The sequence below is a fragment of the Parasteatoda tepidariorum genome, chromosome 3 (assembly GCF_982258835.1).
Source record: "Parasteatoda tepidariorum strain Cologne lab strain chromosome 3, Ptep-v5.0, whole genome shotgun sequence".
NCBI lineage: Eukaryota > Metazoa > Arthropoda > Arachnida > Araneae > Theridiidae > Parasteatoda > Parasteatoda tepidariorum.
Genome location: NC_141757.1, coordinates 64,806,422 through 65,383,137, shown reverse-complemented (window position 1 = coordinate 65,383,137; position 576,716 = coordinate 64,806,422). Strand labels below are relative to the sequence as shown.

The 576,716-nt window shown below is 28.8% G+C and overlaps 8 protein-coding genes and 2 non-coding genes across 18 annotated transcripts in view; 3 read left to right on the top strand and 7 right to left on the bottom strand.

Moving 5' to 3' along the window:
* Positions 1–8,748, bottom strand: part of LOC107442005 (ADP-ribosylhydrolase ARH3) — a 17,961-nt gene extending 9,213 nt beyond the window's left edge. The window contains exons 1-3 of the mRNA XM_016055438.4: positions 8,470–8,748; positions 6,958–7,063; positions 2,663–2,882 (exon numbers count right to left, since the gene is read on the bottom strand). Of these exons, the coding sequence (XP_015910924.3) occupies positions 2,663–2,882; positions 6,958–7,063; positions 8,470–8,611 (468 nt within the window). The 5' untranslated portion in view covers positions 8,612–8,748. The remainder of the gene's footprint in view (positions 1–2,662; positions 2,883–6,957; positions 7,064–8,469) is intronic.
* Positions 8,749–19,426: 10,678 nt separating this feature from the next.
* LOC107441962 (ADP-ribosylhydrolase ARH3) lies at positions 19,427–38,433 on the bottom strand. 3 transcript variants are annotated; one of them, XR_006225826.3, is made up of 8 exons: positions 38,083–38,421; positions 35,386–35,491; positions 32,348–32,558; positions 30,837–31,010; positions 29,187–29,283; positions 26,550–26,632; positions 23,416–23,647; positions 19,427–19,598 (listed from the first exon to the last, which is right to left on the bottom strand). XR_006225826.3 is itself a non-coding variant. In XM_043048009.3 (7 exons), the coding sequence occupies exons 1-6, from the start codon at positions 38,240–38,242 to the stop codon at positions 26,577–26,579; spliced, it is 804 nt and encodes a 267-aa protein (XP_042903943.2). In that variant the 5' UTR covers positions 38,243–38,433; the 3' UTR covers positions 23,332–23,647; positions 26,550–26,576. The 3 variants fall into 3 exon arrangements, 1 of the variants encoding a protein (XP_042903943.2); XR_006225827.3 differs by lacking the exon at positions 19,427–19,598 and having other exon boundaries at positions 23,332–23,647; positions 30,826–31,010; XM_043048009.3 differs by lacking the exon at positions 19,427–19,598 and having other exon boundaries at positions 23,332–23,647; positions 38,083–38,433.
* Positions 38,434–39,975: 1,542 nt separating this feature from the next.
* Positions 39,976–76,108, bottom strand: LOC107442006 (ADP-ribosylhydrolase ARH3). Of its 4 annotated transcripts, none has more exons than XM_071180563.2 (7): positions 75,932–76,108; positions 54,554–54,659; positions 51,313–51,523; positions 49,050–49,325; positions 46,019–46,115; positions 42,960–43,042; positions 39,976–40,540 (listed from the first exon to the last, which is right to left on the bottom strand). In XM_071180563.2, exons 1-7 carry the CDS (start codon positions 76,050–76,052, stop codon positions 40,340–40,342), a joined length of 1,095 nt encoding a protein of 364 aa, XP_071036664.2. In that variant the 5' UTR covers positions 76,053–76,108; the 3' UTR covers positions 39,976–40,339. The 4 variants fall into 4 exon arrangements, with proteins under 4 accessions (XP_071036664.2, XP_015910926.2, XP_071036668.2 ...); XM_016055440.3 differs by lacking the exon at positions 75,932–76,108 and adding an exon at positions 57,165–57,568; XM_071180568.2 differs by lacking the exons at positions 42,960–43,042; positions 75,932–76,108 and adding an exon at positions 57,165–57,568 and having other exon boundaries at positions 40,357–40,540.
* Positions 76,109–88,029: 11,921 nt separating this feature from the next.
* On the top strand, positions 88,030–88,111 carry TRNAS-CGA (transfer RNA serine (anticodon CGA)). The gene has a single exon. It is a non-coding gene; the product is annotated as a tRNA-Ser (tRNA).
* A 53,003-nt stretch (positions 88,112–141,114) lies between these two features.
* Positions 141,115–157,606, top strand: LOC107441972 (uncharacterized). 2 transcript variants are annotated; one of them, XM_071180555.2, is made up of 6 exons: positions 141,115–141,134; positions 145,957–146,015; positions 152,320–152,421; positions 154,461–154,493; positions 156,006–156,044; positions 157,293–157,606. In XM_071180555.2, the coding sequence occupies exons 2-6, from the start codon at positions 146,001–146,003 to the stop codon at positions 157,335–157,337; spliced, it is 234 nt and encodes a 77-aa protein (XP_071036656.1). In that variant the 5' UTR covers positions 141,115–141,134; positions 145,957–146,000; the 3' UTR covers positions 157,338–157,606. The 2 variants fall into 2 exon arrangements, with proteins under 2 accessions (XP_071036656.1, XP_071036653.1); XM_071180552.2 differs by lacking the exon at positions 141,115–141,134 and adding an exon at positions 143,931–144,166.
* A 40,321-nt stretch (positions 157,607–197,927) lies between these two features.
* Positions 197,928–431,609, bottom strand: LOC107442001 (tyrosine-protein kinase transmembrane receptor ROR2). Its single transcript, XM_087159469.1, has 11 exons — positions 430,336–431,609; positions 333,065–333,149; positions 306,519–306,601; positions 299,635–299,934; positions 281,816–281,888; positions 223,112–223,277; positions 220,380–220,701; positions 206,035–206,253; positions 204,080–204,380; positions 201,724–202,067; positions 197,928–200,752 (listed from the first exon to the last, which is right to left on the bottom strand). The coding sequence occupies exons 1-11, from the start codon at positions 430,454–430,456 to the stop codon at positions 200,001–200,003; spliced, it is 2,766 nt and encodes a 921-aa protein (XP_087015595.1). The 5' UTR covers positions 430,457–431,609; the 3' UTR covers positions 197,928–200,000.
* Positions 431,610–498,973: 67,364 nt separating this feature from the next.
* On the bottom strand, positions 498,974–499,055 carry TRNAS-CGA (transfer RNA serine (anticodon CGA)). The gene has a single exon. It is a non-coding gene; the product is annotated as a tRNA-Ser (tRNA).
* An 11,205-nt stretch (positions 499,056–510,260) lies between these two features.
* On the bottom strand, positions 510,261–524,176 carry LOC107442003 (PP2C-like domain-containing protein CG9801). Its single transcript, XM_016055436.5, has 6 exons — positions 523,902–524,176; positions 520,511–520,782; positions 517,007–517,171; positions 515,912–516,093; positions 512,728–512,929; positions 510,261–511,685 (listed from the first exon to the last, which is right to left on the bottom strand). Exons 1-6 carry the CDS (start codon positions 524,036–524,038, stop codon positions 510,997–510,999), a joined length of 1,647 nt encoding a protein of 548 aa, XP_015910922.1. The 5' UTR covers positions 524,039–524,176; the 3' UTR covers positions 510,261–510,996.
* On the top strand, positions 524,169–529,911 carry LOC107442004 (uncharacterized). Of its 2 annotated transcripts, none has more exons than XM_043048073.2 (2): positions 524,169–524,457; positions 528,543–529,911. In XM_043048073.2, exons 1-2 carry the CDS (start codon positions 524,338–524,340, stop codon positions 529,542–529,544), a joined length of 1,122 nt encoding a protein of 373 aa, XP_042904007.1. In that variant the 5' UTR covers positions 524,169–524,337; the 3' UTR covers positions 529,545–529,911. The 2 variants fall into 2 exon arrangements, with proteins under 2 accessions (XP_042904007.1, XP_015910923.1); XM_016055437.4 differs by having other exon boundaries at positions 524,170–524,648.
* Positions 529,912–530,621: 710 nt separating this feature from the next.
* LOC107442007 (FGGY carbohydrate kinase domain-containing protein) lies at positions 530,622–556,719 on the bottom strand. Of its 2 annotated transcripts, XM_021144367.4 has the most exons (15): positions 556,529–556,719; positions 556,183–556,367; positions 555,520–555,631; positions 547,482–547,633; positions 546,743–546,828; positions 545,535–545,662; positions 542,393–542,521; positions 541,886–541,974; positions 541,693–541,800; positions 539,714–539,787; positions 537,645–537,795; positions 535,434–535,508; positions 533,334–533,454; positions 532,188–532,344; positions 530,622–530,913 (listed from the first exon to the last, which is right to left on the bottom strand). In XM_021144367.4, exons 2-15 carry the CDS (start codon positions 556,363–556,365, stop codon positions 530,835–530,837), a joined length of 1,644 nt encoding a protein of 547 aa, XP_021000026.3. In that variant the 5' UTR covers positions 556,366–556,367; positions 556,529–556,719; the 3' UTR covers positions 530,622–530,834. The 2 variants fall into 2 exon arrangements, 1 of the variants encoding a protein (XP_021000026.3); XR_015432587.1 differs by lacking the exon at positions 533,334–533,454.
* Positions 556,720–576,716: the final 19,997 nt, after the last annotated feature.

Genomic DNA, 576,716 nt, shown 5'->3' with positions numbered 1-576,716 from the left:
CCTTTAAAAACCCAGTGAGAATTTTAAAAACAATGTTCGTTGAATTTTGAGAGTAGCATTGTATCCATGTTTCATCGACTATCTATATTTGTGCAAAAACTCATCAAGATAGTGCTGAAAAAGCATTCGAATCAATCACATCATAGTATTTATTCTCCACAGAGAGTAAATACAGCAGTCATTTTGAAAGAATTTTTACTTAATTTTTCAAGCAAAATTGAAAGTACTTTACATTTTGTGACTGACTACTTGGCACACTTAATTCATAAATCCCTCAAAAGCAATGATGCGAAGTAGCGCACTACAAGTGTATTTGTAGTGTGGTACTTTATCAAAAAAGTAGTAGAGTGAGTAGTATGATACAAAAAGCAGTAGTTTATAGCGATTTCTGGCAAATATTTTTAACGTTAATTTAACGTAACAAGAAAAAAAAAAAAACGAGGTTCTGAAGCAACTAATTTTCGAATATGATGGGTACACATCTTTTCTAGTCAGTCAATGGAGCACAAAAAAAAAATGTCTCTGTGGCTATGGCTGAGTGTTAACAAGAATTCGTATTTAGGATCGCATTTAACTAATATTTGAATTAGCTATTACTAATATTTAACTAATATTTGAATTAGTAAATACAGCAGTCATTTTGAAGGAATTTTTACTGAATTTTTCAAGCAAAATTGAAAGTACTTTACATTTTGATATGCCTGTGTGACTGACTACTTGGCACACTTAATTCATAAATCCCTCAAAAGCAATGATGCGAAGTAGCGCACTAGAAGTGTAGTTTGTAGTGTAGTGTGGTACTTTATCAAAAAAGTAGTAGAGTGAGTAGTATGATACAAAAACAGTAGTTTATAGCGATTTCTGGCAAGTACTTTTAACGTAACGAAAAAAAAGGAAAAAAAACGAGGTTCTGAAGCAATTAATTTTCGAATTTGATGGGTACACATCTTCGCTGGTCAGTCAATGGAGCACAAAAAAAAAATGCCTCTGTGGCTATGGCTGAGTGTTAAGAAGAATTACGTATTTAGGATCGCATTTAACTAATATTTGAATCAGCTATTACGAATAATAAATTTGAAATGAACGAATTAGAAAAAAATGTTTTAGAATAACAAACTGGCTCATGAAAATATGATTAAATATCTCTTAATAAGTGCTAATGTTTAATATAGGCCAATTTTTTTTTATTCAAAACAATATTTTGAACATTGCAAATTAAGTTCTCCAGTAGAATTCCTCTCCTTTAAAGAGTAATGTAGTTACTACATTTCAAAAGTATAGTTTGTAGTCACTATATTAAAAAAAAAGTAGTTGTAGTTAACTTCATTTATAACAAAGTAGTTGTAGCAAACTACAAGAATTACGCAGTTTTTCCAGCCACTGCTCAAAAGCATATCTTAGATTTAGGTCATAAATTATGGAAAAATTCATTTCTATAAATGTTTATCATTTAAAGATGTAATGCCATGTTTACATTCTCTAATCAAATTTTAATTATTTGAAAACACAGGTACAGATGTATCATAAACTTTATCAAACTCGGCTTTTATATGTTTCGGTGTCAAACCTTTTAAATGGAAAGATTCAGTAACCATTTAAAATTAATTTCTTTCAATTTCATTAATAAGCAAAACTTTTTATTTTCTTCTATAAATTATGAAAATAAAACCATACGATAAATTAAGTTGGAATTACAACAACAATCTAATAAATAATAACGTTTTCTAAAAACAAACTTTTTTCAACATAGTGTCAGCTTCTGGATTTTCTAAGAATTTTTTAAATAACATTTGTAACCTTAGTTTTGATCATTTAAAGTTTTCTCTTACTATAAACAGTTTCACACATAATTTAAATTTCATAAAATGTAAATATTTTCCTTTGAGAAAAGAACTTGCATTTGCCCATTATCAGAGGTTTAGTTAAAAAAATAAATGTAACATTAAAAGTGAAGAGCAGACTAGACATATTTGTAAACATTTAGTCACGAAAATACAAGCTGGCACATAAACAGAAAAAAAACCCATCGATTTAATGATTTATATGAGACAATATTTTCTGTAATTCATAGCATGAGCCACTCACAATTTTTTATTCATCTGTTTATCTATAGCTTCATAATTCATGACAGTTGAAGGGGCTTCTATTTTAGCTCTCCAACCATAGCTATAATTTCTTTATTCTTATCTATATATAATTTTTAAATAATACGACAAAAAGAAAACATTTATAAATAGTCAGATATTTTTTTTTCTTCAACAAATTCAATAAAGTAATGTCCAAGAAGTAACAAAAATATTAGATAAATAAGAGATAAGTTAGTAACTGAGTTTTATATAGATTAAATAAACCATTTACTAAAAATTTAATCAATAAATTCAGCCTTTCAATAAATTAAATTCTGTAATTATCAAAATAGTAACAAATAATGTTAATAAATAATAGTATATTTTTAAAATTTGTATTAGTTAGAAAAAGCCTTGTTAAAACACTTCCAGAATACAGTTTTATTCTTAAAATGCTTTAATCAAGGAAAGAGAATCAAAATTTAATTAATATTTTAAGTTAAAATAATTTACTTTAAAAATATACTGCAAGGACAAAGAAAATGTAGAAATTTATCCTATAATAAAAAATTACTTTTGAAAAGAAAATATAATACTTTTATAGAATCTTCATCTTTATCATGAACAAATAAGGCAACAGGTGCAATTCTCATAGCAGCTCCATTACCATAAGATCCGTCTCCATTGAACTGCCTTGCAGCAGGAAGAAAGACATCTTCGAAGTTTGTCTCCTTCAAAACCATAAACACTCGTTGAACATGTGCACCATATGATCGTGAAGGTGTTAGAGGGTCAGTAAAATACTCATTTACAAATCTAGAAGATTAAAGAAGGAGAAATAATTCATATATAAAAAGATGTAATCCAAAACGATTATGATTTAGTTAACATATCATAAATTGATAATAAATAATGCTTTACCTGGCAATAAATTTTAAAATGTTTAAGCGTGAGAGTAAAAAAAAAGAAAGAAAGAAAACAAGTCATAATTGAACAAAACAGAATAAGTCTATCTGTAAAAGCTAAAGCTATAGATCAAAACCTATAGACATCAAAATTCATCTAAAATAAAAAATTATTAAGAAGATATTTTAAATATATACTCTATAATTGTTAAAATTTTACCATTAAGTCTTAAAAACATGTAAGTAAGAGGTTGGTTGTTGTTGTTGTTCATTTACGTTGCACTAGAGCTGCACAATGGGGTATTGGCGACGGTCTGGGAAACATCCCTGAGGATGATCCGAAGACATGCCATCAAAATTTTTATCCCCCACTTCGGTAACCCAACGACCTGCACGCGAAGTTGAGCACTTTACAATAGACCAATACCGCACACCCTCGGTCCCTACGCAGGCTGATTCAAGTGGTCACCCACCCACACACTGACCGCAGCCAGTGATGCTTGACTTCGGTGATCTGTTGGGTCTTAACGATCAGTCCACTGCGGGACAGTAAGAGGTTGAAGACACAAGTGTTGTAAAAAAAAAAATAGGGAATACCTTTGAAGAACCTTTTTCAAAAGGAAAAGGAAGAGCTTAGGCTAGTTCATACACAAAATCTGTGGCAGGACAGCCCAGGTTTTGTCATTTGCACAATAGTGAATGAGTACAAGTGTATGCTGGCAACCACAATAATACTTTTCCACCCAGGTCACGACTAGTTCTGATCTTGGGCAACATGACTTTTCAACGCTCATAAAAAGAATGTTTAGTTTCAGTAAGTCTTTTGTGTGTTGGCAGCTTTTCCAAAACCATTTCTCCCAGGATAATTAAGAAATTTCACAGAAAGTTCGGGAATTGCTTGGTGCAAGTCCCACAGTTCTCCAGCATTTTCCTAAATGATAACCCGTGGTCCATGAATAGATAGCCGGTCGATTTTAAAGGAAATGACTGAGAATTCACAGTACCGGAATTGGCAGTCCAAGACATAGCTGTCCCCAGTCAAACACCCATAAACGTACTCACAAATGAATGTGTGTGTAAAAAAAAAGTCATGTGTTAAAAATCTAGTAAATTACAACAAAATTAAGTTACATTCACAGTCACATTCAATTCAATGTTATTCATCTTTCAGGAGTCTGTCCAGACATTTTGTAAAAGGTCCGTTTTTGCAAAATTGTGAAAAAATTACTCGTAATTTGTGAATATAAAATAAACATTAAGTCACATTCTTTCAACAAGAGTCCACTTTTGAGAATTTGTGCAAATAGGGTCCGTTATGGCAAAAAAACTTTTTCAAGGAGTTTTAAATTGTAAAGACATACAAGATTATGCTCAACACTGTAAAATTATAATTTAAAAAATTCAATTTTAAAAAATAAACAGCAATTGCAGCTACTAAATTAGCGATGCAACATATAAATATTTGGTATTTAGCCTATACTGCTGAAAGCAGAATATTCAATTCGAACGAATAGAGGAAGAAGCGTCTGCCGAAGACAAAATTTAGTTCGTTTTCATCTGTTTTTCTCCCCCCCCCCTTCCTGGGAAGGGTCTATTCGATAAACAAAACAATAATGAAGATAAACAAATTTGTGAAGGGTCCGATTAAAAGATAAATTATTTTGTGAAGGGTCCATTTTTAAGTTCAACCAAGTTAAGAGATTGTACTAAGATGGATTTCATTGCAGATAAATTAAGGGTAAATAAAAATTAAACCCTGATGTATATAAATATAATATACCGTCATTTAGAATTTTTTGTAATTTTAAATATCGTATGTTTAACAGAATCTAAACTTATAAATGCTATAAAAAATTTAATTAATTATAAAGTCCACAGTTAGCAGATGTCTCCACTTCATAGCAAAGTTTTATGTTCCACATCTTAGTTTCATTCTACATCTGAACAGTCAACCCAAATTTCATCTAGAAACTTCTCTTAAAAGTTGTTTTAACAAAAACATATGTTACAGATTTTAATAAAAACACATGATTTTATTTACACAGATTCGCAATAAGTATTATTTGCTTGAATTGCATATTTGTAATACCTGACTGGGTTATTAATCCAAATTTTCTAGGGTACCTAGAACCAGCCAGGTACAAAAAAAATTTTTATCGGGTACCAGCTGAGTAAAAGATTCAATGTTCACCAGTTACTCGAACCCAGCAAAATTTTAGGATTCCGTACATCACTGGAAAAAAGTTTTTTAACTGGGCAAATATTCAGCACAATTTTGTAAAACCAATGTTAATTTAATGCTTACACAAAATTATAGCATTATAAGCTGAGTCAAATTAATTGACTTCTACAAATCTACATGGTATTGCTGTATGTTTGCATAAGCATATCTTTGATACAACACATTGTTTCAATAGCTACTAAAATACAAATGGGAGATTCTTCAAAGACCAAACAATATCATATCCAAATAAAATTTCACAAGATTTACTTAAGATAAAAGTAGTTATTTTTTATACTTTTAAGGCGTAATTTTCCCCATGCATATACAAGGATATTCATTTGCAATTTCCTAAAAATGTTTTAAAACAACTTAAAAGTCATTCTTCTGCCCTGTTCAGACCTTTTTCTTAAACTTATTTTATGTATTAATTTTCACAGCAACATTTCAATAATTAAAGTAGTATCAGTAAACTATACATACTTGAAGGTGTAAAATAATATTTTTTGAATCTGTTTAACAATTTAACTCACCAAGGTGTATCAGTTGAAAGTTTCTCCTAAGGTTTTCATGTCACAGGGAGTTATGTTATTATTTCAGGAAAAATTAGAGAATTTTCAGCCGTCCACCTGCAACACTGTCTATTCCTCATCCTTCTGTTGGATTGATTGAAAACTTTGAAGATCAAATTATTCACTTGATGTTCTCATATAAGGTTTGAAGCGTATAACAGTTTCTACTATTTCTATACATGAAAGCATTTATTTATAAATATATACATACATCATATATTTATTAAGCATTTCATATTATAACATTATGATTCTGTGGGGGGAGGAGTTATCGATCCTGTCAACGTTTATCTATCGAAAGGTACCTCTTGATTGAATCAAGTTAGCATGTCTTATATACCAGTAAATTGATGTTTAATTTTCGTAGTGGTAGTTACGATACAATACTCCCCCACCAGAATTTTATCAGGGATAGAATTCGATGAATGGATACCACTAGTTGCTGTACTTGTGAAAGACCGGGAGAGCTGGTTTTAAGGTCACCGGGTTTTTGAGTGCTGAATGTGAGAGGTGCATTAACTTCACAGTTGTAGTCACTCCTGTGTTGCCATTAGCAGTCGAGTGTATGCAGGCAGACAGTGTGTTTAATTGAGACGAGACTGAGTAGCAACAGCGTGAGGAGGTGGATAATGTCACAGTCACAAGTCAACTGTTCAATGTGGATCATCCAACGAAGTAGGCGTTACCAGATCGAAGTAGGCATTACTGTCAAGATTTGCATGTTCCAATCACGTTCGCAAGTCACCAATGTGGGGGGCGAGGAGTAACTGACTATGTCAACCGCCATCTATGAAAAGGTACCCCTCCATAGAATCGAGTTAACATGTCTTATATACTAGTGAATTGTAGTTGTAATTTTGTAGTGGTAGATACCCTACAATTCTAATCGAAGCCTAAATCCGCCTCTAGAACTTATTAGCAGGGTTAATATATGAAAAAGAAAGTCACTGTCCTAGCATTTTCTAAACCAGTAGATTGAACTTGCTTTTTTAGATTTTTTAAAGCACTTTTAGTTTTTAAGATATTGTGTATAGCAATTTAACTATTTTCTTCCTAACTTTTATTTATTATTTTTTTAAAATTATGCTTTGTTGATACCTGGTGAATAATATTTTTCTACTTTTTTGCTACACAATACATAGTCAAGTATTTGCTTATGAGTTTCATAATAAATTTCAGGTTATGAATGATACCTTTTAGCCAAGTCAGTAGGGCAGACTCTCTTATTTTCAATTATTGACTTAGTAACTGATAATGCCATTGCTGTATCATCAGTATATGGATAAATTCGATCTGTTTCTGTAAAAGAAAACGAAATAAACATAATTAAAAATTATATAAAAATGGTTAGTCTAAACATGTAGCTTAGTTTCAAATGTATTGGAGCAACAATGTTTGAATGCTATGTTTTTTTATTTCAACTTAAAAACTAGCATGCGATTTTTTATAAAACATCCACTGTAGAAATGCGACTTTGTTAAATGTTTATTGTACAAGACAGATCAACAGAAATAAATAAATATGCTTGAAACTAATATCTAACAACAACAAATATTTAATAAAAACAATAAAATTTAACTTATAAAAATAGGAGTAATAAAGCGATTTAAATTCACTTTTCACATTATTCTGCATTAGGAAAATAAAAGTCTTTTTCAGACAACAGCATCATCAACCTTGTCTTTTATGATGACAATTTTTAAATTTCTCTCCTTCTTATTCATCATAAATAATAGCATTCAAAACATCAAAAGTTTGAGTACAACTTAAATAACTATTTCAAAAACATAATTGAAAATATTAATACAAAATAAAGCTATTATACTAAAAAATAAAAATGTGCACAAAATAGCTTTTTAGTTGGTACCTACACATTTTAGTGTTAAATTTTGATCAGACAAGCTGCATTGTCAGACAACCAGTTTATCTTAAGGTATCATAGGGATTGAATGCCCGTAATTTAATTTTTCTTATGCTAAATAATTGTTACTAAAAAAGATCATGCATAAAACTAATATTAATAACACAAATAAAAGGGTAGAAAATATCAATAGTTAAATAGCTTAATGAATTCTCTCAGCAAGTAACAATAATAATTAAAATCAACTGATCAGTGGTCAGATTTTTTAAGGAATAATTTCAAATTGCTAGCCCCTTCAAAAATAGTAGGAGATATTTCCGTATCATGATCTGTTGCACCAACTCAAATCGCCAAGGTGCCAAATAGATTTTAATCTTGCAAGTTTTTTTTTAAAAAAAAAAAAAAAAAAAGCATGTATAATTACCTGGGGATGGCTACAAATTATACCTTTTGAGTCGATCCCTTTCTGTGATGTTTTTAGTTTCTCGTGAGCCATTGCCCGGAAGTTGCCAAGTATTGGCGATTATTCTTCCACAGATCATAATACGGAAATCTCCCCAAATAGTATTTGGATCTTTTGCGAAATTTTGAAAAGATTTTTCAATGAAACTTAAAATTGTTCAATGCTCTCAAATAAGCAGCAAAATTTCAAGCGTCATTCCAGACTGTATTAAAAAGCATAAGTTTTTTACACAATATTCTAAGTATATGACCAATTTTGGAAGAAAAATTCGTGTGTGAAAAATTTGTTTGTGCTCCAAATTAAAATATTATTTTATAATTGAAAAATTTTATTTCAACTTTATAAACAACAAATATGCAAATGTTATGGGCAAACGTTTACCTCCATTAAAAATATCAGTAAAAAATTTTGTCAGCTTTTTTTCTGAAACGGGATCAATAAATTCAAATGGAGCACCAAGACAATCACCGATCAAAGAACCAACCAAGCATCCTCTGAATCTTGCAGCAAGAGAAATCGCCATTTAAGTATTTAAAAATAACACAATGTGTATGAGAATTCAAAGTCATGGGAGTGAACTCTATAAGAGACTGATAATAGATATAAATCTTATTCTCTCAATTTCAATGGATTGCATCATAACAGATTGAATTGATTATAAAATCGGTTAGTGGTATTTGCTTGGAATATTATTTTCGCTTGATCCTAACTTTGATATATAACTCTGTAACATAGATGGCAGTACTAACATGTTCGATTAAGAGCAGCAGTTCTTTTTTATGCACCAGAGTTGCACGATAGGCTATTGACGATGGTATGGGAAACATTTTGGATGATCCGAAGACATGCCATCATAATTTTCATCCTACATGCCATCATAATTTTCGTCAACATGCCATCATAATTTTCATGATGGTGAGGGTGTGGTGCGCAAGAGCAATAACATAACAAGCATTTATATTTAGTTTTATGAAAAATAAAAAACAACGTTGCTAAGACAACTCAATAATAATAATTACTATATTGACGTTCCAGACATTGGGATGTAATAGTATTAATGGATTTATATATTTTATATTAACTTGTAAATAACTGTGTATATTAAATGTTGTGATGTCTCCAATTTACTTCGTTTTTATTTATTCAAAATCGCACATAGTAGGAAGATAGAAAACTTTCCCTTACAACTGGTGACCTCAGGACGTGATTAGTTTAACAGTGCGAAGATTTTATTTGGATAAAGGAAAGGTTTGTGCATTACCATTATTTTATAATTATCTTTATATTAAACATGGAGGAAAGCACAAACGATAATTTAAATTCATCAACTCAAGATAATGTGAATTTAGAAGTAAACAAAGTGGCAGTTAAACCACCAATTTTTTGGCGACATAAACCTAAGTTATGGTTCTTACAACTTGAAGCACAGTTTGCTAACGGCAATATTACTCGTGATTTAACTAAGTATAACATTGTCGTTGCCTCATTAGTCGAAAATGTCTTAGATTTCGTAGAGGATATTTTGTTAAACCCGCCAATGAATGGAAAATACGACGCGTTAAAAAATGCATTGTTAAGTAGATTGACAGATTCTGAAGAAGCCAGGTTAAAAAAGGTGTTGACTACACTTAATCTTGGCGATAAGCGTCCATCTGACTTGTTGCGACAAATGAAAGGTTTGGCTGAAAGTTCCATTTCTGAGGAATTGTTAAAATCACTTTGGCTACAGAGGTTACCACAACAGATTCAAGCTATATTATCTATTAGCTCTGATTCTTTGGATAAAATGGCAGAGATGGCAGACAAAATTATTGGTATATTTAGCTCAACAGAGTTATGTACAGTTGATAAAGTATCCAGTAAAACTTTTGAGCATAATAACATTAGTAACGAAAAATTTAATTCATTGGAGATTAGTATTGCAGAATTAACTAAGAAATTTGATACATTCATTACAAGGAGTAGACCTCAAAATAAATCTGTAACAGCTCGAGACCGTAGTCGTTCGAGATACCAATCTTCTCGTTATAAGTTATGTTGGTACCATTTTAAATTTGGAAACAAGGCACATCGCTGTGTTAAACCTTGCCAATTCCAAAAACCAACAAATACTTCGGAAAACTAACGGGCCAGTCGATTGAAGAGGCCAACGACTACGGCCATCCAAATTGCCGCCTCTTTCTTTTTGACAAGTCAAGCAAAAGGCACTATCTTATTGACACTGGGGCTGACGTGTCTGTAATTCCACCGCCAAAACCCAATAAACTGTTCCCATCTGATTTTAAACTTTATGCTGCAAATTCAAGTTCAATCAAAACTTACGGCAAGCAACTTATCAGTTTAGATTTAGGCTTGAGAAGACGTTTCAAATGGAATTTCATCATAGCAGACGTCTCAAAGCCAATAATTGGCGCAGATTTTCTTAAGGCACATGGACTTTTGGTAGACATTAAACAAAAACGTTTGCTTGATCCTTTAACATCATTGACAGTCTCAACTAAAATAATCAAAGGACCATCTTCATTTTTAACACCCCTCGATAGTAATAATCTAGATCCAGATATTCATTCTCTACTGCAAGAATTCAAAAACTTATCTTCAGAAAAAATAGAACTGAATAAAGTTAACTTCAACCATAATGTCAGTCATGCTATTGTTACAAAAGGCCCACCCATAAAATCTAGAGTGCGTAGATTGGCTCCAGAGAAACTAAAAATCGCCAAAGCAGAATTTGACTACATGCTTGAGCGTGGCATATGCCGACCATCAAGCAGCCCTTGGTCTAGTCCATTACATCTGGTCAAGAAAAAAAAATGGCGAATGGAGACCGTGCGGAGACTATCGTGCTTTAAATGCAGCCACATTACCGGATAGATATCCTATACCACATCTGCATGATTTTACACACCAATTAGAAGGTTGCACTGTATATTCCACATTAGATCTTCATCGAGCTTATCATCAAATTCCCATGGAACCAGCAGATATAGAAAAAACAGCTATTAGTACTCCATTCGGACTGTTCGAATTTCCTTTGATGACTTTCGGACTTCGTAACGCAGCGCAGACATTCCAGAGATTTATGCACGCCGTTCTACGTGGTCTAGAATTCTGTTTCGTCTATCTGGATGACATATTAATTGCATCGCGCTCTAAAGAGGAACATCTACAACATCTCAGAATAGTTTTTGAGAGATTGCAACAATTTGGATTAACATTGAATCTCAGTAAATGCAACTTCGCTAAGCCTGATGTGAACTTTGTTGGCCACAATGTTTCTCTAAAAGGAATTCGTCCGACAGAAGAAAAAGTCAAAGTCATTGAAGATTTCAATAAACCCAAAACAGTCAAACAACTTAGAAGATTTTTGGGAATTATAAATTTCTACAGAAGATTTATTCCTCAAGCGGCTCAACACCAAGCATGCTTATATGATTATTTAAAAAACAGCAAAAAGAATGATAATCGAACTATCGAATGGTCAGATGAAGCTTCAAATGCTTTTACAAAATCCAAAGAATTGTTAAAATCTGCAGTAAATTTGTCTCATCCAGTGCCATCTGCTAAACTTGCCCTTATGGTAGACGCTTCCAATATAGCGATAGGTGGAGTGGTGCAACAGCTCGTCAATAATGATTGGCAACCGCTAGGTTTCTTTTCTGTTCGACTAACACCTACACAAAAGAATTATAGCACCTATGATCGTGAACTGCTAGCTGCATATTCGTCTATTAAGCATTTCCGATATTTGTTGGAGGGTCGAGAATTTACGTTATTCACTGATCACAAGCCGCTGGTATACGCTTTCCGACAAAACTTGGAGAAAGCATCACCCCGACAACAAAGACATTTGGAGTACATTAGCCAATTCACATTAGAAATTCAACACATTTCTGGAAAAGATAACATGGTTGCTGACGCTCTTTCAAGATTGGAAGAAATAAGAATTACTTCCGAAATTGACTTTGAATCCCTAGCCAAAGCTCAAGAAATCGACGATGAGTTAAAAGATTTAATGACGTCTCAAAACTCTTCTTTGAAATTTGAGCTAGTTCCTATGTTTGGCTCTAATCATTCATTATATTGCGATACAACCACAAAAATTAAAAGACCATTCATTCCAATTAACTTTAGAAGACAAGTATTCAAAAGTGTTCACAATCTCTCACATCCTGGAATTAAAGCGACTGTTCGATTAGTAACATCAAAATTTATTTGGCCATCAATAAACAAAGACATTCGTGATTGGACCAAGAGTTGTTTGAAATGCCAGAAATCCAAAATTTCTAAACATAATCATTCTCCATTACAAGAATATCCTATAGTTGGTCAACGATTTCAAGACATTAATCTAGACCTGATTGGACCTTTGCCATCATCAGAAGGATTCCGTTATTGCCTTACGATAATTGATCGCTACACGCGATGGGCAGAAGCCATTCCTTTACCTGATATTCGAGCAGAGACAGTTTCTGATGCTTTATTGAAAAATTGGATCGCTCGCTACGGTATTCCAAGCGTAATTACAACTGATCAGGGTGCGCAATTTGAGTCTCAATTGTTCCAAGAACTTTCGAAATTACTTGGTTTTAAAAGAAATAGAACTACTGCATATCACCCACAAGCTAATGGCTGTGTAGAACGTTGGCATCGTACTTTGAAAGCAAGCATAATCTGCCATGAAAATCCAAGCTGGACAAAGTCACTTCCGATTATTCTACTTGGTTTACGCACAACCTTGCGAGATGACTGTCAAGCCACCCCAGCAGAACTCTTGTATGGTGAAAATATAAAACTACCATATGACTTTTTTGAAGATTCAAACATTGAAGCGCAATCAGAATTCATTCAGAATTTAAAAAGCACCATGGAAAAATTAAAACCCGTCCCATTTCGTCATCACTCGAAGCAGAAACCATTTATATTCAAAGATTTAAAAACTTGCTCACACGTGTTTGTCCGTACTGACAGTGTTCGTCATAGTTTGCAACAACCATATCATGGACCATATAAAGTTTTAAAGAGAACCGATAAAATTTTCACAGTTAAAATGAAGCAAAAAGAAGTTAATGTATCTATAGATAGAACAAAGCCCTGTTTTTCGGACATTTCTACAGAATCTGAAAAGACTTCAGAAACACCTTTACTGGTTGAAAAGAATTGTGGACCTATTTCATCGTCTACAATTTCTAAAGCTGCTACAAAGCAAGGCAATGGAAACAAAAGAGTGAAGCTTGTTATTCCACCCCAAGTGACTAGATCTGGACGTACAGTGCGCATTCCAGCACGTTACACATGAGGTTCTTCATCGTTCGTGTAACTCACTAGGGGGGGAGTGCTGTGGTGCGCAAGAGCAATAACATAACAAGCATTTATATTTAGTTTTATGAAAAATAAAAAACAACGTTGCTAAGACAACTCAATAATAATAATTACTATATTGACGTTCCAGACATTGGGATGTAATAGTATTAATGGATTTATATATTTTATATTAACTTGTAAATAACTGTGTATATTAAATGTTGTGATGTCTCCAATTTACTTCGTTTTTATTTATTCAAAATCGCACATAGTAGGAAGATAGAAAACTTTCCCTTACAAGGGAAAGGGAATGGCTCCTCAGCTTTTGTATCCTTACGACCTGCGCGAAAAGTCGAGCACTTTACAGGAGATTAGTTTAATGAGGACTGAGACCGCACACTCTTGGTCACTTCGTAGCCTGATCAAAGTGGGCACCCACCCGCTCGCACAATGAACGCAGCAGTGATGTTTAATTTCGGTGATTTACTGAGAGCCGTGTCTTACGATCACTGTGGGACGATTGAAAGTATCTTAAGGTCTGGTTTCTTAGGACAAACGCCTTATCTGAGCGCCAGCGGGACGTCAACGTCCCGCTGACGCCAACAAAATACTGGTTTGTTAGCTCAAAGCCTGGTTTCTTAGAACTAGTGCCTTATCTGGGCGTCAGCGGAAAGTTGACGTAGAGCTGACGCCAAAAAAATACTTTTTTGTTAGCTCAGCGTGAGCAGTCGGTCCAACGCAGACATTATCTCTCATTGCGCATGCGTTAATAACGTAAACAAATATTTATTTTGAATTTGTATTGATTTTGTTTTTGTCGACCAGTGTTTTAGAGAACAAATAATGACTTTGTTCAAGAAAAAACACATTATAGCTGAGCTAAATGAAGAGTGCTATGTTTAATGAAGAAGCTATGTTTAATGTCAAAATCAAAATCTTGGCTGATTTCAATGTGCTGTTGGATGTTGTCCGCCATTGCTTCTGTGGTTAACGTCACGTTGTAATCCAACTGCAGTTGAGTTGGACGGTAATTGTAGTTCAAGATGAGCGTTCGATGACGTATACTATCAAACTCACAAATGGACCAATCAGAGGTTAGCGCTGATTTCCAGCTGACGGCGTCCTGTCCTAAGAAACCAGGCCTTTAGATGTAAGAATAGAATTTAGAAAAATAGATTTTTTTTAAAAAATCTACATATTTTAGTAATGTTTGTTTATTATGGTATAGTTTTCTTGTAAGTATGTATTGCTTTTGTATTTCTTTAAAAAATAATTCTACTAGTGATTTAGAATATGTTGTGACGTCATTGAACACATTGTATGTGCGAATCGAGGTTTGCAAAATTTTTTAAGTAGTTGGAAAAATCAAAGAATCGAAGTCTAATTCCGGTTTCGTCGGTTCGTTTAATGTTCGATAACTGATATTTATTTTTCTATTCATAGAGGCCCAGCGGTATCGGCTGCCAACGTTATGCGTAGCCTAGAGGTAGCGGGCTTGAACCCAGCTTTACCCTGGATTAGAGTGTATCTATCGCGCTGTCCTTCTCAGTATTGTGCAATCTGTCCTTCTACTTGACAAATGTTTATAAACCTTAATTGAGCACACAAGCGTGCAAATGTATGTTGCACTAATAAATAAATAAATTATAATCATATAAATTCACGAGTATTTGCTTTCCACACAGTTTAGTTCATTCTTTAATTTATAAATATGGAATTTCAATTCTAAGATGTTTTAGTGAAATGCTCGTGACATTTTAAAAAAAGATATTAAAAAATTTGCTATATACTATTTAAATCAACCTTAACTTATATATTTGATATTATTATTAAGATAATGGGTGACTCATATTGAAAATCTAATATTGTCAGTGAAAAACATTTAATAGTGTAAAAAATCTGCCAAAGGCTCCTTGTTTTGCGAAATAAATAAATAATAATAATGCAATTATTTTACAATTTAAATTGAGGGAGATAGCTCACAACATATCATTTGTCCAATGGGTAGGTATTTGCTTATATAAATATATATCATCAAATCATGCTTTATATTAGTCACCCAAGTAACACCTAATATTAGATAACATCAGAAAATTGGCAAAATCTAATGTTATCTTGCACAACTTCTAATATCAGAAAGATACAAGAGGTCGCTGTTTGCTCAGCATTAGATTCTATACAAACTAATATTATCTAGTGTTCGCAATAATATTATTCTGCATTAGTTTTGATGCTATATAATATTAGATATATGCATAATAAAGAAATAATATGTATTTTTAGCATTTCTATATAGTTTAATAATACTATTATTTCAATATTATCATTATAACCAGTTCTAAATAATAAACCACTACCGGCTAATAAATATGTATGGTTTAATAATATTTGTTAGGCTTTTACCACTTCCCCCATAGCTTTTTCTGGTAAAAAACCAGTTTTTATCATTTCTGGTTAATATTCGTGTTTTAATGAAATGTTTCTATTCTCTTGATTCCTCTTCTCAGTCTTCTAAATTTGTTGGTTGAATTTTGAAATACTTCATATACATAATTTTTATTCTTTTTTTAATTGAGATGCTTGTTTTAGACTAAACTTAGGTTTCGTATGATAAATTTTTTGCACATATTTGTTTTATTTTTACAGTTTACAATCGGATATGTGATTCTTCCGCTTCGAGTTTCGGATTCGAAAAATTCCTCGAATCCTAATATTGTTGATTCGCGGACTTCTGCGAATTAATGATTACAAATTCGACAAAATTTTCTTGGAGTTCCGCTAATCTAAAATTCAAATAATTGCGTAATTTACGTAAAATTTCATTAACGCGACATTTATTCACGCGTGATAACAACTTTTTTAGGAGATTTGTAAGAGAAAAACGCGATTTCGGATTAACTTCAAGAACAAGAGACTGAAAAAAATCCCCTGATAACTACAGCTGGAATTACGGAACTACTGAGACAAACTCAGAAGCATGAAATTTATAATCTCAAAAGTAATTCCAAAATAGCAAATACTTAAGGGGGTTCGGTACCTCCTATGTTGACAATGTTAAAATGGCATATTTCGATGTACCTTTTTAAAAAATGTATCGTAGTTAGAGCTTTGAAATTTTTTTTGTGTATGTAATAGATATTCTAGATTATACTGAAGTCAACTTTTTTTAATTTAGTGAATTAAAAGAAATTTAAAAAAAATAAATTACACAGCATGTCAGAAAATTTTAAAAGCTTCACATTTTCATCCGAAAATTTTGAATTAAAAAAAAATATTAAGTTTCTCTTAAAAAACTGCTCACTTCAGCACAAACTACAGTACTAAAGGAACTTTTTAAATCAAATATCAAAGTGTTGTGATCAATAGTTTTCAAGAAAAGGTACATCGAAGTAAAAAAAACATAGTTTTGAGTTATTTGCATTTAAAGCGTAAATATTAGACTACCAACAATATTTAAAATTTAAATTCAAAAATCAAATTGTTTCTAAGTTATAAATCTCGTACTGCTTACATTTCAAACAAATTACTCTTAAATGTTTCTTTTATTTGATTGAAAAATAGGTTTTTTTACTATACTCTCCGCACTTTTCGAGCGAATAAAAAGCCCTTAAAATGATCAAACTGAATGCGATAATTATAAAATTGTATAATTCATAAATCACCCATAAATTTTATTCGTGAAAATTGAATATTCAAGTCTTTACCAAGATGTTTTGTTTAAATTTAAATGAGTTAAAAGCATTTTTGTTAAAAAAAATAACTATATTACAAAAAAAATCTAAGAAAATGCATATTTCAAGATAAACATTCTAAACACAGAAATAATTAACAAGGAACTGTAAATAAGAATTTACTTCAAAATTAGAAATATTATGTAAAGAACATTTAAACAAAAAATCAAAATGATGTAACTAGAAATTAGGGAGAGAAAAAAATCCGGTCCAAGGTAAATTCGAATAATGTAAGCGAAATTCCTAATCTATGCCGGTAATGACAGCTTCAAAACAATCCTGGTCCATAAGCAATGTTTTTTTTTTTTTTTTTTGCATTTCAATACTTTATTTTCTTCTCTTTTACGTAAGTAAACAAAAACGTAATGAAGAATAAAAAAAACGTAAAAATAATGACCTAATAACAGTATAATAAAAGAACAAAACAAAAATAGACTTAACAAATCAAACTAATGTAAATCTCAGTTTTATATTCAAAATTCTCGAAAATCGCATGGAAATAAAGAACAAATAAATAATCCAGTTAAAGTTACAATCAACTAAAGATATTGTAAAGTTGAAATGATAAAATTTTTTTTAATGACTTGGTAATAGCACATGCAAAAAATAATGGACATTATAATGTTTACGAAATCGTCTGTCAAAAGTGGGCGTGGCATGGGTGTTTTCGGTCGGTTTACATTTTTTAATTTAAGTTTAAGTGCACTTCTACGTGGATTTCAAACAAAAGCAATATATCGTTAGAAAGCTAATAGTTTCTAGTTTAATTATTGATCAAAATCTCAAATTCAATTTTTTGAAGGTTTTTAGGTACTGAACCCCCTTAAACGATCATTCGCTAGAAAAAAATCGTGTTTTTCTCATTTTTTCTTCTTGTTGTTGTTTCTAATGCCCCTTAGCTATTATACTAGCTAGCCTGCTGATATAATATATAAATTAAGGATGGTATAATTTAAGGCAGGAGGGTGCGTTTTCTGTTTTTCAGTGGCGATATCTATGGCCAAGAATACGACTTCAGAAAAACACGTACGTCACAGCCCGATATCTTCAGATCGTAATTTTGACCTGAACCAGAGAACGATCACTCTTCAATTCTGTACCCTCAGAGGTATTGATATGTTATGGGAACTTGTGACCCGACAAATTTAACTTGCACCAGTCAGTATTTACTACACGGATAGACGTCGGCCGGCGGGGATTGACTTCTTGGGCTTGGGCCCAACGCCCTACCAACCTATCCCGGCTGATTTTTTCTTTTCAAACTGATAGTTTAAAGAGTAGCAAGTTCGTTGTAAATTCCATTCTGAAACAGAAGGACTGTTTAATCAATGATATATGAGATATTTGAGACTGTGAATTCAATGAAATGATATATTTGTCCCCTTTTTTAATTGGCAATAATTAAATTGAGTTAATTTTTAATATATAACATGAATATAATATTTTATTTTAATATATAACATTTTTAATATATATTACGACATGCAAAACTTGAATCGCGCATTTGAAACTATTTTTTGAAGAGCTCGATACCATCGTAAGTCCATGCGGTGTTTCAATCGTTTTGAATTTTCTCTTTTTCAAATTTTCTATACATTTACTACGACACACAAATGTCAACTCTTACATTTATTACACTTTTTGACACGACGATACCACTGTTTTTTTCGCAATTATTGCTACCGATATCCGCGTGATATTTTTAAATACTGATATTTTCAAACGATATTACTCAGAAATGAGAAATTTCAATCTCTCATACGAGAAAATAGTTTTTGACACGATGGATTTGTGTTAAATCCATGCAGCGTTTCAATCATTTTATGTTTTTTTCTGGCAGTTCTGGCAATATCCCGAAATTATCATGATACGAGAAATTTATTATTTGACGCGATAATTCTATCGCTTTTCAACAATTAAATATTTTTTTAGCGACTACACGATTCTGATCCTTTTTACCTAGAAATCTATCTAACTCAGATTCTGACTCCACAGTCCTGTGCATTTCAGGTTCAATAGCATTTCGTAAAATTTTTTTTTTTTTTTTTTCCCAGCTCCAGATTTTTTATAAAAAAATGAGGGGGACAGTAATTACAATCAATTAAGTCAAACACAGATTTTTTTAGTCACCTAAAACAGACTGCATCATTAAGTCCTTATAATAATAAAGTGATAATTCAAAATTATTAAAAAATTTTGGGAAATATAAAAAAAAATATATATATCCCACTTAAACTTTTAAATTCTCTCTTTGACTTTTCTACCATCGAAAATAAAAAATCTGCAAGTAATCAACAGCTGTGTAAAATCAATAAATACACTTTTATTGCTCTTGTGTATTTATATACAGTTTATTTTAAAAATATATTTATACAAAAAATATGTATGGGAAAAGTCATCAAAATATATTCAATGCTTCGTACAAGGGCGCCGGCGGCGGGGTGCACTTGCACCCCCTGGCTTTTTTTTAAACAACTAAAGAGATACAAAAAAACAATTTTGTTATAAAAAATTTTTATTAAAAATATTTTAATTCAAAAACAAATAATTAAGTAATTATTGATACATAATAATTAAAAAATTGTTTAATCAAACATGAATTGTAATCGTTTTGTTTGCTGTCCAAACCTGTTTATAACTTTGTCAATGAATTCTGAGTCATCGTTGATTCTTTTCTTATGCACACCGAGCATGCACAAACTTGGCAGATATCTAAGCTATATTTTTAAATTTCATTGAATAAAATATAAATAATATTATACTTTCTATTCGTTATTTAGTTTTATGTTTGTAGTTATTTGTGTCACAAAGTCAGTAGCTATGCCAGCGCCATCTATACAGTTTCTCGTGGCAAAATTTGCAAGTATAAGAAATTCGTACTTTTTTTTATAAATATCTTGTTAACAATGAAGAAATGCATCTTGAAAAAAAATTAACAGATGAAAGTATATGTAATGACAAAACAAAACGTAATAACAGAATATTGTAAATTTTTTTTTGGGGGGGGGGGGGAGGGGGTAGTTTGTTTGAGGGTTGCACCCCCTTTTATATTATTCCGCCGGCGCCCTTGGCTTCATACCTCCCAAATTTCTTAATACAGCACTGCTCACATACCTATAACTTCTATGTTTTTTAATTAATAAAGATTTTGACATTATTTTGTAATTTTAAGATAGGCAATATTCTAATTAGTAAAGCATTTTTGATTAAATCTCTTTCTTTATTTTTATCATGGATTTTCACAAAACAGGATAACATGAATTTATTTCTGACATAAAAAAGAAGTTAGTGAACAATGTTGAGTAAAAGTATTTCACAAATTTTTTTTATAAGCAAGACTCCTGTTAAAAGAGAAACACCATATTCAAGTGATATATGTAAAAAAAAAAAAAGCAGCTAAAAGTGATATATGTAAAAAAAGCAGTTAAAACCTATAGACATTAAGTAGGTACCATTTTATTAGTTGAGCAAGGACAGGCTTTGATAATTACCTTACACATTTTTTTTAAAAAATTTAAAGGATATGTTAAATTTAGGAGTTTAAACTTGTTTTTTTTCTTCTTCTTTTTTTTTCACTCAGGGTTTTAAAATGCACATAGCTTTAGGATATATATATATTAGCTAGTTTTGTTACTGTCTGTGATATATTGTTTGTAATTTGTCAATTTTCTATTGTTGCTGGCAACTAACAGAAAATTGAGAGAGGGTGCGAAAGTTGGTAACATCCATTTACTGAAATTATTATGGTTTAGTTTGCCACTGTTGGCAATAGCACTGTAGAGCATTCATTAATTGCTTTCAACTGCTGGATTGTAACTTGACTGAATTATTCGAAGCCTTAAAATATGGATTTGATTAAAAGATGGAATTCCTCATTCTACAATCATGAACTTTCATTTAATCAGAAGTAAATCCTTCATTTATCTTAAAAGTTTACAAAAACTAATGTTATCTTTTTCAGACATTAATGTAGTTTGTTTCTGTAAGTTAAAAATATTTAGTTATAGAATTTCCGCTTTCTTTCATTTGCATCTTTACTTTTTTTTCCGTTGGTTTCCTCAGCAGGCAATAAGAAAATTCTGTAAGTAATACCAGGAAACTTTATTTTGTGATATAAAAATATAATTATTTATATTTTGTCCTTCTTATATGCTTGCAGTTTCCAAATAAATTAAGTTAAAAAAACATAGGTATTTAAAATTGTTAAGCATGTTTAATATAATTCTATGAATAAAAATTATGTTTATTAAAAAGGATACATATGTATGCAAGTGTTGCAGTTATATGTAGTAAGATTTGCCAAAAGCAACAAAATTTTCAAATAGAATTTTGTTCAATTCTTATCATATAATTGTTTTTAAAAGAATGTGTGTTAATTTTTTTTCCTCAAATTGATCAAAAAAAGTATGTTACTTTATCCAAAAAATTTTCTACACTTCAGTCTACATATCTATATACTATCATATCTATATACTATCAATTAAGAAATGTATTAAAATAGATTTGTCAAAATACTTTAAAGCACTTTAATTTACAGTAGTTTTTCACAAAACCATATTACAAACTAAAGTCATTAAGCTTTCTATATTCAACTCTATTAGAAATGAAGTTACATTTAAAAAAAAAATTTAAAATTTGATTTGAATATATTTTTCAAGTTTCTTTATTGATGCCTTTTCAACAAAATGAAATTGGGAAATGAGAATAATCTAGAATAAACATGATATTTATTGTTTTACAGTCATAAATAATAATAGAAATTTTACTGATGAAAACTAAAACTTCTAATTATTATATAACCTAGTCTTTTTAAAAATGAATAGTTGTTATTGTTCAAAAACTTAGTTAAAACACTTAATAATCCTATAGGATTGTAGCTATTGATAAGATTACTTTTCAATTCCTTTTAAACTGACAAGAAGGTACTATTTTGTGCCATTATAATAAGAGCCGTAAAAAATTTCAGGTAATTTCTTTAAAAAATTAGAAAAATTCGAATAAAAGCATTAATAATTTAAAACACGTTTATGTATTTAACTATATAAAATTTATTAAAAGCCTATTTTTTAATTATTACCAGATCTGTTACATAATCTGCAATAGTGAAGAAGTGTGATTTATTTTCAGATGTATAAGTTTTATTTAAAATTGGAAGTTTATCGTAATCTAGAATAATGAATAATTGCTCAAAATTGGTAAAACTAGAATAATAAAAAAAAAATTAATATCTTATATTTAGGAAGATAGACATAACATTGCGTAAGGCTAGTATAGCAAACAGACCTGAGTTGCAGATGCTATCATGCTAGATGTTGTAATCAAAAGGTTAATGATATTGAATTAATAAAGTTTTAATCATAACTTCAAATGAATTCAATAGAAATAGCAAGGTTCAAACAGGCTCAGGGTTGCCACAGAAAAAAATGAACAAAATAGTTGCTTTTAGTAGCCTAAATAAGAACAAAAATTCCTCAAAAATATGACTAAAATTTTGTTAATGACAGACTTGTCATATACCATGATCCATTCAATCAAGTTGGTGGAAATATGATAATTTTTATATAAACGTAAATATTTATATATATGAAAAGTGATTACTTAAATTCGAAATTCATGCATCGTAATATTGTATAAATTTTTTTTATTTTTAAAATCATGTGGAATTTTGTAGCAATAATCATTGAAAAGGGAATCGAGAAATAAAATAAGACTTAAAATGAAGTCTGTGCAGATTGAACGAATTAAAAAAAGAAGACTCAAATTTACAATTCAAAATTTTTAAGGAAAAAAAAAGCTCAGTCTGTTCAGAAACTATCTTGTGGGGTGCAGATTTTCCAACTTATTTATGCCTTAAAAAAAAAAAAAAAACGCTAGGAGTTTAGAAAAGTCTCCCAATAGTCTCCTTTTCCTGAAAATAGTTGCTTTTTTAGCCTTTTCAGGCAAAAAAAGTTGCCATAGACGCCTCATGCCAAAAATAGTTGCATTTTAGTTGCCTGTGGCAACCCTGCAGGCTAAATATGCTTTTTCTTTGATAAAACTTAAAGCTAGATTTTGAGACTATTAAATTTGAATTAAAAGTTTACAATAGAATACAAATCCCATTTCCTTGGTATAAATTAAAAAAAAAAAAAAAATCAAACAAAAAGCAGTTTCATACTTTAACTTCCATATTTTCTACATTAGAGTTTCTAAATAACAATATACACTCTTAAGTAGTTTTTTTTATTTCAAAACAAAAATTATACAGGAAATAAATGTATAAAAATCTTAATAATTTTTGCACTATGCATACCTAGTCTTTCAGTATGAAAGAAAAAGCAAATTTAAATTTGACAGGCTTTTAGTAGGTCATCAGCTAATTTTTCAACTTCATCTATTTTCTCACATCTAATTTTAACATTATTAGGAATTATGTCTTCACCAAGATAAGCACCAGCAATGCCACCAGCCATTGTAGCAATGGTATCAGTATCATAACCAACCGATATTGCAAAGTAGATTGCACGAACAAATGGATTTGAATTCTAGAAATAAAATTATGCATTAGATTGAAAATTGGTTTGATGGTAGCTCTAGAGATCATTCGATATTTTTTTTTACTTTAAAATTATTGAAAAGTGTATATATATATATATATATATATATATATATATATATATATATATATATATATATATGTAATACAAAAATTAAATACTTTTGTATAAATAAAAGCATTAAAACTTCATTCGTTTTCATAAAATATCTTTGGTAAAGGATAAGGGTAGAAATTCTATTTTGGGACTTCAAGGCTAAAAACATGCCAATGAATAATAATTAGATTTATATTTCAAAAGAGAAGTTATTTTAAGATCTTTCACTTCCATATAAGGAAAGATTAAACGATTTGCTATGAGTAATAAATAATTTTGATGAGGCGTAAGAATACAGAAAAAGCAATAATGACTGGCCTCTTCACAACTTTTAATCATCCTATAAAATGCAGGAGCAATGTTTTTGCGTGGCTTTTTGGTATTTCATGCTTACAAATTAAACACCGTCAGATCTGACTGAAAATCTGTTTCTCCCTCTCCGTCTGGAGAGGGGTGAAACTGCTATTTCACCATCGTTTAGTAAAATAAAAGATTATGCCAAAACTGGACTCCTTAATCATGCTGTTTTGACTTCTAACTAACTAAAAAATATCGGTGTGGATACACCATTATTTCAAGCCGCTCAGGATATTGTTGGCTTGTGGAGGAAACTAGCTTAAAAGAGCCTGGCTGCAACGTAGAAATTTTCCTTATCAACAAACAACACCGGAAAAAAAGTTAACGGTAAGCAGATTCGAAAAACTCATTCATTCACCCACCCGGGAGAAAAATTGCTTCATCGGTGACCAAAAAATATCGCCATTATGGAAAGACAGTGTGACGGAAGGAAGGACAATTTTCCACCTGTACTATACCAGTTAGCGTCAGCAGTATAGCGGTACCAGTTCCGGTACATTCCCGGCTACTAGAATGCTATTATTGATTAAGTTTTTTGTGTCACAGCCATAAAAACGTTTGTGTCTAAGATCAGTGCATTAAGTGGGAATAAACATTCCATTATAGTGAGTCGGCACCGAGTGATAAAGAAAGTGTTATTGTGAAAACAATTATGTGCGCGATTTATAGTAGAGGAGCTTTTTGTTCCTTTATGGAAAATTCCTCTATAGGAAAGTTTCAGTCAGATCTGACTGAAACTCTCCCTCTCCGGCTGGAGAGGGATGAAACTGCTATTTCACCATCGTTTAGTAAAATAAAAGATTATGCCGAAACTGGACTCCTTAATCATGCTGTTTTGACTTCTAATTAACTAAAAAATATCGGTGTGGATACACCGTTATTTCATATATATATATATATATATATAAATCTTCACTGATTTAAAAAAAAATATTTTAATTTATCTTTTTATGTGCTACACAAAACAATTAAAATTGTTAAAATTTATTTCATTAAATAATATACGGAAAAGGAGGTAGAAGACAAGGACAATAGTTCCAGGGCCTCAGACAATTAAGGACCAGGTTGAAGCTTCTAGCAAAAAAGGTAGTGTTTTGATTTAAAAAAAAATTGTAAACAATTCTATTATTAATTGTTAATTAATTCAAAAAATTAATAAGCATACATTTAGTTTTCAGTTGAAATAAGCACTAATAAAAACAAGGAGAAATTAATATTTTAGTATGTTTATGAAGTAAGATGTTTCAAAAATCAAAGAGTAAACAACAATATTGAAAAATGTTTTTTTCTTTTGCTTTTTAATTTTTAATATCTAACAGAATATAAAAATTAAGACTTTTTGTGTTTAATACAGTTACAGTAATGTTGCAAGTTAACTTTTACAACATGGTTAGGAATAAAATTAGGCTAAAATGTTTTCCAATAATGTATAGTTTTCATAAGGTGATTTTTATAATTTATGCATCAACTTTTGTCATATGTATAACTATTTTCAAGTTTTATAGATTTTAAATTGTAGTTTTAAAAAAGAAAGTTTTTTTTTAAAAAAAAAAAGCAAAGTTGCCTTGCAGAGTAATTTAAACTATTTTTACTCAAATATAGCCTTTCCCCCCTTTACGTTTACAAGAGAAAATGATTCAATAAAATATTTGTATTTTTAAACAATTAATTAAATCTCTTATGATAAGTCATAATTCCTTTTCACCCTTATTTTTGCAGAAATATTTTTTTTAGATTGTGTAGTATTTTTAAAATGTTTTTTATTTCTATCCAGAAAGTTTAATTGAGAATTACTTTTGTTAAAGCCAACACGGCTGTTACCATGTTGTGTAAGTGACAATACATTAGTTAAACTATTTTTCTTAATTAAATAATAATTACCTAATTGAAATGGATGGATAGAATTATTCAATACTTTTGATAGAGAAAAAATGATAACTATTTTTTTAACTCTAATTTCATTTCTGTGGCTAACTTCTAAAACACTTCTTAAAGAAAAAAAATGTGGAATTTTTATCAAATTTTGCGGGTATTTTAATAATTTATTGAAAAAAAAAAAAAAAAACTGATGTCACAACTTTAAATACAGATTTACTTGGGGGTTCTAAAGCCGTGTGTCATAAAAGGATACTACACACTAAAACACATTCTTCAAAAGTATTGATTTCAGAATTTGTGAAGAAAACATCATGGATTTGTACCTGATTATTAAAAATAAACAAATAAAATTGCTTTAAAAAATAATACTTTCAATTGTAGCATTGGCTCTGTGTGCAAAATCGTAAACAGTTATTGTTGAAACAATTTTTTTACAAAACATTTCAGACATATTTTTTGCATATATTTAATTAAAAATTATGAGATAAACTCTAAAACTGTGAAGTTACCCATTATATAATATTAATTTATGATAAATTTTAAAATCAGCTTAGCTCACCTCAAAATTTGGAAGTGGTTTCAGAGATCAGAGAAATGAATAAATTGCAGTTGGAACAGATTTCAAGGCTGAAACATCATTACCTGTTTAGAAAAAAAAAGTATTATTATCAATAAGTTTATTACTGAATTTTCATTTATAAATTTTGTTTACAACTCTTATACATTTCTGTTTTTTTTCTTATTTATTTAAAAGTTATCAAATTTCGATTTGAAGGAAACCTAATTTTAAACTCTCAAATTACATCAATTCAATTTACTGGTGAAATAATATGTCACTTAAAAAATAAAATATAATAACCAAATTAAAAAAAAAAAGTATAAAAAATTACTAATGATAACAGAAGATAATGTGACTATTTTTTTAAACATATTTATTTAATGAAAAATTTAAAACAAAAGTTTAACAATTGATCATTAAAACTTCATGACTTCAGTAATTTAAGTGGATTGATTTATATATGATGAAAACATCATATGTTAAAATGCATTATCATAAGATATACAATGAATTCTAATTAATTCAAAATGATGGATTGTTTCAACCTCAGTTCCACCATAATTGCATATAATCATCATAGTAAACCAGAGAAAAATTCAGGACATCTTTTGCAACAGTATACAGACTACATACTCTTAAAAAAGGCAAACAACTAATTAAAAAAAGTTATAGTTTTCTCTACTTAAAGGCAGAATTTAATATAGAGTAATAATAAATTACTTTTTTAATTTCAGAATTTCTTTGTTATATTTTGCAATATAACTTTATTATTGGAGCACGGAACAACTCATAATAGTTAGAGATCAATGTATAGAAAATCTTTACAGTACTGTTGCATTAAAAAAACAACAAAAAAACCCAGTATGAATTAGTTTATTTCCTCATACTAATATTTAATTAAAATTTGTAATTGAGTTATAGTACAAAAAATGTATACAAAATGTATACAAAAAATGTTTGTTATATACTTCCTTAATTTAATAATTATAAAGCTTGGGTTTCAATAATCTTGACACGAAAATACAACAAACATGCTGCATAACATTTTTATTTTTACAAAAGTACATTAGTGAATGATCCCACAATTTATCATTTAAAAATTCTATGATATAATCTTTTTTGAAATAAGAAAGAGAAGAGCAAATCAATGATTAGGGTAGCTACTAAACTCCATCCTACAATATATGTTATTGCATTTGCCTATAACAATAAATAATCATATGACCACTGAATTAATTCATTACCATAAAAATGTGACTATATAAAATTATTATTTGAATTTTTTTTAAAACCACTGAATTTCCAAAAAGTTAGAAACAATGAATCCTGTGTTTAAGGCTATATGATAGTACCATGTATATAATTATCAAACAGTCCCTAAATCTGAATTATTGGATTTTGTGATTTTTAAGCATCGTTAATTAAGATTAAAAGTTGCTGGATTGAAAATAAACTTCGATATCGATATTTCGAATATATTATTTAAAAATCTCTATTTTTATAAATACAAAATGAGTTGTTCTGAACATACACAATGTTAGAACAAAAAGTTAAAACTCAAGACGATTAGGAACAAAATATTTTTATCAGGAAAATCTGGAATAACAGGACAATTTTGAATCCCATGCTTGTGATTTGAATGCTGAAATTTACTTCTTAGTTTGAATTTTTCTGTGTGAATTTATTATTACTGCAGAAAACATTAGAAAAGTCTCTTTTTTAAGTACCCATGGAGAGCGAGCCAAATTTATAAAATAGGTAGGTAACATAAGAGCAAAAAAACTTTAATTATTTAATGGCTCTTCTACTTCTTTGGTTAAGGAGTATGATTGGTATTCATTCTCAATAAAGATAGAATGCGTTTCCTTTATTTTATCTCATTTATTTATTTTTTGCAGAGGCAATATTTTAGCGTCCACTAAAAGACCTCAATACCAGTGGGTCATTTCAAAGCATTTGGAATGTTTTTTGACCCATTTAACTTTTGTTCTAAGCCTTTTTCCAATTAATTATGCATATAAGTTCAGAAGAACCATACTTATACTCTATACACAATTAATTTATAAGAAGAATTTCGATTTTTGAAGAGAAAGCGGAAAGAAAATAGCAGTTCACGTCTTTTCTTTTTTTAAATAGTATATTTAAAGAATATGAGATGTTTCTTCAACCTATGCAAAAATCAAAGTAAAAATCACAGCAAGTTTGTTAACTGATATGCTTGTTTATGTTTGTTAACTGCTTGTTGAAACATCAAAAAAGATAATCTGAAAGCATATGTGACTTGGATGTATTTTTAAACGGCATCACGAAATGGTATCTACCTTTAAAGTTAAACATATTTAATTTTTGTACTAGAGTAATTCAAAATACTGTAAAATTCAATTATTTTTATATTCACTTTTTAGTAAAAATAAAGACTCAAAATAATAAGTAGAGACTCAAAATAATAAGTTTAGTAAAGACTCAAAATAATCAATTGTAAATACATTTTGGTATAAACTTGGTCACCTTGTAGTCTTTGATATTTTTTTTAATTTTAAGTATCAGAATTCTTATCAAATCAAATGCTTACTTAAATTAAACATTTAAAATATGATGTAGCAGAGTTGCAACTAAGTTAAGAAAATAGTAACAAACCTAAATACTTAGCAACTTCTTCAGATGACATATCTTCTTGCTTTTTAAGATAAATTTCTCTTATTTTCTTCAAACTATCACAGTAAGGAGTTTTGCTCTAATTAAAAAATTAATCTTTAATTTAGATAAATACACAAGATAGATAAATAGACAAGTCAAATAATTAATAATTCAAAATGTTATTTATGTCACTTTTGCAATAAAATTTATATAGCAAATAACCACATTTTCTATTTTATTCCATTAGTTGTTTATGTCTGGCTTAATAAAAAAAAAACATGACAAACACTTAATTTACTGATTTTTTTTTCAAGTAAAAAATTCAAGTTTGCTGATAACTATGATACATAATATAGGGTATGTCCAGGATAGAGGACAAACCTCACATCAAAATAAAAGTACTAAGAATAAAGACTCAAAAAATGTTTATGCATATTTTAAACTATGCACTCAATCCATTTTGACCAAAAAATAATGAAATATTGAAAGCAAAATATGAAAATTTTTTAGATTTCGGTAAGATGTAAGATTCTTTTGAGGAGGTAAAAAGGATAACATGTTGGTCTGTAGAATCGGAATGAAATATGTAGGTTTTGTAGGATCCTTAAAAAATTAAAAAAAGTGGTTTCAATATTGTAATAAAAAAAGTAATGATTTCTTTTTATTAGCTTTCATCTTAAAATTACAAAATGAAAATTATTACCAAAACCAAAAATTTTGTAACTAGCTCTTTATTATTATTTGGAAATATTAAGCATAGGGGGTGAATACGAATTAAGATACATCTTGCTTTCTCACTTTTTTTAACCACCTTTTAAACTTTTTAAGGACCTGGCAATCTCTGTGGTGTTTATATGCTTTAATAAAGAGTGGTCCTAAGTCCTAAAATTAAAGATGAGATGGTCATTGAATTTATAGCCCCACTACATTATATTCCTTTGCTTTTTGCTCTCAAGTAATTTGACAGACAACTATTCTCTATCTGAATAAAGATATTTTCTTTATTAATTCAGATTCAACACCTTAAAAATCAAGAGAGTAACTAAAATTCGGAATACATAGTATTTACTAATTTCGTTGGGGGAAAGAATAAAAGTTAAATTAGCTTTGAAATTTTTAACTATCAATAACACTTTAATTATTTGAGTGAAATTACAACTTTGCACACACAAGTAAAAACCTTAACCAAATATAATTTTACTCAAAAACATAATTTGAAATCATTAAAATATTAATTAATTTTTGTTATTCAATCAAAATCACAATTTCTTGTTCGTTGTTAAAATGTATAATGTATGTTATTAGAAGGCAGTTTTTAATAAAAAATTTATTAAAATAAAATAAAAATAAAATGTTAAAATAAAATGTTAAAATAACATAACTTTATTAAAATAAAATTTTAAAATAACATAATTAAAAAAGTGTCAAGTAAAAACTTTATAAACTAATAATCTCATATTGTTAAGAATAAAAAATTTTGCTTTTTTATTTTGTTAATAAAATGTATGCTAATTTTATTAATGCAACTTTGAGAAAAATTAAGATCTTCACGATTTACTATGTACATAGAAAGTCAATTGAACTTTAATCTTTAACTATTCACACCTACAATAAATCTTTGCATCTAGTCCCATCGTACCTAATATTCACCTGTGTTTCTATTTTTTTCATCTTTTCTTCAAGTTCAGAAATGAATTTAATAGGATCTAGTTCCTTAGAAGAATCCAATTTTAGAGCTGAGTGTACTGCTAAGCACTGTAATATTGCTCCATTATAACCATTAGGATGAGTGTGAGTTACAGAGGAGCACTGTTCCACTGCATTCTAACAAGGAAAAAAAAAAGACACTTTTTAATTTTGAACAAAGTCAAAGATAACATCTGGAATAAGAATATAAAAGCTTTACTTAGAAATAAAAAATCATTTTCAGAAATAATAAAAAATAGATAATTGATACATTAAAATAAATAATTATTTATTTTTTAAAAATTAGCAAGAAAACTGTGTTACAAAGATTTGAGACAAACAATTTCATACAGAAAATGCTTCAGTAAATTAAATATAATTAAAAGTATATCATTGCACATAACTATTCAAATATTACTAGGATCTGCTTCAAATACTCAAAAAAAAATCTGCTAGAGGGATAAACAGGGTGTCCAAGGATTATTGGGACAAACTTTTGAGGATATCACAAATATTCAGATTTACATAGCCATCCATGGTCAGAAAGGTCTTCGTTCATCACTAGATGTTGTTGTTAACAAGATCATTCTATAACTGTAGTTGAACAGCCAACCCAATTTTATGGGTTTGCGACTACCACCATTCAACTCTGTAGCCTTGTAATTTTGAACCCAATCCAGAAGATAAAGGAACTCCTGGATCGAGTATTGGTCGAAACTTGTCTTTGTGCAGGACTTTTTGATGGAGCTAACCCGCATTTGCGTTACATGGAGAGAAAGACCACGTGAACCTCCCACGGTTAGTCTGACGGCAAGGGGACTCTAACCCACGATCTGTCTACCACTGAGGATATTTCACGTCAGCACTGTGGTCGATGCAAGTTGGATGCAGAATTCGTATCGACTGGGATTCGAACCCGGTTCGCCTCATTGAAGGGTGAAGGCTCTATCCCCTGAGCCATAACAAGATCATTGGAGGAAACAGACCTGCATTGCAGAAGTTATTTGAGTAGTCATCTCCAAAGGAGGAGTATGTAACGTTTCACAAACACTGAGTTGACAGATATGCACGAATTGATAGAGGAAAAGGCACAAGCAGCAGAATGATATCACGTACCCAGAGAGCTGTACTGGACCACTAGATGTTTATTAATTTTTATTGGTTGACAACAGTGTAACGCATGCATCGCAAGCAATGGTTAAAACTTTTAACATCTTTTGTGACATTTTCACACATCATCTACCACAGCACATGTAATATCTTTGACCAATGAATATTTTAGATGATCTCAGTCATGTGTCTCTTTGTTTCTTGTATCTGTCATACTACTTTCCCAAGACGTTGCCGACTATTGGTTGCTATGCAATTCTGAATCCATGTGAAGTCTCTTACTTCCCTTAAAGTTTTCCCCTATAGTCCTGGGACACCTTGTATAATAAAAATCATCATATAATTAAATTAAAAAAAACCATCACTTTTATGAAGTCGTCCTCTTTATCATGAGCAAATAAGGCAACAGGTGCAATTCTCATAGCAGCTCCATTACCATAAGATCCAGATCCATTGAACTGCATTTTAGCAGGAAGAAACACGTCTTGAAATTCAGTCTCCTTCAGAGTTTCAAAGACTTGCAAAACATTCATACCATATCCTCGTGTTGGTTGATCAAAATATACATTGACAAATCTGTATTATTGAAAGAAAGTATAAGTTTAAAAGCTTTGTCACAAATTTTAAAATTAATTTATATAACTAATTAATTGCAAAAGTCAAAGGAAGAGAATACAAGAAACAATTTTGAAATAATAACAAGCAATATAATTGTAAACAATTCACTATTGTATAAAATCTATTATAACTGAGACTAATAGCGAAAACTTACAAAGTTATTTTTTGCATCCAGAAATAAGTTGATAGATTACAGACAATAAGAAAATATTCTAGTAAACAAAATAGTCATTCATAAAGTATTTATAATATCAATTCTACAATAAATAGGAAATTATTTTTTAAGGAAAACAAATGCATAAAACGTTTTGGAATATATGGGAAAATTTCAAAGTGATTTATTTAGATTGATCATCAACTTACTATTGTTTGAAGATTAGAAACGCATTGGTAAAATAGAGATTATTTTTTACCATCAGTGGAATACACAATCCAGTTGTTAATTTTTATTGCACTAATATAAATAAGCTATTTTATGGTTCATGCTTCTCACTTAGCTTACTAGATCGAGATAAGAAAGCAATGACGAGAATAATTTTTGTGTCACAGCAAAAATGATGGAACATGATTTCATTATAGTACATTTTATATGGTTTTAATGATAGGTATGCCCCAGCACTTGATGTTTCTTAGCCGTAATATTTAATTCTTAATTATTGTTGTGAGATATAAAGATTTGCTTCTCTTTAAATTTCTACCAACCTAATAAAAATGGCTTCTAAAATGTACAAAGACAAGAAACAATAAATTAAATCATCTACTGTAAAGTAAAATATTTTTCCAATTGTCACTCGCAGTTTGAGTACTTTTAATGTGCAGTATAATATAGTAAACAGAGAGAGTGGTAATTTATTTTTATTTTGTACAGGAGTAAAAATATCTGATTTACTTTGGAAAAGTGGTTTTAATGTTTTAAAAGAGAGGGATAGTTATAATCATTCTAAATTATAAAACAAATTAACAGTTGATCATCGAAAGTAGTGTATTTAATGTAATATATTATTTAGGGTAAAATTGTCTAAAAATTAAATACCGTAAACCGGGGCGAGTCTACCCATCCAGGGGCGAGTCTACCCATTTTAGTTTTATTTAATTTTCCCTATTTTAAATTGCAAATAAAAAATTTTTTACTGACGGAGGACTTAGTTCAGACTCTAAGGAAGATGGCGCTGTAGTAGTTTGATCCGTTTTTATTTATTTGGTGTCTTTTTAACCGACCTGTTCAAACGTCTTTTGAGAGATTTGTATTGAAAATCAGCAAACTTTTAGTTGGTGCTCCGTAAGTATATTATTATTATTACTATTTTCACTTTGGTTAAGTGATAAACTTATCTAAGACTAAGATTACATTAATTTTATATGAAAAAAAACCCAAAAGAATGTAAGTTTTGCTGTTGTAAACAAAAATCCAGAATTCGCGGGAGGAGTCTACCCATTCATATTTAGTTTTAATAAAGCATAATAATATAATTTAGAACTTTGTTTATATTAAAATTAAGTCATTTTAAATGAATTTGAGTATATTATTTTAATTCTGCATTGATAAATTTATCATTAATAAGAAAATTTATAGGTTAAATATAAATGTAAATATAAAATATGTTTATTTTACCTATTTTTTCAATTTTTATATTGCAAAATTAATTTTTTTTATTTAATGCAAGTTAAATAAATTATTATTTATAAATTATTATTACCTCCCAAAAGAATGGGAAAAGGATTTTTCATGATTCCCAACGTTTGAATTTCGATTTTGTTAATAATCTTTAATTATTATTATTTATTAATGATTTAATTGTAAATTTATATTAATTTTAATTTATTTTTATCAACAATAATCAGAAAAATTTTTTATTTTATAATGTTAATGATTATAAAAACAAAACTGTGATCAAAATGTGATAATCGATCAAATACTCAATTTGTGTTATTTTATGAATAAAAAAATGGAATATATAATAAAGTTATGAATTTTACTTCATAAATATCCTATATAGTAACTAAAATAACAATTTAATAGTAAAATTTGATTATTTACAATGTTAACATTCATTTTAGTAGAATGGGTAGACTCGCCCCATACGAGAGATTTGTCAGCAGTTCTATAAAAATATACAGTAACAGCGTAACTGTATATACTATTCTCTAAAATCGATTTCACAGCTTTAAAGAGGGATAAATAGCGATTCTGAAACACCTATTAAAAGCCTTTTTTCTTTAATATTTACAAAAGTTTGACCACTTGAAAGTTTACAAACTGAAAAAATGGGTAGACTCGCCCCGGTTTACGGTAATTAATAACTTGATTTAAAAAAATGTTTTTATTTTATTTACAAAAGTTTGGCATATTTTACAAGTATATAATTCTTATTACTTTATAATGCAATTATTTTTAAATTTCTAATGTTAATCAGATTATTTTTGTTAACATATATTAAATTATTTTTTAATTATACGTTTCAAAAAGAAGTATTAAACCAATTACAGAGGAGTTGTAATAGATATATTTATATGACTTAATCTTTAAATAAAATAAAGTCATGGCTTAATTTTTTTTATTTAAAACAGACTGATTTTTTTTAAAAGCAACAACCTTGTTAATTTGTTGTGGAATAAGCTTTTCTATATTTATATTCAAATTAAATTCATCGTTTTGAATTCTAGTCTTTGTTTAAAGTGAAAACCTTCTTAGAAAACTAATTTTGACCACATCAAAAACTCAATTATGAGCTTCATTTTAAGTTTCAGACCCAAAACGATTTTTTACGAATAAAAAAGAGTTTACCTTTTCGCTAAGTCAATAGGACAGATTTTTTTATTTTCTATCAGGGATTTGGCAACTGATAGCGTCATTGCTGTATCATCTGTATAGGGTAACATTTGCTTTGTTTCTAGAAACATAAAAAGTGAGAGAAAAACAATTAGCAATAAAAATAGAAGTAAAATACAAAATAAAGCTACATGGAAAAGTTCTAAGCCAAAATGAATCTCGTATTTCAGTACTATCATAATAAACCATTAATGGTAAATTTTTGATTCATGTAAGTTTTCGATTAAGTTTAGATAGTTTTAATCATGGATAAAACTGTTACTACTTCAAAAATCCTGTCCAAAACTTAAAAAATCAGACTTGTGTTTAGAAATAAATATTTTTATTCATACCTTAAATAACATATTCTAAGCAATATTTAAGGTTTAATATTAAAAAGCTATTTTCTATGCAAAAGTTTAAAAGAAAATACAAATTTTTTTTATAATTATCCTCAAAATGCACTCCTACATGTTGCCAAAAGACTCAATGGAAACTCTTAGTTATGAAGTTGCTTTGAAAAAAAAATTTTTAACAACAAAAAGTTCTCAAAACACTCAAATAATTATTTATACCCTCATTTTATATGTTAAAAGAAGTCAATGTAAAATTTTATTTTAAAAGCTAAATTATTGGTGGTGCAAATTTCTCTTATTCCTTCGTTACTTTATTATAGTAAAATTATACTCTTATAAACTATTTTTTTCTCTTGTTTGCAAATAAAAAAAAAATTATAATTTGAATTTATATGTTAAAACTTAAAAAAAAAAAAAAAAAAAACCTGCAATTTGTAGCAATAAAATAAAATATTTTCATTTCAATAGTTTGAAAGCTAAAATAACAATATTAAAAATAAAAATTTAAAATAGTTACAATAATAAAAAAATATTTTAACAAATCTATTTCAAAATTCTTTGAGAAGATAAAAACTATCAAATAAAAAAAGAACAATAAAAGAAAAAGTGAAATTTTTGTTCTGTTTTCTTAAATATAGTTTCTAATTTAATACATCATATACTAATAATTATTCAGCATGGATATATAAATTTATATTTTAAATATACTATTAAAACTTCATAGCATTATGATATTGCTGCTATTCCTAGATTTCCAACATATTTTGGCAGCCTAAGAATTTATGTACTTTCTAAAGCTGTGTGAAAAGCAAATTGTTTAAATGAAATGAAAGAAAATTGTAGACATCAGATATTTTTGTAGTCTAAATAACGGAATATCTTTCCTACTCTCTTTTTACCCAAGACTCAAATAATCTCACGCAAATCAAGATAAAGGTGGTCTTAATATCAAATTCCTTGTTATTATTATTAAATTAAAAACAGAGAATTTGTATTTTCTTCAAAAAAATATCACTTGTTTCTTGTTATAACTGTTGTAATATAGTATACACTATTTCCATATTTATTTTCGAAGTATTTTTAATAATCAATATAAATTTATAATATTTATTTAAATTTTTTTAGTACAAAGAAAAAAAAAAAATTCTAAAATATAAGTTAACCTCTAATTAGCTTCAAAATTGTAGACTTTGGAAGTATTTGAGAATTAGTTAACTTATTTCCCTTTTGCTTCAAAACAAATTCTTAAATAACTTAATGGTGATGAAGATGCAAACAAATTTACACTGCTTGCTTCAGATACTTAAACATCTGATGAGACATTTTAGATTTCTCACAGTTTAGATTTCTCACAGTAAACTAAAAAGATGTATGATAAAGAGCTTTATTATTTTGTTACATAAAACTTGTTAATGTTATAATTTCATTACTTTTTTCTGTAAGTATTTATCTTACAGATTTGATTGGAAGATTCGATTATTGGTACCTGTACTAAAAAAAAAAAAAAAAAAAATTAAATCTTGACGACAACCAGGCAGTAACACAAGATGAATGAAATGAAGCATCACAGAATTTGACCTATTTGAAGTGCATAACTTGTAGTTACCCCCAAGCAAACCACAACATAGTTTTTCTTGCAAGTGCATAAAACCTTTTTGCGCCTTGGCAATCAAAATCGGTATAAACAGGTACCAATAAGGAAATATCCCTGACTAGATACATAATTTTTTTAAGTCACACATAACTAAATTAGCGTTACTTAAATTAACAGATTACTAAACATAATTTAAATGCATCATTGTAAAGGATGACCTCTAACTTCATAGCACTTTAAAGGGCTTAAAAAGTCAACTACTTGAAAATATGGCAGTAAAAATACATTAAACAACATCTTTTTCAACACTAGGGCTATGTCATTAGTGCCTACAGAACTAAATATATACTTGTATAAGACACGAACAGGTAAAAAAAAAAAAGAAGATATTATTTGTTTACACCAAAGAAGTTTATTTAAAATCAAATCTTTTTGAAAAGGTTAGTAGAAATTACTTAGCAATAAGCAAAATAGGAGTTTTTGATAAAAAATGTAATATGTACTTATGTAATTCTAGGGTTTTAATGTTTATCTTAAATCAATTTATTGTATGGAAGCAAAGCCCAATTATTTACTGAGTATTATAAAATTTAATTATGAATATATTTTGATAATAATGATTATCTTAGATGATAAAAATTTTAAATATTGAGTGGTAGTATTATATTTAACTCTGAAAAAGTCTTATTAAGAACTATAGAGTATCTTACAAAAAATATTTACCTCCATTTAAAATATTAGTGAAGAAATTTCCTAGCACGCTCTTTGAAATAGGAAAATCACCTTCAAAAGGAGCACCCAGACAATCTCCAATCAAGGAACCAATCAAACATCCTCTAAATTTAGCAACAAGACCAGCACTTGCTAACACGGCAGTCGCCATTTCACTTATGTAATTAATTAAAATAATCTAAAAAATTAACAATTAAAATATAGGAGATAACTTTATGAATGTTCACTAGCGGAAAAGTGGGATGTAAAGAAAATACAATAAATTGGTTGATTGATTAATTGAATTGATGATAAAATGCTTACAAACTTCATGAATATTTCTGAGGAAAATAAATTTCGCTTAAACATTACTTTCTCTGATACGTTCAAATAAAAACAATTTACAGATGGCGCTTTACAACTCGTGATAGCAACATTTGAATACGTCTTCTGGGGAGAACATCCGCTCCATGTTTAGAATCTTCCTGTTTCCTTCTTTTTCGATTAGCCGTATGTGGATGAGTTAAGACGTTTTCCTTTTCTATAACACTTTTTAATTTCAGGTTGTTAAAAATATATTTAAGTACATGTAAATGTTTTTGCAATGCTTACTTTTAATATTAAATGTAATGTAGCTCAGAGTTCCATATTCGCGAACGCAACGACCTATAATGGGCGTTGTTATTTTTGACTAATAACAGTAGCACTGCAGATTTCTTCAGTGTAGACAGAGGGGGGGGGAGATGCAAGATATAAATTTTAACATTCATGGATCGTGTAAAGCTAAGCGCAGGTAATGCTGGGAGTCAAAATTTGCAGTAAGGGGGATTGTCGACTTCCGGGTTACTACTTCCGACTGATTTTTATGTCTAAGCTTGAATAAAGGTGCCATCAAATATTATTAGACTAGTAGTGTTTTCAATATAACTCGTTCTTTCAATTTAACTTTCAACAAAACAAACAACAAATGAATTCGGAAGACTCCATAAGCTTGCTATGATGCTACCCAAAATACAACAAATAGCGCTATTTTACACGAATGAAGACAAATTAGTGATACATAACACTGAAATCATTGCAAACCTTACAGTTTATTTATGCGGTGATATTAATTTTGTTTTAGGCTCACCACCTGTTCGAATTTATAAATTACGTAAAATTCTTATAAATGGTAAAATTACACGTTAATTTAAACACAACTCACAATAATTAAACTTCCTTGAACAGTAAGCTTGTTTACATATCGCCTCGTAAGCACAACATAAGCTGAGGGATACACCGTAAATTTTCCAAATTTCTTCCAATCTTAGGAAACTTGTTATTGTTTACATTCAGTTAATCATCCATATCAATATTTTTAAAAATATATAAGTTTTAAGAGAGATAAAAACCGTTTCCAATTTGAAGTGCTATGCGATATAAGATTGTCGTATTATATCATTAACGAGTAAATTGAAACGAGTAAAACATGCAATCTGTATTTTTATGTTTTAAATAATTTTTAAGTTTTAATAATCAAGGTAATTGTTTATTTCATTACGATAAAAATATTAACAGAATGTTTTTTAGATAAAATTATGATAACATATTTTATTAACATAATTAACGTAATTTTTTGAGAAATATCGGCTTTTAATAAATAGAAAAGATTATGATGAGGAGCTATTCGGGAGTTGATGAGTGGGATATAATAGTTAGATAAAATTTCACTTGATTTTGTTTACTATTTCTTGAGTTCTTCGTTAAAATATGTTGCTCCATGGTTTTGAACGTGAGTGTATTTTGTCCATTTTAAATAAAGAACAGTTCATATTTTCCGTTTAAAGAAGAAAAACTATAGTATTTAATGTATATATCTTAAAATAGATATTTTATATTGAAATTTCAGTTAAATAATGAGCATGGTAAACTAAAAATTCTGATTTATTTAAAAACAAAGTGACAGAACAGCAAATAAATATACTACATCATTAAAAAGTATTGGAGTGTGGTAAAATTCAGTTTGAGTTAAACAAACTGCAGAAACTTCAATAAGGTGTTAAGTTAAACTCAACTACGGAGTTATTTAAACATTTTTCAACTTGATAAAACTTTGCTATGGTTCAAGTTGAAGTTGCTAAAAGTTGCAATAATTTTGTACAATAGACTAGTTGAACAGTTGAACTGGCATATATGTAGTTCAATGTATAACCAGTTTTTTTTAAGCTATGTGTTACCAATTTAAAACATGGGTCTTTTCTCTTTCATTACAAAATTCAACAAATAATATTCAGGCTTGAGATACTCTTAGTAGGTCATCAGCTAATTTCACCACTTCATCTATTTTCTCACACCTGCGCTGGAGATTATGGGGAATTTCGCCTATACCATAATAGGCGCCAGCTATGCTTCCCGTCATCGAAGCAATCGTATCAGTATCACCGCCAACTGATATTGCAAAGTACATTGCCCGAACAAACGGATTTGTGCTCTAAAAAGAATTGTAACTATTATTATTAAAATTCAAACATATTATATTAAAATACAAACATTTCATATATACACCTATCTATTGATAGGTGTCTAACTTAAGGGTGAAAATTAAATTTCATACAACAATACTTTTCAACAAAATAGACAGATAAAATATATAGAAGTTAAATACAGTATATTACAACATTATCACCTGACTTTGCACATGTTCAGAAAGAGAGTTTATCTATAGATGGTCATGGCTTTAAAAAAATTAAATTAGGGAGGCTGTATTGAAATGTTCATTAAGCTTCACAAATTGAGTTTGAACAGCAAGCATGGTTTTCTTCACTACGTCAAATTGCCTGTCACTGTTACATTCATTTACTAAATAATTAATCAAGACCTGCTTTTCAAACTAAACGGAAAAGCCTGGTATACTGTAGCGTACTAGAGTGTTTTTATAGACAGAGTCCGTTTATACATTTTGGATGCTCAAATCAACAAACAAGTCGTTTTTTCCACAGTCAAATATCTTCTAGTCCCGCAGTGGACTGGTCGTTAAGACACGGTTCCCAGCAGATCACCGAAGTCAAGCATCACTGGCTGCAGTCAGTGTGCGAGTGGGTGACCACTTGGATCAGTCTGCGTAGGGGCCCAGGGTGTGCGGTATTGGTCCTCGTTAAACTGTGCTACCGTAAAGTGCTCGACTTCACTCGCAGGTCGTCGGGCTACCGAAGCGGGGGTGCCATCCCCTCCGCAGAGGATCAAAATTGTGATGGCATGTCTTCGGATCATCCTCCGGGATGTTTCCCAAACCGTCGCCAATAGCCCATTGCGCAGCTCTAGTGCGACGTAAATTAACAACAACAACATCTTCTAATCAAAGCTTTCAGTGACGTCATGAGAAAAGGATCTACTTTTTTTTTTATCTTAAAATTATGATTTACTAGTGAGTGCCGCTCCCTGTTTCTTTCTGACGCTCGCTAATCTCTAAAGATTGTCCTGCGTATTATATGGTTTATTTTACGAACCAAGCTAGCTTTGTTAGTCAGATTACCAACAGAAAATAAATATTTTATTCTATATAGCACTAAAATTGAATGCTACCAAAAGAAGAAAATAATAATTTTAGCAAATCTTCCTTACAAAATCCATATTGCTTGTATGCCACAGAAATAATTATAGATGCTAAGCAACAGGGATCGTTACTGAACAGAATCATTTGTAAAAATAATTGTGAAATTAAAAATATCCTTAAACAAGAAGTATCACTAAACATTAAAAATTTTCTTTGAAAACATAATTCTGTATTCCGGAGCTATCACTATAAGGATGTCAAATGACCTAACTCATGACAATAGTCCTTTTTTAGAGTTGCGTCTTTCATATTTCTCCTCAATGCTTTATTCTGCTCTTTCAGGGCACTTATCTATTATATTAAATAGGGTAGTAGCACGACTACTTTCCATTTTTATTTGTAATTTAATGTTCATTTTTTTTGTTGCAATTGTCTATTAAAAAAAAGCGTCTTATATTAGTGAATTTTTGAAAATCCACATGGAAACATAATTCCACAAAACATGTTTTGGATATATTCTATGGCACCATGCTGCAGCAATCGTCAATCATGTTGAAATCAAGATGACGAATGTTAATCATAACCTAAAATATCTATTTAAAATCAGGAGGGTGAAACAACAACGAACTCCATTAACTCAATTCGGAATAATTTATTATTTCCTTAATTTAGTCAAAAAAAAAAAAAAAAAAGGCAGGTACAGAAATAGTCCTGTCAACTATTTTTAAATCTAGAAATCGTTTTTCGCTTTAGAATTAGGTGTTGATAATCAATCAACATATAACATCTTTAAATTTTATTAACTATATTTGAAGACAGGGACAAAAATGCATTGAAATATAAAAAATGAAATCTGCATTATGCCTATTAAAACACAGTGTTATATATATATATATATATATATATATATATATATATATATATATATATATATATATATATATATAATAAATAAATAAATACAAGAAAACACTAAGAAAGTTAAGAAAAACAATAAGTAACATTTATTGCGCTTAAGCTGCAAGTAAACAGCACTCATTAGATAAGTTCAAAATGAAGAATAAAACAAAGAAAAATTATAGACATATGAAAAATTATAGACATATTTCCCACCCCTTTTTTTCATATGTCTATAATTTTTCTTTGTTTTATTCTTCATTTTGAACTTATATATATATATATATATATATATTAAGGATTTAAAAAATATACAAAATATAATATATATAAAGGATTTTAAAAGTACGCAAAATTGATCATGCACTTAAAAATTGTCAGTTGACGGTAACAAAACGATGGCAGGGTCTGTTATTTCTCTGTAAAAGATAAAAAAAATTTTTCTGAAAAATGTGCTCACCTCAAAATTGCGAAGTGGTTTCAAAGATTTGAGAAATGAATAAATTGCAACTGGAACAGATCTCAATGCCAAGACATTATTACCTATTTAAAAACATTAATAACATAAATGTAGAATCAATATAACATAAGTAAAACCGAATTTATGTTTTTGTTATTCATACGAAAATTAATGTTCTACTGTTTCTTTTTTGTTACTTTCATACGAGATTTACGAAATATTAACATTATATTAACAGCACTATAATATATAACACTTACTCAATTATGCAGTTAAAATGACCCACAGTGAAATAAATTCTATTTTGCATGAGTAAATGTAACTTTTCTAATATTTATTAATAACTTTTGTAGTTTAGGGAAAATTCTTATTGTACTGATTCCCTTTTTCATAAAAAAAAACTTTTTGCTTTCTCATTTGACAAATTTATTAATATCATAAATATTTTAAAAACATTCATGTTTGTCATAGATGTGCGAAAATGACTATTTAATATCATTATGCTCTGTTTCACAAAAATTATTTTGTGATGTTTCTTTACACATTCAGTGTTAATATGGCTGCTGCTGCTTTTGTAAATGTCATTAAAATAAAGTGCGTTTATGGTTTTAAGAAATGTATTAGAATCGATTCATGCAATGATACAGTCGAAAGGGTATTAATTAAGCAAAACACACATTTTAGAAAAAGGCAGTTTATTGTGAAAAAGGAATCTATTGATTTAGTTCATAATTAATCTTTCATATATATATGAAATATTAATATATATATATATATTAATATATATAGATTAATATATATATATTAATATAATAGAGTATATATACTCCCATCGATTTTAGATTTGGTTACACTCGTTTTTGCACTCTATCTGGTTTTTCTAATTTCTCCATTCTTTTACTTTAATCAATGTATAAATAAAGATAACTTTAATTTTGCAATCTATTTTCTTGCACATAGATTCTGAATGAGATTAAAATCTGGAGAGTTTCCTGGCCATTCTAAGACAGCTACTTTGTTTTTGTCTTTTTTCGGAATTATGGCAAGGAACCAAATTTTGCTGAATAATTTTCTCCTGTTTAACTTAAGTCTCATTCTTTCTGTCATTATTTTATTGTATAGAATACTGTTCATCGTTCCCTCAACAGGAACGAGTGATCCATCCTCGTCTTATTAAAAGCACCTCTAAGACATAATCTTTCTCTAAATTTGGAAAATCCAAAAATTTATGCTTGATTCAATTAATAAACTTACTACTATCTAACATAAGGTATTAGTTTAGACTTTATTAACGTTGTTCTGTTTTCTATTATGTTAGTCAATAATAGAATTCTTATTCAACCAAATAATCAATTGTTTACTACTGATCTAGATTTTTAATTTGAGGTGGTATTGAAAATTTGTTTCGTTTATGGTACGAGATTGAAGAGGGTTGTTTGTTTGTCTCGTTTTAGTTTTACCACAATTGGCTTTTAAGCGCGCATTCTTTTCTCACAAAAAATTTTATTAACTAGACGATTTGAGAAAAATAACTAATTCAATAAATCGGTTTATTTTATTAAACAAAAATCCGGATTTATTTGATTACTATTATTTACTGACGGTAATTATTATAATAATACCCGATTAGGGTACATAGGAAAAACGCCAGGGTTGGGAATATACCAATTAATGGCATTTAATCTTAAAAAGAATATCAATGTAGGCAGTGGTTGAAAGTAAAGCGCTACAAGCAGCGAAATTACTGTAGTAGCTACTTTTTCGTAGTTTGAATTGTAGTGTGCTATTTTAAAAAAAATTGTGTAGTGAGTAGGGCGATATGAATAAACTGTAGTTAGTAGCGATTCCTGGCAATTACATTTTTAATGATAGTTAATTGAAGAAATAAGATTAAAACACAACTAAGTTTCGAATCTGATTGATAATCTGATTGATAAAAATCTTCGCGGTTACGTCAACGAACGCAATAAGAATGTTCCTGTGTGGCTAAGCGTTAATAAAACTTGTATTCTATTATTTAAACTAGCCATTACGAATACTAGCCAATTTATCATTTTAACCACACCTTCAAAAGCAAAATGTAATTCAAAGGAATTCCTTGTTGTTATTTTAATGGAAAGAAAAAATTTTTCTTCATAATTTTCATAATTTTTATTTCTTAAAGCAAATAAAAGAGCATTAAACACTTATTAAAATTGCATATATTCAGAGCAAGAATTTTTTAAATTAAACATCGTTTTTGTGAAAAGTATATAAAGTTGAAGATTAAAAGAGAAAATTCCTAATAACAAAATGGCTCATGAAAACATGAATCCATATTTCCTAATAATTTCTCTTGTTTAAATAAGACAATTTTTTTAATATTCAGAACGGTTTTGAATATGGGTGTGAATTAAATTCTTCTGCAAAGTTTGTCCTCTAAAAGTGCCGACCGGCCTGTGTAGGGGTTAGGGAACTGTCCTTGCATCAGAAAGGTTCTGGGTTCGAATCCCGGGTAAGGCACGGATGTTCCTTCCTTCTCTGCACTATCTGTCCTTGCTGTGGGAGCAACGTTGGCCCACCTAATATGGTGCCCCTGAAAGAGTGGCCAACAAATATGCCCTTCAGGTGCCTGTATGACATAGGCCATTATCCAGGTGGGCATTGGAAAAAAAAATCTCCTAAAAGTAGTCAAGTAGTAATTACATTTCAGAAATAGTTTGTAGTCACTACACTGAAAAAAAGTAGTCGTAGTTGACTAAAAAACGTGACTTGAACGTTGACTAAAAAGCGTGACGTTGTAGTTGACTTGATTGCTTTGCACTAAAGTAGTTCTAGTTAACTACAAAAATAATGTAGTTTTTCTGACCACTGAATGTAGTGAATACCGGGCACTGGCTTTTAATCTTAAAGGAATGCTAAGGGATTCTTCCCTCTCCTCAACATTTAGAATGGAACAGCTTTCGTCTACCGCCTCAACTGGTAAGGTACTAATCTGAAGATCGTCATTCTATTAAAAGTGTACAACATTACAAACAATAAAAGTAATAATCAATTGTTGAAAAGTTAAAAGTTCAAACCTAATTGTTCAGCAACTTCTTCATTTGAAATATTGTCTTGCTTTTGAAGAAATATATTTTTTATTTTCTTCAAGCTACTACAGTAAGGAGTTTCTTCCTAATTAAAAGAATAATAATCTTCAGCTTAATTTAATGAACAATTTAAGTAATTTAATGCAAAACGTTGAGAACTTTTCCCTATTAATGATAAAAACACTCGTGAAATAAAATAAAAAATAACTAAAACTAAATTTTGCATGAAAATTGTATGTTTTTTTTTTAAATAGGTGGAAATTCTGCAAAAATTTGATACGTTATGTTAAAACGTGATTGAAATTTAAGTTTATGCAAGATTCGGAGAGTAAGATTACGCAGTTTAAAGAATGGCATACAATTGTATTTATTAAAATATTTGCTGAATACAAATAAATTTATTAATAAGAAAACTAATAACGTAACATTTTTCCTATGAACATTAAAAGAAAAAATATTTAAAAGTAGTTTTTATCAAATCGATAACGCAAACTCGTCATCTATTTCGCAAAAGAGATCATGAGTGCTAATGAGTCAAAGTTAGCAGGCAATTTTAAAGGGATGTTCTAAAAGAACCCTTGTCTTAAATAATTCTTTTTAGAGAATAATATGTGAATTTTATAGTTGTCGTGATCCTGTTACAGTGATTCCTTATAGTTAGATTAAGTTTTAGCTGTTTTTAGTCAGTGTATTCAATTATAATTATTGACAAGGTGCGTAGTGTCACTATGAAAATTTTTTACAAAATTCTCAAATCAAAATCTTTCAGTTTTGTAAAAAGAAGCGTTAGTGATTTAATTTCTTAATACTTGAAAAGTTTCTCTCACGCGCATCGTTTGGGTTCATAAATTGAGAACTATTAATTGAATTCAATGATTTCCATCTATCTGGAAGAATCTCGCAAAGCTGGCGATATGTGGAAGATATTTTTTGAATATCAGCATGGGTATTCGCAAAGGAAAATAAAAAAGCCGCAGTATAAGTTCTTTACACATGAAACAAAGTTGTGGTTTTAAACTTTATGTGCCATCATGCCGTGAAGAATTATATGGGCTTTAGAACGGGAAAATGACTATTTTAAAAATTATTAAAGATTTTAAAAATTGGCAAAATTTCTCCACCTGGAAGTAAAATAATTAAAATTAATGTCTTACACATTTTTGCAAATTTTCATTAGCTCAGTTAATGCAACATTGAATAATTTTTTAAATATACACAGTCCAGTCACATTAATGTGACCACCACCTACTTTCGACGTCAACGTGAAATAATCAATCACAGAGTGCATGTGGCAGCACATTACAGTGTAGTGTATATATTGGATGTCCTAGGGCATCGAAAAGCATTTCAGTCGTTGGCGCAATGCAGAAACGTAGCAATTTATCCGACGTCCAAAAGGGCATGATTATTGGCTTTCGGACCAAGGGTGGAAGCATTTCGGAAACGAGTGATTTGGTGAACTGTTCGCGTACCGCCGTTGTAAAAGTATACCGTGCATGGCAAAATGGCACTATACAAAACAAGCGGCGTGGCACATGTGGTGCACCACGGGCCAAAGATGGCAGAGGCGAACGAAGGCTACGGAGATGCGTTCAGACGAGTAGACGTGCAACTGTTGAGCAACTGACCGCCCAAATAAACCAAGGGGCTACCAAGAGTGTATCCTCAACAACTGTTCAGCAAACGTTGCTGCGCATGGGCACCGCAACAGACGCCTGGTTAATGCACCCATGCTGACTGCTGTTCATCGGTGACGAAGGCTGGAATTTGCACGCCAGTACCGCAACTGGACGTCCACAGAGTGATAACAGGTGGCTTTTTCCGATTAATCACATTTTAGCTCCATGGGACAGATGGACGTTGGCGTATACGGCGTGAAACGTCTGAAAGCAAACACCCTGCAACAATTGCCGGAAGGCTGCAGGCTGGAAGAGGGAGCGTTATGGTTTGGGGAATGTTTTCCTGGCAGTCATTGGGTGCACTCATCATTGTGGAAGGCACTATGGATCAGTACAAGTACGTATCTGTCCTTGCGGACCACGTCCACCCCTACATGCAAATGATTTTTCCTCAAACTGATGGCATCTATCACCAGGACAATGCGAGGTGTCATACAGCTCGCAGTGCATGTGCGTGGTTCGAAGAACACCAGGATGAATTTACCGTACTCCCCTGGCCAGCAAATTCACCGGATTTAAACCCAATCGAGAATCTGTGGAACCACCTCGATCGGGTTGTTCGCGCCATGGATCCTCAACCGCGTAATCTAGCGCAGCTGGCCACGGCACTGGAGTCGGCATGGCTCAACATCCCAGTGAACACCTTCAGAAACCTAATTGACTCTCTTCCTGTGCGTCTCGTAGCGGTTTGCTCTGCCAAAGGTGGTTATTCTGGATTTTGACAGGTGGTCACATTAATGTGACTGGACTGTGTAGAATCAGTAAAATAAAGCACAAATGCTTGTCATTTTCACCAAACTGTGGCTTTTCCCCATACGTTGAGGTTCTTCTTTTTCAGAATGAACATTGAAGGTGTTGTCTAAAGGTAGGTTAAACGTTATCTAACAATAATCAATGGTCATGAGTAACTGCGGTTTTGAAAATAGTAGCATATTATTTGCAAAAATGCGTTGTTTAATCAGACAACAGAATCTTCGAAAAACAGTATTAAAACTATTTACCCGATTAAAGTCCATACAATTCTCTTGAACCATAAGATAATTTAAAATTAAAACTTTGTTCCAAGTGTAAAGTACTCAAATTAGAGCTTCATCACTTTCCTTGCCTAAAATATTTCAAAGAACACCCTTAAAGCAAATGAAAACAATTACACGAAAATATATTAATAAATTTACTAATAAAATCCGAGCGAGAATAATTAATAATGCTCACCATAATACTTGGTGACATAATGTAATATCATAATGCTAGAAAGTAAAATAGATTTACACATGCGTGTCATACATTTATGACAATTCACAGTACTCTATCGTAGACACTAACATAAAGCTGAAACTCACTTCTTGCTGTGCTGTCCATCGACTAGTAAATAAATCTATTACTTTCCGGAAACCTGTAGAATCCTTCCTTTTGGGACCAGTCTCAGCATCATTGGCATCCACCTTCGTTTCGATCTTTTTCATTTTATCTTCAAGATCGGAAATAAACTGTATAGGATCAAGTTCTACAGAAGAATCTAATTTTAGAGCTGAATGTACAGCTAAGCACATCAATATTGCTCCATTATAGCCATCTGGATGAGTGTGTGTTATAAAAGAGCACTGTTCCACCGCACCCTGATACGAAAGAAAAGAACATTCTAGATGCAAACAAAGGATATTAAAAAGGACAGAAGATTAATTATTTCTTATTCCCCCCTCTATTTATAGTTTTGCGTCATTCCGCTTCACTATTCTTTAAATGCTGATTTAAAACGACGTTTGAATATTCGAAGTTGCTGCTTGCCTATCTACCCTCTTCGAGCCAAACTGCCACATAAGGTCAGATCTTTTTCTTCAAATACTTCTTTCTTAGGCTAGGCCAGGGATGGCGAACCAATGGCACGCGACACAATATTTTGGGCACTCCAGCGATCACAATTGTTGTTACATTATGAATTGTTATTACACAAATGTTATTACGCTATGAAGCATATGTAACAATTAAATTAAAATTCACAAAAAACAAACAAAAGAATAAACAATTATTAATAAAAAAATTAATACTAAAAAACAATTAATAACCGTAAAAAACAAGCTAACAATAAATACCTAGCAAAAAAATCAACAGTCCTGCTTAAACTAACATCTTTCAACCTAATATAACTTATTGGTCATTTAATCTGCACCAACAGAAGTCATACTGATGTTACTTTAAGTTGAATTGCGTGTATAACTGAGACATTGCAAAATGTATATTATTTTCAATGTACATAAAGAGTTTTGAGTTGATAGTATTTAGTATTATTATTTTCCCAATAATCACGAAGTTAAAATTATTTGACGGCACGTCTATGACCTCATTAAGCAATTTTTTAGAGAAAATGGCACGTTGGTGCATAAAGGTTCGCCACCCCTGGGCTAGGCAATGTGTTTCTTCGACAGGGATTGCCTGATTGGCAGGGCGCTGGACTCACGTTTGCGAGAACGGTAGTTCGAATCCAGCCGGCCAAAGACTCAGTAGTAAATGGGGACTGGTACACGTTAAATCTGTCAGGTCACAAAGTCCTATGTATTCCCTGTGTGTGGGTCCGCCCTATAAATGAGTGCGACAGAAGTCGGCCATAGATGAGGTCACTGGAAAACAAAAACAATCACACCCCCTCTACTTTTATGGGCGACGACGACAACAACAACAATGTGTTTCCTCCCATCTTTACAATCCTGATTTGCCAAGGTATTCATATGCACTGTTGTCATGTTATTTTTGGCCTCTCGCCCCCCCGCCGTCAGATGACTATGTGTCTTATAAAGACACAAGAGGCTACTTTATATAAATGACAGGAACAACTCGAATGTCTTCCTATTCAATTTTGTCGAAAGAAATCTCAGAAACATACGGAAAAGTAATTACTTCAATAAAATAATATTTAAAAACTTCAATACTTTTAAAAGTAATATTTTAATTTATGTGCCTCTTCTCTACAAAATAAATAAATAAATAATAAGTAAATGTGTAGTTGCCATATACTGACCAAGAGTTAAATAAACACGCGTTTATGAACTTATTAAAATTTTTCGTTCTTCCCATTTTTAGATTTACTATGCATTGCAATGTAAATTTTTTAAGTTTTGAGAATTTTTTTGCATATGTTTTCGATTGTTGTATGTTTTAAATTGCAAATTTTTAGAAAGTTTAAATTTTTAGTGTTTGACACGAAATTTCTGCAATTTCACAAAACAATCAGGCTTTTTTTCACATATTATTTGAATGTGACTGCAATGTGTAGTGTTACGAACAATCCTAACAAATATAATTTTTAGGGGTGCATTTAGTGAAAGGTTACCAAAACTTAGCACAAAAAGGACATACTTTCCGTATTAAATTATGTTAAATAAATAAATAATTAATGATATTAAAGAAAATAAATAATATTTAATGTTCCTTAATAAGACTTTATTTTTAACAAGATGTTACATCTCTTCCATAATACATTCTTATAAATAAAATGCTTTAAATGATAATAGAACCAAAATTAAATAATTTTATACATTAAATAGTTTAAATAATGCAAATAACAGGAAAAAAGTTACACTTTTAAAAAAAGTATAGAAAAAGAATTACTCTTATAAACTCCTCTTCTTTATCATGAGCAAATAAAGCAATGGGAGCAACTCTCATAGCAGCACCATTACCAGCAGAACCTGTTCCACTAAACGATGTTTTAGCAGGAAGAAAGACGTCTTCAAATTCTGATTCTTGCAAATTTTTAAATATTCTGGCAGCGTTCATGCCATATCTTCGGCTCGGATTTTCAAAAAACTCATTCACAAATCTAGATAATAAGGAGGAAAATATATTTATTTTCTTTGCAGAGAAAGTATTTGTCAAATTCAAATTATCTTTCTATATTTTGAAAAAAAACAAATCATAAGCGCCACCGCTACTGTTTTAGTTGTTCAACTTAATATTACATTTTGTTTTCATGCATAAAATAAAATTTAAGACTTACAAATTTAAAATTACGAAGCTGTTTAAAAAGATTTACAGGTTGTACGATGGCAAAAAAATATTTAACATTCGAAAGTTAGTTCGAGAACTATTAACTGTTACACTTCCAAGAAAAAAATTCTATGTTTGCCGATCTACTGCCCACTGAAATTCAACTTTTATCGTGCTGAAAATTCCATTTTCAACTATCAACTATAAGCGATTTTTTTTTAGTGTTCTTGTTTTAAATAATGCTTATCTATCCATTGTTGCGGAAGAATTTATTTATCTTGAAAGTTTCATTTTATAAGCTCGAGCCTTCGATATATATATATATATATATATATATATATATATATATATATATATATATATATATATATATATATATATATATATATATATATATATATATATATATATATATATATATATATATATATATATATATATATATATATATATATATATATATATATATATATATATATATATATATATATATATATATATATATATATATATATATATATATATATATATATATATATATATATATATATATATATATATATATATATATATATATATATATATATATATATATATATATATATATATATATATATATATATATATATATATATATATATATATATATATATATATATATATATAATAAATAAATAAATACAAGAAAACACGAAGTAAACTCATTAGATAAGTTCAAAATATAGAATAAAACAAAGAAAAATTATAGACATATGAAAAAAGGGGGGGGAACATAATAAGTAAAAAAAAAAAAACAAACAACAGTTGCAAAGAAAAAAAAAAGAAATTTTATTTAAAAAACCGGAAAAAAAAGATATAATCTTTTCATCAGCCCACACGATTATATCCGCAAAACAGAGTGACTCTGTTTGAATCACTCTGACAATCACTCTGTTTGAATCACACCGCAAAACAGAGTGTATCACTCTGTTTTGCGGATATAATCGTGTGGGCTGATGAAAAGATTATATCTTTTTTTCTTCCGGTTTTTTAAATAAAATTTCATCCTTTCTTTTTTTTTTGAAATTGTTGTTTGTAATTTTTTTTACTTATTATTCCCCCCCCCCTTTTTTTTTTTCTTCATATGTCTATAATTTTTCTTTGTTTTATTCTACATTTTGAACTTATATATATATATTTATATATAAAAGATAATTAATGAATAAATTACAAGAATAAATAAAGTAAAAAAATAAGAGGAAGTGATTGGAATCTGCCAGAGATAAAGATATGAATCCTAACGTTTATATCGAAATATATGAAAAATATAAAGGTCTAAACCGTTTCCAATTTGAACTTTGATACAATATAAAATTATTGTTAGAATGTTAACAAGTATTATTACTTATCATTTATAACGTCTTATTGTGTCATATTTCCTGCATTTCAAAATTTAAATATTTTTTTTCCAAGTACAATTTAATTTTCGAATCTAAGTATTCGTTCATTTCCTCACGCTTAACATATTAACAAAATCTTCCTACATAAAAGTATAATAATTATATTTTTGTGAACAAAATAATCTTTTCTTTTTTAAGATAAAAAAGAATGAAAAATGAAAGGCAATCACGGGGATTAGTGATCGGAGCGTGGAGGGGATAGATCCTCAGATTAATTTAAATTATTGAAATAAGTTCGTGTAAAAAGTTTAAAGCTGAAGATCAAAATCTTAACACCAATGGGAAATACACATCTGAATTAATTTTAAACACTTCGTAGCCTAGTAAGCAACCATGCAGGTTTAAAAAAGTTATTTTTGTGTTATTAAGTGGTAAAAGCATTTAAAACACTGTAAACTGTCGTCTCTAACAAGATAGGCTGAATCAGCAAATGCATTAAAAAAGTACTTTATCATTAAGTAGGATCATTATCATCATTATTAAGGATTTTCATGTTGCTGATTATAAAATATCGTAATATCAGTGAAACAAAAATAGATATATTAGAAAGGTATAAGTACGTATTATCATCAGAGATGATGGTGTTTTTTATAATATTGAAACTACTGCCTTATTTGAAGAACAACGAAAAAATAGATTTTGTTCATTTTTCTCAAAAATGGCGATTGAATCGCCATTTTAGGCATCTCGAGCATTACCAAGTTCTGACAAATCAGTAACATGTAAAATGACCTTGTACGAGAGTTATTACACAGTGAAGATGGCCATGTTAGGAGGAAAAACAGTTTATGTCCACGCTCAGATAAAAATAAAAATGAAAAGTACAGTGAAGTAGATGAGGAGAATAGTAGTGAGGAAATACAGATAATGGAGGAATTTTACGAAAATAAAGGTTCTTGTCTCCCTCCCCCCGATTTTCAAATGTTTTTTTCAATTCTATAATTGTAAATTTTGTTTTGAAATTTTTAGGGAATGTAAATAAATGCTTGTGAAATATATATATGTGTACGTATATCTTTCTATTTTAACGATTTCCATAGAATTCTTGCTCCTAAAAATTCTCAAAAGCAAAAAAAAATATTTTTCCCCATGACATTTTACATCCGCTTAATGCTAATTTGAATTCCTATGTGGAAAAAATTCTTCTTAATATCTTGTTTTATAGAACTTTTGCTAAAACAAAATGAATTCCTTCGGAAAAATGCAATGCAAATTTAATGTAAAACGATTCTTTTCTATTTAATGCATAATTATTTACCTCTTACTTTTAAAAATAAAATTAAAATTGTTTTATTTAGACTTTTAGTCAACTATCAATACAAACGTATTTATTCTCACGTATTATGACTCTATTTTTTAGAGTAATATTTTAGAATATATTTTTTATGTTATTTTCAAAAAGCGATAAATAAAAGAAATCATACTTTTCAGCCAAATCTGCAGGACAGATTTCTTTATTTTCAATAAGCGATTGGGCAACTGATATTGTCATTGCAGTGTCATCTGTATACGGAAGAATTGGTTCTGATTCTGTAAATTACAAAGAAAAACAATTTTCAAAACTTTTAAAATGAAATTCGTATGAAAAATAATATGTTTAGTGCTTAAAATATATAAATAAATAAACGGGCCTGCGTGAATAACTTTTGATCGAAATCTAATGAATAATGATCTAATAATCTTAACTTTCTAGGATTCATTCTTAATTATTGAAGGGGGTAAACTCAAATATGGTAATTAATTAGTGCTACCGATATTTTATGTCACTGAATCAGACCCCAAAACGTATTTTTTTAAATAAACATTCTTTTTTTTATGATGAATTCGGATTTCTGACCTCCAAATTATAAGGGGTAGCCGCAATCGGAAAAATTTTGTTACCAAATTTTGGTTAGGATAGGGATTTAAAGTATTGACCCCCTAATGTAAATTCTACTTTTGCGTATTTCGCCATGTCTCGAGAACTTATTAAGCGAACTTAAGATTTTTTACATACGATTATAAAATTCAAAGATAATTTTATGCAAAAAAACTATTTTAGTAATGAAATTTTAAAAATACATTTTTTAAAAATTTCGATTTCTCATTAATTAATCGACCAATTTTGTACTTTACCGATCGTTAATATCTTTTAAAATACTGTATATTTCACAATCCAAGCATTCTTCTATTGTTATAAAATAAAATAATAAATATTTATTAAAAGTCATATTTTTCACGAAATTATCTTTGTATAAGTGAATTTTATAATTTTGAGTAAAATTTTTTCCATTCGTTTAAAAAGTTCCCGAGATATGGCTAAATACGCAGAAAATAAAGTTAACATTAAGGGGTTAAAACTTTGGGGTAGTGATACTGATAAGATAACTAATCTCACGCACCGGCGGTAAATAAACACAAAAAATACATTAAATATGGAGTACATATTGAGTTGAACTTTTTTATTTTGAATGTTAATAATTGGAAACTTATTAGAAATATAAATTCAAAATTAGTCCCTTTTTAAAATTTAGTTTTCATCTAAGCATTCGCCACCTCGCAAATGCGATAAAATCGTAAATTTGGTGAATAAAATTGTGTTTTAGCGAAAATTTTTACCACTAGATAGAAATATAAATATTTAACTCGATTCTCAAAATTATGTCAAAATAAAGTTTTCTAAACAAATCAGTATTTTTTTACTAGAGTACAGTAATTTTCGGTATATACAGCCTGATAAGCAATTAGAATTGGGTCCAAATAATATAAGCCTAAAACAAACTACTGTGAAATAGTTTTCTATGGGAAAAAATTAATCGTAAAAAAACTGTTAAGATTTGCATTTGGCGAAGATTTGCATTGCGTTCTCGAAAATTGGAGAATACTTTTGATATTTGGCTAATTTACTAGCTAAGAATTTGAAATCCTTAGAGCGAGGGCCATGCATCTAGATCAGGGGTTTCCAACTGGCGGCTCGCATCCGGCCCTCGAAGCCTTTTTTTGTGGCCGCGAACTAAAATATCTTAGTTTTCATTTTTTTGCGGACAATTTTCGTAAAAAATCTTTAAGGGTTTTAAATACTTTTCTCGTTAAAATAAAAAAAAAAAAACTATTTTTTTTGTTTCTTTGAAATTTACCATACCAACAGTGCAAAAAAATTTATTTCTCAGGTTTTGCATCCAAGAAAATATTTATTCAAATACAAAAATAATCGTATATGTTGCTCTTTTTCATTTTTTTTTGTATTTAGTGAATATAATTTAGCATGTGCGAATCAGAAATTTTCTCGAAGAAATTCTCCGATTTAACTTTTGGAAACCACTCATTTTGGACGAAATTATTTACATTTGTAAATTTTAAAGCCCATAAAAGAGGGAATGAATATCATGTTTTATCTAAATTCCTTGAATTGAATATCGCATGAGCGGAAAAGAAAAAAAATTAATTTCAGATGCTCGAGAATTTCTTTGTTGTAGCTATAATTCCTAATAAGTCGAAAAAAAATGTTAATTTATCACAGAATTAAATTTAAAAAAAAAATCTTGTCATTAAGTTTCTGATTAAGAGAAGATTCAAAATGATACGTAACAAGCATTATTTGTAACGCTTTTTATTTTGTTTTTTTAATATTAAAATACTTTGATAAAAATCTGACAGCAATATTTAATATTCCTTCAAACATAAAACAGTCCTATATAAAATTTTGATAAAATTGTGGCCCGCCATTTGACTGGTGTTTTCAATTGCGGCCCCGGCCTCATGTAAGTTGGAAACCCCTGATCTAGATTTACCAAAATAAAAATAAGGATACGATGTAGTCTACAAATAAATAATGTTTTTTTTTTATATTAATACATTACACAGTTGAAAAACTTTTTTCATTGAGTTTAAAAATTTAATTACCATCTGAGGTGCAATAAGGTCACATTTCTCACGATATATACACATAAAAAATTATGCAATTTTATTACATTTCGCATGTCCTGTCTATTAAGTAGAATAACAAGGATAGATATTGCATGGTTTATTGAGCGGTATATTAAGATAAACGCCTACCTTCTAGAATATCAAAGAAAAATCCTTCTAGCATGCTCTGAGGAATGTTGTGATGACCTTCAAAATAACCACCAAGGCAATCCCCAGCTAAGGCGCCGACCAAGCAGCCTTTAAATTTAGCACCAAGATCTGTAGTTGCTGACATTAAAGCCATTTTTTTTCTAATTATGATCAAACATGAACAACTTTTGTATAAAGAGTTTGATGCTTGTAAATTTTGAAACCGGATATTGTGTGAGGATATTGAAACAGGATATCTCATAGAAAAGTGAGTTTTTCTGCTTTCACCGGAAGGTTTATACTATTCAAAATTTCGCTTGAACATGATAAAGGATATCCAAATGGAAGATAAAGCAAGAAAAAATTAAATGACGAGTAAAAAAAAAAACTTAACTCTAAGTGAAACTGAAAATCATTTGTTCTTTTATTTCAGCTGCAAAGTTCTTATCGTACTAGATAAGGTGAAACGATCTAATCAACAAATAAAATCATGATATTCACCCAATTACTGTCATTATTTCCTTATCATTGCGTGCATTTGCATAAGAAATTATTAATCTTTTTAGACTTCTGTGATATGTATGTATTTATTTTTTAAAAACAGAGTCACGAAAAAGTTTGTTATTTCAATATTTTTGGTATTTTAAATAAGGAAGCTACGCCTCTCATGCCCGCTATCGCTTGCTTTTGGGATTTAAAAGCTCGAATGCGAGATCGTTCTGTACAGTTCGCTATATCAGACCTGCGAATCGGAATACCGAACCTGCGACCTCTCATCCTGATATTCTTTCTGCTGTCAGAAATTAACTGCAACTGACTGCAGGATACTGATGTCGTAATTATTCATCGCACATTTTCTCCAGTATATATATGCATCTGTGAAACCACAAAACTACTACTACTCTGTTATACTCTATTTTGAATTTTAATTTATTTTTAAGTTAGTCACGCAGCTTTTGTGACTCTATCATTTTCCCGGAAAATAAAAGTGTTTATTTTTATCTTCTGATTGTTTTAATGTTGTCTTTGGTTCCGTAAAAATGTAGGAACGCTATTCCTCGTTCCCACAGTTCTCTCTGCTTTCGAAAAAATGTCGAAATTTTTTCTTTGGAATTTTATGACTGCAAAACGAAAGAGAAATTCGAAGTAAAAGCGAAAGAATTCGAAGTTCTTTTATCTTCATTAATGTTGGTGACTACCAAAATGGTAATTTTATTGCTATTAGCTTTTTCTTTATGTCGAAAAATTTGAAGAAACGTAACGGAAGAAAAAGAAAGTTTTTAGTTATTCTACGAGTAATTCAAAATTTAAATTAAGTGCAATTAGACAGGCTCCCGTTATGATTTCATCCCGTTATGATTCAGAACCACTCCCGTTATGATTTCATCATAGTCCTATAGTCCTGAAAGTTTCACACTGCAAGATGTTTTTTTTTCAAGTAAAGGAATAAATGAAAGTGTACAAGGTTCGGGCTGTATGGCAGATGATCTAAACTTTTCTGCTTGAAACTTTTGAGTAGTGCTTTGGTTTGAAGCACACAGCGCTTCATATACGTCATGTAGTACCACGCACCTCCCAAAAGCAGAAAGTGCCTAAAACTGTGACGTACGTCGCAGAACAAACGAAGTCCTGCAGAACAATTTGTATCGTGAATAAGTGACAGCGTTTTCCTGCGAACCCTCGATCACCTGCCTCCGGTAGTCTTGCAGAACAATCCCCAACCCTAATCTCATACATTCTTCTGTAGATCATAATGACCTGAAGGTTCAAAAGCTTCCCCTCATAATCTTAGAACATTTCCTCCCACCTCATTCTTCACCCCTACCTTTTTAGATAAATTTTCTTATGTTTCAAATTTTTGACTTAAAAATCTTTGATAAACCACTTTACTCGTTTTGTTTGCTTGTTAAATTCAGAGATTTTCAATTTCATAAAGTTTATGACTTTTATATTTTCCATTCCCATTTCAAAAGCAATTTGTGAATCGTGGGGACCCACGATTAACAGAATTGTTTCTAAAAGACTAAATGCTTTCGATGGAGATGAAGAGGTTGTTGGAACAACAGAACAGCGAATGTTTGTATTTGCAAATGGTGCACCATTTGGGCACTTGTCCCTTCGAAAGATTTTTAAGGCAGCCCTTATTTTAATGTTCGGACCTTCATATCATAGGCATTTAATTAATAATTCATCATCATTAACAAAATTTTGTTCTTCAAAAGTGATTGAAAAAGTAACAAATCAAGAATGTTTGCCTTGGTTTAAAAAAGAATGTAGTGTATCTGTGTATGAATATTGTATTTTAATAAATGAAAATATATTATTTTAACATAAAGTTGACTTTTTTTCGCTGTGAAATGCTTGCAGAACATTTGTAAAAATTAATAAGTCCTGTTGCAGAACATTTGAAAATATTCTGCTTATGAGCCAAAGATATAGAACTCCTTCCCCAGATATAGAACTTAGCTGTGTGTTGTTAGAACTACTCCAGTTATGATTTCATCATAGTCCTGAAAGTTTTACCCTGCAAGATGTTTCTTTTTCAGATAAAGGAATAAGTGAAAGTGTACAAGGTTCGGGCTGTATGGCGGATGGTCTAAACTTTTCTACTTAAAACCTTTGAGTAGTGCTTTGGTTTAAAGCGCTGTGTGAAAACGAGCGTTGTCGTACAACAAGCAAACTTCGCCCGTCAGCAAGCTCCTACGTTTGTTTTGAATTGTATGCATTTTGTATACTTTTTTCATAACCTTTTGCTAACGTAACCTTTTTTCACGAAGAAAAAGTACTACGAAACGTATTATTTTACATTTAGCGGGATTCTGAATTGAAGCAGAGATTTCAAAGATTTGCTACTCTAACAAGACTTACCCTAAAAATGACGAATAAACTCAAAGAAAAAGTGAAACGTCTAAAGTTACGGTCAGTGTTGCCAATGGTCTCACAGAATCTTTTCTTTTGCTGCTATCGTTGAGATAGCTTTACTTTCCAAAAACACCTCTTATTACAAAATCCCTTCGTTATTTCACGTATTCGTTAAAATACTAAATTATAGCATAATAATAACAAAAGGAATAAGTTAAGACTAATATGATCAGTTTATATACTTTAATTCATTATTTATTTATTTAGTGTTTCACTTACCGATGTTTTATTTGTTATGGCTTCATAAATGAATTTAGAAATATATTTGACACATTATCTTTAAGAATGATTTATAATGATTGTTTTACTCATTCTATATTATAACTGATAAACATTACTTTCTAATGAAACCATTTGGTTATTGAAAATTTTATTATCACGTTAAAATTTAGATGATAATCAACAGATTCAATATTTGTTGAAGGTAAACTGATTAATAAATTAATTTTAATCATATGGAGGCCGCTTTAAATATTGATTTAGCAGTCGTTGAAGTAATTAGCACGGATCGTTGCTTTTACTAGTTATTTTAGATCTTTATCATGTGAATGAATTTCGGGCATAAGAAACTTTTGATTTTTCCCGTATTTTTAGTGGTTAATTTTCGTTTTACTTTTAATTATAGAAATTATTTTAAGATATTAAAGTTAAGATTTTAAGATACTGTTAAAGTTTTTCATATTAAAAAAATTTACAGATTAATTATATTAAATGCGTCATGAAATATTAACATTTTTAAAGGAATTTTAATAAATGTGTTCTGTTATGTATTGTCTGCCCTATTTCATGTGCTTGTTTAGTTTATAAGACACACACATGCTTTAAAATGTCGTTTTTTCAAAATAATTGTTTTTTGAACATATAATTTAAGAAAGTAAAATTGTATGATTCAATTGTTTTATTAGATGATACAATAGACACAGATACAAATAGTTTTTCTTAGATTTTAAATATATTTATAATCTAAAAAACCCCTAAAGTTAAAAATTATTAATTATTGTTATTAATGGGGTGTATATATATATATATATATATATATATATATATATATATATATATATATATATATATATATATATATATATATATATATATATATATATATATATATATATATATATATATATATAATATATATATATATATATATATATATATATATATATATATATATATATATATATATATATATATATATATATATATATATATATATATATATATATATAAACACAAATTAATATTAAAAACATGAATAAAAAACTAAATTGAAGAGAAACAAGAATGGGATAAGCAATAGTCGTTATCAAGACACATCTATTGCTACATGAGATATTTCTGAATAAAGAACAATTATCCTAAGATAAAAATTATTCTTTATATGTGTCGATATTGCAAAAAAAAAAAAATTATTGTTGGAAAAAATTATAAAATAAAAGAAAAATGTAAAAAGAAATCAAACTTACCGGCGTGAATCAAAATGCGGCTTAGATTCAAAAGTATAATAATAAAACAGTTAACAAAACTCGCTAAGATGTAAAATATTTGAAGTTGTGCTTAAAGCTTGAATCGAATAAAATAAAATTAAAAAATATCTATTTGATCGAAGAAGAAGAAAAAAATTTTTTAAAGTAAAATATTAGTGCTGCCATCTATGAGAAAAATTTGTAAAAATGCAATAAAAATTGAAATTATAAAAATAAAAATGCGTAACGGATTGATTAAATTAGCAGACTAAAAAGAAAATGAAAAAAAAATCATTCATTTTCATTTCATCATACATAGGGTAACTAATTTAAAAGTCAGTCTGTACAATTGGATAGAAAGCCGTTTATAGACTTCATCCTTCATTCATACATCCTTACATAATTTTACAGAATACACAGTTCCATTTTTCATAGGGTGACTTATTTAAAAATCAGAGCCTGCACATAGGAATAGAAAACCATTTATAGGTTTTGTCCTTCATTCATACAACCTTCCATGATTTTAAAGTATACACGTATCACCTGCATTCATTTGGGGTGGTTCTTTATGAACCAGAGCCCACCACTTATACAAAAAAAAAGGAATAATAATAAAAAATAAATAAATTAATTAATTAAATGGATAAATAAACTGTTTATTATACTGGACAATTAAAAAAATAAATTTTAAGAGGCTACAAAAATTAAAAAGTAACTAAAAAATATTTAACTAATCCAGTATAAAAGGTCATACATCCAAACTATTCCGTCCAGTGGCTTTAGGAACAGCTTATCATAGTTAGTTCCTACCTTGAAAAAATCAGAGCTCATTCTAAAAGCAGAAAAATTAAATAAAAATTAAAAATTAATGTACCAAGTTTTTTAAGATACTTTTAAAATAGAATTTATGAAGTGAACTAGGAAAATGGCTATTAATTAAATCTTTTTTATATTTATCAGTATCTACTAGTTACTATATATATATATATATAGTAATTACAATTTTATTTTAAATTTTATTTTAAATTTTACAATTTTATTTTAAATTTTACTCCATCAATGACTTGAAAAGTACAGAATTGGCATATATGACATTGAAGTCAACGTTATCGTTATTGATGTTTATTAAGCGCAATATTTCATTCGGAAGCTTAGCTTTTTTTATGAAAAGGAATTTTATTTTATAGATAGTAAAAACTTCAAAGTTTTTTCTAACAGTTTCAAGCTAATTTTTTTGAATTTTATACTTCTTAAGTAAAAAGTTATTTATTTCGATTGATTTTGGTTTTTATCGCAATTTTTAGCTGTTCCCTGTATTTCAACCCTCGGCGACGGAGATGGTTGTTGTTAAATATTTAATTAATGCATAATAGCCGTTAAGGGTGATGCAGTTTGATTGATTAATCACCAGGCAGCGGAAGAGAAGGGATCGAGGTTAGTTTAACATCTCGAAATTCAATGCTAACATTTCCACTATTGCATAAAATATACCTTGTTGGCTGAATGCTAAGAGGATAAAACCAAACAACGAAATTAATAGAATTTTCATGCCTGAAATATTAATTTCAAAAGTAATATAAGCGTTCGAAAAGATTTAAAAAAAAAACACATTAAAATTCGAAGCTGATTGGATACTTTGAGAAAGCTGTTTTGGATAGTGTTTTTAAATGAATTGTGTTCAATACAATGTTTATTTATGTTTATTACAATGTATACTTTGTCTATCTCCGACATTGAACAGCTGATCCAATTTTGAGTTTACGACTACCAATGGTCAACTTCGTGGACTTGCAATTTTAAAATCCAATGTAGAAGACCAGGATACATGATTGAGAGAAATTTTCCATTTATGAAGGACTTTTTGATGAAACAAATTCTCATTTTTGTTACATGGAAAGGAAAACCGCGAAACGGCAAGGTGACTCTAGCCCATGATCCGTCTACCACTGAGGATATTTTACGTCAGTATTGTGGTCGGTGCGACAGTGGACGTCAGCCCGGTTGTCGGTTGTGATGTGTGAAGCGTTCGCCCTTCATTGAAAGGCGAGCTCTCTACCCCCTGATCCACCACAGCTCTAAATACAATGTTTATAATGTTCCTTGTACTGCCTTAATGTAAGAAAAAAATGTTCTACAACTGATCGTGAATTTCTTAGAGGATGTAAATAGTAAACTAGCGAAGTTAAATATAAATGTCTAGTACCAAAAATTCTCGAATTTGGCTATTTTTTTATATGTTACAAGGGAAATACACGTCTGTAAAGTTCCTATTGAAACGAAACCAAGCCTAAATTCACGAGCATGGTTGAAATCATAGGAAATTTGCCGCCATTGTGTTAAGATGAGTTTTTTCAAAGTTTTAGCTGTTTTTAGAATTGAGATTAAAAAAAATGAGAAACCGGAAAATTATAGGTGATTGAAACGTTAAGCATCAATTTCTAGTTCTAAGAAGAATAAGGCAACTTGTACACTTCTAAACCATTCCGTTTTTCTTTAATTGATCTTTCGAATCACTATCATTAAATTTTGGGCCTCCTGGTTAGTCTTATTAGATTGGCTAATATTTTGAAATAGTTAAACTATCTTTATTTTATCTATAAATTCAATTTTTTTAAAAAATAGCTTTAAAATTAATTTTATGGTTGTTACAAAAAGAAAAATTATGCTGAGATTAATAATATGATTACTATAAAAATAATAATACTAAGAAAAACTTATACCATTCCTTCCACAAAAGTAATTTTCTGTTACCAAATAACAAAGGATCAAAATAAATAGAAAGTAATTTTAAACAATATTTCTATTTTTAAATCAAAACAAATATAATTTATAAATCCAGAAACAATCTTTTCCGTCGACTGGGCAAACAATAATTGAGACGCATCCCGTTTATAACAGTTGTTTTCTTTGAACATTTGATTGCTGACCTTTTTCGGTGTTCAAATCTCTTGGGACAACAATATTTATGTCGATTGTTTCCTTTTTCTCTTTTAATCGCTCTTTTGGGTTATCTGAGCCCTTGGTAATTTCATTATTGCCTCAGATCACACCACCATTTTTTTCATGGCGGATGAAACTGTCCTATATTAATCACACCGTCTCAGCAATTTGAAGAAATCGCACCCTATTTATAACTATACGTCAGTTTGTAACACCCTTTTGGTATTAGGAAAGCAATTCAACTGATTTTTTTCTTTCAATACTAGGATTAGAAAAGTACAAAATCTAATGTTTTGAGCTAAGAATTAAATATTTTTCAGTAGTACGTTGTTATGTTATTGTTTTAATTCTAAAAGGTTGCTTTTAGACCTAATGAGTTTATTAATTATAATTAAAAAAACGTTCAAACAATAATCGTCATATGAAATTTAGTTATTTTTTTTAATGGAATATAAGTTAATGTTTCAATTTATACACCAAAAATATAGTATCTTATGTAGCACTAATCCTTCCAAATAAGTTAATGACTTTTAAACTGACAAAATACTTAAAAAAGAGTGAAACACAAAATACTGAGCAAGTACTGAAATTTTCCCAATCTAAGGAGTTAGAAAACAACAATTTGGTTTATGTATTCATTTTAGTATTAAAACTGACTATTTCTAGACAAACTAATATGCTTACTTTTCTAACAGGATAAGTATAAGAAGAGACGAGCATTTTTTCATGTTTAGAAATTAAACGCACTTTCTTAAGATTTTTAAATTTAAACGTACGTTTTTTTTCCAAAAATAAACAGAAAATTGAGAAAAAAAAGTCATTACAACAAACATTACAAGAGAAGGCTTGTCTTTATTTGGTTTTACTTAAGAAACTATACAGTTTTATTCTCAAACAGTTTCACAATAAGTTACACAATAAGTTTCGTATCATCCAATAAGTTTCAAACAGTAAAATACAAACAGTTTCACAATAAGTTTCTTATCATTTATTAATTTAAAAAAAAAACTCCTGTTTAGCTAACAATTAGAAAATATTGCCATTTAAAATTAATAATAAAAGTTGTCAAGTTAAATGAGTAATTTTTTTTCAAATATCTATGCTTTAAATAAAACTTATAACACATTTTTCAGCACAGAGAAATGAAAATTTAAAATTAACATCAGCTGGGATGAGAATTTGTCGTTCTCTCCACTCTGAGTGGGATGCCTTAACAGACTTTAAAATTAGCTACAATTCTCATCAACAGATGATGCTGATGATCGAAGTTATAAACAATGTTTTCCTATACCTGTCATTCCACTTTAACTGAAATATTTGTAACAGCGTGTGCTATTTTCGACTTAAAACGCTGTTGTTACAAATGTTGGTAACCTTTTGTAGTTCTCCTCAGTTATTAGCGGTAAATAAATGTTGTTTTATTTAAAAAAACATTTAAAAAAAAATTTAACAATTTTTTTTAGCGAATCAAAAGATCAAATCTCTCAATTAACAAATTATATGAGATGCATGTCTTATGAATATACTAAACAAAATAATTCTATAATTTTTCACATTTCTTAAAATTTGAAAAAAAGATTATCTAGATTACGTAATTTAAACGTTTGTTCACTATTACGAAACATCATTTTTAAAAAAAGACAGGCCATTTCTAAATAGATTAAAATTGGTGACTCAGTTATTTTAGTGTAAATTATCTTTTAAATTGTATCAATCTTTGTACCCGAGTTATATAAAAAAAATGGGTAGGAAATCATCTCAATGCTGATATTTCGATTCAATGTGATAGCTAAGATAAGAAAATTTTTATTTAATATCAAAGCAAATATGACGCCACTTTTTCATTGCTTCAAATTATTAAAACAAATTATATTTAAATACGCAATTGAAAAAAATGTATAAAAATAAGGGAAATGGATGAATGAATCTTGGAACCTTAGTTCGTAAATATTTAATAGAGTTCTTATGTTTTCTATCTTATTGAAAGCAATCCTCATAAAGAAGCATTCCTAAAGGAAAACACACAAATGAAACTGACACAAAACAGGTCACTCCAGCTTGAAAATAAGGTATATACGATCTGAAGATGCTTTGTGTTCTACGCTTAGCCAATAAGCGTTGAAGTTTATTGTCAGGAAATAACCACATCGATATTGAAGAAACAGACGACCAAAGCTCGTTGAATTGTTCAATTGAAAAGGTGAATACCAACGATTTGAAAGTTCCCCATTAAAGTGGGCCGTCTTTGTGATAGGTTTCGAATATATAGACGCGGCGACAGAAGAGATTGCCGCCGAAGCGGATGCATAATTGAAATGCTAAATAGAAGCTAATGGAAGATCATGAATTTCCCCTTTAAACAATGTGGACGAATGGGGAACGGGGAATCGCTCAGGGAGTAGCAACTAACTGCTTCAGAATTCAGTAACCTATTTGTCTTCTTCATTGTTGATCATGGTACGGATAATTTGTAAAGTTTGTAAGACTTCTCAAGAATTTAGAATTTAAAGAGGAAAGTTTGTGTTTAAAACGGAAGCAGAAGATTTTCCGTGGAAGGATTTTTGTCGAATGATAGAAAAATTGTGAAGAATAATTTAAATAATTCTACAAAATAAATTAAACCGAGATTTAACACATGATTAAATACCTTCGCTTTTCATTTTGTTGTCATTTTTAAATGCTGTTTGTGCAAATCTTAACTACAGTAGCGAACGTATTTGTTTAATCACACATACATTTTGGAACACTAACGTTTATTGGGGGCAATATTTATACATTTGCTTCTTAATTAATTAGCTCTCCAATTTCATTAGCTTTTAATCAGGATTTCATAGTTTTCGACAGTATCTTCATTTCTATACAATAGGTACTTTAATCAATGAACAGATAAGGCTTTTTTTTCGTACTTTAATCCATTTTACTGAGTCTTTGATCATAGGCATATTTTTTTTGTTGGGATAAAGATCCAGAAAGCTTCCGGGTCACTCTAAAAAAGCCCCTTAGTTTTTAGCAAAATATTACCTCATTTGCTTAAAAATTTTTTGATTTAAAAATAATGCAATAGTAATTTTTTTATTGAATTTTAAGACATCAGATTAACTTAAATTAAAAAATTTCTGTAGAAAAAACAGTCGGCGTTGTGATCATAATGCGATTCGGATTATTCGCAAGTTTATGTGTAAGAAAATGGCAATTTGTTGCAGAAATATTTCATAAAGATGTAGGTAAATGATTTAAAAAAATTGAAAAATTATTTTAAGTATGGCAAATAAGTCTAAAGATCTTCCTTAATTTTTTTCCCGTTAAAATAATAGCATGGTTTCAATTATAACATATGGACATTTATTAAAATAAATAACTTTTTCTAAAAATCTTTATCTAGTAATTAGTTAATCATTTTCTAGATCTGTCATTTGTTAATGATATTATCAAGTAATCATCTGGCTGAAACTTTATATTTTATTTGTAAGCATTTAGATTTTTTTCCCTAGTATAACTTTGGTTTAGTTAACAGCATGAATGTCCAAATTTGGCCCTTTTGAAATTTTTCATGGCAGTATTTGAACTTATTGCTGTGTGCATTAAATTTAATCTTACTTGTGTGCAGAGTTTAAAGTTTAGATCTATGGTTTGCTCTCACCTCTTGAGAAACTGCCCTCTCCTAAAGTTGAAAAATCCAAAGATTTACCCTTGATTTAATCAATACTCTCACTACTGTATATTTTAGATTAAGTTTTTTTTAAAAAATAGCTCTACCTTTTTTTTTCTTCAAAAAGTAGCTTTAAAAAGCGTTTTTTTAAGTAAACATATATATTGTAAAATATAGATAACATATTAGATAATTGTACAACAATTGTAATAATTGAATAAAAATTTATTTAATGCATATAAGAATGATTTTTCAATGAAAAATTTGTTTTTATACAATTTTCATTTTAGATAAGCTTTCAAAAAGGCCAAAAATCAAGAATCAAAACAAAAATAAATAAAGGTGGTTTTTTTTTGTAATTTTGATTCTTCTAAGTTTTGAATTAGTCTAATAATTGAGGACCCCAGATACGTTATCTACAATTTGTTATCTATTTCCCAGAAAATAAACGTGAAAAAAAAATTTGTCGAACAGAAAACTGTAAAAATAGATTTTTTTTTTATCGAATTATAGTATGAAAATTCGCTAATGAAAATTTAAGAAAGTATGCTCATATTAAATCTGTTTAAATACGTAATACACTGATGTATCTTACTCAAATAAAAAAATAAAAATAAAAAAAACAAGAAATGTTTTTTGCAGTGGATTAATAAGTTAGAAGTATGCCATTTTGAGTTTCTCTTTTGAAAAAATGAATAAAGATCGTTTGCTCAAAGACAATATTATTACTTAAGATAATACATAAAAACAAATTCCTCGTAATTTTACTATTTTTAGATTTTTCTGTTTTGAGATATTCTTGGAGATCGATTAGAATCTGTATAATTAATTTACTAGATACTAATTTCATTTTTGCTCGAAAAACTGTATTAATTGAATACTGTTGAATTATTTCAAGGCACACGGTATTTTAGACAGTAGATATTTTAGTTATGGAACAATTTGTTTATTGCTTTAATTCTGAATGTTTGTTGAAAGTTTAGCCATATCGTGATTTCCACATACGAAGCGAAAAAGGACTAAAATAAATAATTTAAAAGCATAGTAAAATGCTAAATTTAATATTTAGAAATTTTAAATTTAATTTTAATGAATTAAGCATTTGATTTTAGTCGAAATACATTTAATGTCTGACCCTTCAAAATTATGCTATACTATAAAAAATAATCCCAAAACGTTTCTGAATATATATGAGGCAGCTACGGTGAGTATGATTTTCAAAATCGCTTCTGAATATTTTGAAAACCTTTAAAACTGAATTGGCGCCAATGCAATTCCATTTCCTACTTTTGAAAATAAAAGAAATGTTTTTCAATTGATCGGAAACATGCTATTAAATGAAGTTTTCTCAGATTTTCGGAGACATTTTTATAGAGTCAAAATCAATTTCTGAAACTTTTTACAGTGTGGGAGTTTAAAAAAATTAATAAGCAGGGGAATGCAGAAGGGAATCACAATTCTGTTATGAATCTTCAACACATTTAATTTTATCACTTTATAATTGAAACGCTATAACGCTAACATGAACTAGATTCTAAATCCAGTTACTAAGTCATATTTAAATTAAAGCAAAAACATCTAAGAAGTAATATTTTAACCTAAAGGTTTAAATGCGAATTTTTTTTATTGTTTGTTTTATGACCGTGATACTCATGTATTTTACTTTCAAAATGAAGCTACGACGCTCTAAGCTTGTTTGTTTTTTAATTAAATGGTTTTTGGATATTAAATTGCAGACTGCAGCAATATTATCTTTAATTTAAAACTCAAATGGTTCATTGATAAGTGTAATTAAATACAATCGAAATAAAAAGCATACATGAGCTTGCATTAAAAGCTGATAATAATGAGAGCTGTTGTTCTTAGAATAATAAAGAAGTTAATTTTAAAATTAATATTTTTTTATAAAGAATATTTGTGACTGTATTGCCGTAGTTTAAAAATTGAAAAATATATATTATTGAAAGAAATATTTGTCACGACAATAAAAGCTGCTGGAGAAATTGATTTTTATACAAAGTTGAACTATAAAGTAATTTATTTACTTTAAACTAAAAAGATTTGAGGCAAAAAAAAACTCATTTGCTTCAAAGAAAATGCTTTTAAAAATAATGAAAAATTGATTACGCAACTTAAAGATATCATTATTGTTTTTCATTGTCCTTTTACTATCAACAAGAATGAAATATAAAACAAAATTCTTAGTTATTTTATTGGTTTCAATGAGCCTCTTAAGAAAGTTTTACAGAGTCAATTAAAACTTTCTATTTCCCACTTAGTTAAAATTTCACAGATTTGAAATTTTGAGGGATATGGTTTTGATTTGAAAAGTTTTTTTCATTAAAATCAGAGATGGAAAGTTTTTTCCGCAATAAAAAATAATTGCAGAAAAACTATAGAGGAAGCAAATATGTTTAACCAAGAAAAAGAAATTATCAAATAAAATATTAAACAATTTTTTTAAGTAGTTTATAATTGTAAACTAGTGTAAATATCAGTATTACTTTCCAAGCAATCATTTTATGATAATTAAAAATAACAGTTAAGAAGAAAAATAAATCTTATGAATTTTTTAAGAAATTAAAATATTTGTAGTTCTTTAATATTTTATGTAAACGAGTATAGTGAAACCTTATTTTATAATATTTATAATAATAATTATTTATAATAATAATTATTTACGATAATAATTATTTATAATAATAATTATTTATAATAATAATTATTCATAATAATAATTATTTATAATAATTATTTTTTATAATAATAATTATTTATAATAATCATTTGTAATAATAATTATTTATAATATTAATTATCATAATAATATTATTATATAAATTATTAGAATAATTAATTATAATATAATAATTATTTTATAATATAAATCACAGTTAAAATATCAAAATTAAATTTTATTAATACTACGAAATGACAAATTACAATCCAAACATATACACTATTACAAATACCATATTAAATTCACAATTACAAATAGCATTTTAATTTTTATAATCAAATGCTATTAAGTATGAATACTGTTAAGTACGAATGAGGAGTCAAACTGACTCTTAAATAATATGGTATATGGACTTTAAAATTCTGTATAAAACTTAAATATTATGAGAGCAGTTATTTCTCAAAAGAGTTGATGTAAAATACATTTTGGTACTATAAAGCTCAATTTGTTTAAATTTATGCTGTTCTTATATTTATTGCTACATTATTGTAACGGTTACTTTTAGTTTCTTCCATTCCGTTCAGTTTTTTTCCATTTTATCTAATTTCTTCCATTATCCCGGAAGAAATAAATTTCCTGACAAAATGTCAATACCAATTAAAATAAATGAATAGATAGAGGCATTGATAAATTTGGTAAATTTTTTGAATATATTTGTGAAAACTACCTTATGATAAAAATTAAAAAAAAAAAAAAAAAAAAAAAAAAAAGAAAACCCTAATAAAACTTCCAAAATTAGATTTTATAGCAAACCAATTTGCATTGCACTCATTAAATCTTGAGTTAAGAAACAAAAAATAGTATTTACGGAAACAGTTATTAAATATGCATTACTAAATCATTACATTTTTAAAAATTAATATTGCTTAATTTGAAAAAGATGGAAAAAACTAACTTTTTTAATAGGCTAAGATTGGATCTATGCTAGCACTCTTAACAGCATAAAATAAAACAAAAGACAAAGTCTGATAATAACAATTTTTTTTAATTCAAAATGATTGCATAAAACTAACGAAATATATACCGAAACAGCAGAATTTCGGAGATAGTCAAGCATTAAAATGCAGTCAAAGCGACGCCATTCTTGCATTCTTACTTTTAAATGCGGAATCTTTCGCTCGTTGTATTCTCTGTAGAAACATTCACCGAAGATTATCCAGATTTTCCTAGTCCAGGAAAAGTGAGTTTATATTCCTCTCGAGCAGATTGGGATCGGGAGAGGTGAAAATGCAATCTACTTAGCGTTAATTACGGCCATATTTCGCGGTGTGTGGATTAAATTTCTGTCGTATATTGGTGAGGGGAATCCGTAATTTACGGTGTAAAAGGATACTATCTTGAGGTTTCGGTTATCGAGTTATTTACATAAATTAGATTTCAGCAGTACTTGAGCTTTTATGACGCGAAGACTTGTAACACTCCTGGTTTTCTTAAGATTAGATGGTTCAAGATTTGTCAGATCGAAATAGAAAGGGCGCAAGTGTTTAAAAAAAGTAATTGGTTTTGTTCTCCTATTTTTGATAAACAAAGCAAAATTACATAAAGGTTTTAAAGCATTGTATTCCTTAAAGTTTATTTTATACATTTTGAGAGAAAATTTTAATTTTATTAAATTGCAGGATTGCAAGTTTTGATGTTTTCCTTAATTATGTTTAAAAGAGATGTGGAAATTTCTTTATGAAATTTTCCAGTTGGTTTATAAGTTAATGAAATACCAGAAGATCATAGCATTTCTTTTTTCATCAGACAGCAGTTCCATAGCAAGAACTAATAGTATTTAGCAAATAATTGACTGATAATTTGTGGATAAAATTCTGTATTAACTTATTTAATGCAAAAGCAGGACTCTAAAAAAATGGTTAATGAATGAATTTGTTTAGAGTAACTTTTGTAATCAGAAAGAAGTATTAAATTGAACGACGTTTTCGTTCAAGTTGAATAGTGCCATATAATTAAGCGTAGGATGAATCGACTAGTACGGTATTTTAATTCGGCCCTTTAGTTAACTCAGACATTTGGCCAACCCATTGAAGAGTATCTGTAATTAATGGTGCAAGATGATATTATTTCAAGGTAAACGGGCTACAAGGCACACCAAAAAGATTTTTTTTAAATTTTAACAACATCGTTAAATTTCCAAACCAATTTTGTGTTTACGACTATCAAACTTCAACTCCGTAGCCTTGTAATTTTGAATTCAATCCAGAAGACAAGGGAACTCCTAGATCAAGTATAGGGTGTAATTCGCCTTCGTGGAGGGCTTTTGGATAGATTTTACCTACATTTGCGTTACACAGATAGGAAAATCACGAAACCTCCCATGGTTAGCACGACGTCAAGGGGACTCTAGCCCACGTTTCGTCTACCACTGAGGATATTTTAAGTCATCACTGTGGTTGGTGCGAGCCGGGTGAGGAATTCGTATGGACCAGCCATCGCTGGGATTTGAACCCGGTTTACCTCATTGGAAGGTGAATGCTCTATCCCCTAAGCCACCACGGCTCCACCATAAGGATTGAGAATTGCATATCTAGCCACAACCGGTACAGAACTGAATAAAACTACTGCGCATCTCTAGGTTCAACACATTGAGCCTTGGTTTCTATTAGTGGAGGAGTATCTCACAACTGTCGTATATTACGAGACTGTGGTGTCTGCAATGACTATGCTGGTATGTGCTACTATTACAATCAGCAACTCCAAAACGGGTGCTACCGTTTCTGGTAACACCCGTGTCCATCGGTGCATGCATAGTGTCTGAAGATTCAAACTAACTTTATGATACTTTTTTCAGGTGGGAGTTACTATGTAATTATCAAACCTTCCGTAAAAGAATTGAGGAATTATCTTGAACCACAGTACCGTGTAATTACGAATAACATAAAGTAATATGGTTGAATTTATCATTTAAATTAATGCATCTGTTTTGACAATTATTATGACATCAATGAATAAAATAGTTAATAAAAAAACTTAGGTTTGCTTCTTACGCTAAAGTTTAAAGAAACAGAAAATTCGAGTAAAATATTGCTACGTTTAAAAAAAAAGAAATGGAATGAATGGCAAGAGTGATTATTTTAATTTGAATTAAATAAAATTTAAGGTTGTTCTTGTTGTTAATGGAAATGATTCCAAAAACCAGTATTTTACGATTGCATAAGAAATTATAAATTTCGCGACGTTCCACCGACAATTGTGTTACGATTTTTATGCGAAACTATGTGTTGTTTTATTGTTTTTGTGTTTTGCATTATTTTTTAGCAAGGCAGTTGAGTAATTATCCTCTGCAGTTCCTGCAGTTTGGAATTTCAGCTATTGCTGTAAAACCATTTTTGCAGCAGAAAAAGTGTTGATAAATAGAAAACTTTTTTTGTTGTTCTTTAAATATTATAATTTATAAAAATTAAATTGCATAATTTACAAAATATTATAATTTACTAAAGTGGAAAAATAATTGTTGATTAATATTGTAATAATTGAAAAATTTGAAAGTAACTTTTTCAGATTCCGGGTTTTGCAAAATAACACTGACACATTATCCTAAATTCGAGTTGTGTCCAAATTAAATATCAAAGAAGGGCTTGTGAACTTTGAATACGCATGAACAGTTTATCATAAGTCGAATTGAATATTGATATGACTGTTAGTCGTGTCATGACATAGATCTAGTGATATTATATTTTGCAGATTATGAAAGTTGAGAAGTGTTATTTTAGAGCTTTTATAGAGAAGTTTATTTTTTTATTTTATTATTTTTTTAAAAATTTGTCAGTGTTGTTTCATGAGTGTATTTTTTTTAAAACTGAAAATATGAAAGATTTTAAAAATATTTACTCCTTAAAATATTCAAAAGGTAGAGAGTGTCAAAATCACTAATAAAAATATTAATTTAAAGTGAAAGACGTCGCTCATTTTTAAAATTCATTGGGATTTAGCTCGTTCTCATTAGAAGCAAAAAAATAGCTTTTTCGGTTTTGTTTGTGTCAAAAATAATAGGAATTTTTGAAAATTGAACTTAAATTTCCTTGTTTTTTTCATTCTATTATTTACGATTTCATTACTTCTTCAATTTTTATCTCCTCCGTTTTTTTTCGATGATAAACAAATTCTATTTCCTATTGCAGTGTTTCCCAAACTTATGACTTTTGCGTACCCTTTCTAAATTTTTCGTAATGCTGCGTACCACTAATAAAAAAAAATGAATATATTTTTTACTTTGTTTTTAAATATAAAATTTTGAAATTTTCGTTTGTTGCAAGATATTTCGCATAAAAACGCGTACGCGTACCACTATTTAGGAAGCACTGTCCTATTGGAACAATGTTTACATTTATTCTTAAAAAAAATGACTCAATTGAGAAAAACAACTCCACTGTTATGTTACCTCTAATTCGTAACTTTTCAATAAATGTTTGTTTATTTATTAACCATTGAGCATGCACAATTTTTAAAAAGAGAAAGGTAGTTAATAAAATTTTAGCGTTGCCTTGTCAGTTAAAAAAAAACCCTCCCAAACCAAACGTGAAATATCTGAGAATTCGTCAAATTTGTGCATAATTTGGCAAAATAGTTTAAAAAGTTGCTCTTTGTCAGAATTCATTTCATACTTGAAGTACAATTCGTAAAATGTTTATGAAAAAAAAATTTTGGTCAATTTTATTGATCTACTTGTATTACATAAATCCTAGAACTTATCGTAATTTTGAAAATATACCTTTGACTCTAATCCATGGGATCTACCAGGTATCATTTGAAGGGAAGAAAGATAAAAACAAAAGTAACGAAAACGAGCGACCCTTTCGAACTAAGACTTCGAAATCACCGTCTCTTTTCCTTTGATAGTTTTAGTTGTAGTTTTTGTTACAGTTTCTCGAACTTCAGAAAAAAAGGGGGGATAGCACGTTTCTTGAAAGCAGCAGCACCAACAGAACGGAAATGGCCTAATTGTACTCCCCCAAAACGTGCTTTCCCCAGTACACATTCTCAAGAATGAAAAGTACGACATAGGAAAACAAAAAAAAAAAAAGAAAAGAAAAAGAAATGTTCTTACTCGTTTGGAATAACAAACGTTTCTCCAGGACATGATAGCGACACTTCCCTCTTACGACAGGACCTCCCAGCTGTCGCGACATCTCGTTGACCGAAGAGTCAAACAATGATACGACATCCATTTTTGTTCACGTTGTTGGAGAGATGTCGAAAGGTGAGTAACAAATCGGCTCAAATCGACTATTTTAGTGCACGGTGTTCCATAATCTCCACCCTTCATGCATATTTTATGAATATCTGTCAAAAAAGATGTAAAAAAGTATGAGCATCATGGATCGTAAATAAATATTTATAGGAGAGAAAGAACAAGATCATTACTGAAAACTGTCGAATTGCTAGTGAGGACGGCGCAAGGAAAAATGTCACAACCAGTTTGATTGCCTAATGAAACTTAGAGGTGTTTCTACTAATTACCTTTCAACTCTCCTCTGTTTTTTTTCCAGCAATCAAAGAGGTTTCGATGTTTTCCGTCCCGTTTTTCTTAAGTCTGATTTATTAGATTTATAAAGCGTCTTTGCCCTTTCCTTGCTTAATTACTGATTTGGAAACCCAATGAATAAAAAATTCGGATTTTTATTACTTTTTTTCTCTCCAAACATCTAGAATATCTTCTTAATGACTTCTTATTTGTTTTGAGATACAAAAATAAATGTATGCTTTGCGTTTTACTATATTTCTTTATAAATTTTCGTTACTTGTACACACTTTACAAAATGCAAATTTATATAGTTTTATTAGAATATTTAACAACACGTATGGGTACACAATGTGTACACAGACGAGACACTGTATCTACGGATGAGATGACAATACAAATAACTGAAATAACCTAAGTGGATAATATTTAAGTAGAGTAACCGCAATTGAATAAAAAAAACTTCTTTGCAGAAAAATGTCAAAAAAATGCTTAAAAGAATACATGAAGCGACAGAAGAGCATATCTGTTATGTAGTGTATTATGACTTAAATCCTTTTTACTAAAAGACTAAAATTTAAAGCAGTGATGTTTTTATTAAACTTTTAGAAATAAGTACAGATTTTTTTTTTATCCGTCTTGGGATAGAATAGAATACATAAACATTCATTATATTTTTATGGATCAATAGATTTTGGGGATTTTATTCTGTTTACAGTTGATGACGAAGCATTAAATGTCGCTTATAAAGGTTATAAAACATTCTCTAGGGGTTGTAAATGCCTTATAAATTGTAGTATTTTGCGTATATTGTCACTAGTCAGCGTTTTTCAATTGTTTTCTTCGTTGAATATTTTAAAATTTCAACAATAACGTTTTGTTTTAATTCTAAACTTTTGAATAATTATATATATCTCTTATAATATTTATGTTTTCTATTATTTGTACAATAAGTAATTTTTTCATTCAATAATAAAATCGTGCGCGTCATGTCTGTGCACTGGAAAAAAAGGTTTTCCTAATAGTGAACAAAAATTTGTCAAAATAGCTCCGAAATAAATAATAAGCTACTATGAAAACCCCATGTATTTAAAACTAAAATAGCATATACTCATTTTTGAGCAAAATGCATAGTTCCAAAAATGTTATGGAGGGTGAAAAGTGTGAGAAAGTAATTCAAAGGCTGCCGAAGGGATTCGAATCAAGTAAGATGCTCTAACCACCATATTTCTACTCACAAGTTCAGGGTGAATTAGGAAGTTTTATATAGTGACCACTGCAATATCACCTCATTATATACTGATTTACAATTTCAGTGGTACAAAGGGTTGTAATTTGCAAAATATGGTCCCCATAGATTATTTAGGAAATCAGTAATTTCAGTTTCACTTTTTGCTTATTTTACTATATCTTAAAATCTTTACAGTGTTGGAATGTTTGGAAAAGAATCTAAGAAATACATATGTTGAAGTGAAAGCAGAGCAATCCCTCAACAGCCAGTAGTTGGTCATGAGAGTCATGGAGGTTAAGGCTTAACAATACCGAGACAAACGACATAACGGTGGAAATGAGGTCAGCATTGCAAACCAGCCGCCTCTACTTCCCAAACAAGCTGGTACAGATCGATCTGAGATTGGAGAGGCTTCAAGGACAAAGCCACTGACCTAATGTCTCAATCCCTTAACAACTGCACCACCACGGGTCAAATGCAGCAGACATATAGGGTATGACGATTCGGTATGATGAGGTGGGACCTGAATCGTCAAGACTCGAGAGGTGAGTAACGCGAGGACTCAGTTTAACGTTAAGACTCTCTATTTCTTCGTAGCATCGTGAGACTATAATGGTTTTTTGCCTCCTGTATTGCAAATGCAGTATAATCATGAATAAAATCCATCAAAAAGTCCTACACGAAGGCTAGTTTATCTCAATGCTTGATCTAGAAATTACCTTGTCTTCTGGATTGAATTCAAAATTAAAAGGCTGTGGAGTTGAACAATGATGTTCGCAAACACAAAAATAGAACTGTCCATTCCATGTTATAAAATAAAACAAAATGCTCCGACTGGAATAACAATGAAGCAAAAGACAAAGCCTGGAAATGCGATTTTTGTACATAAACTTTATAACTTATGGTTTTTCTTAATTTTTGTATCCTTATTATCTTATTCTTTAGTTTCTGTTTCACAGTCCATCATGACACTATCTACGCTTGTTTAATTAAGTATGTAAGTAAAAGGGTTTCTCTGCATTTTTCGAAACAAACTATTACTTTTATCGGGATTTTCGTTGTTATCTTTTCATGATCTTACCCACAATCTTTATTCATCTTATCCTACCTAATTGAATAAGATAACTTTTTTTATTGCAAGGCTGTTATATTTTGCCATCTTCCAAGAAATAAAATCGTTTCAATTTTTTTTAATAAAACATAGTTATTGCTTGCATAGGTATTGAAAGAAGTTTTTCTGTATATTTCAGGTTTTTTAAATTACTTATTAAATTCAGGAAAAATATTTGAAGCTTATAAGTTCATCCTCTGACATCTTGCCTTTTATTTCCTATATATTATAAGACCCATTATGTTGTTATCGGTATGCAAGTTAACTATAGCTCCCTTAGCTTGACTGTAATAATCTTGAAATGTGTTGCTTTCTGTACTCGAACTTGAGATTCTCAGATCATAATGCACGAAAAAAAATCCCTGGTCATATTATTTTTATTAATGCCACTTTGTGCTTCTGGAAACATTCCTTTTGTTGAGGTAATTTTTTGCAGTAAGAAAAACTGCGGAAATGGAGAAACACAGAAAAACAGAAGGGAAAAAAAATTAATAACAAAAATAAAATTGTTAAGATATTTTTCTTTTACTTTACTCATAAAATTTTATAGAGATTTCCCAATTAAAAATATGGAATAATATACTTGAATTAAAATAAAATTGAACTGCGTCATTTCTTTAATGTTGATAGAGTAGATAATTTTTATTTATTAAAAGATTTTGTTTTAGATTTCTTTTTAACATATATTTTTCAGCTGTGTCACTCTTGTGATACAGCGAAAGTGATGCAGTTATAGAACTCATTAGTGTTTAACAAACATACACAACACAAATACATAAAAGGAAGAAAAAATTAAACATAATAAAACGCAAAAAGTATATCACAAGGCCAATGCATTTCAAACAGACTCGCCACTGTTAGAAATAAAACTGTCACTTTTGACAGCTTTATTTCTGACTGTCAGCAATCCTTCGAGAATCATTTTGTCTCAAAATGTGATTTGCGGCGAAGCGTGAACTCTCAAATATATGACGAAAATGTTTCCTCAACTCAAAACCTCCTCGTAGTACATTGTGGGAAATTGTTAACTAGAATGACAAAACTAGAGTGAAGACTAGACAATAAAGCGACAAATTAGGCCGACCGGACATATGGTGGTTAAGGAGTTGACCTCCTACCTGGAAAGTCCGGGGTTCGAATTTCGTTTTAGGCATGCAATTCATATCTCTGTCATTGTTGTGTTGGGCTACCTAAGTGAAAATAGAATGACAAAATTAGCTTCCTCGGAGAAGTGGCGATAATTAATTTAGTCACCTTTTTTCACAATTTCTTTTCCAAATTTTTTCTCGGAGCATATACTAGGAAACGATTTTGTCAGAAACGAAGAAAGTTTCGTGATACTTGGCTATCTATTTTTTACAGTGTAGATCTACTTGATCTAGAAGTTTCTATCTATTCTGTAGATATCCATCAATTAAATTTCTCATCCTCGTAATATATTCTTAACGATGATAGTGTTTCACCCAAATAACACACACTTAACGGACAGAAGGATATTAAATCGATACAAATTTTAACATGTTATTACATATTTAACACATTTAAGCAAAAATTATAGCCTGTTTCTACGTTTATTAATAACTTAGGAATATTAATATTGATTTTAAACTCATTGTTTTCTCCGGCAGTCAAACAGATTTGGATGATTCTAATTCCGTTTTCCTCGGAAGTGATTAGTTAGATTTCGATAGCACTCTTGTTTTTCCTCACTTAAATATTAATTGACGACTTCTAAAGTAGATACTTTTTTGATTTGTTTTTTTAACAAAAATCTAAAAGCATTTATCAAGGGAATTATAGTGAATTATTCTGGGCCCATGTCCAAGAGTTCGTGGGTTCGATCTTCGCCGGCCGAAGACTTCCCGAGCAGTAAAAGGGTGACTGATGCACGCTAAATCTGTCGAGTCGCGAAGTCTTCCATGTTCCCATAACAAATCAATACCTCTGGATGTACTGATCCAGAAGTTTCCTTGTCTTCTGGATTGGTTCAAAATTACAAGGCTATGGAGTTGAACATTAGTAGTCGTAAATCCATAATTGGATAGGTTGTTCAAAGACGATTTTAAAAATATAATTTTTTTTTTTTTAAATTTAGCAGTGGTGACTCAGGGTATAGAGCGCTTTTCTCCAAATGAGGTGAGCCGGGTTCGAATCCCAGCGATGGCTAGAATTTGAATTCCTCACTGACCACAGTGCTAACGGAAATATATCCTCAGTGGTAGACGACGGAGTACGGGTTAGAGCTATTTTTTTTAGTTAAATTAATAATTATCAAAAAAGTTTAGTTACATAAAATGAATATTACAAATCAACTTTATTTATTACTTTTAAAAGCTATGAAACACCTATATTTTAAGCAATATTTTAGTTCTCAATATTCTAAACAAGCATGAATTGGAAAGCAATTAAACTTGTTTAGCAACATTAGTATACATCAAAAAAGGTTAAAAAATAAGTCAAATTTTCATCCAAATTTTCATCCTAAAAAAAAGGATATACATATTTTACTTTTTTCAAACAAATAGCAATTTCTTAGCTAAAAATGGCAAAATCTGTATGCCTTAATAAATTTTAAAGGTCTACTGTAAAAATTGTAAAAAAAACTGTAATTGACAGGTCTACTGTAAAAATGATTTAAAAAAACTTTACTACAATAAAATTAATTTTTAAAAATAAGTTGAACTTTTCTTTAAAAAAATATTTTTATTACTTTCTTAAAAAAAAAAAAGAGAAAGATTTGCACATTTTATTTTACTCCAAACAATGAGTGCCTTGGTTCAAAATGGCGAAGTAGGAGGATTTGTTAGCCTTTCTCATTGAATAGGTATTATAGAAAGAAAAATGTTTGGCTATTCCAGTGCATTTTCCCTTCTTTGTAGTTTCTTGAGTCAGTTGTTTCGATAAGAAACTGTGTTGCTTTGCTTGGAGGTGTGCCTTACTACCTTATTTATTTCTCTCTTTTAAACTAGACGCAATTTTCGAACAATGAACGGCAATTCGAAAGCACATGACAATGTGTATTTTCTCTCCCTTTTTTCCAATGCTGCTCAGATATTTCGAAAATAAAATAGAATCAGAGTACAATATTTTATTTCTTTCGAAACATAAATAAAAGGATTGAAAATAGATGCTTGTAATACAAAGTGAATACTAGATTTCGAGTTTCAAATTTAGTATAGATTTTCTTTAAATTTTTTTTTTTTAACTCTGCTTTTTTTGTTCTTTTAGAGTTTATATTTGAGTTCATTGATAATGGATTTTATTTTAAAAGGATAAGGATACATAATAAGTGCAATTTTTTAAAATAAAAAAAAAAGTTGAAAAAATATTGTTTGGTTTACCTTTAATTTGACATGGTTTTTAAAAATGTTGCTATAATGGATTTTATTGATAATGTGATTTGGTGGTTATGAATTTTTTATTGATAACGGCTTTTATTTTGAAATTATTTTGAAATTTTATGTCATCTTAATAATCTTATAAACATTAGTGTGTCTTTTTTATGAAAAAAAATATAATTGATATATATTGTCCAGTATTTGAATTTATATTTACTTCAAATTATTTCTAAAAATAGAACACAGAACCAAAAATTGCAAATCTGAATCTGGGAATTTTTATACTTACAGATTGCGATTATATTAAGCAATTCTGAATAAAAAAACGTTTTTAAGTTAATACATTTCTGCCATTCTCAAAGAATTTGTTTGATTTTATCTTATTCCTTTAAAGATTTTTTTTAATGTTCAATAATCAATAGCCCTTTAAACGGATTTCAAATGAAAGTACATTTTAATGGTACACACCTAATAAAAAAATTTTAAAAGCAGAATTTTTTTTCTCTGTAAGACTTTAAAAAAACTTATTGTCCTTATATATCGTTTAATCATTATAAAAATTCTTAGCATATTGAGAAATAATAAAAATAGTGTTTTGTATGGAAAATATGTGTGGAACTTGCTGGACGACAATAAGAAACAGACCATAGTAATGAAATTGTAAAACAAAACGTAATGACGAAATAAAAAAATCAGACCGTAATGAAGAAATGAAAAAACAGATCGTAATGACGAAATTTAAAAAAAAACAGACAGCAATGAAGAAGCTAAAAACAGACCACCAAGACGAAATTAAAAAAGCAGACCGCAATGACTAAATTAAGAAACAGACTTAAATGATAAAATTTAGAAAAAAACCGTAATGACAAAAGTAAAAAGTACACAGTAATAGCAAAATAAATATAAAAACAACAGACTGTAATTGCGAAATTAGAGAAACAAAACAAATACATAAGTATCCCCAGAAACAAAACCCGAAATCGCAATTCCTGATAATAAAAATGGCCATTTTTTCCTCTGTAGCATTGTCTTCATTTCTAGGTAATTCAATTCCTTTATGGATATGATTTTAGAATCAAATAGCCACGTGACTTGTAAAAGAACTAATGAATGGATGTAATGAAAAGTATCAAGTGCTCTCTTTAGACTCCGAGGAGCAAATTCACTAATTACGGCGTTAATGAAGTGAAAAGGAAAATTGCTTTCTTTTGTCCTCAGAGTCCATTCATTGATTTCGGTTTCTGGGACACAGAGATTCAGTCAAGACAGCTGAAGTCAAATATTTAGAGGAAGTCACTAAGTACCTTAATTAATGACTCAGTTGTCAGATGCTCGCTCCTCTGGAATGAGCTATTTTGTTCAAGAAGTAGATGGAAAATGGCGGATAATTTGTCTCACTGCCGTGTGGTGATGTTATGGCACTTGATTATATTCCCAGAGAGGGAATAATGGAGCTTAAAGACGCGTATTCAAATTGCGAATTAAGTTCAAAGTTTTTGGGTCATTTCCCTAAATGCTCCCAGATTGGTTGGGGGGAAAAAGAATTTGCCGATTTCTTGAAGGATTATTTTCTAATGAAGGAAATAAATGATCTGAAAATAAATAATAATAATAGCAATACCGATTGAGCAAAGTAAATATAATAACGGACAAGATATTAATGATATAAAGTAAAATAATTAGGAACTAAGGATTAAATTGAAGGTAATTATGCGCAAAAAAGTAAAACTAAAAGTTAGAATTTCAGATGGCACTTTAACGTGGTTTTTAAATTTAGAAACTCAAAAGAGATTCGTTTTTCTTTTTTTTTTTTAACATCCGAGTACCAGACGGTTGCTTCTAATTTGTTTGAAATGATATTTAATTGATTTTTTGGCAGACATACAAAAACAAAAAAATGCTGTTGTTCTTTCAAATCCATATTTGTATATCTAAATCTTTTAAGAGCTGGGAATTTGCGCAAAATGTATTATTTGTTCTCAATATTTATTGTTACATTTTCATTAAAATGCATATAACTCGGTATAAGCTGTTGTATAATATTGAAAAGTTGGTTGTAGAAATCGGATTAAAGATGAAAATTTTTTATTGTTCATAATTTCGTTTTAAAGACGTCGAGGCAGTCGTAAGCGTTTCAAAAAAAGAAAAAAAAATGAAAAAAAGATATAAAGAAAATCGCGATTTTTCCCTTAGTACTACAGGAAGGTTTTGCAGTTAAATGCCAGATTGTGTTGATTTGGATAAGAATAACTGATTTTATTTTTTATTTTATAATCGTCGTTGAACAGCCGACCCAATTTTTTGGGGTTCACGACTACTATCCTTGTAATTTTGAAATGTTCAACCGTCCTAGCAATATTCAACTCCGTACCCTTGTGATATTGAAGCCAATCCAGAAGACAAGGAAACTCCTGGCTCAAGTAGTGGGAGAAATGTGTCTTCGTGCAGGACTTTTTTTCTGATAGAACTAACCCGCATTTGTGTTAAATGGAGAGGAAGACCACGAGAAACTCTCACGGTTAGCCTGACGGCAAGGGGACTCTAACCCATGATCCGTCTACCACTGAGGATATTTCACACCAGCACTGTGGTCGGTGCAAGACGTATGACTTCGTATCGACTGGGATTCGAACCCGGTTCGCCTGATTTGAAGGCGAACTCTCTATCCCAAGAGCCATCGCGGTTCGTAACGCCTGATTGTAGGTTAAATGAGCTAACCAGGTAGAGTATTATATAAGCTATTATATAGGGGAGTGGAAATAGGATAACAAGTTTTATAAACACACCAAAAAATAGCGACACAATAGGATTGAAGTAACATATCGCCATCAAAGTGATGACCGCAAGCAAGGCACAGTAAAAGACAGCTATATCCACAATAGCAGATGGGGTTGTCATTATAAACTAATACACACATTTTATCTTAAAACAGCTAATAAAAAGGCTAAAAGATGAAATGAGCACATTTACATCTGTTTCTTTAATGTTGAAAAACTATTTTGATTTAAAATAGTTGTATAGAGTAGGCTGCTCCTAGGAGTTTTTGTAAAATTTAAGGAAAAAATGAACGAAGTGCTATAGCTTTTGATGTCATCGAAAGCACTGAATATTGGTTTTATAAGCTGGCAAGAAGATAAATAAAGTGGCATTACAGATAAGTAGTCAACAACGATAGAACGATTTAGTAATAAGTTTAGTAAGACTGACGCCACATGCCTAAAACTTGAACGAATTAATTAGCTTCTCACACTAGTCTAACATAACTTATCTTCGGAATTATTTATTTATTCTTATTTTTGCCTGATCAAAGAATAGTTTGTAACGTTTATTTTATTTTGCATGATGGTCTGTTTATTTCATCAAAATTATTTTTTTTTTCAAAATGTTTAAATTTTTTTTACTTGTTTTCTTAATGTTTGAGTTGCTAGCAAAGTTTGAAATTCGGCACTCTAAGGAATACCTAGACATTTCATTCAAGGTTGCGAAATGAACGGCAAGGCATAAAATTATAAAATTATGATATATTTCACACATCGTTAAAACATTCTATAGAATTCAAAATGAAATTTATCAGTCCTTCTATAAAATATCTAGGTATTCTATAGAATGTTGACTTTTTTACATTGGCAGTAATAGAGACCTCCTTAACAGTGATTTGCAGTTAACGGTGCTGTTTTTTTAAAAATTTGTTGTAAATATTATTTTTTCAAATTAACAATAAAGCAAAATTCAATAGTATTTTCAGAAATGAACAACTAATAAACTCATGACCTTTTTCCATTCTTTACCATTTCTCATTCTGCAGAATGTCTAGCTATTTCAGACAATGACTATTTAAAGGATATAATAATTTTCTTATTTCGTCCTTATCCTAAAAACGTTAGGTACTCTACAGAATTCCCAGATATTCTATAGAATGCCGGTGCTTCATACATTAAGGGTAAACTATCGATCAAACAAGGAAGATCATAAGTTTTCCTGTATCTACTTATCGCACTTAAGAAAATTAAACCACTTTATAATATTAGAACCGCTTAAAACTTGAAGATATTCTCTTGAAAAGAAAATCAGTATGAATATTCATAATCACACACATATTTAGATTCACTCTCAATTGTTCTTTTAGACAATGAAGATTATATCAGTTCTGAAATGAAGCACCCGAGACATCTTGCTTCATAAAATCTCTAGAAATATTTAGAACGTGCCTGGATTTACTTTCCCTGTGAGGGTAGATTAGAAAACTCTTAAGATTCGGGTAATTCTAACTTAGATGTTGCTTTGTCTTAATCTCTGCGTAAGTTGTCGTTAATCCTTTCAATTAAGGAAACTTTGTATGGAAGATTCTTTTAATTAATTAGAAAACTGCCACAGTTAAAGAAGAATTATTTGCCAAGGGTAAAGTAACTTGTATTCTGTATATATTCTGCGAAAATCGAGAGTTTTTACTTGCAAATGTTATAGTTCATTGAGACTGCTATGCTTAAATAAAATTTATCAAAGTAAATGATTGCAGGCTAATTTGCTATTTTTTTACGTAAAATTGTGTTTTATCCGAAAAAAAAAAACGTCGCCCAAATTCGCCTAATTTCACCAAAAGTAGACAGTTTTGTATTATATCGACTTAATTTGCTTCAGTTATCAATTATTGTAGAGATTAAAAGTGATTTATTTTGCATTTGCTTATTCAAATTAGTTTTAAAAGTTGATTTAGATTTCTTAAATGATTTGACTTGGTTTCTTTTTAGTATTAAGATTTGTTCAAGTAAGGGTAATTTCAGCTTAGCCAAAATCAAAAGTCTATCTCACGGTAAGTGTTTCTATTGCAAAGGAATATTAAGATTTCTCTTGATGAAACATTTGCCATTAGTGCCAACTAATATACTCGTAAGTTTTGCTATCGACAACCAAGATTGTCTTGTAGTAACTTCCATGCGCAAAACGCACGTTGACGTACGCATGTTCTAAGCAGCTATAGTTCTTACAGAGTAATCTGGTTTCTTTGCATATCTTAATTGCGCGCTTTAACGTAAGTATGTTCAGCGCAGCACAATTAACGATCTTAATTCAACTGAACTTGCTTAGCAATGTACATGAACATGTGAAGTGCTTCTGTAAAGTTTTAAATATCTCCATTCTACATATTAAAATATTAAAAAATAATGGAAAAAATATAAAAAAAAAAAAATTAAAATAAAAAAAAAAAACAAAAACAAAAAAAAAAAACTGCAACACTTATAATTTTAGATATTTTCTTCAAAATAATACTATTTTTTAAAGATGATTCTTACTTCACAGAACATAGATAACATTCGCTAAGAGTGAAATGATTTTTTTTATTAAAAAAGAAAAATCAAAATAATGTCAAAATAGAAATGTAACAAGATAAATCAAACTAATATCAAAAACTAGGAGATAATTTTTATATCACAACCTGCTTTAAATTAAATTATTAAGTTTAAAAGTTGAATGAACCCACAAAGATTACCATACAAGTGCTTTAGATTTGTTTGAGCAAACAGAATATTTAAATTACATATAATTTATGTAAGTTATTTTCATACGCCATTATTAACATATTTGTTTAATTGCAGATCAAAGTAATCAGACTATGTAAGGAGATGTTTACATAAGATAATATTTATGCTAATATTTATGCGCGACTACATAAATAGTATGCATTGGTGTAAAAAATAAAATGTTGCTAGTTTTTGAATGTTGTAAAAACACATGTTTTTAGCAGAACAAAGTTAATTTCTATAATTCGTATTTACATTAAAAGAAACAACAATAAAAAGAACAAGTTTAAAAGTGAAACATTAACAACAACATGAAACGTTTTGATGTGTTCTATACAAGGTCGAAAGAAATGAGATTTGTTAAACAGATGCTCATGTAAGTACTAGAAAAGATTTTTTTCCGGGTCGTTCTATCATCACCTGTCACTGTTTAAGCAAAACATTATTGTTGAATTCATTTAATTAGGAGAAAAGGTTGCTTACGGGCAGTCGTGGCCGAGTGGTTAAGGCGATGGACTCGAAATCCATTGGGATTTTCCCGCGCAGGTTCGAATCCTGCCGGCTGCGAGTTTTTTTTATTACTGCATAAAATAATACTAACTAATTTATCTCAATGCAATGAAAATAAGAGACAATTCGTGTAAGTAATCTATTTATGATTTTATGACACATTTTGAATTCTTTGCTAAAATGATATTCTTTCAAAGATTTTTAAATAATGACGGTGGTTTCATAAGTTAACGTATTGCGGCGGTTGTCACTGGAATGAGGAATAAAATAATATTACTGAAGTATTAGAACAACTAGTAAGCACCAACGAAGAAGTTTGAATTACTATGCAATTGCGATTTAGCTTAATTAAATAATCAAATTAAAACATATTATAACTAATGTAGAAAAATTGCTTCATTAATAACTCATCAAAAATCAAAAGTAAAATGTATTAAAATGTTAAAATGATTTATACATATTTTATATATTCATATTTTATAATAGTACTTTTTAAGAAACTTAATGTTATAGTTATCTTTAACGTTGCGAGTGGATTAAGTTTGTGCAAGCAATTTTTAAAGTTTCATAAACTGTCTTAGAAAATATTTATTCTCAAAAAAAATATTTTTAGCTATAAAGTCAAATCTTTCTTTTAACATAACTTAAAACATTTATCCATTTTCATCGTTTTGGAAACAAACGTTCTTTTGTTCTATATCTTACCCTTCTCATCACTTTCTTAACAACTTTTGCCGCAAGCATAACTCAAAACGAGAGAAAACTTTTCCCTTTTATACGTCAAAACTTCTAAAATTCAGTTCGATTTACGCACATTTGCTCCAGTGGTCTTCCACAATCTGAGAACATTCTTTGGACTCAGCGGGAACATAACATAAACGTAGTCGTTGCAATAACAAGAAGCGGAAGCCAAATCTAGAACGGCTTCCTGCATCGAAGAACATTGTCGAAGAATAACGGGGGTAATCCGAAAGCAATGTTCTTCTGCTTCTCACGTTACAAGAAGTAGCGGCCATAAGCTGAAACCATCTTAGAGGAGGACTCGATCAAATTTTGGAACAAAACAGCCTCCATCTCCAAGCAGGTGATCATCTCATTTTGATCGTTTGCTCTCATGTTACACAGGACGCAAGGGAAATGAAAAAAACAGTACCCCTACTTCGTCAAAGGATAGTATCTAAGGAAGCCTTATCTTCTTTAACAACCACTTTTCTAGCAGACGATTTTCGTTATTTTTTTTCAAAAAAAAGTGTTTAAGCAACGTTTCAGGATCTCATGTTGCATTGTGGAAGTCACATGACACATTAATGGCTTGGAAAAATGATTCTGGAAACTAATTTTGATATAATTTTATTAATTATTAAACGTATTCTCGATATACGTAGAAACATAAGCATTTTAATTAAATATTAATATATTCAGAATTTTTGTGTAAGAATGTCATTGTCTTGCTTTAAATTTTTATTTTTGAAGTAGTTAGGATTGTAATTGTTTCGAATACTTTGTACAATAAAGTAATTGTAGAATCAGTTCTAAATATTTTGCGTCATATTTTATACTTTGTTTATGTATTTGTATTTCGTATATGTTTTTTTGCATTTACATTATGTTATTGGACGAGTTCCGCGACTCGGGGCCGATGGAGGACACTTCAAATTCTTTCAATTTTTGAATTGCAAATAAATATTCGACTGGCAACTTTTCGGACAATTCAGCTCATAGCACCTAGGTGATGTCATAACTCTTTACTGAATAATAACTCTTTTGCCAATAATTTGAAAATTTTTGACGGAACAAAAAACAAACTACATCAAAAGATATTAAAATCTAAAAGAATAATATCATTCAATTTATGATTTCTTACTGTATCTTGTTTGAGGGTTCTTCCTAAAATGCACACATCTCCAATTCTCAATTTTCAAATGCCTATTTAATATGAATTTTCATAAAACCGATTGAACCTTTTAATGATTTTTGAACGGCAGCGGTCGGAAGCAGTTTTAATGCTCCAAGTCAGGAAAATCGTCATTTCATTGGTACGTGATCATAAGCTCAGCTGGTATTTCAATAGGAGTAATTAATTAAATTTTATATAAAAATTGGTAATTTGTTGTTGAATTTATATATTTTTTACATTTGAATTTAAGTGATTTTATATTTCACTCATTCTAAACTTTATTAAAAACTAAAACACGTGTTTTAAAAACTCGAAAAAGCTTAAAATATTTCACTTTTATAAAAGAACAATAAAAAATATCAAGAAATTTCCTTTCATTTGAAAGTGAGCTTAATTTTCTCAATAATTATTAATTTATATTTTGTGTTGTTGTTGTGATAAAGTAAATCCTAAACAAGAAATCTTTATTGAGTATTTTGAAATTCAGTTAAATATAATATTGAGTTTGATATAACTTAAGTAAGTCTCAAACAGCTATTTTAAGTGATTTTAAATAACTTGTCTACGAGTGATTTAAAACATTTCATGCATTCTTATTTCTAATTTATGAATATAAAATTTTTTACAATTTATAAAAAAATTCGAAAGTTTTTGTGGGACTCTTTTATTTAGAAATATCAAATGGAACACAATTCAAAAGATCGTAACATTTGAAACTTGAGCTTTCTCACAATGTGTTTATTTCTAAGGCCCACACGAGAAAAGTTACTGGAAATATACCCACAACTAACTCCTCTTTCCATTTATCTTCCTTTATAGTGAACTTTAAGTAACTTTCGTTCGCCAAGGTTTAAACCTCCTTCGTAATTAAAATCAAGCGTTTTAATAATTCGTAACATTCTTCCCGTTCCTCACAATACACAGAAGTCAGCATAAAACAGAAGCTCAGCAAGTTACGCTTACAAGCTGCTTAAGACCTTTCTGCAACGTAAATTGATTGCCTTCCTTACTGCAGGCCGCCTCAATTACTTAAAGTTGGTCGGAGGTAGGTTGTCACCTGAAAACTGGGAAGGTTCTTACAACTTGTCAGCAGCAAGCTAATGACCTTTACAAGGAGATTACACACCTCCGGAAAAGAGTGTTTCTCCCGGATTCCAACAATTTCTAAAACTTTTAATTAAGAATTTTTCGGCTGTATTGTTGGCGGAGAAATATTCTGCTTTCAAAAAAGTTGGCTTCGTGTGAATATTCTGCATCTGATGGTTTTGGTGGGGGGAAATTTATTCGGATGGGAAAATTGTTTTGAACTAATTTTAGTTGGCTCTAAATGAATAATTAAACTACCCATTAATTTTATGCTGATTGAAAATAGATTTCCTGAGTTTATATTGATGCTTAGTAAAAGTGATTTACTTTGCATTTGTTTATTCGATTTTGTTTTAAGGGTTGATTTATATTTTTTGAATTCTTTTTCCCCTGATAGTAGAAAGACGTTCAGTTTTGGAATTTTTTTAAAAAAATGTTACGTAAAATTGTGTTTTATCAGAAAAAAACGTCGCCCAAATTCGCCAAATGTCGCCAAAAGTAGATAGTTTTGTATTGTATCGACTTATTTTGCTTCAGTTATTAAATGTTGTAGAGATTAAAAGTGATTTATTTTGCATTTGCTTATTCAAATAAGTTTTAAAGGTTGATTTAGATTTCTTGAACTTTTTTTCACTGACGGAAGGAAGAGGAAGTTTCTCATAAATAAAAAACTTCATGTTTTCAAAAATCGTATCAGAATCAGTTGCAGAAACAATATGCTTCCTGATGAGTGTTTTAAAAATCCTGACATCATTCTTTCGCAATCAATCTCAAATAAAGATGTTCAAATTATTCCTATAACGTCTTAATCTTTATGAAAATTATATTGAGAAATCAACGCGCATGTGTTAATTTTAAAAGTGAAGCGTATTGAACTATTTAATTGTATTTAGTTTAATTGTTAGTGTAATTTTGGTTTTCACATTAATCTAATATTGATTATATCTCATGTCATTAGCCTAAAAATATTTTCTATTCTTTAACGATGAATTACTATACATAGAAAACATTCTAGAAAATTACAGCCCTGTAGGATAATGACATTTTTTATGAAAACAAAAACCATATTTCTGGTAATAAAAACCAAAATATACGGTAGTTAAGTTATTTATTTGGTAATTTTTCCGTTCATATAGTAACGATTTACGAGAAAATTATATTTTTATATCACACATTTAGTAAAAAATACAAAACTGAATAATAAATGTTATCAAATAAATGGTTTTTATTCCATGCTCAAAGGTATCCCGATAAAATTACCACATTTTACCTAATTTACAAAATTTTTTGAATATTAAGAAATTATATTTTATTGTTAATTTTACCAAAATCATTACCAAAGCTCTTCTATAAAAATTAACGAGCTTTTTGATGTTTTCACAGAGCCAGAAGCACGATAAATCTAACCATACTCTAATAGTTTTGATTGTATTTTTTTTCTCAGTATTGACATCAAAGCAGAAAAAAATATTTAAACTTAAAATTTGTAAAATAGTTGTAGTTTTGTTAAAATCTATTAGCTTCAAAAGAATTTACTTAATAAATTTAAGATTAATATGATAGTGATATGTAGAGTACAAGGATATATACACTGAAGAGCCAAAAAAACTGGTATACCTGCCTAATATCGTGTAGGGCACCCGCGAGTACGCAGAAGCACCGCAACATGACGTGGCATGGATTCGATCAATGTGTGAAGTAGTGCTGGAGATAATTGACACCATGAATCCTGCAGGGCTGTCCGTAAGTGGGAGTAAGAGGGGGTGGGGATATCTTCTGAACATCACGTTGGAAGGCATCCCAAGTATATTCAATAATGTTCATGTCTGGGGATTTTTAAGGCCAGCGGCACTCTTCTGAATTTAGACACTTCCGCTGGCCACCAAAATCCCCAGACATGAACTTTATTGAACATATTTGGGATGCCTTCCAACGTGATGTTCAGAAGATATCCCCACCCCCTCTTACTCCCACTGGTTTATGGACAGCCCTGCAGGATTCATGGTGTCAATTATCTCCAGCACTACTTCACACATTGATCGAATCCATGCCACGTCGTGTTGCGGCGCTTCTGCGTACTCGCGGGTACCCTACACGATATTAGGCAGGTATACCAGTTTTTTTGGCTTTTCAGTGTATATAGGGGAGTGTCGGGTACCCCCGCCCAATGTTAATTTCATATGTATAGAATATTTTTTTGTCAATGGGCCATCGAATATTAATTGTTATATTAAAAAAAGATTATTTTCATAGTTGCAAGTATTTATGCAGCTGGTAACATGGTAAACAATAGTTTTGAAAATATGTTGAATACAGTAGTCATGAAATTAAGAAAAATTGGTTGAATGTTTCGATTAAATTTCATTTTAATACTAAAAAAAATAATTTTTTCTATACATAGAGCATTAAAGTTTGTTGTCTTAAGTTTAATTTGCACAAAGAAAGAAGTTTATATGTGAAAAATTGTTCGAGTAATTACAAATTTACAAAAAAAAAAAAGGTTTTCGGGTAGCCCCGCTCACATGAATGTCGGGTATCACAGCCCAATTTTATTTTGTCGATTACTGTTGCAAAGATTATTATTTTATTGCTTCAAATTTGAATGTTATATGCATTTTTAACAACAAATATTGTTGTTATTAAATGATAGAATTCCCTAAAAGTATATAAATATGTAATAAATGAAATAATTTTGTGATAAAAATGATAAATGAGGTTTATCTATTGTCAATACATTGGTCATTTTTATTTACATCTGAAAAAACAGTCAAAAAACATAATTTTTGTAACTGAGCGGGCCTACCCGGCACATTTTGAAAAGAGCTGAAAAACATGTTTTTTTAAATTTCTATTTTTTTAAGTTAAACTATTATTTTTTTGGTTTATTCTTTTCGCATTATTTAATTAGAGGATAAAACAATAGAAACATACAAAAATATTGATTATTACTCAATATTATACAGAAATATACTGCTTAAGTGGGCGGGGCAACCTGACTCTCCCGTATATATATATTTATAATTTGTAAGTATTTTATATACGAAATAAAAATTTTTGAACTTTATATTCTAATATGATCAATCTTTGATCGTTTTCAAAACTTGTCGAAATAAACTAGCATTTGTGAGTAAATATTAACTTGCTGTACACAGCTTATCACACCTTGAAGGGTTTGATAAGCAGACACATAATTTTTAATATTTTAATAAGCAAATAAGCTGTCGAAATAATAAACTTATCAATATTAATATTGCTGTCAAATATAATTCCCAAAATCTAAGTTAAAAATGGAAGAAAAAGGCTAAATTTTGTAAACCTTCATATTACTAAACTGAAATATATAATAATATCTACATATAATGAAAGATATTACATGCTCCTTTAAAAAGAAACTTAAAAATTGTAAAGGTAAAGTGAGGCAAGTGTATTTTATAAACAACTCCAACATGCCATTTTAGAATATTTTATTACTTGAAGAAAGATAAAATTTTCCATAATGAGTTGCACAGTTTTTTTTTCTTCTAAGAAATATATATCTTACTTATTCTTTTAGGAAGAAAAACAGTAAATTTAAACTGGTGATTTGAAATTCCTAATTAATTTTTTCTGCCTAGGCGTGGAAGGAGAAGAATGAAATCTAATCTACATGCTAATCTGGAATTGTGCTCTTCTCAGACAAGCACACACAAATTTTTTTTCTAAGCCTTTTGTCTCAACTTTCATATTCTTAACTTCATCACACAAGGAATGAAATAAAAGAAGGAGAGTAAATAATTTCAGTTCTTTTTTAAGAAAGAAGTTAGAGTAAGTTTTGCTTTGTTTATTTTTAATATTAGAAATAAAATAATTTAGGGAAACATTAAAAAAAAATAACTGACAGAGTGGTATATTTTTCAATAGCTTTCCAGGGATTTATTTGTTTAACTTAATTTTTTTAAACTCTGTTTAATTTACCTTAAATTACTGTGAGAAATACAATAATTTAGAGAAACATAAAGTATAATGACATTCTTTTCAATTTTTTATGTCGATTTTCAATATTTAGGGTGGTTAAATATGTTTCCTAAATTGATTCATATTTTCTTAAAATTTGCTTTAAGAAATTTAGTATTACATGTCTCAGTTATTATTTTTAACCACTGAATTATAAATATTCATCCATCAGCGAGAGAGTATTTTTGGCCTTTTCATACTATGGTTGATATAACCTTATCAATAATAAATTTTAGGAGTTTAGAACAGTTTCTAAATATGACTAATGTATAGTCTGTAGTAATGTATTAGAGATTGATTGTTTTAATAACATTGTACGACAAGAAAATTGTTTCTTAGATTAAATTTTGTTCTTCTTCTAGTTCGTTTGCTGAAAATAACGAAACTGTAATTATTTTTTGTTTACCACAAACTATTTCCTCCAAAATGAGCATTTTACTTGGCTACTTTACCTATTTCTACAGCACCCGTTATTAACTTACTTGAAGCTGAAAAGGGCTATGATTGACAGTAGAGCCATTGATAATTTGTCGAAATTTGCGGCTTTTTCAATATTTTTGCGGTAAAAGCCTTGTATACTTTCCTGAAGTTCCGAGGCTCTAGATGCATTAAGGAGCGAGATACTCAAGAATTCATTGGAAGCTTTGTGACACTTTTCTTAAAAAAGTGATGTGTGATTAAAATGTGAATCGCTGATTCAAATAGTGATGCCTAAGTAGCGTTTGAACCTGTTGGTCTGGTTACAATGAACCAAGGAGCAATTAGGTGCAAATTTAATTATAGTTTTAATATTAGGTGTGTTTTCTTTCCTTAATTATTTTTATTTCACTGGAATCAGTTATTACGATTTGAGTATACTTTTCTTGATATTCGGATATTGCATTTATATTTTTTTGGTTATCTCTCTATGCATTGGTCTTTCTAACTCATTTAACAGTGGGTAAAATTTCTCACTTTCTGATCATATTTTTTCTGCAAAGGTTTTTTAATTAAGCTCACTCCATGAATCATTTTTAAGATAAGTGTATCCTAAAAAATTTTGTTCCAATTTCGTGATTAAATGTGTAAAGGCATATTGTACATTTCAAAACAAAAAGTGATAAGTATTGAGTCAGGATATTCTTGTAATAAAGGAAAGACATTCCCCGTGTCTACTAGAAGAGAAAAAATTTTACAATCACTAGGTTCATATTATTAAGGTTTGGAATTTTGTTAGACTTAAACTAGGATGATCATTAAATTATGTAAATAAATCTTTCAAGTGAACATGTACAAACAAGATAATGTCTTGATAAAAAAGTATCTCATTTTGGTGAATCATTAAATGCTATTTGTTAGGCAATGGTGGTACTCAAAATTAGCTTAAGTTTTTTGGCTATAGTAACCAATACATAAGTATAAAAAACTACAATATGTCCCATACATAGGAAATCTTTTTAAGGTAAAAAGAGATTCCTGGTTTATTACAATTTTATGAGAAGTAAAAGACACTGCGATTTGTGGCAGAGTGGCGCTCATAAAAAGTCTATCTGACTGAGATCTTTCTGCCACCAGCGTGGAACGTTTCGAAAAACTACCAAAAAATCAGACATCTATCTCCATTAGGCCATCTTTCTTGACTGCTCTCCACCCATTTAATCTCGTCCCCATTTTTGGCAGTGAGTACAGATGCAGAGATTCTTCTGATGGTCCTTAAAAGCAAGTGCTAGAGGGTGGGAGTTTGGGAGCAAGCGTAAGGAGTATTTTATGAAGAAGTACTTTGGGGACATGAGACTATCTTTGCAATAAACAGCTTTGTTCGTGTGTATCCGTATAGGCACGATAACATGTTAGACACAAGATTGAGGATTGGTGCGGAAAAAATAACTTGTTCCTAAAGAGGTACAGTGGGAATTGTAGAGGAGTATCCCGTTACCATGGAAACGCTGGTTTTCCATCTTCATTATCTTGTGTGACGAAAGATTGACCATTTCCAGACAAAGGGAAACGGGTAAATGTAACGAGTGAGGGGCAATTTCTAAGACTGTTACTAGAAAATTAATTGTTTTCGACATCAGGAGGGTAGTTTGTGGGGAAAGTATTAAAAGAGCCATCAAAGTGGACTCTTTTTAAAAATTAAATAAGGCTCCTAATAGCCCAACGTCAAAACGTGTAGTGAAGTTTGAGCTTGTTAAGTGGGTTATTAGCATTTCCTTCTAATTAATTTGATAAAAGCTTTTAAATGTTTCTCAATTAAAGGGAAAGCGTCAGATAAAGAAAGCAATTTCAGGAAGAGTTTGCAGAAGTGTACAAACTTTAAGGAGCTTTGTTATCTGATATTAAATTGGGCTAATTTTTCTTTATGATATACGTTATTAAATTGTAATTTAGTAAAGCCATAATTTTGTTTTTAGACTTTTTTCTTACTTGAAACTCTGTTTACTGTAAAAAAGCATTAATTCGTGTAGCAATTAATATTTTAACAAATGCATTTTAAGTGCTTATTAATTTAGTTGGATAATTTTAATAAAGAGAATAATTTCAGGAACAGTTTGCAAAAAGTGTTGTAAATTTATATGAACTTTTTTTTATTCTGTTTTAGCCTTTATTGGATAGGATGTTATTAAAATAATATATATGCAAAAAAAATTAAGAAAAGTTAATACAAAAACTATTTTCTTAAAAAAAGGATTATTATTTAACTATTAATTTAAATTCAGTACGAAGCAAAACCTAGTTACTTTTTCACACAATAAGTTGGTTTCGTTCTGTTTAAATAGGGAAACAAATCTCGCAAAAGTAATTTTTAAAAAAAAATAAATAAATTTATTACCATTTTCCAGAGCTTTCCAAAGAATAAACTTACCCTTAATAATAGTGCTGGTAAGCTTGTTTATGAAAAATAAGATTTACAAAATATATCTGAAAAATGGAAAAACTTGATAAAAATTTGTTATGCTTTATATTACTAAACAAATTATTTTGTCCTCTATACATTTTATAAAAATATAACTGCTGTCTAACTGTTTTGTGCATTTTGAGTTTTGCTAGTTTTTTAAAATAAAGGTTTTGTGCCCTAATGAGTTCCTGAATTATAAAACAATTATCTTCTAGTAAAAGAAAGTTGCCATAATAGCTGTAAAAATCATCTTTTATGAAAAGGACTAAGTTGTCTGGAGTGTCAAAGTTTCTAGAATTTGAGCTGGTTACCATTTTTCAGTACTTTGAAACAGAGCTTTATTTACTTTAAAGTAAAATATTTGGTGTGCTGATAAGTTCCTAAATGAAACGACAAAAAAAGCCATAATCTTTTTTTATAGAAGAGAATTATCAGAACTATGATAAAATCATGTTTTATGTAATGGGCAAAGTTGCCTAAGGTGATAAAGTTAGATAAGTGATCAAGTTAGAACTAGAACTTGGTTGCTATTACCCAGTACTAAGGCATCTTTACAACAGAGAGCAGCTTTATTTGTTTTTTTAATGTGAAATATTTGATGCCCTAATAAGTTCCTAAATGAAACAAAAAAAAATAATTATCTTTTTTACTGTCAGAACTATGAGAAAATCATGTTTTATGTAATGGACAAAGTGCCAAAAGTGATAAAGTTAGATAGGTGATAAAGTTAGAATTAGAACTTGGTTACCATTACCCAGTACTTAGGCAACTTTACAACAGAGAACAGCTTTGTTTGTTTTTTAAAATAAAATATTTGGGTCTCTGACAAGTTTCTGAATGAAACAAAAAAAGCAAATATCTTTTAATAGAAGAGAACTGTAAGACGATAAACGAATCATTGTCATTTCTAATCAATTTATAAAGCGGGTAAAAGTTCGTGGGATGAAACAAAGTTGCTCCTGTTTATGGCACTTTTAATTTGATGCAATCGAATTGCAAAAACGGCGGGATTAAGTTTTTAGGGAATAACTAATTAAGAGATATGAATGAAAAAAACTAACTCATAATCCGATAAAATTTTTACATTTATTCAAAGTAACTAGATACATTTAGTAATGTTTAATGGTAAATGAAAGTGAGTGAAACGTTGAAAAGGTTGGAAAAAAATTCAAATATGAACATAAGGATGTTTACGAGGATGCCATTTTAAATTTACTGTATCCAATCGCAAGCCATAAATATGTGCTCACTTTAAAGTTATCTTCGAATAAAATATAGTACCTTGAAAGTATCTGAGGTAAAAGTTTGAATCATAAACTTTTGGTTCCGGCATCGTAACTCATAACTTATTGTCGAAATCTTAAACTATTGGTAGCTCCTCTGGTTACAAAGTAGGGGGATCGACAACAAATTTTTAGATTAAATAATAGATCAAAAACAGTTCTGTATTTATTTTAACCATATTTTATAAAGCATATAAGAGAGCAACAAACTTAAATTAAAATTCCATCAAGTTGAATTTTATGAATTCAGACTGTTTTAAGCATTGCATGTTGTTTTACACCCCTTTCTTTAATTCTAAATAAAATGACCTCAATTGTTCCTAAAAATATGACTTTTAATTTAAAATCATTATTATTATACTTATTTTTTACATAGACTCGAACTTGAAAGATATTTTTCTTTAATGTTACATGAATATTTGTAAGGTTAAAAAGCCCATTAGAAAATTAATAGTCTTAAATGTAGCGTATTTTTTTTAATTCTAAATTTAAACCAGTCAAATTATTTGAAAAAAGATGATTGGAAATTTCAATTTCCAATTTCTTGTAATCGAAATTTTGGATCATCTCTCTAATTCATGTATGCGTATTAGAAACAAAACTATTAATCTGTGCTTTATACTAGTTGTCAATGTAAAATTTCCATACTTTAGTACTGTTCAGATGATTGGGAATTTTATATAAGTAGGGGAGAGTGGGGCCAATTGTAACATTTTTACTTAACTATTTTTAACTAACAAAAAATCCAATATATTTTTAGTATTAATTGACAGACGAGTAAAGTAATCCTCTACTAGAAAAAAAAACAAATACCTTATTTTAAATGTTATTATATTAGTTATTAACAATTTTTGACAGTCGCGCACTTGTTACAATTGTCCCCACTTACGGGGTCAATTGTAACAGTTCATAAATTCAACTAAAATATAGTTAATTATACATATTATCATAGTTGTGATATATTTTTTTATTGATCAAAATAGTAGTGATATTTTTGGAGTAAAAATAATAATGAGCAGAGACCTAAAGGGTTAAACTTTTAACTTTAAGGGGTTAAAAATTTTAATTTATGCTGTGAAAGGTGACAAATAAAATAATGCACATGCAACATAATATAAATGATATAGGAAACTATTGGTGGTTCTTAAAGAGTTAAGCAATGGTTTGTAAACATAAGAAATGGGACCTAAGGGTTAAACAATTGCTACATAAGAAATTAAATAGGGATTTTTATTTTTAAATTAGTCACGTGTGAGAGATTGAGCAAATGAAAATATAAGAGGTTTAATTGTTAGTTTTTAGTTTCAAACAAATGAGGCTTAAGGGGTTAAAAGTGTGATGCATGAGGAGTAAAATATTGATGTTTTTAGTTAGAACAATGATTTTAGGCTGTTACAATAGTCCCTTTACTTATTGTTGCAATCGTCCCCAAGACGCCATTTCAGCTTCATTTGTTAAAAACAATGCTAGTGAATTAACGAAACTAATTTTTTTTTTGAAATGTTAATTAAGGTGTCCACTTACATATTCGGTTAATAATTTCCATTTGTTTAAACAAAATTACTTTGTTACAATATAATATTCTAATACCAAAAAAAGTACTTACGTAGCGTGAAAATATCTTTTGTGATGTAACTCTTTCAAAAGTACATAAAAATGGTTGCCAGCAGGGGTGTATATGTAGATTTATTAAATACACCTTGTGCGCCACCTAGGAACCAAATCTAGAACCCGACACTCGAAATTTTTGCTCTGTTACAATCGTACCCTGCTACAATTGACCCCACTCTCCCCTACTGTTCAGATGATTGGGAAAATAAAAACTATTATATTTATTCTTCAGTTATATACTATAATTATTTCTGCACTGCGAAAAGGGGCCCAATCTACCAGACTAAACCAAAATATACGATGTTTTCTGTCTCTGTTGGAACTATAAAATGTACGGTAATATTTACTGTAGCTCTTTCGTAATGACACTCTGATAAAATTACCATCAAAATATTGTTTTATTATCATGCTGTTTGAACTAGATTGTATAATTTTTATTGCTAAGTTTACCTAAAGTCATAACTTTGGTAAAAATTACCATGCTTTTTAATGTCCATATGAAACCTGAAATACGGTAAATTTTACCATAATCTAGCTCCATGCTTTTTTTGCAGTGTTCAAATTGAAACTATTCAAAAGTATTAAATACCATCATTCGCCAAATAAAATTAAGGCCACCGGAGTCAACTATATTTAACACACTTCAGCTAAAAATTTGGAAACATGCCCTTTTGTTATAATTGGGAAATATAGAAAAAAAAATAATTAACCACCTATTAGCATACTGCTGCCATTTTTCAGAAAGCACGGTGAACATTTTATAAGTCTATAAAAATTCTATTTGATATAAGCCATCATTGTCATCAAAGTCCTAACATTTTTTAATAAATCATATAATAAATTATATTCTGAAGATTAATCTGGTAATTGTATTTTAATTCTTCAAAGTATAGATTAAAAACCATTTTTTTAGTTAAATTTACTTTCTAGTGCTGTATTGTATTTTCATATATGGTGCTAAGAATATGGTACACAATAGTTTTGGAAACCAGAATTTCCGATAAACCGTTACCATAACAGACAGAAAAACTATTAAATAATTGACTCAAATACTATAAATGCAAGTTTTAATTTTAAAAGTGTTCGTTTTATTTCATTCCTTTTTTTATGAGAAATATCTTTTCGATGCAAATATAATTTTAATCCAAGAATTTTTTTCTCTGTGTTATCAACTTTTAAATTAAAGCTATTAAAAAAACAAATAGTACAAATGGAACACTTATAAATTATTATAAAACAGATAAATATAGGTATCAAGTACCAAATATTTGAAAAAGGAATGAGTTAAAACTGGAAAGTTAAGAGATTTTTTTTGTTTGTAGTATAACTCATATTAGAGAGTTGATAGAGAGGCAATTGTCTCATAATTTGATATTTACACTACTAATTTAAGCAAACATTTACTTAATTAAAGCTAATTAAAACTGCTGTTCGACTGTTTTCTTGAATTTTCAAAAAAATAATTTACATTACTTTATATTGTAAATAAGTTTTAACTTCTTTTTCAAATTTTAACCGATGTCTAAAACTTTATACAGTAAAATACCGCTTGTACGTCTTTCAGGGAACCGATGTAAATTTACGTATAATAGGAAAGACACATACTGAAAATTAAAAAAAATAATAAATATTAATCATAAAAATAGTTTTGATCATGTAATAAACTTGTTAATTATTGAAAATTGTAATTATATTAATTCAGAAAACAATTTTGGTGCATAGTTGCCACCAGGTTTTGGTGTTGAGGTAAACTATTAAATCTAAAAAACGATCGATAACTAATAATTTATGTTTTTCCGTTCGTATAAATGAACTATTTTAACATTGCATAGATTAATAATGAACTGGAACTGCGATGGAACGTCGTATAAATTAAAAAGATGTATAAATAGGAAATGAAAAAACTGTTCTTTATTGTACTCTTAATAAGCTTTCCTTTCTTTTGCATATGAAATTTTTCCATTAGCAAGCATTTTTTTAAAAGCTTATTTTCAAATGAAATAAATAAGACTGATAATAAAGTCATATCTTTTGCATCTTGAGCTAATACATGAAAATTCTTTTCTTCTATGATAGGAAGAGTCAAAGTTGGGTTATTATACCTAATTTCTCAGAGCAAGAAGAACAAAAAATGCCTTCATAAAAATATTTCAAAGAAGTTTCTTTTATATTCCACTTTATTCTTAAACAATGGACATTTGATTTTCGATCTGGATTACTTAAAAAGAAAACCCCTTTTTGTTTGACATCAGAAACTATTGTCGTTTTCTTTCGAGAACAGTAAAAAATTTGGAATATTGCAAGTCGTGAATCTTTATGATGCATCCAGTCTTAACAACGCCAAACTCTAGTGACGTCATGAGGTATGTCGTAAAAACCACCCTGCTCTTTCACATGAATCAAATGAACGAGAGGAGCCATATTTGTCCACCAAAAGTTTTCCCAGTATCATATAAAGGGGGAATTTCGTTTTAAGAGCATAATATGTTCTTAAAAGGAATTATATCGATTGAAGAATTTCATTTTTTCTTAAAACTCTTCAAATAAACAATTCAAATTTAATTAAATTTGAAAATTTACTGCACATTAAATAAAATTAAAATAACCTACAAAAGCACAAATAATAGTAGACAAACTTAAGCTACTTGTTTCAAGAGAATTTTTTTGTGCTTTCTACGATGTTTTGATTTTATTGCATTAAATATTGTATTTATAAAGTCAAATTTTAAAACAAGACAAAGCTAACAAATTATGAAGAAACTGAGCAGGCGGCTTCTTAAATTCAGGACCGTTTTTCTGCCTAAAACCGAGCCTGGTTTTGTTCAAATTCTGAGTGGATCCTTTAACTTAAAACTACTTTATCCATCTTCATTTTAAGTCGGTATAGACATAATCGAAAACGTAAAGACAGTTACTGAAGACATTTACGTACAAGATTTGACTAGTAGCTTCCATTTAAAAACATACATTGGATGTATTTGAAGTTTTCAGATCATTGAGACAATAAGTGGCATGCATTTCTGTTTTTTTTAAATTTGTGCCACATTTGGTACTTTCACAAAATGCATTATTTTCTGTTAAATTGATAGACAAGGTCAGACAGGAATAAGAATTATTCCAGGATTTTTTTTGAACTGGAATATTTACATTGCATTGTTCGTATTGTCTGATTCGATTCCACCGTCTGTCTGAAAATGACAGTTCTTCTGTTTCTCTAACGAACCTCAGACAAAAAGAAGTCCATGTTAATCTCATAGAAATTACATTTTGGAGCAATTCTCTAAAAATTTAATAATGTATAATGCATGGCAACCTCATCAAATTTCTCAACATTCAAACTGTCTAGAGATCATTGTTACGATCTGAAATTTAAGTCTTCTCGTTGTGGATGTTGCCAACACTTATTTTTTTCTAGGATTTGAACAAGAATATTAAATTTTAGCGATTGAAAGCCAAATAATAACGTCGGTATCTGTGTTATATCTGTGGCAATAAAAAATCCAAAGTCAGTTTTATTAAGAGAAACTTCATGAGAATTGTCTAAGTCACTCTGCTATTAAATATTGAACATCTTACTTTTAATAATCTTAATCTTTTTAAAAATTGGTGTATTTCTAAAAGTATTAAATTTTGAAAATTCTGCCTCTTCATAACTTTGATCAGAATGGCACCGCACTATATTTTAAGTCGATTCCATTAAATTTGAATTATATCGAGAATTTAACCGTCTTGCCATTTTCATACTTTAAAAAAAATTGATAGTGACAAAAAAGTGATTTTTGTTTTATTTAAAGCTTATGTGTGAAGTTATGATATAATTATGAGTTAAAAATATTCAGTAGTGTTCGAGTTGATCAAATTTTACAATCAAAGTGACATAAAGCTACTTTTTACCTCCGAAACATAGAATTTATTTAATAAACCAGATTTGAGAATGGTTAACTTTACTGGGTGTTACATAATCATCACCCTTAATATACAAATGCTTAGAGTCCTTGTTAAAAATGCAGTAAAACAGTATGCATATTAGGATCAAAATGTAATATTTAAACGAGAAAAATAACAAAAATTCAATTGAAATCTAAAGAATTACACTGAAGAGAAGTGATTGTTGAACATCCGCTATATTATTATTATTAAAATTAATAATTTTTGTCAGTTTTTCATGTATATTTATATTGCTGTCGTGTTAACAATTTGGTGACCCACAATGGCGAACACGATCTTTGAACTTACTATCAGCTCTCTTCACTGCTAAAGTAAACGAAAAATAAAATTACTGAAAAATCTTTGTTTGGAGGTTTGAAAACTTATTACTTTTTCTACTCACGAAGTTACTTCAGCGGAATAAAAATTCGAACCGAGTAATTTGCATACAGAAGAGGCTGGGATAACCATCTCAGTCGGACAAATGCTGGTTGTGCGGCAAACTTTAAACGGAAATTTTGTGTCCTGATTTTATACTTTTCCTGTTTGGCAACAACTTTTGTTCTCTCGTTCCCCAAATCTAACGAGTTAAGAGGAAACGTCTTCACTCGTGAAAGTTAAGGCTTTCACCAGATGCTTATAAGTAGTTCTTTCTAGTGTCATTATAAATTCAAAATTCCAAAAACGTCAAGGAATGGGGCATAAATTGGAGCAGCTTTCGTGTCAGGTTAAAAGGAAGAGATTCGTAAAGCTAAATTTATTAAACTGGCAGCCACCATAATACGAATTGATTCTTAACATGGATGCTTTTGGCTCTTTTTTTCTAACCTTGTTTTTACAGAAGCGAGGAATTTTACGTGTAAAGACTTTTTAGTCAAATGAACTTTTTTATGGTAGTTTTAAGGATCGCAGTCAGAAATCTCTCATACTGCAAGTGTTACCAAAGGAAAGTTTTAAACCATTTATGTCCAAAGTTTTAAACCATTTAAGACCAACCATTATGTGTTCTTCTTTTTAATCTGTCCTTTAGTACGAAATGTATTTTTAAAAATATTTGAATTACCGAATTTTAAAAAGAGAATAGGAATGCGTAGCTGACGAATGATGTTATAAAGTGTACTGGTAATTTGACATTATAAAATTCTTCGCCAAGAATGAGATTTCAATCCATGGTCTGGTTTGTATTAATTATTTATAATTGCCAAAAACATAATTTCATTTACAGAAATCAGGATTCTGTTTAGAAGAAATTTGGGTCCGCAAACGGACCCTTCACAAAATATCTTCTCATAAAAACGGACCCTTCACAAAATATTTTAACTTAAAAACGGACCCTTCACAAAATAATTTATCTTTTGATCGGACTCTTCAAAAAATTGTTTATCGTCCTTATTGTTTTGTTAATCGAATAAACCCTTCCCAGGAAGGGAGGGGGGAAAGAAAGACAGATGCAAACGAACTAAATTTTGTCTTCGGCAGACGCTACTTCCTTTATTTGTCCGAAATAAATATTCTGCGTTCAGCAGTATAGGCGTTCAGCATCACTAATTTAGTAGCTGCAATTGCTGCTTATTTTTAAAAATCTAATTTTTTTAATTATATATTTACAGTGTTGAGCATACTCTTGTATGTCTTTACAATTTAAAAACTCCTTGAAAAAGTTTTTTTGCAATAACGGACCCTATTTGCACAAATTCTCAAAAGTGGACCCTTGTTGAAAGTAATGTTTATTTTATATTCACAAATTACGAGTAATTTTTTCACAATTTTACAAAAACGGACCTTTCTCAAAATGTCTGGACGGACCCCTGGAAATTAAAAGTGCGTTAGTAAGTAGAAGTTATAGATGTGTTAGTAGGGAGAAGTTAAAAAGGACTATTTTATTAAAACAAAGATATTGCAGTTACCAATCTTGGTTCTCAAACTTTACACAGTGAAACCACCAGGAAGGACCACCTCTATTTACGACCACTTTTGGGAAGCACGGAATTGTTTCCGTAGACTTGGTATTGAAGAAACAGGTTTAGCAGAGACCATTAAAAACTCTCCTAGTGACAGGGGAAACATCTGCACCAAATGCGGAAAAGGTCAAATAATGAAACACGAAAAAATATCGAAGCATTTAACAAAACAAATAAGTAGATTAAAATATATTCTAAATATTAGTGCGAGACTCTTATTTTGCGAGTTCCTTTAGACCAGGGGTTTCCAACTTACATGAGGCCGGGGGTCGCAATTAAAAACACCAGTCAAATGGCGGACCGCAACTTTATCAAAATTTTATATAGAATTCTTTTATGCTTGAAGAAACATTAAATGCTACTGTCAGATTTTTACCAAGTTGTACAAAACAAAAGTATTATTTTGTAACACGATTATTTTTGTATTTGAATAAATATTTTCTTGGATGCAAAACCTGAGAAATAAATTTTTTGCACCGTTGGTATGTTAAATTTCACAGAAACGGAGAAATTAGGTTTTTTCTTAACGAAAGAAAAGTATTTTAGACACATATAGATTTCTTACGAAAATTGTCCGCAAAAAATGACGACTTATATATTTTAGCTCGCTGGCCACAAAAAAGGCTTAGCGGCCCAGATGTGGCCCGCGAGCCGCCAGTTGGTAACCACTGTTTTCGACGATACAACCTCATGTTGCAGTCAGAGTGCACTAAAGACGATGCTATCATCATTTACTTTTAGAGCTTACTACTTCTAGAGCTGAAAGTTAAATTAGAAATAAAAGCTATTTTAGCAAAAACATGAATCTCCAACAAACCTCTTCTCATCTTTTAAAGCTAACTAAATTTTATGATATAAAATAAAAAATAAACTAAACGAAAAACATAATTGTTCATTAATTTAAAATAGCTTTATCATTCATGAACGTTAAATTTGTTTTTGCACATAAGTATAGAAGTGGGGATCACTTTTATAAACGCTAAATTTAATTCATAGATCTGTCATAGAGCTGTGATCTGCCGAGAGGTTTCTCTGTATTAATGTTGTAGGCAGCTGAATAAAGATTATTTATAGAAATTGGTTTCTCCGTATTAATGTTGAAGGCAGTTGTATAAAGATTATTTATAGAAATTAGTTTCTCTGTATTAATGTTGAAGGCAGCTGTATAAAGATTATTTATAGAAATTGGTTTCTCTGTATTAATGTTGAAAGCAATTTCTATAAAGATTATTTATAGAAATTGGTTTCTCTGTATTAATGTTGAAGGCAGCTGTATAAAGATTATTTATAGAAATTGGTTTCTCTGTATTAATGTTGAAGGCAGCTGTATAAAGATTATTTATAGAAATTGGTTTCTCTGTATTAATGTTGAAGGCAGCTGTATAAAGATTATTTATAGAAATTGGTTTCTCTGTATTAATGTTGTAGACAGCTGTATAAAGATTATTTACAGAAATTGACTTTATTCAAAAATGCCAAGACAGAGAAAAAGACATTAATTCCTTTATTATTGAGAAGTGAGTTAAAGTTTTATTATTTAGATATAAGTGTGTAATATTCATTTAATATTTAAATTATAAAAAAAGTGTTATGTATGGCTAAGTATCTCAATAATGTTCTTTAGTAACTTACTATTTTATTTAAATTCTCCAAAACTATTATGATGAAGATGAAAAACGATGATCTTTTTGAAATATTTTACGAATTAAAAAAAAATCAATTTATAAAAACATTTTCAAATCTCGGCAAATTATCCGTTTGGCGCTTTAAATCTAAATATTTGTCTAAGGTTTCAATAAATGTTTAAAAGGTTTGAAAACATTTTTTTATGTATATCATTAAATTCAATATCTAGAGATTTTAAAACGATGATAGAACTAAAAGAAATAGAAATATAGGCAGCAAAAGTTTTAAAAGCCTCTCGAATTGAATAATATATTTTACAAGAAGCAATTTATTTTCAATAACTATATATATTTTTTAAATGTTTGCAAGCCTTAATTCCTTTTTCCTTCCAATTCGTGTGCTTTTGAACACTAATCATTGAAAAGAAAATACGAATTTCCACTTCGTGAAATAAATCATTTTATATTAAACCCTTAAAGTTGGCGAAATTCCAGAAAACCCGATTAAGAATTCAGCAGCTATCATTCCATTTATAGTTTATTTCTGTGAGATTTCTAGCTCTTTGGACTAACACACAGAAAGCGCGGAGAGAGGACATAGAAACTTTTCAATAGCTAAAGGAAGTGTTTACCGATAATACACACAGAACTGAAGCGAAAAGGGTCCTTCTGAAAAGGGAAAGAAATATTCTCTCTCCTGGGCTGAAAAGAAATAGAAGCTTTTTAGAAGAAACTAGGGCTCGGCCAGATTGGATTTTAGCCCCGTGTGATTTCAGCAGGGGTAGAGACTTTGGCGAGAGCAGCGATTGACAGAAATTCTGAATGACGTTTTGTGTAAATCCTGGAAAAACTTTTCTGACCGGATTGGGGGCCTTAAACTAAATTCAATTTGGGCTTGGGACTCTTTTTTTTTTTGGAACTATTTACTGACAGAATAATATTAGAGAATGTCACATACATGAAAATTCTACAGCCATCGAATGTTACATCCATGGCATCATCTACATATATGTTTCGATAGTTTTAAAATAGTTATGCTTTTGAAGCGAATTGAAATTTAAGCATTAAGTAAATTTTTTAAGAAACGACGCAATGAAAAATTTCGGTACCAAACATGCATTTTCGATAATTTTTTTGTAGCTAAAACGTAAAATTAGATGAATAATTACAAATGCAATGAAAAAAACCTTTTCCTTTTCTGAGTTAACATAATTGTTGGAGAAATTTTGCAATTTTCTGTCTAAAAGGTGCAAAATCTGTGTCTACAAGTAATTTATGGTGAAATTTTTTATCAAAATAAAAAGCTTTTTTTTATTACTGTACCAGCTGAATATCCGTTCTTTATACGGGCTGAAAAATAAATTAAATAATTAATAAACCAGTACTGTAGAGCACTAGGAAATCATTTATGAAACTTAAGAACACATACCGACACAATTAATGAAGCTAAAATAAATCTTTTTATTTATTATTATTATTTATTATTATTATTTATATATTATTATTTATTTATTATCATTTATTATTATTATTATTTATTATTTTTATTATTATTTATCCATTATTATTATTATTATTATTCATCTATTATTTATTATTATTATTTATTATTATTATTTATATATTATTATTTATTTATTATCATTTATTATTATTATTATTTATCTACTATTATTATTTACTTATTATTATTATTATTTATTTAATATTATTATTTTATTAAATTATGGAATCATCTATAGCTTAATTTAAAACGATGGCTAGTTCAAAGCTAATAAGAAAATTTTATTTTTCGAACGTTCCTTCTGAACGAACTAACGGAAATTTTGGGATTGGTAGCTAAAACTGCCTTTTTCACCACTGTCCAATTTTTAGAACGCAAGCACAAACGGTTCTGGAGAGAGACACAAAAAGAAAAATCTTCATTTTATTATTATAAGATAAATTTTACGTTTTGTGTCAGGTAAAGGGTGTCTTCCTTAGTACGATGTTTGAAGTTTATTTTATTAGTATTTCTTTTATACACTACCGCGCATTAGTTTCACTACTCCTTAGTTATTTCTTCAGTTTTGTCACAAAATGCACTTAAAAACAAATTTTACATGAAAAGGGCGAAGTAATCCAAAATAATTTATGCTTGATGCAGAAATGAATGGAATCAGCCTTCTAAACAGATTATACTTATACTTGTGTCAATTTAAACTACTTGATGTCACAAAATTGGCTGAGGACTTGAAAAATCAACTAGTGAAAAATGGTCCGAAAGAGGAATGTTCGTTTGCTGATTCTGATTAGGAAGCAAAATAATTTATTCTATCTTTATAGAAGACAAAAAAAAAATTGTTGCAAAGATCGTTATATAACTACAGTGGGTTATCATAAATTAAGAAAAAATTACAAAAACGACCATAACTCAAAAAGTTACGCATAGAATTGAATGATACTGGCACATATTATAGCTCACTTAATAAAATAACTTAAAAATTATTAACAAGATCATGGATTTAAAGAAATTAGCGTGTGCTTTAAATATATATATTATACATGTTAGTTGGAATAAAAAAAGTATTTTCAGTATGGAGTATGATCACTCCTAATACAGCAATATCTCGAATACAGTGATGTGTGATGCTTTCAATTATGTGGTCTACCAGTTTCGTTGGAAGTGCGAGCTATTGTTCTTGCAAAACAGTTGCAAGCGTGGCAAAGGTCTAAGGTAGAGGAATGAGAACAGCTTTACGTCTTCCTAAAGCATCCCAAACATTCCCGATTTACGTCCGGTGATCAAGCTACCCATGCGCTGAATTGTTTTCTGCTGAAGATAATCATTCACGATGCGAGATCTGTGAGGCGCTGCGTTATGTTCCTGCAGCAAGAAATCATGGCTATTTACACCAGCATGAGGGTACGCATAAACATCAAGGATACAATCTCTATTCACGTCAGCATTCACGGTTCTACGTGTAAAGACATCCAGGTCTGTGCGTCCACCCAAAGAGATACCACCTCACACACAGACGTTGCTTTTTTGGTATGTATTTCTTTCTCTGATGTTTGATGGATGATATTGGGTTCCAGGTTATCTACTAATCAAATAACGCCTACAACGCTTTGGATGCTACAGCTGGACTCATCTGTAGAGAGAACTACATTTCATTGGTCAGCCGCCCAGTGGATATGCTCCTGCTCCCTCCTCAAACTTTCCCTTCCACGGCTTGACGAGAGTAACGCGCAAATGGCTGGTCACCAAGCAAACAAAACACATTCTTCTACGTATAGTACACTTTTGCGTCAATATTTCGGTGGCTGCACTAAGAGAGGAACCTGATCTGGATCTGCTGTTCTATTCCTTTGTGCACATGACGATAAATATCAGTCACGACGCTCGATTTAGAATTTGGCTGTCCTTGGTTGAACCTTCTAGATGTCGAACCTGTGAGAAATTATTGCTAAAGTCTATTAACCACAGAAGGACTCACATTTAGATATCCGGCTACTTCCATCTGACACTTTGCCCTGTCACTACTCTTCCAATAGATCTTCATTACAGTTCGTCGTTCAAATGATGCCTGGATGTCATTGTTATGAATTTGCTACCTCAAATTTCCATTCTCATAAACACAGGGAAACTCACAAGCGTGAGTTCAGCCATGCAATTTTATGCTCATTGCATATGACGTCATTCCATTATAGTGTCACTAATTTACGTATCGAAGTTTTACTTAGTAACTCTTATTTAGCAACACATTCAAATTTGATTGGCTTATTTTTGTAAGAGTTATTGCTATTTTTGTAATCTTCCTTAATATATGATAACATATACGAGGCGTGTTTATTTAAGAAAGGACCGTTTTGCTGAGTTCTCTAACAGGTGGCGCGAGCGTTGCAATAAGTGCTTGGGTTATACCCCAGAATTCCTTGGGAACAATTGTGTATAGTTGCAGCTGTGTAGGTAACCTGCACTGTTAGTTCTGCGTCTTTAAAATGTTTAAGATTATTGAATCACCCGCCCCTTATAAAGGTACAGTCAGTGATGTGTTCTATTTTTTTCGGAAAAAAAACTGTCTGCTGCAAACTTCGGCAGATTTGTGATATTTATGGAGCTACTGCCATGCTGACAGGGAATTTTGCAACTCTTTGACAATCTTAGAAGCTCCAGCAGCTCAGATCAGAGCTTTATTGGGCTCTTTTGGGCTTTTTTATTAGGGAAGTTTTGGACCCTCCCCCCTGCAGCCCAGATCTTGAGGCCGAGCGATTTTCATCTTCTCCGATATTTCAAATATCATTTCAGTGGCAACGCCTACAACGATAACGAAGACGCTAAAACTGTCGTTACCTCTTGGTAATCAGAGCAGACGGCAAGTTCCTATGAAGACGGTATTCTTGATCTAATTGTAAATCATTGTAAGTGTTCGAAAATTCAATTATGTGTGATCAAATCAGTGTTTCTTAATTTCGTGACACATAGAAAAACGCATGTAGAATCTGAAAATACATTTGTTTCTTGAAAATTGTCTTTCGTTTGGTTTTTATTTCCAAGCGGCTCTTTCTTAAGATACATGCTTTGTGTATATATATATATATATATATATATATATATATATATATATATATATATATATAACAAAATAAATAAATACAAAAAAACACGAAGAAAATTAAGAAAAACAATAAGAAAACAAAACTCCTCTAGTTAGGCTCACTTTGCGCTTTTGTTTTCACATTTTGCAGTCTGGCAATCTTGTTACGAAAATATTGTTTTTAAATCCTTGAAAAATTTCCCGTTCATGTAAGTATATTTGAATTCGCTACTCGCTTTGTAGTTTTTGTTTTATTCTGTTTTTTCTTATTAGTTTATTTTATTTTCTGTTTTTACGTGTTATTTTTACTTATTGTGTTTTATTTATTTGTTGTAATTTTTGTAAAAAATTTTTTTGAGTGCTCCTCACACTATTGTATTAATATATTTTGCTTTGGCTATATGGATACAATATCAGAATGCACTCTTTTTTGCGGATATAACCGTGTGAGCTGATAAAAAGATTATATCTTTTATTTTCCTGATTCTTAAAAACATTTTATCCTTTTTTTCTTTCCTTCCCCGTTGTTTGTTATTTTTTTTCTTTTTCTTTCCTCCCCCCGTTTTTTGTCTGTAATTTTCCTTACTCTTATCTTCATTTGAAGTTTTTGTATCATTTGCTTTAGAACATATTTAAATGTTGTTACTTCGATGCTGAGTATTGGCTTTAAGGAAAACAGCTAGCAATTATATTTTTATTATTAATTTAAATCGTATTGTGCGAGCGTTTGATATCTTAAAAGAGTCAATGTTTTTAATTTTCGTAAAAGTTCAGTTTCTCTCACGCATGCTTCGGAAAAGTTTAATATATTGTTATTACCTTTAAAGTTTTTAAGACTCTTTGGGATTTGATAATTATAATGATTTGAAGTTATATAGAATCCAGAAGAGTTTAACTTGAAGATTCTATTTTTTATCAATTACTGAAATGTCATATTTCTAAATTATTAGAACCATGAAAAGAGCTGCAAAGCAACCAATTCGTGCGGGCAAACAAAGCTGTAGCTAAAGGTGGCTGGTGTAGGGCTTTACAAAAGTTAAGGCATTCTTAGAATTAGTCTATAAATTTTAAAATAGTACAGATTTTTCCTCGATTATTTTATTGTAAGTTTAATTAACAGTATAAAGATTATTTGAAGTAAAAGAAATCAATAACTGAAAAGTTAAAACAGAAAAAACTGATATTAGGATTTCATTGGCCCCCAAAGGATTAGTCACAAACGTAGTACATAATTTAAATTTAAAAAAACAAAACAAAACAATTAATGTTAAGTTAGAATATTGTTGCGTGTTGCGTTTTCAGTTGTCATTATGAATCCTTGGGGTTATTTTTCTTAATTTCATTCACAATGTTAATATGAAAACAGTTCATAGATGAAATACTTTACGGAATTTAGAAGTTAAAATTTGAAAGTAAATCTATTTCGTTCAACGAATGACATCAAAAATTAAATGAGCCATATTGTTTTAAAAACCTTATTTGTAGATTAACTTTTGGAAGAGGATATACAGATGATAGGGCAAGATGGTCCAAATTTCTTATTTTCATGGATTAATGTGCTGCTCGATAATAATAAAAACAGTGTAATTTAGGTGTTCTAGATGACATTGTTAATATTGGCATAATATTGGCCGATGCGATGCATCTAGTAGACAACAAGGTGGAGATTCGATTATAGTACAGGGTTCCTTTAGAATCATTAGTCAAACGAGCTTAATATTTTTTGGGGGTCATAAAAATTTGGTTGACAATCCAAACACATTAGGGAGCCATTCAGAGATATTTTAGGTAAGCTGAAGTAGGTTTCCATAGAAGTAATCGCATCACACATAAATCCACGTCTATAAAATATTGGCCTAGAGCTGGAACTAAAAAAGTTTGAAACTACCACTCCCTTAATCCTAACCTATTACAATGGAAAATGATTGAAGTATCGTATTACTAGCCTTTATGAAAACGGAAAGCAGTACACACAGTACAGAGGCCAAAAGAAACCATTAAAACAGCACGGTTGAATATCGATCTAGAAAATAATCGAAGTCTTGTATTTTTGGAGAAAAACTGTGTTTTTCAGTTGATTAAAAAGAGGATTACAAATTTAATTATTAAGATTTTGTATTTTATTTTCACTGAGTGAATATAGTCATTTGTGCCTAAACTTTTGTCACAATTCAAATTAGAAAATTTTTCATATTTTATCTCTTGTGATTAAATTTAAATATTGTTTTCGTTTTTTGTGCTATCTCTTACTATCAGTTCAAAAATTAGCAAAATTATTGGAAAAAATATGTATTATTTTAGAATTTATAGAAGAATTTTATATGGGCCAACAATTTTGTAGTACATTTTGTCAATTTATTTCCTAATGTACTTAGACTTTTAAGACAAGTTTTATTCAGCACTTTCAAAATTTTAAAATCAAAAACTCTCATATCATTGTGTCATATGTGCGTATGAAAGGTTGAGTAAGTTTATATTTACATCAAATATTTTATTTTCATGTTCAGCTGTACTAAACACGCTGGAATAAAAAAGCTACCGGAACACTTTTCATGCAACATTCCGAATAAAAAAAAACAAATTGTTATAATTTAAAAAATAAAGCAATTAAATCAAAATGTATTTTTACCTCGTCCCTCAGAGTTTCGAAGGAATGAATAAAAAGTAAAACAGTTCGCTTTTGTTGATCGAGCGTTTGAAAGGTAAAATCTTTCTCACTAACTGGAGAAAAGTTCCTAAAAAGGGAGAGTGAGAGAGAGAGAGCGTTTCCACATATAGAGTGAGTGGATGAAAGGAGTTTTTTCGACTTTTCTGAAGGATTTCGTTAAAACTCTTTGTAATTCAAAAGGTTCAATATATAACGGAAAGTATTCATGAAGAGAGGATAACTTCAGATTTCTGCCTTTTAGTCCAGATAATAAATTGAATTCGGAATGAAATGAGAATGGAAAGAATCTGGAAATACTATTCTGATATAGGGTTCTAATTCTCAAGTTAGGGTGAATGAAGAAAAATATGAGATTTTTTTATGTTTATATACATTTAGTTATGGTACTTAAGTAATTACTTTAGAAATATTTGATCAAAGAATGATCAACCCCAATAGAATAAGCATTTGATTAATCAAACAAACAAATTCTTCTAAAAACACGTGAGTAACCAACTATTTATAGTCATTACATGTGAAGAGTCAACTAATTTACATCGCGGAATAACTGCAATGTAAATTAGACTTATTCTAGGGCAATTGTTGATATTCATAACAAAACTTCATACGATTTTATTGCAGCAATAACGAAGAATTTTAGCATAGAGAAATTCAGTTTTGAGCATAATGATGGACGACTGAGTGAACCTTTAACGTCTACCTAGGCAGAAAATCCTTGAGGAGATAAGTACATTAGACTTATCCTATTACAAATTGCAGAACAAAGATTTATATGCTTTTATTGCTGCCATAAAGAGGGATCTTAGAATGGAGAATGCTGTTTTGAGCATGATGATGGACGACTGAGTGAACCTTTAACGTCTACCTAGGCAGAAAATCCTTGAGAAGATAAGTAAATTAGACTTATCCTATTCCAAATTGTAGAACAAAGATTTATATGTTTTTATTGCTATTATAAGGAGGGATCTTAGAATGGAGAATGCTGTTTTGATCATAATGGTGGACGATTGAGTAAACCTTAAACGTCTAGCTAGGCAGAAAATGCTTGAGAAGATAAGTAAAATAGACTTATCCTATTACAAATTGCAGAACAAAGATTTATATGCCTTTATTGCTACCATAAAGAGGGATCTTAGAATGGAGAATGCTGTTTTGAGCATAATGATGGACGACTGAGTGAATCTTTAACGTCTACCTAGGCAGAAAATCCTTGAGGAGATAAGTAAATTAGACTTATCCTATTCCAAATTGCAGAACAAAGATTTATATGTTTTTATTGCTATTATAAGGAGGGATCTTAGAATGGAGAATGCTGTTTTGATCATAATGGTGGACGATTGAGTAAACCTTAAACGTCTAGCTAGGCAGAAAATGCTTGAGAAGATAAGTAAATTAGACTTATCCTATTCCAAATTGCAGAACAAAGATTTATATGTTTTTATTGCTATTATAAGGAGGGATCTTAGAATGGAGAATGCTGTTTTGATCATAATGGTGGATGATTGAGTAAACCTTAAACGTCTAGCTAGGCAGAAAATGCTTGAGAAGATAAGTAAATTAGACTTATCCTATTACAAATTGCAGAACAAAGATTTATATGCCTTTATTGCTACCATAAAGAGGGATCTTAGAATGGAGAATGCTGTTTTGAGCATAATGATGGACGATTGAGTGAACCTTAAGCGATTACCTAGGCAGAAAAGTTTTGAGCAGCGGAGTGAATTAGAATTGCAAACTGCTCTTGCAAACCCCTTGCAAACTGCTGATGCTCACAACTTCACGCGATTTTATTGCTACCATAAGTAGGGATTTTAGAATAGCGAATGCAGCTCAGAATATTATAATGAATGAATGAATGAACCTAAGCAAAAAAGTTAGGTTGTCATAAAGAATATAATAGATAAATAATTGAGTTGAGCTAGAACAACAATCTGAGCAGAAACTATTAGAGGGAAGTAGTAGTAGAGAGTATAGGAGTGAGTGAAAAATTTGATCTTAAATAGCTACCAAGATAGGGGTTATTATACCTGAGATATTAGTAGATAGTTTAAGCTATGAATGAATGTCTGGGCTCTAACCAGCTACCAAGTGACAGTAGCATTAAGATCATATCACAGTTAAAGAAATGAAGAACATGTGTGACAAATATCATGAGAGTTATCCTAACTCGTCATTCGATATCACCACGCTATATACTTTTAAGGTTGATAAAACTGTTGATTGAAAATTAATGATTTAATCACTGTTGGCTTTTTTTACATGAATTTGCTTTACGAGCAACTCAATAAAAATATAAAATAACGGTCTAAACAAGATAAGAGGTAATAATAGGTAATTGCTAATAAAATAAATTAAACGAAAGAAAGGGATTCAATATGCTCTGTGGTTATTCTAAGAAGTAACCATGATCATTTCATGAAGATTATTTCATTGCAAATGAAATTAATATCGTATCAAACAATCTTAATCGAGAAAACGAGAAATATGCTTTGTTCATTATCATGTTACACGCAATAGAATATTCTTGTCAACAATTGAATCAGCGTTTTCGACACTTGGTTTGTCTGCAAAGGTTGCTATACTCACTTTAACCACATACCTTCTTTTAGCAGGGTTTTGAACTAAAACGGCAGTTCGTAGTGAAAATGAGACTACTGTCTAAATGCCTTATACTATAAAATTTTTTGAGTAAGAATACTACATTGAATTGAGAATTCAGAGAATGATGTATTAAGGAAGTGACAGCCGTTATTTCGAGATACAAGAAGAACGTTCCTGTTTTTTTCAAAGTAAAAATAAGAATTTCGTCTTCTTATATTTTGGATTTCAATTTTACAAAAACATAATCCATTTTATTTTATCCTCTGATTTCGAATTATTTTTGCTCAGAAACTTTCCAAATCGCAAATCCTTAACAGTCGCAGATAAATTATCGCTAATTTCTTCCAGTTAAACAAATATTGATAAATTAGAGATTTATCAAAATGTTGAAATATTTAAGGAAAACCGTAGTGGCCGAGAGGATAGAGCACTCGCCATCCAATGATGTGACCCGGATTCGAATCGCTGGTCGATTCCACACACTAATTCCGCACCTGTCTCTCACTGAATACAGTGCTGATGTAAAAATATCCTTAGTTGTAAACTGATTATGGGTTAAAGTGCCCTTGCTGTTAGGCTAACCATGAGAGGTTTTGTGGTTTTCCTCTACATGTAACGCCAATGCGGATTAGTTCCATAAAAAAGATCATCACAAAGGCAAATTTCTCCCAATACTTGATCCAAGAGTTGGATTCTCTTGGATTAGGTTCAGAATTACGAAGCCATGGAGTTGAACAATGATAGTCGTAAACTCAGAATTGAATCGGCTGTTCGAAGATGGTAATAAAATAAAATCTCTAATGAGACAAGTTGAAGAACTTTTAAAACTTAACGTAATTACATTATTCTTACATTAGCCTAATGTTAAGTTACAAATTTATAAACTCTTAGATAAGTACTGAAAAAAAATATTTATATCTATAAGCTGATAATAAACAAGAGCCAAAATCAAAACCTCATAGCGAATTATTGATCCTCATAACTGGAAAGGCTTATCCCGAACAACAAGCGCGAGGTCACAAAAGCAATAAATATCTTGAGAAATGATTTCCAAAGAAGAGCTGCCTATTACTGAACTTCGCTTGGCTCGTTAAGGCAGCAAACAAAAACATAAAAACAGAATAAGTGCCCCAGCAATTGAACATCAGCTGCGATCCACGATCCTTTGATTGAGAAGATTCCGTGACAAGATGAGGTCAGCCATGGATTGCTAGCTGATTATTTCTACATTTCTTACGCCAACTTTATCGTTGCCGTAGAGGGATGTATAAAAGTTCCATCGCCACTGGCGATTTCTTTTATTTTTCAATAACAAATACGTACTTATTGCGGATTTATATGTCTTGAAATATCTCCGGCTATTTTCGCCAATAATAAAACATTATCTACATAATAGAGATGTGATAAGTAAATAATTTCAAGTAAAAATGCTTTTAAAATTCATTATTTGAATAAAGGTTAGTGTTATTATTTTGACAAGCAATATTGTTACTGAGTTCAAAAGTGATTTAAATGGAATTATTTAGACGAAAAAACTACTTTTATTAATCTATAGATTGTTAGACGTTTCATTTTATTCATTAAACTCATTTTGTAATAAAATATTAAATAATATATTTTACACATTTTATTATGCTCTTTCGTAACAAAAATTCTATTACGCCATGGCGAAAATAACATTACAATTAAACAATATACTAACTTGAATTTAAATCTGTTATAAGTTGGTTTATCTAGGTTTTTAACGTGTATCAAATAAGTAACCTAAAATCTTACTAATAAATGTGTACACAGTGATGAATAAACAATTCAATTAGAATAATTTCAACAAGAAGAATAACAACACAGCTAAAAAATATTTGCACAAACTTGAGTTTAAATTGTCTTATAGGTTGAGTTTTTAATGTGTTTAAAGCTAATAAAATAAGTCAACAACTCAACTCCTAATTAATAAATATTTTTATTTCACAATATATGTTGACTCTTAAGTTTTGCTTTATTGAAAAACAAGTTCTTGTTTGAGGATTTATTCTCGCCATAAATTACTACTTCATAACTTTTTCAAGGAATTATTACACAAGAAAAGCATGAAGATTTTACAACGTGATAGAACATTGTTTAAATTTTTCAAAATGGGCAAACTTAACACATGACATAATTAAAATAATTAATTTAGTGTTTAAATATTGTATAAAAATAATGTTATAGAATATTTTTACCCTGTGTTTGTAAATAATTGAAAAAAAAACAGTAAAGTATAATATTGCTTGTATTTTCCTATTCATGTATTGTTTTCTGTTTGTAGATAATAAAAAAGTAAGTCATAAGCTTCAAATAATAAGGAAAAGCGCATGAATACAAATCTATATCGTTACCTGGTAACAAAAAGCTCAGTTTTATAATACAGAAGCATACTTTAATCAAGTTTGCGATCAATTGTATATCTTATCGATTGAAACGCTATTGAAGGTTTTGTTCGTATAAAAGTGTTCAACAGGAGATGGTTTTCCAATAACATTAGCTACGGTGCTAAAATCATATTTTTTTTTTGGTGATTTTCTTTTACGTACGAGAAAATTATAGTCACGCAATACATTTCGAATAAGTGTGAATTTCAATAACATATTGGAAGATTTTAAAAAGGGCTTTTAGAGAACTTAAAACGCAAAGTTGCATAAGTTTTATTTTATTTTTATATTTTTATTCAGAAAAATGTAAAAATTCATGAAAAGGAACTTTAAATCAATAATAAACTAGAACTATGATAATAGGATTTTTCCCTTTGTGTGATAATTATAAGATTAAAGATTTAAGGTAAAAGATTTTGATTGGTCAGAACATAACTTATTTTTTTAAAATGCATTTCAGATTGTTAAAACAACGTGCTTGAACCTAAAATTAAAAAAAGAAAAGAAAACCTACCAATAAAGTAAAATTGCTGTAAAATATTTTGTTAGAATGAAACTTATTAAAAAATTTACTCATATAATAATCCTAATTTTATTGAAGTCAATGTTATTAAAGTTAATGTTATTGTTACGACTTTTATATAATGACTATGTAATATTCAGAAAAAAAGAATTACAGAAGTCGTATAAGAACACAAAAGATAAGAGTAGCTTTACTGAGAAAAAAGTACAGTCAAAACTACCAGAATATGTAAAATTTGTCACGTTTTTTCTATATGGGGACACAAAAATTTCGGGAATTTTTACCGATATATCAGTAATAGTATTTAATCTACCTTACATAGTTCATCATACAAATATTATAAGAAAATTAATTTATTAAAATATTTAGTAAAAGAAACCTTTACATGTTTAATGTAGAAAATTCCGTATCAAATTGTGCTAAAAAGTACCGGTACTTAGGGAGGTGGTGCTATTTACCGTAAAATCTATTTTTACAGGAACATGTTACGGAACAAAAAAAATGATATACCGTGAATTTTACAGTAATATTTACAGTAAAAACACTGAATCACTCTAATCAAATAAATACTACTGTAAAATTTACTGTATAATATTTTACTGCAAGTCGACCGGTCTGTGTAGGGGTCAGGGAACTGGGTTCGAATCATGGGCAGGGCATAGATGTTCTTTCTTTCTCTGTACTATCTGTTCTTACTGTGGGAGCAACGTTGGCCCACCTAATATGGTGCCCTTGAAAGAGTGTCCAATAAATCTGCCCTTTGGATGGTATGATAAAAGGTCATTCTCCAGGTGGGCATTGCAAAAGCGAATTTTACAGTACGGATGATACACCCAAAGTGCCGGTACTTTATACTGTAATCTGATCTGAAAATTTTTACAGTGTACTATACAGTACAATAAACTTATTAGAATTTTTTTCCATGTTGTAAGATTGCAATTGAAAAATTCATTGAATACAAAAATTTGAATGAGACGAGGCAATAAAAAAAAAAAGAAAACGTTTCTAAAGATAAGATGGTTCGTGGGATAAAATGCTCTGTTTTTGCACTTGCGACCTAAGTTTAAATCATAGTCTGAGCTTCTTATTTCATATACTATTTCAGACTCGCACCGACTACAATGCTGTCTATTTATAGTATTTTTGGTTTCATATGGATCAAACTTTCTCAAACATTAATTTAATATTTGGTGACTATCGTCAGTTTTCTCTTTTTGTTACAAAAATGCGAGTTCATTTCATAGAAAAAGTTTTCTGAATGTTTTTAGAATTAGGATAGTTTTTTCCCAGTTTTTTAAGAATTAAATTGATCCTGACTAAGTTGCTATTGACTATCACTTCAATATGCTGTTAATCTATGGTGATAAAAATCGTTATAAAATTAAAACACACTTACATTTTTACGAAACAAATTATGAGTAATGAAATGCTAACTTTCTAATAAATTTTAGGACTGATAGAATTATATTAAAGTAATCATTATCATGATATTTTGAGGAATAAAAATTTATTTTAACATTGTTATGTAATAATTGATAGAGCATACTTTTTATTTACAGTAAGTTTTTCGTTTTAATTTTAGAAAAAAAATCAAATTTTTTGAAAGCATTTTCTTAAAGTGTACCTTATTACAATCAAGTACTTATTACAAATATAAATTATTTATACAAGTTATTTGAGCAACTAAATACTAACTTCCTCATTAATTTAATTTAACATCAGATTATATTTAATATCAGGCTCATATTATGAATAATTATCATCACATTTAGAGGAATAAAAAATTGAGTATAAACTTTAACAAAACGCGAAAAGCACACTAAGGACAATAAAACCCGCAATAACTTTTGATCTAATGATCGAATTTCACTTATTAATATTCAATCTTAATGGTTCAAGGGCCTCACATTAAATATGCTGAGTAATTAGTGAAGACGAATTTTAAGGTAATGTAAGTTACGACGCATAGATACGAGCCACATAAAGGTGCTTAACTTATAAAAATTTAGTATTTCCCATCTCTTACTATAGGGGAAATAAACAGAGATACCAATTAAACCACATTTCATAGTTCATTTACTAAAAAACAACTCAACCATAACTTAACTCCAACGGCCTTTACCTAACAAAAAGTCTTATTCCAATGTTCAGTTAAATTTCTTTTTTGAAAAAACCCTGCTAGTTGTAAACGGCAAAAAGATCCGGATAGTTTTATGTTCGTGTTTTTTAACCATACAAGCTGTAAACGGTTTTAAAACTGTAAAGGTAAAAAATGTTCTTTACTGTAAACTTTACGATTAATTGGATGGGCAGAAAACTGTCGTTCATTTTACCGTAATTTTGGAAATAAAACTTTAACAATACATTTCTGGAAATGTGTTATTTTTAATCTCACAATTTTTTTTAAATTACTAACTTTCCAACCATGACTAATTTATGCATATAAAATTATCAATCTTACATTTTAATGTTTTATTTCCTGAAAATTATTTATTAATCCAAATAATTTGAAAAAAATAAATTAGGCATACATAAAAGTTCTATAACATTTCATTTCTTGTAAATAATAAATAAAAAAAGAGACAACAGTTTTCATAAATCTTTTTTTTTATTATTAAAGAATACCGTACTTTTAAGCAATTTTTTAGAGTAACTAAACACTCATCGGTAGATTGCATGAGCGTTAACATTTTGGGAAATGCGTATTTATTGATCTCACTAAATCGTTTGGCAGATTTAGATCATTAGAATGAATTGCGTGCTGTTCAGAACTGAATCAAACATTTCCGGAATAGTCAGTTCGTGCTGCATTTCTCCAACAGTCGAACTAAATGGGCCATGATTGCTAAGATCTCTACATTTTGTGGAGGAGTATTACAACAAGGATTCACTAATAACTGCCCTTCAAATTGATGTGAAGCGTTGTGGGACATAAATTGTGATTCGGCAGAAATAAAGCTTGAATTATGTTACAAGTTGCATTGCACCAGCTTACCTATATGAATTATCTTAAAATAATAGCATTATCTTGAATAAATATTAAAATAAATTCACAAGTCTCTTTTACTGAAATCTAAAAATCATTTTATTTGCAATTCATTGCCTATATGAATTATCTTAAAGTAATAGCATTATCTAGAATATTTAAAATAAATTCATAAGTCTTTCTTAACGAAGTCCAAAAAGTATTTTATTTGCAATTTATAAATACGCTAACATAGAAAAATTTAAATTACAGAACGTATGTAAAACTATATTGAGAAAAAGCATAGTCAAAACTACCAGAATATGTTAAAATGTACTATGGTTCTGACTCTGTGAGGACACCAAAAAGCTCAGTAATTCCTGCCGTGGCATTGATTCCACAAGGTGCTGATAGGTAGTCTGAGGTATCTGGTACCAAGCGCTCACCAACTGGTCCCGCAATTCCCTCACATTGTCAGGAGGTAGCGTGGCAGCACGAATTTGGTTTTCCAAGTAGGATCACAAATGCTCTATTGGATTAAGATCAGGTGAATTTGGAGGGCCAAGACATGACTAGAAAGTCACCGGAATGTTCCTCGAACCAATCCATGACGATTCGACCCTTATGACATGGTGCATTATCCTGTTGGTAAACACCATCCCCCACAAGAAAAACTGTTGCCATGAATGGGTGAACCTGGTCTGCAACTATATTCAAGTAGCTTACAGACTTCAGGGATTGTTCTATGAGGATTATGGATCCTAATGTGCCAATGTGCCCCATGAAAACATTGTTCCTGGGCGAGGCCATTGTTATAGATGGAGGGTGGTCATAATGTAATGGCTCTTCGGTGTATATGTGTATATATATATATATATATATATATATATATATATATATATATATATATATATATATATATATATATATATATATATATATATATATATATATATATATATATATATATAATAAGAGATAGGGATAGTAAAAAACACTGTAAGAATAAAGTTATTTATTATCTAAAATTAATGGTTAAAATGATGATTTTTTTCGACTGAATTGCTGACTTAAAGTTATGATCCTCATAATATGGGGGTTGTCGCAAATAGTATAGTCTGATCCCAATAGTTTAGTTGAAAGACAGGTCCATACTTTGATATTCTTGATGCACCGAGCAAAAAAATATGCTCAAAACTCTCTGAATGTAGTATAGTGCACCGGGCTTCTGGCTCTTTGAGAACACCGAAAAGCTCGGCAATTTTACCACTTTAGTAATGATTTTGGTGAAATTGATAATAAAATCAATAACTAAATAGTTTTTTACAATATTTTATAAAATTTAGTAAATGTAGTAAAATTTGTAATTTTATCATAATACCTTGAAGCATGGGTCGCCAAACTTTTTTCATCATCGACCCCTATATAATTTTTCGAAATCTCCATGGACCCCCATAAAAGTAATTTTCCGTTAATTAAGATAAAACTCTATTAGATACTGTGTTTGTACATTTATTTCATGATTTAAACATTTATTAAAGTAATAGTACATTGTGTAACAATAGTTTTATGAAAAATATATTAATGTTGAAATTTAAATACCTTAATATTTATTAAATAATAAGTAATTATAAATAAGTAGAAATAATAAATAAAGTAACTACAGATTTATTGCTTCTTAACCAATGAAATGAGAGTGCCTGGTGTTTTTTGCAAGGTTCGCTATATTGTTTTCAAAATTGGTCAATTTAATTTTAAATCACCTCGTAACTCCACATTTAATTTATTTCTGTACTTAGTTAAGATTGAATTTACGTGACTGAAACCGGCTTCAACCATATAGGAACTTGGAAAAGGTAGCATAAAAAGGCTGAGCTATTTCATAAAGTTCTACATATTTTTGCATTATATTTATATATTTTCAAAATTTATTTATTATTAAATTTATAAAAAGAGTCTTTGCTTCAAGATCCAATAATAATTCAGCAAACTCATCTTGCAGGTTGATGTCCACGTTTTTGATGATGCGTTTATTAATTTATGTTCTATAAAGAAACTGATATTAAGTCAATTATAAAAAAAAATCACAAATTTTACATACTCAATTAGATATTTGGGATTTACGTATTAAGAACTGTTTTTTCTTCGACCCTTCTGATTCGGATCGACCCCCTGGCTCAGATCAACCCCCAATTTCGTTGAACAGACCCCTGGGGGCATATATAGACCACTTTGGCGACCTCTGCCTTAAAGCATTCGTAAAAACCATTTGTTAGGTTATATTTGCATTTTAGTTTGTTTTTTATTAAAGGTGAGATAATAGGAACTATAATTTCGAAAACCAAATTTTCTGGATAACCGGTTACAATATGAACGGAAAAATTACCAAATGTTAAATACCGTTAATTTTCGTTTCATTCATCAATTTCATTAATCAAGTTTAGATTATTTATTATTGTAGAAAGATTATAATTTCTTTTTTAAAAAGAAATTTCAATTATATTTAAGACAAAATAAATAAAATTGTTGAGGAATTAGTTATTCAGTCATTATCTGTATTGGTTATGAATATTTCATTTTGAGTATAAGGATTTTTCTAATTCATATGAAATTTGAATTATTTAAGAGATTTAAAAAGATTTTTCAAATTCGCCTTTCAAGATTTAAAACTTTGCCAAAAACGCATAAAATTAAAATACATTCCAAACATTTCTTTATCTGCATAAGTATCAATTGTCTAACATTAATAAAAAAATTAACTCACATTTATTAAAACATTACAGATATTTACTAAAGGTAATAAGTAGAGATTATAAATACATATTGAATAAATTTCGAATTATAAATGCAAATACACAAATTATTCTTTCTTTGAATTTAATTTATTTACTAAATGTGCGCAATAAACCATTAATATGTGAATTTAACGAGAGAAAGTCATTAAAGAAAGTACATTTGCATCTCGTCTAATTTTTTTTTATATCAGGAATATCAATGATGTTTTGAGTTTTTTGATGCAATGAGATCTAAATAAAATTTCTGTGAAAATATTCTATTTATTTAAAAATTTAATTAAAAAACTTTTTATTTTCTAAATATAAAGTGAAATGAAGTATGAATAAATGAAATATGAGTAAAAATATGAATAAACGAATTATTAGTAAATGAAACATGAATAATGGACAAATGAATTAATGAATCAAAACATTTGCACAATAGGAAAAAAAACTAAGCTAATTATTTTTCTTTATTTAGTAAGATCTGTCTATTAACTCCATCACTAACAATAATTTTATTTTTATCCAAATTAAAACCATTGATTTTCATGAAATGCAACAACTTTTATTAAACTGATTAACGGCAATATCTAAATCTTTATTAATTATCTAAAAAAATTTATTTACCATATATTTTGAAATGAAATAATGTGGTTCATTCTCACAGAAAAACATAGAGCAGTAATTGTATACTCAGCAGTATTTTTATTCTCGAAAAATGTGGAAAATATAAGAAAAGTGCGTAAACTAATATATTTTACCTCGGATTATTTTTTGTCAAATACTTTAAAGAAAAAAATAATTAACTTGAGAGAGTGAAAAGTAGTTAATTGAAACTTAGTCAATGCGAAAAACATCTTTTTCTTTAAAATTTAACAAAAAACTTTAAATTTACTGGAATCTTTTGAACTTCTATATATACTGGATCCATAAAATGACTTACAAGATAGCAGCTGGATAGGGCAAGGACATTTTAGGAGGTGAAAATTTCCTTTGAAATAACAGAAAAAAGGAGTCCAAAACAATGATTAATATATTTATGCAATAAAGAATAATGTAATTTTGCTACTATGCTTAACGCGTCAATTCAGAAGAAAGAATCATAATTTTGAACGCTACAAACTTTATATTTATTTATTTAGTGTTAATCCTATATATGAGAGCTTATTACAAAGTACGGTTTAAAATTCTTGTCAAGTTGAAGAACACACAGCACAAGTTAAAATTGAATGTAGGGTATTTGTAGTTGGCGGTATTAGCAGTTGGCGGTTCTAGGAAAAAAAGGTACCGGAAAAAAAGGTACGGAAAAAAGGTCCCGGAAAAAAAGGTACCTGGAAAAAAAGGTCCCGGAAAAAAAGGTACGGAAAAAAAGGTCCCCGGAAAAAAAGGTCCCTGTAAAAAAGGTACCTGTGTAGGGAAAATTCTGTAGGGGAAAATATTTGAAATGAGAAGATTAGATTGAAGCGCATTTCGCTGTTTTGTGCATGTTTTTTTTTTTTTTTTTCGTGTCGCGCGTTTTTAACTAATTAAAAAGGACCAATACTTTCACCTCCAATCACGAATAAACATCCAACACATAAATTCTCCAAACTTCCCCGATTGGCTACTTTAAGCCTCACATTAGCAACATCTTCACAAAATATAATTTAAAATAGAAAATAACACATTTTTCACTTAAAAAAATTAACAAAAAAAAAGTAAAACATTATTGAAAAATTTAAATAGTATCTTCCCGCTTTAAAAAATAATCAAAGAAGAATAAATAAATGAAATAAAATTTAAAAAAAAAAGCGTAATACAACCAGCCCATAAGTCCCCCCCCCCTTACCCTTCTCCTTACCTCAATGATCTAATCTGAATTATTACAGATAAAAAGAATATTCATTGAAACAGCGAGAAGCATTCATGCTGCCCAGAAAGCGAGAGGGGAAATATCCCTACAGATTTTCCCTATGAAGGTACCTATTTTACCGGGACCTTTTTTTCCGGGACCTTTTTTTCCAGGGACCCTTTTTTCCGTACCTTTTTTTTCCAGGGACCTTTTTTATCGGGACCTTTTTTTCCGTACCTTTTTTTCCGGGACCTTTTTTTCCGTCTACCGCAGTTGGCGGCTTAATCATTGGATTTGTAGGAGATGGTTGTGATTCATTAAACCTTTTTGAATAAAGAGGTTTAATGAATTAACTTACAAACAAATTAAATTAACTTACAAACAAATTTTATTTTTACACATAAGTGGAATGGGATAAAAATGAAATTTAATTTAGGTAAATTAAAGCAAAATCACCTTTTAAATATAATACTGTTGTTATATATACAGTCGGACCGCGATTTAACGAATTCATCGGGACCGGAAATTTTATTCGTTAAATCGGGATCATTCGTAAAATCGGGGGTCAAAAAAAATTGTTTTTTGTACATATGTATTATTGAAAATTACTAGTTTTAAACGACCATCTAAGATAAGAAAGGAATTTCCTGTTTGACTCATAGTCCACGTGACAAACCCCCGGAAAATGACCTTGACTTATTGACTCTGCTCACCTATCCACGACGAATTTTGTTTTTCCCTGTGGCGGGCTTTTCATTCGTTTGAGACGAATATGCACTTTTTCTATTTTATTCCTCCCAGGAAAGATTTTTTTCCCTTTGGAATCTGCCAATTACAAAAAAATGTAATATTTTTCTGATCAAAATTAACGAAAAAGATTTTTTCCGGATGCTGAAATAATTCGTTAATTAGGGGTTTTTGACTCTGTTTTTGCTGGGGTTGAAAAAAAAATTCATTAAATCGCGAAATTCGTTAAATAGGAGTTCGTTAAATCGGGGTTCGACTGTTTATATATATATATATATATATATATATATATATATATATATATATATATATATATATATATATATATATATATATATATATATATATATATATATATATATATATATATATATATATATATATATATATATATATATATATGGGTCATTCTCATTTTTCAGTTCATAAAATCCCAAAAAAGTAAAGTGAATAAAAAGCTCTGAAACTTTTTATATTAATAGAAATATGTAATGGCATTATAAAGAAAGTATATATCCTATAAATTATACTTAATATTTAAATAAATCAATTAATTTCACTGTTTAAAAAGTGAGGGAATGACGCTAATAGTGAGGGAATGATATTTTATTTTAATACATGTTTTTCTCTAAGTTACAGCTACTTCAAGTTTGAAAATGATAACATACTAAGTATATCTAACATTCATTTTATTTAGTTTTATATACTTAATAGTTTTTAAAGGTTTAGGAAATAAAATTGGCTGGCACGATTGAACAAACTTTTTTTTATAATATACTCATCTTGAATCATTCCCTCACTTCAGCATCATTCCCTCACTTTATACACTAGTGAGGGAAAGACAAATTTAATAAAATTTAAAAATAACAGTTAGGCCTAATTAATTTCTGAAATCAATCACATACAGTTATATTCATACAAGAAAGCAACATATAATTATCCACTTTCTCGATGAAGTTGTATTTTATTTTACTCTAAAAAACGACATGAGGGAATGACAAATGTAAAAAATTTTACCTGGTCTGATTCACTCAAATTTATTCCACAGCAAAGCTTCTTTAAGTTGAAGATGGAAACATACTACAATTTTGTTCTATGATGCCAGTTGTTAACTGCTAAAGTTTTTATTAAAATATTTTTATTCTAAGAAGATTGTAGGTGATAAGAACATTGTTATGAGGGAGTGACGCGAAACACTAGGGACAAAGAGTTTAAAATAGTGCTGCGTTAATATTTTTATCAGAAATTAAATTTAAAATTGATTTTCTGAATTCTATATTTCAATAGTCTGAAAGAAAAAACACGAATTTGTAAATTTTTTTATTTTTATTTCAGAAACATTTTTTTTTTTTAAATCAACAGTGGGGACAAGTGAGGGAATGACATATTGGTATATTTTAATTACCTAAAATAAATAAAAAATAAAAATTCATAATTTTATTTTTATTCTTTCGTTAGCCAGCATTCTGAAGGACACTTTCCCTGAATTTTTTTTTTTCGTAGGTTGTAAAACAAACATAAAATATACTGGGGACATGAAAATGACTGTTTTTGTGAGAATGACCCATATATATATATATATATATATATATATATATATATATATATATATATATATATATATATATATATATATATATATATATATATATATATATATATATATATATATATATATATATATATATATATATATATATTACACACATATATAATATACTTTGATTATTTATTTACTTAATCTGAAATATTTATTTACACATTTCTAGGAAATACATTAATATGTTTTTTCGAAATTTTTTAAAATCTTATAATTTATTATTGTATGCTAGTTAAAAAATGTATTGCTCCATATTATAGACAAAATATATGTCTTCCAATATATATTTTCTACTAACTATTATTTGATAGAAAATGCAATATATTTCAAATCTTCATCAAATTCATGTCATATAAAATATTCATGTCGTTTTTACAATCTTTCGATCTAAGATTTTTATAGTGTGTGTAAGGTTTTCTTCTGAAAAATGGATTTAAGTAATAGTTATTTATTCTAGAAAAAACCATATTATAGAAATATTTCATTTAATAAGCATTATTATATTTTTGTAAAACTTTGGCTATAATAAATGTAGAATGAATGATATAGCGAAATTCTAATGAGATCATTTTTATGTTAAAAAAGAATATTCAGTTTCCTTATATAGTTTTAGTGCAGCAAGAGTATTATTATTCTTAAATTATGTTCAAGTTGATCTTGTTAACTATAAGATCTAAGATCAAATATTTTTGCAAATAACTCGAAATTAATAATGTAAAAGTTTTTTGGTTGTTAAATAAGAGATGCATTACAGAATAAATTTTTACTCTTCCAATTTTTTTCATGAACCTTAACACAAAGAATTTGCGCTTCAGGTAAGGAGGCAATGATTTTTCATGATAAATTTTGATTTAATAATTTTATATAGGGTAAACTAACCAGTAAAGGAACATTTAAGCTTCGCTTGCCTTTTAAAAAATCATATTAGTTTCAAAATTCATAATTTTAGTTAAGTGACAGTGTCAACATATTTGTTACTAAATGCAAATTATATAATTTTTTTTTAAAGAACTTACATAATATTGCTTTAAAGTTTTGGAGGTTCTAATAACAAGTTGTAAGAAGACCAAGTTGAGGAACAGCTCTTACCAGTGAATGAACATCCAGTAAAGGAACACTAAATTTGGGCTATTTTTTAATGCTCTTTACGAATTTATAAGCCATACAAATATTTAAAAACAAGCCTATTCTTGAAATTATAACACATAAATACTTGGAAAATGTTAACTGTTGTGTGTAATCATGAATTGAAAATTAAAGTGTCAACATATTAACACATACTGTTCATTCACTGGGAAATCTATGCCCAGTAAAGGAACATGCCTGTTCCCTCACTGATTAGAAATTGTTTTTCGTATTTTTAACATACTTTTGATGCGGAACATCACTAAAGGTACAAGAAAATTAAATTTTATCTTTTATTTTCATTAACTTAGAAAAAAAACCAGTAAAGGAACAATTTTTTCTTCACTGGATTTTCATCGTTTGGTGATCCAGTGAATAAACACCCTCTTATCTCAGTACTTTATTATGCTATGATGCTTAAAAAAAATCGTAACTTCAATAACTATATTTTGAATTCTCTTTTTCACAGTGAGAAAAATAAAACTATTGCATGCAATTAATTCCACTTCAAACATATAAATACAAACACTCACCTTATAATTTTTTCAAAGAAATAGGGTGTTGCAGAGATAATAACAAATTCAAAATTTTTTCCAGAGAAGTCTATTTGACCAGCTAATCCAAAACATCGCTAGATGATTTCCTATTGTTTGGCAGTAAGCTACTGTTACCAATCAATCTAAAGAAAAACTTTCAAATTCTTATTTTTAATCAATATATATGAAATGTTCCTTCACTGGGTAGTGTTCCTTCACTGGTTGGTTTACCCTACATGTAGCTTGCATTAAAATAAAAAAAAATATTTTGTGGGAGGGGGGAAAATGAAGGAAAGAATATTTCTTTATTAAATTAACAAAGTTACAATACTGATTGATATTTAAAAAGTTTGATTTTAAAATGTTTAATGAAGATAAACTAAATATGTAAATGATAATAAAAAGCGCTGATATTTATTTAAATATTGCATTATGAAAGTTCTGTTGGTTATTTGGATTAAAAATTTAACCAGTTCAAAATCAAGTTTTACATTTAAAGGAATAGTTCTTATTCTTTGAAAATACTTTACATAATTAGTACTCATTTAAATTTAAACTTAGTTAAAATTCAAAAAAGATTCTTAAAACAAGATAAATTTATTCAAAAGAAAGAACTTATCTAGTTCTAAGCAAGAGTGTTTAAAACTAGATAACAAAACGGCCGTGCTGCTATATGTAATATCTACACTGAGAAAAAAAGCATGGTCAAAATTACCTGAATATGGTAGAATTTTCCGTGTTTCTGGCTCTTTGGAAACACCAAAAAGCTCGGTAATTTTTACTGAAGTCTTTTGGCAATGATTTTGGTAAAATTAACAATAGTAGTACTTTATAACGAGTGATAAAGTTTGGTAAATGTGGTAAAATTTGGGAAATTTTATCTCGATACCTTAGAGCATGGCATTAAGAAAATTTATTTGGCTAAATTTACTTTCCAGTTTTATATTTTTTATTAAATATGTGATAATAAGGACTATATTTTTGAAAGCCAGAACTTCCTATCGACCGTTGCCATATCAACGGAAAAATTCTAAATAAAATGGTTTAAGTTTGTATATTTCGTTTTTTTTTTTTTTTTACCAGAAGTATGTTTTTTTCCTTCTACCAGAAATGTAATTAAATTACAGTACGGAAATTTTATAGATTATTTTTATTCGTACACTTTAGCATCCAAATAAGAGTCTCGGTGCTGCTATCTAGTGTGGCGGAAGCTAGGCGTCCAAATTAACATGGCCAACGGTATCTCACCCATTGTGGTGGTCCTGAAAGAGTGGATACTACTTCTGGAGAACGCACTGGATCTGCTCATGTGTGCGCACTTCTGCAGCTCATTGGAAATTTTAAAAAATTTTTTTTATTCGTGTCATAATCGAAGTATGCAATTTTGGGACGTTTATGCTACAAATGAATGTTATTGGGCTTAATGATAAGCAATAGTTTCTTTTCAAATGATTAACGAGAATAATTTTTAGATGCAGTTAGTGAAAACATCACAATTTCTATGCAGTCAATAAAATTTCTCTGTGTATGGTGATAATATCGTGTGAAAATTCCGAAGTTTAATGTAAAAACACTAGTTTTGAAAAAGTATGGTCTATTAATGTGTTGCTCGTTCATTCTCGCATTTCTAAAAGTGAATATTTTTATAGGATAAGATTAACTCCATATATGGAATGCTATTAATACAATGAATTCTAAAAGCAATTTGAGCTGAAAGGGAAAGGTAGAAAAGAATCTGAATCATCCAAAGTTCGAACTAAAAAAAACACGCATTTATGAAAACATAAAATTAAATACCAAGTCACCGAATTGTCTTTAAGATATTTTTAATAATGATATACAAGTTGGATAACATCTTTATAAATTAAAAATTCAAAAACTTATTGAAAAGAAGTCCTTTTTGAGAAAAAGTGATAAAAGAATGTTAGGCCACACGTCTCTACACCTAAATCTTTTCTTATTCAGTCGACTTGCAAAATAAAGTATTTTTTAGATTTCTCTTCTGTTTAACGTGATTTCAAGTCTTGGTAAAATAGTGTCCTCATGTCCTCCTAAAATATGAAATACAGGCGAGAAAATTTCTCTACTAATCCAGCATTAGAACATAGATAATATTTGTAATGCGTTTTTGGAAAGAATGATTGTGTATATCAGTTTTAAAGAAGTTTTATTTTGTGAAACAAAAAGGTATTTTATGTAAAGTGAAATGGATTTTGGTAATGATTTTTACCATATTTTATTGTTAAGATGCCTGATTGAACTTTCAGAAGTATCAATAGGATATGTGTGCTTATATATTTCTTAAAAAAATTTTTTGTTATTTTTTTACGAGTTTTCATACAGAAAACTTGATGATAGCGATCACAGAGACTTCTGAAGAAACAATTTTGTTAATGCATTAGACGGGATTACTTTTCTTTGATTTCGTTTGTTGTACTGAAATTTTTTAATTTTTTTTTCTAATGCTATTTGCAAGATTTATGCCCGAAGTTTGAATTACTAAAAACATATTCAGAGTGCATTTTTTATCTATTGGAAAAATTTTTTTGAACGTAAGTACGATTAAAAGACGTACAGTACATGAGCGAAAAGCTTTGCTTCGCTAACAAACTAAAACTTCGGACTAGGAATTTTTTAATTAAAAACTAGCGACAAAAGTGTAAGATCTTTTTTTTTAATTTTAAGAATCATTGGCACTCTAATTAATTTATAAAGATTTTATACCTGTTCATTATATGTCAATATTTTTTGCAGAAAAAAATGTGACAAAAATACAAATTCTCGAAGTAGTAAATTTATTAGTGATGCCAAAAAAATCACATTTTTCAAGAGATTTCGATCAGTTATTGATTAATTTAAAATACTTGAAACTAATAGTTACATTTATTTTGACTGAAAAGTATTTTACAGATTTTAACACTTTCATACATTACAAAGCAATATTCAAAAAAATTCTATAGTATATAGTGATAATGACTGAAATGATGTCTTTTTTGGAATAGCCTATACAGGAAATGATTGCGGATATATAATAATTAGCCACATTTTAAAAATGTTTAGGAGAGTGCTTTTAGTGCGTTCTTGATTAAGAACTCCCTCGATTTTCATGTATATAATTAGTTTTTTCCAATAAGATGAATGACCAAATTAGTTTTAAACTGTAGTAGAATGTAATTAGTTTTTTCCAATAAGATAATTGCGTAGGATTATCTTGTGGAAAGTCTGGCAACTTGTATAGTGTCTATTTGGAAACAATAATAATAATTAGCTTGGTACTAAAATTTCACTCAGGGAAAAAGTGTGACTTATTTATTGTTCCAAACATCTATACACTTTAATGGCACACACGCTATTTGGTGCTTTTAGAATAAATTCTGTGCTAACTGTTCGCTTGAATTGGTTTAATTTAGCATTATTTATAAATTCATCAATCGTAGAACTAATTAATTGGGAGAAAAAATATTATAATAACATTAGAAAGCAGTAACATTCGCTAACTTCCTCCGAATTAAAATGCTCTTAAGAACCAATTATAGCAGACTCTAAAAAGTAACTCAAAAAATGAAAGAAATTGTAAAGTAACGATAAAAATTTTATTATTGTTATAAAGGAGAAATTCCAGGAGAATTATCCAATCTCTAATAAAAGATAATCAATTGAACATTTTAACCATAATATAGTTATAAAACAAACAGAAGTTTAATTATGTAATTAAATATTAATTAATGATTTTGTAGAAAAAGTTATTATATTAATCTCTCGTAGAGATCACAGAGCGTCTAAGGTTTACATTAAACACTTGCTAATACTTCGTTGACTGCGGCAAGCACGAACTACCTCTTTCGAAAAGATTTGATTCAAAGCTGAATATCACGCAACTTGGGTTTGTTATCTAGATCTATCAAATGATAAAGTGGTCTACAAATATTAGTTAATAAAGAGATTCCATTACAGTGCCATAAGCGATTACAAGGCAAACAGAGAGTCTTTATTCGAGTACTATACTTCTTCAATTCGATATATTTGTCTTACAATTTACAGTTTATTCCATGTAATGTATTGAATTCGAAATTGCTTTTTAGTTTGTGTTTCCATAAAAAAATATAGTAATTTTAAACGACAAACTTTAAATAGAGGGAAATAGTTTTAGGAATTTACGATGAATTTTGGAAGGATGAATTGTATAATCCATCATATTCGAAAATTCGTCAAATATCTAACCGTTATCCTTAGGATTCAAACATGCGTTACCTCATGGGAAGTGAGTGTTTTGTGTGATGGATTTTATTTTATAATTGGTATCAAATAGTTGACTAAGTTAGGTAGTTGATTAGCCTTATAATTTTGAATCCAACCCACATAGAAGCATTATCCAGATGGTAAGTCAGAAGGCATTTTGGATCAAGCATTGGATAAATTACAGTTCACTTAGCACTTTTTTGATCGAATCAATCCGCATTTATATTACATATAGAATAAAATCGCGAAAAACCCCTAGGGTTAGCCTGATAACAAAGAAATTCTAATCTATGATTCCGTCTACCACTGGGGATATTTTGCATCAGTACTGCGGTCGTTGCGAGTGAGTAGCAGAATTCCGATAGACCAGTCATCACTGGAGTTCAAAACTGGGTTGCGTCATTAGGGGTAGCATTGTTCTATCCTATGGGCCATTGCAGCTGTATGTCTAGCTTGATATCTATAGTTGGCTCTATGTTTAGGATTATCAATATTTACTTTTAAGCCTTACATGCATTACCATCTAAAAATACCAATAAATGCAATTTTAAACAAATTTGTTAAAAGATGCACACACAACATCTTTATTTATGTTAATTTAACTATACGCTGATAGTAGATTAAATTTTAGTTTAGATGCTTGACGCAACGTCTGTAGAAAAATAGATACTGTGGCTTACAATGTGAAACGTACACTGAAAAATGTAAAATTTACCATGACAATGCTTTACACCAAAATGTTAGTTTATTTTTACCGCAACGTTTTGGTGACGATTTTGGTAAAATTAACAATAAAATATTTTTTATAATATGTGATACGGTGGCAAATGCAGTAAAATTTGGTAATATTATCATTTTAGCTTAAAGCATGGCACACGGAGAAAATAATTATGGTAAAATTACAGTACTGTATGGTGGTAACATTTCTGGTAAAAAACAACAACAACATAATTCTGTTTAATAAAGCCAAAATACACTGTGTTTAAACCATTCATTTCCGTTAATATAATAATGGTTTAACTGAAATTCTGGTTTTCAAAATTATAGTTCTTATTACCAAGCATTTCAAATAAATATAAAACTGAATCGAATAAACGGTTTTTATGCCATAGTCAAAGATATTATGAAAAATTAAAAATTTTACCACATATATCAACATTTATCATAAAACAATATTTTACCACTAATTTTACCAAAATCCTTACCGAAGCAAAATTTTTACCGAAGCACTTCGGTAAAAATTACCGAGCTTTATGGTGTTTCCACTGAATTAGAAATACTAAATTTCCATTGAGCCAAAACTAGATAAATTGTACCATATTCAGGTAGTTTTAACCATACTTTCTTTTTCTCGGAGCATAAAAAACGTTTATTCTGCTAAATTTGCTTTTCAGTTTTGTATTTTAACTAAATGTGTGGTAATAAAAACTAAAATTATGAAAACCAGAATTTCCGGTAAGCTGTTATCATATGAGGGAAAAATTACGAAATGAAAGAGTCAAATGTTGTATATTTTGGTCTTATTCACACCGAAATTAATTTTGTTTAACCAAATGTTATTTTTTCATTGTTATTTTGCTAATTAATTAAAAATTTAGAGCAAAAAATAATTTGATGTTCATAATAATAAAGTTTCCTTGTGCTTTTACAATGTTTGTTTTCTTCTAATTCAGTACTTTATTATTATTTTTAAAGGGTAAACCAAAACTTATTTGTGGAATTTGATTTTGTGACAGAAGCGAAAGAAGAATCTCAATAATGAAAAATATCTCAGCTAATGACTTAAAGAAATAAGTTTGTGTGAGAGAGGGGGACGTTATATAATTGAACTAAGATTGAGAAAATGTCCATTAAATGACGAAAAATGAAAAAAAAAATTTATACACTTTACTTAAATTCTGAAAAGAATACTTAAAAAATTCAGCTACTAACAAAACATTTTATGGAAAACTTTCCTAAGCCAGTGATATAGAAATAAACAACTAATTTAAATGTGTTTGATATTCGAATACTGTGCTTAAATTAACAGATACGAAGATAATTATTTTTTCAAAGCAAGTATTTTTATTCGAATACTGACGAAATAAATGGGAATAATCAACGGAATAGGATTTAAAAAAGTTTGTAGATGCAATGATGAGAAAATTTTTTTTTTGAAAATATACTTCATGACTGAAATTGAATTCCATTTTTTGTATAATTTCAATTACATTCTTTCTTTTCGAGATAATAAGATAATTAGATTTCATGTTCAAATAATTGATAATAACACATTGTTACTGTCCCCATAAATAAGAAATTTGGGATAACAAGCTTGTTAGCATGATGAGAATAAACAAAATGTTTCTCGTGAGCAGTTATTTTTGTTATATGTGAGACATTGAGTGAGATTCTGAAAAACAAGTTATCAACGTTATATTAGTTCATTAAAACAAAAACTTTACTGAAGTTGTATTTAAATTTCGCTATTATTTTTAAGTAATAAAAAGAATATAATTACTTTTTTCTTTTTAATTAACCTGTTTTATATTTTTTAAAGCAAGCACTGCAAAAACTGGATATTGGGAAAACTGCAAAAACTTTTCGTTTTTGATGAAAATGTTATTTGGGAAATTCTCTGAATGAACATTTCGTCTAAATGAAATCCATGAACACAATTGATTAGGGAATACAACAAAATTAAAAAAGTCGATGAGTGAATGAGTTTGAGTTTTCAGTGAGAACCAGGATTTAAGCTTGGAACCGGCAAACCTCATATACAATAGAACTCACTAACCCCTGTATCATCCCGTCAAAATGCAAATTGATAATATCAGATAAAAAAAGTTGGATACCTACCAGAATTCATTGAAAGGAAGCTGTACCATGAAATAGATGAGGTTTGAGTACAATAAAAAAAATCATGCGATTTTGCGACGAAGTGATTGTAAAAAAGAGCACAAAAATGTGCGAATCATCCAAAAATGAGAGTTTTTTTTCTGAGAGTGTTATGATTCTTGAAGATATTTATATGTTAGTGTCAAAGTATGATTCATAATAAAAGAAAAGTTAGCTGTTGTGAAAAAAAATACATAAAATGAGAAAGACTGCCTTATATAATAATAATCACAATATCATAAATAGATATGAATACAAAATAAGTATTCATATCCATTAAGAAAAAACTAATATTTCTGGTTCAAAGGTCTTTGCAAGAAGACTTAGAGGAAAAAAAATATTAATCTGAAAAATAAAAACTCTTAAAATTCTTTTTCAAATATGATTAAAACATATTTTTTTAAACCATATTTCTTAATTTTTAATTAAAATATTATTAAGAACTAATAATTTTTTCTGTGATTAGTCTTTTTAATCTGAGGAGAAAAGACAAAAGAAAATGTTTTGAATTGTTTTAAAAATTTTAAGTAGATTTTAAAACTTATTTTAAAATTTTCTTCTTCATAATTTCTTTTATTTATATGAAAAAATTTGCTTATTTTGTGGAACTACTGCTACTAAATTTTATGAAATTCAGCCTAGTTATGAAGAAAAGAAATAACATTGGGTGATAGTTTTATATAGTTTTAAAAGTTTTTAAGTTATAAGTTTAGAGGCATAGTTTTTTAAGAAACAACCTAAGGCAAAAATCACTTTTAATTGGATACCTGAAAGCGACGCGTCAAACGTGATTGGCTCCTGAATCGACAAATTCTACGATTTACCTACTATTATATCACTGAAAGTATTCAATTTCAGAGCTTGTTTAGATTTTCAGGCATGCTTTTTTTCAACAGACGATTTTTTCGAGTTAAAAATGTTGTATAGAACTCTTTGTATATTTATCAATGTAAAAAGGTTTTAAATAATTATCTTATATCAAAATGTGGCAAAAATTGCACATGGTCCATTTTGAAAATATGTTTCTATTAATATGTGTTTATAGAAATAATGTGTTTTGTATGTACTGATCGATTATTAAGTTGTTAAATGGTCTAGACAAATGTTTAAATATCTACGATTTATGATTACTACTAGTGAGCTGTAAACAGACATCGTAATACGAGTAAACTGATTTTAATGTACCTACGAAGCTTTGAATTTATTATGTTCTGATTTTAATGTGTGATAAATAAAGTTATTAATATTATTTCCTCCTCTATCCATATACAATCTTTCAATTTATTTTTCCGGTAAGATTGTTTCTTCCATTGATTACTTTGAGACCTTACAGTGGTCACAGGTACGTTTACAGTCACATTTTTGAAACGTTTTAAAAAGCATGTGTTGTTTTAAGCTCTGTGGTATAAAAAAATCCCACAAAACTTTTTTGAATAATTTTCAAGTATTGAAGTTTTTAAAGTATTTATGCTTTTAGTTTTTGATCTTCTCGAAAATACTATATTCAAGGTTCAATATTTCTATTTATTTTGAACAAAAATGCCGTGCCTTTTATTTCTTATCAGCTTCTATTTAATATTAGGATTACAAAAAATAATTAATAATTTCTGAAATGAAAATTCATATTTTTCTTTTCCTCGTAATTTTTTGCATAAGATTATAAGAGAATGTAAAAAAATTGAAGATGAAATAATTATAAGAAATCTGATATTCGCAAGTAAAATGAAATATTTCCTAGATAATGTCCCGGAAATGCTTTATATGATTAAGTCTATGTAATTTTTATATTAACGAGTTAGTATCGATAAAATATGAAGAGAGAATTATTGGCTTAAAGAAAATAAGACGAATTTATGTTTCAAGGGAAATTTGATAGTTTTGAAAATTAGTTACTTGAACACAATTTTTTAAAATTATAAGCATTTCATCGTGTTAAATATTTTTTTAAAAGTGTCATATTTTCAATATTTGCATTACGAGGACATTTAAGAAAAACAATAAAAATTGTGCTTTGTTTTTGAGAAAGGAAATATTTTTTAAGCACAAGTACACTATTCCATGCAGAAGCGGTACCTCATATAGGGTTAACTATTCGAAGTTTCCCCCCTTTTTTTCAATATGACTTTACGGAAATATTCTCGTAATCATTTAGAAATACGTATTTTTAAGACATTGAAATTGTTTTTTAATTACTTATTGGATATATTGTTTCCTGCTACGCTTTTCTTTGAAAACTATATTGTTCATTCTCAAAAAGTTCTAAAATTAGTTAAAAAGATAGTTAGTAGATGTCACTAATAACTTAGAGCAGCTAAATGCAGTTAAATTAAAAATCAGTCGTTAAAAAATTTAGTTGACAAGGCTCCATATTGTTTATAGAGTAAGTAACGCCGTATTTTGACGATCTTTGTAACTAATTTTGAAATAAAGCGGAAACAAATGATCACGTTTCCTAAAAAAAATGTAGCTAATTGTGAATTTTTTTGTTTTTGTAAAATTGATTTCTGAAACATTGGCCATTTTCGGAATTTTTCCTCGGTACTCTTTTAAACTTTAACACAGTTGATTAAAAGCCCACAAAAGCGTTTTTTAAAAATGATTCATTTTACCTTTTTTTAAAAATTCAATTTAGTGGCAACTATTATTGCAACTATTATTATTTATATTTTACATGTATTTTAAAGCGTCATAATTTGTTTCGAAGCAGCGTCAAAATGCTTTATTCACCACCGTAATATCACGTTTCTAAGATTTAAGTACAAAAACATTTCTGAAAGGGGACATTTTATTTTGTGGTTTTCCGCAAAGGTGATTAAATCAAGATTCAGTAAAAATTGTTTAAAAATAATTCTAAAACGTGGTTTAAGAAAATATATTTTCATTTTTTAAATTTTTTCTGTCAGAAATTATCTAATTGAATGCAAACAAACTAAACGTAAATGTGATAAATATAAACCTTTAATTATCATTTACGGTGATTGTTTAGATTTAAAATAAAATGGCATTCAGAAAATAAAATAGTTGGAAACTCAATTCTATAGACCAGTGGTTTCCAAATGGTGTTCTGCGGAATCTTGCGGTTCCCTGAAAAAGTAAAAGGGGTACCAGAGAGTTAAGACTTTTTTGTACCTCACAGTGATAATTTTTGAAACATTATTTACATTTAGATATAATTAATAACCTTCTATTTATTTAATATTTTGGTTGTCTTAAGGAAATTAAAGAAACTTTAAATAAAAAAGAAATAGTAAAATGTTTTTTAATAAAATAGTAATTTTCAAATAACAATATCTTGAATATATTTTGAAAGGAACCTGTATTTATGAGAAATTCTACAAAATTTCTGCAAATCAAAACAATATAACTAAATTCGTTAAAGAAATGTGCGTCCCTGGTAACCATTTCAATGTTTATAACTGTTATTTCAGCTTTCATTTCAACAAAAAACAAAACGGGATTTATGTTTTCATTTTCGCTTATGTATACACCCCTAAACAAATTTTAAACTAAATTAGTTAAAGTTTCAGGACTGTTAATTCTTATTAAATATAACCTAATAATATATGTAAAACCTAATATAAGATTTTAAATTAAAAAACGACAAAAAAGAAATACCATTTCTCTTTATAAATATTTTCAAATTAAAGTAGTCTTTTATTCATTAAAACGTTCATAATTGCTTATATATGCTTTATTTTATATCGTTTTGATATACTTTATTATTTATTAAGTCGGGGTACCGCTGAAAAAAAGTCCAATTATTTAGGGTTCCACAGTAGAGAAAAAATGGGAACCACTGCTATAGACAGGCCAAAATATTTATTAGTTAGATTCCAGACGTAAATAGGGAGATAAGATCTTATAGAAACAGGTTCATGCCTTTCGAGATTAAAATGTGAACCTGTGAAAATATTACGAAATTCGTTTTTGAGACATAAGAAGAAATTTATTGCTTTCATGTATTATTTATTTGTTTAGATAAGTAAGAAATGAGTTAAAAGATATGTATGATAAGTAATAGTTAGTTTTATAGAATATTGTCATAGCTTATAAAAAACCCATTAAATGTATCATAAAGTATAGAAAAAAAATCGAAATATACGCATGTAATGCAGGAAAAATTTGTGAAGTATATAAAGATCGTCTTGAAATTATTTAATACAATTTGCTTCAATTGGATAAAGAGTTTAGTTTGAATGAAATCTTAACCATTTTTTGGATATTTATTTCGCTGTTAGTTATTTTAATTTTTAACCATGAAGTACTTATTAGGAATATTTTTTATAATTTTTACTGCTGAAAGCATTCATCTTGGAAGAACCCTTATGCCTACAACAACTTTAAAAGAAGCTTTAAAAATAATCAAGTGTGTTAGTGAGTATTTTTGTATCATATCATATCATATCATATTATACAGAACACAACTATCTTGCAACGAAATATTTCCCAACAATGTCGGTTAATCTAGCGTCTACTATAATAAAATTTTTAAAATATTCCATAATGAACAAGAAAATATCATTCTTATGTTCTTGAATCTAGAACATAAGAATGATATTTTCTTGTTCATTATGGATAATTTTAAAAATGTTACTATAGTAGACTCTAGATTAACCAACATTGTTGGGAAATATTTCGTTGCAGTCCAGTGAATATTCCTATTGATCGAAATTACGCAAATTTTGTTGAACAATTTGAAACGGAGGAAAAGTAAGCTTATATTTTCATTTTCAGTTGTAATTCAAAAGAATGCGCATAAATTTTAATGTTATATTTAGATTAACAATTAATGTTATTTATTTTATATATAATCAGTGATATGATTTAGTTGGTATACGCGTACCAGTTGAATCACATCCCTAATTCTTTAAAGGAAATATTTAAAAAATAATGTAAAAAACCTGAAATTTTGAAATACTTAGTCTTAAAAGTATTGAAATCTTTGATACATATTACGAAACCATCATCTTAACTATTAAATAAGTAAAGGTTTTTTTTCAATAAAATTTTTTTTTAATCTATCAAAACCTTTTAAACATATCAATTCCTGAGTGGTTTGAATTCCGTTAATAAGTGCTAAGCAAAAAAAAGGATTTTCTTTTTCTGTAAAGAAAAAAATAATAAAATTCTGTTTTTTCATGCTTTGTTTTCCTTATTTCGACATATTTTATGGAGCAGAATTATTTAATTATTGCATTAGTATTTTTTATTTACATGTTTTCACTTTCACATTTCACCCTTGCATTATTTTGGAGGAGTTGCGTTTCATGGATATTGAGAACTGGAGAGTCTACTGCATTAGAATAGATAATAAAAAGATACTGCCCCATGTTTAAAACAATTGGCTTGTCTCTGATATTATAAATGATAGCAAAAATGTAGCATGAAGAGTTTAAAATTTAGAACTTTGCTGCACTAGGTTTCATTTTCTGTAGAGGATTAGACAACTTAGCCAACTAAGTGAAAATTATTTTTCCGAATTCTTCATATTAGTACACCGAGTACTTTATAACCAGAAATTACACCGAGAAAAAAATGTGGCCAAAACTACCAGAATATGGTAAAATTTACCGTGTTTTTTCGCTTATAAGAACGCTAAGTAATACGACAATTTTTACTCTAGTGCTTTGGTTATTACTTTTAGAAAAAAAACAGTAAACAGTTTTCATGTTATTTGGAAGGTAAAATTTGGTAATTTTATCAAAAGAGCCGGTTTAACAGCACTAGAATAATTTAAGATAGTGAAAAAATGTTTAGTTTAATAACCTATATTTAATTCAGTAAACGCGTGTGAACTTTATTTTGATCTGGCAATTGTTGTCATTTCTATGCAATCTAAGAGCTAACATTTATCAACTTTTAAAATTATGAAAAATATGCATTTGCTACAGCCTTTTCCAACATTTTAAGATTGAATCATGGCGGAAGCGGGTTCATATCCCACCATCTTTTTACTTAGATTCATTTATTTATTGTGACACAAACATATGCAGGCATGTGTCATCCTTACAAAATTTGGTTTAAAAGTCCTAGTCAAGTCGAGGAACAAATAGCACAGGATCCTTCCGAGGTATAATCCTTCGACAAATTTTTTTTCTTCTTTGCTTCAATGTTTTAATTTTTCAATTAATTATTATTCATTAAATCACGCTATTTTTTTATAGATAAAACTGTCGAAGCTTGCAACAGATCTTTACAATGTGATAACATGCTTCCCGTGGAAGTAAGTAAATCGAAAACTTATCTTTATTTACATGCAGGGTGACAAGAAATAACTATTTTTTAACTCAACATATCCTCTTGGAAGATGTTACGGTTCCTTGGTTACAAAATATTGGTACAAATAAAATGTGGAACTTCAACCAAGATACTGCTTTAGCACACAAAGCTATAGACATTCAAGAACGGCACATTCCATAGCACAAAAAACAGCTTCACCAGGCTTGTATTCAATTACATTTACATTTGATTTATCTTGATAACAAGAATTTGTGCTAAACATTATAATATTTTGTGATAAACATTATAATATAATATATATCAAAATAATTAATGGGCAATAAATGGAACCGAATGTGAGTTTCCGCTCGTTTTCTCTTTGCATTAAGGTTAAAAGTGGTCACTTTGAAAATATGTAAATATGTTAGCGATTTTAATATTGGCATTCATTGAATCACTTCATTTCGTTGTTCATATCATTTTCATACTTTAATAAGCATTAAAGTTTTATAGTACATGTGTTCATATTATTTCTAATCACTGTGTAGTTTTAAAGCAAGCAGTCTGATAAGGCTATGATGTTATAATTTTGCATTTTTGAGGTTTTAGTGCTTAAGTTTGCCTAAAATAACTTGGAAAATTTCCCTATTTTTTCCCTATGTTTTACAATTCGTAATATCTTTCAGTTTCATAGTAACGCCTTCTGAAAATAAATAATTTTTATGTAGGAAAATATAAGAGAATGAGGCGTGTGCATATGTAAGTACTTTTACAATTTTAGGCATTATGTATAGAAGCAAAAAATTGTTTAATTAAATGAAAGATGTCATTAAAATCATAATATATGCGTTAGGTGTTAATGGAACACAACTAGAGAAGCACAAATCACCATAACCTGGTCCGAACGCAAGTAACAACGTGCTAGAGGGAGCCTCCTAGCGAACTGCCTTCATTTTCTTTGTGGATCACCTATGAGATGGATGCGTACTCAAATGAGAAGGCCGAAAGAGAGAGAGAGAGTATTACATGGACCGTGCTGCAGACGGCAGTGCTACTCTGCGAAAGGGGCTCCTTTCCAAGTTGCATGCAGGATACTGGGTTTGGCAAGAGCGTCATTTATAACGGACGACTTTCGCATCAGTCAGAGGCCTGAATCCAGTTAGCGGGCACTGTCCAAAGTAGTTCACATTTCCTTTAATACTGTGTGGCGAGTGCTGCGAGATGAAGGAATGCATCCTTATAATGTACAGGCAGTTCAGGTTCTGAAACCATCGGAATACCAGACACGTGCCAAGTTTACCACGTGGTTTCTGCAATAGACGGCTGTGAACCCGCATTTTTGTGTACATGTATTGTTCCCTGGTGAATGCTCATTCACACGTGATGGTATTTCTATAATGTGTGAGCAACTGAAAATCAGTACGCAGTACGTCCACGTTTGTTCCAGTGACGTTTCAATCTAAATGTTTGGACCGAAATCGTGCATGATCATCTGATTGGGCCATACCTAATGCCAACACGCCCAAAGTGTAGATGTGCGTAACGCCTCAGATATCATGTATCTGTTGGTGATGGATAGGACGTGGCAGTCCACTTGCCAGCCCATTTACTCGATTTGTCATGTCTGAGATTTTTCTTTTGTGGTCATATGAAGAACATCATCTGCGACGATGGTCCCATAGATTCTTTAGAAAAACTTGTTGCTCGGATATCCGTAACTGCTGACACAGTAAAGAGAGATGCCTGGTGATTTCGCCAATGTAGCGGTCACTTCTTCGACTGTGTACAGTCGGCAAAAAAAAAAAATTGAAAAGATATCACCCTGACTAACTTTCGTTCTAATGATCGGATTTTCCCGCACCTTAAATATGCAAATTATTCAGTACTAACTATTAATGAAGTTACGTAATCGGACACGAAAACGTTCTTTCTCTGAATAAACATATATTTGTTTTACATATTTGGATTTTCAACCTTCAAAATATAGGGGGTAGCCACAATTTGGGAAATATAGTCCCCATAGTTTAATCAGGAGAGCGATCCAAAGTTCGGACCCCTTAATGTTAATTTTACTTTCTGTTATATTTTTAAAACTAATTAAGCAATTCAAAAATAATTACACCACTTATAAACCCATTTACCCAAAGAAAATTCCACGCAAAAAAAATTTTTTAGTAATTATTTATTACTTTTTAACCTTTAATTTAATTGAAGATGAAGAAATGTTAAATTATGAGGTATACTTTTTTTATACCATATTAATCTACTTAATTTTCTATTAAAAATTCTAAAGTTTTAACTGTTTTTATTTAGTAGAAGCTGAGAAAAACTAAAATTAATTATTTTTAAAAAATAATTTGGTGACAATGAGGAAATATTTAACTGGGGTGATTAATATTAAAATGTGGTTAACTTACGAGGAACTTGACTTACGCGCGTAGCGTAAAATTTAATTCAAAATATTTCGCTAATAAGCGATTGCTAATCTTTTTTTTAATTAAAAAATGCGATGTTTTTTTTTAGTCGTTTAAAAATTTATTCGTAATTTAGTAAAGAAATTTGAATGAAACATTTCATTCAATGAATGTCGATGTCCAATGAATACTTGATATAATTTCAATAATATACACAAGTATGCATAGATTTGGAATAATATATTTATAAATTTTTTCAATATATATTTTATAATTATTAATACGAATACGTAGTTAATATTTTTAAGCATCTTAAAATTTCTGAACATTTTATTAAATGTTATGTAAACGAAATACTATTCTTAAACATAGCATATTTCAATGTTTTTAAAATGCCACTTAACAATCAGCAATTTCTTCAGCTATAGAAAAAAGTAATATCGTAAATTATATAAACCTTGTGAATGTGCATTAGAATTACTATACAATCTACATTTTATTTTTCAAGCCCATTTTTCTTTTTTCTTCCAACTTTCTTGCCTAGATGACTTGATTAAAACTGTAAAAATGATTATCCTTAAAATTTAATATATAGTTATAATAATTTATGTAAATTTCCTTTTATTATGAAATCCTCGTATAAATAAAGTAAAAACAACATAAGAAACCCAAATAATGGCATATATAAAGTTCCTGCATTCATATTCTAAAAGCTTAGAAAATCATAAATAATTCATAAATCGTTTTTTATTGTGAGCTATTATCATCTTTTTCTCATCGTTACCAAACTACAATAGAAGATGGTTAGAAACCTATAACAAGCAATGAGAAATTTTTGTAAGTATCAGAAGCACCCTTCCAACAATTAGATCCAAGATTTCTTTCACTTTATTTACATAAATAAAGTGTGAGCATCACCATGTATTGTCATAAACTTAATTTTAGCCTTCCAGTAAAAGAATAAAAATTTCGTGATATTTGTTTTGATTCTAAGTGTTACAGTAGCAATACATTTTTTGGTCATAAAGCACTAAATATGGAAAATTAAACAATGTTTAGGATGCAACTGACAAAAAGCAGTAAAAGCTTCTTTTAGAAACATTGTTAGATAGTTCTTTCGTTTTATTGCCCGTTTTTTCCCGTAATAATCCAGAGAACCAGCTCTTGTTTCAATACACACATAGTATAAACAATCTAACTTCTGAAGAAAATCCATTTATTAATATTTAAGTTCCTCTGAAATACTTAGTGGTGAGCCTTTTACATCATTATCAATCTGTTTTGAAAGTTCAAATCTAACTTTCTTTATTTCCTTATTTTCTTTCCTTTGAAGTGCAGAATCAAAAGCTCTTTTCTTTTTTTCTTCATCTTCTTATTCTTTTAAATCCAGATAAGGACACTATTTTAAACTTATCCATTTTATAATAATCTAGCAAATGCAGTCGAAATATTCTACATAAACATATAACAAATAGAAGTTTGGGAAAATTAATTTCCAAAAGTTTCAAAATTATCGTCTTATTATGCTGTTTTTTTATTAATGCTTACACCGACCTGATTTTACGAAAAACCACAATCTTACAATTCCGTATTTGTGACATTGAAGTTGCGCGGCGGTTATAAAAAATGTCCGAACATAATTAAAATTTTTTATTGAAAATAAATAAATAATTAAAGTGTATAAGTACCTCTAACACACATAACAGTAACACGCGTAACTTTTCGTTACGTGTGTTACCTTGAATAAAATTAATTATTAAATTTTAACTATTGGCAGTTTTAATTCGAGAATTTTTTCCGTTGAATATCTTGCCTTCTTAATTTATAAAACAAAAAATTTTTAAATTTTCTTTTTTACTGAAGTCATTACAGAAAAAAAGGCAAAATTATGTTACGTGTGTTACTGGGAAATTAGACTATCTTGATTAATCAACTTTTAATCAAGCAAAAAAATTTAGGTCAAATTAAAAAAATACATTAAACAATGATAAAAGAATAAAATAGTTTATATCTATTACTAAAAACTATTTTATTGCTCTTTAATATTTTAAGAACTCCATTAGAATATAACATAACAAAGTAGAGAACTCCTGTTAAAATTCAGAGTGTTCCACCTTTTATTAGAATTTAAATAAATATTTTTTATAATTCAAAAACCCATCTTAACTATTAAAAAATGTATATCTTCTAGATTCCGAAATTATGTCATTTTTGTTTTTACGATAATTTTGAAAATTTAGTCACTCAGGACCACTTTTCGTGGAATCGCCCTACTACAGTAAGAACGCACTTTAATACAAAACCCCTCTATTTGCGCTTTTACTTCAATTTGCTCTTTTGGTTTCCTATTTTGCAATCTGGCAATCTTGTTACGAAAATATTTTAAATAATTCTTGAAGAATTTCCCGTTCATGTAAGTTCATTTGAATTCGCTAATCGCTTCATAGATTTCAATTCATGTTTTATTCTGCCTTTTCTGTATATTTTATTTTCGGTTTTCACGTGATATTTTTACTTATTGTGTTCTATTTTATTTGCTGTAATTTTTTTTTAGTGCTCCTCACACTATTGTATTGATATATTTTGCTTTGGCTATATTGATACAATATTAGAAAGCACTCTTTTTAGCGGATATAATCGTGTGAGCTGATGAAAAGATTATATCTTTTATTTTCCAGATTTTTATTAATTTCTTCCTTTTTTTCGGATTTTTTCCGGTTTCTTGTTATTTTTATTATTATTTTTCTTTTTCCCATAATTTCATTGTTCGGTAGTTGTTTCCATGTTTTCTCTACATTTTGAATTTATTTTATGAGTTCTATTTACTTGCAGCTTATGCGCAGTAAACAAAACTTAGTGTTTTTCTTAATTTTCTTCGTGTTTTTTTTTTCGTTTTTGTACTCTCTCTCTCTCTCTATCTATCTATCTATATATATATATATATATATATATATATATATATATATATATATATATATATATATATATATATATATATATATATATATATATATATATATATATATTGTAACATAAAAAGCTTCAATTAATCTTTTTATGTGAGCTCTTCTCTGAATATCCTTTTTTTATTTTATTAATCTAATCGAAATGCTTTCTCACACTTTGAAATCCACATCCTGTCCTTAAATCTATTTTTGGCTCAACAATGCATTAATTAAAAGCAGGACATTTTTTTCTTTAATCTTCGTGGGATTCACTCTACCTATTTCAAAAACCAATAGTAATTTCTAAGATTTCCCTCTTTTCCCTAAATCGAGACATTTACGGATTTTACTTTGTAAGATTTTCCCTAACATATAACGTCTTTGCCGAGTGGAACGATTAAGGCAGGTCATAGGCAGGGATGGAGGGTACAAAATTTATTTATTAATTATAAGACAAAGCAGTCATGAAAGTGTACACGAAAAGTTGCGCTCCTCGGTTATATGTCAGGGAAAATCTTGCAAAATAAAATCCGTAAATGTCTCTACTTAGAGAAAAGAGGGAAATCTTAGAAATTACTATTGGTTTATGAAATTGGTCGAGTGATTCCTACAAAGATTAAAGAGAAAAATGTCCTGCTTTTAATTAATGCATAGTTGAGCCAAAAATAGATTTGAGGACTGGATGTGAGTTTAAATTTTAAAAAAATCATTTCGAGTAGATTAATAAAATGAAAGAAAAGGATATTCAGAAAAGAACTAACATAAAAAGATAAATTGAAGCTTTTTATGTTATATATATATATATATATATATATATATATATATATATATATATATATATATATATATATATATCGATTCATTATAGATGCGCAATTCATTTAAAATTTTTATTTTAAAATGTGATGGATAATTAATATTTCCCATTTTCTTTAACACAAACATTTAGTTTTACGACGACCTTAAATCTTGTGAAGCTGAAAATGGTGGAGATGGATTCAATTGCCCATCAGACGGTGCAATATTTCCTCCTATGAAACAAGTACTTCAAGTAAGTTCAAAAAATTTTTTTAGCTCCCATTTAATAAGAGAAATTGATTGGAGTTTGTAACTTGGCAATTATTGAAGGTAACTGAAATATCATCAAATCTACTCAGGGAGAAAAAATGGGATTCTTGATTAATTCTGATAAGAATTGTATTACTAACAAGTCATTGATTATGAAAATTTTAATATTTATGAGAAATTATAATAGTTAATTATCAATTAACTAGCAAATATTTACTAAGCAATTATTAACTTCTGTACTACTAAATGATTAAAAAACGATATTAGATTTTTTAACAGATACATTTTAAAATCGTTTTCGCCATATATTTTTTGTAGAGTAGCTTTCATTAAAAGAGTTATGTTCTTTTTGATACTTTGAGGGAAAAAAGATAAAGATTTCACAAAAAAGATAAGGATTATGCTTTACCATTATTTACAAGTTTTCAGGCCGAGATTATTAAATCAATAGAGAAACAATGAAGAAATGACAAAAGTAACGGAAGTGTTGTGAAATAATGTTTAAAGGGTTTTTTCCTTCGTATTTTTGGATTTTAGGATAAACTTTGATTTTTATCTTGTTAATGATTTTTTACCATTGCATACTTTATTTGACTAAGCATCCTTCGATAACATAATACCTTTATAAAAATCTTTAAGTTAAGCATTGCTTAGTTATAGATTGTTATACAGTATGCCCAAATAAAACGTAATCCACAAAAATCAAGGAAATAGGTCCACGGCGTGCAGAAATCTGTTGCCAAAGGTTAGACTGGTAGAACCCGCACAAAGATGATGTTAGTTACAGCAGGATGAAGTCTGTGTTCACACATCTGCGACAACCATGTCTTTCCTTAAAGTGTTTTCAGAAGACTACCTAATTTTCAAAAAAAAAAAACTATGACTTCTATGATGTACGGACTTATCACCTCTGGATTATTTTCTATGTAGATATTTAAAAACTGTTGAGAGCGCAAACTGCCAGACATCCATCGCCAAATTTGAAGCGAAAATTAAAAGAGAGATCAAAAACCTTTCCTCACAAATGTTGATTAATGTATTCGATGATTTTGTTAAGCACGCCAGTACAGATTAGCGCTCACACATTCCATAGGAGTTTATAGAGGCCATTTTCAACATATCTTGTAATCTGTGTTAAATAAAATTTGTTTTCTTAGTCATCGTTGTTTTTCTGGAGTAGTTTTATTCGGAGCATAATACATACAGCTCTTGATTACGTTTATGACTTCTTTGCATTTTCTCTAAAAATTTCAAAATAATAAAATTATGTAAGAAATTAGTTTGGATAGAGAGAAAGAGAGAGAGGTAATTTAATATTGTACATTTGTCTTTGACGAAAATGGTCAAAATTTACTTTTAGTGTTGTTTAAACTGCATAGAAGCGATTTGGATAATGATGAAAATTTGCTATTGTAAATTAAGCAAAGGAAACAAATATTTTTTCCAAAATTGAAAAGCAAACAAAGGTGTAATACTTATTTAATTTTTTGAAAATATTCATTGTAGAATTGTATTTATAAAATTTTGAAGAAAAAAAATCTGTAGAATATTTAGAATAACGTCCCCCCCTCTCTCTCTTGCTTTAATTTAACGATGACCTTGTATTTTACATTTACATATTTTGAAAGATACTATCGAGAACAATAAATATACATAGCCAGTTTATTTGGAAAAAGTAATTAAGGATATTCAAAAGCATATTTTGCACTGTGGTGCAGAAGGTGACCAAAAGTGGCTAACAGTTTAATTAATATTAGGTAGTAGTAATGCAATAACAATAGTAAGTAGTAACAAATATACACTATAACCAAGCTAGAGTGTAAATTTGTATCCTATGCACAATTACTAGAGAAGAAGGGGTGATGAATTGTCTGTAAACATAAAGCTTTTTCTTTTTTTGAAATTGGGAGTAAATCAATAGCTAATATAAGCAATCGCACTGCATGAAAGTTCGTTAAATCTCTTTGATTGATGTGTGGGATATAATATTACTATTAAATTTTTTTAAATCTTATTTTATAGATATTAAACTGTGACATTCCCTTTTCTCCTGAGGTAAGTTTTTTTTAAAAATTATCTATGCAATGTTAGAAATTCCGGATCAAATTACGATCAAAAATACCGGAACTTTGGGGGCCAGTATTTTTTCCAGTAAAATTTTATGGAACAAGGAATCTGATATGTTGTAAATTTTACAGTAGTATTTACTATAAAAACTATTGGATTGCTGTAACTAAATGTATTTAAATAAATATTGGAGTGAAATTTAAGGTGTAAAAATTTACAGTAAAATGGATTTTGTGAATGATGCATTCGGGGACCAATACTTTTTTCCATGTATTGATTCGGAATTTTTTTCACTTAATAGGTATTTTTCTTACAAATAATTCAATTTTTCAGCGTGTAGAAATTTCCTTCTCTTGCCATGATTTTTGAATCTTTCGATTGCAAGAAAAACGAAAGAAAAACGTGTGCAAATTTTTCAGATAATAGTTTTAACTGCCACAAAATTTGTTCTCGTTGTTTAGTACACCCTAAAAGTTTAAAAAAAATGAGACTTTTTAAATTTGCGAAATAAAGAGTACAGGTTTCAAATTTTTGCTTAATTTTTTATATTCAATAATTTATTTATGCATTTATGCATTATTTATGCATGCTCTTATTTTTGCTAAATGCGATATTTTTTTTATTTCATTCAAAAATGTATTTAGAATACATAAAAGAAATGAAAATATTTTAGAAAATGATTTCACTTGGTCGTCACTATTAACATTTATCCTCTCTATGATTTTTAAGTTATTTTTACCTGCTTTAATATTATGCTTTCACATGTTTGAAGCAGAATAAAGGTAAAAATTAACAAAAAATAAAAAAAAATTTCTTATTGCGGAGAAAATGAACAATGTTGTAATAAGAAACTGTTCACTTACTAAATTTAATTCGTAAAAAGTAAAAAAAAAGCATAAACACTAAAAGTAGAAGAACATTTTTCCAGAAAAAGAGAAAAAGATTTTATTTCAATATAATCGAAAAACTCAGAAATTTTTCAGTAGTTTTGAAGCCCTATTTTTAAAGTATAATTAAAGCTTAAAAAATTAATATTGCCCCAGCAAAAGACTTTTTCAAAATTTTAATTAGGAATTTTGACCGTTAATCCTCATTTAAATTCTGAATTATTAATTTCTATAAAAATTAAAAAATGGAACTAAAATTAATCAATTTAACAAATTTTAAGTCGTTATTGAAAATGCATTCAAAACACAAAAAATTCATTCAAAAAATTATATATTTATAAAAAAACAACTCTCAAAACTTTTCATTAATAAAATATTTTTTCTTTAAGAAAATGTGTTCCTTTATTTCTCGTAGAACAATAATTTTTAACATAACTAAAACTTAAGGTCATATGAAGAATGCATTTTGTATTGCAGCAAGATTTTAGCATTCTGAATAAATTTATTGCATTTATTGTGAATAGAATGACGTATATAATTTAAATAATATATATCATTAAATTGAAAAATATAATTACTTACGTTATTTTAATGAAAATAATGTTTAATACAGGATTTTAAAGAACATGAACAAGATTTTATAATCTACGAAGTAAGTAGAATTTCAAGCATTCACTAAATCGTTCATTTAATTAATTTCCGTTTTAAATTTTAATATTGTATCATAACATGTAACTATTTGATTCTAAAACTGTAGCTTAATGCCTTATTAAGTGCTCTCGTTTATAAAGCACCTAACGCATAGCGCACCTAGAAACCACAGTTAATCAAAACTAGTTCCATATTCCATTATAGCACATTACCCACCTAGAAGCCACACGTGACGAAAACTATTTCCATATTCCTCAATAACGCATATAACACTTAGAAAACAGTCAACGAAAAATTCCATACTTTCAATAGCGCATTACCCACCTAGAAATCGCACTTGATGAAGACTAGTTCCATATTCCTCAGTAACGCATAACCCACCTAAAAACCACAGTTGATGAAAACTATTCCTCAATATTCCTCAACAACGCATATAACACCTAGAAAACATTCAACTAAACTTAATTCCATACTATTCAATAACGCATTACCCTCCTAGAAATTACACTTGATGAAGACTAGTTCCATATTCCCCAAAAACACATAACCCACCTAGGAACCACAGTTGATGAAAATTATTTCCATATTCCTCAATACTGCATATAACACCTAGAAAACAGTCAACGAAACTTAATTCCATTCTTTTCAATAACGCATTACCCACTTAGAAATTACTGTAGATGAAGACTTGTTCCATGTTCTTCAATAACGCATATCATACCTAGTTATTAAATATAATAAATATTTAAGTTGTAATGACATGATATACGTAAGAAAACCTACTTATATTGTATTTTTATACTACCCCACCACCTGTTGATGAATTTTGAAACTAATTTTGAGATTTAATTTGATAAATAACTTAGTTTGCAGAGAAGCATGCAGTGAACAGTACATTTCTATACTTTCTATTATTATTTTCATAATTTTCTTGAATTGTTGGTTATTTTTTAGACACCTGATAGTTCTTTAAAACTTAACTTTATGCATTAATTTATTAATATTAGTACATAAATAATAACTTTTTGTACTAATATTATTATTTAAACTTAAATATATGTATTGTGAATAAAGCTGTATATTAAATACCATTCAATAATAGAAATCTTCTTTGAGAAATATTGAAAATGTCATTTTTTTAAGGCATGCCATGCGGCGATTCATAATTTCATAATTTTTAAATTAATTTAAAATTTTAAAATTAGTAACATGTGAAATGCGTATTCAAAGATATTATTCTTTATTACAGAAATGTATGAAAAAACTAAAATCAGACTTATGTCCAGGAAAGTAGTTGAAATTGAACCAGCATAAGAAGTAAACCGTGTTGAAATAATGTTTAAAACTAATATTAGTACTTTGATAAAACTTATTAATAGCTCTATCTTTGATAATACTATACCTTTATAACTTAAACTTTTAAATTATTGTTTAAATTTTTGTGTGCAAATTTTAATTGATTACAGTGTTAATTTTTTTTCTAACCTTTCAGAAGTATTGGTATTAATAAAAAGCATTGTATATTCAAAGTATCTTGTAATAAAGTAAATTGATAAAAGTTTATATCTACTGTATTGAATTAAAATAGTGAAGATTTGAATGGAACACGTAAATAATTTCTACTTTAAAATTTAAAAATTTATCTCATCTAAAAGTTTAATTTTTTTTAAAAACCAAATTAGTTCGAAATGCACACTAAGCGGTGTAATACATAACGACTTAGACTCGAAATGAAGAGTCTGTAATTTTTTGAGTCATCAGATGTGACTTTGTGATTTGCATTGTAATTTAAATTGCACACAGATAAAATCTACTAGAAATATCCGATGTCCTGACAAATCCTTTCTGATTAAGATACTAGGAAGTTTATTCTCAGCAAGTTTTAAAATTAGCTACAAATTTTACCAACTGATGCTGTTGACTAGAAAAAGCGAAAAAACAATGTTTTTTTGTGGCATGTGAGTCTTATTAAGCAAGCATAAGTTTCATATCGACTACGCCACATTGTTGAAGCATATGTTGATTGTTTTAAAACGTTGCTTTATACACGGAGAAAAAAACTAATTTTTCCATTTACAATGTAACGGTTTACCTGAAATTCTGGTTTTCAAAATTATCATTCTTATTATCACACATTTAGTGAAAAATTTAAAACTGAAAAGTAAATTTAACTAAATAAATGGTTTTAATTGTCAGCTCTAAGGTATCATGATAAAATAACTTTATTTTATCACACTTAACATATTTTATCACTTATTGTAAAATCATATTTTATTGTTAATTTTACCAAAATTATTACCAAAACACTTCCGTAAAAATTATACAGTCTTTTGGTGTTACAATAGAGCTAGAAACACGGTAAATTTGATCATATTCTGGTAGTTTTGATGATATAGTCACTTTTCATAGTTTGCAGCGCTGTTTGTATGAAGGACTTAGCGAAAAATTTAATAAATTCTCCAAGTTTCCTCAGTAAGCGACTCAAACCGTTGATTTCAATCACTTTTCTTTTTTTAAATTTTTTTTCTTCAAATCATTAGTAATCGGTAGTTTCAAATGCAATCAATATAATAATTCATAAGACATTTTTCAGAAAATATACTGTCTTCATTTTATAGACTAAAAGAAAACGCACATTTTGAAAGTCGAAAGTGAGAATTACTCTTGCCAACTCTAATCACTGTGATGAATAATTTATAAATTAAATGAAAGTAAATAAAGGCTATTTACTTTAAGCACGAATTGAATATTCAAAACTAAAATTATAAAATTGTGCTGAAAAGATTTCAAAGAAATATCTTCAAGATTTAAGATTCTCTAAAGTATTCCCATAATGAAAAATCAAAAATTTCTTCAAATTTTCCCAACGATGCGTTAAAGTCTTTTCATTTTCCATAAATAATGGAATCATTAGCATAAAAGTATTTAATATACTTTTTCGTTTTGAAAGAAGGCATTTGTACTCACTTTCTATTAACAAATATATCCGTCGAAAATTTTTGGGTGAAGTTTTGAGAAGGAGTTAGCATAAGAGAAAACTGAAGTGAATCCTTTGCTGGTTGTAAATTATTTGTTTAAAGCTTGAAATGTAGTTCATTTATATCTATAATTAGTGACTTTCCTCAAGCGTGAAAAATCTTAATAATCTATTTCATTTTAAATGACTTCTAAATCATTATTTTGTTGATTTGTTCAGATGTAAATAAGTCAGTGTTTTGTTTCGATGCCAAATGCACGCATTTTGGTTTAATAATTAAATTTAGCGTTTCAGATAAAAAGGCTATTGTTTCAAAACTCATCTTTGCGTCAATTTTATTTTATAACCAGCGTTGAATAGTCACCCAATTTTGAGATCAGGACTGTCAATGTTCTACTCTGTTACTTTAAAATTTTGAGCCCAACCCAGAAGACAAGGGACTCTTCGATTAAAAGTTCTGACGAGCTAGCTTTCGTGGAGAACTTTTTTGATGGAACGCACCTGCATTTGCGTTATATGGAAAGAAAAACTACGATAACTTCCCGCGGTTAGCCTATCGACAAAGCGATTCTAACCCATGATTCGTTTATTATTGAGGATGTTTTACGTCAGCACTTTGGTTGGTGCGAGCCGGTAGCAGAATTTGGAAAAATTCTGCTATCACAGCTGGGACCTACCTACCGAATACTAGCCACCGCTGGGATTCGAACCAGGTTTACCTATATGGAGGTGAATGTTTTATATCCTGTCCCACCATGGCGTTTTCATTTTTAAAATAAATTGTGTTTATATTGTTCATTTCTTACATTTAAGTTAAGACGATCATTATATTTTGGTATATCGATTGTAGGAATAACGCCTGTTTTTAAAACAATTTTAAGGAATCCCGGTATGCGATTTTCCAATTCACTGGCTTTTAATAACCCATTTCTCTGTTTGGAATTTTCTTAAATAAGGAGAAAATTTGATTCTTTTTTTTTGCACAGGTAATAAATTTTAGAAGTAATAAAAGCGTTATTTGTTATTGCGACAAACTGCAACCAAGAGGAAAATCTCCAAAAAAGAGAGCGAATTGATAAAGGCTGCTGGATTGTAAATTAGCACCTAGGAAACATTTTTGGTACTTTTTTTTGTAAAAAAGTGCTACTTCATTTGGAAACTTTTTATTGTAAAGGTTGAAGAACATAAAAATCTCTTCAAAATAATTTTTTTTAATTTAATAATTAAATTTTTTTTTAAATAATTTATAACTTTGAAAACATAAAAAACTGATGTTTCTATCTTTTAATGTAACGGAGAATATTTCTTCTAGATATAAAATTGTTTGGCTTATTTTGAATAAAAAGGGACATATTTACGTTCATCCTAAATACTTTTTGCTTAAAGTAACCTCCAAAAAAAAAAAAAAAATCTGAAATTAAAACCTCTTAATTTTTTTCGAAATAAAATTATAAGCAAGTTATGAAATAAAATCTGAAAGTGTTTTTTGAAAATGTTTGCTAATGACAAATTAAATAAAATAACTTTATAAAACAAATTTCATGCGCATTTTTTAACTGAGTTTTAAGAAATATATGAAGAAAAAAAAATGTAGAAATGGTGATGGAAAAAACATCCTCCATAGTTTCAGCAGCACTTGATATTTAACATGGGAAAAAAGCAATTTAATTGAGATAAAAAACATATTTTTTTTCTTATTTGAAGGATAATTAATTGCATTACTTTTTCAAGTAACAAAAGACTCATAGTTAGGAAAGTTTAGCGTTCTGAATCCCTTTAGAGATAGATTGATGTCACAAAAATATGCTTCTTACATTCTTTGTACAGTAAATTTTGTATGTCATAAAATTAATTGTTGTTATGAGATCTCATTAACTTTAATTGAAAAGGAAAAAAATTTAGTTCGTTTTCTGTTATTCAATGTTCAAAATGTACAATCTATATAAGTATTCCATTTATCAGGCGCAATAACTATTTCGAATATCAAAAATTTTTTAGTTATTGGGATTTGTTTCAAAGCCAAAAAATATTTTTACTGAATGTGAATCATAAATCAATGCAAATCAAAAATCGATAACTGTGCATTGCTCAATATAGTTATATGACCGTACTTTCGCTCCAGATATTTCCTAAACCGTTGTTTTTTTAAGTTTAGAGAACATTGTCTAGAATTTTCTGCACTGCTGTTTCTCTCTTACAAAAATTTAAGATGTTTTTGAAATTTAATTGACGTTGATTTGAAGTGTTAAGTCTGATTTGAAGTTTATTGGAAGTTGACTTCAAAAACAACTTTAAAAAAGTATCCTACCAAGGCTTATAATCAAGGTGAATGAAGTTGTTTTATTTATACTTCAGGTTGTTTTGAGTTTGATAAAAATCTACCTTGGAACCAACCAGCTTTGAGGGGTACAGGTTATTCTTTTTCCCTACTACAAGCAAATAAGTATATTTGAGGAATTAATAATTTCCCTCGATTGAAACTAAAACTATTACTATATAAGAGGTTGAAGATCTGAGGTGTAATTGAGATTGAAATTGTGGTTTATTGATGAGGTTATTTTTGGTGCAAAGCATTTCTCCCTCATTTTCCACCTCAGGTGCAATTTCTACATCTGTCAATCCCAAAAAATCCCCAAAACACCATACTTTTTTGTAAGGCAAAAGACATTTTTTTTTTTGAAAAAGAAAACGACGAAAAAGCAAAACACTGTTTTTTTTCTTCGTTATTCTCATATTTCATACTTTGCCTAAAAAGAATTTGTCATTTTATACAATTCTTAGGCAAAGTATAAAATATTTCTCATCTTTCATACTTTACCTTAAAGCGCCAGACACTGTAGACAATAACGGAATTTCCAGCATTGCCAGTAACTTATATATTTATGTGGTGTCTGTGACATACTATAATGAAGAGATCAAATGAAAAATATTTGCTATCGGGTATGCATATATTTATTTCTGATGCAATAATTATATCCATTTCGTTAAAATGAAAGGAAATCCTGCATATCAACTTTATACATTACTATGGATCACCGCCTTCAATCAAATTTATGGATCACCACACAGACTCCAGCCTATATAGGAAAAAAAATCCTTCAAGGAAAACTAAGCGATATATCACATCATGAAGAAAAAGATACTATTTATTTATATTCTTAAAGTAGTGTTTTGTGCTCCGATGGAATGAAATGCCCGCCATAAAAACATGGTAAATGACGGTTTTCGGAAGGAAGAAGAAAAAAAACCTCCGACCGCATTTGCTTCAAACCTTGCACTTGGTTTAAACGACCTTTATATGTATTTCTTTATACAAAATAGCATTGGGAGCGATCTTTTCTCAAACGATTTTTCAAATAACTTGAGGTACGCTCTTGTGTATATAAAAAAGATGGTAAAACGCATGGTTGGAAAAGATCGCATTAAAAAACAACAAACTACCACACGAAACAGAAGAGCGAGAAACACATCTCGTGTTGTTGTTGGTAGTAAATAAGAATTCCTTCGACAAAAATATAAGATCTGAGATAGGGGAGAAGTGGTATAGTGTCAAAGAGGAAAGGTTACGTCGCTTTCATGATTACTTTAAATGCATTCATTTTAATATAACATATGCAAATTTATATACATCTATATTCTATGACCTACAACAATCATTGATTTAAAAAGATGATTAACTTTTGGTTTACGATTGGATTTGTACATTTTTATTTTCATATTTAAAAGATTTAAAAAAATGAATAAATGGCTGGATGGATGGACTTATGAATGGGTTGGTAGATGGATGGATAAAATGCTTGAATTAAATATTTACTAAATTATTATTTCGGGTTAACGTTTTTCGAAACATTTAAGTTTAAAATTGATACCAATTCGGAGGAAGCATACAACATGGAGATTTCATATTATGTCAATGTATTTACTTTTAAGGTAAGTAAAATGTATGGAAAATATTATCGGAAAACCAATGCTGTGTTAGATTAAAAATACGCTGTAAAAGATTTCTGCTATAGAGAACATAATAATTCCGCAACTTTCCTACAGAAAACTTTTGCTTTCTAAATCGGCAGAAATTTTCTGTTAAACTACATTGCAATCTGTAAAAAGAGACATCTTTTCTGTTAACAAGCAGAATTTGCAACCATTGATACAGATTGTAACTGTTGGGAACACACTTTCTCATTTTTCGAATATGAAAAACTTAGGTATCAAAGCTGCAATAAATAATTTGATACATTGACACAGCTACCTACCGGCTTGTATGGTAGTTAAAGAGTTGATTTTATACCAGGAATGTCCCGGGTTCGATTCCCACTTCGGAACGTTTGAACTTAACGATGGCTGAAAATAAAAACTCTAAGATGAATCTTCTAAGTGTCATGATTTTCAATACCTGAAAAATCACGCAAAATAAATAAATAAATAAATAAAAGTCTTAGAAATTTGCTTCACTATGCAAATCAGAGGGTATCACGGTTTCAATAAAATACGTAAATAAATAATAAACCTAAGTTAAGCAAAAGACGTAGACGAGAAATAATTATGTTTCAACAAATTCGATGAGCATTACGGCGTTGCATTTAGTTAACTTCATGTTAATTAACATTCTAACTCACGTGAAGAAATTTAGCTTGACTTCAACACGCCATTTTGCTTATAAATGATCAGCTGGTGATGACGTCATAGGTCATAGGTGTGGATATCCGTGATCTTCTTCTTCGTAAAATGTACCCAATTAGGTTATAAAAACAGCAAGCAGGGTTATTAGTTTGTATTGAAATTTTAACTTTCACTCAGAAAAAATAAAATCTAAATATTTTAAAACATGTGTAGGAAAATAATCTGGCTAAACAAATGTCAAAATTTCGATAGGATATAAATTGACAAAAACAAAAAACAACCTGTAAGCAAATTCAATTTTTGTTCTCAATTTCAGATTTAAAAAGGTTCAATATCAAAACATATATATATTTTTTAATATTATAAGTTTTCTTTTTCTAGGCCAAAATATATTTTTTTCGTAATGAGCTTTATTTTAGATCCAAAATAAAACTACCTAAAATTTTAAAAAAGTTGTATATATGAAAGAATACCTAGCGAAATTTATAAAATCCCTTCGCCACAAAAGTAATTTTTCGCATGAACTTTTTATACATAATTTATAAACTATTCATCCCTTTCTTTGCAGGCTCTAAAAACATATTCATCTTTTAACAGTGAACTAGTTTAATTTATAATTAAAATCAGCGGTATTGATATTTTTTCTTCCTTTCTTTAGAATAAAAATAATATTTTTTTCTTCAGAATTCTGCCAAATAAATTTTTTTATGCATTTTTATGAATGAACTTTTTCTTTCTATTCTTCTTTAAAATATGCATATAGTACTGTTCTTTTTATATACTGTATAAGTAGCTATTTTTTTAATAACGAAAATTCTTTCTTTATTTTTAAATTTTTATTATTTAAATTATTCTTTTTTAATTATTCACTCTTTATGAGACAAATGTTGTTGTATTTATATCCTTTCTGTATTCTTTGATCATGATCTTCTACTTGGTAATGAACACGTTTTTTCAAATATCATTATGTATGAAAAAAATGCGAACTGCAGCTTTGGATATAATTTATTTACGTTTCGAATAAAAAAAGAATGTTTTTTGAAAAGCTTAAAAAATAAACGAAAAAAATCGTTGATGTTTTATGTTTGTTTACTCAAACACATTTTCTTAGATTTTTCCAAATTAATAATTATTTTGAATAATAATAATTATTGTGAAGAGAAACATCACGAGTAAAACCACTTTACATTTATTACCTTTCTTCACTAAATTGTCTTGCTTTTTTACGTCGTCTTCAACTTGATCGTTGTAGTTCTGGTTTGAAAGGAGGTATGATTGAACTTTAGGAACTAACGAGTTCGAAATGTTTAGGCTTGAAGCACTTTTAATAAAGTATTCAGCATTCATTACTTCATTCGTATTCAAGGCGGAATAAATTTTTCAGTTTATTTAGTTCGTATTTAATCAATTTAGTTGCATTAGATTTATATTATCACATCTTACAATTGTGCAAATGTCGGGCACAACGTCACCACCCTATTTTGATGTACAGTGAGTAAAAAAAACCCACTTCGCATCGCATAACTTTTAATTTATTGATAGGGTCTTTACGTTCTACGATTCAATCTCAATGATTTGAGGAGGTGACCTTGAATAAGCTCATTAAGTAAGGCCTGGTTACTTAGGACAGGACGCCCTCAGTTGGAAATCAGCGCTAACTTCTGATTGGTCCAGTTGTGAGTTTGATAGTATACGTCATCGAACGCTCATCTTGAACTACAATTGCCGTCCAACTCAACTGCAGTTGGATTACAACGTGACGTCAACCACAGAAGCAATGGCGGACAACATCCAACAGTACATTGAAATCAGCCAAGATTTTGATTTTGATATTAAACATAGCTTCTTCATTAAACATAGCACTCTTCATTTAGCTCAGCTATAATTTTTTTTTCTTGGAAAAAGTCATTATTTGTTCTTTAAAACACTGGTCGACAATAACAAAATCAATACAAATTCAAATGAAATATTTGTTTACGTTATTAACGCATGCGCAATGACAGATAATGTCTGCGTTGGACCGACTGCTCACGCTGAGCTAACAAAAAAGTTTTTTTTTTGGCGTCAGCTCTACTTCAACTTTCTGCTGACGCCCAGATAAGGCTCTAGTTCTAAGAAACCAGGCCTTGAGCTAACAAACCAGTATTTTGTTGGCGTCATCGGGACGTTGATGTTCCGCTGACGCCCAGATAAGGCGCTTGTCTTAAGAAACCAGACCTAATGACGACGATATTTTAATCTACGAAATCAAACAAAGTGTACCTTCTCCGAATAAACACACCTTTTTTGTGACGGACTTCAATTTTTGACTTTACAAAATCGAAGGCTGCTACTTCTGGGAAATTTCGTCCTGGTAATTTGGTCAACGAGCTCTCAAAATTCGATCACCAAGATGTTATTTTTACTTTTGATGCACTTCACAATATCTGAAGAAGTTTTTAAGCCAATCAAATTTTTTTTTACACTGCTATAAATTTCGTTTATTCAAAGAGAGTTCCATGCAAGAAATAATTTGAATAATTATTTATTATATTTATCATTTTCTTTAATAACAGTCGAAACAGTTTTGGGTTGTTTATGTGAAATTTTTTTTATATCATTTCAAAGAATGCAGTTTTATGAGGCAAAATACAAATGTTGAGCGAAATCGGTCTAATAGTTCCTGAAAAATCAAATTTTTAAATAAAGTCAGATATTAAAAAATAAATTTCTGAGGTACTATTCAACCAATTTCATCATTCACATTTAGTGTTTCGTCATACAAAATTGCGATTTTCGAAATGATTTAAAAGTTTGTATACCTTATAATTAAGAATTTTTACAACTATTATTAAAGAAAATAATAAAAAACAATAAATAATTAATAAAAATTATTTTTTGTGTGTTATTGTCTTTGGATAGAATAATTTTATAATTGTGTGCAAAAAGCTTTCAATTCTCTTAAATCGTTCTCGAGATATGGAAAAATATGCAAAAAGTAAAATGAACTATAAAGGGCTAAAATTTTTTGTCTCTACTCCTGTATTTTAGAGGTCAGAAAGGTCTGAAATCATAATCTGACCAAAAAAAAAGGTATGTTAATTTCGAGAAAGTGCGTTTTCTTGTTTCGTAACTTAACGACCGGATTCGAATTTTAAACTATCATCTGCACTACCTAATTAACATGTTTGAGGTCACCCCCACTAACAGTTAAGATGAAATCTTAGTTCTTGAAAATACGATTATTAAACAAAAGTTATTCAATGTAATTCGTTTTTTTGTCCACTGTACATTTACATAAAATGAGTAAAATCAGAAATTTCAAAACGTAAGCTTGAAACATAATTTAGATAGACTTTAAAGAAAATTCTTTCGCGTGAAACTTTTCTTCAAAAGCGATTATTATTTAAGAGCCATGTTAAAAATTAAGTTATTGACTGTATGGTTTATGCCTATGGTATTATTAATAATGAATATTATCCGCAACTACATTCGATTTTTCAAATTCATTGCGATACATAAATTGTAGAATATAACATTTAAAAAGAAACAGTTAGGCCAATAAATAAGATAATTATAGTACATATAAAATGTCTCAAACAGTTCGCACAATACGGTACAAAGAACAATTCCAAACAGGAAATTCATTTCAGTATTCAAAAGGTATATGTGAGGCATTCTTATATTTCCTTGATATTTGAAAGTTTAGAGAGGAGAAATTTTTTTATTTATAACATGAATATGCAATTTTTAAAAAATAATAATTTTACATATATCTAAGCTTTTATACTGTTAGAATGTTTTTTAATACAGTTTTTTCCATTTTTAATTATTATTAAAATTATTTATGTTTATTTTTTGGCTAGGTATATTGAAAATTGTCATGTCCGTTACCAGAACCTTTATAATTCTTATGCATATTAGAGAAAGGTTCTTCGTATGTTACTTTAATATTATCAACAATATATAAAGTAAATTTTTTAAAGAAAAATATTGTAAAAAATATCGTGTATGTTTCCAGGTATGGTCTGCTACCACAGATATAACACACATTACATTAAAAAGAATGAAAATAAAATTCTAAATAAGTTTTAAAAAAAGGTATATAAATCACATTTCATTTAGAATAAAATTAAAATTATCTATATAAATAAATAAATGTTTTATCCCCCAACTTATTATACACAACTAAATAGCTTTTTGTTTATCAAATGAACACAGCCTATCTCTGCCTATATTTTTTTCTTAAATAACATTCAATAGTAAACAAGTGTCACCATTCATGAATTTCAATTTTTATTTTTAAAACTTTATATAAGACGATGGTAACAGACATGATATCAGCTTACTGACAGTAATACTTAGTTAAGCAAAAGTTTATATTTTTATTAATTGTTTTTATAGAGATTTTGGAATGTAGTTTAGAGTATTTTTTACAATTTTGAAATAGTAATATTAAAGGCTGAATTGCATTCCCGAAATAATAGTATTAATTTCGGGAATGTAATTGTGAGAAAAAAATAAAGTTTTATTTTTTGACTGCTATATTTTAAGCTCTTTCAGTCAATTACTCTAAAACACTATTTATTTTAAAAAGAAAATAACGTCTTACCTAATATTTTCAGTACGTGAAAGTGTTTAATAATAATCCTGTTACAAATAAAAAGCAAGTAAAATTTCGAACATTTTCTAGAGAAAATATTTCTTAGGTATTTTTTTAGCTATAAACAAATGACACCGAATTATGTAAACTACACATAGTTAAGCTTTACGCGAATACTACCCGAGTCTGGTCCGCTTTCAAAATTATCTTGTGAAACATACAAACTTTAATGGTAACCAAGGCACTTAACTGTATTTAAGTATTCTAACATGAGGAAAAAAAACAAATATGTGTAAAATATGTAGATAAAATATAAATGGTTAAAATATGTACACGAGATGGGTGGTCAAAATATATACATGAGAAAAAAATATAGATTGTGAAATTAGCACTACTAAATACGCTACCGAATGTTCTACTTATCTAACATCTCTTTACTGACACAATTTTTTATTTCTGAAGTGGGTGAAGCAGTATATCATTTAAAAAGAAAAGAAATGTGTAGTAATACAGAGGCTAAAGGTATGCTTAAGGGGTATTTATATCCGCATTAAATATCGTCGAATTTATACACACGTTAAGAAGAAATAAATTCTAACCATGTAAGATTATTGGCGACAAATTATTTTCTCATATTTAGTCGTATATCTCGACAAATTCAGCCGTCCGTATCTCCTGGGTCCAGCCACATAAAGGGAATAAAGTTTAGTGAGGAAAATTGCTTCTTACACCAAGGATTGGAAGTCATGAGATTTAGGAAAGTACCCGAACTTAAGCTCATGTCCCATGGGCAAGGGGAGGATTTTCCCGAAAGCATAGACATATCAAATAAATTCTACGATTTTCTGAAATGCTGCATATATATATATCTTGTGTATATTGGGGTGATTTTGCTGAATCGGCGAAGTAAATAATCAGATTTAACTTAGAAATTTAAGTTACATTGAATGCGCATGATTGAATCACTAATAACTAAAATAAGGAGCACATCTTAATTTTATAGGATAAAAAATCATTTTTAAAATCTATATAATATTAGTTAATTTAAAAAAAAGAACACAATTACCCTAAAATGCTGAGGAAATTAAAACAATAATCTCTGAAGTCTTTTACACTGAGTGTATAGACAGTTCTTAATGCGTTAATACTTGTCAAAAATGAAGAAAGAAAGTACATATATTGGGGATTGAAAATTTATATTAAATTATTCAAGTAAGAAAATCAAGCACAAGAACGAAAGAACTGTTGACATCAGGTAAATCACTATTGAAAAAGATGGAAATAAAAAATATCCAAACCTGTTTGGTAACTGGAGGAAAGAGAGAGCAACCGCAAGATAAAATACGCTTTTCATCAACTGGCTTCTAATTTTTTCTCCTGCCGAAAACTAAGTGGCAATGTATTGTTGATAATTTGTGTTAATAGCGGATTATTTGTGTTGTGCGGAAATAGTTAATTTAATAATTATGGTAAACAGGTTGAGACACATATTTTTCTCGTAAAAATGTTGTAAAAAATATAGAAATTTCAGAAGAATGCATGTATTTTTAATTTTAATTTCATAAATTACTTCATGAGTACTCTAAATATTAAAGAATTTAAAATTAAATTTTCTATTCTTACTCAGTGATTAAAGTTACCATGAGAAATATATTAAAATTAGATCGTAAATATCGTACAATTTATAGTTTGAATAGTTTATAAAAGTGTTTTAAAATAACTTTTCTGTTAAGAAAAATTAAAAAAAAAATGCTGGCTAAAAAAAGACTATGTTTTGAGCAAATAATTTTATAAATATCTTCCAATTTCAATTTATTTTTACGCAATTTTGAATTTTCTGTAATCCATAAAAATAAAACACTAAAGCATTTGTGGTAGCAAATTATACTAAAGATATTGTACAAATACTTAAGCAGTAAGCAATATTTAGTAACATTGTAATAGCCAATAACATAGTAATAGGTCGGAGCATATACGTAACATTAAAAGGCATCACCATCAAAAGTAGTAGCAAAACGCACTATTACGTTACAAAGTAATAAACAGTATTATATCTATACTTAACATATTTGTAAACAAAGGGTAACTCAAAATAGTGCAAAAATTTGTCAAAATAGCTCCGAAATGAATATAATCGAATTTGGAAACCTATGTAGTGTCATGATCGAAATTGAAACAGTATATTCTCATTTCTTGAGCAAAATGCAGTTATAAAAAGATATTATGACAAAATGATACACCATCATCAAATGTGACAAAGTTCAAACTTTACTATTTTATAACTATTCAAAAAAGAAAAATCTAATTAGATGAAAGTTTACAGGCCATACCTAAATTCCAAATTTATTTCATGAACAATGTCAAAAATCTTTTATCAAAATTGAGCAAAAAATTTGGATCAAATTATCTCAGAAACAAATATATTTCTTACTTTGCCGCCATGTTTATTTACTAATGAAGACGAATTCTAAGAGCAAGTTGCTATATCCAATAATGAGAATATTGTGGTTTACAAATTCGAGAGCCGTTTCGACACACGTTTGCTCACTTTTGAGAAAACAGTGTAGTAATGCTTACGGTGTAGTAATAGTTTTACAGGGTAGTAATGCATAACATAGTAATTCTTAATACAGTAATAGACGTATTTTACAGAAATAAAAAAAATCAAATTTACAAGAAGAACGCAATATTTTGAGCAAGCGATTTTTTAAATGACTGATGGTCAGAATGGTTTTCAATTTTTGATTTTTGAACTTCGTTGTTTTTGAATAAAATAAATAATACCTTTTGGTAACAAATTATTTTCAGTAGCATCCATAATATTACACTTAACGTTGAGTGCTTAACATTCTAATATTAAGCATAGTAGACAATAAAATTGCAATACTTAACCCAGTCGTAGACAAAAACATCGTAATACTTAATATAGCGATAGGCAAGAACAGTGTAATGCATAACAAAGTTTTATATCGTTTAACTGGGTAGTATATAGTAATGCTTAGATTTTCTTTTGATTATAGAAAATATAAATACTTTAATATTGTAAGAAGTGATATACTTAAGAAACGAATACTTTATTACAGCTTTTGCACTATCCAGGACTACGGGGTTCAACACCCGTTACGGAGTAAAACGTAGTACATAGTTTATCTATAAGAGACCGCAACCATGTAATATCAAAGTCTTGAAAAACATTCAATAAAACATTAAATAATCCTAAAAATACATTTCTACGCAAAAATATTTTAAAAATAGCTTATTTCTTTCTAACTTCAACAAATGAAAACTATAAATATTTTAAAATAAAAGAGTCCAAACCATGACATTTTGAATTTAAAATGCAACAAATTTAAAACAAGATGTATGTATCATTAAACAAATATTCTTATTCAAACAATATCTGGATAGCTATCTTTCTTTTATGCATCTTTTATTTCATTGATGATCTCTACGGACTTAAGTCGGTTGCTCTCGTCTGGGATTTTTCTATCTTGTTTTTCAGCGCTCAAAAGCAAAGCTTCCCTATCAATCGTTGACTGAGAACATAACGTAACTTTCCATACACTGTTTTTTGGAAACCCTTATTTATTTTGCGTATTTCTGGAAATACAAGATTCATTTTAAGGCAAGAAATATTTTATTCTTTATTTCTGTCGTTTCTTACACTCAAATAACTTTGAAATATGGAAGCATTTCGATTAAGGAATTTGTTTAAAAGAAGAGTTATTGTAGCATGGCTTTATTGCCCTTTTTATTTGTGATGTCAAAAAGGATGTTTTTGAGTTAAAAACTAACTGAGGTTTTTGTGACTAATTTATTTGTGTAAGAAAATGTTTCTTTTTACTTTAAAATAACAGGGTAATAATTTAATGTTTTAAGTACGACTGAATCTTTTTGAAAATTTATTTATTTAGTGTTATTTAATGTATTGATTTCCACGCAATGGATTTTAACTGAGTAATCAACGAACAACGTCTCATTCCACTTTAAGGAAAAACAGAAGCCAATATTTTGACACAAAAAAAATTAATAATGCATTTTATTCAACTAAATGTTATGTTTTTTATTTGGTGTGGAGTTTTTTTATAATTTTTTTAAAGAGCAACTAAAACATTGCATGCTTTTAAGTTTTACACAATACCAAAATAAATCACGTTTTATGATTCATTTGGAAAAATCTAAGGTCATATGTTTGATTTATTTCATGTTCGATATCAAATATTTGATAAAAAACAAGAAAAATAAATCCCTGTATTTATCCTGTTTTTAAATGTAGAAAAAGAAAATTTCAGTCAAAGTTCACTATGTATGGTCAAACAAAAAATTTGTCAAACAAAATTGTAGAAACAAAATCTTTCTCCATTTAATGTGGGATTTAAAAGCAATGAGCGAGTAGCGAGAAGGTGAATACACTGTGTTCCTAAAAGAATATTCTAATTTTAATGGTAGACTTTAACAATTCAACTACTTACAAAGAAAAAAAACTACCCAATTTTTTCTGAGTATTGAATCTGCACATCATTAGTTGCTTATACGCCAGAAATTTAAATTAAAGCGTTTTATGCCTTATGATCAGGAACTGGGAGTGAATCTGTAACTTCAATTAACTTACATAACGTTTAGAAATATTTTTTGTTCCTGAAGAATCTAAAACATCTGCTTTTGTTATTCCATTATTCTGGACATGGTAGCCAAAGTGTGGTTAGAACAGTGTATTATACAGTTTGAACTAGATTTGAGTACCTTCAATTTAATGTATGATTTGTTGTAAATAGTCTAAATTTAACTCCTGACATACATCATTGAAACTGGAAGTTCTTTTTAGAACACCCTGTATATCACAAGATATGTGAAACTACTCAGATATTGCCTTTCTGAAAAAAATTTATTAGCTGAGGGGAGCTTGATTATTGGTCTTTAAGATCTCCTGATTTGTTCAGTCAAGACTTTCTTCTTCTTCCAGAGACACCTAAGAAGCGTCGTTTACGAAACGGCATAAGAAAAATTTGACTAGATTGTTACCAGAACTAGCGTTGTAAACTATGAAATTTCAGGAATCTTTTAACATCTGTGTGATTCACTATTTTGCTGATGGGAAGCCTAAATTGCAGTTGATTGATGATCCTTTGAGCATTTCTTGTAAAGTTTTCAATAAAGATTCTTTGTCCTTTAAACTTGGTGTTTTCTTTTAATTTCAAACAAAGAGTCAACATTCTCAGACTTTGTTGAGTTTTGTGTAAATAATCAGTAGTATTTGAGTACTAATTAGTAAAAGAGTTCGTAAAATACTTATTCCATGCAGAAAACTGAAAGATGTATTAAAAAATAAATAAACAAAGCTAAAATAACACACATAATTAGCACACACAAAACGCAACACAATTAGCATACACAAAACACAACACAATTAGCATACACAAAGCACAACACAATTAGCATACACAAAACTGAACAGTTTCAGTACAGATGCTGTGGAAATGGGTGTCTTACTGCCATTCAAAAGGGATAAGAACCGGAGAAAATTACTATAGGTAAGTTTCGACTTCCAGGAGTTGGCCGTAATCATGCCAAGGGATACCGAATATAGTGATCTTTATCCTGATTGAATGAATTAAATGAAGCGTGTTTGTTTAGTTTAATGCACTGTTAAAATTTTCATTTTAAAATTATGGTAAAATAACTGGCAGCTGTCTGTCCAGCCTATTAACCGTAAAAGTTACGGTAAAGACCATTTTTTTCCTTTATGGTTTTGAAAACATTTACAAAAAGTACAGTTATAAAACCATGAATACAAAAACTATACAGTTTTTTAACCATTTACAACTAGCATTTTTCATAAAAGTAAAAAATAATTAATTATTTAACTAGGCATAGGAGCTCGACATTCCGTAAAGTAATAGGCACTAGAGAGTGCCGCACACTGGAAATTCTTCATGTGTTGAAGGGAATGGAGGAAATATTGTGGTGTCACCACTAGGACTCGAACTCCAGTTCTGCCGGTCATGAGAATGACAGATAAGCCCGCTCGGCTATGATATGTACTTTTGCAAAGAATTAAGTAGCTTCGTTAGGTGGTTCTAGTTGGTGAGATAAGATTCTGGTTGTTTAACCGTATTAAGTGAAAGCAGTTTATAGGCAGTTTTTCTCAAACTTAACAGTTTGATTACCATTTTATTTATGGTTATTTGACTGTTTTGATTAAGCACAGTAAATTAACCATTCACTAAATTGTTGCTTAACCATTTTTTCCGAGAAATTTCTAACAGTGTAAAGTAAAGAACTAGAAGGGCTACCAATAATGATAAAAAATAAATAATTTAAATTATTTAAGTTTCATTATTTTAGTTCTATTACTTGTGTTAGTATATGCCTTTCAGTTTTGTGCATGATTTCGTAGTATTGTTCAGTACAGATTTATTGATTATTTTTTTTATTAATCTCGCACGAAGAAAAGATGTTCAGCTAGTTAAAAATTGAGACAATAATTTAAAACTTAGTTTTATATGTTATACATTGGAATGTTATTTATTGAAATTATATAATTTATTGAACTTAAATTACTACATTTTAAGTTAATGTTACATATTTTAATGAATTATTAATTGATTGAGTTTGAAAACTTTTTTTTATAAAGAAAATATATTTAAGAAAATATATTTAAAGTTAGATTAAATTCTTTGAATATCAGTTGTATTAAAAGAATCTAAACTTTTAGACAATTACAATTGCAAGTTTCGAAGCTATTTTCATATAATTTAAATGCTTTGATTGCCCAAATCAGTCTTATGTTTGTCTGCTTGTCTTGACAAACATTTATACTGAGAAACGAATGAGAGAACACACATTTAGTATTACTGAATTAAATGTCTTTAGAAGAACATGCTTGAAAGTATCGAACCCTTAAATATATTCTAGTTTAGATAAAAGCGGCAGTTTTTCATACATAGAAAATAACTAAACATTGAATGAAATCAAATATTATTAAAGTAATATCTGAATTATGAAAAGATCATATTTCGTAATAAAAAGAAAACTATTTGATGCAAACAGAGTAAATCAATAGCGTATTCAAAGGGAAAAATATATTTTAAAGGAAATATATTCGTTGAAATATTTAATTGAAACAGTATCACAAACATCACTTTTATGCTTCCATTTATAACATCATCTATCACCGTCATTGCTGTTGATATATGGCAAATCGAATGCATATTAAATAAATAAATTAATTTTGATTAGGTATAAACTTATTAAGTGGTAAATTTATACGAATCAGCATATAAAGTAATTAAATTAATTCTCATTCCAGTCATTTTAGCCAACTAATTTGTCAGTTTGAGAATTAAAATGTATTCCAAATCTATGCAAATCGTTTGTTTTAGATGAAATGGGAGATTTAAATACTGTGAATTATGTAAGCAAGCTTTGGCAATGATTTTAGCAATACCTAATATCGAGAACTTTGCTGTCTCATATGCCTGGATAACTACAATACTGGATAACTACAATGTAGTTAATAGTGAACAATGTTATGTAGTTAATAGTTAATAATGAAATTTTTTTAACAATATAAATTAATTCAGCTAACTCTTATCTACATTTTGGCTAAAAATTATACAGATTTCAGAGCTTTCCAAAGAATGCAAATAATAGGAAAGATTTTCCTATTTATTTAATTTATCATTTTGAAAGATTTAGATACTGGCATGTATTGAGTAAATCGAATGTATAAAAAGCCTTTATAATAGTAAAATCTAAACTGAGCTATTCCACAGTTATGTCTCTTACGCAGAGGTGCCAATTTTCCAAACTAGTTATGAGTAATCGAAAGTACAATAACACAGAAATATATACAGTTATCGTTACAAAATTCAAAATATCATAATTTTAAGAGTGTGCATACTACTTTTCTATATAGATACAAAATATTAAGAAAATTATTCATGGATTTACTATTAAGTAAAAAGTAACACTTAAAATGAAGGAACTGTACACTTAAAATAAAGGTAAAATGATAAAACTAAATTGATTACTTGATATTAATGTTCTATCCTTTGTTAAATTAAAATCTGCCCTTATTACCTTTTTATTATCCTGTATTTAAACCTTTAAAAGTTTTTTTCTCTTAGCATTTTATATTTATGTGCTTTTGCTTGTTGAAAGGAAGAAGGATTATATTTTTGTGCCTTTTTTTATTTCTTGTTTGTATCAAATCACTTCAGCTTTTTTTCTTGTTTTTAGAATTGTTTAAGGAGTGGAAAAAAAGTATCATAGATTAGTTGTGAGCAATAAAATTTCTTAACTCTTGGTAGTTAATGGGAAAAAATTTATTTTAAACGTACTATTATAATAATAATGGAATTTTTTACTACGAAGAGTTACGCATTATTATTTCAAAGTTTTATCATAATTTTTATTACTATACGTAGAATCGTAATCTCGAAGAGGAAATTGTAATAATTACGAATAAATCGAATTGTTGGTGCCTCTGTTTTCGTGATGCCTGAAATTAATAGGGAGATTACGCACTTTTACATTGGATTTCCGTACGTTCCCGTTAGTAAGATTTGAAAAAACTGCATATGTGTTCTCGCTTTTATTTTAGATATTAGGTATCTTTACGATATGTAGGCGATCTTTTCGATATGTACAATATATATCCTAAAAATTTACGACGGGAAGATATAGAAGTATGAGTAAAAGACTACACCGTCAGTGCTAAGATTCGAATCTGGGGGGGGGGGGCGCCTGCTTAACTAGCCAATGTACTTTAACATCCATCACATAATGTGGACAAGTATAGAATCAAATAGCAAATGTCAGAAAATCGGCCGTGACGTCATCGTAAATTTAAACAAAACCATCATAGCCCATTTTTAAGTAGCAGAAATCCTCTAGCACAGCAGCGGGTGTCTCAGACTAATGGGACATCTGTAGATTATTCTTCTTCAACCCTAATTTAAAAAAAAAAATTATCACGGCATCTGAAGATTATTTTTTATTTCAGATTAGTTGTTGTTGCAGCTCATTTACGTCGCACTAGAGCTGTACAATGGGCTATTGTCAACGGTCTGGGAAACATCCCTAAGCATGATCCGAAGACAAGCCACCGCAATTTTGATCCTTTGCAGAGGGGATGGCACCCCCGCTTCGGTAGCCCAACCTGCACGCGAAGTCGAGCACTTTACGGTAGAACAGTTTAACGAGAACCAATACCGCACACCCTCGGTCCCTACGCAGACTGATCCAAGTGGTTACCGACCAGCACACTGACCGCAGCCAGTGATGCTTGACTTCGGTGATCTTCTGGGAACCGTGTTTTAACGATCAGTCCACTGCGGGACTTATTTTAGATTAAATAATAGTCAGAATAAATTCTTAATTTTGAAAATTCTAATTGCTTATTCTATTCTATTCATTTAAGGTTATTAGCTATGCACGAGTTATAGTAATTCTATTCACTTAAAATTGTATAGAAATTTTAAATTTAATCACAAATTTTTAACAGTTTTTTGCTTATAACATTTATCTACCTTATATATGTAATTTTGCCCCACACATGCTAGATTAAATCTATTTTTTACAGTAATAGTCTCTGACTGGGTGAGTATCGCAAATATCTTTGAATTTATGAAGATTGAGCTGCAGATTGACTCAGTAAATTCTGCTACCATGCATAGGATGGTAAATACGAAAACACAACCTCTCTCTCCCCCAACGGTAATTAAACTCTGAAAACTTTTGCATGCAATCGAAGCTAACTGTTCTGATAACTAAAATTCGATGTGTGGTAGGTTCGAGTTTCGAAGTCACTGAAGTATTTTTTAATATTAATGTTTCGTGTTAAAATGTTGCGTATTTATTAATTTTTTATTCAGTAAAATAAGTTATCTTACTTCAGTTGCTGAAGTTAATCCTTCATTTAAGTGGTTAATCGATATTCGCTTGAGAACACTGAGGTCTTTTGAATTATCTCGGAAGACTCTGAGGCTTGAATATACGACTTTCTTTGTCGTAACCCGAGACCGAAATATTTCGGCACTGCACGAATCTACTACTACTGCGATGATTGAGGATTAGTTAACAACGTCTACGGTTTTGCAAGCTTACTGCAACCATAAAGTTTGATAGTTTTTTTAAGCGTGTAGTAAACACTGAAGTACTTCAATGACTTAGGGAGTACTAGTCTGTGATTTTCTTTTTCGCTGTCTCAATTAAATATTTTTTTTTATCCTTATATCTTAAACAAAGTTCTCAAACATTAACAGCTAATTGAAATACATCAAAGGACTTCAGTATAGCCAATTTGAGGTTAATGTTAGAGAGTAAAATAGAGAAGATCGCAGGTCTATGCCTTTAAAATAATTTAAATACTTACGAGTGAATAGCATAATTTGAATGTTGATTTTAAGGCCAATCAGAGGATTGTGAGAGTTCAAGAAAATGATTGATGACTTACTACTGCTACACCAACTAATTAGATACAAAAGACAATATGTAACTTTAAAAGTTTTGTAAGTTCTGAGACTTCTCTGGATGCTTGTTTGAAGTGTCAGATTTGTCATTTTCCACCTTATAAACCTAATTTACATATATTTATTTTTAAGAGTTGTTGTAGTTCATTTACGTCACACTATAGCTGCACAATGGGCTATTGGTGACGGTCTGGGAAACATCCCTGAGGATGATCCGAAGATATGTCATTACAATTATTTTTAAGAGCATTTTGTTGTCAGAGGCAGCGTTAACTTTAATTAAACCCGACCATTCGCCGGCATGAAATTGATCATCTAATTCAATTTAATTACAATGTAAAAATTTAAAACGCTTGCCTGATTTCGGCGAACTTAGAGCTGAAACCCCTTCATGATGACTGGTTAACTTTGCAACCTGTCCAGAGACCAGAAGTTCCTAATCTGTAGTCATTAAGTGGTATGTATTTTTCATTGTTTCTTTAAAATGTTTCATTGAAAATAATCTTCGATTTGTTTATAACTCATGAAGTGACAAAAAATAGTTAAACTTGTTCAATACAAGAAAATTTTACGACTATTCTGCATTTTATTTCCCTTTATTCATTTATTTTATCAATTTACAAATTGTTAAAAATTAATTCTTTGTTTTAGTATTGAAATTTGTATGTATACGAACGAAATGATTGCGATAAATTGTACTTCCTGTAGATAACTTGCGTCAATTAATTACGCCTGTGAGTTTACTTGTGTTAATCTGGGAATAATCGTTAATTTAGTTAGCTCTTGAGGATGTTAATGTTAGATTTATTATGCAACTATAAAGACTGAAATTTCTGAATTCAACAGAGAACTGTAAGTTTTGACAGACTAGTTTTTTTCAGAAATGCAGCGAAAATGTTGATTTGACACCATTCTTACTGGGTTGAGAGGACGTTAGAAATACTTTTTTTTTGGTACAGCGAAGCTTGCCATAGCATTACAAATAGAAACAATTTTCAATATACTTTTGAGACGAAGTTTCTTCGTCTAGTAAGCTTTTTTTTTCATTGACAAAATGCTAAGCATTGCATCGATAAATGTTGGTCTGATTTAATTTTCTACATCTTGATAAACTTTATCTCAAAATTTATCTCACTTTTAAATATGAGACTTATTCAGTTTTTAATACAATGATACTTTTTAAACTGCAAGTTATTTTAAACAGATTTTTTTTGAAAACTTGAAACTTTCTCTACCTGTCCATTAATTAGGAAGGCCTCTGCATTTTGTCGACAAAAGACATTACCCAATTTCGATAATAAGCATATTGTTAGCTAAAACTGAACTGTCACAACTATAACATACTAAATTCATAAAAATCTCATTCGCCAAAGTTTTATTTAACAGGACGGAGCTTCGAAGAGAAAATTTAATGTAAACATCGTTCATATTTGCTTTGAGCAAATTAATTTATTTCTAATTGTAAGAATGAAACCTAATTTTGTTCATCCAATAAATGAAATTGTTCTTTTTAGAATTTAGATAGACTTTAACTGATTAGCCATGGATGCTGTTTCTAATCTCGAAGAATGTTTGAAAACTACATCAAATTGCATAATCCGATTTCTAGATGGATTAAAGTAATTAACGGATATTAATCATAGGTCACTTGCTTTAACTGTTATATTCAAATAGTATTATGCAAAATCACTGAAAGGGAAGTTTTAAATTTTCTAGACCACCATTTTTCCAATAAAATAGATTTAATAACTAATCTGCTTAAAATGAATAGTACAACATTGTTTTATCATCATGAACTTTAATATGTAAAATGTTTAAAATTTGAAAATTTTAAACTGAAAAATGTGTTTAGTTTGATATTAAGTTGAAACTGGCTTAGATACAATTTGAATTAAAAACATTTTAAAGTAGCCGCTTTTGTCAACCAGCTTGGCCACAGTACCACATGGCCTTTTTGCTGACTTCAGTTTGATATTTTAGTAATTTACCAAATCACAATAATTCAATATCACTATAGTTTGTCAAATATCTTAAACATTATACTCGAGCAATTATACTTAAAGCAATTAAACTAGACTTTCGAAAATCGTAATAGGAAAAGTGCATTTCAGTTACAAGGAGCTAAAAAGATATTAAACGGAAATTGTACTAGAAGCACACGTGAAAACCTGAATTTGCGCAATAATTAAAAACAAAAATCCCAAGGGAGATGTCCGCTTAAAATTCTAATTTTTTTTTATTAACGTATAAATCGCAACATTCCTTAAGCAAGTTTTAAATCTCACTAAGGAAAAATGGTTTTTGTAAAGAAACTTAGTGCTTAATAATAACTTTCGTTGTTAATATAACTCTGATACTTCGCAATTAAAATCTGATATTTACAAAATTTAAATCTCATCATATATCTGAAATCTTTAATATTTACGCTATGTTATCACTAGATTTTATCTGAACTTGACGTCGTAAATATCTTATGATAAAAATTAAACGTTAAATGTATTATAAATAAAAAAAAATTGGAGGTTCTCATTTTTAGGGTAAGTAAGGGTTTGTAGTTTAAGTTTCTTAATATCGTGTATTTCAAAAATTCAACAATACTACGTATTATGTAACTGAAAAGTTGGTAACTTAGTTTACTTTGAAAACTCTGATATTTCTAATACGTATATAATGCATAGATTATAGAACGGATATTCAAGATTTAATTACCTTAAATTGAACTCTAAATGCAATTCGCATGAAATTTATTCGCATGAAATGAATTAATTCGCATGAAATTTATTAAGGTGAAATTGTATTATGCTGATTTATTATTTAAAAAAGTATTTTATATTCCAAGGGTTTTACACATTACAACTATTACCACTAATTCATAAGATTCATAACGGTGCATTTATGTACTTATTACACTGGTAGCCTTTATTTACAAAATTAGTATTGAAAATGTAAGATTTTAAATAGTGCAATCATCGACTAGGTAGTTTCTTGACCACGCACATGTGACTTGAAATTTTCATTAAAAAACTTTCCTTAGTTTTGAATTAGTGGCTAGATTGGGTCTAAAATAAAGAACGTTTATTGAAACAAAAATTGAGCGAATGAATTAAAATAGTTTAAATTGAATTACATTCGTCCCTTAAGAAATTGGAAAAATAGCAGGCTGATTTAATGTATTATTAACGCAGAGCATATACACTGAAGAGCCAAAAAAAATGGTAAACTGCCTAATATTATGTAGGGCCCCCGCGAGCACGCAGAAGTGCAGCAACACGACGTGGCATGGTTTCGATCAATGTGTGAAGTAGTGCTGTAGATAATTGACACCATGAATCCTGCAGGGCTGTCCATAAACCAGTGGGAGTAGTGAGGGTGGGATATCTTCTAAACATCACATTGCAAGGCACCCCAAATATGCTCAATGATGTTCATGTCTAGGGATTTTGGTGGCCAGCAGCACTCTTCTGAATTCAGACACTTCCGCTGGCTACCAAAGTCCCCAGACATGAACATTATTGAATACATTGGCTCTTCAGTGTATATGACTCAAAGGTGTGATCAATTCAAGTTCAAAAATTTTGCCTCTTTTTTAAGAAGGGGTATTAATTTATTAATTTTAAGTGAGTGCGAGTTTATAAATTAAGAAAAGGTTGTCTAAATTTTGTGATACTTAATTGAAAAAGGTTTTTTATTTTCAAGCATGAGGTGTTATTCTACAAAATCTAAAGCTGGGTTTCAGAATTATGACAGAAATAGTGCTAGTTCTTATCCCTTAAGAATGAATTTATAAATTAAGAAAAATGTCTGTCACATTGAAAAAAAATCGTATTGAAAAAAAAATTTCGTATTGAAAATGTCGTATTGAAAAAAAAATTTCATTTTTAAACTTCAGTTCTTCGAAAAATATTGATAAAATATGTTATACTTTTAGGTCATATAGTCCTAAACTCTTTTCTGCTTAACAACTTCCTGCTCTAGAACCAGCATCGGGTCATTTCCTTCTCAAAGATAACGTTTTATAGCTTGTTAAAACGTGCCCTAGTGAAAAGCGCGTTTTTGACGCATTTACCTTAATTAAGTCCACAAAATCCTGAGAGGAAATTAAAAACGCTGACAAATTTTCCCATAAAACTCATAATTCTCCAGTGCAACTCTCTTTCCCCCCCGAAATTTTAAGAGAGTTCAAGCAAAGAATGATACAAAATGCACCCGAAGAGGAGTTTTCTGTTTTGAAACAGGTTGCGACGATCCCACACTTAAGTGGCGAAGGTGCGTCCCGCGTCTATGTTTTAATGAGATTCAAGCCTTTTAAGATTAACTGATCCGCAAATTGTTTCTCCTCAAAGAGGGAAGGTAAAGTAGTTGAAGTTCTTAATGTGTTTTGTTGCATAATCATCTCTGATGGTTTAGCAACATGCATACGATCTTCTATGCTTGACTTTGGGAGTCACAATTTGCATATATGCTCATTCGATTTCAAGGGACTGGATGTTCTATGGAGACGGATTGAAATCGTTTGATAAATATTTCAGTCCGTTTGTTCCTTTAATTTACAGAACTTAGTCGCTTGCAACAACTTTTATAGGAAATTTTAAGATTTTAAACGGAACGCCTTGCATGAATGAATTAGAATGAAATCTATTGAATAAATTATTTATATTATAAATGGTAGTTTTCTTTTTTATGAGTTACGAATCGTAGTCATAAAACTGATGAAAGTAATTTTCAAAGCTAACATTTAATTACAGATCGTTGAATTTTAATTGCCGATTGTGTGTTGGATATTCATAAGAGTGATAGAATTTTAATAGTAGTAGTGATACCATGCAATGAAAATGAATAATGTCCCTTTTACCAAGAGTTAGAAACATACCTATTTTACCTTAGTTCAAATGGACTCTGAATTCCAGCATCATACGCATGCGCACTGACAGGGGCAAAGTTTTGTATGAGCTGACTGTCGAATGTATTTTTGTCACGTTGTTTTTCAAACAGGAACAACACATTTGGATAAAGATTGAATATTGAATGAGCCGTGGATTGTACATGCGCAAAAAACCGGACAATCCTGATTATCTTTTGATGATCAAATTTTCATGTTCTAGGATTCAATCTTAATGGCTCTAAAGGGTAACCTGAAATATGCTAATTAATAAATCTAGACGATGCTTTAAGCTACGAAATCAGACTCAAAAACGCACTTTCTCTGAATAAAAATACCATTTTTTTCCGATGGATTCGGATTTCTGATCCCCAAAATATGGGAGGTAACCGTAATCTGAGAAATATGGTCCCAATAGTTTAGTTAAGAGATCGCTCCAAAATTTGGACCTCTTAGTGTTAATTTTATTTTTTACTTATTTCTCCATGCTTCAAGAGCATTTTAAGTGAGTTGAAAAAATTTATCAGATAATTTCATGCACAATTTCATTTCCGAAGATAGTTTCATGCAAAAACAACTTTTAGTAAATATTTATTTTTATTATTTGTTAGGTATTTTTATTTCATTTGTAAGGTATACAAGTTTTGCATAATTTTAAAGAACGCAATTTTACATTGCGAAGTGCAAAATCTAGAGAAAATCGCTCGAATAGTCCCTGAGAAATTGAATTTCAAAAGTCAGACTTTTTTGAAATTCAATTTCTCAGGAACTATTCGACCGATTTTCCTCAAATTTTGTATTTTTCCATGTAAAATAAAGGCAATATGATGGTTGTAAATCTCCAAGAGAACACAAAATATTGAAAACATGCTCCAAACAGATCGTTCTAGTGTCGATGTGGAATAAAAAAGATGCATAGGGTTGGGAAAAGTAAGAGTGTCAACTATACCCTCCAGCCTCAGTAAGAGATTTTAACTTGATTCATCGCATAAAGAAACAACTTGTTACCATTTGTTTAAAAAATATTGTAGATTCTTAAGGCTGTAGATCATTCTATTCGAATTAATAAAACAGGATTTGCCAAAGGCATTTTACCCGTTTCATAACATCACACCAAGCAAGTTACTGTTCAATTGCATCGAATGAACATACACATTGATAACAATGTTAGTGACTGCATTGAATGTTAATAAAATGTAATTTATCTTTTCCCCCCATCTTTTTTTAAGTTAGAATAGAGGCACCTATGAATTATATGATGACATAATGTAGTAGAGTAAAATGTGTTAATGACCTCCGTGGTTTTGTTAGTGCATGTTAACGAAATTTTTCAGTGACCATTTTGCATGCATGTAGCTGAATTTTGGCGATACAGCGATCAATGTTCTTTCTTCAAAGTGCAAGTGAATTTAGCTTGTTCGCCTCCTAATTTTAACATTATTTTTTATTAAAAATTCTACGGTGTTTGATGACGTGATCTGCGTGGCTAATTACCAAAGCGAGAAATTACACAGGAGATCTCAATGCTTAATTGCTTAAAATATTGCTTAGCATTAAAAACGCGTTCTTCGTATGGCACTAATTTTTTTGAAATTTAAAATTGACAGATGTCCGAATGTTTTTTATTCTGTAAAAAGACTATTGTGCCAATCACGCAAATTTCAAATTTTGCAAGGCATTTGGAACATCTTTAGAATTTTGGATCTTTGCTTATGCTTTATGATTCTGTGAAGTACGACTCACTAAAATTAATTAAAAAAAATAATTTGATTGGCAGTTTCAAATCCACCATTGAAATCAAAAGCTTCTTAACAAATATTTTAAGCACACACTCTTTATAGCATACTCTTTAAAAAGATCTCAGCACGTTTTCCCAGTATTTGTCATCGTTAAAGGTATAAGTCGAAAAGTTGCAAAATAATATTTAATTAAAGAAAAAGCTAAAATTCTTCCAAAATTTACTACATAACTTGTGAGAAATGTCGGGTAAAAATATCAAAATCAATTTGATGGCTAAATAAAACTTGGAGACGTTTTAATAACTCCTCTTTGCTTTCTCTTGAAATGTAACTTATTTTGATGCTTACTGACTCACCTTTTTTAATAGTGTTTCGTTAGATTTTGATAAATTTTTTTCTTCATTTAAATAGAAATTTTTTTCCTAATCGAGTATTTTGACAGGATGTCTAAGAATGTACATTAAAGGTTATCCTTACGGTACATTTTCAAGGCTGCAAACTTTTGGCTTTTGGGAAAATTTCTTTCAGTGGTATGATTCATTGTAGTTACTAATAGATATTAAACGTTGGAAAAATTACTAAAAATTCTTAAAACTTTCGTTTTTAATTGTCTGACGCTTAACAAATTATTTTGCAAAAAGCGTAATAGTTGGCAGCCCTGCAGACAGTTATAAACGCACAATTAAAATTCCTTAGTTTGAAATTCAGTTTTGCGGTTGTATCATCTTTTTTTTTCGACTTTTGTCAGATATGAATAAAATTGTTGAATAGGAATTTAAGATTGTAAAATTCACAAATTTTAATTGGTTTCTAAATTATTTAATTTTTATTTCATTTTTTTTTAAGTTGATTAAAAACTTTTTCTTAGTAATTTTCTAGAGAAATATCTCATACCATATTTGATTATAATTAAGGATTATACAAGTTTATATTTACAATGTATTTATTGAAACATTGCAAGTGCTATTCACAAATAATATCATTTTTACATCGTGATTATAAATCGTTATTATTTTAATTGGACGTTTGCGAGAAAGAATAACTGCATTTAATTTACTTCACATAACGTCACAAAGATTAAGTTTCAGTATCTATTATACTTAATAAACACAATTATTAACATACAGATCTTATAAAATATTCTTAGATTAATTCAAAATACATAGAAATGAAGAAAACATAAAAGTATTTCTGATCTTTATAATTCGAAATTGTAAACTACTATAAAACGGAAAATTCAAACATGCATTATAATTATATTATACGATACTATCGAGCAATTTAAGTATAAAATATTTCTGAATAATGCTTGGAAAGTAATAGTTATGATGAATTATTATTTCGTTTGGATATGGACTTTTAATTCTCTGGTTTTACTTTGAAAAGTTTTATGATCATTATTAGTTATAATTGGAGTTGTAATAGATAAATTCCCTAGAAATTTTTCAGCTTATAATAAAGCTCTTAACGATTAAATTGTGAACTGTAATTATGTTTCTAGACAATGTTTATTGTTTCGCCTTGAATTAAGGAACTTTTCCTAACAATATTTTGATTGAATTACGAATTTTAATGAGCGGATATTCTTAATTATTTATTATGTTTAAAATTTATATAATAATTAAGTCTTTACAGTGGTTAGGACTGTCTTATTATCAAATATTATTAATTACTTCTAAACTACCAGAATATAAAAAAATTTACCATGCCTCTGACTCTATCAGAGTTCCAAAAAGTTCAGTAATTTTTATGAAGCGTTTCGGTTATGATTTTAGTAAAATTAACAATAAAATATGGTTTTATTGTTATTTTGGTGATTTTATTATGATACATAGAAGCATGGTATAAAAACCATTTGTTCGGTTAAGCTTACTTACCCGTTTTATACTTTTTACTAAATGTGTAGTAATGAAAACTATAATTTTGAAAATCAGAGCTTCCGGAAAACCGTTACCATACGAATGGAAAAATTATCAAATCAATGGTTTAAATACCATATATTTTGGTTTTGTTAAGCAGAGTTATGTTTCTTTTCTTATTAGAAATGTCTTTACCATATACTACGGCAATTTTAACAGATTTGTTTTTGTTTGCATATGTATTCGTTCGTATGTATATGTTCCTATCTTATTATTCATATTATCTGTCTCGTAGTGGACTGATCGTTAAGACACGGTTCCCAACAGATCACCGAAGTCAAGCATCACTGGCTGCGGTCAGTGTGCGGGTGGGTGACCACTTGGATCAGTCTGCGTAGGGACCGAGGGTGTGCGGTATTGGTCCTCGTTAAACTGTGTTACCGTAAAGTGCTCGACTTCGCGCGCAGGTCGTCGGGCTACCGAAGCGGGGGTGCCACCCCCTCCGCAGAGGATCAAAATTGTGATGGCATGTCTTCGGATCATCCTCCGGAATGTTTCCCAGACAGTCGCCAATAGCCCATTGTGCAGCTCTAGTGCGAAGTAAATTAACAACAATAACAATATTCATATTATCTTAATTTAAATTTATAATTTATTTTCCTCAGTTATAATTTCCTCTTCTTTATCTTAAGATAAAAAATTCTAAAACATATAAGTTATAAATTTTTATTTTAATTGAATAAATTTGAGAACTCAGCAGTTTATAATTTTGCCCCTTTATTTAGTAAAAGTATTTTACATTCGACCAATTACAAGCAAAATTGCACCTTTCCTACAACAGTCCATTGACTTGACTTTTACAAACTTCTTACGGCTGTTGAATAATGCAGTAAGTGCTTCAAAAATATTTATAAATGAGTCTGAAAGCTTTTACAAGATTCTTCAAACTCACTTTTCAGAATTCTTTCACACACTAATAAACAGAAACTACTATTCCTTTAAAATTTCCCATTCAGGTGACAAGTTTTCCGCCAACCTTCTCTTAATTTCTCCAGAAGGTCTAGTTCTAGAGCGTTCCACAAAGATGAACTGTATTTTGATAAATGACTTTAATTTAAAATTTGTGTCATCTGTCCATCTGTATTAATGTTCTGAACTTACATAAAATATATTCTGAGTAACCCACCGTGTCATAGTCAATTAAAGAGATTTGTGGGATATAACTTAAAATAGAAGTTATGGTAAAACTGTAAAGGCAATCGAATTTATCTTGTTATTATATTGTGGAGCAAAAGAATAGAAAGAAGAAATAAGAGAATCTGAATTAATATTTACTTGTTTTAGAGATGAGAATATTTAAAAAACAAACAAATTATAATTAATATAAGTTATAAAATTAGGAGGGATTCCTTAAAATTTTTGTTAAAAATGTTGCTGTGTGTAGAGCAATGCACCAAAATTTAGTGGTGCACGGTGTGCAATAAATAAATAAATAAAATGAAACACTCTAAATATTATTTTTTATCTAGTGATCGAATTTCTATGTACTAAGACTATACCTTGATGGTTCCAGGGGTGTCTTCAATACTAAATAAAGGGTGCAGACAATAAAAAACTGGGCTCAAAAGCCCAGTATTTTCCCTGAATTAACATACCTTTATTAGATGAGTTTGGATACCTGCCCCTGAAAATACTAGGAAGGGGATTCCGCAGTCTGGGAAATATGGTCCCAATAGTTTGATCAGAAGAGCGGTCAAAAATTTTGACCCCTTAATATTAATTTCACTTTTTGCGCATTTCGCCATACATCGAAATTTTCTTACATGAATTGAAAAACTAGTTTATCTATGCAAAAAATAATCTTGAATAATTATTTTTATTTTGTTTAATAATAGTAGAAAAAGTTTTAGAGTTTGGAAAAATCTTATCATTAAACGTCATGATAATTTTCATCAATGACAAGGCTCTCTCATGGATGGCAGATTTTTTTAAAGAATAGATGTTTTGTTGTAAAGTTCAGAAAAGCCCTATCTAGCAGTTACAGAATAGACCAGGGTGTCTTTCAGGGTTTTAAGAAAAAATCAGGTCAATTTAGAAAAAATAAACTTCAAAAGGAATTTACAAACAGGCCAACTCATAATTACAAATTACTCCTGAAAATAATTAACTCCTTAGTTTTATTGCTTTAAACCTTTAAGGAATAATCGAAGAAATACAAAGTTATCATGCACTATTTATCTTGAATTTAAAGCGAAGTCTTTATTTCCCCCCCCTTTTTAACTTTTTTGATCCGACTTTTGCATAATTAAAATTTAGCTGTGAAAAGTAGTTAAAATTAACCTTGGCATGCTAAAAAAAGCCTGGGAATGCCTGACAGGAATGAAATCCTACTTTTAGGACGTGTGAACTCAATAAGGCCGAAAGCGTTATCTAATTATATAAATCATATAACTTTTAACTGTTGTAAACAAATAAACGAAAAGTAGTAATAAAAAAAATCATAAAAATCAACCTAAACTTCAAATAGTTAGGTAGTGTGAATGAGTTCATTAATTGATTTCATAACACATTAGTTTTTTTTTACATTAAGTTAGACACTGAAGAGATATGTTCATGTCTGGGGATTTTGGTGGCCAGAGGAAGTGTCTAAATTCGGAAGAGTGTCGATGGCCACCAAAATCCCCAGACATGAACATTATTGAACATATTTGGGATGCCTTGCAACGTGATGTTCGGCGATATCCCCATTCCCTCTTACTCCCACTGGTTTATGGACAGCCCTGCAAGATTCATGGTGTCAATTATCTCCAGCACTACTTCACGCATTGATCGAATCCGTGCCACGCCGTGTTGCAGCACTTCTGCGTGCTCGCGGGGGCCCTACACGATATTAGGCAGGTATACCAATTTTTTTGGCTCTTCAGTGTAATTTATGTTAAAACTATTTTTATTAAGCTTCAACGAATACTGCCTAAAGTTTAAAAGAAAGTCAAATGTCAGTCATAACTGCTTTACAAGAAATTTTTTGAACTTCTGATGATTCGTAAATTAAAAAGATATCTTTCGAGAAAATATACGATGTTAAAATCTAATTCCATTTAATTAAGCTCGTTATCATTAACAAGTTTCTCACACCAAAATTCGAACTTAATCGAAAAAATTCTTTCGCCTCTTCTTAACTGCATTAAATATAGCTGTTCGTTAACTCTTTTAATTTCCCGTTTTCTTCAAAACTTACCAGTTTTTCAGAATTAAGAAGCCAGAAAGTACTATCATTCATTGTTTCCAAGTAACGAAATAAAGCGAGGGTTGAGAAAAAAGTTTAAAAATTTTTCCTTTGTACCTTTAGAGAAAATCTTTGCTCGAATAAGCCGCACTACTCACTAATTAAAGTTTATATCGACAAAGGATGTCCCTTAGTAATCCTTAATAAGGATTATTCCTCACCTGGTTGCTAAGCAACAATGACACTGTTAGAGATTGTTTGTAGATAATAAGGTTTTCTCTTGGTCTTCTTTTGTGAAGTAAAACGATTTTCAACAATAGATTTTACTTTGATGATATGATCTATTACAACTGGCAGATTCTTTTGTTTTGATGAATGGCTGTCTTTTGTGACGTGATAAGACGCATAAAGTATTCAAAAGGGTTAAAAACGAAAATTTATTTAGTTGATAAGGTTGATTATTATATCTAAATTATCAGTGTCGTTTCAAGGACATGAAGGTTTATTTTTTTTTATTTAAACCTAATCTTTTAAAAATACGTCATTCAAAAATAACAACCAGATTAAATTCAAGTATGGATTAAAAGTAATTTAATCAGAAAGAAAGTTTTAGTTGATTTAACCACTAGGCCAAGTAGCCCCACACAACCGCATAGTCGAATTGATGTGTCGTGCTTTATGAAGCATTTTCGGTATCAGAGTTTGAATCCGACAGCTGAAGTTTATATTTCACCCATAGTTGAAATTTAATAATGTTTCTCTGCTACTTTTTCGTTCCTCACTCAAGTCTTTAACTTTTAAATACTTGATTTACTATTTTTTATGGGACCGATCTGAAGCAAAACTACAATCGTGATAAAAACCCGACGATTCTTTGCGTATATGTGTGGCTTAGTGCCTCTTTATCGTCGTCAATTTCGGCACGTAGATCTTGTCAGTTGTGAGAAGTCAGCATGTAGATATGGGTACAACTATAGAGTCTCCAGCCAAATGTAAAGTGCTTGTTGTAGTGCAATGTAGCCTAAATTCATGGACAAAATAAGAACGTGTACGGTGAAACTATCATGAGTAATAGTATTCTGTGGCAGTGGAACAGGAACATGTACAGTCGCTCAAGATGCCAGTCTTGTAGGAAATTAGGATGTCATGTAGGAAATTAGAGACCAAGGTAAAGAATTGGGTATACTATAGCCTACGTCACAGATCGTGTTATTCCTACTAAATTTAACTAGTAAACAGCATTTTCTGCGAACCTGATTTCTAGCAACAAGTAAAAGCATCAAACGAAGTGTCTTGTTTATAAGTCGCTACTCGCCAGGTTGGAATTGTATTAGTCTAGTTCCTTTGGAAATAATTTATATTGTTGTTTTACCGAAGTTTATGAATTTAGTAAGCATATTTAAAACTCAGTTTATTAATTAAACTAAAAGGTAAATGTTATTCCTAGTAAGTGAAAGTAGTTGTGCTTTTTTCATATTATACCCAATTGGGTAAAAGTAGTTCACTTCACTTCATTCATGCTGTGGAATGAAGTGATTATGCCTAACCATATGATTTATATCAAATTTAGTTGGATACTTGTAAGCGACGTCACGCGTGTGTGTCGAACCTGATTGGCTTCCGAATCGACAAATGACACGATTTACCTAAGGCTCCTAGATTTACCTATGTTGACGTCACTTGCAGGTATTCGATTAGAAAATAAAGCAATGAAATCTGATTTATCTTTTTTAATCGGAAATCAGTGCTGTTGATTATGATTTCATTTATGCATCACACTCATCCTATTATAAAATGTAGTGATAATATGCCTAAGAAAGTATTATGTATATTAGTTATGAAAACCTGTCAGTTGTTAGTAATAAACTAAACGCGTGCAATTTATTGTAACTTTTCTTAGTAGGTTATTGGACTTTATTCAACTCTCTCCTTTTCGTAATTTTTTTTGCGTGATCTCATTAATTTTCTGAAAAAATATCTACTTATTCATTTATGCTTTTAAGGAAAGAAATAGTAAAAACAATTGTTTTTTTTTGGCTTTAATAAATCATCTGCAGTAAAATTTTATTAAATATACTTTATTTTAATTTTTAGAATGAACAAAAAATGTTTTCCTAATAAAAGAGAAAAAAAAACTTTTTTTTTGTCCACACGGTAAATATTAGCATTTCAACGAGAGTTCTTTTGGTTAGCGAAGTTAATAAAAGTGAAAGCTTCTTTCTTAAAAAGAAAGAAAAAAAAAACTAGGAACGCAAGAAGAAAAAAAATTGGAACGTTGGTGCAGGAATCTTAACGTACTTAATCAAAATAAGAAGTAGATACAAGAAAACGTCTTTTCTGTTCTGACAAATGAAGTTTTTGACAACTGAAAGCAAAAGCTAAACTGAAAGGGAGTGCATTTGGGGAAAGAAGATGAATTATGCTAATTTCTACTGACGTCATTATTCTTTCTTAAAAAGGAAATACCTACAAAAACGGTATTCCGTTGAAGCTTTATGGATGCATCTGAGTGTTCGAAATTGATGGTCGTTTGGATGAAAAATTGAATTTGAATATGTTAAGGTAGAATTCTAGAAGTTGCGGTACAGCCATAAATCCGCAATTCGATGTTTTCTGTTTCATTTTAAATAGCTATTCGCTGGCATGGAAAGATTGCATTATTAAATTTTTGTCTGCTCCTGCAAATAATTTTTAAATGGTGATGGGATTTTATCATTGTTGGAAACAAATGAGCAGAAGAATGAGTTTGTTCCATTTTATTTAACAAATTGTTTTTGTTTTTAGGAGTTTTCTTAAAATGTTTTTGGTGTGACGCTTAGGGATTTTTTATTTAATAATCCTACCAAACACTTTTGTTTCAAACTTGACTGTTTCATTGATAATACGATAGTTAAATTATATTTAATATACATATCGATATAAAAAAATTCAAATGCGTGTCCATTTGTATTTAGAAAATGCTTTTATGTCTAATTATTTCTTTGAAAACAGTGTTTTATAGTTTTGTTTAAGTTAGCAATAAAAGCTTGTTACTACTGGACCACGATAAATTAACGGGTGGCGAGAACGCTTAGCAGAAGAGTTTACTTTTTCATAGGTGAGGAAAGTTGAAGCGCGCCAAATATGAACGTATTTCTTATGGCATTTTTTTCTGAGTCGGTGAAACAAAAATGCAAAAGTAGCTGAATCAAAAGGAGATGATTATTTGGGAGAAAGAAAAAAATCAGGTGGAATGCGAAAAGACGGCAATAAAATGTCAAACAACGATATTATATTCACTTTCCCTCGATTCTCTTCCATTTTGCCTTTATTTGCCATATTCCCCTTAGTCCTTGGAATAAACTCTACCGGAGCACTTGACTCTTTTGCACACTCTAATAATGAGACCTATAGAATACGATACGATAAAAAGAATTTTGAAACTTGTTGTTTTTGCACACGCTAATTCGTGATGGGAGACCTAGAGCATACGATACGATAAAAAGAATTTTGAAACTTGTTGTTTTTGCACACGCTGATTCGTGATGGGAGACCTATAGCATACGATACGATAAAAAGAATTTTGAAACTTGTTGTTTTTGCACACGCTAATTCGTGATGGGAGACCTATAGCATACGATACGATAAAAAGAATTTTGAAACTTGTTGAGAATAAATTTCTAAATATCTTAGGTGGAAAGCAGCAAACCGTATTATACTTAAATTGTCTGCCAGTTTGGAACAACTGGAATGTTATTTATTATAAACAGTATATTTAAATGGTCAGAAACTTTTTGTTACTAAATGAATAGAAAATAAACCAATCATACCTAAAATATGTAATATATAAATAATTTGCACTAATTACCATCAATTAGCCACCTTTACTTTTGTTAAACATGAAAATGGTATTTTTTAAAAAAGAACATAAAACTATTTTCACACAATATTTATTTCAAGCTTTCTTCAAAATACAAAACATGTACATTTTACTGGTCCTTAGCAAACTTGATTTACAAAATTGAAAATGTTGTTCAAAATTTAGAAAAGGCATCGAAGTTGAAATTATATTGCTTATTTTAAAGCTAAGATTAATTTTAGATTAATTATTATAAAAAAATGTATACTACTCTCGATATCTCGAAAACCTTAAGTCAAAAAAATATATTTTCCCCCTTGGCATTATATATCTACCTAATGTTAATTTGAATCCTAGTCGAAGGGTTCTTTCTTAAAACCTTGTTATATCGAATTTTTTTCGAAATAGAAAAAGAATTTTCGAGGAAAAATCACAATGCAAGTTCTTTGTAAATCAATTCTTTTCTATTAAATGCACAGTTATTTTTGTCTTATTTTTAAAAATAAAATTAAAATTGTTGTATTTAGATTGTATTTCTTGTATTTATTTGTATTTATAATTGTATTTATTTGTAATTGTTGTATTTATTTGTCAACCATCATTAAATATATATTTATTAGCAGTTATTCTTATGTTTTATGACTCTACTTTTTAAAGTAATATTTTAGAATATATTTTTTAAACTTTTTACCACATATTTAATTCTGAACTTGCTATCTAGAAATTTTTTAGCGTCCTTTCAACTTTGAGATATCGAGGGTATACTGTATTTATTTATATTTTAGGTTTATGATTTTTTAAACATTCTTTTATATATCCTATATTTAGTCATATAATATATCATTATAAAATTACACTAAAATTCTCTTCTGTAATGTCTCAACTATTAAAATGAAGGATACATTTGATTATTCAAAAGATTCAATTAAAAATGTAAATTATGTTTCAGAAGTATTTAAAAAGCAAACAGAAAATGACTAGTTATTGTTTTTATCGATATGTACTTATTTTATTTCTTTAATAAAAAACTGAATACCTTGTTCTTCAGGCATATACATGTAACAAATCAAATTTCAAGAAAATAATTTATTTTCTTTATTGAGACTAAAGAATAAAGATATGTTTGTTTCGCTGTTTGTTACGATGTTCAATTCATGTTACGCTGAAATAGGAAATGTTGTTTAAATTCCTACACTGTTTCAAAAAAGTGTGGTCAAAACTACCAGAACATGGTAAAAATTTAGCGTGTTTCTGCCTCGATGGGAACACTAAAAATCTCGGTAGTTTGTACCGAAGTGCTTTGGTAATGATTTTGATAAACCTAACAATAAAATATGTTTTTTTAATGTGTGATAAATTTTGGTAAATGTAGTAAAATTTGGTAATTTTATCATGATATCCATGGCATAAATACCATTTATTCGGTTAAATTTGCTTTTCAGTTTTGTATTTTTTACTAAATGTGTGGTAATAAGAACTATAATTTTGAAAACCAGAATTTCCAGTTATCTCTTATCATATAAACGGAAAAATTACCAAATGAATGGTCTTAAATACCGTATATTTTGATTAAGGGAAAATAAATAACAGTTAATACAAATTTTAAGTTTTTACGTGAACTGCAAGGTGAATTGGAAAATAACGAAAATGTTTAAAATTTTGTGATAACATCGAAAAATTCTGTTAAACACCACTTTACCATTTTTTTACGAAATTAGATTTAAAAAAAATATACCTATGCATTTTGTATTGATGTTTTTTAAAACTTGCCTTTCATTGCAGGGAAAGCAACTATGAAAAGTTTCCGGCTTAATTTAAACTGGAGGGAATCTCAAAAAGCTTGAATATAATTCTTAAACCATATCTGATATTCTTAATTTTTTTTAACTGCTTAAAACATTAATTTTAATTAATATCATTTTATTGCTTACTTATTTTCTTGCATACTTATTTTTGCAAAGAATCAAAATTTCTCGTACGAACAGTAATGCGTGAGTATACTTTGCGTTATATCGTAATTCCGATTACATCTTTTCCAAAATTATCACCATTTTGAAGATAGTTCTAATTTTTATAAAATCGGAAATGTAATTTTAAGTCCTCTAAATCACTTTCTATAGCAGCAGTTATTAACAAATAATTGCAAACCAGCATTAAATGGTATGAATAATACATAGAAAATTGAAAAATATTGTGCTATTTATATAAATACTGTATTAATTCGACGATATGTTGTGATAAAAAACTTCAATTTTAAATAGCTCTAGTTTTTAGTAAACATGCGAAATATTGAATGATCACGTGTTAACAACCAGAAAAGGATTAAGGATGTTTTTATTGAAAAGGTTTTTTCGTTTAATTTGATATGTAAAAGAAATCTTTGAATCCATAGAAAATATAAACAAACTATACATCAACACACATAAGAAGCGTACATAAACAAGCTAATACACAGCAATTAATTATAGGCGAGATATATGGCACAAAAATTAAGTAAATTATTTTATAAGTACTATATAGTCTAACATCACACAACATCAAAACAATAAACTATTAATAATCACAACTACGTACTCAGCTAATGGAATGAGAGAAATTGCTAATCTACATCAAAAGAAGTTTAAAAACACGTAAAAGAAAGTTTATAGTTATTTTAAAGTCAGTGTGAAATTTGAAATTATGTGTAACCCCAAAGATATTGCAGTTTACTAATCTAATGTAAAGTGAGATATTTTGCATCTTAATTTTACTGAAATAATGTTTTTTCCATAAAATAATATGAAAAAGAAAACTTGCTTATTTCGTGTACCCGCATTCAGGGAAAATGCGAGTTTCTCAAATGTACACTTTTTTTTGGTCTTAAGACTATGTGAACATAGATTTATACATAAGCACCATTGCAATATCTGAATATAAATAGTTTATACACATTGCATAGTCTTGAATATATGGCTATTAAAAGTTTATCGTTACTCATATTTAAACACCGTAAACACATGTTTTTTTTAAAAAAAAATCAAAAGTGCAAAATTGAAGCAACTTTTTGTTTTTATAAATTTTAAATATAACTAAAAAATAAATCTAATTTAATACATTGTTAAATAGTATTATTGAAAGTTTCGTGCATTTTACTTATCAAAAGCCGATTTAAAAATACTGTAAAAATTTATTTTATTTGAATAATACTTGCTCATACTCTAAGACAGTTATGTAAAATATTTCAAAATTGAGCGAAATTAAGTACAAAATGTAATTCATTCGGTACAAACATTCAAAATTATATTATTAACATAAGTTTTTTTTAAAAAAAATATATCTATAATAATAAAATGAGTCTCTGCGTGTATCACTCTTTCAACTCAAGAACCGTCATAAAATTTGGACAGGAGTAATTTTAGCCCCCGATTCTAAAAAATTGTTCAAAAACTTAAATCAGATTGTTTGGCATAAATGTTTAAAAATGGAATTGTTTCATTGGTTTAGAAATCTCTGTTGATAATAATTAAACTGCAAACGATTCGGGTTTAAGATAACGTCTGTGATGTTTGCTAGCTTATAGCTCTCAGGAGTTTTATTCGTTATGTCAGATAAACTCAATGATGAACTTGAACGTGGTAGCATAGGCTAAGGCTCCTATACTATCAAGTCTAATTCAGGGGCTCTAGAATAGGCGGATTGCGATACCAAATTAGTATTTATAAAGCGATCCTCGTGTTAATTTTGTTTATAGTTATTCTTTTTAAACGTGTTTATATTTCAACATTCTTAAACAGCATAGCTATAATTTAAAATTCACGGAAATTGAAGGAAAAAATATGCACTGAATTGCTAAATTAATGAAGAAATAGTGCTAACACGTGTAGCAGAAACGCAAAAAATCACCATATAATTATTGACGACAATGAAGCTTGATTAATGTTGGTAATGGAAAATACTTTAAAGAAAAAGTTACTTATTGAAAAAAAAAAGAAATAGAGAAATTGATATAATTCATTTTGAAAAAGAAAAAAATACAAAAATCGCTATACAACTTTGATGCCAAAATTATTCAATTAATTTTGATAATATGAACTAAATGAAATTAAAAAATAAGTTTTGTATTGTAAAACAAAATTAACCAAGCAATGGCACTAATTCGTTTAAGATATATGTAAAAACTCGTTATGCCATTTTTGATGCTAAAGATGCTTAATTAATTTCTGTAATAGGCACATATTGAAATAAAAAATATATTATAGTACTAGAAGTCAAATTAATGGAGAAATGGTACTAATTCTTTTAGGAGAAAAGTAAAAAAACTTCATGCAATTTTTTGACGCCAATGATGCTCGAATAACTTTGGAAATAAATGCTAATTGAAATATAAATCTTTAATCAGTTAATCTTTATTGAAGGATAAGCTACTAAAAACGTGTTTTGCTAAATGTATTAGCTTAGTCACCGGGAAGGGAAATGAATAAAAATAAATAAAAAAGTCATTTGATTATTTTAGCTTTATTAATTGTGTTAGTATTTGTCTTTCAATTTCCACCACCGAACAAAGAACGGGTATAATAAAGAATGAGATGAACATTTTGAATATAACATTTGATTTGAAAGGAATCCGAAGCGCTTTAAGCTGAAATTTAATATTGGTAATATTTGAAATGAATATTAAAAAATGCACGGAATTTCCAACAATTACTTCGCATAAAAATTGAAAGAATTTAAATTTTTTTAGTGTAAAATCAAAATTCTTAACTTCACTATTTTTAAACAATGATAAACAATACATTCTATGAATGAAATTATTTTGGACCATTTCTTTTTGTTCAAGCTCAGAAGAATGCTAAACTTTTAAGAACACGATGAATATTTTTTTAAAAAATGATTTCTGATATTATGAGGGTCCTTTTTTCAGTACCTTCGTTGGACTATATGTAAAATACAAGAAAGAGAAAAAATGAAATTATTACCAACAAAAATGTACAAACATGGTTGTTTTTCAAATAATTGTCTTGAAGACCCAGTTATCTGAGATAAGGTTAAATAAGTTTTGAAATTTTTTTCACTATTGTAGAGGTCATGGTATGCCTTAAAGATCTCTGTATTGTCTGAAATGCTTGCTTTCTACAGTAGTAAAGTAATCCATACTAAGTAACTATAAGTACTTTATCATATCCGCGCAACCCATGAGTCGCCACTTTGCTAGTCATATGAGAAAAGTCTAAATATGGTTTGAAAGCTTCCATTGTTAAAACATTGTAGCTTGATCTTTTAGCTTGCAAATTTTCCGTAACCATAGTAAGGCGTTAGTTTGAACCACATTAACGTGCAAGTTAAATCTTACATATGATTACACGATATCATGGTTCAACTAAATACCTCATTAAGGTTTCAGACAATTAATTCGAAATTATTATTACCGTTTACTACTGATTTGATTTAACATGAAGACAATGCCCCACACCAATAAGGTATGTTAAGAAACGGAAAACTAATATTCATGTTATAAGAAAAGGGGATGTTTTTCTTTAGTTTGGTCAAGACGTTAAAGATTTCTGACTAATGACAAGCTTTATGATTCAGCATGATCATTTCACAACGTTAGTGGCAAATCTTTTCGAAGAGATTTTAATTCTCATTTATTTATATGTCAACTGAAAAGTTACCATGTTTGTAAACATTTGTTTGCCAATAATTTCATCATGTGTTTTCAGTCTTTCCATGGCACAACGACAGTTGAAAAAAATAACTCATTGTCAAATGAATTCATACACTTTTCACACTTGTTCACATTGATGAGTTCTATGTGCAGGTATCATTTTGGCTGACACGAAACCATTGCCAGTACCACAAAACTGGAAAGCACCATTTTGCCTTACAGTTGCTCCATTAACCAGAATATTGCCAGTTCCACAACTTAAATTAGTGGATAATGTCTTATTACTCGGACCTGTACTACTTTGGTGACTGCTATTATGAGTCAATACAGAATGACTAATGCTAAATGTTCTCTCATGCAATGTTTGTACCGAACACAATCTATTGTAGATTTCTTTGAAGTTTGGTCTGTGCGAAGGAGTGTCATGCCAGCAATCATTCATAATCGAATACACAAACGGCGGACAATATTCGGGCCTTGGAAGAAGTTGGTGCGTACAAACAAGATCTATTACTTCTTGATTGTCGCAATTAAAGTAAGGTCTTATACCATAGCTGAAAATTTCCCACAACAGAACGCCATATGACCATACATCACTTTCCGTGGTAAATGTGCCATATAACAAGGATTCTGGAGCCATCCATCGAACAGGGAGCAAAGTGTTTCGAATCCTGAAATATTCTTTCGCACAACTGTGCCTGCTGACACCAAGATCGGAAATTTTCACTAAGATATTGTCCATGAGGGAAGTTGAACCACCGGTCAGACATGATTGAGATAAGCTCGTTGGTGCTGTTTCAACGGACACGAGGCAGTTTCGAGCGGCTAAGTCACGATGAATGTATCGCTTGCTTGAAAGGTACTCCATGCCTATTGAAGCAAAAATTTAACTTAACAAACTTTTTTATAAGCAAACTGACAAAAAAATTAAAAAGTACACTAATATTTTCCATTTAATGAATTTATCATAGTAAATGCTATTAATACAAATCGATAATAAAATCAATTATGAGGGGACTAAAGGAAGAGTAGAACCAATGGTATAGATTAGATTTAAGGGAAAGAGTATGAAATGTAATTTTCATAACTTACAGATTCATGAAATTTATGATTCAACGAATTGGCTTACATTAAAAAGTAAATTTTGTTCAACCAAGGCCAGATTAAGTTATACTTGGAGTTCGCTGGGATTACACATTAGTTCTCTGAGTTCCAGTTCCAAAATTTAGCCTATGATGCTTTCTTATGCTTCAAACAGGTTTTCTACAATGCTATGTAACTTAGACACAAAATAGTGCATGTCTAAAGAAAATGCACGAGCTATTTAGATTCTTAGTGATTAGAGGAAGCATTTATGAAACAATTAATTTCACAGTTTGCATTTTTCCATAAAATTGGAGAAGATAAATGTCGTATAAAAATTCCAATCATAGTGATCTAACATTGTTGCGTTTTTGCTTTTTTAAAATTTTTTTTCTCCATTTTTTTTCACACTGTCCTGATTGTACTCATCTCCTAACGATTTAAAATGCATTCGAAATGGATTACCATCGTTTATTAAATACAGATTAATAAAATTTAAATTATGAAAACAGAGTGAAAGAAAATTTCAAAGTTTTAAAAGCTCAAAAAATTGATTTAGATGCAAAATATGTAATGTTTTAAAAGAGTTGACGCGAAAAAATAAATCATAGGAACTATCTTGCGACAAGAAAAGACAAGTCTGCATATTTCCCAGGAAAGTACTTAGATGATATATTCCTGAATTTAAAAAGGAGGTCCTATAACTAAGATTAAAAATTTTAGTTTCTGTTAATTTAAATAATATTTATTCACCTTACCTGATGCGATTTGCATTGATATTGCCAAAAAGTCTGATAATTCCAAGATTTGTGGCGTTCCGTCATCACTTCTGGCTGATACATCTGAATGTGGAGAATGAATTAATAAAAACTCGTGCAGATCGCACTGAAACATATACTCAAACAGCATGCATAAAGGTTCTTCTCTAATAGAAACAGCAACCAAGCACACAACATTGGGATGTTGCAAACTTGCAACAGTTTCGATTTCTCTGCAAAATTCTTGTCTGGTTTGCGCAGAAGATCCTTCTTTTAGAGTCTTGATCGCAACAGGAGATATTATTGTTGTCCCCGATGTTGAACGCGGATGATGCATTTCACCCCTGAAAGTAATGCATGAATTATGAGTTAGTCAAGATGAAAAGGAATTTTACAGTTTATCGCTTAACTCGTTAATTTTTTTTAAATTAATTGTAAGCATTAAATTTAGTCAGGCAATAAGAATTGTTTAATCATTTAGTCAGTAAGAATTAGTATTCAGTTGCATATATTAACCGGTTTGTTTAAATTTGCAAATACTTCAGAAGTTCCATCCTCAGAGAAGGTTTAGACCCCAACTAGTTTGAGATCGATGGGCACATAATAGCTTGCATGGAAAGTATGCGTAGTGAATGCTGACCAAATTTACACAATCACAATTTGTCACGATCATGCCGTTCGTTACAAAATCCTAGTTTTAACCTCCATGAACACCTGGCACAAATGCGGAAAGCATTGCCTTTTTATAAGAATACTAAGGGTATAAATTTTAAAATAATAAGAATGTGAAGAAATAAAGATTAAAATTTAAAAATTAGTGTTAAAAGGAGAAAAAAATATTAATTAAATATTTTTTCAGTATTTTTGACAATGAAGCCTGGAATCTTTATAAGATCGTTAAAAGGTAGACAGATGTTTCGGACACAACATTATTGGTTATTGATACATTTGATATTCAAAATTAACTGCATCTTCGTCTATAGCAGCCTTTTCGGAAAGTTTCATGCTTAAAAACCGAAATAACAACTAAAAATGTCATGGTCAAAGTTGCAGGGAAGTTAAGCCGATTGAATAAGTAAATAAGCTTGAAAAAATTTAGATCTAATCTTTTTTTTTTATTAAAATAAGATCCCTAGGATTAAAAAAGATCTTAGATACTATAATTAATTAGTTATAATTATTAATTAAATTGTTATATCAAGAGTAACCCTTTTTTCTGACTAAAAATAAGTTTTTTTGAGACTTAAAGTTCTGAAAAAAAAACTTAAAGTTAAACGGGCATATCATTATCAGAAAAAAATTGCTATAATTGTTTTGTCAGGGGTTTAGCTTCTCAAAGATATTTTTTTTACTTATTTTTCTCCATATTTTTGCGGGAAATAATGATAATTACATAAAAACAGTAATCATGTTTATCTAAAATGATTTCATGGCTAAGTTTTTAGCTATAATAAATTATCAATTTAATTATTTAATATAACAATGATTAGCATTTTTAATTGTAAATGTAAAAAGAATTACTTAATTTTAAAACAATAAACTGCGTCGTTCCAGTGCTAAAAAGCTGACTTTGAAATACATAAAATGGGTAGTTTTTATAAATTATTCATGTAGTTCTATCAATTATTTAAATTATCCAAACACAGTTTTTTCTGCGCGGAGCCGCAAACCGGTTTTCAGACGCTGAGCTGGTAGGGGGGACCAAAAAAAAATCCGTTGAACAATAATATACGTCTTTTATTAAATACAATTCGATTAAATAAAAAATTCTTATGGCCTATGAAAATAATCATAAAAAGAAAAGCATACACGTGTCTTATAATCGAATGGATATAGTTAATTAATTAATAAAAAACTACTCAATTGTTTTTTTGTGACATTAAATTTTCAATGATCAAAATTTTTAAAATTCAACAAAATTCTATTAGTAATTTAGTCTATAATTTGTTGCATTGTTAAAATTGCATAACCACTTTGTTAAATAAAAAGACTAACTTAGTAAAAATTTAAACATTATTAGAAAAAAAATAAGGCTTAGATTGATTTAAATTTTTGACATTGCTTTGCACACACTTTATTTTTTGCCGACTTATAAATAGCTTGTATCTAGATATTTACTTACTATGACTGATTTATACGCCAAAAAGTTCATCATACAGAATTGCCATGTAAATTCTTATATGCACTATTTGATAGGTTAAAAATAGTTTGAGCGCAATTGCAGTTTTTTTAAAAAAAAATACTAAAATGAAAATGGATTATTTTAGATATAAATTCTCAAAGTCGAAAGTTGCATGATCAACTACGGCGAAAGTATGAGAGTTTAAAGTGAGGTTCTGTTAGAGTGTCAACTTACCGAAACACTTTTCCATAAATTCCGTCGCCAAGCTCGTGTAAAAAATGAATAGACTGTGGCGATACTTCATGGATCCCGAGAGGTATGCGGGGTAAAAACTTTTGCATTTCAATCTGTTGGGTGTGTGAGTGGCTGGAATTTTGATGATGAATGGGTATAAGCTGTGCTGAAGTACTATGAGGGGACAGTTTCGATGTGCAGGTCTTACTACGCTGTTTCTTACACCACAATCCAAAAATGCCGCCCACAAGGATAACTGCCAGCAGAGAAGGTAGCAAAATATAGAGCCAAGCATGCTCACCTAAAAAATGAATAGCTTATGTAGAAGAAATGCATCATGAAAAAAATTTTAGAGTTTAAAAGTTTGAACACTTTTTTTTTATATGAACTTGTTTTGATGCTATGCAACGAAAACTTAGAAATGGAAGTTGCAAAAATCTTGGTATAAATGTCAGAAACATCTTTTAAAATTCTGGTTTTATTTGACTTTAGACAATGTATGCTGCAAGTTATATATTTTTTACCTAATACGAAAGTAAATTGGGTAAAAAATGGAGATTTGGTATAACGATAAAAAAAGTCATCGTGACCATTATCCTTAACAATTTATCAATCTATTGCTGGATAAAGGTCGTCTCAAAGTGTTTTCAAAAATTTTGATCTCATGCTCTTCCCTTCTGATTCCCACTCTTTGTGTATTTTTCTCTCATAGTTCACAATTCTCTAATTCATAAGTGTTTAACATCATATCATTTAGAATTGGGCTTTTTTTATCAAATATGTTATTATGCCTTATTATGCTTTATATCAAAAACTTTTATTTGCTGTCACCTATGCCATTTTCCTTCTAGTTTTTCTCGGAATACCGAGTAAATATCGATTCATACGTCATTGTGTTGTTCTAAACCAGCGGTTCCAAAAAGGTGTTCCGCGGAGGGTTCCTTAGAAGATCACAGGGGTTTGAAAATTTCAAAGTGTATTTTTATCTAATCAATAAACCATTGATGTATATATTGGTTATTTTTAGTTATTTAAGCAAATTGCAAGGTGAAAAACATCAAAATTTAAAAACATATATAGAACATTTATTCTATAGATAAAACATAAAATAAACTATGAAATGGATATGCATTTATAAAAAAAATGTATTAATATTTATCATCGAATTTTTCAATTCAAGAGTTTCTTTTAGACAAATTTTTCAATTCGAATTTTTCTGATATCCATTCTTAATATTTTTAAGAGTTTTTTGACTTTTTCATTTTACCAAAAACAATTATAGCTAATTCAGAACTAGAACACTTCAGCCACGCGAATTCAGCTGTCTGCCATAAAATCAATCTTGAAAATATTATTGATAGAGCAATGAAAAAATTTCCTTATTCACAATAAATGTTTTCAAAATAATTAGTAGTCCTTCTTTGATTATACGTTTACAATTGTCCTTATTTAAAAAATCCCGGTTCCGTTAAAAGTAGTAGGATCATTTAAAGTCCCATAGATCAAAAAAAATTGGGAACCGCTATTCTAAATCTTATTGTAGATCTGCAAGTAAGAGCCAATTAAGTGCAAATAACACAAATTAATTAAAAAATTTCTCGTCATTCAGAACATATTACTCTTTAGTATGAGTTTGTTTTGACAAAAAAATTATAATAATCTCTAACTAATTTTTATTATTTTTTTTCAGGACGCTGTTTTCCATTGTAAACTAATACCTTAAGTACGTAAAACATTGATAACAATGTAGATAACAAGTCATCATTTAAAAAAAACATTACCAAACTTTTTTGTTTCAACTATGATTTAAAAGCAGTAGTTACAACAATACAGTCACTTTTAAACTGCAGTCAGCAAATTCCCATGCTCAACATTTACATGTAAATTTTATTTCCTTCTGCAAGAAATCTCATAAATTTTTTCCTTATAAATGTTTGTAAATAAATACTACTCACTACAGCGAGGAATGTCACAGATTTCTTTCCTCATATGTGGGTCAAGTATAAAACACCATGGCTGTGTCTCATGTCCGCCTGGATTACGACAGTAGTTATGCCCTCCTGATAGCTCTTCGAATTCTGCTACCGGACTCCAGCTTTGACACTGATGGGAAGATAGTGTGTGAGAAACAGGTCCCCTGTAGTTTTCTCCTCTACCCTCGTAACAAGTTGCTTCTGAGAGATAAGAAGAAAATAGTAAAGTATAGCTAAATAAGCTGCGATATAATATGAAAAAAAAAACATTTTTGATAACTTTAGTACTAAGGTTTGGATTGTTTGGTAACAAATTAAAAGATGTGAGTAAAAAAATTGCTAAAATTAGCATTACGTTAAACAGTTAAATAAAAACTGATTATAGCATATTTTGATTGATTTTAAAAATTATATGTATCAATACAAGATCAACCAATGATGGCAAAATTTAAATATTTAAGCAAAAAGTTTAAAAGCGTTGCTGAAAAGGCTTTAATTAAATACATCTATTCATTCTGTAAATTCTCAATGTTAGGATGTAAAATGCTCGAAATAATGCACCATTATTTTTCATATCCGTAAAAACAGTTTCAGTCTCTTCTTGGAGCGTTTATCTTATTACTGAATTCCTCTGACAACGCACATTGGCTGAATTAAGTTGTTTTATATTAATTATTAAAGCAATAATTCAGGAAAATATAAATTTTTTAAGGAATAAGTTTCATTTTTGACACCCGTTCCGGATTCAGCAAAATATAATACTCTATTAGAAGTTTCATTCTAAAGTTACGGTAAAATAACCGGCAGCAGGCTGTCTATCTAATTAACTGTGAGAAACAGTTTTTACTTTTACGGTTTTGAAACCGTTAAGAATCAATATGGTTAAAATACCGCGAGTGCAAAACTAATGGTTTTTTAACCATTTCAAAACCGTAAAAAAGAAATTTAACTGAAAATTGGAGCTAGGTTTTTTGTTGGGTAGTGGATAGGAGTCAGGTTGTGTTTTATCAAATTAACAGTGGAATATGTTTTTTCACCTATCGTAAAAGTTGGGAAATGCTAGACTTTTTTTTATGTCAAGGAGCTTTATAGTGCTACAATCTAGTCGTGAATGAGAGTATCGTAAGGAGTCAGGTTGTGCTTTATCAAATTTACAGTGGAATATGTTTTTTCACCTATCGTAAAAGTTGGGAAATGCTAGACTTTTTTTTATGTCAAGGAGCTTTATAGTGCTACAATCTAGTCGTGAATGAGAGTATCGTAAGGAGTCAGGTTGTGCTTTATCAAATTTACAGTGGAATATGTTTTTTCACCTATCGTAAAAGTTGGGAAATTCTAGACTTTTTTTTTATGTCAAGGAGCTTTATAGTGCTACAATCTAGTCGTGAATGAGAGTATCGTAAGGAGTCAGGTTGTGTTTTATCAAATTAACAGTGGAATATGTTTTTTCACCTATCGTAAAAGTTGGGAAATGCTAGACTTTTTTTTATGTCAAGGAGCTTTATAGTGCTACAATCTAGTCGTGAATGAGAGTATCGTAAGGAGTCAGGTTGTGTTTTATCAAATTAACAGTGGAATATGTTTTTTCACCTATCGTAAAAGTTGGGAAATGCTAGACTTTTTTTTATGTTAAGGCGCTTTATAGTGCTACAATCTAGTCGTGAATGAGAGTATCGTAAGGAGTCAGGTTGTGTTTTATCAAATTAACAGTGGAATATGGTTGTTTCACCTATCGTAAAAGTTGGGAAATGCTAGACTTTTTTTTATGTCAAGCAGCTTTATAGTGCTGCAATCTATTAGTGAATGAGAGTATCGTATTATAATAGTTCAGGGTCTCACAGTAGGGAAAGCAGGACACTGGAAATTCTTCATGAGAAGACAATGTAAGAAATAATGTGGTGTTAACGCTGGGGCTCCAACCCACGTTTTCTCGGTCATGAGACAGACAGATTTGTTCTCTCGGCTATAAAATATAACCAGATGCAAGGAACTAAGAGGCTTAATTAGGTGAGACTAGTTGATGCGAAAAATTCTGGTTGTTTAACCGCATTAGGTGATACCAGTTAATAAACGCTTTTCTCACAGTTAAAAATTTTAATATTATTTTATTTATGGTTATTTCTATATTTTGCTTGAATATGGTAAGATAAAAACTAAATAAAATGTAATTTAACAATTTTTCCCGAAAAATTTCTAACAGTGTATACTAGGTAAAATGAAATTAGTTATACCTACCATTTAAATTTAAGTGACTAAATTAAGTAATAATTCGTTTTATATGAGTGCCTGCATTTTTTCAAAAGTATTTGCTCGAATTCAAAATATTTTATATGTATGTAAAAGTATTTAATGCAAAAGTAAATCTAATTAACTTGGCTCAATTTCGAATTTTTTTAAGTATATAAAAACCTTTATTTAATTTTCTTGCGTAAGAAATTTTACAACACTGAAAAATTATAAAATATGTTATGCTAAATATATATATTAATTTGTTTCATTTCATGATGTAATTTGTTTTCTATAAAATTTAGGGGGGAAAAATATACGCTTTTTAGTTAATCATTACGAAGTTATTGCATTTAGTAAAACAAAAAATTAACATATAGGGGGGAAATAGGCAAAAGAGGGTACTAAAGGTTATTTATTTTTTAAAAACTCCGTAAATAATATTTTTTAAAATTTTAATTGAAAGATAAAAGTTTTTTACTCCAAAAAAAACTATATAGTGAAGGGTAAATTTATAATTTTGGATTTGACTTGGTCGGATAAAACTGGATACATATAGAAAGAATTAAAAAAACAAAAAAAAACACTTTTTTCTTTTTAAAATATTTATTTATGTTAACGAGTAAATATTATTTTAATCCGACACTGAGAAACGTGCAGGAGAATAAAATTAAGTATTATGAGAAATATTATTTGAATTCTTCCTAATTTAAGTCAATAGATTAGATTTTAGAAAGAAAACTTAGATAATTTTTTCTGCTATGCTACAGGCTTCTTGTGTCCACAAATTGCAGTTCAAGCACTATATGCAACCTTCCAGGAATTTCGACTTAGAGTATTGTGGAATGTTGCCACCCTCTGATAAAAAACAGGATTTATCCAGCAATGCCATTTAATAGAAAAATAGGCCTAACATATTTCTAACAAAATGCTTTAGCGACTGAAAGCAAGGCGTTGTCAGATGTTGAATTAACCTGAAACTAATAATCTTCAAGCAAATAGAAACTACAGTAAATAAGTAGGAAAAATTAGAGCTTTTCTAATCATGCTTTTAAAAAAGCCAACAAAAAAAATAGTAGTACGGTGTTTAGATTTATGATTGATAGCAACAGTAGTTCAGCCAAAAATGCCATGTCCGGCTTTTAATTACAAACTCTCCCCTAGTCTTGTTGTCACATGACACAACGTCATGTGACAACAATCAATCAATCAATCGTCACGTGACAACAATTAATCAATCAATCTAGGTATTTTGATTCAGACAACTACAATTGGAAATTTTCAATGCGTTTTGCAATTTATTCTTTTTTTTTTCAAAGAAAAAGAAAGAAACATTTATATTTGTTCGTTTTGAGGAATAATTCTACTTATAAAATTATTATTCATTTTAAAAATGAGGCTTTTATATAATGTTTTAAAATAGTTTACACTTATGAATAGCTACAACGATAACTAAAATAAGATGTTTTAGTTAATTCCAACCTTTTTAAATGTAGTTTCCTACGACACTTGGTCATGTCAAGCTTACCAGCGACTTGCCTTTTTGCATATTTAGTCAGGAAGGTGCGTTTTTTATTTGATAAGAGCACCACAAGGGTGAAAGTATGTCTTGGCTTAGAAACCCACGGATCGAGGGCAGAACCACTAATTTACAAGTCCACTTCCTTAATTTAAACATAGATCTAAAGGAGAGAAATTTTTTTCTCAGTTTCCTGTACCCATGGACCTGGTCAGCGACCGACCGCTGGACTTATGGATTTCAGAAATTTTACGAGTACGTATATCGCATGCACTCGGTAGGTCTCAGCGGTGTCAAAGATCGAACCTCAGTCCCCCTGGATCGGAGTCTGATTCTCTAGCCACTAAGCTACCACCACCAGTCTTTTTTTTATTAAATGAAAGCATAGAAGATATATTCTTAAAACAATTGAAGATAACCAATCACTCGCTGTTACAAAATTGAAAAAATATATAAACAATTATTCGAAAATTGTTGAAAGTAATTAATTATTTAAGAAAACAACAACTTAAGATAAGGTTTTAATTAAATGTGAAGTCTTACCACATATATAAATTTTTCAACGATTAATTTTAAATTATAACGTTTCCTTTAATGCTAATTAATCAAAACATTGTATTATTTAAACATTATATATTTTTTATTGTCATACACCTTGCAATAAAGAATAAAAAGCAAAGTAATTATAAATATTATTGTTCTTTTATAATAAATTTCAATTTCAGAGGAAAATTTACAAAATGTTTTTCAGAAATTACTATAAAAAAAAAACAATTATTTTGATGCAAAACTTTTATTTAACATGGAATCAAAATTATAAAAAATAAGGATTTTCAAGAACATAAAATACTAATAAGTACTTTGTTTCTAAACATTACTTTAGTGTGTATATTCTACGGATTTAAAGCTTGTTTAAAAAAATAACAAACTGTTAAATATGTATGACAATAATTTTTAAATTAAGAATAACGCTTGTTTTTTTTTTACATTATAAAACGCTATTGTTACTTACATTATGTGAAGTATAAGCAATAGATAAAAAAAATCATTAACTATCACTTTAATAAATTCATTTTGAATTTAAAATCTAGATTAGATAAAAAAAGGTATTGTAAATTAAATATAGAATGAAATATACTTATCGTTTGTTTTTATTTTACTTTAAAATTTGAGTAAATGAAAGGAAACTTAAAAAAAATACATTTAAAAAGAAAATAATAGCAGAATTTAATTCTTCAGTATACCTTAGAAAATATTCTTTAGCATTCATATATATTAAGTAAGTAAGAAAATAAAATTTCGACAAAGAATAACCATTAATTTGAAACTTAATTAATATTTCTTAGAATATGTAATTTCTTTCTGAAAAAAAAATATTAGTTCCCGTTATTATAACTGAAAAGAAATATAAGTATTAATTAAATTTAAATAAAACTATCATTACAGCTAGATAATATTATAATGAAAAATATTTCACCTACGTTTTAATTAATTACATTTCCAAGAAATTACTTTAATTTTTTTCGTTACGTTTCGTTTTTTCGTAGACAAATAATATGTCATATGGTAATTCTATTTGCTTAGCTTTTATCACCTTGAAAATTCATCATAAAGTTTGATCAAAAATTAAGATATGCATGTTTTTATATTTTTATTTTTATTTTTTAACGAAGTGTTTTATAATGCTTAATTAATGCGAAAATGTATATTAATGTATACATTAATGAATAGATAAACTTACTTTTCTCCCATTTAAAAAATGCACCAATTTATTACTTTACTTACGGAATTTAATTAAAACTAGTTTTCAAAAACAAATTATGAGCTTATTGTCTTAAAGTAAATTTTAAAGGTATTCGAGCAGACGCCTAAGTTTAACAGAGGTATAAAATTTTATTTCCAATTAGCTTAATATAACTTTGTAAGAAAAATCTGAATTTCTAAAAAGAAATTAAAAATGAGATAGTTACAGCCAGAACTAAAAGGAAACAAGTCGACTGTTTCTAGTTACTTTAAGAACAGAAGAAAATGAATATGATAATTAAACGGTGAACTAAAAAGATGAAGTAAAATAAATCGTTTTTAGAGAAACATTATAACAGGTGGTTTAAATTTCTCTTTTCAATTTTGACATGCATTAAAACAAGATAGATAGATTCTGTTGATTCGATTTGCTTCAACAGTAAATAATTATTTTCACACATTTTGTTGTTATCCTAGACTAAAAAGTTAAAAATCTTGTCCAAAGAAAGGTTTCAACTCATTTGACTCGACAGTTTGATTAGGAATTTGGTTTTCACTTAATTGCGTTTACATAAAACATAAATTTATACCACAATTCCGTTTAAGAACTCCAGTGCTAAAATTTATGATCTAAAATGTCTTGATTTATTGAGAGGTCCTTGAAAGTATCAGCTGTCCCCCGACTTTCGACGTCGCAATCAACAAGACTTTAGATGTTCTAGTATATACATAAAATTGCTGATATATTTTATATTATATTATATTATCGTCGTTGAATAGCCGACCCAATTTTGGGATTACGACTACTAGTATTCAACTCCGTAGCCTTGTAATTTTGAACCAATCCAGAAGACAAGGAAACTCCTGAATCAGTACCCCTAGAGGTATTGATTTATGGGAACATGGCGGACTTTGTTACTCGACAGATTTAACGTGCATCGGTCACCATTTTACTACACGGGGAGTCTTCGGTCGGCGGGGATCGAACCCACGATCTCTTGGACATGGGCCCAGTGCCCTACCAACCAGGCTATCCCGGCCAAATTGCTGATATAGATTAATACTTAAAGAAAAATACTATGCAAAGTAATTTTTAACTTATCAAAAAATAACTTGTTGCTAAGACACGCTAAATCTATCTTGTTTATCTCATCTAGATTATACTAGGTGTAATTGCGTGTCAATGTAGTGAAGATATTTCACTTTGTATATTTCGCTTTGCATATTTAATTTTGTATATTTAATTTTGAATATTTAGTTTTGTATATTTAACTTTGTATACTTTACTTCGTATATTTCATTTTGTATATTTCGCTTTGTATATTGCACTTTGTATAAATTTTCACTTTGCATCACTTAAGATCACTTTGTATATTTTCTCATCAAACAGGCATTTCAAAAATATTTAGATTCTTTGATCATTTGCTATTTTTGCATACATTACATTACCTTTTTTAGAGCTATTGACATTAATAAAACTTTAAGGAAATAATGATACAGTAAACTGCAGTGGGAAGGTCAGAAAATTAAAATATGAAAGAAAGTAATAATGAATTGAACTATTTTAAAATCAAAAAACTTTTAAAGAAGATTGCTGTTGATTGCTATGCTGCCATATTTGCGGATGTTATCTTTAAAAAATTCAGAAAAAGTTTGAAAACTTAAGGAAAGAGTGTTGGAGACAAAGGTCAGAAATCACATTTGCCTGCCATGTAAATTTTAGCAATCAAACTATTGAAACATATGTGACAAGATCAGTATTTATATACATTTAGTAATTACATATATACTCATTCTTAATTCTTATGCAGTACAACTAAATGATTAACAGTGGTAAGAATATTAAACGTAAGTAGCCTATCTAAAAATTTATATTATAAATTTAGAATAAATTACAAGATGCAAGTTGTTTAATACTGTAAAACAGAAATAAATTAAAACGAAAATGAAAGCTTTTGATTTTTTCAGTAAGTAAAATGTGTCTTGAAAAGTTATTGTATAATATTGATAGAAAGTATAATATCTGGATCTATAATTGAATTAATGAAAAAATTATATTTAAAAATTTTTATTGGGAGTACAAATTAGTCCTGTCCGTTTTTTCGCGGTCAAAAATGCATTTATTTCAGAACAAAATGAATGAACAGATTAATCAAATTATTGATCATCCCTGGCTACTACTTTTTCCCACCACTCAGGCAATTTTCGAATTCCATCTCGAAAAAATCTCTCGTCTTTTGAGGCTATCCTAGTTAGGAGCCAATTTTCGATTTCTGCGAAAGAAGTGAACCGGTGTCCTGCCAAATCGTGCTGCATCCGTCGGAACAACCAGTAATCAGAAGGAGCTATGTCCAGTGAATAAGGCGGGTGCGGTAAAATATCCCACTTGAGCGTTTCCAAATAATTTTTTAAGACTTTTGCGACATGAGGCCGACCGTTATCATGCAGAAGAATAACTTTGTCATGTCTTTGCTCATATTCCGGCCGTTTTTCTCATAATGCACGGATCAAACGAATCAATTGTAGCCTATACTGATCGCTTGTAATGGTATCGCCAAGTTGTAGCAGTTCATAGTATACAGCGCCATTCACCATTCTTGAAACGTCGAAACCATTCCCTATATGATTTATCAGTTGGAGCATTGTCACAATAAACTTCTACAAGTATTCAATACGCTTCAGCTGCACTTTTTTTGCAATTAAAGCAGAAACATAAAACCTCCCGCAAATGGTGCTTAGTTACCACAAAATTTCACATATTCAACAAAGTAAAAAGCAGGGTTTTTGTATGAAACTCAAAGCGATATAAACTGAATATTATTAACAGATGTCTAACCTCTCTGAAACCACCGAAACCAGCAGTCACGATGAAACATTCATAACAGCTAGAGCCATCTTCTGAAAACCTACCGAACTAATTTGTACTCCCAATAAAAAAACAAATAACAAATTGTGCATAAATAAAACTAAACATCTAACTACAATTATAAGCTAACATTGAAATCGTTAAATAATAATAAAAAAATATGACTTTTAAGAAACTATGTACATAAAAGTGATTAAAATAGATTTACTTCGTTAATTTATTGAAAAACCATCTAAAATTATTATTTGTTTATTAAATTTAAAATAGCTTTTTTAGGGTTTAAAAAGCAGACATAACTTTAAAAAAATGTAAATTGTTGAAAAATTATTATCTTCCATTACCCCCAGCATTACGGCTACTATTATTCAAACTCAAAGAGTATTGTCAGAGAAGTTCCACTTTTATTAAATGTTGAACCACCAAACAGGACGTCATTTTTTCGTTACTTAGATAAATTCTTTTTCGTTTTGTATTTATATTCAAAAGCAATAGAATTAGAACAAGAAACAAATAAAAACTAAAATAAATAAAAATAATAATTTAGTTACAGAAATAAACAAGGGAATTTTTCGAAAAATTATGTGGTGCAATCAAGATTGCAATTTTAATTATCCGTAATTTAAGTTGTAGAAAAAGCAAGAAATTGGTAACCTAAACTATTAACTAAATTAGGATATACCTGGGTTTTTACTTATAGTATATTATTAAACACATCAAATGCCCGCATTTCCTGGTATATCAACTTTTGAAATGACAGCAGTTTTTACAAGTAGAGTATTTATGTGGGAAAATATGAATAAAAGAAGCAAGAAAAACATTGTATTAATAAATGTTATTAACATAGTCTAAGAAATTTTCATAGATATAAAATGCTGTTACATTTTTACTATGGTTTTACTACAATGTTTAGTATGCTATATTCGATGCTAATTATCATATTATTACTATGCCAATTGCAAATCAGGATTTTTTTAATAGATAACATAGATAATAAACATACGCAAAGAAACTATTCTAGAAAATTAGAAATCTAATGAAAAGATAAATGGCTAATTAGATTACACTCGAAGAAATTTCTATGAATGAAAAAAACATTCTATGAATTTGATTTTTTTTGAAAAAAAGGATATTCATGATACCACACAATTTTCTGATAACTAATCTAATTACCAATACATAATAAGATTACTTCAATATCAGGAAGACGATACGCATAATTTTTCCACTGTCATTTTATAACATGGTAATTTCTTTAGAAATTAAGACACGTGTGTCTAATAAAAAACAATGATACAGAAAATTTTGTTATTGTCACAATTTTCTAAATTATTCTAATTATACAAACTAATTTGTGAAGTATTACATCTCTTATGAAATATTTATTTGCGACAAAAAAGAAGAATAATCACGAAGAAAAGATGACATCCAAATCAACACTTTTTTCCGACTGCTGTCCAATCTGGCTTTCATCAAAACAGAAAGAGATAATTAGCACTTGTTATAGCACAATCTGGGGAATGATAATGGCAAAATAATTGAGAAGGGACTCGATGTTTTGTTCTAGAGTCCCTCAATACACAACATATCAGTAGTTGGAATAATATATAAGGAATTCGAAATGAATCAGCTACAAAGAAAGAAAAAATTCCATATCATTTGCATACAAATGAGGTTGCTAACAATCTTCTCATTAAACATTCCAAAAGAACAAAAAATGGCAAATATATTTGAACAGAAATGCGATGGCTTAGGTTTAAACAAAATAGAATTCATTTGCTCGGGATTATTTTTATTTAAATTAAGAAATGTTTGATGAAATAAAATAAAGAAGTAAATGGAGCTGTGTCATCACTTACTTTTGTAAAATCATTTCGATAAAAACTGAAATAAAATACGCTGCGAGATCCGGACTGATGATTAAAAAAAAAAAGCACAATTTTCCTCTTACAAATTCCAAATAATTCCTTTTTTAATTAATAGTAATTCAGGTATCTCTTGGGGGAGTTTTAAATATTTTCTTGGCGAAATTTTTCTTTTAATTTTCTTTCATTGTATTCAAAAGTAAACGGAAGAAAGAAAATATATTCTTTTTAGATTTTGAAGTAGAATAAATAATTTTTGTGCTTCATTGAAACAACTACTTAGTTTAAATTTTCGCTGATTTCAGATTCTGTTGTTAAATTCACGAAGCTGTTTTTAAAATATTTTTAATCTAACTTTCTCTAAAAAGAATTGAAATTGTTTTCATAATTAAAAGAATTGTTCTTGACACTATTTACTACCTACTTGGGGTGATGTGACGTCAGAAATAAAGATTAGAATTTTTTGGTCCTACTTAAGTTTTTCGAAAAAACAAATTAAATTATTTTTCTTGTATTAAAACTATTCTTTAAGTGAGTCATTACGAAAACATAAAGCAGTTTAAAAAAAAATTGCGCTTTTACTTAAAACTCAAAAACTCTGACTCATACAGTATAATGTTTCGAAAAGCTTACGTCTTCGTTATTTCCCCAGAAGTAAAATTCAAAATACGTTCATATACATCAAAATAAAGTATTCAGAAAAAAGCCTTTGTCTAGTAAACCTTTTTTCTAGTTAATTATAAAGCTACTTTAAATTGTTGATGGTTTTTAAAACTGATTTTCTTAGTCTGAGAAATATATCTATATATCTAAAAACAGAACATTTGATAAAATATTTAAAAGCATAATTTTAAATTTTAATGCTGAGAAAATTCAGCTAAAACATTTATTTTGATGAAATATTTTTCTAAAACTGAAACAAATTTATCTTAAATTAATACAGTTTCCATTATTTCTAACTCCGATTTTATTCAATTATTCTTAAAAATGAGTTTTGAAATTGAAAAAAGAAATTTGCTAAAAGAAAAAGATAAGGAAATTTTTCGCTTAATATCTAGAAGGGAATAAATTATTATATTTTTTAAAAAAATATTAAAATAATATTTTTTAATATTCGATGATTTAATATTCTGTTCAGACGTTATTAAAATTCATTTTTTAATCGTAAAAATAATATATGTTTGAAAAAAGAATTACAATTGTTTTCTTAAATCACGGTGACTTCATTGATTGAATTATAAGTAAATGAGCGTTATGATTTCAAATTTCTGAATAAATTTTCTTAAAAGCATTTTTTGTCATTAGTTAATTTGTTTCAGACTACCTTTTTCAGTAAAAATATATTCTTGCATATCGATTATGACAAATTTCTATAGAAATGTGCATTTATGAATATCATTTACATAGGTATAAAGTGATTTATTATTTATTGTTGAAGAAAGATGCATTCGTGAACAATTTTCGCTTAGTTTTTAAAATATTTTATACTTTTTCAACTATTAAAAATTCAGTTCATTTTATTATATATATCTATGTTAGATTTTTTTAATTTACTCAGTATGAGCGAATATTTTAGTTTCTTTATAAATTTATTATTATTTGCATCCATGGGCGTCGTTGGTGGGGGTGACGTTGAGTATATGTCTAATTTATGTTTAAGCCTCTCAAAGTCATCAATATTTGAGATAGATAACGAAAATTTTCACGAATAATCACTGGTTTAAATTTATCTAAACAAGAAATAAGTAAATATAATTAATTTTCTTGCAGTTATTTAGCAGATTTAAGAAATTTGTTTTCTTATGTGCGAAATTTTAAGTACTGTTGTGACTGTATAGTATTGCAAAGCCAATGGTTGCTGCCTACTAATTTCAGATAACAAGAAACTCTACTACACGTTTTTTAAGGGAAATGTAATGGAATTTGTTTTTATTGATATATATGAAAGATTTTCTTTTATTTTATAAGAGGTGAGGTCAGGGCCGGATTAACATATAGGCACACTAGGCACGTGCCTAGGGCCTACGAAATTCAGGGGCCTACGAAAAACTTGGGAGAAAAAAATTTGTTGACAAAAATAATTTAGCTTTAAAAACAACAAGTGTATTTTGAAGATACATATAAAAATATAATATTTTTCGGTAATAAATTATTTTGCAGAATCTTATGATCTAATATATTACTTTTTCGTGATTTTTGGATTCAACGAAATCTTGTATTAGCTGTCGAATTCCAAAACTAAGCAAAGTGTCGTATTCAATAGACATAAGTGCGAGCGATGCCAAACGATCATTGTTGAACGCAAATAATTTTTTATCAATTTTAATCTAAAGAAAGATCTTTCTCCTTTTGCATTTGATCCAAGAATCGACAAATATATACTTAACGCAATGTGAACGATAGGAAAAGTATTCACAAGTTTATCCTTAACATTGTTATCGATCGAACTAATCATAATGGTATTATCGATATCAACTGCAATATCAGCAGTATGTCGGTATTGCAGATAAAGTTCGATAAACAAATTTGTAAATTAAAATCCATACTAATAAAAATGTAAAAAAAAATATGCAGGAAAATTTTAGCATATATTTTGAAAAAAGGGGAGGAGTGGGGAAGGAGGGGAGGGCCCAAAAACGGCTATGCCAAGGGCCCACGAAAGGTATAATCCGGCTCTGTGCCTAGGGCCTACGAAAGGTATAATACGGCTCTGGGTGAGGTAGTCAGCCATAAGGCAAGATGCATATATTCTCTGGGCTTTCTCATCGAAAACTAGTTGAATTTTGCATAGAAAAATTGCGTTAACTCAAAATTTCTAAAATGGTTTTTTTTAATGGAATTTCTATTTTCTCCAAAAAATTTTTAGTTACTAGTATTTTCATAAACATGTATAGTATAGCACAACTTAAAAAAATTCTAGCAAACGAGTGGATTTAGAATAATTTATTTCCATAAAAACCGCTTAGATTAAACGAGTGGATTTAGAATAATTTATTTCCATAAAAACCGCTTAGATTGTTTAATTTAATTAAATTTTTATTTTGAAAATTCGAAACTAGTCAAAAGAATTAGTTGCTTTTTTCTTACGTTGAAATTTTAATTATTTGTGTAATAACATTTTTTGAAGACACAAATTTTAAGAAATTACCTTTTAAAGACACAACTGGCATATGTAATAATTTCTTTCCATCAAAACTTTTAATTTTATTTTAGTCAATTTTTTATTCTTAAAATTCAAAAGCTATTGCAAAAATTATTTGATTTTTTTACTTTAAAGTTTTTATTTTTTTATATGATAACAAATTTAAAACCATCATTCCCAACGCAATAGGCTCCAAGTTTTTCAAGATTTGAAAGCTAATTTTGATAAATTTCCTTTTAGAAAATATAAACGTTATTAAACATGGAATATATTTCCTGTATTTCAAATTTTAATTTCAATCTTTAAAAGTCAAAACAATAGGTTGGTATTTGATTTTACAATATTCTAAATCTTTCTCCTCCAAGTAACTTTAATGGATAGATTAATTTCTGTATAGAAATAGTATGAGAGATATAAGCAGAATATATTAAATAATTTTGAAGTCCTTTGAATTGAAATATGTATGAATAGTTTAACTATCATCCAATATTCATCTTTCTTCTTTTAATTTTTTTTATGCAGATTATTTTCGGTTTATTCGAGCGTATTTTATATAAATTATTTTTGAGTAAAATTATAAAACTAAAAGGTTAAAAGAATTTAAAAAAAAAGACTAATTTATTCTTTCGAATTTTTTTTTTGAAATGTGATTGTAAATTTTTGTTTATTTATTTTTCTAGCATAGGTACGACTTTTAAATTTTTCCATTCAAGTACTTTTAAATAGAAAATAAGTCATATATAAAGGTGGCTTGTAAAGTAATTTTAAAGTACACTTTGTTAAAAGAGAGAATAATATATTTCCTTAAAGATAAAACTATAACTATAAAAGATTTGGTGAATGTTCAGCAACTTCAAATAAGGAAAAATAAATTGTTTGAAAGTATTATATTTTTAATGCTTTTACTAGTATTTTAATTAGTATTCTGACGAATAATTTTTCAAACTTCAAAATTTGTAATTTTCTTACCATGATCTACTTGAATGACGCTAGGAACATTAAGATTGATGCAGTTGCCTTGATTATCCTTTCCTATGATGAAAGTACCAGATATTTCTTGATGATTAGGCGAGGGTAATTCCTCACATTCTGGAACAAGATCTTGATTGGCCAGCAGTGGATGTTTCCTAGCAGAGGCCATTTCTTCTTTGCAAGTTGAGGCTTCCAGAGTGTCGCAGTCATCTCGGCACACGTGTCTTGGTACTGGATAGGGTATGGTATCGTCGCATGGCGGGAACATGACGTAACAAAAGAAAGGGACAGCGTATTTATGACATTCTGGACTCATTTCCTAACACAAAGAAAAAAAATTTCATAGTTAATCAAATCAATTTTTTTTTCAATTTTCGCTAGTTTAGAACTTATAGGGGTCATAAGTAACTAATATGAGTCAAAACACAGTTGCACCGATTAAACAGATTGCAATTAGGGATATGGCGAAAAAACTTAAGCACAGTTTTAAATACTGTGCGTCACCTCTTAAAGGTCATATTATTAATCTGTATAAAATAAACATTTAAGAATATAAATATCAAAATGCATTTGCTTATACTTTACACTTGAAGTGCGTATTGGAAAAAGTGTTAAATAACATTTTGAATTATCAGTTTTAAAATATGGTGTTATGCCATTCTAGGCATTACATATTTCCTAGCTTTTAAATTTGCTTTATTTCATACATTTAATCACGTCCAATCCCACTTTAAATAAACAAATCAGTTAATTTTAATTCAATTTTATAAAGGGCGAATACAAATATTTTTATTCTCACTAAATTTCAACGGCTATTTTTTTATTTTAATGCAAATGTATAACTAATTATTATCACACGACAACTGAGTATCAAAATCCATTTAAAGCCATTCTCCCTAAAACTACATTAAGCATTAGTATATAAGTTATTATGTTTATTTTTATTTTCAATGAACTGCTTGGCCTTAAATCTTCAGCTAAATTATTTAAAAATTAGCATGGCATATCGCGAGGTTTGCTGAATTGATTTTATTTTTGCTAGAATCCTTTTTCGATTACGCGCCCTCTACATTACTACAAAACGTTGATTAAATATAATTTATGATTTGGCTTTTGATGAAGCAGGTTGTAGATTTATCTCTCATGGCCTGTCCTTATTCCTCTCTCGTAACATTTATTATTTTACTTGATATGTTACATGGATTACAATGTTCTTTTTATTTTGCCCCTCGAGGTCTGCAACGAAATAATGATTATTATGATTATGACACTGTTAACATCATCTGCTTCAATCAGACATCTTTAATTAATTTTGTGATTCCTGTCATAACCAACAGAAATCCATCTACATCAAGTACCACACTTATCCTCCATTACATATAGTATCAGAGGGAAGTATCTTTTTCCCTTTAAAAATTATATTTTTTATAGTCTACATCAAAACATATTTTTAACCCCGAAAATTTTAGCATTTTTAGGATGAAGTTTGGCACGTCCTTCCACTAAGCTCTCTTTTAATATTTATATCAACTCAGAGTGTTAATTTTTTTTTCTAATTTTCATATGCATCAAATAAGGCAATCTTTTTTAAAATTACAAAATGGTCGACCTACTTCACAATGCAAAATACCAATAGTTAACTCAATTTGCAAATCACACTTAAAGCATTAGTGTTTTCCTAAAACTTTCAAAACTCAATTTGATCAACCGTATAAAAAAAGGTGAGCATCGAAGACAATGTCGAGAAGCATATTTTCTAAATAGAAACCGTGACTTGCAAAATTAATACATTGTTTGTAATATTAATTGCATTTTTCAAGTATCACTGAAATTAAACATTAAATTTAAACGGCGTTGCAAAAAAAAAAAAAAAAAAATACGTGTATTGAAATATAATATATTTTACCTTCTGATTATAAAAACGATCTATAAATACCGATAGTAAAATACTACACTGAGAGAAAAAAGTATAGGCAAAACTACCAGAATAAGATAAAATGTACAATTTATTTCTTTATGAGAACACAAAAAAGCTCGGTAACTTTTATAGAAGCACTTTGGCAGTGATTTTCGTAAAATTAACAATATAATATGACTTTTTAATATACATGATAAAATTTGGTAAATTTAGTTTAGTTTGGTATTTTAGACAAGGTACCTCCGCACACGGTTAAATTTACTTTTCAGTTTTGTATTTTTTTACTAACTGTGTGATAAGAAGAACTATAATTTTGAAAACCACAATATCCAGTGAACTGTTACCAGAAAGGAAAAGTTACCAAATGAATGATTTAAATACCGTATATTGTCATTTCAATAACCTGAATTATATTTTTTTTACCATACCCTCCGGTAATTTTACCAGAATTGTTTTCTCCGGGTATCATCGTAATATTGTTAGTAACAATAAAGTAAATAATTCAATATTGACACATGCAATATTATTATTATTATTACAACTTATGACCTTATTCTAGTTTAAACTCAAATGTAAAAATGCAATTTTTTCCTACAAATATGAAGCGGGCTTTAGTTCATGTCCTAAATTTAAACACAAAAGATAAGATTAAAAGTAAATTGCAGAGCGGTAAAAATAAGTTGGGCTGTATTTTTTTGGTCAAGCCAAAATTTTTTAAAATGTACTTCACTTAGTGTTGATTAAGTGTTACACAATTGATATTTTTAATTAAGTAATTGAAATAGTTGAACAACGCAAGAAATCTACTTACTCTACCAGTCGCTAATATCGTAAAAATTGCTGCTAATTTTTCTTCCATTTGGTTAAGGGTCATGGATGCTTTCACATAAACTGTTCTGTTGCCAATCAGTTGCGAACATGCCACTCCTCTGTATTGTTGGCAGAATCCCAGATCACTTTGTTCAAAGTCGGGCAATCTAGAATGAAATCAAAGAAATTAATGGAATTAAAACTATTCAGATAGAAGTTACAATAGAGCATATTTTGGTATTTCCTATTTTTGATCAAAAAACATAATTCTTATTTTTTGAGAAATTAATGTATAATGCCATTTAATAATACGTTGTATAAGATAATGTAAAAAAAGAACTTGTATTTCTTACGATTTAAAAATTTTGCTTAGACTAAAATATAAAATAATAATTAATTATAAAAAATAATTTTTTTGTATGGAGTACGGTTGACCTTTGTTAGTTTTATAACGGTTTCAAAAATATTTGATTTGCGTAAATAGTTTTTAAAAATAAAGAAATTAAGGAAAAGTCAAATTGATTGACAGGAGTCTCAATTTTTGCTCTTTCAGCAAAATAGACCATAATTGACAGTTTGCGCTTACCTTTCGTATTTTGAGATTCAAAAATCAAAACTGTAAAAAAAGAAGTCTGTATATATCGAAAAAGTATGCTTTGGTGTCTGATAATTTAAATTAAAATTGATAAATTAGCGCATTTTTTAGTTATACTAATCAAATCAATAAGATTACATATTAGGAAGTAATACTGCAATCATTAGATTGAAAGTTATTCAGGCATGTTTTTTTTCACGCATTGCATGTGCAAATAGCTTTATTTGGAAATAAGGGAGCTGTAGGTACACAGAATTGTCGTGGCCCATTAGTCGTAACTATGAGGCAAATTTGCACGCAGTTATGTATAAAATGCTTTTAAATTATGTATAATCTAAATAAATTATGATACATTTGAGCTGATATTTATTTGACTTTCGTTAACTTATTACACTAATTGACAATTCTTAACGAAAAATACAGTTTTTTTTATTATTATTTAGGAGGTTCCTAGAAATGTAGGACATGAGGCTAGGGCTCCTCAGACCTTAGATTAATTTGGCACTGTATGCAAAAACCACATGCGTTACTTTATTAATATGCATATCGTTGTGTGTGCTGCTGATGTCAAGCAATTTATACATTTCTTTTTTAGTTTAGTGTACATTTTATATTTATTTTTTAAACATTAATTTGAACAAGCTTTAAAAATGGAAAATTAAATGAAAGAAACTTTAAATAATCTTATTTTATCATAAAAAGATCAAATTGTTACTCTAAATTTTCAAATTACGAAGTAAAATATTTATTGATAGAATATTTTATATTCACATTACATGTATGAATGATTATATAATTACTAATAAAAATAGATATAAACGAAATTCCCTGCTTTTCCTTAAAAAAATTTGAAATGCAAACTTTAATTTTCTAGCTCAACATCACCACGAACAGTATAAAGCATTTCGTCACAGATGGCGTTTATAGAATATTACAGCACAAATGTTATCTTTTTCTTATTTTTATAAATAAACAAAAGCTGCCATCTCTTGTATCCCATCGCTCAAAAGAACAAAAACAATAAATAAATAAGTAAACAGAGCCCCGGCATGAAATTGCCCTTAAATCTGGCGATCATGTTTTTCGCTAGGAGATCCACTTCGCACTCCAGTGCTTCGAAAGCGGAGATAGGGAAGAAAAGAAAAAAAAAATCGTTAAAAAATTCGGTCCAGTGGAGTAGACTGACTCAACAGGCGAACTAAGAAGAAGAAAGAAACTAAAATAACAAAACACGAAAATTGATAAAAGAAGTCTTCGAGCTTGGCCGAAGAAAGTAACTCTTTTTTATATCATTTCTCGCAGTTTGCCTTAATATTGGCTTTCTTATTTCCTTACAGACCACCAGCTTTCGTAAGATGTTACTTTCAGCTTTAGATTACTCTCCGCAGTTCATTCTTTTTATTTTCTTATTATCGTCTGCTGTTCTTTTTTATTTTAAGATTTTAAAGAAAGTTATATTCTGATTGGTGGCAGCAAGGAGAAACTGGAAGGCTATGGTTGGCAGCGCTTTTAGAGTGTAATTAAATCATTTTATAGACAGGGTGTGAAAGGTTTTGCCGTTTTAAGTTACCAGTACTGGCTACTGTGATATTCTCTTTTTTGCGCTTTGAATTTTATAATAGTCTTTTTTTTTTAAAACTCAATCTGCTAAAGAATACGGAAGTTCTTTTTTGTAATTTAATCTAAAAAAAGTTTGTTATATTTTTTTTTAGTTAAGGATTTAAGCTAATTTATTTTAATTAGGAAAAACTACACTTACGTTAAATAGATTTTCTTATTTCTACTGACGTCGCAATAGTTTTACTCTTTAGTTGTCATTCATATCAGCTTATAACAAATTTCTTTGAAAATTGTTCTAATTATTCCATCCAAATTGTTAATTAATCCTTTGCGTGGAAACAAAGAGGAAACCTTTCAAATATGTTGTTAATCAAACCTTATTTTTACTGTATTGTATGGAATGTGTGAGCCATGATAACTCAGTAGTTAAATCACTGAACTGTCATTGCGTTGGATTGGGGATTCATTCCCAAGTGGTGTCTTGAATTTTATTCAGTTTCAGATCGATGGATGCTAGCTTGTTCGATAAAAAAATGTGGCCTGTGCGCAATGGCGACTACATTATCTCAATCATGACGTTGGTCATGAAAATGCGGAAATTCTTTTATATAGAATGTGCAAGATCCCAGTTCAGAGCTTATAAAAATATTTTTCTTAAAGAAATAATTATATAGATTCTGTCAACGGATTAATTACAGGTAATAAAAAAAATTATTAATAAATTATTAGTTTTACATTTAAGCAATTTTTTTATTACATTAAAAAATATTGATCTGTTTTTCCGGTTTTTTAAACCATAGTTTTTTTTTTACAAATATATTTTCAATTATTTTTAAATGACTTTAAATGACTGTTGTCTCTTTTTTTCTTACAATTTTGATGAGTTTTTAAATTGTATTTAAAAGAAATCCTTAAATTCATGATATTTTGAACGTAATTTAATTTAGTAGATGCAGTAATCAGTTTTATCTATTTAAATTCCATATTCAAATACTTGTCAGCAGGGTTGGAGTTTTTGCCAGCAAAAAGGTTTTTTTGCCAGGACAGTGGCAAAAACCGGTAAAATTATGGAACAATAGTTTTGTTAATTTTTTTGTAATTATTTATATTTATAGTATATATTTCAATTTTAGTAACAATTTTGTATCAAAAATGTGTTTTTGTCCTCTCATCTTGGAAAATACAGGTTTTTGCCACTTTTTGCCAGGACGGTTTTTACCGGTATTTACCATGGTTTTTTCCACCGGCGGCAAAATCTTGCCAACCGTGCTTGTCAGATCATGAGGGTGATTTAAAAACAACACTGTTTCAGAAAAAAAAAACTATAAACTGATAATAAAAAAAATCGTGCATTGAACGTATGCGTGCTTGAAGAGAATGCATCATTGCACACTATGCACAGGTTTTCACATTATCTCATATTCTCCTTATTGTTGTCTCCTTAATACGATTTAAATTATTTCCTACTACTCAAAACCAAATTTTCTTTAATTCTAAGATGCTTTGTAAAATGTCAAAAATGTCTTTTTTCAAATTTTGCTGATATTATTCACTTTATTTTAGTAACAGAGAAATAAAAATAATAATTGACTTCATTGTTTTTATTTGGCAAAAAAATACTTAAAAAACTTTTAAGTTCTTTCAGTTGAAAACGGTGTTTCAAACAAAGATTGTGACATCGGGTAGGAAAAAGCAACCCAAGCTCCCCGAAAAAACATTGCTTACCAACAACCAAATCTACTTTTTGTCAAAAATATATATCACTCACGAAGGAATTTTTTTATAAATATTTTTCATGAACTTAAAAACAACTATGAAAGACTTTTTAAAAAAGATAATAGGAAAAACTACAAAGCAATTTAGATTAGCAATTTTCGACAAAGTGAAATGTTGAAACTTTTTCATAAAATGTTTAATAATTGAGGAACAATTTTGAAAGACTTTTAATCAGAAAAATAGATATTAAGAAAAACTATAGAGTAATAGTATTTAACTTTACGATATGAAACATCGAGAGGAATATTTCGCTTCGTACAGTCGATCTGTTATATTTTGCTTGGTAGTGCGCTTTTCTAAAACCATAGCTGCATATGCAAGCGTTTAAACCTTGTTATTGATTAAAGTTTCTGCCCAGTAACACAAAGCACTTGCACATGATTAAAACCGGAAATTATTCACTGCTACATTAAGAGAATATTTATTCCTCTTCCACGAATAATTGTCAGTAGACACTTTGTTCGTTGAACAGACGTCCATATGTATTTTGGAGCTTGTCCGTGTTATGTAATAATGTAATTAGTAATAGATGTGATGGTGCTATCACTAGGAAACGGGAAATTGGAATCTCTCGGCTATCACCTTTTTGTTATTTATCTGCCACGTGCCGATTATTAAATTCAATAAAATATAAAGTACACTATAACAAATTCGTATCAAATTACGAAACAAAGTACCGGCACTTAGGATGCCGATACTTTCTACCGTAAAATCCAATTTTACCGGAACATATTACGGTACAAAAAATCTGACATACTGTAATTTTTATAATAAAATCTCTAAATAAATAAATATTACTGTAAAAATTATAATATAATATTTTACAGTGAAAATAAATTTTACGGTAAAATGGAGGTACTATATAACGTAATTTGATCCGGATTTTACAGTCAACATTTAAAACGTTTTATTGCGTTGTACACTTGTCTTGAGTAATTTTGGTTGATATTCATCTGTCTTGTTTGGTACCTAGATAGAAGGTACTAAAACCATTGTTTTTTAATCGAATAATGTGAGCTATACTTATGAAACGAAAAATGTTTAGTTGAACTCCTTCCTTTTGCTTCAATAAAGTCCTTTTTCTACAAATACTTCATTAAATTTTGTAACGCGTAAAAGTAGTTAACAGTTTGGAATGAAAATAACTTCTGTAAGAGCGGTATGCTAAAATTTAAAAATTCTTAACATTGCAAAAATAAATAAAAAGAAAACTGCGTGATTTTTATGCCATACTCTAAGGCAGTGCTTCCCAACCTTTTTATCGACACGGACCGGTCAGCGTTTGATAATTTTACCGTTACCCGATGAAGGGTGGTAGTGGAGAGTTGATTGTTTATATTTTAGATAATTTTGATTTAATAATTTTAATTTAATTGTACTTAAACCTGCTTTCAAAGCAAAATACAGTTACATGCGCGGTATGGGTGCGGCTTTCGGTGACGGATCTTAGTTTTAAGTTCATCTCAGCTCCCAGTTACACTCTTGATCTTAGAAAGTCGCACAAATCCGAGAGAAATACACAACAGTAAATAAAATGAATGTAATTTAATGTTCCTTGGGGGGCCATTTGACCCACGATTCAACAATTAAATCAATAAAATCAATCAAAGCTCAACAATTACATCAACAACAATATAAGTTGCCAAATTTCACCAGATTTACTAAATTTTAACGTATAGTATGACAAAATATATTTTATTGTTAATTTTATCAAAATCATTACCAAATTTCTTTGGCAAAAATTACCGAGCTTTCCTGGTGTTCCCATGGAGAAAAAACACGATACATTATACCTTATTCTGGTAGTTTTTACCACACTTTTAATCTGAGTTGACTCTCAGAAATTTTTTGTGTTTTTGACTTAGGATTGTTTTCATTTAATTCAGCGTAGTAGAAAAACATTAATATGCTATGCTTCATTTGGCTAGAGAGGAATTTGAAAGCTTTGAATGAGAGCCATTTTAAACTAAACAAAAATTTCTTTGGGTATAACTTAAAATTCTGTTTTGATTTATTCGCATTACTAAATGTCTCACATTTTAGCCAGTAATGACTACTTATAATATTAAGTAAATATTTACTCCTTTATTTAGATTGTAGTACAAAGGATAGGTGGCAACGAAAATCAAAAATTTTCAATTTGTTAAAGAACGATAAGAGATAGAACTTTTTACTATTTCTTATGCAATCGGCAACAAAAAACCTATCAGAATCAACTGAGAGTTTCCAATCACGTTGTTAGTTGCAGGTCTCTGTTACCTTTTATTTGCTAATCATAAAAAATATTCTTATTTAGTTAAAGTTACAAAAAATGTCTTATATTACTTAGCGTCTTATGAGCGTTTTCTAACACGCAAAATTACGTAAATGATAATAAGATATAATAAATAATTTTATCCTTACTGAAATTATTTAAGTACATAAAGTTAGTAATAGTATTATCGTTACTTTCTTTTCAGCATAAGCGTAAATAAGAATGAAAAATTTGAAAGTAGAGATTTTTCTACTTTTTCGTTGTGAAAAGCTGAACAAACGCAGTTAATTCTTGTTAAGAATGTCCACTTCACCCTTCTAAGAAAAAAATAAGTCCTGTTAGGTTGACAATAGTATCGTTATTTGTCAGACCAGTAACTCGAATTATATCAGAGTTACAGAAATTGCAGGGGTCTTAGGAGGCAGTTAGTGATGTGTTGTTCTTACCCTCTTTTCTCATTTTAAAATGGCTTATTAAAGAAAAAAACTTTATGTAAAGATAAGACAAATATGTTTGTTTTAATTAGTTTTAAAATTATAATGAATTTTAAGATGATGCAAACTGCATGAATGCGGCTGAACTGCAGTTAGAAACTCATTGTCACGTAAATTTAATCTAACTTTTATAAGAGGTTAAATCATGATTTGGTTGAAATTCAATTACATTATTGTATAATTAGTCAAATCTGCACGATAATATGATTTATTGATCACCATATTAAAATTGCAATAATTTTCACATTTACGAATTATTTGACATAAATTTTATGAACAAATTTCTGTTACATGCCTTTTTAAACAGTAGTTGACATAATATTTTATGATAGTTATAACTGATATAGAATCTGTGCATTGCTATCATCAAGTTTTTAGCATAAACATATTATCTAACAACGTAATGTTATCAATAGTTTTAATATAGCTTTTTGATAATACACTTTCAGAAAAATTGGTTGAATTACACTTTGAACAACATTGTTGTGCGAATTTGATGTAATTTTATTAAGATGTTAAACGGTGTTTTGGTTGAAGTTGAATTATGGTATTGTGCTATAAAGTTTATGATGGTTTAATTTGCACAATATGGTTTAAATTGGCACCATATTAAGGATGTAATTATTTCACAATTATTAACCGTTTGATAATAAATTTTATTAGTAAGTTTTTTTAGATGTTTTCTTAACTGTAATTGTCTGCAATTTACATAGTGTTTCATTGTGGTTATAACTGAAATAGATTCGGTATGTTGATATTTTCACATTATCATTGAACAATTTTATATAATAGATAACTTTAACATAAATTTTTGATAAAAACACTTCTAAGAAAATCGGTTGACCCACAATGTCATGCAAATTTAACGTAACTTTAAAAAGACGTTAAAACATGTTTTGATTGAAGTTGAATTGCAGTATTGTTTATTCAAGTTTAAGATGCATTGATTTGCACTATATTATAGTTTAAAGGGGTACCATATTAAGACTGCAATTATTTCCGTAATCATTAATCATTTCATAATAATTTTTATACACATGTTTCGCTAATACAATTTTTTAAATTGTAATTCTATACATTTGTTTCGAACTTAAAAAAGAAAAAAAAACTTTAATCTTTTTTCGGAAAAAAACAACTTTTATTTTCTCTAAACTTAATGTATATTGAGTTGATGCATTATAATGATATTCAAACTAAATTTAATGCTTTAATGTTTATTTGAAAGTTTTAATTTAATTTTAAAGAATTTATTCAACTGAGTTTCAGGTAGAATATTATTTTCTTAATAATTAAAGTGTGTTATATTGGGATAATTGCAGTGGTTATTCGCATTATTGTATTCAATGTTTTATAATTTTTAGAGAGATAATTACAAGTTTTCATATTGGACAGATTTTATTAAAATTAGTTTTAGTTTCAAATCATTTACGATATAAATGGAAAATTTATTTACTAAGTTTAAATCATTTAGCCCATAAATATTGAACTTATAATAGAATATTTCCTTTTCCTATTCATTTATCTTTTCCCTGTCATACACCACAAAAACGGTTAAATCTGTTTTAGAAGTTAATCGAAACAAGTTAGTCAAGATATTTTTTCTCCAAAACAGTTTAAAAATAAAACATTACGTACATAAAAGCACTTATAAAAAATAGAACAAAACTATGGAACACTCCGCCATTTTTGAATTTATCTAAATATTTATAATATTTGGAGTAATAATGGGAATTTAAAAAAACGAAATCAATACTAGAAAGAAATCTATTAGCATGTAAAGAAAAAATAAATGTATGAGTCACAACTTTAAAAATTGCAATTACAAAACGTTCAAGTCCTTTTCTAAACATCACTATAAAAAATAATTAAAATGAAAAATGCTTCTGGATTAGGAAATTATTTTCTTGGATTAATTTTAATTATAATGAGAATATTTAATGGTGAGGATAGTTAAAATAAATTACAGTAAAAGCATTTTTAATTCGATTGAGAAAACTGTACTTTATTTTGTTTTAAATATTAATTGAATTCACTTTTAGAAATGAGAAATTCTCTAATTAAACATATAATGCAAAATTTATTTTCAAATTTTCTATAAATGAAGAAAGAAATATAATTATTATATGCTTGATTAATGTAAACATTTTTTTAATTAGAAAACCTAAATAAAAAAAATTTACTTATTTAAAATACAAATTCCAGTCTTTAATGAGTAACTTATGCGGGTTTTGATAATCTGTCTAATAAAAAAACTCTCTTAAGTAATCACTTTTTTAAATCATTAAATACTTTTTTACCGTTTTCTTGAGGAAAAGATTGTTTTAATTTATAAAATATTAATCTAGGGAATAAAGTAATTCTTAAGAGATTTTTTGTAGAAAAAACTCATTCAATTATTTTTTAATTAAAACTCTTTAAATTGTGACATTTTTCTTTTTAGAAGCGTTCTCAGAAAGGCAAAAGAAATAAATAGAATAAAAGTTACATCTGATCTAGAAATTTTCCACCTTATTTAATCTTTCTACCAAATATCTCATTTTGCATTTAGGCTGATGTATTCGACTCGAGTCATTAAATTTTCCGCGTAGAAACATCGGTGAATAATAACGTTACAAGATAAATTTAACGACCATTATAAACTAGAAAGCTTTAACCTAAGCTATCGGTTTTCTTTTCGAACCATTTCTTTGATATCTTATAAGTCACGCATCAAATAATATTAAAAAAAAAATTATAAAATAATGTTCAAATGCATAAAAAGAGAATTCTGCATAGTAAGAAAATTCTGCAACGTCACGCATTATTTCCAGTTGCGTTCCGGATTTCCATCAAGAACAAGTGAAAACTGCAAAAAGCGAGTTTCTCAGCGAAAAGTTTTATGAATTCAGTGATTTAGTTCATTTTATGTGGCAACGCCACTGTAAGTATGACATGAAATTGCATTTAGTGTGTGCCAGAATGGTCGAGCGGCTAAAGTCACTACTCATAAGGCGAGACGGAGATTCCAGGTTCTGTTCTCCCCAGAAGTTGTTAATTGTAAAATTGTATTAGGTAGTAAGTTGATTGGAAATACCCGGTTCTTTATAAACAGCCGACTCAGTTGTTAGATTTATAGCAATGAACCTTGTTGGTACAAAGACAAGTAAGCAAGTTGTAGAAAAGCGACGATGACTGTTTGAAAGATCCGGATTTTACAATTAACCTAAGGTATTTATGCTTTTCAAGTGGAAGCTTCCGCTATCCTAGTCTATTTGTGCTCAAAATGCCTCAATAACTGAAAAAATTAAGCTCGGTTTTTTCTACACTACAATTTTTTTATTATAATTACTTGGAATTTTGTATCACAATTTCATGCATTAATACTTAAATCATGGATTTCAAGATAATTTTGTTTGAGAATTATTTTTCTTTCCTTCCTTTTGTCAGCGAAATCCTTTGTGAGCGAAATCCTTTTGTCAGCGAAAGAAAAAATCATTCTATGTATATTTAAATCAATTAGAAAGAAAACTAATTCATTATAATATTTAATGTATTGATATGATAAGATTTATTTTTCTTACTGAAAAGTGAGGTTAAATGTCTAAGTAATGAGCCTTCTGGTTAGTCAAGTAACGATGTAGCAATTTTTAGTTAGTAATGTGAGATGATAGACTGAGTCTCCGTACCTTCTATCCTGAAGACTTTAATTGAACTAATGTCCCAATTTCAAGGACTGATGAAGGTTATAAATCCCAAAACGATGTAACCTTTAGCAGCACTTATAAAGTTATAAAAATCACTGTTGAACTTTGTAACACGTAACATCTTGTCCCATTAACATTTTTTAGGCTCATAGTACTGTTACTATCATTGTAGCAGTTTAAAAATATTATTGCTTCGGATTACACATGATCTACTTATCCACCTTTAAATTATGAGGTTGATATAATTTAGGTAGCAGGTGGTACGATTTAAGCAATGAGTTTCCTAAATCATACCGCTTTTAGACCTTGCGAAACAAATTATTTCGTGTACTTACTGCATAGATATTTTTACAAAATATTATAAGTTACTAAAGAGCTGTATTTTTTTAAAAAATATTTCAAATGTAATTGTAGGTGATTTGTGACTCATAAAAATATTAGTACGAAAATTGGTTCGGTTTTGGCAACCTACCTATATTTTGTATACGCGAAAATTGGATCTCACGATATTCTGTTAGATGAATTTCCTTATGCTAGAAACTTTAAAAGCAAATATTTGCTTATATTTATTAAAATAATTCAAACTGTATCCGTTATTAAAATTGTATTAACATGCATATATATTTTCAAAAGACATTGATAAACTTATGGTATTTTAGCGGCAGGCACTTAGCAACAGGAACTAATTTAATAATACCTAAAATAAGCTTTGAAAATTATTTTCGTTACAAATAAATCAGTGTGGCTAAAATATAATTGTTTTGCACCGTTGATGCTCTGAATTTTTTTTCTTCCTAATATTAAATGCAAACATTGTAGCATTTCCATGAAAATCCTACTAAGGTATTTAAAAAATTTTTTTAAGCTGCTTGAAAGAAAATCGTAAATTTTAATACAAAATAATAAGTTTGCAGAACATTGTTTCTTCCGAAATAGAACTCAGTTTTCTGTTTTAAGAAAGTCACACATACTTCATCAAAATAATAAATTTATATACAGAATATTAAGTTTATAGAACATAGTTTTTTCCTTCCTGGATGAAACTCTGTTTTCTATTTAAACTAAGTCGCTTCTATTAAGTCAAAATAATAAATTTACATATAAAATAATAAGTTTGTGGAACATGATTGTTCTTTTCCTCTTCTGAACGCCTAACTTAAAGACAATTCGCACCCAATCTCATAATCTTTATCCAATCGATTTACCTAATGTTGTTTTAACTCATAAGTCACATGTACTAAGTCATCGATATTCAGTCTGATCCTCAATGTGACTAAAACCCCTTTCCCGTTAACGATCCAAGTTACATATAAGGAATTCATGAATTTCCTATGAGTTGCTCAGGGGTGAAAATAAAATTACCGCTCTCCACCACCATACCTATTCCACCATCTCAATATTTTATACCCCCCCCCATCTTCTAAGAAGAAATGGGAAAGAGGTAGAAGACGCCGAAAACTGAAAAATAAAACGAAATATAAAAAAAATATATGAAAATAAAATAAAGATGGATAAATTTCTTACTAAATCATAGGGGAAAAGATGACGCTGAAACATGATCTCAGGGAAAAAGTTGCCTTGGGGTATCTTATTTGGGGAACTTAAAATCGCTTAGGTATTTTTTTTTTCTTGTGTGTGTTTTGCTAGCTTAGAAGTTATAAAGAGTATGATGAGTTAAGTCGGTTCGATTTAAATAAACGTTATATCTTTTTCTTATTTTTTGACTCAGTTTTACTTCTTTAAGAAAGAAAAATTTAGAAATAGAAAGTTTGTAATTCGATTATAATTGGTTCGTAATGATGTTTACTTACATGAGCGGATTACGTGATATTTCGTTTTTTTTTTTTTCGTTCAGTTTTATTTTTGTTTTTTTTCTAACTTTTTATGCTTAAATCGGATCGCTATTTATTAAGTAATTAATCCTATACGTGGATCATATTCTGCTTTTGTGGTTATTGATTTTGGAATTATATCTTTTTTTGTGCATATTTTTCTATTATTGAATAATACATACATTACATTAAAAAAATATATATAAATAAATGTAGAGATTGTAACTATGAGAAATAGAATTAAAAAAAATCTTTTCATGTGTTTCGAGCTAATTATATAATTAATTAAAAAAGTTTTTTTTAAATAATTTTATGATTATTTTCAAGAAATAGTTCCATGAAGGGATTATTATACAGAATATTCTTTTACAAAGAATGAAGTTACAATTTTTTCCCATTCATTCTGCGAAAATAATTAACATTTAAATTTTGGAAATAAATATCGTGCTAAAATTTAATAATTGTGTCACAAAAATATTTGGCAACTCTACAAAGAAATTCGGTTAAATCACAAATAGCCAAAATAAAATATTGTTGAATTAAATCAAACCATTCAGATATTGTTACGAGTATATTATCATTTCCCTCGTGTGACTAAATGAAATAAATTTCCTTTTGACGAGATAATTGATGCTATTCTTTTACTTTGCTCAATCAATTATCAATTATTTTACTTTTACTTTACAATCTTGATCAGAAACACATTTTTTTTAATCGCTTATGACTGCCATATGAAAGTGAGCGTCAGTCATATGTTTGGAAGCAATAATTATCACATTCTGTCATAATTGTTTTTATAAAAACTTCCAAGTCTATAACCGTAATTTGTTCATGACGACATTTTTTCTCTTCTAGCGCAAATGGCGAATATTCTGTCTTTTTTTTATGTATTACTAAATAATCAACAGATAAATAAATTAGTACACGTTTTACTAATGATGTTCCTATTTTTATTCACTGAAATGTGCAGGACGGCTATTGCCGTCATTTACATACATATCGGCAAAAGTTGGACAGACTTAGCCATTTTTGCGGTAACTTATTAGAACTGTGTTCTAAATACAGGGTTATTCATAATTCCCTCTGCCTGTAAAAGCCACTTTTCTATATTACAACTGGTTTCAGTGGTACATGTTACTGCCATCTACCGGCAACTACTTAAATTAAAACTTAAATACTTTCGGAATAATTTCATATGCTCTTTTTTGCCATAGTCGTCTTCGTTTTTTTACTATAACGCTTCGAAACCCCAGAGGGAATTATGAATAACCCTGCAAATTAAATCAATAATTTCAAGATTTTGATGTTTATCAAACGAATCATAATTAATCTTGATTTACCGTATTTGATTTCGCTTTTTTTCTAACCAAATAATATGGGTGTATCTTCAACGGTAAAATTGCTCAACGGAAAAACTATCTACGCACAAACGAATCTTTTGTCATTAACAATAGCTGTCATTTGCACACATATCATCAAAAATCGGACGGATATAGTCATTATTCACGGCATCTTATTAATATTGCGTTCTTATATATTAAATCAATCATTTAAGAATTTTTATGTTTCTCAAACAAATCGCAAATATTTTTGACTTGTTGTCATTGAATCCGCTTTTTTTCCAACCAAATGACATGGCATCTATATCGGTAAAATTGCTCAGTGGAAAAACTGATATCTACGCACAAACGAATCTTTTGTCATTTATAATATCAATAACATAGTCATTAACAGAAGCTGTCATTTGCATGCATATCGCCTACTACTGGAGGAACACAGCGTTCTTATATATTGAATAAATCATTTCAAGATTTTGATATTTGTTGAATGAATCGTAAATTATCTTCATACCATCATTGGTTTCGCTTTCTTTTCAACTAAATAATATGGTTGTATCTACATCGGTAAAATTGCTCAGTGGAAAAAAGATGCAAATGAATCTTTTGTTAGCACTATAATGAGCAATATTTATAAAGAAAAAATCAAGGTGAATTATATGATAGCAGCCAAAAAAATAATCAATTTTGCTTGCAATACTACTAATATACTTAACATATTCAAAAGACTTTGTATTTCAGCCTGAAATGCAATGTACTATACGCTAGAACTGAACAAAATAATACTAATAGAAAAAACATTTCAAAGATTTGTATCCAAGATAGCATAAGAATTCTCTTTCTAGACCAAAAATCGAACGGGAAAAAAATATTTGAAGAACTGGATTGGTAGACTACGTCGTAAAAAGGTCTTGTAGATCCGACCAAAAGCGTCCGCTTTGCGATAAATGGAATAATATATATTTTGGTTGCGACAAGTTAAGCGTTTACGGCTTACCCTGGGAGCTTTTCGATCCGATAACTGCAGGCATGAAGCATCTTAGAGAAGAAAGAGCAATCTAAGTTTGTTTGTTTATTGAACCAAGATTAAAGATTGTTCACCAATAGCTATGCATCTGATACCGAATGCGCGAAATCGATTTAGGGAAAAGCAGGACCACCGGTACTAAGAAATAAAGAGTGTAAGCTTATTTAATGCAGTTAATAAATTGTTGTTTAAATGATCCGTATATTTTTTTCAGAGAGAGTTTTTATTAAAGTCAAAAAAAAAAAAAAAATCTGTTCAAATCTGATCAGTCAAAAAATAGCACCACACACTGTTAGAGTTTCCATAATTAAATTATGGTAAAATCCCCAGCAACATATTAATCGTAAAGTTTATAGAATTTTTTTTTAACTTTACAGTTTAAAAAACCGTGAATACAAAACTATACGGCTTTTTAAACATTTACAACTAGCATGGGTTCAAAACCGTAAGAAAAATTAACTGGACGTTGGAACTATACTTTTCGTTAGGTAATGGGCATTAGAGTTAGGTGTTGGTTTATCAAGAGTGAATATTGATGATGACATATTAGGCCATGATGACATATTAGCCCGCTCGGCTATAATGTGTACCCAGCTGTAAGGAACTAATTGACTTCATTAGGAGAGCCTAGTTGGTGTGATAAAATTCTAGTTTTTTAACTGTTTCAGGGAAAAGTATTTGATAAACTGTTTTTCTCGCAGTTAACAGTTTGAATACCATCTTATTTATGGTCATTTGACTATTTTGTTTGAATATGATAAAAAAACAACAATTAAACAAATCATTATTTAACTATTCTTTTCCGAGAAATTTCTAACAGTGTAAAGTTTCGAAATGTGGAAAATATTTTGTGAATTTTTCTGCTGTGAAATATTTTACGGTAGGGAAAAAATCATAAAAAAAATATGAGAGAGTGTTTTATCGGTCATCACCAGGAATCCAACCCGTCAAGCCAGCGTACTATATACCATCCTCGTATAAAGAGGATACTTTTTTTAAATGAGATAAAATGTGTTAGATAACTGGTTGAGTCATTACGATAAATTAACAATGGCGTATTCATTACGACAATATCACGGATTCCTACTAACGATCTGCAATATTTTTTTCTCCAGATTTTTCATAAAATAAATTTGAAAATTTTTCCAAGTCCAGAGTATTATCATTAAAAACAACGTGAACAGAAAAGAGCACAAATAGGATTTGGATAAAACTTATTTATACGGAAAATTAAAATATATTATCACTATATAAAAATATATAGTGCTCATCTAGTTATACTTTCAAAAATAAATGCGAAAAAATAAAGGCTGCATATGCAGTCTAAAAATTTATTCTAAAATATTAAGTTCCACCAATTTTATTAGCATGAAAATGCTTTATTCTATTCATAAAATATAAAACTGATACTAATAACAGCTTAAACTTTAGAGATTTGAGGCCGTTGATATATGATGACATATTACCATTTTATTATGATGATAAACGATGCTATAAATACAAAAAAGTTATCTCGACGCCTACTTGATGTTGAAATTACTATGTTTTTAAAATTCAGGAAAGTTTAGAGCGCTGTCATCTGCTTGATATGAAAAAGAGCTTTAGAATATTATACCATTTTATTATAAAAAATAAATTTGCCTCCATTCTTATAGTCATCAGCGCAAGCTGTTTTCCTACCTAGTATCATAAAACTAAAATAATGTGTTGAATATTTTAAGACACTGTTAGAAATTTTAGATACGTTTATATTTCATTTGTAATTTTTAAACAATAACTATAATCACAAGAACATTTTTCTGCGTTAACTATCTTCAGGTATAGCTTTTCGTTTATTTTAAATACATTTATTTTAATAGCAGTTATCAGATTATATATATATATATATATATATATATATATATATATATATATATATATATATATATATAGAGAGAGAGAGAGAGAGAGAGAGAGAGAGAGAGAGAGAGAGAGTGGGAGATAATTTTTCACAATAAATTGAAAAATTAAAGAAATAAAACACATACAATTCCAAAGCCACAACAGCGCTAAGGTGCTAATGTTATAACTTGAAAAAATCTTTGAAAAAAATGTAAATTCAACTAACCTGACATAAGTCCTATATTAACAACAGGAACATTTAAAGTAATATAAGAAACGTTGCACAATAAAAAATGTTTATAAAATGAAGAATAAAAATAGAAATGGAAGGCACTGACATCACGGCAGCGTCATCAGGGAGGTATTACCATGCTGTCAGTGCAGGAGCAGTTTTTATGGTTTTTAGCAACCATCTCGTATGTAAGTAGAGTGCTTAAAATTGTCAGAACTGTATTGTTTTTTTTTCCATTATTATTTTGCGTATTAGTATTAATTTGCATCTTTGATATATGTTACTGCTTTTCGTTGAATTAAAAAAATAATTAAAATTTTATTTGAAGTAATAACTAGTGTGCCAGTGAGGCATTTTTACATCAGCCGCTAAAGATAAATGCTAGCATTAATTGCTTAAGGAAGTTTTTTAAATGGCTAAACAAGCAATATTTAAACAGATTTCAGATTTTTTCCTTCCATGTACTTTATAACTCAGAAGTAAATGCTATTGTTGAAAAAAAATCGCTGAAAACCAAAATGCAATTCAAATTACAAATAATGCGAAACAGGTAAAAATTAGTTATTACATTTTATTTTTCTGTTTGAGTTAAACTTTTGAATTCATTTTGAATATTTTCGTGTTTTCTCTCAATTTAGATAAACATTTATCCAAAGTTAATTTTATTGTGATTTTTAGTTTCAAGTTCTTGGAAGTTTTGCTTATGTGCATTTAAATATGTTTAGTTATTCGTCTGTTTAATGTGTATGTTAAATGAAATATTAAATATTTTTTAAACCGCTTACTATGTGAAAAACATTGTAGAGGAGACAATATTTTGAAACTTATTATAAGCTATTTTACTAAAAACATTTTTGTGATATTTAATTCGAGGTTCAAATATGTTTCGCCTTGTGTTCCATAAAATTATTACCCTTAATGCATATTGATATATTAAGAAGAGCAAACAAAGGTTATTAAAATTAATTGAGATTGAAAGGTTATTAAAATTAATTAAATAGGCCTTAATATATATATTTTTTTTTACATCAACCATAATCAGAGATTTGACAGATTTTGATAAATTTTTATTAGTTTTTTTATATCTTTAAGTTAGACCCATAACGAATATACTGTATTTAATTTATTTTTGTCAAGATGTCTAAAAATATATACTAAGAATATTATTTACTGAGCACCTTGTATATAACCTAACAAATAATTACAAATTTATTACCACATATTTCAAAGATCAGAATGTTCTAACTTATTTATTTGATATATTTAGGAAAGAATTGGTTAGGAAAAATTTAATTACATAACTTTTCAATTCTTCCCTAAATAATACTAACGATTGTTTTTAAAATATGAACAAATTAGAAAATTTTCGAGTCTCTAGTGTTTAAATCTCGAAGATAAAATAATTACTTTAAATAAGTAACTAAATGGAATTTAACACGATACATATTATCGCATTTCAACTATTTCCTTGCGAATCAAATTACGAGTCCTTAAATGAAATATAAATTCTGTTTCATTTAATTCCGTATTCGTAATTAACATTTTTATCTTTCTACAAAAGGCATTTTCTTTTATTAAAAGGGCGAAACGAGAAAAAGGACGGTTTCTAGTTTTGTAATATCTGAAATTCCAATAATCCTTTATTCTCATTTTTATTACCACAAGGAGTTATGAAAAGATTCTCACACTAGAGTCAATTATTGAAAGAATCTAACAAAAGAATTTGAGAATAAAGCCATAAATACCATTTAACAGACTTGTAAAGATGTCAGCTCAAACAAAGAAACTTGAAAGCAATCATAGAAGCTTTTTAGAATTTTAAATATATAAACCGATATTGATTAGATATGTTTTTTAGATATAATTTAACGATCATTGCTTTATGCAGTTTATTCATTAATCATATATAGTTTAAAATTTGCGAGTTGTTTTTAAGAAAAAGGCTTAGAATTAATTTCTCATTATTTTTATTGGTCGCTACGAATTCCGAATCCGGCTCACACCGACCACAGTGCTGACGTAAAATAATCTTAGTAGTAGACGTATCATGGGTCAGATTTCCCTGGCCGTCAAGCAAACCGTGAGAGGTTTTCGTGGGATTCTCTAGTCTTCTGGATTTGGCTTGGCTACGGAGTTGAACATTGGTTCAAAAATTGGATCTGCTGTTTAAAGGAGGTTTTAAAATTAAAAAAAAGGATTCACTGTTAAAAAAAAATCAAATTACGGTAAAAAGTACCGGCACTTAAGGCAACGGTATATTTTACCGTAAAATCCATTTTTACTAAAACATGCTATGGAAATATAAAAATTTGATGTACCGTAATTCTTTTCAGCAATAATTATATTAAAATCACTGAATCACTCTAATGAAATGAATATGACTTAAAAATTACGGATGATGCACCCAAAGTGTCGGTACTTTATGCTGTAATTTTTTATAGTGAAGTTTTAAATTTTTCCTTAAAAATATCGAATGATAATTCAAATATATGGAATATCTTTTTGAAGCTTTCAGAAATATTGAAATAAAACTAAATACATACCATTACATCTCTATTAGGTAAGTATTTAAACAGGATAAAACAATGCATAATATTTTTGCAAATATACATTTTAAAAATTACGAAATATCATTTTTTGAGTGAGAAGACTATTGATCATTAGTTTAATTTCGAAACAAAAGTTTTCTAAAAGTGATTTAAAATAATAAAAATTACATTCAAGTTTAAGTCTTAAGCGATTCTTAACAAATATTTTTTTTTGAAGAAAAACTTTTAAATTCTGATCAAACGTTTATTGTACTGAGCGGAATGTTTTTCCTTGATTTGGATCCTTTAAAATCAGAATAATTGTTTAACTTTTCTGTTGTTATATATTTGTATGTAAATGAATACTTATTGCAGCATTTTTGAATTTCCTAATGAAATGTCATTTAAATAAATTAACCATAAATTGCAAAATAAGAAAAATATAAATAAATGCAAAAAAATTTTTTTTATTAAAATTATAATATTGGATATAATCCTGCTTATATTTGCTGTCTTCTTCATTCAAAAAATGAATCATACACAAATTTTTTGCTTTTGTTTAAAACCAAAATATTATTAATTTTCAACGTTTATCCGAAGTGTAAGTGTTTATTTAAAACTAATATATTTATTTTAACATTCAAATGAAATAAAATATTCATTCAGACAATTATCTTAAAATCTACTTACGAATAAAATTAAAAAAATGAGTTCTGTAGCATTTTTCAAAAGTTATATTAAATAAGGATTTTGGAATTTATAGTTTACTTTACAAAAATTAAATTTTAATATATCACTAAATAAAAGGTATTGAGATATGCTTTTTTTCCTAATTAAATAAAAAGTTTTTTTCTAGAATTTTTAGTTATTTTAATATGAGAATAGTACATACTTCGTTTTTAAAATTTTATTTTATGAATTTAATTTATCGGTGACGGAAAAGAATTTAAGTTATTTAAGATATTTTATTTAATTTAAAATAATGTAAGAAGCATTTATTTTTCATCCCAAACAGTTGTTTAAAGTGACAGAAACTCTTTGTTTCATAATACCAAAATTTCTTCAGAAACAAAATCAAGTTTACCTTCGAATATTTTTTGATGATTCTGACGCATCATTTTCACATCTAAAATTTAAATAAGGAATTTTTTTTATTTCACCTTAAATAATCGAACATCAAATTTTAAAACTGATTTTTTATCTTATTTTTTTAAAGAAACCTTTGCAATAAAAATTTCTAAATATATTATCTATACTAATAATAACATGCTCCAATTTATAAATACACTGGATAATATAAAAAAAAATTAAATTGCAAACAATAACCCAGATGTATGAGAAGTTAAGCGTTGTAAAAATTTGTATTAAGTGTAGTATTTAGAGTAATTTGTAGCAAATGTGTTATAATGATACAAATAGAGGGTACGCTATAATTCGCTTTAATATTATCTTAAGTTTGGAAAGTTTGAATGAAAGGCGTTTTTAAGTTGTAGTGCTTTTCAAACAAGAGTTTTTCTATATTTTTGAAAGCTAAAATTACAGCAATAAAAATCACGGTCTTTTTTTATTATTTGTACTTTTATTTTTATTTTATGGATTGTGATATATATATATTTTGTATTGTGTATGGGATGTTCAAGAAAAATGGAAGAAGATACAAACGTTCGGGTTCCCGTATGCTTCCAAGCTTAAAAATAAATGGCATATCTAATTAAGAAAAACTAGAAAGCAGTATTTTAAAATTAACCAAACAGAAACAAAGTGGCTCAATGTGAGAACAAAATTAAGAAACACCCGTGCAAAGAGGCAGCAGAAAAAAATGCGTTATAAATTTTTTCAAACAGCACCATCTGTTGATGATCTTTGCGACTAATTTTAAATCCCGAGGAGAATAATTCAACTAGTTTCCTAAGTAAACCATATATTTCTGTCTCTAGTCTTTTTTTTTAAAATTAATTTTTCCAATTGTTTGTCATTTTGGGGGCACACGATGAGGCTGGGCAAATGAGGTTTGATTGCATTAAAAAAAAGTAAAATTTTGTTATGCCATTTCTCATCTTTGAAAGTTCTCTTAACTTTATGGGAATTTGAAATGAAAGGGTGCGGATGTCAGCGTTACTTTCGCAAATTCGTAAATTAGATTGGTGGTTAATTGACGCTCTTAAAATTAAATGAAGCAGAGAAATTATTTGTACACCTTCATTTAATCCAAAATTGTAATAAAAATGTGCTTCATAATATTTGCACAGACACTTCATTTTTTAGTTTGTGTCCTCTAAACCAAACTCAATTTTTTTCTACTATAAATCAAGCAATAAATATTTTGTTTTGAATCACTAAAAAATAATTAGGATCTTGAAATAGTTCGATAAGGTTTTATTTGAAATGGTGATTGTATTTAAATTGCGTGTGTTATAACGTTTTATGAAATGAATTAGTCTTTTTTTTTCTTTAAAAAAAAAGAAGCTAAGTGATTCTTAAACAATAATGAAAGCTAAATTGAATAAACATACTAAATTTTGTATCTTTTATTATTTTTTTCAGAAATGTTTGAATTTTCTAGGATATTTTTTTGCATCTTAAATAAAGGGCATAATTTAATGCATTAGATATCAGCACTTAACTACTCAATTAAAAAAAATATTCGTATTGTTGATGCGCATGCATCTAATTATTACTAATTAATAATTAATAGGGTCAATAACTATAACAACGACAACAATATTTACTTTTTTACTATTTTTATATGATTTTTAAATAAGAGAGGAAATTAAAAGAAAATAAATTATTATTTAGTATAAGCAAATGCACTATCCTACTCTCATTTATTTGTCAATTGATAGGAATTTTAAACTAAATAATTAAAAAGGGAATTTTTCAAAAAAGAAGCTATGTTCCTGTGTAGAAAAAGTTCGAAATATTTTTAAGTAATTTATTTCCCATAGTGTAAAAAATCCAACGAAATTCCGTTTAAATGGTAAATATGCTCATTTAAATAAAAAAAAAGACATTTTATCATTTACTTGAAAATTAATAAAAAATGCATGTATTATAATTAATGACTGTCAATTTAATTGGTATTAATTTCTTCCTTAACTAACATTTTAACAATTTTAATTAAGAAAATAATTTGCAAAACTCTCTTTTAAAACAAAATTTAGATTGCTCAAAAATATATTCATTCTTTTTCAAAATCAAATTATTTCTCCTCGCAGCGAAGGCGAAGAATTCAATTTCACCGCAATAAAGACTCCTTTAATTAAAAGAACTGATCTCTGTAATTATAGAAACGTTTATTTTTGCAAATTCTCCCCATGCGCTATTTGTATTATGACAGCCGTCCCCTTTTAAACATGCGAAAAATTTCCTTCAGTTTCATTTAACAGAAAATTAGATCCACCACCCCTCATTATGTATATTTATGAGTCGTCTCTTATTATTATTCAGTTGAAATAAAAAAAAGCGTAAAATATCATACTTCGGTGAAAGTGTTTTGAATTCTTGAATAAAATTAATGATGTGCTTTGGCGAAATTGAAGATGTCGCCTATATAATAGAAGAATATTATTCATCCCGGCTGTAGTGTTGTTTACTGCATTGTGACTAATTGTCATAATTAATAAGTATTTCTTGTGTTGTTCTTAGCTGAAGGAGAAATTTTTATTAAAAATAATGAATTGTTTTGTTGAAAGTTTAAAGAAAGCCAAGAGAATTAAAAATGATTTATTTCTGATTTAAATTAAAAAGAGATTTCAAGAAAATTGCTTTTAGTTAATTTACAATGAAATGATCCTCAAGCGTTAAATTGGATTATTTTCATGCAGCACATTTTAAATGTCGTAAACGAATCTTTTTTTTAACAATCAAAATACAGGCTCTTCTAGTGTTGGTTTATATTTAATTATTTATTTATAGCCCTTACTAAATGGCATTAATCCTAAATTAAATCTTTTTTGTTTCTACAGAAAGTGTATAAACCCATCAAGGAATGAATTAATTAAAGAACTGAAGTGTTTGAAATATTGTCTCTAAATATTGTTAATTATATCTCTATATATATTTATCTATCAACAATGCAAAGAGAAATAGAATTAATTTTAAAACCACTGACTATTCTTATTTCGTAGATACTGGTATCTATCGTGAATTATCATTTCGCTTTCAATAAATATAAAAGTTTGGACATTCATAAGCTTTTTTCGTAATTTTTACAAAAAAGTTGCACTGAAATTAGATGGTGTGTGGTAATTTATATAACTATTGTGGTAATTATTAAACTATTGTAGAAGAAAAATAAATGGTTGCATGAAAATAATAAATGCAGTGTAATTTTAATATTGATCAAAGAGATAATTAACATTATGCTGGCAAACTACATGATGCAATGATTCAAAAATATTATAAATTCAAGATATTACTAAAAACAATTGAACACAATTTATGTATCGTCCCCTACTATTTTTTTTTTAATTCTACGTTGGAAAGGAGTCTAAGGTCCGTAATTCCTACGTGAAACCCAGTAGAGTTTAGCAACAAATAAGAATTTGTCTTAAAAATGAGAACAAAACAAGACCATTAAAATCCATTTAATCCACTGCGTACCAGTAGGGAGAGGAAACAACATCAATGCTATGCGCACGAGAAGTGGTAAATCGAATAAAGTTTGCAACCGCAATAGGTTTCCGGCGAACTTGAGAAATACGTCTAGGCAGAAGGTTTTCCCCTTGCCTTAGGCATTTGACTGCTCCCTTTGTTTTATTTTTCATCACAGTACATGCGTTTTTATAAGGAAAAGTTAAGACGGTTGAGGCTTTTTTCGCTAACTGAGAGATATGTTCGTCACTTGAGATTCCGAAATTCTTAAGGACTTTCTTAAGAAACTCTTAAGTAACTTTCCAATTTGATTTCACGACATTGCTGGTGAGAGTATGAGCAATAGAAAATCATGCAAATTTAATATTTTAATTAGAGAGATGGGCCGAAATTGCCACCCACATTCTAAACAAACCTACACTGTAAATTGCGACCTACATTCTATACAAACCTACACTGTAAATTGTTACCTACATTGCCAGTTGGTGTGTCCGTAGAAAACAGCTTATTACATAGAAAAAATACTGTTATTTAATAAAGGATGCCTGCTTTTTAAGAATATGAGTACTGTTATTTTAACCAACAACTTTTATTTATTTTAACTAACAAGCTTATTTATTTAAACAAACAAATTCTGTTTTTTTAACAAAAATAATTCTTTAAAATGTTAGCATTCGTATGACCAGGCGACGCTGAAAATCGTACCCGGGTCACCTCATTAGGAGGCGAGAGTTCTGAGCGAGAGTTCTCTGAGCTACCACAGCTGTAGAATCTTAAGAAAAATCTTAAGCTGTTTTTATCTTAAGTCTTACATATTCAAATAATATTTAAATATAAAAGCGTATAAAACTACAGTGGCCCACTTGTATAAAAATGCCTGCCATTTTAACTTACCAAAAAATTATATCTAAAAAAATGTATTTATTAGGTAGAATAACAATTTGACACCAAAATTCAATCGCATTTAACCATAAAATAATTGCTGAAAAATAAGATCAAATGTAGAAAATAATCATAAAATTATTTGAAAAAAAGGTAGAGTTATTGCACAGTGAACAAAACTAAACGTCAAAACCTAGAATTTCAACCGATGGTTTTAATCCGCTTATGATTAGGATGAAAAGCAGAGAAAAACCATTTTGTCAACAAAACAGCTTTGAACCGGCAAATGTACAGTGAAAATCTGTAAAAAAAAAGAGAAAAAAAAAGGGAATTTTTTACAGTGTAAAAATTATTGTAAAAAACCAATTTTCGTATAATTTGTGATAGATAGTTAGTAATAAATAACCTCTATACCAGCCTTAAAACTTGTTGAGTTTTAGCTCATCGTCACCAGAGTCCTCAAAAACACTATCCCATTAAAAACCAGAGACAAAGAGACCTTCAGGTACAGATGAATCCTTGGTATCGATATGGAGTTACATAGTGTTGTGGTAGAGAATATCTATAGTCTCTAAAAAATGTGCTTTTAAATCATAGGATTAAGCTTGACACTTTTTCTCAATTGTACCAATAGAGAGGTAATAAGAAGGAATGGTAAAATCTGAAGCACAACTCATCTTATTGAAAAGATAGTGAGCAAAGATATTAATGTCGTAGCTTGCTTAAGTTCTACTGAGGCATTGCGGAAAGTTCTCTGTGTTTTTAATTTGCGTTGACTATGAAGTAATTTCTCCGACAGACCAGGTGTTCAGCATTTTCAGACGGTTTCAAAATATGCTTTCTCAACTAAAATTAGCCGTATCCAAATATATTTGAAAGCATTTTGTAAATTTAATTAATGAAAAAATATATAAGGATATAAGAAAACATAAATTTCTGATTTATGTTTCCTTTAATGGAAGAAATATATCTGCATTAAATAAATTTTCATAGTCACAATATGACAAAATTTCATTAAGGAAGGCTATGTTCAAAAATTGTTTGTTTGACTAGTCTAATTTTTTTTATCGTTTATTTTAAACACTGAATAAAATTTTCGCAATTAAAATAAATTATTAAAAACATTGTAAATTGACTAAGATATAAAAAATGATGTAGAGATAAAAATTTAATAATTGGATTTGAAATAAACAAATTATCAAGTATCATTCAAGTTGCTTATATTTGAGTTGCCCTTATTATGTATGCCGATTATAAAATTTTATCATTCTATTCACGAAGTATCTAAAATTGAATGTTAGAACGATAAAAAATATTTCAAAAGAAATATATTAACAAGAAAAGAAAGCACTTTTATTCAAAATAGAGTTCATCAGACCTGATTTATGCATTTTTTTAAAAAGCTTAGATTTTTAAACTCAATGTTTGATAAAAGTTACATAAAAATCAATAAGGAAAATACAATCTCTCAGAATTGAAACAATATTAATTTAAAACTCATAAAATGTTATAAGCGAACACAAAAACGCAACAGTTTTATGATTCCTTAACTTTAAAAAAAATGTTTTTATAGAAAAGCAAAAAATTTCCAATTGAACAATTTTATTTTCTCATTTAAACTGCATTTTTTTTTCTATTCTGAAGTTATCGAAACATGAGTATTGTTTTCAAAAATACTCTTTTAGCTTTGTTGGATTTAGAAATTTGATTTGATACCATTCCTTGGAATTACAGTTCTCCTGTTTCTTTTAAACAACGAAGGCAATTTCGAGACAACAAAGGAGGAAAGCATATTTCTTGCACTTTCTTGTTTACGATCTACAAAAGTAAAAAGAACTAAAACATTTATTGGTTCTTTCGCTGTTGACATTATACGTTTCTGGAATTTTATGTATGCTTTTATATTTCATTTTCTTGAAATACTTTTCATTTATAGAAATAAAAGCTGTTATAAAAACATATTGAATTTTTTTCAATATACTTTTTTTGTACCGACGATGAAGAATGAAATAAATGAGGACGTATTTTATTTAAAATTCTAAAAAAATATGATTTTGTCAATGCATTCATTTTTTAGGTTTTATAGGAAATAATGTTTCGTTTTGTTTAAAAGAAAGTAAAAACAATTCAGTGTCAGTGTTATATTTTTGGCGGACTTAAAGAGTCACATTTTAACTTAAAAAAGATTTGTCACAATGGTTTTTGTAAAAGTAAAAAATATTTTTACAAATCAAATTTAAAAAAAAAAAACTTTTTTCTTCCATTTTTTAAGCAGCAAAATTTAAAAATGCAATATTTTGAAGGAAGCATTTGACAGAAATCTATCTCTAAGTGTGAATTCTTATTTGTTTACATGAACTGTAACATAAAATAAGTTTTCCGTTACATTTTGTTTAGGTTTTAATTCTTTGTTTCTATGAAAAAAATTAAAGGAAACATTTTGTTTTAGATTAGCAAAAATTAGTTACAAAATTGCTTATAGAAATAAGCAATTTTGCAGCAACTTCTAATTTGACAAATCTTTAAAAAAATATATTCCAATTAAATAAAAATATAAGAACGAATGAAGATTGGAAACATAAATAAAAATAAATAAATATGGAAAAATATAAATATTTGTTTATTTGCAAAAGAGCGTGAAAACCACAATGAAAAAGAAAATTTACTTAAAGCAACGGCCACGCTAGTTAAGCATAAACAATACTCTCGAAAAGAAATTAAATATACAAATTAAAAAAATAAATAAATAGGAAAAGTAAAAATATTTTTTTCTGAGAAAATAAGTATATAAACCACAATGAAAAAGCAAGTTTGCAGAAAAGCTGACATGTTATTTCAACACAAACAAGAAATTGCTTCAAACTATTCAGGAGAAAATATATGTTGCTTTTCAAATACTCTAGATTAGAAAAGTTTAAATGAATTGTGATGGATGCAAGTGTAATTTTTTCTACTAATGAAAATGATACACATCTAGAACAGCATAAATTATACTAAAAATCTAATATCGGTATATATAAATATCTTGTATTTTAAATGCAGAGTTCAAAAGAAAACAAATTTTACTATTTCGCGATAATGTGGTTCAATTAACCACATTATATTCAATTAACCACATAGAGCAGCAAATTTTGAAGAAAAAAATTTTGGTAAAATTACCGTTGTGTATGATAACGACATTTCTTTAAAATAAAAATTATAATACAGTTTAATAAAACAGAAATATAGGATATTTAAACCATTCATTTAGTAATTCTTTCGTCCATATTTTAAAGGATTGCTGAAAATTCTGGTTTTCAAAATAATAGCTCTTATTATCACACGTTTAGGAAAAAAACTGAGAAGAAAATTTTAACGAATAAATGGTTTTTATGCTGCGGTCTAAGGTATCAAGATAAAATTACTAAATTGTACCACATTTACTAAATTTTATCATATATTTTATTGTTAATTTAACCAAAATCATTACCAAATTACTCCGGTAAAAATTACTCAGTTTTTGCTGTTCCCATACAGCCACATTTATATATATATATATATATATATATATATATATATATATATATATATATATATATATATATATATATATACAGGGGAGCCGGCAGAATAATATAAAAGGGGGTGCAGCCCTCTAACAAACAGCCCCCCCAGAAATTTTTTTTTAAATATTCTGTTATTACATTTTGTTTTGTTATTACATATACTTTCATCTGTTAATTTTTTTCAAAATACATTTCTTCATTGTTAACAAGATATTTAAAAAAAGAGTACGAATTTCTTGTACTTTCAAATTTTGCCAGGAGAAACTGTATTGATGGCGCTGGCATAACTGCTGACTTTGAAACACAAATAACTACAAACAGTAGTTTCTTATACTAACTTGTTTGTGCACGCTAAACATTGGTATTTATTGTGTTGATGAAGTTTTACAGTTGTGAGAAGTCAGTTTGTGTTATACACCTTTGTTAAACTAAATAACTATTAGAAAATATAATATTAATATTTATATATTTTATTAAATGAAATTTAAAAATATAGCTTAGATATCTGCCAAGTTTGTGCATGTTCAGTGCGCATAAGAAAAAATCAAAGATGACTCAGAATTCATTGAAAAAGTTATAAAAAGATTTGGACAGCAAACAAGACGATTACAATTCTTGTTTGATTAAACAATCTTTTTATTGTTATGTATCAATAATTACTTAATTATTTATTTTTGAATAAAAATAAATAATTAAAAATATTTTTAATAAAAAATTATTATAACAAAATTGTTTTTCTGTATCTCTTTAATTGTTTAAAAAAAGAAAAGCCAGGGGGGTGCAAGTGCACCCTCTTGCACCCCGCTGCCGGCGCCCTTGTATATATATATATATATATATATATATATATATATATATATATATATATATATATATATATATATATATATATATATATATATATATATATATATATATATATATATATATATATATATATATATATATATATACATATATATATATATATATATATATATATATATATATATATATATATATATATATATACATATATATATATATATATATATGACATTATTCATTAAACTAATGTCAGTTATAAATTAATATTTATATATAAAGTGCTTATTCTATTTAATTAGAATAGAATTTTTTTTATATTTTGTAATATTTAAGAAAGTAGAAATAATTACTTCCAATAAAGTATATACTTATTTTATACTTAAAAAAATCATAAAATTTCATTAGTATAAATATTGTAATTTATTTATCATTTTAATATAACTTTCATCTTAATGTTGAAGCTAAATTAAATTTTGAATATTCAATTTTCTCTTTCTTAATAAATTTACACAAATATAAAAATCTTGTCACTTAGACTTAACAAAAAGAGCTTCAGCATTTAGTATTTATTTAAATTATTTTTTAGCTCTCAATTTCCTATCAGGCTCACTTCTACCAAACCAGTTACATCTTTATCGAAAGTCTCTCACTATATAGATTATCTATAGGTTCCTTAATCCCGCCAAGTGTTTGCATAGGACAGACATCTGAAACCTTCCCAGGAACTCCCCTATTTGGCTAAAGCACCAAAGGATTAATAAAAGTGTCTGTGATGGTAGAGGTCTTTCGAAAAGCTTATTTGGGAAACACTACAATTTCTCATTTTTTCTAGTGAATTTCTTCAGGAAAGGTATAGCATTAGGGAAACAAATAGAACTTTGCGAAGAAAAATTGGAGTTTACTTTTATTTCGTGCAATTTTTTTTTTTACTCCTTTCATTACATGAAACCTTTGCATTTTATTTGATTAATAGAATAATCTGAAAATAATCAATTACAAAGGGAAAAAAAGTAACTTTAAAATTGTTTTCTAATTTCTTAAGTTCTTAGTCATGATTAGTTTTATTTTTGAATAAAGGAATAGTATATAGGCAATCAAAGGAAGCTGCTTACCATATAAATATTATATGAAAATTGATTTATTTAAATAGTTGGTAAAAAATTTCTTTACAATTATCAGACCGTAGCATGACCTAAATATAGATAATTATATTTTAAAAATATCATTTAAACCTTTTTTCTAATAAATACTACATTTTACAGATATATTGATAAAGCATTATTATAATCATATTCACATGTTTACATCGATAAAAACATAGAAAATATAAAGCAATTGCAAAATATTGTTTTTATCGCAATTTATTTCTAGAGTATGTGATGCTGTTCATCATACATTTTCTTCTTCTACCTCTTTTATTTCACCCATTACTCGATGAAGCACTTTTATTTTTTAGATTTCCATTTTTATTCCTTTAGTTTATCTTTCTGTGTAACCTATTAGCAAATTCATTCTTCTTGATATCTTTAGGTTTTATGCTTTGAATGTTTCCAGAATTTTCGAGATGTCGACAAACGGAAATGTCCGTAAAGAAAATTTTCCTGTAAATTCTATCAAAAATATTCTCAAATTTGTCTAGAAAAGAAAGAGTGATTTATCTTTAGGATAGAGAGAGTTATGACAGATTACAATACTGATAGATTACAATTTAGATGTACCAGTTGACTTCTAATTATAAGGTTGCAATTCCCAGTCAATATGATCTTTGCGCTCTTGTTATAAAAAATAAGGAAGATTGAAATGGAAAATATCAAAGTCATTTTGTGGTTGATTTCTACAGTTTTCTATATTTTGTGATTCCAATATTTCAACAAAGTGTTTCCTCATATATTGTAAGGAAGGCTTAAACCAAGTCCACATTTTAGATGAAAATATTTTCCTTAACATGACCCGACTTTCTTTTATAATATAATTTAAATTTATTTAATTGATTAGTGTAATTTGATTAAATTTTTGAAATTATATAATAACTAACTTACATTAATATTTGATATTTTTAAATAGATTCATCACATATCTTATAGTGTACTTGCTTCAAATACACTAATACACATTAACTTCTACATTAATTACAAATTGTTAAGAAAGTGAGAACGATAATCTGATTAATACTGAACCACTCAACTAGTCTCATATTTATGCAGCCTTTATAACTTACAATATATTATCAACAGTGCGATTGCAAACTGATTTGCCATCTACATCACATCCCTTACATGTATTCTAATTATGCAAGGACTGTTAAGCTTCACCGGAATACATGAAACGGACACTGCTCCCCGAAAGCTTCCTAATCGGGTTATGACCCCGGCCCAAGTGCCAGAAATGCTCCCAGTTTGATCAGAATTTAATTGAATAACACAGAGTCAGGCACTAAATTTCCTTGCCACGCACTAAATAGATATTGGATTCAATATCATATAATATTCTTTACTGATCTATTCTGGTACCTCGGTTGAAATGATTTTGTCTTGTCTTATTAAGTGAAAGGAATTAAGCACGGGGATTCTAAAACTGGAATTCGACTTAATGAGAATTGTTCGATTAGAATACTGACTCAAGGGATGTTATAAACTGAGCTAATGCGAGATGTAATTTCTCCTCCTAGAATCAAAAATGGAAGTTTGTGTAATTAAGTACAAATCTTAGAGAGTGTGTCAATGAAATTGTTCAAAAGAATTGGAAAAACAACTTTACTCAATTAGTCAAAGCTTTTAATTGTAATGGCATCAAAAACAATTAAATTAATTAAGTGAGATAATTACAAAATGCGAACCATTTAAGTATCAATTAAATTATTCATTTATGGAAGAAACTATTGATATTACATATAGAAATTATTAAGAATTTAAAATTAGATTGAAAATTTAATGTTTGGATGTGAAGTGAAAAGACAATGCTTTTCTAAACCAAAAAAAGAAATATTCACTTGTTATAAACAAACATGAGCTACCACATTTTTGAGATTATTATTTTTCATATATTGACCACTTTTTGGGGAACGGACATTAAGGCGGATAACATGACATGAAACTCGAAATTTAATGTTTCAACTTTTTTTTTGTTTTTTTTTTGTTTCAATGGCGGGCAATTGGGGATTGTCCCATTGGCCACAGGAATGCCAGAACTGCTATTCTTTTCTCGTTACCCAGTGGGCACCTGTGGCGAAGGCACGGTGGTGGAGCAGCGTCGTCCACGTCACACAACCACAAACCCGTTTATAGGGCGGGTCACATTCCCACAAAGGAGAAAGGACATAGAACGCACACACACACACACAGAGAGAGAAAGAAACATACATGCCCTGAGCAGGATTCGAGCCCGCGGCCAATGGTTCCGCAGTCAGACACGCTAACCACTCGGCCACCTGGTCGGCATGTTTTAACTTTAATCGATTGCATATCGATTAATCGATTGCATTTGATTTTTATGTGTAAATTTACGGTGATAAAATAATATATATTAGATATTTTTTTAAGTAAATGCATTGTTAAAAAGTAAAAGGGTTCCCACAAGAGTCCATTGTGGGCCTGGGGTCATGGAGGTTAAGGCTTCACAATTAACTGATATCATGACTGTGACAACGCTCTCAGCATTGTGCACAAGCCGCCTTAACTTCGTAGATACGTTGGTATCATCGATCTGAAGCTGACTGTTTTACAAGCAGTCCCCTGATTTAAACTACTACTTTAAAATAATTGAAGCATAAATTTTTAAGCCTTTATAATAAACTAGAGTAATGAATGAACTTAAATTGAATTTATTTACACAAGCTCCTTTTACCATATTTTAAAGAGAACCTACATACATTAGAGTTATGAATGGACATTGAAATTGCATTTATATTAACAAGCTCATTTTAACATATTTTAATGAGAACCTACGTCATATTAGAGTGATGATTGTACATATAAATTGCATTTATGTACGCAAGCTCATTTTAACATATTTTAATGGGAACTTACATTATATTAGAGTAATGAATGTGCATTTAAATTGCATTTATGCACACAAGCTCCTTTACCTTCTTTTAATGAGAACTTATATTTGTTTCATGAATTATTTCGAAAAAATAGCATTTAAATTATTAAATTAAATCAAAAACCAACCATTTGAAATTGCTCAATTATTGCGAATAAAAAATGTATTTCTGTTTTATATATGTAAGTGTTTTAATTTCTGCAATTTAGATAGTTTGAAATATTTAATTTACTTGCGTGATATCTCTGAATTAAATTTCAATGGTAAAACGCTACGTATCGTGTCATATTAATTCTAGAAATTTCTTTAACATCTTTTTTACACGCAAAAATGCAGTTTTGGAAAAAATATAGCTACAATTTTCTTTTCTTACGAAGCCTATTACTTCGAATGTAAGTAATGTAGGAACAAATTTGTAACTTTCAACTACTTTTTGCGGGTTTACATAGTTTAAGAGGTTTATGTATGATAAAAGATGCATTGAATTTTAAAAGAAATATATTTAGTTTTCTCAGTTATACCTTTTTCAACAATAAAATAAAGAGTAAAAGAATATTTTGAAACTTAAGGCTTTCCTTTTTTTAGTTTCTTAAGTTTATGTAAACCATTTGTTTTTAATTTCCAGAAATCAAATTGAAATTGTAATTGCTTTAAATACTTGATCTGTGCTAATAAAGAATATAAAATTTATTAATATTAATAAATTTTTTTATATAGATTTGTATTGTTGGTTTTGTATTCGTACTGTTATTTTCGTTTACTGTAATCTAGGTTCGTCAATTCAACTGTATGGTGTCCGTGTTAGGTGTCGTACCCCGATCAGTAGACATGAAAATTTTAATTTTCAGTTAGTAGTCAGTGGTTGATAAACTTTAATAACTTAGTGGTCACTTTTCCTCAAAACTAATGAGTCTGGTACCCGTAAAATGTACCGTTTCTGTTCGTGAAAGAACTGTACTTATGTGAAAGTATGTCGAAATATCTGATTAAATAAAATCTTTTAGCCAAACGTTGACCAAAGTCGTTAGTCCGATTTGTTGAGTCGTTGACCAAAATCGATAGATCCTAGTCACTTAGTAGAAACGTTTTGCAAACTTTATTTTCGTTTGGATTAAATTTTAATTTTTTTTAAAAATTTCATATTGGAAGTAATAAATAAGAGTTAGTTCAACAATAGAAATAATATAAATGTGTGATGAAACTTCAACTGCATGTGCGAAAACTTCATGTAAAAGCATTTATGTGAAATATTATTCATTTAATGTACACAGCCTTGTGAAATATTATTCATTTAATGTATGTGAAATATTATTCATTTAATGTACCTTTCAAAAATTTAAGGTGCTTATGAGGTTGTTTGGAAGTGTCAATGCTGGTTGAAGTTGATTTCAAAAACATCCTTAAAAGATAAAATCTTTTAAGGTGTATAATCAAGGAATATGAAGTTGTTTTATGCACACTTCACGATTTTTGTGAGGTTGATGCAAATATACATAAGAGCAATCAGCTTAGGGAGGTTGTTTTTGAGGACTGTGGGATATTTTTCTACATACTATATTTGAGGTGTGAATAATTTCATCCGATCTCAACTAAAAGTGTTGCTGGGTTACATATGATGTTGAGTTTAAGAGATATAAAAAAGGTTGAAATTGAGGTTTATAAATTATGTAATTTTTGGTTCCAAATATAACCTTATTTTTTACCCCAGGTGTATTTTTTTTGCATCTATGAACCTCATAACAGCCTCACAAGCACCTAATTCTTTTGTAAAGGCTGTTTTTCTACTTGAATCTTTCTACTACAAATTGATGGATTCTGAAAGATCAAAATTTTGAATGACGACACTGGACATTTTAACGAAAATTCTGTTCTCTGGAATCTATTTATACAGTTTTGCTTCTATCATTAAACTATTTTTAAAAATAGCAATAGAAAAAAGTGACCGTTTGCTTATTTAATATAAGCCTCCCTTTTTTTGTTGACTCACCGCGCAGTGAGTGGTTATTTCAGTTCTACCAGTCTATCTTTTAATCTAACCATAATAGTTACTTCACCTCCTGACTTGCTTAAGATACAATATTACTTGTTCCTTTAAGGATCAAGCTGTTGTTGTTTTGATCATCCCGAGTAATAACAAAAGGCATCTTTTATGGGATATATTTGAGATGAGAAATATATATGCGTCCTAATGTCGATTGTAGCTAAGTACTCTTGGTTATAATGCGTGCTCTCAATGTTACGATAAAAATATATTAAATAAGAAGGTAGAGAAACATAAAAAAAACGATATAAGAACAATAATATTGCAATGAGTTTTTTTACGAATTAAATATATAGCTATACCCGTATAATCGTACCTGTCGCTGCGGTGTCAGTTTTTCAAATTCGATTCATATACGTTTTTCTGCCAGTGAAAAAAACTGTAATGTAAAAGTATGCAGAAAATTTTTTTTATGAAAAAAGTGCACTTCCCCGGAGAACTATATATTAAAAAAAAATCTCCTAGCAATCGTTTAAAGATAAGCAATAAACTAGAAATGCTACGCTATCATGAAAAATACGCTACGTTACAATGATTGGTAATTTCTCAATCACCATACAATTTTATTTCATTTTAAAGCAGGCGTTGAACAGCCGACCCAATTCTGAGCTTACATATTCAACTCCATAGCCTTGTAATTCTGAACCTAATCTGTAAGACAAAGCAATTGTTGGATCAAGTATTGGGAGAAATTTTCCTTGGTGGAGGACTTTTTGATGGAACAAACCCCCATTTGCGTTCAATGGCGAGGAAAACTACGCAAACCTCAAACGACAAGGGGACTCTAACCCATGATCCGTCTACCACTGTGGATACTTGACGTTAGCACTGTGGTCAGTGCAAGCCGGATGCGGAATTCGTATCGACTGGGACTCGAACCCGGTTCGCCTCATTGGAATTTCGTTAGCTCTATCCTCTGATCCATCACGGCTCAACCTGAAGCAATTTATCCTATTTTATGTCCGCCGTTGAACAGCCGACACACTTTTTGGGTTTACGACTACTAATGTTCAACGCCGTAGCCTTGTAATTTTGAACCAATCCAGAAGACAATGAAACTCCTGGATCAGTACCCCCAGAGGTATTGATTTGTTATGGGAACATGGAGGACTTTGAGACTCGACAGATTTAACGTGCATCAGCCACCATTTACAACACGGGGAGTCTTCTACCGGCTGGGACCGAGGCCACGAACTCTTGGACATGGTCCCGGACCCCACCGACCTGGCTATCCCGGCCTAGTAGAAGCTGAAACAATTGGCAATACTGCCACAAAAGGCCAAGGTGTAGAGGTTTTTAATGCTTACCGAGAACCTTTTCAAAGTTAACTAATTATATTTTCTTGCCAATGTCTAATGTCAAAATCGTTTTCTGCAAACTGGTTTAGTCTTATTTAGGAAAAAAAATCCCAAACGTTTAAGCATATCGAGTACCAATATAATTAAAACTCCTTAACTTTAAAAATCCTAAAAATATCCACAAAAATACTACAGATAGTTAAAAGCAATACATCTTATTTTGATGTTTTAACATTCACGATTACTAAATGAAGTTAATAAATATTTAGTTAAATGCTGAAATTACTGAGATTCTGGACGGAGTCTTCATTTCTAAAAGATTCTCTCAGAAGCGGAAACAAATTCTCTTGCTTGCAATCCCTGTGGAGACGCTAAATCCCCAACAATCTTTCTGTTCTGATAAAATTAGTGACTTTCAGTCAAAGCCATGCAATTAAGGGAATCGGCTTTGAGATCACTATTAGGTCATGCTTTACTCTTGATAGCTATTAGGACAGAAAATAAAATATTGAAGCCTGATCAATAAAAGAGCTACTTACAGAAACTGTTGACTATTTTCTTTCGAGAATTAGAAGAGGCGATTTAAGACACTATTTTTTTCATGTAACGCAATTTTGAAGAATAAGAAAATTGATATGAATAACTCGAATTTAATTCTATAATTAACTAACTATTTTATTCTCTAATTATTTAACTATAAATAACCATTAAAGTCCAGCGTTCTTAATGAATTTTAAACTGTTAGATTGAGATAATAATAATAATTGAAAAGAAATGATTGTTTAGCATTATTTACACGAATTTTTTGATCAACGTTTAAAGTTGCTATGCGATATTTAAAATGAATTGTTTTATAAAAAAATTTAAACAAGTTACATGATATGCAAAATTCCATGACTTTACAATAAATGTGCAAAATGCTGCAACTTATGCTCTTTTTTGCTTATAGGTGACCTTCATTTAAAAAAATAAAGAAATTGATAGGTGATAAATTATTTTTATTTCCTTTTAACTTAGCATTTTTTGACTTTGAAGTGTACATTGTGTATTAAAAACTCACAAATTATGGTTAAATGCAACGCATTATAGTTGAAAATCTCTAATAATACACTATAACGGATGGTTTTTAAATTAACTGCCTTTCGAGAGCAAAATGTTTTTATTAAAATTATACACATAACACTTTTGCGAGTAAGTCAAGAAGAAGATAGGATGCAGCCATTGAAAGTTTGCTAGCCCTTAATTTTGTAAGCTGATTTCGAGAAATTTCTTGACATTCTTTGAACGGTCTTATCAGTTATATGTTTGTAGTTTATATTCATCGCTTTACAGAAAACATACTTGTTGACGATGGCACGCAACTGTAACTTTATAATAGTTATTTTTGTTGTATCATTAAATAAATAATAAATAGTGTTTTTGAAATGGTGTGTTATTTAATTTTAATCGAATTTTGAAGTTGAAGTAATTTTTTTTCTCCATTCTTACAATTGTCTGTTATATATATATATATTGTGCTGTACGGTATTATGGTGTAGGTATGACTAAAGGTGCCTGTTTATCGAATGGTTAAGAAATTTAATTTACAGAATTAATTGTTTTTTTTTATTTATACACTGCAAAAAATATTTATGCACTCAACTTATTCTATGTATACATTTTTACTCCACATTTCCAATTTACATCTTATTTTCAGTTGTTATTTTTGTTCTTGGAAAAAATCCTTTAAATAAATTCGCACAGAGTGAATTATTTCTATGAAGAGTTTTAATTTCACTTTTGGGGCACGTGATTAAATGTTTCAATACTCTTTTCATTTCGTTGCCCTTCAGATACCGTTGCAATAATAATAAAATCTGACACCTAAATAGAAAAATAATCGTTTAGTCTAGTTGATTGTTTTGTTGACTTGTTGAGTTTCATGTTGGTTTATTTAAATCAAAGTTGGGACTATTAACAAAAAATATATGTTTCGAATAAAATAACAAAAATATATAACACTACGTAATGCTTTTATCATTCCATTTTTTTAAAAATCTTATGTGCAACAAAAACTACAGTGAAATGCAAACTGTTAAATTTAAAATAAAAAAGCAAGAATTGAATTTGAAGTAGTAATTTAGTCTAATATTTTTACCCAAATAACACTGTTACTGAACTGCGACAGTCACAATAGCATGTACACAATTTTTTAGACGTTTTCGCAATGCTGATATGACTTCAAAAAATATGTCTATGTCATCCTATTTATAAATATGTTGTATAATTTACGTCCTCCTTATTTAGTCCTCACTGAGACGTTAACATGAGATAAAAGTAGCAAAAGTATAGTTTTCAACTAAACACAATGTTCATAAGTAACGAAGTGACTTCAAGCAGTAATCAAATTCACAATATTGAGCCGATGAGTCTTTAGAGAGACGTTACAAGATTAAGAAAAAAAGTGTCAAAGTCACATGGAGGCTCCTAAGATTTATTTAAAGCGGTTATACTTTGCACAGTGAGTAGTATAACCGTTTGTGACTTTATTGTGATGTTACTGTGCAAGCTTGGCAGATGTCTTGACATAAAAATCTTATAGACCACAGACGCATTTCTTTTCACAGTGTACTTTATTGTCTGGTTTAAATCTGTTTTAAAACGTGAAGTAAAACGTAATTATATTTTCATTTATTACTCTATCTTTAAAATTTAATTAGAAAAGCTTCCTGTTGATAAATGACATTTAAATCTCAAATCTGAACTAGAAGTTCTATCTTAATAGGAAGTCAGAATAAAATGGTGTTGGAGGGCATTTCTTTTAATGATCATTTGGAGTGAATGGGCTATGGGAAACACTGGCAATCACTTCCACTACACCCAACAAAACAATTCGATTCCTAATCGACCCATTACATCTGGTCGTGCACAATTTGGTTTATTGAAGGTAATTGCTATCTTTATTTACCTATTACGTCGCCAAACTTTTCTGAACAACTTGATTTGTAGCTAGATATTTAAAAATTGAGGGTAACATGTCCTGGAAATGTGATTCTGATGATGAAATTAATCAAACTGAAGTGTACGATTGCTATAATTACTGGTCATTTATTTTCTTCATTGCATAGATTTCATTTTATCCTACGAGTTGGAATAAGATAATTTTAATTTTTGGTATAAGAAAACGTACAATATCTCTCTCTCTCTCTTTCTCTCTCTCTCTCTCTCTCTCTCTCTCTCTCTCTCTCTATATATATATATATATATATATATATATATATATATATATATATATATATATATATATATATATATATATATATATATAAAGAGAGAGACAGAGTAAAATAATTATTTCACTCCAAAAATTCCCTTTGAAAATTTGTACAAGTAATAATTGTAATACTTGAGTATTGAGATAAGCATAATTTTTTGCCACATATATACTGCAGACTTTTGTGATTTTCTGAAAGTGAATTTTTGTTGTCGTTTTTTGATGGAGACTCGTACGAAGACAAAGTATCACTTTTTACACCTGAAGTCTTCAATTATTAAAAGAAACAAACTTTTAAAGAAACAAACTTTAGCAGGAAAACTTTTTCAAGTCAAGTTTAACCATTTCTCGCTTAGTACATGGCTGCTCAAAAGTATAAAAATTAAATCAGTCGGTTAGCACTAGCATTCTAAAATCTCTACATATAAATTGTTAAAAATATTTTTAATAGCCAAAATAGCAATGCAGTAGATGTTTCTACAAGCCAGTTAGTGAAAGAACTATTATTCTACGCAAAGTTTTTAAAATGCAAAATCACTTTAAATTATTGAGTATTCATTTTATTAAATTTCTATTCTATCATCACTTTAAAACACGAATAATCAAAAAGTAAATTTTTATAATTTTTCTTCTACGAACACTATACGTTACGTTACAAATAAGGTTTCAAACAAATGTTGTCGATCAATAAGAATTCGAAACATTCGATGAACGAATGGTCGAAGCATACTCCGAAACAGTAAATAGTACGAGTGTAAAATAGGAATCAAATTCCGTTCATATTCAATGCGTAACAAAATTAAAAAACTTTCTTTGAAATCAAACAAGCCAATTACAAAGTTTTCAACAATTTAAAATAATCTAAATTATTGAGCACAATTTTTTTAAAAAAAAGTAAAGTTTAATAATTTTTCTTCCACGAGTATTATACGTTAGTAAACGGAATAAATATGGTTTATACCATATGCTGTCTATCAATAAGGATTCGAAACATTCAATGAACAAATGATTAAAGTACAATCTCAACCCAAAAATGGTAAAAGTATTAAATGATGGAATGAAATTCCATCGATATTCAATGCGTAACAAAATGCAATAACTGTCTATAAATGCAAACTTTTCCATCCAAATAAACTTTCGAAAAGACTAAGTAATTTACGACAGTCGTTAGAAATATTTCACGCCGGTTGATTTCCCGCAATGAGAGAGAGAGAATTAAGCAATATCTGTTAATTTCTCGAAAAGGTGAAGCGAATGAGAGAGAAAGAAGATGAGTGGCTAAGACAAATTTTAATAACAGCAAGACAAGTCGAGACGTTTAATTTCCGCCCACAAAACCAAAGGAACTGTTTGGATTAGGAACGATGAATTGATGACCCTCTTTTCCAGTTTCTCCACTAATGATGAAGAATGATGATGCGAATTTACGGCCCTAAAGTCAAATCCAAGAAAGTTAGTCGAAGGGTTGTTGAACTCTTTTCGTTTTCTTGGTACTGAGTTGGAACGTAATTTTTGGTAACAGACGAGTAAAACAATTGCGTATTTAATAAAAATTGTAAAAAATCATTCGAAATTGTAATTTCTGTTAATGCTATGAAAACAGATATTTACATTACAATAATGATGAAAAAAAATGAAAAGTAGTCATTTATCAAAATAAATAGTTCCTTTTTTAAATAAAGGCTTTTGACAGATGAAAATTGCGGGTAATTATTTTGACTATTTAATTTGAAAGGAAGGGAAACTTATATTTAATGATGTACTTATCAAAATACAAAACCTTATACAGATCAAAAGAAAATTGTATAAAAAAATGTTCTCTTATGGAAGAGCAATTATAGTTCAAAATATATTAAACAAAATAATTTGTTACAAAGCAACATTGAGTATAATACTTTACATTATACTAATACACTTAAACTGCAATTCTCTATTTGTGGGACACGCCTCCCTAGGGGGCCGACTTTTCAGCCGTTCTGCGCATGATGTCACTCTCAACACTTATATTTTGGTCTTACGTTTTTCATTCTTTACTGTTTCATGGAATGTTACTTTATGAGACAATCTAGACATAGTTGATTGATTTATTTTGAATGTTGAGAAGTGAAATTGATGTATGAATTATGTGTTGTTGAGCTTAGGCGTTTTTAAATAAATTTCAAGTGATATTTGAAGAAAAAAAGTTGTATACTAGCATTTATTGCAATAGGTTTCAGTACAATGCTACTTTTTAAAGTTTGTCATCATGGTCATAAGGTAGTCTTAGCGTTAAAATATAATTAAATTAAATAGAAATTAATATTATGATTTCATAAAAAAAACATTTTATGAGGGATAAGAAGAATATGCGATGAGAACTTTGATGGAAAACTGGATCACAAATACTAAAAGGTTGAAAAACATTGACTTAACAAATACTTTACATCATCATCAATAATTGCTCGACAGCCAAGGGTGGGCCTTGGGCTTCTAAAGAAGTTTTTTCCAGGCTAATCTTTATCTTGCTAGCTTTTTCCAGTTTTTAGTTAAGACCAAATGGTCTTTTTCTAGGCCTTCTATTCATCTCAAATTCGATCTGCCTCTTTTTCGTGTTCCAACTGGTCTGGCATTGAAAACTCTTTTTGTGGTACAGTCTTCATTCATTCTGATAACGTGATTTGCCCATTTTATTTAGCCGTTTAATGAAGTTAATAATATCAGGTTCATTATATGAGCGATAAAGCTCTAAATTTGTTCGTCTCTAAAGTCGCCTCCTTATAGTCAGTCTGGGGTTGACTTCTTCTTGAGATTTCGTAACAATAGATTTTTACGGTGTAGGGTCGTCAACTCTACTCCTAACCTGGAGGGCCAGTCTCCAGATATAATAAGGAGCAGGGTGCCCATCTATACCGCCAGACACCCATTTTACACATTTTACTCGCCTCTTACGACATGCATGAGTTACAATAGGACTAGTCTTTCAAACGCCGTCACCACACGGGTTAACAAATACTTTTCACTCATTACAAAAGTATTATATCTCCTTACTTAGAAAATATATTTTCAGTTTATCAAGAAAGAATTGCTATTTGACTTTAGAAAATATTTTTAAAGGATATGGCCAAAATAGTTGATTAGTAAGAGTAGTGAAAGCTAATCCTTAAAAATTTTCTGATGTTTTTAAATGTTCGAATACGGTGATAGCGGATTGAGCTAATGGTTTTCTAAAGCCTGGTGGACAGCGCTGCTAACATCTTATCCCCCCACCTTTTGGAAGGGTTGGTGTACTCGTTCAAAGCAACCCCCGTGACTTAATCATGCAGTAATACATTTTCTAATAAAATCATGATCTTGCCAATAATGTTCCCAGAAGCAAGTGTGCGGCGGGAGGTCAATTAGTGTTCCTCAATTTAAGGTCAATTATGCAATTTTCATTTAATAGTATTTTTTAATACGCTGTACATTTCTTTTACTTCTGTACTTTCAAAATACGAGAGATATTTCAACAATAAAAAAAAAGTATTTTGTAAAATTAATTTGTGAAAAAAAATTATTTAAAATTCTTCTAAAGGTGACAAAGGGCTTTCAAAGTTTTGAGAATAGGTCTAAATTTTAATTCGACTGATCAGATTTTTTCCATAATATTGCTTAAAAAGTTAAAAAAATATTTGATACCCTCTTATCGCACTAAGCTGGTTGAAACAAAAAAGTTCAGGGTGCAATACAAAATTTTAATTGAATTGGAAAAGCCTTATTTTAAAGGGTTACATTTTATAAGTTTTAAACAAATTTTCACCAATCTATATTAACCAAACTTCTGCATTATTTAAAAAAAATATGCACAAACGATGCTTAAATGTTTACCGTACATCTATTGAAAAGTTAATAACTACTACACTAACCAGAAGCCACAGTTGGAAAAAATCACAATTTTTTAAAATTTAAATTAGATTTTTTGGATTTTTTCTTAAAATTTACTATCCAAAGCATCTGATAAAAGATTTTAATAATACTTAATATTGTTTAAAAATAATATAACTAAAATAGTTATTTCTTACTAAATGGATAAAATTATTATTATATTATTGCTTACTAATCACTGGGTTAAAAAAAATCATAGTTATATTTTTCAAGCTCAACTTGCTGATGATTGTTAAAAATTGCCAAACAATTTGTCAACCAGATACCTAATGAAGAATAAATTAGCTCAGATAAGTAAACATTACTTTAAAAAAATTTATGTTACTCTGGATTGATCAAGTCTTGATACACGCTAACTACATATTTAATAAGATATAAAAGCCCTGCATTTTAATTAGCAAAGAACTGTATTTGTATAATTGAAGTATATTTTTATCCTGGAAATTATTTTAAATGTATTTGATAGAAAATTATAATTTAAAATATTCATATCCTTTATTTACTTTTTTTTTTACTTTGAAGCATAATAAATGACAAACCCTTTCAATATTTCTTAGTAAAAAATCCTCTTTATTAATAATATCAGACTTGAAAAAAATCGCTCCCAAAAGAATGTATTTATTAATTCTACTGTATAAAAATATTTAAATTTTATATTTTTTTCAATCAATAATTTTCATAATCAGCGTATTTAAATTATTGATTTAAATCCATGCATTTTTAATGAAATAATGAAAGGGATAATATAGTAATTTTAATACATGTGCTTTTTCAATATTTCGTAGTAAAAAAACATTATCAATAAAATCAGACCTTTAAGAATTTATTAATTGTTTTCTATGAAAATATTTTAAACCTAAATTAATAATTTTTAACTATGTTTGTTCATATTAAATGTTATGAAAATTATGTTTAAGTTAATGTTTTTTTAAAAGAAAAATCACAGCTAATTTGAATCAGGGATTTTTTTAAAAAGGTTAAATGATTAAAATAACGATTATATTCGAAATGCATTATATTCTAGTTGAAAAGCTAATCCTGAATGCAATATCTCAAATTTAATCCCGACACAACTTGGCATAATATCACAAGTCATGTGAAGAGAGACCTACCTAAAGAGAAGCCAACTACAAGCGCAATTCACATACTGCTAGGGGTGGGGGTTATAATTGAAGTAATTACTGAGCACAGTTCACCACTGCCCGTGTGAATACACACTCACTTCCTACATCTCCAACAACTCATTACTATCCAAACAGTTTTTTCTATACATATTTGATACGCTAAAAATGCATGTATTTCGTTCGGCTTATGACAAATTCTGCACCTTTTTTATAGTTTTGAATGTTGACTTCATAAAAATAGAAAGTTGGTTTGAAATGTTAATATTATTGATTGTAAACAAATGAAAAAATGTTCAAAGTGTCACTTTCAATGAATTTTTAGGTTCAATACATTTATTCGTCTAATTTTCAATGAAACATTAACTTTTAATTAAAAGTTTAATTTTCAAAAATAACAGAGTATGTAATTTTTCTAAACATTTAATTCAAAATATAATTAAATTTAAAATATTAAATGGTGCCACTTTTGCGTTATTTTAATCTCTAAACTTATGATAAAATGAAACTTTAAGTTCCATATGGGAAAATAATTATAATTTGAAACACAACTTTAAAAAGGCATTTTTAGAATCTCAAGAAATAAATTTTAATGAATTCAAATAAAATAAGGATAAATCACAGAGAATTCAATTAAAATAAGAAGCAAAAAATAAGAAAAAAAAATAACCTGAAAACTTTTTAAACCAATTACGAAAAAAAATTTCTTTTTATCAAACTTAAACATTATTTAAAATATTTGAACATTTCACAAAATATTCAACCAAGTCTTTTCAACTAGATGTAAAATTTTGAAACATTTATTTAAAGAAGTCTCTTTCTCTTTTTGCAAAACGGGTGAATGCTCACATCTTTAACTGAAGCTGCATATCATTGTTGAAAAATAAGAAATAAAAATAAACCATTTTTTCAATCACAGTGTTTTTTGAAGCGTAAGACATATCAAAAGGAATAGAAAACGAAATATATTCATGCTCTTCTCGCAGAATAAAGGAATAAATGGAAAAATATATCTATATCAGAAGAGAATCCTTCATTAAATAGAGTTCAACTTAGCGTAACCAAGGCAATCAGAATTTCAAGTTATATATCGACAGAATTTCGCTTATCTTCTCTTTAAAAAAGGATGGTCATATGACAAAGGAGTGCAAGGATAGCACTCGAAAGTCAAGATATCTTTCCCTTTTCTCTCTATTATATAAAGGTAGTTTTGGTGGTTACTCGAATGCTCCTATGCAATGATTTGAACTCAAAATTGTCGCCAAGGCATTGTTGGTTTGTTTGAAATAGAATTGCTTATTCGCAAAATCAGTATCGGGAATTTCTTTTGGGTTTCCAAAATGTAAAACAGACTGGTGAGTTTCTGAATTTATGGGCTGGTGTATTTTATAACTAAATTTGCTATTTAAAATTAAAATGCACTTGGACCTTTATGGACGATAAACTTTATAAAATAAGAATTTGAAAATTTAACTCTTATTTTATTAGCCTGAAATTAATAAACAGTCATTTAGTTTTAAAAGAGAGAAAAATTGCAATTTTTCCCTGTTTAAAAAAAAAACTTAAATAAATATTTAAAATGTTTCACGAAATTATGACTCATGTACATAAATATTGTTCTACCATGTATATAACTTGGGAACTAAACACTGGGGATTCCGCGTTCGGCTGACCACCTGACCAGAACATCTGCTCCTGTGCATCCTAGAGCCCAAGGTCAAGAAAACTGAGATGGGCACAGTAGACCTTGGCCCTCTATGGCAGTGTTCCCCAACCCCCGGTCTGCGGACCGGTACTGGTCCGTGGATCAAAAGGTACCGGGCCGCTCATTTCATTGAAACTAAATTTAAGTTCCTAGGTTTATACCCCAAATTAAAAATATCTGTGTTCCATTAAAATTTTATTTCTTTAAAAAAAGGGGGACTTTTTATTTAAAAAAGACTGAGCCTGAACATTCATTCTTCCAGTTGGTGCACAATCACCTGTCTTTGCTTTTAAAAGAGTTCGAGCGCTATAACCACAAAACACCCACGAACTGGTAAGGAATGGATCTGTGACCCATTTGTCAACAAATTGGGCGAATCTAGCATCTCTGTGCAAGAAGATCAACTGCTGGAGATTGCAAATGACGGCTGCCTTAAAACTACGTTCGAGACAACAACTCTGCCGGTGTTCTGGATTAAAGTCATGGCAGAATGCCCCGAGATTGCCACCACAGCACTTAAATCCCTATTGCCATTTCCGACAAAATGCCTGTGTGAAGCGGGGTTTTCTACAGCAACAGCAACCAAAAAACAAAGCAACGGAATAAACTGGACGCAAGCAACACACTTCGGGTGTCATTGTCTCCGATTGCCCCCAGATGGAACCGTCTCATTGCAAAGAAAGAAGCTCAGGGTTCTCATTGATTTTAACGATCTAGAAAGTTAAAAAATTTTGTATTCATTTTTTGGTGTAACTGTATTTTATTTTGAAGGTATGTTTAAATACATTTAAATTAAAATTGAAAAATCAAAATAATCTAGAACAATCACCGTCCGTCTCCCCTCCAGCGGGCCGCGGAAAAATTATCAAACATTGACAGGTCCGCGGCGATAAAAAGGTTGGGGAACACTGCTCTATGGGATGTCGCGCCACTGAGTTTAGTTTCGTATATATATAAATAAGTACTGTTAATATTACTAATGACACTTTTTTTCAAAAAATACAGTCTGCTAATAAATATAAATAACTTAAAATATAAATTTGAATTTGCGCAGCAATTTATGTTTTGCTTTCTCGTAAATTTGTTTTGTTTTTAGATAATATGAAGTGCTAACTAAACAATTTCACAAGAAAGTAGACATTAAAAGAAAGTTTAAACATGGTGCATAAAATCTTAGATAAAATTAGTTTATACCTATGGTTTATTTTGCAGAAAATATACAAGGTGACACGAAATAATGGACGAAAAATAAGTAGACAAAGCAGACGCACGAAAACATAACACATGAGGTCTCGAAAGCTATCCGGAGTCATTGCTGGGGGTTATAAATTTTACTTAATATTAAAGGACAACAAACATTCTATTTATATCAACAATACTGTATTTATTAAACATTTCCGATTATCAGATGCCTTGTGATACACAGAGTAGTGGTGCACCCTCTCAAAAATGTCAGGCGTACATCAAAAACATATTGCTGCAGCAACAATTTTTTCAACCAAGTCTTCCGAAGATAGAGCAGGCGTTAAATAAATCCTTTAAAAAAATCTATACGAAAAAAAATCCATAAGAGATAAATCTGGTGATCGTGATGACGATTGGTGTTAATGATTGCATAGAAACTTCTTGCGGCTCCAGTTAACATTAATAGCCACTTTTTTCTTAGTGAGTTTTTGTTATTTTTGTATTCCTCTCCTGTCTTTTTATTTTGGACACGTTGTTTTGAATAATAATGCTTTATTTTATAAGCATCACGAACACTATGGCTAATCACTTGGCTTTTACAGGGCTCTATTTTTTTCTAATATTTTACATTTTCGTTTATTAAGAAAATAATTTCAATTATTATGTCCTACATAGAACAATTTCAATCAATCATTACTGACTAATAAGCACATGCTATAAAATTATTTACTCTACTAATTACACTCCTTTCTCGAAGCAAAAAGTTTTTTGCAATTCATCTTTGCAAAAAGATTGAAGAGAGAAAATTATCTAATTGCAAGCTAATTGCAAAAAGAAAAAAAAATTAATAATAATAAATAAAAAAAAAATATTGAAATAAGTCTGTTATTTAGAATACAATCTATTTTTATTTTTAAAAAAATTTTACCCAAAAGAACCATTTTAAAGTATTTAAAAATAAATCTTACGTCATTGATAAATCGATTCATTATAGTGTTTTAGGTATCAGTTAAACATTATGTGTAAAACGATACAACTGTATATAAATCACAAAATTAATTATTCCTTCATTTATATTAATAAATTCCTTCAGCTTTACTACTTTTGACTTTTTTTTAGACAAATGAATTTACCTAAATTAACATTTTACTTCAAAATCAATGTTAAATTACAACGGAAATTCAGCATCTTTTCTGAAAGAAAAAAATTATTTTCACAATTCCAGCAATAAATCGCCAAAATTCTGTTTTCCCATCGCCAAAAATGCGGGTTTCAAAGTTATAACAGAGGCAAGAAGGATAATGGGAAGATAGCCATTGACAAAAGATAGCTTTCTTTCTTCTCTCGAGGGAGCTCGATTCAATTATCTGAAATGGACAAAAATCAGGGTCCTCCGGTTTCTTCTTACGCGATCTCTTCTACCAGTCTGTTGTGTAACTTTTCCGACATTTTTTGTTCCCTTTTTTTTTATATTTCACCCACCCGACGCTCAGGATCAACCTCCTGGAATTTCAGATTGATATATGGTGATAGAGGTTTATCGAGTTTGAGTTTTGACTGCTTTTTGAAGCCATCGGAAATCGAGCATGAGAAAAATAGAAATTTATGAATCATTCTTTAAACGCTTCCAGTCAAGAGATGCCGATTATAGAGAGCGGGAATTTTTCCGCCGATCATTTTTAACAGATGGAAAATGAAAAGAATATTTTTTCCATTAAGTGCCGCGTAACAGCTGGTAATAGTCGCTAAAGTTGAAAATTAAAATTTATATAAATGTGTAAATAGAGAATAGCAAGGAATAAAAATGTGCAATTTCTCACTTTATGCTTATTTTTCTATTGAACTGTATTCTCCCATTGCGCTATTTTATTTTATAATAATAGACTTTTTTTAATAACAATTTATGCTTCCCTTTTATTGAATTTCCCACACTATAAATGAATTATTTACCTTTTAAATTTAGTTTTTTTTAAAGGAAAATAACTATTTCGTTCATATTTCATAAGTTTTCAATGAAAAAATAAATCAATAGAAACTATAGCTGTTTTTTCAATGTACTTTTTTTGCTTAATAAATTTCTATTCTTTTTTTTTTTTTTTTTTGTCTTAACAATAAGTTTTTAGTTATAGAAAAATGTCAGATAATGATTATTGATCTTAATCAGAATTGATTCGTATTAGTACAATACAATAATAATTCTTCAAAAATATTAAAATAATACAAAAAATGATGATGGTGCCGATTGAGATGTCGATTATAGAGACCGATCATTTTTCGCCCGATCATTTTTAACAGATGGAAAATGAAGAGAAAAGAATATATTTTTCCATTCGGCTGGTGTATAGTTGCGTAACTTAAAAAATTGAAATTTATATAAATGTGTAAATCGAAAAGAAAGGGGTAAAAAAATGTGCAATTTCTAATTTTACGCTTATTTTACTATTGTGCTATATTCTCTGATTGCACTATTTTATTTTAATAAACTCCTTTAGTTCAATAACAACTTCTACTTTTATTAAACATTTTGAAATATAAATGAATCATTTTCCTTGCATATTTAATGTAATGGAAAAAGTAACATCATTTGTCGTTCATAAAAAAGAGAAAATCGAAACTATGCGGGTTTTTTCAAAATACTTTTTCACTTAATAAATTTCTATATCTTTCTTTTTTTTGTCTCAACAATAAAATACTAAAATTTTAGATATGGTAAAAATCAATAGTATAATTATTAATCTTTGAAAGGAAATTCATACCAGTACCATCGCATAATAATTTTCCAAAATATAAAAATAATATTATTTTCTCTTATTTCTATTATTTTCTCTTATTCTTTATTCTCTCTTTTCTCTTATTAGGTGTTAACACAAAACATTATTTTCAGACAATCAGCGTATTTTCTTATTTATTTCTTTATTTTGGAAAATACATCTGGGGTTTAAAATATTAACTATCAGGTGATTTCATAGTTCTGAAATAAATATTCAATACTTTTTTAACTCAGTGAGAAAATAACTGCAAAAACCTTACATAAATACTCATTTTAAGTCATTTATGTAAACAAAACTATAAAGCTCTAAATATATGATATTCTAAGTTGTTAATAGTTTGTTCATTCTTTCCCATTAGAATTTTATTTTTTTTACTTCCTACTTAATTATTCAACTTAGATCCATTAATATGATACGATGCACATATCAATGCTAACTAACCTATCGATGCTGCAATACAAAATGAAAAATTTTATTTTTCTTAATACAAATTCTTGACATACCTTCAGCTCATTACGTTATCATACTCAAACAGCCAGAAATCATAAAAGAACAGAGAAAGAAAGTCTAAAATAAAAATAAAAACGTCTCTTTGAAACACAATTGCAGCGATATCTCGCATTTTTCACCGATTTTCTTAAACTAATCATAAAGACTTAATTGCTTTCCATAGCTGTTCTAACAAAACCGAGGAAAATTTTCATACGTCACGTGACATAAGGAGCGTAATTAATCATCAATGAACAGTAATTTCCTGCAATCAATCATGGCCTTTTAGAGTTAATTGCGTGAGAGGTAGATTAAGAGGCATCATTGACTTTTCCGGGCAATCATTTGTAATTGAATTACCTGTGCCATACTTAACCTTAACAACGTTTTAATTCTAAAATGAATATTCGCTTTAGGAAATCACGTGTTTCTTTTAAGATTTATAATTTAAAATTTATGAATAACACGTGATTGCTTTTGAAACAATAGGATTTCTGATTTTTGTTTTAAACGAAAAATTATTTAGAGAATTTCAGATTATTAGGGAATATTTAGATTTGGTATAACACGTTTCGAACAAAAGATCGAATGTTATTTTCACTATCACATATATTTATATCATAAAAAGATTATTGTCATCTTACATTGCAAGTTTTCATTAGACAGAATAAAAACATGATATGGTGATTAATACACTAAATATTTCTCACACACATTTATATCATAAAAAGATTCTTGTTATCTTACAACTCAAATTTTCATTAAACAGAATAAAAACATGTTAGAGTGATTAATAAATTAAATATTTCTTAAACTAGATATTTTCAAATGTAATTAGCATAAAATTAATAAAATTTTGTATGTTTGCTGTCAGTAAATTGATAATTTTTATTTATTTAAAGGGATTTACTTGCAATATTTATTTAGTATACTATTTTAATTTCTGCTATTATTACGCTTGAGAGTTGGAGTATTATTGATTTATTTAAAATCAAAGGTGAAAAATAAAAGTTATGTTTTCTGAATTAGATTAGAGAATCATCGCACGATATTACCTAATTAAGTTCCTGTTTTACAGTTTTTAAACTGTAAATATGCTATCTTTATTTTTATAAATAATTTTACATAATATTTTCCAGTCATACATATACAATTAAAGTAAAGAACATAAAAAGAACTATTTAAAAATGTAAAAGAAGACATTTGGAATTAATTTTTTCCGCTATTGTAAAGTATTCTCTTTTACTAAATACAATAACGGTTTCTAAAGAAACAAGTTGCCAACAAGTAAAAAACGTTGCTTTAGTAACCGAGCAAAATGATTAAGTTTAAATTGTATCACAATAGAATCAGAAACTTTATCTGTGGGACCTAATCAATTTAATTAATGAAAATATTTAGGTTTGACTCATCATTTAATTCACTTAGTGTAATGGAAATTATTGAGCTTTGTTCGACTTTACAACTGTTTGGAAGAGCTGAAAACTTACAAAACTCCATGCAACTTTACTCGTCCTTCATTTCAGTACATGCTTTAAAAGAACTTTGAAATTTGTAAAACTTTTGATGGAAACTGATAAGATTAATAATCTTTGCCTGGTAAACACTTGCCCGATATTTCCTATACTGAATATTTTTTAATGTTAAATGGCACTGCGCGATACATAGTTCCCCTGCCTTCCCAACACTGATATTTTTACTTATCTATATTAATTGGAAATTAAAAATATCGAATAAGCGTTTGAATAGTTAAAGAAAAAAGAATTTAATACAAATATAAGAGTTTAGAAAAAAATGTAAAGTTTGAATTCTAACGATGAAAATCTAATTTTTTCCGATATCCCTTTTTTACTGTAATGTATACACTAGTTCAGAGATCGCCAAAGTGGTCTATATAGACCCCCAGGGGTCTATTTAACAAAAGTTTGGGTTTATCCGAGCCAGGGGGTCGAAGAAAAACAGTTCTTAATACGCAAATCACACATATCTCATTGAGTGTGTAAAATTTGTGAATGTTTTTATAATTGAATTAATATCAGTTTCTTTATGGAACATAAATTAATAAACGTACATTAATTCGGGTGAATCAGGTGTTTATGTACCAGAGAGCAGTGGCATGAACTCAGCACTTCTGGTTTATAAGTCATATGCATATGTGTGCTTGTCCAAATGTCACGTGTGACGAGCATTGACGTTACAAACGCAAATATCATACGCAGTTTCAGCTATCTTTGCAAACTGTGAACAGTGTTGAATATTTGCAGTGTCATTATTAAAACTTTTATAGTTTTGGATAATTAGTTATTGTTTTGATAAAACCATTCGTTTAGCTTAGATATCAATTTTAATTATCAATACATGTAAAAAAGAAGGCAAGCATTCATAATATGAATTAGTACAGCCCGCGACAAAACTATAGCACACTTCGTATTTTTTTACGAAAATTGCAAAATGTTCGAAAATATTATTTATATCTGATGTGTGTCTTTAACTGTTCTTATGAATAACAATTTTGTAAGAAATTAAATTAAACTACACAGATCAAATTAAAAAAAATAATATCTCCAGACACACCCATCTCATTGATTAAGAAGCAATAAATGCGTAATTACTTTATTTATTATTTCTACTTATTTATAATTACTTATTATTTAATAAATATTAAGGTAAGAATTAAGGTAAAAATTTCAACATTAATATATTTTTCATAAAACTATTGTTACACAATGTACTATTACTTTAATAAATGTTTAAAATCATAAAATAAATGCACAGACACAGTATCTAATAGAGTTTTACTTTAATTAACAGAAAACTACTTTTATAGGGGTCGAAGGAGATTTCGAAAAATTATATAGGGGTCGATGATCAAAAAAGTTTGGCGACCCATGCACTAGTTAATAATTTTTTTTTTATTACTTTAAGAAATAACAGTAGCGTTTTATGAAAGCTTTCAATGTGTAGATCGTAAAAAGAGCCTTATTAAAATATTATAACAGAACATTATAAAGACTAGGAAAACAAGTTATATTAAACTTTATTTCTAAAATCTTATGTTTGAATTAAATTTATTTTTCCGTAACGATATTGTATCATGCAATTTGTCAGCAATTGATACCTTTATAAATCTATTCCATGCAGTTTTTTTTATATCGGTAGGTAGTTTTTTAAAAAAAAACAAACAAAAAAGTAGTAAACCAGGCAAGCCTATTTAAAAATAAAATCATGTTTACGAATAAGAATACTTATATAAGTAGCACGTTCCGGTATTATCTACACTGATGATTTTATAAGGTTAAGTTACACTGAGCGGTATTCTCAACGATGATGTTTTTCTTTATCTATCCTAATCGAATATTAAAATACAGAATAAGTATTAAAATATCAATGAATACATTAATATCAAATCAGACATAGCAAATATTTCAGGCATTTTCCAAAGTGATTTCGGAATTCCCCGATGAAACTCGACTTTCTGCAGATTTCCGTCTTACATGGTAACATGTATACTACTTAATGAAAAATAAATGTTACTTTGATAAATTACTGCAGCATTTTATGAAAGCTTTAATGGTGGACGACATGGTAAACAGAATATTATTTCCAACCTTAAAATCGTTTTGCAAAACAACGGAGGTAAAAATTATGGTCGTGAAATCAACACAAGAGTGCCTTGGAGACTAAAGATGTCTTAATCTTAATTCATCCTTTATCATTCATAATTTATTATATACAAGCAGATTTATATGGCTGAAAAAAAACAAGCTTAATGTAATATGCATCATTCCCAAAAGAACACTCTACAAAGAATAAAGTAAAAGAATAGCATCCAGAAGAGTATGAATGAGATGTTAAAAATTCCAAACAAAGAACATTGGTGAGAATTCCCCACCCACCAATCGGAGCATAACAAGGTGGCTAAACAAAGAACCACCCTTTCTCCCCAAGAGTAAAAAAAAGCAGAAAATCCATTTCCATCTTCTGCTTTCTAAAGCTGCAGGTGCCTTCAACAGCCACCAACAAAAACACATGTTGGTCGAAATCTACAAACTGTCCCTGGCCTTAATCTCTGGACAAGATGAAGGGAATGCGATGACAACAGCGTTACGGGTAATTTATCAATGATGTCATATTGAATCTCATCTTGGGCATCCTTCTGTTTTCTTGCTCTTCTTTTTTTTTCTTCTTCTTCCTCCTGGAAGATGCGGATGGTTGGAAAAGTAGGGAAGAAGTTGAGATGATTGCTTGTTAGCTTTTTCTCGAAGCGATGCTAGAGGATTATGCTGGGGTGAAAGATGTCATGTAGTCTCTCTCTTTGTTTGATCGATAGTGTTGGGAAGAGAAGGTGACAAAAATTTTTGACAATTTTGGTCGTTGTCGAGAGAGAAATTTTAAGGAAAAGGAGGGTTAGTAATTGTAGAAGTTGACGGTGAACGAGACACTTGTTTTATTAATTTTTTTTTCTTCTTTTAGCTAAGGGAGAAATTGTTTGAAAATGATTATTTTTGAAAGAACAATTTTATTTCTCTGCCTTCAGTATTTTAATTAATAATCGCGAGGAAATTTCCGGCAAAATAAATATATTTATAGAAAATTGATGGATTAGATGGAAACTCAGAATTTTATTTTACATACATTTTAAGATTATAAAAGTAATTTTTATATTCGTAACAAAATAATTTGCGTTACTGGAACACAAATGTCTACTACAATCAATATCATCCAATATTCATAAATCAACAAGCAAGACTTTATTTGAAGACTCTTCGTACAATGAAATCTAATCCTTCTTGGTTTCGGTATTTTAATTATTTTATCTATGAAATAACAACTCAAAATGATCAGATGAATTAACATAAGTTCACGAATACAATATATATGAAAATAACAAATGAGAAACCTTTTTTCAAATATTTGTTATCAAAATGGTATATATCTTTAAATGCTTGATATTTCAACTTCTATTTTTTTAAAAGAAAATTCCACATTGTAGCAATAGCGGATAAAAAAGAACAACTTTTAAATGACGATGGTTTTTCTCATATGGATGAAAAATGATGCAGTTAGTTCTAAGAAAGAAGAAAGATGAAGACGCGGTGGATAAAGAGACAGATTACGTTTCGTCACATTTCTTAGTTGTCACAGTAGCATCTCTATTGTGTGGAAGATATGATGGATAAGAGTTTTTGCTCTTTTTTATGTTTAGAGATGTACTTTTTTTTCGTCTCTTCGCCCATTAGTTCCGCATCGTGTTGCAACGACGCATTTGTCATAGTTGTTTGGAATATATTTCACAGCCAATAGTGCTTGTTGAGCCATGGATATAGCCAGAATTTTTTCTTCTTTCCGGAAGAAAGGAATGGTGTAGATATTTTGCGGTTTTTATCAATGCTTTTGTCACGAATGTTTTAGTAAGTGATTTATTTGGATATGGAAAATTGAGTAAATGGTAATTCGACGAGTAATGGTAAATGAGTAATTCGACGAGGACTCTGTGCAAACAATTGTTTGAGTTTCAAGTGTTTATTATTTATGGGTTCATAAAGAGAAGCGGTTAGTTCTTCGCTTAGTGAACGCCTTGAGTATTATTCTCCGCTTAAGATATCGTACAGTGCATTGCATCAAAGAATGCCATTTTGAATTTGAAATAAATTTTAAACACTACATTACTGATCTTCCTCAAACTTGGTCCGTTAAATAAGAGAAAAACATAAATAACCAATTTAAACTTTATGTTAATAATCATTTCGGTCACCTAACGCTTAACGATAAAAAAAACTTTGCTGAATCATTTTACTTAAAGCATGGTAAAAATAGTTTTAAAATTTAGCACAAAAAGCACCTTATTGCTTTGCATTGTAAAAAAATTTCATGTATCTGGACACCAAAAACCAAAAATAGATCCTGCTATAGTTAAACACCTAGAATAGTCTTTTGCACTACTTGTGTGTAAAGTATCAGCTCTGTAATAAAATTCCGGATCAAACTACGGTATATAGTACCGGCACTTTAGGCTATCATCTGTAAAATCCGTTTTACCGTAAAATCCATTTTTACAGTAAAATTTTTATAGTAATATTTATGAGTGTTTCAGTTATTTATGGTATTTATTACTATAAAAATTACAGTTTATCAGATATTTTTTTGTCCCATAACATGCTAACGTAACGTGTAACGATAAAAAGTATCAGCATCCTGAGTGCCGGTTCTTTTAACCTTAGTTTGATCTGGAACTTTTTACAGTCCTTCACCATGTTTTTTATTCAATATTTATAATTACAGTAAGGTATGATACGCATAAGAATTAGTAAAGTTATTTTAAGAGACAATATAAAGCAAGGTAGCATGCATGCAATTTAGGTAGCATGCTTGCACAAATTCTTCAAATAGAATTGTTTTTTAAATCTAACATACGTGTATAACGGAAAGAATATTAAAACGAATTGGAATAGGGCTTAAAAGAGAAGCGAATAGATTGTTTTCGATATAAAATTATTTAATACACTGAACAGATATTTAAAAATTAAAACATGAATATTCTAATTACACAACTAAAAACGTATATACATATTTTATCGACGAGCTTTAGTTTCCGTAGATGAAAAGCAACATTTCAAAAAACCACAGACACTCGCCAACTCGTCATCGATTCTAAACTATTACAGACGATATCCAAAGCGTGCAATATCGGAGTTTTTTAGGAACCGAAAATATTTAACGAACGGAGTAAAGGTGCGTGATTTTGGTGTAAATTCTTTGTATTTAGGTGCCTAGACCTTTTATTCCCCTTTAAATTGTCTGGTATGGTGTAAAATTGAAAAAGACATTTCTTCCATTGCATATTTTTTAGGGTTATTCAACATCAAATTCGAAGAAATATTACATGACAATTTTTACAGTATAGAAGGCATGAAGGCCAAATGTGACGCGTTAGTTCTGTAACTGCGGCCTTTACGAATTGAAATTTTTCCACATAATATTTTTTCCCTATCATTTCAAAATTATAAAATAATATATAAATTAATTTTAAATTGTGCATTTCAGTTTAAATCCAATTAATAGTCAAAAGAAATTTACAAAGTGCAAAATTCTGGTTTAAATTTAGTGCATGCGTTATTTCATATTCATATTATTTTTGTAAATATTTTTTAATACATAAATTTTGCCAAAAACTAAACCGAAAGAACAATGTTTAGCAAAAAATGTAGCCAGTTTCATAATATCATCGAGTTCGAATTTTAAGTACGCTCTCTAAATCTGTAAAATGTTAAATTCGCCTTTATTTTAAATTTTGTATTAATTTTTTCTAACTCTAAGTGACTCAGAGTTAAACTGAACTAACTTAAACTGACCTTTAAACTCGCACATTCAAATAAATAATGGATTATTTATTGAATGCTAGATTTGTCTCACCTTTGCTATCATTTAAAAAAAAACTTTCTAGACCATGGGAATTCTGTGGTAATACTCAAGGGCTAAAAATGTCCAGAAAATTTTGGAAAATAACAGATTTCTGTAATTTTTTTTTATAGAAAGTATATATTAAAATTTCCCCAGAATGATAAGCATTGGCTTATTAGTAGCTTTATACTTTTGCCAGTATTAATTAATTTCGTGAGACTGCATGTTGTTGCTCAACATCATCGAGAAAATTTTTAAGCTTGTTAGGAGTTTTGGTAAGCTTTAAGCAATTCCTTTTTAAATTCCTCAAAAGAAATAATAAATTGCGAAAACTATTACTCATTAATTATTCTGCGATTTAAAAACTTATTTTATAAATTAATTTTAAACTGTTATAATATTTAAAAAAATTTGTAATAAGCATGAAATAAAAATGAAAGAGAAGAAACAAATAATTCATAAGAAAGTACTTACCGGCCTCCTAAAGCTGGAAAATGTGGAAATGGAGGAGGAAAATTCGGTATTATGGAAGGAGAATGCATGCGACCTGTAAAACAGTATTTCTTTTAAAATCAAGAATTTGTTGAAAGAAATTTTTACGCTGACTTCTTATAACATGAATCCTTAAAAGTTCTATTTCTAATTGCAAGCAAAACAAACACATAAATAAACTAATTCACAATATTAACACCTTTGAAAATTTTATCATTGGTTTTGTAGAGCATTTTTACTCGTATATAATAAGACACGCTTATATTTTCTTCTTATGAGTTTGCTCTCTGAAATTTGAAACTGAATTTAAATATACTGTTCTGAATTGTATTATGCAAATAGTTTTTCTACACTGAGAAAAAATTAAGGCCAAAACTATCTAAATAAAGTAAAATTTACCATGTTTTCGTCTATGTGGAAATACCAAGAAGATCGGTAATTTTTACATCATACCTTAAAGCATGATATAAAAACCATTTTTTCGGGTAAATTTACTTTTCAGTTTTCTATTTTTTCTAAATATGTGGTAGTTAGAACTATAATTTTGAAAATCAGAATTTTCGGTAAACCGTTACCATTTGAACTAAAAGTTTACCAAATGGTTTGAATACCGTATATTTTAGTTTTTTTTCCAACCAAAATTATGTTTCTTTTTTTTATCAGAAATCTCATTATACAGTACGGTAATTTTACCACAATATTTTTCTACGTGATCTTCCTTTAATTTTGGAATGCCACCCTGCTTAAATTACAAAATATGTAAAATTTGTTGTTCTACATAAGAAAAAAGTGTCTGCTTCTTGATATTATAAATACAGTTATCGAAATCAGTTAAAAAAATCCAAACATGATACCAAGCCATTTTCTGCGGAACTGTGAAAATACGTATGGCAAATCTCTAAAAGTTTACTTGATTGAAATACAGTGTTAAAGAATTAGTGAAAATCTTTTTAAAAACCAACATCACTAAACTGAGTATTAGGCTGTACACTATGAAAAATTTTCGTGTGGCTGAACACCAAAAATGGTGGCTACTACTTTACACCAAAGTGATTTTCCACGTAGTGTTTTATTAAGTGCTCCACTACACCAAGAAGTCTGTTACACTGCTTGATGTAAAGTAGTCGCCACTTTTTTTTGCATTCAGCAGCACTAAAATTCATAATTACAGTAAAACAAGATACACAGAAGAGTTAGAAAATGTATTATTAAAATAAAATATAAAGTAAGAATCAATTATTTAGAATAATATGTACACCTACTATCAAAATAAAATTAGTTTGATAACATAAAGACGAACTCGAAAGAGGTTTAGCAGAACGGAAATTGATAACAATTATACAAGCTAATATCACTTTACAGTTCGAAATAAAGTATTGTTCCTAATACACAATAAAAAACACACATACTTATTATAATGCCGAACAACAAATCATTCAATCAAATCACATCTAATCGCTAACAAGTATTAAGTATAGTACAAGTATTAACTTCTGGCGATAAAAAAAAATGCGCTTATATATCGGTTTACTTCGGAAAGGAAAATATTTCCCATTTTGAGTGAATGATTGAAAATTTGGTGTTAGATAACTCTAATATAAGTGTTTAGATTTAAATTACACACTTTAAAACGTATATAAACACTCGATTTGGTATTAACCTAGAATAAAGTGTTCCTTCACACTATTTTTTGGGTTAGTCAACATCATATTCGGAAAAATATTACACAACATATTTAATAGAGTATTTCATTGCTTAAATCTAATTATAAAATTATTAATAAAACTTTTCAAATTTTACAAAATTTTAATTCATTTTAATATTCTTTATTCATTACACACATGTTCATTTTTTTAATATAGAATTTAGTTAGTACATTTTCATAAATAAATTTTAAAGGACGTTATATTCGGGAGAAAATTTTCATCTCAAATTCTGTTTTACTTCGATAACTAGCTTAAAATTTGAAATATAGAAAAACAGAGTTCAGGCAAACTTATAGTAAACCATGAAGTTCCAACGGGAAACCTGCAAGTGACGTAGGGAGGGCATTTCGATCCCGATTGGTTGTTGAAATGTGACATTTGCTTACGTTAGCAATTTTTCTTTTCATTCAATTTCGAGTAAGTCAAACCCATTAAGTATCAATTCTTAGTAGTGACACATTCTATACTACTTCAAAAAATTTCAGTTCCTTTATTATATATTTGTTACTTAACACAAAGATAGGCACGAAGCTGTATTGAACATAAACAAACTAATAATGCATCAAAATTACCAGACACCCACAAAAAAAGCATAATTACATGTAATCATATATTTTGATTTCTTGTAATCATAATTAACCGTAATCGTTTTTGTTGTGATTACTTGTAATCGCAATTACTTGGAATCATGATTACAGTTGTAATCAAAACTTTGATTACAGCTGTAATCAAGATTACAAATAATTGATTACTGTAATCAATATTGTAATCATGATTACAGCTGTAATCAAAATTGTAATCATGATTACAGCTGTAATCAAAATTGTAATCACGATTACAAGTAATTGATTACTGTAATCAAAAAATGTAATCGATTACATTTCTGGCCAATTCTGGCGATACGGTGTCGTATTTAGTTAACTACACGTTAATTGACATTTTAAATTATGTGGAAAAACTTAGTTCGACTATACGTTTACAAGCGATCAGCTGGCACAGAGGTCATAGGTCAGGTGTCTGTGTATCAGTGATTGTCGTACCCAAGTAAGTACCTAATTGCTGGAAAAAAAATTTAAAATAGCAAAATGCAAATACATTATTAGAAAATTTCCCTAATATGTAATCATAAGTTATCCTCTCATAATTTGTTTTCATTTTGATATTTTTGAAATTTCTTTTCAGCATTTGAAACTTCATGGATAGCCGACCGGCCTGCGTAGGGGGCTGGGAACTGTTCTTGCATCAGAAAGGTTCTGGGTTCGAATCCCGGGCAAGGCATGGATGTTTCTTTCTCTCTATCTGTGTTCTATGTCCTTTCTCCTTTGTGTGTGTGAATGTGACCCTCCCTATAAACGGGTTAGTGGTTGTGTGAATGGTGTGGCAGAAGTCAAATTCTTGGCCATAGATGGCGCCACTGAAAAACAAGAACAATCGCACCCCCCTGCCTAAACAGGTATACGACAAAAAAAAAAAAAAAAAAAAAAAAACTTCATGGCTAGTTCTAGATTCACCAAAACTCACTTTTTTCAGACTTTAAATTTTAAATTATTTAGGGAGGTGAAAGAGAATTTGCGATGGAATGTTTCTCCCGTGATATGGCGTCCTCTTAAGTATTTTAGAAAGAAAAATTATAACACCTTCCGTATTTACCATAGATTGAAAGTTGGTTTTTCAAAAAAATCACCAAAAAAATAAAAAGAATCAATTATCATAAAAGCTTAAAGAATTCTTTAAGGGAAAATTTTCTTCATCGTCAAAGTGTTATTCAGGCTTACAATAGAAATCGCGCATTTAATCACCATACTTTCGAGGGTCTCCCCCCATAGATAGTTTTCGAATCTTCAGAGTTTTCTCCTCATCACTCTCAATCCATTACACGCCACTCTTTCATGTCGCGAACGAAGATTGCAAAATCAATAGCACCTTTCCCTCATTATTACTAAATATTTTTGCCCCCGGTAGCACCTTTGGGGTTTTCGAAGATCCAAGTGCTTATAAAAGATGATGATGCCCTTTTGTAAGGGATGCAAACAAGTTTCATTAGAATTAATGGCAAATCTAATGAAGTAGAAAAATAGTTACTGTGTTATGCATATTTATAATAATTTGTTAGGAAGGAAATAATGCGTATACTTTCGGAGCAGATTTTTTATTAAATTTATTTTTCATTATTCTTCATAAATTAATTTGTATTAATTTAGGTCAAAATTAAAACTGCATATGCTCATTTTGGAGAAAAATGCATGGACTTAAAATTAATGTGAACAGAGAAATGTGTCAGAGAGATGTTTGTTAGCTGCCGGCAAGATTTGAACCAATGATCTCATGGTTCTTAATAGAATGTTATAACCTCCACAGTCGTTTTTTTATTTCCAATGAGCTGCACAATCGGTCTTGCCGATAAGCAGACCTAGTGCGTTCTCCAGAGGTGGTATATCCACTCTTTCAGGACCACCACAATGGATGAGATACCGTTAGTCATGTTAATGTGGACGTCTAGTTTCTGCCACACTAGATGGCAGCACCGAGACTCTATTTGGATGCTAAAGTGCACTAGGAATTAAATTTTGCCGGAAATGTCAAGAGCCAATAAGGCAATCCAGGGATCTTTTACATGCCACGTAATCATATGACATGGACGCTGAGGATTTTCTGCATCGCGAAAATCTGGTGTCTCGGCCGGGGATCGAACCCGCAGACTTGGGCTCAGAAGGCCGACGACAAACTAACTGTGCCACCCAGCCACACCTGCACAGTTGTAGAGTGTGCAAAACAAAATGAACCACCCTGAATAACTTTTGGTCTATTGATCGGATCCTCACGTTTCAGAACTTAATGATTCGAGGGAGTGATCTTAGACATGCTAATTAATTAGTGCCGACGATATTTTAAGTAGCAAAATTAGACACAAAACGTACTTTCTCTGAATATGGTCCCGATAGTTTGTTTAAGAGAGCTTTCCAAAGTTTAGACCACTTAAATTTATTTTTATTTTTTATGCATTTCACCATATCTGGAAAACTTTCTAAGCTAATAGAAGAAATTTTGCGCACAATTATAGAATTCGTTTTTATAAAAATTATTCCTTGAAAAGTATAACTCTGTAAATATTTATTATTTTGTTTAATAATTTTCTAAAATATTTTGAATTGTAAGGTATGAAATTTTTTTAGATCATTTTAAAGAATATACTTTTGCATGGCAAAATACAAAATTTGAGCGTCATCGGTCGAAGAGTTCCCGAGAAACTAAATTTTAAAGAAGCCGTATTTTTAAAATTCGATTTCTCAAGAACTATTCGACCAATTTCAAATTTCGTCACGTAAAATTTCTTTGTTTAAAATTATGTAATTATTTAGCATATTTGAAGTCAACCCCTCGAACCTTTAAGATTGATTCCTAGAACGTGAAAATCCCAACATTAGATCAAAAATTATTCAGGGTGTTCCGTTTTTTATTTTGCGCACTGTACAGCCCAGTTATAGTTAGGAAGCTTTATATATTCCATTCGCATAGGATTCTAAATTCTATTTAAAGTAAGTGAAATTAAATTGCTCTGAGATTTGAACAACTTTATGGGTTATATTTTAACTAAGGAAGTAGAGAATGTATTAAATATATTTTTTGTTAGCATTTAGAACTTTTATATAGTAATAAAATAAATTATTTATTTTACCCTTTGACGCAGAATTTTTATTAAACATATTTTCACACTTTTTCATTATTTTGTATTAATTTAGGTCAAAATAAGTAAAAAATATTAAATTTAGCATTTTAATAATTTATGGTTATGTAATACAGAATGAAACATCGGTGTCTTTTTTTGCCTTTAATGCAAAATTTTCCAAACATAGCTTACTTTCAAACTATAAATTGTCAAATTAGCGCTTATTTGCAATTATTTAGATGTAAGAGAAATAGTTATTTATCACTGAATTTTCTATAATTTACAAAATCAATTATTGATAAATTTTAAACATGAATGAAAAAAATCTTCTTTTCAAACTACTTTTCTTTGGATTTTATATCTTAGTACAAATATAATTCCGACTATCTAACATATTTTTTTTAATTATTAGACTATTTTTTATAATTAAAGAAGCAAGAAAATGGATTTCTTATTACTTTTTATTAAATTCTGCTTTGAAACTTATGATTTTCTTAAGCGCAAGTTTTAAAAAGATTTTAATTTTAATTTTTTGTAGACATATTTAAAGTTTGTCTTTAAATTTCTTCTGTTTTAGTTTTCTGTTTTAATTTTCTATTTTAATTAAATCATCTTCTTTTTACTTTAAAGTTGCCGTAATTCGCATAACAATTAAACAAGTCGAATGCGTGTAAATCAATTTACCAGTTGAGCTGGTAACCCCATTAGTTATTTAGATACTTTCAAAAAAAGTCACTTTTAATTTACAGACTTTATTTCTGTTAAAGCTTTAAATGATTTAATAAATTTTATTCATTTACTCCTGTTTAAAAACAAAGCTGAAATTTGTTACCGCTTTAATTGCTGCATTCAAAAGTTATGGATGCTTTTAGCGCGATATTTTATGCACCAGCACTCAATTTCTACAATTAAGTACAATATTTCACGAACTAATTAAATATCGTCTGAAACATTAAAAGTGGATTAAATGTATTTTTTACAGAAGTTCGTAGCGTAGGTAAGTGATCGAAATAAAATTTAAATTTAAACAACCTTAAGGCACTTATTTAAAAATGTTTCTAATGCACAATCTATAAGCTTTAAAAATAAATAAAATGTAAGAAAAATATTGGAATGGAATAATGATTTACTGTAACATCAAATCCTTAATAATTAACGAAACATTTTAATTTGATGTCTCAATTTCACATGAAGTAATTACTTTATCTGGATATTTTTTATATAATCAATAAAATACTTTACGACTAAAATTATTTTTAAAAAATTGTATAAACAGTATCTGAATTACTAGTTTATCAATCTTAAAAATTTATGATTCAAAATATAAATTATATTTCAAATTTAGTAATGCAGACAATCAAATTAGTTAAATGCAGACAGACAGTTCGTTTTTATTTGTATGGTTCAGTTTCTATTATAAACTATCTTCACTGCTGAGGGTTTCTCAAAATTGAGAAAAAAATGTGTCAAAAAAGCTCTGAAACAAAATAATATTCAAATTTGAAAGCCCCTTTTTTTCAAAATTGAAACAACAAATACTTATTTTTGAGAAAAACTCAGTCCCAAAAGTGATGATGTGGAGTGTGAAATGTGTATGAAAGATGTTAGTTGACAGCCGACAGGAGTATACTTTATATAGTCGCCGCTACAACGGCACATCATGGACTATTAATTTCTATTTTCAATGGTACAAAGGGCTGCAATTTGGAAAACATAGTTCCAAACGTTTAGTCAAGAGAAAAGCAGCTTTAATTTCATTTATTACTTATTTCGGTATATCCTAAAAACTTTTTAAGCGAACGGAATGAACAAAGATTCCTAACTCTCCCTCTCTCTCTGGACTGGGTTGGACAACAAGTAACCCTGGACAATAGCTCATCATGGTATATTAATTTCTAATTTCAATGGCACAAAGGGTTGCAATTTGGAAAATATGTTTCCAATAGCTTAGACAGGGGAAAAACAATTTTAATAACACTTGTTACTTATTTTGATATATCTTGAAATTTTTTAAGCGAATGGAATATACAAAGATTCCTAGCTCTTCCTGGACTGGGTTGTACAACTGTGGTGTTTAGAGCATCCCTCACATCAGTTTTAGGACTATACAATGCACAATGAGCGTATGCTTTTGCACAATGAGCGTATAATGTTTAAATTTTGAATGCATGAGGATCTCAAATTCGACTATTATTTGCTTTGGAGCTATTGGACGCATTTTTATTTAATTTTGAGGAACTATTTTTTACACTGTAGTCTGACTTTAAATTTTACCTTCTTTTGTGAAGTAGAAATATAAAACTAATCATTTTATCCAATATGGCACTCGAAACGCTAAGTAAAATTAATGATATGTAAACAAAAAGAATATATAAACTCATTCAATTATTTATTTTTATTTGCGATACAGTTAAATTATTAAAACATCCACATTAAACTATAATATCAACGAAATAATTTTTTAAACTGATTGTTTACTGTCTTAGAAATACATTGGCAGATTATTACGTAATAGTTAGCAATGAAGTATTAATTCGTTAAATCGACATCAAATTAACTAACTTCCGTATGATCTACTTAAAAACATATTTATTTATACGGAATAAGAATGGTGATTTATGTTAGTTTCTTGCATATTGCATAATAAGACATAAATTTGTAGAACATTTATATGTAGATAATAGCAAACTTCAGTAGGTAGTTTCTAAGGAAAAAAAAGCAAGTATTTTTAAAAGACTTGTATGAGTCAAATGATGGAAAGTTGTCAATTGAAATTGAGATTGTCTAATTGGATCTTATAAAAATTTATTCAAGTTAGAAAGCTAGTGCAAAAATTTCATTAACTTTTAGCATGATATATTCCATGAACTCACATCATGAATACCACTAAAAATATCCAGAACTATAAAAGATATACTGATCTTAAAATTACGATCAATAAGTTTATCGATATCAAAATTTAAATTGCTATATCTAATAAATGTAATGCTATCAGAGAAGATTCATAATACATGCTATATAAAGATTCATTACTCTTTATATTTAAAAAAATGAAATTTCAGTAACCACACATTTTACCTCTAATAATTAGTTAATTTATTTGTTTCTTTATTACTAAGCTTTGCCTTTAAAAATATAAGTTTAATTGTAAGGATGATATTTGCAATAATTTTTAAAAGATATTTAACTATATTATAGATAAACCTTAGTGACTGATTATGTGAGCTGTAATGCTGAATTTTTAAAAATGAAAACTGTTAATTGAAAAAATTACTAATTTACAACATATTTGGAAAAAATATTAAAATCTAGCAATAATCCATCTATAAATTTCAATGTAGGAAAACTTTTTTGTACTTTAAGGGCTCAGAAAGGGCTTTTATTATAACTGTATCATTCATTATTATATACTATTCAACTGTTTCAAATCTATAGTATGAAAAATCTTTTGGACACCCGAAAATAGTGACAAATAGATATATTTAAATAAAAAGTTCGTAAAAAATAATTAATATGAATTTTTGCGATAATTCAAAATTTGTAAGTAAATAATAGTATTGCATTACTATATTTCGTAAACAATATCAAAATAAAATAAAATAGATTTTTAATACAGAGTTTATATTTCATGATGTTTAAAAATTCAACATGATTTGATAGTTTATTTTGTGCTTTTATACACTTAAAGCAAAGAAGAATCTTTAAAAAAACTAGGAACTAGGAAACTATGAAGAGATTTACAGCAAGATTTAAAATATTTATTACTATAAAAACAATTCAATAGATTGAAAATAGGTAAAACAAAAAAACATTTCGGTGCACTTAAAATAAATATATTTTTATTTACTTAATTTTTTTCCATATTACAATAGTTTTAAATTCACATTTAAGAATAAAAACTATTAAAAACTTATGTGAGGAAATATAAGATATATAAAAAAATACTAAGAACTGATATTAAACTAGATAGAACACATATGATTGCCTTAAAATGGATTAAGTTTGTATTCATAAATGACTTTTAATGTTATTTTTAGTGTTGAAATAATTAAATACGTAATCCATTAGTATTAGTTTTTTTAACACAGAAAAAAACATTCGGGCAAAATTACCGTTCTGAATATTAATGACATTTCTCAAAAACTTTTATTCTGGTACTAAAAACTAAAATATACGGTATTAAAACCATTCATATGGTCATTTTTTCATTCATATGGTGACGGTTAACCCGAAATTTCGGTATTCGAAATTATCTTGCTTATAACCACATCTTCAGTAAAAAATACAAAAAATGAGAAATAAATCTAACCATGCTGTTTTTATGCCGTTTTTACGCTACGATCTAAAATCATGGTAAAATTGCCAAATTTTACCACATTTTCCAAACTTTATCACATATTACCAAAACCATATTTTATTGTTGATTTTACTAAAATTATTACCAAAGCGCTTCCGTAAAAAATGCCGAGCGTTTCAATGCTCCGATAGGATAGAGGCAGAAATGCAGTAAATATTACCATATTCTGGTAGTCTTGATCATGATTTTTTCTCAATGCAATGTTGTTCTAAGTAAGGACAAAATTACTGAATCATAAATATAAAAACATTGCATTATGTTCAAATTTAGACCCAAACAGCATTTGTAGACAATTGTAGGGCGTATTTTTTAAATAAAGAGACGTTTTAAGGAGTTCACAAATTCTCTAAACTATAAAAACATTTTATAAACATTTTCAACGCCATTAAATTCTCTAAATGATGGATAAAATTAATTATTACATTTACTCAAAAACCATCACTCTAAATTAAAGCAGGCAATTGCGTTTTGCCATTAAACATGCCACTTCCGAACAATTTCAGCTGCGGAATTATTTCAACGAGCACAAATGAATAGAGAAGCATGCAAATCAAACTGAAACGAATTCGTTTTGACACTCAGCCCATACATTCGCGCTTCATTAGAGTGGAGAGCAAAGAAAATTTAATTTATGTAATCCAATAATCCATTGTTATTTTCATTTCCTGTAAAGGAACATCCACAAAAGACGCTGCCCAGAATAGAAAAAAAATACTTCATTACTTTCTCTACCTTTGAAATAGTTTTCTGAGCCGACACGCCAATAACGATATTAGCCTATAGCTGAGTCTTGATGCAAACTTAATTAGTTTTTGTTGCTGTACAAATTGCTTTGGGTTTTCACTGCTTGAGTCTGTGGTTTTGTAGAAAATTGGAGAAAGGCTAATTTGTTTTGTCTTCTAACTGAAACTTTTCTTCTGTTTCAAAATAGAAAAAAACTGAGTCAGGCTGAGTTTTTTTTAATGTTTTTCTGAAGACAAAGTTTAAATTTTTTTAGAAATAAAATTGACATAATTGAAAGTACGAAAATAATAAGTACCAACTTCTGCACTGAGAAAAAATGTTTAAGTCTAAACTACGAGAATATAGTAAAATTTACTGTATATCTGGTTTTATGGATAAACCAAAAAGCTCGATAATTTTTGCCGAAGTGCTTTGATAATGATTACTAAGGCCCGGATTTTGATGACATTTGCATTTTTTTGCATTTTTTGCATTTTTGGACACTTTTTGTCCTTTAGAGCATTTTTTAAGATTTATTGGGCATTTTCTTTAAATTTTGGGGCGTATTTTGCATTTTAAAGCATTTTTTAAATTTTTTGCTAATTTTCTCTAATTTTTACTACTTTTTATAATTTTTTATTATTACACTGACTTTCAAACAATGAAGAAAGTCTCTAGGATATTAAAAGGTGAAGCAACATCTTTTCAAATTGAAGAAGAATTGTCAGTAAGTGTGACCGTCCTTTTCAAGTACGCACCAATAACATCAGTAGACGTTGAAAGAAGCTTCTCCTGGTATAAAAATTTGCTTTCAGACAAGAGACGCTCGTTTACATTTCAAAATATTAAAAAAAAAATTAATAATCCACTGTAATTCTGATATTTAGTAATATTATGAGATGGAAGTTGTTATATTCACTTAAGTTTCTATGCAAAATGAAAATGTTTTGGAGTCAACATATTTTCCTTTTTTTTGTTGCTATTTTAGGATATAAAACATATTTTCAAACTTTAATGAACGTAGAACAAGTATTGCATTGCTTTATATTTTTTGAAACGACTCATAATAATTTTAAAGAGTAAAACATTGTTTTAGTTCATTATTTTTACTTCTATTTAAGTCATGTCATAAGGCATTTTTTTCATTTTAAGGGCATTTTTTGCAGTTTGTAAGGGCATTTTTTGCACTTTTTAAGGGCATTAATTGAGATTTTTTAGGTCATCAAAATCCGGGCTTTAATGATTACTTTACCAAATATAACTTTTTTATTTTATGTTGTTTTTATTATTTTGTTTGGTTATAAATGTGATTAAATTTGGCACTTTTAACCAAGAGTTTTCAATTTTAGCAATGCTAATATAGTTTTAACAGTGCTAGTGAAATGACGCAAAAATGCTCAGTTTGAAAACCTCTATTTTATTTAGTAAACAATTACTAATTTAGTTTTTTGTACGTAAATTGTTTTTTTTTTCTATCTAAGATGTCTAAGGGGATTTTTTTTATATCTGCCAACCTTTTAAAACTATAAAAAGTGTGCCTTTTTAAATGTATAAATGTCTAAACAAGGCTAAACTAAATCAGTAGTTTAACTGTTACGCATCAGAGCTGTCCCATTATCCTGAAATGGACGCGTAGAGGTAGTGAGTTTGAATCCCTTCATAACTCTAGAAGTATTCATTCATTTATATTTATTTATTGTTGCACACACACATGAAGGCTTATTTGCTCACTGAATTAGAGAGTGATTGCCTTTATCTGTTTGCAAATGAACCGAGGTCGTGCTGTATTGGTCCTCGTATAACTGTTCTACCGTGAAGGTCTCGAACAAGTGCTATTCGCCTTTGAAACCCTGGATGCTTCTATTTATTTATATATTTTTATTCGCATACATATTTATTATTATTTACATACTATTCATTACATATTATTCACTACATATTACATATTATTCGCATACATATACAAGCTTGTGTGCTCGCTATAAAGATCTTGTTGCATGTTAACTCGAAATACAATTAGCACATGATAAAGAGAGACATCACAAACATATATCTTGGGACGCGGCTGGATTCGAACCCGTTACCTCCACATTACAATGGATGCATCTTTGCAATTTCTTTCTCTATTTTTTTTCAATTTCCTTAATGTTTTCTCTTTTTAATCATAGTACTATTTAAATAATTTATTTATTAACTACAAATACATATGCATGGTTTCTAAGGTTACATACTAAATTTAGCCATGCATGAATTATTTTTCACGTATTTGTAACAAGGTATAGCCATTTTTAAAAAAATTATAACTGTCAATTTGTGACAAAGGAAGGACCCAAACACAAAGCAAGTAATTCCTTTCTGAAAACTTTCAGATTCTCAGAGAACATAATATTCATTTATGATTTATCTTTAACAACTCTAGATCTAACACGCAGCATAAATTTCCATTTATTCCATAAAGTTACACCATTTTTGTTCTTAGGTGGTTCCAATTGCCGTTAATGCTTGGTAATAGTAGCTTAAATTGCTTTTCTTCTTGGTTGTGACGTGGGATCAAGATCTGCTGGAATGTCTGTTATTTGCCTGAACAAGGGTCGATCTTTCGTCTGCATACACGTCTTGGAACATTCCAAGCGACAGAATGAATTGATTTTTGCATTGGGATTCTGCTTTTTCTTTCACTAAACGAAGGTTTAGTGTAGAGATAGCTGAACGCGGCCTGATAAGTACACTTTAAAATGCAATCTGAATTCTGAATTTCCGCGTGTGTTTTCAGATGCTAATGCAATGCAGGTATAACATAAGATTGTCGAAGCTTTAAGTCCTCTGAGGCGTTTGAGACATTCTTCGCTAGATCGTACTCTCTTCGTACATTTTGTAGGCAGAAGTTTATAGTTGTTTGCTTGAAAAAAGGTTGGAAGAATCTTGAAGTTGTGTAAATATCAGAATCCGATAGAAGTTGGTGGAATTTTTTGGTATAATGAAAGTAAGAAAATCTGTAGAAAACATTTATTTGTTTAGGAAAAAAGTTATTTTAAAACTAAATGCGTTTCCAGTTTCTGTCCAATTTTATATATAGTATACTTTTAAAACAAATTTAAAGAAATGCTAATATTTTTCAATAAATTGTGGATATTCTAGCTTAACCCTTATTTAATTTCTTGTGTCAGTTTAAGAGTCTATAACTTCAATTGTAAGATCAATTTTTCCAATTTAAACTAAAAATATTTATAATATTTAATAATTAAAATTTAATTGACATTAATTCACAAAATATTTGAACCCATAAATTAAAAAAATCTCTATAATAAATTCAGAAAAAAGTTTCATGGCATGGGTGAATAATAATTAGAAGATTTTTTTAAAATTTTAACTGCTAGGACACCTATATCTCTTTGTTGAAATACAACACGTTGCCTTGAATTAGAGTTCAATGAAATTCATTTATTTCCAAAAATAACAGCTTACTTGGTAACGTTTACTTAATTTAAAAAAATCTTGCAATATTAGAAAGTTTATAGAACTTAAAGATCTTACAATATTAGAAAGTTTATAGCAGAAATATGTTATTAATCTTTCGATTTATTTTAAACATCGCTGAAAGCTATATGAGAGAATGAAATGGTGGCTCGAATGCAGTTATTGCAATAGTTGCAATTAAGTATACTATTACCACAAAATGTTTCATCCTCTTTGTGTAAGATGCTGCGTAATCACCATATTAATATATAATTTATAAACCTTGACGAAAATAATGTTTAAAAAAAATGTATGAAATAGATCACAAACTATACTTTTACGGAGAAAAAACCAGAATGTCGTTTCTTTGATCATTTTTTAACTTGGTTGAAATTGTTTTATGTCTTGGTTGATTGTTTTATGCAATTTATACATTATCAATCGAATATTTTCTTTGTAATGAATAGTTATTTTATTTTATTTTTTTACTAATAATATAAATTGAATTGAAAATTCAAAATAATATAATTGATTTGCAACTTCATATAACTTGAATTACAAAAGTAGAAAATGTACCACAAAAATGTTTGTTATGAGGAAACTAGTTTTACAAGTTTATTTATCTTGTAACACCAAATTTTTAAATCAGCGTAAATAATTATTTTAGAAAATAAAAAAAAACAAGACTTTGTTCAAAATATGTAACATTTCAATATTGAATTTTAAAAGGAATTGCCATGGAATTTTGAATGGAATTTAAATGGAATTGACTTATGGAATGGAATTGACTTGAAATAAAAATGCGATCTTAACAATAAAATACTAAGTAGATTTTTGTCTGGTTCCTTAAAGGAATATATGCTTAGAATTAGACGAAAATTCATATCCCAAAAATTTAAAAATTGATTTAAACGCAAAAATTAAATTAAAAATTAGTAACTTCTATTTAGAATTAATATATTTTATTTCATTTTTTTTAAAATTCTAAATAAATATATTTTTTATTTCTAATAAAATATTCAACTGAAATAAACTATTTGTGAATTCCTTTTAAATGAAAGCATCTTAACATAAATAGAGTTTTCATAAAACACAAATCATACAAATTAAAGTTTAATAAATGCAACCACGGAGGCATAAGAATAATTTTATTCATTCATTCAGTTATAAGCAAGTTACTAAAAAAAATCTTCTTTCACAACCACTAAATTAAAGAAATTTTCATAACTAAACACGCATAGTTTAACATCAATAGTAGAGAGAATAAAACTTTAAATTGAAAAACCTATTTACAAGACATTAAAACAGTTATGTAAAGAAGAAAAAAAAACGAAAATTTTGAAAAAAGAAACGATTAAAGAACGTTTCGAAATCTTTTCAACTACGATTTAATGAGGATGTCAAGTAATAGAACGTGTATAAAACCTATTCCTTTACTAACAGTCTTATTAGAAGTTTACATTCGAAAATATTCTTTAATGAGGTCAAAAAAGTTTTTTCTAAGAGCACACAAGTGGCAGTTAACTTCTTCTTTTTAAAACTGCATGTTTTCTTTAAACGGGCAGTTTTCTTTTCCGTAAAATAACGAACTAGATAGGTAAGGAGCGGAAATCATATTTACATAAGGCTTACTCTGGCGAGCATTTTACACAAAAAAAAGCGCTATGAAGAGAACAAAAAGCACTCCAGAGAGCCAGGAAATTTCTTTCTTTTATGCATTGCCTCGAGCATATATGGCTTATTAGATGGGTTTTGCTCCTTTTATGCAAACAAGAATAGTGGATCGCTTTCATTTTTATAGACTGACTCAAATATTCTTGATGGCATAGCCGGGATATTTGATACCAGATATAAATATTCTAATAATTTAGTACAGATGGATATAAATTTCCTCAACCAACATGAATCGTTACTGCAATTTCGTTGTACGAAATAGGCAAGTAGGGAAAACGAGAGGATATCTTTTTCCCTACGCGTTCTAATTCCGCATCGATACATTTCATTTTCCCTAGTCTTTTGAGGCGTTGCCAAAAAAAAGATGATAAAAGCTACGAACTTTTCTCTTATTGTTTAGAGAAAAAGTAAAATGTAGAAAACGGAAGGAAGAAAACGCTTATCCAAGGAAACAGGGTTTGTTTATATCTGAAAAAAGGGAGAAAATAAACTTGTAATAGTTTTTTCACTGCTTTTATTTGAAATCTGGTGATCAGTCGAATAATTCTTTTTTTCACTTTATTATTTGGTTACTTTTAATTGATCTTTAAAAAAACTATCTTTTATGACATTTTAAACATTTTGTTTTTACCTAAAAAATAATGGATAGATCTATAAATATCTACACAAATTGTATTCAAATCACTTTGAATGAATGAAATAACATTTCGCATATCTACAAGTAGTTTATTCATAGTTTAAGAAAGACTTATCCACCAAAAATGGATCGTTTTTTGAATTAATCATGCTTATTCATTATTAATTACGCACAGTTTTGGGATTTCAAAATTATCAAAATTGCTAATTGAAATCGCAATCTTCAATATAAACACATCTCTCTAGTTTATCACATGTTACAGTTTAATTTTTTTTGGAATTTCAAAGTTGGAGTTTTGGGATTTCAAAGTTATCGAAATTGTTAATTGAAATCGTAATCTTCAATACAAACAAATCTCCCTAGTTAATCACATGCTGAAGTCGAATTTTTTTGGAATGTTTGATTTGACGCACTATTCTGATGGGCTATTGGGGACGATCTAGGATTCTTCCCTATAGTTTATTCGAAAACAGTCTCGATGCGCTCGAGCATTACAATACAATACCATAATTTTGATTTGGGAGCAGTAATCACCCGGTCTGCGCATCACGCTCCCCACTACCCAACAAGGCGCGAACTTTAACTCTTTAGAGATAGATACTATTAGACTGTTGAATGTAACACTATAACAGCAGCATTTAACACAGAGAGTCGAATACCTATCCGGGCTATGGATGTCCATTACTCTACTTCATACCGACTGGACAGGAATTATTATTTTAATATTTATAGGTAAATTTTTATGACCAACCAAAAATACATATCTAATTTAAAGTACTTACTACGGAATAATAAAATACATTGCTTGGTGAGGTAATATTTCACCTTGATCTTTTAACTTCTTTTTCATAGTTGTTTGGCATATCTATGACAAATATAGTTTGATTCAGGGATATTTTTTTATGAGAAAACCAATTCAAACTTAAACGAAGCAGGAGTAGAATGTTTACAAGAAACATAGGGTTTACCAGCAACACCTCCTAGAAAAGAGCAAGCCTCAGCACGGGTTAACATAAATATCCTTTAGTAGTTCAAACGTAATGACATATTTCGTATTTTCAACCACTGCGCAGTTTAGTACCCCGAACGTAATGACATCTTTCTTATTTTTCATCTACTGCGCAGTTAACTTCGTTGTATCGGACTACTAAATTGATCCGTGCTGAGGCCTTCCTTCTTGCAGGAGGTGTTCACCACTAATCTCTGATGAATATATTTTGGAAAATAATGTTTCTATAAGTGGAGGTAATTGTTAGTGTATATTATTAAGGATGTATGATAAAGTGAATTTCTGGACTGACATTTTAATAAAAACATGCGGAACTCAAACTAGAACCAATGTAGAAGCGCCAAACAACCACGAGTATGAAGCTTAAGATTCAAGGTAGAAAGAAATGTTTCTAAAATACTTAATAAAATATTTTTCCACGTAAGCGTACAATATCTTTACTTTTTGAATTAGCCTCGTATAAACATTTATTGATATAAATATGTTTAAATCGCATTTGATGTACTCTTAACAAAAGGATAAGAAAAAACTTTTAAAAATCAAATGTAACAGTCTAAAATGTCTGCAATTACCTGCTTTAACCATTAGGATTCCAGTTGTCTCTACTGTTTGATACTCATTTGTAGCTTCACATTTGTAATAACCAGTGTCGTGAATATCTAGATCAACTATTCGTAGCCTGGAACCAATTTTTCCAGCATCAGGATTGTATTTACGAACTTCAATTTTTCCTCGCTCTTGCTCCAGGGGTGCCTCATTCTTGTACCACCTGATTTTAGGAATGGGATTTCCTTTAACTTCACAACGCATTCGTACTGTTTCTCCAGAGTCTTTTGTCATATTTGTCAAACTTTTTTCGATCGCCAAGAAATCTGAAAAAAACAGACACGTTAATTTTTATAGTTAAAAATGCGTATTGATGCGTTTTTAAGCAGTTATAGTCATTACGAGTCACATTTTGAAAAAAATTAAACGCATCTTGGCTGGTCTTACTGATATTCAAATTTAGAATTATATTTCTGCCCGATTCACTGCACTGTCTGTTAAACGGTGACAAATCTACGTGGAAATGACCAGGATAGTCTGGTTGGTAGGGTCCATGTCTAAGAGAGCGTGGGTTCGATCCCCGCCAGCCGAAGACTCCCCGTGCAGTAAATAGTGGCTGATGCACGTTAAATCTGTCGAGCATCAAAGTCCTCCATGTTCCCATAACAAATCAAGACCTCTGGGGGTACTGATTCAGGAGTGTCCTTGTCTTCTGGATTGGTTCAAAATTACAAGGCTACGGAGTTGAACATCAGTAGTCGAAAATCCAAAAATTGGGTCGGCTGTTCAACGACAGATATAAAAAAATCTACGTGGAAATGTAATTTTCGTATAAGTGCAGGATATTTTCAGGGGTTGAATAAACTGTATGCATGTTCTGAGTAATTTTTTAAGCATATTAAATTCACTTTTATTTTCAACTTCAATTGAAAGACATATTGTTATCCAATGATAAATTTAATTTGTTTTGAACAATGCATGATACAGTTTCAAATAGTTTTACTGTTGTTGAATTTTTGGAATAAATACTTGCAGACTGTGTACACTGTATCAGAAAGGGTAGAAAACGTTAAATTGAGTTTCCTTTTTAGTAGGAAATTTCCATAGCATTACTTTGAACTCTAAGCTTCCAGAGATTTTTTTTTTAGATTATATATCTTCTGATAAATCATTAGTTACATTTCAAAATAGTGCAACCCTATTACAAATTATTTATACAAAGTATTTGGTGAGTAATTATTATTATATGCTGTTCTAACTCTAGTCCATGAATTTGAGAGTGAAAATATTTTTCCTAACATTGAGAGTGGAAACATTTTCCATATAGTGGAACACACATATAAATATTACTGTGGAATTCGAGGACAGTAAAAAAATTTAATTACTAACAGAAATACAAAAATAAGAGATAAATAAAACTTCAACCATTCTAGGTATATGTGGTAGATAAATTTCGAGTTAATAGGAAATTAATTAAAATAAAACTCGATAAATCTCCGCACCAGCAATCTGTGATGGATTTTCCTCTTTGTATTACTACAGTAATATAAAATAACAATGCAAATCTTAATAAAACTATTTCAGATACATGGAGTTTTTAATATGCATATGTATCAGGACATATTTTACAAAATTTGGAGTGAATTTTGCTATATTAAATTCATTAAAATATAATAATTGAGAACGATTTTTTCACAGTAATTATTATTTGGTAAAAATATAATTCCTTTATTCTTATAAAAAAAAGTCTTTATTTCTTATAAAAAAAAAACAGCATAATTATTCCATTCCCTTGGAAAAAGTTCAATTAAGAGGCTCTACGAAATAGAATCAGCTTCTACAATTCAGGAAATGAAACTTTATCTCGATGTGAAGTATTGTTATTTGGAGAACTTAAACCCCTTTCCTTTCTTTCATGTCCGCATAAGAAAGCTTTCTTTTTGGCTGGACGTATTATGGTATATAATAAGTAAATGATTGCCTTATATAGTAATATATCACTTAGGAAATAAATACAATAATATGCATTTTCATCAGAATATATTTTGAAAAGTTTGGCTATAATTTTTGGAAAATTGTATTTAGCAAAAATCTATAAAATGTAATAATTAAGAGCAATTTTTCCACAGCAATTATTATTTGGTAAAAATAATAATCCTACATTCTAATAAAAAAGTCTTTATTTCTTATAAAAAAAGCAACATTATTATCTCATTCCAGTCGAAAAAGTTCAATTAAAAGGCACTACAAAATGGAATCAGCTTCAACAATTCAGTAGTGAAAAGAAATGAAACTTTATCTCGATGTGAAGTATTGTTATTTGAAGAACTTATACCCTTTTCTTTTCTTCCATATCCACATAAAAAAGCTTTCTTTCTTGGGCTGGACATAATATGTCACATAATAAGTGAATGATTGTCTTATATAGCAATATATCACTTTGGAAATAAATACAATACATCTTTCTAGTAAAGGATTTTTTGAGATGGCAGTGATATTTTTTTATGTTATTGAGATGAAAACTTTTATTTTCAGAGAACAAATGTTTGCTCAGTCTTTTAGAAAAGAATTATTTGCTCAACGTGTAATTTCGATTAAGATAATTCTTCCACAATTAATTATATTTATTAGCTTCACATTTCAGTAGTTTTTAAGAAGATTATTTGCTAAAATGCTCGTTCAGGTTTGATGTAAAAATTAATTTGCACTTCCTTTTATAAGATTAAGAATTCTTATATTCGTAATGATGTAAAAAAAAGCTTACAAGTAAATTTTTAGCAAAGTTAATAATTTAATATTGAATGAGTCTCAAAAGTAAAACAATCTCAACCAATGTCTATTTCAAATCCACAGAGTTTGAATAATTTAATAACAGCTGCAATTTCTAAATTTTGTTGAACGTGACTTTAAAAATTAAAGAAAGTAGTTTTCTGTTTTATTTTTTAAATTAACTAACAGTATTCATATGAAAAACTATTTCAATAAAAATGAAGAAAGATAAAACACTTTACTCATTAATGTCAATGTATATGAAGTTTTTTTAAAAAAAAATAAATTTCACCTATGAAGTTTTTTTTTTAAAAGTTGGGTTGTTTTTTTTAAAAAAAGAGTGATTTTTATAACCGCATGTTAGAAAACTTTTTTTTAACTTTCAATTGATTGTTTATAAATTTTATTTATTTGACTAATAAGATTTTGTTTAGAAGCGTTCAGATGTGTGAGGATGAATATGAAGAATATTTTAATTATATAACCTAAAACTTTTTATGACTTAAATCTTATAATCTAAGCAATTTTTAACTGATAAATGCTTGCATGACCTAATATTCAAATATTTACCAAAACTGTAAGTAAAAAATAAAAATAATAGCAGTGGATTTCACATATAAAATTTACTTATCTGATATATTTATCAAATTTTAAGTTAAGTTCGAATCTAAAAATCACGAAAGTATTAAGAATAAAAAGGAGAAAGAAATCAATTTGCTAAAATATGTTCAAATGCCTATACTAACATTTAATTAATTTTGTAACATTTTGCTACTATATTATGAGTTCTAATGGTATTTTATAATCAGATTGATGAATGATTAAGGGATTTAAAAAATAATATACTGTCATTCTGGTTATGGAAAATTTAGAAACTTTAAAGTTTTGTTCGATAAAAATGCTTTTTCATTGATTTATAGAAACTGCATATTTTTTTTTTGCGTTTAAATGTAAAGTATCTACAATCATAATTAAATCTGTTTAAACACAAGGGAATTCCCCTTAACCTCTTTAGCTCATAAACGATATATTTAATTATTTTACTATATTTAGAAACTTTAATCATACGTAATATACAGATGAGAATAAAAATTTGTTTCATAAATAATATAATTTTGTTAATGCATGCCAATTAAGTAGTTTTAAGGATAATTTAATTTTTCTTTTGATGGAAACCACATTATTACCATATTATTTTGTGGATTTTTTTACAAAATACCAAATATTTATATAAAGAAGTTTTATTGAAATATAAAATAAATAAAAAATAAATCCACAAAACTCTATAAATGTACATTAAAACAAATTTTTTTTGTAAACTTCTGACAATTACAAAAAAAAAATGAATTTAGCTCTTAGAAAGCAATTATTTTTACAACTCGAGGGCCAACAAGTTGTCAATGTCTTTATCATTCATTTATTAATGTGTGTAACACATTGAGTTTAACTATAAAATTTGGAACAGAAGTGTTTAATATATTAATCATAAGAAAGGTTAATAATTAGATAATTTTTAATTATCACTTGATTTAAAATAAATACATGGTTTTTAATATTTTAATGATGTTTTGATGGGATTATCTAGTTTAACGGTTTTACTAGAAATAATCATTGGGCTCAATTGTATGTTATAAAAATTACAAGGGAGGGATATATTAAATAGAAAAGACTCAACTAAACCCTACTAAACTTTTCATATTCTGTTTCTAATTATTCATTAAATGCAAATATCATTCCAATTGCACTTTTGAAACAAAAAAGTAAATGATAACATTGAAAATTAAGACTAAGTTAGAAATATTAAAACAAAATATTAAAAAAAAATAACAGTAAACATATAAACCTATCATTTATAAAAAATTACTTAAAGCATTTACGATACAGATGCTAGTTACTAATTAGGTTATTTAATATCCAATTATTTGATTCACCTAACACACTGTGTCCACACCCTGTTAAAGAAACAATGAGTAATTATTTCATTCCAATGCATAATGAATGCCTCTGTGTTTTGAAGTCATTATAGATACAAATGACAACGACATCCAAAGTTCATTGAAATCTACTTATGAACGCAATGTAATCTAACACTAAGCCCTTCATTGCGATATCAAATGATTTTCTTTTCTTTGCTTACTAACTCTTTTCATTATTATAGAATTTTATGCATAACCGAATAAGGTGCGTAAACTGTTTCAATATAATATGTTCTATGTAATAAAAAGAACAGTTCAAGATAGTAATATTTTTTTACATGTAATGGCTAAAGACCCTCTGTGGCTCTGGGGATAGAGCGTCCTCTTTCCAATGTGACCCAGGATTGAATTCCAGAAATGTCTGGTTGATACGAATTCTCCAGGCTCCCAACGATCACAATGCTGACGTAAAATATCCTTTGTTGTAAACAGATCATAGGTTGCAATTCCTTTACAGTCAAGCGAACCGTGGGAGAATTCCGTGGTTTTCCTTTCCATGTAGCTCAAATGTGGGTTAGTTTCACCAGAAAGCCCTCCAGAAAGACTAGTTTGTCCCGATGCTTGATCCAGGTATTCCTTTATCTTCTGAGTTGGGTTCAAATTACAAGGTCACGAAGTTAAACATTTACTGTCGTAAACTTAGAATTGGGTCGAGTGTTCAACGCCGGTTATAAAATAAAATATAATGTTAAAAATAACGTGTCGTGTTAATGTTAAAAGTAACGTAATGGTTAAAAATAACGTGTCGTGTTTGAAGCAACCTGAATTATGTTTGAAAAAATTTGGGATCCAAAAGGTCTTTTCTGGTGGATAATTGTAAAATTGTATGATCGGCTCACAAAAATGTATTTTTTCTTCACAAATTTGACATACAAAGTGTTCCATGATTGCTGCTTTTGATCATATTTGCGTAAAATATTTATAAAAATAAAGAAAAAAAAGCATTAGGATTCTTTAATACTTAAATTATAAAATGAAAAGAAAAACATTATCAAAATCTAAAGAAACCTTATTGTAAAAAGTGGAATTAAAATTGAACATTAAAAAACAATTTGATTATTCAACAAAACTTAAAATTGCCTCTATCAATTTTCTTCGACTTTTTTTTTTTTTTTTTGGCAGTTAAATAGGCTTTTGATGCTTTACATCTCATTTTTCTTCGTTTTAAGGCAAAATTCTTCCCTCCTCGATTAATTATAAATTTGCCTCTTTTGTGTACTTAATTTTTAAAAGGATGTTAAAAGTTCATATAATAAAAAGTACATAAAATGGTGGGGATTAGAGAACACCCTTTATATAATTTTTAATCATTAATTTAAATTAATTTTATCAATGCTATCACATATCAAGCGTTTAGTTTATAATGTATCCCTTTTTTATTTTAAAATACTTCGAGTAGTTTTTAGCTATATCAATGAAGAAATGCTGTTATATTAATAAATAATGTAAAATTATTTATTAATTTATTCATATTTAGTAATTATATTATTTAAGACCAATTGTAAAATTACCTGTTAGAATTGTATTCCATAGAATTTTACCTAATTATAGATTTTAATAGATTTTGGCATTTTACATTAAATATCCGAAATTTTTCTAATTTTATCCAAAAATAAATAAATAAATAAAATTAAAATAAAAACAACGCTTACAAATAGGATTTCTGGTTGAATAATTTTTCCAATATTTCAAATTTAAAAGCTTATAACTCATTATAAAATGTTCTCATTATTTCAGAATAATAAAATTGTCTCCTAAATTATTAGAAATATGTAAATATTTTGTATAAGATTAATTTGTAGTTAGTTAAATAATAACTTATTCATATTATAAATATTTAAAAATGTTTCTTACTATACTTGGTAAAAGCTTAGTCTACATTTATTATACTTTAAAAGCCTTTTACTTGATTATTTGTGTAGGATCGAGTTTTTCGTTTCAGGATCTTTTCTACTCTATTCTTTTCTTCTTTGTTATGTTGTTTATCTTTAACTGTTGTTTACAAAAATATCTCTCAAATCATTAAACATACATTGATTTTACTAGATGAATTTAAAAGTTAGTTAAAATACAGTTAATTCATACGATAAATGGCTTAAAAATATTTCTACTTTGCTCGGTTAAAGTTAAGTCTGCAGCATTTATTATACTTAAAAATCTCTTACTTGACTGTTTGTCTTGGATCGAATTTTTCATAATAGGATCTCTTCTACTTTCATTCTTTTCTTCTTTATTATGTTGTTTATTTCTGAAAAAATATTATTTTATTTAAATCATATGTAACAAACATAAAGTAATACATTAAAAAAATAAATGTACTATTAAAACATGCTCAAAAATAATAGCTTGTTAACACATTAATGGTATCACAAATCATGTACGAATTCATTTGCAAACCAGCAAGAATTGACTCATTACAAAACATTAAAAAATAAATGTCTGTGTTACTGGTTCATTTCAATGGTTCAACATAAGCACCATTATTTTATAGACCATTAATTTAATTTATGTTATTTTACGCCTTTGTAATCACGCACATGTGTGTGTCCTTAGCCAATTATCTTAAATTTCTAAAATCAATTTTTATTTCATTAATAATATATATATATATATATATATATATATATATATATATATATATATATATATATATATATATATATATATATATATATATATATATATATATATATTTGCAGATATAATCGTGTGGGCTGATGAAAAGATTATATCTTTTATTGTCCTATTTATTGTTTATCCTTTTTTTTCTTCCTTTTTTTCCCCTAGTTGTTTCCTATTTTTTTATTATTATTTTTCTTTTCCTCCCCTTTTTCCATATGTCTGTAATTTTCCTTTGTTTTATCTTCATTTTGAACTTATCTAATAAGTTCTGTTTGCTTGCAGCTTATGCGCAATAAATGAAACTTATTGTTTTTCTCAATTTTCGTGTTTTTTTTGTATTTATTTATTTTGTTGTATATATATATATATATGTGTGTGTGTGTGTATTTTTTTAAATTATATTTATTTTTATATTTTTATTTTTTTTTATTTTGCTTATCACTCTTTTTCGGAGAAGTCGGTGTATAACTATGGTTAACACCAACTACAGAGACTGCACGAAATTTAATATTTCTAAGGTTATTTGAAACCATCGTGTTTATTTATATTCGTTGTGCTTTTAAAACGTATTTTATAAAACTCAATAATTTAAAGTCGACGGTATTTGAAATAAAGAAAAAAGTTTTATGCTGGAAAACAAAATTAATGGAGAAATAGAACTATTTCGTTATGGGGTAGCGTAAAAAGTCGCCATTCTATTGTTGACGCCAATGATGCATAATTTTGATAATGAGCACCACTGCATCATGGTAATTAGTGCTGTTTGAATAGATCCTAAATATACTTTGATATAGGGCCAATGTAGAGTAAATTTGGTGGCGAGTACAGCTTCATCAATACTGTACAAGAAAGATAAGTACAGAAGTAAGCATCTTGACTGTGATAAATTTTAAATGTCATGAGTTGTCTTGAACAACAGCATTATTCCAGATGACACTGAATGCAGTAATTCGTTATTTTGATGGGATGATCTACTAAATATGTGTTTCTCTTAATCTAATATGTTAAAGCCTTCGAGAAGGATAAGGAATAGTCTATACATTACATAAAATAAAATTTGGAATTTGTGTGTGTCTGTCTGTGTGTCCATATAGAAATATACCGTAAGCTCTAAAAATACGAGATTAAAAAAGAATCTAGATAAGCAAAAATATAAACGGATTACGAATCCCGATTTTTTTTTAAAAATTATATTTCAAATTCAGGGACATTTAAAAAATTAAATTTTCTCATTGACTTAGTGTAAGCCAGTGTTTTAAAATATGCTATGCACGATTCACTTTTTTCAAACATTTTAAAGATTACTTATTAAAGCTCTAATCAGAAAAACTGTTTATTACTCTTCCTGTTATACTTGTCGTGAAAGGCAGAATTAATTGAGACTCAGTTCGCTTAAGCGAGTGTAAAAAATAAGCTAGTAACTATTATTGATGTCAATGAGGTTTAATTGATTTTGATAGTAAATACTAAATGTCATAAAAAGGATATGAGTTAAAAAGAAAAATTAATGAAGAAAATTTTCTTATTCGTTACGGTGTACCTTCGACTTACTATTATTAACATCAATGACGCTAAATTTTGGTAAAGGGCAGTATTGGCCTTATATTAACAGGTGAAGTTTTGATAGATACCAAATGTACTCTTATATAGGTACAAAGTATTTTAAAGTATATTTGGTGCCGATTACAGATGCAGCAATACTGTACATTGTTATGATAGATTTATTATGTAGATAGATACGTACAGGAGAGAGTAGCTTGTCTGTTGGAATTTTAAATATCATGAGTCGCTTTATAATGAGTAGCTAACGAAATATAATGAGAAGCATTATGCCAGATAATGCTGAATACTGTTAGCCTTTATTTTGATGGGATGAACTACTAAAAATTTGCTTTGATTAATCTAATAATGTAAAGCAACGGAGAAAGTCAACAAATAATAATAAATAAAAAAAAACCATAGAATCATTTCAACTTTATTATTTGTGTCGATTTTTGTCTGAAAATTTTGTGCACGATTTTGTAGTGCTGTTCAGTACAGATTTATTGATGCGTTTTTTTTCCACCCTGTACGAAGAACGGGGAATTAAGCTAGTATATTATATATGTATATATATTGTAAGAAATAGGGAAATAAAAATAATTATATGAGCCATATTTCATAAATAAATTACTTTTTTGAATTCTATGAATAAAAACCATGATTCACCCAAAAAATCTCAAAACCATAGCCTTAAGATTTGTTTTGGGCAAGAGTTAAAAAAAATATATTCGAGTTTTAAGACTCGTATAAGCGAAAGAAATTGTTATTTATACGTTGTTGGACCTTAACTTTTGAAATCCGGCATCAGAATACATTGCAGTATTAAATTCGGCTTCGACTCTAAAAAGAATCTTTTTCCGTGGCTTTGTTCGTTATTGTTCCCGTTTCCTGCCATTTCCGAAACCCATCTAAAGAATAAGAAGCACAAGAAAAGGAATAAAATGCTACATTTATTTTCTTATATTCAACCATCAAGTTTGATATTTGAAACATAGCATTTGACACAATATGAATTTTTTAAGAAAAAGCAGTCTTCGCATATGTGAGATGGAAAGCACATAAAATATAAATATATATATATATTTTTATTTTAAATATAGTTAATGAATGAAAAACTTAAATTTAGAAGAATAATTTGTTTAAAGTTGGATATTTTATGGATTTTAGCAAGTTTTTTTTTATTTACTGGTAAAAATTTTGCGATGACAAGTTAGCTCTGTGGTGTAACATCTGAGGTGTAATAGTGAAGTGCTGGGATTCCAACTCTAATAGTGGCTTGAAGCACACTCAGCTTCAAATTAATAGGTAAAAGCAGCTTCAAATTAATAGGTAACAGCATCTTGAAAATAAAAGCGGCCGGCACTTAATTCTACTAAATTATCAAGACAGTTGTCACCAAGGAACTTTAATAAGTTTTGCTTCTGTCTATTAAGGATGAATTAGTTGAAGATTTTCTAACCAACTGGCATACTTTTATTTTAACAGGGTGTAACAGCTAAGGTGTAATAGTGAAGTGCTGGGATTCTAACTGTAATGGTGGCTTGAAGCATACTCAGCTTCAAATTAATAGGTAACAGCAGCTTCAAATTAATAGGTAACAGCATCTTGAAAATAAAAGCGGCCGGCACTTAATTCTACTAAATTATCAAGACAGTTGTCACCAGGGAACTTTAATAAGTTTTGCTTCTGTCTATTAAGGATGAATTAGTTGAAGATTTTCTAACCAACTGGCATACTTTTATTTTAACATGGTGTAACAGCTGAGGTGTAATAGTGAAGTGCTGGGATTCTAACTGTAATGGTGGCTTGAAGCACACTCAGCTTCAAATTAATAGGTAACAGCAGCTTCAAATTAATAGGTAACAGCATCTTGAAAATAAAAGCGGCCGGCGCTTAAATCTACTAAATTATCAAGACAGTTGTCCCCAGGGAACTTTAATAAGTTTTGCTTCTGTCTATTAAGGATGAATTAGTTGAAGATCTTCTAACCAACTAGGCTAACCAACTGGCATACTTTTATTTTAACTAAAATGCATCTTAAATTTCAATTTTGAACAGTTTTAAATGCATTTTAAAGATTACATCTTTTGAACAGTTATCAATAAATATTTCAATGCATCAACAGTTTTCAATACATCGTAAATGTCACTTTTGAACAGTTTTACTAATCCAAAGACCTATTTTTTGAATCGAATTGCCTTGAATATTTTTGATACAATAAAAAGGAACTATGCATATCATCAGAAGTAACAATATTTTTTTATCAATGCGCAAAGTAAAAAATGGACCACCCTCCACATTTTTGAATCCTAATGATCGAATCCTCACATTCTAGGATTCAATCTCAAATACGATAATTAATTAGTGAAGACGATATTATAAGTTACAAATTCTGACAAAAAAACGTACTTTCTCTGAATAACCCTATCTTTCTTTCGACTGTATGTTTATCTATTATATAATTCGTTTATCCAAAAATAAATAAACTTTAAGAAAATAATCTTTAATTTATTATATTTTATTATTAATAGTCGAATAAATTCGGAATTGTATGGTGCAAAAGTTTTTACATAATTTTAAAAGATATAATTTCACATGACAAAGTACAAAATATAAGCGAAATCGATCGAATAGCCCCTGAGAAATTGAATTTTAAAATAAGGCTTCTTTGAAATTCGATTTCTCAGCAACTATTCGACCAATTTCAAATTTTGTACTTTGCCATATAAATTTACATTCTTCAAAATAATGTAATAAATGCATACCTGACACTTCAAAAAATTTTCGACCATTAAGCAATAAAATTATATATATATTAACTGAAAGTGATATTTATTCATGGAATTATCTTTGGATAAACGAATGTAATAATTGTGTGTAAAAATTATTTAATTCGTTTAAAAAGTTCTCAAGATATGGTGAAATACGCAAAAAAATAAAATCAACATTAAAGTGTCGAAACTTAGGACTGCTCTCCTGAGCAAACTGTAAGGACCATATTTTGCAGATTGCTGCTACCCCTTAGACTTTGGGAGTCAGAAACCAGAATCTGTCGAAACAAAAGGCATGTTTATTCGGAGAAAATATGTTTTTGCGTCTGATTTCGTAACTTAAAAGATCGTCTGCGCTAATTAATTAGCCTATTTGAGATCACCCCCTTGAGCCAATAAGATTGTGTTCTAGAACGTGAAAATCCGATCATTAGATCAAAAGTTATTCAGGGGGTGGTCGATTTTTTAATTTTGCACACTGTACATTGCACTAAATATTAAAAAAAAATGTTTTACTAACTTTTGATCTAGTGACCGAATTTCAAAATACTGAGATACTATCTTATTGGCTCGATCAATTGTCTTTAAATATGCTAATAAATTTGTGCAAATGATAGTTTAGGTTACAATACCGGATGAAAAAAAAACATACTTTCTCTAAATAAACAAATATTTTTTTTGATACAATTGGAACTTTAAAATATGAAGGTGAGAATAATTGCAATTTGGAAAATGGTCCCATCAGTTTAGCAAGGAGAGTGATCTGAAATTTGGACCTTTAAATGATACCTTTTTTTTAAAAATTATTTTTACGTATTTCGTCACAACTTAAAATTTTTTTAAACGAATCAAAACATTTTTGCACTCAATTATAAAACTTTACACAGCAATAATTTTAGAAGTAAATAGTGTCGAATAATATTTTTTACCAAATTTTTGCTAATCAAGTTAATGATGGTCGGTAAAAAAATTTTGAATTATAAAACATGAGAGCTTTCGCAGAATTTTACAAAAGTTGATGTGATTTTAAATGACAAAATATAAATTCTGAAGGAAATAGTTTGCATAGTTTCTAAGTGGCATTTTCTTTTAAAATATTATTTTTTTGCGCACTGCAGGTGTCAATTATAATGAGTAAAAATATAGAAATTTTTTTGAAACCTAACATTTAAACACGGCATCACACAAGTACGGATTCGAATTATATTCTAAGTTTTCAAACTCTCTGCAGCAGTTTCTTTTCCTTGACAGCCTAGGGTACAAAAGTGTTACCGGAATAACAACGCAAATATTTTGAGAAATAAATTTACAGCAACAATCAAGAATTAAAATACTCGAGAGTTATTCTCCGAATCAAGTATGTTCACGTACTAAATACATGGAAACAAAAGAAGAGAGAAAGAAAGATACCAATGCAAATAAAGATTGAGCAGAGATATTTAAAAATATGATCTTTCCTTAATAAGATAACTCGGGGGAAATTAAGTTAAGGGCAAATGTATGGGGGTATTACGTTATGGTGATTACTCGCTGAGGTTATGAGTCACGAAGGGTATATTATAAGAAAAGATGCGGCAATTGGAAGCACATAGAATATGAAGGATGAAAATGACAATTCCGGAAATGGAAGCCTTACGTTCTAGCTCAGTATTGTCTTCCTTTTCTTCCTTCTCCATATTTATTGTCATAATGAGTCCAGCTTCCGAGGAAGTTAAATGAATACGTTTGGGTATTTCAAGTCTTTTCGGTAGCTCACTTTTGTGCAATTTTGTTCATCTAACTATTCTTTTACGCTAATTAAAAGAGGTTTAGGAAGTTTTTGAAATAGTTAAATAATTTTTGTAGAAGCTTGGGTTAATTGGTAAGGCAGTTATTATGCATTTGATATTTCTCTAGCTTAAGGGACCTTAGAAAGTTTATTTCTGGATGTATATTTTTTAAATTAATCTCAAAATATCGTAACAAATTTGATATGGTTAGAAATTATCTGAATAACTAATTAAAATTATATATTTCGTTAAAATATAATAATATATTATATTTCGTTAACATATATTTCGTCGCTATAATGTATTTCGTAAAAAATATTTTATACTATTTTAAACGAACATGCTAAAGATTTTAATATTTTTTATATAACTTTCACTGTTAAGTATTATGTTGAAATCTTTTATTAAAATTTATTAAAATAAATTATTTTTTCACTGTATATATATATATATATATATATATATATATATATATATATATATATATATATATTGTTATTATCATTATTATTATTTTCCTCAATGAATATTATTATTTTTCCTAGGTGCCTCATCAGTTAGTTTTGTCAATAACAACAATCGTATTTTGCTCAATACGGCATTTTTCAACAACATTTACGACGGTACTACGGTTAAATTTTGTTAATTCTGTTCTGTTTATCTTGAGCAACTGTAGTCTGTTGTGTGTCGATTTCTGCATCATTGACTTTTCTTTAAAAAAAAAAAGTACAATTAAAGTACAGTTGACAAACTTCAGTGATAATGTAGCATCTGGCTTTTCATTTGCACAAGCTTGCAATTATATGACATCGTTACATGGTATACATGACATGATACCGAATATCATAATATCGCGATAATTATTGACAACGATTAATGATTTATGTTGTTAACGAATTTGATAATATCGCGATCATTATTGGCAATGATACATAATATATTACCAAATATAATATTGCGATCAGTGTTAGCAGTGATCATTTTTGAATATAATATTATCGTGAGTGTTCATAAATTTTATTTGAGTACAGATAATATTTCCTAATCTCGCTATCATTACTGGTAATGATATTTAAACTACTGAAAAGGATAATATCTTGGTTATTACTAGCAATGGTAATTATCGAATGCGATATTATTGTGAATGTTGATAAATTTTACTTGAACAACGAAAAGATTTGCTAACCTAAATGAGTCACGATGTATCAGGAAATATTTTATTTAACAGTCGTTGAACAGCCGACCCGATTTTGAGTTTACGACTACCAATGTTCATAAATGAGTTAACTTGGAAACTAACAAACCTAAATGAGTTAACTTGGAAAAAAAATGTCATGATGTCTCAGGAAATACTTTATTTAACAGTCGTTGAACAGCAGACCCGATTTTTAGTTTACGACTACCAATGTTCGTAAATGAGTTAACTTAGAAACTAACAAACCTAAATGAGTTAACTTGGAAAAAAAATGTCACGATGTATCAGGAAATATTTTATTTAACAGTCGTTGAACAGCCGACCCGATTTTGAGTTTACGACTACCAATGTTCAGCTTCGTAGCCTTGTAATTTTGAATCTAATGCAGAAGACAAGGGAATTCCTGGATCAAGTACTGGGAGAAATTTGTCTTCGCAGAGGACTTCTTGTTGGAACTAACCCACATTTGCCGTACATGGAGAGGGAAATCATGAAACATCCCACGGTTAGCCTGTCGAAAAGAATCCATGGTCCGTCTACAAATGATGATATTCTAAGTCACAATTGCGGACGGTGCGAGCCGAGAGCAGAGTTCGTATCAAGAGGCCCCCGCTGGGAGCAGAACGTTTCATATCCTGAGCTACCGAAGCTCATCTAGAAATAATGAAAATTCCTGAAGATATATCGCAAAGTTTAGTCAGGAATTATCAATTTTTCCAGATATATCGCAGTGTTAAAATTCCATATTGCCCACGACGCCATGACAAGCATTTTGAAGACGACATTACGTCCGATAAATATAATAATAACCTAAATAAATTAATCCTCTCACCTACACACATGACATATTTACTAAATTATCTTGAAAAGATAAGCAAAACATTTACTCTTCACCAAGGGAAACGACTCGAACGAGAGTCAACTCCCGAAAATTTTGAATATACCTCCTTTTCTATATCAACTAAACTTTACTAGGATGGAAAATTCTTCCACGCGAATTCTCCCGATTCAAAGAGTGCCACATTAACCCCATGAGAAAGACACTCAAGATGAGAAAAGAGGCACAAAAGACACACCTCACTGATTCCGAAGCATCAGGCTGGTAAGGATCTTGACTGGCGACAGCTTTGGCGCACTTCTACTGCACCCAACCATCGGGATCAAACTTCTCTTATCGGGAGATCACAGTTGATTTAATTCCCAAAGTCTTTCCTTCAAGATCCGTGGAAAACTGTTTCAATGGTGCAACATTTGCTCCTTAAACACTCCGGAGAATTGCTGTGATGATCATCTTTATAAATTTTGGGGGCAGATAGCGTGATATGGGAAACAAAACTCAATTTACGTGGAAATCAGATCTGTTGTTCTTAAAGTGATTGGAATTAAATTTGTTATAAACTGTTTATAAACGTAATTCTGCAATGAAGCTTTCTGATTGTTTCACAGTGTATCGAAACAATAATGCTTGATTTAATTAAGGACATTCTTACATTTTCTTAAAAAATGTGGAAAATTTTCAGCTTTAAGTACATTAATTAATACTATCAATAAATATATTATTATTCCATAATTATGAGTTTATGCACCTACTGTCAACAATGAAGCTAATGTTTATGAATATTGAACTTAATATCAGGAACATTGTATGTCGTGTTTATAAATTATTACTTTAATGGCGAGGGAACAGGAAATTTTGATATGATTCTCAGATTTTCACTTTTTAAATTGAACTGAATGGTGAGAAAAGCTTGGGCAGAATAGATTTATTAATTGGGAGTAACCATTAATAATTTACAAATTTATGTGTAAAAGCTTACTTCGCATTAATAAACGAAGTTTGGATGAATACGGATTAAGTATTATAAAATCAAAAGGTGGCTGTACAATGTGGAAAATATGACTTCAATTTAGCTAGAGAAAAAATAAAAAAAATTTGGTCTACAAAATGTTTATTTACTTTTTATTGGAAATTTAAAACTTTTTATACACTGTTAAAAAAAACTTTTTTAATCAATAAACAAGATTTTTCAAAAAATTTTTCGATAAGCATTTTTCATTTTTCAAAAAAAAATATATAAAAATAAAATAATAGTTTAAAATATACCTTACGTTTAACTACAATTGCAAAATTTTAGATAAATCGTTTAAATAAAAGAGTTAGACAAAAATGGACAAGTAGATAAAACCGAAGTTAACCAAATAATCAGTTATCAGAAATCGCATAAAACTAGTTGCAGACAGATGCAACTACGTCCTATTTGGAGAAGAATGAAAATAAAGTAGGTTGTTTGTTTAAAGACGTTTTTGAAAATTTGATTAAAAAAGTTAGAATTTTTAATCAGTAAATTTAATTCTGAATTTTCCTATTGCTTGAGGATTTATTTTGGGAAAATTCAACATTTGATTTCGCCTCTTCTGATCGATTGTTTTTTATCTATTAAACAGTCCTTACATATTGTAACAATGTTAAATCTATTTTTCCTCTAAACGTCGCTGCCTAATAAAAATGATCCTTTTCCTGTTGAGCTCAACCAGATAGGTATATTCCACAATGTTTTAACTCATGATCTGCCAACCACTTATAATATTTACGTCACAAAATTTCTCGAAAGTAGAATACCGTGTCTCAACTGGAAATGGTGGTCACATGAAGCCTGTAATATGGCAGAAAAAATGAGCAAAGTTTTTATTGTATTTTCTGTTCTTAAATCTGATAAATTAACTTAATTTATAAGAAATTCTGAAAAATATTTCTCATGTCCCTTGAATTTTTTTAGCCTTTATATATTTCTCAGTGGAGGGTCATAACATTAATTTGTTATTATCGACAAATATTTCAATAAGATGTCATTTCTATTTATACCTGGTTTTATGTGACCAAGTCGGATACAATCAAGTTATATCATACTTCACAGAGTTTCTTAGGAAAGCAATGCAAACCTAATGAACCCGATTTTGAGCAACTTTTCATTAATAATTAAAATATCCAATAGCAAAAATTTGGAAATCAATACAAATGTAAGTAACTTTTTACTTCATCTTGAAAGGTCAAGTGAAATAGCTTCATTACAATGAATAAAAATAAAGATTAGGAATAACTTTGGTAATTTTTATTATCGCTTCTATTTCAAAATAAGTTTGAAGTTGATGTTGAGATGAAAAAGCTTCCCTATCTTTTAATTCTTTGACTTCTTTTAAAATGCAAAAATGTTTGAAAACATCTTAGCTTTTGTACACTACTCATGGGCAAATGTGTATGAAACATTCCCAGTAAAATTGTCTCATTCCTTTTGAATAATATGATAAGAAATAAGTTTGTTAAATAGGAAAGTATCTCAGAATTTAATTTAAAATTTTGTCAAACCTAATGTTATAAAAATTAATATTGTAATTTTAAATTTTCAGTAATTTCTATAATATTCAAAACTAAAGAAAATTAAGAAAATGTAATAAGAATTTTTTGTAAAAAAACTGTTTCGAAACTTCATTATTATGTAACAGTAGCTTGCTCGAAAAACGCATTTAAATTCAACACCAGCTTTGTTTAATTAGTAAAATAATTTAAGGTTTTGAAAACAAATCCATGCTGGACATTATCTGTGTTGTTTTAACTCAATTATAATCTTGTTATACTGCTGAAATAATTCTGTAAACTTGAATTAACTTGTTTTATTTTATTTCTCTATATTAACCATAGCAAATGTTTTGGATAAATTAACATGTAAATGTTTAATGACCTTGCAATTTTACCTTATGTTCTAAACTACTCTCATGATTTAAAGCATTGTGTGTAAACGTGCTCTATGATAGAAGAACAGTTTGTATACAATCCTTGGTGACAAGTAGGGTTAAATTATTATATCAACCAAACTCGGAAATACCCAGAGTGTTAAATTAGGCGACAGGTGCGTATTCCTAAGACACTTCTCATCGAGTAGCAACTAGTCAACCTTTGCTGCACCAATTAAGTTCACTCCAATGCGCAAAGTCGTTTATCAGACTATCACAGTTGATTAAATTTCGGCTCTGTTTACTTAAAGCCCTCAGCCACACAGAAGGTCTACTCCACGGGCTCTTGGGGAATTTGCTTCGCTTTGCAACCATTTATAAGGGTGTTGCTTTCCATCCTAGAGAATGTTGTTTCATTTTATTGGTCGAAGAGTCTCTCTCACCATAACTAGATCCTTGGATCTTATGAGAAGTTGGGAGCAGGTTTTCATTTGAAAGGCGATTTGTTAGAATAGCTTCCAGGGAATAAGCGAGTCTACAAGTTCAATAATCGAAGGTAAAATGAGTTGTTTAGTGATTTCTTCCTGTTCTTTTTGTCTATTAACTTTTGTTATAGAAAATGTGATTTGTGTGATTCTTATTGGTTGTGTTTCAAAATTTTTGGAAGAATGACGAATTAATTGTTTAAAAACTTAATCTTTTGTTCTTTGATATGCCTTTTTCAATGAAAGTAAAATGCCTTGAAATCTTTTCTATTTCCTCTCCAAACATCAATGCGTCATAGTTGATAATGATAAAAAAAAAACACTTATAAACTATATGTCTATCTGTACTCTATAAATGTAGTTCGTTTGAAAATTATTTTGTTTTACCATTATTATTATTATTTTGTATGAAGGAGAGTAAATATTTATTTATTAAAAGAACGTTAATTGAAAAATGTTCGAATAATTTAATTTTTCAGAGTGAGCCAAAAACGAATTCATTACTTAAAATTGGAAAATTAGCACTTTAAACACATAACCATACAAAGAAAAAAATTTCTGGAAAAATTAACTTACTGCATTGTAAGGCATTTCTGATAAAAACTAAACTATAATTCTGGTTAACATTGCAAAACCAAAATTGTCGGCATTTAAATATTCATTTGGTAATTTTGCTGTTTATATGGTAACGGTTTACCGGTAATTCAGGTTTTCAAAATTGCAGTTCTTATTACCATACATTTAGTAAAAAATACAAAACTGAATAGTTAATTTAACGAAACAAATGTTATGTTATGCTCTAAGGCAGTGATTCTCAACCTTTTTTTTGTGGCGGCACACTTTTAACGATTTCGAAATTTGACGGCACACAATGAAAAAAATTAGATTAAAAGTTGTTTACTTACCTATAATACACTGTGTTAAATAGTTTGTGATAATAATTTTGAATGTGAAATAAAATAATATGTACTACAAAAGCACGTTTATTAAGAGATAAATTATTTCTTTCGACTAATTTTTTATTAGTTAGTAACAGTTATTTATTTTTTTTGCTAGTCATTAATTGTTAGCTTGTTTTCTATAGTTATTAACTGCTAGTTTTTTTACATTGTTATTTTTTTGTAATTTCTTGTTTAAATAGTTTTTTTGCTAATTAATTTTAAGCTTATTTTTTTGTTAGTTAATTATCCTTCGTAAATTTGCTTTTATAACTATAAATTGCATAGCTTACTTCAATGAATAGCTTTTATTTCTATTTGAAAGTTAATATTTAGCTTTTTTTCTTTTGTTAATTAATAATTTTAATAGTCATTAAATTTTCTACTTATTTCAGCATTTTTTAAAATTACCAAAGACAATTCAAACTCTTCCTTCCTATTTTAACTTATTTTAAGATTGTCAGAGACAAGACAATCGCCGACAAAGATGTTCACGAGATTAAAGCCTGGAAAAATTATAAAAAGTATATATATAAATATTCAAAGTACACAAAAGTGCCGCGGCACAGTGGTTGAGAATGACTGCTCTAAGGTATCATGATAAAATTGCCAAATTTTATTACATATATTATAAAACGATATTTTCTTGTTATTTTTACGAAAAATTATTACCAAAGCACTTTGAAAAAAAATTACCAAACTTTTTGATGTTCTCAAAGAATCAGAAACACGGTATATTTTACTAAATTCTGGTCGTTTTGATTATACTTTTTTTCTCAGGGCATTATGAAGAGAAAGTACATTAATTTGCAATTAAAGTTTTCAAAATAACTCGCGCAATGCAAGTGAAGTAGTCAGTCAGTATTTTAATCGACAAAAACTTAACAACATATGATAAAGCAGTAACGTTGACGAATTATTTAGAAAATTACAGCGTTTTTCAAACCAACTAATACTTGACTATGTCGAATTACAATGTGTCAAATTAATTTTAACTATAAAAGAACTATTTTAATGCGACAAAAAATTTAACTTAATTGCTGATACTTGAGCTTCAAAAGACAATAGTTGGAGCTGATAATAGACCACTATCGTGATTCTATCTTTAAAATTTGAGTGGAAAGCTATCTGTCATGCTCAAAATGACAAAGTCAGACAAGATCTATTAGACCGTTAACCCAAAATTGAGAACCAGAAAGAGAGATAGGTCTTCTCTGGAAAGACCCAAGCAGTCCAGGACGTGTTCTGCAGAGGCCTGCTGAGCTTGACATTTAGAGCAGATTACGAAGTTCTTCTGCCCGCAAAGAATGGGAGATTATTTGTGTAACCACTTGCCAATCAAGAAAATGCCGTTCGTGATACTCTGTCACAGTTTGTAAAGTGATCAATTTAAAGTTTAGAGTATTTTAGTTTAAGAGTCAAATTTAACCGTATAATATTTATGACTTTTCTTATACAAACCTATTGTAGTAATATACTAACAATTTTAAAATATTTACAACAATTAATCCTTACAATAATATTTTCGGCTTCGAAAAGTATGGACCAGCTGCAGTTTCTACAACCACATTCTACAGAAATGTTTCAATGTGCTTCAACTAGGATTTCACGGCGAAGGGACAGTTAAAAATTTCATTTCAACACTGGTATTTTTATGATAAATTATCATAAATTCATATTTCAGGCATAGCAACATTTGCAAACATTATTGTGACAAATGCATTATTTAACTTTTTGCATCACGTACGGAGGAATAAACCAGTGGAATCACCCCATGTCAGATTTAATTCATTATTTCCGCAAAACAAATGGGGCAAAAATTTAAAAAATAGTTAACTTTGAACTAAAAAATACTTTTTGTTAACTTCCAATTGATAAGATATTTATAACATTTCTACATATTTCTTAAGACAGAAAATTATTCTGATTCTCTTTGGTGGAGCAACATTTCAGTAAAATAAAAAGTGTCATGAAGGGACAATAAATGGTAATTTTTTCCTATTTCTTACAGATTAATCCTTGCATCGTAATTTATACTTCAAACGAAAAGTAATAACAGAAAATAGCAAATCGACATTATATAGTTTACTCGTTTTTTACTAATTCTTCATTATAGATGACACAAAATCAAATCATGCAAAAAAGAGAAACAAAGCCCTTTTATTTTAATATCAGTTTTCGTCCACGCATATTTAACAGCAATTAGATTTAAATAATATTTTCTGACACAAGATTAATAATTGATTATATTCAAAACAAAACACTAAGAGTAATCCATTTCTGAACATAAATACACGGATAAAAAAAAATCTGGTAAAAATTACCGTATTTTATGGTAACGGAATTTCTGGTAAAGAAATAATATCGGTTAATACAACCAAAACATATGGTATTCAAGCCATTCATTTGATAATTTGTCCCTTTACATTTTAGCGCTTCATAAGAAAGTCTGATTTTCAAAATTATTGTTCTCATTACCGCACTATTAGTAAAAAATACAAAACTGAAAATTAAATTTAACCGAATTAAAAACTTTTACGACATTCACTATGACATGAAGATAAAATTAACAAACTGTACCACAATTTCCAAAATTTATCACATATTACAAATCCCTTTTTTATTGTTAATTTTACCAAAATCATTACCAAAGCGCTATGGTAAAAATTACCTAGCTTTTTTTTAGGTTCTCACACAGCCGGAAATACTGTAAAGTTTACCTTATTCTTGAAGTTTCTATCTCTATCTATATGTAGGGTGAAGCTAAAAAGAACATTGATAAAAATGCTTTTAGCTTTGTTATTGTGCATTATTAAAATTATAAGCACCATAAAAATACAAGGGATATCAACCAATTTTTATAAGCTAAATGAATAAAAATGAATATAAAGCTCTAAAACACCGGTGGATCATTGATTGTCGCTTAAAACCATTTGAAGTTTATTTGAATTTAGTCAATATTGCAGACTAAATGTGCCACAAAATCTGCAGCAGATTCAAGCTGGTGAACATGGGGGTTAGAGAAGAAGCCATTTCGACTAATCCATCTTCAGCGCTCCTCTGTATCCATCCATATTCTAGCGGGTTATGATGGCATTTACGACCATGAATTGTTACACAATCCTCAATTCTTATTGCTCTCCCCTAAAAGTTTGTTGCTACATTTTTGAGACATCCAGCACATTCACAACTTGTACAACATACATCTGTCTTTAATACGGTCTTTGTTGATTTAACAAAGATAATTGTATCTAATATGGACATTACTTTCCAATTTGCATACGTGGTAAGTTTTTAAAATCAGCCAGTAACGGTTGAATTTTAATAAAATCGAAAGGCGTTTTAAAAACGTTATTAAGGAAAGAATAAGGAAGTTGGAAAGTAAGAGAATCAAAGTGTATTTCAATTTCAAATCAAACCGCCCAGTCTTTCCCTTCATGCAAAATAACGACGGGACCTAAACTAGATTACTATCACAGAGATTCCCAAGCCTCGGAGCATATAATCTAATTCAAGCTGTAAGTAGACTCATTAACAGAGAACACGATCATTATTACAAAAGCGACAGAAATCCTTTCCGGGACGACCCTTAGCTACAGATCGTAAATGCACGTTTTAACCACCATGTTCGCGAAATTAAAGGCTTCTCATCACAGAAAGCAGCCCACGGCGACACTCTAAACCCTTTCCTTACGAATTGCTATTCAAAGCATTTAAATATTTATGGTTTTATTCCCTACAGTAGTCGCCTTTCCCTCTCTAATCATTTCACTTGCCGAAAGTTCTCCCCCCCCTTCCCATCCCAAGAACCCCTCGGTATTCGACACGCAAATGTTAAGTATGAGAGGACGTTAACAAATCTTAACACACTCTCTTTGTCTCTTTAAAAGATGTAAAACACTCTGGGCAAACAACAAATCCAACAACATCCCCGTGCGAGTTTCTGTAACTAGAAAATTAAGGTGCATTTTACGGTGGCTTGGCCGTAAACAAACTTGAAAGTACAGCCTAAGGCTTAATCAACTGCAAACTTATTCAGTTAGCTGAGTTTATGTCCCACAGCAAATGGAACGGAACTATAAAACTAGTAATTCTGTTGTAGCTTTCATCACGCGTATATGAAATTGGTTTGGAAGCAAAATTGAAAAAAAAAATAAAACATGTCCGTTTTAGCATTAAGTAAATATAACTGCTGGTATAGAATTTTTATCTAGAAAACTTATAAGGGCTTCAACTGAAACACACAATAAGCCTTAGAAATTGGGTGTCTAAGCTTACACATTTTTTTGTTATTTTTAGAATTTGTAGAATTTTAATAAAAATTGTCTTATAAAACCACAAAAAAAGTTTTAAAAATAAATTTTTTTAAGAAATTGAATTTTAACAAAACAAATCAGTTCAAAATTAAATAATGTGCCATTTCTTTATAAGTATTTTTTTCAGTTTGTTTTATTCGACAAGCTTGTTTAGTTTGACATTCCTACTAAGCGCTAATATCTCCGGCCTATACATCGCAAATCGAAAAGATTAAAAAAAATCTTGTAAATAAAACTAATTCTTGTAAAAATATTATGTAATTATTTTTATTTGTAGTTCCAAGAGAACAAAATATATTTAAAAAAATCCCTATCACTTCTTTCAAATCTACTGATCTATTTCTTATGTGCTGTAAGATGCAATAAAAATTTTTATGCAACGTTAAATTTATGTTTTTACATGTTAAAAACAGCTTATTTATTTTCAATAAAAAAAAGTGATAATTTTAAATAGCGGTTACGCAAAACCTATTGGTTGATTTTTTCTAAATTTTAACTTTTCTTCCTATAAAAGAACTATTTCAACGGAAGGCAAATATTTATATACCTTGTAATTAAAATTGATCATTGAATAAAATTAAAAATTAACACTTTTGTTGCGAAGAAATTATTTTAAGGTAAGCAAGTTTTATAAATGACTGCAAAGAAATTTCTCATTTGTCGTATTAATTCCTAAGCAAAAAACATCATATTAATAAAAATAACATTTTGGCAATAATTCTGGAACATATAGGGAGCCTCCTTTTGGAACCTCGTTTTAAAAATTTTGACTACGACCCCTCAGATTTTAAAAGGACGGAAGGAACTTTTTGGTTCAAATACGGTTTCACCAACATTAGTAATTTAAAACGTGAGGAATTGAAAAAATGAGCAGATAAACCTAGAATAAACCACTAAGTTTCCAATAGTAGAAATTATTTCAAAAAATCTAAATACAAATAAATTGTCTCTATTACTCAATGGGATTAATCCTGCTCTAATTTGTTTAAATTTGAAAATATTTGCTAGCATTTGAAGGTTGAAATTTTACTCTTGGTTTATATTCTTGGACTCATATTCTTTCATACTTTGAATTCTAAATTATTAATGTAGGGGAAACAGAATTTGCTAAGAGAAGAGAAAACCAATTGGACTTGTGTATCAAAGGAAAATATGTTCAGTCTCTACTTGATTTCTAATGACAATTGATTTAATGTGAGATTGGGTATACATATAGTCTGGCAAATATAATTTAAAGGTACCAATATCTTTCATATAGCATCATGACATTGGCTGTCTGGTCGTGCGTCGCTCTATATTTCAATTCGGACTATGATTAACGATATAATAAATGAAGGTCTGATGCCTGACATTGATATATTAAGCGTTGGTACCAATGAAAAACTTATTTTCCAGAACGACAACGCAACAATCGTCTAATGGTCGTGCTCCAGAAATATCTAGAAAGCGAAGATATTCAATGCCTCGCATTATTACCAGCACATTATGCATATTTGAATTCAATTGAAAATGTTTAGCATACTTTTGTTAGATTATCTCATGGATAAACCCCAACAAAGATGCCCTAATCACTACACTGATAAAACAATGGGATAAATTACCCTAACAGCTGCTGAATAATGTTTGCAAAGCATAACACAACGTGACAAATCTTACCTAACCCTCTATGGTGAACATATCTCGTGTAGACATCTTATTCTAGAATTCCAGTGGATGATAAAAGAAGTTTTTTTTCCTTTCACACATTTAACACACAATAAAAAATTACAATTTCGTCCCCTTAATACATTTCAGCACTCTCTGGTTTTCATAGTAAGATAAATTATTCTAATTGTAAGGTCTGCCATTATTTTACTTCACTTGGCATGCAAAAGCAATTGCTTTTCCTGCGCTTTATATCAACCCTTAACAATCGTCCACTAGCGTATACTCTTAAAATATTGCAAATGCTTAGAGTTCATTGTTTGAAATTTTAGGTAAAACATGTTTAATAATCGTTTGGAAAAAAAATCTTCTCATTCGCTCAAATTAAATCCATTGATATAATCAAAAATATAAAACTAATCAAATGAACAAATAACATTAAGAAATTGAAGCTTTGTTCAATTGTTCAGAAGCATGTCGTTCTTATAGTTAGACAATATTTTTCAGATTTTGAATATCCATACTCTTATATTTTAAGATTCAAGAAACAATGGATATTTATTTTAGGGAGGAAATTAAAACGTTTTTAAACATTGTGAGAGGAGTATGTATTTATAATGTATTGAAAAAGTTTTACTTTTTATGTGATTCCTGCGTTTTTGTAATCATTTGCGTCATATCTGTATCTAATTTTCTTTTTTCTAGCATTTGTGACATGGGGCATATATATGTATACCTGTGTTTTTATTTAGTTTCTGAAAGTATTGAGCCATGTGGTCTTTTATAGAGAGAAAATCGTCTTAAATAACAATGAGATAACAATGCATGGACCAAGTTGCTTTTGAATATCATGTATTTGTTCTATTTCTTAAAAAGTAAAACTGCGAAAGTTTTCTTCGCTTTCTTTTATCGAAAACTCTTTTATAAAAGTCAAAGCAAGTTTTAAAAAAAAAAATTCTTTCATAATCTTCAACTTAAAAATTGTCACCTTAAATATTCATTAAATAAAGCAAAAATATATCCTGCCTAATTAACAATTGAAATTCTCAAAAATGATGTAAATTGCTTTTGCTAATTGCCCGATGGCCCATTAAAGAAACTGACTGAGGTGAAAAAAAGCAGATAAAAATTTTCAACAATAAAAAGTACCGCTAATTGCTGTTCCAATTCGTTTAAATAAAAAATAATAACGATTTTAAAATACTTGTTATCTTTGATAGAAAAGAAGAATCTCTGGATAGAAGCAATTTGCTGAAAGCAGGAAAAAAAGTGAACATTTTTTTCTTCTATTTTTAAAGTATTCCATCTATTTTAAACATTAATTAATTTCCTAGGGATTGACATGCATTCTTTGCTAATTAAACTCACGCTTCAATATCAACTCTAATTACTGGTACTAAAAAACTCCATGTTTATAGAAATTATTAAAAATCAGATGAAAACGTCAAGTGAGAGTGTGTATTAAAGGTTACATATTCATCTGATTTAGCCTGGGGTTAAAAAGTAAGATTTCTTAAAAACTCAATTTAAGTTAAATTATCTGAAGAAACTCTTTTTTAAATCTGCCAATAAATATTTTTAATGAAAAAAAAACAGGATTTCTTTAAAAGTTAATTTTTTATTTCACTAAATAAACGAAATCTGACTTGAAGAGAGTACAAATAAAACATTTATTTGCTTTCTATGTCTTTTATACTTTCTATTTCACACTCATATTATTATTTAATTTAATTTTAGTTAAGATATTTAATTTATAGCTTTTTAGTTATAAGCACGAAGAAATAATGAGGACGATCATATTTAAGTCATCATAAAATTTTTTTAATACGTACGGCTACCAGAGCCCTCTAGCAATATTAAAAGAAAATTGTTATTTCATAATGCAAATTGAAAAAGAGTTGATACTCTACAATTTATAATTTAGTGTCACTGCAATACACCGAAGAGCCATTACATTATGACCACCCTGCTAATAACATGTAGGACCACCTTTAGCCCTCAAAACTGCTAGCACCCGCCGTGGTATTGATTCCACAAGGTACTGATTGGTAGTCTGACGTATCTGGTACCAAGCACTCACCAACTGGTCCTGCAATTCCCTCACATTGCGAGGGGGTAGCGTGGCAGCACGAATTTGGTTTTCCAAGCAGGACCACAAATGCTCTATTGGATTAAGGTCAGGTGAATTTGGGGGGGGGGGAGACATGACTTGAAAATCACTGGAATGTTCCTCGAACCAATCCATGACGATTCGACCCTTATGACATGGTGCATTATCCTGTTGGAAAACACCATCCCCCGCAAGAAAAACTGTTGCCATGTATGGGTGAACCTGGTCTGCAACTATGTTCAAGTAGCTTACGGACGTCAGGGATTGTTCTATGAGGATTATGGGTCTTAATGTGCCCCATGAAAACATTGTTCCTGGGCGAGAAACCATGAAAACCTGGTCGAGCCCATTGTTATAGGTGGAGGGTGGTCATAATGCAATGGCTCTTCAGTGTATTTCGATTTGCTCCTGTAGGGTTACATCATGAACGATAATGCTTAAAGTCTATCCACTCAAAAGTCATCGCGAAACTTTTCTTAAAGTTTCTCCTCGTCCAATGGACAGCTGTGCTCTGTAGAAACATTAAAGGAAGCTGTTTGCACATGCTGTAGGTCTGAATATTTGACATTCTATGGTAAATTAAAATAATATCTCGGTCACAATTTTATTTACTTAGCACTAAAAAAAAATCTCGTAAAATTACCGTACTATTTAGTAATGACATTTTTAATACTAATGAATAAAAAACATAGCACTGGCTAATAAAATCAAAATATACTTACTTAATGAAACATTCATATGATAATCTTTTGGTTCGTATAGTAACAGTTCACCGAAAAATTTACTTTTCAAAATTATAGTTCTGGATCTTTATCAGGACCAACAATTTAACATAATAAAACTTCATTAAAACGGGAAAGTAATAACTTGTATACTTTAATTTAGTGATTTCCGACCCTGTGTTATTGATAATTTTTTTGAAAGAAAAGAAAAAAAATCAGTATCAACAAACAATTTAATTCGAATTCCAACCGAGTATCAATCAATTTAATTTAATTCGAATTACTTATCCAACAGTTTACACCATCAAGACAAATTACCACACATTTAATAATCATCACAAAACTGGAAAGTAAATTTAACCGAATAAATGGTTTTAATGCATGATCTTAGATATCATGATAAAATACAGAATGTTACAACATTTTAACTCATTTACTACCACACATATGGTAAGAACTATATTTTTTTTGTTAACTTCACCAAAATTTTTACCAAACCGCTTCAGTAAAAATTACCGATGTTTCGATGTTTCCATAAACGGAGAAACATGGTAAATTTTACTGTAGTTTCAACCATACATTTTTCCTCAGTACAGTAGGATTATATTTACAGTATGACTGAATAATACTTTTTTTTCTTCCTTTTTTTAAATTCTGAAGTTGAGTTTTTTCTTGTAGCTTAATTTCAATAAAAATGATTAGGTAAACAATAAGGATAGGATTGCTTGATTTTACATTAGTATTTCGAAATCTTTTCATACTGTGCAGTTGTGTAGATATATAAATTTTTTTAATGAAATCCATATCTTTATCTTACATTCAATATATATTAGTTCTATTTAGTAAAACGTGTTTCTGTTATATTTTTTTATTTACATCTGTTTATTTCATTTTGTCATATGATAATTTCTTCTTTCTTACCCCTTCTGCAGAGGATCAATATTGCAATGCCTTCGGATTTTTCTTAGGATGTTTCTCAGACCGTTGCCAAAAGCCCATTGTGCAGCTCTAGTGTGACGTAAATAAAATACCAACCTATCCGAAAGTCGTCGTCATTGGAAGAATGGATCAATTATGTGTACTTTGCCGTGATTTCAAATTTAAGACTAAAATAGCTGTGATTTGCTGTCATGAAGGTATATTAACAGAGTTAATTAAACTGACTTACAGTAGGAAACAAACAGAGTTAATTTCACTAACCGAGCCATTGTCAATGCTGATATCTGGCCATATAAACCAATGTTGGCGAATATACGCCGGTACAATTATGCTTTCAAATGATTTCATTCTGTGTTACACATATCGTGCGTGAGAATTACATGCAACATTCAAAGTGCAAGTGCAAATTAAGCGGAACACTGATTTTTCAATTATACTTACGCATTAGTTTCTTAGATAACTGAATATCCTTTTCTCCATAAATAATAATTATACATGTGTTGAAATTCCTTTGTTTTTTTATGATACTCGACTACCTTATACTTAGCAAAGGGTACCTTATGCCTATAACTACCTTGGGATTATGGGTTACGGACCAAAATACTTAAGGGATCAGTCTGGTCCCTCCCCTCATTCTAGGTATAAAGTTCTATATATACGTTTCTATGAAACTAACACATGCATGATTAAATAAGCACCTAAATTGGATCAAATTATGATAAGTCAAAAATACTCAACCGTTTCAGTAAGTTATTTTTTGAATTAAAGAGCAACAAAAGGCGGAAAAAGTCGAATTGGCCCTTTTCGTTTGTCTAGAGTTAGACGTTCACATTTATATGCTAAGCTTAATATTTAAACTTCATACAACTCACAAATTATTTCCTTAATCTGGAAATATTTTATACAAGGTATCTTTTTTTTTCTTCCAAAAAGGAAGCTTTTACAAAATTAAAAATTAAATGCATAGAATAATACAAACAATCTTTCAGAAACATGCATCAACTCACTTTCTCTTCACAATTCCAGTTTTCACCTGAACTTTGACATTATAGTTAAGAATCATTAGAGATTGAAATGATTTTAAAAAATCAATAATATTCATTTTTTTTTCGTTTTAGAGCAATTTATTGTTTCATCATTAATATCTTAGAATCAAGAAAAAAATATCATAAACCACTAGAAATTCCGAAGCTTCTTTTTAATAAAGTAATCATAAAATGACTACTCGTTAAACAAAATACTTTTATAAAACTACGTTGGGCTTTTTCTTTTGTATTTTAAATGCAGAACTAAATCACTATCAATCAACTAGCAACGCAATGAATATTCCATCCCATTAGCTGCATTTTTTATCCATTTAAGATATCTTTTGATAAAAATAACATTAATTTGATGTTTGCGAATGATAAATTTGCACATTGTTCTGAAGCGAAAATTTTAAACCGCCAGCTAAAGAAAAGTGTATTAAATAGAACCCACAATGGACCATTTACTGCAAGAAGAAAGAAAACTAATATTTCCCGCCGAAGAATTAATAAAAAACACGCCAAATCGAAAGAAAGAACGCCGTTTCCGCCTAAATACCTGATTAAATATTTATTTTAACAGGAAAAAAATGAAAACATCAATGGGCTTAATTAAGGAACGGGAAGACAAGTGTTATAAATCACAGGCTAAAACCAATTTAATAAGCCAGAAGCGTCAGTATATTTCAGTTTGAGATGGCTAAATTTGAAGATAATGACTTTAACTTGCAAAGAACGAAATTTCAGAACTGTCTCGTGAAATTCTTTTATGAACTTTTATTAATGTTTTCCATGTTCTAGAAAATATCTTTTTAATGTAAACTTTTAACGAAACAAACTAGTAGGTTGTAATGTTACGCTAAGCTATTATTTATTAGTTTTTCACTGAAGAGTGAAAAATGATTCAAAAAATAAACTTCACAGTCATAAATTCCCGGCTGTTTTTAAAATATGAATGCATAGTATTTGAAATCATAAAATGATTTTATGCAAGAGAATTGATACATGGAATCCAAGTGAATGATTGACCACTACCGTAGTTAAAAAAAATAAAGTAAGGAAGAAACATGAGATTCAGATTAATTTTATCAAGTTAATGGTTTATGTAACGTTTTGCACGTATACGCAGCTTGCCATTAAGATTACTGCACTTGGTAGCAATGTAAATAACTTAATAATAGTTATTGGACGCATTATAATGGTAAGAGCAAGTGGCTAAATTTGTTGCAATTTAGGGCGTATAGATGTTGAGAAATCAGTACCAAAAGTTGCCACCTCTGACAGAAATGCTGATTTGTGCCAAGCGTTTTAAGTAAACACTGCAGCCATTAAAATAGCTACACCTGATAAAAATGAAAATATCAGAATGGTATTTTTGGACACATACATTATAGTGGAAAGAGCAAGTGGTTAAATTTTCAGGCAATTAGGGCTGATAGATGTTGAGAAATCAGTACCGAAAGTTATCCCCTCTGCAGAAATAACAGCAGTTTGGATAAGGAGTCAAACGGATATTGCATACCAATTTCGGGATCACAGGCAATACAGCTTTAGCACTATGGCACAGTTTAACACAGTAGTAAATGAGTCGTGGCGAATCTATCAGTGTGGGTGATAGACCAGTATGACAATGCAGAATGTAAGTTGACAAAATGCCCTCTCCATGATGCTTCCAAGCAAGGATGTATCCAGCATGGCTTTAAGAACCGACCCAGCACTCGTTCGAAGAGATGATGCACCGCCATTCATGTGTTCAGATTGGTAATTTATCAATTCGCTAAAGGTTATGCTGTCTATGATGCAGAGTCAAGGGCAGCAGAAGCCTTGGATTCAACACTGCAGTCCGTATTGCTACAAAAGTTGTCAAAATATTTGAGCACAAACTTGTTGTCATGCCAACGACTACATTTTCTATATTTAGATTTTGTTATGCAGTCGAGCGACTCCTTGTGGTTATGCAGATAAGATAAGATCTTCTTGGTTTTTGGTTGTGGCGGCTCACTGGAATCTAGAACAACCGTTGCATATGATCGTCCTGAACCCATCAATGCCATATTCTATTGATAGTTGTAGTATCTTCCTTAATCAAAGTCAGACACTTTCTGGAACGCATTTCTTTTTCTTACACGAAGCATTGCAACAATTTAAGACGAAAATAACGTTCAAATGCGAATTGCGTAACAGAAAGTTGCTGTTGAAAATTTGTACATTGTAAGAGTTATTTATAAAAGTAAAGTAAAATTTTTATGCATCATAAATTGCACGTAAAGAGCTATATGAAAACTAAGATAATTCTAGCATATTAAGAGGGAACATCAATAAATTTGAGATTAATAGCTTTTAGCAGCGATTTAATTATCTCTTTTTTTTTTTGCACAGTACACCAAACTTTACTTTTTTCTTTACAAAGGAGTCCTATATTCTAACATCAATGCAGCTGTTTATTTATTTACAAATTAAATTAACTGAAATTTAAAAGAAACTTAAATATTAATTTTAATGTAATGTATTAATTTTAATATATTAATTTTTGATTTAATTATTTTTTTGTCTTCTTTTAGCAATCAGTTAAGGTTTGGATTGGATTTATCAAAAAAAAAGTAGAATTTGGTTCCTTTAAAAATTTCACATCTTATTTTTTAGAGAAATCTGAAGCAACGGCAAATTAAACTTTTAAGTTTAGATAATAAGAACTAAGAGCAATTTTACACGAAAACAAATAACAAATCAATTTCAGTTGAATTGTGTTGTCTTCGAGTTGCCTATTACTTCAAAGTTTTTGTCGATAAATTGTCGCGGAAAATAACCTATTGCTAAATTTTCCGTACTTAATGATTTTTTTCAACGATGACTTAATAACAATCAATCAAATTATTTAATTATTTAAACTAAATCTATACTTACTCGTTCATAGTTACTTCTCGGTTTGATTCCCCAAAATCAACCATTTTTTCTAATATTGGAGACTTCTGAGCTGGCAGTTCCAATTCTGAAAGAAACAACACACATTGATATAATAAAACAAATCTATCTAGTTATAACAAACTGAGAAAAAATATGATAAAAACTGCGAAAATACAGTAAAATTTACTGTGTTTTCTGGCTTTTGGGGAACATCAAAAGCTCGGCAATTTTTACCGTAGCGCTTCAATAACGATTTTGGTAAAATTGCCAATAAAATATGATTTTATAATACGTGGTAAAAGCTGATAAATGTGGTAAAATTTGGTAATTTTATCATACCTTAAAGCAAGGCATAAAAACGATTTATTCGGTAAAATTTACTTTTCAGTTTTGTGTTTGCTACTAAATGAGTAAGACGAAAAAAAACAATAATTTTGAAAATCAGAATTCCTGACAAACTGTTATTATATGAATGGAAAAATTTTAAAAAAATTAATGATTTAAATACCGTATATTTTGGTTTTATTAAACGAAACTATGTTGTTTTTTTACCAGAAATGTCATTACCGTTCAATAATTTTACCAGAATTTTTTTCTCTGTGTACCTTTGCCTCATGCTGGAGCTTTTTATTCTCATTAAAAAAAGAGCATCGAAAGATGCTGTTAAAGTAAATAAACTTACGGGGGAAAATATGTTATGAACTGTAAAGCTAATTAAATTAAATTAAGGGTCTTAACTTAGAAAAGAAATGTTTATAAAAATTTTCTTTTCAAGAACCCTATGATGGAAACTTATGTCTAATACTAAATGTATGTCAAGCCATACTAAATGTAAACGGTTTCAAAACCTTGAAACCTTGTTAGTAGTAAATAGTGAAAAAACTGCATAGCTTTGTATTCATGGTTTTATAACCATACTAAATGTAACCGGTTTTGTTTAACAAAACCAATGTTTAACAAAACCACAAAAGTAAAAAATACGCTTTATCGTAAACTTTACGGTTAATGGGATGGATAGACTGCTACTGGTTATTTCACCGTTATTTTGGAATAGAAATTTTAACAGGGCTTAATGATTTCATGCCAGTTTAAAAGTTTTATATAATGTGAATTCTCTAGGAAGGAATTTACATTATTTCACAGATACATAGTATATTTCTAAAAGGTAACACTTGCATTTCCAGAACATTTATTTTATTTTTTAAGTGTCGTTTTATTATAAACGAAAAGTGATTTTTCTCCTAAATACTAAAAATTCTCTGGATTTTTTTCTACGACTTATTCTTCAACATTTCATCATGTAATACATTATACGTGCTTAAAGGATATATTTAACGAATAAAAAACAAAATTTTGGCCATCGAGAAAAATTTATCACCATAAATTTTCTCCTTGAATAGAGATAATATTATGAATATTGAATATTTTGCTAAATACAGATAGAATGGAAAATTTAGCTGAATAATTAATTATACGGAAAATTCTTTAAAGATTTTTCTTTCAAAAATATATATTATGATTCATGTACATGATAATTTTCAGAAAAATATTGAAGGTAATAAAAATAAGTAAAAAAAAAACAACAATTTGAGATTGATTTTTACGATTTTTTTTCACTATAATAACAGACACATTTATATAAAATGTATATGCTCATAATCACTGTGTTCGTATTTAACGTACAGAGCTTCCAGAATAAACAATAGACGCAAGAATTATAAAACACATCTACATAGATAGAAGAGATTTTTAAAAGCTGTGAATTTAGAAAAATGTCAATGAGAAAACTATTCTTATTTGAAAAGATCTGCAATTTCAAATGAAACAATTTTTCGAATAAATCATATTTTCGAATGAATCATATTTTTGGTCGTAATATTCTGTTTTGATAATGTTTCAGGAAACGCCCATCTATGCGTGAGTCGGTGGTTTGACATTCAATAGAAATATTTTTCAATAAAAAAATTGTTGTGAAAGTAACCAGATGTTAAAAAGATGAGACTGAGTAAAAGTAAAATGTATCTAAAATGTAATCTGAGTAAAAAAAAAGTTTATATCTTATAGAAAGAGCGTGGTCTTTACAGAGCGTAACAATATTATGTTAGTTTTTTTCATTAGAAGGCTTCAAAATTTCAAATGTATTTTTCTTAAAAAAAAAAAAATATTTGATCTGTTTCTTCAATAATGCAATCGAATTTCCTATGACATTAGGAGGCTCCGCCCTCTGCTCCCACCGCTTGCTAACCCTTGTAATTGATTCATATTCATCATTGTTTCGTTCTTCTTAAGCGTCAATATTTCTCTAAAAGACAGAACATTTTTTGGTTTCAAATTATACAATCATTTTAGCTTCATATAAGAACATTTTGTTTACATGTTAATCCTAAAAAAATTTATAATTGGGTACTTGCACTTCACGAAAGAAGAAGATTACTGATACCCACACATGTGACCTTTGACGTCAGGACCAGCTGATCGCGTGTTTAAGTAGATCTGAGTTTCTCCACTAGAATGTTAATTAATCTGAAGTTAATCAAATACTGTGTCGTATCGCACATGAAATTTGCTGAAATAGAATTCTTTCTTGTCTACATCTTTTACTTAACTTAGTTTTATTATTTGTTTATGTATTTCATAGTAGCCATGATTTTTGCTTTGAGGGCTTGTCAACTTCAATGCATAATTAGTTTGTTTATGTTATACACGGCTTTGTGCCTGTCTTTGTGTTAAGTAAGAAAAATACAGTGAAAGAATTTATATCTTTGTGAAAGAACATGTAATTAAAGGGAATTAATACTTGATCTTGGCTTACTCGAAACAGAATGGAAAGAGCAGTTGCTAACGTAAGAAAATGCAACGCTTCAACAACCAATCAGGATCGAGATACCCACACTAAGTCACTTGCAGTTATCCTGTTACCAGGTTATGAAAAATAATAATCTGAACTTGGAAAAAAAAATTTAATCTTTAAGAACACAGAATGTGTGTGTGTGTCTCAATAGGAAGAAATAAATGAGAAGTAATATTACTCGTTGACGAAACTTATAACAAATCAAATTGGAAAAGCTTCTTATCGCTATTTATCAAGTTTTTTTTATTTTATTTTGAAAGTTTCACCATAAATGTTATGATTTATTCTCCATCTGTCCTCGGAAGAAAAAAAATCCTACCGGAAGTCTTGAGGTCTTCTTCTGATGTCATAGCTTTGACAGGACTATTTCTTTTTAGTGACGTCTCGGATTTGTTTGCATAGACTCGGAATACTCAGTTTTTCTGAATTAAATTTCTATGTTTTTTTTGCGAAAAAATGTGTTCCTCAGATTTTAAAAGAGAATATATTTAAAAAAGTACTTTGGGAAATTATCCTACATTGATATGCAATTACCTGATGTGGATTGACGCAATTTAGTTTACACCAGCAGAAATTCTTCTACCTGAATCTTCTACCGGAAATTAAAACTACCTCTACAAATACTACCGCCCTCTACCGTGGAGAACACGAAGCACGGTCGGGAAAAAGGTGAATATCTTGCAGAACGTAATCTCTCTGTCTCTCTTTTTTTACTAGTTTTGATTGACATCTACTCAAGAGTAAATTTATATAAAAAAAGAAATATCTCGAGAGGGAAAAATAAATTTTTTACAACAATGAATAAACAGTCAATATTTAAAGCAAAAAAAAAAAAACTGAAAAAAAAAAGATTATTAAAAAGTATTAAAATTTGCAATAGCTTGAGCAAATAGAAATTTCGACAGAAACGTTAGTTTAAATTATAATGCAAAATGGTCTTATTAGCTCATAAAATTTAAACTCTTTAATTAGATTTTAACGGATAGTAGATCAATGAACATGTTTTTTGGCAAGTTTAACAGCTAATAAGTCTCGAACTAACAATCGAATCGTAATTTCATTTGCTCCATCGAATTCCTTATACATTTTTCTACGGACCATCGTAATTTCAAGTTCCTACGTTTTATAGTTTTTGCGCAATCAAGCAAAATATATCCCTCAAAACAGCGGCGTCAGTGGTGGCCCTTGTGACTTTTTAGGATAGAAAGAAATAAATAGAAGTATTTTTGTGGACATTAAATAAATTATCTCAAAACTAAAAGCAAATCTGTATAAATAATCTTATCAAAAATTAATAGATATAACTTTAGATATTACACTGATACTTTTTGCATAATTTACAATGACTGCAGTATTTGACAATCATTCGAAATAGACTATTAATATTTGAAGAAATCATTTGGATGTATTAAATAAAATATTGCCATAAAATTCTTTCCAAATTCGTGCCAGGAATAAAAATAGTTCCATTTCTCAATAAAAAATATTGTTTACTTGTTCCTTTAATTCTAGACACAATCCATTCCTAAATTTTTATTTTCATGCTCAGTTAATTAAAAATGCAATTGTTATTCTCGCCAAACAAAACTGTGTTGTGAATAAATATGAAAATTATCTTAATTATATGGAGCAAGTCACATTATGTATTCATGTCGAACCGTGAGAAGCATTCACTAGAATTTAAAATCTAGATTTATCACGCCGAGAAAAACAGTTATTTATAATGACTTAATATTAATGCATTGTACGCCGGAGGCGAAGCTTCGAAGCCACGTTTGGGAAAAGAAGACATAAAACTTAAATATCGATCATGAAAACAACAACTAATCAATATTCCGTTAACAGCTGTGGCTATATGAAGGTAGTTATATATCTATATTTACGAACACAAACTGAAACAATCATAAGAAAAAGGAGGGGAAAGTTTGCTTAAACAAAAAATAATGAAAAAGGGAATCGAAATAAAGTGAAGAAAATAAGGTATTAAGCCCCAAGAAAATGAACTTCCACAGATTGTATCGCGTTTTAAAAAAGGCGTTATCTGACTATACCTTTGACTGAAACGAGGTGGTGTAGAACAAAAAATACAAAATGGAAAATTGATCAATACATAAAATATTTTTTTATCTTGCCGTTTTTAGGGGAAAAGTTTTAAATGGTTGCGTTTTTGTGCGCTTTTTAAGTAATGGTTTTGTTACGGGTTTGAGAATTGGAAATTTAATCTATTGGATTTTTTTTTCAACAGCTGCCAATGCAGTTTTTGTACACATGTTTTCAAAAGACAACATTTATTGAGAAAATGATTGTCTATTGACGGACTCAAATTTTTTATTATTATTATTTTTTCTACTTTTTGTTTTTAGTAGAGTTATTTCGTTGCTTTGTAGAGGAGGAGAAGCTTTTTATATATAAGATGGTAATACTAGTTGATAACAAAACCATGACTTAGAAATGAGTCTTATCTTTGTTCTAGCAATCGATTTCAATAAAATTATTAGCAAGAACTACGACGATGTCTAGAAAAATATTGTGTGACTAAGTGACTAACTTATTATTGGAGTACATTTTTTAAATGAAAGCAGAATAAGAAAATTCTTTCTTACCAAAAAGAAGTGAGCTAATCTAGACAAAAATAAAATCATCATTCACAATTCAAACAAACATTTATTTGTGTATCTGCATTTTATACTATTAATCTTCAATGTTTTTAATTATAAAATTATTAAATACATTGAACAATTATATTATTTTCATTAAAATAATTACAACTTATTGTTTTTAATAAATTTTAAGTACTACACTATTACCTATGATGAAATAAAGTACAGTGCGATATAAATAAATAAATGACTGAATAACTTTTGATCGGATTTTCATGGACTATGAAGCAAACTTAATGGTTCCAAAGGGCGACCTCAAATATGATAATTAATTAGATGATATAAGATTTTAAGTTATAAAATCTGAGACAATCACATACTTTCCCTGAGTTAGATTTTTGATAGCTTCGCACAGTTAGATTTTTGACTTTCAAAAAATGGTCTCAATAGTTTGGTCAGAAGAACGGTCTAATGTTTAAGCCCCGTTAGGTTCATTTTACTTTAGGTGTTATTTAGAAATATTTCGAGAATTATTAAAGCGAATCTAAAACTATTTTCACAAAATTATAAAATTCGTTCAGCCGAAGATAATTTCACGTAAAAAGTAATCTTTAATAAATATTTAATTATTTTTATCACTGTATTTAATACGTTCCAAAATTTTGATTGACAAAATACAAAATTTGAATGAAATTGGTTGAATAGAACTATATTCCATAGATTTGTTAAAATTTTATAATTTTTGATTTCCCATCCACCGACTTGTTAAACTTTTGTAAATATTTTTGCCATTTAAAATTACATTATTTTAAAGGCTTCCCAAGTTTGTGTTCTTAACAATTCAGAATGCTCTCGATTTCTATTAAATAAAATAATAAATTGTCTATAATTATTGTAGTTTATTGTAATTATTGTAGAGTACAAAAACTTTTAAACTTGCTTAAAAACTTCTCGAGAAATGGCGAATTACACAAAAAGTAAAATTAACATAAAGCGGTTTAAACGTTTGACCGCTCACCTGACCAAACTAATGGGCCCATATTTTCCAGATCGCAATATATTGAGGGTCACGAATTTTAAAAAAAATTACGTTTTTTTTTTCAGGGAAAGAACGTTTTTGAGTGGGTATTTGTATCTTAAAATATAGTCTGCGCTTTTAATTTACCGTACACGCAAGAATGCATGAAAATCCGATTATTAAATCTAAAGTAATTCAGGATGTTCAATTTCCATTTTTTGCTCATTGTACAACGAAGTGGTCTCTGTAGAGAAAATATATTTCAGAAATATATATATATATATATATATATATATATATATATATATATATATATATATATATATATATATATATATATATATATATATATATATACGCAGTTGCGATAGATACGATTCTTCAGAATTACAATTGTAACTCTTAAAAGAATCTGAAAAAAGAAAAGAATTTATTTATTTATTTCTCCTTCCTTTATATTCAATTCATATCTGTGCTTTATAATTCATATTAATGTCGTATGTTACATTCAAAATTCAAATTCATAATTCATATGAAGCGAAAATTGGAATAGGGTGCGTTATTATAGCCAATTTTACAAGTCTCTCATTAATTTTTGAATTATTTTAAACACTTTTTAATAAAATATGATACAGAGATGGAAGTTTTCTTGTAGACATCTAATTTTTTCATGTTCAATTTAACACAAAAGAATTTGTACATCTGCAGATTTTGACTCATCGCATTATAAATAAATAATAGAAAAATACATCTCATAACTAACATATAACATTAATAATTATAATTATGACAAAAATTATAATTAGCAAAATTATGTTGTACTATTCATACCACAATTAGTTTTACTACAAATACTAAAAACAAATTCATTCGTATATACTATATCTTATTTATGTTTTACATTATTATTTAATTCATATTATTTGCATTATATATATTATTACTTATACCATATAATTTCTATTATGTAATTTAAACTATATAATTTATACTAAATAATTACTTACTTGTAGACATTACATATCAATTGTATATTTGTACTTGCATATTAGAATGATCTCTAATATAATTTAGATGATCTTTTATGTTACCATTTGTATCTTCTGGTTAACTTAATTTGAATAAAGGCAGAAATTTAATTATGTAATTGTTTGTCTATATATGGTACGTTAAAAATAACTTATTCGTCGCTAACTAAACCAATAATATACAATCTATTCACAGTCTCATAAAATTCATTTCTAAAAATTATTATATGTAATTAACTCATAAAACACCGATTTTCTCAATAAGAAAATTTTTATGTTACACTGTCTGAATTTTAGATTTCTTGGATATAATTTTCAATCAAGGAAATAAAATTCGAAAATAGAATTATCTTTACACCACCAAACTAAACTAGAATAATACTAATAAATAAAACGAATGCTTTGCTTAAAATTTGTTTCCCTTTATTCTATTGGAATATTTCATTAACTTAGACAATAGTTATTTCAAAACCGAAGCATTGCATGGTAATATAAATCTTTGCTATTCATTAAGAAACCGCCCCGTTCCTTTTATACGGTGATAACACTGTGGACTTGCTTACGGTTTTGGCCACGAGTAGGGCTTGTTGTTTTAACTAGATTAAGAGGATGCTCTTTAATGATTCAATAATGTATTATTTCCTTCCTCAAGCAAAGCTGTAATGGGGAAAACGCGGGAAGAGTTTACTTGGTATCTAACAACAATTTCAAATTTGTTTTGCTTATTCTCTTGGGTGTTGCAACCAGCACTTTAGCACTACCTCACGTACCTTTCTTGCAAGTCTGAAATGCGTTTACGTGTTCAGGAAAGCAGAAAATTTGAAAGTTACCGTTTTTTTTTTCTCTCCCTCGTTTCTCTCGTGTTCATAATTTTTCTGGAATGGATGTTCTTCGTTGAATCTGTTTTGGCGCACTTTATTGCCTTTCCTATATTTTGCAGATTATTTCAAAGTAGATTGTGTCTCAAGGATACATTTTGTGTCTCCAAAATGATGATTTTTTTTATCGATTTTGGAAGGCTAATAACTTTTCAATGGCATGCGTTGTCCATTTTACGGATAAAGCAGCTGTGCTTTGACTTCGACGTCGTTTTGAATTTTTGAAAAGCTCATTATATGAGTTATGGTTTAAATATGTTTATGTTCAGATGCATTTATTGATTTTTAACGTTTAATAAATGTTTATTAAGTTTTCAAATTTCGGTTGACTTGATAAAAATAAAGCAATTTTTCAATATTTTAGTATTAGTTTAAAATATGTTTTCTTCTAAAAGTAGCGAAGTTCTTATAAAAGCAGCGAAAGAAAAATTAGAAATCATAAAATATTCTATCGAGAAATTATCTCTGACGCTTACTTAAAAAAATCGAAATTAATAAACCATTACAAATTATCAAAATGTTACTACAAAGACATCCAGGGCACATTTCAATTTCTTGAGAATTTATTATTTTTCAAATTTTATTGCTGTTATAATAAATTTTTGTTGCCATTGAACAAGATGTTTTGTACCGTTGATTTGATAGGCACACAAGACTATTCAGAAATCTGTGATTAATTATTTTGAAGTATTTTAAAACTTTAAAAAATGATGTTTTTATTTTTTGATGTAAATAAAAACTTGCATCGTGCTCTACGCTTTTTTATGCACTTATTTTGAGTGCTTTCTTTAAATTGAAGTAATCATTAATTTTGATAATAGCATTATAAATCAGTTTTCAAACAGTTTTAACTTAAAATTCTCATTTGTTTAAGGAATTTTTTTCAAAACATTATTCCAAATATTTATCTAAATATTTTTTCTATTTTTTCTGAAATAAATTAGATTAAAAATTCTAAAATGTGTATATTCCAAATTTCATACAATTTTATTTAACTGTGTTTGAAATATAGATTAAAATTAGGAAAAAGTAGAAAAAAAATTATCATAGAGAAAGAAGCCGTTTAAATTTCAGCATAATTTAAAATTAAAAATTAGTATTTAAAATTTAACATAAAAAATATTCGTTTTATAGGTTATTTAGGAAACCAAATATCAAGTGCATTAAAATTGGACAGAATGAATTGGGCTTTTTATATTAGCAGAATGGGTGAAAAAGATCCAGTTAGGAAGATTTTTGTGTTAAAGACCTTCACAAGTCGAAAAAGAGAAAGACTAAAACAACAATGGCTTGATTCCGTGGAATAAGATATATTTTAATGTGATTGAATTAAAATAAACTGTCAATTAAGGTTTAAAATTTAGGTTGTCTTTGAGGAATCTTCAACAGAAGGCTTTGGCCCACCCTGTGTTGCCGTTCCAATTATGATGATGAGGAAGATGAGGGAAAGGATGATAATTGAGAAAAAAGCCCTTTAAGCTTTAACATAATTTAAAATGTAATAAGGAAAGAAAACTAAAGTTCTCTAGCTAACTTTAAAAAAAATTTCCCTGTTTAAATAAAACATAATGGCATTATTTTTTAAATAATACAAAACATTGCTTTTTTAAGATTTTTGTGCCCTAGACCCTCTTAAGTCTCTTTAAAATTGAAAAAAATAGACCTTTCAATCAAACTTAATACCCACTTAAATCCTCAGTGAAATTTAAACTAGTGTAATGTTCAGCAATTCCTCGTTTTTTAAACTTTATTTTAACGAAATTTGTAAGTCAAATTGGTTTCTAAGTAAACAAAATCTTCAAAAAAAGTTTCAGCCGTGAAATTAGACAAATATTTTCAAATGATGCTATGAAAATTTTTTCGTTTCAAATCTAACCCCGAAACCTCTTAAACTCGACGCAGAAGATTATTATGAAGGTAAATAATATCAGTTTCCAAGACATCATACGGATATTAAAATTTCTTATTGGAATATGGAAAAAGAAATTCTTAATATATCTTAAACTCCGTCATCGTTTAAAGTCAAAATTTCCATAAGAAAATTATTACATACTTTATTATATATTACTTCTATTTATGAGTGCTATTTCCGGTGCAAATACGGAAAATATAAATTAAACTTTAATGGAATTATTAGAAATTAGAATACTACCTGAAACATTTTTTATGTAAGTAATATTTAACTTAATTTAAACAAAACTAAAATAGTATTTTTAAAAACTAACCGTATATTTTGAATACATGACAAAGGCTTTCATAATTTCTTTAAAAATCCACTTATTTATCGAATTTACGAATTCATCTAGATAAAGGAAATGTTGTATCCAAGTATTATTTAATAAAAATTTTTTATAAATTTTAAAATAATATTTTTGAAAACTAACCGTATATTTCGAATATATGCCAAAGGCTTTCATAATTTCTTTGAAAATTCTCTTAATTATGGAATTCAAGAATTCATCTAGATAACGGAAAAGTACTGAGATCGTACTCAATGATTATAGAATGCTACCAATAAATTTTTAAATAGCTTTTCGTGAAAAGAATCAGTGCTCGGAGCAAAGATAACAATCTGTACGGTATGAGAATTATTACTACTATTATTACTATTATTATGACTTTTATGCAAAGATATTTTTAACTTTTTCTTTAACAGTATATAAGTAGAGTTAAAAATTAGCTATATGTTAATTATTTATTTAAAACCTTTTTCTAGGTTGTGTTGAGTAATAATTAAATTAATGCAGAATAGTTAGTTATTTAGAATAATTTTGTATTTTTATGGAAACAAAATCTCTGTTATGAAGTAATTATTTAATTTATTTTTGATTCTTTCTAAAATGGCTGTAGAAATTTTAAACATAAACGGTGCTATAGTCAAGCAGTTATTAGGAATAGAGCTTTTAGAATAGAACTTGATTATTTTTTTTTTTTTTTTTTTTTTTTTTAAGCAATGGCATATATATATGTAATATAAAATGCCTTATACGAGTCTTACTATTCTACTATTCATAGCTTAAAATGGATTAACTTATTAGTTTTCAGGGTAGAATTTCTATCACAAAGCGCCATAAAATGTCAATAATCCAATTAAAAGATTATTTTCTGAAATTAATAGATAATAATTCTTAGAAATATATCCATTAAGAAAATCCCCAAATTTCAACAGAGACTTTATGGTTAAATCTGTTAAACCGAATCGAGATGGTTAAGAATTCATTTTTGGATGACGTTCGATTCCGTTAGGCAAAGTCTTGCAACCCACTACTTTTCAGAATTCCTAAATAAAAGACAGAACAATTTTGCCTGGCTTTTTCATGGTGAAACTGCTTATAAAATTACCGTCGGAATGGTCAAACCCCAAGACACTGACTGGGGAAACCTCTTCCATAAAAAATTTGTATTAAGATGTTGAATAAAAATCAAAATTAACCAATTTGTGTGTGGTCTATTTTAAATATTGTTAATTTCTTCAAATAAGATCTATCTATATTTTATATATATACACCAAAGAGCCATTACATTATAATCACCCTCCATCTATAACAATGGGCTCACCCAGGTTTTCATGGTTTCTCGCCCAGGAACAATGTTTTTATGGGGGACATTAGGACCCATAATCCTCATAGAACAATCCCTGACGTCTGTAAGCTTCTTGAACTTAGTTGCAGACCAGGTTCACCCATTCATGGCGACAGTTATTTCGGCGGGGGATGGTGTTTACCAACAGGATAATGCACCATGTCATAAGGGTCGAATCGTCATGGATTGTTTCGAGGAATATTCCAGTGACTTTCAAGTCATGTCTTGGCCCCCAAATTCACCTGACCTTATTCCAATAGAGCATTTGTCGTCCTACTTGGGAAACCAAATTCGTGCTGCCACGCTACCCCCTCGCAATGTGAGGGAATTGATGGACCAGTTGGTGAGCGCTTGGTATCAGATACCTCAGACTACCTATCAGCACCTTGTGGAATCAATGCCATGGCGGGTGCTAGCAGTTTTGAGGGCTAAAGGTGGTCCTACATGGTATTAGCAGGGTGGTCATAATGTAATGGCTCTTCGGTGTATTATACGATACTCGCTTGAGAAGTGCGTAAGGAAGTAGTATTGCAAGCAATGGAGTAGTGGGATGAGTTTTCTATCTTTTCTTACGACAGAAGTGGAAATAATTTCAATACTTCTGCTGTATACTGTGTTGAATTGTCCAAACTCATACTTACGGTAGTTTGTGAGATTTAATGGCTGCCGGATAGATTTTAAATAGTTACTAAAGTTTAATACATAAAGAAATAAGACAATATCGTGGACATTTATTGAAAATAGTTATAATTAAAATCAAATTACTTCCGCTCGGGAGATATCTACACAGTGAAAAAATTTGTTTAGTAAACTGCTTAAAACTATTTAATGCATTATGATAGGAAAAGCAGTTGAAGAATTAGAATATTTAAATGCAGTTTTGCTATGGTATCTGCTTGGTTACCATAAAAGTTTATACGTTGAACGATATAATTTTAATGGGTGAGCAAGATGATCACCAAAGGCAGCTACTAAATTTGCTACTTAAGTCCTTAAACTTTGAAGATAATTTAAGGTGTAGCTATTTCATTAATATACTTATCCTAAATGTCAATTTAGTTGAAAAATTGCATGACTTTATGGTGGTTTCTTCGTAGGTACTAGTTTTCTTTTTTCTGAAACATATCTATCGTTGAAAAAGTTTTAAAAAAATCATCAATAAGATTTAGGTACGCTTTTTATGAACCTTATACTTTTGTCTACTCAGACATACTGCGCAAAAAAAGCATGCTTCATAAAAATATCTCTGATATCAAAATTATCCTAATTTCAAAATAAGAAAGATTCAGATATATTATATTATGGATACTCTCCATAACGTTGATATTATGTTAAGTCTGATTCCAGTATTTGTCTTTCTGATTTTTTATTATGATTCTGTGAACTGATTCTGTTTCTATCATGATCCCATAAATTAATTTATTGCTTATCATATTTTCACATTGATTCCAAATACTAAAGATGAATTAAAATTGGTTTAATAAATCAATTTAACAATATTCCGCAGCAGTTGACAAATAATATTTTTCCTTTCTTCAAATAAACGCAGACGCGAAATTTGGCGACATCCCTTACAGGTAACCAACTAAATTTAAATCACATGGTAAGGCATAATCACTTCACTTCTCGAGTTGCATGTAACCTATTACCAAATATAAAATTACCAAATATAAATTACAATTGGTAATTTTGGGAAGTTTTGTCAAAAATATCACAATATCTTGGTAGTCTGACTCTATCCAAAAGATCATCCCAAATGTTAACAAATGAACGAATAAGCTGCGTCATTATCTAAATAATCAACTAGTTATACAAATCAAAGTTATTTACCTTTTGCCAATTTATACTAGAATTAGAACGCAATTTCTATTACATTTCTCTCAAATAGTTTAGATTTTTTTTAATAAAAAATATAATATATATCAAAATTTATTCCCTCACGATTAAAAAAACTAATATTGATTAAAAAATAGCGACTTTTTTTTAACTGAAGCCTAAATTACTCTTTAAAAATGATACCGGTGTTTTCAGTGCAATTTTCAAACCTATTAACTTTTTTTCTCGTTTTACACCCATTGCGAGAAAGAAAAGTATTTGAAATAGATGAAAAATGGTGTTGCCGAACAGACTGTATTGACAGTTTTAAGCGGGTGACCTCTTCCCCTTCTTTGGAATAAAACTACAAATAAATAGAGAAAAAGATGGAAATCCATAGGGAAAAGCCTATCTTCTCCCTATTTGGGGAAATTTTACCTTAGAACGGGGATCCACCGAACAGCATTGATTGCTAGGTGTGGTCTTGAGTACTGTCTAAGAAAAAAGAGGGGAGGGGGTAAAATAGATAGGACTCAGGAATATACCACCCCTGTATTTCCAAGTTCTTAACGATGAGAAAAAGAAAGAAATGGTAAAAAAGAAGGTAAAAAATACATGTACTTCATTTATTTTTTTCCGTCTTTCCTAGTTCAATATCAAAATCATCTTTGGAACTGTTCGTGACACCGCTGCTAATCTCTTTTTTTTTTTATTTATTTATCCTGGATCGATTGAACTTAGAAGATCGCTAAGGATAGGGATAAAGAGGGAAAATATAAAAAAGGAAAAGGGACATAAGTCCCCCATCTTACATGCGGATGGAATAACAAGGAGGAATAAGAATAAGAAACGGATTGAAAAAAAAATGCGATACTTTTTTTCCAGCTCTTCCAACTGTCTTGTTTGGCAAGAGAATAAGTTCGTGTTTGTAGAGTTATGTAGATAAAGAGGGATTCACATTGCGATAACTTCGACTGGCTGTTTATCTAAGGTGAAAGGATTTCACAGAACACAAGAAAATTCCGTAAACGAGAACAAAAGATAGTTTCGTTACTGAGAAACTTTTTTACTGACTGGAGTTTCATCCCTTAACCTTTTTTATTTTATTCGTCAGATTCTGTTTCGTATTATTAGCTCAATGCAAAAAATAGATACTCAAATTGCACAATATTTTCTCCATTTTTTTGACAAAGCAGTTTTCTGATATGCTTCGAGTGATCATTTCGTCAAATTAAAGAATCAAAGAAATTACTTATTGTTGACTTACAGTAGAATCTTTGTAAGCTACAAATTTCATTAAAAGTGTGATTGAATTGAATTGCAAATAAAGGAATGAAAATGCAAGCATAGTCAGGAATTAAACCTGGCATACTTGTTTGAGAAGTGAAATAACAAATGTCTGTAACATCCTCTCATTCAAGGCAAAATATGTTAAAGTGAAATACAAAAATTCAATTTCTTCACTTATTTTTCGCTATATAAGTTTAAATGAATATTCTACGTATTTTATGAGTAGTGAACGAATATTAGAAAAATAAATACTAAAGCTTGCTGTTATATTTGACTTAAAAAAGAAATAAAATGATTGTCTTATTATAGCCTAAACAGATAACCGAGTAACAAGATGAACTTCCTGAAATCACTAAGATAACATAAAAATGAAGAAGTAGTTTTATCAAATATTTGTGAGTTAGTATTTCGTCAAAAATCTCGTGGCAAAAGCAACTAAATGCAACTCAAGGTGAATTGTCTAAAGAGAGAGTTTCATTTCTGAGGGAGCGTATTTTACATTTTAAACGTTTACCTTTTTGTAAAATCACTATATTGTAGATCAAATTAAAGTGTGATATCATGAAAATTAAACTATTAAACCGAAATTCTCATGTATAGAAACTTTATTTACTCAAATATTGTGACCAATTATTTTGTATTTTTTTAAAAATAATTGTTAGAAGTTTATATCTAAAAAGGATCAGAGCATTGCATCTGTAGGTTTCACTTTTATTTGGAAAAATTCCAAACTTGACTATTTATAATTAACAAATGTTCTAAAAATACAAAAATTAATGGAATGTAAAAATGAAGTGTAGAATGTAATAGAATGTTAGAACTAGGACTGGGCGATGTAAGACATTTTATATTGTGATACATCGGCTGTTAGACACGTGATATAGCGATGCATCGCGATTTAGCATATGTTCAAAAATTATCTATCAGAAATCTTTAACTTAATTGAAAATAAATAAAAGGAATAAATCTATTCCAATATTAAATGTCTTAAGTAAAAACAAACCCAAGCTTTATTTTAATTTTTTTTTTTAAATTAAAAATAACTCAAGATTTATTGGTTTAAAAATAGTAATAAAACTTACAAAATATTTTACATACATACATTAAAAATTAAAAGGAAAAAAAAACGAAAGTAAAAAAACAAACTAAAGAAATGTTCTCTTTAGTAAAACATTTTTTAAATTATTTGTTGAAAAAAAACGTGAAGCATTGTTAGGCTTTTTTTAATTTATTTATTTAAAAAACAAAGTTGTATTAACTAATGGTCTAATTCTATACTTAATGAATGTAAAAATAAAATGAAGTTTTTTATTTACTTATTATTGTTTTCTTTTTTGAAAATAAAATCGACTATGGATTTATTTGTTTAAAAATGATACAGATCGTCTAGCAAATTATGAAACAAACAAGTATTGAAAGAATTTTAAGAAACATTTAAAAAAAAAATACTTTTAAGTACTATTCTTAAATTATTAAAAAGCGTCAAAATATTGCTTAACTTTTTATTCAATTCTAAACCGCGAGCGTTGTCTTACATGACGGCTTAAATCAGATTTCTGATGCATCGCCTAAAACGAAAGTCATTATATCGGCCTGCCGATATATGCATTAAATCGATATTTCGCGATGCATCGATTTATAGCCCAGTCCTAGTTAGAACATAAAAAGAAAACGTAGAAAAATAAGAGGAGGAAGGAAAAAAAATATCTAAAAAAAATTATGCTTTTTTTCATCACTTTTCCAAACTTACTGTAACAACATAAGCCTCTATTATTTTTCATCTCGAAAATAATGCTGGTAGAAAAAGGTTGAAAAAAATTAGAAACATTAACGTAGAATTCTATTTCGTTAAGTTCATCTAACGGAAATAAATTTTATACTTACCTAACACTGTTCAAGTGAGCCAGTCATTCAGTTTTACAATTACATTATTAAATAATATGTATTATTTTAGAAATTAATAAAACGTTTTTAGAAATTACGAGTCTGTGAGTCTTGCAACTGAATTACGAGTTTTTTTTTACGGGGCTACATAAGTAGAAAAATCTTAAATTCCCATAGAGGTACGTAATTTCGCATTTGAAATACATTTCTGGTGGTTAAGGACTAAGCGAAATCTTCTTTTGAACTATGTGATGTTATTATCTGTTAACTCAGTATAAATGTTTTTTATTCTTCTCGGTTTTTTATTTACAGGATTAAATAATACGTTATATGTTGTTGCTTTTGCCAGCCAGGTGGTCGAGTGGTTAGCGTGCCTGACTGCGAAGCCAATAGCTGCGGGTTCGAATCCCGCTCTGGGCATGGATGTTTCTCTCTCTCTCTGTTGTCTTCTGATGTGTGAATGTATGAATGTGGCCCACCCTATGAACGGGTATTTGTGGCAGTGTGGCCTGAGTAATGTTGCTTGCCTCCGTGACTTTGGTTCACAGGTGGCCACTGGGTAACGATAAATGAGCAACACTTCCGGCATCTTCTAAGGCGAAGAACGAAAGCTCAGTGTATGCCTTTATTAAAAAAATATTGTTGCTTTGCTCTCATCTGGTCTGACTGAGTCAGACCAGATCTAAGAATCTTCTGACATTCAAAAAATCCTATACATGAAGAATGAATTTCCACCTATATGCGTTCCAAACAATCCAAAATGTGCTCATGTAACGCCTGGTGTTGGAGGCACATGGAACAAAGTGGGTTTGTTTTAATACCCTCAGAAAAACGTACACTTTAAAAGAGATGGTGGTACAAATTTTCCTATTATTAGAAAGAATCAAGGGTCGGCCTGGTCTACAACCCCAGTACCGGTTAGTGGGAGGTATCAACCAATCAATCTTAATTTGAGATTGTTTCTTTGAGAAAAGTTCAAGATATGTTAGATTTGAAGAAGCGGGAGAGAGACTGCACTTTGCTCTTGCAAGACTATCTGCCAAGTCATTTCAATGTAGATTCACTTGGGAAAGAATCCATTGGATATGTATATTATGCTGAAGGGAAATGTGTTTTAATCTATGCATGATGAAGATACTAGTCTTGATCCCCATGAGGTTCCAGTTACTAAGATGTTGCATTGAGCAGCAACTATCAGTCAGTATCCAAAGGTTTTCGTAATTGTTTTTTCTTAGATTATGTTATATTTCGGAAGTTTATAAAATGTTTATGGAAATCACAAATCTATGTGCCTTACCACCTAATTACGATTACGAGTCTTTAATGTTAACTACGAAAATAGAAAAAGTTTTGAATTCATGTAAAGATGTGTAATTTTGAATTTCAAAAATAATTCTGGTGGGTAAGGACAATGCAAAAGCATTTTTTTTAAAACTGTTTGAAGTTGATGTCTGTCAAATCAATTTAAATTCTTCTTATTCTTCTCGGTTTAATAATTACATGATTAAATAATGCGTTAGATTTGAAAAATTAATAAAATTGTTGCAGAAACTTCGAATAAAAATGTACAAAAACAAAGAAAAAAACTGAAATTTCCAAATGAAAAAAAAAGAAGAAAAAAAGAGATAAATTTTTCGGAAGAGAACTAGTTGTATTGGGTGACAACAGTATATTTTTAAATGTGTTTTTACGCTATGTTCGGAATTTAGAGCTCAAGACATAAAAAAAAGAAACTATTCAAATTCTTCCTAGTTGCTAGTAAACGGAATACCAATGATTAAGAGGAAGCGAAAATGGAAGAATGGTGAAAGATAAGTTTTTTTACCCCTGATATTTTTTTTCGACGAAAAAAAGAATTTTATGTAGACAAAAAGAGAACCTGTTTCAATTATATTTGTAATTGCGTATTCGTCAAAGTTTTGTGAGACCTTGTCGAACTATATATAGGTATTTAAGACCAGTTTGTTAGTTTTGCTTAAAACTTATCGTTGGTTGTTTTTCTCACCTTTTATTCAGGATTATTATTTCTTGTTATTTATTGAAATTGCACCAAAACTAAATAGAATCCCATTATTCATTAAAATATTATAAATGTTTCATACAGAGTGTCTCTAAAACATTAAAATTTAAAGGGCTTAAAATAAATTCGAAAATTTTAAAGAACTATTGACATTCACAGAAAATCGTTTTGCATTTTCCTCCTTTTTTTTAATATGAGGTTCCTTTATAGAAATTCAATCATCTGAAGACAAGTGCAATCCAAGAGAAATTTAATCTGTCTTTAAAAATCAGCAAATTTTATTCCAACTTTTGTATAATTTTACTATTATGATAAAAACCAAAAATTAAAATTAATCATTTGTTTTCGAATTGAAATAAAAATATATTTTTGGTGCTAATTAAAATAAAAAAGTTTTATTCATTAAAATTCATTGTTTCTTTATTCATTACAATAATGAATTTTATTTGAGATTTAATTTTTTTAATATTTATATTTAAGATAAGAAAAACAAATCATATTCCTTACAAATGTCTCCTGCACTTAAGAATATGAATACTCAAATGCACTCCCCAAATGTTTCTTTGCACAAAAGAATATGGAGTACATAAATACATGGAATCCGTAAGGAGTCACACAAAAATGTTAAGAATTTATGAAAATATGTTCCATCCAACTCAGAATTCTCGGAAGTGAACAGCATTCTTCCACCTGTTGTTTTCCTACCAAATCATCAGTTTTTACGATACACGTTATTAAACGAGAATGTTTTGTATAATGGAGAAATCTTCTTAGAAACTTGCCTTAATGCAAAAAGCTCTAAGTTGGTGTATTTTTATAATTTATTCAATACAACACCACTACTTAAGTTTTAATCTACACCTTCCGATGATATGATTTTGATTTCATCGGATCGACGCCAACAGCTTTCTTCCACCTGTTGTTTTGCTACCGAGAAAACTAGTTTTTACGATGCACAATATTCAATAGGTTGTTGTTATAGTTCATTTACGTCGCACTAGAGCTGCACAATGGGCTATTGGCGACGGTCTGGGAAACATCCCTGAGGACGATCCGAAGACAAGCCATCACAATTTTGATCCTCTTCAGAGGGGATGGCACCCCCTCGGCGGAAGCCCAACGACCTGCACGCGAAGTCGAGCACTTTACGGTAGCACAGTTTAAAGAGGACCAATACCGCACACTCTCGGTCCCTATGCAGACTGATCAAAGTGGTCCCCCACCCGCACACTGACCGCAGCCAGTGATGCTTGACTTCGATGATCTGCTGGGAACCGTGTCTTAACGATAAGTCCACTGCGGGACCAATATTCAATAGGAATGTTCTGTATCGAGGAGGAATCTCCTTTCATACTTGTCCAAATGCGAAACCCTCAGTTGGTGTTTATTTATAATTTATTCAATACAACGTCACTACTAACGTTTCAACCAACGCCTTCAGACGATGTGATTTCCATTTCATCGGAGATGCCACCCAATTATTAGAAATTTGTCTTCATCATATTCGCTTTGGTGGTCATTTCTTAATTACGGTTTACCCCTTTTCTAAGTAGACATAATTGCTTTCGCTCGGATTAGCAGCTTACTAACGATCATCCTATCAATCTCCATGCTAAGATTTTCTGCTCACTGGCGTAACATAATATGCACAGGAATAAGAATCCCTTTTACTTCCCCTTTTTCCATTTTTCCCGGATGGAACGAGATATCCCTGTTTTCATCAATTTTCCTGCACACCGACTTCCCTTCACTTTGGTGCGGGGGTTCTTCTTAGATGGAAGGAATATGTCCAGAGAAGACCATTAGGTGGATCCGCAGGTACAACATAAAAAGCAAGAGGGGGATATTGAACCCTTGTCGATCAACCATGAAATGTAGAAATAAATGATTGGACTTCCTTATACAAACTTGGTGGTCTTCTGCCGCTACTTATGCACCCCTTCCCGCCAATATTGATTGAATGACTTTCTTTTTTCTTCTTTTTTTTTTTTGCCTAAGATTTAAGGATAGTACAAATATGATAGCGGATTAAAAAGGAATTAAGAATTGATCATAATTTCTTCCTTTATGTCTACTTTTATGTGTGTGTATATATATATATATATATATATATATATATATATATATATATATATATATATATATATATATATATATATATATATATATATATATATATACATAGCATAAAAAATAAAAACAAAAAAATTCGAAGAAAATTAAGAAAAACAATTTGAGTGCTTCTCACACTATTGCATTGATATATTTTGTTTTGACTATATTGATGCAATATTAGAAAGCACTCTTTTTTGCGGTTATAATCGTGTGAGCTGGTGAAAAGATTATATCTTTTTTTTCCGGATTTTTAAAAAATTTTTGTCCATTTTTTTCACAACGGTTTTTGGTTATTTTTATTTTTATTATTATTTTTTCCCCTTTTTTCATTGTTCTGTAATTTTGCCCTTGTTTTCTCTACAACTTATATATATATATATATATATATATATATATATATATATATATATATATATATATATATATATATATATATATATATATATATATATATATATATATATATATATATATATATATATATATATATATATATATATATATATATATATATATATATTATATATATATATATATATATAAATATATATATATATATATATATATATATATATATGCATATATATATATATATATATATATATATATATATATATATATATATATATATATATATATATATATATATATATATATATATTTTATATATATATATATATATAAATATATATATATATATATATATATATATATATATATATATATATATATATATATGCATATATATATATATATATATATATATATATATATATATATATATATATATATATATATATATATATATATATATATATATATATATATATGTATATATATATATATATATATATATATATATATATATATATATATATATATATATATATATATATATATATATATATATGCATATATATATATATATATATATATATATATATATATATATATATATATATATATATATATATATATATATATGAATAATCTGCTTTTATAATATTACTAGCTGAATACTTGTTTTGAATAATCAATAATTCCGTACTGAACAATTCTACAAAATGATGCCCAGAACAGAAATACGAGTACCAACACAATTAATAGAGATAAAATTATTTATTTATTATTATTATTTGTCTAGTCAGGTGGCTTTACGTTATCAGAGTTAGCAAAACACGATTTTAGTAGTTAATCCCATCAAAATAAATATTAACTTTACTCAATATCATTTAGCATGATGCTCTTACTCCAAGCCAACTCATAATCAAAATTTGTCACATTCAAACTATTTTCACGTGTTCTTAACCATTTCGAAGAAACCGTGAAAAAAAAAACTTCTTTTCACAATATCTATATTTAAACTGCACAGTATCGGCGCAGTTTTAATAGGTTGCCAAGTACGCTTACATAATACTTTGTACCTATTACCATAATGCGAGTAGTGCTTATTACCAAAATTAATTAAGCATCATTGAAATCCGCAATAGAATGGCGATTTTTTACGTTTCTACTAAAGGAATTAGTTAATTTTCTAGATTAATCTTGCTTTTAAGTACATTATTATTTTTAAAATTTCAATTGATACCTGTTACCAACATTGATTAAGCATCATTGACTTAAAAAATATTATGACGATTTTTTACTTTTCTCCTAAACAAATTAGTACCATTTCTCCATTAATTTGGCTTTTTAGTATATGGCTTATTTTACGCTCGAATTAGTATGAATTACCAAAATTAATTAAACATCTTTAGCGTGAATTAATAGGGCAATTGAGTAATAATATGGAAGGGTATGCTTCTCCCAGATGAATTAAAACTATTTCTCCATTAATTTTGCTTTTTAGTACTTTTCTTCAATATTAGATATAACGGATATTAATTAAGCATCATTGGTAAAAATAATAGTATGGCGATTTTTAACATTTTTCTTAGACGAATTAGTTCTATTTCTTTATCAACTTTACTTTTCAGAACATGCCTCATTTTTCGTTACTTAAATTATCGTTGATTCTTAATTATTTAATTTTATAGAAACATGTTTTAAGCGTATAACTATAAACAAAAACTCGTGGTTTCAGATAACTTTAGGAATACTAATTTAGTTACGTAGTCTACTCACACTTCCTCTTAAGTTTATCTGTGTGTGGTATAATAAATGTTTAAGAATCTGCAATAAATTCTTTCTTTGTTTTGTTATATGACAGCTATAAGCTAGCAGACATCAAGTATATTATTTTTTTAAAATTTATGATAAATCAAAATCATTTGCAGTTCTAATTATATTAATGGCTGTTTCACATGGAAACAATGATAAATAATGAGAAATTTCCATTTTTGAAACGTCTTTGTGGAACAATCTAATTTTAATTTTTGGACCATTTTTAGGTTTAGGGGCTAAAATTGTCCGAGTTACCCACTGTCCAAAATTCAGGACGATTAATTCATTTCAATTTCATTGTAATCAGTGTTGAACACGGAGAAAAATTCGCATCGGCCAGCCATCGCCGGGGATCGGACCTTGATCACCTAATTGGAAGACGGGAGCTCTATCACCTCTAACACAGTGGATGTTCTGTTAGATAGATAAAATGTATATAATTCGATATAACCTCATAAATCGGGAGTAAATAATTCGTTAATTTTTTTAAAATCTTTCTAAATTAAAAACTTAGAATTTGAACCAGCATTTATTTTCCATCAAATTTGTATATTCATTTGAATTCGAAAAATAAGTAAATAAAAGGAATTTTTGAAAATGACCATGCAACCACTTCGATGGAACTAGAATCTGCTGAATACAATGAAGTCTTATTGTACGTACAAGAAAATTTCGAAATTCAGAATATTTTTTTAAAATTTTGAGAAACTCACCTGAATTTGTCAAGATAATCTTAAGTCAGTGTATGAATTTTCATATTTTTTTTGCGTTTGTGTTAAGTTTTTATTGTTTTTGATGCATGTTTTTTTTTTTTTGATAATTTTGTTTATCACCACCAACGGAAGTTTTTAATTTTCAAAATCATTATTTCTCTTAAAGTTGAAAATATTTGAATAACTGAAAATTCAGACAATTTGAATATTGATAAAAACAATTTCCAAAAGTGGTGTATGAAAAAAAGCCTCATATAAATTATAAAATATTTTAAAAAATGAATTAAAAAGAATAATTAATACTTTAAAATTAATTAAACTCTCTTTGAATATTTTATTTAATAGAAATCGAAAAACAGTTTGGAGAAAGAAGCTAACATTTATATCTTGATAAAGCTAGTTTAAAATCCTTCATGCATTTAATCTATAAAATTATCAGCGACTGGATTTTCAATTCGATTTTTTCGATAAAAATAAATCCTGATTTCCCTTACAAGGCATAAGTTATTTTCTTTACCTCTCCTATTATCTTCTTTTTTTTTTAAAGTAGCAAAAAATGAATTCCAATTTCAAAAAGGACAGTCATGTGGTAAAGGGAAAAAAAAAAAAAAAAGAGGGAGCTTAAAATAACACTACCCATTCAAATTCAGTATCCAATGACTGGAAAAAGGAAAAAGTAAGTCACACCAAAGTCCTTTTTTTCATGGGATTAATGAAATCCCGAACTTAAGTCCATAAGCATCAATGATGTGTGACATTCCTTGCCCAGACTTTTCCAGATGTGCGCTAACAGTCAAAATCTGCATTTCAGTACCTCACTCCTTCTCTTCATTCCGCACGAAGTAAAATGGAATCCATCCCCTCTTATTCATCTATGGGTGGATGGAAATGGTGTTAAAAAAAGGGGGGGAATGGTCTTTCTTTTTTTTTATATTTTGACACGTCGGGCGAGTGAGCTTTCAAGATCAGGCATCCTTTTCAGTTGATGTATGACTAAGTCGAAAGAGAGGCCAAGCTTCAGTCATATTTCCCAATATGTTCCCTTACAAATAACGCTCTGTTGCATCATGATAGAGGTTAACGGAAAAACTTCACTACTACGATGTTATAGAATTCTAGTCTTCAGTATTGACGAGGGTGAAAATCGTTTTTAAGAGAAAAATGCTAATGTTGTCATATTAAAGTTGTAACTTAAGAAAAGTTTTAGTAGGCGGATATATATATATATATATATATATATATATATATATATATATATATATATATATATATATATATATATATATATATATATATATATATATATATATATATATATATATATATATGAGAAAAATGAAGCAAAAGGTCTGTTAACGGTTCTTGGTTTACCGATGTGTGTCCGGTCACAGAAAAATAGTCTACCAAAATCTGATCACTAGAAGCACAAGCCTTGATAAATAAAAAAAACTCTTGTAACTCAGCTAATATTTAGTGTACAACAATGTCTTTTGTATATAACTTCGGTTTTCATCTTTATAGAATTTATTTTATGCGTATCAAATTTGTCCATGGAAAAAAAGCCACTTCCGGTGGTTACATTTTTGTAGACTGGAGTTGTGATGAATTTATTGCTATAAAAACGTTGACCCATGAAACAACATAATTCTGATTCATAAAACCAAAATAAACCAATCAGTCAGTGATTTTTCATACCGTCATATGGTAACGATTTACCGGGAAATCTGGTTGTGAAGATTATAGTTTTGTTTACGACACATTTTGAAGAAAAAATACTTAACTGAAATGCAAATTTAACCCAATAAATGGTTTTTATGCCAGGCTCTAAGTTATGATGATAAAATTACCAAATTTTATGACACAGTCTAAAAACCTATTTTATTGTTAATTTTACCAAAAACTGTGACAAACGCTTTGGTGGAAATTACGACCTTTTTGGTGTTCCCCTAGAGTCAGAAACAAGATAAATTTTACCATATTCTATTAGTTTTGACCATACTTTCTTTCTCAGCGTTCAAAGACATAATTTTCTTTTTCACTACAGCACATGTGTGCAAATTATTGAAAAAATTTTAAAATGACAAACAGTTCTGCCTACACTACACGTCCAAGTAATAATATTGTTGATCAAGTCTAAAATCTTTGATGAATGAATATTTTTACAAAAATGAATGAATTTATGATATTTTTAGGTAAAATTTTGTATCTCTAAGGTTTAACAATTTTTTCGATACCTTAGATTACTGTGCAAATTTGAACGATTTTCATACGAGTATATTAAAAATGTATGAAGGATGAAAGGCATTAATATCGCTATTGAATTGTTGTTTTCTAAAATACATATTTGATTCAATGAATATGCTTACGTGTGTAAATATTATTTGTTTTGTTAGCTATATTTTAATAATATAAAATTACTTTATATTTTTATAGATTAATATCAAAAACATATAAACTATAATATTCCATCATAATTAACTTTTATTTGCTTATTCATAAGGCAGTTATAAATCAATAAAATCAAGAGCAAGGGCTGCCTTTTTTTGAGAACCAGCTCCTTAATTATTTAAAAAAATATTTATCAAACGAAAGCATTCTATTGAATCATTTTGTAGGTAAGTATTACTCGAATATTTAGATAACTGTATAATATAACTAACTATATATGTTGCATTTAAAACATTATAGTTATCCATAATTAGCCTTCTTCCAAATATTGACAAAGTAATCACAAGTCATTAAAATCAAGAACAAATTGCTGCCCGATTTTTGAGGACCAGCTACTTAAAAATGCTAAGAAGTACTCTAAACTACCAACCGGAAGTTTTAAATTTTATGCAATTAGCAATGCATTTAAATTGAATCATTAAGTTTGGAAGACTTATTATTATTCAATAAGGCTTTCCTGCTCCAATACTGCATTCTGTCATCATCATAGGATACCGACATATCCTCTGTCTTCATCTGTATGCATCATGTTTATTCAGCTCCGCCATAGTGCTCGCCTCGATATCTGTCTAATGGAAATTTTAAAATTTTCCTCCCACGGCTCACGTTGCAAGCATAAAATAAAGGGAGGGATATTTAAAAATTCATTTATTTCATTCAAAATATGCTGTGTTGTTTGAAATACATATTCAAACTAGATGTCACGTTAGAGATTTAGTGTAAAAATATTAGAACTATAAAATTTAATATTTGATAAGGACCACAGATATTTACCTCCTTATTTTATTTCACAAAATAAAATATTGTAAATCAATTTAAAATAAATTCCGCTATGAAACATGAAAAAATAAACTTTAGTGGAAAATTTACACAAGCGTATTGAAAGTTGAATGGAGATGCTTCAAAACTTCAAAAGTGCTTATTGTGGTGTGTAAAAAATCGGAATCATCCTGAATAACTTTTGATCTAATAATCACTTACTAGGGCTCAATCTTAATGGTTCCAGGGAGTGACCTCAAATAAGTCAATGGTTGCACTGCAAAAAATTCCGCATACGTATTACGGTATAAAAATTACGGTATTACCGCTACTTTGGGAGCATCATCCGTAAAATTAATTTTACCGTAAAATCTCTTTTCCCGTAGTAAAATATTATACCGTAAATTTTTCAGAAATATTTATTTAGTTAGAGAAATTCGTTAATTTTACGGTAATTATTATTGTAAAGATTTCAGCATTTCTAATTTTTTACTCCGTAACACGTTTGGTATTAATTAATAATACATTGAAAAGTAACGGCATCATGAGTGTCGGTACTTTTACCTTTTCTTTTGCTTTTTTTGAGTGTCGGTGCTCCAAGCTGCCATTTCAACCGTACTCACTCTGACATATCGGCTAATATTCTAATATTGTGTATTAGTCTGTAGCATTTTAACATCGCAAACATTTTTTGAAAAAAATTATTCATCAAAGAAGATGCATTATCAACAAATCCTGTTTGGAGTGAGAAAAAAAATTTTAATTGTAAAATGTAAACCAATAACCCAAAATGTAACTAAAGTAACGAGATTTTTTTCTTGTCTGGTGAATATGGTGTCATCTTCAAGTAATCACAGAGATTTTTTCTTTCTTAAATTATTTATTTTTCGTGCCAACTATAGTTTAAAACACCTCTTTATTTCGTTAGTTTGATTGAGTAATAACATTCAAGTTAAGCCTCTTCCGCTTCCTGAACCGTTAAATTTTGCACGTAATTCAATATTAAATAAAATCTTATTTATAGAATAAGTGAGCAGGCAAGGATAGCCTGGTTGGTAGGGTGCTGGGCCCATGTCCAAGAGCTCGTGGGTTCGATCCTCACCGGTCGAAGACTCCCCGTGTATTAAAATGGTGACTGATGCACGTTAAATCTGTCGAGTCGCAAAGTCCTCCATGTTCGCATAATAAATCAATAACTCTGGGGTACTGATCCAGGAGTTTCCTTGTCTTCTGGATTGGTTCAAAATTACAAGGCTAAGGAATTGAACATTAGTAGTCGTAAACCCTAAATTGGGTCGGCTGTTCAACGACGGATATATATATATATATATATATATACACAGTCCAGTCACATTAATGTGACCACCACCTACTTTCGACGTCAAAGTGAAATAACTAATCGCAGAGTGTAGGTGGCAGCACATTACAGTGTAGTGTATATATTGAATGTCCTAGAGCAGCGAAAAGCATTTCAGTCGTTGGCACAATGCAGAAATGTAGCGATTTATCCGACATTCAAAAGGGCATGATTATTGGCTTTCGGGCCAAGGGTGGAAGCATTTCGGAAACGACTGATTTTGTGAACTGTTCGCGCACCGCCGTGGTAAAAGTATACCGTGCATGGCAAAATGGCACTATACGAAACAAGCGGAGTGGCACATGTGGTGCACCCCGGGCCAAAGATGGCAGAGGCGAATGAAGGCTACGGAGATGCGTTCAGACGAATAGACGTGCAACTGTTGAGCAACTGACCGTCCAGATGAACCAAGGGGCTACCAAGAGTGTATCCTCAACAACTGTTTAGCGAACGTTGCTGCGCATGGGCCTCCGCAGCCGACGCCTGGTTAATGCACCTATGCTGACTGCTGTTCATCGGCGACGAAAGCTGGAATTTGCACCCCAGAACCGCAATTGGACGTCCACAGAGTGACAACAGGTGGCTTTTTCCGATGAATCACGTTTTATGCACCATCGGACAGATGGACGTTGGCGTATAAGGCGTGAAACGTCTGAAAGCAAGCACCCTGCAACAATTGCCAGAAGGCACAGGCTGGAGGAGGGAGCATTATCGTTTGGGGAATGTTTTCCTGGCATTTACTGGGTGCACTCATTATTGTGGAAGACATGATGGATCAGCACAAGTACGTATCTGTCCTTGCGGACCACATCCACACCCAAATGCGAATGATTTTTCCTTAGAATGATGGCATCTACCACCAGGACAATGCGAGGTGTCATACAGCTCGCAGTGCATGTGCGTGGTTCGAAGAGCACCAGGATGAATTTACGTTACTCCCCTGGCCGGCAAACTCACCGGATTTAAACCCAATCAAGAATCTATGGGACCACCTCTATCGGGTTGTTCATGCCATGGATCCTCAACCGCGTAATCTAGCGCAGCTGGCCACGGCACTGGAGTCGGCATGGCTAAACATCCCAGTGAACACTTTCAGAAACCTAATTGACTTTCTTCCTGCACGTCTCGTAGCGGTCCGCTCTGTCAAAGGTGGTTATTCTGGCTTTTGACAGGTGGTCACATTAATGTGACTGGACTGTGTATATATATATATATATATATATATATATATATATATATATATATATATATATATATATATATATATATATATATAATAAGTGCATATATTCTCCAACTTTACATTTATTCCAATCTGGTTAAATAAAAATCTAGTAATTAAATTAATGAAATAAGCACATAAATTCTTTTTCTGAATACTATTTTCAACGTCTGCCAATATTGTGCCAACCATAGTTTAAAACATCTCTTTATTTCCGTAGTTCGATTGCGTACAGTCATTCAAGTTAGTAGCAGTACGGCTTCTTTTACTTTTCGAGCCATTAAACTTTGCATTCATCAATCAATATTAAATTCAAACCCAGTTATTAAATTAATCAAATAAACGCATATAATCTCATACTGAATACTATTTCCAACGAGTACTCAACCATATTATTAATATTAATGCTATTCTAATTACGTAACGTATCTCCAATACACTTCTCCAATTTCCCGTCTTAATTAATTCCATTAATTCCTTACCAAAACAGCAACGGGGTTCAGAAAGCCATCCTCTGCACCCCATATCTCTTTCATCGCACGATAGCATGTTTGAAAATGATTGACAAGGAATGATCCCTGGTCGACCCCTGCTTAGGAGGTGGAGGAAGATGAGGGCTCCCCTTCCATCCTTTCAGCAATAGGGAACTTGGGGGGGATCAAAACCGCAACTGAATGAGGGTGTGAAAGAAAAGAGAGAGAGTTTTGTGTTTGAGGGGGTGGGTTAGCAAAGTGGTTGCATATTGCGAGGGCGTTTCGGAAAAGCGAGTGTTTGCACAAGATGAGAGAAATGCTCAACTGTCACTCCTGAAGTTGACGCTCCGTTTCCTTCTTGAATCAAGCGTGTCTCTCGGACCAATTGAACCATTATAAAAAAGTAAACTTTGCGAATGGCAAGCATCTCTTTGTGTAAGTATCAAACTGGAGTTGAGAGGTATTGGGTAGAAAAACTGAAATGGTGTGACGCAGATTTATCATTGTGGTTCGTAATAGTTGAGAGATATCAAATATGCGTGACAAACGAGATTGTTTCTTTAAATAATGGAACCTGATTCATCTAGTAAAAGTGTTTTTATATTAAAGAAAGGGGCACGAACAATGCGGTTTTGCTTAATAGAATTACTCTGTCACTAAAATTTGTAATTTAAATACCAAACACTTTTAGTATTGTGTATGCTCTTTTATGCTTCAATAATTAATGTAAAAAAAAGTATTTTATTTATAAATTTTTTTTTGATAAATAGCTGTCTTTTCTTGCATTTTAATTTTAGATTTTTAATTGTATAACTTTCTTTCATTTTTTTCTAGCCCGTGTACTATCTTATCATACTTCTAACAATCACAATATCGTGTCAATTTATTGTAACCAAAATATTATTACCAAGTTGAAATGTAATACGGGGCAAATTTAATTCGGTGGCACGTTCAACCATAATGACCTGCAAATTAAACCTTTTTTAAATTGGATTACACAATACTAAGATTCCACAAGAACAAAACCATGTTTCCTTTTAACACCTTGTGATTACGTTCTGATTTTCTGCAGAACCTTAAGGTGCTAAAATGAACGGAACACCTTTAGGTTGTAGAAAAAAAGCATGCAATTTAGGTTTCAAAATATCAATAATATGCACGACAAAAAAATTCTAATAAAATTACCGTATTGTATGGTAATGCCATTTCTGGAGAAAAAAAAATTATAATTCAGGTTAATAAAACCAAAACATATGGTATTTATACCATTCATTTCGTAATTGTTCGTTTCCTATGTTAGCAGTTAATCGGAAATTCTGATTTTCGAAATTATATTTCCTACTACCACACATTCAGCAAAAAATATAAAAGTGAAAAATAAATTTAAAGAATAAATAGTTTATGCCTTGAGGTATGGTAAAATACTAAGTTTTATCACATTTACCAAATTTTAACGCATATTATAAACGTTACTTACTGTTAGTTTTACCAAAGAGCTTCGGTAACGTTGGTAATCTGATAAATCTATTATTAAATAACATTTGACTAATTATTAAGATAAGTATTGAATATATGCAACATAGAGTAAGCATTTTAGCAACAAAATCCGTTTCCGGGTGTTATTTAGCTAATTATTAGCATCAACACTGATTCAAGTTGCTCCCATCAATCTGTTTGGCAGTGATAAATAACTTATATAAATCATTAAACAAGCAAACACGCTTCTAATTGCTAGAACATCTCAGTCTTCCGCCACATCAGTCAGACTAATGGTAAATCTGATGTTGCAAAATGATTAATCCTCAACTGCAACTATAAATATGTACTCTAAAATCTTCACTCAACAGTTTTAAAGTGTTATGGAAGAGTTATTTTGAAAGAGGGTCTATTCTAGCCTCTATCTCGTTAAGAACTTTCCAACTCCTCCTATGGCCCTAAATGCGCATCAGGCTAGTTGACAACGGGAAGATTTAGCACACGTACCCAACGTCGTCTGTTTATGCATGCCTGCCTCTATCGTCTTTCTGGTAGTTCATTTGTATACAGGAATGGGCGCAGGCGGGGGTGTATGCAGGATGCTGTAGGATGTGGGGAGCAGAACAAGCAAGCGAAAGGTCGGATAGATATCATTAATCATGGGCTGGTTACAAATTTAGGAGGAAGTACGATATCGAGAAGGCTGGGAAATGAGAAATCTGTGAGATGGCAGGGGTTGCTATGTTTGGTATTACCGCTCGGTTTTGGAATGCTAAGTTGGGGCGCACCACATTTCGCTGCATACCTTAAATCGATGTATGCAGGTATTTCTTCACTAATATCTTGTTTCCATAAAGCTGGAGGGGTGTTCGTGGTCATTGCTACTTTATAGAACATCTTGATTTTTGCTTATTAGGAGCTTAATAAACTTCTTAAGAAACAGATTTATATTTCACAATATTATCCTTATTAATAATTAACAAACTCTTAATTAAAGTCTCAAAAAGGAAAAAATACTGAGTAAAAAATTATGTAAGTGTAAAAAAATGATACCACTATAGGTCATATTTAATTCTGTAAGCTTACATTAAAATTCATGTTAAAAAAATTAAAGCTTATATTAATTTTTGTTTGCAATAAATAAAATTATAGCGTCAAACCATATCATTGGTGTCTTGAACCGTAAGGCAGTGTAAATTTGATTTAAAAAAAAGTGGTGCAATATAGCTCCGTATTATGGTTTCAACTAATATGAAAGATATTGTGATTTTTATCTCCAAAATTTAAAGAGTTAAAATTATTCTTGTCCTAGATTTTTATCTTAGGAGAGAAAATCACAAATAAACGTTTTAAAATATAAATATTTTTTAAAAATATTCTTAGGTTTCATTGAAAAGTATTTCAAAATTAGAGACTTATCAAATTAAAATGCATAAAATAATTTACACGTATGGTCTTGAAAATAAATGACAAGCATATAGTTTGTATAGAATACCTCGTTTAGTAATGGTTTAAGTAACTGCAGTTGCAAAAGATATAAGTAGAACAAAGCACAATTTCCTCTTTATGAAATTGAATTTATGTTATTATGATTTATTAGACAGATAGAAAACACCTGATTTGCCACTGTGTTAGACTGAGGTTCGATCCATAATAGAGGCGTGAAGCCTTCCCAGCTTCAAATCAATGGGTATCAGCTTGTCTCGTAAGTAAAAAGCGGTAAAGTGCAATGCTGATCTCATAACTAGATTCTTGCTGTTGATCACGAAATTACAAGGCCTTAATCTTCATGACCTCTCCTGTCCTACAACTGACTGTGCTAGATTATTTTTTATTTTTATTCAATGGATCATATTTTAATAAAATAATTTACTACAGAGAAATACAAAATGATTTATAAATAGTAATGCGATATAGAAAGTTTCATAAATTAAACTTGATGGACTAGTTTAATTTTTTTAACTATACTGATAGTAATTAGTTATGACCTGATAATTATACTTTAATTTAAGTATTATCCATGTTTGCAATTGAGTTTTTATATTGCCTTAATTTAAAATATAGACTTTTTATTAATATTAGAATATAACAAAAGATCAGTATAACATAAGGCAGACATTAGGAGTTTCTGATCTGCTATTAATATTTTATGTACTTTAAGTTCTGTATTTGAAAGAAATCCTGAAACAAAAAGATAATAAATAACCTAAATTGTTGATTGTATAAAATAAATTTTAACAAACAAAATATTAACTATACCTATGATTTTTATACAATTGAATTCTGAAACTTAAAAACTATAGAATGCTATCAATTATTAAAAGATCATCGAATTTACAAGTAAACGAAAACGACGTAAATATGACTTGAAATCTAATCTAGCAGTCAAAATTCATGCCACACAGCCTGACATGGGCAAATTTTAAAATTATTTTTCTGAATTTAATGATTAGTTAATCTTCTTGGCACCTGGTTCTACCAATACATTACTTAATTTTGTTTTATTTAGCATCAACTATTTTACATTACTACAAATAAAAATCAGTCATTAAAAAATATTATATGTTTTAAGTGTCAAAAAGTTCTAAAACTATCAATTAAAAGTTAACAGAAAAAAACTATTCAATTAAATGGCTTTATGTTAGACAATAAAAAGTTCCCTTTTCTATGTTTTTGGATTTCTAAAAAGAATTCAAAATCACGTCAAATCACTTTTTAATCAATATTAAAAAAGGGAGAACGTATCACACAATTTATGTAGCATTCTTTATAATATACAACGCAATCATTATTTACACAAGGAATTTTAAATACAAATAAAGTATGCTAATGTATAAATTTTTCCAGCAAGACTTTTAAAAAAAATTATAATCGAAAAACGGACCATTTTTATTTTTTGCAACAATTATTTTAAAAAGTCAATATTATTTTTAAATTTAAAAGAATAAGAATTCAATTTTTTCCTTTTAAAATTGCTCTGACCACTAAAAACAGAACTTTTATTGCTAAATAGAATTTACAGTTAATCGAAATTTCGGCCGCTTTCCGAAGTAACAAACAAACACAAAAATAAAAACGAAGAAAATGTTCATAAAAAATATTAAATTTACATTATTGAATAAAAAAGTTAAAAAAAATTTTTTTTTTTTTTGGAATGACAATGAAAACCATAGAACACATCCCATTCGTTACTAACTTCTGTAACCATCAAAAATTCTTCGTATGTGTGTTTCATAAGTGATGCGCCTTACGTTTTTCGTTTTAGGTTTAGTCTAAAACAATTTTCTCCTTTTTAGTCAACCTAAAAAGCATAGTTTTTAGTAATTTAATTTTCTTTTACCCATCCATTTCAGACAGTGTTCAGTAAAAGTAGTCAGTTACAAGTAAACGAAAGCGTATTACACACACCATTTAATAAAAAATTTCATTCAAAAAAAGGAACAAAAAGTTTTAGAGCTAATCTTATTTATTTCAGAGTAAACGTCACACATTTATTGTGACAACCAATTTGTGATTCGTGGTCTCAACTTCATTTCACTAAAACAAAGTACAGTCAAAAACTACGAAAATATAGTAAAATTTACAGTGACTCTATAAGAACCAAATGACTGGTTTAAATACCGTACATTTCGGTTTTATTAATCAGAAATATGTTGTTGTTGTTTTTTTTACCAGAAATGTCATTGCCATACAGAACGGTAATTTTACCATATTTTTTTTCTCAATATCATCAAGGAGACTGTCAAAAAATCAATACGGAAGTAGGCACAACAATTATAGTGGATGAAAATATACCGAAGGGATACAGGAGACTTTCCGAAACCCCAAGAGGTCAGCAAGTCTTGAGTAAGTTATGATAGAGATGCTCTGCCAGTGACTCCAGAGATGCAACTCTCTAAGATGCAGTGGTATATAGCATCATCTAATCCACTTTGCACCGCTTTCCTCCAGAGCAGGATGCGCTAGATGATGATGAGGATCATCGGATTTCCGGGACATACAGGGACTAGGAGGTCGGATGAGAGATAAGTGTGTCAGCAATGCGATCCTGATGAGGCTGATGAGGAACAAGTCGAGGAAATCTTGATTTCCTTCCAGAGGAAAGCGATTACTTGGGCATTGACTTCGAATTACGAAAAGTGAGGAGGATCATAAAATGGATAGATTCATCTTCTATGAGGCCGATGTAATAAATATTCGTCTTTATCACTTTAAATGACATAAATATGAACCGTCTGTGAAAACGTCAAACTTAAGTGTCTCTGAGACATAACTATACTGAAACATGTTATGTCACCAAAAAATAAACACTTTTATTTTGCAATCAATAATGATTCCGTCGGCAATACTTCCCTTCATGTCATTTCTACTACCAAAATAGCAACAGGAAAATTATTTCCAACAGATTTTTATCAAATCATCTGATTTTTATCAATCAATTTTGTAAAACTAATATTGACACATTTCAGAAAAAAAATGAATCAATAGTACAATTCGCATAACTTGAATAGGTGTTATAGAATTTTAATGGGAAGAAGAATATAAGAAGCAAACAAAATTATTTATTTTTTGACAAGAGCAGATTTACTTCATGCATGATACTCTAAATCTAAATAATAAAAAAGTCAGAATTTATGTTACTAACGTTAGTGTATAGTAAATGCAAAGTAAGCATTTTCATGATAAATTAATGGAACCAAAGAATATATGTTAACCTGGTTCAAAGATTCAGTAGTTGCGTAGTTCATAGTAAGTTGCGTAAGCGTATTTGAATTAGTCAGATTCCAATATTAGATACCTGGACTGCAACATTAAGCTTGCAACATTAGGACAGCAACATTAGGACAGCAACATAAGGACTGTAATATTATAAGTTATGGTACATTCCTTATCAAGATCCTTCACACGCGAAATTGCAATATAACCCATCTAAAAAACAATACGCGCAAAAACAAAATTTTCTAAAATTTTATTCGAATATACGAAATAAAAAGTTATATTTGAAATGACATTTAAAAGCTGCACGAAATTTACAACATATCATTAGATATCCAATGTAACAAAAATTAAGTTACAATAATAATAATGAAAATAATATTAGAATTCCTTTTTTATGATAATTTCCTAATTTATCAAATCAATATGTTAAAATTTTACCTCCTGTAGACTTTTGTTGGAATTATTATGTTATGGTTCAATTGATGGTATTTTTTATAGTATATTTTGGTGATTAGCTAGTAAAAATTTATATTTTAAAAAGATATTTTTATCAAGTATTTAAAAAAAATATTCGGATCATATTATTAAATTTTTAAGCGGAATTCGTAACTATTTTGGAAAAACGACATGGAAGTTTTGTTTTAAAAGATTTTAATAAACGAGATAATGAACACGGAGAAAAATGATTCTGATAATATTACAGTACCGTATAGTACGGAAATTTTCCCGGAAATTCATACCATTCCTGAAAAATAAACAGAATTCAGGTGAATAAATTCAAGGAATTCGAAATTATAATTTGTCATTTGGCACAAAGGTTACTGACTAAAGATTGGCTAAACTTAAATCCAATAGTTATGAATAACTAGTGCAAACTCGCAGTTATGAAAGTAGCATATTATTTTACAGTGCACAGTTCACTTGGTAAATGGTTTATAATAAGTTTACCAGATTCTTAATTCATGAAAGAATTTTACGTTATCGTAATTTTGACTGTAATAATTACTGTAAAAACACTGAATCACTTTAATTAAATAAATATTACTGCAAAAATTAAGGTATAATATTTTATGGTAAATGTGGATTTTACAGTTAAATGGATTTTACGGTAAAATGAATTTGACGGATGATGCACCCAAATTACCGGTATCTAATAACCTAATTTGATCAGAATTTTTTTACAGTGCACAGTTCACTTGGTAAATATAGTTTGTAATAAGTTACCAGATTTTTAATGCATGAAAGAATTTCACGTGCAAGTTATTAGTTACATTGTGGATGCATTGTTTGGCTAATTTATCACAGTAAAGTACTTAAACTTCAATGTGAAACTTCCGCATGAATTTAAGTTTCGGCAGTTCTAGTAAAACATTGCGTGTGAAGCATGTGAAATATATTCATGATTAAAAAAATTCATTTTAGAAAAAACGAATAATTTAATGACAGCATTTTTGTTATAAGGAACTAAAAAAGAGCTATGACTTTACTGCTCATGGAGTTTCGCGTTTTTTTTAAGCTACAAAATTATTTATAGTCACTTAAAAGAGAATTTAAACCTTTTAGATTTCATTTAAAAAATATATGTATGATATTAATGAATATTTTTAAGAAGTACGATGAAAAAAGGTAATGTATAAAAAAAATATTTTTAAAAAATGAAAAAGAAAAAATAGAAGTTTAAGTGCTTTTTGATATGTTTGATATGGTCTTTCGCTATCTCTTTCAAAAAGAAAATAAAAAAAAGTTAAATATCTTCTTCCGACTTTTAGAAAAAGTGAAGTTTCGGTTTGAACGGAAAGGAACTCATGCTCCCCAAATGTCTTTTTTTTCACTAAAAAACCCCATATTCTGAAAACATTTTGATGGTTTATTTTGGATGGATGTTTGATGTAAGCATACTTGAAAATCTCTTCATAAATTCACCATTTACTGAAAAGTATATAAAATAGCAGAATATCAAACGTTAGACCATCAGGTTTTGATTTAATGTAAAACAAAATAAAACAAACCATATATTTTGTATTATTTAAAATATTTATTATTATAACTATCTCAGTTTGCTTATCAGTAAATATAAAACAAAAAATATTGTGGCGAGTGTTTCGTAATTCTGATATTCCAGAACTCAGTCAGATTGGTTTTTTAAAAGTTATTCATTTTATTCTAGTGTTTTTAGATTAGCTCTCTTACTACTAGAGTCAATTCGACCTTAACTGGACATTTTGTAGGTTTTCCTTGCTTATTTATACATATGGGCAAATGTTATTACATGAATTTTGTAACTGAATTGATTATAAATATTTATTTTAAGGAATTAATTCAAATACAGATAAGCAAGATTTTATCTTAAGCTTGTGAACTCACTATTATAACGTAGTGAAACTGATTTGCTGAAACGAGATATTTGGTTTACAATTTTAGAGGTCATCGAAGATTTTGAGTTTCAAAAGTAATAGAATCTAAGAGAACAATCTACTAACCATAAAAATAAAATCACCTAATAGGTCATAGACAAAGAGTAACGTGTCCTGGTAAAAAGTACCAAAATTTAGGGTTCCACTACTTTTTACTGTAAATTTTAGATTTAGTTTAAATTTGAGGTAGAAAATAAAATTAAAGTTTTTGAGGAAATGAATACTTAATTATCACTAAGATTCAACCCCATGAAACTTACTTACAAAGTGAAATTATTAACCCTATTATCACCTCGTTATATAGCAGGGGTGGCCAAGCTCCTATATAATCGAGCCATTTTTCAAAATTTGAAATTTTTCGCGAGCCGCAATTAAAAACGTATTTCAAAGGTATTCAAAAAAGTATCAACTTTTTTTGCATAAATTATATTTATTGAAAACATAGAAGTAAAAGTACAAAATATGTGTATTGAATTTAAAATTAAACAAATTTTTTTTACTTCTCTTGATAATTCTTTAAAAATTAGTAAATAATTGGTGACAGCACTTCTCAGTAATTCTTTGATATGCTGGTTAGTTAATACTGATCGGTGTTTGGATTTCACGAATTTTAAAGTGGAATAAAATGATTCTAATAAGTACGTGGTTTCGAATATTGAAACAATTCGACAAGCAGCCGTTTTTAATTCAGGATACTTCGATTCTGGTACAAATTTTCAAAATTCAGTAATCGACGTCAACTTATATTTTAATTGTAAAGCTTGATCTTCTTGCATCTCTATTAAATCTAATTCTCCAGATGCTTTTTGTGTCATAATTATACTGGAAATGGAAAACTCACCTTGAATTGAACAACATTGCACTTAGTCTTTCATATTTGTTCTCGGTAATTAAAAATACATTTTGAAACACATACGAAACGAAAATATTTTTTAAAACATAATAGCACAAAAAGGAAGATAGAACTCGGGTACATTTATCGAGAGCAGCAAATAATCCTTCAAAGAGCCGCATGTAGCTCGAGTTGCTCCAGAGCCGCAGGTTGACCACCCCTGTTATATAGTATAGGGCAAAATTACGATCGTCACCGTCCACAAGGTGACTAAATATTACAAATGGCAATTAAAAAATTTCATCCAGTTGCCACTATTTTTGTCAATAATGCACTTAATCATTTTTTTTATAAAAAGAAATTATTATTAGTTGTATTCTGAAAATTATTTATCACGCTATTTCTTATAACGTTTCTTCATTTCAGAAACGAATCTTGTAATGTTTACCATACTTCGCGAAATGCTCTAAACGAAATGACTTACACTATTAAAAAAACAGCTTTTTTAATCGTTTAAAATTTTAAATTTTTAAAAAGGCTTTAAAAGGTGGCCATTTTTAAAAATCTGGCCACTATTCGGAATCAAAAATTTCTTAATTTTACCGTATATTATATAGATGTGGATGTTTCAAGACTTAAATAAATGATATTGGGAAACCAGGTCATGGTAAATGAAAATCTATACTGGTCTTTCTTGATCTTTTGTCAATTTTTCTCATGACTAATTTTATTTATAAATTACTGAAGAAAGTAAATTTGTTTCTGTAAAATTCACCTTTAAAAAGCCCATAGATTTTGCACAAGCTATAGTTGGAGAAAACGAACTATTGGTCAAATACGGCAATTCAATATTTCAATTTTTCAGTTTAGCGTTTGATTGATATAGATTATTTAGAATTTCAATTGAGCAGTTTCTTCTGAAATTCCAGCACTTTCCTTTCCATTAATTCTTCAAGACAGCTTCACTAACTCAGGATAAAACGACTCTGCAATACAACTTATCTGCGAATGAATTGACACCGGTAGCATGCTGTTTATCGTATGCAAACTATTCAGTTGTGAAACTGGTTAACTCATTTGTATTTACCCAGTTTTTTCAAACAAAGTTAACAAAGCTGCTTACGTTTTCTTGGTTTAAGTAAAACTCTATTGAGCCATTTATGCCTAGTTTCCTTTTAAAAGGAGAGCTCCTTTTTTAAAAGAAAAAATGGTAGCACAAATATTTCATCGCTGGAAACATGTATATTATGTAGAAATAAGATAACTCTACATAACGAAATATAAGACTTGGATCTTGAGCTAATATATGGTGCTTTTTAAAGCTTAAGTGACCAAATGAAACAGAAAGAAATATCTATTTGGTGCAAAAAGGATACGAACTTTTCCACTCTGAAGTTTTTCATACAAAGACCACTTTCTCTGGCTGAGCAATTACGGGTTAAGGTGCAAGTTGCTCCTTCTTAACGGAGTGCAGATTTAAGTAACACAGGATTAAACTTCAATCTACACATGGTTTGCATTCATGATACACATGGTTTGATGCAGATGTTTTACTAGACATGGCAAATAATCAACGCGAAAATATAGTTAGTTTAAAGTGCCGTTGCAAACCTTGAATAGATTATTAAAAAGGTAATAGTGTAATGTAAAAAATATGATGTGATTGTTCTTTCGTACATAATTATTAAGCAACTAATTTGAAGTTTTCTTACTGTTATCGGCTGAAACAGCGAGAAAGAAATGTGGTCAAAATTACCAGAATATGGTACCATTTTCTGGCTCTATGGGAACACTAAAAAGCTTGCTAATTTTTACCGAAGCGCATTAGTAATGATTTCGGTAAAATTAACAGTAAAATTATGTTTTATAATAAGCGTTAACACATCGTAAATGTCGAAAAAATTTGGTCAGTTTATCACGATACCTTAGAACTTGGTGTAAAAACCGTTTATTCATTTGGAATTACGTTTCAGTTTTGTATTTTTTTACTAAATGTGTGGTAATACGAATTTAATACCAGAATTTTCGGTAAACCGTTAGCATATGAACGGAAAAATTATCAAGCGAGGGGTTTTAATTCCATACGTTTTGGTTTTATTAACCTAAATACTGATTTTTTTTTTACCAGAAATGTCAGGTACCATACAAAACGGTAATTTTCTAAGGGTTTTGTTTTACTCTGTGAAACTTACAATTTCTAATATTTTTTTATTTGTTTAAAAAAAGAACACAAAATTTTTTTGATGAGACCAATTCTAAATTAAAATAAAACTGAATGAATTATTAATTTTTAGTATGCTTTCAAATCAAAATAATTAACTAATTTCAACTCTTTTTTTCTCAATTACCTATATTTTAAGAGATTCTAAACTATAATTAATGTACTCTACTCCGAAATTTTAAAAACAGAAACTGGATAAATTCTTCCTTAGTTGTTGTTCACTGGAGTATAAAATACTTTCACCTTGCGATTTTGTTAGGTAATCCCTAGACTCTACTTTCTTTGCTATTCTTTAAACTTTTTAATGTTTTTATAATATAAAAAAAAGTAAAAATGCGTTGTTCAAAAGTGTTAAGCCTTTAAAAACAACACATCTACAAGGATTTTTTTTTTCTCATTGGTGTAAAAGTTTCTTAAAATGGAAGCTGAACAAATAGTACTTGATTTTCTTGAGACTTCCAGTAATCCCTTAATCTTTTAGGACAAATTTAATCAAAATCTAGTTAATTAATGGAAATAGAATGCATTTTAAGTAGGAGTAATTTATTTTTGAAAGAAGTGCTGAAGTAAATTTTATTTTTACTTTTATAAATATACATAATGATGCATCTTTAAGTTTTTTTCGTCTTTTGAAGATTTTTTTAAACTGCCCTAAAATATAAATTAAAACACGCAGCTTATATTTTTAAATCCGTTAATGTTTAGTAGAATATAATAATAAAGTTTGGTTTTAATCATATTGATTACTGGGATATAAATATGTTGTATTCGATATTTGAGGCATTGGTAAACAATGAACTTTTAATTAAACAAACTTAATTAAAAAGTTCATTTTTTAAAGCAAATTGTCAAAATTTGCATTAAATGTTTATATGCATAAGACTTCGGCATAAAATTACACATTTTGCTTTACTTAACGTAATTACATTTTTAATAATTGCATCGATTTCCTTAAATCTTATTTTCCCATTTTACAGTTTACTAGACTAAGTACTGAGAAATATAAACTTAATATCATCGTGAAGAATTTATATTATTTCATTTTAATTTATTATTCTCAAGGAAGATGCAAGATTTTTTTAATCTTACAACGAAAAACTTTATTAATAATTATTAAATTCAGTAAAATAATTTGCAAAAATTCTCATTGAGTGAAATAATCTTAAAGTAAATAAATGTTAGAATTATGTGTATATTTTTTAAATTTATGTAATGAATTTCAAAGTTATGTAAGAAAACACGCTATTTAAAAGTATTATTTCTGTTTGGGGAACGTTTTTAAGATTGCAGTAAATATGCATCCTCCATATTTTGGAAGTTCAAAAATCCACATTCCTAAAGAAATAGTATATTTTTTTAAGAAATGATGAAGAGAAAAATACTGTATAATGGTAAATTGGATTTATGTGTTTTACTTATAATAATTAAAACAATTATAGCATATTTGGGGTAGAATATTTATTAAGATTTTCTGCTGAGTCCGATAAATTTATTGATCATGCCAAGAGTAAAAAATTAAACGTTTCTAGACGAGATATTGCTATCAAAAGTAGCATTTATATTTATTTATTTATTTCATGCATACATTTATTTATTTATTTCATAAATTTATTCATCCTTTTTTATCTATTAATTTTTTGTGCACCAAATTTCAAATGTTTACAAGCATTAAAAAGTACTACAAGTATTAAAGTATAAGTCTTAAAACGGAATAGTGCAACGCTTACAAGATTCAATAAAATATTAAAATAAGCATTAAAAAAAAAGAATAATACAACTCTAACAAAATTCAATAAAATACTTTTCAAGCATTTTAAGCAAAATCCTACAAAATGAAACCTTTTAAAATTTTTCAATTGTATCAACTAATTAGCATATTGAGTGTGAGAGTAATTATGAAGATTTCGTGCTAAAAATCGATAAAAAAATAGCTATTTAATGAATGTTTTTTCTTATTTTGCTTATGCTATCTATAATACTATTAAATTGAAATTTATTGATCATGCCAAATGTAAAAACTCAAAGTTTCTTGACGAGATATTGCGTTTAGTAGCATTTTTATTTATTTCATGCATTTACTTACGTCATGCATTTATCTATTTCATACATTTATTTATTTATTTACCTCATGCATTTACTTATTTCTTTATCTCATGCATTTATTTATTTTTTATTTATTTTGTCAATCAAATTTCAATATTTTTACTCACAAAAACAATTATTAAAAGTATTAAAATACGTATTAAAACGGAATAATGCAGCTCTTACAAGATTCAATAAAATACTTCTCTGTTATGTTAAACAAAATCTTTAAAAGTGATACCCATTTTAAACTAACAAATATTCTGTCTTTCCGTATTATCATAACTAACTGCACAGTTCAAACAAAATATTGATTTCAAGGAAAAATAACACTGAGCAGAAATGCCTCCCTGTCATTTCTAGTAAGAAAATAAAACAAAATCATCTTCAAACGTTTCTTTCAACAAATTCAAAATAAAAATTTATATCTATATGATACTGCCACTGCTTTAATAAAAGACCGTCTTAAGCTTCCCTTTTTTTGTGCGTCTGCATGTCAAATAGAAATTGATATTATCAATTCTCTTTACCTAAAGTAGGTAAGAGGCACTTAGGTTTCCAATATGCCTTATTGGAGTCAGGTCATCTTCATACGAAGAAATAATATTCAATGATGAAATTTTTTTGATGTCTTACTCAAATAGCTTTTTCAATTTCTTGGTTGTCAGTTTAATATTCTATTTTTCTATGAGTAAAAACAATAGAGTGTGATACTTATATACAATGAAGAGGTTTTGAAAAATGTCATTTTTTATTCTGTTAAGTAAAAATTCCTGACGCAGATAAGGGTAGCTCAAAATATCATTATCACGGCATCATTGTTTTGATATTATATTAAGATTTTTCTTTTTGCAGTAAGAATTTCTTTGGATATCCTTCAATATTGCTTAATATTTGGCAAAAAAAGTAATATGTTCAAGTCTCTCTGTAAATAAGAATGAATTAAAGGAATTGACGTAATTTCTTTTATCCTTTTTATGATGAAGGTGCTGTAATAAAAGAGTAAATTTAATTTAAAATATTTTATTGATAATTTTCAAGTATAAGAATGCATCTAATTATAAATAACTAAGCTCAATAGCTGAAATATTTAGAAACAAAACAATTAAAACATTTAAATTTATCTGCAAATGTAACTGCGTATCAATCCTGATTTGTTTATTTATTTTTATTTTATAAAACAACAATAAAATTTTTAATATGGGAGTGATATTTTGTTTCTTATTCTTTATGGTAAGTATTCTACAAGCACACTTCATTTTATCATTGTATATTGTAGTATGACGGAGTTTTTTTTTTTTTAAACAAGAAATCAATTAAATTCGTCAATCAATTGTATCAATTGTTAAAATACCAAACAATTAGAAGGTTGAATGAAGCTGTTCTATAACGGTTAGTAGCTATTTTAAACAAATGAAATATTCCTCACACTCCATTTTGGCATTGAATAACATGGGATAAGACATGCTTACTTTTAGAAGAAAGAAATATTCCTCACACTCCATTTTGGCATTGAATAACATGGGATAAGACATGCTTATTTTTACAAGAAAGAAATAATCCTCACACTCCATTTTGGCATTGAATAACATGGGATAAGACATGCTTATTTTTACAAGAAAGAAATATTCCTCACACTTCATTTTGGCATTAATATTTGATGAAACAAGTTTCTTTTTACAAGAAATCAATGAAGTTAGTTGTTAAAAAAGCAAAAAACTAGAAGATTAAATGAAACTAATCCATAACGATAAGTAAAATATTTCTCACACTCCATTTTGGAATTGAATAATACGTGATCAAACGGGTTTTTATTTATTTATTTATTATTCATTTATTTATTTGTATTCTTAAAAGGAATCAATGAAGTTAGTTTGCAAAAAAATTAAGTGATTAAAAGGATAATTGAAGCTGCTGCATAACAAAACGAAACTATTTTAGACAAAGGAAATCCATATACTGTACAGCATATATTATTTTGGTGATTATATATTAAGAAGGCGCATTTCAGGTAACATTTATAATTAAAAGAAAATGTTCCTACATTTGAAAACCTAAATTATTTGGTCATTCGTAGTTCGACCTATCCATTTTTTAAACAGTTGTCATCTCTGTGTTTCCCCTCACTGCATATAAAAAAGTAATGCAATTTCAAATTGCTAACAACATAACTACTTAGCGTGAATCTCGGGATAATCGTTACTGAGGACGAATCTGTGGCCTTCGACGATATTCCAGTTATGTAGCTCTTGTTCGATGTTAAATAAATAAACAAGATTTGATAATATCTGTTCAATATGAACCACATTACTTACTCAAAATTTAAAAATCTCTCATTATAATTTTTTAAACACATTACCTAATCAGAACAACTAAAAATGTGTATACTTTGAACTTTATGCTGCTATTATAGACATTCTATAACTTCGAACAATATTCTCCTGGTTGACTGGTGAGAAATATTTTCAAAATAATTTTCTTCTAAAATGGTCCTAATAAGTACACCTATCCTTAACTAAAAAGCTATATGTACCAGGGGTCTGTCCAGACATTTTGTGAAAGATCCGTTTTTGTAAAATTGTGAAATATTTACTCGTAATTTGGGAATATAAAATAAACGTTATGTCACATTCTTTCAACCAGGGTCCGCTTTTGTGAATTTGTGCAAATAGGGTCCGTTATTGCAAAAAAACTTTCTCAAAGAGTTTTTAAATTGTAAAGACATACAAGATTATACTCAACACTGTAAAATTGTAATTAAAAAAAATTAAATTTTAAAAAATAAACAGCAATTGCTGCAACTAAATTAGTGATGCAACATACAAATATTTGGTATTTAGCATATACTGCTGAACGCAGAATATTCATTTCGGACGAATAAAGGAAGAAGCATCTGCCGAAGACAAAATTTAGTTCGTTTACATCTGTCTCTCTTCTCCCCTTCCCTTCCTGGGAAGGGTTTATTCGATTAACCAAACAATAATGAAGATAAACAAATTTGTGAAGAGTCCGATTAAAAGCTAAATTATTTTGTGAAGGGTCCGTTTTTAAGTTAAAATATTTTTTGAAGGGTCCGTCTTTATGAAAAGATATTTTGTGAAGGGTCCGTTAACGGACCCAAATTTCTTCTATACTGACCCCTGTGTACTGCAAGCAATAAAACAACAAACAATGGTAATTTATTATCAAATTACTTTTTATAATCACTTTAATTCATTAGTTTTTATCAAACGCAGTTGGGCAATCGATTTATAAAGAAGCTTTCAGTTTAACTTTCAGTATAGTCCTTTTAATCGCCCCGAAAGAAAGCTCCCAGGAAGTTTATTAGTGTGTTACCCTTTAGTTCTATCTAAGAAATAAAACAATGTCGATGCTTTTATTCTTTCGTCCCAGTGGAAGCTCACAGATGTCCAATACACTGTAACAGATGGTATTGTCGACAACATTTCAGACGCAAGACACGTCAACAACTCGGGCTGTCACCCTATTAGTTCAAAATGACGTCTCTCTCTCTCTCCTTTTCATCTTCACTCTCCGGGGTGTTTACAATTTTTCAATAGAAATCTATTATACGTTGGCTTTATCTTTTTTAACAATCAAGACTCCCGCAAAGAAGATTGTTCGCTATGGGAACCAGACCACACGCGTTGATGAAACTTTGGTGAGAAAAAAGCCATTAAAATTAAATTTGATAGTTTTTTTTTAACAGTGTTGCCCCCTATAGCATTTTGTTATTATTTAAGCTGATAACATTGATGAAAAATTTTTTTCACAATATGTATATAATAGTTTTCTATTTTTATAATGTGTTGGAAATAATTACTTCTTTTAGTAAGTACTAAAAATGGCTTTGGGCACACGTCCTACACTCATGTCCATTATCGTTTAAATAGAAAAACTATCAATTTCTTAGTTTCGGTACGTTTAGTGTCGACAAGTTTGTATTTTGTTAGAAACTAAACTGTCATGTTGCAATACTGTTTTTGGCATATTTTAGTTTAATTTCCTGTTCAGTTTCTATTCTCAGGTATATTTTCTTTTTTCAAAACAAGTATTATTTTTAATACATGTGCTATTTTAAATGCCACCTTTGCATATTCAAGTTTTCTATTTGTAAATGATAATTTAATTTTAATTTTAAACAAATGGTCGTCAAATAGGTGGGTGGAAAAAATGAGCACTCAGAAAAAAAAATGCCTCGTTACAAAAATACTGGAAAAAAGCACCAGATTTAATCACAGTAGGAAAAAGATACCGCCATTTCTCAACTTTTCTTACGCATTTACTCAGTTATTTTAGTCGTTCCTTTTTTCGGAACGCTATTTCCGATCTCTAATAACTCCATAACGCTAAATACTAGGGTTCGGGTTCTGAAATTTGAACATCACTTACAAGGAGCAAATTTACCCCCAATTACAGAAATCATTTAAAATTTTAATTAGTCCGTTTGTGAGGATGTTAGAAAAATGACTTTTTTTCATTGGTTTAACGTTATAATAACATTAACATTATAATACTGTTCAGTTTAAAAAGTTTTTGCACGTTCTTAAATGTTAAATTATTTTTTTACACGATCAGTTATCAACGTGAAAGGTGCTTGAATCGGTACTACGTCACTGAATTAGTATTTCAAAAGATATTTACCACGCGTTTATTTTGCTTATTAATGTGTCTTTAAAACGTGCTTCGATGGAGCTAAATAATTTAAAATCAATGGTAATTAAAATAAAGACAAAATAATTAATGAATTAAAGAGAGAGGTAATTATTCATTAAAGGGAATCGTAAACCAAAAGAGATATGTAATTGATGCGAATAATGGTAGACCACTTTTAATTACTGATCTTTGAACTAAGAACTCATTATAAAAACAAAGGAGTAAAATCACAGCTTTATATTTATAGTAAAAATTTAAAATAAACTTTTATGAACCAAGGCCAAGAAAAATTTCAAAGCTTAGTGAGTGAAACTGGCTGTTAGGCTGTAAATAGTTCGTCTAATTTCAATTGGGATATAAGGTAAAATACTAAATTAAGGGAAATTTTCTTTATGATATAAATAAATTACCATTATAAATTTTTTATTCATAATATAAGACCTGTTTCAGAAAAAAAACATATAATGCGCTTAATTATGCAGTTTCAAGCTTTCCAAATTCAATTATTCGCAGAAAAAACTTAATTTGAAAAGTTTAAGAAGAAATAAAATACTTTAAAATCCCATCTAATATCAAATAATGCATAAAATAAAATAAAATGTTCACTATAAATCTCGACCTTAATTGAATTATTGGCGAATGTGATTTTTAAATAATTTTTTATTTGGTGGCACTATAGTTAAAAAAATTTGAACTGGCACTTTTCATTGTTAATTTCAGCCGCTAATGAGTTTTGTTGTATTGAACAATAAATTTGCGTGATATAAAATCATTATCAAGAATTATTTTTCTATAGAATAGTACATTTACAGAAGTTTTAAGGTAAAAGTAGATTTTGATTTATCTTTTGTCTTTTCTTAAAATACATGCTATAATGAATAAAAAAAGTTTTGTTCGTTTAAAGAAAAAATAATAAACAGTTGGTCGTTAATGGTCTTATACATTACAAATAAAGCATCTTAAACATCAAATACCCTTAAACTAATTTCAAATAGTTTAAAAATATTTTTCTAATTGAACTTTTCTTTCTTTCTTTTTTAGAAAAAAATTTCTTCAGCCTTTTTTTACGTAAAGGAAAACGCGATATTTCTCAAAACAATCCAAAGTAACTTTTTGAGATCCTTACACTTGTGATGCAAAATGACCTAATAGTGGTTTTTGTTAATATTAAAATATGAATCGTCTGAGTAATTAAAATCAATGTTTCAAAGCTACGGAATCCAAAACATAGACTAAATTAGAACAGCACAGCTACTAACTTGTACGAACCACCACTGGGCAAAATTTTACACTGGTAACAAAGTAATTAAGTAGAAAGAAACTTCGAAAATTAAACTACATCACTAACACTTAAAAGCATAATTGTTTGATTAATATGTTGTTTTTAATTCGGAATTATTAATTTAGTCTCGTGCTTAAAATAATTCATGCTTAAACTTTAAAAAACAAAGATTTATACTTTAAAACATAAATATTTTAATTAGAAAGAAATTTTTTTCGGTGACTGTGTCAGTCTGCAGGTATGGAAGATAAAGCATTTTTTCAATCTTACTGGCTCAGTATGAGATTTTCATATGTCAAAACAATGAAACAACGAAAGCTCAGGTGATTTCGTACAGTACTTAGCACCATTTCTAACAGCACGTTTGAACAGTGTGACATGTTAATGAGGCTGTTCAGACTTGTTTTATTTAGTCCGGGATTTAAGGGGTTTAGGTAGTTTTGATTTCCACCGCGAGAGCATCGAAGCACAATTATTATTTTTTTTTTTAAAAAATTGAACTTAACTTAGAATTTTGACTTTTTTAAGGGGATCTAATATAAGCACAGATATTATTTAAAGGCAAACATTATTTTTTTAAATATTGCAAAGAGCTTTAATAATTTAATTTTCTTTAAAACGAAAATTTAAAGAAAAAAAATACTAGTTCATCCTACGCGCACATTAATGGTCATAAAAATCATATTAATAACTGAAATATTTTTTAACAGGAGTCAAATGTCTTTCTTTCTAAAAACCATACTAGCTCGGAGAATTTAAAAAATAAATTGCATTTTTTAAATTGTAAAAAGATTTTTTTTTTAATTTTTATAAAAAAAAAAGCAAACAAATATTATGACCATAAAAATATAAATTATTTTTACCATAAATTATTATGATCGAAAAACTCTACTGTTCCACATCAAGTGCTTGCATGAATTTAAGAAAAAAGCTGTATCCAAGTCAATTGCCAAGTTAAAAGCTTTATTAAAAGTCGAGAAAACTTGCGAGAGAGGTGAAATTATTTCAATTGAGAAAAACGAACTTAAAAATTATTAAGCTTTAAAAAATAACTTTATACTATTCTAAAAAATCCATTCTTGATAAAAGTAACAAAATCCTTAAATTTGTTGGTGGTTCCAATTTTTAAAAAAAATAGGTGTGTTATTTTTTGTTCTTATGAGAGAATTTCAGTATTACAGCTGTAACTTTGGAAATTTCTTGAGCACTACCTATTACTTTGTGTCAAACTGCTCGGAAACAGGTTGTAACATGCATTCTTTTTTTTTTTCTTTTTTTAAAATCGAAAATTTTGTAATTGATAACTCCTCTAGACCCCTCAAAATGAAAAATAGCAATGATTAACTAAAAGAAAAAGAAACTATGTGATTCACGTAGTGTTCAAAATTTACTTTTTTCGGAGAAAAAATCTAATCGCTTACCAAGTATCGCTGTGTTACCGCTAAGTATTTTCGAATAAAACCAATATCCAAAAAATCTTAATCACATTAACACAAATATACCATCAAGCATGGGTTAATTACAGTTACTATTTTAGTTACAATTTTTATTTATTTATTTTTGTATATTGCATTTTAAAAACACATATATTTTGTGGAAAAATCTAAGTTTTAACATGAAAAATCAGAAGTTTTACACAACTCTTTAACTAAAACAAAGTATTTAACTCATGGAAGTAGAATACAAAATTTTAAAAAGCTAAAAACTTAAAATCACCAATGAAAATTTAGAAGCTGAAAATTATAATTCGGAAACCCCTAATTTCAACTACTCTAGAAAGTGGCTCAGCAACTCAACATTTTAATCTGTACTCGAAAGACGAAGCTCTTTAGACAATACTTCTCCTTGTAAATTATTTTTTTTAATTCAACTAAAACGAGTTACAGTGAAAGTTTCTCTTCGTATCACGGCTATTGTAATTCGTATTGAAACTCCTACTTAAGAATAAATGAACTCATGTAATGGATGAAGCCTCAACGAAAAATTTTAACTAAAATGTTGGCTTCTTCTTCTTGCAAAAGAATGACATAAATTATACCCAATTTACCAATTTCGAACAAGTTAGTTAAGATACTTATATTATTCTTAAATTTTCTAGGTAATTTATGCTGTGAATAAGCAGACAAACACTTGATGCTTAACTTAGAGAACCCTTACACGATCGTAAAATAATATCAATAGTAAAGGGATAATTCGAATAATAACAACAATTAAATTAAGGATAATTTGGAAAATATAGCAGAAACTTAGTGAAAAGTCGCAATTAAAAGTGATAAGTTTATTTTTATATCCAACTATGATGTTTAAACTCAGGATGTATATCAAACTTAGAAATAAGTATTAGAATAGAAAGCAAGAAGGAAATAAATAAATAAAATAAAATAAAGCGCCTTTCTTAAATTATAAAAGTCTCCATTGAAAAGCTATTTCAGCTGCTGATTAATGATTAACCAGGATTAATGTTTAACAGAGATATGAAAATACAAAAACAAATTTATCGAAAATATTTTATGTTTTTAAAAAAAAAATCAAAAAATTAACATTTTTAATATGAAATTATTCTATTTCTTTTATTTTATTTCTTTCAAAAATAATTTCTTTTTTTAAAGAAAGCTTTTAAAAAGTAAAATAATTTATTTTTGTAAGCTTAAAATAATGTTCTTTTATAAAAAAAAAAATAACGAAATTATAAGACCTATAATAATTTTCATATTATGCTAAGTCTCATCCACTCTTTCTGAACTAAAACATTTTAAGAGCCTATTTAGTTAAAAAACACCAATATTAATTTTCCTATGAAAAAAATTGCATGTGTTTAAGAGAAAAAAATTCCTTAAGGTTAAATCCTCAGAAGTAATAGCTTGGAACTCTCTGCAATACCGGACGAATCAATCTTAATCAAAAATACATATTGACTCTTTAATAACCACTCCTCCCCAATATTATACTCTTCTAAAGGAAACCCACAAAACGACAGTATCTAACAATAGACCCTCACACCCCTGTAGGGAGCAAAAACACTCTTATTGCATCATCTCCTATTCCTCCAATCAAAGTGATGCACCCCTGTGTCATGGAGACCGTTCCGTACACAAAAAATGTGTCTCCCATTTCTTTGTAGCTCCATCCCTAGTGATATAAGCATTGTTGGCTCCCCAGGGTTTTGTTGAGAGAGCCAGGTTTTCCTCTACTTTTTTTTTTCCTGCCAGGCCTTGGCAGTGGTATATCAACGGTCAAAAAAGGGCATTGGGTTTGAATCAGTTGTCAATCATATCTGTGTGAGGGAGGGAGTGGAATTCCTGCTTCCTGTTTGCAAAACATAAAAATTATTTGGTGATATTGGGGGTCACAAAAAGATATTGGGAACAGTAGAAATGGAACATCACATTACTTGAAGTTCGACTTCTTACACAGAAATAATTAAAAAATAAATTAATAAATAAAAAAATGAAGAAAGGAAGAAATATTGGTTAAGAAATCATTGAAGATATTTGAAAGAAGATATTGAAGAGATGAATGAAGATATTTGAAATTATTTCACACTTAAATTTTTAACCGTTCGCTAAATACAGTGAGATTACATCCTCATACTGTTATGTAAATAATCATAGAATTAAATAACGGAGAAAGAGTAATTTTTTTACTCAATTTAAATTTTATAAGAAAAATTTTATTAACGTAAATAACGCTGGGGACTTTTTTCAACCTATCGTTGAATCCAGATTAGTCTCAAAATTGGGCTTTATTTAAGAGAGTTGAAAATACAGGTTTAGAGCTGCATCTAATTTAGCTCTTAACTTGATTTTAGAGTATGCATAAACTGAAAATAAATGAGCTGAAATCCTTTAAAATAAAAATGAAAAAGGACGAAAATAACTGTAATAAATGCTTATCAGTTAAATATTCTTCGTCCTTGTTGAGTTTGGTTGTTTTTATTCAATGCGAAATAATGTAATTTTTCATAAATGCATTTCCTATTTATAATTCATTCAAAATATTGCTATTTGAATAAAATATTATCTTGAATTTTCTTTCTACATAGGCATTTTAATTAATTATAATTTCATTCGAATAGCAGAAATATTGAATAAATAATGGACTACTTATTCGATACAAAATAAGTTACAAATTCCCAATGTTAATAACTAGTTGAAAAAGAAGTCCTAACTCTCGAAACCTCTGTAACTCTTTCAAGAAACCCTTAGGATTCCGAGTAGCACAATTTGGGAACCGCTGCTTTAACTTACTACATTCTTACATAAACCGCTGTTTTAACTAACTACATTCTTACATAAATATTCGTTGTCCATAGAAACACAAAAAAATAAATATTTTATTTTAGATTTCATTTTAAATAAATCTTATGGTATCCAGACAACGACGTTCTTCTTGCAACTGTGTGAGATGTCAGCAGGTGTTGAAAAAATACTATCAACTATTTTAAGTATTACTATGTGTTGAATATCTAACAGTCTTTTTAAAAAAAGTGTAACACTATATATTTTAAGAATAAAAAAACAGTTTTTTTTTTGTTCTTTCTTTTCCATTCTTTTCATGTATCGACCCAAGTGAGTAGTATCTTTTCTTGATCGATGGTTATAAAATTCTTGGCGTGATACCAGAAATTTTTATTCGAGGAATTTCTCTCCGGTTTCAGTTAAAATGACTGAAAAGTTGCACTCGGTTGATTGGACGTGGTCTTGAAAAGATCATTCTTCTCACTTAAGAAAAAAAGGCTGTCAAAAAAAAGGTTGAGAAAATAATAATAAAAAAAAGAAATGATTTCATATTTTCTCAAATAACTCTATAAAGAAGAGTCTTATTTTTATTGAATCTAAAAGAGTGTAAATAAATAAGATCGTAAAATTGCGCATCGTATTTTATGGGAAATATTTCATATAAGTTTGATTTTGCTTTAGAAAAAAATTGTCTCAAAACTTTACATTTCTTATTGAAAAATAGCTAAGCGTGGAAAAGATTCGGTACTTGCAAAACATTTGAGAGATTTTTTTTAAACCTTTGAAGTATTTTCAAGTAGCGATTTTTTAAAAAAAGGAAAGACCTATGAATATAAGATCAGAATAAAATTTGGTTAAGTTTTTTGATAATTTTTAATTTATCTTTATTAATGTTTTGCTGATAATTTAAAAAATGTAACAGATATATATGTCATTGTTGAGTAAGAAAAGGGAACAAGAGTAAGCATCAGTTTTAAAATATGTACTGTCTTTCTCAAAAAAATTAAAATTCGATAGTAGCATATGTAATGTATAACATAACGACAAAAGTTATTTGATTAATAACTTTTAAATAAACTCGCCAGAAAAAAAATTCACCTCTAGGGACCATATACTTGAAGTCGAAGGTCGGTCAACGATATTGGGTGGGGGTCTTGCTCAGAATTTACCTGCTCACAAACGAGGCTACTGATAATATTTAATGCAGAAAGTCGCCTCAGGGAATAGAGCGTTCCTTTCCCAATGAGGTGACCCAACTTCGAATCTCAGTGGTGGCTGGTTGATACGAATCCTGCTCCCGGCTCGCTCCTACCACGGTACTAGCTAAAATATCCTCAGTGGTGTAAAACAATCATGGGTTAGAGTCCCCTGGCCGTTGTGTTAACCGTGGATGATTTTCGTTGTTTTCTTCCCCGTGTAACGCAAATGCGGGTTAGTTCTATCAAAAAATCTTTCATGAAGGTTAGTTTTTCCCAATGTTTGATCCAAGAGTTCCCTTGATTTGTGTTTAAAACCGCAAAGCTACGCCGTTGAACATTGATAATCGTATACCTCAAAATCGGGTCAGTGGTTCAATGCCAAATATAATATGGTACGCCAGCTTTACATTGGGCCTGTTATTGCGATGGAACAGGTGTGATTATTTAGAGGCAGGTGTAAGTATATCTGCCAAAGATATACTTATCGTGGTACGCAGCTCTTTGATCATAAAACTGAATAGTTTACTGGCCTTTCAAGCCCGTGTGAGCGAGGATAGTTCAAAAGATGAATCAGTTTAATACGAACATATAATAATATATATATATATATCATGGACTTCATCATAGAATTTATACGATCTTAAGGTTAAGAGGCAGGCTGAGATACTGATTAATGTATTAATTATGCTTTTCATGAATTCGTTATGAAAGATTAATTTTCTGATTGGTACGCTTGTACTTGAATAGAAAAAGTAGAATTTCGGATAATCAATCAGTGCTTTTGGATATGCTTGATAGGAAAATATGAATTGAAAATTTTTGTCGTAATAAGTCTGAGATTGTTTAATTTTTTTATGTTCATTTTTGTAGCATTTATAGAAATGTTTTAATCTAAACTTAATTTAATATTACAAACTTAAACTTTTCTTAAATTTTTTTTAACTTTCATATTTAAAAAAAATTTAATTATTTCAAATTTAACTTCTTTTAAACTATAATTAATTCATTCATATTTAATTACTATTAAATAATGAAATAATCTAAATTTTTAATTAATAAATTAAAGTGATATTTTATATTATTTTGTTTGTGGTTAAACTTCTAATAGTGTCCCATATTTTTTATCTGACTGAGTGTAGAGCCAGCTTAAGTTAAAGGGTCTAAAACCTCTAAGTAAGGTAGATATTCAAACATTTCACTACAAAAATTCCCTCACTTTAGCATTACTTTTAGTTTAAGTTCAGTTTAGTTTAAGTTTTGATTTATAAAATTAAATATTGTATAAGAATATTAATATTTTGAATGAACACGTCATTTTGCAATACAAATTACAGAGTGATAATTATTGAAATACGTGAAATAAAAAATTCCAAAACCTCTGAATTCGAAAATATTGCGCAAATTTTAAAAGCAATTACAGATACTTAAATTCAGTTCATGGCATGTTTGATATGCTTACCAATGATAATTGTGTGGCACAGACTTACTGAAAAATTCTGCTAAAATTGCTAACGTGTCAAAGCACAGATGCATTCGATTGCCTATTGAATGGCTATTTTGAGCCATAAGCATATTTTGTTATTAGATTATTTAGGTTATCGTTCCATATATCGCCCTATAACAATAAATTTCAAAGATTGATACGCTAAAATAAGAAAAATAAAACCAGAAAATTATTCCCATTCCAGGAAATTCGCTTTGCGCCGAGACATTTTCACCTGAAGAAAGAATACGGACGACAACAAGAGCGTGATTACTCAAAAAAATCAAAGATTGCCTTGTGTTTATTCATTAATAACTATTGCACTATTGTTTATTTAACGCGTTTTTCAACAAGATATTCAACAAATTAAGTTACATTAAACAATTTAAAAAATGCTACCGAATGAATAAAGTCATTTCCATAAATAAAAATGTTGGGGTTCTAATTTTTTCTGCTATCATGTAATACTTTTCACTTAAAAAAACGAGAATTACTGGTTTCGGAAACAATTTCCTAGTATAAAAAAATGACAATTTCCCATAAATGTGAAAAAAAAACATGTAAAAAAGATTAATCAGGCATTTATTTCATATTAAAATAAGTTTTGAAGTTTTATGAATTCACAAAATCAAAAATAGTGGTCAGGAATTAGCTTTTCATAAACATACCTCAAATGATTTATTATTGTTATATCATAAGCATAAATAGATAAATTATAGATAAGCTTTATAAATAAATATTAATGAAAATTAACACATAATTCGAATACATAAAGTAAATACGTTTAAGAGCAAATTAGATCATATTATAAATCGAATTCCAATATAATCTAGTAGATATACAATAAATTCGTTGTTCATTAATAAATTGCTCATAAAGTTTCTAGTAATATTTACTGTCACTACGCATATTTAATTAAAACTCGGGAATTAATTGAATTAAAAACTCGGAAATCGGGGGGAAGGAGTACACTAAGAAAAAAAAGTTTGATCAAAACTACCAGAATGTGGCGAAATTTTACCCGTTTCTGGTACTATGGATGAAGCAAAAGACACGGTAATTTAAACAGAAGCGCCTTGGCAATGATTTTGGTAAAATTAACAATAAAATATCGTTTTATAATGTGTGATAAAATTTGGTAAATGCGACAAAGTCTGTTAATTTTATCAGGATAAATTAGTGTAAGGCATTAAAAACACTTATTCGTGTAAACTTACTTTCCAGTTTTGTATGCTTCACTAAATGTATAATAATAAGAACTATATTTTTGAAAATCAGAATTCTCAGTAAACCGTTAGCACAGGAATTGAAAAATAGTCAAATGAATGGTTTAAATTCGGTATATTTTTGTTTTATGGGCATTTTTTTTTGTCTAGAAATGTAAATTACCTTAGAGTACAGTAACTTTCCCAGATTTTTTTCCTCCGTGTAAGACGTAAATAAAAAATAAACTATAAATTTATTTATATCTTACGAACAAATAAGGATTAAATAATATATTTCTTGTGTCTCCTTAGTAAAGTAAAAACTCATTGACTTATCGTCTTTTATAAAAAAAAAATTGCTCGTAAACGTCTTTGTAAGCCGTACTACCACTACGCACGTTCAATTAAAACTCGAGTAATTTTTCGAGTAAAATGAAGTAAAACAAAAATAAAATGTAAAGATCAAAGTGGCAGCTTATTCCTATTTTACGAACAAATAAAGATTAAATAAAATAATCCTTATATGTTCTTAGTTAAGTAGAAACGATCGTTTCTTTTAAAAATTGCTTGTAAACGTCTTTGTAAGATGCACTGCCACTATACACATTCAATTAAAACTCAGAGAGTTTTCAAGTAAAATAAAGCAAAACGAAAATGGAACGTAAAGTCTTAAGTTACAGTTTATTTATATGTTACGAACAAATAAAGATTAAATAATGTATTTCTTACATCAAGTTCCTGGTCAGGAAGATCGCGTTAACATTGTCTTACATTAAAAACTACTCTTAAACGTCTTTGTAACACGAACTACGACTACATACATACCATTAAAAATCTTGTAACGTTTAATGTAAAAATAAATTAAAACGAAAATGGAACGTAACATTTAAAGTTACAGTATATTCACTTACACATTGCGAATATTTAAACCTTGTGTTAAAACTAATGTTGCTTAAAAACAAAATATTGAATTAACCCCTTAATTTAAACAGATGTTTATTTCTTAACTTAAGCTTCCTTAATTTATATTTTCTTCTTCTTCAGATCGATTTAAACATAAGTAGCTGTAAATCCTTTTCTGACAAATTTGTTTTCGGCCTCTCCGGTTTACCTAAATTATTTATTCATTACATGTTACATTTCCTTCAGAATGTCTAATTAAATGTACGTGAATTTTATTTTATTTAACGAAAGAACAAAGTCGGTTAATGTTTCTAAATAAAGTTTTTACTTTCTTTACTTTCGTTACAAAGTTTTAGATTTTTATTTATTTTCTAGATGCATTAAGATCGCATGTTTCTTTTTCCCAAATTTACTACCTTATGTTAGCTGTTTTAATCTAAATAAAGTTTAAGACTCATAAAGAAACATTTTCTGTTACATATAAGAATCTTAAAATTTAATTAACATCTCAGTAACTTAATTGCATAATTTATCATCATAAGCTGAAGTAAACCCTGGTTAATTAATTTTTTTCAGAAACGTTAGTTTTGCAATATAACTAATATTACGCGGATTTCTAAGTTGATGTCATTCGTTTTTGAGCTATAATTAAAGATTCATAAATTAAAACTTTTAGTTAATCCCAGTAAATAAAAAAAGGAAGGGAAAGTTATTATCAAAAAAATACATGTTTTCTTTGGGTTTTTTTTTAAATTTAATAAGTAAATGTATAAGTTTCCAAAATGGGCGGTACCGTGCTCCAGTGGGCAGTAAATATTTTAAAGGGTAATAAGCAAGACTATAGGCATGGTATATAATTAAGGAATGTTAAAGTTTTCTGTTAGGTCGGTAACAGCATGCAGAAGAAAGTGTGATCTTTATATGCAAGATTCTCTGGTATTCTGAATTTTTCACTCACTGTAGTTTATGGGACAAAATTAGTTTCTCCTGAACAAATCGGCAATATACCTGAAATCGTACACTGGTCTGCGGTGCTTTGGGAGAGTATTTCTTGCTATGGATAGAGCTCGATTACCGAGGTTACCGAAAACAAAGCCAGCATATTTCTATAAACATCCTGCGAAATAAAATGTTGCATTTTATTCATCATCCTGTTGTTCTTAATGACACTTGGAGAAATCAAACTCACCAGCCATTGGTCTTTTGCGAATTAAGTCAGGAAAGTACCCCTCTCTTTTGACAAGAGAACACCGGAAAGGTGGACTTACGTCTTAACACAGAATTCCCACGGATAATTGGCAGCACTACTCATTCCTGAAGCCACTTCCTCACTTTAGACATAGATCTGAAGGGGAAGGAAATTTTTTCTAGATCCCCTATATCCATGGTATTGCTCAGCGACCGACCAAAAGACTTTCAATTACATAGATTTTACAAGCACGTATATCTCATGCACTGGGTTGGTTTTAGCGAAGTCGAAGGTCAACCAAACCCTTCCGGACGTGAGTTCGATACTCTAACCACTAGATTATCACTCCCCGTCAACATCTCTTATTTATTTATTGATACTTTATTTTTCTAGATGGCAACAGCAACGTTCATCAATCTGGCAGAATTTAGGACTGGCTAAATGAACACTCATACACTTTATTGTATTTAGATGGGCCTACATAATCCCACAACTTGAACTCCATAAAAAATCAAATTCGTGTTGCATGCTGGAACAGTGGGTAACATTCTGAAATCAGTAGCCCCGCAAGTGGATGTTCTCAGTGATTAATTTAAACTGATTGCCATGCGCAGTCTTGTGGATTTACTTCGTACTTCCAGGTGGTTATCTAGTCCAGAATGGGAGCTGCATAAACTTTCTCCAGGATTGGCAAATGTTTTGATCAGGGAACTTTTGTTAGTAAAGCAGTCAAGTTGAACCAGGATATAATGAGTGATAGAATATTTAACTTAATTTCATAGTGAAAATAATATTTTAAATCTACGAAAAAATTGTTAGTACCAGAAATTTTAAGGCAAAACTTCTTTTCTTTTTCTGAATACCAATTATTCTGTTTGAGTTTTAGGTGGGACATTTAAATTGAATTAACTAATTAAAACTTTGTGCTTTTACAAGATGTCTTTTATCTATTGTGAACATATATTATTGAAACTTGGAATTTTTATTATAGATTTTTTAAATTGTTATACGTTTTACTTTAAGAGATTGAAACGAACGATTCTTTGCATTAATAAAGTGAAATATTTTTCTTTATTATTATGATGTCAAGACGAGATTTGTTTTACATCGTTTGTAATGATATTTGAAAATAGAAAAATTTTAAAAAAATTTCGCAACTTGCGATTCTTTTGTTTTGCGATATTTTGGATACCTTAATGTATCAAAATAATTTCCTTAAAAATAGCTTTTATTTTACTCATAAAAACTTTTAAATTTAATTTCCTAGTCATAACTAAATGGAAGAAAAAATATATACTTTATAAAATTCCTTCTGATTGTTTCCGATACAGAGATTGATCCCTTTCAAATCTCTAAAATCAAAATCAGAGATAATACAAACAATTCATGACACATTTATTTATATTCTAAAAACAGTTCAGATACTGTTTACTTTACCTTGATTTTGTTTTTTATACTTTAGCTTCCATATTACAAAAACTAAATCAATAATAATCGTTTCATAATTAAAAAGAATAATGGTTTATTAACTGTAAAATGTTTCAAAATGCTAATTGCAACAACTGTTATAAATCTCAAAACATTTTAATTTGCTCATCAACTCATTGTCAATGGAACAAACACATGAAACGTATTAATTCACAAAGAGCATTCCATCTCTTTATATTCTGCTTTGTGTTCTTTTTAGCATCATTATACTTCCTTCATTTACTTCAATTACGCTTATCCTCAAGAGCCGAGGGCTCAAATCGATGAAATCCTCTCGATAAAAATCGTGATTATTATTTGAACGACGGGACGCCATTGTTAAACGATGAAAAGGATTTTTCTATTTTGTTATTGAAACCACTTTTTGTTTATAAATATTAACAATATAGAAAAAGATAAGAAAACAAATGCTCAGGAAAGGTTTTTTTCCCCATGAATTTAGATTAAGTATTCCCTTTGAAATGGTTTTATCTTCTTTTTTTTCCCCCAACTTCTTGTTTAAAAAATGAAAATCTAAAAAGCATTGTTTACATCTTTTGTGGTGTATGTGTAGATGTTAAACAATTTATGATAAGTACGTTTTTTTTTTAATTAGAATTAAAAGAAAAATATAGCATTTAAAAAGAATTAGAAATGTTTTGCTAACCAGAAATATTTTTGTTAATTTATTCTATTAATATTACAAATCGAGTGTATTGGGAGTAAATATTTTATTCTATGATTATATTGTTTTTCTTGTTTCCTTCTATTAATAATAAATATTTAGAACATTTAGTTTTTTTTTATTTATTTATTTAGGAATTTATTTTATTTTTTCTCACTTAAAATACAAATATTGGTTTTTATACAACTACGAGTTGTCTTGTTGTGATTATTTTTAACGGTATTGAAAATCAGAGCTTTTGGGCTAATTTAATACATGAAGTAACGCATTTTAACGGATTATATTATATTTAGTAAACAGCTGTGAGATCGCTACAGTTATTTATAATTGTTAGGTTAACTGTTAACAGTTATTTATAACTGTTAACCCCTCTCTATTTCACGCCTTCCGTACTGAATATGAATATAGTACAAAATGTCGATGTGGATAAAATAGATTAAAAAAAATTTTTTTTATGAAACTTCGGGAAATAGTATTTGTAATTATTTTTTTAACATTTGCATTTAATTTTTTAACATTTTAAAGTAATTAGCAAAAGATTTTTTGAATAATATGGTACTTTTGTTACTTCTGTTAGTTTTTAACAGAATTTTTTTAATTGCTTGTTTAAGCTTAGTCTATTTCTAGCCAATGTCTTCTATGCTCAAAATGTAAAAATGGATGACAGTCTTATAAAAGCAACACAGTCTTTTTAAAATGAAAAGCGTTCGTGTTCACACTTTTCAATAATCAAATAATCACTGCATTGTTTAGGTTCCTAAAAATATGAAAAATTGGGTAATTTACTTATTGATTTTAATTATTTTTATCAAGGTGGACAGTTCTGTTAAATCTGGCGTTTTTTTTTAATAATTCATTTAATGCTTTAAATGTGCATGTGTTTCTTATGTTGAGCCTTTTATCCCTTTTCATCAACATGGTAATTTCAATGAAGTTAACATTATAGTTATAGGTTACTGTTTTAAATTTTTTCTTCCAACACATATACTTCAAAAATGTAAAGAAAAGTTCTTCAAGCATTATTAATCATTGTCATTGAAATTTTATGTAAAAGCACGTTTTAGCATAAAGCAATGAAAGTGAAAATGTTTTTATCTACTTTAGCTTATTTGAACTTTGAATAATTATTCAGAATATTGTTATTGCTAGAATAATTATTGCATAGAATAATTATTACGGTTCGTTTATTTCCCATGAAATTAATTAAAAATACTATATAAAGAAACTTTTATTTTATTGTAATGCATAAATTTACAGTGAAATTATTTTCTTAACAATTGGAATTTAAACGAAATTATTTTGAAAAACTTTCCATAATATAGAAAGTGCTTGTTTATTTCCATGAAATTAGTTTATAATAAAATACTGTAGAATCTTCTCATTTAATTGGAATGAATAAATTAACAATGAATTTATTTCGAAATATATAGAACATAAAAAACAGAAAAATTATTTCTTTAGCTATTAGTGAAGATTGGAATTTGTTGAAAAATAGTTGGAAACTATTGGTTAAATAAAAATAATTCAGCTTATTTTCTCATATATAATCAATTGACTATTGTTCCTAAAACAACGTAAAGTAGTATAATATTATATTTTTCTACAAGTTTACGCAACGATAATTTTACTGTTTAACTACATTTTGTTGTTTTTTGAAAAATAAATGGGAATTTGTAAAGCATTCAGCAAATATATTTTTCGATAAAATACAGAATTTTTAGGATATCGATGTGGAAGAAATAATTACATTGATTTTCTGAAATGATAGACATGATTCCAAATTACTGGAATAACTAAAGTAAAGAACAATTTATTAAATGATATTTTAAGCTTTGTAACTCTAAGATACCTCTCAAGCAACATTAGGTCATAAACTTTAAACGAATCGTAAAGAGGACGCATTAAAGAGGACGTAAAATTCATTTTATTGAAATAACCCTCAAGGTATGGGCAATGCAGAAGCCGTATTTTAAATTGTTCACCTTTAATAACAGTTTTAAAATAGATTGGAGTTGGGTAAGAAGACTTTTTTCCTGATTTAACTGCGTGCTTAAATAGATTACTATATTAACAAAAACAATCCTTATTTTTTATCTTGTGGATTTTATGACTACTGTAATTCTTTCAATAAAAACAAAATTAATTAATCTTTCTGAATTAAGCCACTTTGGAGACAACAGTAGATTTTTTTGTTTGTGTCCTTAAATTCTTTAATGACGTTTTATGCTCATTTTATAGCTTATATTTAATTTGATTTTGAATACATGGTATTATTTTATAACTTATAATTTTTACAAACTTACTTACTACAAAATACGTAAAAAGTTATGCATATTGCACTGAGAAAAAAGTATGGTTAAGACAACTACCAGAATATGGTGAATATGAATATGAATGCTGTTAATATTTTCATTTAGTTAAAATTGAAAATGTACTATACTAGTGGATATACAGTTTCAGATAAATATTTTTTTCTATATTCGTGTAAGACTATACCATCCATATTACTAATTCATATATGCCATCCATATTCCATTCCAGACATTGTAAAACTATCAGCACTTCTCTCATTTTTATATGTTTTTGCTTATATTTCAAGAAAAATATCCTCATATAAGCATTCATGTAAGTTTGAAAAAAAAAAAGATTTTTGCATACAAAAAAAATATATAGTAGGACTGAATAACAAGTACATCAAAATAACAGGTTTATGTGTTATCTTGATATACCTATTATTCAGCTTATTATGTTTTTTTTCGTATACCAGTATGAGTTTCGTTTCACTTACTAGCACGAGTTCTTCTCAGTAAAAACCGAACAAAAATTGAGCAAAAACAATGCATTCTTTTTAAGAAAAAGATAATAATTTTGTTCAGATAACATAAGGCACAAAAAACTAATTTTATGTAAAATATTTTTTAATGAAAAGTTGAGTACAAGAATTTGGATAATCTTAAAAAGTAGTTACTAGGATAATTTCTGAAACTTTTACACTGGAATCTAATTATTGTTTCAAATTTATCTCCAAAATCCTATCCTTTTTATATTTCATTTTATAACCGTCATTGAACAGCCGATCCAATTTTTGGGTTTCTTTTGGGCTTTCCTTGACTTATTCAGGCACATTTAATTTCATTTATTACAATAAAAATATAATTATTTTAATTATCATCTGCAAATCGTACTTTATTGCGATACATACTTGCTGTTTCACCAAGCGTCTTCACATGCACTTAGAAATTGAAACTATACGAGAATAAATGAATTGATTAAATCTCTCTAGTTTTAACTTGGAGACAACTAAAATTTCGCACTTAGTTTTATATAAAATTTTCAGTTTCTTTTATGACTTAAAACTAATTTTAATGGAAATAAATACAAGTTGTCTCGTAATCACTGTTAATATATATTTTTAGAATGCTGTAAGACACCAGTAAAAAAAGTGTGCACATTAGGGATTTAAATTAAGTGTTAAGTGTAAAAAGAACGCTATCTAGTTCTAACGAATCGGTACTGAGGAAGACGAGATAAAAAAGAAGAAAACATATTTAACTGACCGGCAAAACAGAAAGATGCAAAAAAACTAAGATGACAGAAATTCATCCAGGTTTCATCATGCTATCAAACTCATTTTAAGACTATTTATTTATCTATTTTTTTTCATACTGTCTATATCCATAGTGATTAATTAGAATTCGACAACGTTTCGTTTTTTTTTTTTTTTTTTTTTTTTTTTTTTTTTTTGGTGCTTAAATACAAATTGGTTGTTCCCATGTGTATTATTTGAATTTCACTGCGTTTTTGCAAGGATTTGAAAACTATGTATTGCAGATGGTCGTTACGGAACGCTTGCTTTCTATATGACTTATATGTTTTGACGACTTCAAAAATTACAAAATAATTCATCATGATTTCGTAAATTTAGGAAGAAAAAATTTCTCGCTAAATTGCCGAATTGTATGGTAATGACATTTCCGGTTAAAAAAAACTTTAATTCTGGTTATTAAAACCAAAATATACGGTATTGAAACTATTCTTTTTGTATTTTTTTCCTTTCATATGGTAACAGCTTACTGAACATTCTGGTTTTTAAAGTAAAAAAAAAAACTGATAAGTTAATTTAACCAAATAACTAGTTTTTATGACTTGTTCTAAAGTATCATGAAGAAATTACCAAATTTTACCCCATTTATCAAATTTTATCACATATTTTGAAACTATATTTTATTGTTAACTTTGCCAATATCATTACTGAAGCACTTCGATTAATAATGCGGGATTTTTAGTGTTTCTATAGAGCCAGAAACACGGTGAATTTTATCATGTTCCGATAGTTTAGACCATACTTTTTTTTATCAGAGTAAGAAGGTAGTCTTTTAATATTTCAGATTTTAAAAAAATATTACACGAAAAAATATTACCAAAAAATGTTTTTGAAAAATAATTTCTGATATTTCTGAAATTTTAAAACATATTAAACCTAACTTTAGACTTCAAAGGTTCAAAGAGATGTGTGTTTCAGATGAATTCTAATACGTTCGTTTCTGTTTTACAACTCTATAGATTTAAACATTAACATTTTAAATCGCATGTGAATGTGCAATACCTAATTCAAGTTGTATTATTCATTTATTCTTATTCAGGCAGATAAAATTATTTTTCGGAAGTTCGCTTAAAGCTTAACCACTAAACTTCTTTTTCACACGTTTAGAGAATAAAATTATTCCGATATATACCACAAAACTATTTCTTCTAATTTATTATTAAACCCCAATACATTTCTTTTTGTATTTTAGCGCTGAAAAACAAACTGTTGCTATGCAATTCAAATAAATAAATAGTTTGGTGAAAGGAACTTGGTGAACAATGAAAATCTCGTAATTTGTCACTGGACTACAACACTGCTTTTTCATTTTTATGGTAACATCATTTATCATTTTGCTTTCGTAAAATTGGCAGCTATTTGCCATTTCGTGTCACGCAAAAGAAGAAATAAATCGCAATCCACTTTTACGACACATGGGACTCAAGCTTGTATGGCATTCTTTATTCTTAATTGAAATCCTTCGTGAATTTTGTTATTTTCCTATTATCGACTGTAAAATGGCAAGAAACCACTTATACTTGGGCGTGTAAAATCCAGCGGCATATGTATATTGCAATTATTAAGGGTAAAAATATGAATCTCCACGAACTATTTCAAACAGGGTTGGCAAGTTTTTGACACATGACGGTTTTTACCGGTTTATACCATGCTTTTTACCGTCATGTCAAAAACCCCTCTGTCAAAAACGTCAAAAACTGTCAAAAACCCATGATTTGGTAAAACTATTTTTATTTGAGTTTAACTGCTTATAATTTAAAATTAATTCATTTTTGGGCAATAAAACTAGAAAAAAAGTTGTTAAAAGATATTTAAGAGCAGATTCTTGCATTTTCCCAACATGATTATATCAAAACATACTATTTGAAGTAAAATACATACCTGCCAACTTTTTATCCCTTCCATTATTATTTTTCCCAGTGGTATTAAAGTTTCGATTTTAAGCATAAAAGTACGATGTATTTGAAAAAGCTTAAGCTGGAAACCATGACAGTAGCGCATATTAATATATATGATTAATTTTTTTAAGAATAGTGGTGATCAAAATCATTTAAAAATAAGTTTATAAAAAAAATAATAGTGCATATTTACTACCACTTTAAATGTAAAAATAAAATTTTAAGCCAAATGCGTAAAAGTTGGCAGGTATGAAAATATTAGGATACTAAACAAAATTTTCAACATTTCCAAGCATCATTTTGTTTGGCATATTACATTACTGAAGAATGTCAAGTCATTCTTGACTTAGAGTTTGTTAGTAGTTACAAGTTTTTAAAGTTTTGTTTAGCTTATTTCTAATATTTAAGAAATGCCAAATTTTAAATTCTTCTCTTTAGTTCTTGAATTTATTAATAGTTCCAAGCTTTTTTGTTTGTTTGTTTATTTCTAACAATTAAGAAGTGCAAAATTTTGAATCCTTTGCAAATCAAGCTATCATGATAAAAGTATCACTATTTTCAATAAGTATATAACAATATTTCTATATGAATGTATATCCTTCTATAAGAATGCATGTATATAGTTGCAAAATCCATAGCAATCATTTACATCATTCATTTATAAAGGCAATTACGTGAAAATAATATATTGTCCGCTATATGCCATAAATGTAAGAAAACAGTCGGGTTTTGACAGTTTTTACCGGTAAAAACACGGTTTTTACCACTGTCATGTCAAAAACCAGTTTTTGACGGCAAAAACCCAACCCTGATTTCAAATGCAATGAATTTATCGGTATTCAATGATTTAGATGCTCTGCTTAATCCATGTCATATAAACGTTAGTCATGTTAAATATAGTTAATGCTAGCAAATGTCATTATCATGTTACAAATTTAAACCATATTTTTACTGCTAAAAATAAAAAAACTAAATAGAAATGAAAAAAAATAAGGTTGAATTTACTATGCAAAATAAATCCATGCTTAAAATATTACAGATATTTCAAATTGTTTTACTTCCCCAAGAAAAATCCTCATATTAAAATTTAAAGTAAATAAAGTTGAGCTGCATTCAGCTTCCTTTTGTAACACTAATTTTACTACCTGATTTAAAACTGATGCTCTAAGCTGTATCGATAAACGCTCTCTAAAATCAGAGCTTCAGTCAAGATTTTCCAGACATGAACATTCACGTCTGGAAAGTCTTGAAAAGTGGGCGCCTATTTTCAGCCGTCGAAACAAGTCGACTGTTATTTCTTGTTTGTATGTTTTTGAAGCGAAGGAAGTTTTTAATATTTTACAGTTTCAGTTTCTTGGGATTATTTATTAATTATGTTGAAGTTTTAAAATTTAAAGACATTAATAGAACCTTTCTTTGAAAATAACAACTCTATAAATATCATTGGCTTTTATAAAATTCGTTGAAAACTATGGTAACATATATTTGAAAAAAAAATTTTAGATCTACATTTGATACTCTTCGATGCCTCAGTATCAATATTTATTCTCAATGAACGGTGAATTTCAGTGTTGAAACATATTTTAAACGTGGCAACAACAACAGACATTAGCATCCCCGAATGTAAGAGAATTTTGGAAAAATAAAGCAATTTTTACAAAATTTAATAATAAAATTTTGTGTAAAATCTGCATAAAATTTGAACTACCCATGAAGGAAAAAAATTCTAATGAAATCATCATACTGTGTGGTACGGTAAGGAAATTTCTGGTAAGAAAAACAGCAATATAATTCTGGATAATAAAACCAAAATATACAGTATTTAAATCATTCACTTGATAATTTTTTTCCGTTCATATGGTAATGGTTTACCGGAAATTCCGTTCTTCATAATTGCTGTTCATTTTACTACACATTGAGTAAAAAATACAAAGTTGAAAAGCAAATTTAATTGAATAAATAGTTTTTATGCGTGCTCTGCTATATCATAATAAAATTACCGAATTTTGCTACATTTATCAAATTTGATCACATATTATGAAAGCATGTTTTAGTGTTAATTTTACCAAAATCATTCCCAAAGCGCTGCGTTGAAACTAGAGTTTCCATAGAGCCAGAAATGCTGTAAATTTTACTATGCTCTGGCAGTTTTGACCATATTTGTTTCTTGGTATACATTCATAAAATATTAACACATGTAATAAAATATGTAGCATTCTATAAAGATTAAAAAATTTTAAATTATTCATTTCATTAGTTTCATTAAAAAATCAAGAATAGAAATATAATTTCTCTTTTACACGAATCTATTTCTATCTAGTACAGGTTCGAAATGAAAATAAATGATATTATTAATTAGAAAACGGAATTGTAATTATTTCTTAATGTTTCTATTTCGTAAATTTTCATTTCCTTAAGGTACTTTATTTGGAAGTTGAAAGATGCAATTAGTCAAACCTTTCTCTAAGTTATTAAAGTGTTAGAAGCGCAATTTAAAGTGAAATTTAAGGAATTTACCTTTCAAGTTTATCTTGAAGTAAAAATTATTCGCTACTCAAATTAGTTTATTAAAATAATATTTTGTGACAATGTTAGTTAAGAATTACTAATCTTAAATTTTTCGTAAATAGGGCTTAAGCAAATTTAATAAGATAAAAGTACTTAATTAGAATTAACCATTCATAAATCGTAAAACTCTAATGAACCATTGTTATATCAAAATAAAAGTTTAATTAGGTAGAAGCAGATAAAATGGTACTAAAATTGCATTCAATAATGGCATATTTTATACTTTTTAAGATAAAAATGAAAGCTAACATTAAAGTTTATAGAAATAAAATATATTTTCTTAACCAAAATCTCCTTAAAAGTTATAGATATTTATACATATTTATAAGAAGAGTATAAATTTTTGTGGCATTTTAGCCCTTAACATATTCAATGCCATCTGAAAAAGAAAATTAAAATAATCTTAAATTTAATTTTTCACAAACTAATTATTAATATAGTTTAGTAGTAACATTATATTTGATTACGTTCACAAGATGTGAGTAATAAATTGAAAAAAGTTTAAAGATTTTAATTTTTTACAATCTAAAATTGGAAATATAGTTAGATAATTTTCGAAATTTGAATAATTTGATACTTTTCGAAAACAAAATAATGTGTATGAACCTATTCTTTATAGTAGCAGATATATAGTATTCAGATATCTGAATACTATTCTTTATTGTATTCAGAGTTTAGTATCAAGAAAATTATTCCAAAACACCATCAAATTCTGGATCAGCTATCTCACTTTTGATTCCTTTTATTTTAAAATTTTCATAACGAAAAATGAATTTTTAAAATAGAAATATTCTTTTTAATCATTCTTTTTAAATAATTTGTTTTCTTTCTCAGCAAATGTAAAACATATGAAGTATCTTAAAAGGGCGAAGAGATTAAAATTAAAAAATGGCAAAGGATTTGCTTTTGCTTATTTTTTTGAAAAAGGCACATAATTTTGCATATTCATTTGAAAAGGCATATGCTTTTGCATATCTGTTGAAAAAGGCACATGTTTTTGCATATATTTTTTAAAAAAGGCATATGCTTTTGAATATTCCTTTGAAAATGCACATGTTTAAGCATATTCTTTTGAAAAAGACATATGCTTTTATAGATTTACCATAAATTCATTTAAAAACAAAGTTCGAATCATTTTATAAATACAAGTTGGTAATAAATATTAATAAATATCATTTACTTTTAGTTGTATTTTCTTTTCATAGGCAGTAACAACGAGATAATACAAGAATTTTCCACGTCATTTTTTTATATTTTTGAACTGTAGTAGCACGAACTTATACAACAAACTTAACGCTTCTTAAACTTAAGCTTCTTAACATTCCTTTTTTTTGTATTTCAGAATTAGCTATAGAATATGCTTAAAATGTTTAATCGTAAATTCCTTACATTGGTAGTAACAAAGAGCTATATAAGAATCATTTACGCCATTTATTATATTTTGAAACGCTAGTAACACGACGTTGTACAACAAAGCTTATTAACGTCATATTTTGTATTTCTAAATTAATTACAGAATATGGCTATAGAATATGAATTACTTGACATTTGTTTATACTACAATTTTCTTTTTACAAGCAGTAGCAATAGGATTTATTACAAAGTATATTTTTAAAACATTTAGTGGATTATCGAAATAAATAGTTTACCAAGACGAGATTAATAAAATTACATGGAACTAATCAATACAACAGGATTTTTTTCACAACATATATGGGTTTCACATTTTAATCTTAAATATAAAATTGCAAACATCACCCACGTAAAAAATTTTACTTTAAATTAGCGTCTCAGAATTGATAATATTCATATGAAGACTCTATCCTCAAAGATAGATCTTTTATTACGTAACATATTTCCAATTTTTTCCTGCTTTAAACCCATATCCATCTTCCATGGCAGACAGCATAATAGAATTCATAACAACAACCCATCGCTGTGGTGGTTCCAAACCTCTCTCCCCGTCCCCATATAAACCCCCTTTGCTGTTACAAAATCTTATCTTCCCTCCGATTCAGCAACAGCAACGTCGTCATCGTACAGCTCAAGGAATGGTTGCAACGTTTAACTTTGTTGAAAGAACGGGGAAATAGGGATAAGATAGTGTGTGGGAACCAAACCATGTGACATAAGGAACTATTCTCCTAAATTCTTGTAGATATGAAAGAAAACTAGGAAACCTTAAGGATACTGTAACTAAGGTTTCCCTACACTGAAGAACCGTCTGGTAGTTTCCCTTCTGATTTTTTTTTCTCTTCATTTTGCTGATAGATTTGGATAGGTTGAATGGTGGGATTTTGAGGATAGTAGAAGAGAACACAGCTGAAGTTTACATGTCGGTATATAACGAGCTTCGGTCTATTTTGATAAGAACTGATACGTTGGAGACATGTTTATTGTAAAGTATAAGATTTTTATGATCAATGTTTAACACAGAACTACTGTTTTATACAAACTTTACAGATTGTGTATAAGAAGACATGTTTAAGCGGAACTTGCTTTGTGAAAAAATATACCGCATGATAAAGTATTTTTTTTAAAAATATTTATGGCAATGGCTTTTGTTTTGCAATAAATTAAACCCAAGTAGAATATTATCTTTCTGCTCATTGGAAATGCTTATGTATTGAGTGTGTCTTTAAAAAGTTCTTAAGGAATATTCGAAAATTGCAGTTTAATTGTAGATTAATTTGGATAGGCTGCATGGTGGAATTTTGAGGATAGTAGAAGAGAACACAGCTGAAGTTTACATGTCGGTATATAACGAGCTTCGGTCTATTTTGATAAGAACTGATACGTTGGAGACAAATTTATTGCAAAGTATAAGATTTTTATGATCAATGTTTAATATAGAATTACTGTTTTATACAAACTTTACAGATTGTGTATAAGAAGACATATTTAGGCGGAACTTGCTTTGTGAAAAAATATACCGCATGATAAAGCATTCTTTAAAAAAAAAAATCTTTACGGCACTAGTTTTTGTTTTGCAATAAATTAAACCAAAGTAGAATATTTTCTTTCTGCTCATTGGAAATGCTTATGTATTGAGTGCTTTTTTAAAAAGTTCTTAAGGAATATTTGAAAATTGCAGTTTAATTGTAGATTGATTTGGATATGTTGCATGGCGGTGTTTTGAGAATAGTTGAAGAGAACACGGTAGAAGCTTATATGTTGTTGTATAACGAGCTTCGGTCTATTTTGATAAGAACTGGTATGTTGGAGACATATTTATTGTAAAGTGTAAGGTTTTTATGATCAATGTTTAGCATAGAACTACTGTTTTATACAAACTGTACAGATTTTGCACCAAGAAGATACATTGATATGGAACTTGCTTCGTGAAAAAAATTCACCGCATGCTAAAAAATTTTATCACAATATATTTTGCTATGCAATACATTTAACTTAAGTAGAATATTATCTTACTGCTCATTTTATTTTATTTTATAACTGTCGTTGAACAACCGACCCAATTTTTACGGGTTTACGACTACTAATGTTCAACTCCGTAGCCTTGTAATTTTAAATCCAATCCAGAAGACAAGGGAACTCCTGGATCGAGTAGTGGGAGAAATTTCCCGTCATTGAGGACTTTTTGATGGAGTTAACCCGCATTTGCGTTACATGGAGAGGAGGACCACGAGATCCACCCACAGTTAGCCTGACGGCAAGGGGACCCTAACCCATGATACGTCTACCACTGAGGATATTTCACGTCAGCACTGTGGTCGGTGCAAGCAGGATGCGGAATTCGTATCGACTGGGATTCGAACCCTGTTCGCCTCATTGGAAGGCGAGCTCTCTATCCCCGGAGTCATCGCGGCTCTTACTGCTCATTTATGCTTTAACCCCTTGGGGACGGGTGATTCAGAAAAGCATTCGTGCAAAATCAGAATCAAGTTGCAATTAAATTAAAAACGGTAACTTAAATGTAGTCGTTACTAATTTGACAGACTTACTTTGCTTTTATTTTAATTATTGTTAGTTTAATCATATATATAATCAATGTTAATTCAAAGTATAACTAAATAGTTTTATTTTAAACAAAGTAATGGTGAATTAAATAAATCAAAAAATTATAACTCCGCCCACAAATAAATTGCTAAAGAAATACTTTGATTACCAGTTTTATCTTCTTACCCTGATTTATACGGTTTCTTGCTGTCACGTATTTGTGACAGTCGGCGCGAAAGGGTTAAGTACTCCTTTGAAATATTTTTATGGACTATTTGAGAATTGAAAATTGCTGTTTAAAATATATTTTAATTTTCATAGGTAGTGTGTTTATCAAAAAAATATTACTTGATGCAATCATGGAAGTCTAATGAATATTTTAAAATTTTATTTTAATAACTTAGTTTTTGAAAAAGTCTTTTTATGAAACTAAATCCATACAAAACTCTAAGTGTCATAATACAAAATTTCTTTCTGAGATTATTTTTTTAATTTGTGGAAGAAGAATAAAATTACTGAATATTTGATATAAATATTCTTCTTTATTGCTTATTTAAGAAATTGCCAACGTTAAAGGGTTTTATGTAAGACGTATTTTAGTTTTCTGTTTGTTTCTAATGACGATTTATTTTCACATTTTGTTTTTCATTATTTTCTTTCATAAGAAAGCAGTTACATAATAATAATTCGAATGAGCAAAATTATTTTTTCGATTAAATGTTTTGTTATGCTAATGGAAATTTATTTGAATAAAAATGGTTTCAGCTATTTTATTTTATTTAACGCACTAATTTTTCCTATCTTTTATTCGATTAACAGTGAAACATTACAATATTTCATCAAATACAATTTTTTTTGTAAAAAGGTTAAATAAATTCTTAAGTTATCAATAAAAATTTTCATTACATGAAATTAAGACGATTTACTATTTCTCCTCTTTTAATTTACTAAATCATTTTACAGATAAAACCTGTTTTTAATTTGTGAGACAATAAATAAAAACAGCATTATACAAAATTTTAATTTTATTATTATTTCATTATAAAAAGATTACTTTATTCTTGGCATATAAAAAAATCATTTACATTTTGGAAAGGAAAAAAATCATTCAAAGGTATGTAATCATCTAATTTCTATAAAATAATCAACAATTTTAATTTCGAAACCAAATGACAAATATTCGGTTCAAATAAATAATTAAAATGACGCTCCGAAATGCACTATTTTTTATTTGATTAAAAGTGAAGCATTTCAATATTCACAATTATTTCATAAAATTGAAATAACTCACTACTTCTCTCTTTCCCTTAATTTATTAAATTATTTTACTCAAAAACTTGTTCACTTTTCCTTAATTTGGACAAAAATAGCATTGTACAAAATTTTTTTAACATATGAAAAATCATTTGCATTTTTAAAAAGAAAAGAAAAATAATATAAAGGTATTTAATCTACGAAATTCTATAAAATAACCAACTATTTTAAATTCCAAACCAAATAGCAAACATTCGGTTCGAATAAAATTATTAAAATAATACAGTGAAACATTTCAATATTCCATAAAAAAAATTTTGTAAATATGTTATCAGATTCTTAAATTATCAATAAAAAAATTCATTACACGAACTTGATATAATTCACTATTTAACTTTTTTAACTTACTGAATTATTTTACTGACGCAAATTTTTTCACTTTTTATATAATTTTTGGAACACAGAATAAAAACAGCATTGTGCAAAATTAAAATTTCAATAAAGACCATTGTTATTTTAAATGCATAAACGAATCATTAGCATTTTTAAAAAGAAAATAAAAATCGTTTTAAGATACATAATCATCTAATTTCTATAAGCAATCTTAAGTTCCAAACCAAATAACAAACATTCGGTTCAAACAGATCATTAAAATGATGCACCGAAATCATTTTATTCGAGAGAGCAGTTCCAACGATAATTCGTTTAAAATGCTAAATTGCACGGCAACACCTTTGTAATGTAAAAAAAAAAGCAACAAATGAATAATCTAATTCCCGACCAAAGGAATGAGCTCTCTCAGTTCTGAAATAAAGGAATTTTAAGTTCGATTTCGAAACACTTTGCAATTTCGCAAGGAATTTGTAAAATTTGAGTTAATGATAATGGGCCCTAGGTAATGACCATCGTATTCTTTTGTTCATTTTTGTTTATGTACCCTCTTGGAAATGAAAATAAAGGAAAAACAGAGTCTCAGGACAAGAGTACTTTGGCGTGTCTACAGCACGTAATGTTCGTACTTTTGTCCGTCGACTAATTATGCCTGTCACGCTATCAGATTATTTGTCGTATTTCATATAGATTTATAAGTATTTAAGAAAATAATTATCTATTGATGCAGTAAAAAGTAGTTTTTACAAGAAATAATTAAAAAAAATATACAGAAACAGCTGATTGTTGATGAAAATATTAATATATTAATAGTATTGATTTCAGAGCTATGACACAATTCGTAGGAGAATCCATGGAAAAAGATACGTGGGTCGCGAAAATGACTGACAATTTGAAATAACAATTACAGGAAAAGATAGAACGTTTTGGTGTACTGCGCTCCGCCTAGAAATCAGAGTAATTTTTTTATACTGAATTTCTAAGTTAGTTAAAAAGTTTGTTTTACGGTTGTAAGACAGAAAAAAAATTGCTTTGCTGTATCAAAATTAGAGGAAAAAAACGATAAAACGATGCTTTCTGTTGTATATTAGACCATTCCAATTGAAATATCTTCATCAGCAGTAGTAACTTTGTCCTAAGATTGCAGCTCGATGTTTCTGCAAATTGTGTGTAGTTTAAAAGCACTTCTTTTAAAATAGTTTTTAATATTTTTGCTGACTAAGGAAAAAATAAGTGCAAATGAAATAAGATAGTCAATCAGACACAAAATGTTATTTTTCTTCCTCGAGCATACAATTTTTAATTTGATTTTATAGACTATATTAATGACAATACTGTATTCCTGTTAACTACCTATTTCATTGTGATTTTAGCTCTCACTTAGCGTGCTTTTTACAGATGATAATCTTTAATGAGATAAGCAGGAGGGGTTATTAGTTAAGTGGTTTTATAATTCCATTTGATTAAGTATAAAAAAGGAAAACCTTTCCTATGGAAAATGAAATCCGAGTATTAATGAAATGAAGAATTAAATTTTAGAAACAAAATAAAAAAACCCACTTAACTTCACATTTTCATGTTATTTTTGTTGATAAAAATAAATTAAATTTGTTGAGAAAAGAAATGAATAATATCAATCCATAAATGATTGATCAAAATCCGTTGTATAATTTTAATATTAGTTAAAGTTTTGTGTTTGTATCTGTATTGTTTAAACAAATTCCGTATTAGGTGAAGGCAGTTAATGAATGGTTTTTCTCAGAGTTAACTGTCTGAATACCATCTTATTCATGGTTATTTGAATATTTTGATTGAATATGGTAAAATAAAAATTAAATAAATTGTTAATTAATCTTTTTTTCCGAAAAATTTCTAACAGTGTGTCATTGATGGCTTAAGTTCATTCTTTATGGAAATCAATACAAATAGGTATATTACACACCCACTATCATAACTTAATATTTTACAAATCTTTCAAATAACCATCAAGCATTTTGGAAAAATCTCATTCAAAACGTTTAGAAAATTTACATATACTTAAGGTAAATTATAACACGTTAACCACGCAGCATTTAGGTGAAATTGAAATACAATTCTTGTTTATTTTTTTGTTTTTTATTTAACCAAATGCAATCTTTCAAAATATTTTAGTTTGCACAGTTACAAAAAATTTATTGAAAGAACCTGACAAAAATAAAATACGTTGAAAATTCTTGAAAATAAACTATCTTCAATTTACGAATAAAAAACACTTTAATCACTCTTTTGAAATATTTTACTAAATTTAAAATCTAGGAGGATATTTGCAATAGAAAATATAAACAAAGTAAAGTTCATTTTGAAAAGAAAGAATACTTCATATTTTCAACAAACATAAACACAACTCCAACAAATTTACTTCCACACAACACTATTTCAAACTCGAAAAACTTTTTGCAAAGAAGGAATAGGGAGCAATTTAAAAGGAAAACTAATTCACGTTTAATAAGAAACAAATAGGTAGAATTTTACCTTATTGAAAAATCGTAGAAAATAAAGAATGTTGAAACGTCAAACTTTGAAAAAGACTGCTGAAAGTTAGTAAAGTTGTAAAACCTTTTTTTTTTTTCCCTTGAAAATAGCGAAGTGAGAGAAAAACAAACACTGTCGACAGTAATGCTTGTAAATTAGATTTTAATCGACTACATTCTGGGCACGTTTTCATTTTGTAGCACTTTCTCGTGTTTTACTTTCGAATCCGGGCTATTTTATTTTTGCAACACACTTTTAGATCTAACATCGTATGAAGATAGAATCCTAGAAATCTAAGGGATTTATTCAGTTTTCTCCCTTTTCTTTCGATTTCTGTTTCGTTTACTCATTCGCGTTTATTTTTACTTTTCGTCTTCTGTGGCTTTTTTTTTTCTTTACCCTTTTCACTCTTTCCATTGCTTATTTTTTTGACGTAGGGATTTTTATATATATATTTTTAGAAGCTTTGATTTAAATGTAATTCTAACTTCATACTGAGAATCGTAAGAAAGATGTTAGGAATATCAATGTTTGTTTGTTTTCTTAAGAATTTATGATACTGGCGTATCAAATCAGCAGTTGTGGGAATAATAAATTTAGTTATTGGTCATGATAGTGATACACTTCAAAGAAATTCGTTTCGCTCAAAAAAATTATTTTTACAAAAAAAAATTTACAAAAAAAATTTTTTTTGATTTGAATAAACAGCTGCTTTCAAATGAGCAAAGTTATTTTATTTAATTTTCTAGCATTCAAAACCGTTTTCCTAATGTCTTATCTTGAAAATTACAAATTATAAAAAAATTAAAAGAATAATTTAAAAAGAATAATTTTTTAATAAATATTGAAAACTGTAGATAATCATATTGCAATGTATTAGTTAATTATTTGAATTAGAGACAGAGAAATAAGGAAATTGTAAGTAATATCATATGTTAAGTTTTCAAAAATTGAATTCTTTATATGAATCTAATAATTATAATTTTTAATAAATTACATAAAATAAACATAATTATTGATAAATTTCATTATTTTTTCGATCTTTTTTTCTTTATTTTATAAAATTTTAATTTGTTCCCCGTTGTCAAAATCAAATTTCATATCCTTTTAAGTTTTTATTTAAGCACCTTTTAACCTTCAATAAAGATTTTTTTTAAAAAAAGAGTGGTAATATTCTTTGCTAGTTAAAAAATTATTAAAAAATGTTGAAGAATAATTTTTTAATAAATATTGAAAATTTAGATATGCATATTACAATGTATTAGTTAATTATTTGAATTAGAGACAGAGAATTAAGGAAATTGTAAGTAAGATCATATGTTAAGTTTTCAAAAATTGAATTCTTTATATGAATCTAATAATTATAACTTTTAATAAATTACATAAAATAAACATAATTATTGATAAATTTCATTATTTTTTAAGCCCTTTTTCTTCATTTTATAGAATTTTAATTTGCTCCCCGTTGCCAAAATCAAATTTCATGTCCTTTGAAGTTTTTATTTAAACACCTTTTAACCTTCAATGAAGATTTTTCTTTAAAAAGAGAGTGGTAATATTTTTTGTCAGTTTCTTTTTAAGATGATATTGTTATCAATTCAACAGTTTAAGCTTTGAAACTTAGAACCGAGACACATTCATAAAATTTGATTGATATTAAATTTTATGAATGTGTCTCATGAATTGCATTAAAATTATTGCTTAATAAATATTTCAACACAAACAAATTAATTTTATTTAATTTTAAAATTACTTTTGGCACTAATTCATATAAATATGAAATGACCTATGCAATCATAAAAAACATTTAACATAAATACATGAAAATTATATGAATTAAATTTAAGAACTGCACCTGTTAATTGCCAGTTAAATTTTTAATGTGCCAGTGCCAGTTAATTTATTAATGACTTTGGAAATATAAATAAATGAACTTTAGTGGGTTTAGACGTGTTATAGAGGACTTCGGTTTATCCCTTCTGTCTTCAATGTATTATGTAGTAATGACGTTTACATGTCATCTTGATTATATACAGTAAGCTGGCATGGGATTACAGATCACGTTATAGGTGTATATTAACAGTCTTCTTGAGTTGAGAGTATCCATTGCCTATTATTTATGGAAAAATTAGGATTTAAAAACTAATATAATTACTCTTTTAACATTTTTTAGATTTAAAAATTTGAATCGGTTAATCAATAATTTACGAAAATTTGATGTGGTCTAGCGTATTCTTTTAGGCTTGTATAATAACGAAACAAAACATAGGTCTATGCAGTAAACGTGATTTTAACGCGCAGTAAACAAGCACAATTGGAGAGATACTTTGCCAAGTAATGCAACCAATTCCAATTTCTTTCTCTTTCACTACTTCGATCTAGACAATTTTGAAGCTGCTTATTGTAACCATCTAATTACGTTAGAAACATGGACTCTATAAGAAGTATACTAGCTTTAGATGAAACTTTAGACGAAAATAATCAGAGCAAAGTGGTCACACAAAGCATCAGAAGCTATTGGCTTCCAAATAATGTTGGAATTAATGCAAGTTAATATTATATTTCAGTAGTAATGAAATAATTTTAGCATACAAAAGAATTGAATAACAACATTTTATTCAATTAAAACTACTTATTCGTTCAGTCATGCAGAATTTTTGCATAATAATATGCTAACTTAGCGATTTTATTGTTCTATCTATTTTTAAACTTTCTTATTGGGCGAATAAATTTATACATGTATAAGCATTGCTATATCGCTGGTAATTAATCGTTATTAATTATAAATAATATTTTTTACTTTTTTATAGTTCCAAGCATTATTATGTTATAGTATAAGTATTTTTTTCAAATTATGTTACTGTATATATTTTTAGAAGGGGTCATTTATAAAATAAATTACATTTTAAAATATAAGTATAACTCAGAAATTATACATTCCAATTGTTTTATCTCAGGTATTTTATGAATTGAATTATTTTTTACCAAAAGACCATTTTCGAAGCTTTCCACGAGAAAAGAGTAAAAATGTCTAAACACATACATAACTTAGATATGATACGTTCAGATTTTTGGATCTGGCATTTTTCCATTGAGGTTATTTTTTTTTTCCACTACTTTAGCTTTATGAAAAGAAATGCCATTTTCTAACTCAAATGTAACCGAGTATTTATAAATTTAGATTTTATGGTGTTACGTATTTTTCTACTAAGCTAATTTTTACCAATAGAACTTCTCTAAAGTTTTCCATAAGAAAATGCATAAATTTTGTAACACAACCGTAGTTTTGAAAGTTGTTTCACGTTGTATGGTTGAAGTCATGACTCAGTCAATTTAGAGCCAGCTGTAAAACTCATTTCCATTCGAATGTTCAGGGACCCGAAAAGGGTGTATTTTCCTTTTCTCCCAAACTACAGAAGCTTGGCATTGGTTTCATGACTCCTGCTGTATCGAGATTTCTGACTGATAAAATAAACGTGCAATGATTTAATTAAATCTTAGAAAGTAGGGACACATGTTACCATATGCACCACAGAAAATGTTACCAACTATAATAATTCCCCCCCCCCCCCCAATTTTTTTTTATCGAAATTAAAAATTTGAAGTCAATAAAAATTTCCATTGCTTTCAAATATTTAACAAATTTTTTTCCAGACAAATTGAACTACGTATGAAATACTCTGTTTTTCTAGAATCTATGAAGAAACTTAAACTAACCGGGAATCTACATAAGTAAACTAATCTAAGGAATGGGCTCGAAAATTTAAAATTTGTGTTTTTGTTGAAGAAATTTAAAGTTCTCATGTTCATTTCCGGGGATCTATGGGCTATATTTTAATTAAATATTTTTACTGATTGATTAGTTTGATCTTCAAAACTTTAAAAAAATTTTAAACGTGAAATCTGACATGTCTTATATAATGTTTTATTCATGCTGTTCATTCCAGAATGAAACTTCAGACCCTTTCCAGTATGCCAAAATATATTTTAATTTCATAAGAAAAAAATATTTGGTAAATATTTTACCGTGATCATGGCTTCGTATTTACCAAAATATTTTGATACATACAACACAGCGACTTGAAACGCGGTGACTTTAATTTTAAGTACCAAAATTTTATTTGTAATACACACTATTATATAATATTTCTATACTTTTTATTGTACAAAAATGATACGTCATCACCGAGAAAAAAAACATGGCCAAATCTAACAGAATACGCTACATTTTATCGTGTTTCTGGGTCAACGGGTATTTAGACACAAAGGAAGTATAGTAAGACTCTATATGAAGTATAGCTCGATAATTTTTACCGAAGCCCTTCGGTAATGATTTTGCAAAATTTAATAAAAAAATATGGTTTTATAATATGTAATAATTTGGTAAATATGGTTAAAAGTCAGTTATTTTATCATGATCTCTTAGTGCACGGCATAAAAACCATTTATTTGGCCAAATTTACTTTTCAGTTTTGTATTTATTACTAAATATATGGTAATAAGAACTATAATTCTGAAAGCCAGACTTTTTGGTAAACCGTTACCATATGAAGGGAAAAATTATCAAATGAATAGTTTAAATACCGTATATTGTGGATTTTTTTGAATCCATATTATGTTTTTGTTTTCATTACTAGGAATGCCATTGCCATACAATACAGTAATTTTTACAGAATATTTTTTTCGCCGTTATATACGAAACATAAATGAAATGAAATATAGTAAGTATTTTTAATCCTTTTGTTAAAAGTTATCTATATACTTATTCAAGATTACTTGGAATATCTTATGGCAAGATTAATATAAGTACGCGTAATTTTATGTTCTATTTTTATTTTAATATTAATTATGAACAAAAATCAATATTCATTTTTATTCAAATTAAAATTATTTTGTTAATAACAATGACACCCATTAATAAGAAAAGATATTCTTTCCCCTATTAATAGACCATTGGTATAAGAGCAGTATACTTTCGAAAAAGATTATTTATTTTATATTTTAAAAGCTTTATTTTATATATTAGAAACGCAACTAGAATCTTAATACACGTGTTATTCATAAACGCAAAATAAGTTATGAAATTATGAGAGTAATTGCTTGTGATAATGTTTAAAATTTCAGTTAAAAACAACGTTTAAATCACGAATAAAAAAGTATATTATTAAGACCTATAAGGTAGGTTTTAATGAAATTTTACCACTTGCCACTTCATGAGTAGTTTTCAATGAAAATTCAAAATACATAGCTATATCAAGTTTAATTAGCATTAAGCATTGCTGTAATGAGTATTTTTTAAACTAGTATTGGGTATAATTTTAAAAAGTAGGCATTGTAGCAATTAATATGCTTTTAAATGTATTTGTTTGTTGTAATAAAGCACACTTTTAAGGATGAAAACATATTTTTACTATTGATCCTCTAGTGAAACTGTTGAATGTGCACTAAGAAAAAAAGGTATTGTCAAAATTACCAGAATATGGTAAAATTTGCCGTGTTTGTGGCTCTATTAGAAAACCAAAAAAGCTTGGTAATGAATTTGGTAATATTAACAATAAAATATGATTTTATAATACGTGATTAAAATGTGATAAATGTAAAATTTGATTAGTTTATTATGATATCTTAGAGCGTGGAATAAAAACCATTTAATCGGTAAAATTTACTATTCAGTTTTTTAGTTTTTATTAAATATGGGGTAATGAGAACTATAATTTTGAAATCCTGAATTTCCCGAAAACCGTTGCCATATAAAAGGGAAAATTGCCATATGAATGGTTTAGATGCCGGCGTATATTTTGGTTTTATTAATCACAATTATGTTTTTTTTATTAAAAATAGAAATATCATTACTTTACAGTAGAGTTATTTTAATAATTTTAACAGAAATTCTTATTCCGTGTAAAACAGAAACTCCATAAGAAACTCCAAAAAGACAGAAATTTTTTTTTAAAAAATGTTAAATTTCATATTTTAGAGATAATGATGTCTGTCTTTTAATACAAGCCTTCTTCAAAATCCTAAAATATATTGCTTTATCATGTTTAATTATCATTAAGTATTGTTTCAATTTTCTATGAATAAGCATTTTTATTTAACTAGCATTAAACATAAATTTTAACACAAAGTATTGTTGCAATAAATATTTCTTTTAATAATTTTTTTGGCAGCATTAAAACAAATTCAAAAGAAAAAAAAAATTTTCTTTTTTTTATCATTAGTAGATCCACGAGTGAAATTGTTAAACGTATAACATAAACTACATATTTAAGGAAGATAAATTATATTTTAAAAAGTTAAATTTTATATGTTAGGAAACCAAAATCTAAATACAATTCCTCTCCGTAAATCCAAAATACATTGCTTTTTCACGTTTAATTAACACTAAGCATTGTTGCAATTTTTATGAAAAATTTTTGTATTCAGCTAATCCTGCGTGAACGTTCACGTTTTATAGTGAAATGCACGAAAAGTTTTCAATTATTCGTTACTGTAGGAAATTTGACCTTTTGAGCCATAAAATGATTTCATTTTTTCTTGTTTCTTCTTTAGCTAATGCGATTTGTTTTAAGAAATATTCCTACTGAGCTCAAGAAATAATTTTAAACTCCCTCCTTTATACGTTAAACTGTCAGAAAAGAATTAAAGTTGGAAAGGTAGTAATATATTTTGCGTTTGTCTAAAAATAGTTTTACTTGAGAAGAAATAAAACTTGGTAATGTTTCAAGATATTAAGTATAAAACTAAAAACCGGCTATAACTTGTCACTTTTTTTTCCTGATAAGAAAATGTTCTATCTGAAATAAAAGGGAAAAAAATAAGAATCCCATTTCCAAAATTCATAAATGTTAAAAACTTTTAATTAACAAATATTACTCATAAAATTAATACATATTATGAGAATTCCACACGTATATTATTAAAAAAGTTTTAAATTATCAAATACATATAGCTCTTAAATATTACGACTGCATAAAAAAAAAACTAGGATTTTAAATTTTGTTTTATTGTTCTGCTTTCAAAAAACATTTAGAACACGGAGAGAAAATTCTGATACCCATCATTCTAGCATAGTTAAAGACATTTCTGGTGAAAGAAACCACGTTTCTAAGCATTAAACCAAAATATACGGAATTTAAACCATTCATATGGTATTTTTGCAATTTGCTGTTGTTACGGTTTACCGAAAATTCTGAAATTCAAAATTATAGTTCTTATTACATTACATTTAGTAACAAATGCAAATCTTAAGAATAAATACAAAATAAATGCCCTTTAAGCCATGCTCTATAAAGTATAAGGATAAAATTACCAAAATTATCATCAGAGCTATGAACCATTTTACCATTTATTTGGTAATTTTAAACCTTTACAAAATGCATATTTTTTATAATTTTTAAATGTTAGTAGATGTCAACTTACAAGGAAACTTACTTGAAATGATCTACCTGGTAGATGTCAACTTACGTAGGAAAAATAACAAATAACTGACGAGAAACAAAGTTTACTAAATATAAATAGAGGTTAGCAAAAGGAAAATTGCTGTGTCATCTCAAATTATACTAGCACTGTTAAAATTACCAACTTTTGCAAAAAATTACCTAATTTAACCGCATTCATTTAGTAAACAGCATTGCAATAAAAACCATATTTTATTGCTAATTTTACTAAAAAGTTATTACCAAAAAGCTTCGGTAAAATTACTTTTTTTTTGGAATCCCCATAGAGCCAGAAATACGGAAAAATTGACTATATTCTTGTTTAGTATTCACCATACTTATTTTCTCGGTGTAGAGATATCCAGATTTATTATGATTGAAAAATCGCTGTTAAAATAAAATATTTTATTTAAAATTATATACTTTAGAATCAATAATTTGTTTTACTTACTAACAGTTTTATTATTTTCTAGTTCAGGAAAAAATATTTAAAAATTAAAATTTAAATTAATAATATTTTTTTGCTTGAAATTTGTCAAGTTTTCTAAGAAAACAAACTACTTTTTCTTTGTTTTAACTGAAAGATTGAATATCTTTAATTTGTTTTTACACTTTTGCCAATAAAATTCAGTTTTCAAAGATATTGAAATTTATTTATCAGCAATCTTGCGTTAATTTGCTAAAAATATGATTTAAGAAAAATTTCATATTCTTCTTTTTTTGGTTTTAATTTGCATTTTAATTTGTTGTTCATTTTCTTAAAAATAACTTTCATGCATATATATATTTTATAGATTGCTAAGTTTTGTATCGTCGAAATAATTATTGCAAAACTTTGTAATGACTTAGGTGTATCGGAATTCTCCCTTTTGCCAAAGTAAGAAAGCTTTTAATGTAACTTCTTTTTCTGAAAAACCTTTAAACTTAAAAAAAACTGATTGCTTTTTTATATTTCTTATTATGTGTCAGTACTGTTGATACATGAAATCTAAGGTATAAATTTTGCATTTTTTTTCTTCTTCCTCTGCATTTTTTTTTTTTTTTTTTTTTTTTTTTTTTTTTTTACAATTTCGTTGCACTTACCAATAGCTGCTGCTGTTTAAAACAAAATTCAAGCAGGCTAACGTTATCAAATCAATAATATTTTTTTTAAATTAAACTTTGATTTTAAAATTTTTATATTCCTTTAAAGTTTTAGTTTTTACAGCGAAATAAACGTAATTTTATAGAAAAAAAAATCGAACGTTACGATTTTACCATAATCCTCCTTTTTTTGTATTGCAGATTATATAAATAACATAAATTTAAATTAGTGTGAAAAAAATTTCACGAAAAATAATTCCACAACTGTACATTTTAGAAGCTAAAACCGGGAACACTTAAAATTCTTTTCAAAAGACCTAATCTATGTTTTGGCTTCCGTTATCTTTTTTTTTTTATGTATCGACTTTTGTTTAGAGAACGGAATTCACAAAAACACTTCTGTAGTAGAAACTTCAAGCGATAAAACTAAAACGGCTGAGGATGACATACAAACTGCTTAGAATACTCTAATTTTGGTCACAACACTATAGATATAACTTGAATTATAGTGAAAGATTTCAAAAAGAAAATGATGAAAAATTGAAATTTGTTTAAAAGCTTTTAATTTTTTATATTTTAATTTCTAATGCAGTAATTTTTAAAAAGAAGTTGAAAGAATTGTAATGTGACTTTCCAAACGGAAAAAAAATTCTCTTAAAATTACCGTGCTGTATCGTAATGAAAACTATGTTAACATTTATTAAAAAAAAGTTTAAATCAACATTTGATACGCTTCGATGTATCATTATCTATACTTTTACTCAATGAACAAAAAATTTCAGTACAGTTATAATTTAGAAAAATGAATACATAGTTTAAAAATATCAATAGACATTAGCATGGCCGAATGCGAGGGAATTTTGGAAAAATAATACATTTTAATAATAAAATTTTGTATTAAATAAGAATTGCACATGGAAAAAAAATTCTGGTAAAATTGCCATACTGTATGGAAATAACATTTCTGGTAGTAAAAAACATAATTTTGGTTGATAAAACTAAAGTTCCTTCCCCTCATTTGCTAATTTTCCGTCCATAAAGTTACGGTTAACCAGAAATTCTGGTTCTCAAAATTATAGTTCTTATTACTTCTAATTTAGTAAAAATCCAAAACTGAAAAGTAAAAGAAGAAGCCGCATGTATAATTTGTAGACTATGCTCTAAAGTATCATGATAGAATTACTAAAGTTCATCACATCTACCAAATGTTTTATTACTACAAATTTAGTAAAAATCCAAAACTGAAAAGTAAAGGAAGAAACCGCGTGTATGATTTGCAGACTATGCTCTAAAGTATCATGATAGGATTACTAAAGTTTACCACATCTACCAAATATTTTATTACTACAAATTTAGTAAAAATCCAAAACTGAAAAGTAAATGAAGAAACCACGTGTATGATTTGCAGACTATGCTCCAAAGTATCATGATAGAATTACTAAAGTTTACCACATCCACCAAATATTTTAATACATTATGAAATCATTTTTACTGTAAATTTTACCAAAATCGTTATCAAAGTGCTTCATTAAAATTATCAAGCTTTTTGGTGTATCTATGGAGCCAGAAACACGATGAATTTTACCAGATTTTGGTTGTTGGGACAATAGTTTTTTCTCAATGTTTAATAAAAACAAAATCAAATTTTCAATTTAAATTTTTCACTCAAAATATTTAGTAAACAGAGCATTTTAGAAGCTGAAAATTTGAACTCTGATAATTCTTTTCAAAATAAATAGTATACGTCTTGTCTTCAGTTATTTTTTTCTTAACCTTTGGTTTGGGAACGAAATTCTTAAAAACGCTTCTGAAGTAGATTTTTTTTTTTTTAGTGATATATGTAACTGAAAAGGCAGAGGCCAACATACAAACTGTATATTTCAATGTTCTAATTTCAGTGACAGGAAAATAGAATATTATAGAAACTATAGGCAGAATGGAGAATTAGAGGTAGAATTGAGAATCAGAGGTAGATAGAAATTATAGGTAGAATGGAATATGAAATAAAAATTATAATTTTTTTAAACACTTCTAATTTTTAGTTTTTTTTAAGTTTTTTTTAACTTTCAGATTTTAGGCTGTTTTTTTTGCATTGCACCCTAAATAAGAAAATAAAATTTAAATTTTGTATTCAATTCTCCTCGCAAAAAAATTTTTACACCAAGCATTTTATTAGCTAAGAATACAGACCCTTAACATTCTTTTCAAAAAACCTAATCTATGTCTTGGCTTCCGTTATCTTTTTTCATGTATCGCCTTTTGTTTAGGGACGGAATTCATAAAAACACTTTTGTAGTAGAACCTTTTTTTAAGCGATAAAACTAAAGAGGGGGATGCCAACATACAAACTGCTTACTTCAATACTCTCTACTCTCAGTCTTGCAACACTTCAACCAAAGTGTTAGCTCTCAAGAAGAAACTAAGCAACAACAAAAAAATTCTAATTTTTTTAAACGCCTTCTAGCCGGTGTTTTCTTTAAATCTGAAGTATCCTGCTATCTATGAGTTTTTTGTGACTCAGTTGATTTAGTCGATGACAGAAAGTAAAAATGAAAAATATGAAGACAGAAAAAAAAAGGACTATCCGAAATATTTCGCCTTTCTCTTAATATTTCGACACCCGTTGTGATTGATATAACCTCTGGGATTTAACCTCTGTGAGGGAAAATTGAGTTTTATGGATTTAAGGAAGATGGAGAAAATAAAAGAAAAGGCGGATTTGTTTTTGAGTGGAAACAGATTGCTGTGTTTGTTGAAACATACTTCTTTTCTCATTCTTTTGTCTCATTCTAAATAACATCAGCTTTGTTTTTTTTCTTTGAGGGGGGAGGGATTTCTTCAATAACTCAGTATAAATTTCGTTAAATACAAGATGCAACTATACACCGAAGAGGCATTACATTATGACAACCCTCTATCTATAACAATGGGCTCGCCCAGGTTTTCATGGTTTCTCTCCCAGGAACAATGTTTTCATTGGGCACATTAGGAACCATAATCCTCATAGAGCAATACCTGACGTCTGAAAGCTACTTGAACATAGTTGCAGACCAGGTTCACCCATTCATGGCTATAGTTTTTCCTGCGAAGGATGGTGTTTACCAACAGGATAATGCACCATGTCATAAGGGTCGAATCGTCATGGATTGATTCGAAGAACATTCCAGTGACATTCAAGTGAAGTCTTGGCCCCCAAATTCACCTGACCTTAATCCAATAGAGCATTTGTGGTCCTACTTGGAAAACCAAATTCGAACTGCCGCGATACCCCCTCGCAATGTGAGGGAATTTCAGGACTAGTCGGTGAGTGCTTGGTACCAGATACCTCAGACAACCTATCAGCACCTTGTGGAATCAATGCCACGGCGGGTGCTAGCAGTTTTGAGGGCTAAAGGTGGTCCTACATGTTATTAGCAGGGTGGTCATATTGTAATGGCTCTTCGGTGTAAGATGATAAATGATTAAAAAAAATTCATATTTATGAAATCCATTTTACACAAGCCTTACAGCACATCCATTATTAGTAAAGTATTTCCGCAACAGCACGTAGTGAGTCAGGTGGTTATGGAGGTTAATACTCTATGCATTCGTGGTTAGCGGCATGATTGCGGTACTGAGGTCAGAAATTGCGCACAAGCCATCTTTACTTCCCAGACAAGCTGATACGCACCGATCTGAAGCTGGTCGCCACAATGACAGAGTTAGGCAGTGGTGGCTCAGGAGATGGAGTGCGCGCCTCTTTATGAATTGACCCAGGCTCGAATCTCAATATTGGCTAGTCATTACGAATGTTGCTCCCGGCTCGCCCAGCCCACTGTGCTCTTATAAAATATTCTGAGTTGTAGATGAGTCGTGAATTAGAATCCCCTTGCTGTCGGGCTAACTGAAAGAGATTTTCGTGATTTCCCTCTACGTGTAATGCAAATGCGGGTTAGTTCCATTTAAAGTCCTCCGCGATGGCTAGTATGCCTGATCCAGAAACTCCCTTGTCTTCTGAATTGGGTTCAAAATCACAAGGCTACGAAGTTAAACATTCTCCGTTTCTGGAATTTTTAATAAACTTATATCACTGTGATATTGAATATTTATTAGATTAACCTAGGTAAGATTATTCTAGCTAAGATCTTAACTAAAATAATTAAAAAATTAAAATGTAATTTTTTTTTGTTTTTTACTAAGTAGTCCATAAACTTTTAGCAGTTTTAAAAAATTTCCACTATATATATTTATTAGTGAAAAATACTAAATAACTATTTACATTTATTTTTACTTTTTTACCGTTTAATTTTTTTTACTTTTTAAAAATTTAAAAATATATTTGCAAAAACAGAAATGTGTTTCATTGTTTGAAACATAAACATTTAAACATAGAATAGATTTACTTTCGATTATTTCTACAAACTAAAATTTTTTATAATGACAAAAAAGTGCTTGCTTGATTTGATTTATCATGCGTTCATGCGTAGTTCTTGCGCAGAAATAAAAAAGATGTTAAAACCTTATACGTACAAGGTTTAATGGCATTTTAATTGTTTTGTCTTCAACTCTCAAGGAATCAATTAACATATTTAATCATGGTAATTACTTTTGCTGACATAAAATTAAAAAACTTAAAATATTATTGGCTATATAAACAACATTGAAAGTGTCACTCTATTCAAACGATATTTAGTCAATTTATGTCATGCTGTAAAAAAAGATTAAAAACATCAATGGCGCTGAATAAAAATTAAACGTGGTCGGTAAAATAAAAAATAATAATTAATTTTGTTTTATCTAAAACAATCTAACAAGCGCTAATCATAAAAGGCTTATACAACATTTTGCTTTCATCTATTTAGATACATGTAAATGTTATGAAATACGCTACTAAATTAGGGCATAGGCTAACAAAACGTTTCTTCAACGCTGTTATCAAAACATCAGTTCACAGAATGTCCATCAACATCTATATCCATTACGATAACAAGAGCAATATTTTTCCCAGAAAAAAAAAAGAAAACTGTGATAAATAGATAACAGTTTTCCCACTTCTTTTAATTGAAGGACAGAAGAAAAAATTATTCGAATTTATTTGCAGTCCACTCCTGGAAGCTTCTGATACTTGGAAATACTCACGGTAAAATAGCCTCTTAAAACAAGTGCCCCATTAATTAACGTCTGCTAGATTCGGAAGTTGGCCGTGTTTCTCAGCTCTCAGTGAATGATTGGGTTTTACGTAAAGAAGACAAAAAGCAATAAATCTCTGAGATTTAAGGCTAAGCTACTGTTCTTTGCGTTATGATGGGAAATAACGAGAAAATTTCAGAAACAAATTTGACTGTAATGATTGATAGTACTTTATAGTAAATTGCAGTTGTGCGAATTCTTTCTGTTTAAAAATTCATATAATAATCGCTTTCAAACCAAGTAAATAATAGCTTGTTATGAGTTTATGCGTTTAAAGATATACACTATGAAGATAATTTTAAGTGAACTAAAGTCTAAAAATAGAAAACGCTGAATGTCCAAAAGACATTTTCTTTCGTTTAAGAATGTCCTATCAATATTAAAATTTTGTTACTTTTGTACTTATAATTAAAGGCACTTACAGCATTTTCCGTTTCATTTCGTTTGAGAGATTAGTTTTTGTGCTCATAACACTAGGTTTGCCATTTCATGTGTTTCACAATTCGTTAACCAGGACACTGTAGTCTTTCTTTGTAAAAAAATAATAAAAATTTTCGGAAATTTTTTATGCTTTTCTTATTTTTATTTTATTTTATAGTCATCAATTTTTTCTGGTTTTGATTAAGAGCTCATGTTATTAGCAAATTTGAACATATTATTGCACATTTTTGTTAACTAATCAACAAATATAAAATGCATTATGTGGGAAAAATGATAGTGAATCATAAAATATGTAGGAAAAAAATAGTACTGCATTTTCAGCTAAATGTACATAAAAAAAAACACGAATGCACTTTCTGGGAATATTTTTTTCGTTTCCATTATTTTAAAAAAGTGGTACACGTATTTATTTATAGATGAACTTGAAACCCTTAAATTTCACTTATGGAAGTCAACATAACACCAAAGATGCCACAGGTGACTAAAAATACAAAAAATGGGGAGTAATAAATAGCAAAAATCTGCTAAAAGAGATTAAAATTGGCAACTTTTTCCAGTTCTTTTTCTTTCAGTTTCCTATTAAAAAAATTTACAAAGAGAGTTTTTGTTTTAAATATGAATAATTTGCAATGTAAGTCATGGTGGTAGTTACGATTGAATAATTAAATAAGTAAAAAGGAATTGAGTTTCTATCACTTCTTACAATTTTAGTCGCCTGTGCAATCCTTGTAGCACTGAAGAAATCAGAAAACGACGGAAGAACTACCAATTTTTTGTAAAATGATCGGAATTGGGAAAATAAGTTAAATTAAACTTAAAAAAAAAAAAAAAAAGCACTCGTAATATATAGATATGATAGGAATCGTAAATAAAAAGACGAAACAAATTGTAAACACAACCTAAATATTAAAGATAGACGAAAGAATCAAAGTATGTTTTTCAAAAAAAATTGTTTTTCCAAACAGTATCCTGATTTCATTAAATCCTAATGCTTATTTAAAAAGCAGCGTAGTGTCAAAAAATATGAGTAATTTATTTTAATCTATCAATAAGATATTTGATTATGTTTTGTAACAATTATTTAAGCTATAATTTAAACTTTTTAAAAAAACGATAAAATATTTTTAAAGAAGTTCCTGTAGATACTGGCATGGCTTTAAATATTTTTTTATAGTAATACTAAATGTAAGTAAGACAATATGACGAAGACATAGATTTTGTTACTAGTTTCTTTTCTAAAATATAAGATTAAACTTCTTAAAAATAAAGCAAGTTGTAATTAATGGAACGTAAAAGTGGTATTTAATCGAAAGTGAATAGAAACCATTTACACTAGAAAATTATATTTTTCATAAATTGAGTTAAAAATCGTTATAGTTAAAAAGAAATTTTAACAAACCCGAGCTAGGAGCATCACATCTATAATCACTCTACTGAAGAAATATTGCAAATATAAAGTTATATTATGTTTATTATCTTACTTTTACATTCTTCAGTTAAAAACAATCAATTTTATGCCAAAATTATTTATTTCTAATACTGCTATGGTAAGACATAAAAATATATCAAGCGATGATAAATCTTTAATAATGTAGTAGTGAACTTTTAATAATGATGTACATTCTCAGAAAAAAATTGTTCAATGTTGAACCTTGAGAAATCTCGGTCTATATACTTAAAAAAAGGATGGTCAAAATGGTGAAATTTACCGTGTTTCTTGTTTGTTAAAATCTCGGTAATCTTCGAAAGCGCTTTGGTAATGATATTGATAAAATTATCAGCAAAATGTAATTTTAAAATGTATAATAAAATTTGATCAATTTGGCAATTTTATCATGTATGTTAAAGCATCGCATTTATTCTGTTAAATTTTCTTTTCTGTTTTGTATTTTTTACTAAATGTGTGGCAATAAAACCATAATTTTGAGAACCAGAATTTCCGGTAAAATAATATGAATGAAACATTACCAAAAGAATGTTATGAATACCGTATAATTTGGATTCATTAATCAGAATTATGGCTTTCTCTGCCAGGTCTTGTCATTACCACACCGTACGGTAATTTCACCACAATTTTTTTTCTCAGTACAATACGATGCAAATTGGCTTTTACTTTAATAAGGTATTAACTTGGACACTATGTTACTGCTCAAGTTGATGTTGGCGTTGCAAAATCGAGTTTAAGAAGTACTGTAATAAATGGTTTAATTTAGCAACATATTTAGGTTGCAGCTAATTTGAATGATATTATGGCTTAACACGCTCCATAAACAGTGTAGTAGCAAAAGTGATGATAAAGTAATAACTTAAAACTATCAGAAAACTTTAAATGTATCTTATATAGAGTTGACAACAAAAAATATAAATAAATTAACTAAGTATGCCTTACTAAAAAAGTTTTGATGGTTTCTTAGTTATCATATGTGTAATATGGGTATGTGAACCTAAACACGAAACTACACAATCAGTTATTGTTCTCTTTGACAAGTAGCTTATCAGACTTCTTGCAACGAATCTTGAAAAGGTTAAGAGACGATTAGTGGCTTGGAATTTTAAGACTACTTCAACGAACTTGGCGATAAGAAAGTTACGTCAAGTAAGAATTTATACAACTGAGTATATTCAAGTGATTCTGATGGACCTCCAGCAAGGATTCATCTATCTACTATCTAAGTCCATTAGTCCATACATATATGTGATAAAATAAAAACATTTTTTTAAAGTAACTCGAGAAGAAGTGATGGTATTTGGCGGGGTTTTCTTATATTCAGTGTTGTTTGTAAATAAAGCTGCGGTTCCCCCAACCATAACGAAATTCGAATGCACTAACTTAGATCGAATATAACTATTTTAATTTAAATCTCAAGTGTTTTCATACAAAGCTAGACCTTAACGACATGAATTTGATAAATGTTGCATTGTAAGTGCCGGTGTTTCCAAATAAATTGTCAATAAACGCTGTAAACATGTAAAATTTTTTAATATTGTAAAGAATTTTATAGGGCATGTTTAAAAATTATTTAAACTAATTTAAAAGGAAATTTTAAAAATGGTATGTTTAACCATTTTATCTAAGAGGATCTTAGGTTGTAACGGATTGAATCTATACCCCTGGAAATTTAAAGGACGATCATGAATAGGACTTTTTTAGAAAAATGTACGAAATCATTAATGACTAAATAATAGAACGATTGATTTTAATCGATACTTTATTTAAATTATTAAATATTTAAAAATTGAGAGTAATTTATACCATATAAAAACCTTATAATCTGAGACTAATAAATTTATTTTATGACCGAAATGCAAAAAACAAAATTCGCTTTTAAAATTTCTTTCAATATGCAATTTATACTAAAAATTAAAATTCATCATTTTTCCGAAATAATTAAAAATAACTAAAACAGTGTGTTATGCTTAATTATTTTCAAAAAAATATTTCCCATCATTTATGAGATTACTTTCATTTGTGCTATATTTTTCTAAGTAAAAATCACATTATCTATCATTATTTAAAGCTCGGGTCTCAAGGAGATGCATTAATTTTTTTACCAAACTTTATAACCATTTTTTTTCAGTTTTGTTTATTTTTAAGTGTTTGTGACATATGTGTAATATGCCACACGGAAACATAGAAAAAAAATCTCAATCATATAGTATAAAATTTTTAAAATAAAATAAGTGAAATTAAATTGAAACACGTTGCCTTTATTAAACAGACGAGAAACATTAAACGTTTCTAATTTTAAGTTTGCAACTAAGTTTAAAGTAAGACGTATTGAATAAGCATCACTATGAAAGTATTTCTTTCAATTATATGAAACTGGAAATTTTTTTTAACTGAGTAACAATTTTGTAATAAATTTTATTTAAATTAATTTTTGGTAAAAAACCATATTCGAAAGAATGTTTACACTGATCAAATCATAAATCAGCTAAAATATGATTTGAATGAAAAGTATTTTATTTTTACATAAAACTGTTCTATTTTTTAAAATTTTTAGAAGTTAATGGATATTAGTAAAAAGCATTGCTTCCTCAAATCAATGTAATGTGCTTCGTTTAAAATTGTCTTATTTGTTTCGAAATTTTTTTTTAAACTTTCATAAACTTAAGTACAAGATTTCTTTTGTGTTTGGACAAAAAACCAAGTATAACTTACTTAATTCTAAGAAATTCGAGTTAGTAACTTCCTTTATGTTTCCGTGAAAAATGTTTTCCTGCTATTTCAACGTCTTTTTTTAAAATAAATAAGAGTAAAAATATTTACAAAAAATAGTAAAATATTCTTTAAACAATTCTACTAAAAAATAGTCTAAATCAAAAATAAATACAATCTTTTAAAATTAATTTAAATAAAAAATAATTATAGTATTTTAAAATTAGCTTTTCAATTACACCAGAGTCTTATATTGTTATCTTAATAAGTATTTTATTCATTTTTCAAGTTCTTTCTGCAGAAAATATCAAAACAATTTATTTAATCAATTATTTCAAACACTAAAGCAATTTCTATTGTGAGTTTTATGATTGAAAATAAAATTGATTATTTAAACTTAACGTAAAATAAACTCGTTTTTAGACTCATCAATTTTGATTTCTAAAAATTTATCTAGTTAATCACTCAAAAAATACAAAAACAAAAAATAAATATTTTAAAAATAAATTATGAATAAAAACTTATTCTTACCTATATCAAGATCTTGTGGGTCAGTTTTTGTTCGTAGAGATTCAGGAATGGAAACTTTAGTCTCTAATGAAAGACCAAACATGATTACAAGAGAAACCAGAACTAATAATTGTTGAGCCATTGTTCGCACATTTGAAGTTTAGTACAAAAACTTGAAAAATAGTCAATTTAGTAAACTTGAATGACAGTCAACTTTCGAATATTGCAGTTTAATTTCTTTCAGAAAACATTAAAAAGAGCATCGAATTCCTTGTTAGTTAATATCAAACATGCAACTATCATCTCATAGCTTCATATCCATCTGTTTTATTCCTTCATTTTTTTTCTAATCAGATGCTATGGTCTTTTTTACTTGTATAACAACGAGTTTGTGATTACATTTACTTGAGAATGCCAACTTAAATATTCAATAAGAAACATAAACGAGCATACAACAGTTAATTATGTATACATAAATATTTGTCCTTTATTTATAAAAGTTGAGAGTAATATTACATTATTACTTATGAACAATTTTTAAAATTGTGCGAATTAGACAGTTTAAATTGTATGTATAATGTGCAACATTTGTTTAATTTTCAAAATTGTCTCTTTGAAATTCATTAATCACATCGTTTGCGGTAATCTCTGTACATGACTTTAATTAATTTCCAAAACAAAATTATTTAATGGAAACGTTTAGAATATTATAGATATTTACTGATTTAACATTTAAGAATTGTATAATGACAATGGTTTGTATGCAAGTTTGCTCTTTCAAAAACTCAAGTTTACAAAAAGAAACTTTTTAAACCGCTTTTATCTAAAGTAAGCACTTTTATCTAAAGAAAAGTTGCCTTCATCAGAAATTTCATAAGTCGTACAAAAAAGTTCAAACTTATCTTGAATCGCAATGTCATGGAATGTTAGTGTCAGTTATAGAAAACAAAAAATGTTCCTTTTTTGAACGTTCCATTTCGAAAACTACTTCTCATGTTCCTAACCAATAGTTACGTCATTAATTCAAAATTTTTTAATAAGTAAAAAAAAGCAGACGATATCGTAAAATGTCCAAAGAAATTCACAAATATTTAAGTTATCGTCTGCGAGCACGTGTGTCCCATTGCCGAGAGCCACTGCCAAAAACAGTGATAAAGCGACGGCCGTATCATCCGATTCATTCCTTGGCTATCATCTTGGCGAGTGTCCAACCCTAACACTCTTCTCTGTCTCAACATCAGCGGAGAGCTGAATAAGCGAGACAGAACGTCTTTGAGGAAAACTAGGATGATAGTAAGTAGGGGCGGGGAACGTAGCCCCATCTGATCGACAGGAAAGTGCGCCATCTGGCGCAAGGGGGCTAAGCTCACTTAATCTCGGGAGGGCTTAGTGGTGCGGGGCTTATATCTACGAAAGAGTGGCTTCGAAGGAAAAGCGTTAATCCAGCCACCACTTGCTCTGCAGAAGAGAAAGACGTTTCTTATTTTGACAGGGTTAAAGTTCAAGTGAGTTTTGAAAGAGGTTACTTCTGGGGTGTTAGAGATTGTATTAAACATTTATGTTTGAAGACTCTTAATAAAGTTGATAGGGGTAATTGAATTTAATTAATGAGCTTCCGGCTGCTTTTTAAAACTAAGAAGAAATATAAAATGTTAATTATAAATCAACTATATTTGTTCGAATGGAAATTAATAAAAATAACATATTGTTTTCTGCCTATACAATTATGGATAATCACTGTTAAATTTGAATAATTAAAATATTTTTTAGGTCATATTTGAAAGAGATTGTGGAATTTGTCATCAAGTAAAAATATATGTAAATAATCGAATAAGAAAACGTTATTCAGCATAACTTTTAGTTTAATTACTCAAAAGATGTAAGCGGGTAGTATTTTGAGCAAACACGGCAAAAAAAGGGTTACGCAAAATTGAGCAAAAATATGTTAAATATTGTCAAATTTATTATTGAGCCTTTTGAGCATTTCACTATACTCAACAATGAAGACATGGGGATTTTCAATTTCGACTATATTTGATTCGGAGCTATTTTTTGGACACATTGGCATTCAAAGTAAAGTACTACTTCAAAAATAATCTTAATAAATGTTTTAACACAGTTTTTTGTGTTTGAATAAGCTGAATAATTTTAAAGCGTTTATAGTAATAATATTTCATGGAGTGTATAAAGAGAATGAAAGAAGCTAATTAAAAAGAAATTGTCGAGAATGAGAAAAGACAGTTATTTAGTTAAATGGGTGCAGAAAGCAGAGAAAAAATTCAAACGTTAAACTTTAAAATTGAAAATGAAAATTATAAAATAAAAAAATACAGATAGATATTAAAATTAATTCTACAGTTCATTAGTTTTCTACAGTAAAGAAAATTCTACAGTTTATTAGTTTTTCGTGAATTTTTTTTTTGGGGGGGGGGGGGTATTTCTAAAAACTGAGGCGTAAACTATGAAATAAACAAATTAAATAACCGGTTGAGAAAATTTTTATCTTTATGCAGGATGTTCTTCAAATTCTAATCTCAATACATAGGTTTAAAGTCCTTTTCAAAATTTTTAAACGTTTGAAAAGAAATTAAAATTCTCTTCTTAAGGAGAATCTTAAAATTCTCCTTAAATTTTCATTGATTGTTAATGAGCGGTGGTGGCTGAGGGGATAAAGTCTCCCAATAAGGTAATCCGTGTTCCATTTCCAGCGATGGCTGGTCCAAAAGAATTCCGCACCCAGCTTGCACCGACCACAGTGCTGATGTAAAATATCATCAGTGGTACTGGAGGAGGAAATGTGGAGGAGGAGTAATACTAGAGAAGGGGGGGGACTGGAGGAGGGGTTGAAGAATTAGAATATTCAAACACAGTTGGGCGCTGCATTCGACTTGGTTACCATTACAGTTAATATGTTGTACAAAAAAATTTATTTACCAAAAAAATTAGGTACCAAAAAAATTTATTAATCAATATTTTTCTTAATCACACTATTCTAAATTTCAGTTGTTGAGAAAAGTAACTGTTGTAAGTTCTGTTTTAAAGTCTTTTCCACCAGAGGGCTAAAGCCATGTGTTGTAAAACAATATGAAATAGTAGTCTGCCACTGAAAGCCGGATGTAAAGCATCGGCTTTGATGAAGATAATTTTGTACTTTTAATTCTCAGAAGGGCGCCACTTTAATAATATGGAATTTGTAAAATAAATGTATATATTTTTGATTGTTGATGAAGCCCATCATTTTGTGTTTTCATCAGTGTTCAGAAGCAGAACAACTATAAGTTTTTTATTTTATCACAAAAAAATAAAATGTATAAAAAACAAAGAAAAAAGTAAGAAAATGAGTATAGTCATAGAAAAAGTTAAAATTATAATATAGTATTTGTCAGTTAAAATAAAACTTTTTGTTTAAGTGATTGCTAACAATTCAAATTTCTCCGAGGCAATTCTAAAGTATAAATTAAGGTAGTATTGTTAAGTTCAAACGCAATATTTTTAGTTTTGATGTCAACAATACAATTCAATTTTCACAAAAACGATTGTTTCCATTGCTAAGTTCAATGTCAACAATTCAAATTTTTCTGAGGCAACTCTTAACCTCTAAATATTATTTTTTTATGTACACATTTCTAAATGTCAGTATTCAACCACAAAACAACTTAAAGTCCTCAAATTTAGCATGAAGTTGTAAAATGTAATGAAAGAGGGTCATAGCAATAATGTAAGTAGAAGTAAAGTTAGTACTGTAAAATTAAAACAATATTTTTAATCAATGAGCCAAGTTCTTCAAGAAGCAGTTGTAGAAGTAGGTTGTTTATTTAAAACTTTTTTATAGAATTTCTTTAAGAACACAATTGTTAATTTGGGCATTTGGCGATACAACACTTTTAGAATTGAAGGATTTGTTACGTCAAGCGCTCAGGTATCATAATTTTGATCTAGTTGCGCTTCTATGTCATTTTGATTTATGTTGCTAAGCTAACTTTCAAAAAATTCTATGGCTGGCAACAGCATTTTTATTTTTTAAGTTGCTTATTTTTATTTCTTTTAGAATTCGTTATTTTTTTAGCGAAATATTTTTAACCTAACAGAATTCTTTGCCGACTGTTTTCTCTATGAATGAAGAAAATAGAGTAAGTATTTAACTGTTGTGAAAAGAATCTTATTTAGTTGTACAAAGTACTTCAGCCAAAATTTGGGAGCCACGTAAGAGAATTATATATATTAGATCAGAAGCACATCATTAAAAGGCAGAATGCTTTGGCGTTTTCAAAACAAAGCAAACGTTGCCACCTGCGGAAAAGAAATACAGCCAAAATTTGGACTGTGAAAGCAGTTCCGGGGGTTGGTGAGCGCAAGCGAGCAGGGGGCGAAGCCTCCTAGTTTATTTATAGTTCTATATATAAATGCTCTATTAAATTCAAGAGATTTTTATTGCTTATAGATTCTACCGACAGAAAATCCGCGATAGTTAAGCTGTTTAGCCATCAACCTTTTCGATTCCAACTTTAAATTTATTCTAAATGTTTTGCTTTGAGGAAACATCGTCTGCACTTATAGAAAGCGCCAATCACAGGAATAGTGAGAAAAAAATTGTTTTGCCAAACGATTAAAATTAAATCCTATTTTTTTTAGTGTTACATTATTTAGTAGCCACCCTGAAGTATCATGTTTTTATTAAAAATTAGATATTATAAAATTGAATAAATAAAATACATAGCTTTAATTGACTTAAATATTTTGCATCCTTTTTTACATTAAATAATTTAGTTTAAAATGAATTTTTATTTCTAGTTTATTATTATTAAAACAACAATTTTTAAAGCAATAAATTTGGTTGCTTTTTTTAGGCTTCCATTTAAAAAAATGTGTCATGACTCTCTCAACTCGGATCTTATAATAATTGTCATTGTATGCCACAAAACTGATAACATATAATATTTTGAGTAATAAATAGAACATAAATAAATATTGAATTGAATAAATATTTATTGAAACACATTGCGGAATTAAAACGGTAATAAAAGTCATATCATTAAAAGTGCAAAAGTAAACGAAAAAACACGCATAAATACTTGAATGGAAAGAAATACAAATACTTTCATTTTTAGTAACAAAAACTTCTATTTAGTTAGAAATGTTTTTATTTACTCGAAAATGCGTTGTTCGTTATGCTTAGGGATAAGAAACATTACTAGAGAAATTTCACGTTTGTTTATTTCTATCATATTCATAATATTCGGAAATAACAGCTTAAATCAAAGCTGATTTTAGACTAGCGTATCAAAGAAAATAATTTGCAAGCCTTCATAAAAAAAATTTATTTTGAATAATAATTTTAAAGTTGCAATTAGGTTATCAAAGTTGTGACCTAAATGAATAACACATTATTTTTATGAAAAATAAAATAATAATTTCTAATTAAACATAAAATACTTTATGAATTCCTTTTGAGCAAATGTATTTCTTATATTTTTTTTATGTTTAATTGGAAAGGAAATGATTTTGATTTAATGAAGCAACCCACGGAGAAAAAAATTAATTAAGCCAACAATCATTGAAACAAAATAACGATGAATTAAATTAAGTTTTAACTTTACTTTTCAAAGCTTCAAATGTTTTAATTTGGTATGATTTGCAAATTAATGTTGTTCCCATTTTTGAAAAAATAAAAATGCTAGAATTTGTGTTTCTAATCCCCGAAATGTACGGGGTACCCGCAATCTGGAAATATAGTTCCAATAGTTTGGTAGGGAGAACGGTTTGAAGTTATGATTCCTTCACGTTATTTTTTTCTTTTTGGTTATTGTGTTATATCTCAAGAACTTTTTCAGCGAATTGGAAAGTTTTTGCACACAGTTGCAAAATTCTCTTATTATGAAGATAATTCCGCTCAAAAACAATTTTTAATAATTATTAATTATTTTTTATTATTTTAATAAATTTCAAATTGAAAGGCATATGTAATTCTTTTACATCATTTTAAAGAATGTATTTTTACGTGAAAAAGTGCAAAACTTGAACGAAATCAGTCTAATATTTTCTGAGAAATCGAATTTTAAAAACACGACTTTTTTTAAAAAATCCGATCATTGAAACAAAAATTATTAAATATAGTCCGTTTTTTGTACACTGTGCCGTAAGCTTTCTTTATAAACAAAATGTTTTGATCCTTATGAGCTTGGATGTTTTTCATCAAATAAGATAATAATACAGCCTACACTTCATTAGGATACTTTTAAAATATTTTTTAGTTAGGCTGGAATGGGTATTTAAAAATATATAAAATTATTCATGACGAATCTAAAGAAAAATTTATTTAATTTTTTCTTGCTCCTTCTATCATTTTTTTTCTTCGTTTAGAAATTATATTACACTTTACGAAAAGCGATAACATTATGAAAATATACTTTAGACTTCATGCAAAGTAGTCCATCCCAACAAAATTCGATTTCAAGGAAACGACAATGGGTAATTCAAAAGCAAATGACTTCGAAATATAGCCTAGGCACCCTTTTGCAACCCCTTCAGAAGCAGTATAATAGATAATAAAAAAGTAAAACATTTAATTAAATAAAACTAATCACCTACAAGAACTCCAAGGGATTCCCCATTCTCTTCCAATTTCTGAGGATGAACATTTTCATCTAGAGTAACGCCCCCGGGGTAAGCTTGAACCCTTGGATCAACCATGTCCCCCCTTCTTTAATGTTCTATATGGAAACATGTATAGACGACGAAGATCTAAATTTAATAATGCAAATGAGGTACGGTAAGCTGGATTGAAAGAATGATTTCGAATTCCTGAAAACAATAATCTTTCGTCCAGTCCTATCCCTCCCCATTTTTCTATTCCATAGCAATTTTATTCAATATATGTAAATTTTATGTATAAATATGTGCATAGTAGTAGAAAATCACTATGCAGCATTTTATAAATTAAATCACCAAGTAAAATTTAGTTAATCACAAGTCTTAAAAATGATTTAGTTTTATAAATTCATTGAATTGAATAAATTTTACGTTAAAACTAATTATTTCTAAATCATTATTAACTGTTTTCAAAATTTGGGCATTTAAATGAAAATTCTTTAGATTATTTTTTTATAAATATGTTTATAGAAGTAGAAAATTTTTAAGTAGATACGCTAATTATAGATAATTAAATTGATACGCTAATTATAGAAAAAAAAAGGTCAAAATTACCAGAATATTTTTACAGTTTACCGAGTTTCTGGCTCTATTGGAATAACAAACAACTGGTATTTTTTCCAAAGCCCTTTGGTAATGATTTTGGTAAAATAACAATAAAATATGGTTTTATGATAAAATTTGGTAACTGGTGTAAAATTTGGTAATTTTATCATGCTACCTCAGATCATGGCATAAAAACCAATTAATCGGTTAAATTTACTTTTCAGTTTTGTATATCTTACTAAATCTGTGGTAATAGAAACTATAAGTATAATAACCAGAATTGTTTCTGAACTGTTGCCATATGAACGAAAAAATTACCAAATGAATAGTTTAAATGCAAAATTTCCTTTTATTAACTACAATAATTGGTTTTTAAACAAGTAATGTTAGTACCATTCAGTACGGTAATTTTACCAGAGAATCTTTTCAATGAATTTGGCAAAATTAAATAGCAATATAAAACTTAGTTAAACACAAGTTGAAAAAGAAAAATTGCTTCAATTTAGAAATGAGTATAAGAAGTAAATTAATTTAATAATTACTTACTTACTTTCTGCTTATTACAGTCATTTTTGGACCTTGACTTCCCTAACAATTCTACTCCAGATCCGCTTGTCTCGTGTTTTCTCTTTCCAATTTCAGATTTTTAAGGACTAAAAGTCTTTCTCAACCTCCTCCATCCACCTCATCCTCAGTCTTCCCCGTCTTCTTCATCCATGGCATGGGCCATTAAAGACTAGATTAAATAATAATTTCTAAGTCCTCATTAAATTTCATCGGAATGCGTTGAAATTTTACGTTTTAACCTTTCACAAAAATAATTTAATTTAGTTGGGAAAATTTTCTCTTGAGATATATTTCACAAGTTAGAAAAAGAAAATTATCTTAAAATATAATAATTCAATATATAAATATAATATTTAAATATATAATATTTAAATATAATGATTATTCATAAACTCTCCTAATGATCTTAAATAAATTTATTGTTGTATTATTAAAGCTCTACTGGTTTGCATTCAAGGAAATTGGAAGATTTGTGTATTATCTGTATCTCAGGTGTATCATCTGTAAAATCCATTTTACCGTAGAATTTTATACCGCAATTTTTGCAACAATATTTATTCAATTACAGTGATTTTATATTAAATAATACAGTAAAAATTGAGATATATCAGATTGTTTGTTCCATTATATTTACCGGTAAAAAGTACTTGCACCCAAAGAGCGGGTACTTTTTATCGTACCGAAATTTGATAAAACTTACCGTGTTTCTGTCTCTATGGGAACAACCAAAATTTCGGTAATTTTTACCAAAAAGCTTTTGTTGATTTTGTTAAAATTAAAAATGAAATATCGTTTTATAATATGTAATAAAATATGGAAAATGTGGTAAAATTGGGTATCACGATACCCCAGAGAACGGCATAAAAGCCATATATTCGGTTAAATTTACTTTACTTAAATCATGACATAAAAATCATTTTTTCGGGAAAATTTACTTTTCAGTTTTCTATTTTTTCTGAATATGTGGTAACAAGAATTATAATTTTGAAAATCAAAATTTCCGGTAAATCGTCACCATATGAACTGAAAAATTACCAAATGAATGGTTTAAATACTATACAATTTGGTTTTTGTTACTAGAATTGTGATATTACCAGAAATGTACGGTAATTTTATAAGAATTTTGTTTCTTTCACAAGTTGCGCCTTTCATGACATTTTACTAAAGAATATATTACTGGTATATCAGGGAAGTTTATTAAAAATCCTTAAACGTAAAAAGTATTTGTAAATGTGCAATTTTGTAATTTTAACGCATGACTATCCTTGTTTGCCATGGGTCAACGAAATAAAAGATACATCATCTTCAAGAATTTTTGACCTAATCTTTGAATCATCACAGACCAAAATGCACTTCTATGCAGTCAATAGTTTATCTTTCTTTCCTCCATGGTGATTCACTAGCTATTTCCATGCTTATTAATGTTTTGGTTTTTTCCTCGATACAAAATTAATTCATGATTCCGATTATGTATACTTTTCTGATAAAGATTCTAATATACATATTGAACGTGGCGACTATTCAGAACATCTAGCGTAATTCAAAATTATAAATACCGTTAAAAACTACAATGAGCTAAAATTCAAAACTAATATAAATGTAAATACACAAGTGGGCGACCTTTGTGCTAAAATACAAACTAAGGTAAACAACGTTTAAGAGCACAAAAATATTTATAAATGCAGACAGCTGTTTCGGATGCTCAAAGGGCAACCTTCATCAGTGATGCAACCTTCATCAGTGCAACAGGAACTTGTGCTCTTAAACGTTGTTTACCTTAGTTTGTAATATAAATGTAGTTTTAATAATTATAAAAAATGTGTAACTTATAGTTGAAAGTATGGCCTCCTCTTATTTTTTTTTTAATTAAGAAAAATGGGTAAACTCTTCTTTTTTTTATAGAAAGTAAATAGTTTTCTGAAATAATTAATCCATTTCAAAATGTTTTAAGAGTTGTAATGAAAAAAGATCAAAATTAAGTACAATTTTATTCAAATTAAATTCTTTTTAATGTTGCTTAAACATTGCTTTGACAAATCTATTACATACGGCACCCAAATCTAAATTTTTTTTCCTTCATATTTTCCACATCATTTTATCATCTGAGAGTAAAGATTTCGATCACTAATTCCTGACGCATGCAAACATTATATTTTGGTACCATATTTTCTTGTAGAGGAGTACAAAAATCGGTCGCACTAAATGTGAGTCACGTGTCTTTGACAGGGTGGGTGCTGCCGATAGGCGAGTTAGTGCTGGCAGTATGCGGAGTGCGCGCTGCGACAATGAATCATCCCTTAGTGTCAATCATGATGCTCCGGATGCTGAACGACAACTAAGGATGGAACAAAAATGGAGACTTTATTCTCAATCAGGCAGTTATTTTCGAATCAGGGGTTGATCACAAAGTAAAGAATACTCTTCACACCTTGTTTACTTTATCTATTAAATATAAATAAGGTACATACAGAGCAACTTTGCTAAAATAGAATTACTACTCTACACTACTATGTACAGCTAAAACATGTATTTTGACACTAATATCTTGCAATTTTTTTGTCACCTTTTCATTAAAAGTTGTACCTTTTTCACTTTCTAATAACAAACATGAACATTTAAGTAATATGGTATTGAACATTTAATTGAGAGGATAGATGTAAGATTCATAAAAGCAAAAAGAATACAATGTATAGGACAAAACAAACAAAAAAAAGAGGTGGACCAAACAAAATAGGTCGTCGATATCTGGATCAGGCTGGAAAGTTGTTGTGAAAATAAAAAACTGAAGAAAAAGAGTTGGTTAGAGAGTGTTATGGAACTCTGTAGTAGAAAGAGCCAAATCCCTCCAAGGACTGTAGATCTGGTGATAAGTAAGAAGGAGATAACAAAAATATACATTCTTAAAATTATGCCTAAAATAAACTTCTATTTCTTTTGAGAGATTTATTTATGAAAGTTTAAGCAGCTTTTACGGGTTCAATTTCTGGAATTTGAACATAATTTACCTGCTTGTTTCGCCCAATTGAATTTTTTAATTTTAACATCATAAATAAGGATGTTTCATAAAAATATAAGTGAAAACAAATTTTTTTTTTTAGTACGTGTAGGAAAAATAAATATTTGCTTTGAAAAACAAATCATACAAAAGGGAAAAAAAATAAAAAAGAAGTTGAAAGCTAAGTTTTTCAAGTTAACTGAAAAGAATAAAATAACTTCTTTCTGCTACAATTAAAAACAAAAGACGTGAAGGAAGATAGAATATTTCGGAAATAATGGGCTCCATTTTTTAGAGGTGTTAGAATCATAAAATCCTCTTAAAAAAACATAGTTTTCCATTTTTAAAAAATTTTTTTTTTCCATTTTAGTTTTGTTTGTATTAGTTTGTTTACGTTGAAAAGTAAACGAGATTATACCTAAAGAGTTATGAGGTCTAGTTTGACTCGAGGTTTAAATTACGGATAAGAAAGATTGCCTCATTCAGTAGAACCCTTAAGGCTGTTTTCGCAAGACATTATATCTAGAAACATTATAAGCCTAAATGATCTGTGAGAGGGTGATTTAATACACTTTCGGAATTACTTTGAATCTGAAATTTTGAACAAATTAACCAATAAAATGCCTCAAGTGTGTTGGTAATCGATTGTAAACGGAATTACTTCAAATAAAGGAAGATTTAAGACAAAGTTATTGCCAATGAAAGCTGATTTTGAAAAAAAAAACGAATTTAAATGTTTGAAAATTTTCAGGAGCAAGCATAATTGAAATCGTAGAAATAAATATATACTCGAATGTCACCAAACATTTATTTTCATACTCTAAAAATTTCAAAACAAAATTTACAATTTTGGATGTTTAGAAAAAACAAATGTGAAAAATCGGATTTTACAAGAACCTTATTTTTCCTAAAAATTCCTTTTCAATCAATATTTCATAATCAAGCATCACTGGTTACGGTCAGTGGGCGGGTGGGTGACCACTTGGATCAGTCTGCGTAGGGACCGAGGGTGTGCAGTATTGGTCCTCGTTAAATTGTTCTACCGTAAAGTGCTCGACTTCCCGTGCAGGTCGTTGGGCTACCGAAGCGGGGGTGCCATCCCCACTGCAGAGGATCAAAATTGTGATGGCATGTCTTCGGATCATCTTCAGGGATGTTTCCCAGACCGTCGCCAATAGCCCATTGTGCAGCTCTAGTGCGACGTAAGTGAACAACAACCACAATCAATATTTCCTCATGAGTATTCCCGGCTTCTTTTTTCTCACTGTACTTATACTTGTTCTTGTCTACGCGTGGACAAGAACCATTTCTTCCCATTTTTCTAGAGAGTTTACAGTGAACGGCTCACCTTCACTGCAGAATAACTCTGAGGAAGAGCTGATTCTTCGTGCTTTTGATTTGTCAAAATTAAGAAATCTTCAAAATGTATAAGATGGTGATCTGATCATCTTTTTTTAGAAAAATGGCCATAAACCTGTTTTTCACCTTGATCTTCATGTGTTCAATTGTGTAAAGAAATATGTTCCTTTTATCAATTACGATAGTGCATTCAAACAAAATTTAATTACTTTTGGAAACTGAAACTACCATGAGAGTATCGAAATTAATGAGTGGTAAAGTTAAAAATAACATTAAACACAATAATTGTTGGCTATCAGTTATTGAAGATAAACCTGCAATAGTCGAAAGCGCAAATTTGTATTTAATATTTATTTGATTATAGTATTGCTCTAAAATTAACAAACTGAGACATAGTTACAATCTCCTCGAGATCTCTGTTAGCTCTTACTCCTTACAGATCATCCAAAAAAAAAGTCGTCGAAATTTAAAATCTTTAATTTGGAAAATTAGAATAGAATAACATTCCTTAAGAGAACGTAATACGGAAACATCATCTTGAAGCACATCCCCTAATGAATCTTCTGTTACAATCATGAAACTCTTTTGGTAACGGTGCTAATTTCATAGACATTACTTGAGAGACAGAACGAAGTCTACCTCATTAGAAGCCTGCCTAACAACGGATTGATTGGCACGGCATTCAGATACCCCCCAGCTAGCGACTGTAATTACGAGACACAGTTTTCCCCTGTCAACCCCTTTTGCCCGGGGAGAGTCTACCCTGAGGTATGCTACCGCGTGCCATTGCTTTGATGGCCACGAAATTGTCTTTTCAATCAACACGCGTTTAAGCGGCACATGCGGTCGACGAATTGAAACAGTCTGGGTTGAGTGACTTGTATGACCCTCTCGTCACACGTGGTATGCGTTGATTATATTAGAGTATGTGTAAAAGTCTAATGGAATGAAATGTCTTGCCACGTGGTTTGTCAGAAGATGCTGTGAATTGCTTATTTATTACAGAACGTAACTATATCTGTTTCAAGAAAATACCAATTTCAAATATTCATTCTGCTTTTTTTGCACGAAAATTTCATTAATATAAATTTATATTTTCTGTAATAAATATATGAAAAACTTCCAGAGTTTCCTCACGCGATGCTTCAAAAGAATCATGGGGATCATCCCGGAAATTTTATCATACATGACAGAATGTCTTTGTACGATATTTTATGATATTGTGCATAAGATAAAAAAAAAATCTATCTATCTATCTATCTATCTATCTATATATATATATATATATATATATATATATATATATATATATATATATATATATATGTAATAACAGGGCTCCAACCCTGTTATCAGTGTTGTATTTAGCTTGAAATAATTGCAGTCTTAAGCCATCATACGTTCTAAACAGGTTTATTAAATGTTGGCTGGTATTGCTAACAGTTGACGTCCACGCTCCCCACGGGAGGGGGAGTGGACAAGACTCCGGACAATCCCGGAACAGCTTATCGGGATCACATCATGATGAAAAGGACACGCAAAACTATGCGCTCTTACGTTTTATACCAACATAGATTTGAAGTAAAAAGGCACATTCGTACATTCCTTGTAACCTTACGCATTAAGGAAAATCATTTCTGCTTCCTTATATGGTATTGAAAAAGAGAACGATTCTAAAAATAACTCTTCCCTTGAAATATAAATCTATTTATATTTCAATGGTATGTTTTCAGCCTTGAATTCCCAAAATAGAATCTCTCTACGCTTATTCTTTAGCAAAGGCATTTTATGAAAACGAAAGAGTTTTAGTTCTTTTATTAATACAAAAGTATTTAATTCTTGTATTACATCCCCCCCAAAAAAAATTTTTGGTGAGCCAAAAAAAATTTAGAATACTTTAAATTTAAAATTTTTAGGTTGGTACGAGTGTTTCTTTTTCCTTACTACAAACAACATCTTTTCAATTATGAGAAGAAAAATATTATTTACAATGACGAAAATATGAAAAACATGATTATGCAATTTATCTATTTAGTAACTAAACAGAAAGAAAAATTAAACATATTCACAAAACTAATCTACTAAAATTTTCAAAAACTTTTTTCACACAAAAATATACAAAATTTTTATGGAAACGAACTGGACAACAAGTGTCATTTATTCAGAATTTAAGATTCTGTGTGGTTAAAAATACTCCCTAAGCTTTGATACTTGTATTTTTTCAAAATTTTGTTTACTTAAATTTCTTTTTAGTTATTTTGTTTTTGTAATCAGTTTCTTGGTCATTCTTTCTTTTTCCTATTTTTCCTTTTATTTTTGTTTTTGTTACCCTTTACATATTTTTTCGTCGATATTAACCTGATAATGAACGCATCCATTACCTAGATCTATCTTCGAATCATTTGAACTTTTTGGACATTCTTTCTTTCTATTTTTTGATGTTTACTTTTACTGAAACATCCTTAACATTCATTTTTTCGATGCTTACTTTTTTGAAACATCATTCTTTTCTTTTTTCAATGTTTACTTTTTTTTAAAACATTTTTTTCACCATTTTTAACCTTAACATTTTGAGAATTCTGCAGTTTAATGTGCAAAGATAAGTTGTCACTTTTAGAATTAGCAGAGATGATCAGTCTCTTACCAAATAGAATAACAACTGGCCCGACACAGTCAATAAACAAACAAAAATCCCTGCAAGTCTACAACCCTACTAAAGCATATGGTAAATCAATATCAAGTATAAAACTTTGCTGAGTTAAAAATTTGGCCTATCGTAATAAGGGAGTCTCACAAATTTTGTTAAGTGTAAACTGTCCTTTTGTTTGGGTTTCACATTTTTTAAAATAGGAATTTTTAGTTTTGACCAAGTCCGAAAAAGTAAAAGTATTACACTTTCTTTCAGTTTATTTAAAAATTCTTCATTGTTAAGTTCAAAAGAAAGTTTTGAAAAGTTTTACTTTTTATGAGGTTAGATCTAGAAAAATCATTTGGAAACAAAAGTTTAAAAAAAATTTAATTTAGTTTGCCGTCACTAGTTTAATTGACATTTGAACCATACTTTTTTTTTCCAAAAAAAACATTTTAAATGCACTAAAGAACAATATTATATCAATATTATATATAAAAAAATATATATTTGAACACAAGAAATTCAATCTAATCATAATAATATACTATTGAGATATTCAAAATAAAATATTTAGATTACTACTCATATTCAATATTACTAAAATATTTAAACATAACATTGAGAAAGAAACAAAAATGCGAGAAAAAAATATATATATCTACAGAAAATCCTTTCCATTTGCCACACTTTTCTCCTTTGACCTTCATCTATTTTTCTTTGACGAGAGACACAAAACATATCTTTTTTTTTCTTCTTTCGCGCACTTAAATCGTAGCAATTCATGAATAAGATTCGCGCACATTCTTTTTTGTCTCTTGAGCATACACAACTTGAGGATCACTCGGTGTCGAATCACTACCGTGGTTGATGTTTCTTCATACTTAGAGGCACTATGGAACTGTAGGGTCATCGGATGGGATACTTTCACTGGTTTCAGTACATCAGCATTTCAGGCGCGACGAAGTACAAGTAGTACGGGTGGAAAATCGTCATTCTTCCTTCAACGTTTTTTTCACTGCCGATTTTTTTCTCCTCCGGGGGTGATGGAAAATTTCCACGAAGCAGTCAAAATGGGTAAACTTCCTCCGCAAGTATTAATCCTGGCGTCTTGTAATAACAGGGTTCCAACCCTGTTATCAGTGTTGTATTTATCTTGAAATAATTGCAGTCTTAAGCCATCAGACGTTCTAAACAGGTTTATTCAAATATAGGCTGGTATTGCTAATAATCAACCGATTTTAGATTTCATTAAACATAATAAAATTAATTCTATTGCGACTTTTGATTTCCAGGATCTTTTCAATAGCATTCCCCTTTCTAAACTAAAAGATGTCCTTTTGAATTATTACCATGATTTTAAAAATATCCTTTGTTGCGATTTTGATTATTGGGAAATTCTGATTAATTTTTGTCTTTTTAGTAATTATCTTTACAATGGAAGGGATATCTTTCTTCAAATTAATGGAATACCACAGGGATCTAATTATTCTTCTCTCTTAGCTAACTTATTTTTGCATTATTATGAAAAAAATTATACTTTGAGTATTAAATTTGTTTTTAGATATATTGATGACTTAATTATCTTTAATTTCCAAGATTTTACTGTTTTATTGAGTGATATATACCCTGAGGAATTAATCTTACTTCGTAATCATGATGATAATATTAATTTCAATTTTTTGGATTTGGGTATTATGAAAGTTGAAAATATCTGCTTTGTTGATTTATACGATAAAAGAAATGATTTTAATTTTAATATTAATAAACTAGATACTTGGAATTCTAATGTTTCTAGGAGCATCTATTTAAATACCACTTTTAATGAAATGAACAGAATTAAAAGAATATGTAGTAATATTTATTTATCCAAAATACAAATCGATAAACTCTTTCAAAATCTGATAAAAAACAATGGATACCCAACTAATGTAATAAAATTTTATATAAAATCATTGAATTAATCGTATATTTTGGTGGATATATTTTCTAAACATTTTTTTTTGTTAATTTTTATGATTTTCCCATGTGCAAATCCATTTCAGGCCAAAATTCATTGCCAAAATTATTTACTAAATAATTTCTTTGTTAATTTATATAATTTTTCCATGTGCAAATCCATTTCGGGCAAATCCGTGGTTAGAATTATTTACCAAAAATTCCTTTACTAAATAATTTCCTTTGTTAATCTATACAGTTTTTCCATGTGCAAATCCATTTCGGGCAAATCCGTGGATAAAATTGTTTGCTAAAAATTTCTTTATTTATACAATTTTCCATGTGCACATCCATTTCGGGCAAATCCGTGGCTAAAATTATGTACTAAAATTTTTCTTTGTTAATCTTTCCATGTGCAAATCCATTTCGGGCAAATCCGTGGTTAGAATTATTTACTAAAAATTCCTTTGCTAAATAATTTCCCTTGTTAATTTATACAGTTTTTCCATGTGCAAATCCATTTCGGGCAAATCCGTGGATAAAATTGTTTGCTAAAAATTTCTTTATTAATTTATACAATTTTCCATGTGCAAATCCATTTCGGGCAAATCCGTGGTTAAAATTATCTGCTAAAAATTTTTTCTTTGTTAATTTTTCCATGTGCAAATCCATTTCGGGCAAATCAGTGTTAAAATTATCTATTAAAATTTTTTCTTTGATAATTTAAATAATTTTTCTATGTGCTAATCCATATCGTGCAAATCCGCGGCTAAAATTATTTGCAAAGCAGGCAATTTATGTTTCTCTTTTCTATTTTATATTTTTTCTTAAATAAACATCTATCTTCTAAAACTATTTATGATCAATTTTTAAAATTATCCAGTATAATATTACCTTGCGCACATCCATTTCGGGCCCATCCTTGGTAACTAACAAATCAAAACTCAGAAAAACAAATCACTTCAGCAGTGCAGTAAGAACGACACTTTAAAACCCTCTTGTTACACTCAATTTGCGCTTTTGTTTTCATATTTTGTAATCTGGCAATCTTTCTGCGAAAACATTTTTAAATCATTCTTGAAAAATATCCGTCCATGTAAGTTGTTATGATTTTGCTACTCGCTTTATAGTCCCCCCTTTTTAATGTTTTTTCTTTTTCTTTTATTTTCTTATCTGTTTTTACATGTTATTTTTACTTTTTATGATCTATTTTTATGTAGTTATTTTTTTGAGTGCTCCTCACACTATTGTATTAATATATTTTGCTGTGGCTTTATTGATACAATATCAGAAAGCACTCTGTTTTGCGGATATAATCGTGTGGGCTGAAGAAAAGATTATATCTTTTTTTTTCGGCTTTTTTTCCGGTTTTTTAACTAACATTTCATTTCATTTTTTTTTTTTTTTTTAATAAAATTTTGTTTATTTTTTTTTACTTATTATTTCCCACCCCCCTTTTTTTCATATGTCTATAATTTTTCTTTGTTTTATTCTTCATTTTGAACTTATCTAATGAGTACTGTTTACTTGCAGCTTAAGCGCAATAAATGATACTTATTGTTTTTCTTACCTTTCTTAGTGTTTTCTTGTATTTATTTATTTATTTATTTATATATATATATATATATATATATATATATATATATATATATATATATATATATATATATATATATATATTCATTCTAAACTATAAAATTTCGTCACCCTATTTTGCTTTTGAACTATCAAGATTACCAAGCCATTTAACATAGTAAATGTCAAACGTTGGTTTAGGCAGTACTGTTTTTTTCTTTTTTTATTAACTTTCATACCATTAACAGCATGTTTTAGTGAATCACGCGTGTATTTAAATGGCAGGCGTGTGTATTCAAAACAGGTCAATCTCAGAAAAAAACAAGAATTTATAACACCTAATATTTATAATAAGAATTAATGTTATGTTTAATGTAAGAATGTTTCAAAATTAATATAAATTATATTGATATTGTAAATGAAACCATTTTAATAATTTTTAAAAGGACATAAATTACAACTGTCATTTCAAAATCAAGGTTTCGAATTATAAAAACTTTAAATATTTTAATTTCTTAACTGTTAAAAAATTAATGAATTTATTAAAAAAAGAAGCCTAAGTTGTTGAAGAAATATGCAAATAAATCAATTTTTTTACAATTTCAAACAATTTAAATTAGAAAATAAAAACCATATTTATATAACAGTGGTTGCTAAAATTGTTAATATTGGTGCATTATTATAAAAATAAAGGAAGAAAAAAATTTTTTAAAAAAATGTGATCAGTTTGAAATAGCATTGACATAGTAATTGAAAATCTTCAAGAATTATCTTAATCTCAATCTTAATATCTTCAAGAAAACAAAATAGGGACTCACCCATTTTATATGTCATAACTTCTCTCTTGCGCCATCGAACATTTATTCGAACATTTCATTGCCATCGAACATTTATTCAGAATAAAACGTTATTGGCGAAGTTGTATAATCATTTTTAGTTATCGAAATCACAACCACGAAAGCTCACCACCGTTTTTAAAACTTTGGCATCGCTCTTTGCACCAAATATGCAATAAATAAAACAATAACTAAACTATTACTAAAAACATTTAATAGCTGATAGAAATATTAACATATAAAACGCACTCAAGAAGAATTAAAGAATTTTTATATAGTAAAATTTCTTTTCAAATGGCTATGTTCAATTATGAAATAGAATTAACAGCTGCACTCAGCCAGTCGTCGCCAAACGAAAAAAAAAACTGACGCTAAAACAGCTGGCCTTTGTCTTTTTTTAAAAATAGTTTTTTTTTCCATGAAATAATCAATTAATGCTTATTTTGTTACTAATTTTATTTTAATGAATTGACTACCACTGTTCTCATTTTTGTAAATTGTAAAAGTAAATTTGTAATTTTACAAAAATTATTGTATGCATTTGAAACCCATATAATTTATCAAATCTAATAGTATATGAATAAAATATATACCTTAGTGCAAAATGCATAATATTCTACTGAAAGTTTATTAAAATTCTTACCGAAAAACATCTGTGTAGTGGAAACATAATCAATATTAGTCTAAATATACGCAAAATAGAATATATTTTATTTAAAATTAAAAGATTATAAAACGATTGCAAAATGCTTAGTTAATGAAATTGTTCACACAAAAATTGTGTTATTTTTCTACCTTTGCAAAAATATTTTTGAACAAAATAAATCATATCAGGACTGTTAGTAGATATAAAAGTTATGTAAAATTTGAAATTTTTCGCATAAATCTTAAAGAAATTGTAAGCATAATACATATATTTCAAAAACAGATGGAAAACTATTTTAAGCTATTTTAAAAAGTAAAATCCATTTTAAAAACATCCAAATTATTTCTTCAAATAAATAATATAAAATAAATTTATTCAAATATTGTTCGAATTTTTGAACAAGAGGTGTTTAACATTTAAAATCTTTTTTCTTACACCGTGAGCTTCAGGAAATGGAGCAATATTGTGCGGAAGCAATTTTTTAAACCAACACGTTCACGGAAACAAATTCTTTTTCAATTTCATGTATGAACCCCTTCGAAAATATTTGAACAGGTTAATAAACAAATAAAACAATGTAGTCATTGTGATTGTTTCTGGCTCTATTGGGATTAATATATTTCATTGTAAGATATCGGTCGCAAAGAAGAGCTTGTAATACTTGTAAATATTGCAAATGACTATTTTGAACGGAGGGGAATCATAACTTCCGCAGTGGAATCATAGTGAGACAAGTCCCATAAAAGTATACACGCGACTTCATATAAACAAATTAAATGAAAAGTAAATATAAGAACAAAATGAGATAAGTCGCAAAAAATACTCCCGGAACTTTAGTAAGACAAGTCATGAAACGGTTTCCAAGTGACTTTCTAGAAATTAAAGGGGCAACAAAGTGGCAACAAAATCTAAGCCAAGTGACTTAAATTCCAGTAAAGTATATTTGTGACTATTAAGTGACAAAAGTCACAATAAATAGTCACAGTGACTTTTAAGTAATATCACAAGACAGAGAAACATCAAAGGCACATTATAACCTCCTTGAGACGTTTCAAAACGGTCACACTTGTAACTTTGACTGCTGTGACCATTTGTGATTTTATTATGACGTCACAATGACAATCTGTGTTATTTGGGTAAATGGCATCTATGTAATGAATTAAGATATCATAATAAATTTAAAGAATTTTATCGTATGTACTAAAGTTTATCACAAAATAAAAAACCATATTTTGTTGTTGATTTTACTAAAATCATTACCAAAGTACTTTGGAAAAATTACCGAGCTTTTTGATGTTCCAATAGAGAAAGAAATACAATAAATTATAATAAATTTAAACATACTTTTCTTCCTCACACAGTGTACCTTTATTGAAATATTAGCTAGTAGCACAGTGACTATATTAATATATTAGTTACCTATTACCATAATGCCAAGTGTAACTACTTCCAAAATTAATTTAACATCATCGGTGTCTATAATAGTTTGGCATATTAACGGAATAGTAAATGAAATAGTACCTCTCACGTAAAGGTAACAAAATAATGGAAAAGAAAAGAAAATGAAGAAAAAGGGATAAAGCAAAAATTTGATTTAAATTTGGTTGAAATTTCAATAATTGAGCTACATCATTTACCAAAATTAATATGAAGTCGAGTGGTCTTAGTTTACTTGCAAGAAATAACTGCTTTGAAAGAAATTATTCATACAGTATTCGATAGATACTAAGCATGTACACCATATGAAATCTTTGATTTATATGTAATTCACATACAATAATACTTCATTTATATACTTTTAATTGTAATTTGATTTATATTTATAGTTGTATTTGAAACAAATAACTAATAAAATTTCCTTGTGTAAAAAAATCTATATATGAATGTTCAGAGACGCAACAACTGCAAGCCCTTTATTCGATCATTCTAGGTTTCCCATAAACTGTTAAAGTGTATAAAAAACAAAGTCAGAAAGTGGAAAAAAAGAAAATAGTTCGAAGTATAGTCACTATCCTGAGTTAAAAGAAAAATTTTGAATGAACCGATTCAATATAAGAAGCAAAAAGGGAGTTATTCAGGAAATTTATGAAATTTTCCTGAATTCACAATTGCAAAACTTTGGAGCTTAAAAACACAACAGTGCAAAATAATAAATATAATTGATACGAAACAGTTGTTACAGATGTAATCTCATGTGAAAAGTTCTGTTTTAACATCTCTTTTATGCCCAATTTATAACTCAGTTTGTTTCAGCGTTGCCTATACGAGAATAGCTTGATGCAACATACAGATTACTGTTTTATATAATAATTATGTTACTATTTTATGTAATAATTTAAGTGTTTTATAAAATAAATATAATAAGTTATCTTGAGTCATGGTGGCTCAGGGGATAGAGCGTTTGCCTTCCAATGAGGAACCTGCATACTTTTTTTGTGTTTTAAAATGAAACATCATGCCATTTTATAAAGATAGATACCAATTTCAGATGTAATCTCATGTGAAAAGCTCGGTTTTAACATCTCATTTCTACCAAATTTATAGCTCAGTTTGTTTCAGCGTTGCCTATACGAGAATAGCTTGATGCAACATACAGATTACTGTTTTATATAATAATAATGTTACTATTTTATGTAATAATTTAAGTGTTTTATAAAATAAATATAATAAGTTATTTTGAGTCATGATGGCTCAGGGGATAGAGCGTTTGCCTTCCAATGAGAAACCTGCATGCTTTTTTTTAATGTTTTAAAATGAAACATCATGCCGTTTTATAAAGATAGACACCGATTTCAGATCAGTGAGATAACTAGTTATTTTGTTAATAGTTAAAATCGTTCGATTAGCGCTCTCCCTAAATAGCTGCTAGGTTTCCCATCCACTCTGATGACGTCACGATATAGTACAACCACAACTCCCATTATGTTTCGAAACGGTGAAAGCATGTGCCGCGCGGATTATAAATTCTGAAAAATGGCTCCAAGCAAAAATTACAAGTGTTGCATTGTACCATGTTGCAATAGTTCTACATTAAACACGACAAATAAATTATTTTTTATTGTGCCAAAAGGAGAAAAAAGACAAGTTTGGTGCAAGAGCTATTAAAGTATCGTAAAAAATTATAGGGGTTTAGAATTATTTACATTTCTTCTAAAAAAGAAAAAAAATTCAAGAAAATATTTCAGAAGCTAATAATAAAAAAGAATTTTATTTACCTAAAAACTTATAATCCCAGGTCATATACCATTAATTTCCATTCCCTCTAATTGGAATCAACTCATTAAATGAAAATTTTCAAAACAGTTCAGACTTTTATATATAGACAAATATAAGTAAAAATGAACCAGTATAAATAAAGAAAAATGAATTTACTTCAAAAGTTATTGAAAAAAAAAATAGTTTTGACATTTATTTTTTCTTTCCTCAATTTTATTTCATTATGTTGAAGGGTTTTGAGTTAAAAAATAATTTATTAATTTTACCTAGGAGAAAAAATTATAAAAGTTAGAATAAAAAATGATAGGGGTTGAAGATTATTTACATTTCTTCCAACAAAAAAAAATTCAAGAAAATATTTAAAGGTTAATAACAATAAAAACATTTTTTTTAAAATTTCACACCCTTGATTTCAGCACTAAAGAAATCTGGATTCTTTCCAAAAAAAAAAAAAAAAAAAAAAAGAAAATAAATAAAGAAAAGGAATCTATCTTCGGTAGATTGTCCGGTTGACCTTTAACAAAATCTTTCTCCACTTGCATTGTACTAAAAAGTTAATACAATTTTCTCAAATAAATGCAATTCAAATTAACACGCCTTTGTAAACAATAACACTATTCTCGATAGAAAGCTTTGATTTAACTCCTTCCGTTTGCTGAGTTACTAAACCAGGGGTGGCGAACCTTTATACACCAACGTGCCATTTTCTCTAAAAAAATTGCTTAATGAGGTCATAGACGTGCCGTCAAATAATTTTGACTTCGTGATTATTGGGAAAAATAATAATACTAAATACTATCAACTCAAAACTCTTTATTTACATTGAAAAAAAATTTCTCAGTTATACACGTAATTCAACATAAAGTAACATCAGTGTGACTTCTGTTGTTGCAGATTAGATGACCAATATCTTATATTAGGTTGTAAGATGCTAGTTTAAGCAGGATTGTTGATTTTTTTTATAGTTATTTATTGTTAGTTTGTTTTTTACGATTATTAATTGTTTTTTTAGTATTAATTTTTATTTTTTTTTTTAAATAATTGTTTATTATTTTGTTTGTTTTTTGTTAATTTTAATTTAATTGTTACATATGCTTCATAGCGTAGTAACAATTCATAGTGTAACAACAATTGTGATCGGTGGAGTGCCCAAAATATTGTGTCGCGTGCCATAAATGGCACGCGTGCCATTGGTTCGCCATCCCTGTACTATACTTTGACGTCATAAGCAAACCCCACCTCATTTTGTGTCACGTGAAGTTAGTTTCGTTTTGGGCTAATTTTAAGTGAAAATTTTTCAAAATTCGAGACAGTTTCTTAAATTCTGAATAGATTTTAGAGAGTTTTGAGATACAGACTGTTTAAAATAATCAACACTCTGCAATTACCCAACGAATGCAGGCTCCTCATTATGAGAACCGGGCTCGAATCCCAGCAATGGCTAATTGATAAGAATTCCACACCCGGCTTGCACCAAACGCAGTGCTGACGAAAAATATTTTCAGTGGTGGATGGATCATGGGATCTCTTTGCCGTCAGGCTAACCGAGGTTGGCTTTCGATTTTTTCCACTCCATGTAACTCAAGTGCGACTTTGTTCCATTAAAAAGTCTTCCACGAAGGCAAATTTCTCCTAGTACTTGATCCTGCAATTCCCTTGTTTTCTGTATTGAGTCCAAAATTACAAGACTATGGAGGTGAACATTGATAATTATAAACCCAAAATTGAGTCGGCTATTAAACGCCGGTTATATAACCTTAATCTCCGAGCTCTGGTGACTCGGATAGAGTGTTCGCCTTCCAATAAGGTGAACCGAGTTCGAATCCCGGCAAAGGATGCTCGATAAGAATTCCGCACCCGGCTCGCACCGACCACAGCGCTGACGTAAAATATCCTCAGTGGTAGACGGATCATGAGTTAAAGTCCCCTTGCCGCCAAACTAACCGTGTGAGGCTTGCATGATTTTCTTCCCCATTAAACACAAGTGTGGATTAGTTCTATCAAAAAGTTCTCAATGAAGGCAAAATTTCTTCCAATACTTGATCCTGGCATTCCCTGGTCTTCTGGATTGGGTTCAAAATTGCAAGGCAACGGATTTGAATAATAGTTGTCTTAAAACCAAAATTGGGTCGGCTATTCAGCGACGGTTATAAAAAAAAAATTATCTTAATACAGTACAGAACCCGTTATCCGGAAATCAGAAAACCGGAAGACCAAAAAACAGCAACGAAATTCGGTAAATTTTCCCGCAATTTTCAAAAAAAAATTTTTTTTCCTCATAAGATTTTAGGATTTTTCTTTCTTTTTTGAAAGATGTTTACCATACCATCATTTTAGAAATAATCATTACTGTATTACTTCATCGTTTTTTCTTCTTTTTAAGATTATTTCCTGATATTTTTTTTTTTAGTTGGGTTTAACAATAAAAAAAAGCGGCTTTTTGTAGCGATTCAGAAAACCGGAAAAATCAGTTATCCGGAATAGCGATGGTCCCGATCGCTCCGGATAATCGGTTCCCTACTGTATATGATGCTGAATAGATAGTTATAGCATTTCAAAGCTATAACTCAGATAATTAAATCATTAAAAAAGTCCACAAATGAAAACTAAAAATATTCAGCTATCTAATTTTAGACTTATTACTGTAACAAAAATCTATTATTTAAATGATTTGTTTCCAGTTTTTAAAACAATTTTTTTTAACTATTTTAGTCGATCTAACTAATAAGGACTTATAAAATAATGAAACCAGATACAATATAATGGATATAACATAATGGACTAATAACATAATAAAACCGGATATAAATTCCTAATCACTAATTTATTCTCCAATTTCCGAAATTAATTAAAAGGAAATGTAACGATGCTGATGAATATTTATTTTACTTGTTGGGATTTTAGTCACTACTCCTATACAATCACTTGCTACAGCAAAAGATTACTGAAAACTCAACACACCAATCTAAATAAATCCAGGAAATAAGCCATCTCTGAATAATTCCGAAAGGTGCATTAAGCATGCCTTTGCCTGGCGGAAACTTTGGCGTACTGGGATTGTAATGTAAACACTATCCCATGATTAACGATCTGGCTTCCTTTTAACTGTGGACGAAGGGAAATGGATGCCAAGAATAAGAGAGTCCTGACATCGTGGCGAGAAACAAAAAGACACTTTTCCCGGAAACAATCCTTTCGCTCCCGAATCCTGATGTGGAATAAAAGATCTTCTTTGGCTTTGAGAAGTATGGAAAGATCTAGGAACTTCTGCCACCTATTCAATGACGATTGCTGAGGCAGGAGACGGAATTCTATTCACTGGGAATTCTTATTCATACTTACTCAGCAATGAAGGGAATTTAAATTGGTACATTATAGCTTTAAAAATGTTGGATTCTAAAGGTATCGTGTCTTTCGACACCTAAGATATTAAAACTAGTTGCGAAGTTCGACCACTTGTAAAAGTTTAGAACTGTTTAATTCAAGAACTATTTTTGTTGTCAGAAAGTCGGCGCCGTGTATTCTTCGCAACTCTGTTCTTTTTCAGATTTAAAGCAGCAATCTCTGTTAAAATATTCAAGATAAGCTTTGTTTAGAGTTTTGCAGAATAAAATATAAGTTAAGGTATTCAATTGTTTTCTCGAATATTAAGCGAGTCTATCATCACATTCTGTATCACGTATATTATTAGGCAATTTTAAGCGTGTAACCATAATATCTCTCAATATATATACTAGACATTATGGCCATACCATAACATAAGCCATTATATCGACTAACTATAATCCCCTATGGAGTTGACATTAGTAGTTGTAAACCTAAAAGAATTGGGTCGGCTTTTCAAGGGCGATTATGAAATAACTATAATTCCTGATCCGTGGTGGCTCTGGGGATAGAGTGTTCGCCTCCAATAAGGTGAACCGGGTTTGAATCCCAGACAGGGCTGATCGATACGAATTCCGCACCCGACTTGTACCAACCACAGTGCTGACGGGAAATATTTTCAGGGGTAGACGGATCAAGGGTTAGAGTCCCCTAGCCGTCAGGGTAACCGTTGGAGGTTTTCGTGGTTTTCCCCTCTATGTAACGCAATTAGTTCCATCAAAAGGTTCTCCACGAAGGAAATTTTTCCCAGGAGTTCCAGAACCCCGGAGTTTCCTTGTCTTCTGGATTGGGTTCAAAATTAAAGGTTGAGTTGAGCTGCAGTAGTCGTCAACCCAAAATTGGGTCGGCTGCTTAACGACGGTTATAAATAAACTGATAATATCTGAGCTGTTGAGGCTCAGAGCATAGAGCACTCGCCTCCCAATGAGGTGTCCCAGGATCGAATCCCAGCAATGGCTGGTCGATACGAATTTTGCACTCGCCCAGCACCAACCACAGTGCTGCCTTAAAATATTCCCAGTTGTAGACAGATCATGCGTTGGAGTCCCCTTGCCACCTAGTTAACCATTGGAGGTTTTCATGGTTTTCCTCGCCAAGTAACGCAAACCAGGGTGAGTTCCATCAAAATGTCCTCCACGAAGGAAAATTTCTCTCCTGGATAATTAATCCAGGAGTTCTCTTGCCTTCTGGATTGAATTCAAAATTACAAGGCTACGGGTTTGGACACTTGTAATCGTGAACTCAAAATTTTGATCGGCTGTTCAACTACGCAAATTACAATATCTTTTAAATTTAGAGCGTGTTAACCCATATTATTTTTCAAATTCAGTTTTTGGATTTACATGAACCTTAATATGGTGCGAATTTGAACTATGTTAACCAACTCCTGAAAAGCAATGGTATACTTTTCGGTTCAACTTAGAAGGTAAAATATATTTCAATTTAACACCGTATTAAAGTTGTAAAATATATTTGTTTTCACTTATGGTTCAAGGTAACAATATAATGGTCTACATTAGAATGAGTTTTTTTTCTTCTGAGAATGAATAATCATTATTACACCTAATGCTTTACAATATACTGTTTTCCACACCGGCAATTTCAAGTTCAGGGGGAAAACAAGAAAAATTGTGAGAAAATAAACATTTAAAATAAATTGAAATTTCCTTTTCATAATTTATTTTTGTCTTCATTATCAAAAGACATTGTTAATGAATATCAACATTTCATAGAATTAAAATAAAAGAAATGGTCAAAATATTATAAAGATTTTCAAAAATTCAATTAAAAATAATAACAAATAAACGATAAGCTCATCAATTCATCAATCTAACAGATAGTTTAGTTTTTTGCCGTAGCGTAATAATATTTATAAATAAATGCCATCCTCATGAAGTTTTAGCAATATTTCAAACAGTCACTTAATTATACTTAAACACGTCAACGAATGCAATTCACGAGTAATTTTTATTTATTTATGTTTTTAGTTTGTTTAGAAAATAAAGATTGATGAAAACTAAAAATCAAAAGAAATTGGAGGTAAACATATTCTCGATGGCAATTTTCATTATCAAGCACAAGATTATGTTCAGTTAAATGAAATAAAAATAAAATTTTCCTTTAATTTTGGCTATTTTTTTGCGTTTTTAAAGCTATGTGCTTCATTAACCACCTCTTAATTTAATTACTTAGAACAAGTATTTCCTCTAAACACGAACACTCGTATAAATTTTCATTCTTAAGTCATTCATGTACACCAGCTGATTCATATATAATGTATTTTTTATTGTCAAATTTGAGATACATGTGAAAGCTCTAAGTCTCAAAACTCAAAATTTTAACGTTTATTCTGATAGAGGCTCCTCCTTTCATATCACTGACACAAATGATTTAAACAGCGTAACTTTCACGACTGGAGTTTTCCGATTAAGTAGAGTTCTCTGATTATTACTCTAAAAAAATCGGTTCAACGTTGCTCCAGCACCATAAACCATAATAACATTCATATTTCTTGCAAATTTAATTAGGTGTAAGAATGAAATTTGCCCCGACCGGCCTGTGTAGTGGGCAGGGAACTGTCCTTGCATCAGAAAGGTCCTGGGTTCGAATCCCGGGCAAGGCGTGGATGTTTCTTTCTCTTTCTCTGTGTGTTCTATATCCTTTCTTCTTTGTGTGTGAATGTGACCCGCCCTATAAACGGGATGTGGTTGTGTGAAAGGCGTGGCACAAGTCGAATTCCTGGCCATAGATGGCGCCACTGAAAACAGGAACAATCGCACCCCCACTGCCTAAACAGGCATACGAAGAAAAAAAATGAAATTTGCTTCCATTCAATATGAACCATAGTAAGCAAGTTAAAGAAGTAATATAATATGTTTCAACTTAGCAACATTGAAATCTTATGGTTTAAACTCTCCAAAATTTCTAAAAGTGCAAAAGCAGCTCGGAATAAAATAGGACTTCTTATATTTCATAAATATAATATTAAACATAATTAAAGTTAAGTTTCAAAAGCTTTTAACAAATGTATCTGTTCCACGCAAACTTTTAAACAATTACATCGTTTCCGAATTCCCTTATCATGAACCCAAAATCCCCAAAGCAAAATTAAAAACATCCTCTATGACATCAAAAATTTTCATTTTAATTAAACCCTTCACTGCCTCAAGAGAATAGACGTTTTAAACTTTCGGAGGATGGTCCATCCTTGTAGCACAATGCTTTTCATTTCGAGGGTTTCCTTCTTTCTATTTATTTGGAAGACTCAGATCAACACACGGCGAGGCCTCATTCACTAAACAGAATCTGCAGTAGTGCTTCAATGGAAATAATTAATGGCTCTGGTACAAAGGGAGCCTATCAGAGGAGGTCTATAAAGCAATTATTTAGTAGCTCACAATGTCTGAATGTCTTGCTAGTCGAATTCTCTATATTTAATTGCCTTGTCAATTGGAATAAGTATAACGATCAGCATATCCCCTTTCAAGATTTACAAACATACTGTTTGAAAGTGTAATGGGGTAATTTTGGTATTTATCATAGCGCTTGCTTAATTTTCTAATTAATATAGTTGCTTCCTTTTTATTACAAAATAAATAGGATGTATATATATATAGATATATATGTAATATTTCGCTATAATATTATACCCCTTAGTAAAAATTCCCTGTAATTAATTATATTTATTTCTATAAGTAAAAACTGTAATAATATGGCAATGCAAGTTGTAATAAATTATTTAATGAATAATCATTGAAACACGGAGTATAAAATAAAACACATTTATTTTAAAAAAAAATTATTTTGAAGAAAAGAAAACAGGTAAAAATTGATTTTTTTATTTAAAAAAAAGTAAATAGTGTGAAAAGTTTTGCATTCGCGCGTGATATATAATTAAGTACCATCCATATGTTATCAACGCGTCGTTACGTTACAAACAATAGTAATAATAAAAAAATACAAAATGATTACATCTAAGTTAATAATTAGTAGAAATACTTAAGAAAAAAATTCGCGTTATTTGTATTAAAGTTTTTTGGTCTGTAAAAAGGCTGTTGACTTAATAATTTAATGTTAACTTAATAATTTAATGCCACCAGTTTTAAAACAATACTAGGATATTGTTAGCACAATTACTCTCAGTTACTCAATTACTCTACGAAACCCCATTGAAATTCAATGAAAGGATTCTTGTTTTTTCTTACATAAAAGTAATGTTTGATACAATCAATGGTATAAGCCTAATACATATGGCAAACGACTGTATTAAAACAACATTAGTAATTAAAAGGAGTTTTAACAAGTAAAAAGGCAAGAATAATGAGGCTGACTTATTTTTATTTTGTATGCTTTAAATTCATTTTCATGTCTTAAGACAATATACAATTAGTGTTTAATATCTCTGAATTTAAGGTTAGTAAGTAGATTAAATCATTAAATAAAATTGAATTATATAAAAAAAATTAAAATGATTGTTTTAAATATAATAAGTGAAACGTATGTGATGAAATATTTTGATAAGAATTATCATGAATATACGCGTCCTTGTTGAAAATTAAGACGTTTCTTAATTAACAGTTTTGTCAACTCACTATATAGAAATTAATTTTTAATTTAAATAATACTGTGATAACTTGTTATCTAAATACAAAGGATTAACACAGTTTAACAACGTAAAAAAAACCTTGATTTTTACATCAATCTAAAAAACTCAAAATAGTTGACACAATATAAGCGTTCATTTCTCATCAGCACCCGTAAGTGGCAGATATCATATGCATGATATATCATGTACAGTGCGCAAAATAAAAAACGGACGACACTGAATAACTTTGAATCTAATGATTAGAATTTCACATTCTGGGCTTCAGTATTAATGATTCGAGGGGTTAACATTAAATATGCTAATTAATTAGAGAAGACGATATTTTAAGTCACAAAATCAAACACAGAAAACGTAATTTCTCTGAACAAATATACCTTTTTTTCAAAGGATTCGGATTTCTGATCCCCAATATATGGGGGGGGGGGTAGGCATAAACTGGGAAATATGGTTCCTATAGTTTGGTCAAAAGAAAGGTCCAAGGTTTGTACACCTTAATGTTAATTTTATTTTTTGCGTATTTCACTATATCTCGAAAACTTTTTAAGTGAATTGTAAGATTTTTTGTACACAAATATAAAATTCGCTCATCTAAAGATAATTCTATGAAAAATATAACTTTCAGTAAATATTTATTACTTTTTTATTATATTATTTAATAATAGCCGAAAGAATTTTGAATTGTAAGGTATACAATTTTTTAAGTATCTAATTTTATATGGCAAAATATAAAATTCGAGCAAAATTGCTTGATTAGTTTTTGAAAAATCAAATTTTAAAAAAGTCGTTTATATAAAACTCGATTTCTCAGGAACTATTCAACCAATTTTGCTCGTGTATTTTTCTTTGTAAAATTAGATCCTTAAAATTATGCAAAAAATTGTGCAAAAAATGATAAATATTTGCTAAAACTTATTTTCGCATGGAATTTATCTTTGGATAAAAAGATTTTATAATTGTTTGCAAAAATTTTTCAATTCGCTTAAAAAGTTCTAGAGGTATGGCGAAATACTCAAAAAATAAATTTAACATTAGGGGGTCCAAACTTTGGATCACTCTCCAGACCAAACTGTTAACTGTTAACTATATTTTCTAGATTGAGACTACCTCTATATTTTGAGGGTAAGAAATCTGAATCCGTCGAAAAAAGGGTATGTTTAATCAGAAGAAGTAAGTTTTTGCGTCTGATTTCGTATCTTAAAATATCGTCTTCACTAATTAATTTGCATATTTGAAGTCACCCCTCGAATCATTAATATTGAGTCCAAGAACGTAAAAATTCGATCATTAGATTAAAAGTTATTCAGGGTGGGTCGTTTTTTATTTGAATCCGAATTCGAATTCAGTCATAAGTTTCTTAAAGTCATAAATTCGAATCTGTCAGAAAAGGGTACGTTTCTTTTTTCAGAGGAAATGCGTTTTTGCGTCTAATTTCATAACTTAAAATATCGTCTTCACTTATTAATTAGCATATTTGAGGTCAACCCCTCAAATCATTAATATTGAGTCCAAGAACGTAATCGCTTTCACATAGTAATATCACCTGCATTAGTTACCCTCTAAAAGAGTCCTAAAACGTGATGATCCGATCAATAAATCAAAAGTTATTCAAGGTGGACCGTTTTTTATTTTGTGCACTGTACATAATTTATCATATACTTTACACATTATATACATTTTAGTACATAGTTAATGTAGTATAGTTTACTGGAAAAAAAATCCTCAATTATTTTGTGCTTCAGTATTAAATTCAAATATTCTTATTGTAATATTGGATTTTAAACTAAATCGATTACAGACGTAGATGTTAAAAAAATTTACATATTTATTAAGAATAATCTAATATTCTATTACTCTCAAAATTGACTAAATAAAAACATTTGCTAGCTTCAAAACATAGTGGTTTCCTCTTACGAAAAATAGATCAAGATGACGACAGTGCAATTCGGAAAAAAATCAGAAACAAAAGCCCTATTTCAAAAACCATTTTGCATCTTCTCGAAAGAACAAAACTTCTTGTCAAGTCCTAAAGGTGCTTCTTTTTTTAAAATTCCCTGTAAGTACGAAACAGACACTAAATACAGAGAGTGGGAGAATACGATAGAGGGAATTGAAACATCATTAGCGGATTTTTAAGTGTAGGGGAACAAGGGTGAATGGAGAATCAATATTAACCTGTAGGTAGCAGATAAGAGGGAAACAAGTAATGAAAGAAACATTTTCCTTCAATAGACTTGGTAAAAGTGAGCTCAGTGCGAACGATGTTCATAATGAGATATTGCTTTAAGTAAGTTCCGCGAGTGAAAGTATTTTACTACACGATCAATATCTCATGAAAGTTTACGAACTTATATTGTGATATAAGCGAGTTAAACTAGGTTTTTATTTATTTTATCCAATAATAGAATATTAACAATTGGTGCTAGGAAATAAATTCATTTCTCATCAGAAATTTTAAAGTTTTTGTTCAAGAAAGTTTAATCTAAGAAGTGTTACGATGGTCTTTTATTTATCATTACTTATTAAGATAAGGTAATTAGATATTCTCGGTTCTGTAGAGTCTTTTGTAGAATTTTCAGGGGGGAAGAAGACATGACTAACTTTTAATTTTTCTTTTTGTTTTCTGTAGATTTTGGAAAACTTTCCAATTTACAAGTAACTAATAATTTTCTTATCAGATATGTTTTTTGGAAGGTAAACTAGTCAATATTTAATAGTTAAAACTACCTATTTGAATTTTTTTCTACTTATGATTGCTTTTTGTCATTTCAGCGGGGCTTGGTTCGTTCGCAAAAGAATAAGAGATTGGTGAAATGATGTGAATTTAAGAAAGGAATTTCAAAAAACCAGAAAACTTCTTCGAAATATTCATCACACATACTACTCAGTAATATATATTTTTTTATTCAGTAATATTATTTTTCTCCGTTGAAATACTGAGAAATTCGTCATTCATTATTACTCCCATATACTCACGGAACAATACGTCCGTAGCGTAAGTAACAGCTCCAAATGCAACAGTCGTCAAACATCAAAATTTGTACTGCTTATACATAAAACCTTGATAACGTTCAAACTTTTAATCCTACCAACTTGAATTTCTTTCATTTCATTTGGCGGATAAAAATACATTGGAAATAATACCTTATTTGTAAGCAATATTTAAGTTTCTCCTTCTTTCGATTCGCTAGAACCACCATGTTTTCTTGTTCTTCACAGCATAAAGATAAAAAAATAAGATCAATCTCAATAATTAAGTATGAAATTTCATACTGTATATACTTGCGAAACCTAAGTCATTCATTTCTTCAGCAAGATAAAAAAAATAATTTTAAAAAAGCAGACCGTTTTTTTTAAAAAAAAAATTTAAATTGTATTTTACCCTTTGTATAAAAAAATGAGTAATCTTACATTAGATGCGAGCGAATTAGCTTATTATATATAAGATTGTATTTTTATTCCACTTCATAGATGGGAGACAAAACTATATTTTTCCAGTTCATATAGTTTTTATGTCTCTATAAAAGAAGATTAAAATATCAATAAAAATTGGCTTCAGTAAATTCCTCGGGTAAGTAGTTTTTGATATCAGCATAAGTGACTGTTCAATTAATTGCTAGTTTTCTTTCTTATTTTTTTATTATTAGTCTATTCAAGACTAAGAACCGTACATAAATATGGAAGTGTTCTTTTTAAGAAAAAAAAACCCTATTGAATTTGAAATTTAGGCTAAATTAGCAACGGCGTAAGAATTTTATTAATTAACTCGTATTCCACGATATCTCCTGGAAAACTTCACAAAGTAGGAACTTGCTTTATGCGAACTTTTATCTGATAATTTTGTTGATACTTTTAACTAATATGTTTGTTAATTTAAACATTTCTATTAATCCCTTAAATTTGCATACAATTTATATAAGAGAACTACAAATAAGTTTAAAAGATTTGATAAGAACATTTTATTATTTAAAAAGTTACAACAAAAAGGTAGATAGTAAAATACAGAAATTTTCCATATATTTTTAGGGTATTTTGAAATGATTACTAAAATTATAACAATAAAATGAAAACAGAATTATTTTTTTTTTAGAATTTTCAGTTCAAGGCTGACGTGTAAAATTACGCCAGAAATATTAATCAACCAAAAGAGCAAAAAAGGGAAGGAATTGAGTCTTGATAGAAAAAATGAACTTTCCAGAACTTAGTAAGTTCCATCAGTACATTACAGGGCGTGCGCAATCCGCCATCACTAGTGCGTACCAGTACCTATCATATGTCAGTACAAACTTAATCAATCACATTTTGGCGTTTTTAAGCTCTCTTCAGATTTAACTATCGAAAAACTATATAAATTCAAAAATCAAACTTTTTTTTGCCCACTTGAAAAGTTGGTTAAAAAGATATTCAAATTCTATGGATACGAGTATTTTGTAATATTCTCCTACTTTCCGAATATTCCTTAAAGACTCGTTTTGTAATAAGATACTCATAAACTTGCGTGTGGGTGGTATAGATCTATATTGGTATCTTCTTTAATAGTTTGTATAATTTCAATATTTTGTATAAGTTTATTTCTTCAATATTTATATTATGATATTAAATGTAATTTGAAATATAATGCCTCTAACTTTAATCATGCATACATAAATTCAAATTTATATTTACTTAGTAATAATGTTAAAATTTTCCGAGCATTCGGTGAAAATTTTGATAGAGTAAAAGTTTGAGTCGGGCTCTCATAAAAGTCTGGAGTAGGAGCTATAGTCGGAGCTGAACATTTTAACTACCGATTTTAGAGCTCTATCTATCATTTCATCCCAGACATCAGATAAAAAAAATTCGTTACCAAAAATATTTTAATAAAATGTTTCTTTCAAATATATTCATATAACATAATTTTATAAAGTATTTTTAAGAGATTCTCATATTTCTTATTTAATTTTTAAAAATTCCTCTTCTCATTAAATCCCTTACCAAACAAAATCATCGGTGTGTCAGTAAATAATAAATTGATTTATCGCGAAGAATAAATAAGTAGGAAACGAGGTCATTAAAATTTGTGAATCTCACTTATAAATGTCTCAACTGAGCTTTCGAATAATGTCTCGAATCTACAAAAGTAGAAGAATCTTTCCGAAAAGCTTTAGATTCGAGCTCTTCCCATCAATGGGATAGCAATTTCAATAGAGACAAAGAAAGCTTTGGAAACAGATTGTTGGAATAAATTAAATCCAGTGAACATAAACATTCGAAAGTACAATCGCAGTCACCACCAATGTATTTTCTCCTTCTTGAAACTTATTCCCAAAGATGGGGACCGTATTTAAAATTACAACGATTAAATTCAGTGTAAGCCCTACATCAGTAGTTCAAATTAATTTCTTAAAAAACACTTTTTACGTTTCTATGCTTAAAAAACTGTATATTTATTTCTCTCCCGCGGCATCAAAAATGAGAATACTTTTCTGTCTAAACTGGCTACGCTATATTCATCTAAAATAATTCATTTTGTTAGGTTTTTTTCTTGAATAATAACTTAAGTAGGGGAGAGTGGGATCAATTGTAACAGGGTACGATTGTAACAGAGCAAAAATTTCGAGTGTCGGGTTCTAGATTTGGTTTCTAGGTGGCGCACAAGGTGTATTTAATAAATCTACATGTACACCCCTGTTGGCAACCATTTTTATGTACTTTTGAAAGAGTTACATCGCAAAAGATATTTTCACGCTACGTAACTACTTTTTTTGGTATTAGAATATTACATTGTTACAAATTAATTTTGTTTAAACAAATAAAAACTATTAACCGAATATGTAAGTGGACACCTTAATTAACACTTCAAAAAAAAGGATTAGTTTTGTTAATTAACTAGCATTGTTTTTAACAAATGAAGCTGAAATGGCGCCTTGGGGACGAATGTAACAATAAGTAAAGGGACGATTGTAACAGCTGAAAATAAATAATCTTATGTTTACAAATCATTACTTTACTCTTTAAAAACCACCAACAGTTTCCTATATCATTTATATTATGTTGCATGTGCATTATTGTATTTGTCACCTTTCACTGCACAAATTAAAATTTTTAACCCCTTAAAATTAAAAGTTTAACTCTTTAGGTCTCTACTCATTATTATTTTTATTCCTAAAATATCACTACTATTTTGATCAATAAAAAAATATATCACAACTATGATAATATGTATAATTAACTATGTTTTAGTTGAATTTATGAACTGTTACAATTGACCCCGAAAGTGGAGACAATTGTAACAAGTGCACGACTGTCAAAAATTGTTAATAACTAATATAATAACATTTAAAATAAGGTATTTATTTTTTTTCTAGTAGAGTATAGTCTACTTTACTCGTCTGTCAATTAATACTAATAATACATTGGATTTTTTGTAAGTTAAAAATAGTTAAGTAAAAAATGTTACAATTGACCCCACTCTCCTCTAATGTTAAATAATTAGTTATAAGTTAAATATTTGTTCAGATTTCTTTTTTGTTAGGTAGTCTTTAGTGATAGTTTGAGAAGTGCTGAATAGTTAGTTACACGTTAAGTATTTAGAATAATCTTTTATTTCGTTTTAGAAATAAAAACTTTGTTATTATTTAGATGTATTTTTGATCCTTTCAAAAATGGCTGTTGAAATTTTGATCAAAACGGTGCACTATGGTATCCATATTATCGTACCAATTGTGACGGAGCTAGCTTTTTCGAACCAAAGCATATATAGTATACGATACTCTTATGATATTATGATACGAGTTCAAATTATGATGCTCTGATTCCTAAAGCCCTATATATTCCCTATGTATTCAGGACTTTAATGGTTTGAGGGGGGAGTAAGGAGGTAGTACGGCGCTTCACAGCACGTGATTCGTAACATTGGGATGAGTTTTCTATCTTATCTGTAGACAAAGATGGAAATAATTTTAATATTTCTGCTGCCTATTATGGTGAAATATCCCGAACTCATACTTAGTGGTTAGTGAGATTTAATGGATGCCGGACAGATTTTAAACTATTACTAAAATTTAATACACAAAGAAATTGGACAATATCACGTACATCTCTTAAAAAAAGTTGAAATTGAAATAAAGGTACTTCCGCGTTGGCAAAACGGCGTGCAACAGCTAGAAATAATAAAATTATTTTGCGTCTTGCACATTCATATTTAAATGTCTAAGCTTCAACATATTAAAAATCATCTAATATTTTAAATTTTCGACGTCTTTTTTAGAAATGTAAACTTGTTACCCCTGCGCCTACACAGTGTCATGTTCAGGGAAGGCAGATTGAATGATCGCCAAAGATCGCTTAAATTTTAAGAGCCGCCAAAATTCGGGATAATTTCAATTTGAGACCATTATATTATTTTATGCTTTTAATATTTTTAAATTCTTACAATATAATTGAATTATATAGTTGAAACTCCCATTGAGGTTTTAAATTTTAATTATTTACAAGTTTATAATAATTTAAGTTTTTATTTGCAATTGTGTACCACTTCCTTTTTCAAAATTACATCGTATAGCTTAGCAGGAAAACTGAAAATGGCTACTATGTTATTATTTTTGTACCCTACTTTTAGTATTTCGATTTTATTGATACAAATAGTTAACAAGCAGTTATTTGTATTTTCAAATGTAATGTGTCTGAAGAATGATTCCCCTGTTTTGTTTTTCCCCTGTTAGGGTGATTCCCCTGCATGCATGTTACACATGAAATTAGTTAATACATTTGTCAAAAAAATGTTTAATAAACATGTATCTAGAGAGAAAGAAATTGCCGATCAAGTTACGATATAAAATACTGGTACTTTGGGCGTATCATTTTCCCGTAAAATCAATTTCTTCCGTAAAATATTATACCTTAATTTTTACAGTAATATTTGCTTAATTGGAATGAACCAGTCATTTTTTCGGTAATTATTGCTATAAAAACTACTGCATATTAAAATTTCCGACCCGTCATATGATCCAGTAAAAATGGATTTTACGGTAAAGAGTAGCGCCACCCTGAGTGACCTGAATTTGAACAGTAATTTTACCCTAAATTTTTTAAAGTGTATTGGATAAATCTAATAGCATATTTTCTATAATAAATATGCTCAAAATTTTTTTCTGACTGCTTAAATTTTACTGTTAATTTTACGTTAATTTTACGTTGTATCATGAAGGAAAAAAAGTGCTCATGTTTTTATAGTATATCACTTTTCAGGTATGTCACTTTTGTTAAAGTAATTCTGCTGTCACTTTTTGTTAAATTATCGGATAAAAACTTTATATTTTATTTCTAACTGCATATTTTACAATAAGAAGTATATTTTATAAAAAGAAGTATTTTTTATAATAACATCTAGCTTGTGCACTTTGAGTGCCGGTATCTTGTACCGTAATTTGATCCGAATTTTTTTTTGCAAAGTAGACCTGAAATATCTTAGTAACAAACGTGAAAAATAATTTTATTAATACTTAAAAAAAACTTAAATTATGATTTTAAACTGTCCTTCCACTGTAGAATTATCACAATACGCATAGTTCCCCAGTCCATGAAAGAAAAGTTTCATCAAACATTTTTCTATTTAAATGCTGAATTGTACTATGGAAACTAATAATTAATCTAATTCAAAAAGAATATTCCATCATAATTTTTGCGTGAAACTTTATTGAAATAGGAAATTACAATGTTTAAGCCATTTGATATGCAATTTCAAATTACAGCTTTTTTGCAGACATTACAGAAATTTTGATTTAGAAACCAATAATCCAGTTGACACACTCTCAGAAGTAAAACTCTCATTTTTGACGATTCAGCAATCCTTGAGCTGTATTTCATTAGTTTTGAGCTTCATTTCGTCACAAAATTACGTAATTTATGAAGAAACTCTTAAATAAATTGCAAAAGTGTTTGCTCAACTTAGAACCTCATCGTAGTGCATTGTGGCAGATGTTAACTAGAATAACGACACTAGAAAGAAAACTAGACGATCGAAAACGAAGTAACGGGACAAAACAGCCTGTATGATTGTCTTGGCGTTGGTCGCTTACCAGAAAGTTCACGGTTCGAATCTAGCATCGGGCATGGTTGTAATTTATCTATCTGTCCTTCTTGCATTTTTTAGGCGGCATTGATCCACCTATATGGTGTCCACGATAAAGTGATTATTAGAAAAGTTAGATACGTTAGGCGCAACGAGATCTTTTTTTTTCTTTTCCGAAATAAAATAGCGAAAATTTTTTTTTTTTAATTTTACCGAAATTTATTTCCTTGAAGAAGGGAAGACAGTTATTTTGTCACTTTGACAGTGAAAGATTTCGTCAAAAACGAAGAAAGTTTCGTGAAATTTGAGTATTTACTTTTTACCGAGCGAAGGACGTCAAATTTACAATTTCATTTAATAATTTTATTAGGAAACAGCCCCAATGGCATACATTCTTTGAATCTTTCTTTCGCTAGCTTTGGTTTCCTTTTTCTTTAGCCAAATAGCTTTCAAACTTTAAACCTTACCTTGTAATGCGGGGGAAAAAAAAGAAGCATTTCCTAAAGTGCTTTTCTTTCTATTTCATCCTATTCAAAGATGTTTAATCGATATCATTTATTCGCATTAAAATACTTTTCAATCACACAAAATAAGAATGAAACACTGTATATTTATTCGGAGGAGGGAAAGGGGAGAGAAAAATTTAAAAATTTGCGATGCTTTAAGGAAACAAAAATATGAATTTATTCATTTGTCATGTATAATCTGTTTGAAAACAAAAAGCTATTTTCGCATCGTTTAAAAGGAAATAACTGTAACCATTAGAAATGTTATTTATTTCCTTTAGAAAATTTAATAATTTATTAAGCTACATGAAATAAACGCTGTTGGCTTTTATTTCCGCTACATTTTTACGGAAATATTTTTATGGTAATAAAACTTTTTTTGTTATGACGCAGGATTTGCCTTTAGATTTGATTTTTGCTTAAAGATATTTTCATAAAAGAAACATTTGTCAGTGACTTAAATAATATTTCGAAAATACAGTAAGACTTTGTTTTTTAAATATTCTTATCATTTTTGTTATTTTCGGCAGAAAACTAATGCATTACTTATGTACATAAAATTGAATTATCTTATCTATTTTAAATACATCTTTTGAGTCAAAAAGATAATTTCTCTTAACCAGGTGTATTTGTTATGATATTTTGTTTTTATAATAATATTAGCCCTCTGGGTAAAGACGTTTTAGTTAGCATAACTGTATATTTGGCTAATCACCACGATAATTACAAAATATCTTATCTAAAGGATTTTTTTCTTATTATGTCTCAAAGACCACATGGACCAAATTTGAAACCTCGATCTTGGTGAAAAGAAAAGCATTGTTTAGCTTCACGTTCAATTACCTCGATAATAACAGAATATCAAAATGAAACTTTTTTTAGATCCTCTTCGCACGGTGACCAACAAGTTCTCATACACTTTCAAATTTTTATTGCAATAATACATAGACCATGTCAAAACTTTTTGGATTAAATTATATATTAACTTGTATTAGCTATATCTTATTTTAGCAATATTTTGTATCAGCTATATCTTTACAATAAATGCTTCGGAATAATCACGCCTTTTACCTTCTTAACAAGATTTAGTCTCGTTTCATATCCAAAACATGCGGCATGTACGGCCTCCACAGGCATATCCTATCATATCTTTTGAATTACATTTTTGAATTTGCTCAGTTTAGTGATTTTATAATTATTAAGTTGAGAGAGAAAATATGTCTAAAAAAATTGTCAAGTGAACCAGTTGTGCGCATGAATCCATTTTCTAATTTAAAAGTAATTAAGAGAAATATATCATACATATTTGAGAATTAAATCTGTAGTGGTTGACAAGAAAATAAGACAAAGCAATCATATTCATAAATTGAAAAAAATGGACATATATTTGCTACCACTTTCTTATTTTAGCTATATTTTCTATTAAATGGCTCTTCAAATAAGCGCTCGGGGATGTTATCAATAGCAATGGACAATATTCTATACAATATTCTTGCTTGCGATATTTTATATATACCATATACTAAATTGTCTGGAAGACATTAGTACTAAAGTAGCACATAATTGAACGTGCTTCAAAAGTTGTATAAGAACTTTTTGATTACGGTGTATATATGTGATGCGGAATACTTGGTCCAATTTGAAACTTCTTTTTGTTATTAAAAACGTGCTAAAGCATTAATGCCTTTTTTTTTTTTTTTTTTTTAGTTTTTCTATTTATTTTGTAAACTATACGTGATCCAAAATTGAGATTTCAAGCTTAGTAAAAACTTGGTATTTAACATTACTATCAATTAGGCTAATTACCCAGTTAATTTCAAAATATCGACGAAGTGAAAGTTTTTTCGTTTCTCTGCTTATCTTATAAAGAACATGTGATCCAGGTTTGGGACTTCTGTTTTGGTCAAAAGATGTTATATAGCATTGCTTTTAATTAGACAAATTACTCTTAATTATTCCAAATGTTGCAAAATATTGAAATGAAACTTATTTAGTTGAACCACAAAAGAGTATATTTTGTACCTATTAAAAATACACTAATAACTATAAACTTACATACATCCACATTTAAATACCAAAATTATGCATCATTGGCGTCAATAATAGTATTGACGTTTTTTTTACGTTTTCTGATCGGCAAATTAATATTATTTCTTCATTCATTTCGCACTTCACTGCCAATTTTTTTATTACAATTACTGTTGATTTTAAAATATTTAGTTTTATAGTAATACGTTTTAAAAACATAACCATAAGCAAAATAAGAGCATGGTTTCAGATAATATCAGAAATACCAGTTTGGTGATGTAGTCCGCCTATGCTACCACGACCACGTTGGTAATTCAGATAATTTGGCATAATAAATAAAAAATAATTAAGTTTAATAATGAATAAAAAATAATTAAGTTCAATAATGAATAAAAAATAAGTAAAATAAATAATTAAGCTCAAAAAATAACCTTTTTGATTACTATTATAAGCTAGAAAACATCACTGATGTTATCTTTAAAATATTTGGCAAAACTTCCAAATCATATTAATCATCTTTAGTTTAAGTTAAAACAATGGCTTTCGATAATCCAATGAAAAAATTCCATTTTTTAAATATCTCTAAATAAGAGATATAATTAAAAAATCGAAAATCGGGCTTCGTTGTTGCTGTTGTTGTTGTTGTTTCTTTTCCTCTAATTGTCTGACGAAGTCAGACAAGATCCAGTAGGTTGTTGACCCTCAAAAAGTCGATTACAAGAAGTGGAGAAGCATATAAGTCCTCCTTGGAAAGGCCCAAGCAGACGAGGATATGTTTAGCTGAGGCCTGCTGGGCTTCACATTTAGAGTAGACTGCATAAGTCTTTCTTCCTTTAAAGTACGAGAGACTATTCGTGTGTCCACTTGCCAGTCTGGAAATAGCTGTTTGAGATGCTCTATCACCTATATGAACAAGTGAAGAGCCCGGTTCCTTGGCCGCATACCAATGATGAGAGGGGGGATCCTCCACTTTTTTGATAGATGGCTTTTGATTTTGGACTGATACTCTGAAAAGGTAAGGGCTGAGGACGAAGATGTTAAATGACTACAGCCCTCCTTGGCCAAGCGATCCGCTTGCTCATTTCCAAAGATGTCAACGTGGGATGGTATCCATTGAAGATGAACGTCGTGGTGCTTTGAAATAAGTTGAAGTTTAAGAAGGATGGAGATGCTTGTTTTGTCTCCAACTTTAGTCCAGTTGTGTAGGTGTTGAAGGGAGCTGCGACTGTCCTACAGGATCCAAAGATCTCCAAAGTCACTCTCGTTGATTATAGCATCGATGCCCTGTTCAATTGCGATTAATTCACTTCGAAAGACTGAAGTGAAATCAGGATTACGGAGACAGATGGAGTAATTTTGCCCAGATTTTTCAGTGAAGACGCCGCTACCAGCTAGGTTTCCGAGTCCACTACCGTCCGTGTAAGTTTTTACGGCGTCACTGGGAATCTCGCCTAAAATTTCCAAAGCTAGCTGCCTAAGTTCAGCTGGAATATGATCTTTCTTTGTGCCCGGAGCAGAAAAGCCGAAGTGGAAATGGACTCGAGGGATTCCCTCTGAAGGATTCAGACAAGATTTTAAGGAGTGGGGCTCAACGTCTTCAAAAAGCAAATGCAGAAGTTCAGCATGACTGAATGGATTGTTTTTCTTCAGTCGCTGATTGTGCGCCAGTTGTTAAGATAAAGAGAGGTTCCATTATGCTGACCATAGCTAGAAAGTTTGTTGAAGTAATTGGTAAGATTAGCCTTTCTTCTAGTTTGGAGGGGTTGAAGATCAGCCTCAAAGAGGACTATTTCCTTAGGGCAACTACGTCTTAGTCCAGTAATTATTCTTGCAGCACTTAGTTGGACCCTTTCCAATTTATCCAGGTTAGTGGCAGAAGCACAGGAGTACACAGGAAAGCCATACCCCAGGATGGGTCTAATGAGAGACAAATAGGTATCTCTTAACGTGACTGCATCGGCTCCCCAATCTTTGCCCGCAATATAATTAAGTAAGTTTAATCGTTTTCTGCATTTTGCGACAATATGTTCAATATGTTTGTTGCTTGTCCATTCTGGGTCTGAGACGTATCCGAGATAAGTTGGATGCTTTTCGTAAGCAAGATTCTTGTTATCCATCTTTATATTTGACTGATAGTTGTACAATCTTTTGTTGGTGGTAAAGAAAGTGACGATGGATTTGGCAGGATTAAAACAAAGTTTGAACTCCAAAGCGTAGTCTGAAAAAGCAGATAATGCATTGTTAAGATTCCTTTCCATTTCGACTAAATCATTTCCAGAGCTCCAGAGAACGATGTAGACAGCAAACAAGCTAACTTTTACCGCTTTAGGAGGTGTTTTCTCAATGCCTGCCAAGTAAAAAGAGAAGAGCGTAGGGCTCAGGACCGAATCCTGAGGGACGCCCTGTCTGAGCTCAACTGGGTCTGAGAAGGTGTTGTTAAAATTCACCCTGATAGATCTGTGGTGCAGGAAATCCGAGATCCACGCCAAGGTGTTACCACGAATGTTAAATGTGTCGTGTAGTTTAATTAATAGCTTGCGCTTCCATACCCTGTCAAACGCTTTCGTAAGATCCAGGAGAGCGGCAATAGTGTGGTGGGTGGGCCTGAGATTTTGAGCATCTCTTATGTTCTGGCAGAAAAAAAAGTATACTTCATAATGCTCGTAGTTTATTTAATAATGCACGCTTTTCACTTCAAGTTGAAAGTCGCATTATTGGCGCCAATGGTATGCCGGCAACTCGGTTTGCAGACACATACAAATTTATTGTTTGTATTATATATATAGATAAATATAAGATACTATTTCATATAATTGGGTTCTTGCAAATCAAGAAAAATTGAAGTGATCAAGCCAAACCATGTGATTTAAATGAGATTTATTGGATAAGTGTAATGACGTTACGCGTTTGTGTCTAGTCTGATTGGCTTCTGAATCAACAAATGCTACGATTTAGAAACCTTGGGTTTACCTACGATAACGTCATATGCAGGTATCTAATTAAAATCTAATAGTCTCTATGAGAACTAAATATCCTCAAATACAGTTGAAAGAAACTGTAATAAAATAAGCAATTTCAAAAGAAAATTTTAAAGTAATCTTTCGCAGACAAAGAGTTTATAACAATATCAAAGATATTTAAAGCGCATCAGAAAATACGCATTTGACAGTGTCTTCCTTAAAAATTTCTTTGTTCTTTTAATTTCAAGTAGTTATTGAAAACAGAATAAATATCTTAATCATATTAAAAGATATATTTAAAAATCGTTACCATTTAATGCTTAACGAAGTCAATTCTTTAGATATATGATCGCAAAAAATGTTCCACTTTTATAATAAATAAATTAATTGAAATGTTATTAAAATTTTTTGAATCAATAAAACTTACTCAATTTTAATGAAAAATCTGTGTCTTCTGTAAAAATTACTTCTTGCTTGAATTTTCGTACAATTTTCGTACACTTTTTGTTGCAGAATTTTATTCTGAAATATTAAAAAAAGAATAATTAAACGATTTCAAGCGGAATCTTAACAATTTTTGAATAACGTTTTATCAACCTTAAGAGAGGGAAAAAGACATAAACAATTATTAAAGCAAACTGTATAAATAAATGGCATTCATTAATCTTAATTGGATCTCAATATTTTAAATTTCTTTTAAAAATCAAAAACTGAAATTTATGTCTGACCCAACTTAAAAAATTTTATTTTAAAGCTGGGTCATCAAAACATTTTTTAAAACGACATTTTTAACTGAGTTAATACAAATAAATTAAATGAATAGCAACTAATAGAGGTATAGATAATCGAGGTAATATAGAGTTACAAATTATGTTCGTTTCGGAGTAGGAAAAAACACACCACCTTGAAATATATGAAATATTGTTTCAATTTCTTTTTTCTTGTTCTTTTTTTCTTCTTTTTTTTCTTACATGAAAAATTCGATTTCCTTTCAGAGTCAGCATACTTTAACAACTTGAAGTTGGATGATGAAACGAACCTGAAATATCATGAATACGAATACATGGGACTGACGCACGGGTCTTTTGATGTCATTTTTTGGCGCTTTCCGCTCCATAAAAATTCAAGAGCTACGAGGAACATCATTGAATTTCAAGACATCAACCATTTTGTTTTCGCCAATTCTGGAACTACACGGGAGTAGAAATTTGTAAGTCATAAGAAGGGACCGGCTCTTTGTGCAGTTCCCCTAAAAAAAGAATTGGGAGAAGAAAATTGGTGGGAAAATTGAATTTACACCCGCAAAATGACGCATCGAGAGTAAATACGAAACGCACATTCAAGATGGCGGCAACTTCTGTGAGTCACAAGTCTAAATTCTGTTTGTACTTAGTCATCTGAGGGATTCTTATTTAGAGGAAAACGACAGAATGGACAAACAAGACGGGGGACATCAAGAAGGAAATTAGAATTTTCACGTCCCTTGGTAATAATTATAAGATGGCTCTCTCAGTCCTTTGGCAGGTCCTGGCCTAAAGCAAAAAAGAAAGATGTCCTGATGGTGAAACCTGAGAGAAGGGTGGAAAAGTGCTGTCAAGACCTTATTTGCATGAAAGTATTATCAGGATTCGATTTCTTTACGATTGTTGTAAAGTCATTTTAAAAAGAAGTTATACTTTTAATAAAGAAACTAATTTTTCTAAAATAGCAAATTGCATATCTGCTTAAAAGTACGTTTCATTCTGAATCATTTGTTTTGAATATGATTATCTACAACCTAAAATAATAGTTTTAAAGAAAATAATTTTTACTAATTATCAAATCATTGCAATTTCAGATTATGCCTATATAAATATATTGTATTTCCATCTGTTTGGAAATATCGACCATGTATAAAAAGAAAATTTTAAAATCAGATTTTTCTAAAGTATTTATAGGCAATTTTCATATTTGAGGTGCCATTTGATGTCCGTCTAAAAAGTTTTTTTTAGAAGTTCAAAGAAATTTTTAATGATTTTTCTTTGCACCATGCTTATTAGTAGGCAGTTTTTAGTTCAGGGAGTACAATGTTTTTGAGCCCTACTAAAAAATAGTATTTAAAGTGAAGGGAAACTTAAAATACAGCTGTCCAAATTATAAACTCTAAAATGTTATTACATGAATTACATAATAAACTTTCTTTTACATAATACATTTTCTTTTGCATAGTAAACTTTCTTTTATATAATACATTATAAGAATAAATAAATTTTCCTCTCTGTCATATTTTACGATTGTGTAAAATTGTCAAAATTATATTCTGCTGAGAATATGATGAATAAAAAGTAAATTTTAATTTTTTTAACTAATAAAATATAGCTGTCGAAAAATAAATGTCATACACATATTTACTTTTTCATAATTACACAATTAGAATTCCTTAATAGTAACACGTATATACCAGTAAAGAATGTATTGATAAGAGAAAATGAAAGCCATTTTGAAGGTTCCTTTTATTTTGAAACAGCTGAAACCTTTTCATAATAAGTACTTTTTTGGCATGTTTGTTATCTTAACTATTGTATGAAATTAATTTAGTTTTTAATTTTTATTTCGCAAAATTTTATTCTTAATTAAATGGAATATTTATAATTTCATAGAAATAGTTATTCAGAAGAATTTTTTCCTTCGAAATCTCATGTCTGTTACCATATTTAGTAACAGATATGACAAATGTGGAAACAGTTACAAGGTTGACAATTCGAAGAGATTTTCACTTTTTGGGACAAATTTTAATCAAAATATGGAATTCAAACTCTTAATTGTTAATAAAAATTCTCTTTACCAGAATTTTTTATTCTATTTTAACATCATTTACAGCCAATATAATGCTATTTTTTTGCATACTCACTTAAATGTTTCTTACTAAAATACCTGAAACATATTTCTTAGTGAATCATATTCAAAGAACATTCAATATGTTTGAAACACACTGCCTTTACAAGCATTTTCCTTTAAACAAGCTCATGACTAAGAACAAAATTCAAATATGACTCATGGTCACACATTTTATGAGGTTTGTTACTGCAGGTGAACTACCGATGGAGCTGCTGTTGAGCAAGTAAATGACCAAGATGTTTTAATGGGTATAGACCTGAAGTAAAAAACCTGCTCTCTATGCTGAAAGATAAATTAAATATTAAACTTCATTATATTTTAAAAAAAGACATGTCTGTAACATTATATCATGTTTGTTAACATTGATAATTTGTCTTATAAAAATGAAAATTGGAGTATTAATAAAATTTTTAGAGATTCATGTAATTTCTTTTTATTCAATACATAAGCAAATTATAAAGGTAAATCTTTAATTATGTGCCACAGTATTTTATTATAAAATAATACTTGAAAAAAATTTAGAATGGCAATGGACATGACAAAAATAAATAAAAAAAATTGAGCAATCAAACTTAAATTTAAGAGATCATATATATATATAAATATATAATGACTGTATTTGCATTTGCTGATAAACAAACAAAAGAACCTAACCATATGTTTTCTGATAATAAGACAAGCAATTTGAATTGAAATAGCGTCTATATTAATTCAGAAAAAGTATAATTTTTTAACTGTTTTTGTACATTTGGACAAAAAAATCGTATATTACTATATTAAATCTGCAAAAACTTTTGTACTTTTTCAGCATCAAAAAATAAAAAAAAATAAAAAAAAAAATGTAAATTTCAATAAAAAGAAAATATCATATTTTCGAACATAAGAAGTTTGAACCTAAACATATCCTATTTTTCAACGTGAAATTAACTTGAATATAGGTTTTTTTCTGAAATTACATGAATTTTCGTTTGTTTCTTTCTCAAGAAAAGATGGGAATATGAAATGTTAAATTGAATTCTAACTCCATTTATCCTTACTTCGAGGTGGAGAATGCTGAAGTCTAATGGGTGAATTGTTTTTCCTATCTTTTCTAATTTTTATTGTTCTAAGTTTAGCATCAGATATAAGCTGAAAGTGTACTAGTTATAAAAGAAGAAAGAAATGATTAGCTTTATTTACTCCTAGGAGTTAGCTTCACGTGCAAGTGAAGCTAACTGAATTTTTAAGCAAGTGAAGTAGTCCGTATTTGAAAAATGCTTACAAGCATTCATTCACAGACTTTTAAGTTTAGTATTCTGAAATTACGATTGTAAGTGTTAGAATTTTGATTGTTCTACTTTACTTTACAAATTAAATATCAAATCTGAAACTAATTTTTTTAAATTGCAGAACAATTTATACAATCTATGAAATGAACATTTCGTTTTGAATTTCCTTTTTATAAAGAAAAAGGATCTCACAAATATTATTTGTAACTAGACATAGAAAATCCCCTCTATTATATCACTACAAATCTTGTGGAAATTAGATTTAATTTATTTATTTTTTCAAAAAAGAAGAAAAAAGTATGTATATTGTTTATTAATTCATCATTGTAAAAATATTCTTTTATTCTCTTTTTTTTTTCTTTCTTGCATTCATTTTCTCTCGCTCTCCTTCTGCCGATCTCCCCTCATTGAATCCCTCTCTTTTTCTTGCTTGAAGTATTCCGGATTCCGAGATTAACCGGACCAGTAAGCAGAGTATGTGATAATGACATACCCATCCCCACTGAACATATTTGATCCGTCAATAAAGGTGTGTGTGTAAGTAAGAGTAAGTCTCTTTAGTGAGACAGTGTGGAATGTATTGTCTTTTAATTCACGGAAGAAATGGTTGAGAAACAATTCATTCAGTGATTAATCAAGAAAAAGAAAATAATTATCAGATTTGATTTGAAAATTAAGAGTATTATCAAGGAAGAAATCGCGTTCAATTATTTCTGTTTTGTTCATTCATTAAAATTGAGAGATTTAAGTTAGCTGATAATATTTTAAGTTTTTAGTTAATGCGAAAAATTCTGCAAAATAAAAGCATAAGTATTTCATGCATTGCAGCATTCGTAAATTGCAAAATTTATGCTAGTTGAATGAAGAAAGAAAAATGGTTTTGATTCGACGTTTTGACGAAATCAATTAAATTATAAATAAAAGTAAAGAGATTATAAATAATCTTTGAAGTGAATAATGTTGAATTAAAAATTAATAAATAAATATTTCAGATGCTGTACTGTCAAGTAACGGCTTATTGAGGTAAAAAAAATGCTTCTTCCATTTTGTTTATTAAGTATATCTTGCTGAAAGTGACCTAGCCAATTGGGAAAAAACTAAAATGATGCGCCCAAGGAATTTGATCACCTGTTTCTTTTTGGAAAAAAGAAACAATTCAAAGTCTAAATCGAACTGAAAGGGGGAAAACCCTGGAATAAAAACTAAATATTTATTGATTTTGCATGTGCCGTGACATAAAATTTTGAAACGTAGTTTCTGAAAACTATTACACATTTTACATGTTTTCCATTGAGAGTATACTCACTATTGTAAACATGTAAAATTTGTAATATAATATGAAAATGCGTGTTTATATGCAATGTAATATCGGTTCGGGAAGCTTTGAATCAATTGTGGTAATAAATTTGACTTATTGTTAAAGAATTTTTTTAGTTTTTTGGTAGTAGAACTACAATATTACAAAACTGTAAAAATCTAATTTTCAAACGAAGTCATTTCTGTCGACATGATTGGCGTGGTGTTGATGTTGCTGCATTCGTATTTTTCTGTAGCTATGAAAGAAATTCTTCATCAGCTCATTTTAACCCTTTGTAACTCAACAACTCTGATTTAAGAAATATTTACGCGGATGTTAGAATACATCATATTAAGCGTGTAAAAAATAATGAAAAAATTAAGACCTTGAAATTAAAAATTTATTGATAAAAAGCATTTGTTGAACATCTCCAATATCGTGAAAAATAGCACAAAAATTCCAATATATTTAAAACTTCATGTGAAAAATTTTGAAATTGTTGTTTTTATGGTAACAAGGTCTCAAACCACATTTTTCAATCCCTCCTTAGCCAAATATACAATCAAGGAGATTGTTGTAAAAAAATTGTATATCCTGCAATTATGTCGTGGAACAATTCTTGCTAAACGCATTATAATATTGGCAGCTGCACCAAGACTTGGTTCCCCCGAGTTTGCAATATTTTCTTTACCTGAATTTAGTTCGATTTTATAGGTAAATCCACCTCATTATAGGATTGAATTTTCATGTATGTTGCAGATATGTAACAAAGGGTTAATGGAAAGAAAATCCACCATTTAACTGACTGTAATGCGGCTCTTACCCATGATCATTTGCGACTTCTATGGCGATAACTCATAGAAGCAGAATATGGTGGGTGCTGGTTTGAGCTGTACATAAATTAATCAGCCTTATCGACACATTGAACCTAAGTAAATAAAAATATTTATTTAAAAAACAAGCATGGAAGCAGTTTTATTTGTTTTTAATTGCTTCCTATGTTCTACTGAGAGTATTAATTTCTTAGTATTTCTTAGTTGAGAGAGATTTATTTGAACTTCCTTTCCCAAATCAGCAATAATAAGTCGAATATACTTATTCCAATTAATAGTACATTCACTCTAGAAACTAACAAAGCAGTACACATACGTTGGCAATCAAACATTTTCTCTATTAACATAAATATCAGACAAAACTTCTCTTAGATATTAGTAATACGGTATGTTATAATTGTCTTTCTGATATAGAAACCTTTTTGACGTAACAATTCATTATTTTGCGCTCAAAAGAATCTGCTATCTTGTCAGTAAGAGTTCCTCCAAATATGCAGCTTTCTCAATTCCTATCTTTACCTATTGGTTTGCTGGATGATTAATAAGGCGTTCTTTTCCGGCTTTGTGTTCTTCATGACACCTTCTCCTCCGTTTTTCAGACAATTATTATTATTTTTATTTTTTGCAAAACTTTATCCTGAACACCGCTATAGTCTAATCAGATTTTATCTTTCTTTCAATTGTTGCTGTAATTGAAAGCGTATCTTTGACAAGTTGTTGGTAATCAAGCAATTTTCTTCAAAATTGAAATTTTCCTACCATGGTTACTAGCCGCTCATACTCCTCTAGCTTGCAAAGTAAATTTTGTTTTAGTTCCTCTAATTCAAACCGAATTTTGATTGAATTTCATTTTTTCCTTCGCATGACTCATATAACATGCTTTAATTTCGTGAACAATAATATTTTTTAAGCGAAAGTCCTGTGATCAATTATTAAAAATCAAGTTATTTTTTATTTTATGCCTAAGTGAGCCAACTTTTGTAGAAATACATTGTAAAAGTCTACAAACAGTAATGAATTTACTACACTTATACTTAGTTATGACAAAGGACTTTTTCTTTATTCTGGCTCTAATTTTTGACTACATTAGAAACAAGAATTGGTTCCGCATTCTTGATAACAATTTATCATAATTAGTAAAATTTTCGACTTTTTTGGAGAAAGAAAAACTGCTATTATGGAACACAAAATCCAATTAATTTCGTAAAACAATGAACGCTTTTAAAGAAATTGCTTCCAAATTTAACAAGATGAGAAAAAAAAATTGAAACCTTAGCGAGGTAAAATTATTATTATATTTCTCCTTATATATATATATCTAAAATCAGGAGAATGCCCATTATATTAGTGCAAATCAACCTAAAAAATAATCTAAATCTAAAACAAATTTAAGACCTCTAAGCAATATATAATTCTAGAAGGGCCTGAAGTCCAACAGAGTTTTTCGGTTATTGTGTTTCGTGTTGAATTTATAAGAATATTTTATGCAAAATGCAATTTAGTCAAATGATATACACCGAAATGGTATGTCAGCCATTTTTTTAGCAGTTAATAAATTAATCAATTTAACAGTGTATTTCCTCTGTTACCTATGTTTTCCTCTCATTTACTTTATCGAATTCACGTATTTTATCGCATTTTCTTCAATATATACATCAAAATAAGTAAGGTAGAAGATAAAGAGCTAGTTCGAACTAGAGGTTCGTTAAGCGCTAGAAAAGCTTTATATGCCATGTAGCGGTAAAGGACCTGCCCCTTTTCCGGAAGAAATGGGAGAGCTATGGGCACGAATCGGAAATTGAGGTAACTTCGAAAATAGGGAAATGGGGAAAGTTCTAGGTTTTCTATCATGATGGCAAAATGGAAAAATCAGGAAAATAGGGAGCTAGAGATTGCATTTCTTAAAAGTAAAAAAAAAAATAAATAAAAGTTCAAGTTAGACATTTTATAAATATTTATTTTATTTCCTAGATTTAAAACTGTGACATTTCCTCAAATATTAGGCCAAACATTATAAGAAAAAAACACCATTAAGTTTTTTTTTTCTTTTATCATTTTATTAAATGAACAGATTAAAAGTCAACTACACTGGTTATCATAAATTAAGGAAAATTCACAAAAATCGCGATAACTCAAGAAATTACACATGGAATTTTATGAAACTTACCCACAATATACAACACATAGTAAGGTATTAAACAACATAAAAAGAAATTATCAGACATTAATAGTAGTATAGAAATTAGCACATGTATAAAATAAACAAATTGGAAGTATCGGTTTGCAATAGAAAAAGTACCTTTAATATGGAATATGATTGCCTCTAGAAGCAATACAGCACAAACAGCGATGTGTGATGCTTTCAATTATGCGGTCTATCAGTTCAATAGGAAGTGAGAGCCATTGCTCTTGTAAAGCAGTTGCAAGCGTGGCAAGGGTCTGAGGGGGCGGATTGATGGCAGATACACGCCTCCCTAGAGCATCCCAAACGTGCTCGATAGGATTCAAGTCCGGGGATCGAGCTGGCCACTCCATGCGAGTAATTGTTTCCTGTTGAAGATAATCATCAACAATGCGAGCTCTGTGTGGTCTTGCATTATCGTCCTGTAACAGGAAGCAATCACCAATTGCCCCGGCATATGGGCGCACATAAGCATCAAGGATGTTGTCTCGATAAACCTGAGCATTCACGGTTCCCCTTGGAAAGACATGGAGGTATGTGCGCCCTCCTAAGGATATGCCTCCCCAAACACAGACACTGCCTCTTCCGTATGCATCTCTTTCACGGATGTTTGATGGATGATAACGGGTCCCAGGTTCTCTCCATATCAAATAACGTCTACTGTCACTTTCTAGACTAAACCTGGACTCATCCGTAAAGAGAACAGGCCTCCATTGATCTGACGTCCAGTGGACATGTTGTCGGGCCCACTGCAAACGGTCTCTCCTATGGCGTGATGTGAGCGGCACGCAAATGGCTGGTCGTCTCGCATACAGACCACCTTCGTGGAGCCTTCTGCGCACAGTTGACGTTGACACCAACCTTCCGGTGGCTGCAGCAAGAGAGGATCTAAGATGTGTCGGAGTAGCGGTTCTATTCCTGCGTGCACTTAATGTCAAATATCGGTCATCGGCACTGGTCGTAACAGTTGGCCGTCCTTGACTGAACCTCCTAGATGCCGAATCTGTGGTTTGAAATTGCCTCCAAAGTCTATGAACCACAGATGGACTCACATTTAGCCATCTGGCCACTTCTGATTGACTCTGCCCTGCCTCTAGTCTCCCGATGGCTCTCCATCGTAGTTCTTCAGGCAAATGATGCCTAGAGGTCATTATTACGAATTGGCTATCTCAGATTTTCAATGTCGCAATCACAGTAAAATTTGTGTGCTTTCTCTCAAACTTGGACTTTTATGCTCCAGGCAGATGACGTAAGCCGAGTGCAGCGCCACTAATTTGCATATTGCAATTTTACTCAGCTACTCTTAGTGGACAACATATGCAAATTTTGCACGGTTTGGCTTACTTTTGAAAGAGTTATCGCTATTTTTGTGATTTTTCCTTAATTTATGATAACCAGTGTATAAAAACCAGATCAGTTTATGAATAGATAAGTTAAAACCAAACCTGCATCTGCAATAATCTTACAACTTGATTTCAGTTAGTTCGTTTCTTAATGGCTGACAAAATGATTAATATTTCTTCAAAATTATATAGTTTATGCCTTTAGATTTAAAATTGAGTTAAACATATGTGTGTAAAATTAAGAATATTTTAGCACTGGAAAAAATTTGTCTAAGCAACATTGAAATCATTATGTAATTGTATTATTGGTATTATCATATTTATTTTGTAGTAAAGATAAGTAATTGAACCTGTATTAGAATTTGATACCCAAAATAAGAACAATTTTGTGACAAAAACGCAAATCATATCGATTAATTTTTAAACGAATAACGAAGTTCCTTTATTGTGCATTTTTCAGCTAATGCATCCTCTGCATTTTTCAGGGTAAACGAATTTTTAAATTAACTTCTCAATATTTCACCCGAAAATTGCGACATAGACATCAGAGTGAGAAATAAGTGCCAAAAATGATTTTGATTAATAATTAGTTTATTTTAATTTATTTTAATAATTTGGCCCCTCAACTGATGTTACACTTTGTAAAATTTAGGTTAAACGAAAAGTAGTCAAAATTTCTTGATGTAAACATAAGTTATGTGCATGTCAGAATGGCTTCGTAACCTAAGTTTACTCCGATATGTTTTTCTTAAACTATCAGAACAAAAGCATTGCTTGAGAGCGCTGTAGGCAGTTGTATCAGGAGAAACTTCAAGAAACACATTGTGGTGACATCGTAGTGGATCGTTCTTAAGTATTATTTATAGTTCATGGATACAAATTAAATTGATCTTACTCTACCATTTCAATCATTTAAAGGATAGTGTTATCGGTGTTATACTAGCTTACAGCTCTGTTTAGTTAAAAATGGATTTTATTGTAAACATTTTAATAATTTGATACTTTAAGACAGTGATTCTCAACCTTTTTTTTGTTGCGGCACACTTTTAACGATTTCGAAATTTGACGGCACACAATGAAAAAAATTAGATTTAAAGTAGTTTAATTACCTATTTTATACTGTGTTAAATAGTTTGTGATAATAATTTTGAATGTGAAATAAAATAATTTGTACTACAAAAGCAAATTTATTAAGGGATTAATTATTTCTTTCAACCAATTTTTTATTAGTTAGTAACAGTTATTTATTTTTTGCTAGTTATTAATTGTTAGCTTGCTTTTCTATAGTAATTAACTGCTATTTTTTTGTTGCATTAACTGTTATTTTTTTGTGATTTCTTGTTAACTAGTTCTTTTGCTTATTATTAATTGTTAGCTTAATTTTTGTAAGTTATCCTTTGTTAATTTGTTTATTAATTGCATAGCTTACTTTAGTGATCAGCTCTTATGACATTTTTTAAAATTGTGTGTCATATATAATTTAAACACTTCCATCCTATTTTATTATTGTCAGAGACAAGACAATCGCCGACAAAGATGTTCACGTGGTTAAAGCGTGGAAAAATTACAAAAAGTATATATGTATATATATATAAATTTTTCTTTAATTTAAACTTTACTCATAATAAAAATAAGCATTATAATTTTTATTGTATAATTTCTAATATTTGGCGGCACATTTTAAGAATTTGGCGGCACAAAAAAGTGCCGCGGCACAGTGGTTGAGAATCACTGCTTTAAGAAGAAGAAAATCACTGATACCCACACATATGATTTATGACGTCAGCGCCAACTGATCGTTTATAAGTAAAATGGCGTATTAAAGTTGTGCTAAGTTTCTCCACATAAGATAGAATGCTGAACAACGTGAAATTATTTAAGTACAGTGCCGTATCGCACATCGAATTTGTTGAAATACAATTCTCTCTCGTCCTTACTTAACTCAGATTTATTATTTGTAATTGTATTTTATTGTAACCGTGATGTATTTTTGTTTTGTATAACTGTCAAATTCGATGCATAATTAACTTCTTCGTGTTCCACGTGTCTTCGTGCTAGTCTTTGTGATAAATAAGAAATAGATAGTGAAACTATTGAAATCTTTGTGAAAGTATATAGAATGTGTCATTTAAGAGAATTGATACTCGACGGGCTTGGCTTACTCGAAAATAGAATGGAAAGAACAGTTGCTAACGTAAGCAAATGCCACGTTTCAACAGCCAATCTGGATCGAGATACCCCCACTGCGTCACTTGCAGGTATTCACTTGCATTAATAATTCTTTATTCCGTATGACAGGTAAATTCAAGGATCAGATAAACGTGGATAGCATTTGAGATCTTTGTCACCGAATTAGAATTTCTAAAGTTATCTGAAGCCACATGTTTACTTTATATTATATAGTTACGCTTTTGAATTATGTTTCAAAGTAACTAAAACATTTGAAATCGACGTTAAATGAAATGTTCTAATGAGCAAAATTAATGGAAAAATGGCCAAATGATATTGATATAGTTAGTCTTTATTTTTATGACGAGTTAAACAGCGAGAAAAAATATTTTGCTCAATCTAACAAAGTAAAATCAATGGGGATGGTAACAAAGAATAATAAATTAATGGAATTACCTTAGCTTTTATAATTGTCATGGTATCGGCTTTTGGTGAAAAATTGCGCTATGTTGACTGAACTCTTATAAATTATTTTTTATTAATTATTTTCATTAATTATTTTTTTTTTTTTACTTTTTAACCCAGTGAGATGAACGGGTATTCAGCTAGTGTAAGATCAAGTAACATTTAAAAAATTACTTTTTCTGTGCTAAAAAATAATGCTAATTTTAAACCATAAAATTGTTTTTAGAAATAATCCAAAGTAACTGAAAAGGTAATATATTACCTAATCTAAATTTTAAATTAAATTTAAACTACTGTTTCCACTTTAATGCGAGAGTGTGTAGAAAGGTGACGCATTATGCTTTTCAAAACATGACAAAAAGGAAACAGTTACCAATTTAACATATTTAGCACATTCTACGGTAATAAGTTTAATCGTGAGAACTTTATTGTTTTTTTTTAATATTTTTATTGAACTTCAGAAATTCGTTATAATTGTTTAGTTATTAATTTTATTTCAACCCTATAAAATCTGTGATTTTCTAAATGGTTTCGAGTGTCAAATAAGTAAATTTTTCCCAGCACTTAAATGAAATTAGGATTTCATTTAAATGTTTTAACTTACCTCTGTTTATCTATTTATGAAATTTATTTTCATGTTGAATAAAATTCACATTCATATATTTGATATTCACCATTAATCCTTTCAGTAGTTACAACCTAAATGGTTCGTAAATTATTAATATAGATTTTTTCTCTGTTCATAATGGAATTGATTATGCAACAAAATTAAATAAACAAGAGCAGAAGAAAATATAACAGAGAAAAGAGAAATTTACGGAAAAAATATTGGAGATTAAATTGTAAAGTGTTAACTCTTCAAATTTGCAGCCTCAACTAAACGACTTCTATCAAAGTCAATAGAGTGCGCTTCTGCGACTAGGCTAAAAAGAAACTTTAAAAAACGCATCACTGACATGTCGTTACAATGGAATATCAAGTATTACTCGTCCATGGCTAATTGAGAAAAAAATTATTAAATTACGTATGTTTATTAAATAATGTAAGTTAGTAAATAATGTATAGAGAAGCTATATGGATTATATAGCTTCTCCCAACATTAATAGCCTAGCGTTTGCACTAGTTCATCATCAGCACATTAACAGTTTAACGGAAGATTAAAATGGAAAATTTGTCCGAAATTAACTTTCCGAATTACTTCGTGCCGTATTAAGTTGATGATTTTGAGAATATTTTCTTAGATGTAAGTAAAATTATTAAATAATCTTATATCACGAATTTGAAATAAATAAATAAAAATATCTGTTCTTGATAGTCTTTCAAATCTTGCAGTGTTAGAAATTTAAAAAAAAAGATAGATAAACAGAGTTAGCTAAAGAAATTTTTAAACTCTATTAAAATGCAAGTGAACATGACAACTACAAAATTATAAAACACTGACCAAGTAGCTATATTTGAAGACATATGCCCCTATTGCACCAAAGCTAGTATGAAGCGCACATACATCATTTGTGTGCCTATTTATTTTTAAAGAAAGATTACATTCTTCGTTAGATTTTTCTTAGTTTCTCTAAGCAATTAAGGAACGAAATAAGTTGCTCCAAAAAAGGGCTTAAGAACTTCAAGAAAAAGAATTCATAATAAAAACAAAGAGTCTGTTACAAGGGGTAGTATTTTTTTTTGTGCTTCTAGACCTTACGTCCCTAAAAAATAATAACTGCTCTTCTTAAACTTTTTCCTGAAGACTTCTTTTTAGTTTAATGACAACCGTCAAGCAGAAACTATTCTTCGATTTGCTTTGAGTAAAAAAAAAAAACTTTACGAACATTTCGAAATAAATAATATTTTGATTCAATGCGTGAATATTTCTGAAATACCTGCAACAGAAGTATTTTTAAATATATATTACTCAATAGTTTCAGTTTGTTTAAACTTGTGCTAAAATAAATTCGAACATAATTAGTTATCTTGATAATAATAAAATCATGATTCAATTCGTTTGCTGGGTAAAAAGATATTGCTTAGAAAAGCTGCAAAAACAATGAATTTTTTATTTTTTTAAAAATCTTTCACGTACTAATACTCACTTAATAGAATAATTCACAATAATTGCATAACAAATATACTATGTTTTGATATCGTTACTTATACTGCCAAACTGAACTACGCATAAATTTAAAAAAAAAATTATTTTTGTTAAATGATGACAAATCAAATGTTTACCTTAAATTAGTAATAAAAATGGCACTAAGAAGAAAAACAGCTTCAAAATGTATTTTACGTAAAAAAAAAAAAAAAACATTATAATAATAGTCATTCATAACTTACTGCAGCTCTTGAAACAAACACGCAAATGAATAAGTGACAAATTTCAGCATAAAATCTCTTTATTTAGCAAAATTCTCAGTTACGAAAAATTAAAATCTAACGAATGTAGTAAAATAATTGCTCTTCATTGCTTAATAAGTGCTTTCTTAAACTTAGCTCTGAAGTTAATAAGTGTACTTAATAAGTGTCTTCTTAAACTCGTCCCTGAAGACTTCGTTTTAGTTTTATGACAACAGTGGAAGAAAAACTACTTTTCGGTTTCTTTTGATTCTTAAAGTAAGAAATATTTTGAAACAAATGATTCTGAGGCATGAATGATTTTTAAAATGTATTAAATAAATGCATGAAACTCGAAAATGAATGAAAATAACTTGCTAATTAATATTTTTATTCATTTTGCAAAATAATTGCATTTCGAAAGTGGCGCCACTGAGTCTACTGCGAGAATTTCTCAGAACGTGCTTACCCACGCTGAATAAGCGCTCCACGGGAGGTCAAGGTATTTAAACACGAAGTTAGCTGTGAATGCATAGATATAGCACATCAATTTTATAAATTAAAAAAAACATAAGCATTTTTTTTAAATTTATTTTTCCCCTTTTTTTTCTTCTTTTTTTTCTTTTAGAAAGATTACCGAGTTTTAGAAAAAGTAACGATTTCATTCGACATTTCCGTTACAAATACTTGTACTTTTTCCCTAAAAAAGTAACGAAAGTACAAGTAAAAGTATTAAATTTAAAAAGTAACGAAGTACAAGTAAAAGTACGTACTTTTTACTTGTACCGGCGGTACAAGTAACGAAAGTAAAAGTACTGCCATATATGCAAATATCAATAAAAAATTATTTTTATATAACTTTATCAGCTCTTCCTTTGTTATAACTGTAGTGGTTTAAATATATCATGCTACACTGAACTTGTTACGAATAAGAGAATGCCATATAAACCTACTGTTGCAATTATTTTACATGTATGAAGCACATTTTTACATTAGCATTAACTTTCAGGTAGAAATTTAGCTAGAAATTTTTTATGTTGCTTTATTGTCCCTGCACTATAGTATTAACTGTCAGCAAAGTTGAAAAACTATTGTGATTGTTATTCATTTAATTAATATATGTGTCTTCTGTATTTCTTTCTCCTTTATCTTTTTAAATTTTATTTTGAAGTCAAACCTCCTTTTTTTATTCACAACACCATACTATTAATTGTTGGCAAATTTGAAAATCAGAACTGCATTCCAGTATTACTGGCATTAAGATTAATAGACTTAACAACAAATTGTCGTGAAAATTACCAGTTTTACTTTATTTTGCCCAATTTTTTTGATCAAAAAATACATTTAAGAAAAATGAAGCAACTGAGCTAACAGTTATTAAATCTATTCAACTATTCTAAACATAAGTGCTTTAAAAATTCCAACGTTTTCTGAGCTGTAACAATAATAAAAAAGTATAAATCGAAATAAAACATTTTTAGACATTTTGCTACCATTGATTAAATAATTCATTTTTCATATCAGACGTTACTAAAATACATAAATAACTCTTTAAAAATAAACAGACTGAAGAATAAATGTCCGCGACTTAAAATGTTTAAATCCTCATAAATATAAACCAATTTATTCCAAACCAACTTGAACTCTTATACGCATACTGCTGAAAAGAAATCAGAAAAAAATCTCCAACGTCTCCAAAATGTACGTATTCACCAAAAAATAAAATACGAAAAAATGCGTTCTTCTATTTCTTATATTGTCTTGACAGCACGAAGATATTTGCTCGGAATCTACTGTATTGTTACTTCCATTTTTGACAGAATGACATCTTAAAAGCATGACTACGAGATGTAATGGGAATGACCATTTTACCCCTAAGCACAACCATTTTCCCATTGTTTTCTGTTTTGTTATTTTAGCACTTCTATAGTGTAGAGAAAATGCTGTTTGTCTCTTGAAACGGAAGTACTTGAGGCCATAATCCAAAATCTGATGGTTGTCAGACACTTTCTGATGCTCACAATGGAAAATGTTACTAGTTTTATAAAGTATCTTGAAACTATAATAATCTTTTCAGAAAGTTTTCACTGAGAATGAATCTTCGAATCATCAGCTACTGATAAGACAATCAATTGTCAGACTTAAATGCTGGGTGATTTGTAATGACCACTTATGATATAGAAGAGAGTGGCCTAGTGTTGATATCTTAAATAACATTTTTATTTAATGGTAAGATTTCCTCTGTGAGGTATCGTAGATTTGTTACATTGGATGTACAATTGAAAGTTCTTAAGTTGCAAAAGTAACTTTTGCATTTTCTCTTCACTCTTTTATTAACATATTTTATTTTCTGAATGTCAACAAAAGATGATAAAATGTTATAAATTATAACGATCTTAGCTATTTTGATATTCAATTTTGATCTGCATACTTTCAATTAATTAGCTTTAGATTTAAACAAACGCATATCTTTGTGGAGATAGTGTATACAGATGATGGTAGGTTCAGTATGAACTTGTCCATGCTTGTTCTACTTTTGGAGTTTTTATGTCCCAACATTTTAGAAAGTTTTATGTCATTTATTTTGAAAATTAGAATGATTTTGCAGACCTATATTATATACCTTTACTAATAGTGATTTGAATCAAAAGTAAAGAAAAAATTTACATGAAACCTTAAATTAAACTGATTTTGAAAAAACAAATTAAAAGGAGATCTTATATTAAGTTTCTTAAAAGGATGTAATATACACTATCTACCAATAAGCATTTGGACACGTGTGATTGAAAAGAAAAACAAACTTTATTCAGAATCAATAGTTGGTAGAGCCGCCACGAGAGGCAATTACAGCGTGAACCCTCCGGGGCATACTTTCCACAAGTCATTGTATGACGGCTAGGGTTATTTTCTACCACTCGGCTTGGAGAAGACATGTAAGTTCCTTCACCGATTTTGAACGGGTAGTACACCCCTTAATTCTTCGATCAAACACGTCCTAGAGGTTCTCGATAGGGTTCAGGTCTGGGCTTTGGACAGGCAAGACCATTCGATTAACCCCATTGGCACCATACCAAACCTTTGTGACCCTCGCAACATGACAGCTGGCATTGTCGTCCTGGAAGTAACAAGGGTTCCCCCGTAAAACTGCCACAATGTAGGAGGCATATTGTCACCCAAAATAGTGCAATAGGCATCTTGCATGGGACTGATGCCGATGTTGTTCCCTACACGATATATACCGGCGGAGGGCGTGACATATCTCAGGAATGCAGATATAGTCATTTGCATAGGTGTCCGAATATTTATTGGTAGATAGTGTATATGCATTAAAGAAGAAAATAATTTTTTTAGTATATATTTATATTTTGCTATACATTAAACAAAACCGAACATCAGCGAGCTGTCATCTGTTTTGCGGGTTGCTGGGATCCAGTGAGAAGTCATTGCACTCCATGTGTTGTCCTTTTGGGCCATTCCCTCATCTATAGTTATTAGTATAGTTAGTTTATAGTATAGTTAAAGACTATAGTTATTAAAATTGAGTCAACTTAAAATTTGCTTCATTCTTACAAATAAAACAAATTGAATAATGATTTTTAGAAGTATTGATTTAAGTTAAAAATTTCCCTCTTAGTATTCTGAAAATACTCTATTACAAAGGAGTATTTTATAGAAATATGAAAATATTTATACTTCAATTAAGCTTAGATTGAAATTAATTTTATTTTGGCTTTAAATATACTTTTCTAAGTCGTAATAAGCGACTGCTTAATAAGTTATCAAGTTTATCCACTGAAGCCCTCTGTAGTGTATTTATTTATTTGTATGCTAGTGTGGGCAAAAACAACTTTTTTTTTAAGAATTGTGTGAAAACTAAGGAAACTTAGTTATTCCAAAAATAAACCGGAAGGCACGTAAATGCCCAAATTATTATTACAAAAATATTTCATGAGTTAAAAATTATAATAAATATGCCTTTTTTTTGTTTTTACAAATTTGTAAAAAATGTTCACTGTAACCCTTTTTCCGCTATATTTTTAGAATCCTTGTCAAAAATGACGTAAAACAGTGCATCCAGTAGGGATTATTTAAACAAGCAAAAAGTAAAAACGCTATATCAAAGTCTAATAAACTACGACTGAAGAAAATGGGAGGGGAATGAGAGAAGAAAATTGCTGGAAAACAGGATAACTATTATGGTGATTATTAAAAAATACCTTCAAGTTACACTAGGCAATCAAACTGTTTTTGGTTTTACCATTCATGCTTGAATAACAGAAATTCGTACAGCTATTTTTTTCATGCCATGCAACTGCACCCTCATATTTTTAAAACTTATATAAACGCTAATCTTTTTTAGCATGAAATTTAATTGTTTTCTTTTTTGTCAAAATTGGGTATAACTAGTTTATCTGAGCAATATTTCCTGATTTTTAAATTAAATAAAAATGAAAGCTCGGCTAAATTCTTATTTTTAGTTTTGTCTTGCTTCGTTCACAATATTTATACTGTAACTTACTAACAATTCAGTATTTTCTCCATTTTATTATTGTTGCGAGGCATCTTTAAATGGATTGAAATTGCATTGTAAACTGAAGAGAATTGAAAAAGTGTAAGCTAAAGAACAATCAGTTTTTTTTAATTATTATTTAGCTTCTAATTTGTTTACTATAATTTTATAGAGTATTGCGATGTAGGTTATAACTATAATTATAATAAATGTACCAAAAGAAATTGGAATACAAATATTTTACCAGGGCATCAATTTAAATATTTTAAAAAAACCAAAAGCTCAATTAAATTTTTGGTTTTGTTTTGTTTTGTTTATTTTACATGAAAGAGAAAGCAATGAAATGGTGCTAACTAAATTACCAATTCCCTATTTTATCTTTTTATTTGATTAATTTTTAAATAGATTTAAATTACATTGGAAATTAAAGGAATTTTAAAAGTAGTAGTTAAAAAATGATACATTTGTTTTATTCTTCAGTTTCTAATTTGTTTAATTATATTTTGAATTTCGTTTTCTACCATTTTTCCAAGTATTGCCATGATTTCTGTAATTATGACTGTACCTAATATATGAATTGAATTGCTTACTTTCTTTTCTTAACATAATAAAATAAATTTTCTTAATATCAGTCACGTAATATAAGTACATTGAAAGTTTGAGAAATTTATAGTTTCCATAGTTTATTTACCATATATCTGTTACTATATATCTTAGTGATTGCTCAAACTATAAGCATCCATCTACTGCTTGAGCATCGTTTCAAGAAGCGATCATTTTAAAATACAAGTAAATCACTCAAGCTTAAATGTGGGAAATAGTTTCAAAACCAACCATAAATCCAATAACAATAAATAGATTCGGAAAGAGCACCTTATCTACAGCGTTATTGCTCTTAGTTTTCCTGCCTATACGAAAACAAATTTACCCCCACTTTTTTAATCCATAACACCTATGAAAGAGGCATTAATAAATGCCAATAAACTTATTGCTTAAGTCGGTCTGTGTATTTTTCATCACCCTGTCCCATCCGACTAAAATAGCTGTCCATCCGGCAATTCTAAGCTGAGAGGTCCTTCGAACATTCTAGAAGGAAAAGGAGAAAATTCCATTTAATCAATTAGATTACCTGCCAAGTACGGAAACACCCTTCCCTCCTACCCTTTCAAAATATCTTTCAGGAATTTTATGGCCTCTCCGGAGAAGAAATAGTTTATTGAAATCCCGGAGAACGCAGTTTCGATACTTAGAAGAGAAGCAGTGAAACAGGTAGCGGATAGAAGTGTAAGCTAGAAGCTTTTCCTTTTATAGGTTTTTCTTGAATTCTTAGGATATATATTTCCTCTTCTGGTTATTCTTTATGATCCTCTAAAACTATAATAAATTATATCGTCTGCGGAAACCTGCAGTCTGTCGTTTCTTATTAAAATTACAATGTAACAGAATTACTTCAAAAGTTTTATTGAGACATGTAACATGTAATAACTTATCAATCAAGAATGCTACAGACTTAAGCTACATTATCTCTCGTTATCATGTTTGTTTTGTCAATACTTGGAGCTTCCAGAGATGATTTATTGAAATTTACCTTTTTCGTGGCATCAATTAATAATCAATGCTTAAAGCCGTAGAAGTGTAAGCTAAAAGCTTTTTTCTTTTTATATGCTTCTTTTTCTGAATTCTTAAGATTCTTCGCATTAATATATATTTATCTAAATGCACAGTGATTTTAATTTATTTATGTATACAAACAAAATAAAGTTTTATCATCGGTTAATCTGAAGCAACAACATTACAAACATTACAAACACAACAACATTACAAAGACAACATTAATGATGCTTAGTTTATAGCTCTAATCAAAGAAATTGCTTATTGCACGTTCTGTAATACCCATTTTTTTTAAAATTCCGAATGCCAGATTATCTGAATGATCAAAGTGATCGTAGTAGCATAGGTGAACTGCATCATCAAATTTGTATTTCTAAAGTTATGTGAAACCACGTGTTTGTTTTGCTTACAGTTATGGTTTCAAAACGATAGTTGCTACAAAACTAAACAATTTAAAATCAACGTTAGTTGCTATAAAGCAAAATTAATAGAGAAATAAGGAAGGGTATGGAGAAGAAGCGTAAAGAAGCGTAAAAAACGTTAATATTATTACTCCGAGGAGAAGCGTAAAAAAATGCCAATAATATTATTGGCACCAATGTTAATTAATTTTCGTAATAGTTGCTAATTGAAGTAATAAAAAATCTATGTATTAAAAAGAAAGATTAATGGAGAAACGATACTAATTCGTTTAAGAAAACCTAAAAAATCGACAAGTTATTATTGCCGTTAATGATGTTTAATTAATTTTGTTAATAGGTACTAATTGAATTGAAAAAAATTAATAAGCTGTGTACTAAAAAATAAATTAATGGAAAACATGTACTTAGTAGTTATGATACTTATGTGTAACAAGACGCCATACTATTATTGATATCAACAATGCTTAATTTTGGTAATAAGCACAACCGGCATTATGAAAATTGGTGCAATTTTAATGGATACCAAATATACCATTATATTGATACAAAGTACTTTATAAATAAATTTGGTGCTTATTGAAGTGGCCCCAATACTGTGCCTTTTTATGGTTTATTTTGAGGAAATAGGTTTCTTATGGCCCTTCGAAATATAATAACAGGAAAAAAATTGTTTGATTGATGTAAATTTTAGATATGAGTTTGCCAGATGATACTGAACACAGTTAATCTTTATATTGATGGGTTGAACTACTAAATACGCGTTCTGTCTTATCTAATAACGTAAACAAATTGGGAAGGGCAAAAAATAACAATAATTAAAAATACATATACTTGATCATGGATTTTCGGATAGTTGTGTGTTTTGGTTCAAAAGAAATATTTTGAAGTAGGATTTTGAACATTTTTTTTTTGTTGTACTTTTGTATTTGTATTCTCTTTTTCTCTCTTCCTGGACTTCTTGCCACACCTTTGGGGGTATAGAGAGTGCAAATTTTAGACATCTGTTGTGCTCTCTCGATAGAAAAGGTTTTGCGTTTGTATGACTTCCGAAGGTAGTACCCCTTGATGACGTCAGCTTCGGGTGTCATTAATATATTTTCAATTATTTTTATTGTTTTCTTCCTTAAAGCTTTCTATTGGTTTCAATTTTTCTATGGAATTTTCGCTGCTTTGGGTTACTTTCCTTTAGAATTCTAGTTTTTAATTGTCTTATACATGATTAATGATTTCTTGTCTCATTATTGGTATTATTTATAATTTGTGTCGGTATTTGTATTTTAGTTTTGCGCATGATTTTTTATTGTCGTTCAACACTGATTTATTGATTCGTTTTTTCTCACCCCGTACGAAGAACGGGTATTCAACTAGTAATGTATATAATAATGATGCTTGAATAGGCCTGTTATAATAATAGCATTATTTTAAATTTCAAAGGTTTTTCAAACTTCATTTTTTTTTTTTTTTGACTAATGTAAAGCTTCAAACCACTTTATAAAAAAAATGAAGGATTTATGTAATGGTTAACTCCGAATTGACACATCAGTGATTGCTCAATATATAGAATAGAATATGCAAAGTTTTAAATAAAAAAAAATTTAAATTTCAGCACAACTGTTTGTTTGATTGATTTGAAAAATTAAATATTTTTTTCCTATTTCTTGAAAGCAGGGGTAGAAAAAAATTTGATTAAAATTAAAACATGAAATATATTTAAAGAAGAAATTTTTTTTAAAATTTGTAATGTTGCACTAAATTAAAAAAGAAAGAGAGGAAGATAAAAATATATTCATGTAGGTAAAAAAAAATGTAATAAAGAGGAAGTGTTACTTAAGTCACATCAAGTATTCATTTACTCATGTATCATTTACTCGCAGTCGGCAGGATTCGAACCTGCGCGGGATGATCCCAATGAATTTCGAGTCCATCGCCTTAACCACTCGGCCACAACTGCTTGCAAATAAGCTTTTCAAATAAAATAAAATTAATTGAAAAAAAAAATTCTCACATAATAAGAAATATTTCATTCTTTGATGACTATTATTTTAAAATCAGTGTTGTTGAATAACTGATACATACTTTTTTCGCGTTGTTCATCTTCGTATTTTTGAAAATTTATTCCCGATCCAGAGGACAAAGGAACTCCTAGTTCAAGCTTTATAACATACTCGCCTTCATGAAGGGCTTTTTGAGTGAAGAGTGAAACTAACTTGCATTTGTTTCACATAGAGAAGGAATTAGAATTTGTGTCATGTGGAGAAAAGAGCGTTTTATTTCTTCCTTTTTCGAGCAAACCCATAGAAAAGTTGTTGTTTTAAAATATTTTTTTAAATTTTTTTATTACCTTGTTGAAAATAGGTGGATCACATAATCGCTAGAACAAATCTTCATTGTTGAGCTATATAAACTCTCTCTTTTAGCGATTTTAAATTTAGATTGATTTTCAAATAACAAAATATTAAAAAAAAATTCCTACCTATATTTTAGAAAATTATTTAAATAATAATTAAATATATTTAATAATTGCCAAAAACCGCACATATTACACTTGTAATTGATTATTTGAACTGACAATGATCCTTATTAAAATATCTATTTTAAGACTGCTTTTTTAAAACTCAGAAATTCCTAAAAAGAGTAGAAATTGATTATATTTACTTTATACTTATTGTTTATTTTCAATAAAAATAATAAAAACAATCAAGTTTAATTTTTTAATGGTTGTTGCATTAAAAAGTAGAAAACGTTACTAAACCTATTTTTTTGTCATTAAAATCTGTAGGATCGAGCTATTTCTTTTTGTTGTTTTTCTTGGATCGGAATTAATCATTTTTTAGTTTCCTTATAATGAACGAAAGGAACTCCCAATATGAAGTTGCAAAATGCATAAAGACTTTAAACAACTGAACTCTACTAACTATTTATGGGTTTAGCAAAAAAGGGTGATTTTCAAAAACATGAAAAATAATAACAATAATGAAAGTTCAATTATTTCTGATGTACTGATTGAAGTGTATAAGAAAAAAGCACATTCTAGCTACGGAAAACTGACCACTTTGTATGGATAATACAGTAATAATAATTAAAATATTGTGTTAGAGTTTGTATTATTCTTCATATTTTTCATTTTAAAGCATTAATGATTAGTAATTACGAACGATATAATTTTTTGAGTCTTTGCCTGCTTTCTTCGAGCTTTGACAACTGAGTGACGGCTAGAGAAAACTCTTCCCATGATCCACCTACTATTCTGAAAATATTGAACATGTGCGTTAGTAAAAAATAAGGGAATAAGAGGCGAAACATGGCATTCCATAATAAAATTTCTCATATTTATTTTATTTTTTTTAAATATTCGGATGCGTGTGATATTCAAAAATGACAATAAATATACGTGTTGTTAAATTAAAACCAAAATTATTTGTAATTTTAAAATGAAGGAAAAAAAAGTTTCTTTAAAATACTTCTACAGCAAGGGATAAAAAATAACTAGTGACCTGACAGCAATGAGAAACTCAAGCTTATAAAAAACCGATAACAGTGAAGCTATTGATTAAAGTTAGGTTGAAATTTCTCACATTATTTTTTCGATCATTAGATATTGTTACATCTATCGAATGTGAGAAAAATGATTATTTTATCTATGAACTTCCAAAACACCCTATAAACCAAGTTTATCGACTCTAAATGGCTTTAATCTTGACATGTTTATGTAAACGAAGCAAAATTGATGATGAAAATGGTCGGTGGATAAGATTCGCTGGATTTTCTTCCACTTTAATGTAACTAAGCTAAAAAAATTAGACTTATTATTACGAAAAAACACTTTAGTTTGGAATAAAATTCAGAATAGTAAGAATAAGACTAAATTCTATCTTATTTTGGGGGATTCTGGCAGATATGCCCACTATTTACTTTCAATAATTGAAGATCACAGTAAACGAAAGTTCTAAATGAATTCGTGAAAATTAGCTTGAAAGCTTATAAATTGTCAAAAATAAGAAAGAATAATAATGCTTGCCTACATTTTTTGCTCGCAAGCTATCAGTTATCAAAAACTTTAAATCCCCAACATTCATTAAAATTGTTCGCGTAAAGGCTTTCATGCTCTTGATGTTTATATTTTCTCCAATATGATGAGTTCCGCCTACTGTTTGCTTGTTGTTGCTCATTCCACTATCGAAACAGTCACTGTCCCTCAACAACTTCCCTAGTAACAATTTTACATTAGCACCAGTTAGGCTCAAAATCGGCAAATATGGATCCCATAAGAACATGCATCGAGGGACCTATATTGGGATGTCTGGATTTTTCAATATTCGTCCGAGAATGACTTTCAATATTGGAACAAGATTTATTTCTATCTAAGACCAATATTTAAAAATCTAGACATCCCAATGTTTACTCAACTTTATAAATTTATAAAGGACCTACATAGAAAATGATATATTGGTCCATTATTGAAAGTTATTCTAGGACCAATAATAAAAAATCTAGACATCCCAATGTTTACCCAACATTTTAAGTCAAGGGTCCTACATAGAAAATAATATTAGTCCATTATTGAAAGCCATTCTAGGACCAATGCAAAATGTAGCTACACCCCAATATTGGTTTGCAGATTGTTGTTTGAGGCACGCGTGTTCAGATCACGCCCATGTGGGGGCTAGGCTAAAGGGCCCCGTTGTATGTCTGATCTAGACTACGTAGCAACAGCACGAGGGGGTCAATGTCGCAGTCACAAATTGCAAGTCAATTGTTCACTGTATTCCATCTATCAAAGTACGCTTGTTCCTATCGAGGTAGGTGTTTCTGTCGTGATACACGTGTTCAGATCACGTACGAAAGTCACCTTCGTAGAGTGTTTGTTGAAACAAGTCTGCCTGCGACCAGCCTTTGTGGGGCTAAGTTATTGGCAATGTCAACCATCAGGAGGTAACTCTATTCAGAATCAAGTTAACGAATCTTATTTACTAGCGAACTGGAATTTAAAAGTTATAGTGGTAGTTACGCTACAGGCTCTATATCATAAGCCTACAAGGGTCCTATATAGAAATTGATATTAGTCCTATGTTCAAAACCATTCGAGGACCAATATTAAAAAATTCAGACATCCCAATAGTGGCCTTATATTTGAAACCTATAAAGGTTCTACATAAAAAAAAAAAATATATTTTTGCCAGAATATAAAACCATTCTAGGACCTATTATTACAAAACTTATACACCTCAATCTCGGTCCGATATCGAAAGCCATTCTAAGACCATTGTCTGGAAATATATAAGACCATTATAGACTTGTAATTAAGGACCAATTTCGTATTTACATCTATTGAACCTAGAGAGAATTAAGATATTTTAATAATATCCATTTCTACGAGTATATCGAGTTCCTTAATAAGTGATTTACTATACAAACAAATCTACCTATAACAGATTTTTCTTTTTTGCTCATGAGACATTTTTGTTTATTTCACAACGGTCCAAGTACAATATTAGACATTCATCTTTTGAAAAGAAATATTTTTTCTTTGTTTGTCTATTAAACTTCTGATAGTTCATATAAAATTTTGGTAAAAGTGTACAGGATTGAAAGAAAATTTTTGTTTAGGATTATTTATTATGAAATAAGAAAACCACAGCGTAAATGCTTTGTCTTAAAACTCTCAGCTGATCCAAATATCTTGAAAATTAATTAATTAATAGAACAATTAAACACACATATTTTAAAAAGAAAAAATAGCTTTTACACATTATACGGCTTTCGGGGGTAATACGGTGCTATTTGGAGTAAAAAATTAAGCGATGAAAGGGGCCTTAAAATTTTTTTTCTTTTTCTTCATACTGCAGGATGTTAAAAAATATATCGAGAAAAACGTCCTATTTATTATTTACTTTTTAGGTTTGATTTAACGGCTGGAAAATATTGGGTTAATCAGCCAATTTTAAATTGGGTCTACATTGGATGAATAACGTCTTTAAAATATCGGGTGAATCGTACAATTTTATATATAGCCTATATTGGTTGAAAAAAGGCTATAAAATATCGGGTCAATCTTACAATTTTAAGCAGAGTTTATATTGGTTAAATAACTGTTATAAAACATCGGTTGAGTCGGACACTTCCACATCGACCGACAAAGGCTGAATGGTGGCTATAAAATATCGGGTGAACTTAATAAATCTGTATAGGGCCGACATTGGCAAAATAAGGGCAATAAAATATCGGATCAATTGGACAATTCTATATAGGGTAAATTTTGGCTGAATAGTGGCTATAAAATATCAGATGAATTCCATGTATGGCATATATTGGTTAAGTGAGGGCTCTAAAATATCGGGTCAATTGGACAATTTTAGATAGGATCTATATTGGCTAAATAACGGTTATAAAATATCGGATGAACTTAACAAATCTGCATAGGGGCGATATTGGGAAAATAGATATCTGGCTAATTTAGAAATTTTATATTTGGTAAACATCGGCTGAATAGTGGCTATGAAATATCGGGTGAATCGAACATTTCTATATCGGTTCAATATTGGCCCTTTAAAACCTTGTTGAGCCAAGATTGGTGAATATTGGCACAATGAGTTCCCAAGTTACTTTGCTCGTAGGGTTCTTTTAATGAGATTTCCGAAACTTAATTGAATGTTGTATTGTAAAAAGGAATGTTGTAATGTTAAATATGTCTAAAACAAGATCTTTCGCAGAGAAATCACAATTTTCAATTATTTTTAAGACAGTTTCTCTTTCTCAATATATATAATGTATGAATGTTCAAATTTTGCATTTCATCACAAACTATTATTATGTGTCACGTCAATTGGTCGGAGAGACGAATTAAATGTTTATTTAGCTTTAAAAGACAATGCAAGCGTTTTGATTTAGTTAATGGATGTATTTCATCGAAAGAGATCATAGAAGAATGGAACCAGGATCAATGGTTGAATGCTCTCTTCACTGGTGAGTACCACTTAATCCTGACCACTGACTTTCGATGTAATTTCACGTTTAGCGAATCAGGGGCCCGCAATCAATCCTCTAATAGCCGAGGTTTGCTGATCTGGGCGGGAATAATGCTGAATTCCCGCATATCTTTCTACGTCTTTGAAAGAAGTACTGTGACTGGTGTGAAGCATAGGAATGAGGTCTTGGAGCCCTATGTTCGCCTTTTCAAGGGTGCAGTGGGTCCTGATTTCATTTTAATATGAATGACAACGCGGTACCACATAGAACACTTCTGGTCAACAATTTCCTGAAAAAATTAAGATATTCACTGGATGGATCGGCCAGTTAGATCTCCAGACCTCAACCCTACAGAACATGCCTGGGACGCTTTTGAAAAGGCAATTGTAACACGTAACCCTCGAGAACCACCTGGTGTCTGAAAGCAGTGTTACTGAACAAGTGGGACAAACTGCCACATGAACTCATAACAGCCTTATTTGCAGTATGAAACCTAAGTGTAAGGCATGTATATCAGTACAAGAGGGATGACTCCACCCCCCTATTATTTAGTAATCACTTTTTGATACCATCGCATCTCATGAGTGCTATGCACAATAATGCGAGTGGTTATTATTTCTGTATTATATCAACCTAAGCTAAAATTGAATTTTATTTAAATTTGTCTAGCAGTTCGGAGATAATCGCCAAAATAATATAATATAACACATCGCGACGAAATAATATAATATATATCAATAAATTCTCTTAATTTTGAGTACCAGAGTAAAACGTTAACAAAATCAGTTTCATATCTATAAAGGGAGGCGGAATTAAAAATATCAAATATACTTTGCTAGTTGAAATTTAAAAAAAGTTTCGAATGTCTTTCATCTCCTCACAATTGCTTCAGTTAATTAAACAGGTTTTTAATCTTTCATGTTAATGATTCATCAGCTTTGATAACGTTTTATTTTTTCTTGACTTAAATATGTTGCAACTTCTAATGTATTTCAATTCTTTCAAGCAATTAAACAGGTTTTGTTACTTTTAAACTTATATTCTTTGTTCATGATTCCTAAGGCATCCATTAAGTATTTTTTGGTTTACATAGTAGTAGTTTGCAACTTTTAATGTACACATTTTTTTACTTCTTTTCTAATATAGACTTCAAAAAATATATAATAAGTGCATTAATTACAGAACATTTTGTACATTTTATGGAAAATATGAATACCATATTTTGCAATACTTAATCAATGAGAACTGAAAGTTTACATTTAATTTCGGTTGCAAAATGGAAATAAGACTAAAAACAAAGAGATAAAATAATTTAATATTGCAATAAATAAGCTATCTAAGTACAATTTATGCTATAAAGTTACATATGTACAGACTACGCGAAATTCTACAAAATGGCTGTGAGAAAGACTGGAGAAAACTCATTAGCAATGAGTTAAGGAATAAACAAACATTTTCTAGAACAAAATGGTCTACAAATAGCACATTTCATAAATAGGAATGTTGTGCAATTGCCTACAATAGCAACAATATATAAATAAAAAATATAATAATATTTTAATGAATTTTTAATACAATATATTGAAAATTTTAAATAAAATTAAAGTTAAATCTCAGTATTTATAAACAAGATTTATTTTTACAGTATGTAACAAAAATAAATAAAGTCATGTAAAAAAATTATTATAGTGCTTTAATGTATTCAACAAAATAATTTCATAAACCAAAACTTAAGATTATTTTTTCCTTTTTGGAAACAGATAAATTAAAACTGGTAATAATGATTAGAAATAATGATTTTAATAGATGAAATTATAAATTTAATCCATTATAATCAACGGAGAGAATTTTTTGATACCCGTAAACATAACTTTTGCTTCATGTGCTTTCTAATAATATATAATACACAGGGAAAATAAATTAATATCATTTACTGTTTTAATTTGAAATTGCAACCTCCAGAAAAAAAAGCACAAACATAAAAGAATTATTCTCAAACATATCTTTTGGAAGTCTTTTGGAGTTGAAATTTGTTATAAATAACTAGAATTGAATGATGAATTTCAGGAATTTTTTTCCCTATAATTCTTATTTAGATTAATAAATTGTTATCAATTCTTCTTAAATTGGTACAAATATTGCAATACATTATTTTTAGACTTGGCATTTAATCTTATAAGACAAAACAAATATGGAAAATCATTGAGTTTGTAAAAAGTTTAAAAAACAGATAGCTAAATAATGGCACAAATAGATTATTCAATACATTTCCTGGTATCAAATATAAAATAACATAATTATTTAGAAAAAACAATTATCTGTATAAAAATGTACAAACTGTAAAAAACTGCACAAACAGAAAAATTTCAAAAAACACAAATAGTTCCTCGTATTATTCGTGCATTTCAAACATCATGGTTTACAACATAATATTGTTATTAAATAAATATAAAAAAACATACACCAATTTTCATATTGCATATTTTTTTAAAATTATTTGATTTTTAAAAGAAAACACATAATTATCTGGTACAAATTGTTATATTCAGAGCATTATTTTTAAAAATGATAATATTTATGCAAAAAAGAAACAAAATAAACAAGAAGAAATAAGTACCTATTTATAAATATAATGGACAGATTATGTATACATGGCCAAATTGCAACATAATAATTTGTTGCTTTCCCCCCCTCTAATTTTAAATTTGCAATTCAACACACATGTATGTCATTTTAAATTATATATTATCTACCTTTACATATTGAATTAATGACATGAGACAATCTTTTAATGAAGTATTGCGTAGATAATTACAGCACCAAGAACCATATTTAATTATATACGACTTGATTTCTAGTGATGTAGAAAAAAAATTTATGTTGTTATACTCAGTTTGAAAAACTGAACATTAATAACTTATATAACATTAATAGCTCTTACTTAACACACTGGCAAGCGTCTAAGCCAATTTTGTCTTCAGACTGTAACACATTGTTTGGGTAAATGATGAGTCATTTTAAAAACATTGCTTTACAGTTTTTCGCTAGCAGAGCTATCTGTTGCCGAACTTTGCAACTAATTTAAGAAGTTGGAGACAATAATTTCTAGTACGCTAATCAGCTAATTGTACATTTCAATTGTCTTCCCTTTTTCTTTAATTGATATTGCCGATTATTTTGGTGTAATTGGTATAAACCAGGACTCGTGCGAGTTTCTTTGAGTTACCTATGGTGTAACTCAAATGACTTTGAAGAATGAAAATCATCAGTCCTAAGCAGGCTAGATGTTTTGCAGAATACAGATTAGCATCAAAAATTAATTTTACAAACAAACTATTTACATAAATAATATATTAAGGCTTAGAAAAAAAAGATAAAAAAATTCCACTTATGACTTTTAAACAATTATTTAGCATTCTTTTTAGTTTAAATATGAATATACATATATATTTATACAGCAGTTAAGAAATAATGAAGAAATCTATTGTTGAATTATATTTAAATTTTTTAAAATTGATAATTTAATATTCACAGCTTGATGCTGAGAGAGATAAAAAATAAACAAAAAAAATATGTCACTATGGCTGTTTCTTGAAAAAAAAATAAATTCAAAGATTATTTAAATATAAGACAGGTACATAAAAAAATATCACTACAAACGCATAATTTTAAGAAAATCAAAACAAAAAAGTACACAACAAACTTATTTATAATTAAAGTGATCACGCTGTTCCCAAATCAACATAAACTGATATATTCATCTTAATATGGATGAGAAAAAAATCCTCCTATGATAAAGTAAAATTAAATATCTAATAATCAAATACAAGCCAAATTGAAGTATTAAAATACTAAATAATTAAGTACAAACTAAATCGGTGGGATCTGTAGTTTCGTGAAAGCAATAAAAAATTTAAATAAATATAAATGAACAAAACAAAAACTTCCCTATAACAATACATAATGAATAAATTTCCTTCAAAACATTTTTAATCTTAAATGATTGATATTAGTTAATAATATCTATCAATAGATTTTCTGGAACTTTCTATTTGATTATAAAAGCACAAAAAATAGTAAAATACAGAATTTTCATAATAAATCCAGACTAGCAATAATGTTTTTTTTTTTTGATTTTGCAATATATCTTTCCACAGAAAAATAATAATAAAATGACATTGTGGAGAAAATTTGAAAATCACTGAACTGAATAATTATTACCAATATATAAAATGGCCACTTAAAACAGAATTTTTTTTATAATAAAAGCATACAGTAGTAAGATTTTAAACAAAATTAAATTTGAATTCACAAGACAAAATGAACCTTAAATTAAAAGAAAAAGCAGAAATACAATTATAAATAAATAGCTGATTTAAATTTTTTTTTCTGGAATAAAAATATTAAAAATTAAATTATGCACCATTAAGAGTAAATTCTGATAAAGAAAATAATATGCCAATACCACATCTAAAAGATAATTTAAATTTGTGATGATTTAAACTGAGATCTTTTAAACTTGGGATTAAAGAATTCATTTAACGAACTCTCAAAAAAAAAAGATGGTGAAATGGCAAAACTTTTTTTTTAAAACTACCAATTCTTAAAAAGTATATATATTTATTTACAAATGCTTACAGAATGCATCTTAGAAGTAAAAGACTAAAGAAATTTGGAAACTAAAAATATTCCCAGTACTATTGCTTCTTTCTGCTGCTTGTATTAGCATAGTAACACAACAGGAAGAAGAAAGCAGGACCTGAAAGTATAATTGTAGTGACATAGCTTGGATTTCAAATTTAATACCTATTTGCCATTTTTTATGACATATCATTCAAGTCAATTTTTAATATGAACAGTTGAATTAATACAAATTGAAAGCAAAATATTAAGACTAATAAGTTAACCCTTTTCTGGTGATTTTGAAAATTTAGATGAATGTTTTTCACCTATACAGGGAATGTTATTATTAAACATTTTCCATCTATTAACACAACGTGGCAATTATATAGGAAAATTGTTTTGTCTTGAAGAGAAAAACTCAACTGAAGAGGAAATTGTCTTGTCTGAAGAGATTAGAAAGCAACTTTCTATGTGTGTAATTCAGAGGGAAGATTTTATTAGAAAAGTTGCATTGCAAAATAATTTCTAAAATCAGAAACCAATTTTTAAATTTAGAAAAAGAAAATTTTATAAATTCAACCCTAAATAACAAGTTATTCTGATGTACAGACAATGGTTAAAATCCCTTTCAATATTAAACACTACAAAATACACTCTTTTTTAATCACTCTGATATAAGGCCACTTAATCATTTCGAATAACCGACTATTTAGGGTTAAGTATGCTTTTGCAAACAGTATTTTTATGAGAAAATTAATAAATGGCTAAAAATAAAAGTTTAAATACAGTGAGTAACATTATCTACAAATATATAAATGAAAATTGCAGATGTAAGATGATATTGGACACTTTTTTTCGCACAGTGTTAAACACTACTTCTTTTGACAAGCACAGTGATATGGACGCCAATATTTAATAAACATACATACAGTTTTAAATGCTCGATTCGAGTAAAAAAGAAGAATGTTTATTAAGATAAAAACACTAGTAAACTATTTTATAATAAAAAATAAAGAGCAAGACTAAAAAAAAGTGAATAAAATAAATACATGTAAGCCAAGCAAAAATTAGAATATATAAATCTCTGATTTATATCTTCTGTAATTATTATCTTTTTGATAATAGGAAAATTTTACAAAAATTTAAAAACTAGTAATTATAAGAATTGTTATAGATTTTTTTTTCAGAAAATGAATGTCCAATAAATTTCAGAAAATTCTGATGATTTTGATTTTTTTTGTTTTGTTCCAATGCATTTTCTAAATCAATATAAAATCTGATTAGTGAATGTCACAAACAATTTTTATAACCATCAATTTATATATTATTATATAGTCATAAAATTTTCTCTTTTCAAATCAATAAATATAATAAACAAAATGGAAAAAAAAAATTTTTACACTGTATAACATTAAATACAATAAATTTGATTTAAATTCTATTTTCTATATTTTTTTATTCAATTTCAACACTTATAATTTTTAGATATCAATTTGTTTTTTTACAATTTCAAAAATAATATTTATCTAATTTGCATGGACAAAATATGTAAAATTTCAACAAACTGTACATGGCAAATTATACACTATAACAGAATCACAGTCAGGGAAAGAAATATATTTCTAAGAGTATATATTCCTCCAATATACAAGCATTTTATAGCTGATAAACAAAGAATAAATTTTTACAGGATTATTCTAATTTGCTAGTTAATTATTTTTAATGGCACAAGAAAGAACTTTTTTCAGAGTAATTTACTAAATGTGTAAAAATTTTAGTAAAACATTTACTAATAATAGTTTACAAAAGATATTTACTATAAATTGATATATATCAAATACTACAGATATAAAGTAAAATGTAGGATTCAGCAGTCTAGCTGACTACTAGAAAAAACTCATTGTTTTAGTTCCATATATGAATTGAGTTGTCAAAAATATCCAAGTACTAAATATCTAAGCACCTAATATTAAATATATATCTAAGTATTTAATATCAGGTACTTAAATATATGTTTTAAGTACTCAAGAAAACATTTAAAAAATTCTCTAAGTGCATCACTGCATAAAAACAAGTATTAAAAAGTTAGCTCATGTGATTTTAGATCTTTGTTCATAAGAAAATCTACTAGCACTATGGCTTTTATGTTTGTATCCTGCAAATTTAAGCATACTTAGTCTTTAGTTAAATTATAGTTTTCACCTATTCCCTACAGTAGTTTAAAATAAAGTTAAATATTGCTACATGCCAAATTGCTTTTCCAATTTAATTAAGTACTAAGCATTTTCAACAATGTATTATTTTCAGCATTTCAAATCAGAAAATGATTCACATTCAGCAATTAAAGGAACCTTTTCTTCAAATCTTGTACCAACCGTATAAGCTACAATAGAGGCATGATCTAATTTACCAGGAACCATGGCTAATTTTTCGCCAACTTTCCGACGTCTCATGCGTTGACCAGCTTGATTCACCTCTAAATCATCATTTTTATAGAGTTCTGGATCCTCTAAAATGCGTCTCTTGGCAATAGTAAGTTTTTCAGCAAAATCAATCATCTGTTCACACAGTTGTTGCGCTGTTTCACAAGGACCATCTCCTTCATTAACTCCGTTCAATATGAGATCTTCCATTCTCAACAACGTTAAAGCATGTCGCTGATGGGCTTCAACTACAGGTAAGTTGAGATCAATCACAAAAGTTTCTTTTTCAACATTTTGATTGTGTAAAGCATTTAAGGGATGGTTGTTTTCTGCAGATGAGTCTGTTGGGGTTTTAGCTCTTTTATCAACTTTTCTTGGAATTGCAAATTTACCAACTACAGGATCAAAATTATCTGAAATTCCATCACTTACTAAAAATACAATATCATCTGGTTCTAATTCTGACATGGAAACAGTCAAGTTACCAAGTTCCGGATTTATTCCATCCACTGGACCTAATGCACCCAATGCATCTCTCATGTCCCTCATAGAGTAAATATCATGAGAACCTAATTTATAAACACATATTTGTTAACAGTTGAAAATTAATTAATTATAAAGTACAATTAAAATAATTTATTGATATAAATATTTAGATATTATGAAAAATCTTGTTTATTTATTAAAAATAAAAGAAACTTTCACCCCTCATAGGAGAAAATGACATAAACCAATATATATAAAAATAACATAACTTTTATTAGTGTGCAGGAGTAAAAATAGATTTAAAATCTATTGAGGTAGTAACAAATGCGGTGAAAAAAATATATTTATATAATGCATAATACTATAATAAATTATGGTATCATAGTGTGTATATAGGCATTCAGAATTTATTGTAAGGAAAAGCTGTTGAATGAATTCAAACGAAGGCAAAACTGTAATTAAAAATCATCAATGCATCATCAAAGCTGTGGAAACACCTAAAATCTTTAAAAGTAAAATAAATAGAATAATATAATGAAGAGAAAAATTAATTGGTGCAGCAGCCTTTTTAAACCGATAATAAATGACCATTCCCCGGATCTATAACACATGATAAATAAATCTTAAAATAATTTGAAACTCTGAAAAAAAAATTGTAAAAAAAAAAAAAAAAAAAAAATGGATGGGGTAGAAATCAAAAAATCACATACAAGTTCATCAACAGATGGTGCTGTTAACAGAAAAAAACTTAAAAAAATATGTTTGTTTTCAAAATGACCACTATTCACAGCGAAAATGTGGGAAGTCAAAAGATAAAATAACAGCTGCTAGTGCAAATTATATAAGTTTGAATGGTCTGAAGCATTGCTTTAAATATTAACTTTTGAAACTTCTAAAAAATAAACCCTAGTTTCAAAAATAGAAGGCAGCAAAGTGTACATTTCCAAAATTTTTTGTTTTTCTTTAAAACGATTTTCAAAATTATCAGTCATTTTTTTGAGAGGTGAAGTACTTAAAGCTAAATTTAAACTTTATTTTAAACAACTAGAAATGTAGAATTTATAAGGAGTGAGCTTATGTCATTCAAATGTTAACAGATAAAAAAACAGAGTGTAAAATATATACCTTGAGTTATTTCTCTGACTCCATATTTTGGACTATAAATATAAGCTAAGCTATCTCCAACATTACAAGCACATGCTACAAATTTATTTGACTTCTTTATCTGAGCGACAACAACAGCACAAAGAGTAGTTAGAGTCCCATTTTCTTGTAAAATTAGATTATGAGCCTCACTAAAAGATCTTAAAAGACTGACAAATATATCCTGTAAATAAAACAATGATTATAACATTTTAGTACATCATCCAAAATTTTCTCTTTTATCATGAAAGCTTTTTAAATGAGTATTTATCCCATGCATATATATTCCCCTACAAACATTTAAACATAATAAAAAAACAAAAAAACAAATTAATTTCTAACTTAAGGAACAGATGTTATTAAAAATGTCTATATGAAAGCTCAATTGAAAATTTATCTAAAGGATCAAAAAGGAAAAAAAAAAAATTTAAATGGGGAAATAATATTTTTCATCACATAGCATACAAAAAATTGGAATCAATCTGTTATTTTTCTTTCTTTCATTTTTTTTCTTTAAATAATAATAAATAAAAAAAAAAGCTTACTATTATATACAACATGCAGACATATTCTTGACAAATTTTTATATTTAGTTTTAAATATTTATAATCATAATAAATAATATATAATAATAATATATTATATAACAATAATAATATATAATAGTAAGATGTTATAATAATATAACACATTATAATAATAATATATTATAATTATAATATATTATAATAATACTAACTTATTTTTATTACAAGCATTTTTTTAAAATCTATTTTTTGCCCTAAATTTTTTACATTTAACTTTTAAAATGTTTAAATAAAATTATATTTGCAGAACATTTAATAATGTGTTTTAAACAAAGTAATTGGAAATTTTAGATCAGTGAATTGTATCTTTCTAATATATGATTGTTTTTAATAAATAATTTTTATATGTTCATGCATGTATGATATAAATTATTTTTTGAGATCCAAGATTCAGAGATTAACTAATTGTGATGGATACCTTGTTAAAAAGTTCTAATCTGATAAAGCAAAAATTTAAAAAGATACACTAAATTTACTTAGTAACATTTGAGTTGCTTTCCAAAAGTAACTAAATACCAAAAGGTTTCCCATAATTGTTACGTTTATTATGGAATAGAAATATAGAAGAAAAGAATATAATAGAAATAGAATGATACAGAACTGCTTAGCTACAACTATTAAATAATCACAGCTTTAGACTCACATTTTAGTTCATTGAAAAAAATTCATTGTTTAAAAGCCTTAGCACAAAGAGTTTATTATTTTTCAAAAGACTTGCTAATATCTTTTCTTTAATTGTGAATATTGACTATATTGAAAGAAGCTTTTTTTTACATCAGAACATTAAAAAATTACAATGCTTTTTCTAGATTTTGAAATTTTGCTTCACAAGAATGATGTCATGAAATTACAGCACTATGTTCTTCTGCCTTTAGAATTACATCATAATTTTTAATAATTGTAAGCAAAGTGATTTCCGACATCTTGAATACTTTATAAAATAATGTTATTCTTTTATCCACCTCATTTAAAATTTTTAATTTCAGCTCTAAGTATATAGCACTACACTGGTTAGGAGCAGCCATTTTTGCTAAATAACATAGGTCCAGCAAATGAGCAAAACTAAAGTTAAAAAGAATGTGAATAATAACATGTGTTATAACTCTAAATCTCTTACAATTCACAAAAAAAGTGAATACAATTGTCAAACAAGTAAAATATGATTGATAAATGCATGAGCCTTTTGGAAATAAATCTTGAAAGGGTATGATTACATATAGGAAACTATAATTTCTAAATGAATTTAAATTCACATTAAATTCTTGATAATGGTAAATAATCGATATTTCACAATTTTTCTGACCATGATTATGCTCAGGACCTCTTCGGTTTATAATAGACTGTCACTCTTTCTTCATTCATTGAGAATTCAAGTTGTTTCATATTTTATTTAGCAGTGACATCAAAAGAAACAAAGATTGGAATAGTTTTCTCAAGACTTATGTTATTGATTTACACATTATAAATAGAAAAATATTAGTTTTGAAAGTGCATCTATGAATAATATTGAGTCTATGAAACAGCAAATAGGTGGTTGTGATAATCGAAGGGTCGCACTAGTGGGGGGTTGTACTAAAGAGTGAAGACTGTAATAATATTTTAATAATAATATTTTGCAAACACATCAATAGCAGGATTTTCTATCCTTGCTTAAAATTATTTTAAATTAATGTATTAAAAATTACAAAATTGTATTAAAAAAAGCTCAGTAGCAGGCAAATTTTAAATTAATCTTCAGGTGATACAGGGTATCTGCTATATTTTAAATTTTCCAATTCATGACTTTTCATGACTAATTCCAAGAATTTTTTGTGACTTAAAGAATTTACTATTTTTACCGTCAAAAACACAAAAATAAATTTAAAAAAGCATTATAATAACATTCATTGAAATGATAAGTATAACCAAAACTGTTAACAACAAAACAGCTGAAACATTAAAATAACGGAAAAAAATACAAAAGAGAATAAATTTTTTCACTTTTTTTCAGCAGAATTACATTCTAAAGATACTTTTTTCGTTCATCGGAAAGGAAAAAAATACTCCTGATTTTTCTGTTTTCCTTTTGGAATAAAAAAATTCACCAATGACTGGTTTGCCTTCAGCTAAAATTTGAAGTTGATAAAATAAAAATAATAACAAAGATAATTTGCTTTAGAAATGATGTTTTTTCTTTCATTTTTTGAAAGAACACCATAATTTTTAAAGAGCATGACAAAATTTTTTTTATATTTTAATCAAATATGACTGTGATTGGGGATTTTGTTACAAATTCAGAACACCGTAAAATTGGAAGGAGGGGAGTAAATTCCATTTTAAAAATTAGATTTTTCGGCAACCTAAATCCATGACTTTTCATGATTTTTTTAAAAAAATAGTTAAAATCCTGACATTTCATGACAAATTTTGTTCAATACCAAAATTCTTGACTTTCCAGGTGTGCGAATACCCTGTAAAGAGTTAAAATAACAGTAACATTCACATACATATTATAAATAATTTTTTAATAAAAAAAGACAATTATTCAGAAGTTAAATGAAGATCAAATGAGTGAATTGCTATATTTAAAAATTACAAACCAGAGAAGTCAAATCTCCAGATCCTTCCCTATATAAAACTTTATTTAAGTAATTGATACATCCATGAATTGCACAACGAGCAGCTAAACAGGATTTTTCTCCCCAATTGACACCATCTGCCAAAGCAAGAAGAGCACTGTTTTCCCTCATAACAATAGCAAATGCATCTGCAATAGGGTTTCCTGGATAACAGAATATTAATTACAAAAATCATATTGCATTATTCAGTGTGCAACAAACAATTTTGCATTATTCTAATTTTATATAGAACAATTATTTTACAATAATCTGAGATTATTAATATGGCAAAGTTTGTTTTCTTTTAAAGGGGGAAAAAACACTAGAAAGAAGCTCAAACATGAAACTATTCTTGAAAATACTTACTTCATTTAATTAGTTTAGTTTAAATAAAACATGAGCAATTGCCATTTCAAATCGACTTATTCTTTGAGTAAACATATATAACTTTGCTTTATGTTTGACAGATTTTCTAACACAATTTTAGTAAATCATTCATATTTTTAAATAACTTCTTAAAAACATTTTTGTATAGAAATTACAGTATTTACTTCTTTAAAAGTTATTCCATTAGTTGTCAAAAAGGGTATCTTATGTTTAAAATACAAACAGCTACTAACAAAGCATATTACTGGTCTAAACAAATATTTAAGTTTAGATCAATAATTTTTTTTTCTTTTTTCGATCTGAAGCTGGGAAGGTTTCAAGCGATCACCAGGAATTAAAATCCAGTTCTTGACAATGATAGTGCCTTAACCACTTTGTCATTAAGGCTTTTAGTTTTGCACATTGATTGTTAATTTAACACTATAATTGTAAACCTAATGAAATAATAAGTTGCAACAATACACAAACACTCCAACTATGTAAAAAATAAGATAATAAAGCTAAATTTTTAATCTAGATCCATAAATTTCTATTCACGTAAAGCTATCATATATTTTTTTTTTAAAAATAAATAAATAATAAATTTATTAAGTTTTTATATGAAATTTTTCTAAACTAAAAAGGTGGATTCATAAACGTAATAAAAATGGCAATTTACATAAGATATAAAAATTAGGCATATGAATTTACCAGCATTTTCTTTAGTAACAGGATGGCATTCATAAAGTGTTGTGGCAATACCATAAGCAAATTCTGAAGGTAGAGTCCAATTTTTAATTCCAGCTACAAGAATGTTTTCTTTTTCCTTTTTAAAGTCCAAGTAAGTAGAGCTTTCATCTGGCCAAGGTTGTATATCTGTAAATGAAAATAAAAGTAAGTATCAAAATAAAACTTAATCGTCAACACGCATTAAAAGTTTTAATTTTTAAAAGCTTTTCTTGGAAAATAAAATAATTTCTAATAAATGCATAAATTAAACTTAAGTTCATATTTTGTTAAAGATACTTTTTTACATTCTATTTAAAGAAATAATAAATTGTTACAAGTCAAGACATGTTTCACTAACACAGCACAGTTAGTGCCTTAAACTCTGTAGCGTCAACCCGAAAATAACAGTCTTGTGACTATTTGGCTTCTGTAGAATGTGCATTAAATTTACAACAAACAGGGAATCTGACAATAACCTTCCTTTATTGGAAGATCAGATAATCCATAAAGATTATTTTCAAACAACAGTGTAATGCAAACCCTTTCCACCATACCGTTCTTATTGTCATAAACCAAATCAAATGACTGCAGCATTTAATATCTCGATCTTTAGAATTTGTAAAATCTGTCGAACATCTAAACTTTTAAAGTGAGAAATCAACAAGATCAGAGCCATCACCCAAGATAATCAACAATATTGTTTAAAAAAAAGTGCTAACATGATTATAATCCAACAGCTTATTAAGAGGACCTTTAAGACCTGTGCTCATGAAGAACTTATCGATCGTACTTCTACAAAGTCTTGGAGGGCTACCATCCTAAATTTGGGAAATGGCCCAAGACAAAGAGCTGTGGCTGAATTCCGCTTGGCCACCGGTCATGACTGTCTGCGGAAACATCTGTGCAGATTCGGTATGCACTGTTTGCAGTTCTGGTGAGGACATGGACTCCACGCACCTTCTCCACTGCTCTGCACTTTGCAGGAATTCTATCACTGAACACTATTGGGAAGCTAGAGACATTTTGTGAATATCCAAAATTCTTTCAAAACACAAATTCCAAGTTATCTTTTCTTTAGACAACAAAATTACTTTCTCAAACAACCTGATGATTGCTTCAACAATGATGAATTTACGGAATTTCATGCCAGTACAGACTTTCCTACATAGGGCAAACAAAAACACTCAAAGATCATCAAAGCTATGTAAAGAATCAAGAACTCCACTACTCCTCTATTGCAAAACATTGGTGAACAGAAGGCTATTTCGTTTTTATTTTCCCACCTCATATCATTCATAAATGTATTACATGTGATGACCAAGATTTTAGGGAGAGTTTACATATCATCAGAAACAAAAACTCTATTATTAAAGATTATACTGCTACATCATATTTTTTAAGCATTTAGAAACTATAGTAATTTTTTCACACTTATTGTCAATTAAACGCTTTGCCTTTAACTGAATACTTATCTCGACATAACTCTTGTTAGATTAAATCATCTTTGTTTCATACATCTATGCCATTTAAACTGCTGAGTAAGATGTAACCATTGAAACACCGAAATAGAGATAGGTTATAATAAAACATTTTGCTACTTGTGATTTTAAACATTTTTTTAATGGATTTAAAGAGTTTTATAATACTTTTTGTTAAACAATTTATTAGGTTAAAAATAAAATTTATAATTTTCACTAGTTTAAACCTTTCCTGAACAAATTTACAAGGACATTTTTCTGCAAAAATTTGCTTTCTTTATTTTTAAATTGAAGTTTATTATTTATAAAAATTTTTTTTACTTCAGCTTCCTAAAGTATTTACTGCATAAATAACTGAAATATTATTCACTATTGCGATGTGTTAGCTACTCAAATTCACTCCAGCTACTTTGAAACCAGACATTTTTGTTCAAAATTGCTACAATATTTCATTGTTCCAATTCACTTTAACTGTGTTTTTACTGATCCAGAATAAACATTTTCACAAAAATTGTGCTAAATGTCTATAATTGTTCTTTAACAATGTGCTAAATTTGTCCAAAAAAAATAGGAACTTTTAGTTTATTTTTTATTGTATTTATGCTGCACTAAAAGAGTTAATTATTGTTCTTAATTGTTTAAAACTCTTAATTTATAGTTGTAGCTTTAAACTACTTTGAAAGTGCAAATTGTTGCTCCAATTATCCAATCACAACACTATAATGAATTAGCTAGTTATAAATTGTAAGGACGTTGACCTTTGTTCATATGCACAGTAAAAATTCTGATCATCAAGGGAGAATTTCTGTTTTCCCTCTGATCCACATTAACGATGTGTACATTACAGATGAAAAACAGAATGAATTTGTGCATTAAGAAAACATTTTTATACAATTTGTAAATATCTATCCTACTTATAAGTTAAAATAAATTCATAACAAAACAGTATCCAAGATTTCATTATTAACGCTTTGAAAATGTGTTAATAAAATGCTCCTCCGCAGACTTAACAGTATAGAAATGTAGATTAATGAGGTAAGTGTTTACTAAGTCCAAATGAAGATAAGGTATATTTTATATAAAGTATGAGTAGATCTAAACAATGTGAATGAAACACTACATGTTGCGCAGATTTATTCAGTTTACATTGTCTCAGATAATTTATATTATTTTGGGTGACATTTTTCCCCTTTCATTTCATTAATTTCAGAATTTTTTTTAAATTTTTAATAAAAGGTAGCTTTTGTTTTGTTTTAGCCAGTCTCTTTTAAGTGGTTCAAAACAATAAAAAAAAAGAGAAGTTATTTTAGTGTTTCTAGAAGTTGGAAGTCCTATTGATTTAAACTTTTTTTTTTACACAGAACATTACACTGCTTTTTATTTTTAGATAGTTTATTATTTTGGGTGACATTTCCCCCCTTTCATTTTATTAATTTTAGAATTTTTAAAAGGCAGCTTTTGTTTTGTTTTAGCGTGGTTCAAAACAATTTTTTTTTTCTTTTAGTGTTTCTAGAAGTTGGAAACCATGACTATCCCTTTTATTTCAATTATTTTTTACGTAAAACAATGCACTGCTTTTTCTTTTCTTTTAGAGAAGTTAACATGATGACCATTTTTTTAGAGAAGTTTAACCATGAGTAGTTTCTTGTAATAAATCATATTTGTTATAGCTGATTTTTTATATGAACTCATGTAAATGTCCATGTTGCATTTAATAAAGAACTACTTAATGCATATTTCCTTCAACTATCTTGCTACTATGTTGACTTTTGTAGGCCAGTAAATACAATAGCAAATTACAGAACATATTTTATGAAAAATAAAAACATTCACAAAATAAACAACAGAATAAAACAACACAAATAAAACAATAGATTTTTATTTTATTTTAACTTCAAAGATAAATAAAAGATTATAGTGTAGTAGTTAAAATAATAAAAAAGGCAACTAATGATATTGAGTAACAACAACACGTAACTAAATTATATAAACAATTTATTAAATTTACCCTCTTCTTGATTCGTCTGAGCAGTTTCTGTTTTTATCCCCTCTTTACACTTTGTAATATTTTCTAAACTATCTCTGTGATCTTCATCAATAAAATGAACATCAGCATCTCGGAACTCAAATGGTTTATCTCTACGATCCACAGTTGCTAAACCATCTTCAGGGCCAGTATATGCTGATAGGACTACTTTAGACAACCTGGCGATTTCTTTTATTGGTAAGTCGTAGCAAGATTTTGCATAAAAAACTTGAGGGTGATCTTTCTTAACTTCACTGGAGAAAAAAAAGAGATATAAAAATGACAAATAATAATAATAATTCATTTAAAATTTGAATGTAATAATGATATAGAAATTTTTTTTTGTATCAGTTCTTGGTTGCGCCAACAATGCTAAGCTGTCACTTAAGGTATACTTGACCTGCTATTAAATTTAATAAATTAAAAATACAGTTGAGCTTTATTTGATCGTTTCTCATGGGATCATTCATTACAGATAATAGATAAGGGAAAACAATAAACCAAATTAAATATAATGACTTAAAAATGTATGACAAATAAATAAGCTAGATTATTTCATTTACTATAAATATAACAAAATTTTAATTGTAAAAAAAAATTCTATACTTAATGTAAAAATATTTACAACACAAAAGGATGAATAAACATAATTATTTATTTAAAATATTTGGAAATTTTGGTTTTAATGCTCCTTTCTCCTCAAAGCAAAAAAAAAATTTTTTTTTTCTTTTGACATTGGTAGCCAGATAGCTGTTCCTTTTCTATAAGCATGCAATAAATATAGAAAGTGCGGAACTGTGTTCGAAGGCTTTGCGCTGTGACGAATAAAATCATCGTCAAGCGGACATGAAAAATAATGCAACCCTAAAGCAGAATAACCTGAGTAGCGGAACATCTTTTGCAGTTTGACAACATGCACGCAAACAAAAGTTAATAAAGTTTTAGTTTCAAGCAAGAATATAATGTTTTCCTCTTAAGAGCAAAATGCTCATTGGATAAAATCACTGGATGATCTAATATGGATAAACAAATAATTATTCCATAATGGTGACCTCGAATATAACATGCATAAAATGAATTGGAATCGTCAAAAGTAAACTACAGCTTGTTATTCCAGAAACATGGGAAAATTTCCTTCAGGACTATTCTACACAATGCAAATTGAAAAGAATCTACATACGACTGAAGCTAAACTATAGATAAGTGCTTCTGGATTATTATTTATTTAGTCAAATTATTTTAAAATTTAAAAGGCTTCAGGTAACTTTTTTTGCTCTAAATGTTACGTTGTTCTAAATGTCGAGTAATATGTTCTTACAGTTGAGAATGCTAACTCATTTATTTTTTATTCATTTTCTAAGTGAGTATTTTATTTTATTTGATTAAGTGATACATAATTTTAATTGCAAATTTGAAATTTATCACTTTTATTTTAATGTTATTTATATCATCGTAGGCAAATATTTAGAAATTCGTTTTTGAAGACTTCACACAATGACCGAAGTTTTAGCTGTTCAAATTCCCGTTAAAAACAGATCAGACCCTCCTTAATAGTTTGCTATGTGCGAAAGCACATTTGTTACGCCACATTACTCCCCTTCCAGAATTTTATCTGTGATAGAATTCGATGAACGGATACCACTAGTTCATTAATGCTGTTTATCTTATTTATTTATTATTTTTTCCCCTCATTATTAATTTATTTAATGGTTGGGAGGATAGTATTTACTACACTGAATTCTTCAGAGCAATATTTTGTGTGCATATAAGCTGTTTAATGTGAACCATCCATCTTTTTCATATCACCTTCGGTGATCACCAATATATATAATTGTAGACTATGTCAACCTTTATCTATCAAAAGGTACCTCTAAATAGAATCAAGTTAACATATCTTATATACTAACAAATTGGTATTTAATAATTTTAGTGGTAGTTACGTCACAGTGCTATTCCACAAATTATGCCATGCATTTTGGTTCCAATTTTGTGGTCTTCAGCTCTACCACTCTGTATTTCTTCAACATTGGCAACCATTACTTAAAGAGATAACTCAACATTTCAACATTTTTGTCAACTGATACTTAAATACCACATGTGTGGTTTCAGGCATTTCCCATGTTAACCAAAACCTTATTTGTTTTATCATTAACATTAGGAGTAACTGTTTTTCTTCTCATAGCAAAAAATTTTTTTTTAAAACTGTTGGTAGAATTTCTGAGCGATAAAGGCAGGAATCTGTTAGTTTCAAAAATTACCTAATCAGGTCTCATTAACATTATAAAAATAGCACTTATGTAAGACTGGGCAGATTTCAGTATCGTGATACGTGGCAGAATAATCACCAAGTCTTGGAAAATTCCGGGCAGTGGCCTGCGAGGAACTATAAAAAACATCACAGAAAGGGACCAACTCGAAAGGTATAACTCATAGCCACCCCCGTGCAAACATCTACATGCTTTTTTAAAAAAAAAATTTGCAAGTTTAAAATCTATTTGTCACCTTGGCGATTGTAATTGGTGGGACAGATCACAATACGGATATAGCCCCATAAAACAGTTAAAACAAGACAATACATAAAAGAAATCGAAAAATGCATGAAAATGGTTAAACTTTATTATGCTTATAAAATAGCTTTCACCGAAATGGCTGTAAAATTGCTAAGATTATATTGAGATAGATCACATTTTGGAAATATCCCCAATTTTTATCAGGGATATTTCTACGTTGGTACTACCTGATCGTGCTATCTAAAATTACTAAGTGAAACTGGGTGGTTTTTGTAAGTTAAAAATTTAAAACATATATATATATATATATAGGGCATATCTAGACTTCAAGTTCGCCCAATACCGGGCTTTTTTTAGTATCTTGGATATAAATGTCTGGTTATTCTTAAAATTTTAGAACTACTATCAAGAAAATCTTTTCCTTTTTACTTTTCAAGTTAGTTTGATAATGCGTCGTCAAAAAAATTATCCGTTGTTAATAAAACTTAGCACCCATTTTTGTGAAGGATCTTAAGTCAAAATCCTTCGAAGCAATACATTTTCTAGAAACAAAATAATTATCTGTAAAATATACAAGTATAAAGTTTTAATTTCTAATGGAAAAAAAAATCAAAATATTTTGATTATGTTTCGAATGATTCTACAATTCAATAAATGATAAAAGCGTAGATAATTAATTGAAAAGTATCAATTGGAATGATTCATCTATTTTCACTAATATTATGAAGGTTTAAATCAACTTTTTATTTCAAGATAAACTTAATTAATTCCCATAATAAATGCATTTAACCATTATACATATAGTTACAACTTTATGATTGCATAAAATAAAGATTCATCATTTGGTGAATATCAAAACACACCCTAGTAAATATTTGTGAATAAAAGAGCCAGTCGATGTAGGAGATGTGCAAGCTGATCTACAATCAGATTTCTTTTCCTGGCCAGTCGATAATTGTCGGAGAAAACCTCCAACTTTTTCACGAAATGTAGGCATCATTGCCTTAAGCAAATATTTATAAAATTAAAAATCAGTGAATATAAGCACCGACTTTCAAACAAAAACATAAAAATTCAAATTGACATAGCTTCTCGCAATATAATAACAAACAAACTCTCCAAACAACTGCCATCTAAAGTTTGCTAAATTAGCTCGAAAAACAAAAATGGGACAATAAGATTATTTTATGGAAATCAAAAAGTAATGAGCTCTCAATATGGAAATTTTCTCAAACAAATTTATTCTAGAAGTTTCATTTCATCCAATTAGTTATATAATTCACATTTCAAGCTGTCATTATGTGTTTTTTATACATGCTATATGTTGAGCCATATGCTATTATGCTTGTGAATGATTTCATTCACCATTTTCCTGAACCTGGTTATGGAGCTTGGTTGTTTTTGTTTCCAGATCTAAAAGTTAGATGTTTTGATATTAAAAAGCGGATTTTATGAAATCTCAGTAATTTTGTAGTTATTATATTGAATATTTTGCATAAATTTTAGCAACATTTGTTTTTCGTATTACAAACCAATTTTTATTATGAAGTTGTGTTACTTCATCCATCACCATAATATACGTTTTACTGCTTGGAAGTGATTAAATTACGGTAAAAAACAATTTTGGATATATAAAAAAATTTGTTCTGCTAAGATATTTAGTTTTGTCTTCATAATGCTTTAAAGTCTTAAATTAAATACTAGGAGTGCATTTTTTAATATTATAGTTTACTCTATGATCAATTATTTAACAGCAGATTTAAAATTGAATTGAAAGATAATTTTTGAATTTAATATATAAATTCAAAACGTGATGGATATGTCTTGCTGAATGAATATAAATGGATTCTTTCAGTAGTTAAAAATTTATTTCAAGCATCAAGTTTTATATAACTGCTATTTAGGAAAAATAATTATTGGCTAAGTATTTATGGTATACCTCAAATCTGCTTATGAAACCGTGTTGTTTATTTCTTAAGAACTTTATGCTACTTGTTAAGATTGCAATATCATTTGCATATGCTTTGATCTTATGACTTTGCTTTGTAGGATTTATTAAGTTTCTTTTATATATACTGAACAATTATTGTTCATATTTTAGTTCCATAATGTGCTGCAAAGTATTATTTTTTATTCAGAGATTCATGTTTTGGAAAGATTTCAATATTGCAATATTCAGCAGAATAATTGTTAAGTCTTTGCAATTTCTGGAACAAACATAGTAGGGGACCAACACGAAGGGCATAAATTTTTTTTTTTTAATATTTGCAATTTTAAAACCACTTGATTATAGTTGATTCAAAAGATCTCAATGCGCAAATGTCTCCTTTGCTTTATATAACCACTGTAAAATATATTTCAAATTAGAAATTTGTGCCCTTAAAGCCTATTACTTCCAATATATTAACTTCTTCATATAGTAAAATGTCTCTCTAGTTTCCACCTAAACTCATGCAAAAAGTATAGTTGTATTTTCAAAGTTACAAACTTTTGTAAATTGCATCCTTAATCTAAGTTAACTATCTCTTTTTCTTATTTTGTGTACAGTATTTTTTAATTTAGAAAATTAATTTGAAATATATCTGATCATTATTCAGCAAACAAAATAAGTTAATTGACTGAGAATAATTTGTAGTAATATTTCTCTGTTGTAATTATAATAATTTATTTGAATTTTTCTATTAATTAGGACTTAGTCCACAAATACATTTTTAAGTTAGTGGATTAACAAAATTAAACCTTAAGTGGTGTGGGAAGATTTCTTAATCAGGAGGGTGACCTGGGGTAATTTACGATCACTCTGTTTCTGGGGTAAATAATGATCACCTAAGTTTTATTAAAAAAAAAAACATTTTTTTTTTTAAATTTGAGACATGGACAAGAATGCTTGTACACTTTACTAAAGTATAACTACATTTACTTAATAATAATTTTTTGTTTAATCTAACAAAATAAGTATCTTTTAAACTGCTTTCTGTATTTTCCATTTCAAAGATGGGTTTCAAAAAGTGCACATTTCTGTAAAGATCCCCCTCCTTCTCTTAATAATAAATATTTTGCGTTACTTTCTATTTCTTTGTTATAAAAATAGTGTAAGCTTTTGTTTAATTGTTTCATTTCATATCAACTGTAAACATTATAATTGATTATAGGAAATTATATCAAATGTTGCCCCCTACAGATGGGGTAATTATTGATCACTGGGGCAATTCCTGATCATTTTCATTTCTTCTTATAAATAGTATAAAAAATAGCTAAATGTCTTTTTTAAAATAACAGCTAAACAAAATTTGTTTTTAACTGTATACAAGACAAATATGTTTTGATTTGCACTGTTTCTGGTTTGCCTTACCTTGCTTCTATCTTAATTTTATGTGTGTACATTGTTAGAATAATTTTTAAGTTTATAAAATAGCATACTATAAATATCGTGCGAAATTATAAGCCTAAAAAGGGTACTAAGCTTCTAGAAAGCAAAATTAGTGAATTTCTTTTAATGATTGAAACGAGTGTGAGAGCTGTTGACATACCTTACTAAACTTTACACTCTCTCTTAATGAAGTTACAAAAATCCTGCTAAAGTAACACATGTGAGAACTCTTTCTTATATTCTATCAGAACATGAGAATGAGTTTTCTGCTTGCCTAAAATATATAAATGCAAAGATTTTTGGAAAATTTAAAGTGTTGATCTTTATTCTTGCCTTTAAATAAATCGTTTTATTAGCTGCTTAAACATATCTTTTTGGTTTATTTGTTTGATCTTGATGTCTTATTTGTTAATTACCATTGTATAATTATTTTTAAACAACCCCTTTAATATAAAAACTGGTGATCGGTAATTACCCCAGAAGTGACCAGGAATTACCCCAGAAATGATCAAGAAAAGGGGTAATTCCTGATCACTAAAAATTTAAAATCTTTTAAATTTTAATTAGATTTTAAAACAAAAGAAGGGAGCATAGAACTCATCTCATATCGCCTCAAACTTCCAGTAAATATTAAAATTCTATCTTGAATAGTTTCTTCACAAAATAGATGTTTGCATTTTTTGACCAGGAATTACCCCAGGTCACCCTACCTATGCCAAATTATATGGTTTTGGTGAGTTCCTCACAGTGGCCAGTGAGAAACAAAAAACAAACAACACAAAGAGGGAAACCTCGATTGATATGATTCATACTCACCCCCGGGCAAACCTTTATCATATTTTTTAAAAAATAAAAGCTTCTACTTTACTTATTTATAATTATTTTTTTCTCTAAGTTTAAATCTCTTTGGTGATTGTAGTTGATGTTAATAAATCTTCTAGCAATAATTTTGAAGTACTTGATCGATCACCTTTGTTATCAAATTATTTTATAAAGCTGATTGATTTCAACATATCTTGCAACCATGCAGTCTTTCATTGTGCACAAACTAAACATCCAAAAAGGCCAAGGTGTTTAGGGAAGATACCTTGTGCTATGTGGAGTAAATCAAAAAAATGAGAATGAAGAACAAATTAAAGTGAAGAAATGAAAATGCTTTATTTTTGTTTCTATAAACAAAAACCCACCTCTGTGTCAAAAACACCAAATGGTAGTTGAGAAGTAAAGCGAAAAACGCATGCAAAGTAGTTAAACCAATAGGGACAGAGGTACAAATTTGAACAAGATAATCAAAAAACAGGTGTGAGGAGGTTTGATGTGAATCCTATGGTTCAAAAGATTAAAATAATGTTTAATCTTCTACAGTCTGGAAAAAGTTTTATGTTTTTTTTTGGTTTAAACTAAACATTCAGTTTAAAAGAACGTTAAAAATCTAGTTTAAAATCTAAAAAGTTCAGCACCATCAGTTACTACTGTTAAACATAAAATTATTTTAATTTTCTATATCCTTTTTCTATCGATTTTAAATGCCAGTCTTTTATTGATCTTGATTCTTGGAGCTTTTCACTATAAGTTTGAAATGATTTATAAGAAAGAAAAAAAAGTGATTAAAATCTCAAATAAATATCAGGGGTCTGTCTAGGTTTTCCTGACTGGTACCTATTTTGTGAAAATTTAAACGTAATTTGTTAATATAATTTAAACATAATTTTTTAATCTAATCAAAAATTATATTAAAAAATCAACACAAAAATATGGATTTATTGTTTCTTACGGGATACAAAAAGAAAATTTTACGAAAAAGTATTTTGTGAAGCTACCACTAACCGGTAGTAAATTTGGCCTGGAAAGATCCCTGAATATGGTGAGAGGAAAAAAGTTATTTTTTTTCTATTACATAAAGTTTTAGCTGCGAACAAAGACCTCAAGAGTATTAGGGCCATGATAGAGACTTTGTATGCTAAATTCCGTTAAAAAATTAAAGAAGAAATTATCTTTTGATAGTGCAACTTAATTCTCGACAGCAAGGCTTGCTAATCAGTTGATTAAAAATTTGAATTAGAAAGTTGGTTTAATTTTGATGTTTCAATGTAAACATTATATTTATTTAATATTATCACTTATATTATTACAGGTTATCTTTTCTGCATATTTTTTCTGTTGCTCCATCAACAACAAAAAAAGGAATAAAAAAATGGATAAAGAAAAAAATTTCACATGTCAGCAATGTGGCAGAAGTTTCTATCAAATGAATCAGCTAAAACAACACTCAATTATTCATATGCCGGAAGAAGAACGCCCATTCAGCTGTTACATTTGTGCTAGAAAATTCAACAGGCTTCATCATTTAAAGCTTCATTTAATGGTTCATCTTGGACAGAGTCCACACATATGTGATGTATGTGGTCGCACTTGTAATCAATTAAGTGACTTGAAAAAACATCAAATGATACACACTGGTGAACGACCACACACCTGCCCCATCTGTGGAAAGGGTTTCATACAGATTGGAGGCATGAGAAGACACATTCAGAAACACGAAGAAGAATCCGAGTTATCTATGGATTGTAAAACGTGTGGTAAAACATTTACTAAAGTTGGATTTTTTAAGAAGCATATTCAAACACATAGTGAAGATAAGCCTTATAAATGTCCCCTATGCAAAAAATCTTTTCACCTTGAAGCTGGTTTAAATCTTCACCTTGTCATGCATAATGGTGAAGAAGAACCTCACACTTGTGATATCTGTGGTAAGTCTTTCAAGCGAACTGGGAACCTTGAAAAGCATTTTGTCACTCACTCTGGTTCTCTTCCCTATAAATGCAGTACTTGCGGAAAACAATTTCTACAGCTGGGGAGTTATAAGAGGCATGCTTTGAGACATTCGAGCATAGTAAATGCCAGTTTTATTGTTCCTGATAATAATTTATCCACTAAAAACTCTGATTCCAAATTGAGTAGTGACTCTTGGATTATGAATGATGAGCAAATAGTTATTAAGACAATCGATCCAAGCTTGAACAAAGAGTTAGAAGAAACAAAGATTAAAAAAGAGGAAGAAACATTTATGATAGTCATAAATAACACAAATATTGATGATATAACTAATGATTTACTGCGAGAAGCTATTGCGTGAAAAATCTAATTTTTTTAAAAAAAAAATCAAATTCACTGTGTGAGTTGCCAAGACTAATATATTCAGAACAACTCTGGTTAATGCATTATTCTGTTACAGAGAGTTATAAATGTAATTTGTTAAAATTTAACGTAATTTTTTTTTAGTTGTAGATAATTCTGCTAAGAAATTTAATAGATTTTGGTAAAATCAATCTGTATTTTTTATGAACGATAATAATTTCTCATTTTCTGAAAGATTACTAGCATAATTATGTAAAGTATATTGCTTAGATAGGCAAATCTTTAATTTTCTGAACATTTATTATTGCTTCTTAGAAGTTATTAGTTTTAAGAATTTGCATCAATAAAATCATGGTTAATTTTGACCCTTTCTTGTTTTTTTTAATTCTTATTTATGAAAAATATTTGCAAAACTACATCACTTTCTTTGCATCAAGCCACACATGTATATGCAAGGACAAAACATTGTATAGAAATTATTCCATAATAAATATGAAAACTTATGCTTTTAAAGTTTAATTCAAACTTACATGAATTTGACATTTTTTAGAATTACAAACAAAGATAGAACACCAATTGAAGTTTAAAAGAGGTTCCTTTAATTGCTATCTTGAATTTATAATTATTATGGTTATTTTTTTTGATCTTAAACTTTTTTTGATCATAGATAAACATTCGACAGTTTATACCTTACAAGATAAGTCTAAAATATCTGCATAACTTTATTGAATGAAAAGAAATAGTGCTTGATAACTTTTAAATCTATTATGAATTTTCTTTCAAAAAGTTAAAAAATAAAATGATTTTTTAACCTTAATTTCATGTATACATTGAAAATTTTAAATTGATCAATGTAAAAATTTAACCTGAGATATCTATATTTTTTCGCTTTAAAAATATCTCTTTTTATTTGAAAATGCTTTCATAGATTAAAAAGTTTGCTTTTCTATTACAACCTGATAATATTCCAACAAATAAAAGAAAACATTCGTTTAAAGATCTTATGTTTCTGAGACTTTATTGTTAACTTTATATGCAAACAAATACTATAATCTCTTTGCATTAAAAATGCATCTTTGTTTTTTTTTTTTTTTATTACTGAAAGACATTTGGAAGTCACATTGTTCATTATTTTGTAACACACAATAAGATCTTGAGTTATTTGTCAGTTTTTTTAGTAAGATTTATATTAAGAAACAAATTTAAAGTAATTTTTAGATTCTTTTACAAAAATATATAGGAATATAAATAAATCTTCTGTTTGAGTATCATTTTGTTGGCAGAACAATCACTTTGTCATAATTTCAACAATTTTTTCTTGGCATTTTAACAATGACAAGTAAACTTGATACTTTTTGTCATGGAACCTGGAAAAAAAAAACAAGTATCACTGACAGTTTGTTAAATACACGTATTGAATTAAATTGTTGTATCAATCAAAAAATTATGTGGATTTTAGACAGCATTCAAAATCATTGGTGGTCTTCAGGTCTAAAACACAGAATTGCCACATAAAAAATGAACAAAATAGTTGCTGTTAGTAGCCTAAAGCATGAAAATAGCAAAAATATGAGTAAAATTTTATTAAATGTCTTAATTGTCATATACCATGATCCATTTAGTCAAGTTGGTGGCAAATATGATAATTTTTATATAAACGTTAGTGTTCTCTAGCACTAAGTTTTTATGTGAAAAAAATTAGTATATTTGCAGAAAATTAAAAACTTTTAATTATTAGAATTCATAAAAAAAAAAACATACTTTTTCTAAAAATTTTTCCCTTTTATCAGTAATTGATTTAGCAAATACAGGGCTGATTGTGCTCCGGAAAAAATCCGGATTTTTCGCTAACCGTGATCCGGAAGTTTCCGGAGATCGAAGGTTCAAACGTTTAAAAAAATCATTGATCACAAAAGTTTCCGGAAATCAAAATTTCAAAGTTGGAACTTAAAAACACAGTTTATTTTATTTGTTTGTAAGGGAGAGCCTGATACTTTATAAGTTTAAATTCAAGATTAATATTCATTTTTTATCAGTAAACAGTTATTATAATAAACTCAAGATAGAAAGACATATTTGTAAATTTCAATTACTTCTCCAGGTCATCATAGGTATGTGTAAAATTTTAAATATATTTTAAGTAAACTAAGAAATATTAAGAAAAAGGAAAAACCTTGTTTAAATTTTTTTCAAATTTTTCGATTTAAACTTTTTTTTTACTCAAGAAATTTTCCGTAATTTTAACTTGGGCTCACAATCATCCCTGCAAATATCATTATATAGTGATTTAGCAAATATCTATTATGAGTGATTTATCTAATTCGAAATTCACACATCGTAATAGCGTATTAAAAATGGGATTTTTTAAAAACTGTGCGAAATTTTGCACGATTATAAAGTAGTAATAACCATTGAAAAGGCGATCGAGAAATGAAATAGGCTTACAATGAAATCTGTGCAAATTGAACGAATTAAAAAGTGATCACTCAATTTTGCAATTCAAAATTTAAATTTTTTTTTATTCTTTAAGAAAAAAAATTCAGTGTGATCAGAAGTTCTGGTGGGATGCAGGTTTTCAACCCAATTTATGCTAAAAAAAAGTTTTGAGCTTTACAAAAAACAGATTTCAATCATTTCTTACTTTTTATCTTCAATATTGGGTTTTATAACTGTGGCAGCACCACACATAGAAGACATAGCTGACAAGACCGAAGGATAGTATTTAGCAGCACTTGCAGCTAAGATTGCAGAACCAACTATTACAGGCTCAGAGTTTAATGGAATTATTACTGGTAATCCTGAAAATAAATATTTCATTTAATATAGATTGAGAAATATATACCATCTTTGTAAAAAAAATAAAATCATTGATACATAATATACTATAGTGAACACAATAAAATGCTATAGTGAACCATCAGTGGCCTAAGCAATTTGCTTTATAAATTATTAACTAACTTTCTCTTGTCTTTTTGTCTCTTTTCAAAGAAAATTGCTTATATCGACCTTCTTCCTATAACAAATTTTTTAATCAAAATGCTTAATAACTTTCAAAATATTCCCTATATAATGAAGTGGTTGTTACTCTATAACAAAAATTTGCTAGAAAATTCTAGACGTTTATCTTTTTGATTTTCGTCATTTTTGGAAGTTTTAAGATGTTTATCCTACATGTTTTCCATTATTTTTGAAAAAAGATGTAATTCAAATCGTTGGTATCGTCAGATGAGTTAGACTGTAAATGTAGAAAGTAAATTTTTCTATAGTCATTAAATTTTACAGCAAAGTCTACATCCACAGTTCCTGTCTTAATGAAATAAAGTTTTAAATTTTACTACAAAAATTACTATTATATTTTTTAACTAATAATTTTTTTTTTATGGTCAATTTCATCACATAAGCATTGTTGAACTAGTAGATTTCAAAAGCTTATAACTCAGTTTAAAAAAATCAAGCTAATTGTAGAAACTAATTTATGTGAAAATATATCTTGGTTTCATAATACTCACTCCAAATTTTAGAAATTGAAATATTAAAAACTAGCTTATAACCCACACCAGTTTTTAATTTTTAAAACCAGTATATTAGTATTAAAGTCAGTTTTAATTTGTAAAAGTTCTACTTAACTAATGAAAGTTTCTTAAAACTAGAGTAAGTGCTTGTGGAACCAATATTTATTTTTTCAAAAATTATTTAATCTGCGTTTTTTTAACTGAGATCAAGGCTTTTTATCTTGTTCCTCAACAAACACATAATATAATGAGAGGTTACTGTATTTCCTATATACCTGTAATGTCAGCATGCATTTGAACATATAATTTATTCTTTGAGAGACCACCACAGACAAACAGAGATTTGATCGTGTGTCCACTATTTTCAAGAGCACTGATTATATGCCTAGTGCTATACTGAAAAAAAATTCTAATTTTATACTTTGAACTAAAAACATAATTATAAAGTACCTACAGAATTTAAATGCGACAATTTTAGTTTCCAATTGTTGAATGCATCCACTCTAAGGACCAGACTTAAATAAAATACAAAACTTTCAGCGGACACAAAATCTCAAAAAACTTTCTGAAAGCAATTGATTAACTCTTGTAACTAGTTTCAATCCTTAAAACTAACTAGTAAGAAAAACAAAAAAGCTGAGAAGAGAAATCTTAAAATGTTATGCACAAAAACACTTTTTAAATGATTGAAAAAATAAATGAACTTTAAGCAATATAAAAAGTGTATGTTAGGAAGTATTTGTCCACAGAATGTTATCAACGTTTGAATAAAAATATCGGTGCTAGATTTGATTTATTTAAATAAATTGTGTGAATATGAATCTCAATGTGTGATTTTTAAATCATGTGAATCTTATCTGCAAACTTATTTATCAGTAATATACATATTTTATAATAAATAATTGAAACATAAGATTTGGAGACGAAAGATTTTGTCTTATTAGAAGAACGTTTCTTTTTTAAATTAAGTGCAATCGTAGTTTCTTTCTATTTTTAACGTAATAAGTAGTTTTAAAAGATTTTTTTTCTATGTTTAACTGTTTTGGTTAGAAAAGATTTAAATTTTTCAATGATAAAAAATAAGAACTTTATTTTTAACACAGTCCGAACAGAAGAGGGAAGTGTTTCATTTGTATTTTTACTCACACTAAATTTATGTTGGGCTGTGGATGTCATAAATATTTTGAATATCATAGAATCCTTCTGCAAGTTTCGCCCCTCCTATAACTGTCGTGATCATTCATTTTCTTTACTGAAGGTTGAAGGCACTAAAGAATCCACATTTGTTACTATTGTAACTAGTGAATGAAATACTTATTCTTCCTGGTTGCACCTGGAATAAGGTGACCTAATGTGGGAAGGGAGGGGGGCACATGTATTTCAATATATTGCACTGGTAGAATTCCAAACATAACAGAGGGGAAATCACACAGGTATTTTATCCTAAAAATGTATTAAATATATGTGAAAACAAAAAATCATGCAATAATATGCTACTTTAAAGTGCAATGTTTAATTTAATTGCATAAAATAATAAAAGAGCCTCATAATTTAATTGCCAGGTAATTAAAAGCGTCAGTTACAGAGGGGACAAAGAAAATTTGACATGCACTGTTATTTCCGCTATATTCTGTGATTTGGAACATCCTAAACATTATTTGTAATTTTTTTTTAATTATCACATTTCAAGGTAAAATAAATTATTATAAGAATTTTTAAATTGCTTACACATTTTTATTAACTTCAAAAAATGCAGTGTAACAGAGGGGACATTTTGCAAATTTGGCAAATAGTTACAGGAAAATATGCCATTTAATTAAACATTTCACCTTAAAGTACCATATTACTGCACAATTTTTTGTTTTCACATATATTTAATAAATTTTTTATGATAAAATAAATATTCAGCCCTTATGGTTAGAGACAGAAATTAAAATTTTCAAATACTCTTTTTCTATCAAAGTATAATCCTCACAGTAAAAAACTCAAAATGAAAATTGAATTATATTTTTATCATGAAAAATGGTGACACAACGCAGAGATGAAGAAAAGAGCTTTATATACACATTCTACAAGACAGCTGTTTAGCCCAACTAAATACACTTTCACAGCATCAGGAAGGGAGAAGGAAGCACATCGATTTGTATGTCTCTACCTAGTGCTGTGCTTTGCTCATGCAAAAAATATTCTTTCAATTCTATATTTCTTTATTATTTACATTTGTACTGTAAGCAATAAAATCCTTCAAAGAAATTAATGTTATTTCTTAGTTATATACATAAAAAAAGTTTTAAATTATTACTTATATTTGTAACTGTATACAAATCTATTCAACACATATATTTTCTACATATTCAAAATAAGGTTTATCTTACCGACAATGCTTGAACAGTAGCAATATACTGCATTATTAAATCATTAACTTCACTTGATAAAGTTAGACCACATATCTGAAAATTGTAAACTATTTAAAAAGTGCAAATAAAGCTATTTAAATAACATATCACACAAACTTAAAAAACAAACTTTGTTTTCAAAGTTAACTAAACAATGTTATTTGAAATGAAAAAAAAATTTAATGAGTAGCTAAGTACAATGCTTAAAGTAAATTAATTTATTACTTCAAAATTTAAAGCATTGGGGAAAATTTAAGTAGACATTCTTCATACTGAATCACCTTTTTCTTGAAAAAAAAATGGAGGAAATCAAATTGCTATAAGTATGTAGACAGGTTACAATTAAAAAAAAAAACAGAACAATAATTATATAAATAATCTCTTTATGTATCAACCTTGAACCAGGCAGGGATTGCTTTCTAGACCAGCAAAACAGTTTTTTTCTACATCATTTAATGATGAAACATTAATCTAAATAATTTTTACACAAATATATAGTTGAATAGTTAATTAAAAAAGTATTTAAAATGTAAAATATTTCTTAAAAAAAATCCTGATCTATCATACAAATGCCTATTATAAAAAATTTTAGGTACTTTTCAACATATAGAACTAACTCTCAATATTCTGCATCTAAATTTTTAGTAGCACTAACATTATAAAATAAAATTCTTTAGGTTCAGAAAACTAAATTTATAAATAAAAAATGTGCTAGTTTCAACAATGAGAAAAAATAAAAGCGTTTAAATAGTATCATTAAGTGAAATATTTCCAATCAACCATCTTTTTTTTATCAGGATAGTTAAATTATACAAAATAACAACAAAACTACATTTGTATTGTGCTAACTGTTTCATGTTTCACTCCCTGTGAGTGCTTTTATTTCCTTTTATTTATCATAATATGTAAACTCAATTTTGTAGTCACTGATATTGACTAAGAGGTCAAAAGAGACTTTTAATTTTTTTGTTTCTTGCCTAAATGTTTTTTTAAAATAAAAAAAAACTACTAAAAATGCATATTTTAAAATCTAATTTATGATATGATAAAGAAAGATATTTGAAGAGAGAACAATGGATAGAATTCATTGAAGATCGATGACAACAAAATATTTTACTTTTATACAGAAAATTATAGCTGCCTATTTCATTGTTCTTTACATCTACAGGCAGTTATCAACACTACATGGGCAAAAAGAAGGAACACAAAAGATAGTTCTAATACCTAACCTGTTTGCCATGTGAATCATGAAAAATCTATAAAAAATATATTTTTGTTTGCTCAACTTTGCTTTTTTTTAAAATCTACATTAATTTGCAGAAAAAGGATATGAACTTTTACAATTATTTAATACAAAACTTTTAAATAGCATGCCTATATAGTAACCCTGACTATGAATGCTTCTTGATGTAACAAATGAAAAAAGAATGAAGGGGAAAAGAAAGCAAATAAATTAATTGGCTGATTAGTAAATTAAGGAAGGAATGAGTTAGTGAATGAGCAAATTAGTAAATTGGCATACTAATGAAAGGAAGAAACAATTTCCAAATAAAAACTTAATTTTTTAAACCTTAAACTTGTGGTTCTTCAGTCGACGACACTTTTAATGTTTAGAAAATGCTTTTTAGACTCAAGTTTGGCGAAACAGGATCTGGGCATTGGCTCTCAACATTTAATATTTTTTACTGTCTAGTTCTTGTTCACTTACAATTATTGAATTCGTTATTTACTTTTGAAACTTTATTTTTTACATTTTTGAAATGAGAATTTAAAATTATGAAGTTCTATTATCACTACACTTATTAATTTTATTTATAATTTTTTTAATTGCAGTGATATAAAAAATTATATTAAGTTTAAGCCATAATGATATATTTTTATGTTAGTTTTTAAGTTAATGTTTCTTCCTTACATTCAAGTTTAAAAAAAAATATAGTTTAAAATCCAAATATATTTATTTATATCATGAAATATTATCATTGACGCTACTGTCCTATTTTTTAATATCAGATACTATTTCCAAAGCACATAATATGTCTCCTGGCTTAAGCACACAATATGATAAATGTAAGAGTTGCATTTACTTTTATCTCTCATTTATAATCAGCCATACTTTTACAGCGTCACTGTGATTAATAATTTAATGAAAACAAAAGACAAAACATTTAGAACCAAGGAAGAATCATTTACCATTCCTTTCAGATTGGGATTTGCAATAGGAGATCTATTTCCATGATAATCAGGATAGACATGGAAATCGGATGTTAGAAAAGCTAAGGATTTAAGTTGTTTCTCTTTGGTTAACTTTATGGCTAGGTCATTTAGCAAATCAGTTATATGTCTGCAAACAAATATGTTATAATTGTAACGTCATTTGGTATTTAAAAAAAGTAAAAAATTTTTCCCAGTAATTTATCTGGATTCATTTTCTAAAAGAATATGATGGTTAAAATAAATCTACACAATGGCAGAAAGAAGTGTTTAAATAATAAAAAATCAAAACATTTAGTCTAACAAAAAGAAATTTGGTGTTAAGTACCATAACATAGAATGATATATATAAATATATATATACTAGGGGGCTAAACCCCCTGTTTGCTGCTGCTTATCAACCCACAATGATTGCTTCCCCTTAATTGTCGTTTCTTGGTAGAAAACAGTTTTTCTACTAAAGTTAAAATTATTTACTCAACATATATATACTAAAAGGAATTCTATTTGCTTATGCTTGTGCCTCCACTTCCCTAATCCAAATATTATTATCTATTAATATTATAAATATTTAGATCTATAGGTGAACAGAAGAGTAATTTTATATTAACAGAAGTGACAAATTGATGCGTTCATAACCGAAATTTAATATTTTTGCTTACCAAACGGACAAATACATTAAATACCATTTTTGCTTGCATTTCATCATGCATGAAGCTGATCATTAAGTTCTAAATCATTTATCAGATCTCTTTAACTGTAATTTATAATAGTATATTAATGTTATTTACACAAAAACAAAATTTATAAATGGTTAATAAGATTAGACCACCTTTCTAAATAACATTATGTTAAAAAATATAGCGCATAATTACTTCATAATAAAAATAAAAAAAGCAACAATTCTCTTAACTTTAAACTCATGAATTAAAAGCGTAATAATAGCAGTACAGGAAAATAACATTAAATTAGGGATACAAAAATATTTATAGAAAAACAATAACTTTACGACTTTTATTAATTTTATGCTGATGACAATCAAAACAATTCGGAAATAAATGAGGGAAAAACTGGATCCTACCACGTGATTTTCTGTCCATTAAAAAATACACCTACAACAATGGAAAACTGCGACACCATCGTTAGACATACTCAAAATAAAATAAAAATCACAACAAGCTTTAGCTGGTAAGCTTAGTTATAACATTTATGCAGGCAATATTAGTAAAAGTTAGTACCTTTTCACATGCGTTCTCAATTCACTCTCTTCTTATATCATATATATATATATATATATATATATATATATATATATATATATATATATATATATATATATATATATATATATATATATATATATGTATATATATATAAAATTTATTTCTCACAGAATTTCAGTTTTTTAAATGAATAAAAAATCATTTCAATACTTGAAATTAGATTTTTTACCTTTCAATCTATACGTTCTCGGCATTACATACAAGGTAGTTCAAATGTTATTCAAGGGGAAGTTGATTTATAAAAGATAAAAATTATCTATAAGCTTACCTAAATGTATATACTCAGAGGGTAAATGCTACAATTTATGAATGTTTATTTACGAATTAAAATTCATTATTAAATAAATAATTGAAATTATAATAAATTAATTGTATAAGTATTCAAGCTAGAATTTTTAGAATTTTTTAAATAAAAAAATTAAGTTAATTACAAAAATAAATAACAAGCGCACTTGCATTGCATTTAGGTGAACAGAACAAAAAAAAAAAAAAAAAAAAAAAAAAAAAAAAAAAAAAAAAAAAGCATTTTTAAACTGAAACTAATTGTTTACATTATTAAATTAAGCTATTAATTTTATCAAATGGCATGAATCTACTACAAATTTCCAGTTTAAAAACATTCATCTAAATTTAATTATCCTGTTAAAAATATTATGGCATGAGTAGTTTGTTAAATTAATATATGTTTTACAATATGAAATAACACTATTCAATCAGGAATAAAATACATTAAAAGAAAAGAAAAATTAAATTTTTCTATATTACCTGCCATCATTATGAAGAACGATTTGCTCTTTTAGAGCAGCCGATGCTGGGTGAGAGTTGATGACATGATCTAGCTGTTTATAATAAAACAGTTTGTATTTATTTTGAAAAAAGATCAAATTGTGCAAAAAAAAAATAACATTTAAAGTATTTTCTTGAATAAAAAGAAAAAGTGATTTTGTATCTTCATGGCATGCAGATTACATTTTTAAAATACAATTATTAAAATAATTATTAAACCTATACACTTATAAACCCATACACAAATGCAATTATTAAAAAATACAATTATTAAACCAATACACTTGCACTAACACATTATATAGGAAATGATAAGTACTAAAATAGACAAATTAGCAAGGTTTACATCAGCCACAATAGTATTTATAATGGATTTAAAATGCAGCAGCGATTTGAAACAATTAATTAAAACATTTTTAGGGGAGTACATTTCGACAGAAGCTTGTTTCTAGATGAAAAGCAAAATGTACATAATTATCTTCCGCAGTTGTAGTTTTTATTTCTGGTATTTTAAGTTAATTTTTGCATCATTCTTTTTACTGTTTTCCAAAAGGAAAAAAGAAAAAAAAAACACACACACACAGAAAACCTGTAGTTTCTTTTTTAAATAAATTTTTGCATGTAAAGAGAGATGCTCCAGTTTTCAGTATATATACCAATTTTTACCATCTTAGAAACATTTAAAGTGACCTGTATAATATATAGTAAATTGCATATTTTGTAAAGGATTGGATTGGAAACGACAGTGGAAATCTACTTAGTAATATTCTTCACTTATGGCAATAAAATAAAACAATGTAATAAATTAGAAAATATTAAAAAAATAAAGTAAAAAATTATTTGGGATACTTTCAGGCCTTGGAATAAAAAACAGAACTATTCCCTCAATGCACCCACATCTGTTACTTTATTACTTAAAAACACAGAAAAACTTTAAATTATGATCTGTTATTTTTATGATTCAATGTAATGTTTTGTTTGATATAATGTAACTTAAATGTTGTTGAAATTTTAGACAGAAATGCCCACATTACCTTTGGCATTAGTTTAAAATCATTTAACATGGGAACAAATTGTTTAAATAATTAGCTATTTTATATTTTTCAGATTAAATATCAATGGAAAAAAGATAAATCTAAATAGAAAAAAAAACTTGAAAAGAATAATTTTTCTGTAAAAATCGTATTAATCAAAATTACATGGAATACACTTTACACTTTCGTATAAATCTAAATTAAAATTGATAATAATTTTTTCTTAACTTCCTCTATAAATAATGGTTATAAATAAATTATAATGATTATAATTGAATTATAATGATTATAAATAAAAAAGCCATCTTTTAAGTAGTGCATCCTGAATTTATGTCTCTAACAATAAAAATAACCAAGTTTGAATAACTTTCCAAACAACAGAAATATTTTTAAAATTATTCTTATAATGAAGTGCATTCTTATAAATTATTGTGAAAGTTATGTTACTTACACAATACATTATGAATGAATTTAATCTCAAGATCTAAATAATTTGAAAGAAATTATTTCTCGAACATGAAAAAACAAAGAGAAATTTTAAAACAACCTTTAAAGAAACAATGCATGAAAACTATCAATTTAAACAAGAAAATACATTAGAAAATAAAAGCAACACATTAAAATAAAAAAGCTAATGAAAAATTGCATTAAAAAATCATGTGTTGCTGGTAACTATGCAAGTGAAGTAATTTAGTTGATAATGAGCACAAGTACTGATCAAACAGTGCCCGTTTCTCCTACACATTTAAGTTTTTAAGAAAAAATTTTTTTGCAACAACCTTTCTCTTATGAGGTTAAAATCAATTCAATGTTATCATACAATTAAAATAGTTTCCCTATCTAAAATATTATTTTTTTTAATTAAAAGAATATTCTGAGAAATATAAGAAATAAGGTTTTATATACAAAAATGAAGAAACTTACTAGAGCTCCGGCAGCACTTTGACCAGCTTCACTACACCAATATCCAGGTATCATTGCCGAAAAATAAGGACCCCACACTCCTGAAGTAAATAACTGTGTTTTGTTGACCTAGATAAGGAAAAATGTATTTAAAAAATGATTTTTCAATAATGCGCTGTCTTTTCAAAGCAAATTTTGTAATACATTCATAAACCTTCATATGACAAGTAGATGTACCACATATTAGAGCAAGACGCTGTTCAATATTTCCCATATCAATAGTACTTGAACAAGAAAGCACACCTAAAAGAAATAAATGATTATTTAAAGAGTACAATTTTTAATAAAATTATAATAAATCACAGCATATTTTTTTGTCTGTAAAAACCTTACAGATAAGATTTTTGTCTTAGTTCATATACTTCATATTTAAAAGATCATTTGTATTAAAGATAGTAAGATGTAATTATAACTCACATGAGACTTAGCCAAGAAAAATTATTCTGGTCAAAACATGAAAAACATTAGAGAGAGTAATATACAGCTTTAATATAAATACATTTACATTCCTCTATATTAACTATTATTTCATATAATCAAATCTCAAATTTATATCATATAATCAAATCTCAAATTTATCATGAAATTATATTTGTTGCAGGTATATTTTAGCAATATAATTTTCATTACAGTATAAAAGTATTTCATTTCAAAAAATTACCTAGACCACCAGCATGTGCATCAATAATTGATATAGAAACTGGAGTACCAGTTTTTAGACCCAAGCTTTTGGCTGCATCTTCATTTAAACCTTGTCCACATAATTGTCCTGGTTCTAATACCTCAGAACCTGTAATTTTAATAACCAAATTATATACATATATACACATACAGGGGTAATTGGGAGCCCAACTCAAAAATTTCTTAAGTAAAATAATTAACGATGCATTTTAAAAAATTAATGTCTTTATAAATTTAAATCATTGATATTTTCAAAACATGAGATTCTAAATAAATTATATGCAGCATAATTTAATTGTATAATTACGTATAAGTTTACTTTTATCTCTAATCTCATTTATTATTCTACCAGAAGAAATATTTACAAATGAAAGACATGCCAAGCATGAATTCTAGTTCTAATATTTTTAAATAAAATATACAAGAATTTAAATACATAAATGTGATCGATGATTTCTTGAAACTTCTGAACCTTGGACTTCCGGATAGCAATTAGTGAAAAATCTGGAAATCAGGATTTTTTCCGAAGCACAATCATCTCTGTATATATATATATATATATATATATATATATATATGTCATGTTACGTCTTTAAAGGCTAGATAATTGAAGAGACTTAGGCTGCTTCTGTTAAAAAGGCATTTTATTTCGTTAGATGGAGTATTGCAAACATTATGCGTGGGATATTTACATCAGGTTTCCCCCTTTGCAGGGATTGTTGGAATTGGCCCAGCTTTATCTAGCCATTGAAAATATGGAAAAGACGCTCAATTTTGCCTGTCCTGAGCTTTTAAAGTGAGATTCTGAGAGGGCGTGGTTGCAAGTATTTTCTTATCTGAATGAAACGTCATTCAATTTATAAAATTTAAAGGTTTTGATTCGCTAAAAGTATCTCGCCACTCTGACGGTGGGAACTTTCTGGGACTATCTTCATCGTCGAATTATAGCCCATTAACTTCAGAAAATAATCTTTTATCTGGCCTTATCTGGTTCATCTTGACTTTTTATGGCTCTTTGTGAGAGACCGACTTCTACATCTTAAACTTGATAAGAAACATATGTTTTAAGCTTACCAGTTAATATAGAATGACTCGTATGAGAAATTCTATATTACATATATATATATATATATATATGGTACGTTGCTGCCATGTGCACGTGTCGTATGAGTGGGGCCACAGGAACACTGGTCCAAGAAAAATAAAGAGTCCTGGATTCTTCACAGCTAATCATTTATTTGTCACCATTCAACAAAAAAAACATCTTCATTGGAAAGAGGAGCACTGGATCACCTCGTGTATTTCCTATCCGAGAACACGTGTCTCCTTCTCTGCATGCTCGGCTGGTTATATCTCAAAAATAAATATATATATATAAAATTTGTTATATCCTAATTACCAGATTCGCATAAGATGCGCAACCTTAGTAATTTGCAGACAATCATAAAGTTCAGAAAAACGAGCACGCAGAGAAGGAAAGAGAATCTTACAAAATTTCTCGATCACCAACACAGAGCGTAAAAACACTTCGAATACTTGAATGATAGCGTCCATCCGGGGAACCGGCTTGGCGTAACACTCGGTTGTAGTTAAGATAAACTAGGTGCAAGGCACCGTTAAAATTAATGCTTTTAAATTTAGAGGAGAGCCAAACTGTATCAAATTTGGGTGGATTGTGATAGCATCATCACAATATATATATATATATATATATATATATATATATATATTATTTACATATAATAATCCTTTAAATACTAGTTATTCATAAAAAAGGTTAAAATATAAAGGAAAAAATCCTGGCTACAGTATACAAAAACAAAGTAAAGCTTGCATCTTTGCAGAAGGATGAGAATAACAATTTTAATAAAAATAAATTAATTAAATAAATTAAGCATATGCCTATAACTGATATTAAGAATATTCAAAGTGCCGTAATTTCTTGTAATATCAGTGCAGTAATTTCTTGTAACCCAGTTAGATAATTAAAAGTGTGTTTCATAAAAATAATAACTCCTAAAAATTATGCATTGTTATTTTTATGAAAATAATGAAAAATAAATACACTTGCTAGTATTGTTACTTTCTTCATTAGTAATATTTGGGATAGTTACAAGAAAAATTACTTATTTTTGCACTAAAAATAAACCATAAGTTGCTTTCTGACATTCTTATTTAAAAAATTTTAGTTTATTTAAAATTAGAAAGGCTCTACATGTCTTGTACTTCAAATTACAATGACATTCATCTACAATAAATCCTAATCAACAATTTCTTTCTTTATAGGTTAAAAAAAAAACTATCCTAATCAACAATTTCTTTCTTCATAGGTTAAAAAAAAACTAAGTTCTTTTGGAATTCTAATCTGAAAATAAAATTTTTTAATGTATCAAAATTATTTAAGGAGACAAAAGAAAAAAGTGATGTACGTGAATGTGAAGGAGAGTATAACAAGATGTTACTCTAATTACGTAAAAATGAAATACATTAGAAAATTATCTATCCATAAGAATATGAACTCGCAAATATGATATACAAAAAATGATAGTCAGTTTGTTTATAATATGAGCACAGGGATTGAATGAATTTGCTATTTAAACCTGTGTTGGTAGAAATTAAAAGATATAAAACCTATAATTTACAAAAATAATTAAAAAATGTTTTAAAATGAAGGAATTTTTCCTTACACTAGAAAATTTATTGAAGATAAAAATGAATGAACTTTATTGATGATTAAAGTTTGTGTCTTTCTATAGCAGTAGTTTTTAGTGTAGTTAACACATGCACAACAAATTTCCAATAACAATTTAGTGGCAACTACTGGCAAAATCAGTGCTGTTTTTTTAAGTAAATAAAAACATTCACTAAATTTCTCACTGATAATAGATATTATTTGGTAGTGACTTTTTAAAAATAAATGCTCAGATTGCAGTCTTATCATACTTGTTAAGACTGAATACTGTTGATTGAACATATGTTTTTACAATTTGAAAATAATTTTTAATATCATTGAAAATAATTTTAATTCGAAAACAAAATTTGGATCATCAAATTAATGTAGAGTTAAATAAAAGCAAGTTAAATAAATCTGATAATACATTCTTATCAAATAACTGTTTTACCAATTTTGTTATAGTTCATATCAAGCAAATCACTGAGACCAATTTCATGGAAAAAATCATCTTGCCAACCTTCCTTCACTAAATCTCCAGCGAGGTAAGTCCATTTACATACCAAGGAACATAATGATCTAAAATATAATTATCAAAATAATTCAGTAATTTTTAAAAATAAAATATACTATTCAAAACAATTTAACCTACTGACGATTCTGCACGAAAAAAGTCCTATTTTAACCTTTAGTCTTCTGTGCACAGTAAAACCTATTTTTCACGTTATTAGATAGAGAAATAGTGTGCAGGGGAGAAACTTTTGCCTTTTTGCAAAACTGCCAGTGAGTTAAACAAACACAAGTAAGAGTTTTAAAAAGATGAATTGTTTACTTATGTGTTAACAACAACAAAATACAGTCTACTCTCACCAAGTCAAACTTTAAAACCAAGGAAATCTGAATTCTGTCTGCACTTGCTATTCTTATAATATATAAAACTTAATTTTTACTTAATTCTTATCTGAAGAATTTTTCATGTTATAAAATACGTTTCTTTAATTAAAAAAAATTTAAATGTTTTAATTTCCTGTCTTGATTTTAGCCACAGTAGCCAACAAAATACAAATGGCCTGATAAAAATGCTAAATTGCATTTTTTATTAATAATTGTAAGATTCACATTATTATTCCAGAAACAAAACTTGTAAAAATAAAGCTCTTATCTCTAAATTACTACAATAAAGTTATGGTCATCAAAACAAGGTATCATATAAAACATTAAAAAAATTTTAAAAAATTGAAACCAAGCTGAGATAGAAAGTTTTACATATAATATATGCAGAAAAATAATAAATATTTTTGATATTTAAATGATAATGAAACAATGATAACATAAGAGAAAAAAACATAAATTATGCAACTTAGATAATAACTTCGAATAAAAGAAAGCTTCTTTTGAACTACCTATTATGTAGTAGAACAGGGAAATAGAAAAAGGTTGAGATAAAGATCTATAAAAATATAGGTATAAAATATTTTTTTAAGAAGTCAGAATCATTTGAAATCAAAAATAGTTTCAGTGACATATGTAAAGAGGGGGTTTGGATGTGTCTTTAAGTTTATAGAGCGGTGGTTTGACAGTAACTTAATTTTTATTATAAAAATAATCAATTATTGTGTTGTGAAAAATTTTCAACATTAAACATAAATTGAATAATACCTCTGAAAACTACCAGTTGCTTTCCAAGTGAGGTAATCTGGTAAATCAAAAAAATAACCGACCTTGGACCACTGAAGTGGCATATTCTGAAAATTCAATGAAAAAATTATTTTAATGTTTCTAATATACTTAAAGAATAAGATCAATGCTTTAAGAATCAGTGAAACAAAGTTCTTAAAAAGTTAAACAAAGCTTTTTTCTTTTTTAAAAAAAATCTTTATAACTAACAACTTATTATTTATTGAACTCTTGCAAAAAGAACAAAGATTACAGGCAAGCAACTTATCAAAATTATTTCACTGAACAAACTGTGATTTTTGTGTTAACTAGTAAATATACCATTCTTAAAGTATGATGATATAGAAAAACATCAACAAAATAATATTGTGGCTTTTTACAACAAAAGATATCAGGTAAATTATTATTCTCGATTAGATATACATTTTCATAATACTGCATATGACAATTAATTTTTTGCATAAATTTATTTAAATGAACTTGTTTAAATTATGTGAATCCACAGTTTTTGATCCATGCTTTAATTAAAAAAAAGTAAAAAAGAAATGGTTAATAAATGATTTAATCATTTAATGATTTATTTTCAATAAAAGAAACTAAAGCAAGAAATTATTCCACAAAGATTGCACATGATTATAAAAAAAAACAACAGCTCAGGATTAAACATTTCCATAAAGAATTACTTAATGAAGTATCTTAAGCAACCATAAATAAAAATTACCTTCTTAATCCACAAAATTTTTGGAATTTCCATTTCCGGTGATATTTTACCCCCGACAAATTGTAACACTTTATGGCATGAATTGTTAATAATGTTGGCTTCATCTATAGCCCTATGATCCATCCAAAGGATAATATTGAGATCAGGATTTCCTTAAAAAATTAAAGAAAAAAAAAACAGAGTTGTAAAAAATTAAAATCAAAGCAAATTACATTCTAGTTTTACTAAAATAAAATTGTCACATATTTATCACCTCAGTACATAATATAAGCAACACAATTTTGGTACAACTAAAACAAAAGAAGATGAAATTGAACCACAGAAACCATTACAAAAGTATTTTAAATGGACTTATGCTTACATTGTACACATTTGTTAGTACAGTACAGAACCCGTTATCTGGAAATCAGAAAACCGGAAAACCAAAAAACAGGAACGAAATTCGATAAATTTTCCCGCCATTAAAAAAAAATTTTTTTTTTCTTCTCCTCATAAGATTTTATTTTTCTTTCTTTTTGGAAAGATGTTTACCTTACTATCATTTTGGAAATAATCATTAGTGTATTACTTCGTTTTTTCTTCTTTTTAAGCTTGTTTCCTAATATTACTTTTTTTAGTTGGGTTTAACAATAAAAAAAACGGCTTTTTGTAGCGAATCGGAAAACCAGAAAAATCAGTTACCCGGAATAGCGATGGTCCTGATCGTTCCGGATAATTGGTTCCCTACAGTAGTTACAGAAATCAGTGAAGACAAGTTTCTTACAATGTGGAAAAAAAACAGAAAGAAAAAAAAACATGGAAAACTGCAACAGAAGAAATAGGTTTCTTCCAATCAAGTAGAAGAAACTATATTTCAAAAACAAATGACAAATATTACAATTTTTTAAGCAGTTTATAATTGAAATCTAAGTCAAATAATAGCATTAATTTTCAGGCTATTTAACATATTGTTTATAAGTATATGAAAACTAAAAAACAACAAATGGAAGAATAAATTCAATGAATTCCTTAAGAAATTAAAAAAAAAAGAAGAAATAGTGCTTCAATATTTTACACAAATCAGAACAGACCTTAAAAGTAAAATCATATTTTATTTATAAAGAACTGTAAAAATATCCTAATCAAGTCTAATTTCTGCTACCATATAAAATTGGGAGCTTGCAAGATTCTGTATTTGAAAAATTCCAATAAAGCAAAGTTGCAAGACCAAAACTATACCAAAAAAAAAAAAAAAATCAGATTCAATCATAAATCTACTAGGTATAGGAATTCTACAATTTTACACTTGGTTTTTAAAAACTCGATAATTCAACACTCTATTTTGACACACAAATTCTGAGTTGTGCTATTAAGTAATCTTCTTTATGCGGTTAATTTTTGATGATTAAATCACAAATTCACTAGGCCATGTTGTTGAGTCTTCCTACAGTTATCCCGATGCATTTTTTCATGGTATTAAAATCTTGATATTTTTAATAAAATATTGTTACAACATACAAACTTTGAAATGAAATTAAAGTCACTTTTGACAGGCTAGATTTCACTATAAATTAGATTGATTTTTGAATTGTTTTAATAGCAGTTGTTATCAATTTTTACAAAGTTTTTCATAACTTGATGTCTTTAAAGCAACATTATTATGACACATGAAATTTGAATTAAGTATTAGAGAATCTACATTTTAATGCAGCACTCTGTGCGCTATATGATATTATTTTCTGATTCAAGTAATCGGTGCGGAATTTTTTAAAATCTAAATGCTCCCAATAGTATCCCGGCACATGCATTTGAGTAATCATTTTGTGACAATCTCAATTTACAGCAATTTTATTCTAAATTTTCACATATCTTACTATCACATCTTTAGCAGTTATTGGTACATAATTAGGCATAGTTAAGATTGACTTGTTTAGGTATGCCAACATTAAGTTATGTGAATTTCTGCACCTTACCTCTAATTTAACAATGATTTCGCTTATTTTTTTGAAAAAAATATTAATTGAAATAAAAAAAATTTGAGTTTTTAGGAGTTTTCTGGATTTTAAAAATCCAGATTTTTGAAATTATTCTGTACTAAATTAAAATACTCCATACTAACCATAGATGTTATGATACATTATAAATGGAATTCACATTTACATAAACTCAAGAACACACTAAAACTCACTCTTAAATAATATGATACATAAATTTTAATATTCCAGTTCAAACAAAAATAAATAACAGGAAAGTAGTTATTCTTTTAAGAGTTGATATGGAAAAACTTTTAAACTCTTGTACTATATTTAACTCAATTTGTTTTGAATTTAATTATTATTCCTATGAAGAAAGATGTTATCAGGGTGCCAATTTATGTTGGGATGATGATAGGCAGGTGCTGTAGGAGGGTGTAGGGCATTGACAAGTTGAAGAATTGATGTTGAAATCAGGAGATGATGAAAATAATACTTGAACTGGATTAGAATTAATAAAAAAGGCTTTTATTTAGTAGTATATTTGCAGAGCTCGAGTTACAAAATATATTATCTATAAGAATTTCAGTTGAATCAGTTTTGCATAGTAATATTAAAATAGGTCAGGCCATGGGAGACAATCCCCACGACCTGCCTTATCAAAAGCCAAATTAAAAAGTACATGTAATTTGTTCCCGACGGACACAGAAGCATTGGTAGGAGATCCAAAATTGGCGGTCTATTAAAATATTACATAGCCAAAACAAAGCCAACCAGCCTATCAATATTGGGTTTAAAATAATACCTTGGCGATCACGAGTCGCCAACAAATTTATGTGAATTATTACAACCATGCAACCAAAACATTTAGCCGTTGGAAAATTAGAATAAAAAGTTATAAATAGATTTTTGTTTTCGATTAAAGGCGACAGTGAATATATAAGTCTGCATTAGTAATGAAATAAAAAAAGTATCCGTTACATTGATCTGGAAGAGAAGAAATAAATATTTTATGTTTGTTTTAAAAAGATTAAGTTTGTGATTTATTTTAAATGTAATTCTATTAATAAAAAAATCAGCTTAAGTAATGAAAGATATTTTAAAAGATAGAAAATAAATATGTGTATGCCAATTGTGGCATCACATATATCCCCGCTGAACACAGAAAAAAAATATGTATATATATAGATTTTTTTTTTTTTTAAATTAATGGATCTCCCCCATGTTACAAAAAAAATTTTATGCATTGAAACATAATATATTCAAGAAACAAGATAATCATATACACCTATGTAAAATTAAATATCAAAGTAAAATTACTATTCAAAAAATTTTTCGACATACAGTCATTTTTTTTCTTCAAAAATATACTTTCAATATTCATGTTATTAAATCCTTTGTTGATGTAAAATTTGCTGAGCATTGTCCTCACCTGGACAGGATATTCTAATCTCTCTCAAATTTGAGAAAACTATATCAGTAACAAATAACATAATTTGCAAAATCATTTCATTTTCCAAATATTTTCCTTATTATCTATACTTTTTTTTTTACATTGATATACATATACAATCCAAAATATTTAAACATATAAGTGCAATTTATCATATCATATTCTATATTTCTTATTATAACTTAATAAAATGTTTATTAGTATCAAATATTCAAATAATTATAAGTGTCAATACAATTCTTTAGTTTATTATTAAAAACATACTGAGCAGAGCATATCATTCAAAAAAATATGAGCTTTTATTTTAGCTCTAAACAAACAGTTGATCAGACTGTTATTTTATTTACCTAGGTTTAGTCATCCCTTTTTCATAAGGGGCAAAATTATCATCTCTTATATTTCAAGAGGCAAAATTTTCATCTCTTATATTTCAAGAGGTAAAATCATCTCTTTTATTTCAGAGGCAAAATTATCTAAAAATGCAGCATGTAAATCTATATTTTTATTTAAAAAAATTTTTTTTTAAACCTTTGAACTAACTAATATGATCTAGAAAGCATGTGATCAGGATTCCAACCTGAATTTTTGTGACACAATGTATTAACAATTATACTATCACAGCTATCTAGTATTAAATTCCAGGTAAAGTCATTTTATAGTTTTTTTTTTTTTTTTTTTTAACCCCATCAACTTCTGAATTAATGTTATAGCATGCCTATGATCAGGATTCCAACCTGAATTTTTGCATATTTGATGCATTGTATTATCATTTATACTATCATGGCAGTATATTATATTCAAGAAGATAAAAGTTATTTATTTATTTTATTTTTCACTGCATCTATAAAAATTCACTTCATTTTAATGAAGGAAAATATTATCACGTTATATATGAATGCTCAATTTTTCCTCTTTTGAATTTCATGTTTTATTTTTAGCTCAGTTGGACACTTATTTAATAAAAATTAAAAAATTAAAAAATATTTGACAATTGCATTGTTCAAATCAATAGAATTTCTTTTTTTTTTTTTTATATATATAATAAAGTTCCACAATTTATTTATGTTTTGATAAAACAAAATATTCGTGAGTAACTATTTGAATTAACCCTGTTGAATATGCACTTGCAATGAATAAAATGGCTTACTTATGTAAGAGAAAAACTATTTGTGATAAATATAATAGCTATTGCAAAATTAAAAAAAATATTAGATGAATTATTTATTACTATGTTCATTTTATTATAAAAATATCTCTATGTCACTTAATGAATTTTAATTACTTGGCGCCCTAGTAAGAAAATCACCATAAATCATTCTGCACAGATGCCTCCATGCAAAACAACAGCAACAATGAGACAGTTAATGAAATTTTTAATTAAAGAAAAAAATATAGAGGCTGAAATCTTTAATTTTCAAACACTCATACCAACCTAACTTCTAAAGGATTGGAATATCAGGCAAACATGGTTTCATAAGATAACACAAGTGTGTAATTGTGTGTTTATTATTCTACTTCATAATTCTTAAAAAAATCTGGGTGAAATTATGTTACACTACTATAAGTACTGATTAAGAATCACTTTGGGATAGCTTAATCCTTATAATACATTTTAATAACATGTTATTCCCTATTGTGTTTTTGTGTAGCTGTCAATATTTCATATTTAAGTATTGTTATCTTATTTGAAATTTTCAACATCTCAAAAAATTAGAGAGATAATTATTGATACTTATGATTACTTCAAAATAACTTAACTAGCTTGAAGCTAATTTAAATTGCAAAATTTAAGTGTGCATAAGGGTTTATAAAATATATCATTATTATTATCAGTATTATTTAAAATACATTTCTGGTTTAGTTTAAAAACATTTGTAAATCAACAACAATAATTTTAAAAATGCACTTGAAATAAATATATATATAGTATATCAATTTATGGCAAACAGTATAAAAGCAATTTCATTTTATTGTAATATTGCAATTCTTGATAATGATCAACCCAAAATATTAACGGTAACACATATAATGTTAAAATGACCATTTAAATCATACAACATTTAAATTCTTTATAAGAACCAATATATGATACGAAAATTTTAAGTTCTGTTATTCCAGATAGCAAAATTTGATTGCAGAAATTAATCTTTGAAAATAAATCTATAAATAAGTAGAATGTCAAACACCTCACGATCTGTAAATACAAGATACCTAAAGAAACTTCACATGCAAATCACACCTAACCAACACTATAATCATTTCTTGTTTTGCTTTGAAGAAATTGTCTGTTATATGAATACAAGAGTTGAAGATATTTTTCAAAATAACAAAGTTTGCTTACTGGCCAAGTCAGGTGCAAAAACACGAAAGCTCCCACAGCATCCATAAAACAAAACGCAAGAAAGTCCGAAAACACTCTTTCTAATTTACCAAAAACATTTTCTTTGAAAACCTAAGTATATTTGAATCATTCTGATCAGACGTTAAAATAGTTTAATTCAAGAGTTAGCAATTTAAATCTTAACTCAAATATCATTTTATAGAATAATAAACGTGAATAATAAAAAGCTCTTAAATGTTATTGCTATTCTTTAAAATCACTGAAAACATCGTTAATGTTCATTTTTAAAAAATGCAACACTCGAATAAAATATATAACACTCGATTTTTTTAATTTTTTTATATAGAAAATAAAATATGGAAAAATTTGATTTTACACATCACTTCTTTTGTATATTAATTAATTAAATCCTTATCACTGAAATAAAAATATAAACTAAATTATTCAAATCCTGTGAAAATATATTAGTTTCAGAATTTAAGTTAATTCCAACAATAATTCAATTTTCAATAAATTCTTCAACTGTATAAACATCACCAAAAGGCTAATAATAAAATCAAATATGCCGCTTAACTGGATAAATTACAAAATTTCAAGTTGTAATTAAATAAAATTAAAAATTTTCTATTATATTTTTTACTTCTAAAAAAAATTTTAAATTCAATTAAATGTTGTAAACATAAAATATAAATAATTGAAAGGATACGTAACGGATGACTGTTCGATGAAATCCTGATGAAAACGAAATCAAAAGCAAGACGAGAGTTGAAGGAAACACAAATTTAGTTTCTTCTTTATAATGAATCATAAATTAATAGATATTTCTTTCGAGTAGCGTAGGAGGGGGAATGTCGAACATCAGACGAAATAGAGCATCGTAAACCAAGCTTCATCCAATTCCATACGTTTTCGCAGCATTGCAAATTCACCGGCATTTTCCTCTAGTATGAAGTAGCCGTGAAGATAAAAAATTATGGATTTGAAGATCAGTAGATGCTTTAAAAGACTTGCGTTAATAACCCAATATCGTTCCTTGTAACTAGGCACCATTTTTATGAAGAAGGATTATTGAGTTAGAGTGCCAATAATGCTAAGATGTTATCAGGGTGCCAATTTATGTTGGGATGATGATAGGCAGGTGCTGTAGGAGGGTGTAGGGCATTGACAAGTTGAAGAATTGATGTTGAAATCAGGAGATGATGAAAATAATACTTGAACTGGATTAGAATTAATAAAAAAGGCTTTTATTTAGTAGTATATTTGCAGAGCTCGAGTTACAAAATATATTATCCATAAGAATTTCAGTTGAATCAGTTTTGCATAGTAATATTAAAATAGGTCAGGCCATGGGAGACAATCCCCACGACCTGCCTTATCAAAAGCCAAATTAAAAAGTACATGTAATTTGTTCCCGACGGACACAGAAGCATTGGTAGGAGATCCAAAATTGGCGGTCTATTAAAATATTACATAGCCAAAACAAAGCCAACCAGCCTATCAATATTGGGTTTAAAATAATACCTTGGCGATCACGAGTCGCCAACAAATTTATGTGAATTATTACAACCATGCAACCAAAACATTTAGCCGTTGGAAAATTAGAATAAAAAGTTATAAATAGATTTTTGTTTTCGATTAAAGGCGACAGTGAATATATAAGTCTGCATTAGTAATGAAATAAAAAAAGTATCCGTTACATTGATCTGGAAGAGAAGAAATAAATATTTTATGTTTGTTTTAAAAAGATTAAGTTTGTGATTTATTTTAAATGTAATTCTATTAATAAAAAAATCAGCTTAAGTAATGAAAGATATTTTAAAAGATAGAAAATAAATATGTGTATGCCAATTGTGGCATCACAATTCCTACAATACTTATTGCTAAACAATTATACTATTTGTTATTTTCAGCTTTTTTCATTTTGCCCAGTTTTTTAGGTTTTGTTCAGTTTTTTAGATTTTGCTCAGTTTTTTCTGATTACTTGCAAAATACTGGAAAAATAGGTCTTTCCCAGACAAAATGCCAACCATAATGCTGATATCAACAAGAATTCTCACTTTAGAATTTTTAAATAATTTGAATAATAAATAATTAATTTGAAGAAAAAAAATAATAAATGCAGAACACACAAGATTTTGCTCTACATTTTTATTGTTATAAATATTTATTCCAACACTTAAAATTATAAGACATAAATTTGCAAGAATACCAATTAACTCATTTCAAGCATAACAAATGCACAAAATAAATTTAGAAAAAGCTCTGTATGATTATTTCATAAACATGATGTACCTGTTTTACTTAAACTTAATGGCTTCATTTCCTTATCTAAAGCAACTAATGAGCAAGTGGCATCAAATCCTATACCTCTAATGACGCAAGGATCAATATCTTTTATGACTTGCTAAGGAAAAGAAAATTCTCTTTCAGTTCATATAGCAGATATAAGACACAAAAATTAGATTTTGTAAGGACACATTTACATAAGAAACATTACACAATTCAAAATTTTATTAATGTTACGCTAATAAAATTGTTTGTTATTTTGCATGTAAAATGTTTTAAAAAAAGTAAAACAAATAAATGAAATTTCATACATCATAAAACAAAAGAGGACACATTTATGCTGATTAAATAAAAAATTCCAAAATTAAAATCATGACTTAAATGCATCAGTAAAATCAATGAAAGCAAATATTTAATTTTCAATTGCTTGATATAGCAAATTTTTGGTCTATCAAGAAATAAATGCAAAATCTAAATTAAAAAGAAGCTTTTGGCTCTTTATAATTGAATTATTTACTTAATAATTTACATTTTAGAGAAAGATATAATTTATAAATTTAAACAATTGCAATATTAAATAGCAGATGTAAAATATAATGTATCGAAATTGAATTCCATTTGTTTTACTTCAGCACTTCAAAAACCTTCATCTCTGAAATGTATACCAACTTTAATAGACTGGACACAAAGATCCCATATATCATCAGCAGATTGTTCATACATGTCAACATATGGATTGCATGTTGTAATAGGCAAAGTAGCAATTTTAGCAACTGATCCATCAACTCTAACTAGTCCAGCTCGTACACTTTGAGTTCCCACATCAACACCAACAAAATATTCTGCTTTCATTTCTAATAAATAAAATATATAAGACATGAAATAAAAAAAAGAAATTAAACTTCAAAAAAATTTACATATAAATTTTAAAAAAAAGAAGAAATTCAGATGTGTTCGCTCAAAAATTGACAAAAAATGTATATTTAAAAGAAAGAAAAAAGTTTAGGACACATACTTTTGAAGGTAGATTCGTAAAATTTTATAAACGCTCAAGTAATGAACACGTTTATCATGAAACAAATATAATGAGATATCATTTTAGAAAGATAGATAGGAAGAAAAAAAACTAGAAAAAAAGAAAAAAAATTAAAAACAGATGTTTTGTTTTGTTGTGATACTGATTGATTATTTGATACGTTTCGGACTGCTTGTTTCTATAAAAGAGAAGGAGCTCTCAAAACATGATAAAAATTGTATATAGATGGCGTCTTTTTTCAGACAATCTCATTTACTGCAGTTAACTTCCGATTGCCGCAGAGAAACCGCAAAGCGCCGGGAGTGGACAATTACAGCCTCTCTTAATTTTTCTTATTATCAATCCTAACTTATTAGAAATGCTCTCCTAAAACCGAAAATCTTATTTTGTTTTCTGTCAAATGTTTTTTTTATGTAGTTATTTTAAAATTTAAATTGCTCAAAAAGGCCTCCGCAAGTGATGCAATCTGCTAAAGGCTATTTCAATGCTCCTTTAGTTATATCACTTACATCATATGAACATCCTTTGTAAATTATAAGTAAAAATTTTCTGAATTAAAGTTGCGGTTTTGGGAGTGTGTGCGAAATGAAAGAAAGATTTTAAAACTTCTAACTGCCTTATTTATCACTAAAATATCTGAAAAAATGATTATGCAGCTCTTCACAGCGAATCAACATTTCTTTTCGGCTGAAATCTATGTGTTGAAGTTCATTGAAAATATTATTCTATTCGACTTAATTTTAAGTTAAAATTTTGCTCCATAACAGCCGAATTACTGAATTAAAATCAATCACAAATTGGACCGGAAGAATATACATTACATTAAAACAAATCAGTATTTCATAAATTTGGTCAATTGAAAAGTATCAATCTATTATCATCACAATATAATGTTCGGGAATTCAAGTAATGTAGTTTAATTTTGCTTTTTTTATTTATTTCATTAACTAGAGTTGAAGGAATTTCTAAGTAAATAATTACTAATGCAGTCTATGCCTTTTTTTAACTACGTATTAAATATTTAAATACACATTAATGATTATTTTTATTATTCTTTGAGTAAATGGGAATTTTACAACGGTAAGAAATTATTTTTATTTTTAAATTTATAGTTTTAATTCCTTTTTCTACAATATAGTATTTACAAAGTATGATTATTGTTAATTTCTCGCCTTATTTTCGAAAACTATTTGTCAGTGCCTGCAATGAAGAATTCTAAAACAATGAAGAATTCTAAAACAATGAAATTAACACATTAAACAACATTAATTAATAAAATTTAATTAAAAAATTAATGTCTTCGGATCATCCTCAGGGATGTTTCCCAGACCGTCGCCAATAGCCCATTGTGCAGCTCTAGTGCTACGTAAATGAACAACAACAAAAAATTAATTAAAATAGTTAAAAAAATCTCAGATTAAGCATTCGGTATCGCCGAAACAGAATCATCACTTTCAAGAATCTAGTCTATTGAAATATAATTGTCCAGCATCATCACCATAATCTATTTATACTTAAAATTTCACTTGCTGTTATATATTTTAGCCACATAATTTCAGTGAATATCATTAAGCTAGACGTTTTTGTTTCAATTAAGCTAACGAATAATAAAAACAAATAAACTTACAAAAAATGAAAAGATATTCTAATGCATATTCTTTAGTATTTATCAATAATTAAAAAAAGACAGTAATGTTGATATTTTTTCCAATAATTTCATTCTATGAGTTAATAGGAACTTTTCTGTGTCAAAAAATATTTTTCCATACTTTTGTAAAAGTTAATTCCTATTTCTGTAATGTAGAATTAAATAAATGCAATGCTACTGGAATAAATAAAACTTTTTCTTTTAACTTTAAAATTTCTTTTTGAAGGAATGAATTTAAAGTTTTGCTGGGATTACAAGCTTTTTAGAAGGTTACTGTTATGTTGAAGACAATTCTCTACTTTGAGTACATGCTGTAATAAATAAATAAAAAATATCAATAACTTAAACTTATATGGATTTTCAAATCTAGGACTATGTTATATTAAAAAAATGATTCAACATTTCTTTCACATAACATTAAAATAAATCTTCAAAATGAATTTAAAATATACTTTCAAATTAGGATTAATATGGTTAAAAAAAAGAAAGAACAAAATTATTTTGTAATTATTACGCATCATTTAAATAAGTAATACCAGGCTTGCATAACTAATTCTAACACTTTTTAAATTGAACTAAAAAATCTTAAATATTTAGAAAATTTCGTCAACTACTAACAATACCCAAGAAACACCTAATATTAGATATCATCAGAAAAATCTAAAGTTATCTTGCACAACTTCTAATATTAGGAAGATAAAAAAGGTTGAAGTTTGTTCTGCATTATATAATATTATATTCTATGCAACTAATATTATCTAGCGTTAGCCGTAATATTATTTTGCATTAGTTTGCTCTATATAGTATTATATTTTATATTTTCTGATATTATCTTGCGTTCGCTTTTATTTTTGGTGTAAGTAAGAGGAAGATTTGGATAGTAGTAGTAGCAATAGTTTCATAATGTCATTCCATGCGTTATTTTCTTAGCAATACAAAAATACTAAATAAAATTATATTAGCGAATTCAACTACCATCCATTTTTCTCCCTGTTACATCAAACTGTATTTTATGTTCAGCTGATTTTTTTGAATATTTCAAATTTAATTAAGAAATAATACTATATCAAAACTTATATTGATATTTTTTTTCTTTTCTTCACACGATGAGTTTTCTGACGAATTTTATTTTATTAATAATTTTTAAGAATTCTATTTTAAAATGTATTCTTAATTTTCTTTAGAAATTAGCCTCTTTTATTAATATCTCAATTTAATTTGTTAGTTTGTAAAACATGCTTTATAAAAGTCGGACTATCCGCCATGACAGATTGAATGTGGATCTTGCTGAATATCCCCCTGGTTGCTTCATTTGCTGTAAGGATCGAGCTTAGAGCTACCAGCTTTCCATCAGAGTGAGTAAATTTGTAGTGTCCAACAGCCCTGCTCAAAATTGAATCAGCGGGGAGAAAAAGTTTCTGCATGTGAAAACAAATAGTTTCTTCATAGTAAATTTTCTTGAAGATGACGTTATAAGGGAAAATAAATTAAACTTTACAATGAAAAAGCCAAATTTAAAACCGTTAAACATTAAATACTTATTTGAAACTTAAATTATTTGATTTGAAAATGTTTTTAAAGAATTTTGAAACGCTTTACAATGAAATTTAATGGGTAAATTCTGGTATCGATACCTGCGTCAAGAAATCTCGGCAGAGTCACACAAGAAGTTTAACTCATGAACACTCCCAAGTAAAGCATTACATATTTATTACTATTTTTTTTTTGAAATTTCAAACTGCAAAACCCTTTAACCCCTTTCATTAGACCTGAAAATAACTACTCGCTGTGTGGCAAGTCAACAAGAAAAGTGGCGAAAAGTGTTAAAGCGAAAAGAGTTAAATAAACAACTGCTCATTTTCTTTCCTTGCTTTTTCAAAAAAATCATTTAATGAGTATAGAATTGTAAAAAATACTCTGGGAAGGGAACTGAGAATCCATCATTTCGCGGTTGAAAAATCATGGAGAAGGAGAATTCTTTAACAATTCACATATTCCAAAATTGTAATATTAAATATATTTTGCTCCCCCCAAATATTTTTACATTACGTTCTTTAATAGCCAGTATGCTTAACTAATAAGTAGTTAAGCTACCTTTTTATATTACGTTAATTTGTGATTTCTTTCACACATCCAGTGAGAATGGTTTCAAGAGCTTTCTAATAATTTGTGATCAGAAAATGACATAAAATCTTCGCATATGTTTCAAAAGAAATAAAATATCTTTCATCCGGAATTTTTTTAACAGTGATAATGTACGTTTTTACGTATGAAAACTAGTACAGTCCCAATTTTTTAAAAAAGAATTGGTGAGAAACAAATAGTACTACTGGGTAAGAAACAGATTTGCATACATGTTATTACTTTTAATGAGTTTTAATAGTCAGGGATATTTTTTTGAAAAGAGGGAAGCAATTAAGTAGCTTTGTTAATATTTTTTCCCCCTTTTCAGTGGATAAAATAAATTCTATGCAGAAAATTTCATCTTTAAATAAGCGCTTTCTTAATTAAATTTTAAAATATCAGATAGTTTTTTAAAGCTGAATTTTATCAAAGTAGCTAATATATACTATTAAAACTTCATATAAAATAATTTGCAAAAGTTAAACATACTTTGAGAGAATAATAAGATAGATATGTCTTTTTTTATGATTTTAAAATGAGAGGCACAAGAATTCTCCAGGCTCTTAGTAGCCCAGTCCCCTTTTCAGCTTTAAAAAGGATTATTAGATCAAAAATCCATGGGGATTTCCACCAACAATTGTCAGAAAGGGTAAAAACCAAAGTGTGGAGGGATCTTCGACAGAACACCATTCCAGACTGGCCGCGCCGCGAAGCGGTGGCTCAGTTTCGACTACATACCGGACATGACTGCCTTGCCGCGCACCTGTTTCGTTTAGGGCTGGCACCTGATCCCTATTGTTCTCTATGCATGAGCCAAGCTGTTTTGGATGGCAGCCACATCCTGTGCTGCAGGGCCCTCCGCGGGTCGTCGTCTACCGAGCGATATTGGGAAGCAAGAGCGCTCCTAAGGAAATGACTTTTTACTTTCTTGTTTTGTTCCTATGTTTTTGCTTTTTCATGTCAATTACCTCTGCCATTTGAAATAAATAAATGATTTTAAAATTTTTTTATGCTGACACACATACCTCATTTTCATTTTTACTAAGTTTTTTCGCATTTTTTTCATGCTCAATTTTCTCAGAATTTTTTTTTTGGCTGCGTTTAAAAATCCAACCCCCTTAAATGTTTAAAAGTCAATCAATGTTTTTTAAGTGTAAGGACCCTATCAAAGACTTAAATGATTCAACCAATCCCAAGTAAAAAAGGAGAGTTTCACCTACCTCTTTTAAAAACATCTGGCTTAACAGTGAAGAAAAGTGAGAGGAAATAATTTAGAAAGGGTAAGTAATTCCGGTGCTTTCTGGTCTAGAAGTCAGATTTAAGCAGCATTTTCAAAATTTTTTTGAAGTGAAACGAAAGGATAAATTATAAAACGGTTCCATGGCTTTATTTCGTTACCTTTCAGTTATATTTAAGTTTTTTCTAGTTCGAAAAAATTATAAATTTACATTTAAAAACGATGGCATAGCTTGGACGTAGCTTGATCTTTTTACTGTATAATATGAAAAGGATTAAAAGGAAATTAAATATTAACGATTTTTACAAAAAATTAGGTTAAGAAACAAAATAATGTCTAAAAAAAAATGTATTTTTTTTCGCAAAATGCAATATTTAATATTTGAAAAAAAAAGGAAGTAAAAAATTGACTTTTTATAAAATTACGTAAAAGAAGGAAAAAATATCGAAAATTCGGAAAATGTTCGATTTTTGTTTGTTCCAACCATAGCCACATCACTTCTCTATAAATTTTCAGAACAACATCAAAATCGATCGAGTAGCTTTTTTGGAATTTAAACTCCATTAAAAAAAACAAAAAATTGATATTTGGGTAGTTGAGTTTAAAGTTTTTATGATGTTTTGTTTTCAGTTTTTTTGGGATTTACTATCAATTGACAATGTCCAGACCATACAACAGAAAAGCATTTCTTTTAAAAATCTTATACAGATGAAGGCTAACGAAACCTGGATATTTCTATGCTAATTAAACAACCAATCATTTGTCTTTCCCGGCAAGCAAAACTGCACCAATTGCAATGAGAAACGATTTTGGACTATTTTCTTTTAGGATAGAGAAATGAGTTTCGTCTAATAGGATTTCCGGTTTCTTGCTAATCGCCGAAGTAAATGCTTATGTTCGATGTGACACCAGCCGAGCGTGAACGAATGTAGTTTTGGCACATACAACATATGTGGTGATGTACAATAAGCGTAGATTCATTCTATGCTTTCACATACAGCTGCAGTCGTGCGAATAAAATACATTTATTAACCTTCGATTTTGCCCTATAGACATATTTTGAACAATGATTCATTAGATTAGAATTTATGAGCTGTAAATCGAGAAAATAAGCATGACATAATTTTTTATTAGGTTTTTTCAGCTCTTTCATACATTGAAAAAAAGTAATTCAATAAGCACTTTTGCAAATTATTGTAAAATTATCCGTTTTAATTTTAAAGGATACATTTTTAGTCGAGATAATAAAATATAATAAATTCCTCTTTACTCCGTAGGGGGCACAGGGGCCTTTGTTGTGATTCTCTATTTCACTCGAGCACTTTATTTCTCCTCATGTTTTGTTTATTTTCTTCAATTCATTCATAATAGTTCTGTTCCGATATCATTTTAAGTTTACTCTTCGTTCGTTTACCAAGAGCTTCCAGTCCAGCGCCTGCTTTACTTTGAATTTTTCCAGTTTTGTGATATTGTGTCGAATTCCTCATCATTTGCCTTCTCTGATGTCTAATTATATTGAATTTTGCTTAATGATTTTAAATAGTTTAATTTTAGATATTTTGTGAAACCATTTTGTATTAAGAATTCTTCAGATACATTTGTTGATAAAAGCCATCGACTTATTTGTATATGTTTTCAAGTTGTACCAGGTTTCTGATCTATATAAAAATACTGATTTAACATTTGTGCTTAATATTGTTATTTTTGTTTCATTTGATATACTCCTGAATGCTTAAGGTTTATTTAGAATAGCGAAAACATTGCTTGTTTTATTCAACCTGTGGGCGATATCTTGATCTGTATTTCCTTTGTCATTTATAATTAATCCAAGGATGTTAACACTATTGACTTCTTCAATCGGAAAGTTTTCGAGATCTATGTTGTTATTTTGTTTCGAGTTACTTTTGGGGACATTAATGCCAAAATCAAACATGTTTTTACAGGAGGGCACACGGTTTTCTCTGTACCCTTTATTTTTGATGCAATTGACCTTTACATGTTTCGATTATCCTACTTTGTCCTAAATGGAACTAAAATATTTTTTGATACTTAGCCCGTTCTCTAATGGAACTAAAATATTGTATGTCATTCTGTTGTTAATGGATAATAATTGAAATATCTGAATTTTAATTTATTAATGACCGTACAAAAAATTTTAATGTCTTATTCAATCAGTATTGAAATAAATATCCTGTACTAAATATATTTTTAATTGATAACAAAAGATTAGAATTCTTTTATAATTAAAATTGACGGACTTATAATTTTCTAGATAAGCTTTTACACGAAATACTGTGTAGCACTTTTTCGTAAATTAACAATTACAATTTTTTTAGCACTTCCTATCATCGTAAATAAAATATAACAGGCCAAATTTTTTATGCACTTAAGTCCATTACAGCTCTTAAATCTCCTCGAGATTAAGCTTCATTATCTCATAATTTCACTCTTGACACCAAATATTTAAATTGCTGAGGAAAGTACCCTGTGCAGTGCTTTCAATAGAAGCATTTTTACTTCAAGTGGCTTAAGTGTAGAAGCTATGAAGAGATTATTTTTAATCATGGGAAACTTGACATATCCTTAAGATACAAAATAACAAGTTTTAACATTTTTATGGTTTGTTTCCAGATTCAAAAATGAGAAGAAAAAAAGTCCTTTTTTTAGTTGTTTTGCTTCATCTATTATATTTAAGAAGAAGTTGTCGATATTTAAATAAGCTTCTTTTTTTTAAGAAAAAATATTTTGAACATTCCGGGATTAAAGGGATAAAAACTCATCATTTTTCAGACAGGCCGGAATTATGTGCTTCCAAATATCGATTCGCTTGTGAAAGTCAAGGTTCGTTTATTCATTTTTTTCAGTTCCGTTCAAAATAACAGTGCTCCAAGTTTTATTATTTAAGTGATGCATGTACTTAAAGGGGATGTAAGTTATTGTTGAAGCGAAATGCAAGGTTATTATTTCTTCATAAAATTGCATAAGAAATATAACAATGCACTCCAACTAGGTTATATTTCTCTTTAATAAACTGTGCTTTTCCCTCAAAGAGATTTCTCGTTTATTTAATGTACCTTGTGTGATTGTTTTTTTTTTTTTTTTTGACAACAATTGTTACAGAAGTAATAATGACAAATATATTATAAGAATACAAATTTTTTCTGCACATTTTATACATACATATTTTATACATACATATATATATACATATTTATATATATAAGTTCAGAATGAAGATAAAACAAAGGAAAATTACAGACATATGGAGAAAAATAAAAATAATAATTAAAAAAAATAAGAAACAACTGGGGAGGGGGGGGGGAATAAAAAAATTTAATAAAAAAAAAATCGAAAAAAAGGAATTTTTTTAAAAAAATCTGGATAATAAAAGTTATAATATTTTCATCAGCCCACACAATTATATCCGCAAAAAAGAGTGCTATCTAATATTGTATCAATATAGCCAAAGCAAAATATATCAATACAATAGTGTGATTATTTATTTTGCTGTATATATATATATATATATATATATATATATATATATATATATATATATATATATATATATATATATATATATATATATATATATATATATATATATATATATAAAGCTTTTATCTACGATTACCTTGAAACATTTCATCAACATTGACAGACAATTGATTCATGGGAAATCAGGGAATTTGATTGCCTTGGATCCTAATAGATCCTTGTATGTTCTTCATGTAAACTTTTGCAACTTTTGTCCATTTGTTCACAACTATTTATCCCAGACAGTATTAGTCAAAAGTAAAAAATATTTGATGAAAAACGAGCAAATTATGTTCAGTTTCTATCATAGATGGTGTGTTATGTTGTGTTACATGTTTAGCTCTAGACGCATCCATCTCAGCACAAATTTACATTCACTTTAAAGACTCTCATGAGAACTGTTTAACCAGCTATAAGCAATATGCAATGCACTTAATTTATAACGCTGAAGGGTGAAGCTGATGTCGCTACTGTATTTCTGACGCTACAATTCCTGCCAACTCATTTGGGCAACTTTTATAATTTTAGAATTCTTGTGAAAATATAGTAAAATATTATACTCCTAAGGATTCTGAAATTAAAAACTAGGCAATAGAAAATGAGCACAACTCAATTCTTTATACATTTATTGTGTTCTTCTTCACTCGACGAGTTTTGACTTAAGTTGAGTTTGACTCTGCAGTTGAGAAGTAGCAGCTAGTAGAATAAACGACAAAAGAGATTTTAATGCTTCCTCTCTTTGCTTTTCAACTACTATAAATTTTTTTTGTAGTATTAATATTTGTTTGCCTTTGAGTAATCATATATGTTACTTTATTGCTTCATACAAGGTGTCTCATAAATAATGTGCACTTAAATATCCCTTAAACTAAGGGTTATAGAAACATGGTTCCACTTAAAAAAAAATTTCAAAATTAAGTTAGATTTCATTCATTATAAAGTCATATATTCATAAATATTTAATATATTCATAAATCATAAATATCATGAAAAAATATGTCGAAAGAGAGCAGTTTTACATTTATTTAAGTTAACTATGAGTTCGTTCAAAATTCTATATGAAAATTTATGAATCTTAAATTACCGTTAGAGCATTTTTTTGAAAAATAAAAAATCTTTTCAGATTAATTAAAAAATAACATTAACTATGTAAAACGTTAATAAAGCTTTGTTTTCGATTTTAACAGAGATTTAGATGTTTTCATAAAGAAAAAATACTTTATTCTTTAGGCATATTTTAAAGCTAAAAATAGTTTTGTCACTTGCAAGTATAGATATGTAGCATAAAGACGTTAAACTTAATAATTCAGAGATGCTAGCATTATTTTGATAATGTTTTTTTAATCCTGACATGAGCTACCTGAGACAGAACCAGTAGTTAAAAATATACCACTAACAAGGATAGGGGCATCAAATATATAAATCTTGGAACTTAAAATCTTGGAATCAAATATAGACTTTCATTAGATATTGAAGCTCTGAATCGGAATTCTTTTATTTATTTATTGATTTGAGGCCTCTTGAATCGCTTTAAAGTTATCCAGCCCCCCCCCGAAAAAAATTATACATATACATGTATACATGCTACATATACCATAAAGGAAAAGATTGTAGCCACTATGTTGTCTTAGTGGAAAAACAAGTAAGCACGTGCTTCTTACGTTCGAGATGTCGGAGGGGGGGGGGGTAAATGCCAGCGGTCTTCATGATTTTTCTGTAAAGAACATCAGTAAAAGTTCAATTGGATGAAATAAACACTTGCGGATTTCAGCCAAAAATTTTGATTTTGTCAGAATATGAGGGATTTAAGGCAAATCAAGTATTAAGCATCATTAGCTATTTATTAGATTTAACAAATTGCCAGTTCTAATATTTATCGATACTGTGCTTGGCAAAGTAAATTTGAAATTAGCGTAGATATTTTCTTCTTAATGTCAATTTTTTGTTATTTGGATATAAATTAAAGCGATCTTGAATACTATGAAGAACAAAAATTTTTTTTGGTTCTCCATAAGCTATTGATAACCCGTAAAAATTTTGCAAGTGTTACCATTTTATACTAAAGTGCATATTCATAATGAAAATTGCGTGGATGTACCGCGGTTCTGGTTGCGATCACTAACATAATTTATGGCGCGAATAATACTGTGTAAAGTCTTACCTTCAATTTATGCATTTGAACCTCTAAGAACATATTTTTAGAAATTTAATAATATAAAGTCATCAAGACTAGGGCCAATTAATTAATCACTATATAATACATAGCTAAAAATGATTATAAGAATCTAAGAATTTATATGTGGTAAGTCTCAAGTGTTAAAAATATGCTTTGAGGAAGCTATGAGTAAATACGAGGTTTTGTAGCAATATTTAATTTATAAAACTTGCTTTGGTAAACCTTATAAAGTAAAGGCACCAGTTGGCAAGCAAATGAAATGAAATGGATGGAATGACTTTGGGAAGACGATAAAGAGAAAAGAAGAAAGAAAGGCTTGGGGAAGACTATAAAGAGAGAGAGGAAGAAGAAAGAGGAAGTGACAATGGTGCTGAAAAGAGATATTCACAGTGATTCTTTTTCTAAGAATAATTTTGAAATGATAGTGATTTGTAGTATAAGTATCTAAGAATGATTATGATTATGTAATATAAGTATCTATTTTCAAGAGTTACATATTTTTTATACAGATATATAAATTAATAACATGTCTGCTACTTTTTGTTTACCCGAACAACACTAAATTTAACAGATAGTATACAGAAAGGTCTAAAAATCTTTTCACTGATGAATTGCGTTATCTGTAAACTAGTACACTTATAATAGTTATTACCTTAGTTTCACCGAGCAAAAGAGCAAAATATTCCATCCTATTTATTATGTTGTCATATTCAGAAATTATGTGTTAAGAAAACATTACTTTACGAAAAGCTATATGCCAAAATTATATTGCAAAATATCATAATTTTTACTATTTATTTAAAACGAAATAGAATATAGAACAGAGGAGACTAATTTGAGGCAATAACTAATTTATTTCATAAATCTCTCCTTTTTTTATATTTAAAAAAAAACTAGAATTATAGAATAATTTATCATAGAAAACCATAAATAAAATTAATTTTGTAAGCAATTGAACAATAATTGCATAAACAAACAAGCTGATAAGTAAATATATACCAGACAAATTAAGCTGTAAAGATCTACAAAAGAAGTTGAACAAAATGATTTCTTTAGAAAATATTATTATAAATGAATTTAAAAATTGATTACATTTACTCATCTTTTTTCTGAGTAAAACTAGATTTTTGAAGGAATTTAATCAAAATTCCCCTTTTATTAGTTTAGCCTTAAGTAAAATAATTTAGAGCGAAGAAAAAAAAATACTATCATATTTGCATCTGAAAATAATTTTTTATCATACAAATGTTATTTTTTACTTTCGATTCTCATTATAAAAAGAAAGAATTTTTTCAAATTTTTTTTTATAAGATAAGGAATGAGTTTAAAGTACTCGAAACTGAGTCAAAATATAATGATCTACTTTTTACTGCTGCATATATATTTAATCATGGAATAAAAGAAAAAAATATTTATATGTTTTTTATATGGTTAACCTTTAGTACAAATAACATACAGGTATGTTAGAAATACTTAGCCCGCTTTGTAATAGCCACCCACAAAATGTACTTTTAGAATCCATTTATTTTAAATTATAACCGTCATTAGACAACCGACACAATTTTAAGTTTACGACTACCCTAGCCTTGTAATTTTGAACTCAATCCAGAAGACTAGGGAACTTCTGGTTCAAGTATTGGAAAAATTTGCCTTCGTGAAAGACTTTTTTAATGGAACTAACCTGCATCTGCTTTATATGAGGAGTAAAACCATGAAAACTTCCCACAGTTAATTATAGCTGCAATGAGACTCTAATCCATGATCCGTCTACCACTGAGGATATTTTACTTCAGCACAGTGATTGGTTCGAGCAGGGTGCGAAAATAATTTTGACGAGTCATCACTGGGATTCGAACCCTGTCACCTCATTGGGAGGCGAGTACTCTATCCTCTGAGTAACAGCGGCTCTTTTTTAAAATCATTATAAAAGTGAACTAAAAAGTAAGCTTATGTGGAGTCACGGATAATGTGAGGAACATTAAGGGGGAAAAAAACAAGAAACAAAAGCATATCCGAATTTTACGAATCACTACTGAGGAAGGGGGTTTTCTAACATAAAAACTTCATTAGTTGTCAGAGAAAACAATGAGATGTTGAAAAACATTTATGAGAAAGCCATCCAAGTTTCATCAGACATTCAAACTGTTTTTAATATTTTCATATTGTCTTCTTCCTTAGTGATTTGACATATCTCGAAAGCGTTTTGTTAATTTGCGATCCCTAATGCGAAAGCTTTTTTGAACCGATTTTTAGAAGGATTCATAAACCCTGTAAAGATGTTATTATGACTTGAGAACGTTGATGAAGGGAACTAGAAAAAACTAATACTTTATTTTTTATCATATAAATACAGTTTTTTTTAATAGTAAACCAGTGTTATGCATTATTTAGACTGATACTTATAAATTTCTGATTGGAAAAATAACAATGGTTTTTAATTACTTAAAAACTGATAAATTTACTGTGATGTCGGGATCCCTTTTCGGTTCAATTTTAAGTTACATTATCGATGAAATTACTTGGTTACTAGCCGAAGACTGATTTAAAATATAAGGTGTATTTTAATACTGCTAATAAACGGACTTCTTATCTTTCACTTAATCTTTTATATGAAATATTTATAACAATTTTTTAACATTTTATAGGTGGAGAAAATGAAGCATTAAATGAAGATTCTTAATATTATTGCATTGCAATCGAATGTTCAATTCTTAAGCATTGATGGGACATTTTTACAGTATTAAAGTATATTTTTTTTGTGTCGCGTCAAAATTAGGATTTAGGAAAGAAATGGATAAAGTGATAACTAGTAAATTCAATTAATTAAGGGCAATAGTTAGAATAATGCTTAAGATATAAATTTATAAATCAAATAATCAAAATAATAAAATTAACGAATAAAATAAATTTAAAAAATATCTATCATGGGGCAAACTCCCAAGCATTAGTTACAGTATTCTTTTTTTTGTCACTGAAAAACGCTAAGTATTATTATTAACTTTTTTAAAAAATTAAAAATAAAAATTTTTTTTTCTAACAACTACATTTGCATTTGACAACAACAAAGATTGATATCATGATAGTTCGGCTTTTGAAACATAGATGGCAGCATAGAAAACAACAGTTTGGTATGTATGCTGTAACCTGGTTTTTATTATTCATACTTTCTTGGGCTTTTTCTTTCAGAACAAGACAATGAATGATAAGTAAAGGGTAAAGATATGTCTAGGATCCCTAGACATCGTAAAAGTTTTACTTAGGAAGAGAAAAAAAATAGTTATTATGGTAATCTACTTAGTGGGTCATATTATATTAAACAACTGTATAAATAATGAACATTAATTTAATGAAATCTATGTGAGCAAGGAGACACATGAGAGGATTTTTATTTCATTATTTTTTTCCAAAAATATAATCATTTCGTCAATGTAAATATATCTGTATGTCTTAAGAGTCTTATGGAATAGTTTGGATTTTTTGAATAAAACATTACTTTATTCCATCCTAATTTTAAAAATGATTCCAACCGTCCGTATACCTGAGGCACATGTAAATAATAAGAATGATAAAAAAACAAACACACAATAATACAAGTTTTAATGTTTTTAGTCATGTCTTCCTCAGTAGTGATAATCACTTGTGCGGACAGTAGAATGCGCAGTATCAGAATCAGTTTGATTGCATTAGGAATCTTGGAGATGTTTTCCAGCAATAATCTGTTTTTTGATGTTTCCCAACCAGGTTATTTCAATAATGATACGCCAAATTTCGATAGAATTTTTGTTATTTCCTTGCTCTTTTTTCAAATTTTTTTAATGAGTATACGGTAGGTAGGTACTTTTATTACATCTCACTAGAGCTGCACAATGGGCTATTGGCGACTATCTGTGAAATATCCTTGAAGATTATCCGAAGACATGCCATCGAAACTTTTACCCTCTGCAGTGAGAATGGCACCCCTGCTTTGGTAGCCCAACGACCTGCGAGCGAAGTAGAGCCTTTTACTGTAGAACAGTATAACGACGACTGATGCCGAGGACCCTCAGTCCCTACGTAGACTGATCAAATTGGTTCAACCCGCTTATTGACCGCATCCAGTGATGCTTGACTTCGGTACTCAAATGGGAACCGTGTCTTTGCGATCAGTTCATTGCGGGACTAATGAGTATACATTTTTAATTTCATTTTTGAAAATGGTTCTAAATTAAGGACACTCATTACATCATTACAAAACACTCTGTATAATATATTTATAGGAGAGAAAAATTATTATGCTAGAATGAAAGAGACTTGAAAGATTATCTGAATTCTTAGTCTAAAATTGATCTTCACATTCAAGACAAAGATAAAAATAACAATATTTTATTTAGTGTGTTGTACTAAGAGTGATGTGTGATAATAAAATTCCACGGCCTAGATTGTTTAATTAACAATTTTGTTTAGATCTAAAATTGTCGACGGCAGATAGTTTTAATTGCAATATTGATCAAGAAAATGCAAAAATGTGAGATTCTAAAATTAAACCTTTGAAGTTTATTCCGAGCGAAAAATTTAGAATTTTAAAATCAAGAGACTAAGATAATCAGTTGAGGAAAATAATTTGATATTGTTGAAATTACGGCTAGGTGGCCGAGTGGTTAGCGTACATGACGACGAGACAATGGCTGAGGGTTCAAACCCCGCTCAGGGTATGGATGTTTCTCGTGTGTGTTGTCATCAGTTGTGTGATGTGTGAATGTAGCCCACACTTTAAACGGGTATCTGTAGCAGGATAGCGGGAGAAATGTTGCTCGTCTCCGTGACTTTGATTCACAGGTCCTCACCTGGCAACGATAAATGAGCAACACTTCCGGCATCTTGTAAGGCAAAGAACGAAAGTTCAGTGCCTGCCGTTATTAAAAAAACTGATAATGTTGAAATCAAGTTATTTAATTATAAAATTAATTAATTTGATTTCAAAACTTAAAAATATCTGTACGTTGATTGTAAAGCGTACATATATCTGTCTCATACATCATGTAACACAATTGTTATTGGCGAAGAGTCTTTTAAGGAAAAATGGTACAACACTAAGTAGCTAGGATTCGGAAGCCTGTTGAAGCTAAATTGCTCGATCCAGAAACTGTTAGATTTAAATAAGAAATTCATTATTTAGTTGTGTACAATAAAAGTCAATAGAAGTACTACTTTTTCATAAATGCTTTTTTTCTGAAAGAAGTCAAAGCACCTGGTCTTACCTCACTAGTGGGGGAGGGACAATATAAGAAATTGTGCCTGTAATTTACATGTGTTGAAGTCAATTGAGTACTCAACGGGGGGGGGGGAGAGGAATTGTTCCGGGGCTAGTGATTGCTGAGGGCCCGACCAAAATTCCTTACAAAAAATATAGGATTTATTAATCAGTTTCTTTAAAAGAAAATTTATTTGTAGCTATATAAAAGCAACAATTTTGTATGAGGGATCTTAATATGAAAATAAGGCTTTTGCACTTGAAGGAAGGGGACCGTATTAAATTACTTACTGGGATCCATAAAACCTTTGTTCAGTCTCGAATGTAGTTATTTTGTTCGTGAGCCCAGCATAGACACAACATATAGGGGGGCGGATACAGGACCGGATAGTACCCGATCTTACAGTCAGAGCAAAGGTTTTCCAAACAAAACAGAACAGTGCAATTATTGAACTAAATGCCTATTATTTGTTAACGAATGAATCTTCAGTAAAAGCGTAATAAGCCAAACTGAAAATAATTTTTCTAGCTACTTTGAACAATAAATAAGGATAATCTAAAGACATAAAAACATTAGAGATTTGAAACAGCAAAACAAACTGATTTATACAAATACATTGAATTAATCAACAACAACAAGCCAACAAGATAAACCATTGTTCCTGTTGTCGTCGCTCATTAAGGCCTGTTTGTGCGGTCCAAGTTCTTGGACGAAGATTGATTGAAATTGATAGAAACTTGTTTTGCTTGAAGCTTGGATCGTTTAAACGATTATCCAAGTTCTTGGTCTAAATCCTTGGATGATAGTAGAGTGTGATGCCACAATTGGCATTACATATTTATTTCCTATCTTTTTAAAATATCCTTCATTACTTAAGCTTATTTTTATTAATAGAATTACATTTAAAAATAAATCAAAAACTTAATCTTTTTAAACGAACATAAAATATTTATTTCTTCTCTTCCAGATCAATGTAACGGATACTTTTTATTTCATTATTATGCAGACATATTAATTCACTGTCGCCTCTAATCGAAAACAAAAATCTATTTATAACTTTTTATTCTAAATTTCCAACGGCTAAATGTTTCGGTTGCATGGTTGTAATAATTCTCATAAATTTGTTGGCGACTCGTGATCGCCAAGGTGTTCTTTTAAATCCATGTTGATATGCTAGTTGGCTTTGTTATGGCTATGATATATTAAGAAAAATCGCCAAATTATGGATCTCCTACCCATACTTTCTATGTCCGTTGGGAATTATTATATTCACTTTTAATTTCAAATTTGTGGAGGCTGGAAGCCCATATATGTGATGCCACAATTGGCATTACATATTTATTTCCTATCTTTTTAAAATATCCCTCATTACTTAAGCTTATTTTTATTAATAGAGTTACATTTAAAAATAAATCAAAAACTTAATCTTTTTAAACGAACATAAAATATTTATTTCTTCTCTTCCAGATCAATGTAACGGATACTTTTTATTTCATTATTCTATTAATAAAAATAAGCTTAAGTAATGAAGGATATTTTAAAAAGATAGGAAATAAATATGTAATGCCAATTGTGGCATCACATAGAGCATGTTCAAATTTCTATCCATGTTTTTCCTCCCTTAACCAATCAGCTTCTAAGCTTTTGTGACGTCAGCAAGATGTTGTTGTTGTTGTAGTTCATTTACGTCCCACTAGAGCTGCACAATGGGCTATTGGCGACGGTCTGGGAAGCATCCCTGAGGATGATCCGAAGACATGCCATTACAATTTTGATCCTCTTCAGAGGGGATGTCATCCCCGCTTCGGAAGCCCGACGACCTGCACGCGAAGTCGAGCACTTTACTGTAGAACAGTTCAACGAGGACCAATACCGCACACCCTCAGTCCCTACGCAGACTGATCCAAGTGGTCACTCACCCGCACACTGACTTGATGCTTGACTTCGGTGATCTGCTGGGAACCGTGTCTTAGCGATCAATCCACTGCGGTGCTGACGTCAGCAAGAAGGCTTCAGATTATATCATTTTGTTGTCCGTTTTCATATATTTTAATCCAAATAAATTAATCTGTTAGGGTCTATTTGTGGTATCACGATTTTATTTTAATTTATTTAGTAATTTTCAATTGATTTCAGTATGATTTTTAAATGCTGAATATAAACAATGCGCATGCGCAGGTTTTTCTTCCGACCAATCAGTGACATTTAAGAACCTAGATAGTGCCGACGAATCATCCTATTTCCTGGAGGGAAAAGTTCCTCCAAGTTCTCGGATTCAATAACTAACATGTTAACAGGCCTTTAAGGTAGAGGGGTTGCAATTCTCCTTCTTTTCCAGTGGCACCCTCTATGGCATAGAATTCGACTTCTGCCACACCCATACGTCACGCCGTTTACAGGGCGGACCCATTCATTCATCCACAGATTGTAATTTTGACCAGAACCAGACAATGACCAATCTCCATTTCAGTGCACCCAGAGGTATTGATTTGTTATAGGAACATGGAGGACTTAATGACCCGATAGATTTGACGTGCACCAGTAACTATTTACCAAATGGAGAGTCTTCGACTGACTGGATTTGAACTCCCGTTCTCACAAACGAGAGTTTAGCGACCTGCGAACCAGGCTATCACGGCCCAATCCTTCTTCTAGACTAGAAAAGCGTAATATAGAGTATGTCTGCAAGAAAACAGTGGTAATATCTACACAGTCAAGATACTCGGACTTACCTCACTCTATATTAACTTTTTATTAAATTTCCTTTTCTGTTGAATATACAAGTCAACAGTACAATTTGTATAAACATTTTAGATAAGTCGTAAGTCGTTTTCCTACTTTTGTATAGTAGAATGTATTTAATTAACATTAAAAAATATAAGTAAAAGTTATGAAATATTTTATAAATGGTTCAGAAACTAATTTACTTGAATACCAAAATGTAGTTTTAGTTTTTATAGATGATAATTTTGAAATAGTCATAGATTAAAAGTCTTAAAATGTAAATAGTAACAATGGCAATAAATGCTTTAACAATACCGATGTATTTCAAATAAATCCAATTTAATTTGTATTTTATTTTTAAGTGTTTAAAGAATATTGAGAATAAAAATAAATTTGAATGAAAGAAAGATTTATTTTTGTTCCCTTTTAAACAATAAACAAATGTGATGAAAATAATTTAACAAACGCTTTCACGCTGCAGTGACGCAAATTATAACCAGAAAAACCTTCTTAATGAAGTGAGAAATAAATTTAGAATCAAATTTCATTTTCACTTTTAAAACAAGTGAAAAATAATCTCATTTAAGTAAAGAAAAATGCGTCTGTAGCTTTCAGCTGTGGTAAGACATTCTTTAATTATTCTAAAAGCATTAAAACAAAACACAAAAGAAATGAAATATCTTTGCTTAAATTAATAAAAGAATTGTTTTACGTTGCCTTAAGGGTAAAATTCATTGAACGTGGAGAAATTTAAATGAAGTTAACTAAATCATTAAAAAAATAATTAACTTTTTTAAACTTATTAAACGCGATTTTCCGTTTATTACTTCAAAAATCATTTTTTACACATGCACGTGTGATTTGAAACGCATAAATGTTCTTTCAGTAGAAGTTTAATTACGATTCTAGAAATTATTCAACGGTTTTTTTTAATGTTATTTTTGTATGCACCTCTCGGAAAGTTGATTCGTAGTGTTCTTTAAGGAAAAAAAACATTCAATTGATTAGATAAATTTTTAATTGTATTTTTCTTCTCCTTTTTCATTTTCTCAAGATGATTAATTTTCTGTAGGCATGAAAATAATCATAAGTATCTTTCTTTAGATTTGGCATATAGATTTAGTAGACATTACTTTAAAATGGAATATTTTATGCTACAATGATTTTAATTGTTATATAACATTGTATAAGTTTAATCCACAATAAAAACATTCAGTAGTTTATACACTTTTAGGAAAAGTTAATCAATTGATTAATGTTGATCAATTTTAAACCATAATACGGTGTTTTAGGTTGCCCTAATGATTCATTCAATTGATTAGATAATCTTTTTAATTAATTTTTTCTTCTACTTTTTAATTTTCTCAAGATGATTAATTCCTATTGGCATGAAAATTCATTACTTCTTTTTGTTAGATGGATTTAGTAGACATAATTTTAAAATGGATGTCGTTATGCAGCAATGACACTAATTATGTAGCATAACAAAA

Excerpts from the sequence above, each read along its gene's own strand:
- LOC107441962 (XM_043048009.3), bottom strand. The coding sequence starts at position 38,242 with ATGGCGACTGCCGTGTTAGCAAGTGCTGGTCTTGTTGCTAAATTTAGA. Across the intron at positions 31,011-32,347 it reads AAGAGGACGACTTCATAAAA|AATGCAGTGGAACAGTGCTC; the intron begins GTGATGGTTTTT and ends TTTCCTTGTTAG. Across the intron at positions 26,633-29,186 it reads AGAAGTTGCTAAGTATTTAG|GTAATGATGTTTCAGCCTTG; the intron begins GTTTGTTACTAT and ends TTTTCTAAACAG.
- LOC107442006 (XM_016055440.3), bottom strand. The coding sequence starts at position 57,426 with ATGAGATATCCTGTTTCAATATCCTCACACAATATCCGGTTTCAAAAT. Across the intron at positions 49,326-51,312 it reads AAGAAGAGGAGTTTATAAGA|GGTGCGGTGGAACAGTGCTC; the intron begins GTAATTCTTTTT and ends CTTTCGTATCAG. Across the intron at positions 46,116-49,049 it reads GATGGACAGCACAGCAAGAA|GAAGAAACTCCTTACTGTAG; the intron begins GTGAGTTTCAGC and ends TCTTTTAATTAG.
- LOC107441972 (XM_071180552.2), top strand. The coding sequence starts at position 144,049 with ATGAAGTACTTATTAGGAATATTTTTTATAATTTTTACTGCTGAAAGC. Across the intron at positions 144,167-145,956 it reads AAAAATAATCAAGTGTGTTA|ATAAAACTGTCGAAGCTTGC; the intron begins GTGAGTATTTTT and ends ATTTTTTTATAG. Across the intron at positions 152,422-154,460 it reads CTATGAAACAAGTACTTCAA|ATATTAAACTGTGACATTCC; the intron begins GTAAGTTCAAAA and ends CTTATTTTATAG.
- LOC107442001 (XM_087159469.1), bottom strand. The coding sequence starts at position 430,456 with ATGGCTCAACAATTATTAGTTCTGGTTTCTCTTGTAATCATGTTTGGT. Across the intron at positions 333,150-430,335 it reads CCCACAAGATCTTGATATAG|AATTGGAACTGCCAGCTCAG; the intron begins GTAAGAATAAGT and ends TGTTTCTTTCAG. Across the intron at positions 202,068-204,079 it reads ATTTATGGAAAAGTGTTTCG|GGGTGAAATGCATCATCCGC; the intron begins GTAAGTTGACAC and ends CATTACTTTCAG.
- LOC107442003 (XM_016055436.5), bottom strand. The coding sequence starts at position 524,038 with ATGATGCCTACATTTCGTGAAAAAGTTGGAGGTTTTCTCCGACAATTA. Across the intron at positions 517,172-520,510 it reads TCAGACGAATCAAGAAGAGG|ATATACAACCTTGGCCAGAT; the intron begins GTAAATTTAATA and ends TTTCATTTACAG. Across the intron at positions 511,686-512,727 it reads AGTCAGAGAAATAACTCAAG|GTTCTCATGATATTTACTCT; the intron begins GTATATATTTTA and ends TTTATAAATTAG.
- LOC107442004 (XM_043048073.2), top strand. The coding sequence starts at position 524,338 with ATGTGTTTTTTATACATGCTATATGTTGAGCCATATGCTATTATGCTT. Across the intron at positions 524,458-528,542 it reads TTTTGTTTCCAGATCTAAAA|GTTATCTTTTCTGCATATTT; the intron begins GTTAGATGTTTT and ends ATATTATTACAG.
- LOC107442007 (XM_021144367.4), bottom strand. The coding sequence starts at position 556,365 with ATGAAAGCAGAATATTTTGTTGGTGTTGATGTGGGAACTCAAAGTGTA. Across the intron at positions 535,509-537,644 it reads ATCCCAATCTGAAAGGAATG|ATATGTGGTCTAACTTTATC; the intron begins GTAAATGATTCT and ends TACAATTTTCAG. Across the intron at positions 533,455-535,433 it reads CTACTGTTCAAGCATTGTCG|TATAGCACTAGGCATATAAT; the intron begins GTAAGATAAACC and ends ATTTTTTTTCAG.